We start from the raw sequence: 564,378 nt of genomic DNA, 5'->3' as shown, positions 1-564,378 counted from the left end.
AATTCATTGATTCAGTGCACAGGGTGTGCAGAGCCCTGATAGCCACCTTGCCACACCTATAGCTATGGGACAGACTTGAGTTTCATACTGGGAACTTACTCTGACAGCTCCTGCCACTGCAAGAAGTTGTCCTTGTTGTGGGATTTGGAAATCTCTGTTCTTGAATTACTAATCTAAGAAATTAATTCAAATTGAACACACTTCCAATTCATTCTGGATCATACAACTTCCCCTGAAAAATTGTAATATTTTCCCAAGTAATAAATCAGTGTTTGCTCTTAAGCTTTTATTTACCCAAACCTATGAAACAGTTATGCTGTTTTAAGGGAATCACTGGCCTCTGTCACATTTGTCGCAAGACAGCCTTGATGAGTTGTAATTAGGTGTGCATTATTATGGCAATCGTTACATTAACTTTAGGCTTTTCTTCATCTAAGAATTAGTAGATTTCACTGTTTGAATGTTTTTATGCACTGGAGCAAAATCAGCCAAAGCTGAAAGGGAAAACAAAGTGGCCTTACAAAGCCTCTGGGTATCACAGTCTGTTAAATTCTTTTGCAGAGGTAAATGGGTATTGCCTCATGGCTCTGTTTGTTCTGCTCTCCATGTTCCTAGAGACACTTATCTTTCCAAAGTGCTGTTTTGCCCCAATCCCAAGAATTGAGCAGGCCTGCCCCAGACCTGCCACATGGGACACTGAGCTGCTGAGGTCCTCCAAGCTCTGCTAGACCATGGTGTCCAGAATCAGTAGTTTTAATACAGGCTTGGAGAAAGACAATGGATTTGTCAATAGTTGCTTCAGGGAAACATTTCTGTTATCACAGTACCTTGTGCAATCTCCCTTTCCCATGATAAGGAGGAAAAGACTGCCCAAGGGAGGCATCTCTGTGGTGGTGTCCACAGCAGGTTTAGCCTATGTTTTACCAAATAAACAGCTCTCAAATAGATGCAGGAGTGCTGAATTGGAGGATAATGTGACAGGGCATGTTTCAATACAGAAAAGAGAAGCACAGCCACTCCCAGCAACCCCAACATTAGAGCTGCAGCAGCTCAGAGGTGCCTTGAAGGGGTGTCCTGCTAGCCAGCGGGTCAGCAGCTGCTGCGACACCGCATCTGGTCTCCTCAAGCTAGGGAGGGAGAAAGAGGAAACAATATTACTGAGAAAAGAGGTTTGAAACAGTAAGAGAAGTGTTTGGTAATAGCCTGAGGTCAGGGCATCTGGGGTTTTCACTTCTGGTTTGGGTTTTTAGGAATGAAGAACCGTAATGCCCTCTGTGTGTGAGTGAATAGTGCCCAGCTGAGTGTGGCTTCACTCCCAGCTGAACTCCTGTGAAATTCTGATGGATGAATGATATACAATTTAATAGCTCATTGGGAGAATGGAGTGCTGCACTGTTTAGTTTAGACCAGCAATAACCCTGAGCAAATCAGTACCATCTGCTCTCAACTTGGAGATCTCCTGATAAGCATAAAATAAAATAAATGCTAAAGTTTTCAGAAAATAACAGCTACCCCCAGAGTTGTCAGGCTAGCACCATATGTCAGTCTTCCCTTCTAGCAATGGCCCCAGAGCTGTGCCCATCATTACTCAGAAGTGACAAGGTCTGGATCTCAGGCCTGAAATGTTCTCACCCACAGCTTTGGTGTTCCAGCAAAAACAGAACAAGAATTTTGCCATGCTATTAAATTATGTTCAGCCTTGCTAACCTCTGGTGACAAATGGCTCCATCTGAATATAATGCTGCCAGCCTCTTTGCATCTATTTGAAAAATAGTTATAACATGTCTTAAGGACCTGTCAGGAAAAGAGCTACAGCGTTTTTTATGCAGGATAACTCCCTGAGGAAGCAGGGTGAAATGGAACCACCTCAAAGCTTACAGCAGGAAAAAGCATTAGAGACAGTCCAGTGGGAGATGGGCCCCAGAAGGGCTCAGGGACCCACAGCAAGCAAAGAGACTTTGTTTCTGTCACACAGCCATGCCTGCTGAGGGGTGACAAGCCTGTGGAACTGAATCAGGAGCAGGAACAATGAAATGGCTTGGAAGAAACTAATTACTTATTTTTCAAATGTAGTTACACCCTCTCCCTTACAAGTAAACAGGAGCTGGAGCCAGCCCATGCTGCAGGACACAGAAACTGTGGTGGCAGTGCTGTGTTGAGACGTGGGCTGGTGGTCAGTGGGAATGGGAGCTCAGTATGGGCTGACCTGCCCTGACAGGAGGCAGGATCACGGAAGCAGCTGGGCACCACAGGAACTGAGAGGTATTTTTGTGAACTCAGTGGTATTTTGTGTCTGCAGGTTACACTGACCATGAGCTGTGTCCTCTCCTGGAGCCCTGGGAAATCACAGTCAGGGTTAGGAGTCCTTAAGGGTTACACGCAAGTTTTTGGGCCTTTGGACCCAAAGATAGAAATAAATTTAATATTGTTTTAATTCATCAAGCTAGAGACACTTCATACTTTTCCTTTACAGCAACTCATGGTTTCTCAACACCCTGTTGAGGTTCATGCTCCACCTGCTCACTTAGGTAGTTTGAACATAAAATGTGGTGTCTCTTCTAAATACACGTCCTTGCACAAAAGCAAGCTCAAGGCTTGTTCCCTGACTCTCCCAGAATCTATCTGCAGGCTGACACTGCTCCTGGCAGCAGCTGGGAAACAGAGGGATGTGAGCTGCCATCTCCAGATGTGCTTCTGGCTGGCTAGAGCCTGCCCTGGCTGCGTGGACCACGTGCCCACAGATCTCCCAGCCAGCACAGCCTTTCCCACATTGTCATTCCTGGTATCCTTCACCAAGCCAAGATGAATGGTGAGGATGATGCATGTTCCAACTGGGAAGGGAGGAGGAATCTGGGAATAAAAGGGTGTTTTTTAATGTGCAACCCTGCTCAGACACAGCAAGCTGTGCTCAAAGAGGGTATGACATGCTTGTTATTGCAGAATAAATATAATGCAAAGAGGGATTTTCCCACCAGTAGTCCAATTTTAGATTTTTTTCCTGCACTGTAGGCAGACAGATTTTATGTGAGAATGAATATTTGTCTCCATGTGATATGGGAAAAAAAGTTGATTTAATCTTAATATAATCCCAGTTCCTTGTCAGGGATCAGTTTCAAGCACAGGCACTGGGTTTAGCTGCATGGAGTTCCTGAGTGCCTCCTGATATTCAATAAATCCCTCCATACTGGGCTCAGCACATCAGCAGGGATCCAGTTGGGTTTTACTTCACGCCCCAAGAGATGCCCTTTCAAAGCACACCTTCCTAAAGATGAACTTCTCATTCAGCATTCTACTATTTCAGTGATCAGAACCCTAAAGTTACATACAACCTTGACATATCTGACACTCAGAATCTATCACAATCTACCAGAGTCTGCCAGTCAGATCTGGGGTTGTGTGATGGATGGGAAAGGTGCAGAGGCAGAGATGGCAGAGGGAGGAGCAGCAGCAGTGGTTTGACAGATGATGTGAGGAAAATCACTGCCCTGCAGCTATGCAGGATTCTCTTCCATGGGAATGAAGGTGTTTATCCCAAAGCAATCCTGAATGTAAAACCTGGGTATGGAACATTACTCATTGAGTTTTTGGGAGAGCATTCAGACTACCTTGACTCAATCCCACAATTAAGTTAAAAAGAATAAAGTCATACAATATCCACTGGACTTTACTGAAGATACTCTTGTTTCTTTTTTCTGAGAGTTTGTAGACAACACTTAACACTTTCCTGAAGCTGAGGCTACATTTCTGCAAGTAGAAAACCCCCTGTTCTCTGGCCTGGATCACTCCTGGCATGATTCAGCCTGCCCATACAGCCAAACTCTCCTCTTGCCAAATCACATCCAAACAGCCTGCAAGGACCCAGGCTCCTGCCAGCCCATGCTTTACAGCCTGCCCAGACCTCACCCATGCTCACCCTCAGGGATCTTCCTGATGATTTAGTTGCTGATCATGAGCTGGAGCTCAGGTCTCTGTTCTGGCTCCATTTTGCTCTGGGCTTTAGACTAAAGCCCCAGGTGTTGCATGGAGAAGGCTGCTCTGGTTTGAAAGAAGGTGGTGTGAGTGTTGGGGTGCCATGGGGTGGGCTGCCCCCTCTGTGCTCCAGCTGGAATAACAGGCAGGGAAAGCTGCCTTTGGAGCACCATCACTGCCCCTAGAGTACAGTAGGATGGCAGAGGTTTCCTGGCATAAATGTGTGCACTGGGAAAATGATTTATGTCAGGAAGGGTTTTCCAGGGAGGAAGAGGAAGGATGTGCTGGAGCTGAGAGCTTTCTCAATAAAGGCAGAATTGCCCTGAGCTGGACTTCTGGATTTTTACAGGAATTTAGGGAATCATAAGAGAAGATGTGTGCATGATGGTGGCAGTACCCCAGCTCAAGTGACTGCACAGACATGCTCCTTCAGCTGGGCAGAGCAGGGACGAGGGAGCAGCCAGTGGTAGGGAGAGAGGAAGGAGAAAGTGAAGGCACTAGATTGTGCAAGGTGCTGAAGGTATCTGTAAAGGAGTCTGGAGCAGGACAGGATGGTAAGAGGCAGTGTCAGGTTTCAGGAAAGGCAAAAGAAAAGGGTAGCCCAAAGGTAATTACTATTTCATCCCCCAACAAAACTTCCGCTCCTTATCTCTGAGTCAAGACGTACTTCTCCCCTCCCTGTCCTGCCCCACTGCTGTCTGCCATTTTTGACTCTTCCTCATCTTCCTCCGCCCCTCACCCAGGCCCTGTGCACTGCCTCTGTATGTGTTGAGCATTTACTGATTGTGTGAGGGCACATTGCCAAGAGTGGGGTCTGTAGCCTCCACTAGAACCCAACCAAGCCTTATTTCACTGTTGGTCAGTGTGTGTGCCATGGATGACAGCAGTGCCCTGCAAGAGGATACACAAAGCTGGAAGGTCACTGTGCCTGAGCAATGGCCCCAGCTGGGACTCCCCAAAGTGCCTTCACGTTTGCAGAGACAAGAGTTTGGCAACTTGTGCTGAGTGTGAAAAGGAGCAGGCAGGGGTCAGTTGCAAGGTCTTGACACTTTGGACATCCTGTGGTGTCATTTGTGAGAGAAGTAGTGGGAATCCCTTGTACAACCATGTGCTTCAGACCTCCACTGGGTTTGAGCAAAGCAGATTTTTTGAAATGACATAAGATAAAGAGCAATGTCAAAACAAATGGGAAGTGTTGAGCATTTTGCGAAGCACTCCCACCAGTGTCATCACCCTTGCTGAGTTCCTTTAGCAGCTGCATGCACCCAGTCCCTGCTCTCCCAGCTTCTCAGAAAGACCTTACTGATTATAGAGGTACAAGGACAGAAGCCTGCCAAGAGGGTCTTTTTGCCTCATTTTGCAAACCCAGCTTTCAAAATTATTTGTAACCACCTTTTAGAGTGTGCAGGAGCTGTGATTAGCACTCCAGCCAGGCAGGCTCAGATGAGGGAAGGAAAGCCTTGGGGCCAAGGGCAGCCTATGAATGAACATATTTCCCAAACACCAAGATTTGTTTTATCACAGCAAGGTTGTGAATTGACATAATTCCCCTTCCAGCACAGAGATGTCTCAAAGGCACACAATGGGTTTGTGGCAGAAAGTGTTTCTGCTTGCCCATCTGGGCTCCAGTGCCTGAGAGGGGATTTGGCTAACCCTGAGCATGATGCCATCTGCCAGAGCCATCCATTTCTCCTTTGCTATCTGTGTAATACTCCTTTTATGGACCCACAGCAAATGGCAGACCGCCTGCATGTTTTATCTTTTAAAAAGCACCCCCAACTTGTCTGGCTCTGAAATGCAGGATTAGTTGAGAAAAGTTTTCTTCTGGGCACAGTGTTATTTTTTTTAATGACTGAAGCTGAAGTCATACACAGACCCACACCTGTATTTAAATTATATTGAGGGCATGAATAGCTTATGCAAGAGCACATGTGACTGATTGTGTATCTTTTTATAAGCTCAAAGTTTGTTTTATTTCAGTGCCAGAAACTCACAGTGGAGTTTAGGATGCCATTGTGCTAGATGCTGTATGGATATGATGAGGGAAAGCCATTTTACATTGAAATACAGCTTGAAATCCAAGGACTGCCTGTAGCTAGGAGTGCCAGTGATTATTTCCACTTGGTTAAAATGATTTTGCCTCTCTTTTGAGAGTATCTCTCTTCATATTGCAGTGCCAGTCTCATCTCAGATTTTCCAGTCTCCAGAGGGAGATGAAGTGTGTTATTTGTCATGCTGAAGGGAACATGAACTGCATTTCAGCCAAAAGGGCTATTTGAGGGAAATGACACCACCAATACACTCTTTGCTGCAGAACAGGCAAACTCACATTGCTGCTTGAAATTAAGAGTGAAGCATCTCAAATCACCCACATTCCTAAGATGGGAGAAACAGCCAAGTCCTGGTTTCTTGCACATGTTTTGCTTGGATCTGTGAGTGAGGACTGTTTTTTAGAGTGTTTCCTCTAGAGCTAGACAGAGTTTTGTTTGAAATATCAGTGCTTTCAGATATAAATCTTACATTCATCACAGCTGATGAATGTAACTGATTCACTTGCTGTGACCGATGGGATAGCAAATGATGAATGTTTAATGGAGAGCACTCCACAATTGGTCAAGGTGACTGCAAAATATTTAATGTTCTATTGCAATCAAAGTGTTTGGGAACATTGTATTTGTTTTTTCTCCCATTCCTTGTGGTGCACGTCATGGGAGTCTCTGTCTGGGCCTTGACCATGGCTTTGGCAGCTCTGATTGTGGTACAGCTTCTCCAGTTATGGCCTTGAATGCCAGCAGAATATATATAAATTTGGGATTTCTTTGAAGGGAAGGAGGGGAACTAATGATAGCTGCAAAACCATTTTATTTTATGTCTTTTTAAATGGTGGTAATTGTACCTGTACACATGAACTATTTATGTTTATTAAAATGACTTTATCAGAACAGCAGCTTAAGCAAACTTCAGCCATGTGAGCAGAACGATCAGGGTCCTGATGAGGCTGTATTTGGGGAATACTTCAACCATTCAGAGAGGCCTGCCAAAGAAATTTCACAGCTCTGGAATTGTTTGCCAGCAGCTCATCTGCCTACTCACGTTATTTTGCTCTCCACAGTCCATTCCTCTGTACTTCCACTTTGTGTCCCTGCCTGCCCAGTGCTTTCCAGAAGTCAGACAACTTCATGGTGAGGGAGAAAGACTCTGTGCTTGCAAGGGAATGGCTCCACTGAGCAAGCCCCAGTGAGTAGTGAGGATATTGTGCAGCCAAGGAGCTGAGCTGCCTCTGCCTGCTGAGCAGATGTTATGATATGATATAACTCCCCCTGCCTTGCTACTTACTTATTAAGCTGTGTTTTGAATCCTGTGGCTTAGACCAGAGACAATATTTTCTGGAGTCTGTTGACTTAGCAAGTAACAAGAAGGTTGGCAAGCTACCAGGACAAGTTGAACAAAAAGGTGATTTTCATTCTCCAAAGGCTGCTGAGCTCCCTGCTGATAAGGTGCCAAGTGCTTCCTAGCTCATAGATCTGAACTCCAAATTCACAGGCCTCCTGAGGAATTTAGGAGACACTGTTAAGCCTCTTAAATCCCCCCGATGTTTCTAACAACAGCTTAGATTTTATCACTAATAAAAGAAAACTCACAGTTTCTCTGGATTTAGTCCATCTTATCTCAATAGCTGAAAGAGAGCTTGGCTAAAAGGATAAAGTGTTTTTTTTTTTAATCTATCAATGTATTCTCCTTGCTTCAGTCCAAAATCAGAGAGTGCTCTGAGGCACTCCTGACTGCCTGTTCTGGAGTGATTCAGAGCCACTGCTCTGGCACTGTGCAGCTCCTGTCCCAGAGCAGGGCAGCAGTGTGTGTGTTAGAAACTCATCTCCACCAGCTGGCTTAACCTGCATCAGGAAAGTGCCCTGCTCATGGGGCAAAGAGAAAGTTATGGGGAAGATTGTCTCAGGCAAACTTTCCCCAAACCTACTGTAAAATTAACTTGAAAGGGGTTTGTACATGGCATTCTGAGCAGGATTTGACCAATATAAAAAGCAGCCATAACTGATAATGAGGAATCTCAAGAATGGTTTTTCAAACAACACACTGTGATCAGATCAATTCATACAAATGGAAGCAGAATCTTGTGGGCCACAGGAGAGTTTTAATTTGTGGATTTACAGATATTTTCTAGTATTTCTTCCCTAGTTAGAAAGGGGAAAAAACACAGTCATAAAGGACAACAGAAAACCACACTTCCATTTGGGATTTTGTTTTGCTTTTATTTTTAGAAGTCTGACCGACCTCAAATGTTTTAAGCAAAATGTTTCCATGAATATTTTAGGAGCACTGCTTTTTGCTACTGTCAAATCCAGCTGTGCTTCAGGAACTGCAGAGTCATAGGCACCTCTTGCTCTAAAGGAATAGAGCAGGATTTCATTCCTAGTCTGAGGAACTGAGCAAACAGGCTGGATAACTTATTCTAGCAGCAGTTGGGTAGACAATTTAGGTGATACATAAAGATTACCACATGCAGGAATGGCACGAGGTAAGGCTCTACTAGAGTGCTTGCTGGATTCCAGTGTTTCCAACTCTGGTACATTTATATATGGATTATACACTTTTGTGTCCTTGGCATGTATTCACATGCACACATGTGAGTTTAGAGACACACACACTGCTGCCTGCTGTATTTCTTCTATGTAATAAGGATATTTACTTTCTTTGTCTTTGTGCTGGTGTTGTTACAGGTTGAATACATGAATTTTTTGTTGATGTCAAGGCAGCAGGGAACTTTTTCCAAATTTCCTTTCTTCTGCTGACCTGTCAGCTGGATACCTATTGCAACCACAATACCTTCCTCAGATACCATCCTTGAAAGCTGTGCTGTAGCAATTTTACCATCAAGTTATTTACACACAATTGCTAGTATTGAACAGATGAGCTTTAAAGGATTATCAGAATGCCTATAAAAGCATATGCGCTGAAATTCAGTTGATTTTGTAAGCTCTCTTGGGAAATCTTTTGCAATTAGAGTAAACCCAACTGACTCCTGATAAAGCCTTTCCAGCCTTTTGGTCCTAAGGAGATCACCCAGACCTTCAATGCTGCAGAAAGGGTACAGTCAGTGCTACTTGCAGTTTGAGCTGGATGTAGCTGTTTAAACCTGCAAAATCTAATTGTGAGACCAAAAGAGTAGGGTGGCAATTATACAGTTCATGGCAGTCTGGGTTGACCACTGGATGCTGTAGTTGTACAAAATACAGTTTTGCACAGTTTTCAACAGCAAGCCCATTCAGAAAATGCTTCATTTTCAACTGATGTTACTTTGAAGATGGTTATGAACACTTTCTTCAATCCCTGCTACTGCTCCAGGTGGAATCTGTTCCCCAGCATGAACAGAGCTTTTACCTACAGCAGTAGCAAAAGTTGTATGAAGGTGTGTACATGCAGAAGCAGTTCCAGATCCAATTTCCATTAGGGCTCAAGGACTCACTTGCACTAAGCCAGTTTTGGAACAAAGGCCCTGCCAAACTCCCACGAAGACTACAAACACAGGATTGTTTTACTTCATGCACCTAAGTAGCCTCTACAAGCCAAAAGAATTAATTGCACAGGCTTAAGATCGCCATATACACACATAGTCTGCTGGTCTAGGGCCATACAGGGGCTGGTAACTTGATTATGTATTCATACTTGATATAAACATTCAGGAAATCAGACACCTTCTGATCAAGGTCATTTTTCCTGGTGTAGAAGTGTGCCATACAATCTCTTTCCTGACCTTACAAAGCTCAGTATAGCTCAGTACCAAAAGGAGTCTGGCTTCTCACCCTGGTCTTGAGGGCTTCTTGAAGCAGGGGCCTGAGTGTGGCCCCTGATTTCTAATTCTCAGAAGAGAAGTGTTTCAGAGTGCTTTTAAGTCAAATTTTACTATTTTTCTGTTCATGCACTGAAATGGCTGAGTCCAAAGCCATATAATACAGGCATGCACATATCCCTCATTATATTTTCAAATAAATGTCATTCAAAAGTATGCATATGGCAAAACTGGAGAATAATGCATAAGTAACAATCATTACATAATGATTTAATCCAGTGATCCATCATCGATTGTAGCACATGTAGCAAAGTGCTTGGGTTTTCAATTAATATAACTGAGATAAAACACCTCAGAGCAGTGCTCTTGACATTTGATCAGTGCCATGTTTTGAGTTTCTGGAGAAGCCTTAAAGGTTAGTGCTATATTTCATCCTTCCAAGCTCTGCATTTGAAAGCTGAGTCCCACGAAACATCACCTGGTGCCAAGGAAAGGCTGTAGTTTTAAAAATCATATTCTGGTATAAACTGTGCAGAAGTTTCAGTCAGAATCTCCTTTGCAGAAAAAAATCATTGTCTTGTTCAAGAATGGCTTAAATCAAATGAAGTATTTTTGAAGATGAGGAGAGGAGAGGAGAGGAGAGGAGAGGAGAGGAGAGGAGAGGAGAGGAGAGGAGAGGAGAGGAGAGGAGAGGAGAGGAGAGGAGAGGAGAGGAGAGGAGAGGAGAGGAGAGGAGAGGAGAGGAGAGGAGAGGAGAGGAGAGGAGAGGAGAGGAGAGGAGAGGAGAGGAGAGGAGAGGAGAGGAGAGGAGAGGAGAGGAGAGGAGAGGAGAGGAGAGGAGAGGAGAGGAGAGGAGAGGAGAGGAGAGGAGAGGAGAGGAGAGGGGGAATGTATAAGCCCCAGATTAGAATCTGGCCTCCAAAAGCACAAATGAAGAGAAATCCAACCAGGCAGGACAGAAGGTGAGGTAAAAGATCATAAAGAAAATTTTCAACCCACAATAACATAGGCTGAGAAGTAGAGAAGCAAAACCAAAACAAAACCAAGACAAAACAAACAAAACACACACAAAACCCCCCAACAAACAAAACCCCAAAACAACAAAGAAAAACAAACCCAAAAACCCCAAGGAGATTTAGCATCCCCTGGAGGGATCTCACGGGCTGAGTCAAAATATCTGGAGGAGACAGAGACTGGAGGGATAGTAGCTGGAGGGATGTAGGAGACATGTGGATGAAGGGATAGCTGGTTTAAGGCAGTTCCTGGGCACTGGGCCAGAGAGGAACCCTCCTGTGGACCTTGTGTGCACTGTCAGCCCAGCACCAACCTGGCTGCAGAGGGCAGGATGATGGCATGGCTGTGAGGGATGTGCCCTTCTCCACAGCCTGAGCTGGCCTGGGAACAGAGCCTTGAGAACAGCACCAAAGTGCAAACAAGCAAACCTGGTCTGCATCCTGGGAAGGGCTAAAAAAGGGGATTGTGGTGAACACCTGCTGCAGCTGTGGGGTGACTCCTGCCCCAAGCTGGAAGAAACATAGGAGAAGCAGAACAGAAATATCACTTTGGTGATACCTTTAACAGGAAGGCTGAGTCCCTGGCACTAGAACTGAGTCTTGTGAAATGACAGTGGGAGGATGTGTGTGCAAGCATCATTTCTGGTGAAATACTGGGGCAAAGGGCTCAGTAAGAGCTGAAGTCTAAGCTGCTGACAACTGATGGCAAGCCATGTGCTGGCTGGAAACAACAAACTCTCCTACAGGCAACTGTGGTGACTCCTTAGATGAAGCAGTCCTTGTCCTAAAATGCTGTCCTTCATGGATTAGAAGAGCAAAATACATATGTAGAAATACTAAAAATACCTGTGCCTCCCTCATGCCTGCCTGACAAAAGGACATCTCCAGCAGGTGCACCTACGCAGCAGGCACAGGTCTAGCAGAGAAGACTCTGTGCTTGCAGTGTTCATCCTCACACAGCAAGAGACAGTTAAAAATAGCTTGTACTACACAAACCTCTTAAAACAAGTCAAGGAGGACTTACAAAACCATCTCAGGTGCCTTTTTAAAACATGCAGCTGTGTATGCCTTGTTTTCCTGTCTTTAAACAAGTCAAGAAGGGATTGGAGGACATAATTTGTAGTGTGGCTATAAGATAGAAAACAAAGCATCAGAATGGCCCCCAAACCCATGATTTTTAACTCTGCTTCTAGGGTGGGTTCTGATGAAACAGTAGAGATTATTTATTTTGTGAGATAAAACTTTACCAATTTGATTGCCATCATGTAGTCAATAAATCAAGACACGGTTCTCATGAAGTTTACATGTAATGGATGTTGGGATTTTTTCAAACACAGTATAAAAGCCTTTGAAGAATAACTCCTGGATTTCATAGAATTGCATTGCAGAAGTGACTCTTGCACCCTGCTAAAGAAATTCAAAACAAGAAATGGGAGTAACATATATATTTATGAAGATTTAATAGTCTGAGCTGGGAAAGGAAATACTGCTGTATTTGAACACAGAGCCATAATGAAATAATAAAGAAGCAAGAAGCCTGTAGAAGCAGCTTGCATTTCTCAGTGAACCAGACTCTTAATGTCCATGCCCTTTGAAAGAAGAGTTTCAAGCAATACTGATGACATCTGGTTTGTTCTCATTCCTGAACCTTCTTGCCTGTAACAGCACAGAATAATCAGAAATTCCTTGTGCTCTTGGCTGCTTGCTTTTAAATTAGCATTCCAAGTCAAAATAGAGTTAAACACAGTCACACAGACTGGCAGATTTTTAGTTTTTTGCTCTTCAGTCTAAAATTCTTCAAAGCCTTGGTCTTCTCAAAGGAATAAATAAAAACAAAAAGTGAGCTTGAAGTGCTAGCAGAGATAGTCCTTGCAGAGGAGAAAGGTCCTGTGTCTGGACTGCTTGTGCAAATCTAGTCCCAAGGTTAGTTTTCAGTCCCAGGAAACCTTGAGATCTCATCACACCAGAAATGAGTGTGATGAGATCCCACAGCACCAGGTTAAGGTGCTGTGCATAGAAAGGACAGGATCGAGCAGCTCACAGGACTGCTGACAGCTTTGCACTGGGCAGAATGAGAAGCTTTCATGCCTGAGCTATCAGCTGGGTGTCCTTTAGCAGCTCTGGATTCACACCAGGCTGAAGGTGAAATGTGATGGCCATGTGCACAGAGGCTGTACCCTCATTCTTGTAGACTCTCTCCTCATACTCACACATACATATATGTGAGTATGCATACATATATTTGTATAAATACACTGCATTTCTTCATAATTACATTGTTTTCATTCAATATATAGTATATGCAGTCTACAGTCTATATGCCTTTTATCTACAGCTCCCCCTGTGAGCATGAGTGTCTGTACACACACACACACACACACACACACAGCATTATTTCATTTTCCAGTCATACTGGAGTTTCCATGGTCTCACAGGAAGGACACAGTAATGCAGCCAGATCTTGTTTGTGCTGTGCAGAACTGCACACAATCTTCTCAAGAAATGCTTGTTTACAATTTGTCAAGTAAATTGTTATGTACAAGGCTGCAAGTAGCAGCAGACAGTGATTTGGCAACCTTGGGTTGGAGCAGGTGATAATGACACAGCTTTGACTTAAAGCAGTTCCTGACGTGTGAGATGCTCCAAAGATTAGAGCATCACGTTGTTTCCAGCGAAATGAGATGGGAGCATGATGCAACCCACTCTGCCAGGGGATGAAGCAAAGGAGTGGGTGTTCCTTGGCTACTGGCAGTGGGGGCTGCGCTGATGGCTGCTGCTGTGTGCTGGAGCAGGAGTTCAGCACATACAGAGCCACATTTGCCAGCCAGCCCTGGGTGCTGTCACTGCCTGCTGCATCTGGTCTCTGGTGAGATTCCCATCAAAAAATCACAGTTGGCAGAGTTCCTCACGCTGAGTGGAGATGACCCTATGCCAGTTTATGGCCCTCAGCAGTGAGGTTCCAAGCAACCCTTCGTCCCAGCTCCACAGCACAGGTGGTTTCCTGCATATTTACCAGTCACTATTCCCTCTGCAATTCCACGACACAGGCTTGGAGGTTGCAATAGTGTTCACAAAGACAAATAAAGAATAGGATTCCATAGTTTATAGATGATATGTTTTAAATACACCATAAAAGTCTGTTCTGTTGCTCAGGTACACACTGAGAGGCACAGAGCCAGCAGCTGTGACACAGCAGCACCACAAGCACTGGATCTCCTCCTCAATGAGGAGTTCATTGGCTGCCCTACAGTCACTGGCACAAACTGAGCTCCTGCATAACATGCACCAACATTGAACACTGTACAGCATGAAAACATACAGAATTAAAACTTGGAGTTTCAGATTTGCATAGGTCTGAGCTGTATGATTGCCTCTAACCATCAGGCCAGGAAGAACAATGAAGGTAATTGGCTTGAGTTTTTACCCAATTCCCTCAAATTAGTCCTTGATTCAGTTCCAGTATCTATAGTTGAATTTGAGGATATCCTTCAGAGAACATTGACTGGAAACTTCTCCAGGGATGGCAAATGCATGACAAACATCAGCTTCATTGGTGAAAATATTATTTCTTTCTTAAACCTATCTATCAACTCGAAATGCAGAAAGTTGTTGTATCTTTACCTGTAACATCAAAACCCTTATAAAGGGTTTTGTAGACCATTTAGAGAAGAAGATATCCTGTAAGAGGTTGTTCAGGCCTTCAGACAGTATTGGTCTATGCAGAAATTTCTCTGATTTTTTTTAATGTCTCTCTTGGAATGTGAAGTTCAGGACTGGAGAGCACATTCCAGCTGCACCCACGCCAAATGCAGAGGCAGGAAACCTCACAGAGGTCCTGCTCAGTGACAAGCAGGGGACTGCATTCAAGAACAGCATTGACCTCAACATCATATTACAATGATGAGGTCATTGGGTACTGATTATCTATCAGTAAATCCTAATCTCTTCCAGAATTACAGCTCTTTTTAGGCAAACATGATTTGTGGTTTTTCATTCCTAGATATGTTGTATTATATTTTACCAAACTGGAATACCTATTATTTGCTTGTGCCAGTATTTTTAACCAATGCCCTCAACATTGTCAAGAACAACTGTTTTCTTCTTGATTTCTCCTGAAAAGACAAAGATCAAGTGTTAATTTTGTCTTATCTTTTATCTCAGTCTGAATACAAGTTAAGATTAAGCAAGCTTCCTTACACAAATCTAAGTGTATTTCTCTAACATCATGTTTATCAACAAAACTTCTCAAACTAATCCAAAGTTACTTGTAAAATTCAAATGTAATCTATTTAATAAACCTAGGTTGCACAACACTAATTCTATTATCTTAGGACTGGGTGTCCTTGGGTCTTCTCTGACTCTGCAACTCCACCAGGCCTGAAATAGAAATATAGTCAAGTCCAGAGCAAAAGCAGTCAAATTCTGTATAAGCTGCCAGAAAATCATCAGCTTGGGCTGTTCTAATAAGCAGGGTGTGGGAGCCCAAGCAGGCAGTGGTGCTGCAAAAGTCTCAGGAAAAGTAATTCGCTTGTGATTTTTCTGGGGTAATGTCTCTTTGAAACAGAGCTAATTTCCTGAAGAAACTGCCTTCGCTGGGGCCTGGCAAGGAGGATGAGGTGACCAGCTAAACCCTTCACCTGCACAGCACAGCACAGATGATCATGGAATTGCTGGGACAGGGTGCCATGGTCCTTGCCCAAAAGCTCTAATCAGGCCACTGGTGATGACAGACCAGAGCCCCAGCAGGCTCATGCCTTCAGTCAAGCTAAGGGATGTCATGTAGAGGCTGTCCACAGTGCCAGGCATGGTCTTGGCATGGGCATCCCTGGAGCAGAGAAGCTCTGTGAAAGGTTGTGATGTTGGAGGTGAGCTACAGGGTCATTCCTAATGAAGGCCACTCCTTGGCCTATGGTGAGAACAGTGAGGGTTGCATGTGCATCCAAAATGGGCTTTATGTTCACTTTACATAATGAAATGTTATGATCTTTTTGGTGTCCAGTTTGTGGATACTTGCCTTGTCCATGCCTTTCTCTAATACTGTAGGCGCCTTTCTCCAGATAAGCTCTGATGTTGCCTGGGCATTTGCTGGGGCTGTGCAGCCCCAGGAAAGGCCCTGCTGGCCAATTTTTCCAACAGGTTGCAGTGGATGAGACAAGGCTGTCAGCCCACCAGGGACCCTTCCACCACTGCCTGCTCAGTGCCACACAGATCAACCCAAGCTCCTACACATTGCAGCCAGGCTGGGAAAGCTTGTCCTTTACTCTGCTGCCCCAGGAAAATGTGATGGAGGGCATTTGGCCAACACCTCTTCCCCCCAATAACCCTTCTGCTGTTTTGTCTGTACCAACAGGTGGCTTTGCTGGATAAAATGCTCAGGGTAAAACACAATTCCATCAACCCTGCCGTGCACGGGAGTGACCTGGGCCACAAGCAGAAGCAGCCCCTTGTGCTCTCCCCTCTTCCCATGGGAGAGCTCAGCTGCCTCCCCCCTGTGCTCCTCCCCTGCCATAACCCAGCCCAACTCCTGCATCCAGAGTTTTGTGGAAGACACTACCTCCTTTGATCTGCTGATCTTTGATCATCTAATATAACTAAAGATCCTGAATTAATGCTGCTGTTCTCTCACAGGGAGCCCAAGTTCCAGATATTCTGTTTGGTGTGCTGTTGAGATCTCTGATAGCAGCATTTTTGTGACTAGTTAAACAGCAACTGTATGTGGAGAGCAGGGTTGAGGGGAAGGTGACTGTAGTCCCTGTTGCAAGGATTTGGCTAATTATAGAGGAGCACCTCCTCTGCTGATGTGAATTGTCACAGCTCTGCTGGAAAGCACAAGCCATGAAAATTCACATCAGCTGAAGACACTTCCCATCAGCTGAGAATTTGCTGCACCTTTGTCTCTCTAATATAAATATTTATGTGGATGGATTTTGCTCCACTTTGCAATTTGACAGTCTATGAAATTCCTACAGCTTCAGGCCCCCTCCTCACCCCTCGATAGCTCTTATAGGTAGTATTATAAACAGAGCTATTGCCTGACACTAGGATTTTTATTTGAATCTTGATTCCACCACAGGCAGATCATATTACTATTGGCAATAGTTAAAATGCTTCTGAATTGCCTTTGTTATCCTTGTGGATGCAAGATGCACAGATTCATTGTGAAGCTTTAAGAGATCCACAAAAGAACATACATTGCAAGTAGAAATCTTTCCTATGTCTTGCTTACTGTCTTTAATGGAGCACACAAATGAACCTGTTATGTTTTTAGGGCACTGGCTGCTTAAGGCTGAGAGATCATGGTGGATATTTAAAGAGAGAACAGAAAGAAATGGATCACTATTTTTCCAGACATTTTCTGAGGAAGTGCTTGTAAGCATGGATGGAGGAGTAGAGACATGGCATCACAGACCAAGTCAGCTGGAGGAGTACCTCTGCTCAATACCAGGCACACAAATATTGGAGTTTAAATTTTTTGAGGCCTCCAGCTGCACCCCCAGGCAAGGCTGGGGCTGGCCCAGGCTGTCAGAAGGAGCTTCTCAGTGCCCATGTCACAGAAAAGATGCAGACGTGGCTCCAGCCCACACTGGCTGTATCCAGTATTCACACAACACATCTAGAATGTACCAAAGGCATCGTGTCTCATTAAATGCAGAAATGCTGAACACCAACCTCTTTTACCTAAGGCAAACAGGGTAAATTGAATTCCCTCATGTCCCAAAAGAGGATTTGAAAGCATGTCTTTCAGGAGCCATGTGCTGGCAGCTTATGGTTGTACCCTTGTGCTGAAGCTGTCTGCTAGCATAAAAATGGGTATCAGACATCCCAGGTATGTCAGAGAAACAAGGACACAAGTAGCAGGCACTGGTCTGGTAGTCATTGAGCTCCTCCAGGCAGAAGAGTCCCATTTTCTTTTCTATATTGCCCAGGCTGTCCCTCCATGGTAGCCTACCAAGCCTTGGGATAAAGGAGTAAGAATGGGGAGAAAGTCTCAACCCTCTTCTCCCCCTGGGCAGGCATTTGGACTGGGTCTGGCCAGGATAGAGTCAGCTTTCCCCAGAGCAGCCTGTATGGTGCTGTGTTTTGATCTGCAGCTAAGCCAGTGTTTCAGCTATTGCTGAAAATTCTTGCACAGCATCAAGGCTTTCTCATTTCTGCACTCTGCTTTCCCCCAGTGAGTAGGACGGCAGTGGGCATGGAGCTGGGAGGGCACACTGCTGGGACAGCTGGTCTGAACTGGTCAAAAGGATATTCCAGGCTGTGTAACATCATGCCAACAACAAAACTGGGGGAGGAAGAAGGGGATATTTCAGGTTTCTAAAGGTGCTGTTGCTCAGTGAGTGGCTTGACATTGGCCTGTTTGTGGGAGAGGGTGAGTGATTTGCTTTGCATTACCTGTGGGGGTTTTTATCTTGTTCCTTCACTTATTAAATTGCCTTGATTTCAGTCCACAAGTTTTCTTACTTTTGTTTTCCATATTGGAAAGGAACACATTTTTATGCTGGGGTCTGTGGAGTAATGAGAAATATTTTCAAGCACAGGAAAGGACACTTCCAAAGAACAGAAGAACTAAGAGATAGCAAGGCAAGGTCTATGGAAATATGATACATTCAAAGCACCATCTAAATTTCCTAAAAAGAAATGACAATGGTATGCATTAAATATAAGCCAGCACAATGTAGGAGAGAAAAACAGTGTACAATAGTTCAATTTACTGAAAAAAAGCATGAAGGCTCAATTTTTATTCTCTATTTCAATGTAATTGTAGAAAGAGAAAATTTATTTTCCTGTGAGAAAAAAACCCCAAACACATTAATGATTCCTTCTTTTCAAAAGGGAGCAGGAGAATGCAGTGTGACAGGCATAAATGTGTGTAATGTCTAAGAATTCTAACTTGAAAGATTTCAAAGCAGTGACAACTCAAAACTCACACTAGTAGTAAAATCACATTTCTAAGATGCTGAGTATAATTGGATTCATATTTAGATTTCAATTAAATTATGACACCAGAGAAACCATTCAGTCAAGAATATCAGTACTTGCCAAGGACAACAACTTGTTTGTCTCATGTAAACATTATCATTCTTCCTTAATGGGGGCAGGGAGGCAGGGGTGGTCTGATGCAAAAGGTGCTAGTGTGAAATCTAGGTTCAATTCTTCATAGCTGTCCTCTGTGCAGAGTCCTCCTTTGTCCAGACAAGCCCCTAAGCTGCAGGACACAAAAAGCCTTTTCTGACCTAACTCCCACCAGAATTGCAGTGAGGCACAGGCAGAGTCGGGTGCTCCTCACCTGGGCACTGAGGAGCTGCCTATCCTCACTCCTCGGTGTTTCCACCTTGGCTAAGCTGCTGGGAAGGCCAGTGCCATGAAAACCAAGAGTACTTTGGACAGCTGTGAGTTAATCTGAGAGGCTCCTGCTGCTGACATGCCCGGCAGCTACAAGAGCCAAACCGTCAGCCCTTGGTTAGACAGCAACCCTGGTATCCCAAGTCACTGGTTACCTCCAGGGGGTTCCAGCAGTGATGGCTCTGGAAGAGAAGGACTGGAGCCACTAAAGCTCACGAGATGACAGGTGACAAACAGCTGAGGCTCCTCAGCACAATCACAGCCAGAAAATAGGGTGTCAGCATTTTCTTATTCATTCAGATAAAATCAGGTTGGACTGGAGCAGATGCCAGGAAATCAGCTGATCCAACCTCCTGCCCAGTTGCCCTTATAGCACTTCTGAAGAAAAGCTACAGAACATTTTCTTAAATAACTTCCAGGGATGAACATGCTTTTGTAGGAAGCTCAGTGTGGGCAAGGTGTTTAAAGTGTTGCAGGGAACAAGGGATCAGGAGTGTGGTTAACTCATGCCCAAGGTGAAGGGGAGATCAACCATTTCAGCTCCCAGGGATGCCCCAGTCGCTGACCCACAGCAACACGTGACACGTCAGAAGTTCAGCAGTGCAGAGGCAAGCTATGGAGGCATAATACAAAGTCAGGCAACATGTCACACAAGGGCATTCTTGAAAATAAAAAAAAAAAAAAAAAGCGGGACTGGGTTGTAGTTGCAGTCCTGCAATCTTGAGCAGCTCACCCCTGTGCTTCAGTTTCCACATCTCCAAACCAAGGCAAGTAGCATCTGCCTACTTCAACATGGACATCTGCCATCATCATTGCAAAGAGCTAAGAGTAATTTCATGTCATTAATGTTGTCTGATTCTGTGTTATCCTCAATATCTACGGATGTGGAAAGATAAGCTCACAGCCAAAAAAACTTTTTTTAATATGCTGAATGGCCCTATGTAATGGGTGAAACAGCAGCATCTGCTTAACTCACCCTCAACCTTCAGAGAGTGTAAGCTGAGCTTTCCTTGTGCAGCATGAAATTGTGGTTCAGTATCGACCAACAATCCCTCAGGGAGCCAATACAGTCCCTGCCTCAGCTTGTTAATGAAAGTTGGAACATAGAAACAGCTTCACATGGCTTCACCTCCTGCTCTTCCTCAGTGACCAAGAAAAATACCTGCCTGACTTTACTGGTAAAACATTTTCTACCACTGCTGACAGCCACAAAAGGCTTTTCTCCTTGAATTATAATTGTAATGTATTATTCAAGCAGTTAAGCAATGGAGAAAGAGCTAGAAACCTGCAAGAAACCAAAGAGAGCCCCACACAGAATCCACATAACTTTGCATTTTTTTTTTCTTCAAAATTATAAAAGAAGTGGCCTAGCCAGTAGGGTTGGCCAAATTTAAAATATGATATTAAATGACACAGCCATGAAATAACTGGGTTTGCATAATGGTTTTTTATAAATTTTCAAAACATGGATGATTTTTCCAAATGTTAGCCACGGCTTATTTTTTCTCATGGCTAAACTCTAACTCCTTAGGAAGGCTGTTCCACCAAAATATTGGATGTTTCACAGGCAAACACACATCTGGGAGGCTGTGGACTATTTTATATTTATGGGCTCAGACAGATGTGGGATCCCTGTGTGACAAATTTAAGCCAACAGATGTGGGATCCTCGTGTGACAAATTTAAGCCTTCTGATAATAGGCTTCACATTTTTTGGCTACTTACCTTGTACCAGTGGGATTTAACAGGCTGCAGGTTGAAAGCTGCTGATTTAAATATCAATCAAATTAATTCTGCAGAAGGATTTGTCATATTGTGAGAGAAAGAGCTCAGCCCCTGCAGATGCAGGGAGGAGGGGAGTGAAGGATTAACTTGTGTAGTTATGGGGTGGTTATGGGAGGCTTGTTAGCAGGATTTCTTGTTTCACAGACCTTCTGGGATGCAAGGCTGAGGAATCGCAAGACCCCAAGAATGAGGACTGGACCAGGTAGCCCCAGCCACACAACAACCACCCTGCATTGAGCCTTCCTCTGTCCAGGGATTACACCTGAGCTCAGTGGCCACAGGTAGAATTCCCATGTCCCCTGTAGACCAGCGTCATTCTGGCCATGACTGCACACCTCTGCACCTCTCCTCTGGTGTGTCCTCCTCAGTTGCCCTCTCCCTGCCTCTTGTTCTGGGCACTTTTCCCCTGTCAGAGTGTGAGGAGACGCAGCCTAATCTGCATCCAGTCCCAGCTTAACTCTGGCTCCACAAACAAGCCTGCAGTTAGAACGTCATCTGGGATGACAAATGTGATGTACTGAACATCATTCCCCCATACCACCCCTCTGATTTTGTAGACTCTTGGTCTGGGCTGTAACTTTGGGGCAAGTACCAGGTTAGACGCCTGTCCAGGGGCATGCTCTGTATGTGAGGATGGTTTCCAGAAATGAGCTAAAGCAAGTGGCATCCTTGTCCCAAAAAGTGGGACCAGCTGGATTTACGCTGGGGCTGCCAAGCAGGAGGTGCAGCATGAATGTCCAGTGGTATATCTTGTGGGCTTTGACACCAGGGTGCAGCATGTGAGCAACTTCAGGAGAGACCTTCCCTGGACTGCAGGTCAAAAACACATATTACAGGTTAAGGGCAGGCCATAGGGTTTGTCTGTTCTTCTCTCTGTGTTCCTGTTCCTGCAACTTTTTCTTACATGGTATATTTCTCAGAGTCCTACATTGCATGCCACAAAAATTTGGGACTGCACAAAGTTATCAGTCTGCAAGTGGGAATTGTATCTGAAAGAAAAATTGCCCATAGACCCACGTTCTACAGACCATAAGGCAGCTTAGGAAGCACCAGGCTGCAATATTTGGTTGTTGCACAAATTCCAGGAAAGCGTTCCATGAACTAGATACCTTTGGGATTAGCCTATTACAAGTCCTTTCATTGAGGCATGTGATATAAAGCCTGATTTTAGGGTCAGAAGCTTTCAATGTAAGCTGAACATGCAACATTGTGCAAGAGGATGTACAAGGGAAAGTAGCAAACTTCATTGTCAGATACTGAGAAGTCTTTTGCTGTCCCTTTAACCTGGAAAGTTTTACTTCTGGTTTTGGAATTGTTGCTCAGATCATCTCAAAGACTTCACTAATTTTCTGTGAGCTTTGGTCCTGTAAATATTAACTGCTGTCAATTTGTTTGATGTGCCTGTTGCTGCTTAAGGGTCTGAGTATTTCCAATCTTTACCTAAATAATGCAGTGTGACTTTTGTTTGGGAGGAGCCACTGAGAACATTTCAGTTCCTGCATGATATGAATCACAAGTGAAACCAGAATATGTGTGGCTGGAGTTAGTTGTATAACAACAGAGGTGCATTACACAAGTGCCCAATCCTCTGCTGAAGTCAAGCTGGGGACTTGTAAATCAGGAGACAATACTAGCAATGATGGGATGGTCAACAGGTTGTTGTCAGACCTTGCTTACTCATTGACTAAAAAGAGTTGCCAAACTGGTGCTGTGTTCTTCCCTTCATCTCAGGCCCTGATTCAGCTGTGGTACAAAGACAAGAACAGGGCTCCAGGTTGTTTTGTTTCACTGTTTGCTGAGGGTAGTGGCTGGCTGTGGGACAGGGCAGCATGCAGCCATGGCTCCTCAGGGAAGTGCCATTGAATCACATCCAACACAATCCTTCACCACGGCCACAAACCCTTCCTGGAGGCACTGTCAGGTCAGGCTTGCCTAACTCCAGGAGAGGCTGCTCCTCCTCAGACCCCCAAGGCAGTGCTCCCTGCTGTTGGCTGTGTCAGGCTCTGGGATCCCATCTGGGGGACAGCCTGCCCACCAGTGCACCCTCACCACCTCCCTGCACACCAGGGCTGTGGCACTGAGCCCTGCTGCAGGGCACAGGGACAGCTCAGCCCATGCCAGATGTGCTCTGGGCAAATGTCAGGGCTGGAGGCAGAAGCTCTGGGCACAGCAGTGGGAGCCATTGAGAAGCTCCCTGCTCCCACATTAGAGCCCCACTCAGGCTGCAAGCACCACAGCCAAAGCTTTCATCTGGCGGCTCTGAGGGACAGTTCAAAACACTGTTTTCTTTTAGGTCATGTCAGCACAGGTTTCTGTGACTCATGAGCACTTCCTCCCTGAGTCTGAGGTAAGAAATTATTATTGGCAATTTATAGAAGGGAGCTGCAGTTTTGGGGTGGCAGCACTTTGCTGCATGCCTAGGGCAGGAGCCCACCCAGCTGCACCTGCAAGATACATGGATACAGCTCCTTGCTGCTGGGGCTGGGCACATCCTCTGCTGTGTTTCCTTTGGGATGAAGTACTTGGAGGCTTTCATTCGTCCCTTGTCACCTCCTGCTGCTGTATGATGCTCAGAGTTTCTATTTTAAGCAGAAGCAGTCCAAATGAATATGTCACAGTTAAGGTGACTCACGCCTCAAGAACACATTCCTCCAGATTTATAATCTGATTTTTGAAGCCTGAGCAGCCCCACTGCACACTCCAGGCATGCCTGAGTAACTTGTAATAACCCTCTGTAGAGGTTAAGACAACTTTGTTCAAAGGTATTTCTTTCAGAACAAGAAAAGTAAAATTGCCCTGGTAAGAGACATGAGAGCATTGATCAAGGAGGGGCAATGCTGCTTTCTGCAAGTGGAGACATTGCAGAGCACTGAACTGAGGCATTTGTGTTTTGCAAGTGCCAGCCCATCAAACACAGTGCCCCAAGACAAACACCACCTTCTACCCCCACTACGGGTTTGGGTCCCCATGAACTTCTCAGTCTCCTTCCACATTGCCATCTTCTACCCAGCTTGCACTGAAAGGACAGGAAAAACTCTGCAGGTGCATCCATCAGGTGCTCTGGGAGGTCACTGCTTTAGCCCTGCCATGTGTACCACGGTCTGTTGTCAGTGCTGAAATATTTGTCATCAGCAGGAGGGCTCAGCCTGTGCACACCCTGTGCCTGATTGCACCAGTGCATCCCAAGTGCTGAGGAGCAGGGGGGCTGCTCTTCTGGTTTGGTAGCCTCTTCCACTTCCTTGGCAGAGGGCTGAGCAATGACAGAGCTGGGTGGTGTGACAGGGGATCTGGATCCTATTTTCCTACAATAGCTGCAGAATAATAAAAATGCCAGCATGAATCAGCTGGTGCACAAAGACACTCAGGTCATTCGTGTCAATGAAGTGTAACTCTACATTGCTTAAAGAACATTTGCCAAGTGACAACATGCAGGAGTTTGACAACACTGAATTGAGGTTCAGTTTTTGCCTGCTAAAGGGCTTTTACAGGCATCTCAAACCTCTCCAGCAATGTTTGCTGAAAGATGTGCTGAGAAGACAGTGATCTCACAACAAGGGGCAGTGGATTAGCGCATATGCCTGAGCCATAATTCCCACCACTGGCAGCCTGGTGTGTGCCTGCAGGATAACTGGCACATAACATCAGGGCATGGAGCAGGATTGCAGCCCACAGAGCTGCTGCAGGTGCCCCTAGGAGCCCCCCATGTGCAGCACTGCCATCCAGGACAGCTTCTGTAAGAGATCAGGGTGCAGGGAAGCATCCTTGCAGAGACCCTGACTGGGGAAGCACTGAACTCAAAAGATCTTGTGACCCATGGAGCACTTAGCCTGTGTGTGCACTGGGGTAGCCTGCAGCCTCAGGGCAAATTTCACCATCAGGTGTAATGCAGGAGTCTGAGGACATCTCCCATTTGGCATCAGCAATTACATCACCAGCATGGCCTTGCTTTGTTGTGATGTGAACATCCCCATTGTTTGACACAGTAGAAATGAGGAGCAGAGTTGCTATATTGTAAGAAAATCCTGTTCAAAAACAGTTCAAGTCACCCAACTGGTGCAATCCTCTGTGTGGAGGGTCTGCACGATGTGCTGCATGTGGATGCACAGCTCAGGGCTCCTGCTGTCTAAGGGATGTAAGATTTTTATAGTGTTTTCTCCATGTTGGGATTTAACCCCAGATGGCAACCAAGGTACTACACAGCTGCTTGTTCCATTTCCCCCTTCATCCCCCCTTCACTCTGGTGGAATGGCAGGAGAATCAGAAAAAGGTAAAACTAGTGAGATAAGAACAGTTTAGTAATTAAAATAAACATAATGATAATAATAATAGTAATAAAAAGAGAGAGAACAAATAGAAAAAAAGAGAGGAATAAAACCCCAGAAAAAGAAGTGATGTCCAGTATAATTGTTCACCACCCCAAGAAGCCATCAGTAGCTCCTGACCAACCCCCACCGGTTTATTAACTTGACATGATGTCCTATGGTATGGGATATCCCTTTGGCCAGTTCAGGCCCTGTCCTGGCCACACTCCCTCCCAGCCTCTTGTGCACCTGCTCATAGGCAGACCATGAGATGCTGAAAAGTCCATGCCTTAGGGTTGACACTACCGAGCAACAAAAAACATCAGTGTTATCAACATCATTCTCATACTAAATCTGAAACACAACACTTTACTATATACCAAGAGGAAAACTCTATTGCAGTTGAAACCAAGGCACTCCAATAAACAGGATTTTAAATGATACTTTACAGAGTCTGAGTGCCCTTCTTATGGGGTCTGCCATGGAGCAGCCCCTCCTGGAGCAGGACAGGACATCAGGCACTGGGTGTCAGGTTGGTAGGAGGCATCTGCTTCCACAAATGGGGTGTCCTGGAATGGCAGGGGAGCAGACAGGCTTTTCCATGGAAATTTAACCTAACATCAGTCATTTTTCTGAGCTGGTGTAGCACTTCTGTTAATACCAGTAGTGTCTGGCATATGCTTGAGCACCATGCTCTGCAGAAATGGGCAATGAAAGTGCCTTTTCTGATTTTCAACATGGATGACTGTTCCAGGTTTTTAAAAAGGGAAAGATGTTATGAGAGGTGATCAATAAAGAAACTCCATCATTTGGCAAACCACCTCTTCCATAAAGCTTCCAGTATCCATGTTCTCTACCTAAATGCTAGCCAGGTTATTGCTGGATCAATCCCTGTGATGTTGAATCATTTCCATGCAGAGGTGTTTTATTACTCCACTGCCTACAAAACTCAAAATATGATAAAGCTGATAAATAATAGATGAGATCTTTAGCTGTCACTGGTGATCACTCTCTGGAAGCCAGGAAAGCTCTCAGCAGAGTGCCCTTGATTTTCAGCATATAAAAGCTTTGGCTTCAAGGATCTTAAACCAAAATCAGAGCAGCAATTGTAATAAATATGCTCTATGGTTGCTACCTTTGCTATCATCTTCATCTGCTAAAGAAATAAGAAAATAGTAATAATAATGCTAAAATAAAAAACCAAAATGGCCCTTGAGAATTGTCATTGCACTGAGATGGTGTAAGTGAATTCAAAAAGACACTTCTCTCTGTGAGTTAAGGAGCTTTGTTCCTGACCCTCTAACTAGGACATACTACTCATTCTGCTGTTCATGTTTATAACAGGTTGTCACCATATCATGGCAGGAGGGAAACAAGGCTTTCGAAAAGAATAACATTCCCAAGTGGAAAAAATGTTTTTATTTCTGTCACTTCTTGCATGTGCAGTTACAGAACAATTACTCAGAAGACTTTTTCCCTCATTCACCTTGTGAATTGATACAGTGTCAGGACTTAAAGACTATTTCCATTTTCTGTCCCTCTGTGCAGTCAGGGAGTATACAAGTTTTTCTGGTATCCGTCCAGTTCTTCCATCTCATGATAAAGGAAACTGTAAATACAGGGCAGTGTGCACACCACATTTTGGCAGAGGAACTCAGGACCAGTCAGAGGATCTGGAACTGACTTTCCTCCTTTTCCTTCTTACTGCTGCCCTTTCTGGCACATTGCAACCTGAATCTCCTAAATTTTACAGTAAAATTTTGCATCATACATACTAATAAATGTGTGGGAACTGAAAAAGGACAAAACCTCTTAAGGCTGTCCACAGTCTTCATTCCAGAAGAGATGTGTAAGATGTTTCCATCCAGGTTTTGAACATATATGCATTGGTGCAGCTTTTATTACAATAATGCTGTTAAATAGTTTCTTAGAGCAAATTTATACAACAGGTAAGTTAACTGATTCTATATTAGCCAATAGTCATAGCTAAAAAGAGCTGAGAATTTTCTAACAGAATGGTGTGCACGGGTAAACACAGTTGTGTTGAAATCCAAATACCCCAGCAAACAGGATGATTTCAGTGACATTTAATAGGAAAAGAATGTAAACACCCATTTAGATAAGGCTAAAAGTTTTGTTTGGGCACTGCCAGAACAAAATATTTTTTATGTCATAGTCTAATTAAGATATTTCAATATTAAAAGTGTTCGCATGCTAAACATTTTAGCATTCAACATGCAAGATTTTAACACATCAAAGTATTTTTCATTGTGATCTCATTTTACTTCCTTTAATTCAATTTACTTCCTTTAATTTAATTCATAAGACCTGAAGATTCTTGCTCTGTGTGCTGTGAGTGAGCTGCTTCTGGTTTGTACCACATAGCCCAACACAGTGCCTGGAAAACTAAGCTGACCCTTTAGTGAGGAACATGCACTAAAAGCCTTGAGCTGGAAACTAAACACATGATCATGAGCTGCTTTTTAAAAACCTAGCACTGCCTGAGGACCTTCATTCTTTTCCCACAATCCCAGGCAACATTTCTACTTAAATATCAAATTGCAAACCCTGGGTCAGCCTCTGCTTTGAAAAGTTTTACCAGGTAGCTGTTTTGGCTGAGTGTAGGAGTGTAGTTATCTCAGTCAACATTTTATAAAATTTTTAGGCAAAAAAAAATTGTTGTTTTAGCTGTAGAAAAAATAAAATCCCGGCTGACAGAGTGCTGCAGGTGTGTCCTTATTGCTGACTTGGCCTGAGGCCAAACATGAGGGCCCCACCCTATCTGTGCCTTACATCACTGAGGTTGGATCAGGACACCAGTTTCTGATGAGGAAATAAGCACTTTCCCAAAGTGGGGCCAGAATGACCTTTTTCCAAGGAGCCTGAGTGGAGCAGTGGTGAGCTCAGCTAAAATTCTTGGAAAAACTGGTGTTGCAATAGCAGCATAAAAACCCTCTGCTCATATCTGCTGTGGTCTTGGAAACCCAGTTCATGCAGCTAAGACCCTGCAGAGCAGGTCAGATGGGATACAGCCACAGCCCAGATGGGAGGTTCTGGGCAATCCTTTGTAGTATCCTTCCTTATGAGACCTTCTCTGTCCTTATCTGTCCTTATGAGACTCCTTCTCCAGCCCACTTTGTGTTCCCCCAACTGCACCTGATAGCAACCACACAGTGCCCTCTCTTGCTGTCCAAACTCAGCTGAAATGTGACGCTACTGAGAACTGATTAAGCTCACCATTAGATGAAAAATGTCAAAAATTTTAAGGCACCAGTCCAGGCAACCAGCCTAAGGCCACAGTGCTACAGAGCTGTGGACACATATCCTCTTCTCCAAGGAAGAGAGACTGTCCCCGGCTCTGGGAGAGCAGCCAGGCTGCTGGAAAACGAGGGTTGAGCTTCTGGCAAGTAAACTAAGCCCAGGTGGAACTGTTTTCCACAGGGAGCCCCCTTAGCATGCCTTCTCCATCCTGTTGTGTATGGGCAAGAGGGTCCAGAGCTCCTAGCTGAAACCAGGCATGAGCAGGGACTGACTCTTAGTCTGTCACTGCCCAGTGAATGCCTCTCCGGTTACTTCTAGCTGTTACAGAGAGGCAAATGATCTCCATGACCTTTCTGCTGAACAGCCAAGGCCCCAGGAATCTGGGTTCATTCTAGAGTAAATAGTGAGCATTTCTGATTTCTCAGATGTCTGTGAAAGTGAAACTATCTCCTTTTAGGTGCTCCTCCTGGGGATTTCTTCTCCAAGATCTGTTCCTGCTACAAGAGGATCTCTGTGTCTGTGTGCCTACAGCATGCAGCATCAGCATGTCAAAATCAAAAGCAGTTGAGACCAAATCCTTCCTTGTGCTTTAATTCACATGAACTTAAATGCTAATGCAATGTTCACTATCTGACAGGGTCAGAGCAGTAACAGGGTCCTGGGCAAGCACTTGTTGCCAGGGCAAAAATAGCAAAAAAAAAACCAAAAAGCCAGAGTGCCAAAGTGCTCTGCAGAAGGGAGGGAGAAGGGAGAAAGGCAACATGCCTGAACTAAGCAGAGGGCAGGAGACAACAAGTATTGGAAACAGGCAGTTTGGGCTCCTTTAGCACCATCTCTCTTCACAGTAAACCAAATGCTACCTCAGCCTTTTAATGCAACTTATTGCTAATCAAATAACACAGTATAGGTTCCACAAAACAGAGCTATTGACTTTGAACCAGCAGAAATATACAGAGCCCTGATGCCCAATTGTTACAGCCTGAATCCCTATACAAAAGAAAAAATCAGTCAGAAATTACTAAACAACTCGTTTCTTTAGGGTTTGGTTTTCTTTTTTAAAGTGGCTGGATTCCCATCCTTTCACTCACTTCTACAGATTCTTCTGAACTGCAGAGCCAAAAGCCAGCCACCCAGGCCCACATACCACAGGAACAAGAGAGCCACCAAGAGGGTTGTTTTGACAGCAAATGCTGCAATTGCAAAAGCAAACACATCAGTTTGCTTTGAAAAGCCCTTAGTGGTGTTTATGTTGAAAAATCAAATGTAGTCAAAACAGCAAATCTTCCTTAAAACTTCTGAATTGTTCCTTCAGTTATAAATCCACTCAAGACTTGAAGCAGCAGAAGCATGGATGTCTTGACAGTCCTTGGTAGTAGTCTAGGCCACAGCTGGAGATCATCCAGCCAATACTATACAAATATTGGATGGGGTAGAAAAACGAAGGCAGGAGACCATTTCCAGAGCTAATGGTGAGTCCCTGTAATGCATAATCAAAGTAAGGACTAGATTGTCTTCTCAAGTGATGGAGTGGGAACATGTCCCTGCCCTTATGTTTCACAGGTCCAGCCTACAGCTTCCAAAAGCGATTGGTGGTGGTTGTACAAAGGATGCCCAGTGCAGAACTAAGGGGCCTCTTCACCTTTCAAAACATTTCTCTACCTTTCTCTACCTAGGGACAAGGACTCATTACTAGGTAGAACCTGTATCTTCCCAAGTATAGCCAGGGCTATTTATGCTTCCACATTTTTTGTAGAAGTACCCTTTATTTTTCATATATTTTAGCATACCATTAATTGGTTCATTCACTAAATTTTCTGTTCCAGATTGAAATATTCCTGCAAGCTGGATAGCTGGTAGATATCATTCTGTGCCATGATCAAGCAATCCAGAGGACCAGGATTCAGAGGGTTATTTCCAAACTGGTGTATGCCAACAATACACTGGGAGAATTTAAGAGACCTCTTAAAAATCACTGCAGGAACATATCAAAAGCATGTTGTAGATCCTTTTACCTATAGAAACAAAGATGTGTTTGCAACCCATCACTACAAATAAGTAGCTTTGATTAGTCATCTGGGTTTGCATGGCATCTTTGTTGGAGTTTGTTTCACTTGAACATTAAAAACAAACACCCACCACAAGAAAATTACCAAATGGTTCACAACAAGGCAGAGACGACAGAGCTGGATAACAGCTCTAACATTGCAATAGTATAGAGTGATGGTGGCTCTGCAGTGACCTTTAAAAAAATATATCTGGCCACAGTTAAAGGTCTGGATGGTAAACATCTGTGTAAAATAACATTTTGTTCAAAGCTGAAAAGACAGGAGGAGGTAACTGGTAACTGTTATGAAGGCTCAAACACAGCCTGCCAGGGGGTGGGTGCCCACATCCCTCCTGGTTCGTACCCCAGGAGGGACCTGTGGAGAACCGTGAGCTGGTCCTGCCTGCCAAAATACTGTGTCCCACAATTCCCTTTTTTTTCTTCTTTTTAAAGAAAAAAAAAGCCAAAACAAAAAACAAACAAACAAACAAAGCCACCACCACCAACAAAGCAAAAAAAAAAAAAAAAAACCACAAAAAAAAGCCAACGAAAACGTTAAAAAATCCCCCCAACAAACAAATAAAATGAAAAGAACCACAATTAAACAAAATCCAGACGAAATAATCAGAACAAAACCCCTCAAGACAACAGCCCCACAGCTGCGATACGTTAGAATGCAGCCACCAGGACAAGCCGGCTCTTGCGCCCGGTGCCTGAGGCGGCCATGGCCCCTCCGGCCGCCCCTGACCGGCGGAGCCCGTTCTGCCTCCTGCCCTGCGCTTCGCTTCTGCTGCGCCTCACATGCCACCTAGCGGCTTCCCAAGCGGAAAATTCCTTCCTGAACGGGATTTACGGACACGCCGCCTCCTCCGGCTGTTCCCTAGGCCTCAGGCTCGCTGCTGAGGAGCACGGCCCCGAACAGCCGCGGCCGAGAGCCGCCTGTCACAGCCCCTCAGTGCACCCTCGGGCTCCCCCGGGAAATTTCCACCTCCTTGGCCTGTGTTTACAGCTCTCTCCTGTTTTCCCTCATGTTCAAAGCCTTCACATAACCTTCACCCACTTGGCTGCTCACCTTATCCCATCTGGCCCATGGCCTTCACTAAATATCTGGCGGAGAGGAGGTTGTACATTTTACTTTGAAGCTATCAGTGATGGTGGACACCCACCACAAAGTTCATGTTAGTTAAAATCCTAATTTTCCAAGGAAGAAAAAAAATCAGAAATGTTTAAAGAGGTCTTCCTCTTTCCCTCTTTCTAACTTCTTACAAGGGTCAGGGAGGATTTTATTGTTCAGCTCAACAGCTGCTCTTTGAGTGCCCTACAGCCATTTTCCTTCAGACAGGGTGTTATACCATAGCCTTTCAGTGAGGCTATTTCTCCAAGAAACAGGAATTTTTTTGGTTAAGAGCAAAGTTTTGCCTCCATAAGTGGTAATTTGATTTGTCTTGCTCCCTTTTCAACAAGGTGGCCTAACCCCTGTGTTACTTAAATGCCTGTGTGCCCCAGTCAGCTCCAGTGTGCTGCCGGCAGAGTGAGATGGTATCTGCAGAGCAGGTCATGGACAGAGCAGACACTGTCCCTCAGTGACACTGTCCCTCAGTGACACTGTCCCTCAGTGACACTGCCCATCAGGGACACTGTCTATCAGTGGCACTGTCCATCAGTGGACACTGTCCATCACTGAACTTGTCCATCAGTGAACACTGTCCACCAGTGGACACTGTCCATCAGTGAACACTGTCCACCAGTGGACACTGTCCATCAGTGGACACTGTCCTTCAGTGGACACTGTCCTTCAGTGGACAGTGTCCATCAGTGACACTGTCCTTCAGTGGACAGCCCTCAAGGACCAGCACCATGGTCCCTCAGGACAAGCCAGCTCCAGCCAGGATGCCTGTCAGAAGACACAGAGCGTGCATTTGCTCTGTTAAAGGAAGAACTTTATGATCACAAAATCAGAGCAATGGCTGTCCAAGCCCCTCTGGGCAAAGAAAGGAAGTGGACCTGGCCCATGTTATCTCCAGCAGTTTCATTAGGCAGAGGCAGCATTAAAAAAGAAGCCACTTTCCCTAAATATTCATTTCTCGGTTTCCATTTCAAATGCTTTAAAACAGAATAGTTCCTCTTGAAAGTACTTGAAAGCTTCCTCTGCAAGAAATTATTTGACTTTTCTAGGTAAAAAACCCAAACTATAACACTTAAAGCAACTCTTTCAACATTTCTGAAAAGATGTGCCATTTTTTTCCTTCATACCACTGGAGAAATCACTTTCTTTTGTGAAAGGCCATTGCTAGGCTTTACCACAGCCGAAAATCATTGAGCTATGCTGACACCACAACAATAATTTCTCCGCTCATCAGTGTGGTGGTTTAAACCCAGGTGGCTGACTTTGGGTGCTACACATCACCAGAGCCTGAGGGCAACGAGACATTGTCCTACCCTTCAAGCATGGGTTCCTCACCATGGCAAAGGCAATGCAGGTGAAATTATGGCACAGACTGCTGCCCTGTGGCTTGGAGAGCCAGCTTTGCTGTGTTTTGCAATTAAACTTTTCAGTTAATTACCATCCAGGTGATGGTGTCCATGCAGAGAAGCTGTGTGGCAAACACAGCTGGAGCCCCTGGGCAGGACAAGAACCATGAGAGCTCCGAAGGAAGCATGAGGGGAGGGAGCAAAACTGACTTTCTGTCCTAGTGCTCTAGGAAATTCAAGGAAATGGGTGCACTCAGCAGCTAGAGGGCAGGCTCATTTTTCCTTTAAAACTTGGGAATCACTTCCTTGCAGCTGCAGTGATTGCCAGAATACCCAACAGAAGTGGCTAAGAGGTAAGTCAGGCAAATTGTAGAAGTCTTCTGTGTATTAACTGGGGGGAGGGGAGACCCAAACGAAAAAAACCCCAAAAGCACAGATGTACAAACTTGATGGTTGTTTCAAAATGCTTAGCTTCAGCCCAGCAGGCTGAGTTCTGACACAGCAGGGGGAGAGAAATCACCTACAAGACAGGAATATTCCACAGGTGTGGCCATGTCTGATTGCAAACACCCCACAAAAAGGACACGCTGGCCTTCTAGGCTTCCATAATAGGAAAAAATAATTGAAAGGATTTACAAATGGCATTCATCACAGCATTCCAGAGAAATAACTTCCTTTTTCTTTTTCCTATTCAGAAAATGAATGTGAAGGAAGCTAAGAAGTCTCTGCAGAGTATGGTCTCAGGTAAGTTATGTACTCCCTAACACAGAATTTTCCATGACTTTCTGTGGACATGAGATTTGGGAGCTCAGCCCTTTGCAGGGAATGCAGCTGGAACAGCTGTCCAGGCACACACCCAGTGCTGCTGGTGTGATGCTGTGCACCCACTTAGACAGGCAATTTCTATCTTCATAGGCAAATTCTCCTTCTCTTTGTTGCTTTGTGAAAGAGCCATTGAAAAATTATCTGTCACGGTATTACTGTTTCCATTGGAAACCTCCTTCCTGAAGCACAGGGGGAGACTCTTGCACTCCCCGATGTCACTGATGTCTCCCTGTTCATACAGTTAAGGACCAGCCCAAGTAATACTCTGTGCCATTTCTGAATATTAACATAGTTCTGGGGGTTCTGCCAATGCATTTCACACTGGTGAAATGCCAGGCAGTGCAGCCTGGTGTGGATGGGGGAGGTAATGCTGTGTTGGACAGGAGGAGCATTTGAAAGCTCCAGATGTCCATGTTAGGGATGCACACCAGCTACCTGCCAGTTTAGCAGGCAGAAGCTGAAAAAGCAAATATATCTGGAAGCATTGCAGTTTTCCCCCCATCTTGCAGCAGTGGTTGCACATCCCAGTCAAAACCTCATGGGCAACCTTGATGGGCAGCAACATGGGAGAAGCCTACCTGAGAAACAAGGCTTGGCCTCAGCACTTCTGTCAGCTGAGCAGCAGCCAGAAATCAGGAAAGTCCACAGAGGTGGAATTGACTGAAAAATACACCACCCTGTGTGTTTTGGTGCCCTGGATGGCACACTGCGCTGGTCTAAGTGTGAGAGCCTGGCTTGACATAAACACAGCCCTCAGCAGAGTCTGTAACTGAGAAAAATGGTTCCTTTCATTGCACTTCCTCCTGCCTATCTGCAAATGCCAAATCCTTATGGCCCTAATGTGGACATCTGGTGCATCATTTCAATAGAGAAAAGCTAGAAAGATATTTGGATTTGGACAATGAAGGTCCCATTAAAGGTCTGAAGAGCCTACATCCTTGGGATCAGAAAAAGCCATGAGAATTGCTTTGGCTGTTCACCAGCCAAAGGCAGAGGTTTCTCTGAAAAAGCTCTATTGGAACACAGGAGGAGAGAGAGATGTTTACACACAGCTGTGTCAATGCAGCAGGGATTGGGCAGGCAGAGGTGGAGCTGTCAGGAGACAGCCTGGTGGGAGGGCTGCCCACTGCCCTCCTCTGCCTGCTCTTCTCTTCAGGTTATTCTGATGGCCACGTTTCAAGTGACACTATTAAAAAACCCAACCCCAATGGCAGCAGCCACAGCAGCAAGTTGTGATTCCTTTGCAGGGCTGCACTGCTGGTAATCTGATTCTGGAGTTGTCCTGTGGCTCAGTCCTGCTGTGTTAGGATGACATTTTGTCTTCCTGGTAGATTTTACCTACCAGGTAAGGTAGGTTGGTATGGTTCCTTGGTTCCTAGTTGCTTTTCCCTTTTTCTTTTTCTTTTTTTTTTTTTTTTTTTTGGAGAGTAGAAAACACTTTCTACATGTGTAAGGGCACATCTGCTGAGGAACAAGCAAGCACTATTACGTAGCACGTGTATTTTTCTTCATTTACCAGGGTGTAAAACCAAGCCATGAAAAGAATGTGAACATTTCATCCTGAACTGAGTGTGAGAAAGAGGTGCAAAAGCAGAAGTAGGATTAGAGAGCGGACTTTCTGCGAGCCATGATAGCCAGCACAATGCCAGACCTCAGATTTAATACTGTCACTATAAATAGCCCTGGTGCAAGACAGCCATGCAGAAACACAGGAAAATGGAGCTAAACCAGTGCTTGGTAAAAAAATTCTCCCTGCTTCCAAAATTGTGAACCAAATTACAAACAGTATTTTTTCTTAAAGTGAAAAAAATAGTGGGTGCAGAGAAGGAAAACCAGACAAAGATGTATGAGGGGGTACATTGGTGGGAGAACCTGCCTCTGATTTCATCTGGACTATCCCAGTGCCAGCACCTCTGCTCATATTGGCTCTGGGACCTACACAGAGTTAAGCTGCCTTGAGAGCTGAGCTGCCCCTTGCACAAGAGAGGAAATGTTGCATCAACTGTTTCCTTTTCATACATTTACCAAAATTTCTCTTGCCTTGAGTATCCTGCTCCTTCATTTGCAGCCTCTCTGATACAAAGAAGCCCTTGCACAGCTTTTCACATCAGGGACACCTAAGGTTCATGGCTGAAATTTCTGCTGTACATTCTCCATTTAATGACATAACTCCATGCTACCAGAAATACCTCTAACATAGCAGAACACCAGTGACCCTTCCTGTTGGTTCCTCTCTTCTGCCTTACCAGATCTCCATGAAATGCCCTCCTTGGTGTGGAGGGCACACCAGGACTGTTCCTCCCTGTGCAGTTGGTCATGGGGAACAAGGGCTGCTGCCCCTTGGGCACAGCAGGGAGGGTGGGGAGCAACAATGGCAGAAGCAATTATCAACCCAGAGCAACTGCAAAACTACAGCAGAAAATTCACTTGCTCTAAATGCATGAGTCCAGGAGCAGAAGCTGTGTGTGCTGAAATCTGCTATTTAAAGGCTGGAGAGGTACAAGGGAGAAAGGAATGTGTGCTGTCAAAATGCTTTAAAGCAGCTCCCAAAAGGTCAGCTCCTACATGCAAGTTTATTCCTGCTCCTACAACCCAATGTGTCCTTCACCTCTGCCAGAAGCAGCACCAGAAGTACCCAGCTCTTGGACCCTAGAAATTGCTGCCTGGGATCTGCTCTTTAAAATGGTCTTCTTTTCTCAACAAAGAGCAAATATGAAATAGCTATTTGCAGTATAAAATCCCATGCAAAGACAAAGTCCTGGTTGCAACCTACTGTAGGGCACATCAGCAAGATGAGCACCACCACCTCTCACTATTCCTCCTCACTTTCCTCAGCCCAAGCTGAAGAAAATACCCTTCCTGTACCCTTCACAACATCAGAAGGCCTGCATATAAAATAGCTTCTCTTGACACCAAAGCCATGCTTGGGACTGATCCTCACAGTTCCCTCCTACAAGCCAAGCTGGTGACAAATATTTATTAGGATTAACCAATTAACCAGGGCAGATTCAGACCACTACTAAAGGAGACATGAGCCCTCCTTGTGCCTCCCACTGCATGGCCTCCACAACCTCTCAGCATCCCTCAGAAATACATAACAAATTACAACAAGACACTAATTTTTAGCAAACTTATTGATTATAACAAAACAATTTTCTAGTCCAAAGCCCTTGGTGGGATTGTACATGCAGATCCACAGAAGAGGCACAAAAAAAGTGACAGAGAAATTGCCTTTATAATTGTCTCCCAGAAGGCTTAGATGCTGGATGGTTTATCAATTCACTGTACAGAATTGCTTATAATAAAGAAGAGGAACTGGTGTCTCCCACAGAGAGGCAGAGGAGGGCCCGGTGGCAGACACTGGAGCAGTCCCGTGCTCTCAGTAGCACACTTGTGACCCAGCCTGACAGGACACCACATGAAAGGAGCCACGTCTTTGTAGTCGGGCTCCTGGTAACAAGAAGCTTCAGAGGCAAAGCACAAGCTGAGTCCAGCTGAACCACAGAGCACCGAGGCTGTTTATGGTTTGTTTAAACCACAGTTCCTTTCAATAAATCTCAGCTATGTCCTTGCTGGTGACAGATTGCCTGTGGTGGCAGCACACACAGAGGTGCAGCACCCTTCCAACCCAGGGCTGCGGGGACCGCTGGGGACGTGGCCCATCTTTGGCTGAGACAGCTGCTCCCACTGCACATTTCCAGCCATCCTTCACAGTGTACACACATTTCCTCTGTGGGGGGGAGCACTGCTGGGAAGACAGATCAATCACACCCCTGTCTGGCAGGTTGTTAAGGCAGGAAGGTTTTCATTAAGTCAACAAGGGTGTTAATTTATAGCATGTTTGCAACTTCTCTCCAAATACTCGTCCAGATGAGAGCTCGCTCCCTCGCGCTTGCTGCATGCCGAGGGCAAAGATTAACAAGCATTTTGTTTACCTGAGTGCTTGATGCAGTCCTTCACCCCTCTCACCCTCCACTGTGGGCTCCTGGCCTCTGCTTTGCATTGAGTTGCTGCTCAAACTACAGCAGAAGATTTGTCTGGTTGAAATTAAACATATACATGTGGGGGTTTCACCTAAGAGTTGCTATTTATAGATGTAATATTGCAAGTGACTTGAAGCATTACAAATGAAAAACCAAATTTTACAAAAACCCCTGTTTGGACAAGGTGTAAATTATTGCATACCAAGAGCTAATCATTAGTGGAGTCTGAATCTATCAAAGCAGAAATACTTTTTCACTCACAAGTACTGAATTTTGTCAGCTTTTTGATACAAAAAAATATTTCTCAGAGTTGAACAACTATAGGTTTATTATTGGATTAAGGACAAACTAGCCAATGCAATGAAAAATATATACATAAAGTGTTAAGATTTGGGTTTTTTTGGAAACTGCAACTATTTATATCACATATTCCATTGGAAATTTCAATTTCTGATAGGCAAGGTCATTAGTTTCTAACAAAGTACACTGTAGTACAAAATTAACACATTACAAGCCATGCTACATTTTCATATTTGTGCAAGGACCATGAAAATTATCCAACAAAAGGAGTAGTTTCATCGTAACTCCTTGGCCTGTACTAATTCAAGTTTGTGGGGTTTTTTGGAGTGTGGTGTCTCTTCATTGTTACAAAACCTTAAATAAAAGATGATACCACTCAGGTCTGAGATGTCTCTGGAGGCTCTTGGGCCACAAGAATTAAAGAGCTGTAAGACAATGGGGATGGCAGGCATAAACAGCTTCTGCAGAAAGTGCATTTCTATGGGCAACATCTCCCACTCCCTCCTGTTCCCATCAGCCTGGGCCCAGCAACAGGGGATGTACTGAAGAACCATTGGGAGAAGCTCATGAGCCTTTGGGGACTTAGCAAGGCTGTGTGCGCTCACCTCCAGGTGCACAGAAGGTCCTGTCTGACACAGGGAACGCGGTCTCAGCCCGGAGCTTACACATCTGACATATGCAGAAAGCTGCCCAGGTCTCAATGTTGTCTCCTTACATGGAAAAGGGTCTCATGCACCACACTTTCAGAGCATCTCTGTGTTAGGGAGCCTGGGACACTCTCTCCCTGGGCAGACAATTGCTCTTTGAGATGCTGAAGGTGAAGAGAAACTTAAGAAGGAGTAATAACCAAAGTTACAGTCAAGGGAAAGCTCTCCAATGCCTGTAACAGCGCACCAAGATGCCCAAGGTGTTTTACCCTTGTAAACTGGTAAATTTGTAATCCAAATGCTGACATACACCAGAGCAAGGAAGCTGCTGTGCTGCCATGGAAGGTAGCATGCTGTAACAACACTCACACAACTGGAGGGCTTCTTTGGTTCTGCTCTTTATTCACACCTTAAACTGAAAATATGTCTCCTCTCATGAAGTGGAGTGTGAGAAGCAGCATCTGTAACAAGAAAAGCAGCACTGTCTCCTGGGGAAAAGCATTTACGTCCTCTGCAGTGAGAATATGCAGCAGAAGGCTGCTGTGAGAAAGCCCTCTGCTCTTTCCTCTGAAGCAGAGCAGAGAGCATGTTGTCCTAGCAGACAGCTCAGAAAAAGCCTGGGCACTGAACAAAAAATGCCTGGATTATGGAGGAGATGCTGGCCCTCCTGCTGGGCCGTGGCTTTGGGAATCTACACCATGCAGAGATTGGGAATTGCAGTGGCAGCGCCTGGCTGCTCTGTAAGGCTGTGTTTGAGTGTGGCAACAAGAAGTTGGGCAATATACTCAAAATGTGAACAGGCTACAGGAGTTTTGCTCACACCTACATCACCTCAGGTGTTCAGACATGTGTTCCAAACTGTAGTGTGGACCAGTCTGAATGGAGGGAGGAAAATCAGACCATCCCCATGAGAAAAATCACTGGAAAAGACCAAGAGATGTTCCTACATGGAGAAGAAGCAAAGGTTTGGAGCCAGGAGCCAAAGTCAGTTGTTGCCACATGCATTTTTTAGAATTTCACAGACCTATTGAAAGTTCTTTTATGCAGTGCAGAAATCATGTAGCTAATTCTGAATGTCAAGAAAACGAGCTCAGATTTCCAAATTAACTCTTTGTCTCCCTAACCTTTTCATTAGAGACCATCCACTTTCAAACCCTTGAAAACAAGAAAGATGCAATGTACTACTTCCAACTTTTCAACAGGGAAGCTTGGCCAGGAGGTTAATCTCTGAAAGTCTTGAGCCTGGCTAACATGGTATCTAGTGGGGGAATTCCATGCTATTATTACAGCAAGGCTTGACTTTGCTAGGACTTCCAGAGAGCTGTCTATGGTATGAAGAATGCATGCTGAACTGAACTTTTCTGTAGTGAAAAGAATGAGAGTTTGGAGACAGATTATTTCTTCTTGAAAAATCAACACAACTGGAAGACCACTGGCTCCTTATGAAGTTCCTTCCATCATAAATCATGCTGAAGTTTGTTGGAAACAGAAGATATTGCAGCCCTGTTCATTCTCATTAGGCAACAGGGAACCACTATCTTCCTTTATGGATTAAACTATCTGGAACAATAGGATCCACCATCCAAAAGGAAGGCACATGACACAGTGTTCTGAGGGAGCCGAGCTGCGCTGACAAAGCCGGGCGCTGCCGGGTAGCACAGACTGCAGGCAGCCCTCGCTGGAAAAGAGCTCAGAGCTGCAAGCAAAGTGTTTCCTCATGTCAAGCAAAGAAACCAGTGCCTGTTCTTTGTAAATAAACAGCTAGGTTTTGAAACAATCCAAACTTTGACTAACCACTAGGGTCAAAAAAGGCTAATAAATCCTCTTTTTCCTGTTAACAAAACCCACAACTTTATTTTCTATAGCTTTCAAAAAATAAAAATGACATCATGAATATTTCTGGAAATTCCTAAATATTACTTCATTTGCCTGGCAGGAGCATCCTGTCGTCTCTCTCTCTCCTCCTTTCAGCAGAGACAATCTCCCTTCAGACACTGGAGGTTTGGTACAGCTCTGTTTGACATGATTTCAACCACATGGCAAAGTAGAAAGTACAAAAAAAAGGAGTATGACTTTTCTGGATTGTAGGCTGCAGACAATGAATGTGAAGGACAATGGGTCCAAGTGAAGAAATCTGAAGGGTATTGTGAGTCTTTGGAGGAAAGCAAGGAAAAGGCAGAGATGTGAGCCGGAGAGGGAAGCCAGAGACAGAAAAATGCAAAGTGTGGTGAGCAGGGAGGTCAAAAACTTACAAAGTCCAAATACAAAGTTATTTGTAGGGAATACAAAGACAGATGGTGAAGTCCTCAGGAAGATCTCGAGAGAGAATGACAAGTCCAAAAATGGCAAATAAAATTTGGTCTAGGCAGGTGTAAAGCCATGAATGCATTTAAGGAGAAGCACCTTCATCTTCACATATAAATAATGTTTTCCATGCTTACTGCTGCTGCTCAGGAAGGAAGCCTTGGTTGAATTACTGTAGATACTTTCTTGAAAATATAAAATCATGGCTCTGCAACAGTCAAAGAACAAATAAATATTTGGAATTACTACAAAAGGAAAAGCCAATAAAGTAGAAAGATCACTGTGCTGCTGTATAAATCCATCTTGTATCTGCATCTTGAATGGTCAGTGCAGTTCTGGGCCTTTGAAAAGGACAGAGAAGAGATGGAAAAGATTCAGGGAGAGTAACAGGGTGAGCAAAGGTGTGACACAACTTCTGTACAAGGAACAGTGCAGGAGAATAGGACTTCTAAAGCTGGAAAAGATATGAGATGTGAGACACAGCACAGGGAAAGCTATGATACCATCAGTGACACAGAGAGAGTGGGTAGGGATGGAGTGTTGGTTGTGTCTCCAGAACAATGAGGGACCAGCTCACGAAGCTGGTAGGAGCCGAGTTCCAAGCAAACAGAAGGAAGGAGTTTGTCATGCAGCAGTCCGTGGACCTGCTGAGGAGGTCCTTTCCAAAGCACCCTGAGGATGCAAGGAACTTACATGCTCTCTCAAGTGTTTGGAGGGGTGCCTGCCACAGGCAAGCCACAGCAGGTTCAGGAAGTCCTCTGAGCTGAAAATTATTGGAAATAGCGATAACTGATTGATACAAATCTACTTACAGCCCCTGATGCAGGCAGAGTAGATGAGTGGGTTAGATGATCCAAACCAGCACAGCTGTTCTTACCTGGAATGAAAATAGATAAGACAGACTCAAGTAAATACAGGGGTCCCAAAGGGAGCTAAGGTGGCAGCATGCAGCACAGCAAGAGGTAAAGTCAGGGGTTTGGGTGAAACTAGCACAGTTAAAGTAAAGGCCAATGGTGTAGATGAGGAGGCAGAAGAAAAGCTGCAGTTTCACTTCATCCATGCTTTGGCTGAGCTTAGACATGCCCCATATAATCAGGAGCAAAGCTTCCACTGATCAAGCCCTCGGGACATAAAGACAAGCAGTTAAGGGAGGAGTTTCAGGGTCAAAGAGTATCTCCAAGATAACAGGAGACATGGCACAGGTGAGTCTGTACAGGCAGAATTTGTAATTTATCTGTGTTACTTATCTATCAGCCAGATCCAAATTATTTCAGTCCTGATTGGATCCAAGAAAATGTTGCATTCAGAGATATTCCTTTGCAGAGTCTCCATATCCTAAATTATAACTACTCTGTAGGTATTGCCCACAGCAGTTATTTTTTTCAATCTTTTTAATAAGCAGTTTGAAATAAGCAGAGTTGCCTCCATTTCAAGTGTGATATAATCTGATAGTGAGATGTTACAGAGTCATGGCCCCAAGGCAATGTGCAAAGCCCCGCAAAAGGCCAAGAGTTACAATTTTCCTTAAGGGTACGTGAGTTTAAGAAATATCCAAGTGGAAGGAAGCACTATTCATTAGTTACTCAAAGCACTATTCCATCAGCAATAATCAGCAAAATAAATATGTTTCTTCACAGAAATGAAGAATGCTTCACATTCTAGGGCAAATTCCTAAATACCACAATTTTTTCTCATACAGACAACACTTATTGGGGTAATGATTTTGAAATAAGCCTTTCCTGTTCTGAGGTTGTGTTTTCCTGAAGGGCTGACCTTGATTTGTTTGGTTTACAACTCCTCCAAGAAGTTTCTCAATAAGAGCACACATTATGGTCAGTATTTTGAGAGAAGAGTCTTTTATTCTTTCAGCTGAAGTAGACTGCTTTTCCTGGAGTGCTGAAAAAAAAAATAATTTCAAGAAGCTGATCTGATTAACTGGGTTAAACTAGAAATGTGCCAAGTTGCTCTGCAGACATGGCAGAGCTGCTGACCTGCACTGAGACTGGAAATCGTTCCAGGCTGTGACGTGCCACGTCTGCTCATGTCAGCTGTGCACTGGGAAATGAACAAGCAAGCAGCTTGCTGAAAACGTCCTTCAGCTTAGGGCTCAGAAAAGATTCCTGTAAAACATATTCCTTATGAGGAAACCAGCCTCTCAGACCCAAGGAATGTCACTTCTCACACAATTTATTAGTGTTTCTCAGTTTTTTTCCAGTGTATCCTGGACAGGATGCACAGATGGACTCACAGCCCTTCACAAAGAACTTTACAAATATCTCACCCCACCTGGATCTGTTCTTCAGCCTGATGACACTAGCCCTTAGCAACTCAAGCTGTTTCTTCTTTACGCTATTGAGATTTAAAAAAAAGAAAGAAAACTTGCAGCACTTTGGTTCTGACACTGCAGTTTGACATCTCTGTGTGAACCTTTATATTATGTTTGTTCCCCTGCATGCTGCTCAGACACACAGTTTGCAAAGCTGTGCCTCTCCACATGGACCAGTCCTTGATCCCCACTATTGAAGGATGCATTTTGGCAGCAGAATATTACATCTGTGGATCTCCACCACCTTTTCAGAATCCATCCTCCTGTTTGTCTTCCTTAGCACATCTGCTCCTCTTGCTCATATTCAATGGGGAGGGGAAGCTGGCACGTGAACAGATGTTGGAAGAAGATCATTTCTTCCCCAGTGCAGAGCCTCAGGATTGCTGAAGACATTGCCTAACAGAGCTTTTGTTAACTTTTGGGGAGGAGGAGCCTCAGAGGTCATTCAGGCTGCAGCTGGTGAGCATTGTTGTAGAGTCTCTCCCGTCTGTGCCTTCAGTCTATTTTTGTGCTGTCTTCATATCATGCCCTCACAACTCAACATGCAGCTGCACCATGGACTGGCCCAGGGAACTGATCTGACTGAAAACTCACCCAGCTGAAAGGAGGAAAAAAAGGAGGGGAATAAAAATCTTTTCTAGCCAGCTCAGATCTCTGATCTCATTTACCACACAGCAGCACTAGCAGTTGTACCGCCACCAGGAAGGTAACCTCTTCCCACAGCTCTGGGGGCTGCTGCCAACTCTTCCTCAGGCAGCAACCCAAGTCTTTGCCCTATGGATCTGCTCCTTAGGAATTGATTTTTCCCATTTCATTCCCACTACTAAGGCAATTCTAGCTTGTGTAGACAGGCAGTAACACATGGATGCCCAACATGGGATTTGAAGAGGTCTGGTTAGAAGGCTTACATGGGAAAAGATCTACAAGAGCTCTCTCCTTGTAAATACAATGGCAGTAAAAGAAAAGTTTCTCTGAGTGCTTCTTGCTTCACTTTGTGCTCTCCTATCCCCTTGGGGAATTTAGGTAAATAGTTTAGGCAAATAGTAGTAAATAGTATAGGCAAAATCTTTTGGTAGCTTCCCCCCTCTCCTTCCTGTTCCTGCTAACCAGTGGATGGGAGCAGCATTCCCTGCCTTGAGACTCCTGGTCCCAGAGGAAGTGTTTGACACTATGGTACTTCCCTTCTAGCATGAATTAGAGTGGAAACAAGAAGCTGGTAATATGTGACCCATTTGCCACACATTTCAGCTTTGTCTGTTAGTAGATGTGACCTTTGTGACTAATACAATGCTGGGAGGTACTGGGAGGGTGCATTAAATCCCCTCCTCCAGCACAGTTGTCATCCTCATCATCTCATCACCCATCCAAGTGAGCAAGCTGCAGTTTCAAAGCCTGCCAATTCCTGCAAGACACACAAAATGCTGGACTGGGTCCAGAAATCAGCCACAGGGTGGGGGATTAATGTCAGGGGGTGAGAGCAGAAGTCAGACCAGTGCTGTGCTGTTCACTTGCCTGGAACTACGTCCCCACAGGGGTGACAGCCCCCCCCCCCCCCACAGCCCTTAGTGTGCATTCAGCCTCCTCCTGTGCCAGGCATGCCACAGCTGCGGGCACAGGGCTGGCAGCTGCACTTGCACCATCCCAACGCTCTGCAGAGCCTCTTTCTGCCCCCTGCCCTCCACCTGCACATAACAGGCCCCGGGCTCCAGCACGGGCAGGATGGCTTCCTATTTGCAGTGTGTGGGTGGGTGCCAAGGGCCTTGCAACATCTGAAGTGGCAACTCCCAGTGAAGAAAGCTTGTTACAATCCATTGAAACCACTCTGTTGCTGGACCAGAGGCCGGGAATTTTTTTCCCTCAGGTCTTTGGCCTGAGTGATTCTGTTACAGACCCTCCTGCCACAGCCCCCTTACCCTTCTTGCCTCCCTCAAACCACCATCAAACCACCAAATATTCTCACCCATAACGTCCCACACCAACACTCCACCCTCCAGTCTCCCTCCCTGGGCCTCTTGTCCCTTCCCCAAAGCCTGTTCTACCCCTGTCATGCCTCAAATCACACCCTTCCCTTGTGACCCTTGCCCCAGCCCCTGTCCTTGCCCCATGCGCTTCCTCCCCTCATTCCCAGAGCTCCTCCCTGTCCCTCCTCCCCATTCTCTGTGGAGCCACATCCTGCATCCTTGGGGCAGTGCATACTTTGCCATGGGAAGGTAGGGGATATCTCCCCAAACTCAGCCCCATGTCCAGCTCTGGAGACCCTCATGATGATGTGCTGAGCTCATCTGTCTGGTTGTGGCCACCCTTTAGAGAATTTCTGTCTGCTGTGGCTGAGGGTGCACCACAGACCTCACTTAAAGCAATGGCCCAGTGATGCCTAAAGGCAGAAGAAACTTTTGCAATCATACAGGTCTGGAAAAATCAGTAGACAAGGGAAACTTTTATCTTGGGTATCAAAGTACACGGTCAATTAATGTTTGCATCTCCTTCAGGGAAACTTGCAGGGAATTACCAAGCTGTAAATACTGAATTTGGAGTATGGGAACTGTGTGTCCAACTAGCAGAGGATACAGAAGCCTGCAGAAGGAAATAGGGAGACAGGGCTGTACCCTTAGCCCTGAACTTCCAGCTAATGCTAACAAGACAAACTTGGAGACAGAAGGAAAAACCCCAACAGGAGCAGTGTGCAGGTGACTGCTTCCTGCTGCAGCTCCTGGGCCTCTGGCCACACCCAGCACAGGGGCAACTCAGGGCCATTTCCAGCTAGTTCCAATTAGAACTATGGCCAACTGCAATAAAGTTGTGGTGGGGATGGAATCCTACCATCCTTGCAGTAAAATCTGCCAGTCATCCTGTTGGCTTACCTGTCCCTCCTGCATTTCACTCAGAGTGAATTCACTGCCCCTCACTGACTTGTGGCTGTTTTACCGTCAACTTCCTCATTCCTTAGTCATCATTGCAGACATTGTCCTCTTGTGACAACTCTCATGTAATTAGAATGAAAAAATCTATGGAAAACTGTAGGTAGAAGGTACACAAACCGTTTAGCTGCCAGACTCAAAAGTTTAAAAATATTTATAAAAATTTGAGAAATAAAGATTTTGTCTGAGGATCAGCTTTGTGCTTCTTTCCCATGTGCATGAGTGGGGCATTAGTTTTCCAGAGTTACTGGCTTTTGCTCTTCAAATGTAGCATCCCAGAGTTACCTCTGTGTATGCTGTGGGCTCAGCTGGGCTCTCTCCACACGCAACCTGTGCCAGTGCTTCTGCTCTGCTAGCACAGCCTTAGAGCAAACCTGTTCAGATGGTTGATCTGGTGGAAAAATACCTACTGGGTTAAAAAACCCCAAAAAAACCCAAAATAAAAACAAACAAAAAAAACCCCATGAAAACCCAGCCTTTTACTGAGTTTGATCCTCTCATCTGATTCAGCACATAGAGAGTAGCTGCTTTAGCAGAAGGAGAAAATGCAGGAGCAGCAAAGAGTGTTGTAGAGGTGGTGGCAGTGACCACACCACTGCCTTTTTCATTGTTGCTGGTGAAGTTGAAGCCACAGGATGACTCTGGCCCTTGTTAATAGCCTGAGAATGCAATCCAGCCCCTCTTCAAAGCATTGCTACTTCATCCTTCTCCTCCCATGCACACTCTCTTGCCCTCCAACAAGTAATTATGAACCAACATGACCTACATAAATGTTCCTCCCTCATGTGCCTCCCAGCACTGCATGGGATCCTGCTCCCTCTCCTGCCCCCTGACACTCTGAGACAGAGGGGCTGCCCCACTGTGCCAGCCTGACCTGGACTGATGGCTGAGATTCCCCTCTGCTCCCACACATGGGCTGAAGGCAGTGGTGAAGAGAGCTGACTACCCCAGCTCTGCAGGTGGGAAGGCCGAGGTGCTGTGAGTTGCTCTCTGCCCATGTCCCTCTGCATCTGCCTCTGGGGTCCCCCTTTGGGCAGCACCCCTGAACTTATCCCCAAGGGATGGGAAACAGAGATGACAGGCATGGTAGGAGTTTTCTCTCAGGCAGGGCTGCCTTTGCAAGAGGTGTGGTGCTGCCTTGGGGATTAGCCAGAGGAACTGCTTCACTAGAGACATGACTAAGAACTTCAGTCATCTCTGAACTTTGTTCACCTCTGAACTTCATCCACCTCCTTTCCTAAGAAAATCTCAGGTCCTTGAGTATCACAGGAATTGTGCTGCTGCCTTCAGTGAGGTCTCATTTCAGCCTTGATTTGGTCTCATGCAAAACAAGCTTTTGCCACCGCTTTGGTTGTGTTAATACACACCACAGCTTTAGGTCACAAATCTGCAAACTCCAGCTGGAAATGCAATTTTTAGTCTAAAATTAAGACTTCAGCTCCTTTTCTCCAAACAATTCTGTGTACAGCTTTTTGGTTTGCAATTAAAAACTTCAGAGGATAGAAAGCTAGATCCAAAAAGTTTTCCTGAACCACAAACCCACATTTGCCTCATGGAATAAATGTCTTATGGTCTGGCACTGCAAAGACCTCAGTTTCCTCCTCTGCCATTGTGCTCTGTTTGAGCTGGGCAGTGCTGGGTGTGCCACAGTGCCCCTCTTGCAGCAGGAGCTGGGGCAGGCTGGGGGCTCAGTCTGACAAATCAGAGGCTCCATGGAAGCCTGGAAGGCTTAAGGGAAAGATTATTCTGCTCAGCCTAGCACAGGAGTTGAACCAAAGGATGAGCAAAGAGTGGCACTACTGTTAATGTTAGTGTTTCATTCACTGCATTGGACTGTAGTCCCCAGAAATGGAGAAGAAGTATCATGCAGTTCTCCTTATACCAAAGTAAATACAGCCATGGTTCCAAATAAACTTAAAGGGGAAAAAAAGTATATATTGACTGCCACGATAAACTTGATAAATGAACTATTAAAATATTTATTTTATGTAGACGTCTTTGCCATCCTTGAGCCTTCAGGATAATTTTTGAGATTATTATTTTAAATGCTAGAGACGGACAAAAATTTCTGGTTGGAGTAGTCTATTTTTATTATCTTCAGCAGGCTGCGTGGGAGCATGATAAAACTGGATGTTGTTCTTGATGCTGAGCTCCTCCTTTTAGTGCCATCAGTAGTTCTCATTATTTGAACACACTGGAATGTTTTTTGTGGCATACTCAAGGCCAAGGATTAGCTGGGGGAAATTATCTTAAAATGTTGAATTATTTTACTATCTAAAATCTTAAGAGTGGGGTCGTGAAAGAGATACCGCTGGCATTTTCACTTTTTACTGCAAGTCCAAATAGCATTAATTGAGGAATTTATCTGTCAGAAATATCATTGTTATGAGATGCAATTTGCTTCTGTAACTCCATTTTTAAATACACACTAATATATTTCAGAGTCTATTTTTTGACAGTCTTCAAACAGATACATTGGAGGGTCTCATATTGCACATGTGACTAGCTTGAGCTACTTAAAAGCTCCTGAAACAACATTTCTACATGATGGACGCTCAGATCCCAGATCTGACCAGGGCCATTCCAGGTCAATGTCAGGATCAAACCATGCTGCATCACTTCTCCATATTTCCCACTGCTGCTGCTGGACCAGCAGCCATATTTTCACCAGCTTCTGATCCAGGGTATAAGGGAGCTCTGGTGTGACAGAGTGGCACACTTAGCTAGACAAGTGTCTGGCCAACAGCTCAGAGTATCTGGGGGTGGCTGTGGTGTCAGAGGTGTGACATTATGCAGATTGGATGAAATTAAGAGATAGGTGTCTTCCAAACACCCATCCTGAAAGACACAAACAGGCTCTGCTGAGGAGCACTGGGGCAGGACACCAGGAACTGCTTCATCCTCCCGTCTCACAGTCTCAACGTCAGTCAAAACTCCAAGAGCTGGGACAGCATTTTTGCTCTTGGTACTTTTAGCAGTTAAAAAATGTAAGGAAATTATGTTAAAACTCTGATGACTGTGTAACTGGTCCTTCTGGATGTGGGTGGCTGGGACTGCTCTGGGCTTGCACAGGGCTGCCTCAGCTATAATCCACATATGAAGGAGCTGGCATGAAGCAGACTCCTTCCCACCTCCCATCTTCTCTGCCAGAACTAGAAAGGGTGATGCCCACAGCTTATTCAGCATGTTTTGGAGTTCTCAGAGGTTGGAAGTGCTGAGAGATGAGCCTGTGGGCACAGCTGGCATTTGAGGCAGACAACCATCGCTTTCAGCTTGCCATTCATGTTAAGGAACATCCCACAGGAGTGTACAGGTTGTCTCACACTTGGATCTATGCTGTCTGTGCAAGTGTGCTTTCACTAGCTCTCCAGACTTCATCACAGTTTCACAGTGTTTGCTCTTTCCTTTAAATCTGGTTCACAGAACCACCTGGTGAATATAAACTTCATATAAACATTTCCTGTTTGAAGTAACAAAGGTATAACAACTCACAGCTCCAACAGCTCTAAAAGGTTAACAATATCTTGGAAGATATTTTCAGTGCTCACCAGTTGTGACAGATAATTATGGATTTGAAGAGATTTGCTATCTGTTTATAAATACAATTTCAAAAACTTTCTACTGAGACGTCTTCAGCAAACTGCTCAGCTTCATTGTTGATTAAGAAATCACTCTTACACATGCATTTAAAAGTGTCAAGAAATTACAGGAGCACTGCCACTTCCACTTTAAGTGTTAAATTTGATAATCTGGCTGGGGAGAAGAGAGAAACCTTGAGGGCTCAGCAAACAGAAAGAGCATAAATACTGTCACACTGGCTGTGTTTTATCTCATTCCTTTGAAATTCCTGCCACGAATTTGTTGTTATATATTTCTGACTGAGCAGGTTCAAGGACTGGTTTGCCAATCCTGACTGTATGTCAGCTTTTTACCTTAAAATATATAGCCCAATAGTAGCTGATTTCAGTTTGGGATATTGTAGTCTGTTTCTGACCAATACATTACCTGATTAGAGAACCAAATAGAGGAGGACATCCAGCCTACACCTTCTCTTTCTTCTTAGGTACAACAGGCTTTTCAAGATGTACATGTGGTGTTTCAGCATACACGTGGTGAGAAACAGCTCCAAACCCAGTCTGCCAGCTGCACATCCCTCTGTCAGCGCTAACTCCCTCCCTGTGTGTTCAGGGCAGATATTTTATTTTGAGGGACCCCTTTCCCAGGCAGGGAGCTGCTCAAGTGGGTCAGCATCCTGAGAGCGGCAGCCTAAGTCCTTTCAGGTGTTTCCTATAAAGGGTGCCATTGCTCTCTCATTGTTATACCAGAGAGTCTGCTACATACACTGTGTCAGGAATATGTTTCATGCTCACTAGGCAATGACTGATGGTGCTTCCCTTATCAAAATCCGCATTTTTTGCACGGCAGGGCGAATTCCTTCCCACATTCCTTCCTTCCAGCTCTGATTTTCAAGGTTAGCCTTGTGCAGAAATGTGAGCTCCACCTTTCCATACGTGCAAAAATGCAGATCCCACAATCACTCCTGTAACAGCTCCACTACAAATCTGTGCAGATGAGACTGCACCCAGCAACCTCACAGTAAACATGGCTTATTACAGACCCCCCAGGACAGCCAGTCCCCTTGTGTCAACTCTGCAAAAGGAGTCTAACTTTAAGGATGTTCAGCTGGAGTACTCTGCACAGAGAAACTATTCAAATCCATAAACACACTGTGCCTGCCTCTTCTGGAAAGCTGGGAATTCTGTGTATGTTGGAGCTGGAAACAGGGATGAGCCCAGAGCTGCACAACACATTTTCTAACTCCATCAATTATTTTTTCTCTCTTGCATATACATGTTTTTATCCAAGCCCATCTTTCTTCTTCCTTCATTCAAAGAACTCGTATATTCAGCCTTGTCCATGACCATGACTGAATATTCAGTCCTTGACCATGCAGCCTGGTTTGGGTTACTTTTAAGCTCAAGTATGCATGAGCTTGGAAATCTAGCCCAGATCCATATCTGGTTAGAAACACTCCTGAAATAAACACATAATAAAAAAATATCTCAGTATATAATAATTATTCTGTGGGCAGATGGATTTTTACAGCTGTTATGCCCCAATCACATTGAAGAGTCCTCCAGAGACCACCTCAAATAACACACTATTCCCAAGAAAAACCAACAACTAACAGGAAAAAGCTTCAGAAAATGAGGTACAGTAAGCAATCAAAATTTCCACCTGGACCCCACCAACCTGCAGCACCCTTAGGGCAGTGCAGGACCCTGAGAGAAGCATGCACAGCTTTAGCTGTAACTACTCCTTAGCACAGTTCACATCCCACAGACAAAGAACAAAGTTACATCCAGCTCACACCAATGCAAGGGAGAAATCTGCATGTTGTTGTGTAAGGGCAAATTTATGGCTTAACATATAGAGCAGGGGACTAAAGAGGGCAGCTCAGGGACTGCTGGGTGCTGGCCTTCTCCTTTGCTTCATGGTGTTGCTCCACCTGGTTGATAAAAATCACATTACTCTCAATTAAGTAATTTTTTTTTTCTCAGTTCTAGGGCCAAAGTCCTGGACACCAAGAAAAGAAACTACTCGAGGTTTTAGGAAAAATTTATGTCTGTATCTAACAGAACAATTTAGCACTCAGTGGCTATGAGCCATCCAGCCCTGAAAGCTCCGTAAATTCAGCAGGTTCTTCCCAGACAGTTTTCTTACCTGCCCTCCCTGCTAAACTCAGCAGAGTGCCACAGCCCATAATTACAGGTCTGGAGGTCAAACAGTGGAGAAAGCCCAGCATAGCAGAGCCTGGGCTGTTGGCATGTGTGTGGTTAAAGGCCATTCAACAGAGGACACGCACACACAAAGCACAGATGTGCTTCTTTCTAGCACTTCCAGACTCTGAAGAAAACAGCATAACTTTAATCATGTGCTGGGGCCGCAGTTTTTAACCTGTAGGTTTGTTCCTAAGTTTTAAAAGAAAAAAACTCATGCTGAAGTCCCATAAATATCATCACACGTTGGTATCAGGGTGTCAGGAGCAGCATCCATAGGCAGTGCTTGCTGTCCACATGAGCCATATGAACCCTTTAAAGCTTACATGGCTCTGTTGGGATTTTTTTTCTCATTCAGTATTTCAGGGGTGCAAATATTTTCACTTATTTTCACCAAACTTTCACTTCAGACTTGGCTCCTTCCAGCTCTTTCCTCTCTTCTGTCCCTTCCACACCACCTGTTTCTTTTCATAGTTTGCTCCTCATCTAGGCAATTCTGTGTGCTTAAAATAAATCTCCAGGACAAACCTAGAGTTTTACCTGGACCAAATGTTTTAAAATAGACATTTGTCTGTCTGTTTAGACTAAGTCCTGTATATTGGCATGTGGTAAACAGAATGATACTTACCCAACTGTAGGGGAGTTATACTGGATTTTCTCCAGTTAAATCCATATTATCATTTGCTCCTTTACCCTTAGTTTTGCAATGTAGTGCTATCTCAGGGAACAACTGAAAGCAGCTGTGGCATTGGAAAGCTGTTATCTCCCAGCCTTGAACTTGGACACTTTGGCATCTATCCACACTCACAAGCTACATCCTAGTGCAATTTTCTCACTCTCCACACTAGTTCAGCTTCTAAAATGATTTAGTAACACCCCAGTGTGAACAGTTATAAACCAAGTTCAAAGTGGCTGGTATTGAGTCTGCTTTATGTGAGAAGGTATGAACGAAAGTCAATGTGCTTCCTTAAGAGAAAATTTTGTTGATTTATGCAATCAGTTTATAAAATCAGCTTGTGTAATGGTTGCGTTTCTGTATAGCTGTCCCCACACTGGAGAGGAAGAAATGTCAGGTTTCAGGAAAGGATCAGCTGCAGGTCAGACCCATCCTTGCAAATGCAAGCAATCCCCATCTGTGTCTCCATGCTCCAGCCTGGCTGGCAGCTGCTGAGGGGCTTCACCCTCCAAATTCTTCATTGCAAGGTCACACGTGTCTGTCGAGCCTTAACTCAGATGAAGCTGCCTAAAATCCACATCAGGGAAGCAACACATCCCTAGGTAAATTGGGCAGGCTCTTCTGGTGTCTGCTGCAGTGGCTGCCAGACCCTTCCACTGGGCTTACACCTCTAACCACTGGGTTGTTGTGGCCCTAAAGGACACAGCAGAGTAAACCTCTGTGCTTGGAGAAGCCTGGTCCTCCATGGCAGGAAGGGACCCTTTCAGAGCCCTGACTGCACTGCCCTACACCCAGGCTTGTGTCTGGCTCCTGTTAGTCCTGATGCTCCTCAGAGCTTAAAAGCAGGGTGCCATGTGCTTGAAGAAAATCCATGGGCAGCCTGTAGAAGCGCATTCCTGCTTCCCATCAGAGCTGCCTCATATTTTCACCACCCCATCTCCAAGTTAACGTTTTGGCTAGTTTTGCTTGTTCCCCCCTGTGAAATGTCATCACTTTGTTTAATTGCACAAGTCAACCACTATATTCAAGAGATGAATTATCCTACTGCTGCAAGAAAGTTTGACATTTAGTAGCTTGGAAGATATTTATGAGCAAAATAGTTGTTATTCTGAAATATAACATTAGTTGTAGAAATTCCCTGTTGGGGAAAGAATAATCAATGACACATAAAACGTGCTAAAGCCCCACCAAAATAGCATCTTAACTGTTCCTTAAAATGATGACTTGTACACAAATTATGAAAAACAACTCAGAAACTTAACCACTTTAGTCCTGGAGCAATGTAAGCCTTTAAAGATGGATTTACAGTGCACTGAAAATCTGATTATGTAAACTATCATAAATGGATTCAGTGTATTAGAGGCCAACACTAAATCTTCATCTGTTTACTGGCAAAAAAGGCAGTAGGGAGCTATACATTAAAATGAAGATTGATTTCAGAAAGCATAGCAGAAATGAAATATGCTGACATAATGAGTAAGCAGAAAGAAAGAAAAAGAAAGAAAGAAAGAAAGAAAGAAAGAAAGAAAGAAAGAAAGAAAGAAAGAAAGAAAGAAAGAAAGAAAGAAAGAAAGAAAGAAAGAAAGAAAGAAAGAAAGAAAGAAAGAAAGAAAGAAAGAAAGAAAGAAAGAAAGAAAGAAAGAAAGAAAGAAAGAAAGAAAGAAAGAAAGAAAGAAAGAAAGAAAGAAAGAAAGAAAGAAAGAAAGAGAAATTAACAATCGTCAGCTCTTGCTCCAGGATTGGAACTATAAACTAGAGAATGACATTTATTGTAATGCTAGTCCTTGAGATGAACTACAAAAGTTTTGATAGAGCTTCTCGAAACTTTCCAGGTACCTGGTTCAAAATCTGTGCTGCAATTATGCCTGGTCATTAAAACTAAAGGAGACATTCCTGAAAAATTCTATGCACAAACTCCTGCCCTTCCTGTCAGGATGCAGCCCTGGAGGGTATAATTTCAGATGTCAGAAATAAAGATCTGAGGGCCTTGGCACCCCTCTGCTCTTACCTGACACCTGGGGGTGTTTCTCACCCACAGCCTCAGCCAGCCAAAGTACTTGGTCAGTCTCATCACAGTGTAAAACATTTTGATGCTATTGAACAGTGCATCATTAGCAGGCAGGGCTGCAGCTCTTCCAAGGTGCAGTGGAGTCAGGAGCAGGGAGGAAAGCCCTGTCCTTGGGCAGCAGCTGGAGCTGGAAACTTCCACTATCATTGGGAGGCAAACTGCAGTCCATGGATATCCTACTGTCTGAGACTGTATCAAAGAGTGAGGGACACGAGAAGAAAGGGTTTTTCCCAGAGTATGAAGGTGAATAACAATGTCAAGAGGGTTGGATTAAGGAACACCTTGTTCTTGAAGGCCTAGAAGGAATAAAGCCTAAATAAATATGCTTATGAAATGGCACTCAAAAAAATTCATCACAAGTATCTATGATGTAAAAGCAGGCTTTCACGCCCTCTTGCTCAAGGCCAGCATGGCCATGGGTTGGTGGTGTGGCATGGTTCAGAAGTGGAGGCTACTGAGTGTGTGTCTGGCTGTTCTCAGCACAGCAGCATCCATTGGGGTTCACCACACTCAGGGTACTTTGAGAAAAATCACATCACATGAGGGTTTTTTGGGTGTTCTTCAATAAACATACCTACGGCTTGGTTTGGTCCAAGGTTTCACAACAAAGTTACTGTGAATGCTGTGGAGCTTTTAATCTCTCTTTTTTACCTACCTATCTAGATTGCACTTTTATAACAGTACTTAAATTGCCATAACCCTTCACCAAAGACAGAATTCGGTAAAATTTATTTTCACCCAAATTGATTATAATCCTGAAAGGGCTCATATATGATTTGATAAATGTTTTTTGTTAAAATGTTATGGCTTTTTATTTGTTGCTAGGCTCTTCTTTTTCTCTCTCTTCCTCCCAAAAGGATTGTTCAGCAAAAACACTTAATGATACAGTTATATTTAAAAAGTAGCCAGTAGCATTAGAGTTGGGATTAGATACTATCTTTTTACTGGATGTATACATAAAAATAAATAATGAAAAAGAAAACCAGGGAAACCATCCAACGGAGCATTTCAGATCCTGAAAAGAACATACTATGCTGCCTCTTTTCAAACTAGGTCTCTAAAGTTTGGCAAATTAGCAATTATTTTTTGAAAGACCAAATCAGTGCTGATGGGCACCCAGGTGCACTGCCTGCAGTGCTGGGCTGCTGCACCAAAGTGGAAATCACAGCAAATCAAAAGGTCAAATTAGTCTCCAGTGAGTTTACAGGACAGTTTCTGAAGGTTTTCTGACACCTGCTTGTGCTGCCTCCTGCCACCCCAGGGCACAGCAGACCCTGCCACCTGCAGAGTGGGTGTTCCATACCTGGGGACTGCCAGGCTCTTCTGTCCTTGGCTCTGCCAGGATTTTCCCATTGCACACAGTAATGGGAACACCCTTGGCACTGGAGGAGCTGCACAGCTCTGTCCGCCCAGAGAACCTTTCCAAAGGGACTGGAGGCTGAAGAGTTTCCAGCTTATTCTCATACAAGTACAAATTTTTGATTGTGTATTACTTTAGACTAGAAGCCTGTTGATTTGAGGGTGGGGCAGAGGGAAAGGCTGCCTAGGGAATTGTATCTCAACAAATGAGGTGTTCTTTTAAGTGGGCGTAAAATAACTTTATTTTGTCCTGTATTTGTCATACCAATTAATCCAGTGATCTGCCCAAATATTATCTATGCAACAAAAATACAATAAAAGAAAGAGCAATAAGTCATGTAGAGAGGGGTGGGAGACTATGTCTGGATAAGAGAGCAGGTTATTTTATCAGATCTCAAAGTGCATATTTCTGACTCACCCGGAGCAGGATGCATCACCCATCACTGCAGGTTTTCTGCAGTCTAGCCATCAGTGCTAGAGCATGCCTTGCAGGCTATCTCAGGAGCCACACTTTTACAAAAGGAGTCACCTCATGCTAATGCTGATATTTAATCAAGTGAAGGTGAATCAGGCCTGATTTCCCTCCAGTGACCAAAGGGGAGCCCAGAGCAGCCAGCTCTGACACAGATGGGTGCACACTGGCATCTATGGTGAGGTGAGATCCTCAGACTGAGCCACTTAATCTGCCTTAAAATGTATTCATGGGATTGATTTTCCCAGATTTCCCTGGACACACAGAGCAAAATTCAAAGAGGAAGGAAAAAGGAGGAACTAGTTTGAAGAATGTGATGTGACCTGGTACCCCAGAGATGAGTCACTCCCATCTCCCTCCCACAGCCAGGAGACAGGCAGATGGATCACAGCACTGTCAGCACACAGACACATCCATTACCTGCAGTGACAAAGTCATGGAACCTCCATTTCTGCTGTAGGTGTATAATTATAGTATGGAAGAAATCTGAGTCATGGGTGTAATTCAGCCTCCCTTCAGGTATGTGATGAATAAGGTGTTAATCAGTGGAAGGACTGGAAAATACTGATCACTGTTCAGTACTGGTGAATCAGAAAAGGAAGTTTCTTGGATGTGGCATATAGAAAACATGTGGTTTGAAATTTGTGAGGGGCAGAATATCTGTGCTGGGTATTTCAGTGTTTTTTGCTGGAAAACAAGTGTGTCTCTTATTACATTCCTGCACTTCTAACTGGATTCTTCCAGACATTGTCTGGAGTTGTAGGTTTTCTTCTTTTAAATGTATATTGAAATATCTCAGGGTATGGAAGAACCTGAACCACCTTTCCCAGTCATATAATTGCATAGTGTAAAATTAGAGAGCAGCTATAACAGAGCAATTCTAACATCTACATAAATCCAGTTTAGAATTAAACTGATACTTAGTGATACTTTAAGGAGGGTATTTAATTTTCTTTCTCTCTCCATTGTAATTAGTGGAAAGGCACAGGGTTGTTAATAGAAGGAAGCAGGGTTATTTAGATACTTTATTTAAATATTTCTGTCTCCTCATACTGTGTTGTGATTTTGCTAAAACCATTTTGGTGTTTGTTGAGGTTGTGCAGCAACTGATACTCTGCCAGTCAAGAACCAGGAGCAGTAAAATGACCCTTTCTTTGGGAAAGCTGATCAGAAAATGTCACTGCTGAGCACAGATCAGCCAGTGCAGGGTAGAATTTGCACCATTCAGCCCCCTCATTTCCTGGGAAGACAGCTGCCATGAGGACCACCCAAGCACTGGAGCTGGTGACATCATCTCTCCATCTTCAGCAAATGCTGGAAAACACACATAGCTGGGGGCAAGAAAAGCCACAGCCACAGGCAGGGCTGGATAAAAACGTAGAAAGAAATTAAATTGTTTCACTGTGCCTTACTCTTGGCCAACCCCTGTGAGCTGCTACTTTGTATCTGAGTTTCTTCTCCCCATCACAGTCCAAAAGGCAATTTTTTTATTCGGCCTTTCAATGACTTTGATCTGATCTATACCAGGTCTTTAAATGTTTACCTCTTTTCCAATCTTCTGCAGCTTCACAAACCCTCCAAGACTTCATCAGCTCCCCACTGGAGCCTCAGGATGCTGAGACAGTCTGGGTGATGGGTACAAGGAACCATGCAGGTCTGTGTGCACACAGAACAGAGATGGTCCAAGGCTTTTTTCCAACTTAGCCGGGATCTAGTCAGACTTGGTAGGAAGTCATGTTAAGTGTGGCTTGTTGGATGGACCTAAACAACTTTGAAATTACCCAAACCACCTCCTTCAGGGCGTACCTAAGCCTGTGATGAACTGTGATGATTCTCCAGGAGCTCAGCAGGGAATATAGGTACAGATGTACAATCAGCTCACATCCAGATGGGTTTTCAGAGAGAAAACTTTAGCTTTGCCCTGAATGGAAGTAGTTGGACTGTTTCCAGACCCAGCCTGGCTCTGGAATATGCCATGCTTTATACATGTGGTGCTGGTGCCAATGAGCCATGTCAGACACTGGCTGGCTCTTTATCTGTGGCACAGATCATCTACAAACTGGGTAATTCAACCACAGATGCCTGAGAGCTGGTTTTTAGCATAACCTAAATGCTGTAGAGTGATTTTCATTAAACCAAATCATGTTGAAAAAAACTAATTGAAGGAGCATTCCCTAATCTCTTCCTTATCCTCTAGTTTCAGTTCTTCCCCTTTCAACAGTGCTGTTAATTGCATTAAACATCTGATAGCTGATAGCATCTTTTTAGTGAAGGGGAATGCAGAAAAAAAGTCTATCAAGTAACCTGAGTGATCATGAAGTCCTGTTAGAATAGGGACTTGCTTTCAAAGGGGTGTTTGCATTGACCAGATCTACCAGTCTTATACAGGCAAAAGGAACTCATGTTTGCCCTGAAAACCCCCTGCCTTCTGAATGATTCCTTCTTGGAAAGATGAAGCCTAAACACTGCTTTGCCAAAGCAGTTCAGGAGCATGGGACTATCTGCACAAACCACCACTGAAGTCTGAGAAGGAAGGAGGGTGCAAAGAAAACAAGAAATGGAACAGCTGTGAAAGCCTCAGCTCACTATCTCCTCAGATTATGCTTTCACCCACAGGTGGAGCAGAAAGCAAAAGCAGCAGACATGAGAAAGAGCAACTAAAAGCTCAATGCAAGCTCAACATTTGGTCCTTCCCTGTCTCCCATTCTCTGTCTCTTGTGTCCTGTCTGCTGCTCTTCCACCCACTCAGCTGTGACAGCACAACAGTTTACAGCACTCCATTTTGAAATGGATTAGGGACCTGATAGAATTTTAAAAAATCCTGCCAAGAAATGCCAGTTGTGTGATGGAAATGAGCGATTGTGAGAAAAAAGGGAAATGAGCATTGCCCCTGAACGTGAGATGTTAAGAAACCACAGCCCAGCTCCATGGCCAGCCTGCTTCACATTGTTTCAATTTACAAAAGGAGCTGCCATTAGCAGCAGAGAATCATCTTTCCTGGGATTCATAATTTATTTTTAATTTGTGTTGTTTTAAATAACTAAGCACTGATGTCTTCCATAACAACAAATATTGCGGCTATCTTATTCAGTGCTTATGTTTGCCATTTATTGTCATGAAAATGAAATTTAGAGATGAAAAAGGGCTAAGAGGTGAAAGTACATACACATCAGCAGTAACAGAGTGCAGAACAATAAGAAAGCAAATTACAGCAAAACAAAGCTTTTAAACCAAACAAAGTCATAGGAAAAGCTATACTTAAAAAAATATATTTAAAAGCTGTTTTTTGGCAAAATGCAAAGGTGTCCTCCAGAGGAGGTGAGTGCCCACCCGTGCACACGGGCTGTGACTGCTGCCTGCAAGTCTTTTGGGGCAAAGTACACATCTTATGTGTCCTCATGCTCCCAGCCAGGAACCTAAAAGGGTGGTGTTGCTCCTATTCTTTCTGAGATTTTTCTATTTGTCCATAGCAGTTGAAATTCTCAGGCTACCTCAATATCACCACCTTTAACAGCACCAGGAGCATCCTTCAGCACTCCCTATCCTCCACACCACACATTTTTAGCACAGACCTTGGTGCATTTTGACCAATGCCAGGTAGCTCTCTCACAACCACCCTGGGTAGGGTTCAGTACCACCATGGGCCAGGGACTGCTCCCAGAACCAGTTTCCATGTGGCCACCCCATTTTGGAGGGTAAGACAGTTTAATGTTATGGATGCAGGCAGCTCCTTGCCAACTGGCCTCAGCATCAGTCAATGGCCACAGGCACATTTAATTTCCTAGTATAGACACAGCTTCAGTTTCATTGTGCTGTGGTTCCTCTCTCACTCACTGGTGTTTTAAAACCTTTTTGGTAACATTTTGCTTGTCAGGTGATAGGTATTTTGGACAGCAATTTCAGGACTTAGCAGAATTCATTGCTTTATTTTCCTAGAATGAGTTCATGGTAAATCTTCAGGTATCCTGAGGCTTTACAGCCACCTCCTGCAGAGCTGGAATAGCTGCTAGCAATGGACACTCATGCTGAATATTTTGGTGATGGAAGAGAAAAATCCTCTTTATTTCTTCGGCTTGAAAATGCTTGCCAATACTCTTTCTTTTCTTGTGTACCACAAGTCCAGAGGTTTACCTGAGCTGGCACTTTGAGGAAGAAACAAAGCACTTCTTGGCAGCTCAAGAAGCAAGCAAACCATAATCTTAATTTGCTAATACTGTGCTGTTTTAGGGAGTTGCCCTTATGAAGCTGTCATCTGGAGAGGAGAAGCAGGAGCCAGCCCCTAGTGTCCTGCAATTCCTGTGCCTGTGGGCTCTGCCTGCATTTTGTCCTTAATGTGTGTGTAGCAGTCAGACCCTCTGTGTGTTGGAGAGCCAGGCAAATCCTAGTGCCCATTTTAACATGCAGCTCATGTGCCTTTAAATAGCAGCGAGAGCCGAGCCAAGCCATCCACTGCAGCAATTCCTGGACATATGTGCAGAGCCCCCCTCCTCCCCTGAGCCCTCCCAGCCCGGAGCTGTGAGCACACACGAGCAGCACAGAGGGGCTGGGATTGGTGCTGCTGCCTGTCACTTCACAGTCACCCCACTGACGTCTCCTCCACGCTGTTGGCTTGATCCCGTTTCCAGCCAATGTAATTATAACATGGAGAAGCAACAACAGTTAACAATTTAGGTTAAATGTAATTTAATGCCCCGAGATTGCTGCACTTAGATGAGATTTTGCTTCACTCAAACCATGCAGAGAATGTGAAGTGCCTGCATGCTTCTGCTAAAGTAATTCTGGACAAAGGAAAGATTGACACTGCCTTCTTCAGACTCTATTAAATGCTTGAGCGACTTTGGCATGAGTTTCTAATCTGTCGTTGCTCTTGGAATTCCACATGCGAGAATGGGACCTGTCTGAGAGCAGAGGTTCCAAATCCATCCTTCTTTGGGGGAGGGTGTCCATATATGTGGATAAATTCTCCTTAAAGAAGTAGAGCTCAAAATCCCTGATCATCTCTAAGGGTTTGCTTAGTCCCTTGAAGCATGTATGCCAATATTTCACCTGCAGCACCATTGTACCCATAAACCCTGGAAGACAGCATGAAATGTTGCTGTTACAAGGTCTGAAAAATAAGCGCACAAGCCTAGAAACTCAAAAAGCCCATCACAGAGTGCTCTTGTGCTACTGGGAGGGCTGCCAAGCAAGGCATGCAGATTGCTGTCGCTGAGCTTTTGAATGATGAGAAAATGACTGGGACTGCTCAGCAGAGCAGACGCTCCCCGGAGCACCCAGAGGGGTCAGTCAGCAGGGCTGCTGCCTTTGGGAGCCAGTTTCTAGGTGGGTTGTGCTAGATCCTGGTCCCAGAAGTCAGATCCTGAACACACATTTTAATAGGGGTTTCCAGCTCTGTATATCAATCCAAGAGAGGGCTTCCTGACCACAGATTATAGCTTTAGAGCTCTTTTCCTTCTCTGCAAATGCACAACAGCCATCATTCTTCCAGCCTTCCAAGATTTCTCTGCCTGACTAGGAAGGCAAATACTTGTAAGTGAAGTTGCCACCTATCCTCTAATTCCTAAGAAACTCAGCAAAAAATAGCCTCAGCAACCTTTTGTGATTTGGTGACAGTGAAGCTTTTGTTAATCTTAAGTACTGAAAGAAAATGGTTATCATCTGTATCATGTATTTTGATTAAGTTATTTATGAGCTTGACTCTGTCAGGATCTATTAACTCATACCTCTGTACTCCTGAGCAGCTGCTTTGATGGCAGCATTTGGATTTACTGGCAGAAGTTTGTTGGCCTGTTCATTCACAGCACATAACAAATGGAGGAGCTTCCATATTCTGTGTCTTAATGTCAAAAAGTCACTGCTTGCCATGGTCTCAGTGACTTCTGTGGCTGTCCAAGGGCTCAGGAGTAGGTGCATACTGCTTATAAAGCACTTGGCTCTTGATCAAGGAGATCTCCATTTCCAGGAGCCTGTTACAAGGGTAGCAGCTCTCCACCATGCTCTCCGAGAGGCTTCAAGGCCCATCTTCATTTGCACCAGCTGGGATCATTGCAGTAATTTTCTTGATGATGTCCTAACAGGAATCTCAGTCTTTGCATGGGGGTTTTTAGCAAAGGGCAGATGTCAACCTAAGAAACAGCAACTGCAGCTGACAATCACTAAAAAAAAAGGGTTCTGGCTATAACTAATAAGTTATGAACTAATCTCACAATGAAAGGCATCATTATCCTGTGACTTAATGTACAGATCAGTTTACATGGAGTGCTTTCTAGCCTACCCAAGCTTTTTTAATTGTTTAGTTTAGCATATATAGTCTTCCAAAAGCGTCCACAGAAACTTCTCCAACACTGTCAATAGTTTTCATAGCTCATATGGTTTGATACCTATTAACACTAATCAGTTGGGTAGTAGTGTTGTAGTATTACTAAAACCAAAACTGAACATTCAACTCTTGGTGGTTTACCAATGTCCATCACATTAATACCACTTGTTTTATTCACAAGTGTATAAAATTGCATAAACTATATTGCTTGAATGGAGTTCCTGAGTCCATATTTTACATATAAAGCAGACAGGTAGTTCTGATGGTAGTTCACAAGAAAGAAAAAAATGACCTTTGAGCAAGAGCCTTCTATGTGGCTCTCTGGAAGAATGAGAGTAGAAGCATTTTATACAATTGGAGCATTTCATATTTAGATCCATCTCTTTACCCTTAACTGCAGGATTTGTAGGGTAGTGACTGATTTAGTAATATGGTTGCATAGGCTGTGGAAATGGGAGCTTTTCTGGTTAGAAGTGATCACCCAGAGTCCATGGCTCAGTCATGCAACAGGAAGGAAGTGTCACAGCACTGTTCCCAGCTTCTTCTCTTCAGATGAGTTTTCTGTCTAGAAGGACTTGGAATCCCTTTTCAATCACACAGGCTAGACCTAGAGACCCATGAGAGACACATTCATGGATGTAGCTGAGGATGTGATGGGACTTTCCAAAGAAAGGAAACAGTAGTGAATCACTGCAGGCACACATAGGGCATAAGGGTCATTCCAACATGGACCATGGACTACTTCTGTTGTACACTAAATGGACCCCTGGCCAACAAAGGACTGAACCTGGCAATGTAAGGAAGAGAAAAGATCTGGATAATCACATGGATTACACAGGGTGAACTGGAAGCTTCCAGCAGCCTGCTACAATTATAAGGACTCTCAGCAAGGATAGGAAGTGTACATCCACTCAAAGTGAGATAAAGAATGAAGCTACAGCAGGGAACAGGGTCTAAAATTCATCTCAAAGGAAGGAGGAAATCCACCATGCATAAGAAAATACCTGGACATTAATAATGCTCCTGCCCATTATGGAGCTTTGTACAATTATTCTGAACACAAGCCACTAAGTGGAACTGGCTGGTTTCCTTCCCAGTACTTGTTCACTGAGCATATCTTTACACTACATAATACTAATGAACAAAAATTTAGTAGCAAGTAGTACTCTCACACTTCAGTGATTGCAAGAAAGCATTTGACACCAATGCTGTTGTAGCAAGACACCAAAAATTTATGTATTTCTTTGCAAAATTGTTCACATTTTCAAAAACCTTTCTCAGTACACAGGTAATCAAATCATTGCTTTGATGTCACTGCCAGCATAGGCTAAGGGACATCATCTCCCTGCAGTGTCTCCCTGTAGTGCTGTGTAACAAATATCTGCACAGAAACCGGAGTCCCAGGGGTGTTTGGCAGTCTTGGTTTGCTGAGGGTATCTATTCATCACCAGATGAGATACAACAAAGGACAAACAGCTTAGTCAGAACAGCAAAACAAAAAAGTCTTATAATCAACAGGTCAGAAAACAAAGGCTATGAAAATAAATACGACCTTACGTGGTAGTGTTGTTGCAGAAGGAGTAACTGCAAGCATTGTTGTCACATTTATTTACCCAGGCAGTGTATCTCACAGCCCCTGTGGTGCAGGGCTTGGATGAGCAAGGGAAAGAGTCCTGGTGACAATTCAGTCTCACATAAATAATGTTTTCACTAAACTGTAGATGAGGGAGAGGCAAAAGGTTCTTCAAGCACTGTTTGAAAAACTTCCAGTCGGAGATGTGTATCAGATGTTCATAATAAAAACATGGGATAAAGAACAATGGAAATTTGAGGTGTTTACAATCACCAGTAGATGACCAAAAGTAGAGAGAAAGATGGTAGAATCTGTTGGCTGTACCGTGACCATATTGAACAACACACTTACTGATCTGAGGGTCAGGGGAGACGATGCTGACTTGAGGACAGCCTGCAGGGTGAGAAAGATTAGCAGATGGACAAAATAAAAAGTATTGGTCTAAAATAGGATTCCTTTGGAGTAACTGACCTCTGTGAGGTTTGGATGCTTTGGAGCATCCTTCAGTATGCTGAAGATTTCTTCATATAGAGACCAAGCATATAGTCTTCCCCCATTGCCAAAACAATGGATATATTCAAAATGACTGCTGTAGGCAGCCTGGAGTTTGCTGTCATGACCATTTTTTTCCTACTTTACACGCTACAAGCCTGTAAACCTGCCAATGATTGCTTTGAATATCTCATTTCCAACACAACCATGTGTGGTGGTGGGCTGACCTGGCTGGATGTCAGGTACCCAGCAAGCCAATCAATTACTCTCCACTCACTTGAGCAGGGGAGAAAAAATATAATAAAGGCTTGGGAGTCAAGATAAGGACAGGGAGAAATCAGTCACTAGTTACTGTCACAGTCAAAAGACACTCAATTTGGGAAATTATTACCAATCAAATCAGAGTAGCATGATGAGAAATAAAACCAGATCTTAAAATACCTTTTCCCTCCATCCCTTCCTTCTTCCTGGGCCTGACTTCTTTCTCAATTTCTCTACCTCCTCCCCCCAGCAGTGCAGGGGCAGGGGATATAGGGGTTGTAGTCAATACATAACATGTTCTCTGTTTTACTCCTTGTGCTCTTCCCCAGCTCCAGTGTGGGCTTTGTAACATGAGACAATGAGACACAGTCCTGGTCTTTCCCATCAGCCGCAGCTCCTCACGTTGTGCTCCAGCCCCGTGTCCCATATGGGCTCCTTGTATGGGATGCAGTCCTTCAGGGACAGGCTGCTCCAGCAGTTTATGTTTCAGCAATATAAAAAAATTATTCCTCAAAACTTTCAAGGAACTCAGGTCTCTTAGTACTATAACCCAATGGAACCCAACAAACAAGAAAGCTTTTTTTTAAACTAATCAAATGTTTACATTGAACGATGTTAAAAGGAGTGTTCATCATACTGGGATACAGTCATAGGACAGTAATAGGGATACAGTCATAGGACAGTAATAATTATACCAAGAAGTTTTGCAAGTTCCAACATGGCTGTTTACATATCTATTTTTAAAAACAAATACCTACTGAAGGTGTGTGCATGCTGAGGTGTTTATTCATTCATCTCCTAAGGAATATTAATGTTGGCTTTTCTATAGGTACATTGAAGACCATAGGCAATTTTTAGGGAACACATTACTCAAATTTCATCCACAACTCAAAAGATACATCTATAAAGATTAGTCAAAAGGAAGGAAGAAGGATTAGATGGATTCAGGGAGATAGAGGAAAGAAATATTCTCTTGTTCTATCTTGAATCTAAAAGGGCATCCTTCACTGAAATTTTTTAACAACAGTGGAGAAAAAGTGTATCTCAGGCAAATAACAAAGACAAATTAATTGCCTTAGTATCCAAGTTTGGGCTGGCCAATTTTTAATCCCTCACATAAAATTTAGAATGATTTGGGATTTTTTTCTCTTTCTGACCACTTTTGATTCTGAGAACTTAATGTCCCCAACAGGAGATAGAGCGAGAGCAGGCTGCCTGCTCTCACCCAGGGTTTTGTTGTCAGTAGCTCACCCCAAGGGCAGTGCTGAGGGGGCTTGGAGGCAATTCTTTTTAGAGGAAAGCCAGCTTGTTTTAAGCCAGATGAGCCCGCTGAGCCAATTTATTTCCTGGCCACGTAAAGTGTGTGTGTTGGCAAAAGGGAGGACAGGTGGCATGTGTGCAGGAGCTGGGGGCAGCAGGACTTATCTCCACCAGGATGTGAACCTTCTCATGGATGTGACCATGAAACAAGAGTCCAAGCTGTTGTTAAGGCAATGGAGTCATTGTAATTAAAGGTTTGTGTTTTCATTGCAGATCTGGTTTGTCACTCGACTTCAGCACACAGATACAATTATTCAGATATCCAACTGTTCAACTCAGTTTCAGAGGTGAATCATGGGTGTGGGCCAAAGGGCAATGTACCAAATTTTGTCAGCCTGAGTTCACTGTGTGTTTGCACTTCACCTTTCAGATGTCTATTTCTTGCACTTCCCCAAGAGGAAACATTGTTATTTATGTCCCCTCCTACAGTATTTTGGGTCTCTTCTGTTCACTTTGACTTGTTAAAGCAGCCAAATTTTATGATAGCAGAACTTGCCCAGGAGGGATACTCTGGTCATGAGGCCCTGATGGATGTGGCCCCTTAGGTTAATACCTTCCTTTTCCCTTCACCATGTGTCTGGAAACCTACTGGCATGGGCTGGCCTACAAGACAGTAGCTATTCTGTTTCTTCAACTGGTGTCCTTATTGCAATCACACAGGAATTCAGCAACAGCTTTGTGCACTTCCTTTTGGACTACAGCCCCATCCTCATTTACTTTTAGAGACTTCTGCATTGCAATTTGCATATATAATGCACAGTTAATTACTGTTTAAATTAGGCACACAAAAATCAAGATGCGATGATCTGTATTATCAAATCAGGTGTAAGATTGACAGCTATTATAAAATAAATAGAATATATAGATAACTCTTACAATTTCAGTGGCTCATTTATAGAGCCATTAATTCTCTGGGATGCAGAGAACATACAAATGGAGAACTTTTCCATCAGGCTGCTGCCTAAGCACACCAGAAATTTCCCATGCTTTATGACAATCTGGTATTTTACACCTTAAATTTTGTCATTTCTTTTGCTACCTAAATACAATTTTTAGTAACAATCTTTGCTAGGAAAAAAAAGGACAGATCAATCAAAAATTTTAGTTTTATTAACAATTTATATATTGATATAGTGTCTGTCTGTCTTTTCTATCCCTGAAGCAAAATAACAGCAAAATTAGTAAGGTTGTTGTCATATCCCACCCCCAGCAGGACTGCAGAATTCTGTGGTCAGTCCTTTTACATAAATACTTCTCAAGCTGCTGCTCAGACCACTCTCTGGGGAAGAAGGGTTTAGGCCCACATGAAGAAATGGGAATTACATGTAAGACTTCTGCTGCCTAGATAATACTGATCATAGAGTGTTGCATAAATTGTGGCTATCTTCTCTTCAATAAAGAGCCAAAACTACTTGGTATACTTTTCCCATATATACAAATAGTTTGTGAATAACTAAAACAAGATTTAGGGGCAAATTTGCTATCTGCAGTAAAAAAAGAAAAATTGCAATTTACAAGCTGCAGCTGTGTCTTGTGTTTTGTATGCCATGCTTAGTGATGCATCTGAGAGGAAGTGAAGATGTTTTCTAAGAACAAAGTTAATTATTCAGTAGCAGTTCTTAAAGTGATCAAAAAGAAAGGTGTAAGAGACTTTGGGGTTTTTTAATACAAAAGAGCTGTTCTTTGAGGTACTGATCAAAGTAAAAAGAAAAACAAATTAATTAGGGATTGGTTTCAATACTATGCATAGGCTTTTGCTGAAACAGAATGGAATATTTTCCCAAGCAACAGCAGTGCCCACCAAGACAAATTATTTTATTAAAAACAATCTCCATGTTGCTTGTTTTAGTATTCAGGATTTTTACCTTTGGGAAAATCACTAAGTGAATTACCAACTTTTTATCTTTGGGAAGATAAAAACCAAGCAATATCTGAGTGGTTCTTTTATTTAAATGAAATAAATATAGCTGTAAGAGTGAAGAAAAAAAGAAACAAAGAAATAAAAAACAGAAAGACAAAAACAAAAGCAGGAAGTAAGGAAAGGCTTTTAGTAGTATTAATATTATATGTTGGTTTTGTGTCCATGCTGAGGAGCACAAGCCATGAAGAAATATCCCATTTTATGAGGCACAGTGCAATCACAAAAGAAAAGGACAGGGTGTGCTCCAAGTAGTTTACTGTTTAAATATAGCACTGCAGACAGCAGGCAAGTATTGAGTCATGGAGGAGGACAAGGACAAGCAGCCCTGCACACCTAATGCCTGATGTGCCTGTACCAAAGCAAACTCCAGAGAGACCCGTGCAAGGGTATTGGGGAGCTCCCCTTGGCAGTGCTGGCCATGAGCTCACACTCAGAAGTTTTTGCTGGAAGATGTGACAAAAGGATGGTGAGTGGTGAACATCTTTCACCAGAAGAGAGATAATAAGAAGAGCTGGTTTTGAGGAAGGGCTTGTGAGTGAAGATAAGGTTTATGAAACAGGAAAGAAGGGGCCAATGGAGAGGTCCTAGAAACACTGTTGTGAGAGCTGGAAACTATTTCTTTGCTCCTGAGTGATGAATGGAGGGCTCTCCCAGGTCAGATATAACTTCCTTAGGTGAATGAATATCCATTTTCTTGAAGGGATCAAACAACAAGCTTAACACGAAGTTGAAAGCTTATTGAAAGAAAGCAAATGGCACAAGAACAGCTGTGGATTTTGCTTTCTTGCCAACATATTTGGTGTCCTTCATTCAGGGTAAAACCTGACATTTCCAATTACCATCCTGTCTATGAACCCATTACACACACAAAGATAAAAATAAAACCAAAATACGGGGCTAACACTGTGCAGCTCCATTTTCCATCCAAACAGAAAGTGTTTCCAGGATGAGCTGGCCTCTGGAGCAGTGTGGGGTGGCTCCCATTTGGGATCTCCCTCATACCCCACACTGCTCACAGGTCCAGGTACCAGCTCACATGCAAGGGCAGTAGGTTTTCCTTAGGGACTGCTAAAATGAGCACCTTGAAGCTGAAGGCAGGATCTGGCCTGCAGGCTACCTGTTGGGGCTGATTCAGAAGTTCTATGTGTGGTGTCTTTCCTCATTAGATCCAAATGGTATTTAGCAAAATTTTCTTTACTCTTCTTACATTTATGGAATTGCAGAGGACGAAAATTTAGGTAATGTGTCCATGTCCACATGGGAATTGCTGGAAAAGCTGATAAACAGCTCAGTGTTCCCTTGCACCCTGTCCCACCTCTAGAAAATGTCCAGAGCTGGTGACCACTTCCAAGAGCTGGAACTGGCTGCCCTGTCTTGCCTTCAAGTTAGATTTGGATCAACACGCTTATGCCAAAAGAAATTGGTGTCTTTGAAGGCATTCTTTGAAAGGAACATGAAGCAGATGCCTTGTACATAAAAAAGGTCTAATTAATAAAACCATTCATCTGTTTCTATCTGCTTATCTCCCTTCAGCTGTGATGGAAAAAAGACCTCAGCTGGTAACTGTTAAGAGTCCAAGAGAAGATCAAAGGAGTAGAGGAAAGGTACAACCCCAGGATGGGTCTTCCTACTGCCTGTGCTGACACTACTCGCGGTTATGTTTGGCTTTGGCTGGTGCAGTACTGTCTCCTCTCCCTGTGAGATCTGAGGTGATCTGCTCCTTTGCAGTTCAGCTGGGACAGCCATCCCATGTCCCACCTTGTCAGCTCCCTCTGCATCTGCTGAGGTCTGGGAAAGAAGCATCTGCAGGGCATTGGCATCTCCCTGCCCCAGCTCACAAGTAAGTCAATGCAAGTGATCAATCCTCCGCTGCTTTAACAGAAAAGGGGTTGCTGCAACTTTCCAGTGCTGGTGTGCAGGAAGACACCAGTTCTCTGGTTAAATTGAGCCCAGGGAAGCAGGCAGGCAGGAAGGAAGGCAGGAAGGAAGAAAGGAAAGAACAGGATACAAGTGTGTTTACAGCTGCCAGGTGGGCTGACTTTAGCTTACATCCATTTTGAGTTATTTTTAGTTGCAGATGCATTCCTGGGACAGGGGTGTTCCTAAAACAACTTCACTACATATAAGAAGAAGCCCAAAAGGTGGGACGCATCAGAACCCAGCATCTTCTGCTATGTGAATTCCCTCTCAGCCTCTCCCTCTGTCCCCAACCCTCAAAACCCACAACAAAAGCCATTTCTGAGGCTCCTCTGCAGTACTGCAATTTTTCTGTGGACAGGGTGGCCCTGGTTTATGGCTCTGTGTTCATGTTTCTTTACACACTGTTCACATGGCATTAAAAACCTGGATTTATCATGCACTGATAAGCAAAACTTGAGCCAAGATCTTCCCTTGCCTCTAGTACCCCTCTGGGTTTGATGCCTGCAGTGAGGCTACAATCTGCATTGCTTTTAAGGTTATCAGAAAATCTTAGGGCTTTCTTCTGCTGTGATTCTTTTAAGGGTGGACTACATTTCCAAGTTTCAGTTGTACAAAAGCCAACCCCCAAGCCAAGGCTGTTTTGAGGAGGTAATATAGCCTATAGAGCACGTTAAAGAAAGTCTAAAGCAATATATCCAAGAGCTAATTTAAGGGGACATTGGCCATTAATGAGATTGTTGTCAAAAGAGCAGTACATTTATTTGTACTTTTATGAAGAATCACCTGTTTAAATTGTCTCATTTTAAATTATTATGTACCCATTTACATAGGAATTATTTTTTTCTTAAGAAGACAATCTGCCTTTGAGCAAACAGATAAAACTGTTTTCTTTGAGTAATCATAAATCACCCTTCCACCATCCTCCTTTCTCCTATTACAGAGATCCTAACTCTGTCCTCTTTATTATTAATAGATTTTTGCTGCCTACTCCCAGTGCCACAGAAATCACAGAGATATAAAATCAACTGTAAATTACAAAGTCTCTCCGTCAGCCATAAATGGACAATAATCTATTCATGGTAACATCTGTGTAAAGTGGCTTTCAGGAGATTTTGTTTTCAGATTCCTCATAATATTTACACATTGAGTGCAGACAAGTATTAAACAGACCTCACTTCAGCAGCAAGAGCACACCCTGCTCTAAGCCAGTGCCAGCTGAGTCCCACTGCGGGCAGGCTCGGCATCAGCCAGGGCAGCTGGAGAGGTGACCCTGAGCTCCACTGATCTGAGATGGTGCTGGGAGCTCAAACCTTCATGCTAACAAATGGAATCACTGGCCAAGAGCTTCTCCCTCTCCAGCCTCTCTGAGTGTGGAGTTTGCAGCTGGGATAAGGGGAGCCTGCAGTAGACTCAGCAAATGGTGGGGAAACTTTGGCACTGGGCACATGCACTTTACCCAGGCCAGAGAGGAACAGCAAAAACCAAGGCTTCACACATGCTGAGGTGCTTGGCAGGTCTACAGACTCCTGCCCAAAGCAACCCATGGAATGCACCATGCTTGAAGAGCAATAGCTGTGTTGGAGAACATAGCTGGGTTTTGGAAGGATGGTGCAAGATCCCTGGTGCTGACCAGAGGGACTCCTCAGCAAGCAGGGCTGCTGGTGTGCTCCATGGGGATTGGAGCCCAGCACCTCTGTGCTGCTGGGAGCCAACAGCCATGGAGAGGAATGAATCCTGTTTCCCTGCTGAGCAGACTGCCTGTGCAAGGGCTTTCACAGTCTCAGTGCAGAGAGGAAGGCATGGCACAGAGCACGATCGAGGACCTCCCTTAATTTCTTCTTTTCTGAGGACCACATTTATACTCAAGCATGTGTGTTTGCTGCCCCAAAAGCACCATGAGCTCAGCAAATCATAGACTAATAGAAGTGTTTAGGCTGGAAAACATCTGTCAGATCATTGAGTCCAACCGCTAAGTCCATGACTAACCCATGTCTGTAAGTGCCATATCTACACGTCTTTAAATAGCTCCAGCAATGGTGAATCAACCACTTTTCTGGGCAGCCAGAGCTTGACAGCCCTTTTGGTGAAGAAACATTTCCTAATATCCAATCTAAACGTCTCAGCACAACTTGAGGCAATATGCTCACTTGTTACTTGGGAGAAGAGACCAACACCTACCTTGCTACCACTTCCTTTCTGGTAGTTGTAGAGAGTGATAATGTCTGCCCTGAGCCTCCTCTTCTCCAGGCTGAACACCCCCAGCTCCCTGAGCCGCTTCTCATCCAACTTGTGCTTTAGAACAAATGAACCAGTCCTTGCTGGTAAGAGTTTCTCAGAGGGAGACACCAATCCCCACCAACCAAGTGCTCCCTTAGGCAGTTCCATCTCCTCCAAACATTGCCAACTGCACACTCCAGTCACCTTCCAGCATCCACTGGACTCAGTGTGAAAGCTGTGTCTCTCCTGTGCCTCTCTCATAGTGGCTATCTCTTATGTTTGACCATCCCAAATAATTACATTTCCTTAAAAAAGATCAACTCATCTAAAACAAATATCACATGTTGTACTAGTCTTCAAACTTTACTCCAGTCTCAGGCCACAAAGCCATTCACCTTCTCTCTTTATGCCCCAGCAACTCGTCTGTGACCACCTTTGGCCACCAGCAGGGAGGGCAGATGACCCCACAACAGCACCCTGCAGTGTCTGCCTGTGAAAGATGGAGGAATTTAATTAACAGCCACAACCTGCCCTGGGCAGCCAGTGGGTGTGGACCTGCCATGTCCCTCCAGAGAGGAGAACAGCCCAGGGAGGTGACCCACACCAGTCCCAGCTGGTGACACTTTGTGCCTTGTACAAAGAGGGACGGGCAGAGGAGTCATCAGCCCAGCCCTTAGGGAGTCACCAGAGAGAGGTGGAGCCAAATTTCTGTTGGCAGGAGTGAAATACAGCTCCTTGGAATGTGGTCTGTGCTCTCCCATGGGGACAGTGAGGCTGCAGCTTCTGCAGTAGCAGCAGCAGAAAAAATTTGCCACTTTGTTCCTTGGGCATTTCTCATGAAGACCTGAAATTAGTTATTTTTCTTCACATCAGATGCAGAGGATTTTGTTTCTGCTCTTATTCATTCACCACCAAAAGGGAAAAAAATAAAATTAAAAAAAAAGGTAATGGGAAAAGATAAGCTTTGTTTGGGACCACATTGCATAGGTTTTTTAGGGATTTTTTTAAATTTTGGCCAGTGACCCATAAATCCATTTTTCCTATAGGCTGTATATGTTCCTGAGGGCTATGCATCAGCACCCACCCACCACCTGGATAATGAGATCAACTGCTTAATTTAATCAAATTGACAGAAACATGTTCAGACATAATGGGAAGAGGCTTTGTGTGAGGATGCATTCCCAAACCTCTTTCCTGCTTTGTTCCCACTGCAATCCACTGCTCCAGTTGTAATTCTGTAGCTCATGTCCCCACACCCACCTTGTGCTTCCTCTCAGCTTCTCACTAACCATTTTTCCTGGGTTTCTTTCCTTCTCCCTGCAAGCCCAGGAGGCTTTAGCAGCCTGCCCAGCTCCACCTCCTTTTCTGCGTGCTGCCTGCTCTCCCTCCTCCCCCTCGTCTCCAGGCTTCTCAAAACTCAAGGCTTCTGCTTCCAGTATTTTGATTTCCTTTTCTTCCTCTTACCAGCTTCTCTCTCCATTGGGCATTAAAGGCTCCACCTCTTTCTTAACAGCAAGGGTTGCTTTTTTATTTTCTCTACTTTTCCCTCACCTTCAACAGCCAAGTGTATCCTTTGCTCAGTGAGATTTTCTTCCTGTTTTTTCCTTTGTCTTCTTCTTATCTTTGGTGGAGGTGCTACCCTGCTTCCCTTTTATATCTGCTTATTTACATTCTTTTCTCCAATTAAAATGATTACATTTGCACCAACAACTGTGAGTGACCAGTCAGATCCACATATTTTCCTTGCTCTCTTCTCCTGCAAGGGCCATTGATATCTCAAAAATTAATTAATGCTTTTCTCCTTTCATTTTCCTTCATGTCTATTAAAATTTCTCTAAAATATTTGTCAATGCCACTTTCAACCAGGATTTTATTTCTGGCTCCTCCACTGCCTTCTCTGTGCTCAGACAAAGGCCATTCCATGATTGCAGTAATACTTCTGTAAATTCCTGGTAATTATCCTGTTTTCTCATCCTTGCTGCTCAGGCAGTGCTTCCTTCTCGTTCAGAATAATTGTACATTTTCCTCCCCAACTGCCCATCTCCCATCTTTGACCACAGCTCTCCCCAGTCAAAATCCTGCCCTGGATTTGCCTTTAATGTTATGATTTTAGCTGCTGTCCTCGTGTGCAGAGCAGCTCCCATTGCTCTGAGTGCTGCAGCCGCCTGCCAACGCGCTCAGCCCTGGCGCAGAGCTGTGCTCAGGGCTCCAAGGATCCCTTTTTGGTACTACAATGCATTTGTAGACAGTCTAGAATAAACACAGGGAAAACTGTGTTTATATTTTCAGAGAGGGATGTATAGTTAAATCTCTCTTTTATCATACCACCTTCTCTTCCATATGTAAATTCAGATAAATGCAGTTTATGGGTTCTTAATTTACACTGAGGTTGATTTTTTTGAGTTTTCTCTTCAGGAATTCAGCTGGAAGATAAATGTTCAGATATCAGAGAGGGAGTGTTAGTTTATGTCTCACATCCTTTATAAACATGGGTTTCACACTGCTTCCTGCAGCTCTCCCAAAGAAGGATACAATACACAGGCTCTGTAACACCAGCAGCCTTAAAGGAGAGTGTGGTTGTTTTTCGCCTGGGATAGCAGAGTCAGCCACGCTGCACAGGAGGCAGGGCATGGGCAGCAGGACCTCCTCTGCTTCAGGGAGAGCTCCTTCCCAATCTGTGGAGGGGCTCTGGCCTTGTCCTGCATCCTTGGGGACCATGGGATGAGGTGCAAAGGAAGAGCTGGTCTTGTGCAGCCACAGAACCCAGACCCTTTGTGGAGAGTGAGTTGGCACAATCCACAGCCCAGGCTCCCCAAGGGCTCTGGGGAAAGCTGGGGACAAAACCTCCTTAGCCATTCATCTTGTGAAGAGAACACAGGAGAAACTGGGAATTATATATAGAAATTAATTTCTAACCTGAAAATACCAAAGCAGAGAGAATTTTTTTTTAATCTTCTATAAGTAGCAGATACACCCAGATACAACAATGTTTCAAGAAGCTAGCTGCCATCTCCAAGAGCCTTGGAAATACAGTAGTAATTAAAAATGTATTTTAACTATGTCTGAAATTTATAGCTGAATAGTTTCTGAAATGTGGAATGAACAATAAATGCAGGTTTCCCTGCAGGGAAAAGGTCTCTTCATCAAGGGATGATGGGCACATTTGATGTTTCAGCTTCCTTCTTTTAAAATGCCCAGTTGGGAAATTTGCTCAGATTGCTTTGTAAAACCAAAATAGTTCATCCACTTCAGGTACAATTAATCTAAACACTTACTTGAGTATGAGAATAAAATCTAATTTGGAACAAATATATCCCTCTAACCTTTACAGTAATTATAAAGAATGAAAATAGATGGTAATTAATCTTAATAGTTTAGCGTGCAAAAACAGAATCATTAGGTATCAGAATTTTAAAATATGCATTTTGAAAGCTTATGCATGGGCTTACAGAAGTACCCACTATCCTTGAGACACTGATTATTCCCTCCTCCCTCTCTGAGAGCTGCCTGAATACTCTGTGTGCCCCACACCCGCTTAACCAGGGTGCCAGTGCCTTTATCTCAACTGGAGCCGTGTATCAGAACCTCTAGAGACCTCTTACAAGGGTCCCTGGAGGAGCACTGAGGTCTTGATAACTCCCATAATTCTCAATTTCCTAGCCTCTCTTTATGCTATTTTTCTACTACTTCAGCATAGAAAATGAAGCCTGCTGACATCCTGTGTGAAGGAAACACACTGCTGAGCAACACACCAAGACAGGAGCTACACAGGTGCTTAAGGCAGCCTCTTGGGGTCTAAGTTATGCTGTATTGCTGGGGGGAAAAAAAAGCTAAAATAATCAAAAAATCATGCAAATCTAATCTCATGTGAAATGCAAACCAGTCTTAGATTCCGTGCATTTAAATTAGGAGGAGACATCCCACTCCCCTACAATGGATCTTGCATTTGAAAGTACTGATGGAACACCTGCCTTGTGGCACAGTGAGCACCAGAGCCCACAAGACATTGCTGACACCCAACAGCAAAACCAGCAAACATACACACGGGAGCTGTAAAACCAAAAGCCACAGCCCTAATGAGCCAGAGGAAGTGAGCACAAAGAAAAAGACATCACCAGCATCCCAGACCCCTGCAATGCTGAACAATGCTGTCTTTGTTATCACTCGCTGTTTCATCCCTCCTTCCACTGAATTCAGAGGGATTTTCAGTAGGAGAAGAACAGAGTTCTGTGCAGAGCAGAACCAAAATCATCCTCCTTCTTGCCCAGAGACCACTGCTGTGCTGTGGTTAACATAACAATCAGAACTTGAAGACAATGAAATACTTGCAAGACATGTTTAAATCTAGCTCTCTAGAAGCAGAATTTGCTTAGAATCTTTTCTCTAGAATCTAGATTTTGCTTATGCAGGATAAGCACAATACAGGTGGAGAAAAAAAACAACAACAACAAAAAACCCCTCAAAAAACAGATCCTGAAAATCTTGTGCTTGATTTAAAACATATAAAAACTAGAATAGTCTTTTAAGAGGTTGGAATTTACATGCACCATGGTTCTAAGGGTTAGGCACGCACTTTCCCCCCTCCCTCTTTTAATGAAAATTGAGTCTCATATAATGATAGAGCTCTTGGTGCTACAATGTGAAAAAAATATTTTGAGGTGCAAGGTGGTATTATTGGAAGTAGCAACATGACAATCATCCACACAGACCTGCTCACTGAAGTTGCTATGTGATTCTCTGAAAATGCTCAACACCATGATTTCCTTGGATAACCAGAGCTCTCCTTGTGAGACTTTAAGGAAAGTCTTCCCTCTCTCACCAGTCCCTTGCCACAATTTGGAGTTTGTCAGTATATCACAATTTGAGTTTTGAGTTTCTGTGCTGAGCTGATAATAAAAATAACCCTCTATTTTTACTAAAATGAGTAAGAATTTCTCCCGGAATTAAATACAGGCCCTATTTCCAAGAAATGCACTCTTCTCCGGTTAGAGGAAACGACTGATAGGGACTTGCTCCAAGAAGTCTTATCCTTTGCACATCCAATGAAAGGATAAAATACTGAAAATGCTTCATTTTAGAGCCAAATTTGTTTGAAGTATTTGTTGCCAAGAATACTCAGACTGAGTGCATCCCTTTTATTGTTCTTGGCACAAAGGATACTTCCATTCTATTGCTATTGTTATTTGAGCAGTCTGAAACAAGACATAAAGTAATACCAAGTCCATCTCTATGTTAATTCTCCTCAGCAAGGCTGTTGCCATAGCAAGGTTTACTTGGATTTCAATGGGCACACAAATTGAAACCTATTGGCTTTTGAAGTCAGCTCAGCATATTTACAAGTCCTGTGTCTGCCTTCTGGATTCCTTGCAAACTTCAGGAATTTCACAATCTCATTTTTCTGTATAATCAGTGTTTTTCTGATTGTATAAGAAAATACAATATAAATTCACTATTTACTTCCTAATAGAGAAAAAAAAGGGAAGATTACAATGTCTAACATCTTGTCAAATGTGTAAAAAAATCCAAAACTTGATTTATTTTTTTTACCCATTTGTAGCATTAATTTCTTAAAACGGTATGTTATTTTCAGAGACTAGATACACCATGACTTGTAATTAAGATATTTGATTAAAGAGGTGTTACAGTCACCACAAATCAAATCTGTCTTTATACACACACACATATATCTCTACAGCTATTCATTACCAAGTATTTGAGTCAAAATATTTCACACATTACAAGGATTCTATAATGCATTTTGTTTGTGTGCTGGTATGTGAAATATATACTTATGTTTTTTAGGCTTTCATTATGTGAAAAATTGCTACTTTTTCAACTTAAAAAAATTTCAGAGAGGGCTTTTATCCAAATTGTACTATTTTATAATTAAAAGCTGAAAATATCAAAATAGCATATGGAAGAATATACATGGTTAGATTTTAGATGATTGTATACTTGAAAAATAAAATCTTGACAAGCTTCTGAAGTACTTTTAGGCAATGTGGACTATTAGTGCTTCAACTATAGCAGACTGAAAATCTTAATGAAAAAAATTTACCAAAAGGTGTTGGGGTTTGTACGGTCTAGTTTATAAATCAAGAAATTCATTCTTGTTCAACTTTGTGTCCAAGCCTCCCACTTCACAATGATTCGTTTTCTCTGAAGTTAAGAAAACAGAAGAATTCTCTCACAAACAAAACTAAACATAAATTCTGAAGATAAATCCTATTTCTTTGGAACTTAAGTCTGCAGAGAAAGAACACTATCAATTAGAGGTGAGTGGGAGAGCAATGGCTAGTCCCTTCCTCTCCAAGATTTATGGAGGATATAAACATGTACATGCCATCAATTAAACAAGGTGAGTTTTCACTCCCAGTTTCTGTAATTTTTTTCTTTTAGATTGGAAACCCTTTTCTCATCTTGCTAAGGGATTCCTGAAATGCAGATCACACCACTGTCTGAGTGCCAAATACAATACTGTCTCACAGGATTATCATCACTGGAGCCTGCCTTTCACCACCCTGAGCACTGACACATACTGTACTCTTGTGGTTGTTTTCCCAGGGATTTATTTTCCCTTGTTCCAAGTTATTGCATCTAAAACCTTACTCTTGAAAGGCGCATTTGGCTTTGTCATATGTAGTAATGACTTCCCAGTAAGGCATTGCACAGGCAAGGGCCAGTGACCAAGGACACCTTATCTCGGGTGCTGAGGAATTTGGCCTTGAACAGAGGGAGATGATGTGCAGCAGTGGGGATCAGACTGCAGAGATGGACAAGGACTGGGAATCAAAACAGAAAAGAATTGTGTTCTTTGATACCACCATCGCATAAATCCATTGTGTCTCTCTTTTGTTTCAGCTGTCTGAGAAGTGTAGTCAAGTGTTGGGGTGACAAATTATGGGGAAGTTCTGCTGTAGCCATGAACCCTTCCTCACCCCCTCCCTGCCGCACCCTCAAACCTCAGAGTTTGTACAGTGACCACAGTGGCTTCCCCATGTTTGGCTCAGAGATACAATGAGCACTCAATCAGGTGAACATCTCAAGCCTCCTTCCTGAGCCACTGCCACCCCTGGGTGTCACACTGTCATTTATGTGCACACAGAAGGCAAAGCCTCTCACTGAGAGCCCCTAAATTCATTGCAAGTGTGGAAAAGGAAAAGGCACATACAGCACAACATAAGCATGCAGGAAACCGGGCAACTGCAGCCTGACAACCAAGGAGGAAGCAAGGGCAATGAATCATTCAGTGATACATCTTCTGAAGAACACCCTTTGGGAGTGTGGCAACACCCAGGAAACCTCCTGAACAAATACCAGTGCCACCTCAGCTGAAAGGAGTCTGGCAACTGAAAGACTCAAGAGACATAGGGACACAAGTGTCAAATCTTGTGGAAATAGACCCACAGGCTACATTTGATTTTCTCTTTCAGAATCTTTGGAAAGACAGCTCACCAAAACTGCAGTTGCACAGAATGAAATTGAAAACACCAAGATTTGTGTATGGTACTGGACAAGATTTTAGGAAAAAAGGAATAGGATGTGGGGTGTACTGTCTGTATTGCATTATGCATCCTACCTCCATTGTCCAGATGCAGAGCAGATTAGAGGAAAATATATATCCCAACATCTGTTACTAAAATCCCAGACAATGTAACAGCCTGGAAAAAAGTCTGGGATAGGAGGAAAACTGTTTTTCTGGGAGTGCTTTGTCACCACAGTATAAACATGCTGGTTTTGGGTAATATGCAAGGGAATAGATTTAAGGTGAACCCAAAGGGGAATGGAATTGGCAGTTTAAACCAGGAGGGGCTTTGGAGTGGCCACCATCTGTGGAGCAGACAAGGGTGCTGAGTGACAACCCAATAGGTCCAACCTTAATGCAGATTCTGAGGGCTTGCTCTGTACAAGGACAGCAGAGCAATGACTGAACTGGAGCCTCCAGCTAAGAAAGGATTCCAAGTGAGAGATACTAAGTCACTAAAAATGTCCCCTGTTGTTAAGGGTTTGGGATTTAAAGCCACATCTACTGAATAATTTTGCTTCCAGTCTTGAAGCTTGATGCCATGACTTCAGCTGTGAGGTCAGCAAAGATTCAAAACATTTAAGCCTGCTCTGTTAAGACGCAATTTATCCTCTAAAGCTGTGCATCCATGCCATGAGGTGCATCATGTTTGCTTGTCAAGACTAGGGTGGGTGGGAGCACATTTGGTCAAGTTCACAGGGGAAAACCCTTCAAGCATTCTGCACCCAGCACACTTCTGGATATGGGCAGACAGCAGAGGCACATGGCAATGGAAAAAGAGCTGGGCAAACCTCTGAGTACCTCACCAGGCTGCCTCCGAGTCCTCACAGGATTTTTGTAGCAATGTTTTGCACCTTCTACACCAGACTGAGATGAGCAGAAGTTCATATCCAGTGATCAAAGCTTTTATGTATAACTGCAAAATTTTGACAACTAAACTGCATCTATCCTCGACTCCCACTAGCTAACTTTGTAGGTTGAAGTGGGAATTATGTCACTGCTATGTTTTTAAGTCCTGCTTTAGTTAAGGTTCTCCAGCAGTGCTCAGAAATTCAGTGTATTCCAACAGCTATCTTTAAAACTTTGGGTTATTAGAAACTATACCTAAGCAACTGGGCTTCAGTTTTCTTGTAGGAGGTATTATGGGAGGCACGAACTAAAAAGTCTGTGGGAAGCCACACGTGAGCATATAATCTCCTCATAATACAGCCTTCCAGCTGTTCTCACATCACATTAGATGGTGGGTTTTGGTCTTCCTGGTCTGTGAACTGTAAATGAGTCAACACTCTATCACAAGATGCCCTATACCCAGTGCTTTATGGATGCAAGCCCAAGGGGTGTGCATGCTGAGGAAGTACTTGCCTATTCTGACAGAGGCAGAAAAACAACAACAACAAAAAAAGATGGACTGGAAAAGCAAAAATTGTTGCTCTTTGTCACTGATAGTTGTATCCACAGACCACCTAGGTATATTCAAAGGTATTTGGTTTATCATGGAATTGTACTTCTTTGGTTATTTGTTCTGCTGCTCAGTGCTTTTCTCTTGAGAACATCTCTCTAGGATCTGTCCCTAGAAAACAGCAAGCTATTTTTATCTCTGAGCTAGACAAAATAATTCTGCTGGGGGAAAATGAGGATGGCTGAGAGGCCACTTAACAGAAGGCAGGAGAGATGGGGCTCACATTGCACATTTGGACAGGCTGTGAGCTCTGCTGTGCTTACAGGTACCAGCATGGGGAAATCTGAATTATGGAGATGTCTTGAAAAGCCTCTGCACCAGCGGCTGCTGAGGGGATAATTCACTGGCTGTGCTGTGTCTGTAAAACCAGCAAAGGGGAGACTGACCTGTGCAGGAATGTAAAGGTCATTGGGCAAGCAAGCAAACAAGAAATGCTATTTTATCCCTTCCCGTTCTTTGAAAGCAAAAGGAAAAAAAATAGACTAGCAGAAAATGGTTGCCACTAGTAACAAGGTGTTTTAACATGCTGGTGGTTTCAATAGTAGTGAGAGCTGTTGAGCACAGTTTTATGGGGATATGTATTCTGTCTGGAATACAGCCACAGCCCTAGCATCAGCTCTGTGGGATTTGTAAAGACAAAAGGAAAGCCCATGCCTTTAGTCACTGTGTGAGACAATTTGCATTTACCACCTTCTCCCCCATTGTGAGAGGAAAAGGAAGGAAGGAAGGAAGTGTCGGAAGGAAGTGTCGGAAGGAAGTGTCGGAAGGAAGGAAGGAAGTGTCGGAAGGAAGGAAGTGTCGGAAGGAAGTGTCGGAAGGAAGTGTCGGAAGGAAGTGTCGGAAGGAAGGAAGTGTCGGAAGGAAGGAAGGAAGGAAGGAAGGAAGGAAGGAAGGAAGGAAGGAAGGAAGGAAGGAAGGAAGGAAGGAAGGAAGGAAGGAAGGAAGTGTCGGAAGGAAGGAAGGAAGTGTCGGAAGGAAGTGTCGGAAGGAAGTGTCGGAAGGAAGGAAGGAAGTGTCGGAAGGAAGTGTCGGAAGGAAGTGTCGGAAGGAAGGAAGGAAGGAAGTGTCGGAAGGAAGTGTCGGAAGGAAGTGTCGGAAGGAAGTGTCGGAAGGAAGTGTCGGAAGGAAGGAAGGAAGGAAGGAAGGAAGGAAGGAAGGAAGGAAGGAAGGAAGGAAGGAAGGAAGGAAGGAAGGAAGGAAGGAAGGAAGGAAGGAAGGAAGGAAGGAAGGAAGTGTCGGAAGGAAGGAAGGAAGAAGGAAGGAAGGAAGGAAGGAAGGAAGGAAGGAAGGAAGGAAGGAAGGAAGGAAGGAAGGAAGGAAGGAAGGAAGGAAGGAAGGAAGGAAGGAAGGAAGGAAGGAAGGAAGGAAGGAAGGAAGGAAGGAAGGAAGGAAGGAAGGAAGGAAGGAAGGAAGGAAGGAAGGAAGGAAGGAAGGAAGGAAGGAAGGAAGGAAGGAAGGAAGGAAGGAAGGAAGGAAGGAAGGAAGGAAGGAAGGAAGGAAGGAAGGAAGGAAGGAAGGAGAAAAAAATAGAGAAGAACAGCAAAGGCTGGGGAAAGCAAGAGAAGTCAGGGTTTCCAAGAAAGATGATGACCTAGGTGACTGAGAAGGAACAAAATAGTCACAAAGAACTGAGATCTGGCTGTTGCAAGGAAATCTGAAAATGCAGCAGGTCCCTTGTACAGCAGGAGACACATTTGGGGTGTTGCAGTATTAGTAACCACATGCTGAAGTAGGTCACTACACAAACTGCAGTCATTGCCTTTGGGCCCAGCTCTGCTATTTGCACTGGCACAAGGAGCAGGCACCAGTGAGTAAGGGGGTGCAATACACTGTCAAAACTATCCCACCCTCAGATGCTGTCCTCATCTCCAGGATCAGCCAGCCCTTTCTCTGCTTATGCCTGCACTGTTCATCAGTTTTGGGTCTGAGTTTGTTCCCAAGCCCAGCACCCTCTACCACCCGTGCTTGTTTGTGAACACTGAACTCCAGACCTGCCTGGAGTGCTGAAACCTTAAGTACTTGCATTATGCTATCACATGCATCCAAATTTTCCTTTACATAGTCTGGACAGGCTGACATCAGCTGGATTGAATTAAAGTGGTCCACCATGAGAGGTCCTGAAACTTGGGTCTTTGTAAGCACAGCCCAGATGATTTATTTCTAAACTGCAGCTATCAAGATGAAAAGAAAATGGATGGCAAATATGGCTGAAACTCTGTAACATGTCCTCAAATTCATGTTCCAACTAGCCCAAAAATAATCATTTGTGTGTGAGATGGAATTTCTGTGCACAAGAAGCCTAGAGTCAGAAACAGGATGTGCTTGGGCTTTGCAAACCCATACAATTTAAAATGAATTTTCATAAGCATTCCCAACTTTCATGGGAGTAGTAGAAGACTGCTTTGTTACCAAAGGCCATCTGCACTTCCCCACAGGTTCTAACATCTGGAGAATCCTGATCTGACCTGATTTCAATTGCTCAAAACTGTGCATAGAGAAAGGCAAATTGTCTCCCTACATTGTTCCTGAGCCTTCTCCCTTTACTATAGCCTTACTCCTCATCAAAAAAAAAAAAACAAAAAAACCACAACCAAACCACACACCCATTCTCAAACCCTATAACCATGTCAATGAATCCTCTAATATAGATGTTTTTATACATGCAGCAACTCCCTTCTCCTCATGTAATTCTGTTCTGGGGAGCTGCCTAGCTTTCATCTTCATGGGCAGGGTTTGCTGGTTGCAGTTCTAACAGGAACCCCCTTTAAGTAGAAACAAGCTCCAATGTTCAGCTCCATACCAGCAAAAAGCTGCTTCTCTGCATGACTCTCTCATCTCCTGGGGTGCCTGCTGCCCAGACAGATTCCAGACAACTGTCTCCAGCCTGCTGCTCCTGTTCACAGGCAGGGTCTGGCTCCCTCCCAAGCCTTGTCTTGTCTGACCCACGACTGCCAACTCTGAGATTTTATTGCCAGGATCATGGTATTTGTTGTTTTTCTTACTGTCCATGTTCCTAGACTGAGAAAACTTATTTGTCATTCAAAATAAAAATGAGATTCTGTTCTTCCTGAAGGCAAAGAAAATCTTGAAAAGCATGATATTTTGTGTCTTGTGTAACTTGTAGGTACATATATATAATTTTAAAATATTTGGGTTTTTTTAAGCTTGTCTTGTGATGGTGAAAAGTGAGCAAAGTTATCTACACATTAATTAGCAACACTGCTGACATGAAATATTATTTCCTTGTCTGGCACTCCAGATATTCTGTAGCATTTTGGCAAGGTGGGAGGTGCAACTCTGAGGTGGTGGTTTTTACATTCCATGCCCATGAAAAAGCCCTACACCATGTAGGAGGGCAACAGCCTTGCAGAGCCACGTTTCAGGGCACCTTCTCTCAGGGAAGGAGTGCCATGGGAGAGGGACAAGGCTAAGCATCAGCAGGGAGGACACAGCAATCCTAAAATCCTACCCTGTGTGCCAGAGTTGTGCCCAACACAAGGACCCTCCTGCCCAGCTGACCTGTTCACTTTTCATGATCCCTTTAGGGAGGTACTTACACAGCCCTGCACTAGACACTACTAGCAAGAAAACCATGGAGATAATAATTAAAAATAAATTATTTCCAGTGCTCCGTTGATATATTGTTCTGCATTTTAAAAAAAACAAGTTACTCAAATAATGAACAAAAAAGTCTAAGTGGCATTCACCTCCATTTTCTTTTCTGGAATGGAAGCTTTTAGCTTTTAAACATTTTGTTTAATGAAAGACTGTTTGCAAAAATAAAAGATGGTTTTATAAAAATGTCAACAAAATAAGTCATGCAAAACCAACAGGCTGCTTTGTGCTTTTCTTTTAATGGGACATTTTTCATTAAGACAAACTTATTTTTCAAGATCATTTCAGGCAGCTCTCCAAATTCCAGGAGGTTTTGTTTTATTCAAATTGTTTCAAGCAGTCAATGATCCTGGAAATTATGATTTTTTTTTTCTTAATAGGAAAAGGATTTTTACATACAGTGAAAATATGGAAGAGGAAGCTGGACATTAGTTAACAGACAATGATATCAGTGTCAAGCCAAATCAGAAGGGTACAAAACCACCAGGAAATTATTAAGACACCTGGTGTGATAGAAAGGTTTCCATTAGATACTGGACAATGAGGTGAAATTTATGTGCAGATGGAAGTAATTTATGCACATTTGTTGCACAGAAGATCATTATTTATCGCTAATAAATGAGCATATTTGATGTATCTAGTCAGTATTCAAATACTTAATATGTTTTAAGAGCACCTAGGGTATATTCTCTGTGGCACAACTCATTGCACTCAGGAATTCTGTCAAATTACATGGAGCTGCAGTGAAAGGCTGGATCATAAAACAAAGGTAGTAGTAAAGCAGATGGAACAATTAAAAAAAAAAATGACAAAAATGTTCTCCACTTTCTCCTCTACCTCTTTCCACTTGTCCAGAAATAAGTATTGGGATGTTTCTGTTCAGCATCATTAATTTTATCATACAAGATGAGAGGATAAAAAGCTCCAAATGACATTATGGTCACAATGTACAGATTTTACAATATCAAAGATTAGCACCATCTTTTTTTTCATTGTGGATTTCATAGAGTTATAGAATTGCTTGGGTTGGAATGGACCTTAAAGGTCATCTAGTTCCAATCCCCCTGCCATGGACAGGGATAGCCTTCACTAGACCAGGCTGCTCAAAGCCCCTTCCAACCTGTCATTGACCACAGCTCTCTGGCTGCATCTGTCTGGCCAATTCCTTATTCACCAATCAGTCCACCCCTTCAAAATCATCTCTCCAATTAAGAGATAAGGATGTTGTGTGGGACTGTGTTGGAAGCATTACAGAATTCCAGGTAGATGGCATTGGTTGGTCTTCCCTTGACCATTGCAGTCACCAGACTGGTCAGGCATGACCTGCCCTTGGTGATGCCTCAGATCCCCCCTCCGTCACACGTGCACATCAACATTGCTTCCATGAGGACCTGCTCCAGGCTCTTCCCAGGCACAGAGAAAAGACTCACCAGTCTGCACTTCCCTGGCTCTTCCTTTCTCCCTTTTTTAAAAATAGGAGTGATGTTTCCTTTTTTCCAATCTCCAAGACTGGCCTGATTGCCATGACTTTTCAAATATGACAGAGTGGCTTGGCAATGCCATCAGCCAGTTCCCTCAGGACCCTGGGATACATTTCAATACAGGAAAATTTGTCCCTGTATTGTTTCTAATTAATTCTCTCCCTATTCCTTCTCTTTTATGAGTAGTTAGGATGCCTTTAAAGGACTGCTTTTCAAAACATCTTTTATCTGTTCTTGCTTGTAGAGGACGTTGTTTGACAAGGTTAACCTCTGTAAATCCCTTCCAACCTGAGTTATTTTGTGTTCCACAGGCACAACTTCCTGAGCAACTGATATATCTTGGGGGAAAAAAATAGGCTGGGCAGCTCTTAAAAGATTTAAACCTTGAATTTCTTGAAAGATCTAGGAATGAAAAGAAAATCTGACTACTCCTTTAGTATAGCATAAGCTACAAAGTACTGAGAATTTCTATGAAAAACCACACCTGACATTTACAACCACATTAAAGCCCACTCAGAATCAGCACTGCACTGTTTCTGTCTGTTCACAGGATAAGGTGCTCTGGGTTTTTTCCTGGGAAAAGTACTTAACTGGAAAGCATTTTGTGACTGCACTGTGTGACCCTTCCTGCTGAAGGCCACTCAACAGCAGCAGGAACTGCACTTCAGTATTTCTCCTAAGAAAAAAGATTGGGTTTAAGATTTTCTGCCTCTGGTTGCTTCCTCCCTCAAACTGTCACCATGAAAAGTAAAAGAAAAATCGGATACCCATTCCTCTGGAAGAGTTGAATTCCCCTCACAACCTCCCAAGATCACAAGTGCTAAGTGGAGATTATACCACAACTTTTCAGTATTAGTGCACTTACCATGAGGCAGAAGTCTATAGAAACCTTGTTGGAAATGCATTTCTGGATGGGTTAGTCATTAGGAAGCACAAAATGTAAATTCCAGGAGGGATTTCTATGGCCTTGGGACAGTTTTCTTGACCCATGAAAATATGGGGCATTTTTAGAACATATATGGGGCATTTTTAGAATATATGTTCCAATGGCATTGGACAGATAAAACCTACAACAGAAGCCTCTTTAGGAGAACTGCTTTGGGGGCTGAGTGCATGTATGCATGTATACATACATACACTATTATTAATTACAAGCTTCCATAATTCTATATACTATCTGTAAAATTTAGCCTTTGCTATTCATAATTATATAGTTATACTTAGGAAATCATTGCTATTTGGAACCTTAAACCAGAGCTTGGGAAGAACAAAGGGTAAGGACAGGACAGGATAGGGGACCATGCCCTAACCCACACTTTCTGCCCTATTTCAAGAAAACTTGCATTGCTGGTCCCAAACTGTGCACAAATTCCCTTCAGCTGAGTAGACACTTACCCTTAGAGGGGGAAATTTTATGGAGCCAGCTTCCTACATAATTGGACATGCATAGTCAATTCAGAAAGATATGTTCTTTTTTCACCATTTACCTTACAGAGACATGGGATAAGTTCAGCTATAAACTACTTTAACAGTTCTGGGATGTATAAAGTGGATGGTTGTTATTTCAACCACTCAACTGGAAAAGAAAAAAATAATAATAACATAGTATCTTCATTTTAGAATTTTTAGGAATTCATGGGGAGATGGAAAGAGACTTCTTTCTCAAAAATATTTTGAAAAGGCATCTTGGATCACACAGACTCAAACACAAGAAACCCAGAACAATGAGAGCAGTTCAAGAGACTGGGCTCTCCTTTGACACTATCAATGCTAATCTTCTATAGTCTCAAATAAGGAGGCTGAAAGAAAACCAAAGTGGAAGCTTTCTCAAAGCCCAGCAGAAAGTGCAGGGAACCACAGACTTTTCTGTTTGGCTGCACACATGTTTGAGTAAAAATGAATGAATGAAGGCCCACTTCTTCCATCTCCTATAATGTTGAGTACTATTACTAGGCAGTTTCGTGAGGAGTTTTACAGTAAATAAATGGATAAATAAGACTCTATTCTTGGAATCAACTCTGGAAAACATTTTTTTAAATACTGGCAAGAAATTTTTTGTAAGTTTATGAAGTTATTTACGTATTAACACTGATTAGATATCTATATATGTGCTTTATTTTTACAGTATGAAAAAATAGCTTTGCCTTGATTAGGGATGTGTTCCAAAATGCTCCTACATAGTCCTACCACCACATATACTGGATGCCTCATTATAGTTTAGGAATAAACCTTCAGGAGCACTCCCACATTTGCAATCACCACCTGAGCAGACTCCCTACCACAGAATACTCTGGGATGGGTTTGCCTCAGTCTTTTTGGTTAAGGCAGTTATGCTCAACTAAAATAAATAGTGAATAAAGCAGCAAGGTGTTCCCTAAAACTATCATATTCAGTAATCTTTTCTCACTTAGGGAGTATTTATTGTACAGAGTTAAGTGGTTCAAACTGTTATAGCATGGTTCTCCACAACACAGAACTTCAAAGTTCACCCTTAAAAGTGTAACAAAGGGGGCACTGAAATTTGTGTCTTTGAAGTCCAGGATTTCTAGGATCTATCTTCTTTCTCTATATGAATTGCCTCATTTCCATGAGGCATTTCCATTCACTCTTGTCAATCTAGTCCTTTGCTTCCAGATTTCCTGTGTTTATAGACATAAGCAAAACCTGAGCATGTCAAATCAAACAAAAGCTTCTGTTCAACCCCAAATCACTGGTTTCACTCATACATACAAATCAAAATTTGGGTGTTGGTCCATTGGGCCAAAAGGAAATAGAGACATTTTTTGTATTACTGGCTTCATAGGCATGCAAATTTTGGACTTGAAGTACAGCATTGAGCCAACATATATTACCACAAGTCAACTATTTTAAACAGTATAAAGAGCCCAGGACTCCACCTTGCTGAAGAAGCAGTAAGTGAACAATTATTTGGGATCAATGCTGAAATCTTTAAACCAGATTCACTCTGCCTTTTGCTTCTGATAGGCAAGGAAATACAGGTACACACAATATTCCCTACCCTTCCAAGGCAAAATCCAAGTACTAGAACTGCCTTCTACAATTGCAATGATGCTCTGCACAGGGTTTGGGCATATTAAGACTTTTTGTTGTTTAAAGACCAGTAACAGAGGGTTTCAGGGACCAGTTGTACACTTTGATCCTTTGATGCAAAAACTTTTATGTAACAATAGAGTCTTGCACTGCATTCTCCTTTTATTAGCTTAGTCCTGAACAATGTATTTGTGCAATGACTCAGAGGAAAGGACTGCCTCTTGAATGTAAAGACTACACCAGGCAACATGCTGGACCAATGGTCGCCTCAAATGACATCCAGAGCCATCGTCCAACTCTTTTTGGCTCTGTGACATTTTGAAGTTCAGTAACCTTTGAGTGACTGGTTGAAAATTCAGATCTAGTAAAAAAAAATAGCTCATATTCTATAAAGGGAGCTCATAAGAGAGGGAACCAGCAACAGAGGCCACCACAAAATTCCTGTTTAATATGAGACTATCCATGCTGACTAAAGTAGAATGAGCATTGTACACTGGATTTATTCTGGGCAAGAATTTTGTCAGTCTCAGAACTAGGTCCATGTGACAGGATGTTGAAACCACTGAGTTAAATCAAGCATCTCACACTGCTCAGAGTGGGTGCAGGAACAGCCACATGGAGTCAGACCAGAGGTTTGTCGAATCCATTACACTGACTCCAACATCACACATATATGTAGAGTACAAAAATAGTATCATCCCTTTTCATAAAAAACTCTACTGCCACCATGTTATAATTATCTAACTCAATATTGTGGCAAAAGCACACACCCCTTCCCAACCTCCCCCAGATCTGGTCTACGGCAAGAAGGCTGAACAGAAGCCAAAGCTAAAACCAAAGCTTTCTGTTTGCTTAGTTTCCTCAGATGAACACAGAGAGGTAGGTGGGAATAGCACCTTTGAGAGGAAAAAAGATGGGGGAAACTGGACCACAGACAATTCTGTCCTGGATTGCCACAAACTGCCATGAATACGATCATGAAATAAGCTGGTCTGGTTTCCCTGTGACCTGCTGGCTTTCACACCCCATCCTGTAGTCAGAACCTTTGCTGAGCTATTTCAGCTCATTGCATCGCCACAAAACCCAGCTAAAGATGTCCCATTCTTAACTGACTTCACAGACTGAAATAGCTCAGATAATAATCTGTAAATGCAGCTGTCAGAGGAGTTCAGACATAAATGAGACTTCAACCCAACATGTTAACTGGGTATCAGCAAAACACACTATACCCCCAATAAAGCTTCCACTTCTAAACCAAGAAGTCCAAGCACAACCCAGAGAAAAATCAGCAAATCTTACTCATAGAGCCCTCAGAGCAAGAGTCACTCAACAGAGTTGTAAGCTACTTCACTATATTTTGTTCTTACATAGAACATTTCAGGATATGCCTCCAAACAATGCAGCACAAATTCAATACAGTATCTCCCACATCATACCTCTGGCAGCCTTAACTCTCACCCTTGAAATCTGACCTAGCCTGTCCTGCATCTGATTAGGAGTTAAGAATCTGCACAAGCCAGATACTTAATTTTATCATCTTTCTACAGAGTTGAAAATAATACTAAAGAAACCTCAACCTGACAGGAGCACTGAAATCACCTAGACACTTTAAGAACCAGTAATGATACTCTTGTGTATCTGCAGTAGAATTTCAAAATTGAAATACCTGGAGCCTCAGCACCTGGTAACTGCAGCCTGCCTTACTGGGTTTTAAATCAACCCAATTTTGCTTTTACAGTTAGGCAGGTATTATACCCAGAGGAACAGCACAACAACATGCACCCTTGAACTTTCATTCACTTCTGAAATGCAACGTGGCACTACTGCAGCCATCGGCAGACAGTCTAACGTTATGTAAACAATTTCAAAAGCCAAATGGATGTAGAATAGATTAAGCATTAGTTTGGAAGAATAAGGAGCTTGCAGTTTCACTACGTAAGAAAAAACCAACAAAATATACAGGTTTTCAGAAGAAGCTGTCTGCTTTACGTTAACACTGGCAAGTTTTTACAAGCAGCCCCTACATCATCAAGATGTCTTAGTGCCTTTGTTGAAGGCAGGCAACGAGGAGTCAAGAGACATCAGAAATTTTAAATCACCAATTGTTCAATAAGCAAGTTGTGAGGTTGTTCATTCCACCATGAAAACTGGTTAGTCCCATCTGCCAGGATAGTTGGAACATAAGCTGTGCATTATCCAGCATTTCTTAACCCTCTTGCAAGTATAAAAAAATTAATGTAAAAAGAGAATAATCAACCACTTTCTCCCTCACACACACACCTTTGCTTCTCACACACCAACTGCAAAGCCTAAGAGCTAAAAAAACCTTTAATAAATTGGCTTAAAGAGAGACTGCCTATCATATAAATGACTACATGTTATTTTTCAGTCAAAATAACCAAGCTACATAATGAATTTTTCATCAGTCTACTGTGGAACCCAAGAAAGGTTTATAAAAATAATTATGTGCAAGTAATTACATTAAACACCATTACCCATCATTAACCATCTCACAACCACAGGACGAGTGTTAGTTTGTTATCGAGCAACCAGGTATTGAGTTTTACTCTTTCTGCAGAGAGAGGCACTTCAGTGACACATTTGTGTCATGCAAGCTTCTCACTTATGGCTGTCAGTACCAATGCTGGATCATAGCTCACCTCCAGACACCAAGATATTGCTTTGATAAGCAGTTACATTCCTCTCAAAGCCAGAGCTCACTGACACAGAGTGCCTCAGCAGTGCTGTACTTCACCAGGAACCCATCCCTGCGCAGTTTCATTGAACTGAAACACCATTTGTTCTTTGACTTTTATTAAGTTCACTTAGGTTGACCAAATGAGCTTCCCTAAAGCAAACAGGGTTATAAAATATCAGGATGATTCTATCTTTAGGTGCTCCATAGAAACAAATACTTAGTTCAACTAGAAAACTTTAAAAATGATTTTAGATACAAAAGTGTAACAATTATACTGCGCGATACATCTTTATATATCACTAAACTCATGAAATTAAAATTTAAAAAGTTTTTGCACCATCAGGAACAGCCACAAGTCCTGAACCTCCATTCTTTACGCATCCTTTATCAGAGTAAACTGAAACTTGGGAATGCTTGGGATTCAAAATACCCTGAGCACATAATAGTGCAACACCACAAAGCATACATAATCCATCGGAAAAGGGGAAGGGGGAAAAGGAAAAAAAAAATAGCAAGAATTAGATGGTGCTTTATTATACAAGCATGAAAGTAAGTTCCTTTGGAAAATAACTTCTTGGGTGGACTTCTGGACCAGTGAGGTAGCCCAATGGGAGAGAAAAAAAAGTGGAAGTGGAACTTGGTCCCCACGCGTGATACCTGTCAGGCGGCCCCAGCCCGGGGCGAGGCCGGGGCCCGGCAGGCCGCCCCCCGTGCGGCGGGGGGCCCGGCGCCGCCCGAGCGGCCCATAAAGTGCAGCAGCAGAACACGATCCAGACAAAAGCAATGTAAACAGGTGACTGATACCGGTCTCTTTGTCCGCACCGCGGCCAAGGTGAGGCGCGGGGAGCGGAGCCCCCGCGGGCTCAGGACGGTGCCACGGGGAAGCGGCGCACCCGCACCACGGGGGACAGGTCCACGCCGAGGATCCGCTGCGCCCGCCGCCGCGCCGCCGCCAGGCTCCGCCGGCTCCACATGCTGCCCCGCACACGGATGGTGGGGAACGTGGTGAGGCGAGGGGTGGCCGCCTTCCAGATCTCCTCCAGCGACTTGCCGTCGAACGGCTCCCAGGCGGCCGCCGCCGGGCTGCCCTGCTCGCTGTCCGCCTGCTGGCCCGGCGGCTCAGGCGCCTCCGCCGCCGCCTCCTCCTGGCCGCGGGGGCCACCGGCCGCGGGCCGCTGCCTACCCCGCTCCCTCCTGCGGCGCCGCCGCCGCCGCCGCCGCTTGGCGCTGCCGCCCGCCGCCCCGGCCCGGCGCTTGGCGTCGGCGGCCGGGAGGCGCCGCTTGCCGGCGCGGCGGCGGGGCCGCTCCGAGGGCGGCGGCGGGTCAGGGACGACGGCGCGGCAGGAGGAGTATCCGTAGACGTCCTTGCTGCGGAGGATGACCGGGGAGAACTCGTGCTTGAGGCTGCAGAGGAAGTTCCACAGCTCCGAGTCGGAGCTCATGAACTCCGTGGACTTGGGCATGAAGAGCCTGAGGGCGTCGCCCAGCGCCTTGGTGCCGGCGAAGGAGACCTGCGAGCGCGAGTACACAACTTTCTCCGCCTCCCCCTCCAGCCCCCAGGCGGCGGCCGCCGGTTCGCCGCCGGCTGCCCTTGCCGGCGTCGCCGCCCGGGCTCCCGCGGCCGCCGCCGCGGCGCTCCCCGCCTCTGTGTTCATCTTCCCGGCTCCTCTCTCCAGCGCCGCCTGCTTCCTACTGCGGGTCATGGAGGCAGCGGGACGGGGTGGCGGACAGACGCCGAGAAGGCAGAGCGAAGGCAGAGCGGAGGCAGCACCGAAGGCAGGCTCCGGCCGCCGCCGGGGCGCCCGCCGGGTGTGAGCAGCGATCGATGTCCTGCGCCCAGAACAAAATGGCGCTTTAAAGTCCCGGGCGGGGCCTGCGCGCTCCCGCCCCCCCCGCGCCGCCCGTTGGTCCGTTCGAAACGCGTCGGGCGAGCCCGGCCCCGCCCCGCCGGGGGCGGTGGCCGTGAGGGCCGGGACCGGAGCCCCCTGTCCCCGGTGCCCCTTCTCCACAGAGCCCCCCTGCCCCCGGTGCCCCCTCTCCACAGAGCCCCCCTGTCCCCGGAGCCCCCCTGCCCCCGGAGCGGGGTCCGGTGGGGTCCGGCAGCCCGGCCCCCGGCGCGGCACCGAGCCGCGATCCCCGCGCTTGCAGAGGGGGCCCCTTCCCTCAGGCCCCGCATGGCGGGGTGGGAGCGTGTCCGCGTCGCGCCTCGCTGAGAGGTGAGGATCATCACAGGGCGGTGGACAAACGGGCTTGTGGTGTGAAATGTCTTGGAGTAAGGGTTTGGTTGGACACTTCGATGGGCAAACTCCCCAAAGGAGTAGCCATGAGAGAACTGAGTCAAATAACAAAAATGGGCCAGCAAACATGATACAGTGAAGTGCTTTACATTAAATACATCCGTCCTGTTGCAGAGGAGTTTTTTAGCGTGAACCTGTAGGTTGATCAGCCAAGAACATCATAAGTCACGGAATTGCAGAACAGTTGGAGTTAGAAGGAGCCTCTGGAGGTATCTGGTCCAACCTCTGTGCTCATAGCCACCTAAATCAGGTTACCCAGTGGATGGATTTTGAATATCTCCAAGGATGGAGGCTCCTCTCTCAGCTGATCACTGATAGGACGTGACAAATCAGAATGAAGCTGTGTAAGGGGAAGCTCAGATTTGATACCAGGAAAAAGTTCTCTGAGAGGGTGGTCAGTCACTGAACAGGCTCCCCACTGCAGTGGTCACAGCACAAACCCTGCCAGAGTTCAATGAGCATCTCAATGACACTATTATATGGTTTAGTTCTAGTTATTCCTGTGAGGAGCAAGCTGGACTCGATGATCTTTATGGATGCTTCCAACATCTCTGGGCAGCCTGTGCCAGTGCTCAGTTACCTTCAGAGTGAAAAAGTGTTTCCTGGTATTTGGAGGGAGCCTCCTGTGTTTCAGTTTGTGCCCATTGCCTCTGACTCTGTCACTGACACTGCTGAGAAGAGCCCAGCTCCATCCTCTCTGCATCCTCCCTTCAGGTATCTGTATAATCTGATGAGATCCCCCTGATCCTTCTCTTCTCCAGGTGAACAGTCCCAGCTCACTCAGCCTTTCCTTACAGCAGAGGTGCTCCAGCCTCTGAATCCTTACAGCCCTTTGTTGGACTCTCTCCAGTGTATCCATGTCTCTCTTGTACTGAGGAACCCAGAACTGGAAAGTGCTCCAGGTGTGGCCTCACCAACACTGAATAAAGTGGGAGGATCTCTCTCTCAAGCTGCAGGCAACACTTTGCCTAGTGCAGCCCAGGGTAATATTCACCTTCCTTGTGGCAAGGGCATGTTGCTGGCTCTTGTTTAGCCTTGTATCCACCAAGACCCCAGATCCTTTCTCCCAAGCTGCTTTCTGTCAACACTGAGACACTTACTGCATCATTGGGATTGGCTTCATATCCCAACAAAGCATATCCCAAATGAACCAGGTAAAACTTGGGTTGGTTGAGCCTGTTGTGAGAGTCACCACCCTGCTGAGTCCACAGCAAGGCATGACCTGCATGGCACTGCCACACTTGCAGCTTTTGCAGCACAATTTTGTCAGCTGTTGTGAAGTTCCATGTCCCTCTGGGTCATGCTTTCCAATACTTCAGATTGCTGTCACAGGTAGAGTGTCTTGTTATGTTCCTGGACTGCTGCAATTATACCAGAGCTCTTTCCAGCACCCAGAACAGCAAGGTGCCAGCAAGGGCAGAGGTGGTTTAACTTACTGTACAAATCCTATTTGGAGTTTGATTAGACCCCTAACTAATTACTTTCTCTCAGCATGGGTAAAGGAAGAGGAATAACATTTTTCTTCATAGACAGTCTTTGTTCTGTAATTAATCTTTCCGATTAGAATAGGGAAATCTTTTATTCTCAACTCATCAAGAACCTAAATTGCAATGTCTAGAAATCCAGTCAAGTAGGAGGCAGAAATTCTGCATAAGAAATTATTCCTTACTGCCAGTGGAAATGAATTAATTTTCTTCACAGGATAATTCATCTTGTGTTCGTGGGAAACTCAAGAATATTAATCCAAATAGCCATTTATAGTGGATATTAACAAAGCTATTTTAAATCTTCATGGGGGGAGTCTCGAGGTACAGCCATATTCTAAACCAGCTTTCTAAATGACCCACTTTTAAAAAGAAACCTTTCCCAAAGTGATGGCGTTAGAGCTGTTTTTAATGGGGTCCATTTCACTGTGTACTTTAGCATGCAGTCCTGTAGCCAGACTGATTTAACTGAAGGAGGTGTCCTATAAAGCAGAGGACAGGAGCCTGGAGCTGGCAGCACCAGGGGCAGGTATCTCCTGACCCAGCTGTGCTGCTGTTGGTGGCACTCTGGCTGTCGGGTCACCATGGCTTAGGGGAGGCTCATCACCTGCTGGACCACAGAAGCTGCCCTGGGCTCACATTCCTGGTGGAGACAGCTATAATTCAGCAGCTCAGCTGACAAATGGGCCCTCGTTAATCTGCAGAAACCCAGTTGCCCGCTGACCATAACATTTTCCCAAAATTACAAACATTTCTGGCATGTGACTCAAAAATCATTGAGGTGGGGGGGGGGAGCTTCTCAAGCAAGCAGTAAATTAGTCACTACAACTGCAAGTGAGAAGAAAGATCAGCACATTTTATCATGTTGTATTTCTTCATTATTTTTACTTTGTAGCCTAATGGGTGGACAATACCCTTTTAAGGCACGGGATGTAATCTCACTTTTACAACTTCATTATGAGTTTTCTGCAGTGTAACACTCTTCTTTTAATACCCTACAAAGTAATCTCAAGAAAATCCATGGTAATTGCCTATCTTTTAGCTATCTTTATCAATAGCTCAGTACAGTAATAACAATAATAATAAAATTAATAATCCTTTGGAAGTGCATAGCTCTTCAATTGTACTACTTCTTGTAAGCATTAATTATCACTCACGGTACTCTTGAGTTATGTGAGTAAATATTGCCTTTCCTTAATAGATGAATAAAATGAAGAAGCAAATCAAAATGGCTTGACGAAGATGTATAGACTCAATTTTCTGCACATCTTCTAACAATCATCATTCTAAAAATAGAGGAAATGTCCACATTGGAACAGAGTAGAGTAAAAAAACCCTGTATTCTTTGTTTCCAATTATTAGTTAGAATTTCTTTTCTGTATTGGATTCTCAAGAAGGAAGAACAGAGTACCAGTTGAGAAAGTGGTACACTAATTGCTGCACAATAGAGACACTTTATTTTGTTTAACGTTGCTTGCCTGGTACCAAAAAACCCCACTGGTGACTGCTAATTATTTTAAACGCTAACAATCTTATCTGTACAAATGATCACACAGTTTCGAGTCTTGCTGGTGAGCCCTTAAATCCTGGATATTAAGTCACATCACTTCTGCTGACAGGACTTTTCCTTCAACATACTAAAGCTCGTCTACCCAGGTTAGCAAGAGCAGTCTTAGTGTCCAATGTCTTCAAAGAGAAATACTCTTTCCTAGCATCTTTACTTTAGCTCTTGAGAGGTTGCATTAACTGGCATCCTGCTTCAGTTAATTTGGTTCCCAAATGCCTTTAGCATATTTTCAGGAAAGTTTGCGTGGCGATGCAAGAATGACTCCACATTCCATTCACAACTAAACTTCACATGCTACCCAATAGTCATCAAGTTCCTAGGTCTGAGAAATGCCCAGAAAAGTATTGGTAAAATTTCTGAAAATACTTTCAAAGAGAGACAAAAGCAAAAAATTTACAATAATTATTTCTCAATCAGTGGTAGGGGAGAAAAAAGAATGGTGAAATCACTGTCTGTAGAAATCACAGCTGCAGAAACAAAAAGGGAAAGGGTGTTAGGAATCACTATGAAAGGGATAGAAAAAAAACCCAGAAGACAGTATTCTGCCGAATGCAAGTCCATTGTGCCTCCACAAATCTTGAATACTCTGCATTTCTAGTCTTACCATCTCTAAAAGGAAATAGCAATGATACAAAGAAGGGCAACCAGCATGAGCAGAAATATGGAACTGCTTCTCTATGAAAAGAGATTAAATAGGCTAAGACTCTTCAGCTTGAAAAAACAGATGGCTGAAGAAGAATATAATAAAGGTTTATAAAATTGTGATAGGACAAAGAAAGCAGATAAGAAATGATGATGTCTTAGTTTTCATAATCCAAGAATGACAGGGAAGCACATGAAGCTATAAAGCAGAAAACTTTAAATGACCAAAAAGTCATGAGTTGGTTTTGTTTTTTGGTTCTTTTGTTTGTTTGTTTGGGTTTTTTTTTTGGGGGGGGGGGGTGGTGGTTCATAATTAGTTTGCAGAGCTCATTTTTCAGCAAAGTTGTGGATCCCAAAATGGAAAAATATACCCCAGTACCTTTGCAGTCGTTAAAGAGCACACTATTCAAAAGTATTAGACATGATTGTAAGAAAATATCCCTCAATAGCTCTTGTACATGAAAACCGTGGGCTCAGAAAGGCTCTAAGCCAAAGGCTAGGAAAGGAAGGAAGGAACAATGTAACTGTGGAAGCAACTATCAGTGTTTGCATCATTCTCACATTCTTTCCCTAACCTTCCTCAGTCTTGAATTCCAGCATAAGAAATATGTTGCTCAAGAACATGATTCTCACACATCACAGATCATGTCATTTTGTAGTATTGATGACATTGTTTCCCGAGGCACTCTATTTAAAGTATCATCACCGTTAAAACAATTGTGAATTTCATTCACTTGTCTCAAACCAGACAATTTTTAAAGTCCACTTCCAATTATTTTATAGCCTTATTAATTAAATCTTATTTCTTGATACCATGTGTCTGAGCATGTCAATTAATGAATTCTTTTTGTGATACACTTCAGCCTGTGCTGCCATTTTCCTTCCTACCAAATTTGTGCATTACCAGATGAGCTGACAGGACAAATTCACTCCCGAACAGAAAGAGTCACAATTGATTTTTTTTGTGTTGAACTTGCCACAGGATACAATGTAATGTTTATATTGGATTCATGCATTATGCTGGCCTAAGGAGGACACAATACGTGATCCAGCATAAAGTCCATGGAGAAGAGTTACCCTTCCAAATGCTTTGAGTGAGTTGGAGTGAGGGAGTTGGTATGTATGCTTGCTTGTCATATGGATGTGGCTTTATTAAATAGTTACTGTGTCATTGGACTACATCTTAGTCAGGCTCGTTCTTATTTGTTCTCTTTGTCCAAATGAATCTTGCAAAACCTACTGCCCGCTGTGTTTGTTTTAATGGAAAGAGACAGAACCCGTTTTCTTTATTTTTTCATGTCGTCTTCGGCACTTTCACAGGGCAGAGAAGAGAGAGCTTTAGACACTTTAGGTGGAAAAGGTCTTGATCCCTCTGTTTCAGTGAAAGTTGCAAGCAGCCAATTATTATGTAGATTTAGCTGCTAGCATTAACACCTCCTTTTGAATCTCTCTTTTGTTCTCTGAGTTAGGCATGGGCTTCAGAAGCCTGCAAGGCTTATCTCCGCCCAGCTCCCTCACTCCGGGCCAGGGCCCTCGGCCCCGCCGCAGGGGAGTCTGGCGGCCCCTGCCCTGAGGATGCTGCGCTGGGAGCGGGCACTGACCCGGCGGAGGGAGCGAGGAGTTTGCCGCCTTACCTCACACCACAGGAGCTGGGTATCTCTCCTACACTGAGATCCTGCCCCGACTTACACCTGCTAGAAGCCTGCCATATTCGTTTTGGCGGTATCGTTTTCTTTTCCTTGAAAGTATTTTTTATGTTATTCAACGTAGATTGAATTCAAAATACTTCAAGCATGATTTATATAAATTCCTCCAAATATTCTAATTATTTATAGTTCCATAGCACTTGGTTCACAGTATTTCTTATAATCATTTTAAAATTCTTGTGAATTCATGTCAGCATACAATAAATATCAAAACTGGATCATTTGAAGATATTAATTATTTTGATCATTTTCGGTAACATTGCTACAAAGAGAGAATAAAAATAGATTGATAATATCTTGAAAACCGGGCTTTTAGATTGCATGTTTTAAAATCAAAGATTCTCTGTGGCTATAGATACCCTTCATTTTAATACAGGCACAACGACAGATACTAGCTGAGGTTCTGACCCTGCACATGATCTGCATTATTATAAAGGCTCTCCACAAAAGAGGTGAGTTCATTCATCCTCGGTGAACCTGCAATGGCTCCAGGTGGATGAGTAGCTTATTTAGCAGAATTTTAAGATTATCTTTCAGAAATGCTGTGATGTTTTAATGTGCTTGTTGTCACAGAGACGTATACAAGCATTATCAACCAGCAATTGAATTAAATATTTTCCAAAATATACAAGTGACCCAAATTTTCATTATAAAGTCAAAAAGTAGTTGAAGTTAACAAATCTGTATTTGATCCCTGTTCCCCTCAGCTATCTTTGGAAGGCTTCTCCAAATAAGAAATGCTAATGGTTCAATCTTTTACTGACTTAATTAAACACATGGTGAGCCCTAACGTGGTCACTTAGTCCAGTTTGTTTGGTTTAGTTTATGCAGGTTATTATTCAGTTTAAGCTCAGTGAGCCATTGTTGCTCCCATTTAAGAGAATCCACATACGGGTTACTATTGGTTTAATTAAAGCCGTATAATTAAGCCAGAATTTTCACTGTCTATTAGCATTCTCTTACATCTGCATTTCGAGTCGTAAGCTTTCAACACTGGGAACTCAAAGTTAAAGTCCCACTGCATTGTCTGGAGGGAGCTGCTTAGCGCTCGGCATTTGCAATTCATGGCCAGAGCCATTCATTTTTCCCTTGCAGGCAGTGAGAACTGCAAATGGCCCACCACTTTGGAAAAAGTGATCATTATTTAGAAGTGTAAATGAAGATGCCAGAGGCTAACCTCAGGTTTTGTCCGAAACAAAGACTGGTGTCTCTGGTCTGTAGCAATTGATTGGACATGTCATAACAGAGAAACACCACATTTATCCTCAACATTACATGCATCGGAATCATCTTCCTTTTCATATTCTTTATATTCTCCATTCCTTTTCTAGCTGCTTCTTAATCCAGATTCTTCCTGGTCGTGCCTTCCTGTCTGAAAGCTGAATCACTGAAATTCCTGCCCATTTGCTTCCTGCCAGTATGAGATGGAATTTCCAAAAGCACCGCTTCCTCCCACTGACTAATACAGTACAATATCCTACAATGCAGGTTTGCTTTGCTTGCTGTGTGTTCTGTTTTATCCCACAATGTTTGTAGAATTAAACAATTTAGTTACATTGTGGATAAGATGTAGATCTTGTTATGTACAGGCCACATACAATAGCAAATGAAAACTAATTTAGAAAACAATAGAGAAAACAGAAAGACTGAGACTCCAGTACTGATGTAAGAATTATTGATAATAAAACATTGCTGGAAATGGTTGCCAGGCATAATCTCTATTTGCATATAATTTGAACCAACACCAAAACAAAAATAACAACAAAAATGTCCAGCTGACCAAGGCAGAGATTGTAGAAATGACTTTCCCTGCTGGCAGGCATTTCCTAGCAGACTGCTCTTGTGTCAGGAGAGATTTAATCACATGTAGATGAAGAGTTTTCCACTTTTCCATACAGAAGTGGAAAGATTAGATAGGGATTAAAATATTAACAGAGGAAGACAAGTGGATTGCAAGAAAATGCTTCACCTGATGGCAAACTGAATCACACATATTTTAAATCACTGAAATCTGATGTAAGCTAGCTGTCAGCATGGATATGGGCATTTCACTCATTTATCTCCACTGATTTCAGAAAAATGTTATGCTTAGTTTCAATAGGAATCCTCTTGGAATCCTGATTACATTGAAATTAAATCTATCACAGTTGTAGATATATCTTCAGTCAAAATTATAATTCCCTTACACCAATCTCTTTTCAAAATTAACCTACAGTTATGTCACATCCAGAGCAGAAGTGGGGAGATGTGACAAAAACAAATTGATCATTGTTAAGTCGGTTCCACTCCTGTGCAGCCTCCTCTTCCTCCTTATGGGCTATCTTCCAGTACATTAGCTTTCCTGTAAGTTACTCACCACTTCATATTTGGAATAAAATCCCTAGTTCCTTCCACTTCAAACAGCATCTCCAGGTTCTGATCCAAAGATACACCATTTAGTTACTGCTGGTAAAAAGGTATTCTTTTCAGCAGTACTTCATGTGCTGATATTAAAGATGAACAAAGCTAGTGAAACTAGGTTAAAGAGTTTTCACTGGGAAACCATTTGGATATAGAGCTACTGGTTATCTGGCACATCCATGCTTGACTTCAACTCTCTCACTATCACTCAACCCAGTTGTCTCAAACTATGGCAAATACAGTGTAGGATTTCTTTAGTATAATTCATTAGCACTACTGCCTTCTGTAGAGCTGACTAATCAAGCACTGGTAGAAAAACATGAGCCATAATCTCCCAAAAGTGATGTAAGCCCTGAGCTGTTGTTTGCTTTAAATTTATCACCAAAACAACTATTCTGAATATTCTGACATCTATGGCAGGAAAAAAGTGTTTTGGAATTTTGGAATTTTAAAAATATCTTCAGGACAAAACCCCTCTTTCCTGTCCAGGCTTAGCTGACATGGAGATACACTTCACTAAGCCCAACAGTTTCTGCATTTGAAATGCAGAGCTCAGTAAGGTGACAGGAACAATACTGGGAGCAGAACAGGCAGGCTGCTCCACCAGGGAAGGCACAGACCACAGGAGCTGAGGATGACAACACAGGCAGGAGTACTGCCTCACCCACGCGTGTCAGGAAGGTGTGTTGGTGAGTCCAGGTCAGGAGCAGGTCTGGAGGCAGAGATCAGGGCCAGCCTCAGGCCACTGATCAGCCAGGAGGTCTGTCATGATGAATCAGCTCTGAGGCCAAGCCAGGAAGTCAAGTAAAACCAGGGTGTCACAGTCCAGGTCAGAAGAAGAAGGTTTGAGAGGAAGTGCAGGCTCAGCTGCAGGCAGAAGAGCTTTAACTTAAAAGCAGCTCCCAAGGGAAGGAGAGGCAGGGCCACTCACTTCCTTTCCTTTGCAACAGCTCTTACCAGCAAAGAAGCTGAGCTGGATTCAAACAGCCAAAATTTTTTGAGCTGGGAGAAGCACTGAATAAATATTCTGAATAGACTGAAGGTCCATCTGTGATAGTGGCCAGCTGTAGAATTGGCTTCACCCTCTTGGTTTTGCCCTGTAGGCCAGGTACTCTGAATGAACAAGAAGTTGTGCTCCTAGTGGCCTTCTCCTCTAACACCCAGGTAAAGAGAGGCAGAAAGAAGAACCAGCACCACTATGGCTGCAGCACTCAGATTCCATCCCACTCCCCATCAACAGTGTGAGAATTGACATCACCAACTTCTAAAGTTTCACCTCATTATTTTTGGGAAGAGACACAGACTGTAACTACTGCTGCACCCAACACCTTAGTACAGCCTCCCCCATAAATCATCACCTGAAGAAATTTCTCCCACTATTCCCAAGGGTTGTTGAGGTCATCCTTATTTCATTATGTGCATCACTACCCTTTTCAGCTACTACTTCTCTCTGTCAAGCTAATGCCTCATTTTTTAACCCAAACAGCCCCCATTCATCTTTCATTTCCTCTCTCTATAATGTTCCTCTTGGACGCAGTTCCTTCTGCTTTCAATCCATTTTCATTTTCTTCTTTGTCCCCTTTTTATTTTTCTTTCATCTGCCACCAAACCACGCCACTTCTTTTCACCTAGACCTAGAAAAGTTGTGAGTATAAAATTTAACAGAGTAAGGAAACAATTTAGCATGGTAAAGAAACAATTTAGCATGGTAAAGAAACAATTCTGTACAAGGATTGAGAGCTTAGACTTCTGGCCTGTGAAAAACATGTTCATGGGAAGAAAAATGAGGAATGGTTGTCTGCTGTTTCTTGTAATACAAGATCTAGAAGGTGGAAAATCAAATTCTCAGGTGGCAAACAAGAGACACTCTTCTATGCAGTGCATAATTGAGCTATGGAAGTAATTACAAGATGCCAAGGGTTTCAAAAGCTTACATGATCCAAAGAATAATTAGACAAATTCATGGTTAAAAATAATCTAACAAGTACTATTAAAAGAAATCCTACCACAGGATCAGGCCTTGGCCTGGATGTGCTGGTGAGAATCTTGGTTGTCTCCCCAGTATTAAACCTGGAGGATAGCCTGGAGATGCTAATCCTCCTCAGATACATAAGTGGCAGTTGCTGTTTTGGGGATGATGAAAATTATAATTAACATTACAAGGCTAGATAAAATTATAGTTCTGATGGATACTGCAACAAGGTGGCCTGGTTTGAGGGTGGGAAGCATGGTGGGGACAGAGGCCCAGAGCTCCCCTCTGGCATGTGAAAACTAAATCCTATAAAGGAACTTGTGATTTTTGTTTACAAACTTTGCACTTATTAATTTTAAAAGGAATAAATACTGGAGAAAGACACCTGTCATCACTTATGTAACCCATAAGCAGGCCTCAAAGACTGTAATTAGAAAGGGGGGAAAAGAAGAAAATTAGAATCTTACCATAACCAGTTTCAACTGGGAATATGTTAATATAAGGTGGTTCCTGCTGAATAAAGTAGCTTACCATGAGAAAACAGAAATCTATAAAGCTGAGAAAAATATCCAACTTGTCTTGTCCTATTGCAGCAAGTGAAGGATGTAATCACATACTATCTAAGTGTAATCTGAAATGCCTATAGAAAATTAATGAATTTTCACTTAAAGAGAAAAAGGCCATTCTGGTTTCAGATGCTCTGAATTTGTGTTTAAAATACACTAAAGCTGATAGTGTGCATGCTCTGGGATTGCATTCTTGGATTTCTACAGGCACTGATGTACATGTGCTCCTCCTCCATTTTCTAAGCATTAGGTGTACTGAGGTGACACAAAGGAATTCTTCTGTATCCACTACAAGCAGAAAAAACATTAAGTGCCAGTAATGAGAGATTCATCACATTTCACCCAAGGCAAATGGAGATCACTATCAACATAAAGTAAAGGGAGAACAAGAGACCTACCATTCTGAAGAGAGAGATGTCTGTCGCTTCCCTAAAGATTTTTTGGCAGAATGTGGGCCAACCATGGGCTGTACAGATGTTCACTCTGGTTACCTGTGGGAAGCACAAGATAATCCTGGAATCAGGCATCCTGTGTGTCAGGACAGGCAGATGTGTTCCAGACCATTCATCTGTGCACAGCAAACCTCCCTACACTGAGTGTTGCTCTGAAAATAAGGCCACCCTTAGGGAACCCATGCTTCAATTAATGCCAAACAGCTGCAGTGTACATATTTGTAGATAGCTGTTAGCAGCTGGCCAGCTGTCTGCCTGCAAAGACTCCAGTACTGTCTAGGTTATTGTATTAACACTGAATAACTTAATAAAAGGATTTGGTTATATGACACGTGGCTGTAAGAGCACATGCAAGAAAGCCAACCCATTGAACACAAACCATAAACAAGCTACCTGTCATAAAACAAACATCAGACAAACAGTAATAACACAACTGACTGAAAAGGAATGGGAATATACCCCCTTCATTACACAGTGCTATATTCCTTCACCACAGTCTAAAAGGTTCTCATCTGAATTCTTATCATTTGTCACCCCAAGGCTGTGAGCACAAGATATTCCCTGTCTGTTACATCCCTGCCTAGTTCCTATGAGTAATTTACTTCCTAGATGCCTGTTCTACATCACTGATGCCTTAATCCCAGCTCTGTGCATAGATTTCCTCCTTCTCCTGATAGATGCTTTGGAGGTCACTGCAAGCAGCAGCAACAGAGAAGTCATTGGCTTCAGTAGTGTAGCAGGCAGAACTCTCCTGCCCTTGGCCCAGCTCTGTGGTCTCCATCATCACTGCAGAGTGGCTGAACACAGTAAGACCTGTTCCTCCACATGGGACAGCTCACGTGCCCATGCTGTCCTCGTGTCTAGCAGGAACAGACTGAAGGCAGGAGAATGCCCTGGTGGAAAGTCTTTGGGTGAACATGTCAGCAAGTTACACCCACTCCAACCAAATGGCAGATGTTTTCTCTTTCTAAAGAGAAACAACCAGCTTCCCTATTTTCCTCTCTCTTTCTTTTCTCTAGGAGAAAACAAACTTTACAGCAAGCTTTTCTTCATCATTACTCCACCAAGTGAGTGCCAAAGAAACATATTTCCCAGCAGCTCCTTGTGCTTGAGGTTCCCAGTGAGTTCCAGCTCTCCCTGATAGAAATAAGTTATTGTGCCCTCAGTGGTATTTGGGGTATTTGGGGTATTTGGGGTTTCTTCCTAACCAGTGAAGGGCCAAGAGCATCTGCAACTCAGCAAATAAAGTCCATCTCCCATGGCCAATGACTGAGGATGGGAGGCAGGGAGAGCTGTGCCACCACCAGCTTCAAAAGTGAACAGCTCATCCTTCCACCTATCCACACAGAATTTCTGAAAGTCTTTTAATCCAAGGAGGCTTTTTGGGGAGTTGTTATTATTCTAGATTCTAAAATATCTAGTGTAGATATTTTACACTTATTAATAGAGGTCAAACATTTTTAAGTTTTATCTTTCAACTTAGAGATAGATGTTTCTTTAAAAACTCAATTTGCTCCAGAAAAGCCTACTATTGAAAGTAACTAGTATTGGGGTGACTTCAGACAATTTAACTTCATACTGTTCATCAGAAACTGTGGCTTCTCCTTTTTAAAATATCATTTCCCGTAAGTCAGCATGCAGTTCTACTGGGATGCTTTTCATTCTTTTCTTTGAATACACTATAATTTGATCATCTTCTTATGTTACTGGAAAAGTATTTATAATGGTTTTATAACCATTTGACTTCTTTTACTGAGCTTGATAATATTTGCTGTATTCCTTTTGCTAATATCTTGACTAAGATCTTTACATCTGAATTTAATAAATTGTCCTGGACTGTGCTTGCCTGTGACAATAAATCCAAAGATAATTATTATCTTATGAGCTTGAATAGAAGCCATCCCACCAGCAATCTGCTGGTGCTCTGAGGGCGCTGAGTCTTACCATGCTACATGGTGATATTCGGGCAGATAATATTCTGTCATAGATATCCCATTGTGTCTAATAACTGAAGTGACAGTAGATTTCATTTAAGAGTTTTTAAAGACTTTTACCTGAGAAGCTGTGAAGCAAAGGTGGCTGCACAAAAGCAGATGGTTTGAAGAAAAAGGCTAGGCTTCCATCTGATCCCCAGCAACACACATGGCTGGTTCAGTATTCCTGGTATCACTAACGCAGAACTTTGTGCCTGTGGTAGTTATCTTCTTTACACAGCAGGAGAAATAAAGTTGTTAGGTTCCTCAAATGTAGCCATTTGAGCTGAGAGAAGGGATATTGCAGGGCTTGCCAAAAGGTTTGACAAAAGCATGGGCAGTGCTAGGTACAAGGAAGGGAAACATTTTGCAGAAAATGAAGTCAGGAAGATGAAAAAAATTGAAATGACAAGGGAGTCGTCAAGATTCACATTGCTGGAAGATAACAGAAGTCAGGACATGTGAACCATCCCCAGCATCAGCAGCCACCCTCTCAAGCAATGCACATTCCTCAGGGACAATTTCAGGCCACCCTTGTGTGTAGGTGTTAGTGTCCTGAAGATGGCAGAAGCTTCACTGGTCCATGTTGCACCCCTGGATAGGTGAGTTTTTCTGGGCAAAATCCCCTAGCTGTAATCCCCAACAAGGGCAAGTTTGAAAAGTGTTTGGAGACCCCAGCTCCCATGTGAGCTCCTTAATCCAAGCTGTCTGCTCATCTCTGGCAAAGCTTCAGCTCAAAGCCTGGTAGGGAGCTGAGATGCAGCTGTGGCACAGCACCTTGAACTCTCCCATGGAGCCTGTCCTCCCTTCCCTGTCTTACTCCTCTCTGCCAAGATTTGGATGTCCAGAAGTGGATTTAGATGCTTACATGACATAATTTACATGGTGAGTTGCTGGGATGTGAAAGCTCTTGTTTTGGATGAAACGCACGTAGTTGAAGCACAGGTAAGTCAAAATCATTGTCACCAACTCTTCCAGAAACAAATACTTTGTATTTCCATACCCTAAGGATCTTTAATTACTTAGATATTGATGACTGAAACCAGAACTAACTATGGGCAGGTTAACTAACGTGGGTAGCCCTGCTGGCTGCCATTTGGGTGACTCTGGTGAGTAACATCACTCTCCACAGCCCATGGGTGAGGCAGGGACAGGAGAGGCAGGAGTCCAGAGCCCTTCTTTCCCCGCTGTCTCACGGCCGGGACACAGCCCCGGTGATGTTCCTGCCGGCCCAGCAGGTGTCACCACAGCACCAGGGTCCCTCTGTCCCTGCGCATGACGCAATGCCGGCGCTGGCCGGGCGGCCGGTGACGTCACACCCGCGCCCGGTGACGCAGCCATGGCGAGCGGGAAATGCCACGCGTGGCTCCGGAGAGCGAGACTTTGTCGGAGCCACTTGGCTTTGTGCCTGTCATAGATGGATAATGAGATGATTGGCTCTCGCAATTAAAAGATAACTATTGTGTGAATATTAAGAATAGCTTTAGTGATGTATAGTTATGTTATTATAGTTTAAATGTCCTCTCTTCTCCCCATAGTTCCCTTTCCCCCCTGTATTGTTGCCATCAGACAGCCAGGGTTTTCTAGGACAGGTACAAAGAAGGCTGCACATGTGTCCCTTGCATGGGACAGCTGGGAATGGAAAAGCTTGGTGCTAATCCAGTTACAAGAAAGCAGTTTCCACCAATAAATGGCAAAAAAACTGACTGACAGACTTTGGGAGGGGCCAGGGCTGGCTGATGCAACCCCCAGGGGTATAAAAGACTGAGCATCCATCTTGAAGACAAACTAGCCACGTGCTATGTACAAGGGGCAGTTCCCCATGCTGCAGCTTTTTCCTTATGTAGTCCTGTGTTGTATTTTTGTTAAGGTTTAATAAATCTTTTTAAATTTTCAAAGTGAGCAGTTGTTTCTCACAGTGCCCTTCGGCCTGGCCACTGCTGCCATCATCTATGGCACTGCAGCAGGAAGGGATGGCCAGGGAGGGTGGGGCACAAGGCACATGCCCAGGGAAGGTCACCTGTTTATTGCCCTGACACAAAACTCGGGACAAGGAGCGTGTCTGTGGGTGGGATGGCAGGTCAGAGAGGTTCAGTAAAAAAGCTCAGCTTCAGTGATGCCACAGAGGGTTTGTGGTCAGCCGAAAGTTCTGGGTTCATGCCAGCCAGTGTACTCCTCACAGATATACCTCCAAAGGCTGGTCTAAATCCTCCTCCATGGGCTGAATTGGGACTTGTGCTCAATTTCCTAACAAGTTTCACTGTCAAAAAGTGCACATATACTTCTCCAAGCACATCAAGTGCAAGACCTTCCCTTCTCCCTGGCTGCAGGACCTGTGATGGATTTGCTTATCTCAAACTCCACAGTGTTTCAACGCACATAATTTGGTTAAATGAGATTATCAGACAAACTCAAACTGAAACAGCTGGTTTCTTCCCTAATCACTAGTGAAAAGAGTCCTTGCCTTTTGTACTCCTCCTTTCATGGAATTAAGGATGGAAAACAGGGTAATGCCAAGTTCCTTTGAAATGACAGCCAACACAAACACTGCTACCATTGCACGTGTACCCTCTGTGCAAAAAATCAGATCCTTTCTGGACCTTCAGTGTTCTTGGCTCCACACTTTTCAACCTTAACTACATGGAACCCTAAAATATATTTATTCTTGTGGCACCCCTCAATGGACCATGCAGCACCTAAATAGTTCTTTTGTTAAGAATGCATTTTATTGCCATGAGCCTCCATACATTTTATCTACCATGAGTTTCAGTGAGGTTAGCTCATGGTACTCACCTCACAGATACCAGAGCATCACAGGCTAAATCTGGGATTTCACATCAATCAGCTTTTGATGTGCCTTCACTCTTAGCAGAGGGACACTGCTCTGAATGTCTTGCTGTTTATCTAGGTGAAACGGACTTAACTTAGCCAACACTGTTCCTTTCTGAGCTTTTAACATGCCCAGTAAATTCATGTACTGAACAATCAAGCCATGGTCTTCTGGGTTGCTCCCCCTCATTGGCAACCTCTTGAGTGCAAGAACTGAACTCCTAAACTCCCAGCAACACCTTTTCAAATGTCCCTCTCATCTACAATAATTGTGATGCCAATTACTTGAAACAGAAGCAAAACCAATGAAAAATAAGAATCCAAGTGTGGTTGCCCCCTCCAGTGCTCAGCTCGTCAAGATGACAGAATCACTAAACTCTTCTGGGCTTCACTTTTTCATAGAAGTCTAAGAAGCCCCATTCACAGGTGTTGGAGCCCAAGGGACCACGTAGTCCTGTGCCAGCAGGTCACCCTTCCCCAGGGAAGCTTTGTAGCATTGATCTTCATTCATAAGGACCAGCTTCCCACCACACCTGCAGCCACTCCTCAGGGGTAGGTCCTACAGTGCCTGTTATCCCAATACCTCTGTGCCTAAAACAAGCTCTGCTGTGTAGCATTTTGTAGTAACTGCTTTGCAGGGATTTTCAAAATGCAGTCTTCAAAGTCACTTATTCATCTGGGTTTGTTACACATTCACAATATCAATAATTCCTCTATGGTGTGGTCTTGTCTTCTTTCTCTGGATATAGCAGGACCTTCTACACATTTATTTTATTTTCTTTTCTTGAATGGAATCCAGGAAGAGTCTAAAGCCAATCTGGAGTATTTTAAATCATCTGAGATCAGAAAGGAAATACCATCCTAGGATCCTCCCATGTGTTCCTCATCTCTATACACTTATTCATGACAACCTACCACACCCTTTTAGGGTACTGTTGTACTTTGGAAAGACTGCAGCATCTGTTCTATCCAGAACTAGGTTACTCTCTCCAAGAAGGAAAATCTCAGCTAAATCATTTTGTTGTTGGAGACACAAGGGGAAAATACTGGGAAAGAACATCAGCTTCCCAGAGAAGAACAATTGCTCCCTGCTGGGATGAAACGCAAGGCTTCTGCATGTCTGCCTCATTATGTGAATTTAGGAAGACTTCCAGTAGCTTCTGAAATGCATCAAAGAAATTCTGAATGTTGTTCATGAAATTATTATTGTGGGCTATAGTTCAGTCACTGACAGCCAGATGAACAACTATAAAGAGATCCAGCTCAACACCCTCCCCGTTTTCAGCCACACAGGTGCTGCAGGCAAGCTGGCCTAACTTCACCAACATACTTGAGGTCAGTGTTCTACATGCCCTGGAAAACATGATCTGGCCAACTGACTTATTTTAACTTTAGAAACAGGAGATATTAAAGGTTTCTATCACACCTAAGTAGTGTAGCAGGTATTCAGCTGATATGTGAGGTGACTCTGAGTCATGGTGCAGACACTGATATTGCTACATTCCCTTTGAGCTTTGGGGTGAAGAACTGCAACCCAAAGTGTGGATCAAAGGAGAATAAAGCACACCTTACTTTGTGGAGAGTGTGAAGAGCAGGCTCTGACTGGCACTTTGCAGCAGTTACTGCCTTCCACAAATGACTGGCATACATCCCTTCCAAACCAGCCTTAGTTACCATGTCCTCCCCTGCTGAATGGCTCAGGCTTCAAGATATGAAATACTGAAGAGGCTTTGCAAAACTTCGCTGGAGATGTCTGGCTTTCCACTGCTATCAGGAAAATTTGCATTTTATAGATAATGCAATATTTATGATGGTAACTCAGGGAATACTAAAATACATGGGATGTCTGGCAATACCAGCTGTTTTATCTGGGCTATATTTCCATGTTTGTCTTTAACCACCTCTGGCTGACATAGAAAATGGACAGCTATCTATACAGACCAGACTGACACATGAGGAAGCATTAATATCCATAACATAATGCTGTCCTCATTTTTTGTGTAAGGGTTGACACTTCCTATGTGGAAAGTTTGGTTCACAGCTTTTCTCAGCTTTCTTTCTAGGAAGCAAATACACAAAGTTCCAGGACTGAAAATGGCTTTTACTCTTCATGGCTGTGCTGGCTGGCAAGGCTTTGATTTGTCTGTAAAACCAGAAGCTCTGTATTCCAATCTGAGGACCGGTGTTTATCTAGCAAAGCTGCCACTATGGTGAGGCACCAGCTCCAGTGGATGGAGTGTTGTCACAGATGTGAACCCAGCATCCCAACAGGATTCCCAGCTCCCAGACAGGGTCCCCAGCCTCCTCCTGAAACAGACCTGCCACAGGTTTCCTGTACAAGGGATTCAGCAGTGTGGAATGAAAATGAAATTAATGGAATGAATTGGAATGAAATCCTGTGTCAGTCCCCAAAATCCCCTCAGATGTGGGTGATCTGGACACTCTGCTAAGGCCACCTGTTAAAGTTTACAGCTGTTGGAGAAGATTAAGGGTATGTTTCCAGAAAAGACCACGCTGGGAAGGAGCTTTCTTTGTAGCCAATTTTGTATTCAACTAAACTCTGTGGAACAAATAGATCTCTTTAAATATCTTTTTAGTATTCCTGAGTATTATGACAGCTGATCAAGTAGCCTGTGGGGTGCCTGAAACTCTGGTAAGGAACACATTTCTGTCCAAAGGATATGTTGCTTTAATATACAGAGAGAGGCAATGAGGTAATTCAAGGAGAAATAATTTTACATTACTCATTTACAAGAACAAAAATACAGAAATCCTCTGATAAAACTCTAGCCTTACATAACTCCTTTGTAGTGCAAACATATTTACCACCTCACAGACTGAAGATTGCACCAACAAACAAGCAAATTTTTAAAATTTAGGAGCAATAAATATCAGGACAGGAGGGTAGCACAGCAACACAGTTCAGAGAGCTTGTCTAAAGAAACCTCATAATGTATCAGCAAATTAGACTCATTATTTTTTGTGTCAGAAACTTTCAGAGACTGAAGAATTCTTGTCCGTACCTTATGCTAAAGAGCACTAAATAGAATGCTATCAGACTAGAGGCCTTGTTGGTATTGGGAACTCCTTTATTTTTCTATTTCTGACCTCTTTCATTTCCTCTGTCATGTCCCAACACCACAAGATGATGCAATATTGCATCACCACCTAATCCTGAGACCTCCCTCTATTAGCAGCCATAAATACTTGTGGGCTTCTCCACGCCTTAAGAATAACCAGTGATCCTAAAGATCTGTTTACACACACTCTGCTACCACAAGTGCATCTCTCTCTGACAAACTCATGCATGTGTGAACAGACAGAAAAAGACATTCAAGCCAGTAAGAGGTATTATGAGAGTTTTACATCTCAGCTGAAGTGTGTATGCATGTGGTACAGAGGAAACAGCTTGCACTCCCACCCCTGTGCTTTAAATACCTATTCTGAAGTATAACAGCCTAAATCAGTAAAATGGGAAACAAAGTCTTCAGCAGACCTATCTCAGAAAGCTCTGAACACCTGCTGTTTCCTGTTTGCAAGCTTAAGGAGTTTGAAGTGAGGGATTTTGTGCAAAATCTCAATCACCAGGAGCACCAATCTGTTAGGAGGAACGGAAAGAGTGGGTATTTCTTGAAGGAGATGGGAAAGAGATAGGAAAGACTCTTTGTCTTTTCCTTGTTAGAGACTTTCTGGCTCTGCTCTGCCTACAGAGCTTCACAACAAACATTTCTGTATCAGGCCACAAGGCTTCCTCCATGGCCAGCAGATCTTAAAAGATTCCCCTGGACCAAGCTCATGTAGGAGACATCTCAGAGAGGACTTCACTGCCTACAGAGGGATGCAGACAGAGCTCAGCCTTAATGTGCTCTTCTGCATCCCCCTATTTCCCCAAAGGATTCTCCTGCTTCCCCAAGCAATCACCCAGAGCCAGCATCAGTAGAGCTGCCTTTCCCATGACTTAAAGCTGTGAATGAAGGACAGATCTGCAGGCAACACTTATCTGTCAGTGACATCCCTTTCACAAGCAGCTACCATACCTAGAACATGATGCAAAAGCCAAACTAAAATTCAGCTCACTCCTCCTCTGCTTGTTGGCAAGTTATAGCAAGAAGAAAAGCTTATTTTTGATACCAAAGTTACCATGTGATCTTGCATATGGACAAATCAATGACAATGGTGTTAATACAACTGATCACATATTTACATGATCAGTTTTCACAGCAGAGCTCTAAAAGAAATGGATTCTGTCAATTTATTTCAAATCCTCCCCTGAATGCATCACAAAGAGTTTACAACACAATTAGAAAATCCCAGCTTATAAATTCCCCAAGAAAGGAGAAGGCTACCTATCATTCCATCAGGATGGACAATGTATCATACAATGGGGTTTTTTCCATTTTCTTTACATAGAGAAGCAATTACAAAACTGAACATAGCTATTGCTGTATTTAGGCAAGTGGGCTTTGACTTTGTTGTACAAGACCTACAAAGCTTCCACATTTATTTTATTTCTCTGCTGACAATATTGAAAATAAAACCAACTCAAAGTATTAGATACTATTTCCTAAATTGCAATGAACCCAGTTTGTCAATGATAACAGAACATTTACATCCAACATATGTCAGTATATAAAGTTGTTGCTGAGCATTTAATGTGGTTGTGATTCTTTATCGCTCTTTCTCCACTAAATGACATAAAAACTGATGTTTGACTATGCAGAGTATGCAAAAGATACCATCTTACATTTTTTCAACCTCCAAAACTCCCATTTAAAATCATGACACAATTTCTTGTCATATTTTTATTACAGCTGGTAGATAAAGGAAATAATTGCATTTTGACTGCACCCACAAGATTATATTAGCAAAATGATGGCGTCTTTGCATGACTAATTTTGATTAAATCAGCTTCATTTAAATATCAAATTGCATTCTTCACCTTTCTTCATTAAGCTATGGTATTCCTGACTGTTTTAAAGTTCTGGTTTTGATATGGTAAAATATGCCTTTCAATTTATTGTGCAGGCTGTTCTTAACTAAAAAAAAACAACCAACAAACCAAATGATAATTTATGGGAAAGGTTTTAAGTCACATTTAGAAATGAACAGGAATAAAATAATGTTAAAATGTGTATTTCTAAAGAATATATAACGTATGAGGAGAACATCCTCACCTACAGGAAAGTTTGTATTACTTGATTTGCCAGAAAAAGCAATAAAGAAAATAAGCTGTATATAGATGAGCTGAAGCTTAATTGCAAAAATGTAATATTTTATTAACATACTAAATCCTGAAGAGAGCAAGATTTTGAGTTTACCAACCTTTCTCAAACATAATAAGTACAATAATTTATTATTTCATTGCAAATAACACTACATTGACTTATAGCTATTTTAAAAATGTTATACAATTCTGGCTGAAATCAACACCAAACGTGTCATTTGCTCTGGCTGTAAATTATCCCCTCTATAATTGTCTTTTGACAAATGACAGTTTTTTATTCAGCTGCTCAAATCTCCATATGTTTGTGCATCCCCAAATAAAGTCCACGGATTTTAACGGGATTAGTCGCCAAACTGGCTACACTTGTGTTCCTGGAGTGATCCATCTGGGGATCCAGCCAAAAACAGCAAAAAAAGACTTCCTATTTTGATAAGGGTTTTAAATGTCTTTTAAAGCATTCAGTAATGCTGTGCAAAGCTGAACTGCTTCGACAGATATTACCCATTGTACCAGGCAAAAGCAAGCATGAAGTGGGTCTGCACTGTGTTTCCCCTATGCTGCACACACATCACATGGAAGTTGTTGGAGGTTTTTACTTTGCTTTCACGTAAAAGGGAACTTGAGGCCAGTACAGTTATTATGATTCCTTACAGACACAGCTCATTGTAATGTATATTCATTTTGAAACAGAGGTTTCTCTTTTCTGCTTCAGGCTGGTACAATTCTTACCACCACGCAAATGATTTTTTCAGTCAAAAGAATCCATCCATGCTATAACAACAATTATCCAACTTTTTATAATAGCATCTGTACATGTAACATAGTCATTATTTCCTTCTGGTATTGTCTTTCTATGGAAGTTAAGAATATGTATCTAGAAAAATCACAATAATTTTTAAAGTCTTTGTGGCAACTTATGGTCTTGTAGAGTGTTCTCTGAAGATGTAACCTTATGCCAGCATAGCTTTCAGAGCAAGTGTGTGTGCTCTGTGCCATACAGAGCTCACCTGTGAATCTCATTGAAAGAGCTGGGTCAAAAAAATGTCTCAACATAATCATGGAAAGAGTTTTACTGTTCACTCTGAAGAAGAGCTGTGGAGACAGAAACACTCAGCTCCATTCAGAGCCAAACAGACAGCAGCCTGAATGGGGAAAGAGTGGTGAGGGGGAGTTGTTTGTTTGTTTGAATTCAATGTGAATAGTTATGCCTGAGCTGCAGTTGGAGTCTGGCACCGTAAGGCTGATGAATTAATCCTCCTGCTGTAGGCAGCCTTAGCAAAGCCTTGCTGCTGTGGGCAGCCTTGGCAAAGCCTTGGCTGGAATACTGCTATGTCCAGTTTTGAGTGGTGCTTTCCAAAAAAATAAAAGTGGCCCAATTGGCAAGAACCCGGAGGCAAGCTACAGGAATCACAGGAGGTCTAAGGAACATGACCTAAAAAGAGAGATCCAGGACTGCCCGTCTGGAGATGGAAAAATAGTAGAAAAACAGTTAATACTGCAGCTGGAGGGAAGGGAGGAAGAAAACGCCCCAACTGAATAAGAGAAATAAGACAAGCAAGATGCTCAGTCTGTAGGACGAGAATTTTAATCATACAGCATGAAAATCTTTGCTAAGCAGAAGACCACCACGCTGGAGTAGGTTGCCATCTCCAGGGGTTTTCAAGGGCACTTCAGACAAACTAACTTGTCCCTGCCCTGAGGTGGGGGCTGAAGGAGCTGTCAGGGCTAGCCGGGCAGCCGGGGGTCGCTGCAGGAGTGCCATGGGCAAGCCGGCCGTGGGGCCCTAGGCAAGGAGCACCTCAGGAGGCTGCGCCCAGGGAGGTTTCGCTGCCGGAGCTGACACCGGGACACGTCCTGCGTGCCTTGTGCTGACCGAGCCTCACCGCGGCCGCAGCGCTTGCACCCCAGCTGAGGGTCCGTCCGTGCGCGCTCCGGCCGATGTGGCCGGGCCGGGGCCGGGCTCGGGTGCCCGAGGCGGCGGCGGGGCCGGGCGGGGCGGGGAGGCCCCGCTGCCGGTTCCCTTTTTGCCCGGCGTGTGATTGGCGGCGGCTGCAGGGCTGCCTCTGCCGCCGGCTATGGAGCCTCCCTGCCGGCCCCCGGCCCGCGCCGCTTCCTGCTGAGGGAAACACCTGTCCGGAGCCGGGGCCGGAGCCGGGGCCGCCGCTGCGGTGAGTAGCTCCGCACCGGGGGCAGCGGGGGTCGCGGCGGATCCCGCCCCGGGCCGGCGCTGCCCGAGGCCCGGGCTCGCGGGTGGTGCCGCCGCTCCGCTCCCCGCTCCGGCCGCGGGCGGACCCTTCCTTCCCTCCCGCCCCCGCCACAGGGCGCCCCCGGCCCCAGCAGCCCCGGCGGGGCGGGCGCGGTGAGGCGCGGTTCGCCCTCCCGCGGGCGGCGCCGGCCGCCATCTCTGGGCAGGGGCGGTGGGCCGGGGGCGGGAGGGAAGGAGGCAGGGAGGGAGGCGGCCCCGGCCCCGGCCCGCCGCCCCCGCCGCCTCCGCCGCCTCCGCCGCCTCCCGTGTCCCGTGCGCGGAGCCCCTTGGGCAGGGTGTGCTGCTGGCCGGGGCGCCCCGCGGTCCCCGCCGCAGCCGGCACTGCCGAGCCCCCCGCGCTGCCCGGTCCCTCGCGGCCTTGGTCCCGCCTCACGTCATGGCCCGAACAGGAGTTAACGAGTTTGGTGCCAAACCCGCTGAGGAAGCTGTTGGAACGGTGAATGGAACATACGAAGTGGAGGATTTCAGTAGACAGTTCTCTCGAGTTTTGAGATCAGTGAGTCAGCTACGCTACAACACGGCTTTTAAACAATAAGTAACTGTTTCCTCATCCAACAAATTTCTTGTGTCTATCTGATGCATGTAGACCATGAAACCTGTCCACACCACAAGCCCTTGAAATAATAGCTGAGGGCATTCAGGAGTTGCTGGTGTAGATTAGATCACAGAGTTAACAAGCGGTGTTGGAAAACCGAGAACGAGTTGACAGGCACTGTCTAAATAGTGTGTCCTGGCAGGAAAAATAGCAGCGATCTCTGGGTTTTAAAACTCTGCGAAGTGTTCTTCCAAGGTGGATTACTTTGAGATTACTAATACATCTCTTGTGTAACCCCAGTTAACCAGAACTTTGCCGAAATTCTTACCTAAATTTACAGAACTAGCTAGGAGTTATTATTGTAGGAGCCCCAAATGTCTAACTCGTATAGAAACTAAAGGTGGTGAAGGCAGGGCATCCTGAAAATGCTATAATTGCTGTCTGTAATTGCAGTCTGATTGACTCCCCAGCCTCCAAACCAAGCTGTGTCTGCTGGCTCATATACTTTTGTTGAGGAATGTGGCTGCATTACCTGTGAGGTTTACTTGCTAATGGGAACCTGCACTGATTTATTTCCCAATTAGAGCTTGTAGTTGTTAGAGGATCTGACAAAGAAACTGACTCAAGTGGTATTTTATTGTTGTGTTCACACTTGAAATGTTGGCGCTGTATCTTACCTGTGAAGTTCAGCACTGGATCACTGCAGGTGTAGGGAAGATGTACTCCTGTCCAGCAAGTGGAAAATCATCTCCTGCTACACAACAGTGTGGGCAAGCAGATGTTCCAAGCAAAGCTGCTTGGAAAACGTTGAATCTTTTAATAGTAATTTTGGTTTTTAATATTTATCTTTCAAGTGAACTTTGTCTAAAACTGTGAATGTAAGCTTTAGTGTTGTATTTACATAAGCATGCACAAGGTAATTCTAACTCTGGTAGAGAGTGCTTATTTTCTTGAAAGTTAAGTTGTCTGGGAAGGAGTTCACACTAAAGTGAAAAGAATAATTTTGAAATAAGGTTTTTGCATGATGGATTAAAACAGAAGCGGGAGCTAATACAGAATAAGCATGATAGTAACTGGTAGAATTCTAACATAGTCTTAACAGAGCAGTCAAGATTGACAGCTATCCTAATCTTTTTGTAGCCAAATAAGTACTACATCATAATACTACATTGTCTTTTTAAAGTACCTTTCAGCCAGTTTTTTCAAATAATTTAATGACTTTACTCATTAGAGTATCTCCTAATCCTGCTGTGAATCATGTTTCAGTCTCAGTTATGCTTAACTGTACTGGCTCTGTTCCCCTTCTCTTCCATCACTGCCCAACCACTCCTGCAAGTGTTGAGTCAGCTAAAGGAACTAATTCAGCTGAAAATTAACAAATTTTTTGCTGGTTTTGTTATGATCAGGTTGCTGACCTGAGTGATGAGATAGCAACACAATGGAGACAAAGGCAAAACTGGTTGCTTGTCTTAGTTACCCTTTACAGGCCCATCTTTTCCTTCTCCATTGGACCCCATCAGGATTTTTAGACTAGTGTAGGACAGTTCTTGTAATACAGGAATATTCAGGGTTAATGAGGCTCATTAGAATTAGAAATAAAACAGAGTGATTTTTTCCCTTTTTTTGGGGTGTTGTTGGCAGTAGAATTCTTGAAGTATCAATACTGTAGGTAAAGCTTAGGCATGACTAAGGTTTTAGGAACTTGATGTGAAATGCTTTTTCATTATAAATATCAAAGTTTTATTGTTCATGTACATGAGGAAATGTGGTTTTGCCAATGGATTAGCAGGAAATGGATACAATTTGGTGTCACCATAAGAATGGGTCATTGCAGAGACAGCTGAGAGACAGCTGTCGCTCCAAGAACTGCCTTCTGAAGCTGAGGAAAAGGGATCACAGCAGAACTGGAGATAGATATTGGGTTGGAATGGACTAGACACAACAGCTACAGCCAAATGAATGCAGGAGAAAAGACAGCTTTGTATGGGCAAGGCAGCTACAGAAGTGCCACACATTTTTGTGCTGTGTCTGATGCAATTTGTGGGGGGATATCTGAACCCACAGAAGTGTTGCTCTACCTGCCTTTATAAGTGGATGAGAGTGTGAAACAATTGCATTCACTGAGAAATGTACAGGTCTGCTGCATGAGGGAGAGATGCTGCCTTTGCTTGTCTTGAGGGCCTTGATCTATGGAGTAGTGGTAGAAAAGCTGTTTGTATGTATGTTTGAAGAATTAATCCTTAAGTGCATAACTCAAGGAGCAGGCTGGGGACATTTTAAACCACAAGGTTTTCCTAGATCTGCAGAACCCAATGAAGCTGAAATGACTCCATGTTTAGTTAATGGGGCAACACAATGTCTTTTAGAGGTAGGACTCTGCAAAAAATCTGTATAGCCTGTTGGTGTGAAAAAAAACCTTAATGCTAATTTCTTATGTCTAAATGAAGAGAAAAATATGACTACATTGTATTTTAGAATTGAGATGAGAGAGGAGCTCAGTGTGTAGTGCTGAGATGCCACAAAGGCTGTGACTGATGAATGCTGACAGGCTGAATGTGGGTGGAGCATGAGTTTTGGAGGTGTCTTGGCCAAGATGGGTAGATTTCATGTCAGCAACAAAATGTTCAGGGTAACTTCACCACTACCTTAAGAAAATTCAAATACTGGCTTTAAAAGATAGAGGGATCTGGGACAGAGTGTGTTTTCCCCAAACCAACTTTCTGAGAAAAATAACCTCTAAAAAGAGAAGATCTTAGCTGACAAGCAGAGTGATGTTCAGAGAGAGAAGAGCTGTGTCAGTGGTGGAGGGTATTTTCTGCTTTTTAATCTTGGCAGAGTGTTAATCAAGCTTGGCATGTTGGAGGCAGGTAAGATACTGTCAGGATTTTTTGCCAATACAGAAGGAGGGGTTATTTTTCACATTTTTATAAAAATGTGTCTTATAAATAGGAAACATGCATATGTTTAAAAAAAGGCACTTCACTGTTGGTAGACAACCTTCCAGTTGTTTCATTTTTTCCCCCTCCTTTTCAAGACTCCTCATTTTGCATAATATCTACTACTGTAGGATTTGTACTCCTGGTTGCTCTTCAAACGATCAGTATTTCACTGGAAAAGTCAAAAGCAAAAAGGATGAAATTAGAGTTTTCTGTATTTTCTTTCTGTTTTGTACATGTTTTCCATAGTAGTTTTTTTTCTGTGGGGATTATTTTTTTACTAAAAGAACAGCACCTCAGGTTGCAATTAACCACAAGAATTAGGGTTGAAAGTCTTACATTCAGTTCTTCTGAATGTAAATTCACCATTTCTAGTAGATTTCACTGTGTGTTTGTAATCATAAATGAATGAGTTAAAGATATTTGGGGTAAGGCTGCCCAGTAGTTCTGCTACTGAGGTTACCATGCAAGATCCTTGGCATATGCAATCTCTGGGAGATGCTTGTATGGAGACTGGGTTAAAAAGCTCTAGTGAATTTAAGTTGGGAGTACTTAAATGGCTATCACCATGCAAATAAAAATAATGCAACACTGCATATTTAGTTGTCTTTTATCTACAATTTGTATTTAATTCTTTTGGGAGTTAATCTCTTAAAAATATATTTGGTTTAAATATCTTATTTGAATTAATTCAATTTATTGCCCAGATTATTCTTGATTGTCTTTAAAAGGTTCTAAATATATCTTCTATACGTGTGTGTTAAATTTATGTACTGTTGGTGTGTTTTTACTGTTGTAACAGGAAAAGCATTCTGACTTCTTTTAAAATGAGCAATCATATGTATAATCAACTTGGTTAAAACTTCCTTCCTGGTAAGTGCAGCACTTCCTTTGCATCTGGGTATGAGACCGAGCAAGAAAAGCAGAACAGCTTAAACAAAGAAATCTTTTGTGTGAATGATCTTCCTTTAAAAAATAGGAACTACAAAAATTAAACAAATGAATAATCTTCAGCAATTCAGCCTTGGTTTTATAAGCAGGTAATATTTCCTTGTACTTTGTCAATTATAGAGGTGGTGTGTCCGCAGTCGCTGCTTTCTGGAACTCAGAAGAATTTTAGTTAGCATGCTATGTTTGAATTTAATCTTTTCTAATTTTATCTGCTTCTTTTAGTATCTGCTAGGGCATCATTACACTGGCTTTACTTTTCTCCAGCAGTTAAGGATTTTATGTGTAGAAAGTGTTGCTTGGTAAAGAAGTTCAGTATGTTGCTGTAACTTGGCTTGTGCGAGTGCACTCAGTCAGCACTGAACAATTTTCACTTCAATATTAATTCAAACTTCAATAGAGATTAACTGAGAAACAATACTTTTTGTTTACTGGATGCTGATAATGTAGGCTACTCATGTTTAATATTGTTTTACTGGTGTTTTAGGTGTGATTTGATGTATAGGGTAATAAATCAGCATCAGCTTGGGAGATTTTTCTTCTGTAACAAACTAATAGTTCATATTGGCAGTGTGTACTTTGAAAATGGATGGATATTATCAGTCTGGGGAATTGATTTATTTAAAAGAAGCACATCTAAGGACACTCACCTTGAATTTAGATGCACTTTAAATATATCTTCAGAAATAGTCCCTGACTTTTGCATCCTAAGGGCTGTTTTTAAGGTTGAAATCCTGATTCCTCCCCACTAAAAAGAGAGGCAGAGAAAACTGGGAATAAGCTTATGTCTGTCCAGACTGCAAATAAATTGCTTGTTTTGTTACTTTCTGCCATTCCTGGAGCTCAGTGGGACTGCATTCTATTCATATACAGGAGTGTGCCTTTAGATTTCTGTGAAAAGCTACATATGTTCACATCAGCAGCAACAAAACAGATGAGGCAGCAGAAGAATCAGTGCTTGATCAAATAGAAGCAAGAACTAATCAATATGGAGATTGCACATTCGAACTGCTTATCGTCAGTAAAATCTGGGCAGGATGTTTAAAACTTCTTTTTTAATTACTTAATCACTGGAGAGTTGGTTTGGGGTTTTTATTTCTATTTGGTATTGACTTGAATAGGTTACATCTGAAGTGGTTCATGTAAATCAAGTATTTGTGACCAGAAATTAAGGGGAAGTGGAAATATAAAAAATGTATATGAAAAGTTAAAAAGTAAGAGAAAAGATAAATGTAAATGAGAAAGTAATGAAGTAATTGTATGTTTTGCTAGATTTCTTCTGGCATGGAGTTGGGGGATCATGAACAGCCCGTTGTTATGAGAGACGAAAACAAACGAAGGAGAAGAAGAATGAAACCTCATTGTACATCGAGTAGTTTTTCATCCATGGAACTGATACCCATTGAGTTCATTTTACCTACAAGCAATAAACATACAAAAGCACCAGAAATGATGTTACTTGAAATAGCTGGCAACTGTACGGTGGAGCAAATGAAGGCACAGGTTTGGATGCGTGCAATAGAGACGAGTCAAACCACAGACTTCTACCATGCATTCACCCCAGATCAGTTTATTCTGCAGTATCAGAAGAAAGGGCAATGGTATGAAATTTATGATAAACATCAAGTGCTACAGACATTGGACTGCATACTATACTGGAAGGTGTTACAGAAGAAGGTAGGCAAGATCTATGTTGTCCAGAAACAAAAACCATCAGAAGAAGTTCAGGAATTTCAGCGGCAACTCAATGATTTGATTGGTTATGATGTCACTGATGTAAGCAATGTACATGATGATGAACTAGAATTTACCCGGCGCAGATTAGTCACTCCACGAATGATAGAGGTGGCCTGCAGAGATCCTAAATTATATGCAATGCACCCATGGACTACATCTAAGCCACTCCCAGAATATTTATTTAAAAAGATCACTAATAATAATATTTTCATAGTCATACACAGAGGAACGACTAGTCAGAAAATTAAAGTGTCAATAGATGACACTCCAGATATGATTCTCCAGAGCTTTTTCACAAAAATGGCAAAGAAAAAGTCTCTGATGGACATTCCTGAAGATCACAGTGAACTGGATTTTGTTCTCAGGATTTGTGGCAGAGATGAGTATATTACTGGAGAGACACCAATCAAAGATTTTCACTGGATAAGACAGTGCCTTAAAAATGGGGAAGAAATCCACCTTGTCCTCGACAATCCCCCAGACCCAAATGAAGATGAGGTTCAGAAGGAAGAGTGGCCCTTGGTGGATGACTGTACAGGAGTTACAGGATATCATGAACAATTGACAATAGATGGAAAAGATCATGAAAGAGTCTTCACTATCTCCTTGTGGGATTGTAATAGGAAATTTAGAGTGAAAATAATTGGCATTGATATCCCAGTTTTGCCAAGAAATACTGATCTTACTGTGTTTGTAGAGGCTAACATTCAACATGGGCAGCAGCTCCTTTCACAGAGAAGAACTTCGTCAAAGCCCTTTACTGAGGAGGTTCTGTGGAATATTTGGTTGGAGTTTGATATCAAAATCAAGGATTTGCCTAAAGGAGCACTCCTGAATCTTCAGATATACTGTGGCAAAGCACAGGGACCATCTGCAAAGACAAACCTTCAGTCACATGAATCCTCCAACTCTGATGCAAAATACAAAACCCAGCTTCTCTATTATGTAAATCTTTTGTTGATAGATCACCGTTTCTTGCTACGATGTGGGGAGTATGTGCTCCACATGTGGAAAATTCCAGGTAAGGGGGAAGAACAAGGAAGTATAAATGCAGACAAACTCACATCAGCAACTAACCCAGATAAAGAAAACTCAATGGCTATCTCTATTGTGCTGGACAAATACTGTCACCCGATTGCCTTGCCCAAGCACAGGATATCATCAGACCCCCAGGGGGACAGGACCCGAGCTGAAATGCCCAACCAGCTCCGCAAGCAACTTGAAGAGATCATAGCAACTGACCCACTTAATCCACTTTCTCCGGAGGACAAAGAACTGTTGTGGCACTTTAGATATGAGAGCATAAAGCACCCCAAGGCATATCCTAAGCTGCTTAGCTCTGTGAAATGGGGACAACAAGAAATAGTGGCCAAAACATACCAGTTGCTAGCTAAAAAAGAGGCTTGGGATCAGAGCACTTTAGATGTTGGACTCACAATGCAACTTCTAGACTGTAACTTTTCAGATGAAAATGTCCGAGCAATGGCAGTTCAAAAACTGGAAAGTTTAGAAGATGATGATGTTCTTCATTATCTTTTACAGCTTGTGCAGGTAAGGTGTATTTGCATTCCTGAACTCTGCCTTCCAGGAATATATTTGCATTACCCAATAATTTGCATTTCCCATTTTAGTAGGTGTCTTAGTTTTGAAGTCGTTGGTGTTTTGTCAAAGCAATGGTAGTAACCAGATTAATGTAAAATACACTTTCCTACTTTTGCCTTTGTTGATGTTTTTGTGGAACCATTGCCTTGTGTCTTAAAATTTTTATCTTGTGTTTACAGCAGTAAGATTTTCTGGAAATTGTTAATGCCAGCACAGCTATGATGGGAGTAAATCCTAACTGTGCTGTCTGTAATCCTGTTCATATTGGGTTTGAATCACACAGCTCTCAAGAGTTGTTGACTGTTAGTTTATAAAGATAGTTTATAAAGAGTGTAGATAGAAAGAAAGTAAATGTAGATGTTGACATGGGCAAGGCCTGAAGCAAAATCTGGGGTTGGGTTTTAGGTCAAGAACGTCAGTGTAATTACTCACTATGTTGCAGCGACTTCAGTCTTGTGCTGTTAAGGGGAGCAAATTCATCTAGAAACTCCCCCCTCCAAAATTTTGAAAGTAGCTCAGGAGTTGATAGGACTACATAATAAAATTAAGTCCTTCTGGGAACTTGGGTACAAAATTGTGGTTCTAATGGCAAGGGATCGCTGCTGTACAGATTTAAAGCACTTTTTGTGTGCGTCTGCCAGATCAAACATTGGGAAGGCTTGTATCCGTTACATAAAAAGCTTGGTTTGGTTGCTTTTCTCCCAACACGATGCCATCAGTTGGCAGTGTCAAAGTCTCCTCTGGTGTCTGATGGAAGGTGTAACCTTGTGTTCTTCCGGGTAAGCACAGCCTCTGGAGCCAGGTGGGGCTCTGTTTTGCATCGAAAGGCTGGTATCCCTCAGAGCAGGAAATACTTTTTTCAGAGAATCAGAGGACAACATTCAAAATTAAAAAAAAAAAAAAGGAACTACTGCAGCTGGGGAAGCAGCTTTTTATTTCTGCATCTTCAGAGAGAGCTCAGAATCCCAGGAAAATGAAGTTAGTATTTCAGATTTTGCTGCACATTGGTAGTGCTTTAAACAAAGCCTTTCTAGCCTTGTCTTTGCTTGTCTGAAGCTGAGGCAGAATTTATGCACTTCTGCATTAACCGAAGGAGTCGCTGTGGTTACCTCATTGGGCCTCCCACGTCGCTGCTGCTATATATATGCTTGGCTTGTGAGCTTTTGCTGTCTACATGTGGCTCAGCAATTTTATTCACTTTTTTTTGTATCTAAATTAAGAGTTTGGGGTGACGATTGGTTGCTGTCAGAATGCCTGAGAAGATAGGGGAAATATTGGGGTTGTTTCCATTTTTTTTTAATTGTTTGTTTTCAGGAAGTACAAATCTGGTGAGTTTTAAAAAAACTAAACCTTTCTAACAGTTAAAAAAAATATTGTAGCATAAAATCACAGTGCCTTAACTTCAATGTGTCATTTTTAGTAAGAGGTGTTGTAAGAAATAATGAGCTTACCATCCTTAAAAATGAAAAACACGCTACATTCCAACTTTTACCTCTCTGCTGCTTTCCCTGTCTTTATTTCTTTGCTAACTATGGAACATGAGCTGTCAGCATTCTGCAGCTAGGTTTTGGTATGACAGTGTATTTAAAATCTACATTTTTCAGAGAATGGATGTTGGCCATTCCTCAACTCCAGTGGATGCATATCTTCTGCAATTGGTTGTCACCTTTCAAATGCACACCTTTATGAAAGCTCTATGGCTTATTTCACTCTCACATAGGATATTCCCATTCTCTGTAGAGTTAGAAATCAAACATTTTATTTCCCCACATGTTATTTCTAATAGAAGCAGCCACACCATAAATCAACCTATTGAGCTTCTTATAATGTCTGTTCTTCTGTGTACCGTTGATAAACCATGGATAGCATAGTTAAAATGCAACAAAATTCTTTGTAAGATAAACACTGATGCTGTACTGCATGTGTATGGCAGTGAGTACACACAGGTCAGTGCCAGCAGACATTTTTTAATGGCCAGCTTTTATTGTTGCTGTGCAAAAGCTGATATTTGACTTTGTGAAGAAAAAAGGGCTGGACTGTTAAAAATAATTATCTAAAACATCAGCTCAATAAGGATTGTTGTGATGCATTTTTAAATATTGTTTTATGTTGAAATATATTTGCAAGTTCAATAAGGAGGTTTTGTTTTGAAGTAATGGTTGGTTGTTTGGCTGTATTTCAGTCTTAACTTGTTTTTCAAGGTTATGTGAACATTAGGCATAGTATATACCAGAGTGAGGTTTATAATAGGCTTTCTTGGAACTGTAAGAAAATCCCTTTGAATTTGTGTGATAATTATTGCTTTTGGGCACCTTACTGCAGTGAAAATTAATTTTTGTTAAAAACCTTTCATACCTCATAATCTCATACACAAAGTAAAAGGATCTATATATTGTTATATTTGTAAATTCTCCTTGCCTTTCCTAAATAAGATGATGTTGTTTGGGGATATAAAACAGTACTGCAGACAGTCAGAACAGTTCTTGCAGAATTATGATACAGGAGAAGGGCAAGTCTGGTGCTTGCCTTTTTTGTCTGTCTGGTGCTTAGCTTTCTTGCCTGTCTCTTAGCTAGCAGCTAGAAAGAACGTGTCTTTGTGACATTTTCATAAGTTGTTTCATTGGAAATTTGACTTAATTTTTTTTCTTTTGATTAAACCCACAGAATTATTTACATTTCAGAAATCATGTTGATATTTTAAAAATAAAAATGCAACTATGTGCCACAGTATTTGTAAGAGTTTATAAAACTATGATTTGTTTGATGAATTTAGCAGACCTTTGCTGATGGCTTGGTTGCTTCTTTGCAAGCTGCAGACCACAGTGATCTTCTTGAAAGAGCCATTATATTCTGTTGAATAACTGTTGCTGGAGGTTTGCATACTTTGTTGCTTCTGAAAGCTGAGCATGCTACACGCACCCAGCTCTCTGCGCATCCCTTTGTTTTCCCCTAATCTCCCTACAGGCTGCTTCCTGGCACTCTATTTCCAGAACCTGAAGCCATTCACCAACCCCCTCAGTCCATGACAGGGATTTTGTGACTCTGATTCATAGATTGTATGCTTCTTATTTCTCCTTTGTTGCAGTGGGATATAAGTGCATACTTTTTTCCTCCATTAATCTGAATACAAACCTTCTGTAAGCTTGAATTCCGCAAGCAGCATGAACGAAGCAGCTGGAAAAATAAGTTGAAGTGGAGAAGTTCCCTGGTACTACCCAGAATCTGGAAGTGTGATGGTTTTCTGGTAGACCAATTCACTTGGTTATTGGGATAGAGAATAACAAAAAAAAAATTCCAATACTGGCACTTGAAAACAGTTGTTGACTTTCTCCTCCCACCCTCTTTTTTGGCAGTAGCTTGGAAATGTCTGTGGGCTTGGGTGGAGGGGAGCAGCTTTTGAAGGAAAAAAAATACATCTGTTTTCACAGTCAGTCAAAAAAAGTTCTGATGAAGTCTTCCTCTTAATTTACTTCATTATTGTAGGATGTGTATCAGAGCCTTTATTCTGTCATTCATTTATGGAATAAAGGCCAGGTAAGTGCTCTGAAAAGCTGCTCCTGTATCCTGTTTTTTCTGGGGAACCCACCAGTGAATCCTGATGCCCTAGTCTTGAAGTAGTGGATGTTGACCAAAACCAGTATTTTATTATTGAAACATTTTATTTAAGAGCTATTACAAGCACATTATTCCATCTGTCAGTAATCATTTCAAGCATTCTCAGTATCAGTCATACTGCAAGCTGGTTTCTGATCTTGCTGGTTTTTGCCAAGAATGACATTGCTTTGTGCATATGTTCAGGTTGGACTCTCTGGTTAAGGAGTTGTCACATTAATAATAAACCTGAAAAGAGCCTGTTGCAAACAAAATGTGCTTCTTGAATCAGACAGGCAAGCCTCAAAAAGACCTGCTTTGTTACACATTTTCTACTCCTGTAGCAGTTTAGATGTCATTGGTTAAGTGTAAGCAGTGGGATCTTAAGTGTGTTAACAACATTTCTTTTATGTTTGTATCACTCAGGCTGTGAAATTTGAGCCATATCATGACAGCGCACTAGCCAGATTTTTGCTGAAACGTGGTTTGAGAGTAAGTACCAAAAAATATAGCCAACTTATGCTAAAGTTGCTGGCATTATTAAAACCATTTGTCAAGAAATGAATGCTAATGTGTAGTGTTTTTCTTTACCTGTAGAACAAAAGAATTGGTCACTTCTTGTTTTGGTTCTTAAGAAGCGAAATTGCCCAGTCCATGCACTACCAACAGAGGTTTGCAGTCATCCTTGAAGCCTACCTTAGGGGCTGTGGAAAAGCCATGCTGCACGATTTCATGAAGCAGGTTCAAGTAATTGAATTGCTGCATAAAGTCACAATGGAGATTAAATCAGTTTCTGCAGAAAAGTATGATGTTACTTCTCAAGGTATTTGCCAACAGGCGTTTCTTTGTTGTTAATGTTTTTTTCTCTTTGGATGTGAAAAAATAGGCAGCAAATTGTATTGTTCATTTAGAAAATTGGGGATAAGTTGCTGTCAAAGGGCATCATTTTTACTTCCTTTAAAATGTGAGTGTAAGTTAATAATGATTGAACCAGTAATAGATTTGTTTGCTCATTTCACCCCAAAAGGGGAAGAATATCAATGTTTTAGTCACTTGGTATTTTCCCAAGCTTTGGCTTATCTTCTTGAACCTCAAGCCATGCCAACTGGGAAACAGATAAGTTCTTGTACTTTAGCTGAATGCCAGTGCTGAAAAAAGACACAAATATTAACTGGAAATTAAAAGTGACACTTGCCAAGAAATACAGCCTTCCTCTAAACTCTCACTAGAAGATTTCTGGCAGGAAGGTCGGGGAGGAGTCCAGTGCAGCCGCTGCTATGCCATGGAAGTATCTGGTGGATCAGATGTGAATATACAGGGCGTGGCTTTGAGGAGTCCTGTCAGACAGATGTTGTATTGTTATTTCCAGTTCTTGCAAGCACTGCTTTGGAAGCCACAGTAGGGTTATGCAATGCCTCTTTACCTCTGGATTTTGCCTGCCTATCCCCACCACCCCCAGCTTTCTTAAAAGCTTGTTTATCCTCATTGCTGTTACTTGCTTGGTTTTGGGAGTAAGTGCGAGAGGATGCATGACAGTATAACAATTCTAAAAGCTATAGAGAGACCACCTTTTCCTGCATGTTCAGCCTGGTATGCTCCAGGCCAGGAAGTCCTTGGATGGGAAAGCTTTCCCACTGTGGTTATGCAGAAGTGAGTGTGGTGGTGTTTCAAAAGAGATTTTAAGAAAATATGCATTTATTCTTAAATATATAGTGTAAAATCTGTTGTGTTACCACATAGTGTGAGTTAAGATACTTACTGGAGCCCCATGTAAAACACTTTTTCTAAATAACTTCCTAATTTTTGCTTAAAATATTCTATAACCAAAATGTATTTAGTCAGAATTGCATATTTTAGAAAGAAACTATACAACCTTGCAGATGTACATGTCTATAAGAGCAGTGGATTCTATAATACATTAGCTTTGAAGGATATGTGGGCAAAGAAGAAAAGCTTCAAGAGAAAGCAATCATATTAACACCCACCAGGTTCTGAAGTTAAAGAATCCTTGGATGTAATGTACAGCAGAACACTGAAAGATGACTTATATAATTGACATTTTCACTGAATAAGGCTTCCTGAAACTGTGGAGTGTCCTAATAATTCTATATCTAATGTAATTTATTCTCTGAGTATTGAGGACATAATTTTTTCTACAGGCACCCTCTACTTCTATATTTTTAAAAATGTATATCCTAAAATTTATCCTGTAGGTTATTGCTTCTTTTTTGTCCCAACATTTTTAAGCTCATCGTTGTTCATATTTTCAGTCTGAATGTTTTATCCTGTTTCATTTCATTCTGTCATGCAGTCTGATATTATTCTTGTATATATATTTCTCCAATGTTTGTAGATTTTCTGAAAAGAACAAATTCCTTCCTGCTAGGTCCATACTATTCCAGTAGCAAACATGTTGTCAAACTGTTTCTTTCAGTTTTCACTGTAATCTCTTTGCTTATATTTGAAGATAGCAAGTAATAATAAATAAATAAATTCATAAGATGATAGTATTACATCTTGCATGGGATTATCTGATTTCATCACCCTCTGAGCTAGATGATTTGTTTCCCAAGAATGTGTCTATGCAGCTGTTTCATTGCTTAAAATGCACAGCACCTTGTTCTTAAGCCAGATCAACTTGAAAGTGGTTTTAGCAAAGTGCCTTTACTGCGTCTTAAAATCAGCTATTCCTAAACTTTTGTAGCTTCAGTTGGTTTGCTTACAGTTTTTACATTACATTACATTACATTACAATGAGGAGACATACTGAGCTAACAGTAAACTCTAACAGTAAACTGTGAACAATAACTTTCAAAGATAGCTGTCTAGGAAATCTATAGTTACATTATAGAAAGCTGTTTCATTATCCAAGTTACTACAACTTAGGTGCTTTTGAGGAGGCAGGGTGGAGTTGTTAGGGGGTTTTTTTGTATGTTTGTTTGATTGGTTTGTTTTTGTGTTATTGTTTGTTTTGGTTTGGGATTCTTGAGGTATTTTTTTGAAAAGTGTCTAATTTTAAAGTCCACTTGTTAGCTCCTGTATATCACTGCCAGATTTACTTTTTACCAGAAGAGATACTGTGTTAGTAACCAGGCTCTGCTAGTAGTTCTTTTCTTAAACCCCCTAGGACAGGTGTAACATTTGTGTTCTGTGAGTTGTCAGCCAATTCTTTTGGCTTGACTTTCTTAATTTGATAGCAATGTTTGAACTGTTCTGATTTTTGTCTAATGTACACTAAGAGCCCAAGATATCTGTGTCTTTGAGCTGCAAAAATAGCAGAGGTAGCAGGTCAAGGGAGGTGATTCTGCCCCTGTGACACTCCATGTGGAATGCTGCATCCAGCTCTGGGTCACTCAGGACAGGAAAGACATGGATCTGCTGGAGTGAGCCCAGAGGAGAGTCACAAAAACAATGGCAGGGCTGGAGCACCTCTCCTGTGAGGATTGTTCAGCCTGGAGAAGGCTCAGGAGACCTAACATCAGCCTGTCTGAGCTTACAGGGAGCTAGTAAAAAGGGGGGGAGACAAATTTTTAGTGGGGCCTGTAGTGATAGGACGAGGGTTAATGATTTTAAACTAAGGAGGACAGATTCTGACTATGCACAAAAGGAAGGTGTTTTATTGTTTTGGTTTTGTTTTTCTTGGTTTTTTTGTTTTGTTTTGTTTGTTTGTTTGTTTGTTTTTTATGATGAGGGTGTTAGCACACTGGAACAGGTTGCCTAGGGTGGTAGAAATGCCCCATGCCTGGAAATATTCAAGGTCAAGTTGGATGGGGCTCTGAGCAAGTTGAGTTGAAGATGTCCCTGCTCGTTGCAGGGGGATTGGACTAGATAGCCTTTAAAGGTCCTGTCCAACCCAAACTAATCCATGATTCTATGATTCTATTTTATGTATCCAGGTCCATGTTTAGCTTTATCAGTATGGGGGTTTTTTGTCTTTAATTTTTATCTCCAAAATTACTTTACATGCATATACATCCTCTGCTGTGTAGCTACAGTTTCTTTAGGACAGTGTTCAGGTCTTTGCCTTAATGTAGGGTAATCACCAGTGTATTGCTTATGGTGCTGACACTCACTGGCTGAGGTGAAAAAAATACATCATGCATTGTATAATCTGTACTATTCTGAGTTGAAGATTTAGGAGCTTGAGGTTTTATTAATGAAGAGATTGCATTTAAGTATGACTATTAAAATTCTTGTTCATATAAATATACACCAAATTTTTTGCTTAGAGGAATGTGAGATTAAGAAGGCTGCACTGTGAAACCAGTTTTAGGAGGATAGGACATTCAGTGTCTCTGTAGTTTATCTCCTTATGGTTACAGAGCAATTGATTCCAGGAATTCAAAAGCCATCAAGCATTTCTTGTCCGTTATGAGGGAAAATACTTTTTGGTGTGTTCTTCTGTGTTTTGTTTTTAAACAAAAGCTGACATTTAAATGACATTTTAAACTCTTACTGTTCAATGTTTCTAATACTGCAGAGAAGGCACAAGACTTCTGAGGTGTTTGGAGACTTTACGTTTAGGTATCTGAAACAACCCTGGCCACTGATAGTGCAAGTTAAAAAGTTTTCCTCCATTCCTGGAATCAGGAGATCCAGGAGGAAAGCAATTTAAAATGGCAGCTAAACAGAGGTTTTTAGCTAAAGTATAATGCTCAACAAATTTGATTACCTATAACCTTTTTGCCTTCCAGTATTTGATTTCATTGTGTTTTCTTTCTTGTAATTGCAGTTATTGCACAGCTGAGACAAAAACTTGAAAAATTACAGGGCAGCAAACTTCCAGAAAGTTTTAGAGTTCCATATGATCCTGGGCTAAGAGCAGGAGCACTAGTGGTAAGTATATTCTGACTTCGTACAAATAATTAAAAAAAAAAATTTGCAAGTATGTGTCACTTGGTAAAAAGTTTACTAATAAAAGGTCTTATTTCTGTGTGGACACAGTGACATTGCATGGACTCAGTAGATTTTTGTTCCCAGAGGTATTATTATTTTTCTAAATGTAAAAACATGCCACCATGGGCTAAAAATTTTGCAATAACCCATGAAATCCTAATCATTAAATGGCAATTATACTTTTTCTTTTTCCATTAAACCAGGTAGCTGACTTTTTTTTAAATTAAATAACTGTATAAGACTCTTATCTGATTCAGGGGCTTTGGGATATTCAGTTTCCATTCTTTCAGTTACTTTCTCTGTCTTATCCTGATTCATATCTGTCACTAAGGTTTGGGTCCAGACCTTCATCATGCTTACAAAAATGCCTGCCTCTGCTATCTCTGATTTTTCAGTATCTCTGTGTTAGTTTTGTTAGAAAGTACATTATGATTTTGTTAGAAATACATTAAGAAACACTTGGGTTTTTCTATATTGCTGCCTTCAGTTTTGTGGTGAGATTGCAATTGAGTATGTTGACTCAGAGTTAAAAAAAGATTCATAGATCAGCAGATGTGAAGTGAGAGGAAATTGGATCATGCATCTAAAATGCAATGCGAGGTCTGGGTAAGGAAGCACAGTCAAGATCCTTGGACTCACTTCATGTGCAGCAAGAACCCTACAAGAAAAGAACCCCTTTATTTTCTCCTGGCTGAGGACAGAAAAACCCTACTATTTAAGGAATTTCCAAATGCTCAGGTATTGTCTAGATATGGCCATGTTTCTGTTAAATAAACCTGTGCCTTGGAAGACAGGCTATAAACTGGTCTGTCTTCAATCTGAGATAATGAAACACCTTTCAGGTGAGCAAGGCTGAAGCCCTGTCAGCACAGAAGCCAATTCAGACATTTCTTACTCTGAAGTAATTTGTGATTTCTTAAATACTATTTTCTTGTTAGCGTTTTGTATATTCTCTTTAGTCTTCTTTTATATATATTTTTTGGTGCAGAAATCATCAACTTTGACAGAAAGTAGGTTTTAAAATAAAAAAGATTTCTCTGGATTTTCTAGTTTTTCTTCACTTAGGAAATACTCAGTCCTATCAGGACCTTCCTAGATGAACTAAACAATAGATTTACAAAGGATGTCCAAGAATCAATGTGTTAGCTTTTCTTTTTCCAAACTATATGAATAAAAATGTTTGGTAAAACCAACTAAGCTTTCATTTAATGTCTATTCTAACACGTACTGTTTGTCCATAATCTTTAAAACCTAAAATTTTTTAAGTCTAAACCAAATATTTGAAACAAAATCAGAGTTTCAAATAAGTTTGAAGATTTTAAAAGTTCTTTCCTTTTTGAAAATGAGGATGGTAAAAACTATTTTGTTTAAAACTACAGGCTCAGAATGTAGATGAAATATGAATATACTAAAATACTCCTATATAATGAATTCTATCTGCTCTCAAACACTGATGTGCAGTTGCTTGTTTTTTTTTTTTTTTAATTTTAGATGGCTTTGTTGTACATAGTAATGTTCAACAATGAATCAGGAATTCCAGAATAGAAAGTCAGACATACTACAGTTGTCTTAGCCATAATAAATGAAAAAAAAAAACATTTAAAATACTGCAGTTTCACATCTGAATTTATCAGTATTGAAAATGTAATTAAATAGGGAATCTATTATCTTATGAATGATTACCTTAAATTAGTTTCAAAAATGCCATTTCCCCCATGAATTTTAAGACATTACTAAGGGAATTGAATTAAGCAATCTGGAATGTAGCTGCTAGAAGTCAGAAGGGTGGATGATGTGGTAAATTGCATTGGACAATGATAATTTTCTGGTTTTGCAAAGCACCTGTCAGAGTGCCCTTGTGAAGGGCCATATTTTCCAGGTTTGTCAGAATCTCTATTCCTGTTTTAAATTTGTCTGAAGCAAGCTAAATCCACTTTTGGTGAGTTAAAATACACTTTTTCCTTTATCATGGTTAAAAGTTGTGTAGGTTCAAGGAGGCTTTTTGTGGCAACTGAACTCCTTCCTTTACATCTGCTTTCAGTGTGTTGCTTGTGGTATAGCTGAGTGGAAGCTGGTAAACTATTCTCTTAAAAAGGTTTCTTGGGTTGATGTTGGCATCAGGAAACAGTAAGCATGTCTTTCACAGATAGAAAAATGTAAAGTAATGGCGTCCAAGAAGAAACCCCTCTGGCTTGAATTTAAATGTGCAGATCCAACAGCTCTGTCAAATGAAACCATAGGCATCATCTTCAAACATGGAGATGACCTCCGTCAGGACATGCTAATTTTACAGGTATGAGAGCTAAACCTTATAAAAGATAACATGAATATTTTAAAATATTTTAAAATAATTTTGCTTTTCCAAAGTGTCTATACCTCGTCTTCACTGTCCATATGAAATGAGAGGTTGTCTTTTGTATTTAAAACTCTGTATGGCAAGGCTGACATCAGCACTGGCTCATCTTTGTTGTACTGTGTTATGGATTAACCCTGGTGGCATGGAAAAAGAGGAAGAGCAAGAAAACTTGTGAGTTGAGCTAAAGGTGGTTTAATACACAAAGGAGATGTGGAAGAACGAAGGAAGAAAACAAAACAAGTGGTGCTAAGGCAGTCACTCCACATCCCATGGGTGGACCAGTTCCCAGCCAGTCCCTGCACATAGGATAGTTAACCTACATAAGCCCTTGCTCCCTGTTTTATTGCTGAGCATGGCATTGTTCAGCATGGATATTTCTTTGGTTGGTTCAGGTTGTGTCCCTGGTTGTGTCCCTTCCCAATCTCTTGTGCACCCCAATCTAGTCACAGTGAGTTGGGTGAGGAACTGGCAGCCTTGGCACCCAGCAGGCACTGTTCAGCTGGGACATGGGCACATCAGTGTGTTCCCAGCTCTGCTTTGGCCACCCCCTACACAGCACCCTACAAACTGCTCTGAAGAAAAGGCACTTCATCCCAACCAGACACAGTGCATACAGCTACCCTGGCTTTTCCTGCCATATGCCAGACATATTTCACATTTTAGTGTTCTAGAGTGTGGTGGTGTTCACAGGGGTCCCAGGATGAGGGAAGAGAGGAGAATCTTGACTCCATTTTTCAGAAGGCTGATTTATTATTTTATGATGTATATTATATTAAAGAAAATTATATACTAAAAGTACACTAAAGAAAGAGAAAGGATTTCATCAGAAGGCTAGAAAAGAAAAGAATGGAATGATAATAAAATCTTGTGACTGACCAGAGTCTGAGACAGCTGGACTGTGATTGGTCATCAAGTAGAAACAATCCACATCAGACCAATCAAAGATGCACCTGCTGCATTCCACAGCAACAGATAATTATTGTTTACATTTCATTTCTGAGGCCTCTCAGCTTCTCAGGAGAAAAATCCTAGCAAAAGTATTTTTCAGAAAATATGTCCATGACACTAGAGACAGAATCTTACTTAGTGCAAGATGCCCTGTTTCTCTGATGAAGTGTTTTTATCTTTTATTTATGCAGTGGGTGAAGTTAGCAAATGAAAAATCAGTAGCTAGTGTCACTCTAGGTTCAGACAACTGGTTTGTTAGGGCTTTGGAGGTATTAATGGGGAAAAGTGTGCATGCTTGCTAACACATTCAATCTTACCTTATGTAGAAATCATACTGTATATTTATTAATACGTTATAGAAGAGTAAAGATCTACTGGTTGCAGAACAGAAGAAGAAATATAAACCCTGGTTCTATAACTGATTATCTTGAATGGCTGCAGACTTTCTGTATGCATCTCTTAATTAAATAGCAAAGTAAGTTTAGCCCCATCTTAGAAGTCTTAGAAGTGTTATTTGTATGAGTAATCTGTAATGTTGAAATAATTTGAAATAACTTAGCATATCCATTTGTTTTTACTAGATTCTTCGAATTATGGAATCCATTTGGGAAGCAGAATCCTTGGATCTCTGTTTGTTGCCATATGGTTGCATTTCTACCGGGAACAAAATAGGTATGTGATCACACTTACTGTGATTTGAAATTCAAAATACCATATTTACAGAAGATCTGGGAGAACTATTCTAATACATGCTGTAGTCCTGAGGTAAGCAGCTCTTTATTACACTTGCTGTGAGCAGCCTTCAGGTGCAGCTTGGCAGTGGTTTCTGCCCCTCCCTGAGCTGTAGCACAGCTGTTTACTGGCTGTGATTCCTGTGCAATGGCTTGGCCTGTGCTGCAAGCTCCTCTTTAAAAACAATATCTAGTATGAAACATAAGTGAAAGTGAGTGACTTATTCAAGATGTATTTTAATGTGTTGACAGGAATAAAATAAAGAGCAAAGCATTTACATTTTTTCCTCACCTAAAGCTTCATACCTTATACCACATAGAAGCAGCAACATTACTTAACAGGATACTCAGGTAATATTTCTCTCTGGGCATTAGTTCCTGCAGCAGAGATGATCAATTTTTCAGAACGTGTGGTGAAAGAAATCAAGTAAGAATTCCCAATAAAATTAAGACTCTTTATAACTCTTTAATATACTTATGTAATGTACTTCTTCTCTAAAATCCATTGCCACATAAAATTTTTTAACATCCTTTGGATTTCAGGATATCTCAGAAAACCCAAACTCACTGACAAAATACCTGATAGTGTGACATAAGAGAGTTTCTTTTCTCCTAATAGAAATGTTTTAAAATTGAATGATATTTATTGATAGAATTTTAATAATAAAGAAAATGGAAAATTGTACATCAAAATGCTAACTAACTATAAATATAAGGAAAGTCAGGGGGTTTCTCTTCTTTAGAAGCTTTAAATCTAATTTTTAAAGAGCTTTTTAGGATCAGATTTAATTTTGTTTAAAATTATCTCAAGAAAATGTAATGTATTGAAAAAATGAAGGAATAAGGAGGAATTCTGCCAGTAATTCTAGCATTTTCATACTTGAGTTACAGATTTCTGTTATTCTTTCCTGAATTCTTAATTGATTCCCCATTCTTCTGTCTCAAGGAAATAATATTTGATTTTCCTATAGGTATGGGAGAGCTGTAAGAATTTAGTACTTTTTTAGCACCACAGCAGGGGCATGGTTAATCATATTAACACTTCTGCTTGGTTTACTGAGAATACCTGCAGCCTAAATTAGTAATGCCCAATGTGGCACACTTTGATGTAGAGCTTATGCTTGTTTGGAGCAGAACCAAAGAGTAGTGGCATGCAAATGTTCTTTCACAGTATTCACATGTGGTCTTCTTCCAGGCTGCTTCTTCCCTCTCTATTAATACTCCCATGGAACTTGGGCAGTTTCTGTGCATTGACACAAGGCCAGTACCCCACTCTACACTGAGCATAGGGAAATGAGTGTCTTATATGTGAGGCTGGCACCCCCTCCTGCATAGAGCATTCTCATTCTGTTAAAGACATCGCATCCAGTGCAGTTTGTAGTTTTGGAAGCATCTGTCCTTTCCACTGCTGTGCCAAGCAGGCCTGTGTAGGATGGACTTTCTCTTCTCTGTATCACTGGTACAAGGTCACACCCTGCTCTTTCTCCCTTTGACATGTCCATATGTTCCTGGCTCTGGGAGGCAATTACCACTACTTACTGTGCAGCATCACTGCAGAAAACAAGAAGTTCAAGCTGGCTTTTAGAAGAGTCACCACAGAGCTCCAGACACACATTGCATGGTGCATTTCCTGCTGCACTCCCTCCCAGCTGGATGCAGCCCAGCTGAGACCTGCTGTCCTTGGCACCTCCTGAGCCAGCCGGCTCTGCTCCCCCGCCGCCAAGGAGCTCTTGGCCGGCAGAGGGAGATTGGTGAGCACAGCCAGGGAAAGCTTTTCCAACAGCTGGAATGGGAGCTGCAGCTCACACCCGGGAGAAAAACAACAGCTTGAAGCTTGACAAGCTGAGATCAAAATGCAAAGCTTGCAAATTTGGTGGTCTTGGTGGTGGGTTTTGGAGGTCATAGTTCCACCATAGTTTTATGGCAAACATATCCAGGCCACTGTAACGACAGAAGAAAATACCTCCAGGGGTATTCAGCCATGAATTCAGCCATGCAGAGAGGGCAGGAAGAGATTGCTGTGTTGTTACTCTGTTACAGGAAAATTTGCACATCATTCAGTAATTGCAGAAGGGTGGGATTATGATTAGAAAGAAATTTATCTGCTTCAGACAGTTAAGTTGAAATCAACTCAGAAGCTGCTTTGAATTGCTTTGGAGAGAAATGGATATTTTTGTTTGCTTGCTTATCTCTGAACTGGAGCTGAAGCTAGAAGACACTGTTGAACTTGAACCAGAGGGAAAAAAAAATTTCCAATTACCAAATAAATTCAATTAAAATCTGACTTTCCCCCATATAGGCATGCCCAGTCTGGACTGCATTTGCTAGTCTTGGCTACAGTGCAGGGTTGTGTTGCAGCGTGTGTTTCTGCATTTCCCTTTAGCTTCCTCTCTGTCACATGCCATGCTGGCAGGAGCAGGACAAGGCCCTGTTTCTGCATGGTATTGCTGTGATGTGCCAGTGTGCCTTGGCAAGGGTCTGTTCAATCTAGGGACAGACCCCATGGCCCTGACAACCAGAGCTTTCCACCAGCAATCCCAGTGCTGTACCTTGCCGTGCACTGGGATTTCTGAGTTTTCTGTGTAAATGCACACTTAAGCTAAATTGGATTTACTGCAGGAGGGCCAGCTCTATTCCTCTGTCACAGCCCTGGCAAGACTTGCATTCCTAGACTGCAGCAAAATGAAAGCTTTTCTTCAGCTCCTTGTATTTGTTAGGTTGGAGAGAAGCTGGGGAAAATGTGAATTGGGATCAAGACAGGAATATTCCCTCTCGTTGGGAAAAGCTTTATGCAGTGAGTCCCCACTCATCATGTGATACATCCATTTTAAAAGAGGAGGAATTTTGATGCCAGGCTCTTTATGAACTCTGTCTGGTTTCAGCTGGGAATGAACAGGAACCATTGCTTCTTGTCAAATAAATTTCTGCTCACAACCTATGAAGACCTGCAGTTGGTTTTTAAACACATTTTAAAATTTAATTGTGAATATTTTTAGTATGCTTTGATAAAAATGTAATACCTTCTTCTAACCTTTTCCTTATTTTCTTAAGGAATGATTGAAATTGTGAAAGATGCTACAACAATTGCCAAAATTCAACAGAGTACAGTTGGGAACACTGGTGCATTTAAGGATGAAATATTAAACCAGTGGCTCAAGGAAAGATGCATGATTGAAGAGAAGGTGAGTTCTTTGAATTTTTAGGAAGGATTTTAAATTGCACCCTACTAATTTAGGAGCATTGAGCCCATATATTTGTGTTTGTTACTTGTGGGGTTTTGAAAAATCCATTCATTTTCCCTGCACTCAGCTGTGGGTGTCTATGAATGAGCCTTTAGCATCCAGCTGGCAGCCAAGCTCCTGAGAGACAGGATGCTTCTGAAATCACTCCTTTATCAATGGAAGTTAAAAGTGATACATGAGGAGCAGGTTGAGAGGACATCTAAGAGTACTGAAAGGCAATGTGGTTTTAGAGGATTCAGGCGCAGGTTTTGTACTCACAACTCCTTTGCTTGTGTACATCCACTGACCCACTGCAGCTTTCTGCCACATTTTTTCCCTCAGAATGTGTGATCTGCTCTGTGCTGCTTTTCTGTGCTGAGGGACAGAGCCAGCACAGGGGGTGCAGTGCAGGGCTGTGAGCTTGGTCTCTGTTGTGCAGTGCTGTATTTTATAGAACAGTTTGCCTAAGTGTTGGTAGATACATTTCAACAGAAAGGTACATAACTTTGAGAATGGTTGCATTTAGTACCTAGCATTGAAGCATGTAACATCTCTAAGCTTTATTTTTAGTTTCAGGCAGCTGTGGAAAGATTTGTTTATTCTTGTGCTGGATACTGTGTGGCAACCTTTGTACTTGGAATAGGAGACAGGCACAACGACAACATCATGATTACAGAAACAGGTGGGTTGTTTTTTTTGAGAATTTCATAGATGTGCAGACTGTCTATACTTCACTAGATTTATGTTTCATTTTAATAAATAGTGCATTTAACAATGAATGAAGAGACACAAACCAGTTCTGTCAGTGGTGCTTACAAGGTCAAGTAACACTGAAATGTATTTTCACCCCTGTTGGCCTTCATACAGGCTGGAGATATCTATCTAATAATGCCATTATTTTCCAGGGAGCAGTTTCATACAAACTAAGTCATTAGAAATGTCAACCAAATTTTTTTTACTGTCTACATCTAAGGTCTGAACACCAAAAAACTTTATAAAGCAGGCAGCTGTTCATCTATCTGATGTGTGGTTGTGATTCTCACAGTGTTCAGTGGAACTGAATTCTGTCAGAATTCAGATGTTGCTGGACTGTTTTCATCTCTGAGGAATGTAGTTGCTTTGTGTACTGTTGTAAAAACTTTTAGGAAATAGGTGTACATGGAGTATATTTGTTTACCTACTAAAATTTGTGGGATGGTTATATACTCCTGAAGAAATTCAGTTTTATTGTACTCCAAACTTTGGGAGTTACTTCCATAGCTGCACATTGTTTCATCCTTAATTTTACTTACCTATGGAAAGAACCCCTGAACAATCTACATATGGAGGAGTTTTATTTAGTCTAAGGAATTCACTTTTAGTTTCATGATCCTCTCACTTCATAATTAGTCTCTGGTAAGCGATGGAAAATAGTTAGAAAGCTGAATATTTATTATTGATTATATTAAAGTTTTATCAGTTGAAAGCTGGAGAGAAGAAGTACCCTGAAGGCAGAAATTATCTAATTGAAGACTACAGTAAAAAAGTTCAGTAGAAGCCCTTGGGGAAGAAGTGACTAAGAAATGCTTTAATTTCAACATTATATATAATATAATGTGATGTATATATAATATAATGTGATGGCAGAACATGAGGCATGGGTCAATAGACAGAAACTGAAAAAGAGGTGTTGTTCTGTTGTGGTCATGAGCAGGTTTGCCTCAGAGTCTTTAACAGGATCTCTCTTGAGCCTCAGGGGCCAGGAGGATCTCGGTCTGAGAGGTCTGCAGAGAGTCAGATTTGGTAGGCTGGGGGAACTTGAAAGCTGGCTTAAAATCTGGAACGTTTAAGGATATTCCACCTACAGATCACTGTTAAGTATCATCTTATATAATTAGATATTTTATCTTTTTTAATAAATATGCCACTACTACAAATCTGTGTTTTTAAGTAACCATACTCTTGTATCCATTTCCTGAGTGCCAGTGAAAGTAATAAAGTAATGTGGAGAGGAGCAGCACACTCCAGTCCTGTAGGTGTAGTGACCCTTAAAAGGAGAGGTTTTCATTGCTTTTGTGGGAACTGGTGCCTTGCTACTCTCTCAAAGCTATCCAAAGGGTGACAATGCAGACTTGGAACACACAGAGTGGTTTAGAAATCACTAATGAAGGTCTGTGAGGAGAAAGCATGTTCTAGTCAATGACATTTGCCAAGGAGATGGGTAGTGCCAGAATCCCATGGGTGTTTGAGACATAACCCCCAAGCCTTTTCCGTGTAGTGATGCTCTGATTGTTACGGGGATGAGGCACAAGCTTTCCTTGGTTATTTTTGAAAAGCTGTGAGTGTATGTTTAGATAGTACAGTAGCTTCTGCCAGACTTTTAACAACTGCCAAAGATAAACAAAAAGTAATTTTGCTAAGAGGACAGAATTATTTATTTCCCAGAAAAAGAAAGAAAATAGTCTTTTCTGCTGAACTTAAGAGTGATCATATGTACTGAAAAAAAGGGGTTGGAACTCCTGTGAATACACCTAAGTGTTCTTTGCAGTTTATTTTATTTGTGTGAATGTGACTTCTTCTTCTCTTTATGAAGGTAACCTTTTCCATATTGATTTTGGCCATATTCTTGGGAATTATAAAAGCTTCCTTGGAATTAATAAGGAGAGAGTTCCTTTTGTGCTGACTCCAGATTTTCTGTATGTCATGGGAACTTCCGGAAAGAAGACAAGTCTCCATTTCCACAAATTTCAGGTAAAAGAATGGGAATTTAGCTGCAAATCAATTAAGCAATTTTTTTACCCTCTAAAATGAGCATTAGTGCTTTGATTTTCAAAGATCTAGGCTCCTGGGTATTATGTTAATAAAATGTACCGAATCATAATATGATTCCGGGATATTTTAGGCCCAACTAAGAGAAAAAATGATCTGTACAATTATGGGAACTAGAATTCAAACATTCACAAAGGCAAACTGAAAAGCTCATTAGCAGCAGACCAGATAAGCAGTTCTTTCTTTGTTTCTTGTCTTGATTGAAAACACTTTGCAGAGGGCTTCAGTGTTGGTGCAATTAGAAGAAGCTCATGGCTCTAGGCAGAGCCTCTGTGGAGTATGAGCAGGATTGAGGCATTCTTTAGCTGTCTTGGCCAGTGTTATTCCCTCCTGAGTCTGGCCCCGAGTTCTGGGACTTGGACTGCTGCATCTGAGTAAAAATCTGTAGTGACCCTAAGCTATTTCAGATGGTGGTTTGTGAAGTGGATGGATAGATTTAACTGTGAAAGAAGGGGCATTAAAAATCTGTTCTATTGCTTCTATTTGAAATTTAGTGCTTTCAAACCTGTTGGGATTATTTGAGCTAGTGTAGAACCTGGTCAAAGAGGGAGTTTAGTATGCAGTTCCTATGTTTAATGAAATTAATGGGAGCATGGTTCGTCAAAAGTACATGTATGTCTGAAGTCTTTGGAGACTTTGAGTAAAGTGTCTGATTTAGAAAGCAAGTTCCTTATAATATTAAAAGAAAAATTCTTCTGTGGAGTGAGTCAAAGCCAAAGACTGAATTTCATGTTCTGGATTCCTTGTGGATGAATTAGTCCCAGTATGGAGTCTGGTTTCCCAGTACCTTAATTAAGGTCCTTCCTGTTGGATGGTGACTATGTCCCTTTGAACACATATGCAGTTACTTCAGCATTTTGTCTCCATGTGTGGATGCATCTCAATGCTTTTACTCACTCATCCAAAAATGAGTGTTACCCATCTTTGGGCTGGACACATCCTGCAGGCTTCCCTGCCATGGATGGGGATCCATTTGGATCCTCTTGCAATTCCCACCTTATGGTATCCTTATGTTAGGACAAATCACATTGTCCACCAGAGACAATCAAAAGGGAGAGGCCATGTGTGGAGAGGACTCATGCAAAGAAGAACCAATGATCTTTGAAACTTCTGAAAATAATTAAAGAACCAGCTGCAATCCTTGAATTTTCTTTTTTGCCAGGTCTGCCTTTATCACAGTGGAAGTGTTTTGAAGGAAACTTGTAGATCAAAAGATGTTAGGGTGGGGTTTGCCATGGGTTGGAACTACTGTGGGAAGGGAACTATATTGGAAGGGAATGCTGAGCCCATGCTCTCAGGGAAGCCTGTGAGCTGTGCTGTGTACAACAATGATACTGTTGCCACAGCTATTAAGTCATGTACAGGTGTGGGACTGAAGCACCATTCTGGGGTATGTAATTTCAAAGACCTCTGTTCTTGAAGCAGAAAATAGAAGTGTGAAAGTGTGCTAATGGAGAATTGAAAGGTGTCTGCAGTGAGGTAAAGATGTTTTCATATACATGGATCGTCCAGCTCTTTAGAGAGAATCTGACCTTTGCTTCAGTAGCCCAGACACCAAAATCAATTGGAAATAAGTTTGGTCATAGCCTCTCTTCAATACATTATGCCTCCATCATAGAGTCCTGGGTTTGACTAAATAAACTTTTTGTTACTCTGGTACTAATTTCTAAGTTACTAAGTACTGCTACCATCCCAGTAATGCACAGTTTAGGAATGCTGTGATAGCACCAATGTCATTTCCACTTGTGTCCTTGGCCAGATAAAAGGTGATTAATTGCTTTTACTGTTGTGAGTTTTGATGGTGATGGGAGACCTGGGCATTTTAAGTGACATGGTTTAGGCACAGACAACAATAAACTGACCAAAAAAATGTAAGTTCATGTATAGTTCTGCTGCAATAGCTACTGTTTATATACCACTATTGCAGTAGTACTTTAAAAGTCTTTTCTGTCTCAAAGACCAGTAAAAAATAAAATACTTCTATACAAGTAAAAGAGTAACACAGAGCAAGATTTGCATCACATATTTGGCTATAAAAAAAGTATGGGTTTTAATTACATGGACAGAGTTTAAAAAAACTGAAAATTGTAGTTTCATTTTCCAGTTGACTTGTTTCATCATATTTCCTAATATTGAGGGATTCATTCAGTCTGCCTGCTGACTCATTCAAGTATTAATGGAAAAGTCTCAGCATTTATCCTTCATTAATTTTTAAGAACATCTCTCATTATTTTGTACTTTACTACATTTAAACAGTTTGTACTTCAGAAGACTCCTTTGTTTTGTACAGTCTTGGGTGTTTTTATTAACTTAATAATCTACTTTTATAAAATTTTATTTCTTTTTTATTCCCTGGACATAGTCCATACAGATGTGTTAGCCAGATCTCGTATTGCAGATGATGGAGAAGGTTAAAAGGACAAATAACTTTGACCAAAGTTCACTGCAGAAGAGTGAATTTATTTAATTACAAAATCTCATGTATTTGATTGTCAAACAAAGGTCACAGAAAGTAAAAGGGTACTCAATTCATCACTGAGAAATACTTATTTGGAGTATACTGTACAGGGAAGGGATGGCCTATGTAATAGAACTTGGGCACTTTATATTATAAAAATGCCTGGATTTTAGGATAATAATAATTAGGTCAGTTTCAGGCTTTCAGAATGATTGTTCTTTTCTTTCCTGTTGGGCAATTTGCTTTCTCCTCAGCTCCTCTCATTTTGCCTCTGGCTTTAGATGAGTTATCAGCTTTCTTCTCAATCCCACAGTAAACATGTGCCTGCCCTTGACACACACCTATCATCTGGGCTATTTTTGGTTCTCACCGCCTCTCTCAGAAGTGTAAAAATTCCTTTTCTTGGAAAATACTAATGCAAAACCACATCCAGATCCTGTCTGAATGAATAACTTTAACAGGCAGATGCAGATTTTTAAAATCTTTTGAATTCCTGGAAGGATTGCCTTTGAGATGCAGTGATACCAGGTTTTTCTTGACTGCATAATTGTTTTTCTGTCTCAGACACCCAGAGCAGTGAGATACATCATCCATACAGAAATGTAAAACCTTCTTTGATATAACTATAAAGACCTTTCATCTCTTTCAAGGGTAACAAAACACAGACTAACTCTTGTGACAAGATTTCTCTGTTTGAAGTTAAGAATTACAAAAAATAAATTTTTCTCCTGCTATAATGGAAAGAAGCTATTCCCTGTGATAAGGTGATTGTGCTTTCTATTGTAAGCTGTGCTTTGACCATTGCATTTAATCTTTTGCTGTGCTAGAACTAAACTGACACTGGTGTTCATAAGTATAATCTTATTTCAGAACAGAATTTATTTGGGAATAGAGTAAAAGATTTAAGTTCCCAGGCAATACTAAAAAAAGAAATTGTACAGACAGATCTTCAATGTATCATCTTCCTTCCTTTGTATTTGCCTAACCTGTCTAGTTGGGGGTCCTGGTGCTGCTGATGTAAACAGTGATAGATGTTAAGATTATTTGTGCACTTCTTCCTATTTCAGAGAAGAAAAAAACCATATATCTTGTAAAAAATTCCCTGTGTTCTGGAGGGCTGTTGGGATTTGTTGGACGTTTACATTAAAATACTTGGATTTCCCAAGCATTATTCAAAAGCTTAATATACAGCTGTTGAAAGGTTAAATTGAATATTTAATTGGGTAAAAATTAGCATTGCTTCAGCTGTGGTTTAAATAATAACAACCTTCTTGGAAATTTTTTTCATATTTTTACATTACTGCATTGCAGACCCAATTTCTAGTTGATTGATGATTGATGTCTTCATTGCATTGTTCTTATTTCTGCTAGTAAATTAGTTATAAATTTAATATAAGAAGTAATAATTTCAATTTATGTATTAGTCTCTTAGCAGGAAATAATTGTTTTTAAAGCATTGCATGTTTTTCCAAGCTGCAGAAATGTCATTCTTCTAAAAGTTCTGTTGTTAAGCACAGATTATTTATACATGAAAATGAAAAGGCTCTAAAAAACGCCTATGGAATCCAGAATGACAGTGCATAGTGATAGAAATCCTGCAGCAAGGCAGAATGCCTGAAGACTAGAGCTGTCAGCTAGAAAAATTCCTTAAACACCAAGGCTGAAAATCTTCCCTGTTAAATAATCCGTCACCACTGCACAGTTAATAGACATCTAGAGAAAATGAAGAGCAATCCCCTGGAGGTGCTGCTTTGTTCAGTCTCGCTTGCCAGCCACAGTCTTTAAATGGAAACATCCCAACAGGAAAGGAAGACAGGGAATTATTGCTGTCTCTTTTAACAGCCACAGAAAGAGGTTATATGGTAGAGAAATTCTTGTGAAATTCTGGTGTGGCTAAGGTTTTATGCTTTAGTAATTAATGTAGTATTAAGAGCTGTTTGTTGTACACCCAAACAGTTCTTGCTGCCCCAAGCTGTGGTGAATGAAGTTACACTGAGCAGCAGGTGCAGAAGTTTGTGTCACATTTCAACTCAGTTGAATGGCTCTGTTGGGTCTCCTGTCACTGACACTTGAGTGATTGAATGGCATTGGTTAATGAGAGTCCTGTGAAATCCCTACACCATCCCTCTCAATCCATCTCCTCAATTAACAAAAATCTCTTCTCTCTCACAGGACGTATGTGTGAAGGCTTATTTAGCTCTCCGACACCACACCAACCTGCTGATCATCCTGTTCTCCATGATGCTGATGACTGGAATGCCCCAATTAACCAGCAAAGAGGATATTGAATATATCAGGGAAGCACTGACAGTAGGGAAAAGTGAAGAAGATGCCAAAAAGCATTTTCTTGATCAGATAGAGGTTTGCAGAGATAAGGGCTGGACAGTGCAATTTAACTGGTTTTTGCATCTTGTGCTTGGAATCAAACAAGGAGTAGAAAAGCATTCTGCTTAATATTTTATGTAAATTAACTGTGGGTGTGAATAGGAGGTTAGTGAACCTACATGTTATTTCTGAATTATGAATAAATGAGCAATCAAAATTGCCTTTTCTCTTTTGGCAGCTTAAATGGATCTTGTAAAAAGGCAAGGACTTTACTCTGCCCCTCCAGAAGATCTTCCTGCAGATAATATTTTTTTTCCATTTCTAATGACACTTCAAGTTGCTGGATTCTTTTAGTTCCTTTGCTGTTTTGGCTTGGATTTTTTTTCCTTCTTTAGCAATAATTTCAGATAAATATAAGGAGGAGGTTGAGTAAGATGATAACCTACCCCTATGACCTTAATTATCCATGAGGGTCAAGTCCTTCAAAACCAGAATTTATATAAAATCTATGGTTTTAGTGAAATCTCTGTAGACAATCCATATGTGTCTCAGGATGGTTTAGACACAAATGTTCTTCATCTACATCCTTCTCTTTTGTCCCTTCCTCGGCATTTTGTCCTTTCTGGATTTTTAATATGTTGTCAGTAGAAAAGAGCTTTGGCTCTGCCATTGGGGGAAATTGCCTTACTGTGACCTCCTCACACAGACAACCAATCTTGACTGCCAGGAGAACTTCATAGTTACTGGGAAGTTCCTCAGATTTGAACATGAAGTTCTGAAGGTTTAATTTTGCAAGGTTTTTTTTACTGTACTTTTTAGTGGGTAACATCCATATTATATTACAGATTATATTCTTAGTGCAAAGTTATTAAAATTCCACCTGTATAGGAAAAGCTTTGTAGAAAAAGCAATGGTACTTCCTTATCACTCAGAGAAAACTCCTTATCTAAGAGTAATTGACACGTTACCAAATATCTGAAAAACCCAAAGTTATTTATTCCTTGGTGATATATTTTCAGGATATACCTAGAAGGAATTAAATGTAATCTTTGAAGTTGTGTATATTTTGCTATTTATTTTCAAATTCCTGAAGAAACAATACTACTGAAAAGCTATTTATGAAAGAAAAACCCCCCTTGTCTTTAATTTCAATATTTAAACTTGAAAGAGGAAAAACTGGGCAGTGTAAGTAGAATTTTAACTCTCTACTTTAGATTGCATGCAAATCAAGTCTGCTTATGGTAGGAAAGGAAAAAGACATATAGCTTGAATTAGTCTTTGACTTGAATTATTATGGTATACTTCTTGCTAATTGATTGTTACCAAAGAGAGAAGATGGCTTATAATATTGCTTTTTTGCACTTGTGCCCATGTAATTTCTTCCTTCATTGTAGTGTTACATGGGCTTTACATTACATATAAATGATTAACTGAATTTTAAAATTCTGTTATCATTTGCTTTGATCATTTCACAGAACTGTTATGATTTTAACTACTGCTACAACTGAGTGCATTCTTGAAGGATTTTTAATAAATGTACTGTAATCGGTGTCTCAGTTATGAGATGTAGCCAATCTATTCTTGAAATGGTGATGTTTAATTGTTTACTGTGCACAAGTATTTTTGATGTAAATGGTAGACCCCAGTTAAGGAAATCTCTAAGATTAAAATGTAGACTATTTTGTTATTCTGTTACATTATTATTCTGTGCAAGATAGGCTTTAGATCATACTAAAATACAAACTAAATGGTGAATATTGTCTGTAAAATGATATTTTAGATATGTATTTTATAGATCTGAAATAAATTGATATGTTTATTTATTTGATTATTATTCATGAATAAGCAGCTTAGTGCAAAATACATGTAAATAATTTTAATCCAGTTTCTTAAAGAATACGTAATCTCAGTAAGAAATAATATTCAAAGTCCCACTCAGAGGAATTGTTTTAGTTCCGTATTAATAACTCTGTATGATGTCAGATGTAATGAAATTTAATAGTCTGTTGCAATTATTGTAATTGAAAAATGTGTATAGAATATTGCCACTTTCAAAGAGCACTTTATTCATTCCTGGTTCGTTCTATGAAGAAAAATCTGAAGATTTTAGTAAGTTCCTAGTTTTAAAAAATAAGTAGATCTAGTGCTAAATTTAACTGTAGCATGGGGAAATAAATGCTAATCACAGCTTCAAGGGAAATGGCACTCTTAAAGCAGCCTCTACTTGCAGGAAAAGATCTACAAGAGATCTGCACCCAGAAGAAAGTTATTTAGTCCTGCCCTAAACTTACACTGATGATTTTTATCAGCAGTTTACAATGTGCTGTATTGAATTGTGTTTATTGCAGACACCTGAAACACCTCTGTGCTGAGCAAATTGCCAGACTGTTCACTGCTTTCCTTGCCCATGAAGCCTATGGCTGGGCTGCCTGGGCTCTGCTGGGCTGCCTTGTGTCCTCTGGGCCAGCCTGACTCCTGGGAGATCAAGAGTGGCTGCCAGATCTCCTCTTTACCTGCAGAGCAAGCTGTGGGCACCAGCATCTCCTTACAAAGGGCTGCACGATCATGTGGCTGATTATCAGCTGCATTCTGTGTCCCTCTGGAGCCTCCACCCACCACTGACCTGGTTCTGTGGCGAGCCCTGACAAGGAGAAACACCACAGAGATGTGGCTTGAGGCAGGGCAGGCTCAGCAGGGCGAGGAGCTGCTTTCCAGGAGGAGGTGGCGCAAGGACACATCTGCATGTCCCAGACAGAGCACCCTGTCCCGTTCTGCAGTGGCATCCCAGGCCTGGAGAGCTGGAGCTTTAGCACACGAGCCACTGCTGGAGCAGGAGGCTGAACCACAATATCCCAAGTCTCCCAAACTCACTGACCCTACAAAATAACTGGTTTTAAGGGTTGTAAACCAGGAAATGTGAATTAGTCATTAACCACTGACCACTTTTTTCAGAAGCTCTAACACAGCATGCAGAAAATTACTAAATTTTCTGAGTAGGTCTCAATTATCATCACTGTCTCCTGTTAGCCTTAAGATTATTTTTTGAAAATTATTTTAAGGACTACTTTGTCTTTGAGATCTGTAGTATTTTCTTGGTAGTTTCATTCACATCATGACTGCACCTAGCAGTGGAAATTTGAATCTATTCTTAGAGTCAGTGCCTCATACTCAGTTGTGACTGGACATCTGCTTTGACCCCAGCAAGGTCATTGAGATTTTGGTTAGCAGTGAGTGTGTCCCCAAGGCTCCATCCTAATTATATTCCAGGACAGGAAGAGAAATTGAAATGGAGCTCAGGTGTACAGTGTAATTATATTTAGATCTTCACTGAATACACTGGCTGCACTTGTTAGAAGTGCTTAATCTATCATTAGCAGAGTATTGAGACTTAACAAGTTTAGCAGATTTTTTTCTAAAATGTGATCAATGATACAGAAATACAGATATGAACAAATTACTTTAGAAAAATATCAATGGAAATTATGATTCTTGTATTTTAATTATAAACCTTTCTCCTGACTACCAGCACCATTCTGCAAATCCACGAGTCCCAAGGATTATACAGATTTCAGACTCTGTGCTAATGACTTTATAATGTAGTTTGTGTCAAGTAGCCTTGAAAAGAAAAAATTATTAAAATTGAAATTTGAGATGCCATCTGCAGGGTCTGGTGGGCTCTTTGAGCATCCCAGCAACATTGAATTTTCTGCAAAACTGCAAAAAAGCACTCATGTGCTTTCATTAATCTTCTCATTTCAACTTACATAATATATATTAAAAAAAATATTCCAGAAACAAGGAACTCTCCTAGAGAGAGGACAACAGGGAGAGAGATTCCTGCTGTGCTCACCCCAGTCTGCATTTGGAAGCCAGAATTGGCCTAAAAACGTACTAATATATTTGAAATCTTGACAGACAGTGAGATTCTGGAGAAGAGAAAACAGAAAGACAAACTGTGTGTCTGCAGTTACAGTTAATAACAAGGACTGACCAAAGATAGAAATGCCATGGTTATATCCACATGAGGGGTGCACATCTTCATCTCTTTAGAGAGAAGGGGCACTGGTGACCTGTTCTAGTCTGCTGACACAAGGAGACAGGCACAAGGCCATGGCTTCTCCTGGCTTTCTGTGCATCACTGGGTCCCATACCCAGCAGGAGAGGTGCTGATGTCCTGCCTGTTGGTAATAAACAAGGGGACACAGGACAGGATCCGTTCCTTCCCACCCCTGGAATGGGGTTTGTTGTTTCAGAGGGTGCCTGGCAGCCCCTGACATGGCAAGGCTGGGGAAGGCAGCGTGTGCCATTGCTCAGGTATTCTCCTGGGGATGCAGAAGAAGAGGCTGTCACTTTGGAAACAGCAGCAGCACTGCCAGGAATACGTGCCAGTTAATTTTAGCTAACAAAAGATTCCTGTGCATGGCAGAAGTGCTGGATGTTTTAATTGCAAGCACATCCCACACCTGGGTGCAGCCACTCGGTGTTCAGCATTAGGAGTCACCCTGTGCCAGTGCTGGTCATGCTCTCAAAGCTGCCTTTGGTCTAGTGCCTGTGGTCAGAGTTAGCCACTCATCCACTCACTAAGTGCATGAAGAAAAAAAGGAAAATAATACACTGTAGATAGCAGCATTTCTTTGTAAGATTAACAACGAGTAGATATAGAAGAAAAGTCAAGTCTAATGTAATGAAGAATACCCAGAAAAGATCCTTGAAAGGGAACTTGAAAGAAAATAAAAATGTTAATGACCCATGGTAGAAAACAGTTTTAAGACTACAGCTCAGAGTTTGTACCAGATGTTCCTTTGCCATTGAATGTATCTTTCTTTATAAAAACTAATTATCCTGCAAAAGGCTAAGAGGGTTATGACTGTTTAATAACCTAAGAAATATGCTGCCACAATGCTGTTCATGATAAAGAGTTCAATAGCAATTCAAGATTTAGCCAGAACTGAATTTTGCTCGATGCATTTACTATTAAACAACCTGAGATTAACAAAGAAAAAAAAAAATTAGCCTACTGCTTCTTCTCCAAATCAACCAGCAAGTGTCTGGGACTGGCAGTAAACTCATCACATGAGGAAGTTCTCTCCTATCATGATGGAAATGCATTTTTCTCTGAAGTATTTGGAGCTGGTCCATGTCAGGGACAGGATACTGGCCTGGACAGACTCTGTCCCTGATGCAGGATGGCAGATCCTCTGCTCAGCTGTCAAATGTCTGCATGAAAATATCTTGGTGAAATAAACAGGTCTCCTCAGGAAATGCTTCCCCTCCAGCCAAAGATATTCTTCATTTTGATGACATTCATGACAGCATCTCTGTTTTACAAACCTGTTTCCTTCCCACAGAATATGATGTATTTTCCAAATCCCGTAAAACAGTAATTCTGCCTACTTGGAGAGAAAAAATACCCAGAGATCTCAGTACCTTTGAAGTAGTCTGAAACCATAACTGTCCAGGCAGGGAGAGTTCAAGGTGATGGGTCATGCAAAGACAGGCAATTATAGGGACGTGCTAATTAGCTACACATTAATACTTCAAAGGACAGTCTTTGGGATTCTGTCATTGCAACACCAACCAAAGTGTGGGTGAAGAGTGGCCTCTAACAAGACCAGAGACTTGAAGGTCCTGTGGAGATTGAAAACAACTTTCAGTGGGAAGAGGTGGCCACTGGGTGCAGCTCAGCCCTCCCAGGGGAATGGGGGCTCAGTTGCAGCAGCTCAGGCAAAAATGGGGGTGTAGGGGCAGGGTTTAAGTGCCAGGATGAACTGTGTGCTCTGCAGGGTTTAGACCTCAGCAGATAGAGTATGTTACTGAAAGGCCCTTTCATGGGATTCATGCCACACAAGTAGTGATGTTATCAGGACTATTCTGTGAGAATAGTTTATAAAACATTATGTTTTCTCTTTTTTTTTTTTTAATTGGTAGATAAAACTTTAATATGAATGACTATTTTTCTGCTGCTGCTCAGGAACTTTACCCTAATTCCTCGTTTCTCTTCTCTTGTTGCTGTTCTTTGGACCTCAGAATCTGAAACTAGAATAAACTGTCTGTGTCTTACAGCCAGGAAATGCACAGCTGAATGTCAGCAAAAGAACCATATGCCAAAAGTACTGGTAGCTGGGCATGCTGTCAACACCTGCACTGGAGAAACTTGCTAAAAAATCTCCTGACTCTGACAAGGAAACAAACAGCAAAATAAATGTGGAAAAGCTGTGTGTGTATGCTTCAAGGTGCAAAGCACTGGAAGACTAAGCTTTAATGGCCCAGGTTTAATGCTCTATGTTCATCCTCCTGAGTACTATTATCAATGGGCTCAAGGTAGAAAAGGACTTTACAGTGAATACACATTTGACTGGAAAGTTAAGTGCAATAATAAGCAAAATACAGCCCTTTGTCAGAACATTCAAGACTCAAAAAAAGCAATAATGTGGGGCCACCATCTAGCTGTCCCCCCAGTGTCATGTATGCATGCTGTCCAACCCTGGGATCAGTTTAGCTAGTGGCATCAGCAGCTGCACTTTCTGAGAAGCAAGTTGTTACTCATTTTCAGTACTCCCTGTAAAGCAGTGCTGCAGAGAGCACCCTTTGGAATACCATCTTCACAAGGGATAGGCCAATGAAAAAGATATTTGGGAAAGTCTTTATCATAATTGCAATATCTTAATTTAAAACTGCATCAATTATGAACTACAAGAAATATTTCTTAGTGTTATTTATAAGATCAAGAGATTATAACCTGGGGATGCAAAAGAAGAGGCTGTCACTTGCTGAAACTGAATCATAGAAAAATTATTAAATGCACCATTTTGTCAAAAAGGCTTAGAAACCAAAGTATAGCTCATAACAGCTTGCCAGGGTTTGTTGTAATACAGCAGACTTCACATAGCTTTGAGAAAGACCTCAAAAAAAGGACACCACAACCCTTGAAACACAATTTAAACACCATTGGAAGTGGACAACTTGCTGGGACTCCTACAGGGAGAAGCTCCATGAGTGTAGATGAGGGAACAAACACTCATGTAGCAACATTTCCATTAAAAAAGGGAAGAGAAATATTTTTAGATGTTCAGAAATGTCACAAATCCATGAAGAGAATTATTTAAAAGACATAAAATAAGGCACAAAACCACATAAGCCCATAGGGGAAAATTATAAACAAGAACTGAAAAACCCACAACATTTGGAGAAACTGTTAACCCCTCCAAACTGTTCAGTGCCTACTAAAAAATAAAATGAGATCAAGGAGACATTGAATATTTTAGGACAATCCATCCTTGATGAGGATTTAGTAATTCTGGTTAATTTGTGGAACAGCAAAGTATTCTTGGCTACTAAGGAACTGTGGAAGGCAGGAACAGAGTCAGCTCTGGAGTGTGGCCAGCAGAGACAGTGGCTGTCATTACAACCAGCACACCCTGCAGTGTGGCCAGCAGAGACAGTGGCTGTCATTACAACCAGCACACCCTGCAGTGTGGCCTGCAGAGACAGTGGCTGGTCCTTACAGCCAGCACGCCCTGGAGTGTGGCCTGCAGAGACAGTGGCTGGTCATTACAGCCAGCACGCCCTGCAGTGTGGCCTGCAGAGACAGTGGCTGTCATTACAACCAGCACACCCTGCAGTGTGGCCTGCAGAGACAGTGGCTGTCATTACAACCAGCACACCCTGCAGTGTGGCCTGCAGAGACAGTGGCTGTCATTACAACCAGCACACCCTGCAGTGTGGCCTGCAGAGACAGTGGCTGGTCCTTACAGCCAGCACACCTCAGTGGCACAGAGAAGGACACTCAGGAGCCCTCTCAGAAGGTGCACACAGGGAGAGAGCGCTGTGCACTTCCTAAACAAGAAAGGTCAGAAATAGCCAGAGACTGCTTCCTTTGTTCAAAACCACAGAACTGGAACCCAAGGAGCTTGGCAGCAATGCCCAGCACACAGAGCACAGCAGGGACTGGCAGCTGCTCTTTCTAAACTCAGAGAAACCATCGCTTGTGACAGCTGATTACTATGGTAATTCTTCAAACTCAGTCAAACCTGGGAGCTGACAATGCAGCAAATCAGGCTGTGACAGAGCCCCACAAAGCTTGCAGGCTGTGAGGGGAGTGGTTTACAGTCAAGAAACTTCAATCTCCAGTGCATTTTCACATCTTTGCATGCCATTTAGACTCTACAAATTGCCAGGAGTTATATGCTTCCTGTTAATTTACCATGTCATTTTCCCTAAAATCTATGGTTTACAAAGCCACATACCAAGCTAAAAGGAGGAGTGTGAATTGCCCTCCAACAACTAGTTTGTGTCTTGCACTTGTCTTAATGCTACTTTATTCATGGAAAAAGGGCTCTATTGGAAGATGCAAACAAATACCTCCCTGGCAGAGAAATAGACTAGAGGGACTTTATGACCTGAGGAATGTTCACAGCTGTGAGTTACCACATGGCAGTGCTTGCTTCCTAAGGGACCTGCAGTGAATTTATTAGTTATAGTCAACAACCAACATCTGAGGGATTTAACAGGTCTGTACAGGGTGGATGTCCCAGACAACCTGCTCTCCAGATTTTGCTTGGCCCAATGGATGGAAAGCTGAGAAATGTACAAAAATAGTCAATCATCTACCAAGCACAGCAAATTAGGGTTGTCAAGACATTCCCCTAGTTTACTTAACTACTGAAAATAAGCAAAAGAGCTGTGATTTGTTTGTAATGCCGAGAAATATTAATCAACACTCATTCACTGGAAGATAAGCTAGAAATTGTATTATAATAAGAAGTGTCAAATCACTTAAAACTTCCACAAGAAATGTCAGTATTGTGACAAGATTCCTAAGGACATGTGCTGTCCTCACAGTAATTAAATCAGCAGAACAACCTAATTTTTATTAGGGACGCACAGGAAAAGAGGATAACACTGTGCTCTTCACTGTGCAATATCCTGCCAGCAATACCAAAACTGCAAATGAAAAGAGGATATGTACAGTATTAACCAGCCCTGAGAATTTCCTGCTTACCACATAGAAGAGAAAATCCCAACACAGCCAACCCAAGCCCAGACGATTTTTCATATTTTGGCTATAGCTACAACAGCCAAAAGCAACGCTTGCTTCAGATGGAAAAGAAGATTTAAATGGCCAAGCAAAGGATTAAGGTACATTTTGTGAATATTTTTAAGAATCACTCCAAAATTCCTTTGCTTATGAGAACATGTGTCAAGACATAATTAAACAGTCATATGGATTTTTTAAGGGAGAGCTATGAAGTTAGAGAATTAGAGTCCTTGCTAATCTTTTTTTCATGTGTCTTGAGCTGAGTTGTGAGCAAAGCACGAAATATTTTGTTAATAAAAAGCCTATTTAGTTTAGCTTATCCCCTATGAATTTCCATTCCTTCACAGAGTCTAAATAAAAGCAATAAAATTATATTTACATTTGGATATTTTCCTATTTTTTCCATAAGAGGTAATTTCTTTTGCCCTCCTACAACACTGCTATGTATGCAAAGCCTAAGTATAAAGTAAATTACCAGTGGAAAATGTAACTTCAACTTAGTACAGACACTGGATAACTGAGACCTTCTCATAGTCATGGCCTTCCAGGAGAATGATCTTCAGATGCTCTTGTTGAACACTCAATGTTCCAGTGGCCAATTTGGGATGGAAAAAAGATAAATAAAATGAATAAGAAATAAGATAACCCCATGGTGTTGCTCCATTTCTTTGGGAGGTTCCTGGTGTTGCTGTTTCAAGGGAAAGGAACAGAGGAGGTGAAATTCTTGCAGTGTCAGGACTCATAATGCCTTTGGTCCCATGTGGTTTTCTATAAATTGTGGGTAAGGCACGTGCCCAGTGCAGATGAGAGGCAAAGAGGGAACAGCTGCCACTGCTCTCTGGATCTCTGCTCTCAGCACATCTGGACCATTTAGGCAGCCAGGACAGCACGTGTCACCAGGGGAGCAGGAGCAGCCAGGATTCTACAGAACAAGGAGAGCAGAATTTTGGGTACCAAGCTGTATATCTGAATAGCATTGGTAGGAATTCCACCAATGCCAAGTCAGAGTGAATGAGCTCAGTTCAAGCTGCACACCATGGGCCTGGGTTTGGGAGCAGGGTGTACTGTACCCAGAGAAAATAGAAGCGGCAAGATTCAAAGCTGGAAATTCAAAACTCACTTCAACCAAGTCTTCTTCAGCTCTTGGAAAACAGCCTTGGTAAATCTCTCATCATATCATCATGACAATTTTCCCAGCTTGTTGGCTAAACAGTACCAGTACTAAATATAGCCCTCTTTGGCATGCCAGCAGGAGCTTGCCAAACATGAAGAAGAGTAATTTGTCCTTCCTGAGAAGACACATGCCACCCTCAGGCATATGGTACCGAGCCAGAAACAATTCACCCCAGAATGGCAACCAGCCCACTGCCAGCCTTGGCCTGGTGTGTTCCCACACTGCCATGGAATCATGCTGGATCCTGCAGCATGGAGCAGAGCTGGGACATTCCAGGGCAGGATTTTTCCCAGGTAAGAGTCACTGTTGTAAGACAACTCACTGAAGTGCAAAGTTAAAAAGTAATACCATCATTAAAACACCCCACAAAAGCAAAGAGTAATGTGATGAATCTTCACGCAACATTTTAAGGTTCTAAACTACCTGTGAGACTGCTCCACCTTTGGCTCCTCTTAACAAATAAATTGGTATGTACCAATAGCTCTGTGTCACAGCCATTTTTTCACAGAAATCCTTTCTTTCAGATTTCTGCATTTTCTGGGAAGCTGAGGGCCCCCAGAAAGAGAATGTAAACAATTGTTATCAGCTGCTGTGGAATGCAATAGGATGCACCTATTTTGACCTGTGATTGGTTCATGTTCCCATGTTTATAATGAAGGGCCAATCACAGGAACAAGCTGGGGACAGAGTCCCTGGACACAACTTTGTTATAGATTCTTTCTTTTTATTCTTAGCTTAGCAAGCATCTGCAACTTCTCTCTTTATTCTATTTAGTATAGTTACAATGTATTATATATCATATATCAATAAATCCAGCCTTCTCATCAAAAAACAAGATTCTCATCTCTCTCTCACATCCAGCGACCCACTCAGGACGCTGTAATAGCTCTGTGACAAACAGATTGTCACAGCTGTCAGAGTGAGTCACAAGAAATCACCTGCATTTGAGAGGAAATTGGCTTATCCTTTAAAGAACAGGTCTGCAAATAAACAATGGTGGGAGACATATTTAATGCAATATAGTACTTTGTTCAGAAAATGAGCTAAGCCGGAGGAAAAAGAAAAAACCCAACTTATTTGTGGATCTCTTCTGATGGATTACATTCTTGTAAAGTCAGACAGACCAGTTCAGTTTTTAGTAGCTTAGACACCAACAAGGTCCAAGAACAGCCTTTAAACTGACATAGAAACATGACATTTCCATTTCTTTAGGACCTTTCTGATCTTTCCCTCCAGAAAGAAACTAATCAGTTGCAGTCCTACACTGGATTATTTATGAAAATGTTTCTGAGCAATAAAATGTAAGACTTTCATCCAACTGTGAAAGCTAGCCAAGCACGAAGGTCCATAGGCACACAACTGCTTACAAGATAACAACCAAGAACAACAGAGGAAACACTGAGAAGGTAATTGCTCTACTCTTCCAAATTCAACAATTATGCTCAGACGCAACCAAAAGTAAGAAGAAAAATCAGCATTAATTAAAAGAGGACCTGTCCATACACAGAATGGAGCACTCTCTCCAGAGCTTCCCATGTAAGAAGCTATACTAGATCTGTTCAAAGAATCTTTTTTTTTTAATTGAAAAGGTGGATAAGAAGGACAATTAAGTGCACTGAAACAGCAGAAAGGCAAATGTATTGCCCATTACCTTTTCCTTGGGAGAACCACCAAGATGTGCCAAGGGCTTTGCACTGGGTAAGTTTTTCATTTCCAACCTACAGCTGGGGAGTGTCTGCCACAAACAGCAGAGAAGAAGCAAGTTAGGAAGTTTTTAATTATTCATGGGATCAACATCTCTCAGAGGGAAAATCAGAATTGTCTTTAAAGAAGCAAAGGGCAATGGGACCAGCAATTGAAAAGTTTAGGTGCCTGTTTGCAGGCCGAGAACTACTAGCTTAAATTACATTAGTTGAGATGCTTTGAAGGATCAAGAAATATGAACCTTCCACTGTGTCTTTTGCTGCAAATTATTTTGAAACTTCAGGTGTGGCAGAGACCTCATGTAGGGACTGGTCACACCAAGTAGAGTGTCCCTGAATCCTGGAAGTGGGCTGCTGCCATTTCTGTCAAATTTCAATTGAGGATCAGCACAGATGTCCTCAGAATCAGAGAAGGTGGTGGTCCAGGTAGAAAAGGTTAGAGAACAGAAGATTTATAGATATGGAGATTTTTTTTCCCCTGTACTTGTTGTAGTGAAAGAAGAAATAGAGTTCTGTGGTCTATTTAATATTCTTTAACTACTCTTGAAGTGTGAGTAATGTTCCCCTTTAAAACCTTTTTGACATGTACCCTGGTTCTTAACTGAGTGCTCTTTGTTTGGAAAATAGCCATTAGGCACTCACCCTTATCTCAAGAGTCAGACAATCAGTATTGTGGTGTCATGATGTGTTCATTCTGTTTAGGTCTCATATGAACAATCTGGATTCCTTGGAATAAAAGTGGCTTTTCTGTCCTGCTGTGTCAGGAAATAAAGACATTTCTGACATACAATACTATTTTTTCTAAGGATAAGGTCATCTTACTGTGCTGAGGACAGTCTTTTTAAGGCCATAGAATGAACTCCAAAAATGTACTGCAAAACTATTTATGCAAACAAATAGTTTTCAAGCTTTCTGTCTAGCCCAAAGCATTATTAATATTGACATGAATACAGAGTTGGCTTCCAAATAGGCCTGAAATCCTTGTAGCTCATCTGCGTTCAATACAAAACCCTAAAAAATCCCAGTTGTTGAAACAGCACTGCAGTCTAACAGCTCAGCATGAGGTTCTCATCTGTTTTCAAAACTGATTTCCAGTGAGTTTCAGCCTTGGTTGGTTCTTTAAAACTCAGATTTGTACAGTCAGGCTCTTCTGTTTCATCGGAGACTGAATAATCTTTTCCTTGTTTGAGTTATTACCATTTTAGTAGCAAAGCTCAGCCTCATTTTGTAATTTCTGCCGGGTGAGTAATTTCTCCTCACCCAAGTAGTACCATTGAGTTTCCATGTGAGCAAGAACTTGCAAGATCAGGACCTTTCACCCTCAACACTGCCCCTTTTTTAGAGCATAACTATTTTTATTCTCCAGCTTCCAGGCATAGAAATGTTGACATCTAAACTGAGGAATGCCAATGGTTGAGACACAGAAAGAAAATAAAACCCATCAATTAAATTATTTAGAATGTTTACAAGACATTGCACTATTGAGCAAGGATCTGTTTACACAATGGAGTTATTTTAAAACATCTACATGTTTTAAAAGTCCAAGTCTTAAAATGCTGCACATATTTAAAATGAAAAAATGTTTCATGCTTTACTAAGTAGTAGATATTTCAAAATAATGGACATTTCAAAATAAACTCTAACACTTATTAGTCTGTCTCCTATAAAGTAAATTCTTCCATAAACCTTTAGAAGAACTCTTCTTACATCTCTGTGTACTGATCAGCAGAAATGGAACCTTCCAGGCACAAAATCCTTACCTGTTCCCTTAACCTGGCTATTGTCACCAGTGACACACCCCAGGGTCACCCTGTGTTAATGGCCTGGGTGGTGGGACAGAGGGAAGCCTCGGCAGGTTTGCAGAAGATACAAAACAGGGAGAAGTGGCTGACACAGAGATGCCACTGAGAGCATCTCCATGGCAGAAAGTTCACTGCTCTTTGGCTATGAAACATGAAAATTCTCAGTTACTAAGAGCCCCAAATTTCCTTTACATCTGGGCACATTAGAGCCCAGGACAGGATTCACTGCAATTCTCCAGGATGGCCCCTGCTGGGATATGATGCATTTTTGTCTCAGGAGAGCCAGTATGCTGCTGTCTGCTTGCCCTCTGCCCTCCCTCCCTGTTCCTACCCTGCAGACCTGCCATCCAGCTTGGCCAAGCAGGGAACGCTGCTGCTGACACCAGATATGTGGCACACAGAGGTGCAGGCACAGAAAAGGTCTGCAAGGAGCCAGCCCTTCCTCCTGGTGTGCTATGGTGCTCCCTTCTCTCTGCATCTGTGTTGAAAGAGCAAGAAATGGTGGACATTCACAAAGACCTGTCTCATCTCTGTAAGCACGGAGCAGAGTTGCAGATGTGCTTGATCTGGGCATTCCCAGGACAGTCAAGGAGACCAGTGCAACCCCAGCTTGTGTTCCTCCCCTGCCACCGCAGCTGCAGTGAGGACTGGGCTTCTTCATGTATCTCAATCCATGTGAAATTGATTCCATGGAGAGGACCATAAAACTGGCTAGCACTTTATGGATTAAGTAAAAGATCTCAGCCCGGTGAGTATCACACTGGAAACTGGCCAGGGAGGTGGTGTGGCGCTGATCACACACTGAGAGTCTCTCTGTGTTCTCCATAATCATTATCCTATTTTGAAATAATGATAAGATCAGCTGGACCTTGCTGCCAGCTCCCACAGGACAATCTGGCTCTGTAATGTAAGTAAAAGAGTCTATCTGTTGTCTGCATCTTCCTCTTCTATTTCTGTTCAGGGTCAAGTATCCATATTACAGTCTTTCCAGGGAAGGAAAGGATAAAAAGCTGAGGACTTACACTGAAAGAATGTAAAAATGATTGGTCAAGGGGAATTTTCTTACCCAAAGATCCCCACACTTCTGTGTCTGCACTCCTGTTACATTATTTCATCATCACCTTCAGAAAAATAATATCAAAATAAAGACTTGGTTATTACAGATAGACAAAGGAATGCTTCATGGGTGACTCTTACCTTTCACAGTGACAGTTCTGGGGCAATTACAGTTCCCTTTCTTTCTTATGGAAAGGGCAGATCTGCTGTTTGGAAGTTCTGCTGGTGTTTCTGCCCTAATGGCCTGGTTTAGGAATAGTTAGAATGTTTACAGTGGGGCTACCAGAGAAATGTGGATTTTAAACCCACATGCTCATGAGAAGGGAGCTCAGGAAAATGGGAAGACCTGGTTTTGAGAAGCATGCAGATCCATACTGACTTTGTAAGCTGTCCTGTCTGCACAGACCCATATGAGCCATGGGGTCTTAGGATGCCTTATCCAATTGCTCATGACAGTCAATACAAATTGTGAGAAAAAAAAAGACTTGTCTTATTCTGAGAATCCAAAACTCAGACATATCTGACAGCGCAGACATGCTTCCAGGGACAAGCCTACAGGCCTTGCATTATTGATTACACTGACTTCTTTTTCCTTTTGTTTTTGCTTTGGGAGGAAGGATGCATTCTGCAGTTTATGCATAATGTAGATATTTTGTTATCAATTGACTTGGTAGATGATCTTTGTAAACAATTAATTTGAAGGCTGACTGGAAGGGCAGCAGTGTCCCTGTCCTTGGTGGGAGCCCTTGGCCTTTCAGGGAAAGATGCTTTTGTCACAATGAAGTCTGTGGAAGCATCTGACTGGGAGCTTCTTTTGACACTGACACTTTGAGAGGCTCCTCTTCCATGCCACTTCATGGAAATTTGGCTCCCCACAAGTGCCCAATTTCAAAACATTTGTTTCTCCCTCATGAGTTACAGGGCTCTGGAAGGCTGTGAGGTTGTCAGACCTCGAGAAGGGTAATTTTTGCCTGTTGCCATTGCCAATTAAAAAGCCTAGGCAATGGAAACATAGGAGGAGACTTGCTGAGGAAAACATGTAACATTTGTAACCTTGCAGCCTTTCTCCCTGACTCATGGCCGCAGCAACGGACCACGGTTTCAAGATTTAGCCATGAACTCAGACCTGTGGAAAACCTTCTCACCTTCCTGCATCTCAGCAGTCCATGTGCCTTACCAGCTGCTACCAAACCCATCTGCTTCTTGTCCAAGTTCCAGTAGGACAAAACTGTGCCACCATCCAGATGGCAGGAGGATGATGGAGAAATCCAGAGAGCAAGGAAAGCACCCTGACTCTGGATCCTTACTATGTGTCACAAGGGGTTAACAGCCCTCTCTACAAGCAGTCAGGCCAAACCTCCAGGAACAAACTCACATTTGAGCTACCAGGTATAAACTGAGGCAGATACAGTGGAAGCAGGAAGGACTACTGCCCACAATGTCTGGCCTCAAGACCACACTTCTTCCTTTCCCTGTTTGTTTGAAGTCTATAATGGAGAACACTGTGAGATAAGAGCAGGGCATTTATGCAGGTGTTGTGGTGCAAGGTCTGTGCTGCTGTACTGAAGATGAGTCAGGGTTGGGGCACTTATTAAAATTTCCTTTAAACAGCACTGCAAGGAAGGTTTGGAGAGGTTTTCTTCAGTGGTGCCCTATTTATATGCAGAAGTGTCTGTGGCACTTTATAAAGGACTGTTCTAGGGCTGCACCTGTGATTGAACATGAGAGTCCTTGACCAGGTCTTACGGGAATGATCCAATGGGGTGGTTTGTAGGGATGTAAGGACATTGTCAAGCTGATTTTAACACAAAAATGAATACATGAGAGAAAAAACCCTATCAAGTGAAAGTGACCTTAGGACAGAAAATTATGACCTGGAAAGCACCATGCAAATTTTAGTGGATACATTGACCAAGGACATGTCCTGATGGAGGTAAGTTGTCCTTTTGGGGCAGGTTCCAGAGCCAAATCTGTTCTCTGGTACAGCATCAGCTTGAACCTCTGTGTTGCTCCTTAGGCAATGGTTGTGCTGTAAATCAGAATCCAGGAGCTGGATGCATTCTGGCTGGCCCCAGCTCCTAGATGGTCCCTGAGGACTGACCTACTGTGGGTTGGGCAGCCTCCAAATTGTCCTGACAGGTAGGCCCAAAGAGGGGAATTTCAGCAGGGGTTTCCTCATCTCCCCAATAACTGCTGGGCTCTGAGATGTGCAGCAGAATCTGAACAAAGCAAGAATTCTGCCCCCAGCTGCCTGCATGCAGCCTCAGATGGTGGGAACATGAATAGTGGAAGGCCCTGAAATAGGAAGGAGAACCAACTGTGGGAGGCTTCTGCCAGTTTATGTGGCTGCCCTTCCAGCTCCACATATGAAACCACTGCCCTCACCAAATGGGTTCAGTAAGAGCAGGGAGTACTTACATGACAAAACATGAAAAAGGGCTGTTGCAAAAGCACTTGAATCCAAAAAAAGCATACTTTGAAATAAATAAGGGGCATTGGGAAATTACATTCTGGCAACTGCACAAAGTGTGTGCATTTCCCATAGAACAGAATAAAAATAGATTGTGTCGAAAACAACGATAAAAAGCTCATGGGAATGCATGTCTGGCACAGTTTATATTCCACTCCTGGGGCTAAAGTTGGAATATTGAAAATGTGGTGCAATTATGAATTTTACTTTAAAAATGTAAATATTTCTGTTTCTTATAAAAGTATAAAAAATAATCACATACTTTCTTTGATGATCCATAAGTCTACACTAAATAGCCAATCTCAATTCACTGCAAGTCAAATGAGTTAAGATACTTACACTGGACAAATTAATATGATGGGATCTTTAGCTTCTGCCAGAATAAAAACAGTAATGTCATGTAGAGACAAATGCATGTGTGTTTATTTATACAAGCACACACATACACTTATAGAGAGATACAAACAGTCTTTCTCTTCCAGAATCTTCCAGAATCCAGAATGTCCTGTAAAGGTCATTACATTTTGATTATTTTTTAATCAAATGCACATTCACAACTTTGTATAACCAAACTATTCTGAGACAAACTGAAGGCTTGAGACTCCAGTGCACAGCTCTGACACATTGACATTTGTCCTTTAAGATCTGCTAGTTTGAATTAAGGTTTTTCTCTCAAATGTAGCTGTTCCAACCACAGGCACATGTCTTTCCTTACAGATTAGGCTGCAAGGCACCTGAACCCATCTTGGCTGATGCCTTTGGGACATTAAAGTGCCTGTCATACAGGCCAGCAGCACCTACCAAGCCCAGCTGTGTGCAGGTGTGCAGAGACACCCAAACTGAGAAGCATGTCAGGGTCAGAGTGTGGTTTTACTCACTAATGCTATTTTCAGTTTTCAGCAGGACAAAAGTCTGCAGGAACATTACCACTACATTAGGGCTCAAACCAAAGAAAATATTTCAGATGGTGCCCTCTTTAACCAATACTTCTACAGAAACTTTATTCTTCTTGCCAAGAATAACTAATAATTTCCTCAAGAATATAATGAGTAACAATCAAATCTATCAGAGAAAACAAAACAAAACAAAACAAAACAAAACAACAAAATAGAAAAACCAGAACAACCCCACACATTAAAATCCAAAACCACAAAACAAAAAAATAACCCAAACCAAAAGCCCAATAGTTCATGTTCACTGAAAAATGGCCTCTTCCCTAGAAGATATCACTTTCAGACGCCAGAGCTCTGACTCCCTCCTTCTTGAAATTAGCTCCCAAGAAACTGAAGTTAGTTCTCTTAATGACTATTTTTAGGAACAGTTAATGAGAAACTCAAGGCATGGAATTGTAGTGTTATTCTCCATCCAACAGCTATTTCTACTCATTTTCTCCCAGTTTTTGCCACAAAGTAGATGATCTGAAAACTTCAGATCTAAGCTCAGAACTAATAGAAGATTTGCAGGGAGAAAGTTCATTTTTCAAAAATTATCAGATTCCCCATCTCCCTCAAGGAAAATGAAGCAAAACTATCCATTCACTATCAGTCTTTTTCATTTCAATACAACCCAAGCACCCATGGCAGTGACTGTAGGTTTTCAAAAGCACATCTGTATTATGATTTTTTCTCTGGTGCTTCATATTTCAGAAAATCTAAGAATTACTTCATCTTTGGGTATTTGTGTGTTCCTCTAGTGACATGAAAGAGTTTGATTTTCCAAGAGAAGATGTTGAGCCATCTCTGATAAGCAAGACTGATGCTATTCTTTTCCATAAAGGTGCTACTAGACTATACAGAGTGATATCCTTCATCCCTTAGATCATATAAGCGTCTTCTACTGAGCATGGTAACAAGTGCTTAGATGAACATTGAGAATTCTCCCAGTCTTTTCACCTCAAGACATTTCCTTCAGCTTATGAATAATTCCTAGGTCTCTTTTCTGCACGTCTCCAAGTCTCCATATTCTTTTGAACACATGAACACTATATCTGTACCTTTTTACTGGTCTCAGGAGTGCATTATAGAGGAAAGATCTCTCACTCCTATTTTTGTTCTCCCTCTCAAAACAAGCAAAAATCTCAATAGCCCCTTTGTCTGTAGAATTACACAAGAAATTGAGTAAAGTTGTTTTTCCATTCTGATCACTAAGCTCTTCTAGAAACACTGCCTTCCAAGATAAAATTCTTCCATTCTGTAGAAACCTCTTTCTTCTGAAGTCAACGACTTAATAAGGAGCTTGTAGAGTATGATTTTCTTTAAATGAACGAGTTATCCAGATCATTCCATGCTTTTCTGAGCTCAGGAACATCACTGTACAACTGAGTTTTGTGTCATCTGCAAGTTATATCAGCAACATTTATATTTGATCCCATGTGACTGCAGGAGGTGTTGAACAGAAGCAGCCTCCTGCCAATTCCTGGGGAACTTCTCCATCTGATGATGATTTTCTGTTGTTAGCTATTTGGAGAGATGTCTCTGTTAGCCATTTAACATGTTGTCTTGACAGTGTATAGTGCCATTTTTATAAAATTTGTAAGGGCATCAAACGAAATAAGATCCTCAAAATAGATGAAGTTTACTGCATCTACACTGTCATTTTATTTCATTGCTTTTAAAATGAGAAGGTTTACTTTTAATGACAAATTCAGAACTCACTATATTGACTTTAGAAACTCTAGTCGCATTTTTCTGAAATTACAGGTGATTATGAGAGCCCAAATTGAGGCACATAAAAAGGAGCACTTTTCTAAGAGACAGTATCCTGTAGTTTCTGAATATCAAGGACAACAAACAACAGATTTCAAAGGAAATCAACAGCTGTTCATTTACTGAATAGTAACACTTGTAAACATAACTTGTAATAAGTCACAAAGCTCATACTCCCTGGAAAATACAGTTTGGGGTTAAAAAGGACTAGGATGAGTGAAAAAGCAAGGGACTTGAGGTTAGAATATGTGATACTCTGCATTTCTTTTGAACATAATATCTCAGTAGATGAGGTGGATGGAACACTTGAATTCAGGACCAACATAAGCCAACTAGAATTTGAATTGCTGGTAATCTGATACTCCTCCTCCTGAGCCATGACTTCTGCTCTCTTCTCCCTGACAGCATGATTCATCATCTCAGCTCTAATCAGGCATTTAATTCCACTGACTACATAGCACTATAAGTACCTAAAAGGTGATAGAAAGGAGAGGAAATGAACACTTGTTCCTGGGTTAGCAGGTGCCATTTTGTGTCAGGAAACTCCCCAAACTGTATATCTGGTTAAACTGATTGTGAATTGGTACTGAAAGTGGCAGGGGATGTTTCATTTACACTGCTTTGCTGCTATTCTGCTTCTTCAGATGGATTATTCTTCCATCCAAGTTTTGAACTTGGCCTTTCTGTTTGCTCAGGGAAAACCCTCACTGGCATAAATAACAATTTTTCTTGAGTATGTAAATGGCTACTTGGTTCTTGCCATTCTAGATTTACAGTAGGCAGTTGGGGAGTTTAGGGGTTTGAATCCACAGAACAATAAGTACAGGCAGAATAAAGGGTGTGAGATGGAGAAGAGTCAATTGAGGAAGAATCACAGGGAATATGTTAGAATTTCATTCATGCATTACAGGCACTAGTTTCTTATATTGTTTATAGAACTGGACATTTTTTTGATAAAAAAGATTTGGGTTTGGTAATGGATTTTGTAATACAATAATGGTGACATTATTGTATTACAAATGGTGACATCATTCCAATGAGAAAAGTGTGAAACTATGGATCTACACAACTACAAGTTTTGTTATCAGTGGAAAAATTATTGCTGCGTGATTGCCATTAAAAACAGTCAGTTAAAAAATCCTGTAAGCAAGATTTGCCTACTAAGCCAGAAGGACCTGAGAAGGAAAGAAAGAAAGTCAATAAAAAGTCAATTTTAAAGGTATTTTGGAAGATCAGTACATGATCGGTACATGATTATTCGTATGAGCTGTGGTTGTTCTAAATGTACATACCAACTATCGCTCAGTCAAGAATAGAGAGATAAAAAGAAGGAAGAAAAAATATTACCTTATAGCTGACAAGATTTTGAAGTAAATATAGGACATGTTTGGATTTGAAGATGCTTTCTGGGCAGCAGCTTTTTTGGCATGCAGTATGCAAAGTTCATCTTTATCTGAAATTTCAAAAGCCTGGACAAAATATTTGAGATAACACAAATCAAACTGGAAATTTAGGGAGTAACACCTTCCAAACACAAATGTGAGTATTTTCCTACTATCCTGCATTAGGCAGAGGGCCATGTGTTTCTCCAGTACAATATGAACACTTTCCATGGAGAACTACTGTGGAAATTACTAGGTTGCCAAATTGAGAGAGACTGTTACAGATGACGAGATCAGGATCTCTTCTTTCTGGGCTAGCTGGGCAACTGGTGGTGCAAGGACACAGTAGTAACAGCCCCTCTTGCCTGACACGAGGCAACAAAGGGCAGGATTTAAAAGCTGGTACTCCACTGGTGTGCTTGCTAAGTCACTTTGCTCAGGGGAGAGAGGGCTTTACCCTGGTGCACACCCCAGATGTTCAGCGCACACCTCTGCCCCCCTGTACAGCCTCTGCAGGCTCAGCGGGGCTGCTCAGCAGCAGCTCTTGGGAAGGACTGGAGAAAAATATTCTTATCAGGCAAAACACTGAGAGCTGGCAGAAAAAAACAGGCTTGTAGTTGGATGTTGGATGGACTTTGTTGGATCAAGTTTACTAAATTTACTAAATTTGCATGGCCCCTGCTAAAGACAAAGCTTGGAAGTCTGACACTCATCTGTTCTGCACTCTGCTCATTGTCCTCCATGTGATCAGCTCTGACAAAGTATTCCCAACCTGCTGTCTGGAATTATCCTGTGGGAGAGAATTGCTATTTCTCACCTGTTAGCTCTTTTTCACTGCTCAAACCAGGTGAAGGGACAAGAATGACATACAAAGCAGGTAAGCAGTGTATTATGAAAACTGCATCTGTTGGCTAGGAGGAAAGGAGATAAAGTCTTTGGGTTATTTCCTTGGGAATTGTGAGGCGAATATTCTGCCTAATGCCTTTTCAGTACAGAAGGATTTCTGTAGGTTGTATATTCTCTTTCTTTTAAAGAATATATTTACAGCTGAACTAGAATGGCACACAAAAATTAGTAGTAACTAATGAAACTCATTGGAGAGGTGTGAAGCAATACTCTATCTAACTGTTCATTCTGCTAGACATAACACATATTTTCGACAGCTGTCCTCCTTATGAGGATTTAAAAGCAATTTAAATATCAATACAAAGTCTTTGGAACAGAAAGCTTCTAAGGAAACTAGATGACACCAACTTGAACTACAAAGTTTGCTGCCATCCTTTGAGGTACACAAACCTCAAGGTTAAGTTTCTCTAGACACAAATGTTTTGGGCTGTTTTGAAACATTTTTGGAAAGAAGCATTTTTTAGAGTTCTGCCACTTAGGAATCTCTTATTCAAATTATCTGAGTTTTGCATAAAAACATCAAAGGCTGGCTCTTGAGGATGTCTTCAGAGAAGTGATCTCATTTTAAGTCTGGGAGGATGAGAGTCTCTGACAAAGTAGGGGAGTCCTTGATTAGATGGCAAAAGACACTATGCTGCTGGTAAATTCCTAGAAAAAAAGGACTGCCTTTTCTGGGTACGAGGAAACCTCAGGGATGACAACTCTTCTAATCCTGGAAGACTCCATTAAATGGAATATTATATGCTCACAGGACACCTAGTGCCTGGAAGGCACTAATTACTAACACTTCTCTTCCTGGGAGCTTCCTCAAAGCTTAGGTATGCCTCAGCCTGGTCACAAACAGATCAATCCTATCAGTGGTGTGACAAGGTTTTTAAGCTCCCAAACTTGTGAATGAGCCCATCTGGCATTTCTAGCTGAGCCCCCCCTTCAGGGTGGCCAAGCTCTGCACGTGTCCATGGTGTTCAGGTGTCAGCTCTCCTGCTGCGCTTGGTGCTCAGCCATTTTAATGAAGTGGCTGTGCTGCACCAGCAGTGCTTCCACAGCAGCTGTGGTCAGGGCATGCCAGCACTGCAGCCTGGCATCCAGGGGGGTGTGCTGGCAGCCCCCCGGATACTGCAGCAGTTCTCAGAGCCTGACAACACAGCAGCCTGCTGAAGTCCAGAGAGAACTCCTGGTCTGCCCCCAGATGACTTAGCTTGAGTTTGAAGAGGTTCCTCAAGCAGGACAGTACTAAACAACAGCGAATTTAACTTCAAAAATGTACTTTATAATGGCCTGCAGTGTAAAATGAAGCTACAAGATGTTGCATGAAGGTATTCCACAGCTCAACCTGCAGAGGTGCCTCCTGTCTGTTACAGGGCAGCAATATCACCCATGCAAGCATGGTTTGCTCACTTCACTAATTTACCTGGTCTGTAACACTTTGAAGATCCAACTTGTGAACCAAGCTGCATTTGAAAACACATACACAACCAGAACTGGGTTCCATTTGGAAATTAATTCAATTTAAAGCTTTAGATATCCCTATCTGTGTGAAAAGTGTCAGAGAGATTGCTGTATTTTGCTGTCACCTTATTTTTTTGAGGTCAGGTTTTTCAGTATCTTGCTACTACAAACTCACATTTGACTGCTCATGTCACCCTAAGCCCTTACGAAGCTCATTGCAAGGCCATTTGAGCAATGCTGAATGTTTAATGAAATCAATTATCAAACAGCCATGTTGTCGCAGCCTTAGACATTTTAGCAGTTAATTTGCTTGATGCATAAAAATAAGACTCCAACTGGAGTCTCTCTGGAACCCCAATACATTGGTCAATGTTCAGAGGTGATAGCAAACCACGGGGGGATGCAGTTTTCATGCATTCCACGGACCTCATTTTCAAGAAGCGTTTAGTGAGGCATTGAAAAACATGGCACCCGTAATTGCTGCTTACTCCACTTAAAACATTTAAGCTTCCTGGTGATGACAAGCAGCACCCACTTACCACTGCGCTAAGTAGTCCCTGCAGCATGGCTTGGAAGAGCGTCTATGATGAGCGTTGGCACTCAGCAGTGTTTAAATTGGACTTCTTCCCCCATTTTTAAACTATTGTTTCTTTCTCCAGCTAAACCTTAAACAATCAGCTGACAAACAGGATGCTCTTGCTAGCACCACATCACCCCTTCCCATCCTAAATAATATAGATTAATATAAATTGACAGCACTTCTATGCGTATGAATGATGCGCAGAAGAGCTTTAAGGTGGTGCATGGCCGTGAAAAAGCACAGCAGTAACCAGCTATGAGATGCTACATGCACTGCGGTCCTTCCCTGAGCGGGGCCGTGTCCGCTCACCGGGAATCCCCGCCGCTCGCCAGGGCGGATGCTCGGACACCCCGCAGGGAGAAGGCGCTCAATGCTTGGGTCCCCGGCAGCCCGGGGGTGGCGGGGCCGTGTCCCGGCAGGGCAGCCCGTGCGGGGGCAGAGATGCGCTGCCCTGTGCCGCGCCCTGTGCCGTGCCGTGCCCTGTGCCGTGCCCTCGGCGCGGCCCCGCGGCTCCCGGCGGCGCGGGCGGGGCGCGGCGGCCGCAGTCCCCGGCGGGAGGTTGTCATGGTTTCCCGGGTCACATGTGCGCGAGGTTCCCCCGGCGCGGGGGGAGGAGGCGCCGCCGCCGCCGAGGCTGCCGGAGCCGCTGCCCCCCGCGGGCCCGCCCCCCGCCCGCTCCCACCTGCGCCGCGCCCGCCCCTTCCCGCTGCCCACGGGCGATCCGCCGGGCGCGCCTCGTCCCCCGGGCCGCCGACCCCCGGCCCCGGGCTCTCCCCCCCTTCTCCTCCTCCTCCTTCTCCTCCTTCTCCTCTCCCCTTCCCCTCACCCTCCCCCTTCCTGGCCGGGCTGCGCCCCCCCGGCCGGCCCCGGCATGAGCATCTCCATCCCGGCGGGGCTGACGGAGCTGCTGCAGGGCTTCACGGTAGAGGTGCTGCGGAGCCAGCCCGGGGACCTGCTGGAGTTTGCCCTCCAGTACTTCGGGCGCCTCAAGGAGGAGGCGGCGACGGCCAAGGATGCGGCGGAGAAGGAGCCGAGCGGCCGCAGAGCGGGCACCGGCCATGACAGGGGCGCTCAGCCGCCGCGCCGGGGCCCCCCCGACGCCCGCGGGGTCAACTTCGCCGAGGAGCCCATGCAGACCGACTCCGAGAGCGGCGAGGACGAGCAGCCGCCGCCGCCGCCGCCGCCGCAGCAGTTCCCGGGTAAGGCTCCCCCGCCTCGCCGGGCCCGGGGCTGGGGGCGCGGGGCCGCTCCCGCGGCCGCCCGGGCTCAAGTGCGCGGCCGGCGGCGATGGGGGTCCCGGCAGGGTGGGGGTCCCAGGAGGATGGGAGTCCCGGCGGTGTGGGGGTCCCAGGAGGATGGGGGTCCCGGCTGGATGGGGGTCCCGGCTGGATGGGGGTCCCGGCGGTGTGGGGGTCCCGGCCCGGGGTGCCGGGGGCGGCGGAGCGCGGGCTCGGGCACGGACCGCCCGCGCTGATACCAGAGAGCGGAGCCCGCGGGAGCGTTCCCGTATCCCGCGGCAAACTTTAACCTCCCGGGCTTCCCCCGGTGCTCCCGGTGCTGGTGTTTGGCATACAGCTATCACCGGCTGCATCGCTTGGAGCGTGTGAGCCCGTAATAGACTAGCAAAGAGCTGTCTGTATATTTCCTTTTTATAGGAGCAAATCTGCATTCCGTAATTAGTGCAAGGGTATGTCTGCCTCAGAAAACACCTCTCATGGACATGTTACTGTATTCATGCACTTGATTAGGCATTTGCGTAGATGCACTTATATGTGTTTTAGAAAGTAGAGCACAATTTAAAACATAATTTCTTCCTGAAAACCAGAGTGAAATTTTTTGCATTTAGAAGGGCCTGTGGAACAAGTGTTGCTGTGACAGCAAAGAATATTTGCAGTATCTTTGTGTTTGAAGGTAACACCGATCTACACGCAGCTAATGACACCTTATCTTTGTGTGGCTGACAGGTTTTATTTCGAGACTGTGTCAATCCATCTGCTGGTGTGGGTTATGGGATGGGTAGGAGCTGCCTCTGAAGTGCTTTGTCTTTGTGTCATGAGCAGGCTGACTGAAGGGTCAGTCAATAAAGGTTAGATGGAGAAGAGGAAAGCATCCAAGCATCTTTATCTTTTTTTTTTTGAGGATAGCTTGAAGTGCACCTCATCAGATCATCAAAGCAGTCATCCCCCCGAGTCGTGCTGGAGGTAGATTTACTTAGCAGAGTACAGAAGGCAGTTGTTTGCTAGTTGAATTTCAGGGCGGGTTTTTAAATGATGTGTTGTGTGAGTTTCATCAGGAAATGTAGATAAACAAGTGGGCGTTTAAGAAGTGGGTAAGTTTTCAAAATGCTTCATGTTACCCCATAAGACAGTCGCCATTCTTTTCATCTGTTCTTTGCTGCTATACCCACGTGTATTTAATGAGAAATTGAATCTGTCAATCAGATTCTGCAGATTTATGAGGCAATTTTAAACTCTAATGCTGATTTATGAGATTAGTAGAAATTTGAAAATTTGCTGTCTTTGAAAACTGAAATGGTCATAATGTGGAAGAAATAAATTACTACCTTAATTCACTAACACTAGATGTGGTTTTTCAAACATTAATTATTCTAACACCAAACAATCCCATTGGTAAATGGAAAACTGGAATGTTGTATGGAGGGAAGTGCAGAAAAGTAGTTTATTTATTAATGTATATGTTTTACACACCTGTAACTTTACAGGGTGCTCTAAGAAGCTTTCTAAGATTTTTGAATGAATACCAGTAATCAAGATTCTTTTGACAGTCTTTTTGTTGTGATTGTGAAGACAGAAAACCATTATTGTCAATATTCTCATTAAGAGACCTGTTAGAATCTCTTAGTTTGATGAATTGATTTTCTTGTTTGACAAAACCCCTTTAAAATACCACATTTTTAAGCCTAATATATTTTGAACGTTTAATTGTATTATGGTTTGTAAATTCTGTCAGTTCAAATAATTATTAATTAAAGAAAACAAAAAATGAAAATATTTATGAAGCCACGTGAAGGTTAATAAGAAGTAACTCATGGTAAATGATTACTAATAATGTGCTTATGTATGGTGTGCATTGTGGAGGAGTGTGTATTTTAAATTCAAATTTTATGTCTGCCCTGAATATATTCTTCTAAGGTAACATAACAATGCATCCACTCAGCCTTTTCTTAATAACTGGAGGCATAGAGGCTTGTACTCAATTATTTGTCTAATGGCTTTACATACCAATTTAAAAGCATGTTTCTTCTATGATTTTGTGCTCTCTTTCTAGAAGTAGTAATTCTTAAGAACTGAAGTTTGGGGGAAGTTTAAATTTTTTTTTCACCTTTATCAATATTAAACAACTTCTGTGTAGCAAATTTGTCCTGTTTGCATCCTTAGGAGAGGGCAATAAATTTGAAAAGTTGATAAGCAAATGTAAAATGAAAACCTCTGTGAGGGAGACCAGACCTGTGGTGGTATCTTTCCTTTGCTAAAGCTGTACATTTGAAATATCAAACTGACAGTATTCCGTAATTAATTCAACCAGAACATTGTTGAGTTCTCACTGTAAATGCTCCAAACCTATTTTTTTCCCTACCACATGTTTCTAAATACCTACAAGCACTGCAGTTGAACTCTTTGTCAGTATTAGTTTTGTCCTTGAAATGTATTTTGGAAGGTACATGAGCATTATCCTGTTTCAGAAATGATGAGCTGAGGCATAAGATGTGTTAAAAAGAAAAAAACCCTGTACCCAGGATTAAGAGTTATATGTGAACCTTGAATTAAACTCTGTTTGGGTCTCTGCTGTGTCCATTACCTCACTGCAGAAATCACATAAAGGTAAAAGCAGTTACCTTGTCTGGAGGGAGAACTTTGTTGTATTGGTGTCGTAGCTTTGAATTGGCACCTGGAGTTAGGTGACCTCAGAAATGACATTCTTTGTGTTCAGAGCATTTAGATTATCCCCTTTGGAACACACAGTTTAATTTGGGAAAGTTTTTCAGGTTTTCTAGTTGATTCATTTGTTCGATTTTCCTAAAAAGAAAAATATTTAATTGTCCTACATGGGTGTATTGGCATTAATCAGTTACAACAACTAATTCCTACTAAAAAAATAGCAGACACTAAATTGAATAGGAAATCTGCATAAAAATGAGCCCTATTTTAGAAAATTTGTCTAACTTTTAGCAGGTCTGAAGTACGTATTAAGATTTATTATACTGTGTCTGCAAAATTTGAAAATGCTCATTGGATTATTTGTTCTTTCTACAGTGACTATACTTTTCTTTTGACATTACTACTTAATGTTGATTTGCAACTTTTTTTGATGGCCAATAACCTATGTAATCTGTAACAGTTGTTTTAAAATATTTGCCATAGATGAAAATTTGCATTTCATCTAGCCTTAATATGAATTAGGAGAGGAGTTTTTTGCAGTAGCATTGCTGTTCTTTAAACTCAAAAGTTATAGTGCTGTATGTATCATTTGGCAAGACATAGCTTCTGTTTATTTTTCTTTTGTTTTGTTTTACTTCAGTTGGTTTTGGTGTCTTTCTCAGATAGTGGTGTATTTTAACAGGAAAATACTACAGCTGTCCCTCTCCTCCCCCGTGTGCTTCTGTTGGTGTGTTGGTTGCTTTGAGTTCCTTCTTTGAAAACTTGAGCTAGAAAATGCAAGTCTGTATCTCAGCTTAACTACTGATTGTGCCTGAATAATATGAGATCACTGTTTAGGTAAAACATACATCTTCTACCTTACAATGCCATTTTAAAGCCATGTCTTTATTTTAGTTCCTTTATTCAGTCTGATGTGCTTTACAGATGTACTGTTCATAGAAATTTTGAAATAATAGGTAAATTGTAGAAACCAGAAAAAACTTTGCACACAACTACAATTGTGTCTTGTAGGTAATGGGTAGATTAGAGCAGTGGAAGAGGTCTGTAAGGACAAAGGAGCAATATAAAAATACATACAAGTTGTAGTAGGATACCCTTAAATCAAGGGCTGTATAGAAAAGCATGGAAATTTCTTATAAATGTGTATATTCCAACTAAAATCTGCAGTGTGATGGGTAATGGCTGAAATCACTGCCATCTGATATGTACTTAGCCAGCCTTGGAAATGAAGTTTTAATAATTTCTGCCGTCACTCTTTTGAAATACACAAAGAAGTAAATCACTATTTGTGTGGTTACAAGGACAAACCCAATTGGAGCCTTCCAGCCACAGACCAGTCCCTTGGGAGCGTGGCATTGTTGGAGCACTCCTTGGCAAGGCTGTGGGACAGATCTCCTTGCAATTTCCTGGGCTATGCCTGCTGTCTAACAGGGAAAAACGTGTAAATTAAGTGTTCAGGGTGGGTGTTTGGAAAGAAGATGGATTCTGTGAGGGAAAAGAATTCCAGCTGCAAGTATTCGGTGTCTTGCTGGTCCAGTGGGTCTTGGTCAGGGGCTGACCTCTGGCTGCTCTTCTCTAGTCACAAAACCACAAAGCTTTCTATCCTGGCTGTAAATCTTTTAAAAAATGCAGATTTTTGAAATAATGGTTTGCAGTATTTTTGACTGGAGCAAACAAAAATATTTTTTCTTTCTGCTAACGGTTATTTTTGAGAGTAAACCCAAACAAGTTGGCAGTTGTTTGTGATTTGTTTGTTTGTTTTCTCTTATTCCTTAATCTCACACAGATGTTTTATTCAAGTTGGGAAGTTTGTCATCAAAAAACTTAGTTTGACAAAATTATAAGCAACTAGAAATGTGAAGTTGTAATATGTACCATTTAGTTGTAGGACTATGACTCCCTTTCAGACATGTATCTAGTTGTGATTGTAGATGAAAGGAATACTTTTGACACAACCATTTTTAAAAAAGTAAGTATGTTTATATTCATAATTTAGTTGAAATGATAGCAGCCTCCACTCAAAAAGTATTTATGCATCCCTGCTCAAAATTAAGCATGAATGAGTGGAAGTGTCTGCTGGCTAATATTTTGTTGAATAATGTATTTATTATTCAACAATAAATAAATAAAGTGTATTAAAGAGAAGCAGGAGGAAGTTCCAAAGACCTATGGACAGAAAGATAGTAGAACTATACTAAAAATATTTCAATTTGTCTTCAGCTTCTTTTTCGCTAAAGAAACAATGTGGAGATAATTTTGGCTGACTGTTCAGCTTGGAAAAAGAGAACAGCATTAATTCAGGATGTATAGGAAGACATAAAATTTTGCTGGCATGGGTTTGTAGTGATTGCATTATGAATTATAAACTATAAGCAATGTCAGTACTAACATTTGCACAGCAATGCTCAGTTTGTTGCTTGTGTCATGTCTGTTTCAAAGGAAAACCTGCTTCCTCAGGACCTCTCTAGGAATATTGTTTCACTCGCTGGCTTCATTTCAGTTGCCCAAAGAAACCTTATAGTTTTTGTTCCCTGTGTTTACTCCTGTTTATGCATTTAAGTGAATGTAAAAAACCAATTTATTTCTCTGCTTGATGAAGAGAATAAAGATTAATCTCTGGACATTAAGAGTGTGTGTTTGTAGAATGCACTCCCACAGCACAATGACCTAATGCTTGCAACCTGCACTGAGGTGCTTCATGCATCTGTCAGGAAGTTAAGCTTGATTTAATATCTGTGTATGTCATGGTTTATCCCAAGTCTGTTATGCAGAAGTATTGCATTGTGTTCTCTGGTTCTGTCCAGTTCCCTCAGTCTCTGTGAAATGTCCCTAAACAGTCAAATCTCTGCAGACTTATTGGCCTTAGCTGCTCCTGTAAATCTGGAACATATGGTTTGGAAATCTCACATTTAGGTCACAAGGTACAGATTAGTCAAGGTACAGGCTGCTGCTGCACTTCTGGTTTTCAGATATCAAAGATGACCTCTAGATTGGGAAATTTCATTTGTTGGGACAGTGATGAAAGGAGCAAGAAGGCAAGGTGGAAGGCAGGGCATGGAGGATGAAAAGGAGTCAGTGTGTGGTAAGGAAAATACAAAGGTAAAAACAAGAGGTGGGAGGAGATACAGAGCTGAGGTAAGGGGAGAAAGATAAAAGAATAGACAGCACATGTGAGAAAACACCTTAAATTCTCCACCCTTGTTTTTCTACCCAGCTATAGCCCTGCTGTCCCAAATTTATATCCTGAATTTTCTACTGAGATTCTTTTTGGCTTATAAATACATTTCAGAAGAGCATAAATGTGAGCTTAACTAAAATCAGTGGTCAATGCATTGTATGGATGTGAATTTGGTCATCTGACGCTGAGAGGTCTATTAAATGTTTTGACATGGTCATCTCCCTTGTTACCATGTCTGGAGCGTCATAACACCTGCATTTTAATGAAAGTTTCAACTCAGGTTTTTTATGGAGGTTCCAGATTGGTTTAAACCATTTTCTGATTTAAAAAATAATAGTAGTGATCATTATGAAGAAAGTCAACAGGCACATGAGTACAGCTGCCACCTTCATGGCTAGGAGAGCCAAGATGGTGCTGATGAAGAAATGAAATGTTGAACAGTGCATAACAGACAGGGTGAAATGTCCCTACTTCTAATGCTTGTTACAAGTCACAGTAGTTATTTCGTCAACTGTTATTTTAATGGAAATGCCTTAAAGTCACGCTGTAGTGTAACTGTTACCAACCCAGGTTTGAACTCCTATTATGAGCTTCAAGTGAATGTAATTATACAGAAGTTCTGTGCTTTAAAAAGGTTAGCAATTTTTTAAAAGCGAATGAAGGAGGGAGAGGAGTTTGAGAAAAAGAGCCATTAAAAATGGCTCAGTGTTCTCTGCTTCTGGAATAGGTCTTGACATACATAAATTGAAAGAAGAGGAGGTGATTTTACCAGGGATGATACATTTATCACACAATTTGTTTGATATTGTTGCTTGTTTTATGGATGTGGGTGCATAAAAGATGAACTCTGTGTATGCATGAATTACTACATGCTAGATAAACCTGTCAAAAGAAATAAGCTTGTCTATAAGTAGATATCACCATAAACATCCATCAATTAGGGTGTTGTTTGAAAGTATTCTTATGAGACTTCTAAAGGAAATATACACTTTTCCCCCGCTTTTCTTTGGGACATTGGATGAGGATACTGGTGAGTCTAGATAGCTTTATATAGGGGTTTTATACTGAAACCCCTTATCCTTCCAGGGAACCCTTTTAGGCTAACCCTTCCACATGCTGGGTAGGAATGATGACCCATTTACTGCATGAACAGGATGTTTTGATCATGGCAATTAATTACAAACTTGGGGTTTATTTAATCTTTTTCTTTATTGAATACATTTTTTGGTCTGTCGATCAGTTTTCACTCATAGTACTCATAGTACAGGACTTTGTTGAAGAGGGTGAAATTTGCCTTTGAGTGTGCTTTGTTTTCTCTTCGTTTTTTACATTTCTAATTGACTGGCATTATTACACTTTTCCTTGTAGAAAAGCATCGTGTTTGTCAGTTTGGTTTTTCATTAAAAAATATGAGGAGCTCTGTTTCAGTTTTTTGTGAGCTTAGTGATAAAAATAGCAGAAGTACTCGCAGAGAATTTCCATTTGCAGTTTCTAGGCAGTGTAATACGAATCCAGATTTATATCAATGCAGCAAGTAACCCAGAAGACACACAGTTTTGGGGTTACATCAAAAAGATGATGGTAACCAACTGTCCAGTGCCTCATTCAGCATTTCCTCCACATTACAAAAATGTGGGAGGTCTGAAATGAAGGGGAATGGAAGCAGGCAAGGGTGCCTGAAGTGCATAGGAGTAAAATGCAGATTATAGGTACAAGGTATCCTCAAAATGAGCTGTACAACAGCCATATGGCAGTCTGCCATCCTTTCCATAAACTGCATCCTTTTAGCATTGCTGCTCAGAAAAGTAATTTGTGGACCACAGATAAATAGGGAAATTATAAAGAATAGAACAATTTAAAAAAAAATCCAAATTTTAATTTAATCAGCCTTGCCTTATTGTGCTGTAACACTCTGGATAATGGAAGGTAGAGTTGTAAAAAGCATGCTGTAACAACAGAAAGTGTTTTTCACTTATGTAATTGACTCTTACATTGCTTAATGAGATTTAGAAAAAAATCATCAGGGCAAGAACTTGAAGCTGAGAGCTCGAGCAGGTAAAGGCTGATAATGAGAATAGCTGTCTTACACATACAGTTTCAGTTATGTGACTGAAGTGGTTTCTGTAAAGCTGGGCTAAAAGGGACAATTAGTAATTATTATGAAGACTTCCTGAATGGAAGGTCTAGAAAATTGCTGTATAAAATAGATTTTGAAAGGAGAAGTAACATGATCCTTCCTGCTCAGTCATTCCAGATACCATCCTACTTGTATAAAGATTTTTATAACGGTGTCAATCCCTTCTGAATCCCTGTGATGCAGATGTCAAACATGTTTTTATAAATAGTGGTAATGTTTTCATGTTGTACCTTTTTAGCAGAGATGTCCATGTAAAGCATGCCAGATAGGAAGAAAATAAATCCTTTCCCAGCCCTGGAAAGAAAAGATTCTTTGCAAAGCCTCAGTGTAGGCTATAAATAAAAGATGTACTGAATTCTTGGTGTTGGGATGAATACAAGCTGGAACCAAGCATAAGCATTCAGACTGCCTGCCCAAGCACACAGGCCGAAATTCTTGGTGTGTTTTCTCATTCTGATTTTAATGATAGCTTGTAATGCTAGTGTGAAAACCAGAATTCGATGCCATGGGTTGTAAGTGTTGCAGGATCTGGGTTAATTTGAACTTGAAAGTGACAGCTTTGCTGTGGCCTTTTTTGGGTGACCTCACATATGAGTATATATTGTCCCTGCACTGATCTGGTCCTTCCAATTTATTTCCCATTATTTTTACTACTGAAATTGTTCCCTTTTAGATCCTCTCTGAAGCTGTCACACTTTTCATTGATGCTGAAGAACTCCATCTTTGGGCCAGTAATTGCCTTTGCTAAAAAATGCAGACTAATACCACAAGTCCTTGAAATCAAGTCCTTGATCAAGAGTTTTTGTTATTTAATATCTTGGAAATGAATGTCTAAAATCTAGTAAATATGTCTAAGTATTCCTCCTGTTTTAACAATGGTTAATATGACAAAAAGTCTGTCTAATAGAGGGCTGGAATTGTCCTGAGATTTCTTGTTCTCTTCCAAAACAATGTTTGTGATACCACCCTTGCAGTCATAAACAATTACAACATGTGCTATAGACATCTATCAAAATTTTATTAAGAATTCAAACAAAATGTTTTCTACCGTTGTAACCATTTTTTCATAATGAATGAGTTTTGAAAGTTGCATATTCTTAATAATTGATGATATGAAGCATGGAGGGAGAGGTTTATTTTTTGTCCCCAGTTATACCTAATTTCTGCTGAAATTGAGAAGTTAGGATCTGGTAGCTTTATCGATCTGCTTCTTCAGGCGTCTTTTAAGTACTGGGCCCAGTCATCATTTTATTTTTAGTTCTATTTTTGGGGTTTTTATTTTTCAGTCCTGAACTCATAGTGCTTTTTCTTTCCAGCCATTTTGTTCAATAACTTTGAGTAATATTCAGGCATCTTTCTCTAAAACCCATCTTTTAGCTGATAATTTATCTCTCTCTACTGGTTTTTAATAGGTAGTCTAAACATGAGAAACTTTGATCTAGCCTTCACCAGTAAAATATTTAAGCATCTGTGAGGTAATTTAAATACAAAGTTAACAACCTATCTTCCTTCCTGTTGCTTCAGCCTACAGGAAATATTGTTTAATGTCTAATGCACATATAAAAATTGGTTTGAAAGCAGATAGATGGTTATTTATTCTTAGATACTACTAACTTCAATTTGTGTTAAAAAATTTATCTGCAGTATTTTTCTGCATGTCTCCCTTGCTAATCTGTCAGTTTTCCCCTTCTATTGAAATGTAGCTGCTGGTGGCAGTTGAGGTGGGAGTAGATGTAGATTAATTTCCATTATCCACCTTGCAAGAAGAAGTAATTTGTTCTTCTGGTTTTGCCTTCTTAGTATCAGGAATAAAATGGAGTCACTGATTTAAGTGCACCGTAATTTGCTGTCTATCTGGAATATATTGTCATATGAACATGGCTCATCTGTAATTACTGCAGTTTATGGCCTCAAAAAATGCAAAAAAGAAGAGGAAGAATGTCATGCTTTCTTGAAGTCCATCCTTCAGATTATTTCATTAAGCACAGATGCAGGGTTTGGGAGGTATAGGGAGGCTGGGAAGTCTTGGGGAATCTAATCAAAAAACATTTTGAGCTTGTAAGAGAAAGCTATGCTTTCCATGCAAATGTGTAGGTGTTTATCCTCTTCTCTGACTTTGTTTTTGGGAATTCGAGGCGTTTCTCAACAAGAACTTCTGTAAATACTGCTAGAAAGGCCTGAGTTTCTTGCTACTGCCAAAATTGGATGTCACAGATCCATTTCCACCAAAGAGAGTTTTTCTGGGAAGGTTATATGGAGCACAAAAATACAGCAATATGTTGCAACCTACTTCTTCCATCTCAATCTTTTTTTTTTTTTGGCTGAAGGACTTTTCTCATACACTGGACTAAAAAAACAAAAACCAAAAAACCAACAAGCAGTGAAAAGACACAAATGGTAGTACGAGGTAGCAAAAGACAGTAAGAAAAATTTCATCTTTTGCTGCTGTTAAGAGGATATCAAGTGTTTTGTTTTCCTTTGCCTTTTAAGTAAAGTGTTTTCTTAAGTGTTTTGTTTATTTTGCCTTTTTTTTTTTTCCAGTATGTGAAATTAAGAAGGTTCCTTGGTCTACTCTTTATCAGTCAGGGGCTAAGATCCATTTCCCTTGCAGTTCTGTTTGGGAGTGATGGGGGATAAATCACAGAAGTGTGTGTGATCACCCTTCTCAGTGGAAAGGAGGCAGGTTAATATTTACAATTGCAGCATGACGCTCACTGTCTTCATAGCTGGAACACCAGATAATATAAAACCATCTGGGATTGAGCTGATGTCAGGTGCATGTACAGGCCTTTCAGAAGAGGAGACAAGTACTCCTGGATCCAGATCATTGTAGTCATCTTGGTGTCAGCTTGTACCTCATATTACTGAAATAGGCTTTTTCATATTAGAAAAATGTTTTTATGTCTAACTCTGGAAGAATTCTGCCACTATAGCATGTAGATCCTTGACAGAATCAAAACTAAACATGCAAATGAGCTTCAGAAAGACATCCTTAAATCCTACAGGTTAAGGGGAGTAGTAGTGCTTCTCCCTAATAAAGCAGGCCATTTATTGCCTCTTCTAGCTTGGAGGAGACAGACCCAAGGTCCTTTTACGGGAGCTGGCCTGTGGTCCCAGCCCCCAGGAGGAGTCTGTACCAGCAGGCACTGCTAGAGTCCCATTGGCATGGCACAAGCAGGGCATCCTTCCCCTGCCATGGGGTAATTTCACCATTAAGCAAAATTATTTTTGTTCTTATTATGAGCACAGAGTTTTCTGTGCTTGCTAAGATGTGTTTAGCTTCTGAGAAAGCTGTTAGAATTTGTGGCTGTGGTCAGTATGTTGCCATCTGATGTCTCACCTTTGACGTCTATTGCAATGTCCTTTTCAGTGAGTTTCCTTCTTTTATTTTTTTTTAAAGTTTTCATGTTTAATTTGCTAAAGTTATTGTACAGTTGCTTGTGGAGAACTAATAAAACTGACCACACAGCTCTACTGGCATGAGCCTTCTTTGTTTCTGTAAATCATAGTGTGAATTTATCCCAGCACTGGTTGGTTGGCCTGGTGTCCTGGTGATGTTTGTATCCCCAGTTGTCTCTGTTTATGCTGGATGTTAAGTTCTGCACCTTTCAGGCTGGTTCTGAGGCTGAGATGGGGCGAACAGAAGCAGCAGTTTGTGCTCAGGAGCTGCACTCACTGCTCCACATTCCTGCTCCTGGACTGTCTGCAGCACGGACAGACAGACAGCAGGACAGAGCACTCCTTTGCTTCCAGTTAGTTTTTAGCTGGCTGGGGCAGAGCAGTTCCCTGACAGTGATTTTCCTTTTCCCTGGGGCTGCCCAGCCCAGCTCTGGAGTGAGCGCCCAGCAGAGCCCCTGGAGCTCCCACCTGGGGCTCAGCAGGGCCGGGGCTGGGAGAGGCTGAGCCAGCTGGGCTGCAGCCACAACAGGGCCCTCCTGAGTCTGACATCTCTTCAGAACAGAGAGAGGTTTTATTGTTTAATATAATTTCATTTTTTATGCCTATGAATGCTTTGCTTGTTAAATAAACAGGGCTTTTTCCACTTTTCTCCAAGGAAATATTTTCCTGAACCAGTAGGGGGAAGGGGTTGAATCTGCGTTCTAGAGGAACTCCTTTTGGAATTTCCTCCCAAATTTGCCCTAAACCAGGTTCAGTTCAGCTGGGGTGAAAACAATCCAGCTTGATGGCCTGAAGGAGGCAGTGAGTACATGGCATGGAGTTGTATTGTACCTTTGCAATGCTGAGTCTGATTCAGTGGATTCCTAAAGGTGCACTGCAGTGTGCAGGAAGCACCTGAGTGTCTGGTTCATAGACATCTAATACTGATATTGAGAATGTCTAGTACTGGTCAGCTGGCAGCCAAGACTGAATTTATGTGACCTGTCCTTCATGGTAGGTGCTAGTTTGGTATCAGCTTCTGTTTTTCACATATTATTAGCAAGTTCTTTCTTTTGAGACTTTTTTCATTGTTAAATTCATTGGAAAATGGTACAGCAAGTTCAGTGTTTTCTTTTGTTAAGGAATTTGTGTATCACTTGAACCCATGAACTTGTCCTTGCTTGTTTCCAGTGTTTGAATGACTTCTGCTGAAACCAATTTAAAATTGACAGGTGAGGTTCTGTGGAACAACACTCGTTCTTTCTAAATATCAAGAATAGAAATGTAATTGCTGTGATACTTGCAGAGAGCAGTTACCTGTGACTTATGCTTGGAAAATAACAGGAGTGTTGTTATTGCTGGAAATACTTAGATGTATTGCTTAGAATTTTTTGTTTTGTTTTCATTTGGAAAATATACAAAGGTCAGAGTATAAACACATGTGCTGCTTTGAAAACCTAAAGACTGAGCCAATAAGATGTACACATTTATTCTGGAAACCCTTTAGATTTATTCTGGAAACTTTAGATTTACTTCTGGCTAGGAACTGACATTGTTTAACTTGTGCTCTACATTCCAGGACAAAACAGTTTATAGAGCTGTAGAACTACTTTTTTTTCCCAGATGAAGGGATGAATTTAGCTTTCCTTTTAGCAAGAGTCTTTAATGCAGTACGTTTTAGGTATAATTTTTTCCCCTCTAAAACTAGCCTCATGCCTTTCTTGCACAAATTGTGTTTTAGAGATTAAACAGTTGCAAGGTTTTCTAAGGAAAACCTTTCTCCCTGTGTTATTGTTTGATATGGGGTTCTGTGTTCCTAGAGTGAGGATCAGATGCATATAACTGATTGACTTTAAGGGAGTGGAAAGGAGATTGAAGTTTTTTAGTCTGTTGTTGGAAAGTTACACAAATTCCAGTGAGAATGTGAGGTGAAACTTGGCACTGGATACAAAACTGTCACTCCTTTCCTGTTTGTATCAAAAGCAGTTTTAATCATACTTCTCAGTTTTAAAAAAGTGCTTTTGGTGATCACAGTTTTGATATCTAAGGTAATACATATTGTTTTTATTTGACTGCATTTTCTGTTGTCATATCCCACGTATTTTATGGAAGTAATTTGATTTCTAAGTAACTTCTTATTTTAAAAGCAAAAAGGAGAGCTTTGAACTGGAGGTGTGAAACAAATGAAAGAGGCATGTTTATCAGAATTACTGGCATGTCTGTAAAACTGGATAGTGATAATCTAGAATACTTACAGAAATTTTAAGGTCATGATACAGGAACACCTGCCTATAAAACTATATGCTACAGGAAATACATACTTGTCTGTTTTTAGTAGACTGGCCTGATGAAGCTCTTGTAGTCCATCAAATTAGTGATGAAAACATTTTAAAAATTATTATATAGGCTCTAGTATAGTAACTGAGGATAACTTCCCATATCATACCTGTCATAAGACGTACTTAAAAATTGTGGGAAAAAATTTATTTTAATACTCTGTGGGTCTGGATGAAATCCACAAGACAAAGGAATTTGGACTGAAGGCTGAGTTTTTGTCTATTCTAATCTCATCCCTTGATAACTATCCTTTAAGGAAAAAGAATGGTCCACAAATTTAAAATAGACCTCTGAGAGTTAAGACAGATTAGGTTAAATGTTCATTTGTGTCACAGTCTTGCTGTGTGCCTTTGAGTGGTTTGCACTAGTGGCTGTAAATTGGCAAAATGGAATATTTGCCATTCCCATCCTGCTGGGATCTTATAGCAGTATGTGTGTGAAGGATTGTGAAGGGCTCTTGTGTCATTGTTTGCCTACAATATTTTAAAAAAATTCTTAAAATATCTTAGAGTCCAAGGCCCAATTGATGCCAGAATTTAAGAAATTTTTATCTGATACATCATTTTTTCTGGCCAAATATAGAAAACGATGGGTTTACCATTCAATGAAAGATGCAGGAATACTGAGCAGTCAGCAAAGCCCTTGTAAACAGAGGACACCTCTATGGTTTGTTTAGGCTACAAATATTGCCCTTAAAAGTGTAATAATCCTGAGATTGCATTACTTGATATTCCTAGCTCATTTTGTCATTTACCAAGTTGTTTTTACAAAAGGTGCTTGTGGCTGTTAGCATGGGCTCCTGCCTGGTGACTATTACAGAATCCTGCCTTCAGCCATGTGCTCTTCAGGTCACACTTAACATAAAGGTCATGCATTGACTCTGCCTGTAAAAGGTGAATAAATTTTTGTCTTAAGTCGCCATCTTTTCTTAAAAAAAAGTTGTCTGTTTTTGTAACTTCATGGGTTTTTAAAAAATTTATTATTAGGACAAAAAGTGTTCATCTGTTTTTTTCTTGCCCAAAATAATCTCCTCATCTTCTCTTGTAGTAACCTAATGTGAATGCTGGGAATGTAACTGAAAAGCAGTATTTATCCTGATTTATGAATTGAGTGTCCTTTAATTTCACAAACTTCCTAAAGCAGTCTGTGTGGGTTTTGTTTTGTTTTTTGTTTTTTTTTCTTTTTTTGAGAAAGCAAGACAGAAATGTTATAAAATTCCAATTTAATTTACAAAAATTGATTGAGTTTTTTTTCTGCTGAGGATTTAAAGTAAAGCATGCATCTTCAAGTAAGTTGAAGAAGAAATTCCGGTGTATCTTTGTGGATACTTGAATATCCAGATCACTAGGCCAGTCTGCTTTTCAGCATGCTTGTTTGCACATTGTCTTGGCTTCAAGAGAAGAATTTTTAGTGTGTGTCCTTGGAATATGGCATAGCCTGGAAAGTAGGGCTTTTTTTTTTCCAGAGGTGTGGGTTGCTAGTCTGCCATGTACCCAGTCAGGCAGTGTTTTGTTTTCCTTTTTTAATGCACTCTGGACATTTTCTGTTTACCTGATCTAAAAGAATTTCTTGTAAAGTAGTGTGGGTTGGGAAGACTATCAGGACAAGTAGCACTTTGTCATACACAGATTAAAGTATTTCTGCCAATTCCCAAAGCAGAGAGTCTGAGCAATATTCCAGATTATCTGCATCTGCTAGTCTGCCTTTATTCTGGCTCTGTATATTCCTGTTCAGTACCCAAATCTTGGATCATAATCCCAGGTAGGTAAGTGTAAATAGACAGTGTGAAAGTGTGTGTTGGACTTCTTGGATGGGTCTACAGGAAAGGAGTCTTTGGGTCATAACCCATGACATTTGCTGTGGTTGGTTGTAGCTGTATTTCAGGTAATGGTGTCATGATCACATGTAATTTTGCTATGGAATCTGAAGCAAAAGCATAGTAGGGTTTTTTTGTTGTTTTGTTTTTGGGATTTTTTTTTGTTTTTTCTTTTTTTTTTTTTTTTAACCTTCTGTTGGAAGACCATTATTTTATGCCAAGAATTATTTCGTTGCCTGATGACTAATCAGCCTGTTGGAGAGTTTTGCTATCAAGAGTCATGGAAAGTTGGCCCCTGCTAGGAATCTCACAGATAGTTACTGAAGGAAGTCAGGACAATGTTCTCAAGTATCCCTAGCCAGGGAAAGAGCAAAATGGGTGTGAAAGTGACTGTGATGCTGAAGTTTACTTACAAGAGATGCAACCTTTCAAGTGCTGCCCAAACTGTTGAGCAAAATGGAGAAGTGCTGAAAAATCCTCTACTTGCCATTACTAGACATTCCTGAATGTGATCCACAAGTGATGGAGCTGAAAGACAAAATGGGATTTAGTTTACATTGTGGGGTGCTTTTAACATTATTGCAGTATCAAGAAAAGAAATTATAGAAGGTACATCTTTGTATCTGTGCTTTTACTACCCCTGTTTCCAGGGAATGTTGCTCAGGTGCTGCCAGTAATCTCTGTTTCACATTAACACAACAGAAGGTACTGAGATAAATGGGTGTCTGCAGTTTCCTTTGCCACTCCTCAGCTCACTTGCATGAGTCAGTTTATTCAGGACAGAAAAGGCATGTCCTGTTAATCCATAAAGTCTGTTCAGCTGTGGGATCTCTTTGACCTCTCAATTCTCTTGAAAAAATGAGTTATTTCCCCTAAAGATTCCATAATTGAGGCACGGGTAGGAGGCAAAGACTAGATACATAAAGGGGCTCAAGTGGCAATATTTGGCATCATTATGCACAAATTACACCTTTGGGGCACAAAAATCTCCTCACCAAGTCACAGTGTAGTCCTGGAATGTTCTGGGGATGTTCTGTATTGTTACTGTATGAGAGAGCAAAAGTCTGATATGAGTGTAGGCCTGGAAAAAATATGCTAAATTAAGGCATTACACCATAAATGTACTATGGTAGGTGCTGTTTGCCTCTTGGCACTGGGACAGTCACATGCAGCAGCTTGGGTCTGTGTTTGATCATGGTCATATAAATGTATGTATCATGATACAACAAAAGTATCATGGTTGAGTAGGAGACAGAAACTGGGCTGTGCAACATTTTGTGCTGTGAATTGAAACATGTTCTCCATGCCTGCCTTTGCTAGAAGAGAGGGAGTGACAACAGGGTAAGATGTTTGAAAACTGAGGGCTAAACGTTTGAGGGGGAATTTCAGGATCAGGATGGTGTGGCCATGGAGATGAGTGAGGCCCATGCTCTGTTTGCTCTTTGGTCAGTTGCCAGCCATCACAATGGGTCCTCACAAGGAAATGGGTCTGAGTCCTGCCTGGTCACTTGGAATAGCTATCCCTGATTGTCACCATTCTTTACCTGCCCAGTTCAGGGGAGAACAACTCCCAGCTGTTTAGTTTTGAAGGTGCCATTTGTAAGATCCTCAGTTCATTGCTGACAGCATGATATGTCAATGTGGTGCTCCTTTGTGTCATTCTTTATCAATAGAGAGAACAAGAATTTGCTTTATTTTAAGTCACAGCTCACTGTTGATGGATTTTTCTTGTTATTTACAGTCCTTCAGTTGCTCTGGGAGATCTCACAAGTCTTCAGCAGCAGCTGATTGCATTGCTGCTGGAGCAATGTCAACAGGCCAGAATGCAGCTAATTCAAAAATTAAGCCTGTGGAGTCACTTAGGTGTCACTGTCACCAGGGATTTTTGGTGAATTTCTTTAAGCCCTTCCATGGCTCATACAGACATTGATTAAAGCCAACTTGAACCACACCTGGGGTCTCTATAATTAGAGATCATCAGTGGTCTTGTGGATGGTGGTTCTGACTGTTGGAAAGGGAGGTAGATGCTTGTGTTACTCAAGCTGAATCTGTATCTGACCTTCTCCTTGGACTCCTGTTGTCCCACACGTGTGCAGGGGTAGATGAGAGCAGATACTGCCATGGTATCCAAGGCCTGTGTTGAAGTGAGTGCAGCTGCCAGCACCAGCTGTGCTTCATTCACTTGCCCTGAGAGCTCTAAAGGCCAGATCACAGAGGGTGCTTTGACCAGCAGCTTCACTGCAGTAATTCTTGCAGTAATACTGCATGTATATGGGAAGGGAACAGTGAAATATTTTGGATTTTGTCCTTTCTCTTCCGTCCTTTCTCTTCTACCTTTGACTCAAACTCTCAGATCTCTACATTAGTTTTTGTAGCCCAGGCTTTTGTTGCTGGTGTTACCCAGGTCCATAGCCTTAGAGTACAGGTATTAGCTAGAAACAGAAAATATCCCTAAACCTGTTCTCAGAAGCCACACTCAGACCTGTGGGATCTGAGCTTGGGGAAGGTGTCAGCCACCAAGTTAGGTGACTTCAGTAGGAGTGTTCCTAGCTGGTGTGAGGATACTGGCACTTGCTTGTTTTGGTGTTTCACTAACTGCTTTGGTTGGCTGCCAGACATGGACAGTTTGTCTAACGTGGGAATTTTGTCATTTGTAGTCTAACCAGTGGAACATCTGACTAGGAAATGGGTGGTAGGCTCTGCCTGTGCACTGTTAGGTGTTTTGTTAGTCAGCATGCTGGATTCAAGGTAGCACTATCCTGCCATCAGTATCACCCACAAGCTTCTTCTGTGTGGTAGGAGTTAGGACAAGATATTTCTTAAGAGCTTCTCTTTTTGGCCGTGGCTTTTCTACCTGATGCTTATATTTATTTTGTTTGGTTAGGGGTTTTTTTTCAATTTTTTTTTTCTGAAACAGCCATTCTTCTCATCATATTAAAGCAATAATACTTGGGGTTTGGCTTTAAAAATTTTTTTTCTTTACAGTCACTGTGCTTTCTGATGAGGTACATCTCTCAGCCTGTCTCTAAAACCAAATGTGGAAAATGTGCTTTGCCTCATTATCTGAAAGCTATCAAAATGGTCTATTTTAGAATTGAATAGCTGAGAATTCGTTATCATGAATGCAAGAGAAACTCCCTTTAAGTATGTAATGTTCTTAAAATATGCAAACTTTAAAATATGCATCAAATCCAAAATCTTACATTTCACCAGGAAGTGAATAAGCAGGCAATGCAGATTGCAGATTATACATATTCATATACTTCTTCATCAAGGTATTTTGTACCACACATTTCTGCAAGGCAGTCCTAGGAACCAAGCAGAGTCTTTGTATAAAATCTTTGCTTTGGAAAGTTGTAGTGGTGTTTGCCCATGTAGGATTTGTTGTAATAACCTGATAGCAAAGTGATGAAAACATGAAAAATAGTAGGAAAAACTGAGTCTCAAAAGCTCTGAGGCTTTAGATTAAACATGGGTAGTATGAATGTGTATGGGAGAAAGCAGTTATGTTCACCATTGTCAAATGATATAAAATAGATGAGATAATTATAAACTCTACACAAAACTGCACTCCTTCAGAGAAGAATACTGACATCTTCTCCAGCCCACTTCCACCAGTGAGATTGCAATGTTATTCCTTTGTAATAAATATATCTTGTCAAGAGACAAAGACAGGCCAAAATTTTGTAAAAAATAAATCAATCACACAAAGGAACCCTCCCCCCAAGAAGGGACCTAAAGCACTGTTATGCAATGGCTAAGAGAAGGAAATCAGGAGAACAAGTCATTCATGTAAAATCTTCGGTGCTCTAGTTTTCAGTTTGACAGAAATATTGTTTCAAGGACAGGGACAGATGTTTTTATTTCATGAGATGGTGACCCTGAAGCAATTATGCCAATTTGATCCTTTACAGGATCCCAGCTGATCTGGGCATTGCTGGTAGAGCTTTGGCAGAATTTCCAGCTTTTCTTGTGTTCTGATAGGGAGCATGCATACATTAGTATATATGCTCCAGGCATCAAAATTAGAAAGCAGAAAATAACATGAAATGGATCTAAATGCCTGTGCAGCAGTGTTAGAAAGCAAATAACCACAATATTCTTAAAATAGCTTGTGAAATTTCAAGTGAGAAGAAGCCATTTAGAGATGGTAAGAAGGTAAGCATTACTGACATTTTGTGTCAGATTGCTTGGTAGCAATTGTAAGCTGTGCTCTGCCTGTAGCAGATATCCCTTGGAGATGGTTATACACTAGCAAAGCAGGATGTTACTGCTAGTGATGCTGGGTGTAGTGATCATGTTAAAAAAGCCCAACCCACTCTGCTTGGGCAGAAATAAAAACAGAATCTCTAGGAGGTGACCCCTGATGAAGCAGGGCTGCAGGTCTCGGGTCTTATCCCTACGGGAAGGACTGGGGCTTTGTACCCAGGGCATGGCCCAGGAAGGCTGACCTCCCCCATGCATTTATTCCATTGGTACTTTTAGGCTCAGTTTTCCTTTCAAAGGGTGTGAAAAACACCAATCACTTGTTCTTAAAATTTTTAAAATTTAATAGTAATAAAATGGTTATAAAAATAGTTTTACAGTTAGAGTAATAATAATTTGGACAATTTGAATTAGGACAATATGAGACAATGAAGACAAAGAGTTATGGATGTCCTATGGATGTCCGGTACCTTTTTCTTGGCAGCATAAACCCAAAAAAGGACCCACGTTAACAGAGGATTAACCCTTAAAAACAACAGCCTGTTGCATATTCATATGCTTCATACATGATGCATAAATTCCATTCAAACACAGGATTCTGTCTGGTCAGTGTCAACTTCTTCCTCTTAATCCTGATGGTGTCTTCATGGCTGAGCAAGGCGGGAAGAAGTTCATTTCTCCTGATAATGGGGCAATAAATTCTCTTTCTCTGAAAGATTCAGGTGTCCTGTGGCTGCTATCTCACTGTGAGTCCTTTAGGAAAAAAAGTATCTTACATAGCATGGTTTCTATTTTAACATTTTTATAACCTAAAACTATATTTAACACACTACTTAAGAGAATTAATGCAGCATAACTTTCTAATGCAACACGTATAATATTCATTTCAATATTTGTGAAAAGCCAATAATAAAATATGCATTTTTCACAAAAGGTGTTGTCTCTGACACTACTGCTTTTCATCATACATCCTGAGTAATCCAGGGCTGAGATTCAAATCCAAACCAAGATTTCCACACATGTACACATCTTCTGCTTCTGTGTAGACAAATTCTTACACAAATTAACTTTTTTACCCTGTAGTATTACAGAAGATTAGAAATATTTCTGTAAATTTTATATATTTGTTTCCTCTTATCTAGATCACTGTTTACTTTTAATCAGATAATGACCGAGTGTACTGGTCACAAGCAATAAGGAGGATGAATTTCTAAGGGCAAACATGCTAAGTACAGGATACATATTTAAAATGGAAAAACTCATCAACATCTTCACTTTGTTTCTTGAACATGGGACATTAATCTGAAAGAATAGATGTAAAAATTAAGAAGAAAAAAAAGCCTAAAATCTTGATCAAGCTGTTTGGGTGGGAAAAGATCAGCATTTGATTCCCAATAATGAGCTGTGACAGCCCATTTCACTGCCTTGGGTCATTGGTCTAGCATATCAGGCAGTCATTTAATTTTTTTATTTTCAGTGTTTGTAATTACATTCAGCATCAATTATTCATAAGAGATGAAATCTCTTTTACTGATGTAAGTAGCAGAGACTTATTTACATCACTTTCAAGGTTCTGTGTTCTGACAGGTTAAATAAACGATTTGTAGAGTGACTCCAGCCAGAGTTGGTTTCACTGGGCCCAGCTTCACTGCCCTGTGCAGGCACACACAGCACAGGGGATCAGCAGGAGGAGGCAGAGACCTGCAGACCCCTGCAGGGCTGTGATCCTGTGTCCTGGGATGGCTGCTGTGCCTGGGGTGCTGCAGTGGAGGGACAGGGCTCCTTGGGAAGCACAGGCAGGAGAGATGAGGGGAGGGGGCTGCCCTCATGGCAGTGACCAGCTGGAGAGCATGGAGCAAAGTCTGGGGAAAGAGAGAGAGCCTGTGGGTCAGGATTAAAGGGAGGGCAGGGACAGGGGACATTGCAGTGGGGTCTGCCACAGCTGCCAGGCCAGGAAGCACAGGAGGTCCTCTGTGGGTGTTCTCACATTCAGAACTCCTGGTGTGTGGGATTCATGTTCTCTGAACCTGAGAGAAGCAGAGAAAAGAATGATCAAAACAATGCTTATCTCAATTTCTGCTCCTCTTGTTCACAAGTGGAATGCATTGTGGAAGATTGTTTACCTGAAGGGGATTGGTAATTGGATTCTGGTGTGAGTGTTTTGATTCATTGACCAATTGAATCCATGTGTGTGTGTTGGGACTGTTGGCTGACCGTCATGAGATTTTGTGCAGTTGCGTGCAGTTGGGTACTTGTGCAGATTCAGTTTAAAGTAATATAATATAGAATAACACAGTATAATAAAGTAATTAATTAGCCTTCTGATATCCATGGAGTCCTCCTAGTCTTTCTCCCTGCCACGGGGGTCACTTTATTTCTGATACTGGTGTCCATGGGGAATTTCATCCACCCCAACATCTGCTGGAAGGACAGCACAACAGAGCATAAGCAATCCAGGAGATGCCTGGAATGCCTTGGTGGTAACTCCTCCAAGGGACAGGGGAGCCCACAAGGAGAGGTTCTGTGTTGGACTTTGTTCTCACCAACAGCAGGATCTGGTGGGGAATGTGGATCTCCAGGGCAGCCTGGGCTGCAGTGACCATGAAGTGGTGGAGTTTGAGGTCCTCAGGGTGGTGATTAGGGTGCACAGCAAGCTCAATACCCTGGACTTTAGCAGAGCAGATTTTGGCCTTTTTGGGGATTTGCTTGATAGAGTGCCATGGGAGAAAGTCCTGGAGGGAAGAGAAGCCTGAGAAAGGTGGTTAATATTCAAGAGTTACCTCCTCCAAGCTGAGGAGTGATGCATCCTAATAAAGACGAAATCAGGTAAAAACACTAGGAGGCCTCTATAGATGAACAAAGAGCTCCTGGACAAACTCAAACACAAAAAAGAAGTCTACAGCAGGTGGAAGCAAGGACAGGTAGCCTGAGGAGAAAACAGAGAGATTGTCTGAGCAGCCAGGAATCAGGTTAGGAAAGCTAAAACCCTGAAAGAAGTAAGTCTGATCAGGGGTATCAAGGGCAGCAAGGAAAGCTTCAATAGATATGTTTGTGATAAAAGTAAGACCAGGGAAAATGTGGCCCTTCTCCACAAGGAAATGGAAAACCTGATTATCTGCATATGGAGAAGGACAAGGTACATAACAATTTCTTTGCTGGCAAATGCTCCAGCCACAGCACCCAAGTTGCAGAAGACTTCAAGTCCCAGAAGGGACTGGGAGAATGAAGAACCACCCAGTGGAGGAGGTCAGGCTCAATATATTCTGAGGAACCTGAATATGCACAGGTTAATGGGACCTGATGAGATGCATCCATGGACTCCAAGGGAACTGTCCAAGGAATTGGCTAGGCCACTATCCATCAAATTTGAGAAGTCATGGCAGTCAGTGAAGTTTCACTGACTGGAAAAAGGAAAACATAAGCTCTAAAAATGGAAAAAAAAAGGAAGACCTGGGGAACTACAGGCTAGTCAGTTGTATCTCAGTAGATACATACAGTGAGATACTCTGGTTTCTGTGTATTTTAATCCTTTTATAGATGTACTGATGTCTGCAAAGACAGCAATAATTATGTATGTATTTGTTTTGGTACAGATGGTTTTAAAATCTCTAAATGTCATTTTTAATTAAAAAATAAATAAATTTTAAGGCATCCCATGAGATGAAGCCATTTTTTCTTGCCAACATCTACTTTTCTTGCAACAGCCAAATTATCCACTCTCTCTTTTTCTCCCAGTAGCACATAAGTGCTACCACTATAGTATTGTTTCTCCCTCATCTCTGGCTTCTCAGTCAGTCTGCAGGATTCACTGAGAGCCTGTGATACCTTCACGCCTCACTGCCTGCATTCTGCTCTGTATGCACCTGTCTGTGTGCACTCAGTCTCCCTGGCTACAGAGCAGACTCAACTCCTTGGGGAGCCCTTTCTTCCTAAAGTGTGTGCTTGCAATGCCTTCCAGCAGCACACCTCTCTTTGCATGGAGCCAGGTCCCTCTGTGTGCAGATCCTGCCCTTTTAGGAACTGTGGGAATTCTTCACCGAGGTTAGTCAGAGTTTTGGAGTGGGCTTCAGATATTTTTGAGATGTTAAGATTTGTTTATTGGGAAATTTGGTGTCAGTGTTGCTGTCTAACCTGTCAGGTTCTTTGGCTGACTGGTACGTACAGGAAGCACCTGTGGCTGTGATTTACCTTTTCTCTATGTGTCAAGGTCAAACCTATGTGCTGCTGTTCTTCCATTTTGCTTTTAATAATTTAAAAAATCCTCTTCTGAGACTGACTTATTTGGTGAGGGAAATAATAAAACATAACTTATGTATTTCATCGTTGAACAATTACCATTGCTGTTAAATTTCCAGAAATTGAAATACAAATATTTTGAAAGCTGTGCTCTAACTCCTGTACTGCCAGGACTGTTTGTCTTCCAGATAATAGCTGTGTGTTTTCTGTGCTCATCCCTTCTTCTCATGCCTCACAGCTGTCATAGCCTTTCACAGAGAAAAGACAAGAACCATTCTCCATAGACCTGGCAACCCTTTGTCAGAGTCATTTCTTCAAACTGTCAGTGAGTTTGTCATGCTTTCCTTGAGATTTTGTGAGGTCTTACAGTGTGAAGGTGCATTAACATAACTGTATTGTCTTATGTTGGTTTTAGCCTTTGAAACAACCATTCTACCTGGATTAATCCTGAACTAAAATGAAAGTTTCCTGTGATGGAGGGAAATTAGAAGGGCTCCAAATGACTGTTATTATCCATGGTGTCCCAGCCTATCACTGGGTAATGGGGAGTTAACTCTATTTCCTCCATTTGGGACATAAAAACATGAATCTAACTAAAGCATGTATTTTAGAGAGGCATTCATTTAGATTTGATTTGCCTTTGTTCAGATTAGGTCATTCTAATTAATCATCTGTTTGTGAAAGAAGACAAGTGAATATAAGTTAGTGTAATATTGCAATAAGGATAATTCAAAATTTCCTGAAAGTTGAGACCTTTGAGAAATGGGTAAGCTTGGAACTGAAAAGGTGGAACATACATTGCCTATGATCCTCATCAGTGAAAAATTAGCCTGGGGTTTTGATGTATATGATGAAAAGACCATAGGTAAATCAAGAATAACTCTACTGAAAACAGTAGAGTTAAATGGAATAAAATCAGAGAGTGTGTTGAGAGCAGGTTCTCAGCCTATTGTTCAAATTTGGGCTAGGTTTGACCCACTCACCTCAGTGGTGTCCTTGAGAGCTTTAACAAAGTTTTGCCCCAAATGGAATAGAAAAAAAGGAATGATTTGGATATGACATTTGTTTCCTAAGCTCACCTGGAGCACTTGCACTTTCCACACAAGGAAGACACGTTATGGTGTGAATGTTTGTCTATCCATTAAGCTACATTGGCAGTATTCCTGCTTTATAAGTAAGGATGGGGTCTGGGAGGCTATGAGGTGCTAAATTGAAGATTTTAAACATGTGATAGCTTAGTTTAATTTTTGAGGTTTTTTTAGTTTATTAGTTTTGGTTTTTTTTAAGGGGGTTGCGTCCTTTGCCATATGAAGAAATTGCAGTGTCTAATTCAAAGTGAGGCTTATGGAAAGTGTTCTAATTTTTGCTGACACTGAAGATTAATCACTAATCCCCTGCCAGCCTTTGTCACTGTGAGCAGGTATTTTGGCTTTGTGTGTTTTTCTCCAAAAGAGCATCACCTTGAGTTGCTCTAAGTGTGGCAGGGGAGTGAGCAGTGTCCTGTTGTCCCCCAGGGCAGCTGCAGGGAGCGGGGTGTGCTCACCCTGGTTTGGGGTTCCCTGCTCTCTGCAGCACACCTGGGGATGTGTCTTTGCTGTGGTTTGCAGATCTGCAGGAAGTACCAGGTTACAGCTCTGGCTGTCAGAGAGTGCTCAGGCGTGTCCTTACCAGCCCCTGATAGGCACAGCCTCTTCTTGAATCCCAGGCTTACAGTCCCTGACTTCTTAGGAAAGCTGCACATCTAATGTCTGTGATGCCTTTAGCTTCTTATTTCAGGTGACATTAATGGCGCAAGAATCTCTGGCAGTTTCTGAAGCAAAACCATTTAAATAGTGAGTTTGCAAAAAGAGACAGCTCAGGCTATCAGAACAGGTTAGCCATCTAGAGGATGCCCAGTTAGGATCCTTTTACAGCATTATCTTAGTCTTGACTCTCTACAAACCACCCTACAGACTCCCATTTCCTCCTCTGCTTACAAAGTTATGCTGCTCTTGATCATTTATCAATTATTTATATTTACTTGCTTGATCTGTATTGCCAAAATATTTCGGAAGCTGTACTTCCATACAGTTCTCTGAGCAAGGATTTTCAAACATGAATTTCAGTTGCTAACAAGTGACAGATTGTGGAATTCTCTCTCGTGTAGTGCTAAGAATGAAACTACTGGAATATGTCACATAGGTTTGTGCACTTTCAAATGGTAATTTAATCAAAACTTCATCAGGATACAGATCTCTGTCATTTCTCTCTCATACAGACCTACCCAACCCCCTGATAATTTTCTCAAACTGTGAAGTTTGTAATAGATTTTGGTTGAAACAAAGTAGAACATGAAGAAGAACATTCAATATTGGAGTGACATCATGCTTGTAAACAAGATTCTCTGTGCATAGCTACACATTATTTGTTGTGATGCAGCACTCTTTCTGATACTGTAAAAAATATTAAGTGTCACTGGGCATGTTCTGAATTTATCTGTGTGTCTGTTTATGCCTTTTATTGGGAAAAATCCTGCCTTTTGCAAGGGTGAGGTTTTGCAATCCATGAGTTTTGTTCCTTCTGTATTTGCACAGGTTAGTGAGGATATGTGTGGCACTCGAGTTACTGAGTTGTTTTTCTAGCAAGTAGTTTGTTAGAATTGAATCATTTTGAATAATCAGCCCTCAGCATGATGTGACTATAACCTTTAGGATGAAGTGTATTTTTGCTGTGGAGTTACCTTCAGTAGCCTCATTCCCTTCCCACGTTTGCTCCTGCAGGAATGCCAGAGCTGTGAGCTGCCTGTGTCAGCACTGCTGCATCTGGCCTGGTGTCTGGGATGGGGCAAGCCTCCCACGAGGCTGCCTGGGCTTCCCATTGTGGGGAGCAGCCTTGGGCAGCCTGCAGAGCACACAGCCAGCTGCTCTCTGCTGTGCCTGCTCTGAGAGTCCTGAGAGCCTGTGTGTGCCCATGGCTGAGAGGAGAGAGGAGAGCAGAGTGTTGGGAAGAAGCTGGAGCAGCAGCAGGGTGGAAATCACAATCCTAAGCACCACTCCTATGTGTGTGTGTAGGGTTTGAACCTGTGGATTTGAGTACAGTGTTCCTGTGTCCTGTGTGTGGGATTTCAAAACTGCCCTCATAATTCAGCCTGGATGCCAAGGCTGTCTCCTGGCATCCCTGTCTCTCTGGGTACCACTTCACTTGAGCTGTGTGAATCAGGACAGTCATCTCAGTCCAAACCTGAGAGTCAGCCTAGCTCAGGTCTCAGTGAGGATAGTGGCTAAAACAGATATCCAGGGAAGGTGGTAATCACAGGCAGAATTAGTGTTTCTTCCCTGGGAATCTCTCTGCTGTTCCTGATGCTGTGTGGCTCCAGGAGGAGCATTTAATATCCCTCATTGAATATTTCTGCCATTGATTCATCCATTTGTTTCTGAGACAAGACTTTCCACTTCTGACATGTTTGAAAGATAATTTAGTATTTGTTTTATGCCTCGAGAAAAATACATCTTAGACTTTCTTTTGCCCACCTTACTATGCTTACCCTGCCAGACATGACCTGGTTGACCACTCATCTACTTTGTACTGAAAACACCTAAATTCCTGTAGGGCTGATTGTTATCTGAGACTTTCTTGTATGCTAATTCTTCCCCCTTTCTGGACAACAGAAGTATATTGTGATTTGCTACCAGAAAAATAGAGAGTAGTTCAACTTGCTCCATAACAAGGAACTATGGGCCCTGTTTTTAAATCTCCCAGTAACACATTTGGATGAGCTCCATGAAATCCCAGTCTGGGCAGGAAGGCTTTGTCTGGTTGCTGCTGAAACACTGATTATTCACATAAGCTCAAAAATAATTGCTGATCAAGGTTCTGACATTCTTGCTATTTTTTTTTCTAACAGTAAATAATTTGTAAAATCTGTTGCACAATAAACTAAGCTTCTTGTAGCCAAATAAAAGAGTGAATTTAGAATTATGTAGCTGAAAAAGAACCTTTTTCTTTGATAATCCCAGTAACTTGTTTAAAAATATCTTAGTTTTGTGCTATATGTTCCTTTTTTTTTTTTTTGATGTACTGAGGTAGCTGTCTAGAGGAGTTAAATCTTCATATCTACAGATTATATACAGAGCTGACAGCCAAAGCCCTCCCTGAGTTTGGGGAAAGCTTCTGAATGGGAGCAAAACATTATTTTATGCTTTCTTGTTAGAAATATGTCAGATTCCAATTTTTTTTTAATATGAACACATCTGCTGAGACCTGCTGCAAATTTACTTGCCTGAGGAAACAACTCAGCCATCTGATGGTGACAGTCATGACTGATGTCCTGAAATGAATTTGGCCCAGAACAGTAGTGACAAAATAAACAGTTCTGAGGAATCAAACAGCTCCCATATTACAAAACAGCAGTTGCATAAAATATGCTGTCTGTTTTGATAAAAATGTGTCTACATTTTTTGTCTTTTTATTTAAAGAAAAATTGTTCAGGGGCATTAGAATTCATGTTTCAGAATAACTTTGCTGGTTATGTTACTCTTGTGCTCACATATATATGTGTTTGGGGGTTGTAACAGCTTATTAACCAAATAATAACCTTATTATTTCTTCCTTGTGGCTAGCACTCCAAACCTCTGTAGGTGGGTTTCCCAGTGTATTTTTTTTGCCACTTGGACCTGTCACTCCTGTGTGTGCTGGTACAAACCATCTGTGGCTGTGGTTCAGAAATTGTAGCTTTGCTCTGGTTTTTTGTACCCAAAGGAATAACAAGTCAGTTTGCATCTCAGGCTGTTGTTACTGTCTCTTCTCTTTTCTCAGCAATTTTTATCTCTTGGCTTGGGTGTTCAAGACATGATGCATAACTCCCATGTAAAATTCTTGGGTTACAATAAAAAGGTTAATATTTTTCATTTTTCAGTTCTGTGTAAACATGAAGGGCAGTTTTTAAGGTTGAATATTAATAAGCACTGTAAGGGCATACATTTTTAATGTGGCTGCTGCCCACATTTGAAATTAGGTCATTCAGATTTTCTTCTTGCTCTTTATTCCGGCAGTTAATATATCACATGAAAGTAGAGTTCAAGACCAGTGGTTTTTACTAATTAGAAGTCTGAAGGTTGTATTTGGAAGGCAAAACATAAAACTATTTATCTATTTTATCTCTAGTAACTCTTGAAGGAGCTGGTAAACCTAGAAATGAAATGGAGGCAAAGCCATGTGTTTTAAGTCGTGTTTTGCAGTCTCTCCCAGTTGGAAACAAGACAGGAGCCTGATTGCAATTGTTTGCAGCATGCAGTTGGAGATGTGCCAGGATGGCACTATGAAACATTTGCACTGGGGTTCTGGTGGGGGTTGGCATTGTTATTGACTTGCCTAAGGAGTTTGAAAGGTTAGTCAAAGCAAAAGTTGATCTTTTAATGGGATTACAAATTGATCTTTTTCTCTATAGGAGTATCTTTAGTGCCTGATTTCCAATAGGTATATTTTGTAAAAATTAAGTAAATTTTTTCCCATACCCTGCTTGCATTATTGTTTGCAAGATGCCGATTTCTGTGCACTCCATAAATAATGGAGATGCAGATCTAAATGTTTCAGATCCACTCATGATCAGCAGTAAGTAACTCCTAGAAAGCTGAAAACGGTCTCGAAAGCTTTTTAGTTACTATGTACCATCTCCTGCAAAGCTACTTAAAAGTTAAAGGGAATACCAATGGGTTCCTGTAAAGATACAAAAATAATGCTTATCTGGTGTTTGTAGTTGTCACACTTGGAATGAAGTATAACATTGTTATGTTTAAAGCCAGTTAGAGTACTACAAAAATAATCAAAATGTTTTTTTCTTTCAGCTCCAGCGGTAAACCGATTCACCAGACGTGCGTCAGGTAGGCTCAATGAAATTCCATTTGTCTACATAATAGCTGAAACACTATGCTGACACTGATTGTCCTGTAAAATGTAATATGACATTTGTCAAAGTTCTTTAAAGATGTCAGACTTGGGCTGACCTCTAAATTGTTACCTGCTTCACTGAAAAATGTAGCCAAGGTTTCAGGTCACGGAACTTGCACAAGCCCTTCTTGTTGCTGTGGAATTTATTAAAAACCTACGCTTTATTTTTTAACCCCCCTCCCTCCTTAAAGAAAATAATTTCAGTTCTAGCAGATCTGAAGGCTGAAAGCAAGAACTGAATGTAATCTGGACGTCAGCAGGGTTACCTTGCTTACCCTACAGACAGCCTGAAACTGCAATTTTGTGATCAGTTATGCATGAAGAAATGTTCAGCTGTGTTGGAAACCTCAGTGTTTCCAAACCCAGTCTGGTCTGTGTGCATGCTGTGTTGCTGTGCTGTGCAGAGCTGGCACATTGGGTCTGGAAGCACCGTTCCCTTGGTGGTGCTGTGTGGTTGTGTTGGGTGTGCACCTGCCTTGCCTGGTGCTGGTTTGTGCATTCTTCAAGATAACTTGGTCCTGCTGGCTCAGAGGACTCTTTACCTTATTTCCATTACATGTCCTCCACGTTATGTATCATTATAAGTTAATATTCTTGCCCTTTCTTTATTGTTCTGCTATGTTATGTCCTTTAGGCTTAGTTTTTGAGGGCTTTTTTTTTTCTGAATTGTGAGCCCCAGAATCTGGATCTTACTTGTTTGAAGTACTATGAATCTGAAAATGTGGCATAAAAGTCACCATGAAATGTAATGAGACTCGTGGCTGACTCATAGGAGTCAGGAGAGCAGAAGATTTGAGCTATTCCTAGTCATTTCAGTATGCCATATCCAGTATAAAATGCTCTTTGTTTTGAACTTTAGGTCATTTTTAATAAATGTATTTTATAATGCAGTAATTCTATCTAGACTTCTAGTTTTGGTTGTTACAACATCAGTCAAGAAGTCCCTTGTCAATGTAAAAATAGTTGTGAAGATACTCAGGATTACTGAGGAACTGCAGGGGAAAAAGGAGGTTTGTAGGATTGGTGCGTAGCAAAGGAGGTTTGCATTATATTGGTGCAATATAATACAGTAACACAATGGTTTGGGTTGGAAAGAACCTCAAAGATCACCCAGTTCCAACCCCCTGCCATGGGCAGGGACACCTTCCACTGTCCCAGGTTCCTCAGAGCCTGTCCATCCTGGCCTTGGACATTTCCATGGATGAGACATCCACATCCACAGCCAACCTGTGCCAGTGCCTGACCACCTTCACATAGGTGGCACAAAGCAAGAAAATGTAATTAATTCCAAATATTCTGATGCTTTAAGTTATGATAATGCTTCATGAGGTACTGTAGCTTGAAATGAAAGGGATGATTTGTTAACTGGTGCTCAGCAACAGTGAGCAGGGCTCCATGCAAATCACATTTCATGTTTTAAGGAGAGTTCTACTGTGACTGATTGATAGCTGACAGTAATGAATGCAGTCCTTCTAACAGATGTGTGATAAGCTTTTGCATTCAGAGAGTTTGACTGTTTGAAAAGCTAATACTTGCACACAAAAAGCCCCCAATCAGTTATTCTTAATGTTTATTTAATATTAAATTAACATTTATTTTTAAAAGGAAACTAAAAGCATGCTATAAGTCTGAAATTTTTGTGCATTTATTGGGGAGATAATTTCTGTGGGGAACTAATATTTCATGTATTTTGGTCTTGTTGTGAGCGATAGAACAGTTATCTTATTCAGAGTAATGAGTCAGGTGGTGTAGTAAATCAGATGTAAATCATGTGAATACATTTCAAACTAGAACAAGGAAATGCTGCAGTCCACCATGTGTACTATTTTATTAAGTTAGTGGTAGCTTTAATAGTTAAAATTTCTATTTTTTCAAACAAGAAAGCCTGTGAAAGGTGATGGTTCTTACTTCTTAAATGATAAATGACTGTCAGAGAAGTACAGTACATTTTAGAAAATTGGTTAAAATTAGAATTTAGAAAATGGTTAAAATATAAAATTAAATACATAAATCAGACTATGCTGATAATATAAACATTTCACAGGAATGTTTGCAGTCCTAACCATGTTTTTAAATCCTTTGTTTTTAATTGAACAGTCGTCTGTGGATTAAGGCAATCAAGACACCTTGCAAGGGGAAAAGCTAGATAGTAGCTGTTTGGTTTGGGGTTTTTTTCTGCTTGGTAGCTTAACAGTCTTCTGTAGTCAAAGCTGGTTCTCATGTTTAGGAAATGCCATATGTATTATGTAGGCAGACCAAATGAAATGTAGGGTTTTTTTCCTCAAATATGAACTTCTCCTAATTTTAGGCTGTTTGGCTAAGAGCTATTTTAAAATTTGAAATGTGCAATATTGTAGATTCTTTACTACTTTTGAAGATTTTCTTCTGGTGAATATTTCTCCAAGCTAGTGGTGAATATTAGGAGGGTTAGCTCTAGAATGTGGTTTCATGTTGCATGTGATTAATGATATTGCAGGCTGATTTGGGGAGTGTGTGACTTCAGGGTGCCTTTTTGTCATGCCTAGAGGTTCTCTCTACTTCTCTTGCACAGACCTAGGAGTTGTGCTGCCTGAGGGTGGATTGGTTTAAATAAAGCAGAAATACAGGAGGTTCTGGTGTGTTGATTTGCTTTGGGTTTCCAACTTTTCCTCACAGAGAACAGTAATTCTCTGCAATGGGTATTTTGATGTTGCTGTTACTCTTTGGGTAATGCCTAGTATTTTGCTTGGTTGCATAAGATATAGTTATTTTTCCTAACTGAGCTAGAAATTAGGCACCCAGAGCTTAATTGCTGAAGCACCTACTGAAAATAATACAGCCCAGCATTTATTATTTAACAGCTGTTCCTGTTAACATGCTGAGAATGTATTAATGAACTGTCATTGGTATGTAGAGGAAAAAAAGCAGAAATAAGCTAGGATAAATTAGCTGTTCTGGAATTCCACTTCTTAAAATTTATTGAGCTCCCTAATTAGATATCTCTGATGTGTGTTTATTCATATGTATGTGTATATATGCAGTGTGGGCTCTGTACATAAAATACACTTATAGTGCTGGTGACAGCTACTCATGGGCTGGTTAATAATGCACTCCATTGTTCTAGGCTGTGCACAAAGAATAATAGATATCACACTCTTAACAAGAGGAGTTTAGTGAGAAGAGGAGATTAAAATTACTTTATAGAGCTAGAATGAACAATGAGACAGCTGCAAGTAGTTAATCCTTATTTTTATTTTCAAATCTGGTGGCACTAAGATGAAGAGAAAGGAAAACAACTGTTGAGGCAATCAAGAGACTTGGGTGTGGGAAAAAAGGGGAGCATGAAGGGCACCCCTTTGTCCTTCAGAACGGATGTGGGAGGTTCTGTGCAGCATCATACAGGGGGAAACCTGGGAGCAAGTTTGCCAGAACAATTTATTCTTCTTTGTGTGAGTTGCCATTAGGAAGAAAGTGACAAAATGAGAGTTTTAGTCTGCAACATCCTGAACCATTTTGTGGACTGGATTAGTCATGGCCAGAGTAGCATTTATATATATATATATATATATATATATATATATATATATATATATATATCACTGCTACTTTTCAATTTAATAATTCCTACAGGAAGCATGGCAATGTACTTAAGTAACATGGTGAATTTTACGGCATTTAGACTACAGGAGTCCTTTTAGTGAAAGAATGGCTAATTGCTTCCTGAAATTATGGAAGAGCATAGGTGATATCAAAAATTAAATGGTTAAATATATAAACTAGTATTTAGGAAGAGCAAATCGACATTGCTAGCCAAGAATAGAAAATGTTCCTAGGAACAATATTTCACTTGTGATTTTCAATCAACTCAACTATATTGAGGTTTTCTTAAAAAGATTGGCACTCACTTTCCTGTGGCATATTAAAGATTGTCAGAGAAAGGCAGCACACTGAAATGAAGTGCTATGCCCTTTTATAGAGTAAGGCAGAAGCTGGGATTGTACCAAAAATAATGGTGTGGAATTAAATAACTGTAAAGTCCCCTTTGAAATGTTCAGGTAGGGTGCAGTGTTGTGGAAGCATATCAAGTGACAGAAGAAGAATGAAGACCTTTATTGATGAACCAATAATTCCAGTTCTTCAAGAAGAATCACTGGTTCTCCTTCTTCTGAGTGATGAATATTCCCCAAACTGAATTCAAGTGATGTTGGATTCACCTTTGTTCATTACCCACGTGTGGTTAATCCCAAATTTGAAATGTCCAATATGTCACATTCCTGAGAGAAGCAAGGAACAGCTGACATACAGTGATATCTGACACTAAAAACTCAGTTAAGCACTAAGGCTGCCATTGTCATGGTGAGGAAAACCAGAAGAAAAGGTGCTGTCACTATTTGAGACTGTATCTCCATTGCATGAACAGAGTACAGTAAAGAAAGCATATTGTGCCTTGTCAGGGTCCTTCTTACAATTACCATCACTGTAACACTCAAGTCCTTTGCTGAATAACAAGGGTGTGGTGCCCTGAGCTGTAGGCACCCTAGAGCCACTGGATCAGGGAGAATGCTGTGCTTCAGTCTGCTCCTGGTCCTGCTTAAAGCACATATATCATAGAATATCCTAAGTTGGCAGGAAAGCACAACTCCTGTCCCAGCACAGAAGACCCCAGGAGTCACACCATGTGCCCAAGAGCATTGTCCAAATGCTTTTTGAACTCCATCACATCTGGTGCTGTGGTCATTTCCCTGGGGCACCTGTTCCAGTGCCCAACCACCCTGTGGGTGCAGAAAGTTTTCCTAATGTCCAACCTAAACCTCCCTGGCACAGGTTCATGCTGATCCTTTGGATCCTGTTAGTGGTCACCAGAATGAAGAGATCAGGGGCTGCCCCTCCCCTTCCCCTTGTTAGGAAGCTGGAGAGAGCTGTGAAGTCTCCCCTCAGTCTCCTCCAGGCTGAATAAGTCAAGTGACCTCATCCACTCCTTGGCTTTCTCCTTCAGACCCTTCATCATCTTCATAGACCCCCTTTAGAATAATGTAGATCTTTAGATCTTTGTGTTGAGCACCCAAATCTGCCCCCAGCACTGGAGTAAGGCTGCCCCAGTGCAGAGCAGAGCAGGACAAGCCCTTCCCTTGCCCAGCTGGTGCTGCTGTGCCTGATGCCCCTGGACATGCTTGGCCCTCCTGGCTGCCAGGGCACTGCTGGCTCTTGGGAATGAAGAACTGATCTCAGTGATCTGCCCCACGACACTTCTGGGTCTGTGCAAAGTTAGTGATAGAGGCTGTTTGCCATGCAATCCATAATTAATTGATCCAGCTTCCTTTCTTTAGTTCTTCTTGCATAGACTATTTACTGTGCACTTCCTCTGCAAATGAGACAGTCACAGAAACAGGAGTTTAATTTGCTCGTTTCCTCTTATGCTTTCTGGAAATTTGAGAAAAGTTCCTGTAGAAAAATGAAGTGTTAACATAGGCCTAGAGATGCCTAAAGAACGTGAACATTTGCCTCCACTCCTAACCACTGTTTACATTCAGAACATTTGATAAATAACATCACGATGTTAAACTGGGGAGTGTTTGTTCCTGTCTTCTTGTTACCTTGAGATTTGTTGCTTTTGATGCAGATTTGAAGAAGAGCCTGTGTGCTTAGAAGCTCTTCTGCCTCCTTCCAGGTTCAGTTTTTTTGGCTGTTCTAGTGACAGATTCTGCCCTTGAAACTTTTTCTTCTCTCAATTGCATTTGATGTACACAAAAACTCTTCCATACTACAGTGTAGAGTTGGACAGTAGTATTCTTGTTCAAAAGAAAACAAAATTTAGGCTATCTGCATTAATTCAGGGAATTTTAAAGTGGTTCATATTCAACTTTCATTTGCTCTTCTTTTAAAACTACAAAACTTGAAGCATAGATTCTAGTAGGTTGTATCAAAGTGTTTTCTTGTATATATGATGAGCAGAGGTTGAAAATGAATTTTTCAGAGCCCATTGATGGAGCTGAGTTACAGAAATAGGCAAACTGTTGCAAATCAATGTGATGCCAGGTTTTAGATACAGCTGTGTTTAAGCTGTTTTTGCCATTAAGGCTTAATAAAAGAAGAAGAGATTTCGTAGATGCATACTACAGGGCAAAGTTTGAGGTGGTGGAGGAAGGGAGGAAAAAAGGCAAGGAAAGGGGAAGAGTGAGATGTGGGAATAAGTACGTAAGCCTTGTGCTCTGTGGTAGGTTGCTATAGAGAGGGCTTTCAATATTTGTCCCAAAGAGGTGGCAGGGAATGAAGGAAGTAAACAAGTAGTGATTGGCCTAGTTTTTACACACACAAATATTTACGCTATGTTTTGAGGAAAACTCTTGGACTAAATACTTAGTAAAGCAATGGACTAAACTGCACAGGAATGTTGTGTTATTTCAGAAGTTTTAAAGAACGGTAACACCTTTTCTTGAAGGAATAGAGATGCAATTCATACTGCAGCACTGCATAGATGATTTAGATAGATGGTTTAGATGATTTATTGAAGTTTCAACTGTATTTCTGTGTTTGTTTAGATGTCTTTGCAACCACATATTTCTTGACTGCCTTTATAAACTGATAAAATGTGCAGAGTAATCATTTTTAAATTGCACAAGTTGGTAAAGCTAGATAGCAACTGTTTCTTTAGAAAATAGGGGAGTTGTGTTTTGAGTTCACAAATTACTGTGTATCCCTCTTTATGGGAAATTGCAGTTTTTCCTGCTGTCTTAGTATAACCTTTGAAAAGCATTATGAGCATGGTTTTGTATCAATAAAATTAATCATTGCAGGTTTTTTTCAGCTATTTGGGCTGGTCTTGTTTCAGACATATGAAACATAAACCAGAGATTGATGTTGAAATACAAATCAAGTTTGTCTTTAGGCACTGTTGCCCAACCTGTTTGAGGAAGAGCTCAGACAACCTAGCAAGGTATCAAGTTGTCAGACTGATTGACCAATACCTTTAGACTCATTTTTATATCAAACTTGTACCTAAGATGGGTATGGGAAGGTGTGTTTGTACCCCAGCCCTACCTGCAGCCAGCAGTGTGGCCTCATCCATAGCACTGTTTGGGAATGGTCCTGCTTGGGACTGTGCCAAGGACTGGGCTGGAGCCTGGTCTGGGTGAGTGAGTGTGGGGGAGGCAGCGGTGTGGTGGTTCTGTTCTGAGATGGAGGGAGCGCTTGGATAGTGCCGGCTCTGAGCCGGAGGGAGCGCTTGAATAATGCTGGTTCTGAGCCAGAGAGAGTGCTTGGATAACGCTGGTTCCAAGCCAGAGAGAGCACTTGGATAATGCCGGTTCTGAGCTTAAAGGAGTGGTTGATAATGCTGGTTCTGAGCTGGAGGGAGCGCTTGGATAGTGCTGGTTCTGAGCTGGAGGCAATGGTTGGATAAGGCCAGTTCTGAGCCAGAGAGAGTGGTCGTATAATGCCGGTTCTGAGCTGGAGGGAGCGCTTGGATTTGGAGCCGAAGGCAATGGTCAGGGCAACTGTGGTCAAGTTGAGCTCCATGCTGAGCACTTTTGGCATATGATTCACTCCCTCTTTTTTACACATTTTTTATTAATATTGTTCCTGTTACTGTTCTTTCCTTATCTTTTTTCTCTTTCCAGTAAATTGTTCTAATCTCAACCCATGATCTTTACCTTTTTTGCCTCCAGTTCTCCTCTCTGGCCTGCTGCAGGGGGAAGAGAAATGAGTGACTGGCACATTGGTTTGGGGAGTCTCAGTGAGAGCACTAAATTCTTAAACCTCAACAGTCATACTGTGTGTTCTGTTTTAACCTGCTTCTAAGTTTGCTTTCATTATTGATAATCTCAGAGATCCCAATAACACATGATCAGAGAAGTTAATAATCTTCCAATGCTTTTATCAGGATGCTCATAACTCATGATTTTGAAACAAATAAAGTAATGGGGGTTTTTTTTGAATGAGAATGTATCCATGTTGTTGAAGGAAAGAGGAAGGATTTAAAAATAAATTTAGAGCAGGTGTGTATTGATAGTCATTATTAATTAGTTCTGATCTTTTTTCTCTAAAATATTTCAGTATCTGTGTCTGTGATGATCTCCTCTTTGGCTGCTGTGCTACATTGTCCTTCCACACTTGTGTTAGGTTAGGGAAGTATGCTCCCTCCACCGTAACTGATAGAGCATGAATCTGTAGGCTGTTGTATCTGCTTACCAGTTTTCCAAAACAATTCCATTCCATCTGTGACTTCATGTGGTTTGACCTTCATGCTACAGAAGATTTATTCTGAAGGATAAAAGATGAGTAAGACAACGCATGTTTTACATAGCAAGTTGTTCAAAATGAAATTACAGTATTTGTTGTATTAATGTGAATGCATCCTTAAGGGGCTAAGGTGAATAATTCCTTTTCTTGTCCTAATAACAGTTTTGTGTGAAAGTGAAAAAGATTGATTTGTGGTGTCTTCACAATTATTGTGAAGAATTATAATGAGCATGCCAGAATGAAAAATTGCTACAATTTTTCTTTGCTACAATGCCACAATCCATTAATGAGGAAAATTGTATATATTTATTACATAGAATAGGAAAGAGAACTCATTGAGAAAATAAAGAAAAATGAACTTGTCAGAGGAAATATTAAATGGAAATGTTAAAGCCTTGTTTAGTTTTCTTGTTAAACCTGAGATTGCATGGAAACACTAACTCTTTCCCCTCTAGATACACAAGAAAATAATGAAAATGTGGAGATTCACTTTCAAATAACCAGTCACAGAGGAGGAACCCCCATCAGCCTAAACTCAAAGCTTCAGTCAGTCTTTGAAACCATCTTTCACTCTGAACATCATCTACACACTGCAACAAAATTGGGAGCTTCTATCCTTTACATTGTTTTGCATGCAGTCTAGTAAGTGATGAGTGCATCTTTTAAGGCACAAATTCAACGCCCACTTGTCAGCCTTTTCTCTCCTGCTATCACAGTCTGAGCTTTGGAAATACAGCTTCTGATTGGAGCAGTACTGTAGCAAAACTGTGCTGTCTGAGCTGGGGACTTGGAACACTGAAAGGGAGAAGTCCTAAATAATAATTACTTTCAAGTCTCTTATATCCTTGCCAGTGAATAACAGGAAGAGACTTTTTTTTTTTTTGGTAGTGTTGATTTGGGGACTACTTCCACCCCTATTCTCCGTGGTCCAGAGCTGAGTACACTTACTCTTTTGTTCATATTTTTTGTCTATCCCATCATAGTAATGTATTATGTATTGCAATATATCATCATAGTAATATACTAATATCAAGGATAGTTTTGTAGGACACAATTTAATTTTTTCAGGCATTTTCCTTACTGAGAAAATAAGCACTAATCTTATTCTTTGTTTGAAAAAAATGCCCCATTTATGCTGTCCATTTGGGAATAAGTTCCTGGGGAATGCCAGCCATCACGACTTTGAGATTTAGGCTCAAATAGATGAAGTCAAAAAAGCAGCCAACAGCAGACAAAAATGTGTGTGTATGTATTTATAAAGAACATAGCAAAATGTCTCCCTATATAATGCTTACCTACTGTTCTGTAGGATTTTTAGGCATATCACAGAATTAATCATATTTTCTCATGGTTAGTGAAGGAATGTGTCAAATGCGAAATAGCAAAGAAGGAAAAAGAGAAATACTTACGCCTACTATGTGGCATAATTACACTGGAAAAGATGAGATCCTAATCTAAAAGATCTTCTTGAGGTGTGCTCCTGGGATCAGTTTGTTCGTGAGTAATTACAGCAGAGAATCTAAATTGTCATTGTGGTTCAGTAGTGCCCAATGACATGAATATGTTATTGCATGTTGGTGAAGACTGTACAATTTGTTAATTGAATTTCTTGGCTGTGCAAGTCAAACCGTGTAGGAAGAACAAGTATGGAGTGCCCCATTGCTCATCCCAATATGTGTGGGGCTTGTTAGACCTGCACTGTTGGCTTCTTTAATATGCCATCCAGGAAACTGGTCTGTTGCAAGGATGAGGAAGGGAAAGTGGAACAGTTCTTATGGGTCAGTCCAAGAAACACAGTCCACCTGCAAAAAATACTAAAGTACTGTTGGAGAGCTGCGGTCACGCAGCTGTCACAGTAGCAAAGCAGAGGCAGGAGCAGCACAGTGTGACAATAGCTGATACACTGGCTTAGCAAGGCCTGGGAGAGAGGAGTAGGAAGCCTGTGCTTGATGCAGTCAAAAAGAATAATTTAGTGGGATTCAGATCCTTTGTGGTACGCCTACCACCAAGTGTCCAGCAGCAGAGCTGGTTGGGTGAGACACCCTCACTGCCTGCACTGTGCACATTCCCATCCCTGCAGAAAACCCACCCTGAAAGGGAGGGAAGATTGAGACACGTGATGATACAGAAGCTGTGCTGCATGAAGGAGACAAAGACTGCCTGCCATGAGAGGCTGCTTTGCTGCAGTCTGACACAGATGTTAGCTATGTGTATCTCCATGCTAACACCCTGTACCTGCTGATGTGATCTGCAGCTCATGGTATCCTCTCACCTGACTCTGAGCCAGTTCCTTAAAACCTTCTGCACAGAACTTGACTGGGGAATGCTCAAGAAAATGTAGATGTAAAGTTAAAAGCAACAGGAATAATTTAATTCCTGTAGATGCTCTGGCCCCCACGACAATGGAATACTACTGTCACCTAATGTAGAACAAAAAGCTGTCCTGAGAAATTTACATATAAAGCAATTAATTGAATGACACACAACCTTATGGTTTATGTTTTCCAGCTTTTTAAACCAGGTAAAAATATAGTGTGTAACTGTTGGTGTAGAGAGATGCTTTAAGTGGAACATGATGTTCATGATTTTGTTTAAAACAGTATTAATTTGGAAAAAATGCATGACAGTAGATACAACCCACTAAGTAATGGTATTTGCTATACTTGTCTAAAAGCCATAAGCCATTTTGTCACATACTATGATTCATTTATGTATTCTGACTTTCTAAGTAGAATTTCTTACATGTTTTCTTTCTGAGTAGACCTTGTGCAAAGTCTCAGGGGTGCCAACTGGCTTTCTTTGTCAGTTGTTGTGATGATGATTTTCCAAATAATTTTTTAATTTTTATTTTTTATTTTGATGATCAAGCTGGTGGGGAAACAAAATTGTGATATAGTGCACTGGCACTTGTTTGAAATGCTTGGTTTGAATTGCAAATTTTTCAAGAGTGTGCTGACTTTTCACCAAAAAAAGGTAACATTTATCAAGGTACAGAATGTTTTTATTCCATTAAAAAACTCTTTTCTCCTGTACTTGGCACTGGCAAGGACACACACTAGTGTTCAGTTTGGGAACCCTCACTACAAGAAAAACGTGGAGGTGCTGGAGGGAGTCCAGGGAAGGGCAGCCCAGCTGGGGAAGGGTCTGGAGCAGAAGCCCTGCAAGGAGCAGCTGAGGGAGCTGGGGATGTTCAGCCTGGAGAAAAGTGAGCTTAGGGGAGACCTTGTTGGTTCTACAACTGCCTGAAAGGAGGCTGTGGCCAGGTGGGGGTCAATGTCTTCTTCCAGGTGACAAATGATGAGGAGAAATTACTTTCAGTTGCACCAGGGGAGTTATACATTGGATATTGGGGAAAATGGATTCACCTAAAGAATGGTGAAGCCTTGGAAGAGGCTGCCCAGGGAAGTGATGGAGTCCCTGTAAGTGCTCAAAGAATGAATTGATATGGGACACTGATATGTTTAGTGGGTATGGTGGTTTTAGGTCAAAGGTTTGACTTGGTGATCTTGGAGGCCTTTTCCAACCTTAATGATTCTATGATTATTTAGGTAACTGGACTTATATAATTTTGATTACTTAAAAATGCCAATAATACCCAAAATTCTGGCATATCCATAAATTTCTGGCAAATAATTCTTAGGATGTACTACTTTGTGGTTCACCTCTGACCATAATGTCATTCTTATTTTGAGTTGGAGGAAGTTTTTTTTTTCAGTATCTGTGACATTTTCAAAGCTGAAGCAAAATCAGTTTCAGTGCTGGGTGACTTTTAGTTTAAGAACTGTATATGTGACAAAATAGCCCTAAAATTTATCATTAAAAGCTTTGCATTAAGGTTGAATTATCAAGCAGAAAAAAAACCTTCTACACCAAAGTTATAATTGACTGCTTATGAGTTGCCCTTTCTATAATGAATTTTTAGACCTTTGTATTCCAGACTAGGCCTTATTTTTTACAAGCACTAAATATGTCCCATCAATTTGAATGAGAAAGGAGGTGCTCAGTTGGGTGGAGGCTGAGGTGGCAAGTGGTTGTATTGTGCAAGAGAGGAAGCAAATTTCAGGGGCATTTCTATTCATTTCACACTTCTCATGCAGGGCCTTTAATCAAAACACACGACAGAGGGATCATTTGCAAAGGCATTATTTATATGAGCAATTGGAATTGTCTCTATTTATAGACTGGTTGCAATCACACCCAACCACTGGGTTTCTTAGTGCATTTATCATACAAGTGCTGCCAGCAGGAACTCTGTGTTTACTTCCCAACCTGCCATTTTAAACAAATACTTCTTTTTGTGAAACTTCTCTGTTTTTCTTCCTGGTGTTGGTTTCGTGACTGCAAAGTTAAAACTACCACTGTCCTTCCTTCCTGAGGGTAAAACCAGCACACTTTAATGACTGGGCTGTGAAACTGCACAGTGGTGCAGGTGAGCACAGTGTACGTAAGTGGCTTAATGGAAAGTAATAATGTAACCCTGGGCTGGCTGCATTAATGGGAGCAATTTGTTACCAGCCATCAGGGAAGTGCATGTGCACCTTCTCTAGCACCAAATGTTTAGCATCATAACATTTGGAGGGTTTTAGTCTGCGTTTTTTTTTTGTGTCCTGCACAAAATGAACTGGGAGTGGCATGGCTTCATGTTGTCCTCTTATTTTTGGGGAGGATTGTGTCCAATGAAGAGCTACTATTCTGTTTTCCAGTTGAATCATTGATCCTGTGGTTGGCAGACACAGACATGTATTGGGAACTGTCTGTTGTGTCTCTTTACCTTCTAACAGAGATACTAGAGGGGACAGATGCACCAGCACAAGGGAGAAAAGTCTTATCTCTGGTATATCTGCCCTTCTCTGTGTCTCACAGGTTGCCATGCTCTCTGTACAGTGCTTTTATCTGGTGTCTCTAATTCTTTAAGAGTCACAGAATCATTACCAGGCTTCACCCTTATGGGTATATTATGTTAAAAACACTTAACTTCATGCGGGCTTAAAAATATGCTGGGGCCCTTCTGCTGTACCCACTGAAACCTGTTGCAATATTTATATATTTTAATAACTGATTAAAAAAAATTTTAGTTTTCAAAGGTAAGTATATTTTGCTGAGAAGTTATGAATGGGTTTATATGATGAGGAAGATCTTAAAATTTTATCCACAGTTCACTGATTTTTTTTTATCTTCCCTCTTACACTGAACCTTTTCTTAGGTTTTCAGTGGTGACAGCATAATAAGAAACACTTTATTTCTAACTGTTCTTGAGAAAGAATAAAAGAAAATATGAAAAGCCTGTTTCTTACTAGGTGTGTTGCAGTAGGAATTCATGCCTATTTTAGATAGTTTTGTTATCATCAATAAATTATTGTGTTTTTCTCTGGGCAATACTCTGTGTGACTATTGACAGTGTCTCCATACATCCTCCTCCTTACTGCAGATCTCACATTATTTTCCCTAGGCAGGACCTGCAGGGACTCCATACCTGACCCTCCCTCATCCTTGAGGGAGGAGTGGGTTACAGCACAAGCTGTAGCAAGTTCAGAGAGGTGTCAGATCCTGCAGCCACTCTGCAGAGTGAACCACTTTCTGCTTAGGCAGATTTTCTTCTGCATGATGGGTCCTGTTCTTTTTGTTCAAAGCAGAAATGTCTTTATAATTTATGTCCATTGCTTTGAGACTTGAAAAGTTTAAATTCCATCTTTGATCCGTATGAGAACTATTTTCATTGCTTAGATAGTGATGCATTCCTGATGAATGCTCTATTCCCTGTTCTTAATTCAGCAAGGGGAGGCCTCAAGTGCCTGTGTGTCACGGGAGTGGAGCAGAGAAAGCCACCAAGACTCACCTGGTTCAAGTGCCTGAGGTTTCAGTGACCCTCTTGGTCACTGCCAGGGGCAAGCACCATCTGTGCATCTCTGGGACAAAACTGCTTGGGATGGGGTTCCTAAGATGACTTCTCAAGACTCTTTTTCCACACTTGTCATGATTAAGATGAGACCAGTGGAGCCCATGGAGCTCCAAGTCTTTTGATATGGATGAAGCTTCTGTGCTGACACTTTGTACCACTGGCTTACCTGTCTACACCAAGATATGAAGCATGAAGATATTAAGCAGCTTTCAATGTTGGGCCCCTCTCTACTCCAGGTGCTGGAGTGAGTCCAGAGGAGGGCAAAGGAGCTGGGGAAGGGTCTGGAGCACAGGTCCTGGGAGGGAGGAGTTGAGGGGGCTGGGGGTGCCCAGCCTGGAGAAAAGGGGGCTCAGGAGAGACCTTATCACTCTCACAACTGCCTGAAAGGAGTTGCCTGTAGCCAGGAAGGGATCAGCTTCTTCTCCCAGGCAGCTAGCAACAAGAAAAGAGGACATAGCCTCAGGCTGTGCTAGGGGACACAGTTTTGTTTGGACATCAAGAGGGATTTCTTACAGAATGGCTTATTAAACACTGGAATGGGCTGCTCAGGGAGGTGGTGGAGTCACCATCCCTGGAGGTGTTCAAGAAAAGAGGGAACATGGAACTTGGTGCTATGGTGTAGTTGACAAGGTGGTGACCAGTCAGAGGCTGGACTTGATGATGTCAGAGGTCTTTTCCAACCTAACTGTTTCTGTGAAAATAGTTTCAAATGACCTACATAGAAGAAGTAGTTTTTTTTACCATAAAGCAGTAATGAACTCTGGTGCCTCTAATATTGGGGGCATTAGGAGGCAAACACCAATAGCATGCTCAGAGCTACAATCAATAGCATTTCTGTCTTTTATGCATGTGGCTCTTTGCAGTTCCTGAAGCTTTACCATATTGTGATGATCATTCTGTATATTCCATTATTATCCAGACTTTTCAGTTTCTTCATATTATTGATTTCTCTGTGTGCATGTATAAGATGGAAAATATTCACCAGACTTGAATCATCTATACACTGGCCTGTTTGTCCTATGCAACTTTGAGAGCTTCAGCTAGCTGTAAATAACTTTGCCTTTGCTTTACAGGTTGGCCCACTGAAAGGCCCTTGAGAGTATAAAAAATCCCACGCTGATTTATAAGTGTTTACACCAAGTGTAGTGCCTTCAAATTCATTTGTCACAGTATTCTAAGTGTGGCACTGCTTATTTTCAACACTTGTAGCTTTCAATTTTTATTGCTTTTTATTGTTCTCTATTTCTTTATAATTAGGATAGCTTTATTTAGCATGCCAGCAGTGGGTACCTCAACAGCCTGATTCATTCAACTCAGTGTGGTTCATTCAGACAGAATATTTTTGCTATCTCCTAGTTGTGCTTTTATCTTGGTAAATTTTACACTGAATGATTATTTAATCATTAAACCTGAAATTTCTAGAAGTCTAGAGGGAACAAATTAAATCAAGAAGTTCTTTAGCAGTGCTGCTTACAGATGGGACATTTATTAAAGAATACAATTTCCTTGGGGTTCTTTTATCTTTCTCTATGACCTTCATTATTCCCTCTAAGTTTGATCTCTAAAAGAACATTGTGTTACAAATAATTGTTTTGGCCAAAGAAGCTAGATACCACTCTGTCTTACAATAAGCGTTAATTTATTCTTTGGTAATTAACGGAGTTTTTGCTGAAAAGCAGCTGTAGGTACTTCATTTCCTGGGAGAAAAGAGCTATAAGCCTGAATTCTAGCACCTGGTAAAATGAGATGTTAACTCTTTAATTTGTGCTGTAATTCTAGGAGCTTTTGTGAAAAGTGGTTACCTGGGATACAGGATTTCTTAGGATATTGGTTTCGGTAAATGTGAAGTGTTTGGCTCGGGATCTTCAGTATTTTGCCCTTTCAATTTTAAAGGAATTGTAGCTCACATCTCTTCTCTCATGAAGTAAAAATAGAAATAAAAATATTTCCTCCCTTCCATTCAGTAAAAAGAATCTTATATGTTGTTTTCCTGAAAGTATGGATCTCTTTTGCATGCACAGCAGTTTCAAGAGGAAACCAAGTTAGAAGCACATATTTTATATTTAGTTTTCAAAATGGCAAATGCACTTTTTTCAGAGGTTTTCTGATATGGATTCAGTTGCTGAGAAGTTTGCTGTATTTGCACTGATGTGCTTTTTCCTGTTGCCTTACAGTTTAATTTTCTGCTGAAATGATGTGAGGTCGTGGTTGTGTAGGGGAATGCAAGAGCTGGTTCCAGTGGAGATCCTGTCTATTAAGGCAAGAGACTAGCAGTTGAGGTTTGTGTAAGAACAAGAAAATCTGCAGAAAATGGAGAATACTGGAATATAGCAGGAAAGTATTTGTGGAGATGTGCTCAGCTTTTTCCAAATAACGTCACGTAATTATTTAAAAATTGCTGGAGAAATCAGGAGGCCATTCATGCAATTCAGTAATTTCTTGTTTAGGGGACGAAGCTCGATCTTTCTTGATCAGCTGAAGGTGGAGAAGGATGCTTTTGTCATCACAGTCATTTATGTATGGAATAGACTGGGAAAGCCTATTGGAATGTTTGGAATGGGAAGTCCAACTGTCTTGTCAGTCTGATGCTGTCTGAGGTCATATTGTCAAGTATTCATCAGTGAACTCCTCCTGCACACATCTGTTATTTTCCTGGGGTTCATCTTTTCCTCAAGTGCAGAGTGGTTTTAAGTAAATACTGAGAAAATGGAGTTAAGGGATAGTGAACATCATAAAAGAGTAAAACACCTTGGAGCATCCTATGTGTACTGCTGACACCTCACTCAGCCATTCTGCATCCTCTTGGAATAGTATAAAACAAGATGGAGTGAAGTGGCACTGTGGAATTCTGCAAGATCCATAGATAGAAGAAGAAATTAAACTGAATTCACAATATGCAGGAAAAAGATAGATATGTTTGTGTGTTCACCCATTTAGTCTTTTGAATACAGCAGTATTTCGTTCATAATGGTGCCAAATGTGTATGTGTGGGAGGGGTGGAGGGTGTTTATAAACCTGAAAATAAAAAAATTCTCCTTTTTTAAAGTCCTCAGAGTGCACTGTCAGCATTTACCTTTGACTAAGGACTTTCTGAGAAACACTAGTTTCAAGTAGTGACAGGTCATTAGCTGAATGAGTGGAGGCTTTGGGGTTTTTTTCCTCTTAGAAAAAGATTAGTTCTGTGAGACCTCAATGTCTTTTTTCTTGTTCTGAGTGTCAAGTAGTCATGCAGTTACAGACAACTTCTATTATTAAAATATAATTGTAGGAATCTGTGTTTTCAGGGTGATTATTGTCCCTGTTCTTGGAGTGATAATATTTGTAGCCCATTTTTTGGCTTATTACAGTTGTCTGTGTGGTGTTGCAGATGCAGGTGAGCATGTACTGATGGCTATGTGGGACTTGCTTTTTTACCTTGGTGTGTAGCTACCAGTATTATTTAATCACAGCACTTTATATTTTGACTACGAAAAAGTAAAACAGCACATATATTATTTCATAGTTTTGATTTGTCTTCTGAACTTCCTTTGGCTATTTGAAAAGAATCCTGTCAGCAGAAAGTCTTGACTTTATTTTTTGGAATTGTTGAGAAAACAGATGTTCAAAATCAACCATTTCAAAACTTGGCAGAAACATTTTCCCTAATGTTTTTTGTCTACCTTGTCTTCCTGTTATATCTGGAACCTGTTTAGTAAGTTTGGTTTATCATATTTCTTATAGAGGATTATGTGAGCATGACGTACCCATTCAACCAAAGCCAACATACCTAAAATCAGCATGCTAAAATTCCAGAAGACAAGCTCTGTTAGCTCGTTTCATTTTGCCTAGCAGCCTGGGCCCAGGAGGAATGGGGAGCATCTCATTACAGAGTACTTGGGAATGTAGAATGTAGGGCACTTCTGGAGAATGGGAAGGGTGGGTTTAAGCTTCCTTCCCTTGGTCCCATAGGGTGAAAACCAAAGGTAACTTTGCTATAGCAACCATTCTTTCAAAGGGATGATTCCACCTCTTTTTTAGGTGCCTATTCGCAGCTTGCTGTTTGAATCCCATATGGCTGCAGGATTTTCTGTGAAGCCTGTTTGAGATTGACTTTTGCACTCCCTTATCTGCCCAGACCAAATCTTCACTCTATGTGGGATCACAGGCTTTGACATGTGCTGCTGAAGAACTCTTGAATTTATGAATTAGACATCATTCCAAAGGGTCATAGGTGTGTTCTAGTTTTGGAATTACGTGTATCTCCTTTATTTTGCACTGTGTACCATACTATCATACTGTAATACCTGCTATTGGCAGGTTTTCCACCTTATCTGTTTAAATAAGTTTTAAACTGGTCAAATCCCCTGGCAGGACACTGAGGCAAGCTTGTCAGAGTCAATAGTTTTGGATTTGTCTCTACTCTCCCTACAGCCACTCTTTACACGAATCTTGAAGGTCACCTTCTGTTGTCTCCTCTCAATGAAATATTTGTCTGCTTTCTTGAATATTTTAATATCTTTATGTTTCTGGTTTTCAGTGATTATTTTCTTTGTCACTCCTAACCATTTTCTTCCCCTCACTACTTTCTTTTTATAGATATCTTGTTTTTGTCTTTAAACACTAGCACATAAAATAGCCATAAATATGTGCTTTCACAGAACAGCCACCACCTTTTTGTGTCACTAGTCTTTATAACTCTTTGCAGATCCTTGACACAGATTTCTCATGTATTTTCACTCCTATTTTCCAGCTGTTGTCTACATAGCAGGCTCTTTTGCCTTAAATACATTTTCTGAGAGGTGCTACCACTTTCCCAGACAGTTTTTATTTTTAACCCTCTTTAAATGGACTAACAAAATGGGCAAATATTAGGTTGCATTGCTCAGAATGTGGTTTTTTAACAGATGCAATTTATATTTGCTTACATTGTATGTAAGAGATGACTTTTGTAGTGGGAAAATAATTGTCTTTCTGATACCATCCTAATGCTGACTTGTCAATTAAAAAAAAAATATCTGTAATGGAGGTACTATGTAATCACGTCACTGTATGGTTTGATATGAAATATAAATATGGCAGGAAGAGCAGGATGCAGTTCTGGGTTCTGTTTCTAATCTGTAGTATTAGCAAATATAAAGTTGAAATATATGCAGAGAACTCTGTGTCTGCTCAGACCTTGTCAAATATTTATGCATATTTTATATATATCCAAATAACACATTGTAGTGCTGTGAACTGCTGGGTTTGTATGAGAATGGGAACAGAAGGTTACACAAGTCAACATCAGAGTACAGTGTGTTGCTATAGATTGTGCTACTCCTTATGCTGTAGTGGGAAAGCTTGTGGAGGAAGTACTACAGTGCATGGTATATATTGGCAAACTCTTCTGGTGGAAGTACATCTACTTTTGCGATGATTTTATTGTTTAATAACTACCTGCAGTGTTCTGGACACTGTAATGCATGTTTGTGGTGGTTTTCACTAGCCAGATAGATGAAACCAAGCATTTCCTCAGACACCACACAAAACTGTCTCCTGCCACGAGCCAGAAGCCTGGCTGGGGTTGTTTTTTTCAGCTCCATCATGATAAATTGCACAAATATTGAAAGAACTGAAATAGGACTAGGAAGAGGACTACGTACTGTGGAAGTCCTTAGGGAAATTCAGTTAAAGCTCCTTTCTGGTGCCCTATTTAAAAATAGGGAATTCTTTCAGCTCCTTGTGCTGAAGTTTGAATAGATAGTTTCTGTGAAGGAGCCTGCTTAGTGATTCTAACCCCTATGACTTCAGGGAGTAGTGTGCATCTTTGACCCAGCAATGAGTGTGCTAGCTGTGATCCAGAGTGCTTTGAAGCAGAGGAAGGTACTAACTAATTGTGGTCTAACACATCACAATTATCACTTTTAAGTACTAGATAATATTAAGACACTTGTGCAAAGGTGTCCACTCAACTGAGATAAAGTTATCCAAAAATGTCTTTTGGGGGGGTTCTCATGTTTCTTCAAATGGGCTTTCATAGTGGTCAGTAGAATCTTGATGAAACTTCTGCTTCATTGCGAGAAATTTTAAAATATGAATAAACCCCATGTGGACTTCTAAAGAGAATCCTTGTGAGGTTTTATGACTCACTATTGGCATGGACCTCATTCAAGATGCTACATGTTATGTTAGATACTTTTTCAGAGATGATTGAGGAAATAGCTTGTCGTTCAACACATTAGAAATAGCACTGGTAGCAGATGGCCAAGAGAAAATGCTGTAGGAAAGTCGATTGTGTGACTCTGATTTCTTGCAAGTGTGTGGTGCAGGCTGGGCAAGGTCTTCCAGCTCTGGCAAAAGGAGGGTTTTGTTACTGAGCTGTGTAGCTGAGCACAGCCCTGGTGTTTGGTGGGTGATGGTGACCATGAAGCAGCGTTTGGGGAATTGCAGCCTGAGCACTGACAGCAAGAGTAGGTGACTGTCCTTCACGAGCAGCTGATCCTGAGACAGACTGTCTTGGCAGGGCTCCCAAGACTCTGATTCAGTCAGTTCCTGCCTAATGAACTGAAGACCACTTTCCTGATAATTTAGAAGAAACAAGCTGCCTGGATTTCATCCAGCTTCAGATTTTTACACTGACATTCTGAGCACATAGTTATTTGTGCTAGGTAGTTGACTGCTCAAAAGTCATTATCCCCCAAGTCATGTGGATTGGAGGGGAAGTTTATTTTTGGTTTGTTATGTATGAGGAAATCTCTACAATATGCATGTCTCTCTGATTGCCAGACCGCTTTTTCTGAGTGTACATACTTTTATTCCAGCTTGGATGGCACCTCTAATGTAAACATTCTATGTCTGAAAGGGTAATAACACAGAATTGCAAGGTATCAGGCATTCTGTGTATTCACCTATTATGCCTAGATAAAAGTTTCAGTTTAGTGACCCCCTCAGGAGTAGGCACTTCACAGACTTTTTTAGAGTATCATGGACGTGATAGCCCCAGCAAGCATACTTTGTTCCAAATTAGTTTATACTCAAAGTAATCTAAAATTCTTGAAATATCAGGGTTTGGCCCAATGGGTCTCAGCAACAGAGCCATTTGGTATTGCCTTATATCATACATGGAAATCAGATAAATTTTATCTGTCTTATTTCATTGTACACTCAGATAGATGAGAGGGTTGAGCAACCTTTCTCTGGGCTGTTCTTCAGTCCTTATGTTTGCTCACAGCTCTTCAATGGCATCTTCCATGTGGAAGATCTTTCCAGTCAAAACCAGGAAGACAGAAATAATAATGGTACTTGATAGCTGTAAGCCTTGAAGTTGAGACCATGACTGGGTATTTCTCACTGCTACCACCCCCAAAGGGTTGCTTTTGTTTGAAAAAAACTACTTATGGAATTGGAGTTCTGGGGCGCAGGGCTGTCTTTGTAATTCTTCTAGTGCTAGAAACTGGTGAGATGTCAGAAAATAGACTTCCATGTCAGAAAATTTGGAGGTCCAGTAGTGTTTGTCTAGTTTGGAACTGCCACCTGCTCTGCAAGGAGTGTCTGTGTACCGTATTTCTCATGCAAGAGAAGTAAATCCTGACAAAACAGGAAAAATCTCACACTGTCAGTAAGTCACCCTAGAAATTTCCATACAGTTAAACAGGGGAAGTGATGTTTTTACTGTATGAGGGAGTGGGCATAGCTGCCATAGACAGGAATGTTTATAGGGATGTATGACATGCTGTAGCCACAGCAGCTGGAGATGATCTGCTTCCATGCTCCAGCCTGATAGTCGTGCTGGCAAAACTGAAGTCTTGATTTGAATGTGATGAAAAAATATTTTCACAGCTCTTCTTCTCTCCAAAAATTCTTTCTAATACAATTTCTGGCTTGGGAGTTCTATAGTTAGGAAAAAATACACATATAATGATTGGTTTCCCTGCCATGTTTTGAGTAAAATACATTATTCAGTGATTATATATTAATTTTCACTGATTTCTTTATTGATAGCTTCATTTCCTGTTGCATCAAGGGAGCAAGAGAGCATGACTAACATGTTTTCTGATCTTAAAATTGCCAACTGTATGTTAATTTTCATTTTAAAATTCATTTATGGCTGGAGTGACTGTACTGCTGATTTTGAATGTAGAGCATATTTACCAGGTGAAAACTAGAACATAGACTTTACTTGGAGTGATGAGTTAGAAATTATCAAAGTTTACCTCTGTCTTGCTGACAAAGCAATCCATCTAGAGTAGTGCACATATTTCAGTGCATGTGTATTCTCATAATACACTGACTTCTGACAGTTCATTTTTCTTACAAATACTTTGTCTTGATGTATTTGAATTTGTTGGTTTTGTGTCCATCTTGGGGAACTATATGTGAAACATAACCATTTGCTGGAAAAGCTGAAACAAAAAATTAATTTCACTTAGCTGAGCTTGGCAACCAGTGGAGAAGTATGTACAGTGTTTGTACCACTATTTTTTAATGCCACAATTATGTGTGGGTTGAAATCTGTCCCTAAGAATAGCAGTAGGATTGCTTTTTGAGCAATGATGTGAATATTGCATTCAGCAGTGGCACATAGCAAAACATGGCAGGGCATCTGAGCATGGTAAAGGATCATGGACTGAGTACTGCTGGGATGTGGAATGAGCTAGAGAGGTAAAAAAATAAAATATTGAACACTATGAGTATTTCAGCCACCAGGAGTGTGCAGTCATTCAGAATAATTAATGTCTGTGGTGCCAGTCATTAGTCATGGCCATGGTGCCTCAGGCAAAAGAGATGGGGGCCACAGACTGTCTCCTTGGAATACATGAAATAATGCAGAAGGCATCATGCTATTACTGCATGAGCAGCCTGTCATCATCATCAGAGGAGGAATTCCTTTGATTTCCAGGAAACACATACTAAATGGAGAAGTGGGGGAAACCAGTCTTGCAGCTTGTTGTGACTACTAGGACTCATCTCAAAAGGGATAGGAATTGCCTCAACCAATAAACCATCTTTTTAATTAATCCCATTTTAGTCTGGGCAGGTAATGCAGGTCAGAATAATCACTTTGTAGAAGTGCCTGTTTCTCTCCATTGGCTGTGACTGGAATCCAGATGATTTGTGCAGGTGGTGCATGGCTGTGTAAAAAGCATCTCAGTTCTGGATGATTCTCGTGTGCCAAACCCCAGTGTTCATGTAATAAAATTCAGTGAACCATAGTAATGTCAGAAATGGTATTTTAAGAAGCAAAATAAAATGTATCAAGTTTTTCCATGAGACATCTAGTGGTATGCAGTTAGAAATAAATGTGCAACTGAAATAAGAAATAAAGGAAAGGAAATTTTATATTTAAAACAGCAGATTCACAGCATTGGTATTTTCTTTGTGACCCAAATGAAGACAAAATAAGTACAGATTTGTAACCAGAAAAAGTAAGTTTCTTATCATAGATGATAAGAATAAATTCGTTTAGAATTTGGGCCTATGGGCACTAGTCAAGAGAAACTGCAGTTCTTAAACATTGTACCCATGACCACTGATAAACAAGAAATATTTAATGAAGGAACCTGCTGATGGTAGCTACTGGGACTGACTGAAATGCATTTCTAGCAGAGAAGAGTTGTGCAGAGACACAGGCTGACCCAGAATAAATACCTCAGGAACATACTCTCTTTCTGGACTGATCCTGCTACATGAAAGGGACATAAGGTGATTCAGGATGGGCATGGATGAGAAAAAAATCAATTTCTTTTGTGTGTTTTGGAAGACTTAAATGTTCAGCTGGGCCCTCTGAGACCTGTCAGTTCTGGCATAACAGTATCAAAGCTATTAAATGAAATTCCTGACTTGATTTAACTCTTTTCACATAGAGGTAAGGACAGGAGGTGCCTGTAGCTCAGGCTGAAGCTCACTCCATGCTCCCAGCAGCACACTGCACTGTAACACAGATTGTGGGCTCCCATGTACACATGCGTGCACTAGGGCACAACTGAAACAAAATAGTCATTTACATTGTGATGGGTTATATGGTGCTTGCTTGGCATGTTATTATTGTTGCTCTTTAATGAAATCCCCTGAAGTTTATTTCTGACAAGATTGTAGTAACTGTAGTACCATTAAGCAGTCTTTAGGAACATTTTGTTTATGTAGAAATAAATTATTATAGTTGTTCAAGAGATTGCAGACTTCCTTTTGTGGGCATTTGTAATTATTTGGGACCAAATCCAGTTTCCAGTAAGCTGGACAGGAATCTCACTCAGTTCCAGAGGAACTTGTGTCAAATTTCTTTTGGCTTTTGAAGATGCCGAGCTTTATAAAATTGAGATTTTAGTTGAGTGCCTCATACAGGGGGGACCAAGACTTTCCTTAATATATGCAATGATGTACTTTACCATGAAATCTTTGAAACTGGATGTGGTAATGAGGAGGTTGATGGGTCTACCTGGTTACTGGTTCATGAGTTGTTTGTATAATAACATAGGGAGTATGGGGAATAAACAAGAGGATACCAATGTTAATCCATGAGCAGTACTGTGACTGAACTGGCCTAGCAAAGACAGGGTGGGAGGACAGGGAGGAGGAAGAGGCTGTTGTATATTTGGTTCAGATATTTGTGCTGTGACCCAGCTGTAGAGGGAGTTGGACATACAGATGCTCTATGAGTAATAATAATAATAATAAGAATAAGAATAAGAATAAGAATAAGAATAAGAATAATAATAGTAGGAAAAAGCTCATGGGCTCCACTGTTATGCAGGCATTGCACAGACCACCAAACAGCTCAGGTAGGTGGGGATTTTTATTGTCAGGGTACAGGTGATGGTGAAAATGAGTGATTTTAATAAACAGTCACCTGCTGGAAGCCAATGAAGGAGAACACCAATGTGCTTTGCCATGCACTTATGACGAAATTTTGAGTCAGTGGGAAAAGTAATCTAAAGGGGAGCTATTATATTTCATACCAGCTCTAAGGGAGGAACTGTTGAAGAATTGGGAGAGAAAAGGCAGGCTGAGTGAGAATTACCCTGCAATTGACTCTCACATTTCAGGAAGGGAAAGAGGTAAAAGAATTAGAACAACAGGTTTTGAGGGACTATGAGAGGAGAGTGGGCAAAACCTCTTTGTAAGGAGTCTCAAGAAAAAAAGTTAAAGAATTGTTTGTTCCCCAAAGAAAAATTATAGAGAGAAAAAAATGAAAATTGAGACAGCACAGGAAAAGGACAAAAAGCATAGTAAAATAAATCTGTCTGAGATATTAGAAGCTCATTTATGTCAAACACAAGAAGGAACAATGTACAAAATTAAAACTAGTTTGGATTATTTAGAACAAATACAAAAGAATAACAAATACAAAAGATGCAGAGAAAAAAACCAAACTAAAACACATAAAAGAAGCTAAGACCAAAAAAATGTGTACAAGGAAAGATTGTGTACAATAAGTACATGAGGAGTAACAGAAATAGTTCTGAAATTATATTTTTAGTAGGAGCATGTTCGAGGAAAGTGTTGCTCTACTGATTAACAGAAGCACATTGGTCTTCACCAGTGTTATTTTGAGTATATGGAAAAGAGCCTAGAACAGAGAAATGACAAATCAGAGAGTACTTAATGTGTTAGGTGTTCCCAGGTTAGCTGTGCCTCAGATTTGCTATACTTGGAAACTGGAAGAATTTTCTAAATTAGTCTCAGCCCTGTTAGCAGTTACCATTGAGAATCTGAAGAGGAAAAATGAGTGTGAAAAATAGAAAAACACATCCTTAAAAGGAGGCAGGAGCTGTGGATGGAAGAGTCCTGTCACAGATTTGCAGATCATTTTTGTTCCTAGAAAAATTACAGACAAGTATTCATTTTGTAAATACCTGGAGGGAAGTAACAAACAGCAATCAGCATGGATTTGTTGGAACTGTCTAGTACCCTGTAACAAGAGATTAAAATCTGTGGATAAAAGAAAAGGAGCAGATGCCCTACATTTTCATTTTAAGAAATGAAATTCTGAATACTGTCTTACAAGAGTCCCCTATAAACAAGCCAGGGAACATCAAGCAGTATTTATATGTAAGTTACATGAGATAGAGTTGCACAGCTGTGTGGATAAGGTAAACCCCAAGCAGCTACTTCTGTTTCACTCATGTATTCCACAAGAGTTTATTTTAGATACTAATATGTTTTTTCAGCAGTAATCTGGATTATGTTTTAGACAATATGCTTATTAAATTTGCAGTTGTCACAAAGCTGAGAATGAGTTGGAAGGATGCCAGAGAACAGGATTAGAATTGAAAATGATCTTGAAATGGCTTTGAAAATAAAGGAGTATTTAGCAGGTCTAAGGGTATGGTGTTATACTTGGGCAGAATAGCCATAGACAGGCATAGGACAGATGGTTAAGCAGTAGGTTTTGAAAATTATACATGTCATAAATATTACACACATAGAAATAGCCAAGGTATTGAAGAAGGCATGGATGGATGAGAAAGACGTAGCCTGTAAAATTTAAGGAGTAATTCATCTGATGTACTCAGTGCTCTGCTTGGTTCAAATACTGGGACCAGTTTGAGCAGCACATTTCAATAAGGATATAGCTAATTAGAGGGATTTCAGGGATTGGCAATAAAGATGGTTAGAGAGCTAAAAAACAGGACTTGTAAGGAAAAAAAAAAATCAAGAAACATCTTAGAAAGTAAAGGGTAGGTAGGAACAAAAAGTTTTCAAATATGTGAAAAACCCCAGCAAAGCACCTTGAGCAAACCAACCAACCATCCAAAGAAACACACCCTAAACCACCTCAAACCTACACAGATGAAGGGAAAGATCTAATCTCTACATCCTTTATAGATAGTTTAAATTATAAGAGAAAGAATTAATTTAGGCATTGAAAAAACATTCCTGACCATTAGGTGAGATACTTAGAACAAGTTAGGTGAGAAATTGGTGAGTATATTAGCAGTCTTTCAAAACAGGGCAAGCATATCCAAAAATGATACAAAAGTGTATCAGCTTTGTTTCATCTGCAGTTTGGAGTTGAGTTGCTCTGGACCCTCTCAGCAGTTTTACATTACTGTGTATTATTGCTGTGCCACACAATGCATTCTCTGTTCTGTAAATCTTGTGAAACACTGCTGTAATTGGAATTAAGATTATGCTTTTTCTTTTATTTCAGTGTGTGCAGAAGCTTACAATCCTGATGAGGAAGAGGACGACGCAGAATCTAGGGTACTTCGTGCTTAGAGTCAAATACTTTTTCAATTCTCAGGCATTAAATTTAGGAGGAAAAATGTAACAGCTTTACAATTTCTTTCCAAAAACTTTGTTATTATAATATACTTTAGTAACCTTTTGGGAGTTTGTGTTAAAGGAACATTTAAAAATTCTCTGTAATAGTCACCCATGTAGGACTTGATGTATTATTCTTAATTACCAAACCTGTGGTACATGGTTAAGGAAACATTTTTGTGCAATTATATTTACCCAGTGAGCACCTGCTTCTAAAAACTCTTATTTGGTGTCCTCATAATCTTGCAGTAGTTTCCTTTTTCAAAAGGCACTGTAAAATTGCCAAGATTTTTCAAGGTACAATGTGACAAATAATGAACTGTATTTATTTCTTTTATTTGTGTCACTACTTAGCTTTTAAGATGAAATAGCATGAGTTTCAAGAGAATTTTAATTGTTTATATTCTGCCTAATTTTCAGGCTTGTAACACTGTCCAAAAGGTTACGCTATGGTATTACAGCTATACATAGCATATCTTGGGAAGATTATGAGTTCAACAACTTGATTGACACTCAGATAACCCAGACACTGGTAATTTATAAATTTCTGGCTCACTCAGATAGTGTCAAATCTGTTGTTTACTCTGTGAAACTTGTGATATAAATTTAACACAGATACTATTTCACACAGTATTCTTTGGGAAGTAGTCGTGGCAAATGGCTGAATGTAACAGTGGTGTTTTTTATAAAACATGCATGCCCCAAATATGATTGGAGATTGGTAGCAATAGTGTAGATAAAGGTGTCCAGAATGGCTTGCAGAAATGAACTGGATTCCACAGGTGTAAAGATCTTGTGAGCTTAAATATAGCAGTGTTTCATTTGCTGATTCTAGGGTGATACCATTTTATCATTGAGTGTTTATTCAAATCCTGAAGGTTTTGAAACTAGAGAGTCATGAATCATGGCCAAAATATTGTGTAAAATGCTTAGTTGAATTAGCTCAGTCCTTCAGCTAGTGCTACTGTATGATAATCACTCTAAGAGCTTTTGTGTTCTACCGCTCAGATTATTCACCCCAAAACAGATGATCAGAGGAACAGGCTGCAGGAGGCGTGCAAGGACATCCTTCTTTTTAAGAACCTAGACCCGGTAAGAAATTCTTGGTAATGAACATCATTTAGCAGTGCTGCTAAGAATTGTTTCTTTTGAGCTTTGGAACAGAAATGTACAGATTTGACTTCTGTAACCTCTTCAGTATACTTTCTTAACCATTTAATAAATTCCAGAAATTTTTTAGAACTGATACATCACATATAGAGACTTTTGTTTACTTCCACAAGTGATAATATTGAAATATGAATAAGTTCATTCATTAAAATGGATACATTAATCATGTTAATTATTGTATTCTCTTATTTTAAATCTTCCTGTACACTGATGTCTGTAAACATATCAGTTAACTGGAATGTGTAAGTTTTTTTCTGTTAGTTACTTTTTAGCATCAAAAGGTGCTGAGTGCTCCATCAAAACAGAAAATTACCCCCAAAGCCTTCAGTTTAGCTATGGATGTAATTGAACAAGTGAATTATGAAATAGAGGGAAAGAGAAAGGTAGCAGTGATGTGTTTACATTATTATTTTGCATAATATAGATACCATAAAAAAGCTTCAGGTAATTTTCTTCCACGCAAATAATTTCTTTCTGTTTTGTGTAAAAACAACCATGAGCTTTTAAGAAAGCCTAAATGTACTGAATGAATGATCTGGATCAGACAAAGGTGATAATGCTACCAAAGAAGCACACAGGATTGTTTTAGGGAAAAGGTGAGTATATCAATCAGAACTTGCATACTGAGGTTAGGATGACTCACAGCATCCCAAATGCTTTCTCAAGAGATTTGTTTCAGTGCTGTCAAGGGAGGGAGCATGGGGGAAAGAGAAACAATTATGTAGATTTTTAAATATGAGAAGAGAAAGTTTAAAATTTGATTCAAGAGGGAGCTAATGGAAGGACCAGCCTGCAGCTCTGTTTGGAAGTCAGGTGCTGTTACAGAAAATGCACATTAATTTGTGCTGCAGGCTTCCAGCTCCTGCTTCTGTCTGCACAAAGGCTGAACCCTGACCTGAGTTCTGTTCCCCTAGAGGCCCTGAGGAGCAGTGACCACAAAGCCCCAGCTCAGCAGAAGCCTGGAGTTATTGTTATGGAAAGGCATCAGGTCTCCACATGGGTGCTCATACATGTGCATTTTTGGGACAGTGGGATCCTGACACAGAAGGTTTCCTCACTCCCTCTTGCTGTCTGGTTAACAGGGAGTTAATCAGCTGTTCCACTGTACTTGTTCAAGCTAAAGCCATGTACTCATCTTCCCTTCTGCTCCTCAGTTATTCTTAATAGCTTCAGGGAATCAAAGTCATTTGTGGGCATCTGGACATGAAACTGCTTTATTATATATTTTCCTTATTGTTGGTGTGTCCTGGCTTCCATTTGGCTGGGCCATCATTACATTAGCCTGCCAGTGGCATTTTGGCAGACCCCTCTTGGTTAAGCTCTGAGCATTTCTCTCTCTTATGAGCCCTGCAACACGATGGATTATTGTGTGCTCCTAGAACCTGCTGTGGTGTTAACAGTGCTTACAGCATCAACCCTCTGGATGGGATCTGCTTTGCATTACAGGCAAGAGCTAGAGCTTCTGTCTCAATGGTCATCAGCCACCTGCTCTGTGGGCTGCATTGTAATGTTGTGTAGGCATAGAGCACTAAACTGCTCCAGTGTGGGCACCTCATGGACTTTTTCCAAGGATTAATTCTTCCAAGGAATACTGAGGGATTATTTCCTCTGTTTATGAAGCTCTTCTCAGGACTGTGCTTGCTGTCTTGATACTGATGTTTTGAACTATTTTTTAAAATTCTTCTTTTGAATCAGTTCCTTGTATTAGCTAATAGTTCCCACAATCTGTTCCAGGTGTTTAGCAGAAGGCTTCTCATCTGAGTTCTCCCTTTGAGGTGTGCAATCCAAAGCCTTGATATGTGCTCTAGGGATCTCCCAAGTCTTGTTCACCTCCGTTTGCTCAGATTGTCCTGTGGATTAAGAACACTTCCTCCTGCTTGAAATCCTTTAAGGCAGCATTCTGGAAAGCTGAATAAGATAATTTCTGTAAAAGAGTTTTCCATTACAATAATTTTACTCATAAAAACGCTGGAAAACTACTGAGCTCTGAAGGGAGCAAAGATATTAAAATGAAGCCTTCTTAAGTCTGGCTTGTTCCTTTTTGGAGCCAGGATCTGTAGTCCCTGGGGAACTTCTCCCACTCCTCCTTCTTGTTCTGCTTCTGAGCAGCAACTCAAGGGCTCTGCCACTGTAGCTGCAGTAATTAAATATTCCTGTGCCAGCTCTCTTCCTCACCTCTGCATCTCCATGAGAGATGCTGCAGTTTACAGAGTGGTGTATTAGCAAAAACCTCATTCATCTTGAAGAGAGATAATATCTTCTGCTGCTAAAGCTCAAGTCTCTGGAACAAAAGTTAAGCTTTGTATTGATAGCATCTCCTGCTACCACTGTTGTGGGTTTTGGTTGTTTTTTCCTTTGTATTGAACTTCAGCTTCTTTCTGCTGTGGTTCATGTACGAAAGTCACTATTTCAGAGGTCACTTAGAGGGGAACAGATGTAAAAGGCTTAATGGCTTTTCCCTGATGGCCTTTTAGAGGGTGTCAAATACCATTTTCAAATACAGAACAACATGTCTTGTCACACAGTAACATGTCACACAATCTCTTACAATGTGATCAGAATTGCATTCAGTACATGATGCTCAGTGAAGTCCCCTTTTCTTAACACTTTACCCACCTTCACACACTGTATTTTAATTGGAATGGAAGGATAAGATAAGGCTATCACTAAAGCCAAAGGAGAAGTTGCAGTAGTTGGGAGTGATTTAAAGTTCTCTGCTCAGCGTGTTAATTATAGAGGCCATTTGAAATTACAAAAGCCATCACATAAAATAAAAACCCAGCAGAACCAATTTAATGTAGGGCTAAATGAGAGAGGAGAACCTTCAGCCTTTGAGACAACTTTAGGACTTGCTATACATACACAACACTGTCTTGAGCCCTCGTTTAACTATAGTAGTTTTTGAATAACAGGTAAATTTGCACATATATATATATATATATAAATATCAATATTTCACATATTGTCTGTGATTAAAAATATAATAATGTAAAGAAACACCAGTTCTCATACATTTCCCTGAGCAACATTCCTATGTTTTAAAGGCCAACTCTTAGAGTCTAAAGTCTGTGAAGTTACTCGAATTTTATGGAAACTTTCTTTAATTTTGTACATGGATGAGGATGTGAATGGCCAATGAATGTGAGTTCAGTAATGTGTTCCTTAGTCAACTCCCTTAAATAAAAAGTACTTTTAAAGAATTGATCTTGTAGCAATTTTTTGCCTTTCTGAGGGCTTAATCATTTGCCATCAGTTGCTGTCACTCAGTATCAGTTTTTCATAGTGTGTTACAGTTTTGGAAAAATCACTTCAAGAGAAGAATATGAATTGAAACATGCTTTTGCAACAAGATCAGGGAAGGAGGTTTTGCAGAGGTACTTGGTTACTTTTTAGAGGACCAGATCAGGAAAGAATCAGGAGACAAGTCTATTCAGATGCTTGTTTTCTTTTTCCTTTGCTATATTAGATTTTCTCATTCCTCTTCTAAAGTATCTCTTCCTGTTCATCTTCCCAGGAAAACCTCTTCCTCTTAGAGTGTTGTTTATTGTCCTTCTCAGTTGCCTGCCTCCCCGTTGCCAGACACTATGATAATCCTGTTTGCTCCCAGGATTGCCATGATGTGCCAGGCTGGTTACTCTGCCTGCTCCCTCCGTGGTGCTCCAGGTGCTGGAGGTTGCCACAGTGGCTCTGAAGCTGCTCTTGGCCTTCCACTTTCACTTTGTGTAACCCAGCAAGGAGAAAACAAGATGATGACCAAATGTCTTCAGCCCTTACAGAGAACAAGCCGGGAGCTGCTCTCACTGAAATTTCTCTCTGTTCACCCTAACAACTGTTTTATCACCAGGAAGAATAGCAGCAGCTCATCTACTGGCCAAGGAAGCCTACATTTTTCACAATACAATTCAGAGTTGTTCTTTTGGTTTTGTCTTTTACAAGGAAAATGTGCTGGGCTGATTAACAACAGGCTATTTGGTTTGGAAATTACAGCCTATAGGGCAGCAGTTAAAAACCTGATGAACCTTTTATCAGAGCAAGAGGCTGGCTCAAGGGGCTGATACCATCAAAGCTGAGCTGTGTCCTTGCACTTACAGTCTGAATCCTTTCTTTGGCAAAAATTCACAAGCAGTGCAAGCAGTGTTAGAGCATCTATTCTCTTTCAGAGAAGTTTCATATTGGAGAGCTTTGCCCTGCTAATGCTTGTACAGAATATATAAAATAGGTCTTGACCCTTTTCTAAAAAGTAATAAATTATACATACTGTTCACAAATATGCAAAAGCAATTTCTGGGCATATTGCCACTTATGTACCTGGAGAATTAGTGTAAGACAGCACAAATATTGATTAATCACTTAGAATTTATTAACTTGAAGGAAGATGAAAGAGAAGATAATGTAACTGTTTTATGAATAGTGGAACCTTATACTTAAGGTCAAATCATTCCTTGAAACCACTAACAGAAGATTCTCATGCTGCTGTCAGGTTCTTAAGAATTTTTGGGAAGAATTGAAACTACAGATTTTGGAGCAATTAATGGAAATATACATTTCCCCCTCCCCCATTCATACATACATACATACATGTATGTGTGTGTGTGTGTGTGTATACACACACATACACACATATACACATTTATAGGTATATCAACTGTGTGTATAATATATGTAACTGAGCCCAGAATGCTTGAACATATTAATACTCATAGAAGACACAAAGGTGGTGACACTGAGGTGCCCTTCCAGAGAAGGGCAGTGGAGCTGGGGCAGGGTGTGGAGCACAATTCCTGTGAGGAGCAGCTGAGGGAGCTGGGGGTGTTCAGACTGGAGAAAAGGGGGCTCAGGGGGGACCTTGTTGTCACTCTTGCACTGCCTGATGGGGCTTTGAGCAGGTGGGTGTTGGTCTCTTCCCCCAGGTAGAAGGACCAGAGGAAATGGCCTCAAATTGACCTAAGGCAAATTGACCTAAGGGAGGTTCAGATTGGATATTAGGAAAAATTTCTTCACTGAAAGTGCTGTCAAGCATTGGAAGAGACTGCTCAGGAAAATGTTTGGGTCACCATCCCTGGAGGTATTGAAAAGATGTGCAGATGTGGCACTTGGTGTAGTTACAAAGGATGAAATGTTTTACTGAGCCTGACTGGTGGGCACGTGCATGATATTTGAGAGGCAGAGTACTAATTTAGCATGTAACTGTGTGGATGAAGGTTAAGGTGTATTCTCAAGGAAAAACTATTGCTTAAAAATATTGATTGTACATTGAAATACAGATTAGAGTCTTTGATGGTGAAGAAATGAATATCTTTTCATTAGTTTACAAGTGGATATAACACAAGGGAATTAAATATTTTGAACTGGATCAATATTGCTGCTAACATTATTGTCAGAGTTCCCCTGGAGTATATGGGCATGGTTTTGTTTTGAAAAACAAATGTGGAGAGGTGTAGACATGTATTCTGTAATTTATCTTCCTCTACAAGGTTCAGAGTTGTTGATTTAAGAAGTACTTTTCTTCCCATGGTTTCCTTGCCTGTGTTTTGCTGACATTTTCTACCTCTCTCCCCCTCCCCACACCCAGCCCCCTTCCTTTTCTGGGTTTGTCATTGATGAGTTAATATCATATTGAATATTAATTTGTTGATATTTCAAATTGCACAAAGTGAGGACAAGGTGGGCAGCAGGATGCCATTTCAGCTGGGGCTCATTTTATGAACTCAGGGACCACAGAAAAACTGTGAATTTGCTTTGTTCACATTATAATATTCTAATGTTTTTAGAAGTCATATGAGCCAGGGAACTACAGGCCAGTCACAAAAACCCCCTTCATCCTGATTCCATTTTACATGTATTTTTGAAGGCAGAACTGCTTTAAGGAAGAAGAACATTTAGACTGCACCACTTTACAAAATACTAGAATTAATTCTGTTTATGAAACAGATCTGCTTTTTAATTCTAAAATTACTTATCTTTATTTTTTCAAAATAACAACAGAGGATGCCAGTAAATTGAGCCTCAGTCTGGCAGAGATTTCAGAGGATTCACACAGAGCAAACTGGTCAAGCAAGTTATGTAATTCTAATGGTAAAAGCAAAAACCATGTTCCTGGTTTGGTTATTGCAATCCACTTTGTCTTAATTTAAAGTGGAAAATTTTTGAAAAAGGACCACTTGTCTTTAAGTTAGTTGCAGTTTATTTAGGAAATTAAAATAAATGTGCAATGCTTCAGCAATTAATAGACTGCTCTCAGATGTATTAAATATCTTAAAGTATTTTAAACAAAGGGAATTGGATTTGTGAATTCTACTCTCTTGCATTAAAAAACTAGATTTGCATACTGGAAAAGTTGTGGTTTGGTGAGCTTCATTCATGGTTATAATCTGAAAATTTTCTAACCAGAAATCCAAGATGAAACTCACTGAATAAAGATTTTAATGATATGTATGACTCCTCCATTACAGAAGATATATCTTTTTGGTTTAATCTTTTTTCCCAACAAATCTTGAAAGTACTTTAAGTTCTGGGGTTTGATGCACACATAATACATTTTTCTTGCATGCACCTGGATGATGACATGGCCTCCAGCTCCCATGCAGTGGGGAGCATTCTGTGTGTTCTCACTTGTTCTCAAAAGGCAGACCAGGACTGTTGGCTGGGGAGCCACTTTGCCAATTCAGATGCAAAGCCAGAGGAAGGGAAGGTGCTGCTTGTTAGGTCAGTTTTAGCTGATGTTAGGTCAGTTTTGCAGATTCTGTAGGAATTTGTTTTTGTTTACATAGAGAGGACTGAAAAGAATGAAGTAATATTACCTATTCATTCAAGCATGGAAGTTTTTAAAAGGCAACTCCTGTACATAATTTTCAGTCTCTTCCAATGGCACCCACTCACACTTTTCTTTCTCTGAAATGAGCTATAACACATTCACCGATACCTGAAATGATCCATCTGTTTTCAAACACATACCTGTCTGTACTAACAAAGGTTCTAAGCAGAGGCACAATTAAATGATTCTTTGCTGGCCTAGGAGGGCTGCAGGATCTCTCCCTGTGCTTTACCATGATCTAAGGATGGATACTGCCATTCTGTTGTTCTTCGTGCCCACACACAGCCAACTCTGTGAAGGAAAATTTGTATTTAGCTTCTATTTTTCAAAAAGGCTTGGATAACATGGTACTGCTGGTATTTTTAAAAGCTTTCAGTAAGTAAAAAATTCAGCAGCATAAGGATGGAATTCATTGCAACTAATTTATCTGTCTAAAAACAGCGTGTAACTGGGAGTTACAGCGGATCTCTCCGTCGTCAGAGCAAAGAAAGGGAAATCTCTAGAGAATGATTCTGAGCTATCTTGAATGGTTATCTCTGTCCATGGGCTGCAGGAGGACTCTGAAGGACTGACTTTGGTGTTCTTTGGAAAGGCAAATGCCATCCATCTTTCAGTGGCTGGAAATGCTGTGAATGGAACCATTGCAAAATGCAAAATCTAGAGGCTTTTTTTAGCACGATTTTCACTAGATCTGCTTGTTCCAGTATGATACATGCTTAATAAGTTTCAAGAAGTAGAGTATAGAGTTTTAGGCATATTGCAGGATAAACCAAAAATAAAATTTAAAATTTTAAGTTAACTTCTTAAGATTCTTAATCCACAATGAGCTGTGTTTGGGTTTTTTAGATGTGAATAGTCAAATTTACATCAAATAAGACAAATTAAGTAATTAGTGGGTGGGGTATTTTTGTTATTATACCGTCGTAATTAAAATGATCACATTTTGTTAGTCTGTTAGCATTTCTCTGTCAACAAAGTGGTTTTGTAGTGTAAATTCCTGCTTTCCAAAGAATCCAGCATTTACTTACTCAGCCAAAGCACTAAAAACCTTTATGGCTACATCTGGCCCAACATTTTGCAGGCATTGTATAACATAGACATTCAAAATACTTCACAATCATTTTGAAACTAAATTCTGTAAGGAAGTTCTAAGGACAAAATCAGGTAAAGGCATGATTTAGAATAATGAATACAGGGGTTTTTTTGCAAGGCTATAACATTGCTCAGTTGGGAAGGGTGAAATTCTGGTTTTGGATGGTCATGAGCAATTTATATTGCAAAGGAGATCTCTTTTATCACTTGCAGTGACAAGTGGGAGGCTGTGCTCTGAACACTGGAAAAGCTAACACTGAATACTAAATAGAACTGTCTTTCTCTTATTGATCCACCCATTTCTGTAGCACGAATATTTTCCACCATTAACATCTTTTATCTGCATATTGGGAAGCTGGCCAGTTAGTTAATTCAAAGAGTAAAATTGTAGGAGCAGATGATAATTTCTTGTCTTTGTGTTATTTTAAACAGGAACAGATGTCTCAGGTGTTAGATGCAATGTTTGAAAAGATGGTTGAAGGAGGGGAACACGTAATTGATCAAGGGGATGATGGTGACAACTTCTACGTCATTGACAGGTGAATTGCTGTGTCTTATTATAGCACAAAGTACTTTGCAAAAGTCCATTGAGAACAGTCTGTATTCTGTGAACTTGTATTTAACACTGACATTCCAGCTTTTCTCTCGGTGTTCAGTGACAGGACTCATGGGAATGGTTCAAAGCTGTGCCAGGAGAGGCTCAGATTTGACATTAGGAACCTTTTCTTTACCTGAGTGGTCAAGCACTGGAAGAGGCTTCCTGGAGGTTGATGTCCCAAGCCTGTCAGTGCTTAAGGGGAAGTGAGACAATTCTATTAATAAAATTCTTTCACTTTTGAGCAGCCGTGAAGTGGTCAGGTTGGTGAACAAAACAATTGTTTTAGGTCCCTTCTAACTGAAATATTAAATTAGACTACAATAAAAGTGTGCCCAGATTCTGTGCTGGAAAGACAATATTTTTCAGCCTTGTGAGGTTACAGTTTGTCATCTCTTGTCCAAAAGGCTGCAGGGATTTACAATATTCTGTCAGCCTTGTGGTTTTTAGGTGTAGATATTACCTCTGTGTCCCTTATCAATGAAATAACTGCACAAATTTTTGCTTTACATTCACATGATTTATCAATGCACACCATAAAAATATTCAGCACAGAGGAAAACGATGGCTCAGCATCAATGGGCTTGGCAAATTCGTGTTTTACAAGATATCAGATTTTACTGCATTTCCAAAGCAAAAAATAAAAAAAAAGTTATTAAATTAATGATGGAGAGAAGAAATGCACAATATATTAGAAAAATGCATATATTTATTTCATTATTTTACATTGCTTTTCAGATATGTTCCTTCTGTTTCCTGCACCTCAGTTGTTTCATTAGAAATTACTACTTTTAAATATTTAAAATATTAAATAACTTGTATCATTATTTCAGTGCTCCTATCATAGCAATTTTTGCAAAGACTTGACATTTGTATCTAGTGTGGTTAAAATGAAATTAAGAAACAGATTCTAAGTAAGATTTTAATTTTTAATAAGTTCTGGTAATACATAGATCACTGTACATCCATTCTATTTTTAAGCTGAGTTAATGTAAAAACTAATAACCCTATGCTTCCCTTTAAAACTTTTGTTATTTATAGAAGCCATTGAGATGTCTTTACAAGGTGATTAACACCATTTAAGCAAGCAAATACGTATTTCAAATGCTTTATCTTTGGAATTCATGGTATAAAAAATATAGTGAGAGGCTGCTTAGCAAAGGCCAGGGTTGGTTTCTACTCACTGTGCTTTTATATTTTATTAACAGAGGTACATATGATATTTATGTAAAATGTGATGGTGTTGGGAGGTGTGTTGGCACCTATGATAACCGAGGATGTTTTGGTGAGTTGGCCTTAATGTACAATACACCCAGAGCAGCTACAATTATAGCTACCTCTCCTGGTTCCATCTGGGGTTTGGTAAGTAGAGTACTTCTTTTAAGCTATTTTTAAAAAATATGTATTTTGTATAGATTTTACTGGCATGCTGTATCAGCATTAAAAAAAAAAACACCTTATAATTTCAGAAAGTTAAATTCTAGAAATCCCAACATGATGCTATCTTTTTCCAGAATCCACAGATGAAAATCTGAGGTTTAATAAAACATTGCTTTTTTTAAAAAATGGTTTTCTTTTATTTTAATTGCAATTTCCCAAATTGAAAACCATTGATGATTACATATTAATTTTTCCCCCGTGCCTTGATTGGTATGCCTTTGTTCCCAGAGTAAAATTCCAATATGAGGTTATTTACTAGTCTTATACTACCTGGATTTTTGACAAGAGTAATTGAGTTTACCCTAAAAGTAAGCTGAGATGGCCATCATCTTCAAGATGTACATATTGATCTAATGACTGATCCCAGGACTGAAATGAAATGTGGTTATTCACCAGCTCCATCCATGTGACTTCTGGTGTTGTTTAGGACACTGTAAGAATGGCTTTAAATGAAATTGGGTTGTGTTGGCCATAAGTGCCCCTGTGGCAGTGAAGGCTTGCAGTGCATTTTCCCTCTGCTGGTCACCAGGGCAGAGCCACACAAAGTCTAGAGAAGAAAACACCTTAAGTGTAGTTTTTCCATCTGTCTGGTTCACTTTCATGGCCAAATCTTAAGGAATGTCCAGTTGGCTGTTCAGGGCAGCAGCGAGCCTGGTCTGCTGAAACAGCAAAAGTGGACTGTGACCTAAGACCCAGACTCATGTATTTTGGTTTTTACAAAACCCTAAAAGCCTCTTTGAGTACATATCAATTTGTATGGGATCTCAGGGTAATGAATAAACTTTGTAAATTAAACATTTCAATACTGAGGATTTCTTAAATGTCCTGAATTAGCCACTCAGTGTTCACTGCTGCAGACTCTGCCCTCTGTATGTGAGCTGAGTATGTACCGTGCAGGGATTTTCATAGCCATCCTCAGGTGAATTTAGGAGCTCCTGATTGACCTCTGGAGGAATCTTTCCCAACTGACAGTAGGGAGAGAGCAGCCAGCTCGGCTGACAGCTACACTGAGTGACTAAAACTGGGTCATTTGGTCATATACAGCCAGATCGAAAGTATTTTCTAGCACGTATTTTCAGTTAATTAACTCTCTTTTTCTCTTTGTGTTTACAGGATAGGGTAACATTCCGGAGAATCATTGTAAAAAATAATGCCAAAAAGAGAAGAATGTATGAAAGTTTTATTGAGTCATTGCCATTCCTTAAATCTTTAGAAGTAAGATTTCTATTGCATTATTTTAATAGCTGTATCAGATGTACCTGATAAGATTCTGCTCTTGAAGACTTTAAATTTGGCAAAGTGTCTCCACAATAGAAGTTTGTATACTTTTGTTTCAGAGAAAGACTACATTTTAAATTTATTTCAATTTAGAATTAATTATTATTGTTCATATTGTGTTTTAAAATACAACTTATCTTTCAGTTTCCCAAAGCTTAGTTTTACTAGATATTAGCCAACAAAATTAAACAATGACTTGGGGAATTTAAAAGTATTTTTATTTATCAGCTATATTTTTACATATATTTTTACATGCATGCTTTTCTGAACATAATTTTTGAAGGCTTCTAACAAAAATGGAAGTTTATCATAATGTAATATACCCTCTGGAACACTATTCAGCAGGGTTTTTTTTAATGGCAATCAAAACAGGAAAATAAAGATACACTATTCTGTGCAAAGATTCACAGAAATATGAAAGGGTTTTCTAAATATATGCTATCATAATGTTAACCAAATATTTCTTACATTTTCTTTTTTTTTAAATGAAGGTATCTGAGCGTTTAAAAGTGGTTGATGTGATTGGTACCAAAGTGTACAAAGATGGAGAACAAATCATTGCTCAGGTACAGTTTCTTCCTAGTTTTAGTTTTTCTTTCATAATAGATAACAGTAATCATGTTATTTATAGACAATGCATACTTTTAAACCCTATTTTTCTTTTTCACATAAACAAAACAAATTGATCTTAAATGTAAGAGGTGGTTATTTGGTTTCAAAAGCTCACTTTTCACTTATGATATTTTCAAGAACAACCCTCTTTGTTGGTATAAATAAAAGAGTCAACATTTTTTGTACAGTTAGAAATTCAAACTTGACAAGTGTGCCTCCAAGGAGGAGCACTAAAGACTCACTTTGGTCTTGTTAAAATATGGTCAACTTTTCAAGAAGACAAAAGTTAAACTCTTCAGGATAGGCAACTGTGATTGTCTTGCCCCAGGATAATTAGTGAATATCACATAGCCCCTGGAGGCTTTTTATTCTGCACCTTGCTAAGAGAAATAATTTGCGAGGAACACAGAAGTGGATAAATGGTAGTAAGGATCCTAAAAGTCTTCCACAACATTGGTTTTCTCTGCATTTTGTGTGAGGCACAGTCAGCTATGTCTTTTCATGAAAAGGCCTTGCTGTTGCTTCTGTATAGATGTTTTGATTGTTATGTGTCCAGAGTATGGTTTTCAAATTAAAAGTGGTTTCTTTTGCCACAGGTATCAAAAAGAGGAGCTTCAAGGCCCTGGTTGCAAATATTTTAATCTTACCATGAAACTAAAAGGGAAATTTTACACTTTTTTTACTCACTTTCTTTTTATCTTGTGCAGGGTGACTTGGCTGATTCTTTCTTTATTGTGGAATCTGGAGAAGTAAGGATTATAATGGCAAGGAAGGTAAACATCCCTAAAACAAGAACCTTTTTTTTTACCATTATCACTAACTTTGCTTATGTAATCCTGAGTTTGGCAAATCTCTTCTCTAATACTCTTTCTTTCTCTCTCTTTCTTTCCATGATATTTCAGGGTAAACAAGATCTAGAAGAGAATGGAGCAGTAGAAATAGCTCGATGCTCAAGAGGACAGTATTTTGGAGAACTTGCTCTTGTAACTAACAAACCCCGAGCTGCTTCTGCATTTGCTCTTGGCACTGTCAAATGTTTAGGTATTAGTCAATACTATTTTATATCTAATATAAAATGATATTTAATCTATTTGGTTGTTTCTATTGTCACTCTGTCTTTCCCCAGAATATAAGATTTAAGGCTGTTTCAGTAATCACCTATTATTGTCCATTACTATTTGCATTATTTATCTGCAAAAATCACTTACAATTGATAAATACTATTACCACAATTTATCCAATATTTCTCTAACTGTATGGAAGTAAAAATTCTTTTAGTACAGTACAAAATATTGCTGCAAACTACTTATAGACATCAGATAAATGTCTAATACTCTGCAGAAAGGTGAGGCGTTTCTTTTCTCAGTAGACTGACTCATCTAAGAAATAATTCCGTTAAAAATCATGGGCCTTTTTATCCCCATGACTTAAGCTCTTAAAAAATTCTTTTGTCTTCACTAGCTGTTAATGTAGTCATCCCATCACACTGTAGTCTCAGGCAGAGGAAGAGTGAAGACTGTAGGAGTTGTGCTCATAGACAACCCTTCATATCCATTGCTTTTCATGGTCTGATGTTAAGCTCCTAACTATCAGAAAACTGCAAATATCTAATATAAAATGATATTTAATCTATTTGGTTGTTTCTATTGTGACTCTGATGTTAAGCTCCTAACTATAGGAAAACTGCAATTGCAAAGATAGATTTGGCATTCCTGCATAATGATTTGATAACCGAGCCAATAACCAAAAAAGTTTCTCTAATTTTTAAAATTCCTAACTCGAAACACACAGAGATCATCAGGCAATAGAGATCAAAAATATGACATATGGGAAAGAATAACAGGCAGTGGTCAGGAAGAGTGTTATTATCCATTATGGCTGAATAACAAAGCACTGGCACTTCCCAAACAGCAGAGATCTTGAACATTTCTCAGGAGACAAGAGATTACTGGCCAGCAGGTTGAAAGTATATGAAGTTTCCTCCCTGGCCTTTTGGCTGGAACTGTAGAGGATCATGTTATGTGATCAGATAAAGAAAATATTCTGGTTGGCTGTGCACTGACGTTGTGTGTGAATTACAGTCTTCAACTTTTTGCACATTTGCAGGAAAGTGAAAATAAGTATTCATTACCATTTCCACTTTGGGTGGAAGCAAGTAAAAAGAGCAAGGAAATAGACTGTTAGAGCCCATATACCGCCAACAACAACACTTAATGTTGTGGCTTTTTGAAATATTATGGGTCTTAAAACTTTATTTTGTGGAGGAATCCAGGCCCCTTCAGACAAGCTCTCAGGTAATATATATCTTAATATGAAAATATTTTCAAAATAAGGAACAGAACAAGTTTATTTTTGAAGTTTCAAGACAGCAGTGTGTTGGCTGATCTTGGTTTTGCTAAGGTAAGCAGTTCCCTCCTGTGTGAACAATGTATATGCCTCAGTATTATCTGTTGTGATTTTAAATGTTATACTGGAATATTATATATTACCATGAGTGTCTGTTGCTGATGAGCACATAATATTCTTTCTCTTTCTCTCCCTTTTTATCTTAGTTATGGATGTGCAGGCATTCGAAAGGCTTTTGGGACCTTGTATGGAAATTCTGAAAAGAAACATTGCAAACTATGAAGAGCAGCTAGTTGCTCTGTTTGGAACAAATATGGACATTGCTGACACCAGTGCATGAACTAAACATTGGAGCAACAAGATCTGTTATGAGAATATAGCACAGTAGTGGTTAGTCCACTGAAAAATTGTCTCTCTTCCTATAGATGCCAAGCATTTTCTGTGATTTTAAGAATGGGATTGGGGTTTTTTGGTTTGGTTTGCTTTTGGTTGGGTGGTTCTTTTGTTTTTGTTTGTTTTGTTGTTTTTTTATTAATTATGACAGTGGAAATACTAGTAAAGAAAATAGCAATTCAATAAATTGAGGTCTTGATTTTTAAAAGTGCTCAGTACTTATGGTTCCATCTGATATAAGGACAGCCTGTGGTAGCACAGCACCTTTGAAAATCAAGTCCTTTAACACAGCATTTCCTTAAAGAATAGATTTTTTTAAAAACCCCACATGTGATGAACTTGTTAAACCAACTTCTGTTCTTCTAAAAGGTTACATCTTTTCTGGAAAGACTGTTAGTTTGAATGTGATATGTTGAAAGTATTAGTGCACACAAAGTGTTTATATGTATTACTACAGAAGATATACAGTAGATATTACTTTTTGACTATTACAGTTGTCATGATTTTATGTTGCATTTATCACAGATGTAGTGAATCACAAGGTTAATCATAAGATAAAGCATGACAATGCGTTTTGTGTAACGCTCATGACCCAAATCTGGTTTTTTAACATTTTGTAATTGTTTTAAAGTCCTCTTTGTTTAATATGTCATGTTTCAGCACGACATTGTAATATCTTATGCAATTTAGAGGACTTGCATATTTTTGCAATAAACTGCATTTTTTATTAGTTATATGAATTCTGTACATGAGTGAGGACAGCTGACAACCTAAATGCTTTTAAAGCAAAGGCATGGGTCATTGTCATGTTCTACCTAATCATACATAACCTATATTGTTTTCCTTCTCCCTTGTTTTATATTTATGCATTTTGTCTTCTCTATTTATGCTTGTTCTCTAGTTAATTTTTTTTTTGTTTATATCTCACCTTTTTATTGTTAAATCTGTTTCAAGTGAAATGATCTCTGTATATCTCTCTTCCTGCAGTCTAATCTTAGCTATCAAAGGTCAGAGTCAATTACTGAAGTGATTGATATCAAAAGCCATGCTAAACTAAGCTTGTCCTTGAAAATCCTTAACAGGAAGTGCAAAAGTATTTTGAATTTGAAAGATCAGTACTTCCAAAGCTTTGCACACATGTGTCATTATTAAAGCTAACATGTCTTGCTTTCAAAAACCTGTAGGTCATCATGAAATAATGTGTTCAGCCATATTAGCATGGGATCCTTCTGAGACTGAGGAGAGAGAATATCTTAATCATGAGCACAGGGCTCATTGCCTACGAGGGTCTGTGACTGGAAATTTCAGGCACAGCCCAATTTCAGTCCTGCTTACTGACCTGTCTGCTGGTGTTCATGGACAGCCAGTGTGTGTACTGGTGATGGGCAGCTCTGCCAAAATGACACTGCAAGAGTAGTAGGAAGGCTGCTTCTGCCCTGATTCAAACACCTGAATTATACCATCTTTCCTTCTTAGATAATGACTTTTCTAATGCCACATATTTGTGTATGTTGATGTAATCATTATGCTACAGTTAGTGATATGTTCTGACAATTAATATAATCATACATGTATATGAAATTATGATTATATAATATGATAACAATATATAATTTATATCATATAGTATGGTATAAATTATAAATCAGATTTCTAAAAAAAATACAATCTGAACAAAATTTACAAATGTAATTTTTTTTTTTACTTAGAAACCTGGTATGAATAATTGCACATATGATAACTTGCCTTTGTACTTTTGATTTATGGGAAAAAGAGAAGCCTGTTATACTAGAAGGAAATATCAGGTAACCAAGATCTACACTCTTGTCATTCTGTATGCTTAATCCCAAAAGCTACCTATATTTTGCACTGGCTTGATGTGATTAAGAAAAATGCTAAAAATTACTTGTATGGCAGTAAACTACAATCAAGGCCATAAATGCCAGTCATGATATTTTCAATATTGTTGGTTATATTTAAAGTTTCCTTACAATAAACAACACTTTTATATATAAAAATCTATGTTTGTTGATATTCTTGTTGTCTTTTAATTCTATTACCATAAAGTTACAAGTGACCTATTTATGCTCATTTATTAAAAAAAAATCATAATTCTTTACACTTTCATGCTGATTTTCATAAATGACATTATGTGTATGCCCTGTCTACTTAGACAACATGTTGATGCAGTAATTGTCATAATTATTTTATTTGATGATTTGCTTGCAGTTTATAGCTGGGAAAAAGCTATGGAGTAACAAATTTAGGATAATCAGAGACTCTGGGTTTTCTGATTCCCAAAATACAGCTTCATGTTGCAGCAGTTTTATTGTGTTGCTCTTGGGCACTGGATGATTTCTGGAATTTTCTTTGTTGGTAAATTCAGGGGGGCTTAACCAACAGTAATGTTACCACTTTTTAAGTTTTATCCAAATCATTATATCCTTCATCTGTCAGCACTTGGGATTTCTCCTGGATTTCTTCATGTGTACACTTCAAATGTGCCAGGCTTCATGTCAGAAATGTGGTGAGTGTTAATCCTAAGAATGAAATCATATCAAGTTACTGATTTTTTTACAGACCTTTCAATAAAAAGTAGACAATTCTAATAATTTTAAACAACGCTGTGTTAGGTTTACCTTATTAGACTGTATCCATGCTTAAGCTACTCGATGCTTCTGTTATTTAAGATTTTTATTGAGTTTGGTGGAAATATTCCTCACTTAGTGAAGAGAGAAAATCCTGTGAGATATCCTGTATAAGAGGCATTCATGGGTTCATATGTTTCACTAACCAGAAGAGAATCCACATGACAGCAAATGTTTTTTTATAAATGCCTTAACCATGGGGAAAACAATCTGATTGCAGCCCTGAAGTTGATCACAAGACACAAACCCAGAGGTGAGCAAGATTTCCTTGATCCTACTGCTGATGCCATCACTTTCTAAATGTCAAATTACATTGTGCTCCATGAGATTTAATTCAAATTCATCTGAAATAAACATTTCTGAAATAATTCCCTTCTGGATTTCCTGTTTAAGGTCCAGAAGTGACCAACTGTGGAAGTCTTGAGGGAAATCTCTGAAGAGTGCTGTGAAACCATTTACAGCCTAAACCACTGTCACTCCGTTTTCTTCCCTCATGTTGCCTTTTCTATTCAGTAAAGACTATTCTGCTCCTTGCTGAAATGGTGGGTTTAGGGGTTTTTTTTGTTTTGGTGGTTTGGTTTTGTGTTGCTTGAAATGTTTGGTGCTTTAAGCTTTCTGTAAGGTGACCCTGTGACAGTTATGTCATGATTGTACCATTTTGTAGTCCATGGCACACTTGCCCTGACAAACATTATTGTTTATTCTGTATCAAGAGTTACCAGATGTGCAAAATCAGTATCTTCTGGTCATCCTCCACAGACCTGACAATTCTTAGTCTTCTATCAGATGTTTGCTGCATCTGATAACATTTGCTTGCTGGAAGTCAATTTGCCACAGCATAGACATTTTTACAGGTTCTTGCTAAAGTTTTTATGTTGGCTCAAAGCTCTTTTTGTCCAATCATACATGTGATGATTATAGGGTCTGTATTTTTTTGTTTGTTTCTTTGTTTTGTTTTTGGGGGTTTTTTTGTTTTTGTTTCTAAGATGCTTTCCTGAGTCAACTACGACTCCAGGGAGGAATTGCCTGTTTGTATGCTGAGTCTGTACAGATCTGTGCTGTTGACTGTCTTACAAAATTTAGGATTATTTTCAAATTGTTCTGAGAGTTGTATTTCCTTCAGAAATATACCAAGGCTGTTTCCAAGTTCTTAATCTACTTTTTGGCACAGAAAGATCTTAGCAGGCTGAACACTCTCACTTCATGGACTGAAAGGAAGCTGAATAATCTTGGTAGGGTATGAAAAGTCCATGGAAAATAAGATTTTACCATTGTCTCTTCCTTCACACCATTTCTTTCCCTGGAAATGGTCTTTCTCCTGGCAGCCAGGTGAAGAGCCAGTGGCAGTGGGGGGATATAAGGTGAGGAGTGACTGGTTAGGTCTGTGCTGGGACACAGTGGCCTGGTTGGCTGAGCAGCCACTCTCCCTTCCTCATCCTCTTTGTCCCACCCCTGCCCCTTCTCTGATGGCAAATCAGAACGAGTTGGAGTGCCGTTCTGGCACTGCCATGGCTGAGTGAATACCATGGGTAGGGTTGTGTTCCTCCAGAGAACTGGTAGAGGCCTGTGTATGTATGGCAGAACAAGGAAAAGATGAAAACCAAACTATTACATAATGAAGCTGCCCAATCAAGACCATATAAAAACTCTGCCCTTAGGTTCTACTAGGTCATTGTGATGCTATCTGCTGACTCAACCTTTTCTTACTGAGGTAAATTAAATTAAGACAATCTAAAAATAGCATAATTCAGGATATGAATACTTCTGTGAAGGTATTGAGTTATTTCAGCTGAGCAGCTGTGAAGTTTTGGGAGAGGATAATGCTCTGGGCAGGTCTCTGTGGATGACTTATTTCCTGGCAGCTGAGTGAGCCTTTGGGACCTGCTCTCTCACATCTCTGAAGGTGCTGGAAACTCAGTTCTGATAAATGTCTTATCTAGAAAAATCCATCCAACATACCAAGAAGCTCTGTATTCTTTTTCTCTTTGTTGCGTTGTCCTTGTGGGGTCAGGTGGTGTGCCTCCTTGAGCACCCTTAGCTAGACTGTACCATTGGTTTTTGGCTGCATGTGTATGGCTGTATCTATCACAGCAAATTTTATGTGCCTGAGACTGTTTGCTAGTACTGAATTGCCAACACTCATACTATTTTCCAGTATTTCTCTGGGCTCATTTATAAGCTGACTAGGAAGCTTTTTTTCAGCTTTCCATATGGGGTGACCATATACAGATGGCCAGCTGAGAATAGTTCTTGGCCTGTGGTGGTGCTCAAATAATATCTGAAAATTATTAGCTATTGGCCTGTGCAAAACCTGCACAAGGGCTATTCTAAAATGAATCATGTACAGTACAGATGATTGTATTCCAGTGCCCAGAAACACTCACTGGCATTTTAATTTATCAACCAGTATAGAGGAAACCTACAGTTTTTCTGTAATCTCTTCTTGATTTGTTTTTCTGCAAGCTTTGAGCTGTGATGGAGGAGTTTTTTATTTATCACTCTTCTGGTTTGTTTTGTGATATGAGAAGCCTTTATTTTTTCCTAATACTATTGTCAGTTTTAGTGTTGCTCTATTTTTATAGGTAAAAATTTTAACTGAAACTGGAATCCGTGCCATAATGACAGGAAATAAATTTCTCATTGATTCCTGACCTGTCTTGGAAGGGGGGAAAAACAATCCCTGCTCTGTTATTTATTCTATTTCTCCTCAATTTGAGTCACTGCAGGAGGCAAGTGAAATTTCTCTTCTAGCACTCAGGAGATAACTTCTTTCCTGGGAACAACAAGTTTTCTTTTCCTTTGCTCTTCATTCCCAAGAGCATCTTCTGTGAGGAGATTGAGGTGAAGCATGGGATGTCTGTAGGAAGGAGGACAGAGCAAGCCACAAATGGAATTGGAAGAAGGAATGAGTACAAATGGCTTTAGGAGATACACAAGTCATTGTGTGAGGAGAAAACTTGACTGAGAGGCAGAATGGCTGCAGAAGAGAGGCTGCCATGGTGAATAGGAGTAGAAGCTCTGGTGAGTGGAGTTCTCATGCCTGGGGGACTGTTTAGATAATTACTGAGGGTGAATGCCTACATGCTGATGTGAAAGCTCCTGTAGCAGGATTAAAATAATGATATGTTGTATTTCAGAGAGTCAGCAGTAACAGCCATGTTATAAGGGCAGGATTGACTTGGGACAGGAGGGATTAAAAGTGGAGATAGGCACAAACCCAATATATAACATATATTTTACTAATACAACTTTGACCGAAATATTACTAATTTAAAAAATATGCTTTGTGGCTTCTTAACTTTGTGCCTGGCAATTTTAAGAGGCAAATAGCTAAGATGCAAATTAATCAGTATTTTCTAATTGTAGTCTCCTGTTTGTTTATTGCTTCTTGGTAGCCACATGTAATGTGACAATAACTCAAGATGACACTTCCCAGTCCCCCACCTTATTTTCTACTTTTTACACAACAGCAGAAGCAACTGAATCAGCAAAGCTTCCAAGAGTGCCTGTGTTACAAGTATTGATTCATTCTCTGAGCACCCATTCATTTGGGCATGGAGTAAGGTGAGGTAGGGTGTGTGGAGGGGGAGTAATGGTTTAATTAGAGACCAGGCATTCAGAGCAAAGGAGTATAGCATTGACATAATCTTAATTCTGAAATTTATATGATACATACTTGCCTTGAGCCAATGGGTAGTGAGTAAGCTTTGTTAGTTTTGTGTGTCTTGCTGTCATCTACTGCATGGATTACTTGTCCTTTACTTATTTTCCCTTATATCATCACTGAGTAAATGTTAACTTACTCAATGCAAAGGAGAGATGAATTTGAAAACAAGAAAGCTGTTACATGTCTCTTTTAAGAATTTCAAAACAGTTCAGACATTCATCTTTACAAGATTTTAATCTCAGTCTTAGGTAGGATTCATATTTTGGTGCTTTCTGGGTATGTCATAGATTGCAGTGTGATATTGAGGCTCTAATTCAGCAATGGTATTTACTTGTCTAGACCTGTGTCTGGAATCTGGGCCAGTGGATCTCAGAGGACTGGGCTTCACAGCTAACACTCATGCATGAAGCTTTTGTAGAGAGCTGTGAATCTTCACAGTAAACTGTGCAGCTATTTTGCTTTGGGTCCAGAAAGTATGTAGCAGGGTAGAAATGTGCTCCATAAGAATATTCATATCCTTGAGGCCAACAGACTTCTTCTGAAGAAAGATGGGACTTGAGAGAGGATTTTGTATCTTTTGTACTGCTGGATCAGGCCTCTGCCATTTCCATGTCCCACACTGTGGCAGGGGGAGCTTTCAGAAGAGCACACTGTGAGTTTTGTGTGTACCACAGGCACAGAAGGCAGTTTGCAGAGGAGAGACATCTGCATGCCCAGGTCTCCTGCCCCTCCTCAATCTGGCTGAAATGCATTAAAATGCCCAAGAAGCTTGGATGTCTCTCCAAAGAGCCTGAAGGCTGTTTAGATGTGTAAAGGAGATCAAAAGAGAAGGAGAAGAAACACAGCCTTAAAACTAATTTTATTGTGGAGCGGTGTAAAAAAGATGGTTCCTGGTTTAGCAGCTTTCTACTTATTAAAAGAATGTATTTTAGAGATGGGATGTCATGAAAGCTTTCTTATATAAAGATGTATCAGTTATTTAGAAAAAGCCTGAACTGTAAATATAGGGAAAATGTGAGCCTGTGGGATGTGGGGTAGACAGCTGATATTACAATAAGCTGTCTAGTCACTTAATATTTGAATCTCAGTATTACTTTTAAGATTATTTTCCTCAAGGTACTTATTTAAATGATATTTTCAAATTGGAAATACTTAAAGGTCATTAAGCACATGTTAGTTTGGTCATTAAGCACAGAAGATTTTGAGTTAAATTCCATGGGATTTACTTTTCTACTTCCTTTTAAAGCTAAGCTTGCTTACAGAGAGTAATAGTTTCCAGTTCACACTGCAGAAGATACTGTGTGTTTTTCAGGGTAATATCTGTCTTCAAACAGTGCCTACAGCTGGCAATGACTTTACTGACAGGCAAACTATTACTTCGTGGAAAAGGCAAATCTCAACCTGATGTGCCAATGACATCTGCAGACTAAGTGTGTCATGATGCCAAATACAAATATGGTATAATTTCCTTTTAAATTGTGTTGCCTTTGTAGGCCTTGTAGGCCTGTGGGAACAACAATCCAGCATTCCCTCTAGTGGTCACTAACCAAACAGGGAATAATTTCTGTTTAACTTTTTTTTTTTCCTTATTTTCATGCAGTGCTATGTTAGCATCCCTGAAAGGCAGAGCTGTCACAGATACCGAATTACAGCAAATGTTTCTGAGATGGGATTTAAGACACATTCTCATATCTGGAATGATATCGTGACATTATTCCATCAGGCTAAGAAAGAAGTGCATTTGTTGGAAAAATCCCAACAGTTGCAAAATATTGTAACTATCCTCAGTTTCTAAAATATTGTCTATTTCTGAATTGTGCATGTACTTGTTTTGTATCACATCATTCAGAGTAATTAATCTATTTTGTGACGAAGATGTGGTCTCTGGAAGAGTTGTGTCTCTCTGATCTCCTGGAGTTAATGGGTAAAAGTGGGAAACTGTTTTATTAGTAATGTTTAACCAAACCACACTGTTATTTTGGCAATAAATGTATGGGACTGTCTGGGACACACTACTGGATCGATAAACCTGCATGGATTCAATTTATTTTCTCCTCCCAAGCCCAACTTGTATTTTGGGCCTAAGCTCCCACCGGTGCCTTTTCAATGAAAGAGCGGCGAGGGCCGAGGCCGAGCGGAGCTGCTGACTCACTCCTTGACCTTTGGCAACCTCCTGTGCCCTGGGCGCCGCCGCCGTGCCTGGGACGCAGCGCGGGCCGGTTCCGCACAGCGCGGCTGGGCCGGGCCGGGCCGGCGGGGCCGTGAGGGCCGAGCGGGGCCGTGCGGGGCGGGGGGCGCGGGCGGGCGGGCAGCGGCCGGGCCGGTACACGTGTCCCGTGCCGCTTGTTTACTATCGCCGCCGCCGCGCGGGGCATCCTGGGGGCTGTCGTCTTATCGCCGACCCGTGGGCAAGCGTGGGCGGCCGTGGTGACTACAGCTCCCAGAGTGCTTCTGCGGGCGCTGGCCGAGGCATCGACCAATCGGCGCGCCGCATGGGGGTGATTGACGTGCAACACGGTGCAATCCGCTGTGCAGGAGAGTCAAAACATGCCCGCCCTCCGGGAGGAGTCCTGACAGGCAGGCCAGCTAGCCAATAGAAAGTGGCTGCGAATTGAGCAACGTCGCTTCTGGCCACCCAGCGCCCGAGTTGCTCCTGTAGAGGGCGGGACCCACTGAGAGAACGGGGCGGGGGGGCAGCCGAGGGGAGCTCGGTAATGGCGACGGGTTCGGTAAGTGCTACAAAGTTTCAAGCTGCCGCTTTTGGGGGCTGCGAGGCTCTGGCGGGGGACGGGAGGGGTTCGGTAGCTCAGACAGCCGTGCTAGCAGCTGCATGTCGAGCCGAGGAGGTCGCGGGGTTCAGTCTTTTGACGGCGACGGGAAGCTCGGACATTGTTTACTGTGCGCCTTCCCTGACCGGCCCCGCGGAGCCGCCACCCTGCCGCACCGCTGGGTTGAAACTCACGGGGTGTGCCGGCGCTCTTTGTGCCCTCTCAAACCATGAAAACAAGCGGAATAGGGGGGGTGTCCCCCCCTTGTTTTCCCCGGGGAGCGGCTGCCCGCCCCGGTCTGTCAGAGCGAGGGCGCCGTGCCCGGTGCGGGAGCAGCGGCTTTGCGGCACGGGGAGCGTTTGGGGTGCCCGTGGGTGCGGGTGAGCCCCGCGGGGGGAGCCGGGCCGGGGCGCGGGGGGGCCCCCCCGGGCCGGTGTTACGCAGTTCGAATGAATGGGGCCGAGCGCGCGTGCGCCGTGCGGCCGCGGGTGTAAACAAGGTCACGTGATGGGCGGGGGGAGCCCCTGAGGGGCTGCGGGTGAGGGGAGCTCGGGGGGCTCCTCCCGGGGGTCCCGGGGGCTCCTCCCGGGGCTCCGCCGCCCCCGAACCGCCCGGGGAACGCCGTCCTCAGGCGGGGCGGCGGGGGCAGCGCGGCCCGCCCTGCGTCAGCGAACAGGCCGCCCGGGCTTGGAAAACATGGTGAATCACGCTGTGCCTCGGCTGCGCGCTCTGGCACGGCCGGGGACGTGCAGCGAGGATTCCTGATCAAAGCGGCTGCGCCAGGAAAAGTCCCTGGTGTAGATCCAGTCTTGCCAGTATGTTGTGTTTTGCTTGGAGGAGCTGTTCTCCAAATTAAACTGCGTCCAGCTTATTGCTCAGGCGTAGAGCTGGCCTGAAACTTGGTCAGTAGGTTGGGGGAAGAAAGGCGAATAGCAGAAGGAAAAAAGCCACGGGAAGCACTTCCACCCAGGCATTCCTGCGCACTGCGGTTTGGGTGGATGCTGCCCAGTTCCTGCTGAACCCTTTCGCAGCCACAGTCTTTATTTACTTTTCTCCCAAGTTTATTTGTGTCTCTCAGAAATAGACATGATTCAATTAATAAAGTCTTTGTTAGCGTTGCCATTTGTTTTAGCGTGACAAATTCACTTACTTTAAAGCACAAAGTAATAATTTCATTTAGCCTCCAAAGACAGCTACAGTAATTACAGTCCTGTGAAGCATGGTTCTTGACAACATCTGACACAACAAATTTTCAACATAAAGTTGAATTTTAAAAAATTTTTACAAGCTGGTTAATGACAAATCCCCTTCATGTTCAAACCATTAAAAGGCTGAGGAGAAGAGAAGGACATGATGTCTAAAGTAGGCTTTAATGAAGTAGAATAAAAAAATGGAAAAGTAAAGTTGGGCACTTTGTTTGTTTTTCTTTGTAATTCTCTTTCAATTTCATTGTCATTCATTTGTTAGAGGATTCTTTGGCTTTTGTACACAGATGGCTTTGGTTTGGAGAAATTCTTGTGACTTGGAGGAATAATTCATTTCTCAAACAAGTATCTCTCTTGTCAGAGTAGCATTTTGTATCTGTACCTTATCTCTGACCTTCAGAGTGCTGGGATACCAGGACATGGACTTTCAAGTCCTAGCACCTGGCTAGAAAGGAAGGAGAAGGTAACATTCTAGAAATAAGTTTGAGTCTTCATTTTGGAAGGAAAATGGGAAAGGAAGAGAGGAAAAAATAGAGGGAAAAATAAACCAAACAACAAGGCAGGAGGGAAAGATGTAGATAAGCCAGAAAAACAAGGAGTGGCTTTTCAGAGTTGATTAGTTGGAGATAATCTTCAAGGTCCTGACCTGTACTACTGAGGTCTGGTTTTTCTGTTCAGAAAACTGAGCTATCTGCTCTTGTGGTGTTCTGTCATTTTACTGTCCCTCATGGGTGACAGGGGTACAAATTTGGTTAAAGATGTTTTCTGGAGGTGAAAATAATGTCACTGATAGTTTGAGTTGTGTATTCTCATTTCTGTCACCTTTCTTCTCCACTTTAAAGTCAGAATAAGCCAATGTAGCTTTGTAGTACTGCCATTTGAGTAGAATCAAACATCTTTTTATGTTTAGCATGCAAGTTTATATAAGTTTTGCATATATTTGAAAGATTAGGAGATCAGAAGTGTAGAAATTTTCCAGTCAAAACTCTCCTGGATGTGATCCTGTGCAACCTGCTGTAGGTGAACCTGCTTTAGAGTAGAGGGGGCTGGACTAGGTGACTTCCAGAGGTCCCTTCCAACCCTGTCATTCTGTGATATGAAAATATTGTACTTTTCTAAGCTATTGTTGATATTTTTCTAATGTAGCTTACTTAATGGACATACATATGGTAGACTTCTCAGGTTTTCTTTCTTATGAACTGTATTCTGCTCTTTTGTGAGAGACTTATGATTATTTTTTCAAGGACACTTCATTAAAGTACAGGCTAATCATGTTATGGTGGCTTTAGTTCATCCTCATCTTAAAAAAAAACAAAGTAGATAACCAAATGACGAAAGACTGGAATAACATTGTTTACCAGGTTTTAGAGACAGTGGTTGTGTAGAATAAGCACACAGTTCTCTTTTGAAGATGATCTAACATAGTGGATCTGGTATAAACATTACTAGGATTTGGGAAAATGAAACTGAAGTGAAGTTTTCCAGCAGAGGTAACTTTATCTGTCCATTTTCAGTGAAGGATGTTAGGAGTCCAGTGTGTTTGAGACTCTTCCTGGAGGCCAGAGATGGGAAGGGTGGTGGAAAAGGCTTCTGCAGACACCAGTGCTGAAAGGGCAACTGGGAAAATGTGGGCCTGATCTCACAAGGTTGGAGACAGCATTTTTGCTTTGATCTTAATTTTCCAGGCCTGTTTCATGGTTCCTCAAGTCCCTGGGTGTAGCAGCTTGCCTCTGAGAGAGCAAGACACTTCTTTGTGTGTGGTAGACATGGAGCAAGTGAGGGGCTGGCTGGTTCTGTGAGGCATCTGTGCATGAGGCAGTGGGAGCAGATGGGGTCCCTCCAGGCCAGGGTCAGTCGTGGCTCACAGAATGTTTTGGGTTTGAAGGGACCTTAAAAGTCATCTAGTTCCAGGCCCCCTGCCGTGGGCAGGGATGTATTGTGAGGATGGTCTTGTAAAAGCAGTGGATTTGGTGGCAGGATGGCTCCCAATAACTAGAAGAAAGAAAATGTCACACCAGGCTTCAAGGAGGAGGATGTGGGGAAATTACAGACTGGTCAGCGTTAGCCTTCAGGTATTTTATTAGGCAAATTCTCCTGACAGCCATGTCCACCCTCTTTGTAAGGCAAGGAGTTGTCTGGAATAGCCAGGACAGATCAGCCAAAATCAAATCTGGTCTGACCCATCTGATTGCCTTTTGTGATGGGCTGAGTGCTATGGGTACCAAGTGAATGTTGTTCATCTTGGCTTGAGGTGGGTGAGGTAACTCCAGGCTCTTGGAGGAGTGGGCACAGGCTGTGGAAGTTCAAACCTGCCTGAGGAGCAGCTTCTTTACAGCAAGAGTGGTTACTGGAACAGGGAAGTGCCAGGCAGTCTCCATTCTTCAAGACACAAGAAACTCAAGTGGCCAGGGCCCCAGGTGGCCTCTTGACTTCAGAGTTAGCTCTGTTTTCTGTGAGGATTGTACAAGATTGTGTCTAGACACCCCTAAAATATGCTGTGATATTCAACAGACTGATGAGGATTTAGGGCCTGGTAATGAAGTAGTATATCGGATGCAACTTAAAACAGTTCACATGTATACAGATTTCTAACCTCTGTCTTTCTAAAGTCAGATACTTTGGACCATCCTAACATGGTGTGGGAAGTGAAGACAAATCAAATGCCTAATGCAGTTCAGAAACTCCTTCTGGTAGTGGACAAGAGATCTTCAGGGATGAACGAGTCACTGGAGTTGCTGAAGTGTAATGAAAACCTGCCCTCTTCTCCTGGATATGCATCCTGTGATGAGCACATGGAACTTGGTAAATAACAAGATTTTTTCAGAGGAAACTGAATTCTGAAGTTTGTTTTAGATATCCTATACTGAAATTATTGGAAGGTGGTTGAATGAAATTGCTGATTTTTAGCTTGGGTAGGGCAGGGAATTGTGACATCTGAAGGTATTTGCAGTCATTTTTCCCTTTAACCCATTTCCAGTTCTGACACACTGGCCTGTTGACTCAAATATGTTCTTGAACTGTGAGCCACAAATTTCTGCTTCTAGTCCCCAGAGGAGCAGGGTTTTTTGGCACAAGAAAAACAAACAGAAAGCTCAAGGGCTCCTCCTAAAGGAATCATGTTGCTTTAGATCTGCAAATTAAGATTCTGGGATAGGGGAAGATTACTTCAGTTCTTACAGATTGGAGAAAAACAGCATATACCATAGAATGTATCAATATAAGCTGTGAAATATTAACAAATTTAATTTAAATTATGAAGTGATTAAGAATAATGATACTTATATGACAGCACATAGCACAGACTTCTGTTAACAGGCTGGGGTCTTTTCTGTTACTCTGTTTGGGATAGGGAAGGTGTATATTGTTGGTGGGAATTCACCCTACCAGGCTCTATACCCAGCTTTCATGATTTATTTAATCTGAGTTATTTAACTTTGGTTCCCTGGTGGAAACCTTTTATCTTGAACATGGTCTGATGTTGAATTTTTTAGTGTCACACCTTCAAGGACAGATTAATGTAATTGTCTTTTGTGAAATGTTTTAGTATTTTAGTGAAGCATGCTGTTTTTGAATAATACTGCAGTATAGTTCTGTGTAAACTGGTCAATCTAGTAAAAACTTTAAAATCAGAAGTACATTTTTATTTAGTTACCTAATTTTTTCTTAAATTTATTGTGTGAATATATAATTGACTAGAGATGTTACTATTTCTGTGTCCATTTTTATGAACAGGGTTTGTGAAATGTTGGTAGTTGTCATATGAGAAAATAAAATTACTTTATTGTGATTCCTTTTTTTTTCATCAAATTTGCAATATTTGGTATCAAATTGAGTAGACAGCAAAGAATTGAGTATAATTATGGTAATTTGTGCATTTGTTTGTAGATGATCTTCCTGAATTACAGGCTGTGCAGACAGATTCTACCCCACCTGCACTTTTTCAGCTTGGTGCTGATGTTTCACATCAGGAATGTTCAAGGCCTTCATGGAGCCAACATACCTCAAACAGCAATCCAGAAAATGCTTATTCTTGTGAGAATGGGGTGAACTGGTTGACAGAATTAGCAAACATAGCCACAAGTCCTCAGAGTCCTTTGATGCAGTGTGCTTTTTATAACAGGTACTGACACTCATTTCACTTTTGAACTATAGGGATTTATTTATAATCCTGTCTCCAAAATATTTCCTTCACTCTTTTCACCCTCTGACTTTGAACTGGAGCCCTATTGTTTGGTCTTTTTATTTGTTCTGTGAAGGTGTGCACAGAACTCATCTCAGAGCCTGGTGCAAAAGCTGCTTAGTTTCCAGCTGTGAATGACATAGGATGATGTAAAGACTTTGCCTACCCACAGCAGGCTCACAAATTATGGACATTTACCTCATGTGAAGCAGCAGATAAAATCTAAGAGGAATTTCTTACACTAAATTCTTCAAGCTTTCTAGTGCACAGACTTCACATTTGTTTTTATTTTTAAACAGCTAATTGGAAATCTAATGCAATGTGTATTTTAGTAGTGATCTTTTTGATCTTTACGTTCTGTAAGGCTGTGAGCAGCAAGTGTTGGATCTTGGAAATCACTGGGCTTCACTTCTTATTGTACAGCTTTTCTTAGGTTTTTAATCAGAAAATTTGTAAAAACTTCAGCATTGTGCTAAGGAGATGCCACTGTGGAAGTAATACTGTCATTTGGGTGCTACATAGAACCTATGCAGGAGTTATGCTACGTATTCCCTTTGCCTGAGCTTGTGCCCTTTCATCATCCCCTTGGAATACTGGGGAGGTTTGTGTGGGAGGTTTGTTTGGTGTTCAGCTCATGCAAACAGAAATATTTGCAATAAAAGCATTTTAGAGTAATGGCAGCAAAGTCTCATGTTATCTTAATCTGAGATATGTTAAAATACATGTTTCTGTTGTAGATCATCTCCTGTTCGCATAATAGCAACAAGCAAAAGTTTACATTCCTATGCACGTCCTCCACCAGGATCTTCAAACAGTGATCCTAACTTCTCCAAGAATGATGTGGATGAAACACCACTCAGACATGAAAGGGTGAGTTGTTCTGAAACATTTTAAAATAAACACGTATGAGCAATGGGTTAAGTTTTTTTACAAGGGAAACTAGCTTTAAAAAAATCTGTTTAGTGTTAATACTGTTGCTGTTTAAGCTAGATTTTCTGTTACTTTTCTTTTACCACACAGGTTAGGCTTGTAGTGCTACTTTGTATTTTTTGTGACGAAAACACTTTCTAAGAAAGCTCTGCTTCTATTGTGATTCCTTCTACAGCAAGCTTTAAAAAATTGTTATCTGATTTGATGCCTCAAAAGGAAATATGGATCCCTTTCCTTTGAGATGCACAAAGCCTGTCAGTCCTGTGTCTCCTTTTCCCATGTATTACTTGGTATCTGAAATTTGTTTGTTAACAACAGTGAATTTTCTCCAGGGATTTATCTACAACTGCCTTGAGCCTACAACTTTCCAGCACTGGACCATAGAGTAATCTGCTTTAAATGATTCTGTAGATGACTAAGGAATGATGAGGTGTAAAATGCTTACAAATGAGCATAAGATAATCCATTGAGATGAAATGAATCTCAGAGAATGAAACCCAAAAATGTCAGGATGCATCTCAGAAAAGGAGATGAAAACAATCCATTCACATTTTTTGCATTCCTTTAATCTTTGTCTTCATGTTACATTCCTATTAGTATTTAAGGCAAAATGATGCCACAAGTGAAAATAGAGACTGTCTTAAGACATATAAGACCAGCCCTAAAATGCTCTGCAGTAAAATACCAACACCATTTTGCTTTTTTTTCTTTTTAATAGGCAAATAGTGAATCAGAATCTGGCATTTTCTGCATGTCATCACTTTCAGATGATGATGATTTAGGATGGTGCCATTCCTGGCCCTCAACTGTGTGGCATTGTTTTCTGAAAGGTAAAATAGCATGTTGCATGAAATATGTATTTGTTTTATGTTATAGGTTTTCTTTTTAACCTAGCACTAATGTTCTTTTTTTCCTTGAAAAAATCCGTTAGGCTCTCGCCTGTGCTTTCATAAAGGACGCAATAAAGAATGGCAGGATGTTGAAGAATTTGCAAGATCTGAAAGCTGTGGAAAAGAGGAAAATCTCCCAGCCAGTCCTTACAAGGTAATTGTTAGTTCTAACAAACTCACTGCAATACCTGTAGCAAATACTTTGTTTCTTACATTACCCCTCTGCCTTTAATTACTGTCTCAGGAAAATAGGTTGACATTAATGTTGTTTAGAGCTGATCACTGTGCTGTTTGTGGATCTCACAGAAAGGCACTTGAATTAAATTCATTTATGTATGTTTTGAATGTATGTCATCTTTATTAATTTCTAGCTAGATAGAAACACAAATTAGAATATTGTTATTTTATAATACAATGTATGATGATGAGTATACACCTAGAGTATGCACAGGTATATGCTTTTCTTGGGGGAAATTTTTTGAACTGTATGTGTGTTAACAGGACTATGGTTCCAATGGTTTGAAGTTGATTTCTCATGAAGAAAGCATTTCCTGTGGTGAGTCAGTGCTGAAGCTGACTTTTGATCCTGGCACAGTGGAGGATGGCTTGCTTACTGTAGAATGCAGACTCGATCATCCATTTTATGTTAAAAATAAAGGTATGAAATACCTCAAGTACACATGGTTGCATATTAAAATATTCTCAGAAAGTGACTGCAGTTTTTGTTGATACCTCATATTGTTCATGAAAGTGATAAAAGTTGTGGTGTAGAAACAGTTTACTATCTTTGTAAAGTAATCCAGAATATGAACAAACAAAAAAAACTGTGAAGTCATAAAGCTCCTGGAATACTGCCTATCTCATAAGGAAAGAGTTCATTGAGTATATCAATGGAGCTCAGGAAAGCAGAAAGACTGGGGTGGGGGGAGACAGGAAAACTGCAACTAAGGGAAGCTTTTCTCACTTGCTAAAAATGGAACTTCTGATGGTAAAAGTCTCCAGGATTTGATTCCTTTTTTCCTAGAATGAGATTTTATTTGAAATAAAAATAAACTGTTTGCAATAAGAATTCCCTAAGTAAGAGTTTCTGATTTTTCTTTTGTATGAAAGAAACTACATCAGAACACTTTTATAAAATTATGTAATTTCAAGATGTAGGATTGCTCCAATAAAGAACTGGAGAGATTGTCTGGCCGTTTGTCTAATTTAACTCTTTACCACTTCAGGTTGGTCATCTTTTTATCCAAGCTTGACTGTGGTACAGCATGGCATTCCATGCTGTGAAATGCATCTTGGAGATCTGTGTCTACCTCCTGGACACCCTGATGCCATTAACTTTGATGATTCAGGTGTTTTTGATACATTTAAAAGGTAATTTTTGGATAAAGTGGCCTCAGTGGTTCTTGTATTTAATGAGTAGGCACCTTAAGTCTGGAAGAATTTGAAGCATTATATAGAGGAAAGGGAGAATAGTTTTGGCAATACAAGATAAATGTTAGGAAAAAATTAATACTCAGTACTAGGAAAGCTGTGTAATTATGTGCTCTGCTAAACTGCATAGTAATGCCTTGGAGTGAAGTAACTTTTAGCTTTTTATTATGATAGTTTAAGGCAGATTAGATAAAGCAGTAAAAAAAATATATATTGTCTTTATAAATTTTCCAGGTAAAGTGGATTATGTTTGAAAAACCTAGTACAATTTTCTGACAATAGTATGTCTGCCAGCTGTTATCTCATGCTTCATATGCAACAATACATCTGAATTATCTGAGTAGTTTCGTAGTGGTAAATGCATGTGCAGTGGCTCTAGAATACAGTATGTTCATAATCTTATTATTTTTGTGTATTCTGGTTTTTGGCATTCTTTTTATTATATCAAACCTACTAACTTCAGAGTTTGATTCACTTTGGGGTTTACCTGAGCTAGAACTTCAACCAGATAACCTTCAGAGGTCCTGTTCAACATAAATTACTCTAAGAGTCTAAGGAAATAATAAAGATTTTTCCATATTATTTTGAGATTTTAAGATTTAGTAAAATCCATCTTTTCCTATGATGTTAGTGTCTTTTTAGCATCTGTTTTTAATCTAGTTGCACTTTGGTTTTTTACAACAGAAAAAAAGGAATTTAAGATGCTCTTTGCAGTTCAAGCCCTGAGAGCTCTTTGATGATTTCAGTCAGGCATAGAACAAGTTCAGATTGCTTGGCTTCACTCATTTGCTGTCTGGGTGTTTTTCTTAACCCCTGGTTACTCCAAGTTAGCTGTTAGAATCATGGTAGCTACATCTCACTGAAAAATCTGCATTTCTGGCTCCTTACTAATTTGCAGCCTAGCTGAATACTGCCTTGTACTTCAAGTTCCTTGTCTTTCTGGGCAGAAGGGAGTGACTGAGTAAGGAGCATGCAGCAGCTGCAGCTGTGATAACAGGACAGAACTAAAAACAGAATTCTGTTTCTGTGTCATGAGAAGGAGATTAGGAATAGGAAGGGTGCTGGCCTGTTGTAGAACAGAGGTCCTTTCTCCTTATCTTGTGATACCTGCAAGATGGTCAGCATTATCCCTCCCTCCTGCTTTGTACTCTCCTGATGAGGGATGGTGGAGGCCACTCGTAGGGCTCCACTCTGCTGTGTGGTTCTGTCCCACAGAGGAGCTGCCTTTGCAGAGAAGGGCTGGACTGCCACATGCAGCATCTCCTTGCTTGTAGTTCTACTTGGTATTCGCAAAAAAGCCCTTCGAAACCCTTATTTTGGCCATAAATCATGCAACTATAGCCACACTGAGCAATAGGTAAGAGGAGCATTAGCATATATATCTTTATCTTGTGATGGTAAATTAGTGGTTTAGATTTATGATTGAGTAGCCCCTTTCCAAGAGTGTTTTTCCATCTGGAGATGGTAACAGTCTGTGGAATAAAACTACTTCTTTAGTGATTAGAAGTTAATTGTAGTCATTGGTTAGCTAAAAATTGCAAGAGTTTGTCATATTTGGAGATCTGAATTTTACGGAAACAAGTCACCTAAACTGTTCAAATACCTCGAGAAGGAATGTGGTGGTTTTGTCACTAGAGGGCAGGCGTTTGTCAGCACAGCATCAAATAGTGCCAAGTCACGGGGCCCTGCGCAGGGCTTCAACCTCCCCGGAAGGTTTGTGTGTAAAATAGTCTGTACTCAACTGCCCAGAGAAGTTATTTGTACTGAAGTGAATATAATATAATTTATTTTAATACAGCGGTTTCATATTTGGGTTAGTATATATTTGCAAGTGAACTCTGCATTTCTTTCCTTTCTGTACCTGTCATTGACTGATCAGGTTTGATTTATGGTAAGGACAGAAGCAGAAAGAAAAAAATGTGTTTAAAAAGAGAACAAAGTTTTAAGATATAGTATAGGTAACAGATACATAGCTGAGGAAAGTACATAGCAGAACATGGAAAGTTGCAGTCTTCATCACATTGAAGAAAATACTAACTTACAAAGCCTTGTAGTTTTTTGTTTTTCACACTGACATCCACATCGAGCACAAATCATTATGTCACACAAAAAAGGACAAAATACTAGAATTGTAGTAAAACTGAAGAGTGAATAGATAGGGGTTTTACAGGAACATTTCTGGATGCTTTATGATGTGTGTCCTCCCTGCAGTTACGATTTCACCCCGATGGACTCCTCTGCAGTGTATGTGCTCAGCAGCATGGCTCGCCAGCGCCGCGCTTCGCTCTCCTCTGCGGGAGCAAACAATCAAGATGCTGAGAGATCAGAATGCAGTAGTAAAAACTGTGCCTCTGCTGCATCGTCACATCTTCCCTCCAATCCTTTGTACAGCAAAGCTGGCAAAAGCCACACCTCAGGGACTGCAAGTACTGTGAGTGCCACTTCTCCAAACAAGTGCAAAAGACCAATGAATGCCTTCATGCTTTTTGCCAAAAAATACAGAGTTGAATACACTCAGATGTATCCAGGGAAAGACAACAGGTAATGATACAAACTGCAGTTTTGCTATTACTGGTGAGTTAGAAGAGTATCTGTGTCCCACTTTAATATTTAAATAGGCTAAATGTTGCATTTGAAATAAAATGTGTGTATTGTTTTAAGAAAAAGTTTTGCAAGATGTTAACGTAAAGGGTGGTTTATGGGTGGACTGTGAATATTTTCAGTACTCGGTGAACTTGATACAAACCATTTTTGGCAAACTTGCCTTCTGATAAAACATTGGGGTAAAGCAACTGATAAATGTGTGTGTGCACTGGCAGAGGCACAGATACAGAGCCGTTGTTGTTTACAGTGATGAGGTGCTCTGCTCGTGTGCTGTAATGGAAAAAAGGGAGTTTCTGGTTCTTCTAATTAAGTCTTGACGTATTATTGCAAATTGGTCCTGAAGTTGCAAGCATTTATTTCCAGTCTGTATATCCTGTTGAAGAGTGGAGTACTGATAAGTTAGGATATCTCAAAGATCATCATCCAGACAGCACATTGCCAAATTTTTCTTGCCCTAAAGGCATTTAATGATCTGTTGAAATTTGCAGGAAGAATTGTATGACTGTGTTTGGGGGGATAAGTCTTTGTTAGTTTGTTCTTTTGTTCTTAATCCCTAGCCTGTTTGCTTTTAAACATTTTTTAGTTAAGATTTCCATTACATATTTTTTAAGTAGTATTTGGTACTAATTGGGTATATGTAAATAGAAACCAAAACACATGAACATGGCCTGATCTTACAATCAGATTTTTTACTGTATGTAATTTTATAAAAACTGTTACTGTAAAAATTGCATTGTGACATAAACATTCTTGAACTAAATCTGGTAAAAATTAAAGTTGGCAGGGCATTGAAAGGGGTTTTACTGTTTTATAATGTTCTAATAAGGAGGCTGTAACTGTTGCTGAAATAGAGAATCGTGCCAAACAATCCCAGCCAGTCTTGTGTGTCCTGACAATGATCTTGTGTAATGTTTATAGTAAGTTCAGTGAAGCAGATCTGCTGCCTTCACACTGATTGCAGCTATCAACGAGAAATGGAAGAGAATGTCAGCCAGGAAAGTTTATGATAGTTATAAATTTAGTTGAAAATGCTGATTTCAAATGGATGCAGTGAACTGGAGCTGTGGCTGCATGGACGTGAAATATTTCAGTGAGCAAGCAGGACACTGAGCACGTTTACCTTGAAGAGATGACAGAGTTACCAGTACAGTTCAGAATGCACTGCTCACTGCCCTGCTTGGGGGACAGTGCAGTTTTTGGCTGCAGTTCCATGGCATCCATAAAACACAGGGTGGCAGAAATAGCATTAGTGATAATTGATACAGGCATTCAGCTACTGTCACTCAAGTGTTGCTGAGGCATTCATTAATTTAGCTGCAGGGAGGCAACTCTCATGTTTTTCAAATGTAAGTTTGTGTCTTTTTCAGATGTATAGAGCTGTACTGTATAGAGCTTATAACATAGTAGCCACTTCTGTACAGTGTAGTTCTTATGTTTACTGCTGTTATTTCCTTATGGGAGTAAGAGAGTACAGAACTTGAGGTGTTCTGAGTTAAATGGGCTATTCTGAGACAAAACAGCTCAAGGCACGTCAGCAAGACAGCGAGCTTGTAAACATTCAAAGCACAAGTCAAGAGTCACACGATACTGAAATGGACTGCAAGACCTGTTTGAAAAACTGCTGTTAGGGCTGCACTTGTTCATTTTCTAGATACTCTTCACTGTAACACTGTAACCATAGTTGAACTTGGTTGTGTGTTCAGAAATTCTTTGAGTAGTGGACCTTCTAGAGATGAGGGAAATTATATTTTTGTATAAAAGATTTCATGGTGTATTTTTATTTGGGAAGGCAGTGGCTTTTACAGCAGACCTGCTCTCTCTGGGTCACCGTGTTCTGTCCTGAGGGTGTGAGTGATCCAGTACAAGCTGGTGACCTAGAGCAGACAGGTTTCTGGTGATATGCCTCTGGATACTGTCAGAAGATGAAAAAGCTGCTAATTAAACTGGGTATGTTTGCTTCTGATGACAGACCAAAGATACTGGTTCTCAGTTTGGATAGAAAAACAGAAATTGCACTGCCAAAGAGACAGGCTCTCTTTGGCAGTGCAAATGGGTTTGATGGCAATGGGATGTGGTGTCCCCTGGAGGAGTTTGCTCTGAGGAGTCATTGGAGCACAGGGCAGTGCAGGCTCAAGGGCTGTCTGGGCACTCTGGGATGTGGTCCCTGAGTGCTCTGCAGCTCACAGAAACCTGAATGGCACCACTCAGCCTTGCAGGAGTCAAATCCATTTTTTTCAGTGGTGCAGAACAGCACTCAGGATTGCTGTGTGTGCCATGTTATGGAAACAGTTGATGACACTCTAATTGTCTTGATTCTTTTTGAATTATCTTCACTGCCAGCAAGGAACTTTATTAATAGGAGAAAGAAAAGGACTTAGTTGTGTCCACCTTTTTCTTAGAGCCAGTCACAGAACTCTCATTGCTGTAATCCCAAGCCAAAGTACAAACCACTTCATAGCTTTAATAGTCACTGATAAAAGAGCTGTTGTTTAGAGATTTTCATTCAGCTAAAAGACTGAGTTAAAGCTTTAATGGGATATTGATCCAACATTTGGGAGTGAAGTTAAGCAATATGGCAGGCTAGTACAGGGAAGTGTTGTCAAAAGACCTAGAGTTTGCAAGGAAAGGAATTAATTCAGTATCTGGAAAAGGCTATAAATGTACGAGAACAAATGGTTCCATTTGCACAGGAATGGGAACATACCAGTGTGTTCCACCCAGGATGGATTAAAGGTGGAAGAAGCTACAGATATTGATTAAATAGACATGGGGACTTGCAGTTAATCAAATATTTGGCTGAGGTCATATTCAGTTCATTGCTCTAATTATTAGAGAACATATTTTCAGCAAATCTGGTATATGATCTTCTAGTATGAAAGTAGAGCAAAACAAATGTGAGTTACCATTTGGTGGTGGTTTTTGTAACATCTCTATTTTGCTGGTTTATGCCAGTTGCTGTATGTACACCCTTTGAAATGTTAAAATGTGCACTGACCCATGCTTAGCTAACACAGAAGTCTCAGCTGTTTAACTACTAAAAGAACTATGAGAAGATAATCACAAATAGGATCATTTCAATTTTTAACATATACCTGATTTCTTCCTTGTGTGTTAATTCCACATTTAACTCACATCTTTTTTAAAGCGCTCAGATAAAAACAAAAAAAATATCCTGGTATTTCTTAGCACTGTCCTGACTGTACTGTAAACATTTATCTTGCAGAGCCATAAGTGTGATACTTGGAGACAGGTGGAAGAAAATGAAAAATGAGGAAAGAAGGATGTACACACTAGAAGCCAAGGCCTTGGCAGAGGAGCAGAAGCGTTTAAATCCTGACTGTTGGAAAAGAAAACGAACGAATTCTGTATGTTTGTGAAGCTTTTTCATCATGCTGTTACATATGTTCAGATGGGTGGCTGCAGTGTGTTTTGTTCAGAATAAGCTGCTTTCTTAGTAGCTGAAACCTTCATTTACTCCCCTGTGTTGTGTAACCTGCTTTTGGCAGTTTGGCAGGAGACAGATCAGGAGAGGGTCTGTCTGAATATTTTATGAGAGTTTTGAGGATTCTGGTTTGTACTCAAAGTTAGCTTGCTTGTGAAATGCAAAGGAAGGGCACGTGGTCTTTTGCTTTGAAGTGAGTTCATAAGGTTGTACCTGAACTTCTTTATCTTCTGTAAAAGCTTTTTCTTTACCTTTTCCTAGTTTTCTTATTGGTAATTTATATCAGCATATATGAAGATACTGAAGGAGCAAAATAATTTATCCCCGTGAATGCCTTTCATTTATTAGTCTGTTCAATTGTAAAATAAATACAGTAGATAACACAACTGTAGGAAAAGAAATTGTTTTCCACTTTGTAGAAAGCCATCAATATAAGAGTCTGCAGCAATGTATTAGTAGGTGGGGGATGTATTAAGAAAGAGAAGGGCTTTAAAGCTGAAACATCAAAAAAAGGAGATTCTGCTTGTTCAACTAGAAAAGTAGATTGGAAGGAAAGATCCACTGAGGTGCACTGAGTGCTTGCCAAGTTCTTCCATTTAATGGCTGGGTAGGAGCTTGAAGGGTGGTGTGGACTTCATCTACATGGTTGTGAAACCATCCATGTGGTGTAATGTTTCATCCTCAAGTTACCCCTGTCCTTTGATGTGTAAATATGCTTTTTTCTCAAGAGCATATGCAAGTGTTGCCTTAAGACTGAATAAGAAATGCTCCAACACTGAGTTGCTTCTTTCTGCTGCACATACTTTGTGCAGTTTCCAGTCCCTTGTTGCAGAAGGTTCCACCAAATCCCAGCTGCTAGGAACAAGCTGTTTTTCTGTTCACTGCATTCTATTTTAATCAACAGTGACAGCTTCTGTTACATTTCCTTGTGGGTTTAGTTAAAATAATATGATTTATTTATTCTGCTTTTACACTACAGCAGTTTTGAGCTTTGGGTGGTGAGATCACAGGCTCACCTGTGAGCCTCAAGCAGCTCAGAGGGTGTGTTTGTGTGTAGCTGAGTAGTGATGGGTTTGCCTCAGCAAGGCTTTCCTGCCCTGCCTTGTAGTAGAATTTTCCTTGTCCGTACAGTCTTCAGGCCAAGAGAACAGGATCTGTAGAACCCATTTCCTCGGTGTTACAGCAGGAAATACCCTCTGTAATCGTTCCAGTTCAGTGAACTGAGCTGTATGCAGGCTGGGAACCTTACCCTGTAATGACAGTGGGCTCCAGGCTGTGACACCAAAGTCAGGATGGTCTTTTGATGATCAGGGAGTAAAACGGTCTGCTTTGGCCTTTTTGTTTTCTTCTGAATAACTGACCAATGATTAGAAATACTTGTGGCTTTGAAAACAAGTGTTGGGCCCTTTGCTTGGTAATTACTAACCCGGTTTTCTCTTCTCTTTTCTCAGGGCTCACAACAGCATTAAGCCAGAATTTTCCTGTTAACTCTGTATTTACAAAATGGCTGTTGCTTGATGGCGAGAAGATGCAAGATCAAGGTCTTACTCTTTGTTGTGACTATGTGTGACCATAAAATACTGGCACCATCGTGGAAATTATCTGAGTGCAGATTTGCTTTTTACAATAGAACATTAAGTAAGCTAAAAACTATCAGCATTTTAAACCAAATTGCCTTATTTTTCTTCCAAACTTCATTATGTATCAGGTAATATAGGCTTGAAAATGGATATCCTGTGGTGCTAAAGTACTTTAGAAAGAGGCGAAGGAGATATGTATAAATGTTTATTTTTAAAAGAAAATGTACAAAAAGGGGAATTTTAAAATATGTAACAGCTGTTTATATACATTGATTCTTATTGCTGATTAATATGTATTGCACAACTGTATTATTAATTGCGATTCTGGGGCCTGGGATTTTCTGAAATGGCAAAGTGTATTATCAGCTTGCAGCTTCCCAGCCTGCCCTGCTGCCAGCAAGTTACCAGAATGTGGGAATGGAGGTTGTGGTGTGATGTAGCAAGGGAGCTGCTGCTTGGGATGCCACTTAGAAAACTTGTAGCCACAAGGGAGATATTTTTGCGTCAGCTGGCACTAGTTAGAGCTGTCATTTTGTGGTGGAAACAATGGCCTGGACAGGATGAAACAAATAAATAGCGTTATCTCAAGAAAAGTGGTGCTGTTGTTATCACCATCATAGTTATAACTCTGTGTTTTGTCTTTGCCACATATTCTACAATATTTTATTTTGCCATAAGACATCTTTATGGTGGGGGCAAACTTTGCACTTAACTATATGTGCAACACTTGCACTTTACTTTTTTTTTCTCCTCCAACTGTCTAAAATTAGAGCAGCTGCGTTAAGACTACAATTGCTTCTGCTGTGAACATTTACAATCATGGCTTTTCCTGTACTAAACAGCTGTGCGTTGGTTTTTTTTTAAGAATCACAACTGTAAATTTCAGTTTATGACACGTCTACATGATGTTGCCCCTAAGATTTTTGCACACTATATTCTTGTATATTATTTCAAATAAATTCATTAAAATTTGGTGTTGTGTATTTTATAAAATGAAGAAGACTAATCGTGAAGTCAGCCCTGCAGCAATGAGCACATTCTGCATGGAAGTCTTTACATGAACCCATCCAAAGTATATTTTAATGCTTTGCCATTAGGAAGCTAGTGAAGAAATTCAAATACTATTTTCAGGATTGGATAGTTAATGTTCTTTATTACAGTTTAAGCAAGAAGAGTTGAAATCAATATAAATTATTTCTAAGCAAATAGCAGTGCAATAGAGAAGCATTTAGGTTAGTTATAAATATTTTTCCTTGCGTTAAAATTAGTGATTTTTAGATGGAAACTGATGATTCAAACGTTTCAAAAGTACAATTTTCTGAATACGGCTAAAATGTATTCAACTGTTTAAAACTCTACTTGTAGGAAAAGAGCTGCTTCCTTATTTGAGATATTCAGCAAGTACACTGTAATATTTGAGTTCTAATTTTATACTGTTCTAAATTCAAAAGGAATGCTTAAGAATGTTTCAATTAGATTAGACTTACAGCGCATAAAAGTTGTACAATTTCCTTATAATATTTCTCTAGAAGTAAGTTCCTGTAATGTGAACACAAAGCAAGAAGACAGAAGTTTCAAACATGAAGTAGGTAAACGTGTCAGTGTAAAGCTGATGTACTTGGGGATAATTTACATGAAGAGTGAGTACCCATTGTGCACCAAAGCCCCCAGCTGTGTTACCATCCATCCCCTGGTGTGAGAGCCTTGTCCAGGTGTGCTCACTGAAGGGTTGACATGGCTTTCTGCAGCAGCTGAACCATTATGGGATAGACTGGTGCAAACTCCTTTCCCTCTCTTGTTCTCACTGATTGAACATAAGCTTCCAGTGCACCACTAAAAAAAAAAAAAAAAAAAAAAAGAAGTAGCTAAAGCAATTAAGTACTGTAAATTCAGGATCTGCAACAGAAATTATTTGCCTTCTTCCCTCCTGCAAAATTTTCCTCAGATGGTCCTACTTGTCTGAGGAAGGAAGTGAACACGGAAGGCATTGCAAAGCTGTATATAATTGTTCCATGATCTTCAAGTCCTTTCTTGCATGTTTGAGGAGCAAACAAGTTAACATTTAAATAAGCAGCAGCATGTTGCAGATGGCTTGAAATGACAGCTCTGACGCACAGACTCAGTGCTGCACTGGTAACCTTCAGAGAGGGAGAGAATAATCTCCAGCTGCTGCAGACGCTAAGAGTGCAACTTCCAGCAGGAAAGGTGGGGTGAACACTGGTGAACCCCCACCAGGCCCTGAGGAGATTCCTGGCACAGCCTTTGGAACTCCCATCTTGGTCCTCAGGAAACGCTGCACTAACCCCAGAGAGGGCATGGGCAAGGCACGGCCTGGCTCTCTTACACATTGTCACACGATGTCACATATGGAGTCACCATGTGGGAACTGCACAAATAAACACTGCACAGCTAAAAGGGGTGACTGTGGTGATGCTTCACAACACAGGGTCACCTTTCAGCCAACATTCTAGTACACAGTATTGTTGAGTGACAGCATATTTGTAAAACAAACACTGTAAGTGCTCATCTGTTGAGGTTCCAACTTACTAATTCATTAAGTAGGCCAAGCTATCGTTGCCACCCTTAAATATAGCTTTGAATATAATTTTCTTCTCCCTTTCTGCTTCTATTTCTTCATTGAACTGATATGATCATCTTGGATTTTCCTTCTAAAATTCGCTTATTTTTTGCTATTTGCAGCAAAACTGTGACATTAAGAAAATGCACAAACAACAGACCCCATTTCACATGGAGACTAATAGAGCTCCTGGTATGTGGCTCTTCCTTTTCTAATACAGATTGTCACCACAGTGCTTCCAGCCCCCAGGGTCACTGAGCAGGGAGTGGGTCTGGGTTTTGTCTCCTGCCTTCCTTTCTGGGAGTGCAGGATGCACCAGCACAGCTGCTCTGCCAGCCAGGGAGCCCAATGGCTTTTAGCTACATGGCAGGAACATTCCCAGTCCCACTGGGAGAAGGCAGATGGTTCTTGTGCACATCTGGTGAAGGGGTGGGGGGGCACAGGGGTCAAGGGAGACGGTAACACAGAGCAACCACAAATCTGTGCCTGTAAATACACACCCACTGCTGTAGGATGGTGGGCTGTGCAGGCAGAGCTGTATTTATGTTTGCTGCTCCTTCCAACAAACAAGCCTTTGGTGGAACCCTGCGTTCCTGCACGAAGAGTTCATGGATTGGAAGGCAGCACTGCTCCCTGGTACGTGCCTGCTGGCAGCAGTAGGCAGTGAATCAGGCAAGGCTTAAGGAAAGGAAAACAAAGGACTGAAGAGTGATATTCAGCCCATGTTTCACACACAGGGGCTTCTCCTGCCGTAAGATGGTAAGAGAGGAGCAGCCAAGATCCCTGTGTGATGCTGCAGCCCTGGGAAGCCTCAGATGAGCCCACCAAACCTGACAAAGCAGAGGAGATGGTAGGAAGATGCAGGGTCACAGTACACTTGGGTGCCTGTGAGTAAAGATGCTGCTACCTCAGCAAGGGCTTGGCCCTTCCTCAATAACTTGTGCCAGAGCGTGGCTGGGAATTTCCAGCAGAGTTCATTTATCAGCAAGTGGAAGATGCTCCTGAGGCCAAGGCCTGTGCTCAGGTCTCTGGAGAGAGGAGTCTGAGCTTTGGGTTCCTGTAAGCCAATGACAGCCATGGCAGCCCTGCCCCACGAGCTGGTCCTGGGGCTGCTGCCACTCCTGCCAGCACTGATCCGTCAGCCTCGCCGGCAGGGAGCACCAGGAGGAGCTGCCTGTCCCCAACTGGAGCCCCTGCCATGGAGTTTGACAGGAAGAGAGTGAAGTGTGCAACTGTGCAACCAAAGAACCCAAGGCAGCTTCACCTCTGAGCATAGGGTGGGACTGGAACAGCACAGCACCAGGGAATTCCCACCACAGCTCCCCATGTCCCATGCAGCATCCAGACTCACAGCCCCTCTTTGCTGAAGCCCAGGACATGCTGTCTGGGAGGAGACCAAAGAAGGATGGACTGGATGATTGGAGAGTTGAGATCCTTCAGAAAAATAAAGTTACTGAGCACAGAAACAGTTCCTTATGCTGGCCTTGGTGCACTTGAGAGCTCTTAAATTTTGATAACTTCCTTGTGAGCTACTGCTGAGGGGTCCACAGCAGGTACAAATACACTGTAAGGAATCACTTTGAATTTTTTGCACAGCAACAAACCACAACAGACAAGGAATCTGTTACAGGCAGAAAGACAGGGAAAGAATATTTATTTTATCTAGCTAAAGTAAACCTGACATTTTGCACATGGTGAGCTCTCTGAGAAGCTTCAGCCTGCTCCTTCCCAATGGTCCCTGGGGAGCAGCACAGGGTCTACAGTGAAAAAGGCAACTAAAACACTGCTTGCTGCAGCCACAAAGTGCTTTGGGTGCAGCTCACTTCATTCCCAGTAAAGGCCATCATCATCATGAACTGCAGAGAGATTAGGCACATCCACAGGTTTATTTTAAATCCCAAGATTTAGAGAGAAAAACTGGGGGAATGGGACAGCAGGAAATTGTGCTTTTTAGAGAAACTGGCCTCTTGTAGCAAAGAGGGGCAACATGTGATGAGCAGACTGAGCAGCAGGTGGGAGATGCAGGCAGGAAGGGGTCAAGGATGACATCAAGGATGCCACCCTGATGAGTGGAGATGCTTCAGAAGAGTCTGAAATGTCTCACATTTCCACTCAGGTCAGCACTCAAGCGCTCTGGTCAGCAGTAATTGTTAGACATGTTAGATGTTTATTAGCTGCTACAAAGAATTGTCCCTTGTTTTAAAAGGACAGTTGAGGAACTCCTGTGAGTTTTCTTACTGTAACTGTCATTTATCTTGATAAATCTCTCCCCTTCCACTCGGCAGTATCCCTGTCTTTTCTATCCTATACACTCCTCAAATGCTTGGTGAAGTTGTGGGTTGGCATCATTACCCAGATGGTAACACTGCTATCCCTTAACTGATTTATCTCCTTGCTTTGAAAAAGCCCTTGAAAAAGATTACAGAGATAACCAGATAGATGAAAGGGAGAAGCTTTACCCTAAAAGCAGCACCCAAAACCACTCAATGTGAGCCCTTGATAATCCTTTGCCAGACTGTTATTCCCATCAGATCAAACAAGATGGAATGAGATTTAGGCTATGCTAAGTGCCATACTGCAGTATTACAGTCCCACTGTCACACCTCTAGTAGCTTTTATCTTTTTTCCTTCTCTCCTGCCCCAAAAGAATCTGATTTAACTCGCAAAACCAACTCCAGAGGTAGCTAAAAGGAGTTTTGCAGGTCCCTTCTGCTGCACTTGCTCTTTTACTGTGGCCTTCCTTGCATTGTTTCAAAGAGATGGAGTCAAACCTCACAAACATAAGCAACCTGAGAGCATCACAACTCTTACCCACTCCAATCAGTAATGTCAACACTCTAAGGTGAATTCTCAGGCATTTTTCTAGAAGAGACCTTTTACAGCTTTACACTAAACAATGAAAACAAAATCTTTCTGAATACTCCAACTGCATTCACTATTTTCCTGTGTCCCACACCTGCATCTCCAATGGAAGTATTTAAACACTCTGAAGCTGAATGTTTTTTTTTTTAAAGCCATTCATAATTCATAATCATTATTTCACCTGAAACAGTGAAAGAGCAGTGTCTGTGATAAAGCTGAGTGGCCTGGAGAACTCCCTGTGCCCACCAGGGCAGCCTGGGAGCCTGCTCCACACAGGCAGGGGCAGGAAAGCAGCCAAGGGGAGGACGAGAAGCTGCTGAAGGCTGCTAGCAAAGAGGCAGCCTGGGGCTCCACACCTACCAGGGGGCAAGGGAATCATGGCCAAGCTCAGAAAACTCCTTTGCATTGCTGCCTGTGTAATGACACCACAGAGGGAGGCCAGGAACTCTGTCCATTCCTGGTAGGAAAGGCCCAGGTAGCAAAACGGCACAAATCCAGGGAGGAAAGTTGTTTGGAGTCCAGAGAGCAATGGTGAGGTTGCTCCAGAGTGAGAGGGAGGAATGGGCTGGAAGAGGTGACTAAAGGCACCAATGGTCATAGAGTAGACATGGTTTCAGAAGCTCATTTGGGATGGGAATTTTGTTTTGCTGAAGGCAGTCAACAAGGCTTCAGGGACTGCAGCATACAGAACATGGACAGTGCAGGAAGTTGCTTGTGGCAAAGCAAGATGATTGCTGCTGCATGCAGCCAGACTTCAGTGCAGGCTGCCTGAGCTGGGCAACTTGGAACACCACAGGAGCTGCTGGGAAGCCTACCTGACTCTAATCTGGGGAGATAAATGAATTCAGGGGCTTTGTTAACACTTGAAATGCAGAATTTTCCATGACATTTTGGTAAACTTTAGCAGTTCTAGCTCAAATGAGCTTTTGTTAACTATGCTGGCAGTGCAGGACTCAATTCAGATGCACTAGTTTAGCATTAAAATCTTAGAAAGGCAGGCTCACTCCTGTTGAGGACACTGCAAAAACACCAGTGCCAAAGTAGTTGTGGAAAAATAAACAGCCCTATGGGTGAAAGCAGTATCATGAAGTCTCCAGCACAGAGATGATCACAGCTGTTGTCATATGGAAAGATGTAACATATATCTGTATTATTGTTTTTAAGATGGAAGAAACCCTGTTTATGTAATATACAAAACATACTCTTGAAGGGATTAGACTCAATAATGCCCTAAATACAGCATCTTCTAGTCTAATAAAGGACATAAAACCTGTTCAGCAATCTGTTTCTATTTCAAAAGACAAGCTATGGTATACATTACAAATATTGTTTGTAAAAGAGAGCTATGGAAGGAGGGTTGGTGGGATGTTCTGCATATATTAATGCTTCATTAAAAATGCCATAAGAAGTAAGGAAAAAAAAAGCCCTAAGTTTAAGATGCCCTCCCACATAAGGAAAAGGATTTTAAAGCACTTATTAAATTACTTCACTTGCATGAGCAAAACCATGAGCTTTCTTGGAAATCAGGACAAGCTGATTATATAAGACCCTGATAGTTCTTTAAAATGTTATTTGAACCCATGAAGATTTATATCTAGAGTTAAAAGGAAAAAAAAATATTATTTGGGTTGTGGCTCTTAAGGGATCTTAATGTGGATCCCTTACAATGACTATAATTAATTAATCTTATATGGAATTGTGAATCCTAGTGCTACCCTCCTGGGCTCTGCCTTTGGTCAAATGGAGTCAGATTTCCATGGTGAGCTTCAGAAGAGGCAGGGATCCTCTTTCTGCTCAGCACTGGGACTGCACCCCTGTCCTGATCCATCAGCAGGGCAGCTGCACGACACTGGGCCAGACTTTTCTTTAGTGTTTTGGTAAAAGTCTCTTTGCTCTGCAAACTTTGGGGCAAAGCACAAAACGGAAAATCTGCTGTGTACGAGCACATCTGTGTGACACCAGGTCTATTTAACCCAGTGCTATAAAAATTACTGTAAAAACAAACAGCAGAACCTCCAGCAGCATCACCTGTAGGACAAGAGAGGAGCTGGAGACATCTCTGGTTGTGGCTGCCTGCCTGAGTGCCCTGGGGTTTGTGCCTGGCTGGCAGCGCCGCAGCCCCGCCGGGTGTGCTCCTGCCCCTCCTGTGCTCCTGCAGATCTGAGCCCAGGGCACAGCTCTGCCCTCCAGGCTGAGCCCAGGGCACAGCTCTGCCCACCAGGCTGAGCCCAGGGCACAGATCTCCAGCACACAGCTCTGCCCACCAGGCTGAGCCCAGCACAGATGGGGCTCTCACAGTGCTCCCCAAGCTGCCATTTGTCCCTGCCCCAGGCAGATGAGTGGGCAGAGCAACTCCCCAGCTCAGGACAGCTGCTCCTTATGGAAATGAACCCTTCACTGGGTCTGGCTTTCAACTCTGCTTCAGCAAGGGTGAGCTTGAGTAACGGGAGTTAACACACTCTAATGGTAAAGGTGAGAATTTGGCCCTTGAATGGATGAACTATCCTTCAGGCTAGCTCAAATTCTGTCAAGTCTAATAGGGCTTCTTTTATGGAAGAAAAATTGAGTTTTCAAGCTTAATTTAAAAAGAAAAAGAAAAAAATTGCCCTGACCAGGCAATTGCTCCTTTCAACACAATCCCTGCTCAGGAAGGACACCTGCAGCAGGGTCATCTCACCTAACTTTAAATGTCTCCAGGGCAGCTGGCTGCCTGGGAGAGCTCCTGTGTCCCAGCCCACACTCCATTCACTGAACAGAGAAAATGGGAGGTTTCAGGACACAATGCAACTGACCTATTTTAGGTACCTGCTTCAGGATGAGATGAATCAGCCCCAGCAGCGCCTGTTTCTCTCTGTTGTCTATAAAGGGAGTCTGGCAAATATACCTCTGGCCAGGTAAATACCACCCCCATGCTGAACTCAAGCAGAAGGAAATGCACAAAAATGCTCAGAATGGGACTAATTCATACCATTCACACCACGTTGCAAGCAAAGCATTTAAGACCTACAGAGCGGAAGCAGCACTCCAATTAGCTTTAATATGAGCCTAGAAGGATCCTGGTAACACAAGGAAATTAATATCTAGGCAGCAGGTCCCTAGAGTAATTGCACACTTGTTACAAAAGGAAGTTGCACAAAATTACCATTTGCAAGGCTGCAGCAAACAAAAAGAGAATATTTTGATGTAGGGCAGTGCAGGGATCTGAGGCCTCCAAACATCCAAAGTTCAACTCACACAGCTGAGCAACTACAGGTGGAAAAAGCCTGAGGAGGGTGACTGATAGAAGAGCAAGAGGCCTGCAGCTCAACTTGGGTTCCTATGAAACACACAAAGAGCTGGCTCAAAAATCTTCCAATAGAGTATTAAAGAAAATATGAGTGATTCATGGTCACACTAGTGACTGATGTCTGCTTGCCCGCCTTACATATGGATAACCAGCCATGAAAAATGAATAAAGGATTCAGTGAAAGGATTGAAGGGAAAACTTAAGTATTCCAGCTTGGCTACTTGGTCTAATGGATGACACTGTGTCAGCCTAAAAGCCTCATCCCAAGGTTTGCTCCTTAATACCTCCATGGTTAGAACAATTTATCAGTGTCTGAACATGACCACCAGCACGCCCATTACCTGAATCAGTCTGGATGAAATTTAATTGCAGACAAAGACAAAAATGTGTTGTAGTTTAAGGATGGCATTTTCAAACTTGGGAAAACAAACTGAAGAGAAAAAATCCCACTAGTTTCAAATGACTTGCATTCCCTGCTTTCCCTACTATATCTAATCAAAATATTCATAGCTGATTACATATACACCTATCACCTATGTCTCTGTAATTCAGTGTCATGGCTTGAGATTCAAGAAAAGCTGGTTTTGTAGACAAACTAGACCAATCACAAGTATGATTTTCCAAAAATACACATATGAAGAGACACAGTTTGTATTTTAATATTTCAAAAACAAATCCTAGAAATATCTACTGGTGATCAACTAGTATCTTCTTAACTGGCCTGATTACTACATAGGACTGTGTGGTGCTATCAGCTTCAGGAAATGTAAATATTTATAGCAGACTCCTCTTGGCTGCTTTAGAAGTGTGGACAGAAAACAGTTGAATTTCTGAGGCACAACCACTGTTGGCTGGAGTGGAAAAGTCAGCTTTTACCACTCCAGCAAAAGCTGGCAACATCCATGCATGGTAGTTCAAGGACAGAGCTGGCTCCCAGGCCAGGTGGAGCCCAGTGCAGCCACGTGAGTCCCAGGTCACTGCTGTGGGGGACACCAAGGTCACTGAGAAGATGGCTGGAAAGTTTAGGGCTTTAGGAGCCAAATGATCATCTGAGTCTTGAATCCTGAGGATCCCCAGGTTGGTTTTGTCATGTTCATACAAATCTGCTGTCTGTACCATACTTCAAAACTTTGCTTGGTTTGAAAAACAAGACTCTTCATAACTTTTCCTAACACCTTAAGATGCAAAATAATATTTAGCTATGAAGTCATCTACCCTAGCAACCTGATGTTATTATTATTTTCTAAAGATCACGGGCTGATTTCCTGAAGAGTAACATTCCAGGTGTGTAACAAGAGTCTTCCAGTTTTAGATTTCTAGCTACATTTATATTGGTTAAGCTTTCAGAGCTTCTATTTCCTGATACAGATGACAGGACAGCTGCAGTCTTGACTTTCCAGCAGTTAGGAGAGGGGAGCAGTTTTGCAAAAACTCAGTATTAATTTAAGCCATCATTGTGCACAGTTTACTTCCTGTACAAGAGGATTATGTGCTCCTTCCAAAGGCACTGGAGAGTTTGAGCACAGGGCAGTGGACAGGAGAGCTCAGTTTGTATTTCTGCCACTTTGCAACTCATCCCATGAGTGGAGAGAGGTAATGGTACTTGTGATACATCCCCTGAGGCACATGATTTTTACTTTTCAAGAATCCTAGTGTGCAGATAAGTTCCTGCTCCATTATCATAAATGCAGAGGAGAAAGAAGCCGGATTTTTACCGTATGAGAGCAAGCCTGTCTTTCTCAGCTGGATGATCATCGAGCCACTGGGAGTAGCGGGCAATGGACCACTCAGCCCTCTGGAACAGAGAAACACAAACACCAGTTACACAAAATGCAAAAAAGGAAACAGACACACCAATTTCAGAATCACAGATGACATAAATGAAAGCCACATGAGGCTGTCAATACTGCAGTGATGCAGAATGAATTAAGAAATCAAAGACAATTAACAGGAATAGCCCAGTATTTTATTTGGGAGCTCAGAGGTCATCTCCTACATCAGCTCTTGCCCCATTTCTGGCAGGGTTTTTATCTAGATTTCCTGCATCTTACAAGAGAAGGATCCAGGCAATTTGCAGTCTGGGGAAAGGTCTGCAACTTCTACTACGAGCTGACAGAATAATAAAGAATTGGGAGTCTATTTAATATCAGGTTATTGTATCCCTACTATTAATCCATCAATTTAGTAAACCAATTATTATAATGCATTTGCCACAATAAAAACAAAGCCAAAAATTATATAAAATATGCATTTTAATATTTTTTAACTAAAACAGCTAGGGCAAACTACAATGCTTGTTGCACCTTAGGACATCTGAAAATAAAAGACAGGTTGATCTTATTACCTGGAAGGGTGATTTTAGCTCTGGTGGTGCTCTTGTAAATAAGAACTGAAGAATAATGCTGAATGGAATAACCTCTCCCAGAGCTGGGCTACTGGCAATATGCTCACTGGTCTGGAATAGCAGTGGTCTGGAAAAATGTAACAATACACTCATTAAATGAAGAAAACGCTTATCTTATGCAGTAGAAAAGTGCCTCTGTGTGGTGGCAATATTGCGTTAGGATAGAACCATCGAGTTTTTTGCCCCTACTCTGCATCTGGGGTTTCCAACACAGGTCCAGTTTGCAAAAATTTAGGGCAGTTGCCTAATGTAATTAAACAACAAAGGATGCCTATTGTAATTAAACAACAAAGGACCGTAAATTTTGTATTTCAGTGAAAACATTTAAGGTAACTATAGAATTCGCTGTCATACAGAAGATGTACTGAAAGCAATACAAAAAAGTACAATTCGGCCAACATTTGCATGACAAAGATTGTTAAATCATAGTTATACTCTGCATAAAATTTAAAAGAACTTTAATCTATTTCTAATTTGCAGGTGGGTGTTGCCAAAAAAGCTCTCAGTTCAATCAGAACTAACAGGAGGTAATAAATCAGTTTGAAATACAGTTTAGTCATCCTGTGACTGCTCCTCACCTGAATGACCTCAGCTGTCTGTAGGACTTGCCCAGGTCAGAGACTCGCCGACACAGCGGGGCTACTGCTAACTCCATCTACAAAAGCAAACAGTTCCATCTGAATTACATCCTCCCAAAACATAGCACCTGGCATTGAAGTAGCCTGTCTTTAAGCAATAATCCAAACTTACAGACTAAGTCAGTGACTTCTACCTGGAATTAAGACAAGAAAGTCTTTTACTTTCATACTATGTTGCCCAAGCCAAGACTTCTGCCTTGTTCTTGGCAGCACAGGAAGCATTTCGTGACAAATGTCTCTACAGTCTGTGCATAACAACAGAAGGGGCCTCTGAGCTTTCTGAGACTAAAGCTTTGTTTCTTGCAGCAGGTTTATTTTGTTGGTGATGAGTTGTATAATGAAGCACTTGTGTCAAGCCCCCAAAATCTGACTGCAGTCTGGAAAGAAAGCAAATCCAGGCAGGTCTCCACAAACCACTGGTAAAGCAGTAAAACTGCAGGCATGTTTCAGCTGGGCACCCTTTCCTTTGGTGAAGGACAGGGTTAAAATGATTCTTTCTTGAACAGTGGGTCCCAAATTTTGGGGCACAAAACCCATACAGATTAGATAGAAGGCAGCTGAGATCTATTGCCAAAGGGTCATATGGAATCATGGTTAAAGAGTAAGACCAATATTTTCATACTGTTGGGTTTCTGAGTTAGAGCAGCAATCTTTAAAACAAGTTTAAAACACTTTCTGTTGTTGAAGCATGGGAGTTCAGCTTTTTTGAAGAGGAGCCAGGTTTTACTTCGGTTTTTACATCTGAATACCATCACAGGCTCTTCATTAACAGTGAGGACACAGAAGTGAGAAAGAACTGTTTCCCTTCTGGATCCCAGACTGAATGAACATTACACAGCATAATTTCAGTTAATGTGCACACCGATACAAACACCATCACTTGCAAAACTCTGCAGGTAATTTTACTCAGACATGGCTTAAGTCTTTATTTTTTGCATTCCTGAAGTGTCAGCCAAATAAGGGATCAAGCTTTCCTTTGTTTTTTTAAAATCCCCAACTTGAAAGACTATTCAGACTTTGATTTACATATAATGCACAATTAAACTAAGTTTCAAAGGATGACAGCTAAAATAAGTAACAGGATCAAAACCACCTTACAATGAGTTTCTCTTGTAAGTAATATTGCTGAATGAGTTTCAAAGTGTTTGTGATATGACACTACTTACAGTAAAGTCTTTAATATTATTTTATTGTTCTTTCCAGCTGCAGCATTTCCTCAGACAGAGATGGCTGCTGGGCCACCAGCTTCACCAAGAGCAGATAATATGCTGGGATTCCAGCATAAACAAGGAACAGGGTGCAGTGAACTATGATGCCAAAGTTCATCTAAACCCAGAAGAACTTAAATTAGTGAATAATGCAAATCAAGGCTATATACTTCAGGCATCCCACTTTAAAAGCAGGTGGCAGGATAGGAGTCATCTCACCTGCTTCTCAACATCTACAGGTTCTCTTCAAAGGCAGTGGCAAGAAACAGCCACTCTTGTGGGGGTGATGCACCTTTCCCCAAGGTGGACACCTAAAGTAGTTCAGGTGGATCATGTTTGCAGGAGTAACCCCATACATGACACTCAGGCAAAGCTGGGAAAGCCACAGGGTCCAAACCAAGCATCTTGGCTTCCCCTGCAGACCAGGAGAGGTGGGTAGCTCTGGAAAGCAATGGGGAGCTGTCCCATGGGCAGTGCACAGCTACTGCCTGAGCCCAGGGACCTCTGCGTACCTGCCCACATCTGGCACTTCCAGGCCACTTGAAATCTGCATTTTATGGAGCTGGAAAGGAGAATAAAGTGAATAAAATTCCAGGATGTAAGGAAATAAGGCTCCAGACCCTGAGTAACAGCCTGGCTTCCTCTTGCCTGCTGCCCTTTTTGGTCCCCAAACTTTTAGGCCATGAAATGGTCCCTCTCTACCCCTTGAGGATGAGGTCACCTCTCCTGCAAGCAGGTGGGAGGTCAGTGTCCCTGTGGCTCAGGAGCCAGCAGCAGCTGTGCTGAGTCTGCTGGCACAAGGGAGTGAGGGCAGGCTCCCAGGGCAGGCAGGCTCTGCAGGAACTGCTGCAGGGAGGGGCTCCAACTGCAATGAAGTTACAGCAAGTTCAGCACGTTGCTCCCCAGGTGCCCCAGGAGCACAGGTGGGAGCCAAGAGGCTGCTGTGCCACACAGGCTCAGGAACAAGCAGCCAAAACAAGGAGCTAACCAAGTATGCCTTGCTGCATCATGATACAAGAACCCTACAGATCCTGAAAAACAAACAGGAGCAAGAGTCTGATTTCTCCAGAGCTTTGTTTCAGGCATCAGTACTGGCTGGGGGCAGCTGGAAGGAACTGATATCCTGCAGGAGCTGGTGTCCCAGCTCTGGTGGGAGCTGTGGGCTTGTAGCTGGGAGGGATCAGGGAGAAGATAATTCCTTTAGGTTCTTTAGAGACTTTGATAACAGACACCAAACTGCCAGTCTGACTTGTGGAAACAGAGATGTGTAGATGAAACGGTACTCAAGGGAGGGAGGAAATAACAGCACAGCAAAATATAATTTTGCTTAATAAGTTTTAAAGGATTGTTTTGCTCCTGGAACATAATATGAAGAATGCGACGTTAAGTGAAACTTTCCACAGCTTAACCAATTCCTTATTAAAACAAATTTAAATGAATTCTCTTGAATATACTTTGTAGTTTCCGTAAATTAAAATTTTTAGTCTTAAGTACTAAAGAAGAAAAATTACTTTGGAAAATTCTATTACTTCATCTTCAACCTTTATTCGCTGTAGGAAATTATTAGTATTGCTAGAACTAGATAGATTTAATGGCAGCAGATGGTGGATTCGTGAAGTAATAGCTGCCAAAGAAAAATATTGTTTTTAAGCTTTGCAGCATACTATACTATCTCACATTGACTCATGAAGAGTGGGAATGAGCGATAACTAATGTGGTAAAAATGTACATAAACCACAGAAACTCTTTTTTCTTAAACTTTACAATACTAGTCCTTGTGTTATAACCCAATCTCTCTCCAATAAACAATATAATTCACATAACAACTAAGATTGTTTTCTTTCCTTGAATTTTAGGTGTTTATCTGAGCCCAGTGACACGGTGGGATGCTATGGCATCTTTCTGCTGTCACAATCACTTCTGAGGCCACTGAGAGGGGTTTAGTGTCTGTGCTGAGCATTGTGCCAGCCCAGGAGCAAGTGCTGTGGAGGAAGCACTCTGCTGGAACAGCTGCTGTTTTCAAGGTGCTGGAATTGGGCAGAGAACTGAGCGTGCATCACTTCTGCTTGTGTTACCTGTCATCACCTGAAACGGCATCAACTGTTGATTCACACAGTGAGCTCTGCTGTAGCAGCCTCTGCTGTGATACACAGCCATCATTTCAAAGCCTGCCAGTGAGCTCTGACATCAGGGATGCTTTTGGCTGCTGGCAGCCAGTGTTTGTATCATCTGTGCAAGGCCTTTCACTCAGCCACGTCCTGCGGACTTTACATGTAAAAGGGTAAGCGGCGTTTTCTGTTTCTTTTCCAAATTTCCCTTCCAAACTGCAGATTTGAAAATTCAAACATCCAGGTTAAATTCAGTGATAAGTCAGGTGTTCAAGCAGTAATTTGCAATCACAGAGGCTTGATGTGATATTATCATTAGCACAGAATCCAAGGGGAGCATTAGGAGATGAATGTGCTTGCCAAAAAGCAAGCAGCAGATAGAACAGAAGAAGGCCAATGACTTGTTTCTTTTAGCTTTGTTCAAAACTCATTGCTTTGCCATGATTTATTCATGCTGGTTTGCTATGCCTTGCAGGACACAGTGGCAGACGCCTGCCCAACATATGCTTCTTTTCAATGGTTAATGCTATCTAAGCCCAAAAATGCAATATTATCTTTTCTTCTCATATGACTCTGCCATAGCCCATGGCTAGGTGGTCAATTATCTGTTGAACTATTCACTGGCTGGCCATATTGAAAAAAATACATCACATGCCTGGCTTCTCTAATTGGATTATGTTCAGCAACCCAAGGGTGAAGTTAATACGTAGTCTAGGTACAGATAATGCATATATATTGAAGGGTGCTTTAAAAAGCCCATAGTGAAGTTATTTTTTAGTGCCTATTGTTGTATTTTCCAGATCTCTCATTACTTAAACAGCTGTTTTTTCAGCTGGAAAATCTTAACATTAAATTTTTAGCAATTATATTTCCTCCTGGCCAAGATGAATTCCAAGTTTTTAAATGTTACCTCAAAATGCTTTTTTCTAGCCATTCACCAGGGACAGGATGCTTTAACAAGCAAGGGAGCAGAAGAGCTGAACTATTAACTGAAAGAAGCTGGCCTTGAAGGGATGTGCAATTTGATTTCTCCCCAGTGCAGCAATTCCAAAACGGTTGCTGTTTAAGTAAATCCTTCAGCTGGAACACCTCTAAAATAACACACATCAGCAAATAATTCCCTCTTTCCAGGAAGATAATTAGCACTAAACATTAAATGTATTTTAGCTTTAGTAGTTTCTATCTTTATGACTACAACTGTGATTACAGCATCCTGCTGCTTTCATTTCTCTGTAAGAAACTAGAAAGCAAATTTTTTAGGAAAAATTAGAAAAAGTGCTTTTACACTTGTATCATCATTGATACGCTTGTGTGATCAAATGAGCAAATCTGTCTACATTTTAAAAAAATCCAAATGCCTAATAATCCTGCCTTTTTTTAATGCCACATATTGAATCAGGAAACCAGATTCTGACCATAGTCTGGCCAGCAGGTAGGAACAATTCTTCTACACTAGAATTTAGCATTGTAAACTTCTACCATAAAAACACTTTTCTAGGAAAATTCAATAAAACCCAAATATTTTGCAGTAATTTTCTGAGAAAGACTTGAAGAATTAGTGGCAGCATTAACTGTACCCTATCAAAACACTCTGACCACAGTACTGAACAAGGCCAAAAATCCCAAACATAAATCACACCTAGATAAGAAATACAGAAAAGCATATAGAGAAGAGTATCAACTCTAACAGGACCAATAAAAATAGTTCATTCTTTTCTGCATTTTCCAGCACTTCCATTGAGTTTTAGGAAGGCCTGAACTACAAGCCAGAATCCCAAATTGTGCCTAAGTGCTGTAACAACTCTGAACACCAAGCAAGTAAAAAGGTCCTCTGGAGAAGAACTTGCACTCCCCAGAAACAGAAGTGTTGAAAACCATCAGGGATTGCTGGCTTGCTTGCCTCCAGGAGAACATTTTTTTCAGTCTGACAAGTACTGAATTAAAAAGTGAAATTTGATATTAAATATGTGAATATTGAATTATGGGCACCTTGAAAATACAAAACCAAACAAAACAAGCTGATTTGGGTGTATACAGGAGTGAGCTGAAGAGTAATCTTGTGCAATTGCTTGCATAAAAACTGAAACTGAGAGCATGAGAAGAGCTGAACTCAGCCTGGAAATGTTTCTAATGAGACTCCCAAGGAACTGTGGCACTGATAACAACCTTGCAGTGTTGTGCACATTTCCTAGGGCTGGCAATGTTCCTGTAAGCACTGATTTACATGCAATCACATTAATGATATTCAGGCATATTTCAAGCCTATCATAGCTCTCTTTACAGCTGCCACAGCAGCACACACCTAGTCTCACTGCTGAGAAATCTGTAATGCACAGGGCAGCCAAATGCCATACTGACACTGCAAACAGGGCAAGACAGATAATTCAACAGAGCCACAGCAGTAATACCTAAGGTATGAGTAGCTGAGGCTCACTCCAGAAAATTGGCTGTTATGCACCTCAACAAACCCAGTTCTGAATGAAGAGAACTTGAAATTCATTTTCTCCCTTCTGTGTGGACACCTGTTGTTTTGAGGCAACTTATCAGTAAAACATGTTTTCAGTGCAAAAATTTTCAAATCAGACTCTCAGCCAAAGCTATTCTTGCTGAATATAAAGCAGCTGTAACTCTGTGAGTGCCCTGAAAGAATGTGAAGAAGCATGAGATACCCAAAATATGACGCAATCAAAGGTTACTGGATTCACTGCACGTGTGCTTATAATAACAACTCAAATTAATCAAAGTTTCTGGACAGATTTCTGCCCAGGTCTTTTGCTTGCAAGCAACCCCAAAATACCAGAAGGGGTCCTTGATCTCAAAACTAATTTCTGAACAGGAACATGTAACCCTTTTTTGCATAGAGAAAATTCAAAATTACTTTACAAGACAGAAGACAAGTAAAAACAGTTTATAAACAAACCTCCTCCTACACACAGTATCTTTCCAGGCAGGTTGTTTCCTTTGGGTTTGGCTTTAGTCCAACAATGCAGTGCCTTTCTGGGACTGAAAAAAACCCTGCACACGGCACTTATGGCCATTTGGAAAAAATTTATCCTTCTCAGCAAGCCAGCAGCCCAGCTAAATACCTGCTCCCTGCCCTCCTCAGCCAAAAGCAGCAGCAAGCTCTCCTAGTGCCCACTAAAGCTGCCCTTACACCAGGACTGCTGGCTGGGTCAGAGCAACAACCACCTTCATGCCAGGCTCCCAGGAGCACATGCACAAAATCCACCAGGTTTTTGGGAGGAGCTCACACATCCCAGAAAACATGGATATAAGGCAATGTCCACTTACAAAATGTTTCAGTCCTTTTCCTTCCATCCTGAGCAAGAGGACAGAGTGTCCAGGCCCTTCTGGACACTCCAGCCCCTGTGCAGCCTGGGACACCCAGAGGAGCTCTGAGCAGAGATGCTCAAAGGCATAGAGGGAGCGCTGAGCTGGCTCCTGCAGCTGCTTGGACATGGATTTCTTGTCTTAAGCCCATTTTTCAACAAGCCAAGAATCCGGTGCAATGTGAAGAAAAGAAAAACACAAGCCCCCAGATGCAGCAACAGTTGAAGGAGACAGGCAGGAGACAGGAATGAATGCAAACCCCTTTTTTTTTGTTTTATACTGTGGCACAAAAGAAATCAGAATATTTATGTCTATACAGTTGTCCATTGAGAAGTTATACTCAGCACAATGGGGAAGACCATGCAAATTCCTCCACACTGTACAAAAACATGTTCTCATTTTTCATTTAAAAGGTAGTCCATGTCAGAGTGAGAAAAATCAGTGTTTAAAAACTTTTAACAAGTTATATTTTTAGATTATAACAGGTGCTTAGATCAGATGCTTTTACTGTACAACCAGGTGAAAATATTTTCCAAATTTATATGACTTACTTTAGCTAAAATTAGTATAAATTACAAAAATTATCTCTATTCCTTCCACAGGAAGAGTCAAGTGTCCTTTTTTTGCTTCCAATTTTATGCCATTGTCTTCAAAACAGAGAAGGGAATGGAACCTTCTCGCTGAAAGCAATTGAAAACTTCCCCTTCATTTCTGTGGTTAAGGGCTGATTTGCTATTTTTGAGTAATGAATAAAAAAATTTTATTCAGGAGTATGTAACTCACAGGCAAATGATACAAAGCAGCCAGAAGAAGGAGTGGAGGTGGCAGCAATTCCTCCCTCCCTGCCTTCCTCTCCTACCTCAGTTACCTACCAGCCAAAATCAGCACTCAGCATGCAGACAGCCAGTGCTAATTCCCTTTTCCACTTGGATAATAATAAATGGCAGCCTCAGATTGATCCGTGGATGCCTGATTCTTTGGCACATTAGCCATACAGTGGTACTGCAGACAAATTAAATTTTGATATAGAAGATAACACAGACAGGTAATGGATATGAATCTAGCAATTTCTTTTGTGGTTTAGTTCTGCACAGCAGTTAAGCAAAGCTGAGATGCAGGTCAGTCAATCAGGTCACAAAGACAATCTCACAAGACAATTGCCCTTCTGTTTTTCATAGGGCAGCTCTTGCCCAGGATATTGATGTTTCTTTAGCTTTTCTCCTTCACTGCAAAGCAGCTGAGTTAGCCATTAACCACTGTGGGCATTGTGATATATAGAGTGATTAAGGAAGTGACACACCATATTCCATTAGAAGAGAGAGAAAGAATGAAGTGAATGAATGGTGGCAAATGATGGACATGCCACAGAGGTTGGCCCAGGGGACAACATGCCAAGATGCAGCAGAATTTAAATGCAACAGTCCCCCGGACAGGAAGCTGTCAGACCTCCCTGAATGTGCCTTACAGCAATGAGGGATCTTCAATGACTTAGTGGATGCACTTCTCAGTATCCAGTATCTTATCAGAGAGGATGTTAGACTTGGAATGCACCAATCTCTACAACTGCCTGTTTACACCTCAATGGGGACAAAAGCATTGATACTTTCCAGTGAAATGACACCAAAAAGCAGAAACCAGCACTGAGGGTACCTGTGCAAAATCCGCTGCCAGGCGCATCTTCCCCCCTTCTCCGAGGGGCCTGATCAGACTGGCATGGCGAATGAAAAGCTCAATTGCTCTTTGAGCCATGGCTTCAGTGTTATCAAAGACAAAGTCAAAACACTCAAAATGCCTGAAGTAGTCACTCATGACTCTTGCTATGAAACCCTGAAGCTCTTTCATGTAGAGAGAACAAGGGACATCTGGTTTTCCTGAGCTGGATAATGATCTGAAAAAAAACAAGAGAAGAAAAAGAAATAGGGGCAGCTAAATTCATCTTTAAAACAAGACCAAAACCTACTGGATCCTTTAAAACTTTTTTCCTACCCCATCAAGTCATGGCATGAATTGTAGAGCCTCATTTCTACTCAGAATACAGAGCATGTAACTCTCTCTGAAACTATAGTCAGAAAATATGTCTTTATCAGCCATGCCCACGAAGAATTAAAAGACAAAACAAGAAATAAAAAGATAAAGGGCAACACCCCACTCCCTACCCAACCTGCAGAGCCTCCTTCAATTTGGAGCCTAAATTTGTATGTCCCAGTTGTTGATTCAAAACTCTAAAGGGGATCATAAAATATAAACATATGTCACAGGGTTACTAATTTAACCTGTCAATCCCAAACCTGTTCTCTGTATAGAATAAGTGTCTGAGATTCCTCCAAACCCAGGATTACAACGTCAGTATTACAGAAGCAGTACAGAACCCCTAGATACAAACCAATCCTCTTTCTCTTTCTTTGACTGACAGTCAGGTCAAAGAGCTCTTCCAAACTTAGAAGAACACACAGGCTATCTAACAAAACTTAGCCTTTGGCTGGAAACTGTCCACCTGGAGAGGTATTGTGCTACTGGTGCCAAAAGAAGGAAAGGGTAAAATGTTGTTTAAAAAAAATCAAAAGGAAAATTCAAAACGTCTCTGAAAATATAGTATTTTCAGTTAATTTTCAAGACAGAAAACAGGACAACTGATGATGGTGCAAGCAATGTCAGAACAGACATGACAACCAAAATAAAATTTAGGAAGGAAGTCTCAATTATACATCAGGCCCAAGATCTTGGCATGTAAAGAATCCTGGAAATTTTCATGAAAATGCACTGGGAAAATAGCATAACATACTGAACCTGAGATTTAAATTTTTTAAAAAGTCAATTTTAACTATTACATCACAGGCTTTAGAGAAACAGGAATACTGACAGTTCTGAAGACTGTCCAAAAAAACCATTTTGAAAGCAAAAAGGCTTTTTTAAGCACAAAAATGGCCTCTTGTCAGCTTTCTTTTTTATTTGAAATGAATTTTACTCAACAGATATGAATAAAAATACGGGAAGGGAGAGAAGACAGATGCTACCTGATTAATTTGTTTCAACAGATAGGTGTAATTCTGCTTCCTGTGTTCATTAACCATAAAGCATCACCTTCCCCTCAACAAACAAGCACTCTTGCTTCAAGGGCATTGTGGCAATAACGATCTATTACACACATGCAAGACATCTTACTCGAGCAATGGTAAATGTAAAAGACATTTCTATTTACCCAGAAAAATCTTCCTGGTGCATAGTGATGATAATAGCTTCCACTGAATCTCCTACAGAGTTCAGCAGCGGCTGAACAGCACTTCCCATTAGATCATGGACTGCCTAAAATAGAACAAGAAAAAGGCAGAAGTAAGGAAACAAAAACTAGAAGCATTTTCATTTTGACACCTCAAAAATACCTTAGGAAACAGTTCATTTTATCAGTGCTTTTTATTATTTTGCATTTGAAAATGCAAAATAGGAGAACCGAACCTAAAGATAACATTTTTCTTTAACTGATTTTACCAGTAAAGGCTGCTTGCTGCTTCCTTTAAAAGCATTCCTTTTTGAAGGAAGGCTTTACAAAGTGCTTTGCCCAGAAATTTGGCATTCCTGGTTTGTATATGTACATGTTTTGGGGCACATTTGGCTCAGCTGTTCATTGCCCAGACACAAGCTGCCCTTCATTCCCCTGCACACAACCCCTCCCTGCCCAGCAGGACAGACTTGGAGAGCTGTCAGCCACAGAGGCTGCACCACCATCCACATCCCCCTCCAGGAAAGTACCAGGTCACATAAAAATTATAATTTGATGTCTGTCGGGGGAGGAAGGGGGTGATGAAGGATCCAGCTATTGCTGTGTGAATGCTGCAGAGACATTTATTTTCACAGTCAGAGGACATCTATGTCCTGACCGTTATGAGAATATTCTGAATACAAGCATGACTCAAGCAGTGATTGGCACAGGTAACACACATGTAGCTGCAGACACAATAAATTAGAAATGTCAGAATATTTGTATACCTGTTACTGAATATGCTGATGTAAAATAATAGGTGGGAAACAAGTGCCCATTTTAAGTGTAACAAACAAAGCCAAGCTCAGCCCTGTCCCTGAAGCATATGGACACTCAATTACCTTTAAGGCAGTTGTGACAGTTTGCTCAGCAGCTGCTGGAAATGAGCTCTGACTGGTAATAACCTAAAAATTGTAAAGTAATTGTTAATAGTCAGCATTCAACAAATTATTAGAATTCATAATATTCACCATCATTAAAAAACATATTGAGCTATCCTTAGTAATGAGTGTTTACAGATAACTATCAAGTGTGCTCTATACAGACAGAATTTTCAGTGCATCATCAATCCATTGCTCTCAGATTTCCTATGGACTCTGCTTCTGCCTTGGCAAAGAAATGACTCAATGGAGTGAAGCTGAAATTTAGCTGAAGGGCTAACAGAATCAGAATAAAAATAACTGGTGTATTCTCCCACTGCTAAGTATAGAATTCATGGAGAACTATACAAGCAGCTCTGTGGCAAATGTTTGAAGGAATGGCTGTTCTTTCTCAGTATTATGACTATTACAGCACAACATGTTAAATAGTTGTTTATGTACAGCTAAAACAATATTAAAATTGAGAGTCAAGGAATGGTCTGAAGGACTATTCTACCAATTTCCTTATAGTCTTGAACATGCTCCACAATAGTATTTTTAAGCCAGATAAGTACTGAACTCAAAGACTGAATCATATCAGATCTCCCTCCAACACTAAGACACATGAGGTTCATTACTAAGTACAACAGAAAAAGCAGACTTAAAAGTTGATCTACCATCTGTTTGCAAAATCCAAGGAAATTTTACAGGCTTTTTAGCATTTTTTAAAATTCTTTGAACATATCCAGAGTCAGGAGTACTCATGATCTTTTTTCTAATCAGGCTAGGATTTAAATACGATTAACTGCAAGTACCAATATATCTGTTTGGTTTAGTTTACAAAGACTGTGTAACAACTGGCATCATTAAATCATTAAATTGGAATTATTCATAACTGTGCTTAGTCCTGAAAAATTTCCAGGCCAGACTTTAGTCACAGTAATAATGTATGGAGATTTTTATGAGCTATTGCTTTTCTTGATTTCACCCTTTCCTTCTTCTTTTCAGTTTGGTCACAATTGTGGGAAAGGATTGAAGGTCTCCTGAAAAACATAAGCTTGGGCTGAAGCAGATGCAGCAAGGGTGCTATCAGACTGATTAGAACAAAGACAGATAAGAAAAAACAAACAGTTCAATTGTTTATGCTCACAAAGTAATGCCTGTCAGATGTGATTATTCTCCAGAAAGATATTTTCATTCTTCTAATATTGACAGTTTGTCATATAGTGGTGCTTACAAGGGCCAGCCCAGTCTCAAAGAGCTGTACAAATGCACAGTAAAGTGCAACTCTTAACACAAAATTGGGCTCTATTTGTCAAGAGTTCTCATCCACTGAATGGAGCATAAGAACAGGACAGAGCAAGCAGGTAACACTATGGCAAGAAGAGGAATGCCAGAAGAAGCCTACCTTCAGAACAGCCTGGTGCAGTTTGTACAGAGAATTGACCACAGCCACGTTCCTCCTCTGGCCCTCTGTCAGTGGCCCAATCACCTGGCTGGCATCTCCTTGAGTGGACAGCTGCAGGGATCACAGAAATTGTTGGTACCAACTCTTTAAACAGTGTATCTCCACTAAGTTAACCACGACAGAGCAAAAACCAACAGGCCCTCACTACCCAATGTTCTTCCATTTAACTCTTGTCTTGATTCATAGAATTTCCATCTTCAGATGAAACAGCCTGAACAACAGCAACAGGAACCTTGGGAGACTGTCTCAGCTCCCAAACCAGCACTGAGACCCACAGTGATCCTGGAGACACCTAGTCCCAGCAAAACTTCAACTTTGTAATCTCAGTCAGGTGAAATCACCTACCTGACAAAGCCCAATAAGCTCCCAGCAGCTTTTCTCTATGAGCAGCATACATTTTTCTGTATGCCCTCAGTCTGTCCTTCTGGCAACTATTCCAGCCTCTCCTTAAAAGCTCTGCTTTTTCAAATAGATGGCTTAGAGCTTTGTATATATTGCAGGCTTAGAAATCAACAGAAAAATAGAACTACAAGGACCAAAACTGCTAGACCTGTCATTAAGGAGTTTTAATATATTAATCTTTCAGCGAAAATCAAAGAAATATTTCTTCATATTAAACTGCACAAAGCATGCATTTTTTATTACTATGACAGAAATGGAAGTTCCAGGATGATATACGTAAATAGCCATTAACTATGGAACAGTCTTGTAAGGACACCATAGCATATATTTATAATTTAAAATATAATAAACTGCAATTGGTAAACAAACAAAATTTTTCTTGTGCACTAAAAGCTGCAGAAATACAAAGAACTGACAAATGGGGATGTGAATTCTCGAAGTACATCTAAACAATAAAGCAAGAATACCTATTAATAGAAGGCTTTACTGAGATATAATTACCCAACTAGTTATCTAGGTTTCAGGATACAGAATTAACTTCCAGGAAATCCCTGAAGATATTGAGCTCCAAAAGTCTCTCAGTAAAAATATATTCAACTCACTGAGCAAATGGTAAAGAGGCTTTCGTGGAAGGTGTCTAGACACAGTTGTAGGTCCTACAGAAAGCTCCTAAACTAAAACTGAATTTTATACAATAATAATTGTTTAAGAACAAAAGAAACAAACATAATATGAAAATATTTAACTTATGAGAAACAGTGAATCTTTACTAGTGAAAGACTATTTCCATACTTCCCATAGCTCCCACACAGCATAAACACAGTCAGCATACAAGCAGTTATCTAGTATTTTCCAGCACTGCTAATGATGAAGTATTGGACAGGCTTTTGCAAGCACCCAGGACCTCTGATTTATTCACAGCACTATGGTGACAATATCTGTTCATTGCTCTTTCTTCAAATTAAGGGGTTATTTCAGGATAAATAGGTTTTGTAGAAGGAAAGAGCTTTTCCAATGTACCTTCAATTATTTGATATCAAAATGCATCCTTAAACTGGCTGACAGCTATATTGTTGTGTCAGTATTTTCCTGCCTCCCTGATGAGAACAGCCATGTGAGCAACAACATCCCTGTTTCCTTCTAGATACTTCTTTCTGACAGACCTGACTGGTTTTTAGAATTCTGCTTCTCACATTTACAGCTTCACAGATTAATAACAAAACAGCTGTGCAAAGAAAGACCCTGTCCACCCTGCTGACCACCCTCCCAGACACAAACAACCTTCTTCTCCACACTTTTTAAAGTACTGAACAGACCAATTTATATTTTTGCACATTTACAACTATTACATAAAATATATTATTAAACCAGTAAAATTTTGCATCCCAGTCACTGAAATTTCAGTTCCTCAGAGTTGTAAAGGGGTCACAATTTCTTAGACATTGGACTCTGTCTCTCCTGCTGGTGAAAAAGCTTAACTGGTAAGTAAAACCATTAATGAGTACAAACATAACCCTTCTGCAATAACAAGAAATTCTTACAGTCAGCAGCAGTGCACAACAGCTTCACAGGCAAAATCTGAAAATACCTTAAAAACAACTAATCCTTGGAAAACTGTTTACCAGATTATATTTCCTTTAACTAATCCACTTGAACTTTGACAGTTACATGTGCTGATCCCTTGTACATCCTAAAACCCCTGGTCTAAAGCAAAGAGGCCTGAAAAACTTGACTCTTATAACTAGCAATTGGAACTGGTCAGCCCAGGGCTCTCTAGGACCATTTCTCCTGAAGGTGTGCCATGAGAACACCTGGAATCTACATGGGCAGGTGTGTCCTACCATTTACAGAAGTCTCTCTTGCTGCCATCACAATGGTTTCTCTGACTTTACTTCAAGGCAAGAAAGTTCTGCACTCTGTCCAGTTTGGTTCTTGTACCAACACCGTGCCACTGGCATGAGTCTGGATTTCAGACAGTTTATCATTACTCCAGATTCTAATTCCTCAGACTGAATTCTTGACACTCTTTATATCCATTATACAATCATGCATCCAGTTTGGAAAAATGTCATTATTGTGTCTCCCTGGTTTCCAGAAGCCAGGCTTATGGCCCTTTCACTACAGACATAAACCATCCGTCAGTTTCTTTTCCAGCATAGAGGGTTTTATCAATGATTCACATTTATCACTCTTTTTTATACAGAAAGTACTTTGAAAGTTCTGTGCTAGACACAGCTCATGCATTTAAACCCAGTGGTAGTGCAACTTTTCCTCTCTTATGTGGCCACTGGGGATTGCACTGTGTAAATATGTTAAGTCAAGTAAGTGTGAAGCCTGTGCATGTCTGCTCAGACTGCCTGAAAGACACAGTCCACAGACCCTCTTTTTGATGAGGGCACTGGAGAAAAAATCAGATGCTTTTTTAATCAGTCAGATATATCCTGAAATGCAGAAGGCCAGGAAGGGTGAATTATGTTGAGCAGAAACAGGGGGGACAGAAGGGGTGACTTCATCCCAAATCAGAATCTATTTCGGGAAACAAGTGAAAGACCAAGTGCAGCTGAAGGCCAGATCCCATCTCCAGGGAGCTGTCAGTCACCCTGGGAGTTAGTCTGGTTTAAGTCTGCTAGCTGAAAATAAAGGAAAAGAAATGATGTTGAAGCCAGACCTGAATGAGCAGCAGCAACAAGGACTGTAATTGTCCCACATTTCTGTATCTGCCTTAAGTGTAGCAATCGATTTCTTACACTCTTCAGTTGGTTAAATTGTTTCTGCTTTTACCTCAAGCCTGCCTACTATTTACAGTAATTTCATGGGCAGTAGCACAGGCACCCATTCCCCAGCAAGCATCAATTCTACAAGGGGTGACACGTCAGTGTGAGCTCCCTTTGCCAACAGGAGCTAGGAGCACACTGCCAGCATGGGATGCTCGTGAGGAAGAGTGAGGCAGAGAGGTGTCCTAGCAGGAAATATAGCCAGGACTGTTGTACCATGCATCCAGGCACTGGGACAAAGGCTGTGTCTCATGGTGCTCTAAAAAATGTGAATGTGAGCTTCTGTTCCATGCAGCATTTAAAAACAACAAGGGCAGCTGTTAAACTGAAATGAGAAAGAAACACTGGGAGGCTGTGCCTTTCTGACATATATGAGTGTTTTCTCTAAAGTAGGAGGTTGAAATGTGCAGGTTCAATCCAGCAGCTGACTAGCTGGAAGAAGCTGCATAGAAGAATTTTGGGGGTTTTAAAATCTAATTCAACTAAATCTGAGACCTAAGCAGTACATTGATATCAGGTAGCCTACTGAACCAAAAAAAACCACTTGTAGAAGCCAATACACAAAAAATGTGTCACAAAGAAGAACAAGCTGACTTCAGGTCCTCTGACTTACTTCAGTCTGACATGGTAAGAAGCTGTAAGCAATGACCTGCAGTGTGCTCTCACTGAACTCAGAAGTTCTTCCAAAAAATAGCTTCTTTTAGTTAGTATCCCTCAGTGCACCTACATGGTCACACTGCTTCATCTCCAGAGAGAGCAGGTGCCTCATCTTGGGTGAGTCTGCCCAGTACAGAAAGTTTCAGGAATGATTCACATGACCACATGCAGGAAACCATGAAGCAGAAAAGTAAGAACTTTCTTGAATAATTCACCTAGGTTATTTTAAAACCCCTGCTTTGGGAAGATGGTACATGCACCCTGTAGCACCTGTTTCTCTTCACTAGCTATAAAGGGAATTTAAAGCAGTAGAACAGATCCCTAGTAGTCTTGTCAGATACATTCTCACCCTATAAATGTATTTGCACCCCTTTGCATAGACCTACTTTGGAAATATGTCTTGGAAATAACCAGATGAATTGCTCTAGATTTGACACTTTTCTGTGTTTGATGCCTTAGAACAGACATGAAATTTGACAGCATGGATTTGATCTCACATGTTGAGACATGTGCAATGATAAGATTGCTCTGGGATTCAATGCTTGTTTTCACCATGAAGCAATGAATGTAGAATTTAGATTAGGCCATGAATCAAATCATCAGTTCTCCCTTGGGTTATAAATGAAATGCTAACTGAGTTTGTCTTTTCTTGTAGGAAAGCTCAGACTATTGATACATCTTTTCCTGTAAGTTTTTTTAGTGCTTCAAAGTGACTAACACTCCCCTCTTTCAACAGGTGGCAGCTAAGAAGATACACTGATTTGTGAGCTGGTTTGCTACTATTCTCTTCAGAGACTACATATCTTATGAAAAACTTCAGTTTCACACTTAGCAACTAAGATCTCCTGTGCATCCTTATTGGCAGTTTTGGAAAGCTCCATTTATTTGATTTTTCTGAAACAGCCTCAGCAAACCCATTTTCTTTAGAGCAGGAAACATCATCATAATTTAGGAGTATGGAGAAGATCCTAAAATAAGACTGAAGTAGGGCTTCTCAACAAATCATTCAACCAACTCCAGGATCACGAGACTAAAGAGTGTTTTGATAGCACAAACTGAACTGCAGTTGTCAGGCTGACATTTTCAACAATAAATGCATTCCTAATAGATGCAGTTGACGTTGCCATACCTCTGGCAGAAGGCAATCAATCCATCTGCTACTTGGCCTCCTGCCTGATCACAACAACTTATTATAAAGCACAGAATCCATTTAGAGAGTTTCTGAGTCAACAGGGCTTGGCCCTGGGATTTCTCCCATAAACTACAAATAATTGGGATGATTTAGGTGTAATGTTTCCCATATCGCAGAAGGAACCTTTTACAATCTTTTTCCACACCTAAAAACCACAAAGGTTTAGTAGAATCAGTTTTCTACTTATTGTAAAAAAAAGCACCACTTAGAGAAAAATACAGAAGAATCTGAACTCCATTAGCTATTCCACTTAAATATTAGTTACTTAGAGGATAATTTGTAAAAAGAAGAGACATAATTTAGAAGGTTGAAGTGTAGGATTTGAATGAATGTGTCAGTGGAAGTAAGATCCTTGACTGATAAGGATAAATGAATATGAGTGCTTCGCTTAAAAAAAAAAACAACTAGAATTTAAGAATAAATAATAAGTAAGAATTTATGTTCTTGGAGTAGCTTCTAATTTTGAAAAGAAGAAATATTTTAAGACATGAGGAAAGGAATAAGCTGTGAGTTCAGGCAATAATTTAAAATGTACATAATAACATGCATATTGCACCTTCAGGACATTCTTGTAGCTTACAGATTTTTTTTTTTCACCTTGCTCAGAAAAATGAAAATTTAATATTCTAGAAATATAGAGAAGGAGGCCTATGGTGAAGAAATTAAATATCTTATAGACAATATAATCATTACTTTGGAAAGAAAGATTTGAAGGGACTGTCACATCCTTGACCAGGAAAAAGACCAAACATCATGCTCACACTATTCATGTTAAAAGAAGCAGCAATCATTGAACCATTTCCTCAGGCATATTTCTGCTTTGTTTTGGTTTTTCTTCCTTAATATTTTCAAAAGCCAAAGAAATGGAAGAAAAACAGCAAATGGTCTTTCTGTCACAGAAAAGATAGGATTTATCTCCAAATCTTTGAATCATCTGAGAAGAAAAGCACTGTACAAGTAACCAAAAGTGACTAATGGTTCATGGTTCTTAAACAATGAGCTGCTTTAAAACAACTGTGATATCAGAAAGCACTTATAAAACCAGTTCCTTTAAGGAATCTCAGAGAATACTAAACCTGAAACACTTGGAATAATTTCTCAACTACAGAAAATTATGTCCCTTCCATTATCCAGCTAGACCAAGTCTGAGGAGGATTTCAAGGACAATGTGTGTTGATCCTCATACCTCTGACAGGAACGGTTTATTGCACTTCTCATGCTTGCCAAATTAATGACTGAATGATTAATCATATCTTTTATGTAATCCCATTAGCTCCTGGTTTCAACCAGCTACTGAGAATGCCCCTCCAGAGGTGGAGAGCAGACACATCCATCCCCAAGACACATGAGAGGTTCAACATGATTGGGTGATATTCACCTACAGATAAAAAATACAATCAGCTCATTTAATTGCCATCTGCCTTTTGTAGTATTGAGTCCAGCACTAACCAAGATCAGAATATTACTATCCCACACAAGTTTATAATTGAACTTTACACGGTCCAACTCTCATTACAGCTGTTCCAAAATTTAAGACTTCCAAATCCTTTGCCATATATATATATATATATATATCAACATTTAACCAAGCCCTTTTCTGAATCACAGAATCACAGAATTTAATTTGCTAAGAAATAACTTACAGTTTACTATAACAAAATATTGCAAGGATTGTGCAATCACTTTCTTTTACTACATGTTAGGAAAACAACATACTGGACTTAAAGAAGTCTTTTAACCAATTTCCTCACAAGATAAAGTGAACCCCCAAAATCAGACTTTTATGTTTGGATGATTTTTTTCTGGAGTTTAGCCAGTATATTTTAAAAAAAGTTTAAAAAATCACACATTTGTTATGTGAGTCACGATCTAACCAGCAAAAGACAACATGAGAAAATAGAAAATTCTACATGAAGTTTTTTAATGTAACTCTCTTCTCCAGATTTTTAATTAGTTTTAAAAGTTTAAATGCTTTTTAAAGTGATTTATCAGATAGATATTTCCAAGTATTCTCTGACCAATATAAGTACTTTCTAATGACTGTTTCTACAAAGCTCTTCTCATCTTTCCATCAAAAAAATAAATTACAAAACCTTACCTGACTTTTGATTATTTTTAAATTAGTCCTACTGCCATCTTTAGCTTTTATTACTGTACAGTGAAATAGCAATTATTCTGAAATTATTTTATTATATAATAGCCTCCCACATATTCTATTTAAATACCTATTAATGAATTCTTTTAATGTGCCAAACATTGAATCCATATTTTTGGGTTCTCTCATTTAAATAGCATGGATACAAGTCTTTCATTGACAGTAATACCATATCTTCAAGGTACTGGCATAGTACAATTAATTCATGCATCTCAAAAGAGAAGTGGGGAAAATATAATCTTTCACATTACTTACACCATTGTTACTGACCCGTTATTTACATAAACCCTTCCTAAGGTGTCATTTCACTCCTGTTCCTGAAGATTTGTGAGCTTATTAGATTTCATACTTCCCTCCGAAGTTCGCAATATTCGACATTTAGACAGGAGGACGAGATACATTTCCCTGGAACTGTCAGACAAATCTCACTGTTGGAATATGCCCTGACTAGTGATTCACCCGCAAATGAAAGCTTACAATTCAATATAGCACCATCTAATAGGAGACATCGATTAATTCTTATAAGATCACATAATAAAAAAGGCAATCAGAAATTCACTTTGTGTCATTACAATAAGGATTCATCATGCTTTTCAATTCAAAACCATCACAGGCCTCATAAATTTGCTGGGGTTTAAATCTGATGCCAGAATTCCAGTGCATTTTTATCCCTTTGCTGGAAGAATTTGGTTCCAGGAAATCTTTTCTCTCCCTCTTCACCCTGCTCTCCCCTACTTGATAGAACTATTCAGCTAGATGAATTTAACTATGTCACATAAGAGGATGGGTGGGCAAAAACCCAACACAGCTACCACAAGCCACACAGTTATGTCTATAAACATCAGTAAACATCCTAAGAAGAGATGCAGCTCACATCCACGTTCTTGCTACTCCAGCATATTTCATTTGAGCAATTTGCATAAATTAACTGGACCAAAAAATGTTTTTGGGCAGTGTAAGGTACATTTCTCCTTGAAATATATATGACTAATGCTAACTCAATGAATGCTTTCCTCCATAAATGAGGTCTTTATTATTTTCATTTCCTTAAAAGAAACCAGAATTACAGCCATCGTGTATCAACATTTTTCTTTCTTGCAACATGTTATGGATATTTGCCTCACCAGACTAGACAGACTGGGGCAAAATCAATGGAGAACTTTAGTCCAGCTAAATGGCTAACTTTAGTCCAGTTTAGTCCAGCTGCTCTCTGCCTTTTCCTAGTCAACCACTAGGGACAGACTGAGAGGTTGAGGAAAAAAAATCCTATCTCCATGAATACTCGGAGAAAACTAAGAATCAATCCTTCTCATCCAAGTGTTTTCTCATTGCAATATTTTAACTTTTAAATCCCATCCTCCTTTGTGCTTCTGCTTTTCACAATTTCACAGATTAAGCCAAGATGTTCCAATATAGTCCCTGGATCAGTTATAATACACTTAGCCTTTTAGATTCTGGACAAAAATATGCCATTCATACTGCTTCTCATCTAAATAACCCCCTGAAAACAGCTTATTTAAATCTTCATTGCTGTGATCAAGCATGACAGACGCTTTCTCTTCTACACATGACATTACAAAAATTCCTTGTAAAGACTGTCTCTTTCTCAGCTCGCTGTTTTAAGCTGAATTAATTGTTGGGGTTTTATTCCACCTGGCATTGCAGCCTTTTCTTTCCTCATTCTCTTTATTGCAACAATGTTTACAAGCCACTAAGGACAAGCATTAATAAAGTAGAGATTGTTTTTAACAGTAGTAATATAAACCAAGATCAGAGCACATTTAATTGCATTCTCAGGAAGAGAGATCATGGAAGATCTGTAAAGCCATAGCACGACAGCATTACACCTTCAAAACTACATCACCAAAAACAAACAGCAAACTTCCTTCTACTGACTATAATATATCAGATGCACCATAAATCCACTAAGAAAGAAATTAGGAAAAAAATCAAGATCCATCTGCTACAAATAGTTATGATGATGGGACTGATATGCAGAAAGTTGAGATCTATTTTAAACCTCAGTAATTACAAAGTAGTTTTTAAAAACACTCAAAGGAAAGGATCAGCTTTTCTCAGAAAATATGAAACACAAAAGCACTTCTTCTAGAGCGGTGTGAGATGAATACAGCCTGTTTTCTTGTCTAGTCTGCCTCTAAACTCAAAAACTCTCCCAGGTAACCTACTCCAATCCATTCTAAATGGTTAGCTAGTGAACCAGATATATTTAATGAGAAGATATTAGTTCTGAGTATTCACTAAAATTTGAAAATTGAAAATATCATTATGGGTAACTGCAAAAGACTAAATGAGCACCAATAATGAACACAACAGTGGCTAGGAATGCAAGTAAAAGAGAATTTGGAATTTTGGCATCTACAAATCACAAGTTCAAATATAAACTGGATTGAAGGACAACAAGAGACAATTTGTCTCAGTTTCAGTCCTGGTGGAAAGTGGACATTTATTAAAATCTTCATAATGTACATCACTGACTGTCTTACCTGAAGCCTCAGGAAGGAGAACTGTGACTGAAAAGGTCTGAGAAAAGATAAAATGAATCTTTTAAAATGTTTCCTACAGAGACTGAGCACAATGGCAGGGCAATGCACTGAGCTATACAAGTTTTGTGGGCAATACTAAAAATAATTTAAGAACAACTGCAGCAGAGCTGACTTTCCATTGTATATATTTTGATGCTAATCTTATGTAATACATTTGGTGCTGATCAGCATTACAAAGATCAGTGCTCTAAAAATATCTGAACATGACAGATAGATAGATAGTCTTCAGCCTGTATCTCCATCCATTACATTCACTAAAAATAGAATATTAAATTACAGAAGGGCTTGGTTGCACTAGCATGCAAAAAGGTGCCATCTGAATTGGCTCAAAGAAATACTTGGCTATTCGAAGAAAGGGCTGAATACTGAAGAGTTAATATCCAAGAGTTTTCTTGCACCCATCCAGCAGTATTTTAAGTTGCCAATTAGCCACAATGCCATGGACAACTGTACTTTTTTCAAGGTCTAAAACTCTGGTAGAAACACCAAATGCTATATGAAAATAAGTCAAGTACAGCTGACAAGCACTGCAGATAGAAAAACATGTTGTGGAAAGCATATATTTTGAAGTTCTGGCAATCTAAGAAAATCTTAAGACCAAATGCAATAAGAAGAAAATCACATCTCCTAACTTTTGCCTTAAGAGATTTATTTACAGCAGGAGGAAGTATGAATTCCAGATGCAAGAAAAAAATTACTCCAATCTGTCAGCATTTTAAGCTTCCTCTTGAACAGATTTTGCATCCCGCTTTTGTTCAGTCTCAGTCACATATTGGCTACACCCAGAGCTGTAAATTAAAGGGTGCCAGGAAAGGTTCCTGTGTCTGGCACATGATTGTGGGCACCACCACTCTGGTAGGACACTCATGGCCCACCCACTGGCCTGGGCCAACAGCTCCCTTGCCCAGCCTCCCGCTGCAGCTGAGGAGAGGCAGCCCTGCAGCCACCGTGGCCAGGAGGGCTCTGGCAGGCAGGCCCTGCTCTGGGGAAGGGGAGCCCTCCCAGCTGGGCACTGCCTGGCCCCACTGCCCTCGGTGCCCAGGGACCTTCCACTCCTGGGTACAGACATCGCTGTTACCCTCCAGCTCAGAGAGATGTTCACAGCTGGGATGGCAGCTTAATCCTGAGTGTCTGTCACAAACCCTTACTGACCTTGTGCTCCCAAGTGACAGTGGCGGACACTGACACAAGCAGCAGGGTGACAGCGTGGAGCCATTCAACAGACAGCCCTTCTGCAGCAAAAACAAACACTTCTTGCTGATCCTTGAAATGAGGCCAACACTAATCGGAACAAACCTTGATAATACAAATTTGCCTTCACACAGATGAGACCAAGCTCATCTACTTACTTACATTTACTGTTCTAAGCATAGTTACGTGTTTTCAACACCCTTACTCTCTTTGAAAAACAAACCCAGACCATCTGGGGACAAGCAGTCAGTGATTGGGATATGCATGTATATAGTGCTTGCCTCTGAAGAAGGGGTTGACACGACAATGAATTGGTACATTTTCTACTTCTGCTTTTTTTTTTGTATTTACTTTCTTAAATTATAATGCACTAAAAAAAAATCTGTCATCAAGCACATGCTTCTAATCATTATGACAGATAATAGTACTTTACAATAACACTGTCCTACTTACACAATCTAGTACCAGTTAATTGAAAAGTAGATCTCAGTAGACCCTCAGAAGTTTAGAACTAATGTATATTAATTTTAATCACAGAATTTTTATGTTAGAGTCACTTTACATTGAAACATTAAGCCAGTTAAATATTCAGAATTGTTTCACAACATCTGAAATTCAGTTTCACCATTGTATTCAAAACCAAGATCAGGCTAAATCAAAGCTTCCCACTTACTTCCCAAGAAATCTTTTATGCCAACATATTACTGATCATATTACTGCTCCAGTGCTCTGCAACTGATGCACATTCTAGAACCATGCATAACATTATATAACTCAAATATTTACTTAAGTAAATATAAATAAATCTCGATATACTACTGAGATCCAGGACAGTGAGAAAGAGGCTGCCTACTCTATATCACAGATATCATCAGCTGATGCTGACTTTTCCCTCAAAACAATCCAGAATCTTAAGACGTCATTCACCCAAATGTTCCACACAAATATTCTTATGTCTGAAGTGCACAGTCATCTATCACTTTTGGGATCAGAATGACAAATTTTCTCTCATTTTGTTTCCTGGCATGTCCAGTAGTAGAGGTCAAGAATAAGTGATTCAATGTCCTGTACTTTGAGGATATGTGACAGCTATTTGAACCTTGGTGCAGTGACTGATTTTTGAGATGCTTACATATTCTCTTTAATCTCAAAATTTGCTTCTCTTCCTGGGTTTTTAGCATTTTAACTTTGAAATACATAAGATACACCACGCTTATGTTTTCTTAAGAAGACCAGGGCAGCATTCTTCAGAATGCCAGGAAGGACTGTGCTCTCTGCACAGGGCATAAAAACTTCCACGTGGCAAACGTGATAATCACAAACACCACAACCACTGCCCAGGCTAAAATCCTGATGAGAAGCCAAGCCTCTACCATGAGCTATAAAGGACAGTTTAGTAGCTGAGGGGAAAGGTTAGTAGCTCTCCCAGAGCACTGTCCTCAGCCTGTATTTCAAACCTCTGCCTCATTCATTTGCTTTTGTGATATATGTGACATCAGTTCAACCACACTGAGTTAAGAGAATTTTAAAAATTATTCAAATTCTCTACTTCCTTCCTCCTTCATTACACCCACTCTCCATCTCCACATTTTGAGGGCTTCCTCTCCATGATTGCTTACAAGTCTGACAGCGGGAAAGATCTCCATTATATCATCTGCCTGCAGCCTCTTGTCTGCTGGAAAGATCCCTTTTTTTAGATAAACTTATTACTCCATAAAATACAATATTCCATATTTAGGAAACACTCCAATTATAGGCGATCACAGCTCCCACCAATTTCAGCCTTTTCTACCCCAACCATAGAAAAAATCTGCCTAATTTAGTTTGGCCATGCAGGTTCTTGCTTTGTCTGTACTTCAAGCAGACATGAACTTTGTTTGTGCTCCAGGCTGAGGGAGTGTTGTATTCAGCAAGGTGCCACAGCTGAACTGGTCAGCATGGACTGGAGTGGAGCTAAAATGTGCTCTGCCATCTGGCAACACAGTAGAGTGAGTTTGTGTCTGCCTCAATCATGTAAGCACACAATATCCTTATATAGAAATGTTTTTAAGACAGCTTAATCCACCAGAATTTGCCAGTAATCGCCCCCACCTGCTCTGAAAAGTAAGTGGGCAATCTCATTTTTACAATGCTGCCTCTGCAAATGACTCTTTGCTTGTTTTATTGGCCAAAGGAAAACGTTGTCTCTGATGATGCCTTTAGTGATGCCCTGTGGTGGGAGGAGTCAGAAGACAGCCTCCATCAGACAAGGCAGGAAGGATTGCTCTGGGACTCTGATCAAAATTCATAAAGATAGTCTGACAGGATGACTGTAACTCTAGGGAGGAAACTGGTAGAGGTCTCCAGGTTCACAAAGTAGGAGAATCACACCTTCTCTAAACAACTGCATTTTCATGTTCACAGCACAACACATTTCATCTATGTGCACTTGGTGGGTGTGTTAGTGTATTTCAATCCACCCACATGACAAGCTGAATAGAAACAGCACAGAAGTAAGAGAACATGCAGTACTCACATTCAGGTAACTGAAATCATCACTCTAAAACCGGAAAGAATGCATCAAAAAGACCCAACAACAAATACTGTTTCCACCAGTCCTGTGCTGGGAAGGGAATAGACTAGAGGACCAAAGAGTGCTCTTCCATCTTCAGTCTATATGGACAATGGATCTTACAATTTATTTTACTGCTTGTTGTCAAAATTACATATCTTGTAAACTTCCAGAGCTATTAACCCTCAATGTTTCATGACTTCTCTATCAACAGCAAACAAAAATATAGTGATTGCAAAGTTGCAATGAAGAGATTTTTATATATAAGAGAACACACAACATTTCAAGTACATTCAAAATTCAGCTCAGTAAATTACAAAATTACAGGTAATCAACTGCGGAAACACAGTTTTGTTTCACTTTCAATCACTAGACTACCATTTTTAAATTTTTCTATAAATAAATGAAAAATCTGATATAAACTAGCATATTAACAAAACCAAACATGAGTTCTAAAGACTGCAATCAAGGAGGCATCTTTTCCAAAAAAATAACAGACCAAGTCTGTTCCCTTATTATGGAAGATTACTGCAGAGTATTACTCTAGAGCAGTGGTCTTTGAAATGGGGCACATGCACCACAAGGATCAGGCAAAAGAAAATGGGGTGCATGACAAGAATACCAACAGTATATTATCAACTTCAACAGTATTATCAATTTATTATCAACTTCTTATCAACTTCAACAGTAGACGTATAGAAGTTATAAATAAACAAGTATACATACAATGAGGGTGTACGCTCCAAAAGTTTATACTGATAGGAACGATAACCCTAAATGTGAAGATCACTGCACTAGAGGATCCTGTCACAATTACTACTGCCATGTCAAAGGCATGTAACAAAGATGCTGGTGAGTTTTAAGTTCTCTTTTAAACTTCTCAACTATCAGTTAAACAAAAATATCTCTAGGAAGCAGATTTATGAGCTCCTATCTTTTGTTAAGGAACATGAATAAACATCCCAAATGACTCAACTTTTTTGTTTTCAGGAAATGCAACTTACTGCCTTCTCACAAATCTCTTCCCTTCACTATACTTATTGTAAGTATTTGATGAAAGAGCTAATTTTCCTGATGTGGCCAATAAACAAGAGCACAACATGTTGAATGTATCAATCAAGACAGATGATTAAAGGTATTTGCAAATGGGAATGGATGACTCCTCTGGAACTGAATAGAGAAAAGTTAGGGTGCTTTCTCATCTAGGCTACCTCAATTGCAAGAAAAAGTGGCCAGTGAAGAAAACGTGGCTCAGTAAACAGACCTTTTGTTAAAATCTATGCACTGGATTACAAGGTGCAAATGTAGAAGAGGAAAATTTTGCTCAGATGTTCAGATTTGTTAACAACTTTTCCAATCTGGAATGAGAAGGATGTGGAAATGGTGACTAAACAGAAATCTGGTGGTGTTCTGTAATCATTATGAAGATGTCTCTGTTTTAAGGAAAACATGAATAAGAAGAAACAAAATTTAACGGCACAGAGAAAATATACCAAGCACACTTTCTCAGCACCACAAAACACAGGATGGGTGGTGAAGATGAAAGCTAATACTCTTAAATTAACAGAAATATGTTTTAAATCCAGTGCAATGTCTAATTAGCCCTTCAAACTCAGTATAGTAAGAACATCTGCAATTATACTGAGTGAAATTAGGACAATAATTCTGAATGCTGCATGGCATACCCCAACCACACCAAGCATCAGCAAGGGATTGACTAAAGATTCACCCAACATCAGAATGTGTCTACATACTGCTGCCTCCAGACATTATTATCTTCTCTGAACTGGTTAATAGAAGAACAGGTCTCAGGTGCAGGAAGTTCTTGATGTGGGGAAAGTTGAAAAGGGTACAAAGGCACAAGTAACATTAACAAATGTTTAGGATTTAGAGGAAGAGGCCATTTTTTCTTCGTCATTTTTGCTTTAGGACTGCATGTACAAACTGACAGATGCTGCTTTTGCTCAAAGGTAAAACCTTTGAATCTTGACTAACAAATTTCTTGTTATTTGTCTGTTTAAGGATACTTGGAGAAACAGACACGAAATCTCAGTGATTTCCTTGTTATGTGAAACTGAGTAAATAAAAACCCTGACATCAACATCAGAATGTCTCAACCTTTTTAGAACTGCACATTTCACTTCTTCACCTTTCAAATCTACCTACAATATTTCAACATTAAAAAAAATTAATTACTTTTTAAACTCTCCTGCCCCCATCTTCCTTCATTGAGTATTCTGAGATGGTTTTGTTTACTTTTAATTTGGAAGAGAACTCAATTTCAAGTTCCTCCAGGAAATTAAATATCCATCTCTAGCACTGCTCTGCTCTAGCTATCAGACATGCAGCATCTGAGCGGATATGTTCCATGACTCCTTCTCAGCTTTGGAGAGCAGGATTATTGTTGACTCCAAGCTATTGTTGGAGGCTGGATAGCAAGATTGAATTAAGATTGCATTCTTGGCTAAACCACTAAAACATAATGAAACAGTGCTGTCTAACATAGCTCCTATTCTACATGTGGTGCACATTCCAGGCTCAATCTGTCTGCCCAAAAATAGGCACCAAAAAAAGGCTAAGCTGTTCCAGATTATATCCAGAGGGCTGGCAAGCATGGCACAGGACAAGTGGGAGAGCCATGCCCTGCTGGAGAGGCAGCTGGAGGCTAGGAATGATATTTCAGCACTTCAAAGATGACTCTGACACTTATATCTTGGCAACTGTGTTGAGCACTTCTGGCTTTTAAATTTGTAACATATATCAGCAAGGAAAGAAAGAAGTTTTTAAAAAAGGGTAGCTGTGCAATATTATTTTACAATTTGTAGGTCTGTGCTTCGAGGACACTGATGTTCATCCTGCCAGGCTGGCTAATCCCTTCACTTAGCTTTTTAGTGATTCAAGTTCGCATTTTAAGTTGTCAAAATCAAGAAGTTTAAGGGCTCACACTCCCTCTTTCCTCCTACATTCTTTTACTTTAAGGTTAGGTAACACAAAGCCACAAATCATATACTTATCAGCTTATTTCTAAGTATCTTGGTTTTTTCAGGGTTTCTTATGAATTTTCCAGCTGTCTGATCACAAAAAGATGTTCACTTCCAAAGAATCCACTGGCCAGACTCTAACAAATACAATGAGCACAACCCTGATACTTTCACAGTTACAGCCTGAAAGGTCTTTTTTTTTTTCCAGTTGAATGCCACTATTTGACACTACACTCCATGACACAATGTAATTTTTTTTACCTATGATGACTCTCACAACCTACTAAAAATCCTCCTTTCTGTCATGAGCAAATTTCCTTCTGAAAATATGAAACCATGATTTGGTATCTTTAAAAGCAGACTCAACTTAAGCACCATGCTTTAAATAGCTAAGAAAATAATGCTAACATTTGTTTTTATTTTAAAGTTTAAATTAGTCTTTATGGCCTTCATGACTGCTTCACCTGCGTTCCTTTTCCATACACCAAGTCAGCAAACTTCCAAGACAATTCATCCAATAGACAAGGTAAACAAAGTATGTGTTACTGAATTCCAATTTTTTCAAAGCTATTCTGAGATGGAAGAAATGTAAAAGTAAACAGAAACCAAACTAACTAAATTACTGCAATGTTTTGTAGCCAATTGGTACAAAAAAAATATTAGCAGGGATCTTTCTTTAAATAAAACATATAGTAAATGAATGTTACTGGAATCTGAGTCTGCTGTCAGAATTAATGTTGCTTATTAAGTGAACATCTTGTTTACAAATACAAGTAGTTAGTCATTTCTGGTGGGTCTGCATATTGCAAAATTTTTTTTCATCTCTTCATAAAAAAACCATTACAATTTCAGCAACAGCCATTAGGAGAAAATTGTTCATTTATATTTTTTTTTGTATGATGACAACATTGACTGTACTATCCATAGGCTTTTTGGAGGCTCTTACCAAAAGGATAAGCCTTTAGAGATCCTTCTTCTATTCTGGTTAACACTAAATACCACTGCATGGTAAATGATTGGAAATGTATTACAAATACAAATAAATAAAGGTCAGTTAAACATATGTCAAATAATACATATATGGAAAAAATACCCAAAATTTCTTGCAAGTAGTGAAAAACTGTATTTGAACAGTCTAAATTTTAATACCATAAAGACGCTGTATCATGTAACTGATGTAGTATCAAATGTTGGTTAATAAAGAACTGAATTTAACAGTCTTGATTTTGTTTAATGACAGCTACAATTTTGAGATTTTAAAAATTAATATGGTAAATTCAATTTGGAGTTATACAGATAAATTTTACTGCTATCAATAGGCTGACTTTGTCTGAAGGCAGAATTTAATTGATCATGTTCATAAATACAACGGAGAGTTAATTGGAAGGTTTTGTCTATCTAGATTGCTTAACTCTTATGTTCTAAATCTACAAAACACTGCACATGAAAAACCATTGCTATGTAGAAATTTAAAGTTACTTACAAGTTGTTCTGATTTTACACCGAAAAGCTGAATGGTCTTCGCCACATTTTTGGCCACGGCTAAACTCAGGTCTGGATCAACAGCAGCCACATTTAGCTCACTGGAAGCAAAGATCACAAATCTTAATTAACAACTGAACAGTGCTGTATTGAATGCTGTATTGGATCGATAAAGAATTAACTATGAATCCAGAGTTACGTGGCACATCAATTTAGAGAGAGTAACACATACAACCAAGTCTTTCCACGCACCGTAATTCAGTTTACAATTTAACAAGTCATTTGGGAATTTTATGTGCAGCGCTCCTATTCTAGTAGGAATGAGCAAAGTTTAGGAATGACACTTCAGTATGAAATCACTATTAGTAAGCCATTCAAAAATATTGACAGCAATTAACTACATTCAAGCTTTGGCAGCAGCCTTCAAACATTACAGGTGAATACACAGTCATTCAACTCTGGAATTACATGAGCTGTGCAGAAATACCCAGGGGATGCCTTAGCTTGACACAACTAATAAGCTGTGTTTTAGGCAATCCTTCATAGTAAAAGAGGCCCCCAAGGAATGACAGGGAACAAACGAAGAAGGAAAAGATTTCTAAATCACTTCCAGTATTTTTTGTTCATTAACGTGCCCAGATCTCCATCGGCTGGGGCTGCATTCAAAACTGCTCTGCTGAACACAGGCAAGCACAAGAACCGTCATGTTGCTCATGGTGAGTTTAACCTCTCTCAAGAGCTGGAGAATCACTAGGCACCCCAGCTTGGAAAAATCTTCTCTGAGAACTCTCTAGGGCTCCAAACCTCACAAGCTGAAGGTCAGTCTAGAAGATTCAGTTGAAATTTCACAATTTTCATGTTGTTTTCCTTTCTCTTTTGCAAGAAGCAAAACAGTATCAGTCACCACACCAACAGACATGTTCTGAGCATCTGTAACTCCCAGTCACAAGTACTGTGTCAATATTTAATATTTTATACACACACATACTGTGAATACTGCCCATGTTTTTTCAGACTTTGTTAAACAGAGTAGTTGTTACCAAAACCTTATGAGGGAAAATGCACCATTGGTAATTTAGGTATCTCATTCTACAAATTCTACCTGGAATAGTCATATTTACTTATCATCTTGCTGTTTTACTCTAATAAAGTATTTACATCAGGTATTATCACTTCCAGCCAAGCAACTACCACTCTCCTTTGATACAGTCAGGATAATTAAGATACCAGACACTGACAGTATGGGTAAAATTTCTCTTCCTGATCTTTTATAAGCTTAAACATTAAAATTTATGTTTTATTTATTCCAGAAAAACAAAATACAGAAAATAAATAATAAACTATATTTATTATAAATAATAATAAAGAGGTGCCTATCTTGCTGCATTCAGCATTGGTGCAGCCTCACCTTGAACACCATGTCTAGTTCAGGGTCCCACAATGTAGGAAGAATGTGGTGTTATCTGAATGTGTCCAGAGGAGGGCAACAGATCAGATGAAAGGACTGGAAGGAATGTCCTGTGAGGGACAGTGAAGGGTGTGGGTTTGCCAAGTTTGGAGAAAAGGAGGGGCAGCCTCCTTGCCCTCTACAGCTTCCTATGCAGGGAAGTAGAGAAGGAGTTGCTGAGCATCCTCCCCAGGATGAGTCAGAGGAGGTGTGGGAATGGTTCAAAGCTGCATGAGGTGAGGTTCCAACTCAGCATTAAGGAATCGCCTAATTAACAAGAGGGTGGTCAAACCCTGGAACAGGCTTCTTGGAGAGGGGGCCGATGCCCCAAGCTTGTCAGTATTTAAGAGGCATTTGGACAATGCCCTTAACATGTTTTAGCTTTTTGGCCAGCTCTGAAGTATTCATGCAGTTGGACTGGATTTACCACTGTAGGTCCTGTCCAACTGAAATACTCTGTTCTGTTGTGTGTTACTCTATTTTATGCCATCCTATCCTATCCTGTCCTACTGTTGTGTGTTACTCTATTTTATGCCATCCTATCCTATCCTGTCCTAAACTCTGACTTGATTTTTGCACTCATCTACTTTACAATTAAAGAGTAATCAACCTTTTACAGCTAAGGAAGTCTCCTTTCTAAAACTGTAAGTTATGAAAAAATACATGTTGAGTATTTCCAATATACATTTCCAATGCCTCACGTGTGCATACCTGGCTATAGTTTTAATGATGCTGTCAAGCTCGTCAGAAGAGGGAGGATTACGACCTCCAGGAGGAAAGACAAGATTGATGGGGTCAAACAGTCGAGACAAGGATTTTGACAAATAGGCAGCTTCATATTGTTGCAGTGAATCCTTCAAGGCCTTTTCTGGACTTTGCACATAAGAAAAAGTTATTACATTTCAAATTAAAATACACAATAGCATTAAATCTTTCCAGACATACGAACTTTGCAATACTGAACCTGTTTTTCCTTTCTGCTTTTTAAACATATGCATATAAAAAACATTCTTCTGATAAGTCTCCCACTGACTGCTCAAGAACATATTTAAGTCAATACAATTCTCATATAAAATATTCATTTTATCTTACATAAGTCTGTAAGTCATAATAGGCTTGATAAGCCTGTTTCAGTTTGATCTTTCTGATATCACTTAGATGATGTTTATTCTATGATGTATAAACTAAAAACTGTGAATCATAACAACTGAGCATTTGTCATACTCAAATGATTGCAGTGTCAACTGAAGAAAGCTAGTGCTGTAATCACAATACATACAAAACTGAATTTTCACCATTTTCCTATTTTTTTCACCCAAAGAGACAAAAAGATAGAACTTGATAGAACTCAGAGACTTTGTGAAAGACAAGACAACCCAACACTGTTAGATAGATAGCTTAATGAAAAGCCTAGAGCTCTAAAATAGCATTAGAGCATTAACTGCAAGAGGGGGGAAAAGCCTTTCAAATTCTCCTGCAGTGACAATTTGAATAACAGTGAGTTTAAAAAAAACATTCTGCTTTCTTACAGGGTGCAAATATTTATATTTTATAGTCATACAGTTCATAATACATACTCATAATCTTCATTTTTTTGCATGAATATGTCCTGTGCATCTTCTTCCATTTGTTGTAGTTCAGCAAAAAGATCAGTAGTTCCACTTGTGTTAAAATTCCTCTGAATATTTTGACTATATTGTTGGAGGCGCTTCCACAAGTCATTATAAAGCCTCAGTAATTTAGGGTATTCTCCTTCAAATGCTTGCTTCAAAAACATAGAGGCTGTAAAATAAAGCAGTAAGCAACACACAATGCTAAGCTCAGACTAATTTTTTTATTCCTACAAACAACTTCTATCCTTGCATTTATATCAATATTACACAATGCTATCCTAAGTTTAATATTAATAATGTAATATTTCTAATTCATTTCAAAGTGAAATAACTATAACATTAAAAGCACTTGACAAAGGATGTAAAGCACCAATATAAAACCGAAAACTGGAAGACTAGATATGAAAAAATTATTTTGTAAAATAGAAGTTTGGTGTCAAACTTAATAATTATTATCATTCATTTAAGGCCAAAGGGTAATTGGAACTCTCTAAATCTAGAGATTTGCTAACAATATCTTGATGGAGGATAAGTGTGGGGCTGTGCAACTTTGAAGATAACAATTTAAAACAGACAAAGATAACTCCTATGAACCAAAGCGTTCAGAAATGTGATGAGGGAAGCATATGCTTTTATGCTCAATTCTTAAAACAAGGTACTTAATATGCAATTCCTAAACTTCTCAAAGAAAGACAAAGCCAGCAGAAAAAGCAGCATTAGTTTCAGCCTTGAAAGGCTTGCCACAAGTAACAGGAAATGAAACAAATGTACAACTGCTTTAGCAACTGTTAATCTTGATCTAACATCACTCATACTCTAGAGATTTCCCATTACATTATGAGATAAACACTGTTCCATTCATTCATAGGCTTTTCAGGTTCCAGACATCTGCCCCATTTCACCCAGGCTGTGCTTTCAACTCCAATATATAATTTTGAATACAGGAGGATTCACATTTATTATCAAACACAGAGTTATTTTAGGTCATGAAGCTATGTTTGCAAACACTGTCCCAACCTCACACAAGCTGATCATTACCGAATATCAAACCTTTTAAACTGCTATAAATTTCTATTTTACACTATTTTTCTGATATCTTGTCTTCCTCTGATCTATATGATCCAGAACGTGACTGATGTCAGTGCATTCAGTCACCAGAAATTTATATTAAAAATGAATGTTTTCATTTAGATGCCTCGCTGAAATGAAAAAATCTGTCTCCCCAAAACTCAGCTGTAGCAAGATAAAAACATTCACATCGAACCTCCCCTATAAATGTTTATATGAAATACATTATTAAAAGCTGTAAGCAATAAATAGTTTTGAATAGCTGTTAGAGAAAGTACAGCTGCCAAAATGTAAGAATTCCCTCAGTTGTGTAGTGTTGGTTGGTCCTGTTAACTGATGTCAAATATTTACAATCTTCAATGAGAACACTGAGAACAGGTAGCACGAGTGCAGTGTGAGCACAGGAGGCTCAGAGTATGTACATGCTGCCCTTAAAGCAATGCATAAGGCAAACAGTAAAATTAATATGTTTTAACACAAGATGCATACATTTTCTTTTGGGATCATCCAGTTACTTAGCAACCACTGAGTATGAATCCACCAGCTCGTTCCTCAAAATTATATTGCTGCTAAAAAGCCTGGAAGGACCAAATTTTGAAGAGCCAGTGCAATAGCTGAGATCACAAAGATAAATGTACAACTTATGCCCTTCACCTCTGTGTGCAAAAGATTAAATTTAAATACTCAATGCAAATGTGAAAAATATTTATGAAAGTACCAAACTCACCTATGATCCAACTGCATGCTGCATTAGCATGTTCTGGTAATAGAACTGTCTTATGTTAACACATAATTTATAAAATTATATATATATATGATTTATATTTAATATTCCTTGATTGTATCAGCTATTTATATATTACACATGTAGAGAAAATTGTGTTAAGTCAGAACACCAGCTGTTCATCCGTATTTATACAGAACAATTCTGAAGTAACTAAAATCCTGTTTATAATGGAATCAAAAAAAACCCCTGAAATCTGATTTTTACAACCAATCAGTGTTTAACAAGAAAAGACTAAGAATTTCTCTTTAAAATCAAATTACTAATTTTGAATTTGGCAAACTCACTTGCTTCAGGGAGGATAATGTACCATTCCAAACATTTTTACCTCCACTCACAGTTAGAAAAATATTTTTTGTTATTAGATAACAACTACTTAACGAAACAGAAAATATTTCTTTCTGAAAATTCAACCATAGTTTAAGAGGATCCTGTCTGGTTACAAACCAAGAAGTTATAAACACACAGACTTTGTGCTGAGTGAACCACTGCTATAGTTCTGGTAGAGGAGATATCGAGCAAAGGACTTACTGGAAAGTGAGATTCAAAATAATTACAAACACATTACAAATCATTTATACTGAATACTTACAGTCTGTTGCTGACTGAAACTGAGAGGAAAGTGTCTGGGTAACTGCAGTCCAAAATTTGTACAAAATATCAGACTGGCCATCCTAAGAGCAAGGGACAAAAGGAATACAAGTTTCAAAACATGCTCTTTCCAAAGAATATCAAGCAACGCAAATGCTTCCAGTCAAAGCTGCTCCTCATCACTGAGAATAAAAACAAAGTCAGTGAAATCTGAGAAGTTTTCCTCAGGTTTAGAGCTAGAAAAACTATCTGAGAAAACAAAAGAAAAGCTGCGGTCTTGTCTCAAATTAAATATTTGAGCATAAATCTTCCAGCTCCCTAGGGGTGTGAGTGCAGCCTGAAGCAGCACACCTCAGGAGATGTGTTAGAAAATCTCCCTGCACTGCAGTGACCTTCCCATTCCGTGGGAGTTCTCGTGCTGGCTACACCACAGCAATTATTCACTGCCATTACCATGCGCTGGCAAACTCCAACCAGCTCCAAACCACTGCACACTGAGCAGCTCTGCGTCCCAAAAACACAAACCACACAAAAATACAGTGAACCTCGCAGATGACTCTTCCCTGCCTGGTGCCAACAGGATTGCAGTCAGAAGTGGAAACAAGGGAACACACCAAAGGGAATGTGCAGGGGCAGGCTGCTTCCCCACTGCCCCCAACATCTGGCACTTAGGGTCAAGCATTAAAGGCTGATTTTTGATCCCTGTCTGTTTGAGGGAGAAAAAAAATTCCAGGAGATGAGGATGGGTATCCTGTCCTGCTTACTTGGAAGACTGCTCAGTGTTGTCATGGGAAGAGAAAACCCAGAACAGAAGGGCTTTCTTCCTTGCGTGGTGTACATGTCATCCCTTGACCCTATGGCTGCATTAATCAGTTTGACCAGACCACTACAGGAATGATAATCAGAAAAGAAAAAACATGTCCATTTCATTTCTGCACTGCCCAGCAGTACCACAAAAAGGTGGAGATAATCTATTATATTTCAATGTCTTGCTACTCCAAAATGAATTACTACTACTTAAAATGATAAAGGAAAAAAAATTATCTCTTTTCACTAGCAGTGGCAATACTGGCCAAACCAACTAGTGTCTTTACAATGTCATTCATTAACAAGTACCACTGAATCCCTCTTGAAGAACTGTTCATTGAAAAACTGCAAGTTCAAGCACAAGTGTCAGTTTAAAAAAAATAATCTTAAAGAATGAATATAAATTCTGAAAATCAGTCAAAGGTATAGCGATACATCTAAAAGTAATGATAAAAAATAGGATTATCGTCACAAACTGCAATTAGATGAGGAATTAATCCAACTCTACTCCTTATCTCTAAAGATAAAGAAAGGTAAAGTTTATGGGTCATATATTAAGAACTGAGAAAGAACATCTTTTACACTCTTGGACTCATAAAACGTATGATAATTAACACTGAATGCTAAAATAAACTGAGATTATGGAATCTCATTTTTGACTGCTTGAGGACAATGACAGATTTAGAAACTGAAGTAATTTATTTTATAGTTATGTTTGTATTTTCTGTAAAATTGTACTTGACTTTCATAAATGGGCAAAGTAAAATTAGAGTATCAGAAAATTATTCAGAAGGTTCACTGCATAAAATCTCTTTTCTTTGATAAATTTATTGTGATAGCATAAACGTGAATTCTTAATTCTTTATTTCAGTTTCAAATTTAGAACATGAAGACTACTACGAAACAAATGGCCTTTCACATAAAATATAAATTAATTGGCTTTCATATTCTCTATCCCAACCTTGAACAATGGTTGCCAACTGAGCATTACAACTCATTCAAATTCTAAATCATCTAATGGAGGTGGAAAAATAGTTAGGAGAGCACTTTTCAAACTCTTTTTTTCATTCCTGTAATTACCATCTACATCTCTACCACTGTCTCAGCAGAAAACACAGTGATTAAGGGTCCAGAAAACAAATATGCATGTGCTCCTCCCCATCAACATTCCTATCTTAAATGTCAGATTCAGCATGGTGACAGGTAACAGTAACATGGGAAGATGCTTTATGTTGCTGTGGAAATATGCCACTTTTCCATGTATCTCTATAGACATATATAATATAAGGTCAGACACGCATACACAGGTTCTCATGCACACATTTGCATAGGTAGCCACAGCCATACAAATTAGCCTCTGCTCATTAGTTTGTGTCTTGTGACCTGGGTGAACGGTGTACATTAACTGTATCAGAATTTTGTAGGGAAGAAAGCCCTCATGGCTCAGCTAGACAGCTGTATTATGTATGAGGAGAGACAGAAGGGAAGAGCTTCACAAAGAAGTCAGATAACATTTCCTACTGACTGACTACTGAGTCAAAAACGTTCAGGGGAAAAAACAAATGCCCAGTTTTCTAACTAACTAAAATCACTATCTACAGAGTGCTGGCTGCTTGTGTAACAATGACATGAGATTTCACTTTGTCCAGTGCTGAGATGCAGTCTCTCTGGAGGTGAAATATAGCTGCTGATTAATAGCACAGAGAAGACCATGTTAGAGTTTGTGGCAGGAACTAGAGAATACTGTTGCCTACGCATACACCAGGGGGTATTTAGTGGGTGGACTGTAGCTACCAAAACTGGAATACAGCAAGGCATTAGCATTAGATACTCCAGAGGGAGTAAAAAAGTGCCATATGCAACCATGAGCATACAGAAACAATTTAATTTGTTTAAACCCGTCATTTCTTTTGCTTACACATTATTTGATATATTACTTTTGAAGGTACATTTGAGTTTCTCACTGCTTGTTTTTTAAATTATGTATTCTAATAAGGATTAGCTTTAACTGCTTATAATGTAGCATGCAATTCCATCTGACAATAATCAATACTAGAAAATTACAAGGAAAGGGCAGCTAAAGGCATGCTTCTCTCCAAGAGGAAATCAAAGGAATATGCCTTCAACTGGACAACTTCTTCAAGGACTTAAAAAGATAGGCAGAATGAAGCTGGAAAAGGCAGTTCTGCTTGCTTGAAATGTACACAGCAAATCTACTGGCTCATCTTAATGTAATGGAAAGTTTATAAGCCTTCCCTATGCTTCACATACAGCATTGTAAGCAGCAAACCACAGTATCAGAAAGTAACTGCTCTTTTGGGCCTTTCGCTTTCAGAAAACTGAAGTCAGCTAGCTAAAACTACCTTCTCATCTTCCCATCTGCAAATAATGAATATAATCCTCCTCCACACTTACACCAAATATCCTCAGTGGTAGACAATGTATGGAAGCATTGGGTACATCCACATTAGTGATTCAATGTGGAGATAGGGCTCTCTTTGGTCCAAATCTATCTTGTGTCTAATACTTGTCTTGCAGAACACACTGAAATGTGCTAGCAGACAAACATTCACTATTCAAGGAATACATTACCTCATAATTAGTCTAAAAAAACCCACTTCTGCAATTAAATAGCTTTTTGTAGCATATCATCATATAGTTGTAAAATAATCCACAAGGATGTACTAATATTTCTATCAATTAATATTCTGAGACTTTAAATGAGGAATTTTCCATTTCTCTTGCTTCTGAAAATGAAATAGAATTGGAAGATGTTAAATTATTTACACCCCCTCCAAAATAAAAATGCTTGCTTTGAAATCTAGTCACAAGCAGATTAACATCTTGTGATACAATCCCTTGTAGCAGGAGCAGCTGACAAGATGAGTAATGAACTGCATCCGATTATCTTTTCAGCTCTGTAGCAATCATTTTCCAACAGCTTCCTATGCCATAACCAACAGCACTGGAAAAAGGTCACTGTTCTGTCACACTGTCCCCCCTCCCAGTGTACGTGTTTAGCAACACAGAGAACACACAAACATTTGGAAGGTAAGGGGTGTTATTATCTGGCACAAAACTATTTCAGGTGCATATTGTACACACAGAAAGCCTACATAAAACATCCATACATAATTGAAAGTCTCCAGAAGTAAATGATTGCACTTTAGCATAAAATAAGATGTTATTTCCTCTTGTCATGCGATATGTTTTTCCTTCAACAAAAGAACCTTAACTGTAATTGATGGTATCTGTAACTCATGATAAGAAAGATTCAGATTGACATATATATATATCTTCCCCATCATTAAATAGTCCAAATTAAAACTATGAACATTAATTGCAAGCAATTTTAAGACTATAATGGCAAAACAAAACTTTCCTCCCAAACCAGACCCTTTAATACAGCATTATAGAATGAATGGTACTGTCTGCTCACAGCTTTATTTTGATCTCACAGCATAGAAAATCTGCACATAAATCATACTTTGTATCACTACAAAATGGAAGATCAGCCACAGAACTAGCCATTTTCTAATAAAAACCTGTTGTAAAAATGTTCCAATGCCTAAAGCACACTTATATAAACTAATATCTACCAACCCAAACTGTAAATTAAAAATACTGTCACTGTTGTTCCTGTGACCAGTGACCACTTTTTCTCCAAAACTGAATAGCTAGGCAGTCACTGACATGATTTAGTAGCCCCTATGTAATTCCTTATGCAGTGCAAGACAGTTTAGATCTGTCCTCCTCTTGTTAATTCTTTATTTTCAGAAATTAATCTAACAACTGCCCAGTAACACACACTAGGGCAACCCTCTGTCATTCTGACCTACTGGACAGCTGGCCACAATGAAGGAATGAAAAAAAAGATACTTTTGAAAGATGTATGGACTATTAGCACTTAGCTACTTTAAAATATGTTATTTCTAGGTAACCCATTTGCATCTGTGTAGAGTAAAATAGAAAACCACAACAACCAGACTGTACTCTAGCCCAGCCACTGTAGTCTTCCTCCTTTTTCACACTATTTAAGAATTTGGTACACAGTCACACATACTATTCACAGAGGAATTAATTGCTCATGAAAATTATACCCATAAATCAGACAAAATTTGTCCAGCAGGCCAGACCCCAAATGGTGATATATTTTCTCAACAGTGAGGCTCACTATATTGTCTATGTGAATGGGACAAAGTTTATCCTTATTAAAACCATAGACAGCGGTAGTTTGACTTCCATGGGATATATTATTTATGTGAAATTAAAAATGTGCTTAACTGCTTTGCTGAATCAGGGCCAGAACCAGCAACCTGTTAGAAATATTTTCACTTTGTGTAACTATTTCTTTTCAACTATTACTAAAAAGTCACTATTGTCAATACTCGGCACAAAGAGTAACACTGTGCAACTTTCCCCTAATACAGCAGGTTTTAGATAAAACATCTAAGGTTGTGCAATAGAACCACAGAGTCACAGAACTAACTAGGTTGGAAAAGACCTTTGATATCATCAAGTCCAACCTACAACCTCACACCACCTTGTCAACTAAACCATGGCACCAAGTGCCACATCCAGTCTTTTTTTTAAACACCTCCAGGGACTCCATCATCTCCCAGGGCAGCCCATTTCAATGGCCAATCACTCTTCCTGTGAAGAACTTTTTCCCTATGTACAACCTAAATTTCCCCTGATGCAGCTTAGTAACACTGCATAAGGCCAGTGCCAAGAGACATTTGGACAGCGTTAGTTCTTCCCGCTCTCTGTCCCAGGAACTCCTTAAGTTTCCTGTCAGACCATTCCTCCACTCTCTTGAGGTCACTCTTGACAGCAGCATGACTCTCTGGAGCATCAGCCACTACTCCCAGTTTTTTGTCATCAGCAAACCTGCTGAGGGTTCATTCTGGCCCATCATCCAGGTCACTAATAAAATCTTAAAACAGAACTGGACCTTGTACTGACCATTGTGGAGGTACACTACTGACCAGCTGCTAGACTTTGCACCACCAATCACCACTTGCTGGGCCTGGCCATTCAGCTGGGCTATTCATGATTAATCCCACATTGACAAAAAGCTCTCAAAGTGGAACTGGGAGAGCCTGCAAACTCAATCACCTTCTATGCAATGACTGGTGGTAGGGAAAGGATTTAGATCAGTACTCTTTTACTGGTATGTGGGAGGAGGGATTTATACTTGTCTATTAATTTTTTTTTCAGTAGTCCTTTCATTTTTAGTGCATGGTATTACAGCACCTAAGCAGACTTGTTAATATTGTGAAGCACCACTATTACTCAGATTGATGCATTGACTGCATAGATTTGAAATTTAGATTGGATGTTGCCTGCTCACAAGATTACAGAAGAAACTACAGACTGACACAATTCATGTGCTAAACCCCTTCTCACTCACATGAAAATGACTCGTTTTCCCAGTTCAAAAAATATAACCCATTTCCACTAACAGCTCCTAGTAAGTTAATAACCACTGAACAACAGTGGGCTGAGTACCAGTGTCATCAAAGGATAGAAATTAGAAGAACTGTAGTCACTGCTACTATACAATAATACTCATGCTAAAGCCTGGAAAACTGATTTCAAGTCTCCTCAAACATAAAAACAGCTTACCTCATTTTTAAAAACCCGTATCAAACTACTAATTAACTTTGCTATTAGTGAAATAAAATCAAATCTCTTTAGCCCTGTTCTTATTAGAACTATTTAGTATCTGACATTAAATCTAAATACAAGGAATGAGAATGGAAGTACCTCCCTTCTTCAGTATTAGACAAGAAAGTAAGAAGATGCTGAAAGGACAGATATTTATTTTTACAAATGGCTCTATTTCTTCCACACTGTAAATTTAGAACTTAATGAGTATAATTTTCCATCTGTGAATTAACATATTTGTGTCTGTCTAAAATAGCTATTTTAACATTCAAATAATAAATCTGACCCACTGATTCTAAACTGGTTCCCCCTTCATGACAACCACTTCCAACTTCCCTGTAAAAATTTTGATACTTTGAGTAGAATGTGAAAAACATCTTCATTGTGAAGCCTCTTTGAAATGTAAAACAATATGGTGAATATTAGCATGCAGCTAGTTGCTGCAGGCTCCTGAAATCAGGCTTTGCATACTAACATATACAGTGTTTTCTATCTGTAATCAAACGCTCCGCCATGGAGAAATACAGGACTTGTGAATGTTGCTCCAAAAACAGAAGACGTTTAAAGGACAGTCTAAATATTTTTTCCACCAATAAAGCAACAATGCAAATGATTTAACAATTTCATATGACAAGATCTTGTGGGACAGAAATAAGGAAATCTATTTGCACTATTTCTATAGTAGCATAATTGCCAAATGTTAGACTGTGAACAAAAAGCCATCATCCTCAGTAGTGAAATTAATCAGTAAAGAAAAGACAAATTCGGAGTGTGTTCTCAATAACCCTTTTCTATATACTTAAAGAAGTCAGGATTAAATCTCTTCAAATAAGAGTGAATTTAAATTTCTAATGTTGTTTGGATTATACATTACAGGTGCAGAGATGTCAATAAATGACACTGTGATTTTAAAAATGACCTTGACTTTTTTTTCTTTTACTGCAGGGCACAGAATTTCATTACACTGGGTTGATCAGTTTATATCCAAAGTGTAATAGTTTCTAGACTTCCAGCAGTAGTGCAACATTTGAAAAAGGTCTCTTTATGCAGGTGATAAAGGAAACAAAAGCTGGTTTGCTTTATTTCTCAAAAACCTCCTTGACTAGAAAGTAAAGTTAAAACTGTGCATTTCATAGAATATTGGAATTCTTAAGTGATTCCTCAGAAAAACTATTTTGTAAGGAACAAAAATACCTAGATATTAAACAGTGTCCTATATCTTCAAAACTACTTAAAACATTAATTAATCCTTCCATATTCATGCAAGATATGCATCAATTGGAAATAAATGAACTTAGTATTCAAGAGCCAGTAACTACCCCAGGGATTTGACAGCTTTCTTCTACCCAGAGATGTGATTTAGTATGTACAGCTTCAATTCCAACCATGCTTTCACCTTGACTACTTCATATCCCCTCCAAGGATGAAAGGATGGTTCGTTACCATGTCCACTCAGCCCGGAGCTGTTCAGGAAAGATTGACAAGAATGATGATAAAAGGCAGCACTTCTGGTAAATGTATTTCTTTTCCAATGGCAAGCTGAGTGAAAACCAACTGACTTAGTAATTTGCAGTCATCACTGATCTGCAATTTGCACAAACACCACCAAACCAGAAGCGAGAAAGAACAAAAATCATTATTACCTACTAACCCACACAACCTCCACACCATCCCTTTTCTTCATAGCTGCATATTTCTGTCAGAGAAACAGAATTAAAGCTGTACATAAGCTGTAGTGTCATTAGAAAACCACTGCACAGGCTCTGACCCTCCCATGTGAATTAGGATCAAATTATTTTTAGTATGGCTGCCTGGGCACACAGATCCATTCAAAATGAGAGTTGGGACTTTTAACAGGTATGATTTTCTTGGCTCTTTAAGAGTCCTCAAAACTCCTGCAAGTGAATTCAGCAGGGCAATTTGTAGATCTGAAACAAAAATTGTCTTAGATATTTTGGGAACCAAAAACCTGCTCATCCACCTGGGTACATCTTCACAAAGTACCTCATTATGGCTTAAATAACAAATAGAAATCACCATAGAAATGATGTGCAAGTAATCCAATTCTGCATTTACAAAAAAACCTGAAAAATAAATCATATAATAATTGGTGAAAACCATACTATTTCTGAATTCACATAAGACAATAATTAGATTATTTTTCAATATTTTCCACTTGGGATTATTTATTAATTGGGTCAACTGAATGTGAATATGTGATGGTAGATGTGAATAATTTCAAAGCAGCAACATTTTTAACAAGTTTGGACGGGGAGCAGAAATTAGAAGGTGAAATATAAGTACATTCTGTCAATAAATATCTATATTTTCCATTTATTTTCTTTCTCTTATGTAATGCTGAGGACATTTCTTTCTGTGTCTTTAACACCTCATATTGCCAGTGTTGACAACTCAGGAAAAAAGCCTGCTTACTCACCAAACATTCATCAGCAGAAGCAATGATAAGAGCCCTCCAGTAAGTGCATAATAACACTCCCTAGAACTCTCGGCTCACTTTTTTACCCCGAGGCTTACGTAACCGACAGGGTTTGTGATGTGCCCTGGTTGCAAACAGGACACCCAAAGGCGAGCAAGGGCAGCTCTGCCTGCACCTTTCTGCCCAGCAGAGAGACCCAGCTCATCCTTTCTACTGACCACCCCAACCCCCCTTAAAAATGATTTGCTGCTTTTCAGGCTGCTTCTCTCTTGGCAGAGCCGTTCCCTGATGCCTGTGTGGGAGTGAAGGACCCAAAATAGACCAGGATCAAAGATCATTTTCAACTCTTTTACAAGGGGCTAAGAGGGACTCCAATTAGGAAGGTGGCTGTCACAGAAAGATGTGTTTGGCTGCGATTTACACTGGAGTCAATTGTAGTTTAGGCATTACAACAGCCGAGGAAGGATTAGTCACTACACATTGAAAGAGAGAAGCAATAAAGCAAAATAAATTGAAGTAACCTATTAGCTCTCTGAAGGTGAATTAGGTAATTGAAAGAACTGATATAAATAACCAGTCATTAGGTGAACAAAAATATCAAATTTCCATTATTTAAATCTTATTTGTAATTTTAATTTTTGCCCTTAAAATTATGACAGCATTAACCCTATCTTTTAAAAAAGGTATACAGTGAAAGCTGTATTTATTTTCCCCAAAACTAGAAATCAGAACTGCATGAGTTCTGAATTCTTTTGGCCCTCTCCAACTAAAATCTAGCCATTAAAGGTCTTTTTTTCTTACATAAAACCCACAAATTGTACGTCGAATTGTATTTATCCTTTAAATAGCTAACAGATTTGTTAAAAAATTAAATCTGTAATTTAAATATGTAAACATTAATAATAAATCTATAGTTCATGACAAGCATAAAATGAATAAGTTTTTAGAAGGTACTATGAGTACATGATTGCTTTTCAGAATTGCATTAATTTCATATTGTGTCAAAGGAAAAACACCAAAATCTAGATCTGCAAAGGGAAGGAGTGAAAAAATGTGCAGTATAAATTTAATGTCCAGATTCTTCCATGATCCTCATGTAAGCCTGATACTGTTACTTAACTCTTGGCCACATCTAAAGCTGGTAAAAATTGGAAGGGAATTCTGCAGGAGAAAGAATAGGGTAAAGATGCAGGTGTGGTCATTGCTGTCATGCTGAACTGCAGAATTTAACATTTTCCAAGTTCTGTACCTCAGCTTCTTCATCTGTCAGGTTTTGTTTCCTTTTTTTTTTTGAAAAAAAAGAGTTTTTGTGAATCCTTTAATTAATTAGCTAGCACTTTTAAAACCACCTTTTTGGATACAACATGATACAACACTACTAAATATTATTATGGTAACAGGTAATTAGAAAGCCGGAAGGCACATGTTTGAGATCATAATACAAAATTAGAAAAACTGCAGGCTGTGCTATCTCTAAAGAGAAAGACACAAAAAATCCCCAATGGAAATAGAGAATGATGACTTAAAAAAAAGGCAAGTAGCTTCCTTGCTATTAAAGGACTTGTGCTTTAAAAAGGCTGGATCTCCTCCTCTCTTATGCTTCCTAGGATGATACTTGCACTGCAGTAATCAAAACAAGGAAGCAGATGGACAGGCAAAGTGGTACTGCAGCTGCTGCAGAAGATGACTATAATAATAATGTTGACATCAGTAACAGTAATTAGTGCACAGACTGTAGAGTGGATGATTCGTTTTCCTATCTTCTGGAGTGGGCATGCTGCTCTAGCAAACAGGTACAATGTTAGTACCTTTGACTTGTTTTGTTCATTTGCTCAGTTTATTAATGAAATTGAATACAATACAGAAAATCCAACTTCTTTTTCTCTCCAGAACACTTGCTGAGGAAAGCACATTTCAGTTTGGTTTAACATGAGATGGAATCTTCATTAGTAAATGGCAAAATACCAATTTCTTATTTATATCTAAACCAATTCATACTCTCCCATACAGCCATCTGTACTTACACTCCTGAATTTCAGCAGCATGCAGTACATGTCTGGTGTCTGAACAACAGCTCTACTCTTTGGTGTGACCTCACTCATTAGCAGCCTGATGCCACTCCTTTTTCAAGGGACACCAGAAGAAATGGTCTAACTGTGAGAATGTCCAAGAAAAGCACAATGCTGTGCTGAACCCTTTCAGGCAAGGAGTGAGTGAAGCGTGGGTGCCATCAGCAGTACTGTGCCATGCTGAGAGAATTCTGCTAGCAGAACATCAGATAAGGATGTACCACTCCTCCTCAGTTGCCCCACTGAGAATGACAGCGTCCAGCCTGGCACTTTACTACACCAAAACACCCACCAAAGAGCAAAGTAATTGGAAGAGTGAAAACTGTGGAAAAATGCATACATGGATTTTATTTGGGAAATAAAACTTTTCACTTAGATGCAATCTTACACCATGAATGTTAAGGGAAGGAAGAGTAATCAGAGAAATGATGGAACATGCTTAGCATAAGACAACCCAGTAAGCTTTTTATTTTCTAATGTGTTTTTCCTTACCCTGCTTTCACTGAAATTCATTTTCCCTGTTTGTTTAGTCTCCATGAGGATAAAATATTTCCTTTGGCTTCCCTCTATTATCAGCCTCAAAAACTGGAAAAACTCTCTTTTCAGTTGTTGAAAAACTCCTTTTCAACTGATGTTTTACAAGAGGGAAGAGTGAAAGTCAGAAGCATGGGCAGAGGGTGGGAGCCACTCATGAACACCAACAGATCATTTACCTAAACTCCCTTTCCATCCAAACTCTTCCTTTCAGCATTTCTGGTCTGTCTCCAGGTTTCTATGTTTCTCCCTAAACATGCTGATCCACTGAAGGGCTGATCCATCCAGGCAGCAACAGATTTTTTTTTCCAGATTAAGCACTTCTTAATTAAGAAAATACACTAAAAGCTTATAAACTTTTTGAGGGGGGTTGTGGATTTTTTAATTTTGGTTGAGTTGTTTTGTTGTTGTTGTGGTTTGCTTGTTTGTTTGAACACAGAAAGAGAAGCTTGAAGTGCCTCATAGAAAAGTGATGCTCTGTGCAACACCTTCTGGAGACAGGGTTAAGAGACAGATAAAGGCTGTATTTAACCTTCATTATCTGCTTTCACTTTTGAGAAGACCACGTTTGCATATGAAGAGCTTCCCCACGCTATTTCAAATACTAAGTCCATGTAAATTAAAAATCCAGTTACACACTTGGAAGGAGATGTCAGCAGGAACATGTCTTTTGTTTTCACTCTCTTCTTCTAACATAGATGAGACAGTTTCAGTAATCCTGTTCCTACCACTGAAGGAGACCATTAATCAAATTATTCCAAATATGAATACAAAAACAATGCAAATGAATGGAAAATAATAGGTATTCAAAAGAACAGCCATGATTATTTTTCAAGGGAGAAATTGTCAAGAAGTGAGAAACAGATGGCTGAAAATGATAGATGAAGACACATTCTCCTATGCAAACCAACAGATTTAATTAATTACTCAAATCACATGGTATTACGGAATGACATTAATGATCCATACAGTGGTACCTTACCAGCTCCCTTTTAAAGAAAACAAAAGAAATTACAACAAAATGAACATGTTTACATCCTATAGATATAACCCACAGACCACAAATATATCCTTCAATGTTAGAGTTTCAACACTTTCCCATCAATTTAAGTTAAAAAAAATTATGGAACTGTAAAACTGTAAATAAACTCATTCTCTCATCACATTTTTCTCAGGAGATCTACTAAAGCATATTCAGCTACGTTAAAACTTTACCTTAACTATCTCCTCTATGAAGCAGACATGTGACACAGGATCTCTTTTCTTTGCCAGCACTTTCTGCAAATGCTGCACCTGTAAGAGAGAATTTATTGAGAGGGAAAGTGATATCTAAATTCTTACATCCAAAATTGCATGATGAGACAAACAGGAACTAGCTGCAGAGTACCTGTCCACAAGCAGCACAGATCTGATCCATGAGTTTCTCCATGTTTGTCCAGAGGGCTGCTCGAAAAGCTGCTGTGTTCCCAGGTGTTGGCATAGCAGCTCGACCAGGGCCACCTAAATGGTTTTTAAACATACACAGCAGCACATTTCAGCTTCCACAAATGAAAATTAAAATATTGGAAATATTGATCTCTATGCACTTTGAGAGATACTTTTTTTTAAAGCCAAAGCAGCCTAAAATACATTCAGAACAGAGCTTTGTGAACGGCCTCAGTTGTCTCAACTGAGAAGCTAAGCTCTGAAGTTCTTCGGGATACTTCATGCTCATGACTGTTACAAGCTCTACCAATTCAGACTTCCACAGAAACACCACAGTAATGCAAATTTTCCAGGATTTAAGAACAGAGGGAAATGGGGGAGAGAGAGTAACTGTGAAAAATACAGCTATTACCAGCTCAGGACTTAAATGCATTGACAAACTGCAAAAAAAATTTATATTCCAGCTGAAGGGCATGCAGCTTCTCAACAATCACTTCACTTCACAGAGAATGCATTTCTGTATTATTCCACTGATTAAGGCTCTTGATCCCTACCTTGTTGCAAAACTTCTGAAAAAAAATTGAATGTTTCCAACACCAAAGTTCAAATTTTCCTGCCCACTCAATTCCTCTGTATTTTTTGGTATCTGAGCTAACTGGGAACTAAATGTTTAATAGTGCAACATTTCTTCATATTGAATAGTCTGCTTTGAAAGAGTTTTCACCTGACAAAAGCATAACAATGTAGTTGCACACTTCTTCCAACGATTGCAAATAATTCTCCCACCAATAAAAAGAAAGAAGAATTTGGAGTCATCATTCCATGAGAAACAACTAAGAAAATGCTACAGATTGTAACCTAATGAGGACAATTTTCTGGGCAACTTAGGAAGGAGTGGAAGGGAGGAATAAAGGAAAACCTCCGAGCCAAATATCAGACAGACCTGATTTTGTCAAATTAAATGTTTTGAAATTAATTGTTTTCTGAGATATGCCTAATCCAACCCTCTAGTGGTTAAAACAAGCAGGGAAACATTTCTAGAACAGGCTTGGATGTGAGAGTTTCTTCCATTTTATACCATACTCCTATGAAAAATAATCAGTTATCATTCTCTGTAAAACAAGTACCATACCTCTTGCGACTGTTTGAGATGGTTGAGTCAACACTTTGATATCCAAAGCATTTTTTATGTTCTCTTCCAGCACTGTGCAGTATCCATCCACCACATTAGCAATGGTATCCTTCAAAGTCCCAAGATTATAGAAAACCTGAAGAGCAGTTCCCACTTGAGTAGGATTCTGAAGAAGGAAGATATTAAAAAATAACAATTATCTTTAACTGCACTATTGAGGTGTTTTATCCCTGATGAGACATCATTTTAGTGGGCAAATTAATCTTTTAAGCTCAGTTTGCTAATTCTTTTTGTTTAAATTACTGGCATCCTTACTGCAAAACAGAGAATGGAGGGTAAAGGAGAGGACTGATTTCCTCTGCTCTCTGAGCAATGCTTTGCTTAGATCCTTTTGGTGCTATCCTCTGAATATGAATGGAAAGAAAGGACCTGGAAGCACTGCTGGCAATAGCTAACCTGGGGTAGGTTATCAGTGACTGATGCAGTAACTCTGGGGTTAGTTACAGCACAGCTGTATTCAGCTATGGTGTAGCTGGTAATATTACTTTAACATGCAGTGCTTGTTACACTACTGTCAGGTAAGTCCCAAATAGTTAATTAAAAGTGATACAGGCTAAAAAAATACTAATGAAGGATAAGAAGAAGCAAGCAGGTCGAACCTCTACTACTGACTACTGCAAAGTTTAAGCTTGTATTTCTACATTTCTATTTCTAATGCTGACAATAACTTCATTTTTCCTCACAGCAGAAATAAGAAATAAACCAATGCAGTGATCATTTCCTGGTTATTTGCAAAAAAAAAAAAAAAAAACCACAAAAAACAACTGTTCAACACAGGGAAGTGAAAACTGTCCAAAAAGTGTCCAGGTCCACTGTTTAAGAGACAGAGACCCCTGATAAAGATTAAATCTAATGATAATTCCACTTAGCAACACTAAACACTGGCATGGGTGCTATTTAGCAAGAGAAAAGCCTCAAATTATTGCCTTTAGAAACTAAACACTGTCATCCATACACTGAATGCTGCTTTTTAAATTAGCATTTACAGGCAATTAGTGGAGGGGGCAATCAGTTGATCATATACACATTAGAGATGCAGTCCTTTGCCAGCAGTAAAGAACATGGTCTGACAGAAATGCTGGCAGTCAGGCTGGACAGAAACATCTGAGAATTCTGTGAGATCACTGGCACTCCCCACTGCAAAGCCCACTTTGGATTTGGCCATGGTGCAGCTGCTGTGCTGAGGATGCACTTCAGGTATATCCACCTAAGGCACCAGGTTTTCTGATCTGTTGTGTTCCCCTAAACCAAATGTTTCAGAGGTCACACAACTGTAGCTGCACATTTGTGCCATTTTTTTCTACGGTTCCTACAAGATCAAAACCAAGTTAAAGCAAAAAAAGCCAAATCTCATCTTCATTCCTATGAGGAGTTCCCAGGTTTAGTGGAAAGCAAAGGAGTGTTAGGCATGTATTATGGTTTGCAGACCTTATACTAACTATACCAGTTTCTTTTTCCAAACAGTGTGGGAGTTAATGAGCATTCCCAGCATAGTATTACGGGCCTGGGACTTGTAGGTTTAGTTTTTTGACAACTGGGTATGCTGTAAAATTTCTAAGCATCCTGTGGGTGTGCTTGTGGAGGTGGGAAAGTAAGCCATAAAGACTGGAAGATTAATGGGATGTCAGAAAATGAAGAGTACTATAATGCAAGGAGGGAATTTGGGGACAGAATGAACAAGAGAAAGAAAATATAAATGGGAAGAGGATGGGGAATAGAATGAACAGACTCTGCAGAAAGAAAGAGAATAAAACTGAAAGGAAGAAAAGATAGAAAAGACACACCTCATTTACCAGCCTTTTCTAAATTGTTGTAATTTTTACAGAATACTTACACAATTATGAAACCAGGTAGAGAGTCAGTAATACAAAATCAATACCTTACTGCTACTATAGGAGTGCTCAACTAGATTTCAGTCAGGCTCTAATGTTTATATATTAAATAGCAAAAATAGAGAACAGCATCGAAAGGTGAGCTGGGCACTTTCCACCCTTAAATAATCAATGGCCAGATACTTATTTTCCTGACAAAAAGGCAATACAGGCACAAATAACTGCAGGCAAAAAATCAATCTTAGAGCTACCACATCACAGTTTAGCAAACTAACTCTGTAGCTACTGGGCAAGAAAGACACTAAAACATACTCCAAGAAGGGCTGAGCTATATTTCAAAAGAAATGGTTTTAGCCAGAAGTTTCAAAACAAAATATAAAATCATGGAAACATTCTATTCACTCAAAGTATCTTCCAAATCTAGCACCAAAATTAAAATCAGAATGGAACAAAGATTATGCAGGTGGCCTAGTTCCTATTTGCTTTAAATTGCGGACATGGCCACAGACAGAGGGCTCCTAGCTCATGTATTCATTCATCTTGTGTGGAATTAGAGACATATCAAATCCCTGACGAGGTAGAACAAAGTGTATTATTTTATTTGATTCATTTACAGTAATTTTCTCACCTCAGGAAGCAGTTATTGTTTCATATGCCCCAGACAGGCTATGTAACAGTCCATTGTTGGTTTAAGACTAATCCTAAGAGAATGGAAATTTTTATGCACAGCTAGTTTCAAGGTTTAGAGAATATGAAAAAAAGAATGAAGTCCCCCCTTTAGGACAAAATTATGTGACAAAAATGTTGAAAGCAGGATGGAAATGAATTATTATACTTTAAGGCTTGCATATACATCTCAAAATTAAACTGTTTATCATTATACATACTGGACAAGAAGTTGAGAGCCAGTATTTCAGAATTTGCTACTACTAATAGATGCTATTGATAAGAATTTTTCCTTAATATTTTTCTTCTACCTGAGAAAGCTTAAAACTAAACAGGTCTGAGATTTGAAAAGCTGCCATAATTTTTATCAAGAGGAAAGCATGCATTTGAAAAAGAACTGACTTTAAAAAGAACTGACTACAACAGTGATCTACACAGGAAAAGGGAATCACGTCAGAGAATAATATTCAGCATAGCTATCCAAGAGGAACAATATGGAAAATAATGTAACTACTTTTGAGATGGAATTTAATCAGTTAATCAGCAGTACTTTATAACCAATTTGTCTGCCACTGCAGGCAACTACACTTAGCAATTTTAAAGTGTTCCCCTTAGAATCTCTGTCCCTAAAAAATTTGTACATTTGCCATAATGTACATTGCTTGAAGCTATGGCAATCAAAAGAGTAGAGGGCAAAGAAAAACAGAAGCTCATTTAGGAGTATGTTAGCAATACAGTATAATCTAAGTGCATAAACACAAGCATACACAAGTGAAGTAAAAACATGACCCCACAAAGTGTAGGGCAACAACACTACCTACTCAAAAATTAACTGCAGTGATCTTCAGATTGCAAAAATTATTATGCATCTGGGAGTTAAGGAGAGATGGCATTAAGTCCACCAATAATACCCTTCTCTGCAGCGACATGTATCTAGCCTTCTAGAGCAGAGAAGGTCAGAGTCCGGCTAGCTGAGGTTAAGGCTGACACCTCGCTGCATAACCTGCCAGCGCCCCTCGGCGTCGTAAGGCCTCGGGCTGTGCTGGCTGCGGACTGGATCGCTGCTAAACGACGAGAAGGAAGGAGCTGGACACTCACTGGGGGCTAAACTGGCTTATTGGAAAGCCCACGATGTCCCAGCGAATGACCAAGAACAAAGCGTGCTTAAGGGTTTTAAAAGGAAGGAGTGGACCCGGGAGGGGTTTACAGCAGACCAATGGGGGGAGAAGAGGGGATGAGCTTAACACAAATGACACAGTGGAGAGCCCAATAGGTACCAGGTATGGGAGGGGCCCCGGGACCACAGCCAACCACAACCCCCAAAGAGGAGAAGCTTCTGGAATACTAGGTGGAGTGGGGGGGGTGATTGACTTGGCCCAGGGAGGAGAAAAAGCATACATATAAGGGAAAATGGGGAGGAGGAATTATATAACCTAACAGATTGACAATAGAACTGGCAGGGCTGTGGCGGGAAAACTGAGCAGGGCAGAACCATTTTACACAAAATGGGGGGGAGCAGATGCATAAAATGGGGGAAGAATTAAATGAACTTAATGAACACACTACAACACTTCTCCATTCAAAGCACTTCTCCATCTGCCAAGTCACAACATGGTATGTTACAGATACATGGAAACTAAATTCCACAAATGTAAGAGCTTAAGAAGACTCAGTGAGTCATCAGTTCAACATATGAAGAAAATAAAAAAATGAGCATGCTCAAAAGCTAGTTCTACCACGAAACAAGTCTCACAAATATTTTAAAACACCAAAGTTTGTGAGTATCCATCAGACAATAGTTTTAACAGCTTGGTCAGAAGGTTGATACCAGTCACCACTTGAAAAAAAGGTATGGGTATTTCAATTAATGTGTTCACAAAACAGATACTCATTCAGCAGAAACTATGAAGAGATGTTCACACCAGATGTATTTGCTAATTTTCTCTATGAATGAGAACCATTCATTTTATTGACATAATTTCTGATTAGTTTTATCCCATCCCATTCCATTTGGTTCTGTAGACAATCACAGACAATAGAAAAATAAGTGTCATGCAGTCATTAGTACGAATGTGGGTTTTTTCCCAATTACATCATGTGGTTGTTTCAAAGAGCAGGTGAGTGGATTTAATAACCCAGCAGATGCTGTCCAGGCCAGCATGGCAGCTACAGTCATTCTCAGAGCACAACCCCATTTGGTCACTTCCTTTCCCACAAAGATAATAACCCTGAGAAGACTAAACAGAGATGTCATTAAAGACTTAATTAACTATATCCTACATTTCTAATTTGAAAGTATCTCCTAGGATGGAACAAAACAATTTTGTTTTGTAAACTGCCTATATTTTATAGGGCAACTATTTTATAAGGGCCAAGATTGTAGTCTTTTATTTTATGACTGCCACTAGTATTATCAGAATAATCTTCTGAAAGTATGGCTTTCAGAAGGAGAGAGCAATAATCTTCTTCATCATTAGAAATGCAGCTTGGACAAGCAAACCTGCTCCTTACAAGTGAGAGTGGTGATGACATTGAGCAATTTGGGGACAGAAGATTCCTAGCATAAGGTTGAACCATAAACAAGAAATTTGCATAACAGGCAAAACTAATGGCTCAAGTGCTACAAACACAGCTTCCAAACTCACACTCCACCTTCTCAGGGTACAGGATTCACTATGTGGATATTATTATCTACCCAGTTCAGTCTTGGGGAACTTCACATCATTATTTCTTTATCCAGTACAAATCTGTCCCAAAGATCCCATGCCACAGGATTTGCATCTGTGTGGACTATCAACTTCCTTCTCAAATGAAAATGTGTTAATTTGCAACAATATTTATGGTCAATCTGAGACAATTTATGGTTTATCTGAGACAATTGCTACTGCTTACACAAAGAAGCAGTGTTACAAATATAATTAATTGTTAACTTTCATGCAGTTACATTTCACAAGTACTTGCATCACCAATAATCAGAACAGCTCTCCAAGGAAATGCTCTTTTACAGTATAGTTTAGAAGGACCACATACAGAGAAGTCAAACTTGGACTAGTTCCTCACTTAGAAATTATGTTCCATAGCTACTAATGCAGGACATTCCTAATTCACTTATTAGAATCAGAACAGTGGCTCTGACTGAAAATCTTTATCATTCTGCAGAGAACAGATACCCCTGTTCAGGAGAAGCTGTGGCAAGCTGATAGACAGACAGACAGACAGACAGATAGATAGATAAATAACTCAAGAGCTGTGATTTCAGTGTGCTGTCACATCGTTCCCTCGTTATGCAAAACATACACCATGTCCCATAAAGAAGCAGTAAAAATGTAACACAGCTCAAAAATAATTACATACATTGCTTAGTTGAAGGAAGATTCATAATTACTAATTAGTCCAGGAATCATTTAAACAGAGTGGTCTGACAATGTGGTGAGCAAGGAATACCACAACATTCCCTAACCATCAAGAAATAATCAACACTAAAACACAGCAATCCCAGACCAGGATGCACATTGAAATAACGAAACTTGCAAACTAATGTATATTTTCTGACAATGAATACAAAAGACTGTTGCAGTCCTTACAGTTTCTAGATTATACTTCTGAGTATCTTTGACTGATATTTAGTATTAACTAATTTCATTTGACAGAAAATTTGCTACATTGGGAGCTATTTCACTTAATTTTTTAAGTTTACTGCTCCTTTTGTTTGTAGGAGATAGCAGTTGCAATTTCCAACACAGCACAACTTTACAAAGTCCAAAAAAGACCCCTTGGAGTGGCTAAAAACCCCCAGTCAGATGTTCCTTTGCAGTGTTTGCCCCTTCTCCCCTCTCACTACTATTACAACATGCTGCCTGCCTCCTTCCAATAATTTCCCCATAAATAACATTACTATCCCTAATGACAAGTACTACTCAAAGACCAAGTGATTGCAAGTTTTGCAAGCACTTGCAGCTACCCAGTTCTTAGTCAACTCTTAGAGATACCAGAAAGGAAAAAATGAAAAGTTACTCCAGGAGAAGCTGCAATTCAACTTACAGCTCAAGAAGGTAAGCAGTGAAGAAAACTTGGCCACCTAAGTCACAGCCAAGGCAAAATGACCTATTGAGCAGAATTAACTTAGAAGGGTTGCAATTCTTGCTTTGAGGTGTAACTCAGCTATTTTAATTGCAGAAAAAGTAACAAAAAACGAAAAGTATAAATTAAATGCCAATCAAATTCAGTTTCAGTCTAAAACAGTATTTTATTCCATTTCCAAATATCCATGCCTAAAAAAAATTAATTGATATATCACTGCTCCTAAAAATGAACCTACTTAGGGAAGCTCATCTCTGTGTTCATTATCACCCCATCTGTCTTTTACTCTGTTCATCTCTAAAACCTGAGCAATAAATGAAAAGGTCAAATTGACATTGTAAAGCCAAAGAATACAGTAATGGCAACCCAGATCTTCCTGGTTTGGTCTTTGCAATGTTGGGAGGAAAGAGAGGTTAAAATATTATTATTTGCTATAGAAATATCACAGGTAACAGTGATGTAAACACACTAAAAGAATATTTTAAGCCTTAAGAGGCAAGAGTCCCAAAGCCAAACATTTAAATATGGTTAGGTTATAACATCTCCCTTCTGTGAGCCCATGTTTGAAATACACAACCTCTCATGGTAGAAGGGCTTTCACATGAAAGGAGAATAGCCACAAAGCACAGTTACAAACCTCATCATGCCCTCAAACAAGGTCAGCCTTTTGTTTCTTAGAACAACAAGAAGGAAATAGCAAGAAGCATTGCACTACAAAGGTTGAGGAGGGAAAAAAAAAAGATACAGTAGCAATAAAATACTAGAAAGCAAAGAAACAAGATTTTTCAACACAGCTAAATAGCTTGCCAAAACACTTATTCACCATAATAGTGTAATCAAAGCAACAGATGGCTAAGAGCTAATGGGACAGAAAGGCATCAGGAACTGTTGTAAAGAATTATCTCATGAAACATCAAGCAATGTTCCAAAGTTTACCAAGCCTCAGGCTATCAACGTGACAGCAATTTCAAAGAAAGGATCTGGCACCTCTTAGGACAGATCAGCTACACTGACTAGCCCGTAACAATTACAAATTTTATCCTACAATGCCCTATTTGAGTGTAGGAAGAGTAATAAGTCTTTAAAGAGTAGAAATGATACAAAATTTTACATGGAAATGGGGGCTTCTGAGCCAAATCAAGCCTCTTAAAATGCTTCTCTCACCTCTTACACAATTTGATCAATCTCTAAATCCCTTACTGATAACAAACCAGTTCACCTCTGAAGATGTGGCTTCCCTATTAAAAACACAACTGATGAAGTTCAGGGAGCAGAAGGTGAGATTGCAGCACCTCTCCTGTCCTTGTGGAACCCTGACTTGCACCTGCTGATTCAAGTCCCATTACTGAAGAACAGAAGTGTAAGGACACAAAATCTCATAACTAATTTTAATATTTGGACAAAACCTTGTGACCAGATGTTTTCTTCCACTTCACAATATCATTATGTACGTGCTCACTCTATTAGATGGTTCAACAAAGCCATTAAAAAACCAAAATGTCAAGTTTCACTTTTAACTCAGTCTTAACAATCATCATTAGGAATTAGCTGCTGAAGGGTTTTAACATGTTTTTCTCTCTTACAAAAAAAAAAAAAAAAAAAAGTTTAAATTCTATCTCAGAAAAAATATCCTTTAAATGATATGTTCTGAATTATTTAAATATCTACCAAAAGCCATCTGGGTTTTCTTGTTCTCTTGCTAGTCTTTGCAACAAGATAATAATTACCTATGCAAGTGACAACATCTCATTTCTGGAATCTGTGCGTATATTGTCAACAGCCCTGAAGTGCCCTCATGTATTTAAAAGGAATGAACTTTAAAAAGCTATTTTATATTAAATTCTTTTTAGCTAATATTTTCATATTCAACTACAGACAGACCTCCATCATGGTCAGATTTGTTGCTGCATAGAATTTTAAAACTTTATTTTTCTTAATACAAAGTTCAAGTTCATTGTATCGCATATCTACAGGAAATGTAGATAATTTGGTGAAGATAATTTGGTGAAGAACTGTAGGTTGCCAGGACTGCTGGAGATGCCCTAATCCACCTGCTTGCTCAAAGGAGGGTTTACCACACCAGGCTGCTCAGGAATGAGCCAGAAGACACTTTCTGCTCCGTTTTCTCTTCCTAGTTCTTCTTACAGCTCCCAGAGAATGCAACAATGGATTTGTGCAGTCATTTTCATCAAGTTTTGCTGAGGCCAGCTTGAAAGAGAGCAAGCCCATGTATCCAGCCAAACATGTCTTCAGTGCTGGCAGTGTTACCCACACCCAGACAGCAGTCTAAGTCTTCCAGGTTCTCTTGTAAATTTGACCCCTGGCATGACAAAACTCACTCTTTTTGCTACAGATTCAACATTTATAGAAATAGATTTTATATTTCTAGTTGGTTGTGGTTTCTTTTTTTATAAGGCCAGTCTCTTTAAAATCAAATGGGCAAAGCTGTATCACACAAAAACTTTACTGTGAAGGAAAAAAAACTGAAGTTCTCTGCAGAAAAAGAAATACTGCGCCTAGCTTTGCCTGCAGCTAACACAGACACTGGGATCCAGTTTGGCCACTGAAAAAAGGCTGTCCCCACTCCTCACTTCAGCTGTCAGCCAGCAATGCATTCTGAAACCTTCACACAAATGGGAACCTGCTGGGGTGCTGCCTGCAGAAGGACAGAAGGGAGGTGAAAGAGAAGAATAAGCAGCTGAATGCCCCTCTTCTTCCACACAGATGACATTATTCATCACCCAAGAACTGCAGTATTTGATCCAAGATTTTTCCTCTCTAATGCCACATACTGTTCAGTTCCCTGTGTCATTTCAAGCTCAACCAAAGCTTTAAATCTTTTTGTTACCATAAATGTAACAATGTACGATAACGCAGAATTTCACGTGCCACTGAGTAGCAGATCAAGAACAAGATGAAGCATTGATTTTTTCTGAGAGTATTAAGACAGAGCAGATTTTTAACCTGAGAAAGAGGCAAAATGAATTATATTATCTTATTTAGATGAGTATCATGGCTAGTCGATCATATTTTTCACTCTGCTCTATGCAGATGTGGCTTATTAATGCTTTGTATGTTCTCCTTGGATCCCCTAATTGCATTACTGCAGAACCTGTTAACAATCAACAGTCAACAGTACAAACCACAAATAGAATTACAGTCTGGGAGAGGCGTTTAACAATAACATACTATCTTATCTGGAGAGAAAGAACCTCAGTGTAGCTTTAGTTTTGAAGAGACACAGATACACAAAGTAAAAATTTAAAAGGCTGGGATGTATTATACAGAGATCCAGCCAAAGTCCACGTCAGTCTCTGCTCAGCCGCATCCCTGGAATTTACCAGAATTTCATATATGCTGTTCACCTTTCAGTATCTAAAGCAAATGAGAAATATTTTAATCAATTAATTAATGGTAATAAAATACTTACATGGACTAGGACATTGGAAGACAACTTTATTTAACCTCATTCTATAAAGATTAGACCCATGTGATTAAAACACTGCAATGTCTGATAAAGAAAAAACTTCATGGTTCCTGTTCCAGTCTTACCTCAACTGTTTTCAACAAGACCTAAACTTAGCCTACCTTTCTGCATCTGCACCACTTCCTTATTTCACTGCTCTGCCGTATCCATGTCCCACTCCATCCTCTAGCCCTTCTGCAGTCTCGTTCTCAGAACAGCTATTTCCATTCATATCTTTCTCTCTGGAGTTACCCTCAAGACCTAATCTTAGTTTCCAGTTTCCGTACTGACACGTGGTGTTCCCAGTCTCCTTCATTCCACCCCTACAGTACAGTTTATTCACAAAGCTTTTCACAGCTGAGCAGTTCATAGCAGTGACCCAGGCCTCTGTGCATATAAATAGATGAATCAATCATCATATTTGCATTAATTACCTTAAAAGTACCAGAATCAGATACATTCTTGCCCTTGTAAGTACTATCTATCCTTAGTGCAGTTGCAGTTTCTCATTGTGGACAGCTGTCCAACACATAATGGTTGACAGTTTTCCAGTCCAGGGAAAACACCTAAAGAGATGAACAACCAGAACACAGAAACAGACTATGCAACAGCCTCTAATTTAAAATAATTTCTGTCTGCAAAGAAAGCTGAATTCAATATTATTAAACATTCCTGTATTTTCATGACGGATATTCTATGAGGAGTAATTTTTTAGTGATCACAAATGACATTCACTAATTGGTATGAAACCAACCTAAGTGTTTCATATATCAAAATAACTAGTCTCAATGGGGAGATCAAAAACATTTTTAATAGCTTTCTAAGGTATTCTGACTTTTTTTTTTCCCCACTCACACACACACTGCATAGCTCGTAATTCCTTAGAATTTATTAAGATGTAAAATATTTGGAACAGTAATGCCATATGAATTCTTCAAAAAGCATCATCTAAGTCCAAGTTAATATGTATTTAAAACATCATCTACAACAGAAGAATAAGTTTTCATGTTTAGTTGGTAACAGGTCAAATTATTGATATGAATTTCCAAAGAAAAGGACCAGAAGTGATTTTAAAAATTATCCAGCTGATCCTCACTTAAAATTGTTGCTAAACAGAATGCAAAGTTTTTGGCAAACAGCTAAGTGGTGATTCATAGCAGAGTGAAGGGATATAAAACATTAATGACTTCTCAATTTTCACCTATTACTTTACCATAAAAGACAGTTATATAAAAATATTGTTCAGATCAGATGCACTTTCAGGAATACCCATTTATAGAAACTATTTATAAACCACCTTCTTGCACTATCAGAAAAACAGAAGCAGAAATTATGAGATTAGTAGGGCCACACAATAATAAATCCTTACAAATAAACACTGGAAAGTGAAGGCTATTTGTTGTGCTGCACTGAAACATGCAATAAAGTACTTGCAAATACTCCATTATCCAGTCACAGATTTTTGGTCTAATTCTGCATTTATGAGTCACAAACACCTACACAGAAAAAAAAAGACAGACAAAAAACCCCAGACACATAATCTGTCAATCCACTTTGATTAACCATTTAGAAAGGCTAGGAGCAGTGAAGAGTTTTACTTTTATAAAAATACCGTGTCACAGTTGGACATCAATTGCATTAGGCTTCCTAAATTACCTCTATACAGGGCAAGTGCACAATGGCAAAGTGATATAAAGCTCTCTACATCACAGAGCAGACAAAGTCTGCACAATCCCATAATCTGTTTCTAATTCAGTATATATCTTTTAATAAATGTGCACAGGCTCATCAAAATCTGAAAGATCAGGATCTCACAGGACAAAAGAGACTACCACCATGTCTATTATTGTCAAGGCTTCATAACTCTGCAGAAAAAAGTTTAAGACAAAATGTGAAAATAAAACCTTTGTCAATTTAAAAAAATCCAGTTTTTCTAAATTTACACACAATGAAATATTAATTTACTAGTTCAGAGTGTCTTCTCCACCAAAAAGTCTTTTCCTCCTTTTATAATCCTTTTAGAACAGCAGTATTTTTAAATTTAAAAAAAAAAAAAGAGAGGTCTTCCTTATGTATTCTCTGTTTGTTAGATATTGCTTTCCAATACTTCTAGCAGCAACAAACATGACCACCAAACATTATAAAATGTGTCCAGGAACTTCAGTGACCACAGAAAGACTAAATACTTCAGCATTTCAACTCACATTTTTGGAATATCCCCAGGAAGTGCCATATTTAAATGACTAATCACAGGCATTCCAAATATTTATTTTAACCCAGAAACAATAATCTTCACACAGGTATATAGATGTATGTACACTATTATGCATCAGTATCGTGCTGAAACAGACCAAAATGAATCTATCAGTTGTAATATTACTAGCGGTACCAGATTTGTGTAATTTTTTATCTTCTGCATTCTATGCTAATAACAGCAAAACTTATTTGATGGTGTGTTCTTTTGCAAGGGCAGAGAGAACAAATATCAAGTGACTTGGGATCTAATACATTCACATCATGCTTTGATTTGCCATCTGAAAAATATGCACCAACATCCACAACTGAAATGTATGCTAAAGATGTATTTATTTAGCTATTGCTCTCTGCAACACCTTCTTTTGAGCTTTGTGAATAATTCATCTGCCGATGTCTTCTTAAAAAAACCCACAAAAACAAACAGGAACATCTGGAAACACTTACAAGCTAGATTTTATAGCAAACATATCTCACCAAACATAAAGGACAATATTGCTACCACAGCATTATAATACATTATATAACTGAGAAATTTTAGGATCCAGATTAGAAGTTCATTGCAGGATATCTAATTGCATGGCTGAGCCCAGAAATGCATTTTCCCCAAGTGAAAAGCAAGAATATCTATTTTCCCCTCAACACTGCTCTATTCACTTCCTTCCTCTTCAACTCTGACTGCAGAGGAGACACTGGAGTCTGACAAATACATGGACTTCTTCAGCAGCTAAAGATTCACTTTCATTTGAAACTGTTGTCGTGACAGGTTTCCATAGTACCTTCTTGCAGCAATCACTGCATCTGCCCCCTATATTTCTATTTTTAAAAATAACTTCAAGTAGCAAAAGAAGGGGAGATTAAAAAAAAAGAAGAAAAAAAAAGGCATGGACGGGGGGAATGCCTAACTAAACTGCCTCTGCATCACAGCCAGAGCAGCAGCAGAAAGGAAATGATACACTAAAAGATGCTGTTTGCTGTTTTCTCCCTTTGCAGGTTTAAATCACCAGAGAATGGGAAAGCTTATTTTTAACATCAGTTTCAACCATGTGAATTTCTGGGTAAGAAGTAATAGCAGCACAGTTAAGGAACAGTCTGTGAAATAGTTCTTGCAATGACTTGAGCCTGGTTTTAAGTTATAGAGAGACAAAAAAATCTATTTACTAGAGTTCAAACTCAGCCATGTAAGACACTATTTTCAGCAAATCACTGAGGCCTAAATTCACAAAATGAGCCAAGAGCAGAACTTCCCAAATAAACCATCCGCTCTGGACTACAATTATTCCTCCCTTTGCCCCACGAGTATCACATTCCCTGGGTCTACACCTTCTTTATTATGTAGATCCAACCCCTAAGCACAAATGAATTTCTTGTCTGCAGCAGTAAATGATAAATATGTAAAAGAGCACCCAGTGCCATCCCTTAGTCCTAAGCCACAGCAGTGTGTGACCACCCCAGCCCTGCCTGGTGCTCAAGGACGGGTCACTGTCTCCCAGATGAGAACAAGGCAAAGCCCTGCAGGCTAAGGATGACCCTGGCCTTCCTTCCAACTTCCTGCAGTGTTTTAACACTTCTTCTCCAGCACTTTCATTGTTTCCATCACTTGTGCAGTTAAAGAAACAAGTAATCCATGCCTACAAGGAAGCCCCAAGTACTTATGCTCAGGAAAGGTAGTGGCAAGTGAATTGCAGCAAAACCAGCCCTAGAAGAGCTGTAAATGTGCGCTGAGGTTCAGTTTTGATGCACTGACTGCATATCAGTGTATCAAATCTCTGCTGCAAATCTCAAAATTTCAGTGCTTAATTCACCAAGTGCTTAATTCAGCTCACTTAGCTCACCCAGGAGACTGAAGAGGTTTTGTGAACCTCACTCCTGTAGCTATCACCACACTCCCCACCACCACAGCAAGACCTTGGAGTCTGCCACATCTGCCACATCACCAATCTGTGCACGACCTCTCACTCTCTTGGCTTCTGTTCTTCACCTGCAGAATACTGATGCTGGCACTTCACCTCTGTCACAAAGCTGCTGGAGGGGTAACAGTAACATTAAGGAATTCTGGTAACACAGATTACGGAATCATCTAAAGTAGAGAGACAGACCAAATTCAGGTAAACTTTTACTGAATACACTAGTCCCTCTACTCAAAACATAAAATACAGAATACAAGAGAACAGCAGCTCCAATTTTTCTATGCACACCTGGAAACAATGTGCAGTAAATCTGAAACTTGCCACAGGGAATGTCTGGAAGATGCCAAAAACTTTCTAAACCTTGGAAGCTGGTTCCGTTCTACAGGAAACGTGAGCAACATACATTATCAGAAGAGATGCTTATTGATTTAACATTAATACCAAGAATTAATCTGATTAAATGTTACAATTTAGTACTTTCTCTGAATTAACTGGCCCATTAAAAAACATGCAGATATTTGTAACAGCTTGCAACAGACTTAAACAAAAGATGATAGCTGAGCATGTCAGCTAAAAATTGTATTTTCTTAGCTATGTACCAATAAATTAAGCCTCATGGACTGACAAAAAGTAAACACATTAAATCTTACAGAGAACTATGCACAAGGTCTCTGTAGACATTGGGTAAGTTTCACGTAATGTTAGATACACCCTTTTGAGAAAATTAAATTATTATTTTAGCTTTTACGTTATACATACATAATTTAGTACCTCCAGTTATCAAGCTAAATATAAAAATGTTGTCTTCATTCTCTGGTCAAACAGACATCCTAAATAAAGAAATGCCATTTAAATAATGGACTGTTGCCAAAATGTCTAATGACTGAAATTCACTAATTTTTTTTTTTCATTGACATTCTCAGAAATTCCCAGAAACAGATCCTCAGTATCTGTACTGTACTTTATCTGTATTCAGACAGGTTTATACTAGGATCACTAGTATGTTGTATAACATTTTTAATAATGCTGCCACATGCTAAACAAGTTAAGATGAAAACCACACAATTCCAGTTTGAATATAATGACACTATCTCCAGTGGAGAAAAGGTACACCTGATAGAAGGCAGAGATGTGGGGGACAGACAACTGAAGGAAATTGTTTACTGTCCCTTTCAGTTTATTAATATAGTATGATGCAGTGTTATGGAAATTGCTAAGTTCTGCAGTGCACTGGGTTTTTATATATAAATTTAAATTCTGCCTTACTGCTTAAGTTCTGCAGCTCCACTTAACCTACACAAGTCCTCTGTCCATCTCCACTTATCTCCAGTATAACTCATTTTCAAGAAAAAAATATAGAAAGAAACTCAAAACCTATTAGGATACATGTGCTAACTACTGTACACAAATACTATCTATCCATACTGTGCATTTAAATTCCTAAGATGTGAGCCATACTCCACCATTTCTTTACATGACTATTATCTCTACATCTGCACACAAACTTTTCAATGCAATCTTATATTAAGCAATTGAGTGGGTGCAGTGAGCGCGGCACAAATATTTTCAGAGAAATTCCTGACTGGATCCTTTCAAATTATTTGCAGTATCTTAGAAGAACATTACCCCTCAAAAGGCCAACAGAATTCCTGTGATTATTTCTGACGTTGTGTGTAGAGCATTTCTGAGACATAGAGAGTCCCAGCAGACCACAAACATGTGCACTCCGTTTCAACCTCATGCTCTAATGTTAAAGTTTTAGTAAATACCAACAAATAGTTTAAGCACATTTATATGTATTTCTGAAGATCTAGTATTATTAAAGCATACACTTTTACTTGGGACAAAATACTATTCAAACTTGGATCTTGACAGCACTCATCATTGGAGCATCCTTTTCTCAGACACCATTCCTTGTTTCCAAGAGCATAAATTCCCCCCTGTTCTATTTAACAAACATAATACCCATTTCACCTGTCCAACAAGCAGCTATTTCACTATTTGTGCTTTCCTAATTTGAAAGCTGATACTTTTTTTCTTCAGCAATTTTTATTATTTTATTATTTGTTAGTTATGTTTTAAAGTTTATTTATCTTCTCTTTAACAATAACAAATGTTATTCATCTTTCTTGGGGTTTGCTTATTAAAACCAGCCACTGATATCCTTGCAGGTAAAAGGACTCCAGGTAGGAGTTACCTAAAACTGTCATCATTCAGATTTTAGGAATTCTGATGAACCACAAAGATTCCTCCTTCTTATTTTTTGTCACTTGCAAAGCATGCTACTGGTCTATATACTTGAGAGAGCAAACTGCTGGTATTGAATGCCCTTCAACCTATCAAGTAGTGTGCCAATAGATTTACAAACTTATCAGTGTGTGAAATACAGGATTGAATTATCAACAAGGTGATTTACTTTGTTTACAGCAGCAAATATTTTCCATTAGTGAAATCTGAAATCCATTAAAAATGTGTCTTTTCAACTGTAAATCACAAAGCAAAGGCAGGGATGCCCAACTCCTCTGGCTGGGGAGGTCACTTGCATTTGTGCAGGTGCAAAGAAGGGCCACAGGCCACATTCCCTACCCTGTAAAAACTACAGTAAACACTCACAAGTGGTGCTGTGTGTGTCAGAGATGTGACACTTGCTGGGGAGCTGGCTCTCAGCTGAGCTCTTATGTGAGCATCCACTGCAGTCAGGGTGCTGGATGGTCGGTTCTGGTGTCAGCTCCAGGACACCATGTCGAAATTTACCACACAGATTGAAAAGATCATTAGGAGTTCAAGTTTACTTTCCTTCTATACAACAACAGTTATCAACAAATGAAAATACAAACCACGTAGCAGAAATTTATCCAAACTCTTATTCATAGGTCCAGCTTTCATTGCTCCTCACTTGACCACCTCTCAGGTTAGTCTACATCCTTCTTAGCATGTTGAATTCACTGCTAGAACCCCCAGGGCTGAGTAGAGTATAAAGGTCACTCTACTGAGTAGAGCTAAGAAATTACTCCAGGTACACTTTTGCTTACACCTCCCAGTACAATATTTTTCTCCTTTGTATCTACTTGACATGGATGACATTCAGCTTGTAATTCACTATAACATCAAAATGTCCTTTGGCAGGTCTCCTATCCACACAGCTGTTTCTGCTATAGAGCCATGCTTTTCTTCCCTTGTTCCTTCTCTTCATGCAGTACCTTATACTTTTCCTTTTTAATAGCATCCTATTTTTTCAAATCAATTTCACAAGATCATTCTAATTCTGTCCTTACAAGACCTCTTAATCCTTCTTAGACAAGTGTAGCCTGCAAATTTAATAAGTATATTCTGTATTCCATCATCCAGAGCATTAATGCAAGCACTGAGTAGTGCTAGCCCTGGGGCAAATCCCTGCAGAACTTCACTGGATACAATTCTTCCATATTGCGTGGCAGCAGCTCCCTGGCCACAGAGAGCAACACATAACTTTACCAGGCCTTTCTAGGAAAGGCTGTGAGAAGATCGGAGAAGAGAATGATAAACAGTTCTTATCTTCACTTGCTGCACCTGTGGTTGTGAACATGTGGAATGTGTTATGGAGATTTGTTTGCCAAAGAGTGGTTTCTTAATTGGCCAATGGGGATGGTGTTTGGACTGGAGGACCAATTAGGTCCACCAGTATCAAAACCATCTATAAAAGCAGTGGGTTTCTTGATAAGTATAGGATAATAAAGTATTGATCAGCCTTCTGTGAATCATGGAGTCAATGCTAATTATTACCCAGCTGGGAGCCTGTGACAACAATATTGGAAGAGAAGCAACACCGTGTACAGTTTTCCAAACTCTTCTGCATTGATCTTGCAACAGTTTAAGATTATCTGTTGTCATCTTATTGCAAAAGTTCCATACCTTCTCAGTGATTTCTCATGGAAAACTCCTCACAGCACTGACTACTTCACAGCACAACCACAGGCTCCAATTCTCTCCTCACCCAGCTAACCCACTCTTTTGTAGCACTCATCTTCTTATTGGGCACAGCTGTGGCCTATTAAGGGCAGCCAGTTCCTAATCTTTGGTGATCAGTACAGCTGCAACTCCTCAGGTGTGAGACTGCCTTCTGCACTATTTTCTTACATTCTATCCCTCCACAATTATCCTTACTATTATTAAGTCTAGATTATCCCTCTTCAGTTTGAATTTGAAAATGCCTCAGGTGAAGAACTCTTGCAGATAAAATATCAGACCCCACCTTTCACAGTTCCCTCCTCTAAACCAAAGAGCCTTTAACAGAAGGAAGCTAAGCTGGTCTGACAGAACTCACTCTTGAGAAGCCTGTGCTGGTCAGGAGGCTGACTCAGCACATGTGTGGTTATCAGAAGTGCTGGGACACCAAGAAAGTGGGTGAATATGGGCTGTGTTCATACATGCAACAATTTTAAGCCTGTGCACAGGAATGTATTGGGGGAACATCATGGAAGGCACCTGCCACACAGCCTGGCACACAGGGAGCTCTCAGAGGCCCGCACCAGTCTGGGCCACTGTCCCACATGTGGCTCACAGATAAAGGTTGATTGCCACTACAGCACATCATCCTAAGCACAGATAGCAGCTGCTTAAAATGTAACCTGAAGAACTATGTTGAGACAAAATATTCTGTAGAAGGAGAACGTTCTCTTTTGAACACGGCATGAAATTACCAGAAAAGTACTTCCCTTTCCAGGAGAGAGTAAGCTACAGACATTCCTTCAGCATCCAATTCCTTTTTTTGAAATCCAAACTAGACAGCCTCTAAAATTTGCCTTTTAAGGACTAAAGGTGGTAGCTGAGAAGTTCTAGGAACAATGGTTAAATCTTTAACTGCCAGTTGGTACAAGTCTTCTTCTAGTATTACATATTGCTGTGACACATTACCATTTTTAAATAGTATCTAATGTATTTTAACAGTGATGTTAAAAGGAAAACTTAAATTCAATCAATACATTTGGAAGCCAAAAGATTTGTTACCTCAGAAAGACATTTGCTTTCAGAACTATAAAATATTAATACAGCAACATGACTGGGAATGCCAAGAGAAGTATTTGAAAGATTATTTTACCCTTCAAGATGTGTTCCAAAATTACAGGTGCTGTACGTACTCCCTATTAGCCTAACTTGTAATTGCTGACACTGCCCAGTAACATGACTGCTTAGTGATAAAGGAACACTTCAATAGTTGTTTCATTAATATTTTTAGTTTTGGACTTCTGTCACCCATCATCTAATATCATATATTGCTGTTAATCATTGTAATAACCCCAGTTTTCAGTTTTTCATCACTGACTTCCTTAATTAATCTTGATCATTCTAAGGAAGATGATTTGCACAAAGAAGATGTAAAAGAATTCAATAATGCCCACAGTAATAAATTAAAATTGGGCAAATAATCTCATGCAGAAAGCATGAGCTCTTTTTTTTCAGAGTGATAGCTTGGTCAGAAAATCAGCAGCTGCTGCTGGGAAACCAGCACCTCCTCCAGCTGGTAATCCTGAAAATCCTGCCATGGCATGTCTGTACCTTACCTGCACACAGGTATTGTCCCACATGCATCTACACTTTGTAACATTGACTATAATAGGGAAAAATTGCTTTGTTATCTGTTGAAACATAAAAATTGCATTTTTCAGGAGTACATTTTCTCCCTTAAAAAAACAATCACCTAACAGATACATTCATGGATAAGTCAGCTAATCTTTTTGGGTGCTCTTAGTTCTTTCAATCAAATTGCATCTCCTCTATCAAAATGTTCATCAGCTCTTAAAGATTATACAACCTTACTTACATAAGAGTTTATCTGTATGTACTCATACTGATTCTTGAGTCATGCATACCATACTCCCCTTTCACCTTAACATCTATAGTAACTCACAATTCAGAGTCTTTCTTAAGCAAAACTGTTTGATGGCCACCTATGTTTTCACTAATAAGAATAGAGACAACCTTAAACTAATGGAGGAATGGTGTGAGTTATATGATTTCATTGCAGAGTTGGAGCAGACTACAGATCCCTAAACATCAGCAATAAGGTGTGCCAGAATTTACTACTTCCAGTTAAGTAATGTTAGTAATTCCTCACAATGTCTGTGTCTGGCCCTGGATATTATAAAAGGTTTTGAAGAGGTTTTTGCTCTTCACTAGTCTTTTAAAAAAGTTTTGTCCAAGCATTTTTTAATAAAGCTATACAGCATTTAAAAATGCAACGAAACCAAAACATCCTGTCCAACGAGGCATTTAAATTCAACAGATTTTGTCTTCCACAGTAGTTCCTATCAAACTCAATTACAGCTGATGTCAAGAGACTTTGTCCTCTGGTAAAATGCAAAATAAAATCCACACATTTCCAAAAGTTTAGGGAAGGTTGTCCCCTCTTCTTTAAGAAGCAAGTGGCTGAAACACTTTGTCTTCCCAAGGTTTTTAAAGCATTGTATCTGTGCCTTTGATATCTCGGATTCAGATGAATCAGAAATAAGCTAAAAATATTGGTTATCGTGGAAAAAAAACCATAATACAGTCTTTCATGTTTTAGCATTTCAGAGTAAGAGCCTGAAATAGTATTCCACCCACACTCAAAAAAATTAAAGATATGCAAAAACTCCCATGTGCAACTTTATTATCTATTACTGAGATGGGAAAATGACAACATTGGCAAAATTTTGCCATTTTTGGTAATAAAGTAAGAAAGCAAATGAATTGGCTTCAGTCCTGAATCTTCTAGTGAACTGCTGGGAAGGAGGAAGCAAACAACAGCATCCTAAAAGCCAAACTGAAAGAGATGAGCCACAGATAGGTAAAAAGAATGCCTTACTCTCTCTCTGGCTTGATAGAAAAAGGGCAAAACAAAACAAAAAGAATTGAAATAATTCTAATTTATGTAGTAATTCTGATGACACATTGATGCTTGTTACAGGGCTGGATTAACACAAATAACAAATACTCACCACAAAATTAAATACTAAATTAAATACTAAATTAAAGCTATGTGCTTTATTCCTTGGAAATAAAAATTCACCTTTTTTTCCATTGAAAAGCTTTCTAGAGCTATTCACTATAACCATAGAATATATTCAACTCTATCTTTAGTTATTTTTACCTTCTTGGCCATCTCTCTCCTCTAGTTTATTTTTACTAATACTCAACTAACACATACAAAACAACTCCTAATTATTCCAGTGAAAATTAAAGATAAGTGAAAATTCAAGGTAACTTTTATTTCTACAGTCTTCATTACTTACCAACATTTCTTCAACAGGGACTGAATTCCAAAGAGATTATACTATGAAATGCTTCTGAAGGCCATGTAAAAAACATTCTTCCTGAGAAAGTCTACAGCAGTAGTGAGTAACAGGTGGGAAGGTCCAAAATGTGAGAAAGAGCACTATGGTTTTAGTGGATCTTTTTAGCCTTCATGTATGCATCCATCTGAAACTATGTATTTCACAAATCTTCTCTTGCAGATTTTGAGAAAACAGGCATCTTTGCTTTCCACATCCTCATACCACATGCAGGTATGTGGTCGACCAATAATTAAATCAGTTCTCAAACTCAGGATACCTTTCCTACAGCAGATCATAAGTAATATTCTTCTCCAATGCACAACTGGGGTTTTCTCTTGGCCAGGAAGAAACAATCTCAAAGGTGGCCTAAAAGTGTATTTCTCTGAAGTTAGATCTAGCCAAATATTAAGCAAACAGCAGCCAGAGTATTTTCAATTTGTGTCAAAGTATTATGTTTTGGCAGAATTCTGGAGGGAAAGGTTTACACAGAAATCATCAGTAGCTGAATCAACTTAAAACAGCATGGTTAAGCACAGCCCAGTAAATGCTTTGCTACTGAGTACTGCTTTTGCACAGTTAGTTCTTTGGGGGTGGGAATATGTGGGATATTCATAAACTTCAAACAATTACAAGAAACAATAAAGCACCAGTTGGTCTACTATCAGACCAACTGAGGCAAATTCTGAATATTTAGAACACAAGAGGTTTACTGAAAAGCAACTACCAACAACTATTTAACACCAAAACACAGTCAAAACATTCACACAAGCTGTGAAAGGGTCAAGATAGGGAAGAGCACTCTAGGAGCCATACAGAACATGGAGAATAAACGAAGTGCAGAAATGTGTCAGCCTTTTGCCACTCCTCAGCAAGCTGTCTTGTAACATCTCATTTTATGCAGAAACACAGAGGTAGCTTTAGCCAAATACACAACTGCATACAGTTTAGCTTTTCAAGTTGTAAGATTATTGAGCAGATAAAGGTCTCTGTTACACAAACAGTACACCCCTCTAACCTCTGCCTCACAGAGGGCAGTAACACACTGTAACCATGCCGTCATCTGCAGTCTCCCCCAGCTTCCCCACCACCCCAGGTACACCTTCTGATCCTTTTGATAGATTCTAGATCAAGATTTTGATTTAAAAATGGGTATCTCTCCTATGGGTTTTCTATTGACTGACTAAGCCTTGAGAAAAGTATCCCGCATCATTCACCTGCTCAGGACAGGCTCAGAAGCAGTGGTTCACTGGTGGGAATAAAATTATGTATATTGGTTCCTAATGGGCAGTTATCAAAAAGGCTTTATTTATTTTTCTTAGTCTTTACCCATCAGACCCTTAATATATCCTTACTGACACTGATACAAAAATTAAAGCTCTAGAGGATCAACTCTTTATCATCGATTTAAACAAAAATTCACTGATTATAGTAATTTAGACTTGTTTTCTGAATTAGATCCTGGTTCATGAGCCTCTTCCCTGAAGAGGGTTCTTTTAGCAAAATATACTAAATTGCTGGCATTTCTGTTCACCCCTATGATTTAAAATGGAGTGTCAGAAAAACAGAAATTTTTTTAAAAGTGTTTATTTTGAAGAGACAACGTACACAATCTGCAAAGCATCCAAATATATACCATTCTAGAATGATAGACTTCAATCTTTTTTTTTTTCAAACTTAAGCTATTGCAAGGGTTCTTGCGATCTGAATCTTCCACTTGCCTTATTGACTTGTGCTGTTTCTCTAGAGAGATGATGAATCCTTGTTCACCCTCCTTGTTTGCTGACAAAGAACATAGCAGCATTGCAGAAATTATGGTTTCTTATTGATCATTTGAACTTTGCTTGTTGAATCATTACATCAGTGAAAATGCTTGTGTCTGTCTGCATACAAAATCTCAAGGGCAATAAAATATTCTTTAACCTTCTAAGGGATCAAAGGATGATTTTATAATATAAGAATAAATCCTAAAATGCATCAGTTTCTTCCCCAGGCCTAAGTGCTACACAGTCCTATGCATTCACTCCAAACTGGCAGTGAGAACTGAAAGCCTAACTCTAATCCTGATCTAGGTATGGTAAACTGTACTATGGAGGGTATCATCTGTCACCCAGCAGGGATGATAGTAAGTGAACAAATCTTGTCATAAAGGATCTTGGTTGGCTCCAGCATCACTAAAGTACTGAATTTCATGAGTAGGCATTAAGATGACTCTCCAAGGAGATGTAATTTAAACACGGATTTACACCCTAAAACACAGGATGCTTTTCATTAAAGAAATCTAAACCCAGCATTTTCAATGCTAAGCCTTGTTTCTAATATATGTGTTAAGTCTTAACATTGCATTTCAAAGGGCTCAAGAAGGTAAAAAAAAATCTATACCTAATGTAAAAAAAAATTGCATTGTTCAGAGTCAGATTCATTCTATTATATAGCTACAGACAAAAGAATACCTATTTGCCCACACTTCATTCTGTCAGATAACCTATCCCAACAAAAACAATCATCACACTGTATGTTTACCACACAGATTTTTGACTCTTGCAGAAATTTCTGACTTCAGAGCTCCAAATGGCTCAGGACAAGCTAAATGAACCCTAACTTAACCCTACACAAATTTCTTTATAATTCCTCAGAACACCTCTGAACTTTGTGGAATCGTTCTGACATCTAATATGATATCACTTTTACAAAAACTCTAGATCAAGAACTTTCTTGGGTGATAAATACTTCTGTGGGTCATTTGCAAGACAGAGCATCTAATTATGGTTGTGTTAGCTTGGCTTTTCAAGCAAATAAAAAAAAAGAGAGGCAAAAGATTTTGTAATAAAAGGGCATGACCTTTTCAGGAACTTGTATCAAAATAAACTCAAAGAGGCAGATCAAGTTTGAAAGGATTCCTAAAAGGGAAACATTTGGGCTAATAATAGCTATTTCCTGTGACAATGTCATTTGGATAAACATTGCAACATCACTTCTGTCATATCAAAGCACACTGCTGAGGTTAACTTGCAGCAGTCAGCAACCAAGGATGAATTTTACAAATATGCACATATTTAAGTGTCTTTTAATGCTTATTTTTCATGTGAAAAAATTTGCCAAGAAGATAATGAATTTCAGAACACAAATTTGAAAACTAAAGGGCCTCTCTATTTATCTGAGTCCACAAGGAGAGCTAAGGAGGAGAGCCTACTTGCAGAATATCACAGAATTACGACATTACTTAGTTAAACTGTAACCTCTGCACACTTAAGCTATACCCAAAAGTCATTTTTAGTGACCTCTTGACAACATATATGCCAGCCAAGTCTTGACATTATGGATATGCTAAAGCATAACAAAGAGTTTCAATTTTAACATAATGCCATTGTTAAAATATTGTTATCTTACATAATAAATTGTGTCAGAAGTTAGCAAAGCAGACCTCCTGATAAATCCCAGATAAAAATCTAATATTTTGCTCCAGCCTAACCAGCTGTCATATACAAATATGCCTTCACACTGTTGAAAAGGTCATCAATGCCTATGAAACAGGTAATAAGCACTGAAATGTTGTTGAAGATCTCTTTGAAAAAAAAAAAAAAAGTTATTTGCAGAATATGCAAAAATACTTCCATGCAAATAGTACCATCTATACCACAATAACAGCACTTGGACTTTCTAGACTTCACTATTTTCAAGAGACTAAACACGTCCTAGCACATCCTCTCTCCTAAATTCAGGCACATGCAGTCTAATATTCTCACAAGCAAAGAAATTGCTAGTGGTTAACAATTTTTCCTCTAACATTTATTACAAATATAATGGTAATGCAATTTTTGTTACTCTCTTTTTTGCATTCTCTGGCATTACTGCGAAAGCAAAGCACATAAGTATCATGACTGAGTGTACTTTATTTTTAAAGCTAACTGTAAAATGATTAACCAAAGCTCCCCACGAGAAGAAGTCTTGACTGTGTTGTCAAGACTGTACAACACACCATTGATTTTATGTTAACTTGTGTGTGAATTAATGCTGAAAATTAAAAGGAACGAAGTTCCACCTTTCTTTGGAGAGACAGATGCCTGCACCTTTTCTGAGACAGAGACATCTTCAGAGATTTCTAAGATTTTAAATGGAAATACTGTCCACAAATGACACACATTAAATTCTTAAAATTTACATTTCAAATGTGACTGTTTCAGAGATATTAGCACCTTCATTGGTCTAAAATTAATACTTAACAAATAATTTTTCTTACTGTTGTGACCTTTATAAGAAACATGTTGTAGAAATTGTATACTACCCTGAAACTTCTTTGTTGGACAACAAGTGTGTGACCTGGTTAGAAAACTGCAAAGTCTAAAAGGACTCCATTTTGTCTTCTCTGTATCACTCACTGTCTTATATGCTTACATGTATATTATTTGCACAACTTGTTTACCTTATATACTAAATAACCCCAGTATTTAAATATTTATTCTTGTGACAGTGGGTTTATATTGCTAAAATTTCTTGTGCTCTTTTCTTAAATTCTTCCAAATCCTATTACTGAGACAGAATGAGCACAGTTTAGAGTATTGTGAATTTGGCCATGTTCCAAATTTACATTTTATATTTTCTACATCCTTTTATTTTGTTATTTTGATAAGCAGACTTATTTTCTCCAACATCTTGGGAGGAGAACAGAGGGGATGAGAGGTAACATGAAACTTTTAGATGCACACACTTTGACATCTCATTTAACAGCTGGTCAGAAACTGTCTCCAACTATGTGACTTTTTTTAAAAGGTTTTGGAGTAGATGATGTTAGTCCCATTTAATCATCTCATTTGGCTGTCAAGAGATTCAACTATAGTAGCCCACAAAAATGTCTCTTCCTACCTCTTAAATGGATGTACAGCTATGTACAGAAGTAAAAATCTGGAATGATTAGAATAATAGGCTTTCATAAACATAAGGTTTTCCATAAATGCTTTTTTACAGAAGAATTCTGCCACATATTTACAGATGATGTGTGACCCACACTAGAAAAGGTACTTTAGCTTCAGCATTGTCAAAAATGTACTTTTTAAAATCTGATTTACAGGAGCTGTATATATGTAAGTGTTAATTCTGATCTTAAAATAACTATTAGCGGCGGGGGCTGAAGAAGGAGAAAAGGAGATCACTGATTCAGTGCAAATTATATTAAGGAGTACTATTGTTTTCCATGAATGATACAGGTTGTAAATGTTTTCATTATCCAAGTTGTAGTACTTTAAGAATACATCTACATTTTGTGATTGTAAGTTCATTAATTACAGTATGCTGCACTAATTACGTCCAGAAAGCACCTCAATTACCAATCTACGTGAGAAAATTCCCAGAAATTTGAGTTGAAATGCAAACAATACATGAAGTTTAAAGCTTTCCTATAAAAAAGTCATTAACGCTGGAGGTATGTTTCACAGTCTGAAATTCTGAAATTAGCATCTCATACATTTCTTTCTTCAAAACTGGACCATCAAACAGCACAGTAATATTTTAAGTCTTACTGCCAAAACGTAATAACTTGTTTACATTTGACTGCACAGCTAAATTACCTTTTGATATGCACAAGAAAATTTTAATATGGTGCTAAATAATAGCCAAGATGGCTTTGTCAGAAACAACTCATGCCAAACCAAAGTAATTTATTTCCGTGACAGAGAAAACGTACCTTTGAATAGGAGATGTAACATGTTTTGATTTGAAGCAAGGCTGACACTATTTTAAGTGACTTTCCTAAGTAAGCCAAGCCAACGTGGTCTAACGAAGAACATAAAGAACAGGGTGGGATAACCCAAGTGTGTGACACTCTAACACTTGCGTCTTTCTTTGACTGTCCTAATTCTGGTTCTACTCAACATTCTCATGGACCTAAAAAAGGCAGAAAAGAGGATAGCAAACCATCATGGTACACAATTTATACAGGTGGACAGGTTTAGAATTCACAACGCAAAGACAGTCTAGTCTGGACAAACAGAAATCTCATATTAAGGCATATGGAATTTGAATTCCACTCACAATAACCATGAGGTGTCTCTGGCTCCTACATATTTAAAAAAACCAAAACTCCGTCTTTAATTGAGTTAACTTCATTAATGAAGTTCCTGTATCACAGATGTGTAATTTTATAATTCCCAGCTCAGGGGAATACAAAAAGGCTCCCTCTCAGCAGTACTGGCTGACTGTGACAATGTGCCTCGTGCCCCAGTCCAAACTCTACATCTGATGCTGCCGCATAATTAGATGTTCTGTAAAGTGTAGCACAGAACAGCTTGGGTTGGAAAGGTTCTTCAATGATACCAGTTAGTGTGAAAACTCCCTGTGACTTCAAATCAATAATAATGATGATCCTCAGAAACAAAATTTAATAATATGAAGTTGAAATAATATTCCCAGCACATATGTACAATCACACAGCATGACATCTTTTCAGAAATTCTATGTCAAAGTCTCTACTTGTATGAACAGCAGTTTTTGTCTACAGAAGAAATGAGCTACTTGACATCAAAGAACAATTTTGGTCTAATGCACAAGATAAAGACAATAATTAGAATCTTTAATTTAGCCGAGCTTCTCCCCCATCCCAAGAAAGTCACAAACACAGAAGCAGAAACGAACACTTAAATTATGAGCAGTATTATTAGCTTTGCCAGACCGCCACTCACAGCCAAGGTAAAAACCTTGAGTATATATAAAAGATTCAAAGGGATTGTTGACAGAGATCCTTAACTTAAAGAGCCTTAGGAAAACTACTGCATCGAAGTAATTCCCCATCCATTATTAAAATTCAGCTGTTATACCCCTAGTATTTTCTCTTGTATGAATGACACATAAATTGTGAACTTAACTACCATGAAATATAAATAAGCGTGGTACGGAAAATAAATTTTTCAGCATGCAAAAATCCCTTATGGAAACTGGAATACATAATAGTATGCTGTGTAAAAAACAAAAGTGTTTCAGAACATTTACCACTTTCACCTGAGGCACACTTTATTTACTAGTATAGGTTTCAAGGAAAAAAAAGGAGTGAATCACTTGTTCATAAAAATTGTATACAGATGCAATGGAAAAAGTCTTTACAGGAGAAGCTTAATGTGCAAGAGAAATGACATGTAGGTGCAGTTACTCATCAAGATGTAGGATTAAGTTCACTCTTCCACATACCACTATCAAGGCACAAAGTATAAGGTACTCTCAGTATAAGGAAAAAATATTTCAGTTGTGGATTAAAAAACTAATCTGAGATCTAGTTAAAGGCAACTGCCTAACATCTTTTTAAAATTCTTATCATTTGACCTAGAATTAAGACTGAAAGCCTCTGAACAGAACTAAAAACTATGCTAAAGTTTATCTTTTCTGAAAAGAAAATCCCAAAGATATGCTCTAACATTGTAAGATTTCTAAACTGAATAGTGAATGTAAAGTATAAATGTAGACCTCATTTCCATTTTAAAAAAATATGCATGACATAGATTTTCAGATTTTCACAGGCCAGGCCATTACTTCAATGACTGCCTTTATTTTTGTCAGCAGTTTTGCCATGTTAAATCTCAGAGCAAACACTATTTTATTTACACAGCTATACAATTTAAGATTCAGTACTGTTCAGTCCAATGAAAGTTAACTAATTATCAAATTCCTTGCTTTAGAATATAATTTCCAGCTCATAACACTTGTTATTCTTTACACCTTACAGCTCACCATCTGATGAATATAAGTCTGTGTCCAGCATTGTACAGGCAAACTACACCAGCACAAGGTTTCTTAGCTCACTGCAGAACTCTGTGAACTTATCAATTTCACTATTTTATTTTTACAACCTGCACTGAAGCAACAATACTTGACACAGTGATGCTTTCCCACTGTGTCATATGAGGAAAGACTGTCAGAGGGTCTCTATGAAGAATAGTATCTTCTATTAAGGAGAAAAATATCCTTGATCATGAAGTATATTAAATTTAATTCTAAGGTGTGGCAGAATGCTGAATCAAGGGGAGTGAATTCCCCAAAAGGATAGAAGAATAGGCTGTAGCTGCACAGCAAATGAAAAAGTCTTAAGTCTGTGGAAAGGTTGCTTGTATTTATTTGCAGACAACTTTGAAATTCAGATTCCTAGTGAGCATTTTAAAGGGGGATAAAACAAGAGTCAAGTAGAAAGACAATGAAAAGGCTTCATGCATTAACATCCCCTTAGGCAGAAAAAACCACAAACCTGCAGCAAAATGCAACCAGCACTGTCACACCACAAGTTTCTACGGGGTGAAACATATGTGCTTGAGGAATGTGGTTTTCAATATGCAGTACACAAAAACCACAACAGTAATCATAAATACTGACCTAGATCTGAATTTAGGAAAATCCTTCATCTAACATTAATAAGAAAGAACAAAGTGTCTCAGGCTTTTCTCAAATAAGTCAATACTTACATCCCAATAAACACAAGAATAGCAACACTAAGCAGGAATAGCCAGATCTTCTACAATACTGATCAAGTACAAAAGACAACTACATTTTTTGACAAGAAATCAATAGGATTTTAGAACAAATCTGCAAGAAAGAGTAAAACCTGCAGTGCAGGAGAACATATGGCACTCTCCCATCCTCCTTACTGGTAACTCCTACTACAGCACACATTCCTTCCCAAATGCATATGGATTTTAGCTTTGCTCATATACAGTGCTAGAGGAGGGAGGGGAGAAGACGGAAAGGAGTTCATCTTCCCTTCCTCCCTGCTCCTGGAGGGGAAAAGTTGCAAAGCTCCATCTGAGCTCTGGAGAGGGACTGTGAGTCAGCACCCTGTTGCAGGTGTGCTGTGTGCCCAAGAGGAGCAGGATGAAACACGGACACGCTGCCCCCACTGCCCCTGGCAAGGGCACTCACTGCACTCATGTTCTGTCAGAGCGACAGAGGCAGAGCAGCAGTGCAGCCTCAGCATGGCTCAGCAAACAGTACCAGGGACAGATTTTGGTATCAACTAATTCTGCCTAAGGAGATGTTAATGCATGAAGCCTTTTCACTGTCTTTCTACTTGACTCTTGTTTTATCCCCCTTTAAAATGCTCACTAGGAATTCCTGTTACTATGTTATCTCTATTACCTTAAAATATGGGTATCTGAACATATATGCCCAGGTGCTTCCTGAGTAGTCCCATTTTCCCAACAGTGTTCACTGAGGAGTTCATCATCCCCTCCTCTTTTACAAGACTTTCATTCTGGAATGCCCATTGTGTATGGGGAAAAGCTACAGCTCTGAAAAATGAATGAGTTGGACCTGCACATCTGGATTTTTGGCATGAGATGACTGTGTTTTCCATTCTTCTGCGGTTCCAACGTGTTTACCCAGCAGAAATGTTGGGCATGCTTCAAGATGTAAATTACTGATTATTCAAGTAATTGCTCAATCTTTATTGTACTCAAAGAAATACCACGCTTGGTTAAAGAGCTTTATAAAAGAGTTGCTACCATAATTTTTTTGTCTGTTAAAGGAAAACTTGATTAATTTTACAGCATTACAAAACAAGGTCAAGTTAAAAAGATACAGACTTAACTTCATAATTTTAATAAAGTATCACTATTGTATAAACTGTTAAGAAACCTAGAAAACTGAGCAGCAATATCAATGTCTCCCATTTTTTGCTGTTTTTGTAACATAATCTGTATTTTATACTATTTGTTGCAGCTGTCTTTTTTTAAAAAAAAAATCAGACTAGCAAACATAAAGCAGTACCGTGTCAGAAGAAAAACAGTAAAGGAAAAAATGACAGTTTAGATAGCAATGGATTCTCTGGGAAAGGCACTGAAAGAGGTCAAGGCACAAAATTATTGTGCAAAATTAGACACAGTTTTAGTTAAAGAAGCTTAGTCACTTTAAGGACCAAACTATTTTCAGTTAAATATGTATAACACACATAGTTGCAGTAATATTAAATAATTTACTTAAGCTAATTCTACCTTTTCCCAAAGAATTTTAAGATATAAAAGGCAACAACTCCCAATTCAGTATTAAAATTTCAGCCAAAACCATTTTAACTAAACACTTGTATTACCATATGCTTCACATTAATATTACATGAATTATTGAAGACTGATTAAATATACATGTGTCTGTCCAAGCAGGTTTCTCCTCAAAATGCAGTCTCTTGCTTTCTTCTGTTTTCAATATTTGCTTAAAGGCAGTGCATTTGAGTCTGTGCCTCATGTCAACTAATTATGAATTCCTTACACCACGGCGTACTACCTGCCACTGAGGGAAGGAAAAGCAAGTGTTTCATGCTCCATTTGCTGTTGACAACATCTCACTGGGGCTGTCTGCTTTGCAGACTACTCTGGAACACGTGTCCAGCAGAGGTACAATTAATAGTCAGGAGTGCTAACAGATGATCAACAAGAAATATCACGCCCTTGGCTGAGCCACCCAAAGCCCCGAGCCAACACATCCTCCAGCACTGCAGGGGACACGGACAGCAAAGGAGGTGGCAGTTCCCAGGTCTGCTGGGCTCGCCTGGGCCATGGGCTGATCTGCAGCAGCATTTCAGATACAAATACAGGGCTCTCAGAAGCTGGTGGGCTCAGCTGGGGTCACAAACAGAGGTAATAGAGCAGGATATCCAGTATGAGAGGACTTCTTAATTTGGATGCTTTTGAAGGCATTTTGAAGCCTAGGGAAGTGGCAGTGTAATGGCATCCAGCTGAAGGATGGAGGAAGGCAGGACAGCTGCATGCCCTAACCATGGGTACTGCAGAGGAAGCTGCTGCCATTGCCACCACCCCAGTGGAGACAGGAAATCCAAATCTGGGAAACAACGAGCACTTCATATCTCAGTTCTCTGCTTTATTACGATTTGAAAAAAAAATCCAAAGGACAGAAAGAAAATGTTCTCTAACCTCAAACTAATTGAATTTGAAGGTTTTACAAAACAATAGCTGCTAATATATTGTAACACAGTACCTCCCCATACTGCCACGTCACAAAAAGGAAAACCTGTGCATTTTGTTTGTTCTGCTAATAGACACTTCAAAACTTCAATATCCAGTGCATAAAAATCTTAACATTTTTAAGGCCTGAACCTGATCCTGAGTATTGCAGGAGTTCATCAGAACTGGCTGGAGTGAAATGCAGGTGAGAATGCTGCACAGCTGTATGGCCATGGGACAGCCCAGAGCTGGGGAGGCAGGCTCCCAGAGCTGCTGACTGGGAAAGGGGGATGGATGGAAGGCAAGGGGCCCTTCCCTGCCCAATTAATGAGTCCCCTGTGCTTAACCCCATACCTGAAAGCTTTCTGCTGAACATAAATTAAAGAACTAAAACTTACATTTATTTTAAAGTGTTTTTTCTACTTGACCTGAAAATATTTCAGTTGAAGGTATTAGTGGGTGAGAAAATAGAAGTTTCCGGGGTTTAAGAAAAAATGTTATTTTCATACAGGAAAAAAAAGCATTTTCATTAAACAAGGCCAGTGTTGTTTAAAAGGGCCAGTGTTGCCTAATCATTAAAGCATAGAAACTTACAAACTCCGATACTTGTTAAGAACCTACCTGTTTATTTCTTGTCATTCAGAACTTCTCTGTATTTGCCCAGTTATGGAATGAGGTTTGCTAATACTTGCCTAGAACACCTACTACACACACTGAGGAATTTTCTAAAGGATGTTGCAAAATTAAAAACTGAATCATTAATGAAAAAGGATCAATATTCAAAAAGTAACCTGTGAAGAGGGTCTTCCACACATTTACAACAGCAAACAATATTCTAATACAGAACAGGAAAGCCCTAAATCTCACTTTTATTTTAAAATCCTCCTGTTTTCAAAATGTCGCTATTGGACTTGCCCATATGTTCCAATAACTACAGCTCTCAGGAATCTTTTATATTAATGGTAGTTAAAATAGTCTTGGAATACAGACACTGGAAACAAGTTACTATTTGAACTATATTAGCACAGTGCAGCTCCATTCTCTCAAAACCCTGTTTCACTGAAAAAAGAAACTATCACAACTCATTACCTCTTTGCTATTTTATTTCTTTTTTTTTTTTTACTTTCAGTACCATCCTAATTTCCCCATACAAAATGTTTAAGCACCAAGTATCTTAAATGGAGAACATGTTGTACCTTAAATGAGGTACAGAAAAGAGCCCAAGTACTGAACAATCAGTCACACACTATCATTTTTACCTGCATGCACAATGCTTCAGGTTGTGGGCACTCAGATTCCTAATGGTTTGTTAACAAGATCTCCATACTTTCCCTCTACATCAATACTGGAGTTACCTACCCATTTATCTATCTCAAAGAGATAAATAAATATTGCTAATGTTTTTACACTCAAAGCATATCTCCTCTGATTTAGCATGACCTGTTAAATTGAGGTCAAACATCTAATAAAACAGGTACTACTCCAGCTGGCATGTTTCCTTGCCTGTTCTTCAATAATCATTTTTTGCTGTAGTCACCTAAATAACACTCTACATATGCCGTTTGATTTTGCTGACCTTCTCTTTCTGGCTACATGAAGTTTTCTTGTGTTCTACAAATTATTTCAATCAGAAAATACACCTAATACAATGTAACACAGTGAGATTAAACAATGGCTGGACATGAAGTTTAGAGATGACCAACAAGACACAGATGATTTTTTGTAAAACATTTAATAAATGAGCCATTAACAGAAAGGCATAATTAATGGTTTTCTTTTCCTATGGAATTGAGAACACCTTTTGCACCTGTAAAATAAAATACAGAGCTAACACCTAAAGAATTATGCATAGAAACATTTTTACTTCCAATACTATTTTTTTATTGTTACTACTGCTCCTAAAACCACTTTAATTTGTATTATGCCAATATTCCACCATCCTTTTTAATGCACATTTTTAGCCCTTTCATGCAGAGGTTGCAAGCTGCAAAGTAAAAGTGAACTATATTGAAGTCAGACATTCATTTTAGCTATTCCAAGATTCAAAACATTCTATCATCTGTTCCTATGGAAACTGAAAGGATATTCTAGGTTATATCAGTACCAGCCGATTATGTTGCCGAGAAATCTGTGGTTTATTTTAATCCATAGTTCAGAGGTATAAAATCATGCTTAGTGTTTAGCTTGGTGATTTTGAATTACTGAGGCGTGGTTAACACTTCAGTTCCATTAGATCATACTTTAAGATAAAACAAACTCCTTTTAGACCAGAATAGTAAAGGGAAAATGTTATAAGGTTCCATTAATCCCTGTGGAGTTTGCTGTTCAGATGTAGGATATAACTAATATATACTTGGAAGATATTTTTTCGTTGTTAGATGAGCCATACGTTGCTGCATCACATCGTAATAGAATAGTTCAAGGAAAAAATAATTTAGATTTATAGAAAACTCCCTCAGTAGTGCCATGCACCAGATGGCCAGATGAAGGAATCTGATTTAGCAAGTTAACAAGATCATGAAAACCATAACCATAAGACTAAAGATGAAAAATAAAATTGAATAATGCAACATGAGTATATTTCTACGACAAAGAAACTTAAAGTTAGGATAAAGTAAAACATGTGAAGACATTTAAACACATTAAGTGAAAATGCTCCATATGTATACAGAGCTACTCTAAAAGAAAGGATAGAAACTGTGTAAGTTAGTAGGATTTTAATTAAACAGACCAAAATGCCATTGTGATCGTTCACAACAAAAGCCAATATGACAGCTAAACATGCTGGAATAAGTCTTCTCTGTCTACATTAGAAATAAGCAGAAAAATGGGTAGTTAACATGAATTTAAATAAAAAACTTTGGATTTCATACTCCATTTTCACTAAACAAAACTAGATGATTTAAAGTCAACTATAGCTACCACCCTCATCTTATGCCAAAAGTAGCAAGTAGGTTCAAGTTTTCCTCTTTACAGATACGACTTCAGCCTTCTTACTCTAGATTCAAATAACTGACTTCTGAATAATCAGAAATGCCTTCTATTTCTATATCATACTGTAGTCAATCACTCCATTACGAAGTAACTGTCTCAGTCTAGTTTCCATCAGGATCTCCGGCAGGGAATTAAGATTGTAGCATAATAGGGAAATGTAACAACTACTGCCTAAAGTGTACTATATTGGTTAAACTTTTGACAGTAATGAGGTTAAATTCCAACTACTAGCTTTCAAGATAGAAATAAATGTCAGAATAAAAAGAAAAGAAAAAAAAAGAAAGAAGCAATGATTACTTTTTTACTTTAAAAAGCATACTCTTAGTAGCATTTTAAATCTAGTTATTCCAGGCTTTTTATGAGGGCAACCAACAGTATGTGGATAAAAAGATTAATGGCTATGAGCAGACTGGAGGGGTTCTTCTCTCTTTCTTTTTGTACGTTATTTGCTATTCTAATGATCATTTTGTAATTATGCACACCTATGCAGTTATGTACATCTACATAACAGCAATCAATCCCACTGACATGCTGAAGTGCATAAGGGCTTGGATTATTTAAAAGCCATGACAAAATATGATAGCTAATACGTAAAAGCAGCAAAGTGTAGGCAAAAACATCTGGAAACTAAAAATTGTGCTTTTGAGTAGCACAGTACATCAGTGTGGGTAATGTAACACATTCTAAGCTAAATGAACTAAAGCTGAACATTGAAGAGGCCCCTACACAACCACAGGGCACACGAAATGACATCCTGCTACAACACCGGACTTTGCTCTACAGTCAAGCACATCTTCAGAGCTGACAACTTTAGAAAAGCATATTCATGCACTTACACAGTCCATTTCACAATGAAGCATTCATCTGAAGATGACACTAAACCAGCAAAAAACAGAAGGCAGATGTTGATTTAAATGAAAGTGTTTAAATATCATGAACTAATCTAGAAATAGGGATGTTTCAGTGGAACACATACTCTTGCTAAAGTAGGCAAGATTGAAAGAAACTGAAAAACGCAAAATCACAGGACCCTGCCCAGACAGTCATGCCCCAAGAGCCATGCACACTTTTGGTAGCAATAATTAGAAGCAATTAGAAAACACAACACTATTCTATTTTTCCATGTTTCATCAAAAAAGTGAGAAATGGAGCCCAACACCAACCCTTCTTAATATCTGAATATCTCAAACATTTTGAAGTGCATTTGCACAACTGGAAAATGCTGCCACAGGATAGTAAGTGTATGTATTGCTTAAGATCCTTGATATTAGATTGAACACTAACCTATAACCAATTTAAGAACAATTTCACCAATCCTGCCATAACCCTGTAAGCTGTAGTAGACAAACACTCAGCTCAGAGGGCCCTGAAATGAAATAAATTATGCAATTTCTTGATGATTGTGTCTAAGTGATGATAACTGGTCAATTATGTACATACTTTCCCCTCCAACCCCTTGGGGAATAAGAAACAAGACCTATTAGAGATCCTTGACAAGAGATTAAATGCTGGTCTATGAGAGATCTCAGATTAATTTCACCGATTTTGCTATAACACTGCAAGATATACTACAAAGCACCTAGCTTAGGGACTGAACTGAGATAAATTGAGCAAGTCCTGGATCATCACCTCCAGACAACTGGTTAATTATGCAGACACTTCATCCTCCCATCATTTTTTCTCAGGCACTAAACAGCATTAGTCAAGAACACTTATGCATATACTTCTAGTTAATAATTTTTTAATGTAAAAAAAACTGCACTTGTTCCAGAGACAACAACTGAGAGGAAAGGCTCAGCATGAAAAAGAATGCAAAACAGAATAATTCACAAAACAAATTCTTCTCAATGAATTATGAAAACTCAAAATGTCCCCAAATATGCCCAAAATAATAACAGTACAAAGATGCTACAATGTGAATAACTAAGAAATTTTTGTTCAGATCATACTGTTTACCTACTTATCCTGTTAATAAAAATCCAGCATTTGAACAAGTGTCAGAAGTAGAGTTTAGGATTTATTTCTCTACATTATTTTCCCCTCTTCTTCATTCTGCAAGGCTGTAATTAGCAAAGCTCTTCATTCTGGAGAAAAAATAAATCTGGGTATTTTTTAAAAAACAGCACACCCAGTTCAACAAAGGATACTTATTAGGCTTACACTTACATCTTATATACAGGAAACTGGACAATAAAACACAGCATAATTTCTCTAAAATGTAAAAAAAAAAATTTTAAACCCCACCAACCAAACAAAAAAACCCAGCAAAACCAAACTGGTCAGACATCTACAGATTCCTCCAGGAGACAAGGAGGGAAAATTTTTATTTTGTGGTCAAATATACAGAATGTTTCTGTAACACACAGAAGGACAAACTGTTTAAAGTGCAAACCCAGGGAAATCTGAATTCCGCTCTCATTTCTACACCACATCCTGCTATATTTTAATCTATCTTTAATGATACCATTGATACCTCACAGCCTATGCCCTAATTATTACAATTGGTATCAGTAAAGTCACAAACAAGAACATAGGTCCCTAATGTATTTCACACATGCAAAAATCCATCCTTCTTACAACCACAGCTGCTGCTTAAAGCACTGAACCTAGCTCAGAACTAAGGCTACCTTTTAAGAGGATGGAGGAGATGGAAATGCAGCTCCTTTCTGCACACACATGGCCTGGCTCCTAAAGCTACCAATATTGTCATTACCAGGTGGAGCTAAGTTTGCTTATCCCTCTAAGTCCCACACCTAGCATGGCAATATAGCAGGAAGGGTTTGAGGCATGAGCTTCTCATTTTTACATGTAGCAGACAAAACCGTGTCTGGAAAAACTGTTCTACCTGGAATTGAGCTTTGATAAGCTCAACAAATTTCTCTTTTCCCCGGTAATTTCTTATTATTCATATCTACTTTACACAATATTGCTGTTGAAAACAGGGGTGAAGTGGGGCCAAGAGCAAGTCTAGATTCTTCAGTCCAGGGTTCAATGGGAGCAAAAGAAATAATGGGGATGTTTCAGGTGGTTGCAAGATGCAGATATATCTCTTTTTAAAAATTTTAAAGCAGAAAACATTGCTAGCTTCTGTTAGAAGGGTGGCTTTTAATCATGTTCTTGATGCATCTCTGCTAAAGCTGTCTTTCCTGCTTCCTATGCTATCTGCCATTAGCCTGCTTACAGTATGAAGGAAAGCCAGCAAGGAGTTCAGGACTAGAAATAAAGATGGGGTTAGAATGCATTTTCTTTGAATCGTTCTATGGGTCACGAAAGACTGTCTATCTGTGCTATGTACACTAGGAGTGCCTAACAAAGCACACAGAACAATAAAAACCTGCCTGTAGCCACTGGTACCTGTGTGTTCACAATAGCAAAGAGAACTTGTCAATAATAGCAAAGAGAACTTTCTAAAAGGATTAGGAAGGCAAGTGTGGTTTGCAGCTCTATGAGAGCCTGTTTAGACACACTGACAGAAACTTCTAGTCTATACCCAGACAGCAGCTTTAAGATTCCACCAGGAAGAGGAGTGGAAGGCCTCACTTCTAAAGCAGCCAACGGCTAATGCCACATTTCCAAAGGGGGAAGAGGTTTCATTTTTTCTGAGAAATACACAAACACCATGGTGGTGGACATTCCATAAAAACATGAATTAAAATGAACAGAAAGAGACAATGTATTACTTAGGTATAAGTATCTGCTTTCATGTGCTACTGCTGGACATTATTTGGGGGAATCTGTGCACAGCTCACTAGCATGTGACTTATACATCATTAAATAAACAATAAAAAGAACAAAAAAGTCTCTATCCCAATCAAAGGGGATATATAAAAATGTTAAATGTAGCAGCTTAGACTTTTTAGCTCTGTTCTTTTTGTCAGAGTAACTTCGAGCAGTATCTCTGGAAAAAAAGCTGAATTCTAGAGAGTACATTCACCAAATTCTAATGGCTTTTGTTTAAAAACAAATACTTCCAGTCTTACTTTTTAAAATTTATTTCCACTGCCTGCTTCTCTTTTAGGTGGACACTGAAATACTCTAAAATGGAGACATAAGGATCATTTTTCTCTTAAGAGCTACATGAAATGTAGAAGTACAGCTCACTCTTATGTAGGCAATTGATCTCGTATTATTTACACAGCAGATGAAAATAAGGGTGGAAACTAAAACTGCATTTGCAAATATGAATATCAAATAACTGCAGAAACACCTGAATAAATACAGATGCACTATTCTCAAAGGTAGAGAGAGCCACCAGAATACATACTGGCAGGAAGACAGTTCATCTGAGGAACTCTTTAGTACTTAATACAGGAGAAAAGATGAAGGTCCCAAGTGCTCTTTAAGGAAGTTTCAGGGGTTGGAAGGTATAGATGTAAATCAGCTTGTCAGTAAAACACAATAACAGGAATCAAGGACATGCTATTCACTAGTCACATTTCAAATTCTAGATTTCTTGGGCAATGCCTGCATATGTATTTTCTAAAGCAAACTATTGTTCTCAACATTAAATTCACAAATCATATCCAGCAACAAACCTGTGATGCGTAACCCAACACCTCCTCATGAAAACATCCCCATTTCTGATATGACTAAGCACTAATAATTTTCTTCCAAACACTCCTCCATTTGTTGGAAAGAGGCCCCTGGCTAAAGCACAACAGGCATATACTTTAATAATCTCTTGATTACCTGGAGACAGCCTGGAACACCTAATAAATCTGTCTATTTTTCAGGTGGAGTGGGATTGATTTCCCCAGGGTTTCTTTGTCAGTTCCATTTTAGTACTTAATATGAAGAGAAAATTATCAGAGAAGGTCAAATCTGACATGAAAAACTAGAACAAGTTCACACTGATGAAGACTTTTGCTACATTTAAAATAAATGTCCACTTGCTTTTTCTTAGGCCGTCTTCCGTCAATCTTTATTTAATAACCTATATGCTTCATAGCTTGCAAAAAGTGCAATCACAGCTTGGCAACATGCTCAAATAGCCAGAAGTTTCAACACTGGAATAGTAATCAAGTGAAAAATGGGGTGGTTTTTTTCTACCACTTTGTTATCAGCAAAAAGTCAAAGATATTTACCACAAACATGACTTCCTACTGCAGAAAATTAGTTGAAATGACAGATCTAAGTAAAAGTTAGAGACATACCAAAAATTTTAATCCTCAATTGTTTAATCAAGCCAATTTATTCAGTAGGTTTTCTATTATGTATACATTCTATTTTCATGTCAATCTTCAACAGTATAAACACATGCTATCTTGACTTAGAGAGAAGTTTAACACTTGGTAAGAAACAGGATAAAATGCCTTATTCTAAGCCTCTTTGTTGTCTAATTTAAGATCCAAATTTGATAGAAATTTGTACCAGATTTCTTCTCTCACTCTGGCAATGAGAATTTAAAATATTTTTGTTTTTGAAGAATATTAAAAAGTATAGACAAAGGAAGATGAAAGTTTACAAAGGCAAGAAAATAGCACTAAAGATACTGCAAATAGTTAATAGATGGAGCCAGGTTATTAAGATGTCAATAATTACATTTAATATGAATGAATGCAATTACACATATTAATTTTTATTTCCCTACAGTGACTATTTACCTCAAAGCTTAAATTGCTCTTTGACGTTTTAATGCAAATCTTTCAAATCTTTTCAATATATTTCAGGACAGCTAAAATGCAGAAATCTTCTTACAGTTTTAAGAAACTGTATTTTTCATACTTCACTATAAAGCTTGGCAACATTGGGAGTGCTGTATATGGTGTTGAATGCATCAAGCTTTTATGAGTGTTTACAGTTTACCTACTTTCTTCCAGTCAGATCATGCAAAATTTTATTCTTTCAAATACTGCACAAGACCAGTTTTGCCCATTTATTTGAATATAGTCATGTGTGAGAATTTATCACATAGGATTTTTTTTTTGTTTGTTTAATTTACACTGGGCAGTGCTACATAAAGCAAAAGAAATCAAGCTCAACCGTTTTACCCTTTACTTTTGAAAGGAAGTAAAGAACAAAGTGTATTTTACCTGAGTCTCCACACCTTGCTCAAGCAGCCTTTTAGCCTGGTTTTCCACCTCAAGACGAGCTCTTGCAATAAAAAGGAGGTCATTTTCAATCACTTCTATTCCAGACAGATCTATCCCTTGAGAAAGATAATCTATAAAAGCAACAAAACATTGATAAGCATGACACAGGATAATGGAACATTTTAAGCATGTTAAAACATTTCAAAGTTACAGTCAGTTCCAAGGGACGTTTTTGTATACAACGCTTGACCATACAGTACATCAAAGTTATGTCTTACACCACTGAAAATCAGAGGACTATTACTTAAGAAAACCTGCATACTGAATAACTTTAATTTACTTCAACACACTTGTCTAGATCTAGAGACCACCAAAGAGGTGCAACACATGAGTTCTAGGAACTACAGAATCAAAATCACAGGCCAAAAAAGGGCAAGAAGTCGTATGCTTGTCCCAAAGAATTAACTAGATCATTGAACTTGTCTAACCAGATGTTCGAATAAATGTAATTTGCTCTAAGATCTGAAATTAAAGATGCATCAAAAGGCTCAAATTATACTTGATATATTTAAATTGCACTACTAAACATTTATGATCAAAGACAAAAGAATGGTACAAAAACTAAAAAAAAAAAAAAAAAAAAAAAAAGAATTTTTTTTTTTCCTTTTTAATTACAGATTTATCACAAAAATCATTACCATTGTGGAAATCACCATCAGCTGGGTAGCTAGAGATTATTGGACTGGATGGGCAACTGCACCAATAAAATCTATTCAAATTCAACTTTTCTCAATTATTTTTTTTCCTCCTTTTTTATCTTTCTGGATTTAAATTAATCCAATTCACCACATCTAGGTAGCCTAGATGTTTACACTACTGCTTATCACCCAAATAATGCAGGACTACTCTCATTTACAGTTTCCAACATTTAGCTTAATGAAACAGTCTTTCCACTGCTTTTTTTGGAAAGATCAAATGAAACTAACAAAATGATGGCTGAGGCATTTCATGCACAGTATCATATTCTTCCTTCATAAGATGATGTTTCACTCTTTCCATTTATAACCAGTCCTCTATGAATTCCTAATAAAGTTATCTTCCTTTTAGTCCTCACAGTAAGTTTATTAAGGCAAAGACTTAAGCATTTTAACTAAGCTAACTGAACTTTTATATCTTTGCCAAATAACCTTTCACTTTAGTAGCCATTTATTTTTGTTTATTCCCAATAAACTAATCTAATTCTCAGATGAATTTCAGCAATGACCTATTCACAACTGAACACAAAATTCCAAGTGAATCATTTCACAGCTATGTGGAGAACACCCCTGTACCTGCACATGAAAAATACCATATAAGAAATCAAAACAAAAAGCTTATTGAAATACTGCATAAAGCTTAGTAAAGGCATAAAGGAAATCATCTCTCTTAACACTACAGTATATCAAACAGGTTTTAGTCTACTAAGAATAGGCCTGCAAATGCTTTTCCCTGCATGCATTTGTTTAGAAATGGATCAGAGGGGTCAAAGTTCATCTGAGCAGCAGGACAGCACAGGGAATTCATGAAGCCCTGTGTGCTGGTGTGTTTACAGAGCTGCTTTTGCCACAGGTCAGAGCAGCCACGCTTACCCCTTATCTCCATGCAACTTTTTGCTGTGACTAAGCTGCATCTCTACAGGTGGTCTGGCATATGAACCCATTAAAACTAATACTGAACTCCCAACAACTTGCAGTGATCAAGTGTCTTGAATGTGAAGGCTAATTTTCTGATACCTTTCTTTTAGCTGCACAGAAAAAAGAAAAGGAGGAAAACACCATCACAGATTCACTCCACTGCCATAGGAAACTCTGAAGAAGTTTCTTGGAAACATGAGATTTTAAAAGGTGCAAATATTACCAAATATTTAAATATTCCACAAACACAAGAACTGCTGTGTAGTTCACTTATGGTATAAAGTCATATACTGGAAGCCCAGACTGCCTAAACAAAACAAAATTAAAATATGGTCATGATCTCCTAAATCCACAGAAAATCTGAGGAAGATTATTTAAAAAGATACCATTTCTTCCTGTTGTGTTTCATCTCAAAATCTAAATAAAGCCACTTCACGTGCTAAAAATTTAATCCTTCTGATGGTTTTAAGAAAAGAACAGAAAGACCTTGCTGCTCTGGCTTCTCCAAAAACCTCCATCTGTGTCTCCGACTGGCAGCCACCTCCTGCCAATCTGTTAAAATCTGCAACTTTGATCCAAATTTTCTGCAGTCCTAACAAAATATTTTGGGACAGTGCATTTCAGCAGGACTTCAAAACAGTGGGCCCTCCTGTAGGTTCAGTGGTTACTACTGTAGATGCTCCTAGCTGCTATTCTAACAGTAAGGAAGCTCTAGCAATTACACAGTTTGCAAAAGAAAGGCAGTTTTTGTGAGTACAACAGGTCTATGTCAGAAACACCTGCAAGTGCTTTCCTGCCATTCTTATGTGACAGCAGAAGCTGTACCACAGCTGGGGTATGTGCTTTTGGATAGTTTTTGTCATCTATGCAGACAACATAACATTGGAAATTTCTACAGTTGTGTACTCTCAAGAGTGATGTTGCTCCCCTGGACAGCACAATGAAACCAAGAAGAAGGACAGTTGATGTAAGAGCAGCCAGACCATACCCAAAATACCTGTGCATTTAAGATCTGATTTATTTAAAATATTGCAGAGGACTCACACATTTCAGTCAGTTTTAGTTAGTATAGAAACCCTGTCAAGTGAGCACAACAAAAATGCTATGGGTTATTAACTCAGGGAGTAGCAAAAGTAGAATTTTGTTTCAGGAACTTACTCATGTGATCGTTTTTCTATTTCTTGCCATGCACTGTGGTCATGATCAGAGGTGAGTGGGACATGGGCTGTAAGGAACTTGTGTCTACTCGTCAGGAATTAACCAAAAGCAATGGCTCACCCCTCAGCTAGCACAGACTCTGGGGACTGGTGTCCAATTTAAAGCATGTCAGCTTTCCATGGCTTTAACCTTATAGCTCTGCAGTAAAACTATTACTGTATTAACTCTAAAAGATTTAGTGAGTATGTATTTATACCTGACATCTCTCCCTTAAGAGATTTTAAAAGCCTATGCATAACATTTTGTTATCTTTGGGAAGATTTGTGTTTTTAACAAATTAGAATCTAAGTATCCTGTACCACCATGTGCCAGGGCTGGAGCAGCCACCACGGCACTGCCCCCTCAGCAGCACCTCAGGCTGCTCCAGCCATTCTCAGCACAGCCAGGGAGCAAATTAGAGGAGGGAGCTACAGTCCTATAAACATTCCTTTACCTCTCATCCCTCTGATAATTCTACCTCTTTATATAGGTTCGAGAACATAAAGGCAAATCCTTAACTCTCATTGGGTGTTGGTATTGCTTTCCTCCTATCACACTGGAATAAACTTGGAAAGCACAGCTGGAACTTACTTTCTAAAAACTTTAAATACAGACTGCCTGGTGAATCATTTTCTTGAACAAAAATACTGTATGTCAAGGCAAAATGCACTAAGACTGAGCAAGAAGTGACATATATAATCTACTTCAGCCTACCAAGGCTGTACTTTTTAATAAAAGTAAATTTTTTGTCACTAAAATACTGAATTTTCTTGATTTACTAAACTTGAACAACTTTTCTAATCTATTGGTTAAGATACTGCTTGAAAATGCATTTTTTTAAAGCAGTATTTCCCAGATAGTTATGTAAGAAGAGATTCATAGACAGACAAATCCAATATGCAGATAGAACATTAGGCAGAAAAACAGTACTTAGATGCAACACGGTTAGCTATCCTTAATCTAAATGACTCACCAACACAGATTCTTTCTAATATGTGATCTCATTTTTTAACCTCCAATATTCTTTGTGATAATACAGAATCAAGATTAGAAATTGCAACTTTCTAGAAGGATTGAAATACATTTTGGAACAGCGATAACTACGATGCTAGCACCCTTATGGGCTCCCCAAAAACTGTATTACACTCTTTTTACAGACTGAATTGATTCTAAGCTTTTGCTAGAAATTAGAGAATCAACAGAAGACTACTGAGAACAACTAGGTGCACTAACAAAGAGGAAAACAAAAGATAGCAATAAACCAATGTGATTAAGCTGTATGACTCAAGAGGCTACTTGAGTCAAAAGAGAAACCCTTCTGTGCTCTGAGAGCCAACCTCAGTGACACTTTATTAAGAGGAGGAAAAGAGGAAATTAGAACATACAAAGTGGATTCCCCAGGAGCAAACACCTAAGGTCTGCAGACACAAAACTCCCCTCAAATGCAAGAATCCAATGACAAATTAAGAGGTGTTCCATGGAAGACTGGGAATGGGGAGAGGGCTATTAATGGAAAATAACCCATTCCTGAAATTTTAAATAAAATCATAGAATAATAAAATCACAGATCTTTGTTTCCCTGTTTGAGGGAGGTTTGAGGTGTATTTCTCTTGCATTGGTCATTTGTTTTACTTGTTTCTGCAGTCTTAGTTGCAGATAATGTTGGTGATATCTCTAACCTAAGAATACACTGCTATTTTTCCATAGTGCAGAAAAATTACAATTTTTGAAGAAATTACTAATTTAAATTCCAAAAAGTCAACAGGTCTAAATGATACCCAAGAGTTCTGCTGGAATGTAAATATGCAGAAGATGAGAGGCTACATGATTTATCAAGAACTATTACAGAAGACTCATGGGTGCATTGGTAGAAGTAGTTCATGAAACTGAACCTAAACTGCTGTTGGGAATATTTGTTTCTGTTACCTTCCATGGTCTTAAGGTAGTCACAGCAGTAGCTACTGGACAGGAAGGACATCTTGTTTGCCTCACTGTGTCTGAACCAACAACCCAGGATGCTGCTGGGCCTGAATATGTCAACTGTTGGGGTTTTTTTGGCAATGCAGCTAATTTAAAATCAAAGCCCTGAGAAGAGAGGGCCCTTTGGTGAAAGCAACCTGGGGTTTTACATTATATCTCTAATCTCTAGGTGGAATAAGCAAACGCCCTACCTTAAAGAGCAGTGATCTGCTGCTTGGAGACAAATTTGCCACATAATAGATGCATAGAGAGCAGGTGGGGAAGAGCAAGAGCAGGCAAATTTCTAAGTGCTCAAACTGGAAGCTGACGCCTCCAAAAAGTACCTCTGGCTTATGTTCTGCTTTAACCAGACTAATTCTCCACTTAAGCAGAAATGACTGCCCCACACTCTGCACCAGGCACCAAAGTACTCGCTGAAGCAAGCCTCATATTAAGCCTTTAAATCAAGTGAAAGTGATTCCACTACTGGTACTATTAAACAATATCTTACAGCTATCTTATGTAACTTGAGCTCTTCAGAAAAATATGTTAATTCCTATCAAAACTGCATAGATTACAATGCCTTGTGAAGTGTCCAAAATAAGAATGTAATTGCTCTGTACTAGGTGCCATACACAACCTCATATATTTTGAATATACTTTAAAAATTATTAATTTGGAATATTAAATTATTAATTTCGAGGGGTTTTCTGAAGATATTTTTAATTCATTATTAAAGAGGAAGAAAAAATATTTTACTAAAATGCCAGTTATGTACAAAACTCTTTGTATCCTTCTTTCCTTTTCCTATATGGCAAAATTCCTGCAAACGTTTCATCAGTGAAACAACAGAGAATAAAATCTTGCTGTGTCACTGAAGTGCCGTTAAGTTCCTATGAAATCTGGTCCTTATTTAAGCAATTTCTACCATCTTAAAAATTCACTACTTGCATGCATAATACATAAGATTTCAGTTTTTAGCTGTTTGAGCAACATTAAGTGTGTGAAAACTGTCCTGCTCGAGACAGAAACCCTCAGCTCTGCATTTGTTTGTTTTCTCAGACAGAACATTAACACACTCGTTCTGTTTCAGTCCAGAAAAGGAAATATTAGACAATCAGGTATAGTCTGATAGATGTCCCTAGTGAAGGGGAACATGAAAAATAAACACAGAGCAAAGCACTTCTCTGCTCTTCATTTCAATCCAAAACTGGTATCATTTTAAAGAAATCAGGTCAACAGTACCAAAACCAAACTGGTGGAAAGCATACAAGTCAAAGAAAGCAAAACTTTAACTGCTCATTTAAACACAGACAATTAAATAAAACAGACCTGTCATGTACATTATATCATTCTGTAATAGTTTGGTCAGAAGGAGACTTTAAAAAAACGTAGTCCAACCCCCCTGCATGGGCAGGGACACCTTCCATGATATCCTGTTGCTCAAAGTCCTGTAAAGCTCAAACACCTCCAATGATGGAGCATCATCTTACCAGATCAAAGCTTTATTTCAGAAGGAAACTGAGAATCCAACACTCTAATTCAGAGACCATGTAGATATGAAAAAAATTGAACATCTTCTAGCATGTTAAAAAAAAAGCAGGAAGTTTTAAGTGTAAAGGCAGGCTGGAATAAGAAAGAATGGGTGTCATCCTGCACTTGGCATCAGATTTGTTTCCTCCAAAAGATTGTTCCTGTTTTTTTTAATAGAATATGGTTTATGTTAAAATATTTAGCAGTGCTGTAATAATCATCTATGTCCAATCCGATCTACAGAGGAAGCCTGCTGCTTTTCTCCAGACTACATGCAAAAATATAAAAAAACACACCCTGAATTGAGAACATTATGGGGGAGCAGTGAGGAAGACTGACTAGCTATTTTTAAATTAAATTAAAGCTGCATTTAAGTTGTCTTGATGGAAGAGTTAATTCCTACTGCTCTCTGGGCTGGAAATCAGATGCCACGCAGGATCTGGAACTGATGGAAATGAGTTTGATATCTATTTTTATCATCATCACTGACTTAACAATGAGCACCAAATTTTGGAGACATTCCTGTGAAAATGCCATGATTCAGAAAATAGCTTAACACACCAAGACAAACACTACTTAGGTCTAATCACAAGTTATACCACACGACTCCCACGCTCACTTAAGCCTAAAGCAAGAGTTGTTGAACTCCTTTAAGGTTCCCCCTCCCACACACCATTAGATCTCCCCCATCCCTCCCCCTCACCCTTGAATACAGACTCACAACCTTACTTCACCACGACCTACTAAACCTGCTGCTTTCTATTGTGCCCTCCAAGGGGAGCAGGCAGCAGCCCCACATCCAGCTGCTGGCTGCTCAACGCCATTGTAGGAACCTGGGTGACAGGACAGAATTAACCCTCTGTGAGCTTATGGATGACAGCAATTTGAGGAAGTGCTCAGCACCCTGGAGAGCAGGGCTGCCATCCTGAAAAACTATAGCAACCTTGAGGTAAGGACAGAAAAAAAACATCATGAAGGTCAACAGAAGAGAGTTAAGCCCCGTTCACCTGGGATGGCACAGCCCTGTCCACACAAGCAGGTTGGGTGCTCACTGGCTGGAAAGAAGCTTTCAGAAACAGACCCAGAGAACAGAAAGTTTAACTTAAACCAGCAGTACATCCTTGTGGCAGAGGCTGCCAGCTGGGTACCAGACTGAGTGTACCCAGCAGGTTGAGGGAAGTCATTATGCTTATTATCTGGCACTTGTAAGGCCACTGTACTCCATGCCTCCCAAGAAAACAGAGACATTGACAAATGAGTCCAACAGGGAACCACCACAACAGGGGACTGAAGCATGTGAGTGTGAGGAGAGGCTGAGACAACCGAGTCTTTTAACCTTGAGCAGAAATGGTTAAGAAGAGATCTAACTGCATCTTCTGCTGCCTGACAGACAGACCTTTCTCAGAGGTGCACAAGAGGCAGGAGATACAGGCTACAGCATGAGAAATTCTAGTTAGTCATGGGGGCAGAACACTGTACTTTTGGTTCCAAACACCTTACCCATGGAGAATATTAACCTGCAGGAATGCACAGATTGTATTTTAAAATAATTAAAATTGATAAACTGGGAAACATTAGGATCTAGAACTCTAAAAATCACCGTAAGCTTCTTAAAACAGGCTGGTTTGAGAAAACATCCTCAAGAGCTCCCAAAACATTTTCAGTATCTAAAACTGCATTTTTTACTAAATTCGCTGTGATAAAATACTTACAAAGAACTGTAACATTCATGCTATTCATCAATAGTACTTGGATGGAACTGAAATTAATTTCATCCTAAGTATTCTATCAGAGCTATGGCCTAGAAATCAGAAAATATTCAAAAGAAAATTCCAAAACAGACTTTCAAAATTAAATTTATTCTGGCAACAATGTAATAATACCTCTACATGTCAATACTCCTCTTGGGCTTTTTTTGGAGCAAAGTAAAAATAAAATATGTTGCCAGTAAAAATCTAGTTGCCCTATTTTGGTTTTGAACAGACTTCATAGCATCACAGATGCAAAGCAAATGTACAGCATGTGTGAAAGAGACAAAAACAGAAAGGGGGACAGAAAGGTAGAATATGGAACAGGAGAGAGATGTTGCCCAAGTGGGGCATTACAGAACAAATGAACTTCAGCTTTGAAAGAGCTGAGAATAACAGAATGATGAAAAATAACAGACAGAAAATTATGAAGGAATGTAGTGAAAGGATACAAATAAAGAGTCGTTCATACATTTTGGTTTTATTAATGTGTACGAGTAATTTAGTGCCGTCATATGCTTTCCACTTTGACAACTTCCTCCCCATCTAAGCCCACAGCTTGCACTGTTTGTTCATTAACAAGGTCAATGGTAATGCTCATTTCTGCTCATATTTCAGGAGAGCATCCAAAACTGGAAAACAAAAAGGTGAATAAAGCTTGTTTTTAATAAATTTCATGGAGACAAAATCAGGATTTTTACTGTCCCGAAAATATTTCTTGAAATCTCAACACATGAACAATAAGCAGTCATTGAAATGCAATCAGTATATAAAATGAAGCAGGATGAAAAGAACGTACTTTCATATTTATCAGAGATAACTACATTGAAAATATATTGCAACTGCATCATAAACCCATGTAAAAGAATTATGCCCTTCCAAATGGAGTGGATGAAGTAAACCATCTCTTTTCTGATCTAGGAAATTGAGAGAAGGACTCACCTAAATGAAGGTGTGTGACTTTGGCTGTCTCTTGTTTGCCTAAGTTAGCATTGCAACTAAAGCCATGAAAGCCAGCAAAATAGTTATGAGCAGAGAGATGCAAAATATAACCTAAATTTACGTGTTGGCCTGAAAACACCAGGCAGCTTTTACATCTGATTAATACATTATCGTTCAACAGCTAAGTAGAATCCCTCAATATAGAGCATTATGTAAACGTGTGATGATTCAGTTTCCATCAGTACTATCCCATGTTGCAATAGAACATGCAATGATAAAAGAAAATGAAGGAAAATGATGATGTGTCTCAAGAACCTTAGTCAGAAATAACTTCTTTCAAACATCCCACCAGTTGCGGAGAAGGCAAAGATGGCTGACTCTTCGCTGAATCACTGCCTTCAAAGGAGGGCAGGGGAGATTTTGATTCATTTGTGAATTTTAATTAATTATGTAAATGGCTATAGACCTAATTTTTGAATACGTTACACCTGGATAAAGGTATACATCAACAGCTACAGACTTACAGGTCTACAAGTCTACAATTACCATCCTGAGCTAGCTAGTTTGCATTATTTTTTTTTCTTTTTGGTGAGATATATTGTACATTTTTTGAGTTTATATAATTATTTTTGCACTAATATGTGCATCCAAAAATGTAGATTGCCCATGAGAGAATACAGGTAATTTCTAACATACATTTGTAAATGCCAGGAGACACTTTAGAATCAGTAGTGCTACAGTGCTATATAATCAAAGGAATAAAAAAAATCATGCTATCTTGGCCCCTGCATAAGGGGGAATAGTACTTTTTTTCTTTACTACATATATATATATATATATATATATATATATATAAGCTGCAATATTTCTTTGTAATTTCTCTCTTCTTATGGGTCTCTCCTGCCTCTTTTCAACACCCACTATTCACCCTTTCATACTTTCACCTTCAGGAAAACACTTCTGCAAAAGCAGAACTGCTTTTTCTTTAGTAACAGCTATGTTAACTCCCTCAGTACTCCAGAATATATGTAATTTTTGTCTTCAATAAATGCATATTTAATTCCTCCCACCCCTCACTTGTTGTATCATCAATAACTTCATGCAACTGGTTGCAGATTTACCTGTTTTTATCATCTTTAGATTCAACGGATGCTGCATAGGTTATAAATCACACAGGTTTTATGTACCTCAGATACTTTGTAGGAGAACAAAGTGAACCTTGTGCTATACGGAGTGTTTCTGCAGACAATTTGAACGTAACAGCAAAATTTTAAAACCTCTTCAAATATATCTTATCTCCTACAGCAAAATCTTTTTTGAAATTTAGAGATCAGCCTATGGCAGAAATCTGCCCAGTCTGCCAGAATTCTTGCCAATTCTTCTGGCAATAATAAAAATTATCCACGGTACTAAAAAAAATAGGCAAGAAAATAAGGTTGTTTGAAAGCCAAACTGAACCTAACAGTGTTCATATTCCAACATTGCATTTGAAGTTAGCCTGCACAGACGCCTGCCTTTTGACCTTTCAACAGGAGTGACAGACTGACAGCAGTTGCCTATGATGATTCTTTACTACCTTCTATTTTGTACAATTAGTAGAGTGAAATTAAAAAAAAGTTTTGAAACCTTTCTTGTCCCCCCTACAACATTCATTGCAATTTGATAAAAAAGTTATCTAGACAGAAATTGATAAACTCTTACTCTCACGCTTAGCACTTAGTGTAATGCTCAGCTGTACCTGCTCTGAGAAGAACACCAGGAATCTGAAGGAAATGTCCCATCCCTCCCACAGCAGCTGCTCCACAGTGTTCCCCACAGCCTCCAGCCCACAGCAGCTCCAATCATCGCCCAGCTGCCAACACCAGGGGAAGGAACTGGAGCAGCCCACCCGCTGCTCCTCAAACACGGAACAAAAGGGAACAATCACCTACAGCACTGCCAGGACTGCCGCTACACAGCTGTGGCACAAACCTCTGCTACCGGTCAAAGTTCTTTGGCAGCCTAGAAGAATAGTTTGATCCATCACTATTAGTCTTTCATGTGCACTGACCATGATTTTCTACAAAAAACACATAGTGTTAAAATTAGGGAGCACATGCATGTATGAAGGTTTAAAATTACCACAGATTAAGATTTCACAAAAATGTACTTGTCTTCTCAAAATGATTAAATATCAATGAAAACAGAGAGAGAAGCCATTGTTTTTATTCTATTATTTCGAAATGGGTAAAAACGAAAAGCTAAGTCTTCTCTAATACAGTACTGATGACACATTTGAGTTCCACTATCATTAATGTCACAGAGACATAAAATTAAAAATCAGTATCTATTGTAGCCAAGTTCAAAGTAATGAGCTAAATGCTAAAAATATAAATCTTTTTTTTTTAAAGTTTGCATATCCAAGGAAGCAAACAATAAGTTCAGGCAGGTCTTTCAGTCATTAAAGGCACCAATTGTTAACAGATGGGGGAAAACATTTAATTTAGCAAGTAACTGTTATTAAATAAATAATGCGGATATTTTCTTTGTAGAATTTCATAATATTCTATGAGCCAATTCTTATTACCTGCATCTGTCAGCCAACTGTATCTAATAATTAATACAAAAGAGTTGAATGGACGAAAAAATGTGCTGCTTGAAGAATAAAATATGTTTAGCAATTTAATACTTAAAAATAAAATTGAGAAAACAGAGATGCATTGTGTACTCTTATGATTCTATCATAATTTTTACTATAGTTCTAATTTTAAGTAATATTTAGTCTGATAACAAATTCTTCTTAGGCCTTACAAAGCATATTTTGTGACATTTACTGCTGTTAGTTATGAATAATTTCAAGATCAGGAAAGAAACAGAATCTTCTCTAAAGCATTAATACTGTTTAAATTAAACACCTTTTCTTTCAGGAGAAATAAAAACCACAGGAAAAAAACAGTTTTTCAATAGCATATACTGAACATTCTAATAGGAACCCAGTCCTGAAGATATTATTACACTGTATCACAATTAAGATTCACATTTTTCCAACATCCAGAAAGTGTGCTTTGCCAAGCAAAAAAAAAAAAAGCAAAAAAAACTCAAAACCAGAAAATAACTCCAGAAGAAAATTAAATGAAGATTATCAAGGGTCTTCAAAATTAATGATATTGATATACTCAAAACTATTCATTATTGAAACTCTGAAAATCAAGAGGCAGCAGCAGTGAAGAGTCTTGACTGGAAACATGACAACACATGCAATTCTAATATGTAAAACTTATTACTGTCAAATACGTATCTCTGTGCTATCTCAGCCAGCAGTATATAATCTCTACTGACAGATCCTCAGAGAGAAGCTGCTAGATGAGCTGTGCTCGTGGCTCTCAGCTTCCATGACTTATCTCACCCTCAGCTCCTCAGCCAATCTCCAACCTCCTTCCAGCACGGGGGGCAGAGCACAAAGCATGGACAACTTGGAAAGCAGACGCTCCACAGAGCAACAGCTCAGGTTCAGCACTATTATGAGCAACAAGTATTGCAAGTACTGTCATGTTCAATAATCCTCACTTTCTGTTTCTTTTCCATTAATTATAAAATACTCCTGGAACTCATGGAAACATTTCACAATGACTGCTCCCCATGGCAACTGAAACTTGCACTGCATGGGGCAGCAACTTTGGGCTGTGAACCTGCCACCTGACAGTTTCATTCAGCGCTTTTTTGGGCTTGTAATGGAAGAGGGTAACTGTTCATTGCGTTCCTTGCTCCTCCTGCAGCATTCATGATTCCATGTACCTCCATCATAATTGCCCCTCAGCCATTAAAAGCTCAATTATAGGGGGTGGCCACTGACAGCTGACTGACATCTCCACCCTCACAGTATCACAGGAGCATTTGCCATGTATTCCTTCACTGGATAATCTTGGGGTTAGCAAGAAATGGATTTACCTAACACTATACAATTATGTCTCTGGCACAAGAATCCCAACAGAGAGTTACTGACAAACAGCAGGCACCCTCCCTAACCACAGCAGAGCCAGTGCTGAGCCTAAGCCTGACCCCTCTGGGTACTTAATGACCCCAAATACCATGCAACAAAAAGTCTTAAGTTCTACCAACTGAGAAAAAGAAGTCCATGACCACTCTATCAAGCAAAACTTTTGATTTACTTAATTGATTTTATGACCTTCTTTGCCATTTTATTTGCAAATTAAGTATATGAAAAAAGACTTTTTGTTAGAAAAAAATACACAGGGAAAGTATTGCAAGATGAACATCTGTATAAAATTATGAAGTCTTGGGTACTTAGGTACAGCTGCAACTTACTTTCTGTGTGTTGGACCCTCTAAAAAAAAGAAAAAATAGTTAAAATTAAAAAAAAAAATCAGAAACAGCCAGTCAGGGAAAAGTTAGAGGTCCTAAATTCATAAGTACATCACACAGAGACACATGTAAGCTGCCTTGTTTTTGTGGCTGGAAGTGGCGAGAAAGTACAGAGCAGTAAGAGCTGCTCCAAGATAGTGGCTCCGCAAAACCAACTTTCACTAAAGCAGCCAGAGGCACCAATAAACAGGCAGTCTCAGTATGAAAGTCAGCTTGACTGCAGTGCCCTTTAGAAGGGGAGGCAGTTTGGTTTTGGATACTCGTATAATTATTGGATTGCTGAAATGGTGAGAAGGTGGCAAAAAGGAAGTATCAGAAGGGCTGTAAGGTGTAACTACTCCAAAAGAATCAGCAAGACACGACAGCACACTAGAGTCAACAATACTCAATCATTCTCAGTACAAAAAGCTTTTTTCAAGATTTGAGAGCCTGAAATACTGAAAAATTCCAGGTACTGAGCATCTTAAATGAACATGGCTGTCTTGGTACTTGTGTCACACAAGACCTGCAGCATGGCAGAATGGACAGAGTTTGGTGACAGCCACTGCAAATTGCTGCTTGCAGCAGGACTCCTCCCACCATATGAACCCTATGACATCACTACTTTTTAGTTCTATCTGTTTTCTGATTCAGTTAAAGTCATTGCAAGTAACTAAAAAGGCAGGATTAGCTGACTGCATTTCAGGAGACACTACACAGATCATATTTGTAAATAAAATGTCTTTTAGGACTGGTTGAAGTAGAGGATCCTGGCAGAGGCTCACGTTGGCAGTGACCTTTGAGAGGCAGTCACCATCAGATCAGCAGCCCTGGGTCCTCCTGAGATGGCCAGCACAGCCACCAGCAGGCTGCTGGGACAACTCCCATGGATCTCAGCTCCTTCACTCTCCAAAAGCAAGTACTGAAAAGAGAATAAAGCTTTGGGACTACAAGAGTACAAGCACTCCAGATTTAACAGAATTGCCATCTGATTTACACAAACGATCTAACAATGAAAAGTGCAGTCTCCGCAAGGCACTGACTTCAAAAATCCACATATTTATGCTATCATAAATGAGAATTCAAAATTAAATGCATTTTATAAGACATTTAAGTAACTGCTTGGAAGCAGCTATTGCTTCCTCTTTAAAGAAAAAATATATTTTGATTATGTCATATTATATTATGAAATAATTTCAGAGGGAAAAACAAGCAAGGCCTATTTGTCACAACTTGGATGAAAACTGGACTACAAAATGTAAAACCTTCCCAGAAAGCAGCAATTCCAAGTTTCATCTTCTAACTCTCCTGAAGACTCATTTCCAACCACAAAGTTAATTATGTTTGATCTGAATTCAGTGAGCAGTGTTAGGGATCAAGGCAAATTGCTAGAGTAAGGGGAAATCAGACAGGTCTTCAAAGTCATTCTAGGTAAGACAGAGCACTCCTTAGGAGCATAAGGCTTCAATAATAAAATTTCGTATTTGATAACAGGAAATAGGAAAATAATTTCATTGGCTCATTTAGAGAATACCAGTTTTCCATCATGTCATATACAAGTAGTGGCTTGTAAGAAGAAAGGAAAATAGAAGAGGGGTTGACAGGTGAGTATTTAAAAAGAATCGTTTAAAGTTCATACACCACAAGAAATGACGGCAAAATTCTGCGTTAAGTCTGTTGCAAGGGTAAAAATAAGTAGAACACAATCCTCATTTTAGAAATGGAATGAGGCAAAAAAAAAGAAATTGAGTATCAAAGGCCCTGCAGCAACTAAGAGGAGGGATGTCTGTGTGGGCTGACAGAGGGAATCATTTAAAGTTAATAAAATACACAAGCCACCAAAAGTACATTTCTGAGAAAAGAAAAAACAGGAAAAGAAAGCATCTCCTTGGTTCTTGATAAAGCAGAACATTTCAGAATATTTCTACATGCTTCATGTCTTTGAGGAGTCAAAGTATTGTTTGCACATATGCTCTTCATTCTACCTTCATTCTCCAAGTAACCACGCATGCTGCTGTGAGTCTCAGTCTCCCTCACCCTTTGCCCCAGGTAAAACTGGAAAATATGATGCACAGCCAAGAAAAAAGAAGAACATGGAGAGGGGGAGAGAGGGATCTAACCCCTCTTTCCTTCCCTGGAAAACAACAAAGGGAAGTATCATCAACAATAGAGTTAAGATCTAAAATCTGAGTCAGTCCTCAAGAAACCAAGGCACAATTCTGTTTCCAAGTAACACTGGCATTCATGTTTTACTGTGTTTCTCTGAACTTATTCATGAACTTCTACAGAACTCTTGCTCTGCACTTCCCAGGTTTTTAGGGCCCTGAAAACTAAACAGGATCTAAAGTTAGGTTCTCAAACTTTATCTTGATAATAACATCTAAAAATGGATATACATAAAAGTAGGAAGAGATTTTTCAATCCTACATTGCACAAGCCAGCAATACAGTCATGGAGGCACGGTACTGACTTTCCCTTTCCAGAGAACATGCAGCAGCTGAGACAGATCTTCAAAGGTATTTTTTGAAATAACAGGGGCATGGTGTGAAGAGTCTGGGTCTGGTAACAAAGGATGCTATAGTATCCCCCTTTCAAGTGACATGCTTTACGGAGAAAGGTTAAGGAGCTGTTTTTCAGCTACACTTCTCTCACTGCCTCTTCCTGAAAGTGATTGCTGCTGGCTCCCCTCCAGCGAGGGCTTGAGAGGAATCAAACGTTTCAGTGGTGAGAACTGCACAGAGAGCCTGCAGGCAGAGGTAAGACAGAGAGCATCTTAATGAGGAAAAAACTGCAGATCAGAGATTTCTCTCACATAAGGTAAAACATACTGGAGACACTGAAGGGACTTGAGAATTACTGGACACTGGATGATTAAATTACAGGATTCTCCTTTCCCCTTTCACACAATGAGGACAGGGAAAAAAAGAACCCCAAATCTGCATACACCTTTCACCAGCATTCCACCAAATAGCAGATCCAAAAACCGTGGAAACGTTTTTTGTTAGAAGGATTCTGCTTTGCAAATGTGTTTAGAAATTTATAACTACCTGACTCATCTCCACCACAGAAGAGCTATTTAATGGTGTATTGCTTGTCACCTGTTATCAACAGTGTCCTTTGAACCCAGTTTGAGACTACAGAGCACAACATAAATCTGCCACAGCTTTTTGGCACTTCCTGCCAAGTACTTGCTCATACTCTGCAATATTATGCAGACTATTAACCTTACATAAATTTTAAAAGTCTGGGTCTTCCCAAAGAATATGTAGAGGGCAGACTCATAAAAGTTCATCAGAGCAGTGACCAGGACCAAAACAGACAAAGAAGAACCATTAAACCTCTGCCTGAATTCAGGTACTACAATGCTGTGCATTTCCTGTGCAAGAAAATGTACTGGAAAAAAATCCATAAAAAACAAAGGGTGCTGCAACACCTTAATAACTCTACACAAACTCTTCTGGCAGGAGAGACATAAACCTTAAGTCTCTGTGCTTCATCATTATAGCTGAGCATTTACAACAAAGGGAAAGCACAGCTCTTTGTCAATTCAGAAATAAATTTACCAGATAATCCTAAATATTTCAGTATGAAACAGTACATCGACCTTAACAAACATTTTTTTTATCTACAGCACAACGTTCCTAGAAGATACAAACGTAGTTATTCTAAGATCTATACTAAGTCAAATATTAATGTAAATATTTCTAAGAACTCTTAGTTTCTAGTTCAAATTTAATTATTTTATAGACTTACTTAATATGTTATTGCTTAATGTGCTTAAAATGTTTTGACTAGTTCAGTCAATGTTGAACAAAGAAAAGAGAGTACAAATGACTTAAGAAAACTGTTCTTCATCTGGAAACGGTTTTCCAACACACAGTGATAGGTTTTCTGCCCATCTGTTAAACCAGCCCCATCAAAATGTTTTGAGGACAAAAAAGGGGGATAGAAAAAAAATACTCACAGCATTCATCATGACTCACCTAGTATTTTTCACTAGCTCTACTTACTAAAGTGTAACAACGTTGATTCTGTATTCTATTCTTAATACATATTAAGTCCAGCTCTAAATAAAGAACTTTTCTTAGTGCACCATCCTGGGATGAAGTGAAAGGTCTACTGCATTTTTATGCCAAAAAAAGCCCAAGTGTAGAAAAGGGCTTCTGCTGGTGCAATTCACTCCAGAGCTAACTTAGCCTGACTTGGCAAAAATGCATTTACAGCATTCCGTGTATGCTGAAAGGAGTATCTGGAAGAGCCATGACAGCAAAACTTGCGTAGGGCAGCCCAGGCTGAAGCCCCCCAGGCACCTGAGCACTGCAAGGACACAAGGCCAGGGCACTGCAGTGTGGGGCTCTGCAGGAGGCACTCACTCGGGTTTGCAGCCCCGAGCACAAGCGGCAGGCACAGAGCGAGCTGAGAATTCAGGATGATGCTGTCACACAGCTCAGCACGGGCTGCTGTCAGCAAAGGCTACGATAAGCAAGCTGATCTGCAGCACTGCTCACACTGCGATCAAGCTGCTCTGCTGTGAATTAGTACTTCCCCAGTTCTCAGAGTAAACAAGCAAACAAACAGAAGAAAATCAGCAAAACAGCCAAATAAACTACTGAACAATACCTGTACACTCAGAGATACTGAGTGCATGCAACTTTCTCAGGAAGGTCAAATCATTTAACATGGGACACTTGGCTATAGACAGTTGCCTGGTTCTGTAGATGAGCTGTTCTTCTCTTAATGGCAGTAACAGTACAGATATCCAGTAAATGAACTCAGTATGTTAATGTCACAGTAAGTGAAAATAATTCATAGCCAATTCAAATTACTCCATTAAATGATTACAGAGGTCTCATAAAATGAAAGCACATTAAATAAGCAGAAAAGATCAATATGACCAAGAAACAACTGCATATTGATCGAGGAACAAAACTGCAGATAATTGTCTGATGCTTCACCCCAATTCACTGCTTCTGCTCACACAGGAGGGCTCTTCTCTAAGAATCCCTTACATCCTGTCCCAGCAACTATACCAACTGCCACTCACTTGTGTTCTTCTCCCATCCTGTAAGTTTTAAAAATAGAATTAATACTTATATTAGATGTACTGTATTTCTACTGGTTTATGACATTAAGCCCTAATTTTAAATTCAAAAGGTAACAATAGGTGCTTGGTGGATGGATGAAGGATGGAATTTTAAGTCAGCTTCTGACAGAAAGGGGGTATTTTGTGCTCCTAAAACAGCTCATGAAGTATAAAAGAGTTTTAAAAATACAGAATAAGGAAATCACAATAAAAATTAGAGGTGTTCGGGGAAAAAATGTTATCAAAATTTCTTCAAGATATTATTTTCACAGAAGAGTTCCAGCTCAAATATGAAAATGGTTTGAAGTCTTAAGGACTCTGCACAGATGTGTATAAAATCTACAAAGAAAGAAAACAAGGATGAAACCATTCTTTTACATGGGAAAGCTGCTCTGCCATTGACTCATATCATTCCAGTTGCTGAGGGTTTGTCTTTTGCATTTTACCTCTTACTTGGTTTTTTTAATTAAAATGTACTAAAAGGTCTACAGAATGCAATAGTGTTAACACATTTATACTTTATCAGACTTGTAACCTTATTTAAAAAATCATCTGAGTTTATCACCTTTTATTAAATTCTTTCCATTAGTAGTTACAGATAATCGGTTATAAAGGATGATAAAAAGAATGTGCAAACCTTGCTAGCAAAATGGCTGTGGTCAATTCTTGTCTCAGTCCATGCAAAATTAATTACTTTAATTTTCTCATCCACATTTAGAAAAATGTATATAAAACCATAACAGATATCATGGTACTCTCAACCCACAGCATGCAGATCACACCAATAGCTATGTGCAATATCAAAGGAATGCTATTACAATAGAGATAAAAGTAAAAATTAATTGGCAAAACTTGTTTCCAGACGTACTGCTTAGACTTCTGATTGTCCCTCTTACTTGTTATGTGCCATATTCAAAATTATTCTGCCATAAGCAAATGTTCAACTGGTCCAGACTATGAGTCATTTCATTTACTCATTCTGAGCTCTTCTAGAATGTCCCTTTCTCCTACACCTCTTTTGCTGAGTCTTCAGGGATCTCCATGGAAAGATAATAATTGAGACACTTACTTGTATATAATATGACCATCCTACAGATTTTAAGAAAGGGAAGATACTGATCTGGTACCAGACCCCAAGTCTCTTGAGCTTCAGCTCCACATCAGTTTATGCTATCAGTTTTTATTCCAGCTGCCATTGCTCCCTCCCTTCCACATCTCCCAGCCATGTCATCTCCTCTCCTCTCATGTGCACCCACATAGGCATTCTGCTGAAAATGACCCCAGTAGCTTTCAGCCACTGCTCAGCATCAGCTCCTCACTCCTCTGCAAACACCTATGCAAGGAACAAGCACCTGTGCTTGGCAGACATGCAAGGAGAAAAGGATCACAGGAGAACAATTTGTATCAGTTAACCAGAGATGGAAGTTAGCCCTTAATCCACTCTGTGTAGGAAGCTTCACATTAAAGCAATAAAAAACCAGAACTGTGTAAATTCTGTATCTGAATCTGTAAAGTTTTGGTTTGTACAGACGTCAAGTTTTCACTGTCTTATTCAGCAACTAGTATCTATTCTGATTTCCATTTACTCAGTAACTCATTAGCACTAATTAGCACATGCCTTCAACATATAAATTAGTTAATGCACAAATTAGTTGTGGCAAAAGCACTCAAAAATTTCAAAGCAGAAATAGAAATTCTTTAGAGAACAGAGTTGAGCAGAGCAACAAACTTGGGGAAAAAAGTGTCAGATTATCTAGTATTGAAACAAGTGCCTTCAATAAGTACAAACGGTGGGAAAAGTTTCCAAATGGCAATTAGACAAGTTCAGATTATTCAGATAATAACTGGTGTCAGCTTTTTTCAAATGTTCAATCACTGCCCTTCCAGAAAGAATTTAGGTGGATCCTATGTATATTCATAGTAATTCACTTACTTCATTCAGCTATTTGCTCATGTTTTAGAGGAAGAGGGATTGATTACTTGGCAAAGGAGGGGGACAACAACAGTGTCTTACAAGCCATTGAAGAGCAGTGGTCAGTAACCCCGGGAGCACTCCCAGTCTTGGAGCAGTGAGAGGCAAGCTCTCAGCAGCCTGTGCCCAGTTCTACACTCACTCAGCACTGAGGATTCACTGCCCCTGTAGCTGTGCAAGTTATTAAATGATCCAAGTGCACAGATCTCATCAGGATTAGGCCTTCTGTGATCCTAACTGCTCCTGAGAAACTATCCAGTATTGATTCCAAGTATTGATTCAGTACATTTTAGCATGCTGGCTGCAGAATAGAAACAAAACCCAGCACTATCCCCCTCCCTGGGAAGCTTTTTTTGGTACATGTATAGCTTTAGGTTCTTCAAGCAGATAAAAGCTCTTACTAATCAGTAAGGGCTACATTGGGTAAATGTAAACATTACAGATAAGTATTCAGGTGAAATACTCTTCTTAAATTCTATAAAAATATATTATTCAACTAAAGAGGATTCCCTTCTCCACTCCAATTACACATAACTAACACAGGTGACTTTTTTTTTTAACTATAAGGGTGGAAGAGGACAGGTCAAAAGACTTCTATGGAGAACAGGTCAGGAACAACACCACTGACCATGAAGGTGAGTGCAAAGGCAAGAGAGCACGACGAACATCACAACATGGCAGAAAGGATGACAAGAACATCAGGTAAATAGCAAGCACCACCACCAAGAAACTGAACATACAACTTCAAAAATTACGGTAGACGCCCATTATAGAATAATTTTAATGAACTTGCAAAGACAGTATTTCAGACTAATTTAACCAAGGAAAACTAAATGAAATCTCCCTGAAATAAAATAGGCTATACAGATGGAAGTCTAGTACTGTGGGTTTTACCTTTGGGAGTTGCAGCCTGCACAAGATTCTATTCTTTCATTACAAATCTGTTGTGTGGGGGGCGGAGGAGGAGTAACTGTGTTACAGGGATAAAAAGAATAGCACAATTGTTGTAAGAACATCTAGTTTTCTCTATGTATTTCTATCCATCACAATCCATCCTGAACTTCACATCTATTTTTTCTCATTACCTTACCCTATACTATGTCAGTAAAGGATATTTTAATGCTGGGGGGAAGCACTCCATAGATAAAAGTCCCTGAACAGGACATCACAAATTCATTAGTGAAGATCATTAAATGGCGTTCATTTTAAGCGAGCAGAGAAAACAAAGAGAGCTGATCAAGCTCCATCAGGAGAGTGAGGAGGACTGGCAGGAATAGCAGCTGTGCTCGAGCTCAGATTGGATTCGTGTTGGCAGAACTGTGAAATAAAGCCTGCAACATACTGTGCTTTTATGAATCCTGCTTTCCCAATAAAAGGCATCCAAGGAATTTAATGCTTATGTTTTGCCTTTCATAGGCTGTTTTACTTAGGATGGTTTCTATACAACTAAATTTATAAAAGTCCAAGATGCAATTATTTAGACATGCTGCTCCTACTAACGGTGCCCTCTAACACATACACTAACAGAGCCTCATTCATCTGAGTATCTCCAAGTGCTTCATAAATGCCAATTGAACAGATGCCATGAATCTGAAAAACATTACTGCTGGAAAATTTTCTGCTATCTGACTTGGTTAGAATAGTATGTTTTATTATACAGTAGAAAAGGTCAGTGCAAGGAGAAGAGTCTAGTTTAAGCTATACATCTAACAGCATTTTCCCTGTATCCGTTTTAATAATACATTTTTCACAGTCAATTATGCAACAGTTGAGTTCCTCCCTTACCAAGAAAAAAAAACACTAAAAACTAAATAAAAGACTAAAGAGTTCCTTAAAACAAAAAAATCATGTGGCACATATACAAAAACCTAAATTTCAGACAAATACAGAGGTATATGAAAGACACATGAGTAAAAAAAAAAATCCTTATTTTCAAAGAAATGTGAAAATATACATTTAGGATTACATTTAATGGAAACTTATGCATATTTTATACCCTGGTCAAATGAAAAAACCTCAGTCATTTTATTTCATTGAATCTCTAATTTCTGGGCATAGAACAGGAAAGAGGAGGAAAAACCTAAAGAAAGAAAGGATGGAGAAATGTGTAGGAAGATCTCAAAGTACATAAATATAGTGTTGTTCTTTGTGTTCCCATGCAGAAAGTATGAAAGTAGGTCACCAATTATACATTACAACAGAGTGATATAAACCATCTTCTTCTGACTACCTTGGTAGGGGGAATGTTTTTGAGTATAACATTACATAATACACTGGTGCAACTACCTCAACTTGCTTTAAGTAACATTTCAGAATTTGTCAAACTGATGAACCAAAACTTTCACAGCTCAGACTTTCAAACCTGAAACTGGGGCTAGGAACAGAAGCACAAGTCCATAAACTTCAAGATTTCAATGACTTCCTATTCTCTGAGCAGGAATTCAGAGAACTTCTCTAAGAATGGGATCACTGCACTCGTGTCTTCTCAAGTGGGATCACTTATGCAGGGAAACCAAGGAGCATAACCATTTTCCTTCTACAGGTATGTATACCAGTCCTTCTTTTCATTTACCCTCTTTCTGAACCAACCTCATAACCCTGATTTCTGTGCTACTATAGAACAGTAAACTATTATTTTATAAATCAATCTTCAGATCAGAAGGAAGAAGGAAGTGTCATTCACCGCAATTCAGAGGCAGGTGAAAGGGCTGCAGCGTAATGTTCCAAGACAGAATTGCCTTTTCTTTGTGCTTTTCTTAGGTTCTGTCTAAGCAAGCTGCCAATTTATTTAATCCATCAACGAATGAAGGTAAAAAGGATTTGTCCAAGATGACACATAGTTATAAAGTAGAAACTGTAAAACATCTTTGCCTGTTGAACTCCCTTCAAGGCTAAAAATAAACTCCAGACTTAAAAATGCTCTAATTGATTCAAAACTCAGCCTGGTTTGTTCAGTCTGAGATCCAGATCACTCCACTAAGAACTCAAGGCATAGATATTCAAGTGTGGCATAACAGTATGATAGAAACTTCACATAAACATACAAAAAACCCTACCATCCATAAATCTCTTTTATTCACATGTTCAGCAATCACCAGTAAGAAAATACTTCTAATATTTAGTATTTTACTAGAAAGCCAGCATGGTGCTTTACATTCCACCAAAGATAGATGTGTGTGCCTTGGTAATACAGATAAGAGCAGTATTTATTATATTCACAACAGCAGAATTATAATTTTGTCTCTTCTATTACCACGATCAACGACAAAAACAGGTTTTTTATAATAAGCACCAGCTTAATGCAGATATCAGTGAAGTCATTCTAGTAGTTATGGGAACTAGTGCATTAATTAATATTTCCTAATGTATCAAAGATCATATCTAGATTACTAACAGAAGGGAGAGCGTAACTCCACCACCATTTCTTCAATTGTGCTTACTTTAATGTAAGTTCAAGCGAGGAAATCCTAAAAAGAGCCTGAGAAGATACAATTTTTCAGATAATTTTAAAACATGTACAGCTGCAATGGTTGTGCAACCAACACAAAATGGTTTGCACTAAGAGGTTTCCTTCTTCAAGTATGAGTAAAGTATCACTCTGTACGCACTGCTGAAGGACTGTAGTCTATGTTTCAAACAAGTTAATTTTTAATGAAATAAATTTTATGTGTTACATGCACTGTTAATTTTTTCAATCAATTGTAATTTTTAAAGATCCTTTGAGCAGTGGCAGTTTTTTTCTTGCTGCCATTTTCTGCACAAAGGTGATGGGGCACCATGGGGACTTGTATATTTTATTATTATTAAGGGAGAATTACTTCAAATTAGCTTTAGCAGATTCTGTTAAAAATCTTATCTTGAAATTGCAGTATTTTGAGTCTATCCAGACTATGTTTTTCACAGTAATTTTTCCTATGGTCTTTAAAGCTATCAATATTTACACAGCCAATGATTCTCAGCTTTAAACAGATAAGGAAAGGAAAATACTATATTCAGATGCAATTGCTACAGCCCTTTCTCATATTTAAAAACGCATTTGATGCATGAAGCTTGGAAGCAAAATCAGTTTCCCTACTGCTTTTCAATCATGATGTAAGGTTGTGGTTTGTAAAATTGCTTATAAATTACAAAGACTGTATTTTTAAATAACTCGTAGAAGGTAGAAATTGTTCCCATCTTAAGATCTCACAGCATTTCTGGCTACCATTTTAAGCATTTTTATAAAGGGAAGAAGTTGAATACAAAGTAACTTGTCCGAGAAAAAAATTTCCACTTAAACCCAGCAACCAGAGAAGTCCTGCAAACAGTGTTATAACAGAAATATCATTCTTTGTCTCCTACCTAATACCACCTCAGGATTTTGTCCAATGTTGCATCCATTCCCAGCTGATTAATTATTTTTGCCCCAGTTTGGTTTTCCCTTTGACTTATTTCTACCCATGACTAGAAATGGAGAGTTAGGCAATCTACCAACGTGGGAGAAGTGAAGAAAAGAGCTTTCTTATACCTTCAACTCTAAATCCATAATTTCTTTAAACTTTAGGAACTGGTTTGGTTACACAAAAGAAAATCGCAAATCATGAAGAATTTATTCAATGAAAAGGTGATCAGGCATTGCAATAGGCTGCCCAAGGAGGTGGTAAAATCACAAACCCTGGAAGTGCCCTAGAAACAACTGGAAATGGCACTTAGTGCTATGGTTTAGTTGACATGGTGGTGTTTGGTCAAAGATTGAACTCGATGATCCTGGAGGTGTTTCCCAACTTTAATGATTCTATGATTCTATTAAAAATATAAAAAGACAGGAATGCTATTACTTCATTTGTACAAAAATCTAAATTTTATCAGAGATTGAGATTTTAAGTAGATCTGTGTCCATCTTTTCTCCTTTCCAATGCCCTCAAAGATAATAATACTACTTCTGATAATTCTAAGCAGAAAAAACGTTGAAAGAAAAACTTTTGTTAAATGGGAAGGAGGGCGAAAATTATCTCCACTGTCAAAATTAATAAAACAAGGGTCAAAATGTCCATTCAAATTAAAATTGTCCATTCAAACTACAGCTTGAACTGATTTTTCCATTGCCATTGCAGCATGCCCATCCATGGTAAAAAGGTTATTTTAAAAAGCCTCTGGGCTAAGGAGATTAAATTTAAATTCACCATTCTTTCTTGGTACCTTTTCAAGAATCCTTGGTACAGGATTCCGCTTTGAAGAATGCATCATGCATTGGAGAATCTCCATTTGAAGAATTCAAAAATGACATTGTTTCTGTTGCCAGAAAGAGTGTAATTCATAGCACTTGGGTGAATCAAGTCATTTTTATAACCATTTTATAATTTTTATACATGCACACACATCCATACAAAATATAACTATGGTACATCTATCACAGGAGCTACAGAATACTCTGCACACAGTGTTCAGCTGCACATGTGAGGCTCACATGGAGCACTGCTTGTCATGGCAGTGGTGACAGTGGTTTTAATCACGTCGAGCAATCACAGATTTCCTCAAGAGCACCAAGAGCTGTCTTGTGCCAGCTAAGTCAGCACCCCAAAATCCCAGGTTTGGTAGAGGAGCTGGAACAGTGCTGAGAATGCCTTGGGTGGTGGACACAGCAGGAATTTTGAGTAGCCCTGTATGTATCAGCTAAACAAAACAGCAAAGAGCTGGGTTTTAATAGTAATTAAAACTATTTGGATATTATTTCCTTCTCCCAGAGGTAGCGTAACAGAATTTTCTCATTTGACGTTCAAATATAATTCAAATATCAAAACAAATAAATATATTACTAACTCAGTGGCAATTCAAAAGCCAAAACACAGCCAAAGGAATAAATTTTTCTGTTCAGAGGGTAAAACAATAGCTGCCTGGCTGCCTTCTTGAGCCTGTCAAAGAAGAGGCTGACCTAATCTGTGACCTGCTCACACTGTTCACTGCTTTGATATCTAACAAGCACTTACTAGACAATAGTATCAATGGAAACTGGAAGCTATACATTAACCTGTGAATGTGTAATATTTGTCAAAAGAGAATCCAGCTTCTTGCATTATTTTGCAGGTACTAAAATTACTTAAAAATAATAAAAGCTCAAGCTATAAAACTCAGCAACATTCACATGTATTTCTAACTGCTACTATTATTCCACTGTGTCAGTAACCAATAATGCTATCCTAGAGTAGAATATTGCTGCCAATTTTCCAAGCAAAAAAATAAAAATAGGTTTTCCCAGAATTAAAACTGCATTTCTTTCCATTTATTTATTCATTCATTCAACAGATGCATTAGCCAAGACTCCGCACAAAACCAGAATATTAAATTGTATCAGCTGGATGTATTTCTAAAAAGAATCTAAAAAATTAAAAAGATTAGTGATTTGGTGAATTCATTTCTTCAGTGTCTACATCTAGCAACTCTCAGCAATCTTCAAACATACTTTGAAAATATAGATGCTTCCAGGCTAGCACAGAAAGAAAAACTTTGCATCGTAATCACAGATTTAAACAAAGATTTAAAATTACAGATTAGCAATTTTATGTGGACTCTCTACAATCCACAGTTCCCTCTGCAGCTGCTGGTTCATGGAATTTTTGGGATCAATCCCATTTCCATTCTCATTTCCTTGTGTTGTGGATCAAATCTACTCAAGGCAATTTTGTGCCCAGCTGATCACAGGGTGCCATTCAGCCAACTGCCATACATGGCAATCGTACCCAACAGAATTATACTGTGGTACCAAAGTGAAGAAATACTGATATTGCTGAAGAATTTTTTTCAAAACATCCAAAACTTAAAGCAGAGTTACAAGTCAAGCTCTTAGCAGCTTCATACAAAAGCGACCATGAAATTCAACACTCAACATCCTCTGTCTATTTATAGCAAAAGATCATTAAGAAAATGAAGAAAGCTGATATAAATAAATCTGAAGAGCAGCTCAGTCACCCTTGCAGCAATTCTCACCATTTCCCTGTCCTTGTGTGTGACTCCTTTAGTTCTCATCAAATATTCATGCAACTAACTCCATGCCTGGCTCATCCTCAACAGGCGTCTTTTCATCTTCCTCCTGCCACATCACGCACACCTAAGGTGGCACTGGCAAGAATGACAAAAGGGGAAATGCACCAACACAAGGCACCTAATATATTAGTAACAGTTTCTTGTCAGTATGGCAGAACCCAAAGTACCACACAAAAAAGCATAATGTCCAGTTTGTTCTACTCCTAATATTGATTTGGTTAACTGTTGTTAAACTGCATGGTACTGCTTGTTACAGGTTTTATTTATGAAGCATCTTTACACTTAATTTAACCTGCTAGTTGATGTCGGAAGCAACAACTTCTCAATGTCAAATTACAGGTGAAACGCAATTTTGCATTTTTGCCCTGTGTTTAATAATCTATGCATACTGCAAGGCCTGTTTCTTCAGAGGTGGGGGGGTGTTTAATTTTGAAAAGATTGATGATGAAGTAGAGTTCTATACTGTTTCATCAATACATTTTTTTAAATCTCATTAATTATTTGCATCTTCTGAAGGTTTGTTTTGCTCCCCCCATCCCTCTTCCAATGCAGTTGAGGGCTTAAAGCAATTTAGATAAAAGTAAAGTTAGCACAAGAAATAATTTATATTCTGACTTTGCCAACACATTACTTTATTTTAGAAAAAAAAAATTCACATCTTGAGAGACAGATACATGAACTATTTTTTCCACTCAAACCCCAATTCTCTCCCTATTACTCCAAAGCATTTCCTTGGTTTAACTTTGTCAAGTCTAGTTAGTCATTAAAAATCTGTGCTTAAAGATCTGCAAAGAGAATAAATGTGGAAAATTTCTACAGTCCATGCATTCTTCAAAAAGAAATTGATTTTGTATTACAGAGACTGGACAGATAAATGAAATACAGACAGCCTTTCTAGATCTGTGCTAGGGATCTAGGACATAACCAAATTGTTGTTCTACAAAATACAATAATGTGAACAGAAACTATGAAGCAGACACACAACGCTCGGGCATTGTGGTCATGGACATTGCAAAGAAGCTAAAATCCTTAGTTTAAATGTTAATCCATACTATCTCTAACTGTCCATATAAATTCGCTCTAGATTAAGGGTACTGAATACAAACTAAAACTCTGTCTACTATCAATCTTTATTGCCCCAAAGTATACTGTAATAACTGCTTTGCCTACAGGCTTCGAAATTACTGAGAGTGGCTTTTATACTCTCACAAATGCTATCAACACAGCCTGCAACATTTATCAAGGTTTGCACTCAACCAACAGTCCAACAGCCACTGAGTTCTTACATACAGATACACACAAACAACATAGGAAAATCCCTGTTGAAGTATTCTAGCCTAGACCTGTATTGCTTATTGAGATAATCCCAGCTTCAAGATTTCAGAGTGGGAGTATTAAACAGGGTAACAGCAAGAGTCCAATAAACAGGTAAATGCCTAGAATTTTTTGATGGTGGCAAACAAAATAGGTTTCTGAAGAATATATATAAAATTTGCAGGGTAAAAACCCAACTGCCATGGGGGGAACAGAGCAGGCTGAGTTTTCCTTTTACTTCAGCAGCAAGGCCACAGAAAAGGCATTACAACATAAAGCAACTTCAAAGAAAAACATTTCAAGCCTAACAACCAGCAAGTTTAAAGTAGTAAGCACTTTCAAAGGGCAGGCTCTCCTCTCCTTTCATTCTTTCCTCGCATTAAAACCAATTTGCTTGATTAATAATGTTCTCCATATCCAGCTGTCTCTCAGAGGGAATAAATTCTCACTGGGCACCAGATCTACTGTGGAAAGAATGAGAACTAGGAAAGACCTCTACCTGTGTCAGAATGGCAATTTCTCTTTTAGAAAGACAGCACAGTAACAGGCAGGCAGTAGGTAATAACTCACAAGGTTTTCCTGTTGATGGGTTGTTGCTATTGCTACTCCTCGCCTTCCACATTTCCTCCACGAGCTCCTAACCCAAGGTATTATTTTGCAGAGCTGCTAGCCTACCTAGAAATAGTGAAGCTTCTCACTTTGAAAAGTACCAGAAATAATGCACATAACATTTCTCCTTTTTCCTATTCAGACTACACTTCATAGCCCCTACCACTACAACTCATGCTACCTATGTTTTAATTGATTACCTAGATCATAAGTGAAGGCTGCTGAAGAATTTGACAAGCTTTTTCTCCACAAACCTGTATTTGCTCATCATCCATCGGCGCAATAAAAACGTCTTGAACAGCCATTTTAAATTTCACACAATTTTATTAGTAAAATAAAACATTACGCTTCAAGCCTAATGACTGCAAAGCCAGCTCCAGACATCAACCATATACAGTGCAAAACAGCATTCCCTTCCTCAGACATACCACTGACACTACTGCTCTCAGCCTTCTCCCAAAAAACAGCAAATGAAAGCATTTTTCATAAAGGCTGTGGTTTGCTTCAGTATTACAGCAAGTGATTTCAAAGACAACAATTATGCAGTGAGGTTAAAAATACTTTAGAAGATGGAAAAAAACTGAAACTATGATTTAGGCACAAAAATCCTTGATATTTGAGAGCTTCACAGACAAAATTAGTTCTTCATATGCATGCGTATGCATGCATTTTTACTCAGTTTAGGTATTTATTTTAGATTCTACAGCTACAATAGATACATTTTTTTTAAAAACCCAGAAAATATGAAGGGGTTTATATTTTTCTTTCATTTCTCCCCTTAAGAAAGTAAGAGATGTTTTTTAATAATCAATAAAAAAATTAAACTATATTACGGATACAAATTATGAAAATGAATGAACCCAAACAACAGAGGAAGAACGAAAATAAACTGAATATGATACCAACACAAATCTAAATTTAGATCAACATGCACATCAATCAAATGAATATTTTTTTTAGTAGAGGAAATGTGAAGCCAACACACTGTACTAAATTAGTTCAATTTCCATGTTATTATGCATTTATCATTATAGCTTATTAAACTATTTAAACTTCTCTCACATGTCTTTTTATGGCACTACATAAACAGATTTTCTATCAGTTTCCCTGAACAACCTCATAAAAACAATTGAAGAACCAAGGTGGCAAAGAGGGAACAACCAAGTCATTTATCATTTAAAAAAATCAGACAAGAAAACGTAGGGTATATAATTTTTCAGATTTTGAGAATTTAATTTGTGGAATATCACCACTGTCAGACTGATGAGGACTTCCGACATTTGAACCAAACACAGAGGCTGACAATATTTTAAACTGCTTATATCAGACATTCACAACAAGGGGGGGAATCTAACTACCGTCTTTATGTTTTATTTTGTTGTCTGAAGAAGGCAAAGTATTTTCCTGTCACATGCAGAGTTACTGAACTTTGATTTTAAGGGTAGTAAGCGTACTAGTTCCTTTTCACACACTCTGTAGTCTTTCCAAACTGAATCAGCCAAGCCCAAGCAGCTACCTGATCGAGACTGACACATATGAAGTCACCCTTGTGGTAACCCTTACACTGCTGTGTTAGCCTTAAAAGAATTGAAGGACATGACAGCTGATACCTATTCATGTTGTGTTCACTCTTTACTTACAGGGCAATTAAGATCCTAAGGTTTGTCTCTTAATTTCAGCTAGAACAATGCTCACCACTAGGCACACCAGGTGAACACTTTCTCTTAATTAAGAGACAATGGTACCGCCTTTCTAGTTTACAAAATTACTAGAAACAAAGTCTATCCATGATCTCTGCTGAATAAACAACTCTAGAGAAAATCTTCCTGTTTTCTCATTTTGTTTTAAATTAGCAATTCCACTTAAAGGATATTGCAGCAGGAAGGTCTGTAACCAAACCCCTGCATGAGGGGATTGTAACAGGGCAGCTAGTGCTGCTCCTGCTGCTGCCCATCCTGCACACCTGGCTACTCATGACTTTCACAACAAGAATATCTGACAGAGAATCCTGAACCCAATCCTGAAGTTTCAACCCTGCATGTTAACTTCAGCTGCCTCCCAATCCAAAGCAACATAATCAGCCAGGCAGAACACTCCCTGACAGGTCTACACGGAGGCTGCTGTGCAATGCACAAACACAGAGCTGCCAGGAGCTGGGACTTGGAGGTGCTGGGCACCAACCAACAGCAGGCAACAGCACTGAAAACTTTCTCCAACATGCAAAATACCTGCATGAAAGAAAGGTAAGCAATCCAGGGGACTTCAAACCACAAGGCAGTATTTCCTCATTCTACAGCTACACAGCATCAGGACTCGGGCTCCAGAACATTTCAGCTACTATGCTAAACCACTTTGCAACTTTGGGAATGAATGTTCTTTCAGGCAAGCTTTCACAAAGCTCACACAATGCGAGCATGTGCCTTTTTTATTTGTATGTTCAAAGCAATACAAAATATAGAATGTCAGAATTCCAAAAGCCTTTCCATAATAATGAAAATCCTCACTAAAATTCAGTAACAATTACCAACTTAGAACTAAGAATATTTTACAAAAGCAGAAATGTCTAAAGTTCTCAGAATAGTCAAAGCATAACTGTAATGAAGGAGAAACCAAATTCATAGCAGCATTACAATTTTGAAGAAAAATGAAAAAATATAATTAAATTTATAGTCACTAATTAAACTTTTGCCAAAAACTACTACAACATACAGTACCACTCATTATGAATGTTTATATTAGAGGAAAAAAACACCTCCATGGAGAAAAGTCGGAGTGAGACGGATGTTATTTAAATTACTGTTAAATTTACCAGCCATACTTCCCTGCTGAGCGTAACTGACGCTGCATTTTTTTAATTTCTACTAAAATGTTTAAATAATTGTGCAATAATGCACTAGGACCATGATTTACCTGTACTACTTCACCAAATTTATTGCTATGAAACAAAAAGGATGCCTTCCCTACATATGAGTGACAGCCAGCAACGGTTTTGCAATTCTTCTTTGGTATCACCTCATTGTGCAAAACTAAAACAAGATACATGTTCGGTATTAATAGCTAAAGGGCATTCTCTAACTTACATGTTTTCTCATGAGTACAGAACCTTCTAGTGCTGAAAAGGTCAATAATTGTTTTAACATAGAATACTACAGAACAAATAACCTATGCCTAACAGTTATACAGACCCAAAGGAATCTTAGAATACATTCTTATTCCATGACAAAAGTAGTTAATTTTTCCATACTTAAGCTGCTACGCTATCATTAACTCTGCATCTTGAAAATTAATATGTACACATTATATATAAAAATACATAAAATATTTATTTCATGCAAAATATATATACTATTATATTTTTAATATTTAATTTATATATTATCTATTCTATGCCTATTTTAAAATACTTTTCTTTGTGCTGCTTCCAAAGGTATTCATCTTTGTAAATACAAGAGGAAGTACAGTGAAACAACATACAATTAATCTGGAAAATCCAGATTTTTCCAGGGATGTAATTCTACAGCGGCAGAACCGAGATCAACAATGTCCCATGTGCAGGACTGTTTTCTGTCAAGGGAAACATGAATATCAGAAAAGTGGAAAAAAAAACACCTCACAAAACCCAACCTAAATAAGTCATTATAAGAATGACCAAACAAAGCAAGATGGCAATCAATAGTAAGGGAGAAAAAGAAATAAACTTTAGGGTAAGACACCGAACAGAAAATGAATTTTTTGTATTTTTCTGCAGCCAGTCCTCGCTGCAGAAAAGGAAACAGCCTTAGATCAGTTCTCTAGAGATTAAAGAAATGAGAATAAAGTACTTGAACCAAAAGAAAGAAAAGACCATGTTACCATCCGAGTCAGAATAGTACTATTTACAAATTCTAACAGAATTTTTGTCATCTATTCACTATATCACTCCTAAATAATAATAAAAACCTTTATGACTAAAAACCTTTATGTCTAGATCTTGTGTACGGGTCAAGAGTCACCATTTCCCTAAAAGCATGCTCCAGCATGATCCAGACCAGCAAGCTGTAATTTCAGTATCAGGTAGAAAGCAGAACACATTTACGAATTCAGCATAACAAGGGCACATGAGTACAACTCCCAGACTCAAACAGCTATTATCCATTGCTTCTTTTCCCTTGGTACTATAGAAATTACTGGATTTTCATCAATATTCTAAGAAAACTCTTTGCAACTGACTATTGAGGAAACTGAGATACAACAAGGTAAGAAACTATTTTAGATATATTTCACAAACTGCTAGAATAAATACAAATCACAAAATATTCAGAAGAGCTAGGTTAGAATTGGGCATGGCACTCCTCAGAGTAGGTAAATGAAAGGTACAGAGGAGGTATCTAGCTGGAATTGTGCAGATGCACCATGTAAATAATGCTGAACAACAATCCCAGGGCAGGATATCCAAAACCACACAATATTCATTTTCTAAAACAATTTGAGCTCTAAAGACACTATGTGGCACTAAAAAAATTGTATGAGTTAGGATCTCAAGTCTCTTGCTAATATGAAAACAGATGACATTTTTAGACCCAGACGCAGTAAAATTCTAAAGAGTCACTAAATGAGCAGCAATATTCAGAGTAGGAAACAAGATGTGCAGTACAAGGAAAGAAAGTGTTGCTGAAACAGTCAGGAAGAAAAAAAGAATAATGTAGAGAACAAGGGAAGTGAGCAGACACAGTCTCACAACTGTGCCAATAAAGATCTTCATGAAGAAGGTCCATGACATCTGGATGTTAAAGTAGCCTGCAGTAGGTTTATGTAAAGTTAAGCTATAAAACACATTAAAAGAATTCTAAAGCTCCAAAACCAAGGACTCTGATAGAAAAACATTAGAACTGGGTACTTCATTTGGTCCTGCTTGACCTTTTGAACCTAATGAGTCTTTTTTAACAAAATAAGCTTATTTAAAGCACTGCAGTTCAAGAAACTGATTCAAGGTGATCTTATAAACTAAACAGCAGAGCTTTGACCTTCAGATCTAGAGATGACCTACCATGGTTAGGGAATGCACTAGCAGCCAATGTTGGGACATTACTTCTCTGTGTAGAAAGTAAGACAGTAGATAAAAGGACCAAAAATACACTACAACTTGCAAATTTCTGGATTTCCTCCCCTCAGCAAACCAGAAAAATATACTCTCACATACAACTATGACTCCTGAATTGAACTGAGAAGTGCTACAGGGGTGTGTGTTATGGCAATTGCCATTATCTCTACCCCTGTGCACCCAGTGTCCCTTTACATGCACATGCCAAATTACCCTTGTGCTCCACTCTGATTCAAGCTCCTGCCTCTCTGCATTTCTTTTCCCCCCACATCAGACCCAGCAGCCTCAACCCTTCATAGTCTATTCTCTGTTACCATCTGGATCTTCCTTTCCCCTTGTGCTGCCATTCTCAAACCTGAAACTCTTCATCACCAGTCTCCTGGTTTAGGACTCCTGCTGTTCTCTGATACTTCTACCTTCTTATTACCTTTTCACCCCACTTTTCACTACCCTAAAAGCCAAAATACCAGTCAAATTCTTTCTCCCATCTGTACTGATATAGAAACAGGTATAAGAACAGCACATTTTCTGTTTATGCTGGGTGCCTGCACATGGCTCCTTTTGCCCACTCTTCCCTATCTACCCTTTGAGGATGAAGTCATCTGTTCACACCATCTTAACTAGCATCTGCACAGCAATGGCTTATAAGCATGTCTATCCATCCACCTACTCCTGATTGCCTCCATATGGTACTGCTTCTTTTCTTGATTTTCTCTCCAGAAAACTTAAGCTTAATATATGTTCACAACTCAGCTCCTTATCACTCCTCTCAAACACTTTGCAGATAAAACTTCTGCCAATATCACCTCCTGTCATATAGGTAGTCTTTTGTGACCCTTTTGCCTGCCTTTGAACTATATATTCATGATATACCCAAAATCCTGTTACAATCTTCCTCCGTGTGTACATCTTTTTCTAACAGAACAGCTCATCCAATACCTCCATCTTTGTTCAGGCACACAAGGCACACATTGAAGAATTAGAAAGGGAGATGGAGATTCATCTGTTTAAATTTAGACAGGCTTCCTTACTTATCCTTAGTCACACTGAAAGTGAAGCAAGTAAATCTCTTTAATATATTGGTATTTATGCTTTCATTTCGGGAATCCTCTTTATCACATCACCTTTAAGAGCTATGCTGGTATCATTGGTTTCAAGCTCTTGAGAGGCAGATGATACAGAGACAGCTCAAAGGGCTCAATCAGCTGCTACTGAGCATAGCCAGCTGGTACCCAGTGATCTCTCTTCAAAGTTTCTGCAACCTTTATTTACATGGTTTCTGAATGCAAAAGAGTATGGAACAGGAAGCATGCTGGATGGATACGAAGCCGTTTTAAAAAATAAATAAAGCATGCTGTTACCTAAAGATAAATAATATACTGGATGTCTGACTGAAAGAAAAAGTAAAGAAAAGAAATAAAGACATCTGAGTTACACAACTGCATTATGTATTTGCATTAACAGTCTAAAACCAGAGGACTGCATCAAAATTTGACCCAAACTACCATCTTAACACAGTTACTTATGTATGAAGTTACTTACGTATTTAACATTTAGTACTTTATCACACCTTACAAAAAACCTTTAAAATCTTTTAAATCATGGTGAAAAAAAGTCCCACACTCATCTGAGATTATAAACTACCTATAGGACATTTTATACTCAGATATTCTTAAACTAATTGTATCAGCAAACCAATTTTGAAAAATATGGTTTTCGGGTTTATGCTGAAATGATTTCCAAGATTTATTTAGCACCACTACTAATTAAAACAGGTATTGTGCTACACTTCTCATTACGCGGTTGTGAGCATTGCTTATACTGATAGAGCAGATTCAGAAATATGTGACAAAACAAAAAGTGAAAACAAAGACATCCCTTGCAAAGTGAAGGTCAAGAACATCATGCAAGAAAGACATCCTTACAAAAACCTGTCAAGTCTCTAACAAAATTCATGTGGAACATGCAAGTTTTTTTTAGAAGTTTACATTTCACCAAAATTAATAACCTCCACAACTATACATACATTGTACATAGTGATGGATCCTAAAAATAATTTTTTTCTGATCATGAATCAACCAAATTATCACGTCTGAATAATTACCAGGGTCTGAATAATCTTGGTGCATCCTAGCATAAATTTTCCTAATATACATGTAGGTATCAAGTTATCCTGAATATAAATTATTGCTACAAAACCTAGATGACCACTTGCATGTAAACATGTATGGTGAAATTCAGCATGGCTTAAAGAGGCAGTATTATTTCAGAATGTTCTTAAGACAAGAAAAATCAACCAACCAAAACAAATAAACAAAAAAATCAAACAAAAAACTCAAACACCTAAAAAGCTCAGAAATGGAAAGTAGGCAAATATAGACTGTAGTAAGCTTTTAAAGTAATAACCATTTAATCCCTTTTTTTTTCCTCACTGCCATGTGGTTTCCAGTGTACACAAAGTAAAAAGTGAAAAGGTAAAAATAAAACAGGCATACCCTTAATATATTCCAGAATTCATAAATCATTTGTAAATTTAGTCCTTTTATAAAAGAATCCTTATATAAATTGGGGGGAGGGAGGGCATCAATCCCATATATGAAGCACAATTAAAGCCCAACATCACTGACCAATCAAAATTAGTGAATGCACTGCATCTCTCTGCAGTGAGGAGAAGCGACAAGGTAGGCTGTCATTCTGCAAAAGCTGCCCATCGCAAGCTTTCCTCTCAGAAGCACTGCTCTTCTTTTTTAGAAAGCCTGAATCTCCGTGGTGTCTCTGGAGACAAGAAGCCTTCAGTATGTTAAATTACTTTCATTATGTATTTTCAGATGCTTATTGATTCTACCGTAGGAAGAGTGGGAGACTGCAGCAGCCTGTAAACCAGAACTAAAGCAATTGTATACATGAGCAGTATGCTGAAACAATGGCACAGTACAGGCACAAATTTTCATTAAGGTCATTTTTTGAAGATATGCTTATTACCCTGTTTCCCTTCTACTCTGCTAACAAGTGAACAAAATGAATCCCTCCAACCTGGAACTGCTTCACCTGCATCGAGAATTTACCAAATCTTTAGTGGAGGTAAGACCTGTTCCTTATTATGATATGCAGAATAAGCAACATTAAATCAAATTAAAAAATTGGAGAATAAAAAGGCAAGAGATCAGCTTTAACTTATATTAAGCAGTAATATATTGTTATATTTGAGACCAGGAAATATTTAAATGCTATTTCCCCTTCCTCATTAAAAACATAATGATAGAAAAATGTTATTCTGTATGAAAGTCTTCTAGAATATTAAAAAACTGTTTTGTTTGTACAACATGAAGACAGTACAGTTTAAGCTCATACAGTATTGGGAAAACAACCACATAAAGCAACCGGGAATATGCTTTTCCTCCCTCAGCAGTATTTCCAAATATTGGCAGTTAAATACGCTTCAGATTTATTCAGTTACTCTTCGAAGGATCAGACAGTCTGTAATTAGTGCATACTTATTGCTTTATGAAGGTTGGCTAATATGACTAATCTCTGATTGCTCAAGAAATCCCCCTTTTTTGTTGTTTTTTTTTTTAAACTTATTTCTTTCATTATCGTATACATACAAGCCATTTATTAAAAGCATGGATTTGCTAAACATCTATTTCAAGAAACAAAAGTGTAACAGTGTGCAAATTAAACAAAAGTGTATTTTTTAAAAGGCTCATTAACACTGTTCAATTTCTCATTAAAAAACAAGAGAGTTGTATGTATAAACTACCTGCTCACCAGAGCTACAAAACTACATTTTCTAGCTTTAGTCACAGACACTGCATCCAACAGTTATTGCTTCTAGCCAGGATTTTTTTGTAACCTGTACTATCTGGATAACAGGAAACTTGTCCAAAAAACCTGAATTCATGTAAGCTGGCAGAAGAATATGATGTTACTAGCAAATAGAGAGCAGGCAAACTGATTTTCTATGTAATCTATAAAGTCCATTTTTAGAGATCCTTTATTCATTAAATAACTGATATTAGAAAATACATTCTTGCATTACTGATTTTTTTTTTAATTATAGCCCTACTTTTAACCTTTTTTTTCCTCCCCTTCACAAGGGCATGCAGCAACTAATTCAGTTTTACTACTGACAATATGAAGAATGCAGTTGACCGGGTATCTTTGTAGCTGTATGACCTACGAGCAGCAGGATGCATCCCTAAAATGTATTCTTAAGACATAAAGGAATTAAAAACAAAACATGGAACACACTTGCATTACCATTTCCGTGCATGACACTTCAACAATATACATGGAAGACTAACACATCTGCTCAGATTTTCATTAAAAGAAGAGTGCAATGATTGATTCTTAAAATGGTGAGCATTTCTTAAAGAGGGATTTATAATTTAAAACCAGAATTGTGGAAACTACTGATGCATGAAGAGACAATGAAACATGAAATCCCAAAAGGAGAATATGCATACTTCATCAGCAAGCTGAATAAAGGTTTAACCAAGCTTTTTCTATACTACTCATTAAATAACTTACTTGTCATAATGACTAATGGATATTTTTCTCTCAATTTTATGATGTTATGTATTCTCCTTAAATCAAAATAAACTAAATTAGGTAACCCATGGTTACTCTCAAAGCACATGAACTGGATTTTATGATGTATAGCAACTTCTTTCACTAAGCCATCACTCAAAAGTAATGAGCAGGAATATCACAGAAAGAAATACGCAACCATAAACTCAGGATGTCTACACACACTCTGAAAACTGAAATCAGAAAATACTATTCTCTAAACCTGGAAAATAAAAACAGGCTTCTACAAAATGCATCAGGGGAAGGAAATTAACATCACTTAAAAGAAGGTTTATTTGTTATTGCCGGCTTGAAACTCAGAACAGACACAGAATATGCCCTGGTCTGTAGAAGTATCTGAGGCAATTAAGCAGTCCCCATGTTTAATCAGAACTTTTTACTGCTGAACTGCAGGAACAAAAAAAAGGAAAACAAAAAAACCTGCAAGAAATGAAATAAGAGCTCAGCTACCACTTGATTTCCAGGGCACAGTGCGTGTCAGAAATCTCTCAGTGACAGCATGTGTTGGTTTCTGCCCAGCTGCTGCCACGCTGTGCCAGGCCCCTGAGGCACAGGAACAGGTAGGTGCCCCCACGGCGCTGGGGGAACGAGCTCCTGGCCACACAGCTCTGCTCCCAAACCCAGGCAATGCACCCAAGAGGTGATGCTTAATCTATTCATGGCGACCTAACACAGCTGAGCTTGTCTGCTTTCACAAAAACTCGGTCGCTGTAATGTGAGGGTGAGACTGTAATTTGTTTTAGCAGATCTGCTTTTGATTTCTTCCTGGCTTTTGCTAACACAAAAGAACTTCATTTGTTCAACAATGCATTTGGAATGGTTTCTTGAAACCAATTCACAGCCAGGACAGCACGCAAGAGGAGATCATATCCCTGAGGGTTAATGTAAGACAGATAGAGGTTGCCTAAATTAGAAATGAAACAGAGCTTTTGAAATATTTCTTGTTTCATTTCACACCTGAGAGTAATACATTCTAATTTACATCTTTTTTTATTTAAGAGGTACATGTGAAATAGCTGTTGAAGAATACCGAGAATTTTCATCATACAATTTGCAATTAATAGTATTGTTCAACTGAAGCTTTTCAGAACTGCAGATGAAATCCATTTGCATACTGTATCCCAAGTGTGCTTAATTCATACTTTCATTTTAAAAGAGCTCAGTTTTGTTCACCTTAGTGCTATCCATTTTAATGTATTCAGAATAGAACAAAGGTCGACATCCAAATTTATTTTCATGCCAAATATGTCCCCTCTTAAATTTAAAGCTACCTAGGAAAAAGCCCTCCAGTACCATAACAAGAAATTGAATAAACTCTCTTTTATTTATCCAATCAATTACAAACTCAAGAGCTGGCTGACGATATAAATCATACAAACATCAGGTATTACATGCAGATGCTATATTTAGAACTTAGTCGCATGTGTAAAACTAAGCAGATGAAACACAAAAAATCTGCTAGATAAAATAAATACCTTTCTGATCCTTACTTATTTCTAAGGGAAACATGCTATGTATGTAAATCTGCTTGGTTTAATTGCAGTTTGTATTAAATTTTAAAAAAAACAAACCAAAATCAAAACCTGAAAAAGACAATTTTCTTTTTAAATATTATTTGCTGAAATTATTCCCTTAAATATATTTTGGATTAAAATCAAATACTCTTCCATTCCATGTAGGCATAGATTTCTTGAAGCAATTGAAAATTCAAATCAGAAAAAGGAAATGTAGTATATTGTAATAAACTCAACTTCCCAAACCCATATAAGTTCTGCATTTGAAATTATATATACTTTATATAAAGCTGTTGTAGTGGCAAGCATCATACACATAGATGCTCAGAAGATTAAAATGAACAGAAGGTTTAAACTCTCTAAAAAACTGGTGAATTACAGAACATCACATTTCAGTCCACAGCACTACCGTAAACCTTGCAAGAAAGAGGTGGATAAATTGGCATAAATAATTTAAACATCCCTTTTATGATACATAAGCAACAGTGCTCCATGCTCCTATCACTTTTTTTTTCCACAAGAGCTTTTTAAAATCATCTTGATCACTGATTTGTTAATACTTAACAACATTCTTCTAAAATGACCCTCAAAGCAATACAAAGGCTATGCACAAAGTATGGTTTATTCAACAAATGAGCCCTTTGTGAAAAACCACATCACTATAAACAAAGGCTTGCCTCCCTAAGTGGAAACTTGTCACTATTTTTTCTTTTTTCAAACAAATCCTGCTTTCTTTAAAAAGCAAAGACCTTATTCTAGATCTTCAGGCTTTTGAGTCCATGCCAATTAAAGCTCTAAATATACTGTAAATGAAGAGTTTGGTAAGAATATTGTTTTTTTTCCCCCTCCTCCTTCCCCAGCATTTATCTCCAATAAATGTTAAAAAAAGAAATCAAATAGTTCTATATTTTATTTCACCTTTCAGGAGAAAAACCAGCTGCAACAAAAGAATGTGTTTGTCCCCCATTCTGGAAGTCAACATGCAGTCCGAATCTAACATTACAGTTCGAGATGCCATTGATGACATCGATACCAACATGTACCAACCACTGTCATATCCATTAAGCTTTCAAGTTTCTCTCACTGGATTTTTGATGTTAGAAATTGTTTTGGGACTTGGCAGCAACCTCACCGTTCTGGTACTTTACTGTATGAAATCCAACTTAATCAATTCTGTCAGTAACATAATTACAATGAACCTTCATGTACTTGATGTAATAATTTGTGTGGGATGTATTCCTCTAACTATAGTTATCCTTCTGCTTTCACTGGAGAGTAACACTGCTCTCATCTGCTGCTTCCATGAGGCTTGTGTCTCTTTTGCAAGTGTTTCAACTGCAATCAACGTCTTCGCTATCACGCTGGACCGATACGACATCTCTGTAAAACCTGCTAATCGAATCCTGACCATGGGAAGGGCTGTGATATTAATGACATCAATATGGATCATTTCACTGTTTTCCTTCCTGATTCCTTTCATTGAAGTCAACTTCTTCAGTCTCCAAAGTGCAAGCACTTGGGAAAATAAGACACTTCTGTGCGTGAGTACAAACGAGTACCACACTGAGCTAGGAATGTACTACCACATTCTCGTTCAGATCCCAATATTTTTCTTCACTGTTGTAGTAATGCTAATTACATACACCAAAATACTCCAGGCCCTAAATATTCGGATTGGTACAAGATTTACAACAGGACAAAAGAAGAAAAACAGAAAGAAAAAAACTATTTCTTTGACCACGCAGCATGAGACTACGGATATGTCCCACAGCAGCGCAGGAAAAAACGTCGTCTTTGGTGTAAGGACTTCCGTGTCCGTCATAATTGCTCTGCGCCGAGCTGTGAAACGGCACCGGGAGCGGCGAGAACGGCAAAAGAGAGTCTTCAGAATGTCCCTTCTGATCATCTCCACCTTCCTCCTCTGCTGGACACCCATCTCTGTTTTAAACACCACTATCTTATGTTTGGGCCCAAGTGACCTTTTGGTAAAGTTGAGATTATGTTTTCTAGTAATGGCATATGGAACAACAATATTTCACCCTCTACTTTACGCATTCACGAGGCAAAAGTTTCAGAAAGTTCTGAAAAGTAAGATGAAAAAGCGAGTTGTTTCAATAGTGGAAGCAGATCCCATGCCAAATAACGCTGTAATACACAACTCATGGATAGAGCCTAAAAGGAGCAAAAAGATTACCTTTGAAGACAGCGAAGTAAGACAGAAATGTTTAGTACCTCAGGTTGTCACTGACTAGATTTCAGTATTCACCAAAACACATCAAACGGAATATTTGAACAAATTGTAAAAAAAAATACTGCCAAATAAGAAAAACTTTTTTAACTATTGGCAAGACTGTATATTTTCAATATATATGTTAAATAGAGTAGGTCTTGTATATTCAATTTCTTCATTATGTAAGATATATGTTGCATGGCTGTTTGTTAGCGTAACACCATGTGTATATTTGTCAAAAATATTCAAGTCCTCTTTTTTTAGAAAATAAATAGCCTTAAAGAAGTGCAAACTTTTAAAAATATTTGTATGGCTCAGTTTCTCTGTAAATATAAAATAATTTTTAAGTAAAAATTGCACTTGGGAATAATTTTCTATAGCACAAATTCACCATTTTGTATGATATGGTGTTTTTAAATTTAATTCATAAACAATATTGATCAGAGTATTCTGAATATTATGCAACTACAACCTGGATGCATTTTGACCTCATATTTAGATATTCCACTTATTTCAATCTTCTCCAGCATGTGACTACCTTCAATTACTGGTTCAGAAACTTTTGATATAGGGAAAAAAATTCATACCAGTCCAGAAATTGACAGTACTCTTAAGAAAAGTAAAAAGTTTTGCATATGCAATCTCAGATCTACAATTTCTACATGGAAAATACACAACTTTGAATAATTACAAAGGACAGGGCAGGAGTAAAAGGCTAAATTAAGGAAAAAAGCATGGATGAGAAAATTATTTGGCTGATGCTAAAGGTCAGCCAACTGAGTCAATCCTGTGCAAAGGTTTAGATTTTTCACACTGACCTCTAGTGTGACACAAGGACCTTTCACACGGGAATTTTTCATTCCTACCATCCATCTACATAGATATGATTGTCAAATGCCACAGCTAAAGTAAAAGATAATTTTCCTGCCCTTGATAACTTTATTATTCTCCACTGTGTTCAGCTCTAGCCATGCAATTGCCTTGTCACAAACCAATCACCAATACTGCCAGCTACTGTATTCCTGCATTTCTGGGCAGCCATGGCATACCTTTGTTCTACATTGTCTTCTTCAATTTCATTCCAAACCTGCATTGAAGTATCAAGAAGCCTTATGAATTTATCATCATCCATAGCACTGTAAACAAGAATTAAGATCTTTATCCAAACATAAGTTTGTCAAGTTGTTTGCACCATGCCACACTTAATTTCTTCATTTCAATGAAACCCTGGTGGGGAGGGGGAAACAAAACAAAAACCTGCAAAATCAATTAGCATGATTTCATTCCTCTTGTTACATAAACTGATCAATGTGTCACCAGCTACCAGTATATTTAAAATGCTAATTCTCAATAACTATTATCTTATATAAAAAAGTAGATCATACCCTTGAATACGAGAGCTAGTTTGACTAAAACATTACATAAAAAACTAGAAAATTTCTAAAGCACTTTTCTGAAGTTGTGCATAAAAAAGGCACAGTTTTAAGGGAACAAAAAGCTCTTCTCCACCACATAGCTGAATTATTAATCATATGTGTATTGCCAAAACTGGTTTTGTGCTTAAAAAAAAATACCTGCAATGTACTTAGTTTACTTGAGCTCATGCCTTAGCTTACCAGAACTGAAGACCCAAAATATAATACTGCAGCTCCATATTCTACAAACAATAGCCACTTATAATCATGTAAATTCTATCTAGAAATGTTATTATCTGATTGATGTGAAATGATATGAAATTACTGTGTAATATATTCAAACATACTTTCATATTTTCACTGAGGTTTTTTTGTGGAAACTGGCCCAAAAATACCTGCATTCAACTGCATTTAAAGCACTTTTTTATCCAAGTTATCTCTGATTTTCTAAAAAAATTTAAATCCTACATCTTATTTGAGAAGCTGCAGAGAGGAAGTAAATGCAATAATCTCTCTTTTTTTTTTAATCCCATATCCTCCAAATTTACCAGTTTAAAAATTCTTTTGAGAATAATTTGAAAAGAAATGCATGCAAAATATTTAAGCAGAAACTAGTTTTTTTTCCTTTTTTGTACCCCTTCTTCATTTCCCTTTCCAGCTACCCTCTGTATTTTGAACACTAGAAGCAGGAGAAGCTGGGATGTGTAGGGTTAATATCATAACATGATTTCAGTGATTACTAATCTTCCAATAAAGCATTCTTAAATGAAAGATACTACTCATTCATTTAAATAGAAGAGAAATGATAATGAACAGATTAATAAGTCTACATCATGTCCTTATCTGAAAAAAGCATTTAGAAAAGCTTTCAGACTTGAAAGGTTTCTTGACAACATAACCTTACTTCTTAAAATTAAATAAAACCTCAAGAATTACACATTTAGTGTTAAAAGCTCATTCATTAGAAAATCAGATGCAATGAAGCAGCACTTCATAGCAGAGAAAGAGCAGCCTAGGAATTGCCCAAAGAGATTGAGCCTGGTTTTAAAGGCTGTGTTGATCACACTCATTGATTGCCTTTACAAACTCATTTTTACTATTTTTACTTCATTTTTACTATTCTTCGTCTTCAATAAATTTTTAAAAAGAGGACTTATACTACATAGGAGTACACTTTGAGGGCTGCAGAAAAAAATTCTACATACAGAAGGAAGGAACACAAGTAAGAATATGTGCCATCCTACATAGACCCAGAAGCCATCATAAAACAGAACCATAAATTATCTGTGCCACATGACAAATTTAACACAAGACAAAATAAAAAGTAAATTGTGAAGACACACTACATATCCTACAGACACAAGAGGATTTCAGGAGTGATATGACGGTGTAGGTGCTTGACAGATAGACTAAAACAGAATGCAAAGAGGCAGCATCGCTGAAGAAAAAAGGGCAAATTTATGCCATAGTATTGTACAATAAGAAGCCCACTACATTCTTTAAAATGATCTCACCACAGTGAATCATTAGTTCAATTACATTTCACACCACTCAGCCTAAGGCAAGCAGAATTGTACAGGATTCCAAAAATATTAATTCCAGCAAACACATCTCAGAAACACAAGCAAGCACTGCCAGTTTCCACACGTTCTCTGTCTCTAAAGTATTAGCTGGTATCTGACTATGTTGTTTTTTAACTGCAAATGCGTTTCCATTCAATTTTATATTGTAAAATGAGGTTATCCCACACTAAAAATACCAAAACAAGCAGAGTGCAGTGCCAGTATCTATTAGAATATTCAAGAAGCTTACCTTCACACACTAGTACATCACAAACCTGTGAAACTGAAATGTAAATACATCACAAACATCTAGTTTCTAGTACACAACAATTTTTATGGATTACAAGGCATGTAATCCACACATGGTTGGAAGTTCTGTTTACTTTATTAGTGCCAAGGGAATAGCAGTCACTTCTGTACTTTCTAAATATATTAAATTAAAAATGTATGCAGTTGGACACAGATCAATTCACCTCCCTTCATTGTTACATAAATACACACATGTATGTCCATACATAATTATTATTTATTTGTACACACCAAAAGGTGGGTTTAACATCAGGATCTACTTTTTATTTATATGAAGGAGGTTTGTTAAGAGTATCACTGAACTAGCCTGACAGGCACTATGTCCCACCACAAATAAACTTAAACATCCTATCTTCCCCACCCATGTTGGATTTTTTTCATTTTAAGTTAAATAATTCTTTGAAAGGCTACAGAATTTACCCAGACAGAAGAACAAAATTTCTGTTGTGTTAACCATTAAATATACTATACTGCAGTACTTCTTTTTAAAGTGATGTATGTGCCAATTATCAAATTTCTTTGACAGTTGAATATTCTAGACTTATGTTTGTTTCCTACGAAAAAAGTTTTAGTTGCCAATTGCTATCAGACTCTTTTGAAAGGAGAGAATACAGCATTCTTTAGCAAAGTTTCAATGAAGTATTAAAAAATCTAGATTATGCTAAATTACTCTTCTGTTACCCATTATTCAGACAAAATACCTCCAACATACAGCTAAGAACAATCACCTTCTGTCTTAAAATTTTCCAGCCTTATAAGAGCTGAATTCCTCTCCTACTTCACACATTCTGCCATTATATCACTGCAAGTATTTGTCTTACACCAAGAGGAAAAAAGAATCTGACTCTATAATTACCATCTCCTTTTTCTACTTCATAGAGCACTTGTGTAATTCAAGAAGCAAAATGAAATCGAGGGTTTGGGTTTTGTTTTGGTGGGGGAAGGTAAAAAAAAAAAAAGGAAAAAAACACATACTAACAGGAAATCAGAATCACTCAGAGACAGTGTTAAAGAAGTGTTAAAGAAGAAGGATGTGAGGAAGAAGAGGAGTACAGGTCCAGCAGTAAAGGGCAGAAGGAAGCACTCAAAGGCAGCTAGGGCCATCGGGACCACAGAAAGGCAGAGGGCAACACACACTTGCTGTGAGAAAAATGCTAACCTTAATTTTTAGGTTGTAGCAGCCAAAAAAATAAGAGCTTGTCTTTGAATCACTAAGTGTGATATGTGGTTGTGCCAAAATTTCTGGGAGGAGAAGGGGGAGCAAGATGAATAGCAACTCCAGAAAAGGCTTTTGATTTAACAAAATATACACAGAATAACTGACAAACCAAAAGGATGCACAATTCTATTACGCCTTTTCCTACAGATAAAATACAAAGTACATACAGAGTACAAGCATTACAAGAAAAGACCTGAAAGGTTAAGCATGTGCTCCCAGTGATAAATTTTAAAATATGCTATTGAATTTTCCTTTAGTCAGTCAGATAACTTCAGTTCATCTGGATGCTTAGAGTGTGTTTCACTACCACAATATGTTTTTAACTACTGTTTTAGCTTTAGATTAGCTAAGCTACAAGCTTAGTTTTAGCTTCTTTATCACAGTTTAATTATTTTTGTAGAGTAATAAAGTGAAGGAGATATATCATTAAGCATCTTTAAATTCTTTGCTAAAATTATACTTCACTGATTATTATAAATTGAAACAATGGGAGAAATATCATCTTGTGTATTTACTTTATAGATTTGTCTATCACCTTCTTTTCCTATTTTACAAAGAAATTCTCACACAATGAAAAGAAATCTACTTGAAATGAAAAACCAGGAGATTTACAGTGAAAGCTGTGTGATAGGTACAGAACCTGAAATTATTAAACCAATTCTTTTTATAGTTTGAATGAATTGTATCCTTAGCATATAAGCATTTCTATATCCACATTCTGATTCCTGACACTGCAGCCAGGCAGGCTGAGAGCACAAAGCTGTTGGCACACAGCACACTCGTGTTTCCTTTCCAAGATGGGTTTTTGGAAATATACTTTTGGTTTCTGTTACCCTGACACGATCTCTAACTTCCTACCATTTATTGTAACAGTTTAACCTGATACCATGGCTAATAAACAAATCAATGTCACTGCTGAAACAACAATGCTGTAAAATCTGTCACTCTGGCTATGTCAGACTGCTATTAACATAGCTGTATTAGCACAGTTTTACTTTTAACTGTACCAGGAACTCTCACAATCTGTTGTGAGATTTTACTTCAAATTAAATTCAATTTCAACTCAATTAGTAGGGGGGGAAAAAGCACAGTAATTTATTACTACTCTGCACCACAGTTTTCTTTCAAATATTATTTCAAGATATTTTTCATAGATTCCTGTCAGAAATAGAGATAAAAAAGGGATAAGGAGGAGAAAAGGACATCTTCCCACATTAGGAAGTCATTACAAATATAAATTATCAATAAATTATTACAAATCAGTGATAATTTGTGTACTAGGCTACATTTACAACAGGCTGAAAACACACTTAAGGCAAAAAAGAAAAAAAAGATAAAGGAACACTATTTGCCATGTATGCATCATCACAAAACAAAAGGTGAGTGCGAGCACTGCAGTTGTAAAACACCTTAATAAAATTGCGGATTATTACTCCTGCTAAGAGCTCTAACAGCTAGTAAATGAGACCTATCAGTGAACAAGAACAAACAAAACAAAAGACCTCAAAATCGGTTGAGGAAAGCTCGATATGACCCAGATACGATCCAGAAATGTGCACTTGAAGCCCAGAAAGTCCAAGGTGCCCATCAGCATCAATGGAATCCGGCCAGCAGGAAGAGGCAGGCGATGTTCCCTCTACTCTTCTCTCATGAGACCCCACCTGGACTGCTGTGTCCAGCTCCGGGGCCACAACCCATCAAACATGTTAACTGAGAAAGTTCAGAATGGCCATGGAGACACCAGAGGGGTAGAGCAACTCTCCAGTGAAGACAGCTGAGAGCTGGGGCTGCTCAGCCTGGACAAGAGAAGGCTCTGAGACCTCAGAGCACCTTCCAGTATCAGTGGGACCTACAAGAAGCTTTTTTACAAGAGCACGTCATAAAAGGACTAAGGGGAAAGGCTTCAAACTGAAGCAGGACAAGTGTAGGTTAGATATTGGGAATTAATTCTTTAATTCTAGAGAAGCTCTGGAACCTCCATCCCTGGAAGTATTCAAGGCCAGGTTGGATGGGACTTTGAGCACCCTGGTCTAGTGGAAGGTGTCTCAGCTCACAGCAGGGGCGTGGAAGCAGATGGTCTTTAAGATCCCTTCCAAACTAAACCCTTCTGTGATTCTATGAAGAGCATCTGTGGGTAAAGACTACATTATGGACATCTAACCTTTACGGTCAAAATTATTAAAATGGAAATATACAGCTCATCTGCACTTGCATCAAACAGCAATGAAGTACAGAAAAGTGCACATGAAGACAAGTTAAAGAGATCTTAAAAAATATTAATATATTCAGAAGCTTCTAATAAATCTTGCCTCAGTTTTACAGCATGCAGTGAAGATTCCAGAGCAGTTCAAATAAACTAGAATAAAAGTGAGAAACTTTTGATACAGTCACTGATTTTTTTCTTGTGTCCTGAATTTTTTTCCAGTCAAAAGTTTCTGCAACTCTAGTTTGCTAATCAGGTCTGCTAAAACTGGGCAAGGGGAGAATCTTTGAAGTTGTAGACAACCTGGCAGAGAAACAGTATGTTCTCAAAATAATAGGAAGTTCTTTCTTTTAATGAGGTTAGGTTTCCACATTGTTCCCTGTGATTACATGAAAAAAGGTATGAGACCCTGCTGGTTTTCAGCTGAAGAAGGTCTAACTTCAAGACAACTAAGTCAGTAATTAGACTTAATGCCTGTGAGTAACTGAAGGTTGGGCCTGTAAGGTAAACACATAAGACAACTGGACTATTTTATGTTTCGAACAATAACTGAACAGAGATGATAAAATGCTTAAACAATATTTGAATATTATGTGTATGAGTTGGGTGACAAAGAGAAAAAACTACTCCTGTGAAAACAGAATTTTTAAAGCTGTTTCCTATGAAGAATGAAATCTTACTCTACACTTCTCAATACTTTGTGTTACACACAGTAACACCTTCACTGATCCTTTAGGCAAGACAACAGTAACAATAGTTACAGGGATAACTAGTACCAATAGGGATACTGGCTCCCATCCAGGGCCTGAACAAAGATTAGTCTTCAGTCTACTTTTCACAGCTATTTGGTTAGACTTTTTAACCAGAACTGGCTATACTTTAATGAGAAATGAGCAGGATAAAATTAGGTATTATGTTTAAGATTTGAACAACCAGTATTTACTTGAAGAATTACAACAAAATTGTGTATATAATCCAATTTTTAAATTATTTTATACTTCTGAATTTGCCAGGCCTCATTTTCCAGTCCTTAGCTCTTGCCATTTCCTTTCCTGCAAATCCAAGAGCCCTTCTGCGGGTCCTTTATTTTCTCCCCATGAATGCACCTCTACAGTCTTAATCTTCATGAAAAAGGGCCCACTTAATCACCCACTGTGACATGTATAATTGCATTTATTCACAGGTAACCACAAAACTGTTTTTATCTGTAGAGCACAATTCCCTGCACCATTTGCACAAGTACAGATTTGTTTGACACAGCTGCATGAATGCAAGAACAGAAACAACATTGGTAAAGCAATCCCAGCAAGGACACGGTCCAATTCCAAAGCTTTACAGTTTAGTTACCCTATTTCTCTGTTCCAGCTCCCCTAGTAACAAAATCATCTACTAAGAATGTAGAGCAACTGTGAGGTGAGGAGAATATGGCTTATTTAAATACCTGCTTTGGGGAAAAATAACTTAAAGGGAGGTTTAAGTCATCTAAATTTATGCACATAAATCTATAACGCATCTACACAATTTCTTTAATCAATTCAGTAAGCAAAACACACAAATTTGTTTGACAACACATATTTGCCATAAAAAGGTAATTGACTATCATTAATTCAGCTTTACAGCCCTGAATTCTTCTTTCAAATTAATTCAACTTGCCTACTATTTTTTTAGAGTAGCTTTGTATCTACTTGACATTGATATCAACAGAAATACCATCTCCTTTTGAATGCTGGAACAACCCAAGTTGGAGTTTCTCCTACCCTATTCAGTAAAGACCTACAAACTAATGTCTCTGGGAACTTAGCACTTTTGTGTAACATCCTTGTTAGTTGTTGGTATCCTTACTCTATGGAAGAACAAATTATCCTGTCTTCAAACAGAGAACAAGAGCACTTACTGAAAAGTCCTCGTATTCTCCATCTTTATGAACAATCTGAAACTAGTATCTTAATAAGTTTATTCCATGATAGGTGTCTTTCTGGTTCCAGTGAGTCATGGACATTTTTTTTTTGCAATATTTTAGATTTTTTTTCATACCTATAATCTATATTTGCAATGCATTCAGTGGTATTTATACATTGTTTTCGCTTTGTCACTACATTAGAACAGGCCTTCAGCCAGGAGTACCCTCTCTATTGATTCCCAAAAAGTCAGTATTTCACAACCTAATATTGTCTTCTCAGCAAGGTTTCAGCTTTCAAGTTTGGCTAAATACATGTGCCCCACCTACTGAACAGAAGATCCTCTGCAATGGAAAATCAACTCTTTCCAAAATGAAACACTGAACACTGGGTCTATTCTCAGTTTGCCCTATGCATCACAACTTGCCACTCTGGCAACAAATGTCTTCCAAATCCATTAAGTTTGTTTATTATAAGAGAACACAAAATAACATTTCCTGTGTTAGAAATGGGTGACTGTAAAGCACTGGCTGCAGAGGACAAGTAGTCTAGGCTCCCAACACTGTCCTTCCACACATTTTGGAAACATGCAATGATTCAGTTTTTCTGGTTCAATTCAGTGGGCTGTGAAAGTAACATCTTTTGGGTTTTTTAGTTGACTTTTTTTGGGAGCCTAGATCTATATGCATTTACAGTTACTTCTACTGAAACTTCTCTTTCTATGATCCTCAATGGAATTTTCTGGAAATTATTTTTTACCACCATTATTTGATCTTCCGGTAATCATTCTAATCCAATGCTCACTTCTTTCCTTGGTCACCACAAGTCACCTGTCCATTTTAACCATTTCTATTCTCTCTCACTCTGCTGCTGAATCTGTTTGTTTAAAAAGAAATAAAAACCACTGTTTTGTCGGGCATACAATACTGAAGTGTTATTTCTGAATGAACCACGCTCTTCTTCTGTTCAACCACTGGGTTACACACTAATAAATGCTTCAGACCCAGCAGAAAAAAAAAAGATCAATATTAGAAACTGCTTTTCAGTGTTATTTCCCTGACCACTAAACAACTGATTTCACCATCAGCCACAGAAAAACAAAACTCAGCTACCCTCAGCCAGCATCACTAGAAAAAATATATGTGACATTTCTCTACACCTTTCCATGGACAAATGATCATCTATTGAACTCAAACCAACAATGTGATCATCTTAGAGACCACTACTCTAGTTCTGGGAGAACTATCCTGCAGTTTATTGAATGTCCAAGTATATAAATGCTCAGAGAGAGGGAACTTTTATAACAGAGAAAGTTATAAATGCCAATTCCTACCAGAGCTTCAGACAGTGCCAATGCACACTTAGCCAGAAATATAAAACTGAAATTTCCTTGCAGAACTTCCACCCAGAGCAGAACAGACAACTGGATCCATACTGTTTCAGATGTATCATTCCAGCTGTAAAAGGAACTAGAGAAGTAAATTTTTCCACTCTAGTCATTTGTGTCACCAATTTAAGAGCCCTAGCTCTTTGTTGTTTACTTGAACTTTAATGCCTGTTGAAACAGAGGAAGAATATACCACAAATTTAAAGATGACATCACTCTGTGTTGTTGATATCCCTGCATTCATTTACTGTTTGGAATTATGTCATTCAACTTGCCTTTCTCTTCATGACCATATACACACAGCTTTTGCTTTGTTTATGTAATATGTAAGTGATAATGCAAATTGTTTTCAAAGTCTTGCCATCTAACTCATACTCTCTACAATATACTTATAATTTACAAGTTGCAAAAGGATAATCTCTCAGAGATTCACCACTAACCTGTGTGTCCCTTCCATTCTCACAGTCAAAAGTATTTCTTTTAATCTTTTTTTTCCATCTTTGATCTAGTCTTTTTATTTTTTTAATTAATATGGAATTTTTAAGTTCAGTGCACAAAAATTATTAGATTCAAAGGCAGACACAGCTTGCAGACATCTTTTGGTCTTGCTAGTTTTTGTATGTCACCTGGAAACAGAAACCCAAGGTTTTCCTTTCTACTTTTAATTATGCAGTTCTATTGAATAAGTATGACTACTCAGTAACAATATTTTGTCTTAAAACTCCAAGATGTCATAGGATCTGTACTAATTACACAATCATAACTGCTTCACACCAATTAAAAATAAAAATAATCCTCTGAATTAGTATTTACCCTGTATTTGGCTGAACACAAGTATTCATAAACACAAGCTTATTTGTGTTGCTGGTTCTTTCATATCCTATCACATATATGTGATATGTGATATGTCTTATGACATACCTTAGCCAACAAATACAAAAATACTTACTAATGAAACACTTGAAAAGATCAGTGGGTAAAGCAAAAACAAGGTCCAAACCTTGTTGCAATGTCATCCTTCTGGTGGGGAACAAATATGCCTTAACAGCAAAATAGAAACAGGTTTGGTATCACTCCTTACTGCTCTATAAGGATACTTTTAGAGGAGAGGGAGAATTTCATAATTAGAGAAACAGAACACAAGTACAGTTTTCAGATTTTAGAGTTACAAATTTGAATTCACTAATTTCAAAATAAAGAAACAAAAATTGGAAAAAAAAAAAAAACTGAGATCTGACCCTTACATTTAAACCTATTAATGAAAAAAGATAGGATGGAGTAATTGCCAAGATCACCTTCTACAATTTCCCTTTTCATCACTCCTTCTATTCTTCCTTCCAATCAGTTCTTCTTTCAAAATTCCCAAGTCCCTTTATTTCAGCATTAGGCAACACTACAAACCCTAGATACAGCCTCTAGATCACAAAACCCCAGACCATCTGATGTATTACCACAGCAAATGGAAAACATTGCAGTTACAGTAATTTTAAGAAAAAAGAAGTACTGGCTTAATCTCAAACACTGAACTGAATGTGCTACCAATGCAAGCACCATTTGTGCCTCATGTGCCTGTCCATAGATAGACAGTTTAAATGCATAATAATTTATCAACTGCATGATGGGTGCAGTTATTCTGCTGTCCTGACAATAATTCATCTCCAAGCAGAAAACACTTTGTGGCAGTCCATCACATTTCCCCCCTCTCATTCCTTACTTATTGTCCACTATCATTTCTTTCCCACTGGAGCTCTCTGACCTGTTAGAAGTGAATAAACCAAGAGCTGTCAGGCCCAGATTTTACTTTGTACCTGCTGAAGCCTAGCTTAATGTAATACAGGCTACAACCAAAACTTCTTTACATTAGATCATACAATAAAAGTCATAACTGATCTTAATAATGAAATAGCAGAAATCAGATTTAGGGAACAGATGACAGGGAGCTGGAAAGAGTAAAGCTATTTAGAAATCTAAGGAACAAAAGGTGTAGACATCTGTAACTGAAAAAGAAAAAAGCAAAAGACGGAAATAGTCTTTGATAGACCTGGAATACGGATAAAAACTTTTAGAAATACTCCCCATGCTACAGTGAAAGCAACTTGAACACACCATAATTAACTTTTGACACCAACTTCCTACTGGGCTGTCAGTAACATATCACTTAGGAAGAGGTTAACACCACGATAGAAAGTGGAATACAAAACTCGTTTTAAAACATCTGACACACAACCCTCCAACAAGGCCTATGTGCTTGAGACTAAACTTACCAAACACTTAATAGTATGGCAAAATCAAATTTTTTGAGTAGTTACAGCTAAAAGATTCATCTCATCAATACCAGAAATCAACTTGATGCTTACATGAAAAAATAGCTCCACTTAATACAGCAAACTTAAAACTTGCTTATGGTTGTTTAATGGAAACTAGGCATGAAGAAATCCCAGAATTACAAACATACTTTGATTCTTTTTCTTGAACTGTATGTATAAAGAAAATGAAATTCAAAACCCTGGTAATTTAAAGGACATGTTGAAAAACAAAACTGCAACAGAAGTTTTTTCTTGCATCAATTCCAACTTCAGTTTTTTCTGTCATGTGCCTGTAATTGTTTAGTGAGCTCTACTGAAATGCATGCCAGAGATTAGGTAAAACACGTGAAATATTTATGTAAAATGCTTTGTCTAACATCAGGTTTTCAAGCTAGTAATCCTAGTTGCAGCAAAACAAATTTGATGTTAAAATCTGTATGCTCTGTCTGCCTTGCTCAAAGAAGATAAAGAGCTCTTACACTACTGGCCTCTTAATAATGAGAAATTGTATTAAGTTTTGAAAATCATTCTATTACATGCACATTAATTTGGTATCTTACAGTCAATGTTTCAAATTAATGAACTTGTTACATACAACCAAGAACGTACTTTATTTCAAAAGCCAACAAGAAAAAAATAACTTTCCCACCAGAAAGGGGTTTTTTTGGCCTGGAATACTAGAAATAAAAATTTGCACATCAAATTTTTGCATTATCTTCCATCTTATGGTAACAGAATATCACAAAAAACATAAAGCAAAATAAAAACCAACTCAACTGAAAGGAACATGAAATTGAAGAACATGAAGGTTACATTCAGCTACAGAAAAGCCCAGTATTTTTCAGTCCAGACCACTTCAGTCAAGGTCTGGCAGTATTATTGTTAACACCACTGGGGACAGAAGAAAAATGTTTTAGCAGGATATTTGCACTTCCTATGGATGCAGATGCACCACCTGAAGCAGTGGCACTAATGCAGATGGCTCTGAGCCAGTAATACAATTCAGTCATTCTCAGCAAGACTAATTACACCCCAGGCAAAGAGTCATGCAATCCAAGCCATGTAATTTCTATTAATCAAATCACTTCACTTACCCCTACAGAGCAATGCAGTGTGCTACTGACATGCTGTATTATTTTGGGGAACACTAGATATTGCACAAGGCAGCAAACTGTAAGGCATCTAAGTCTCTAAGCAAAAGTACCATGAAAGCAACACTTCCCTCAAGTTTGATGAGTGTTGATTCTTATGAGAGACTATGTACAGCAGTATTAGTACCACCAAATCCATCTGCTCTGTGTACCAGCAGAGAAAGACTTCACTGACATGACAGTAGCCAAGTCCATCCTCACTTTAACAGCAGTCAACACAAGATCTGGCATGGCAATCATACACTGTAAATTACTGCTGGGAACAGAAGCAAAAAAAAAAAAAAGTTCATGACTGAACAGGATACAGGAAGAAGGAGGCAGCGAAAGAGAGCTGCCACAGTATCCATGGCAGCTGTTCAGACAGTTTACCATGGCAAGTTTAGTAATACTTGTGTACAGACACATAACACATATTGAAAGTTACTGCAAAAACTGCAGCAGCTAAAATGAAACAGCTTTTAGACAACAATATTTAACCTGAGGAACAAATATTGCAGTCAGCCAATCTACAATCACTTCAGAATAAGTCACTGTGTATTAGCTAGACTACTTATGCTATTAAACACTCAATTAATAAGGTACACCATGGAAACCACAGGTAAAGGTATTTCCACCTTGCAATAAATAGGGCTAACCAGTATAAAATAAACTAGCTTAATACTTACCACTAAAACAACAAATTAAAACTGTTGTTTCCTGAATCCTAATTAGTAGTGCTTAGTATTTTGATAAACACATAACAATATTCATCACTCATTCTAAATACTAAAAAAATAAAAGAAAAATAAAGTAATATCTTTCTTAAAAAGTCAGACAGCTTGCCTTCTTTCCCAGAAAAGGGGAAAAAAAATAGATACAGGACACTTACATTCACACAGTCAGTATCACCTTCCTTTTCCTGCTCACTGCATTCTCCTAGACCAGACTGACATAATAGTTTTTGAGGGTCAGTTTTTGCAGCACTCAAGTAACACAATGAACTATGTGAGGTTTATGTGAATGTCAGTCAAAACCAGAAGAGAAGTAATTGTGTCAGAGGGCTGAGATGAAGGTCTTTGAGGAAATTTTTCTATCTCATCTAAAGGAATGATAAGAAGAGGCTGAAGTGATGGCATGAAATTTCCTGTCACACTGTTCTAATAATATTCCAGGTGGTATCTGGGAACAATGCCCAACAAACCAACTTATGAAGAACATTTTATATGAAGCATGCCAATTTAAAATAAAAAATAAAAAAAAAGCAAAACCAACCAAACAAAAAAATGGGGAAGGAGGGGAATATCTCCAAGAGACACAAAGGACTGGGAGCAGATCACCTCACTGAGTCCTCCCACTTCAAGGCAAAATCATCTCTATCTAATTATCCCTGCTTATTGCAGAGGAGTTGAACTAGATCAGCTTTAAAGATTCCTTCCAACCCAAGCTATTCCATGACTATATGATTTCATTCCCAGTACATTTTGTCTAAAACACTTTTAAAAAGGCTTCAAATACTGCTTCACAGCTCCCCTGAAATTATAATTTCTGGCACAACTCTTTCCTAATATTTCAGGAAAAAAATTCCTTTGCTTCATTTCAGGCCCATTACTTACTGCTTAAGTCACAGTGCATATGGAGAGCCATTTAATCCCGTCCCATCTGAAAAACCTTTGTTTATCTGAAGAACATTACTCTCCCTCTCACTCCCCTCTTCTCCAAAACACAGCCACATGCTTCCAGCTCCTTCACTCACTGACTATCCTCAAGACCTGCAGCCACCACTGCTGCTGCGCTTAGGAGCTTCTCTATTTAACATACATCTTCCTTCAATGAGGTGCTTCAAAAGGGACTTGATACTCTGTTTGAAGCAAGAACAAAAGATTATTTTCAAGTGTCTTGCACACAATACCCTTCCTTAGAAATATCAGCACAAACTTTATTGCCAACAATGTCACACTGCTACAAAATAAATGAACAAGTGGCTTGCACTCAATTTGTGAGGAACTATCAACCCTCTCAGCAGAACTGTAATGCATTCAGTCATTTCTCCTGTTCCCCTTCTTAAGTAGAACTATTTATTGTGAGGACTTGCATCTTACCTGATTTTATTTCTCTTTCAGACAAGTGCTATCTCCAATTCGCTAAAAATATTTTTCTTTCTAATCCTGTTTCCCAACATACCTCCCATTCTTCTCTGCTTGATTATTGCTAGCAAATTTAATAAGGATATATGCCATGTTACATCACTCAAATCATTAATGAAAATACAAGCCAGCTGCAGAACACGTTTTAACAACACCCTGCTTGATATATTGCTGGGTAAGTGAACAACAGATGAAGGCTTTTGGGGTACAGCTTTATCTGAACTTCTGCATTCACTGCATGACATTTTCATCTGGATTCTATTGCCAGTCCTGTAGTGTGACACGGTGTCAAGAGCCCTATTTAAATCAATGGTGTCAAGAGCCCTATTTAAATCAAACTACAAGACAGTCATTGATCTCTCCAGTCCCAAGGCCTGTTATGCTGCCAACAAAGAAAATACGGTTGGTTAAACAGGATTCATTCTTGATAAATCTGTGTGCCCTGCTATTTAACAGCACTCTTATACAGACTCGAACAAATAGTTTATTTGTTCTAGGGTTCCTTTGCTTAAGGAAGTCAGGTCAGAAAAAACCTGCTTCTCAGTAGAAGCTATTGTTTCTTGTCATTTCTCTAATTAACACATATTTCTACCTAATTCAAATATTTTATATATTTACCATAGCCTTTCTCATAACTGCAAAATAAACTTCAATACACAACTAAGTAAAAGTTGTGATGGAACTAACATAGATTAGCTACAGGAATATATGTTAAATACATGCCTAAACATGCACATTTGTGTTCCCCAAACATATACACATAATGTAGCACTACATTAAAAAAAAAAAAACTTGACAGTTATCTCAAGATTCTGCACAGAATACCTTAGAAGCAATGGAAGGGATCTTTTACCACAGCAAGTGCAAACTTTCACAGTAATATCACAGGGCTGAGTTTGACAAAGCACAAATTACTCTGCACTACATGTACAACAGAAAGGCAATAAACAATGGAATTATTTTTTCCTTGAACAAGAGATGAAAGGGATATTCAGGAATATATGGCTAAAACCACAGATCAGTGTTCATCTTGGACATGAAAGCAAGTCTCTGTGACTCAGAGGTCCCTATCCAATACCAGGCTTTCACACCACTCATGTCTACCACCTATTTACTACCATCAGATGTTGCAGCATTTCCCCAAAGCTTCCATATCTCACCAACTGAACTGCCAGCTCTCAGTGCTGTTCCATGCTTCCCACCCTCAGAGCACCACAGCCCATTTCCCATCTTCCTGAAGCACGGCACTTGCACAGCCTCACCCCAAGCCACCACATCCCCAGTGCTCTCCTGCCACACACCAACACACCACCACCACCCCCTCTCTGCTAGGGATCTCCCACCCCTCCCAATGCTTCCCAAGTCCAGAAGCACAGCACAGCACTTCCCCAGCCATACCCCACACCCCACATTCCCTGCAGACATTGCCTTCCACAGCAGAACCCTGACCCATGCTGAGTGCAGCCCCCTGAGCTCTCCTCTCCTTGGAACAGAGCTACCCCACAGCCAGCAGTCACTGCCTCTCCACACAGGACAGACTCCTCCAGTTCCCTGCACCAGGGGGGTGCTCCCATCCATGCCATGCTGGGAGGCATGGACAGCTGGGAAGCAGGAAGAATGCAAACCAGCCAAGGGTGACAAAGATGGAGTGGTAAGAGAGAGAAAAGGAAGAAATACCAGGAAAGAAGATGTAGAGAAAAATGACAATAGGTAAGGTATTATACCTGGCCTTAAACCATCCAGAACTAAGGATGAAGGATTAAATTAAGGACCACAAGCCTTGGCTACCCCCATAGACTGTAGGATCCAATTCAAAAGGGTCGCCTAAGGGGACACATTTCCCTTCATGTTCAACAATAATTACTCAGACTTTGCTAAGCTTCAGGAAAACACCAATTATTTGAAAACAAGAAACTCAAAAGACTGCAGCACTTCAAGAAAAGAAAGTGCAAGGCCCTTTTCTTTTTATTTAAATGGTTGTTGTCATCTCATTGCATAGCTCCCATACCTTCTCGGTGATTTCTCATGGACAGCTCCTCACAGCACTGACTCTTTCTTCTTCAAAGCACAACCAACAAACTCCAACTCTCTCCTCACCCAGCTAACCCACTCTTTCGTAGCACTCTTCTTCTTATTGGACACAGCTGTGGCCTATTAAGGGGAGGCCTGTTCCTAATCTTTGGTGATCAGTACAGCTGCAACTCCTCAGGTGTGAGATTACCTTCTGCACACTCTTTATTTTCTTACATTCTATCCCTCCACAAATGGTGAAACAAAAAAAAAAAGAGGAAGATGAGTAGTAAAAAGTATTTTCTATCGAAGAAAGAAACCTTAAAAACTACACTAAACATCTCAGATTTTACCACTAAATTGTACTAATTTGTTTAATAGGACCAAGGTAATCCAGGTAGTTAACAGATAGTATTATTTTATATATTCTGAAGATGTAAAAGTAGAGCAAAATGGAAAGAAAAGTAAAAATAATCAGATAAAATACTCAAACTTACGATGATACAATTGGCACTTAATTGCTCCAATCAGACTGATATACTAAATAAACACATAAATTTTCTGCTTGCAACACAGCATCTGCCAGTTATAGGACTAAGTCATTGTCTAATAATTTTTTGATCACACAGTATAAAAAGAGCAGTAGTGACAACTATGCAAAATAAACTTCAGGATGATTCTGAATGTTTGATAGTTTAGCCCTCCCACAACCTATTTTTGGAAGTTGGAATTTGAATACCATTAAATCAGAGAAGAACAGCTGGCAAGATACCATATACAACACCACTAACTGATCTCCAAGACTAATGGGATGCTCCTCACTGCATCCTGCAGCACAGTGTGGAATTTCCCAAGCTAGCTCAAGTATAGAAAACATTCTAGCAATGTAACATGAACCTTCATGAGAACTACCTCATTATTCTTCACACAAGGCAATAAAATAAACGGTAAATTAGTCACTACTGCACCAGAACACTTTCAGTATCTGAACTGGGTTAAGTACCTGTATACCATATCACCTATGGCTTTCATAAAAGTCACATGGCCAATATCTTTCTTTAAGGACATAAACTGCAATTTAAACTATGCTTTATTATAGTGTAATGTCTCCCAAAAACTAAATATATATTTGCTGCCTCTGAGTGTGTTTTATAGAAACGTAAACCAGTATGAAATTGCTTCACAAAGAAATTGTTGCCTAAAAGAACATAGGTTATTATCACAGAATTTTCACGTTATTAAATACCAGTATCTAGAGAAGTCATACAAAAATACGTAAAGGACTAATAAGTTCTGTCCATCCCATTTCTCAATTTAAATCGGGAAGTAGAAAGCAAGAACCACAGCAAAAAGTTTTGGGTGTTTCTTTACCTCAAACACTAGTGTGAGTCATGTGAGCACAAGCTAAAAATGTATCTAAAAGTAATTAAGAAGGACTCACCAAGTTCATTGAGACTCTGGGCAGCTTTTGTTATCTCTCTGCTTCCTCCTTGCAGCTGTCCTTGAAGTCTCTTACTGAGATACAAGATGCGTATTATCCTCCGCAGCAAGTCACAGGCAGCCTGCAGGGAAATTGTGGCATTAGGGGATATTATCAGTACATTACCATCACATAATACCACTGCTCAAATGTGGAAACATCTTAACCAAAAAAGGAAATGTGAATGGGAATAAAAACAAGGAACTTCAGAACACTGAAATCCCTTTCTTCCAAAATTTTTTAATATGATTCTGTGTTATATAGACAAAGACTTCCAGAAGCTGGTAATTATATTCATGGGGCTACTGAGATTATTCTGTCACTACCCACACAGAAAACAAAGGAAACTCAGAATCCCATGACAGAGGCATGTTCTATTCCTAATTAAAAGTGAGTTTTATTTTACCTTGTACATCTCTCCTCAATACTCCTCCCCTCTTAAAGCTTTAGCCAAGTTAAGAAGTTGGCTTTGCCAATCAAATACTCATCCAAAAGAAGCAAAATGGCAGCACTTAATTCAGAAGACAATAAAACTTAAAGAGTAAATTGTAATTACAGATATTGACTCTTATGGTAGGCATATAAGTAAAAACTAATTCTCAGCAAAACTTTTAGAAGGCCAGTCACCTTCACTCACCCAACTGTTAGTTCACATTCTTTCATATGCTTATTAAAATACACGGCATTCTTGGTAAAAAATTAGGAATACGGACATTTACATAAATTTTTAGGAACCATATTCATGTGTGCTTTTATTAGCACCAAATTAGAATAACAGGCATTGCTGACACCTGAATCAAATATAATAGTTTCATAACTTTTCACTCAAGTAATACCTTGAAATACATGATAGAGGAACAGCAACATTCTGGAGTGGGTAACAACTAAAACAGAATTCAGAAATGCAACTCAGATTTCAGTACAGTCACAGATACAGTCCAAAATCTGCAATCAGATTAACAAGGGTGGCAAGTGAGAAATTTGGAACAAGTATGACATAGTTGTTTGGAGCTATTTTCCCTGGTACTGAAGGCAAAGTCTTCTGAAGTATTAACCTTATGGATATCCAAATTAATTTTAAATTACTTTAAAAAATATTTAGTATCCAACAAGATGTAGAATATCTTTTTCAGACTCAAGTTCATTTATTGAAAAGTGAAGTTGAAGTGCACATATAAAAAATTACACCAGTCAATAATTTCAACCAATATCCACAGCAGACTTGTACAACCTGGCAGTCTCTTCCCAGTGCCAGCACAAACTAACAAATCCACAAATATTTACAGTTTAATTTTATTAAACATCTAGACAAAACAAAAAGGAAAAATTAGGAAAAAACCCACTGAGGCACATCAGGGAAAGCCCAGTTACTCTTGCTGCTTTGGGCTCTCTATCACAGTCTGAAGTGCAAGTTTTCTATGCCTTCTGTGATAACTTAATCATGTGATTTCTATTATACTTTGTGAGAGCTAAGTGGGGCTTATCCTGCTTTGAGAGATTAATGTATTAATTTTTATTAATTCATTTCTTTAATTAGAAAAATCTTGATCCCCATATCACTTTCATATCTGTGAACTAAATTTCTGCAAGACTAATCAAAAATAGCTTCTAGTACAGTGCACTATGCTTCACCAAAAGAGAGGGTTTAGTATTACTATCTTGCTTTCAAAATTAATTACTCTCTAAGCCAGTTGTATACCTCTGGCTAATATTTTTCCCTGAGAATTCACCTTCTGTTATTTTCAAACCTTTTACTTTACACACCAAAAGAGTATTTCTTTTTTTTTTAATTGTTGCTTATTTATTGTCCCAAGAAACAATCTTTTAAATAGAATAAGAGATGGGAGAAGTTACATTTAGATACAAGAGCAAAAAAATGTTTTAATTTTTAGCCCTGGGAAGTAGTAGGAGAAAAAAATCCAAAGACACTGAAGATGCACTCTAAATTTTGTAGTGATTTCTACTGCATTCTACCCTTGACAAAGATTCTTTTTCACTCAAGTATTTTCATTTATGTGAGCTGTCCAACTTGATAAAACTTCCCATCACAGCAAAGAATGCTATACGTAAGGACATGTAACAGAAATAAAGAACTGTATCTAATGGTGAGCTGTTCACAGATGCCAGATCCTCTAACCTGGCTACCCACATAACAGAAGTCTGAATTAATTCAGGAAACATTCCCTCCCTCAGCTGATCAAGTATGCTTTTCTAAAGGGGATGCTTTCATCCAAGAAGAAACAAATTCTACTGATCAAGCAAGAATTGGTTTGGAAAAGGCCAGTGGCCTCAGTCAGTCCAAGTCATTTTAAGTAAAATTAAAAATAAACCCTGATTTTTTTTTGAGATTACATATTAGTTATCTCCTGAATTTTAAACAACATGCCAACAATAACAGAAACTATTACTATAATTTGAGTCATTGAAAAGCTTCTAATCTCAAGTAATTTTAAGACATTAGTGAAAGAAGACCTAATTATAAAGAGTCAGTTGAAAATGTGCCAGTGTGTAGCTCATATATGCAGGTAACTGAATGGATATATTTTGTTGTTTATAAAGCCTGAAAAAAGTGGAGACAGCCCACTATCTTCAGACTATATTTACTATTTATTTACAGTAGCATCACAAAGACATCTGCTACTGGTAAATATTTAAAAGTAAGAATAACTTTAAAATATAGAATTATTGGCGTTTTTTAAAATGTTTTGTAATTATAAAGTTTTTCATACAGCAAGACACTGAAACAAGAGACCATGCAAAAACACTCAGTTAAACAGAGCTTCCCAGAAAAGAATCCTCTGAAGAACAAACTCCCTGTTGACCCATATCAGCTACTAACCACTCCCACTTAGCTTGTGATCAACTATGGAAAGAGTCAGAAGAGGACAATATCATTTAGAGCAGGAAGTGAGCTTTCAGTGTCTGCTGCTGCCTTGGGATGCCATGAGGCTCTAAGAGCACAGAAAGACAAAATATGTACAAGAACATAGCAGAGATTTAGAATTCAGGACTAGATTTGAAGTTTAACAACAAACTTGCAGTGAGAATGTTTATGAAAAAGCCAGACTATATTAAAAACAATTAAGGATGGCAAAATCTAGTTTTATGCAAGTCAAATATTCCTTCAGTTAGTGAGCAGTCCCACAGCAATCAATGCAGAGGTATTAAAAGAACACCACCACAACTCCAAGAGGCACTGAAACATCACACATTCCAGCAAAACATACCTGCCAACCCTACAGATCTTGACAGAAGGCAACCTCTTTTACTGGCTATCTACATCTACCAATTGTACATCAGCTGATAAAATTAGTAAGTTTGACAATGTCCCAAACCACAAGTCTTGCATTTGGGAGCAATTTTAGGTCATAAGCCCTGCCATCACCAGGAATTCAATTGTTTGCTGTGCTGTGCCCTTCCTTCCTCAACAAATGAGTCCCTCGGGTAAAGGATACTCCAGCAGTGCATTTTTAGGAGGCTGGAGAGTTGAGATTTGACTCAACTCTCCATAAATTCAGCTTCATTAATGAATTCAGGTGTCCTGACCCTCAACTCCTCCCAGCAGTGCAGTGTAACATAAAGCACTCACAAAGTATCTGCCAACACAGAAGGGACAGCAGCTCTTGTGATGAAACTTTGACTCTCACTGGCAGAGAACCTGGAATCATCATTCCTCTTTCTACACTGATGCTAAAAGAGCAGCCTATCAGACTCCCACTCTCCACCTCTTTTTCCTGACTTACAGCAAAAAAAGTCAGATCTTACAAATCCCCTGGCACAGCCTGAATAATGCTGACTCTGGATGGATGCTGCTTTTACACCACAGGAAAACCCATGTAACAGCCAAGAGGAAGCATCCAAGAAACATCTCCTAAGTTCAGGGACTCCTTCTCCTCAGACATCCTTCTGCAGTCTGACTTTGTGTAAGGGCAGGCTACAAAACATCTTCATCTTTATTCCCACATTCCCACAACTTTTTCTACATGCACAACACACATCAGAAAACAACAAAAAAATCTGCACCTAACCTGCCACATGGAAGTCATGGGACTTTTGGCCAGTGGCAAAAAGAGTAACAGCTGGAGCTGAAAACAACAGTAGCATCTGGCCAAACTGGCTGCACAGAGTGTTAAGAGCTCCCTGCTGAACTTCACTGCTACTGAAAGTAACATAGAAAATAGAAGTTCAGCCAAGAGAGTGCAGCTGCTCCACTAGTCCCCAGACTAGAATCTGCAGCTTCACCTACTCTACAACAGCAGTCACTTGCAGATGGCAATCTCCTAGAGTGTACATCCACAGCTCAAAATTCAGGTAAACATGCAAAGAAAAACAGTTCCAACAATAACTCATTAAACAATTGTGGGGCCAGAGCTGTATTGCATTTCAAACCATACACTTAATAGAATGCAGATACATGACTCCTGAAGATCTATGGAAAAGTTTTCAACTACTATAAAATCATCAGTTAAGTGTTTGACACTTATCTCACCATCACTGTGATAAGCTCTCTCCCACTGCTATCCTCTAACAGACATTACATCCTTCTGTAGACTCCACTTATATTTAAAAGGCAGGCACAGCTATGCACCTGGGCTTACAAAACTCCACAACCACAAATAGCTCCTTAAGTTGCATCTTGGCTGTTGAAGAAATCTGAAAGAATTTTGAAAGAATTAATTCTCAAACTCTTTACTAAACTGCAGCAAAGCCTGCACTAACTTAGGGGTGAAAAGCATCTTCTACACAACAGTACCATAACATTAAATACCAAATTAACACAAACAGTTACGGGAATTTAATTAATCTATACAATTTATTTAATCTATACTCAGATAACCGTTCTCTCTTCCCTCCATCTCTAAAAAAACTCACTAAGCCAGTGCAAAGATCAATTTCCTACTTTCCTACTAAACACTTCTCAGTAGCTCTTGAAGAGAAACAAATACTGATTTTCAGAAAAATACTGAAAATGAACTAGAGGCTACTGGAGTAGAAAAACTCTACTCATGCCTGACAATTGTGAAGTAACACACATTCAAAGAGAATTTTTTAAAGTATATTTTTAATGCAACTTACTTGAAGTTTTGCTAGCTGAGCTGTGCGAGACACTATTTTGTTGTAGGGGTCAACAATTTTGACTTTAATTCTAGAAACAAGAAGAGAAAATTATTTATAGCAGTGTTAATAAATAGCATTATAGAACATAAGGATTTATACTTTCTAATTGCATAATGAATGTCATACCTATCAACAGTGCTTTGTAGAGCACCAATTCTAGTTTGCATCATTTGGAGGACACCTACAAAATAAAGCAGATTTTTTACATCATTCATCAATTACAGAGACATAAGAAAATTATAGAAAGAGTTTTTCTTCAAATCATAGTAACTACTTTAGCATAAACTAAAAACAGTTTCCCCCTTTATAAAAGAGCATCACAGAAACCAAAATTAGTAGGCATATTGGGAAATAAAATGAGCAGGTCACTTACTGAATGTTATGGAAAATGTATTGGTAGAGAACATAAATCTGCAGAATAAATATCACTCCAAAATCCATCATTTGTGAAATTTCAAACACTATTTGGAGGATGCTACTTTCTAAGAGAATGTTGATCAGGACTGCAGTTCAAACTATACAACCTGGTATAAACATCTGACCATGATATATAAAAATGGCATAACATATTTAACACTATTTATTTAACATAGTGACTAGGACAAAGAGAACTGAGATGATAAATTATTCTATTTCAAGGTTTTCATCCTGTGCAGAAGGATCTTTAGCAAAAATTAAGGTATCAGTGTCATTGTAAGGTCATCTAATTTAGACTACAAGCAGAGCAAACTACCCTAATCATGTTTGTTCCGCATTAGTTTGGCAAAGCAGCACAAGGAAAGCCAACAAGCGTGCCTGTTCTTTTCTTGGTAAATTACAAACTAAGTAGTAGGGGACAGGAGTCATTTTTGCAATACAGAATCAGCCTGCTGAGAATTAATTAAGTTAGACAAACCCAGGCCTATGAAATTATTTTTGTTTCAGTTACTGTTAGCGTTCTAAAACATACAACATTTTTGTAAAGCCCTGTCTACAAGCATGCCATCATTAAATCAGATAAAACTGCAGCATGATACAGTGAGATGGAAGACAAACAAAACTACTACAAATAGTTGCATTCACGTTGTCCTGTACTGTGACTGTATCTCACTCATTTTATATAGATAGATAAATTCTCATCTTCTCCATATTTCAGAACTCGTGTGTTCACTGTTATTTATACATGTATGGCATGCAACAGATCATGAGGATGAAGATATGAGATACAGTGAAAAGCTGGCAAAATAGACTGCATTGCCCACCTTACACTGCAATAATGGGGCACAACATTGCTGCATCTATGGCTGTAACAGTGCTATTAAGCATCCAACAGCCCTCTTCCCAGAGGACAGAATAAGGATGGGAGAAAAGGCACTCTCCCTTCTCCATCTGCTGTCAAGATACCTGATGATACAATTCAGCCTAATCCTAAAGTAAGGTGTAGCTCAAAATACCTACTGAACTACCTATAGACAGAAAAGAATACGTAAAACAGAGCAGGCCTAAAAAAGAAAAGACTCTACAAGCTGGATGTACCAATTTGAAATGTTTAATGAGATTCACTTTCACACATCCAAATGACTGTGCATGCTGTGAATTAGCTCCATAATCTTCACTTGCTAACATACTTGATAAATATACCAAGAGCTATGCATTTTTAACTTCACAATTAAAAAATCTGTTGGCATTTATCTTTTCTTTTTCTTATAAATCTTGACTCAGTGTTTCTTTTAAGAGCATAACACTAAGCAAATGGAAAAATTTCAACAAATTTGAGGTGAATTGAATTTTATTTTTACTTTGCCAAATTAGTTGTAAAACATGCATTATTTACCACACCTGCCTGACAGAAATGTTTCCTAACTGATAGTTGTTTTGAAGTACATCATTCTTTCCTCAGAGCAATTTTAGGAAGAAATGCCTTCAGAAACAACCATCATTTCAGAAAACAGAATTCCACTGAGCACAAATTGCTGAAGATTGTTACAGGGAGGTATTTATCAGTCACAAGATTCACCACACATTCCTGTCTACTTCTTATTTGGAGAATGACACATATTTCAGTTTTTTATACTTGATTCTCCAACTGTTTAAAAAGTTATTCAGGAGCTACTGTTACTAGATTAAACAGCCATTTCTTTAATTTTACAACTATATGCAATTACTGACACAAAACAGTGAACCCAAGCAACTCCAAACACTAAGGATACTGTCTGCACCAAAACCCACACTATAATACCAAACGATATGACACTCTCAGCAAAGTGACAAAGAGCACAATGGCAGGTTTAATGAGCTCCTGGCATGAGAACAGTACACTGCAACCATCTTCTATACAGTCAATAGTTCCTAAGCAAGCCTTTGAAAATCAGCAGTTTATGTTAAAATCCACATCTCAAAGAGTAGAATAAAACAAAGGTATGTATTTAACTTAGGAGCCCTTCCCTAGTAAAAAGTATCTCAATATGGTTTAGATGATGTGTTATAGCCTGTTTGGTTAAGATGTGCAAACTATGCAATACATGCACGTGCAACAGAAAATTGGTGCTTATGGCAACAGACACCTATCAATGTTGCAACAAAACTAGGCTTATTTAGAAAAATATATTAAAAGGTAAAAGAAGGCTTTATTGTTAAAGTTGCTCAGAACATTATCAAAATACATTTTCCCATTAAGATGCTGCCCCAGAGAAGTATCAGCCAAATCTTCTCCTTGGAGCTCCATCTACTGACGTAAGGAAAAAAAACTAAAATAAAAAAGCTGCCACATGTTAGTCCTCAGAAATCAGAGCTGGAGCTTTAACATTAGGGACCAAAGTTGGCAGTGAATGAGTTCCCTGCACAGATCCTAAAAGTGCTTCCTCCACTGTAAGGATAGCCAGCATAATACAACAATATTTACCTTCCAGGGATTCAATTCCAGTTGCTTGGGCCAACAGATCTTCATGTCTTGCAACAACCTTAAAAAAAAAAAAAAAAACAAAATAGAAATCAATAGAGAAAAATGGGGTCATGAGCCTAAAAGAAAAAAGTATTAAATATATCACAATCATTCCTACATTAGGCATTTAAGTATCAGCACCCCTATATCAGTCAGATATAGGAAAAAGCAGGTACCTCTCACAGGAGAAAGGATTGTAACAACACAAGGTGTTTTAACTCACAAAAGCAGCAAGCTCAGAATGAGAAGAGGGTCAGAAATTAATTAAGATGTGCAGCAGAGCTGACATCTTAATTAGAGACAGCAGAGCACATTTCAACACATCTTGATACTTAATAATTGTAAATGTGAACTTACTAATCACACCATAATAATGTATATTCTTTTTTTTTTTTCTATTTATGACATATATAAACTAGTTCCCAAAGAATTTACTAACTGGGGCAGGAGGAGGGAAGAAGCAAGTGCTGAAACTACAGACAAACTTAGCAAGTGTTCTCATTACAATGTCTACTGTGGATTTATGATTTCTGCATAGAAGAAGTCTTCTATCTTAACTCAAAAGCCTTTCTGAAGGTGTAGAGGTATGTTAACATAGGTTATATCTGCCTAGCTAAAGGTAAGTCCCAGGGCTTATGCTGCTCTTCAGCACGTGATGTAAAGGTGCAAGCTCTCCCTATCTTCTCACAATGCCATGCTGAACATGGCCTAAAGTGTTTATGAGAGTTGACACAATCATTTGGAAAGAGTTTTCCTTCTTACCAGGAAGAGTAAAACAGAATACAGTGATAAGACTACAAAACCTGAAACAATACATGGCTACCTGCTAGGAGTACTGACTGTAGGCTTAACTGAGTTGTCCAACTCACTCCTAGTTTAGCTGCAAGCTGTACCTTTAGTAACTGCTTGCAGAGGAACTGGGCAATATCACAAATTACAAGCTTATAAGAACACTAAGTTTTTGACTAGTTTATATCAATCACCCCAGAATAACAGGTACATTTTAAACTTACTTGTAAATGCAGCTCTTTATCCAACTGACTAATACCTTGAGCAAGTTTAGCCAACTGCTCAGCTATCACAGCCTGATGGATGGACTGGGAAGTGTAAGCTTTCACATCAAAGTCTTCTCTGAAGAAGTCAGCATAGCATTCTGTAAAAGGATTTAGGATTTTAGGGATTTATTTTCATGGTTTGGAAGAATGAAATAATACTTATAGCCCTGCAGTGTACAGATCTCTGTCAATTTCTTCAACATAATAGTAAATGTTCTCTACATCACACAGTACAAACGTCGGAAGAGGGCACAATCATAAGAAACAAGTCTGGAACCGGTAACTGAGGTTCGTGTTTGTTTTGGGGATTTTTTTTTTTTTTTTTTGCAAATGGTGATAAAGTCACATGTTTCTTTATTTCCCACACCCTTCTCTTGAGCAGAATACACTAATAAGTATCAATATCTTATTTTCTCAAACTTTGCAGTGTAACCAGAGTGAAGCTGTTGAGCCTGTACCCATAGCCAAACACACGAGTCAGCTGCAAATCATTGACAAGTAGCATGAGACAAAACTTCATGAAATCAGCGGATTTCGACAACAGTTTATAAGTTTATAAAACAATTATGAAATAACACTGCAATTATAACTCTGGATCAACCAAGACCAGAGTTCCCAGACAGCTACTCTCAACTCAACCGAGCACCTTCGCCTCATGTTCCAACGCAATTTCTTTCTCTTTGGGAGCAAGCGAGCTCCAGCGCACACTCCGCGCACCCATCGCGGTCCCTCCCCGCACCGGGGCATTCGCTCCCCCGCCCGAACTCCCGGGGCTCCCCCGCCCGCCCGGCCCACCGCCGCCCTCACAGGGGACTCTCTGGCCCGCCGCGGAGGGCCCCCGGGACGGTCGTGCCGGCGGGGCTGTGCCCGGCGCTGCCCCCCGAGCCCGCGGCCGCGCCTCACCGTCCGCCCGCAGCTCGGCGAGCGCCGGGGCGGGGGCGGCCCCCGCCTCCTCCATGCTGGCGGTGCCGGAGCCCGCGCGTCACTCCCGGACGCGGCGCACGGCGATGATGGCGAAGGAGCGCGACGGAGCGGGCGGCGGCGGCACCGGCACGTGGTGAGCGGAGCCGGCGGGAGCGAGCGCGGCCCGGACCGGGCCGGGGGGAGCCGTGCCGTGCTGGGGGGAGCCGTGCCCGAATGGGCTGTGCTGGGGGGAGCTGTGTCGTGAGAGGCCGTGGTGCAGGGGGAGGCTGTGCCTGGGGGAGCCGTGCCCGAATGGGCCATACTGGGATGGGCCATGCCATGAGGGGCCGTGCCGGGTGAGGCTGTGCTGGGGGGAGCCGTGCCGGGAGGGGCCGTGCAGGGTGAGGCTGTGACGGGGGAAGCCGTGCCATGAGGGGCCGTGGTGCAGGGGGGAGCCGTGCCGGGATGGGCCATGCCGGGATGGGCCGTGCAGGGTGAGGCTGTGCCGCGGGGAGCCGGGCCGTGAGGGGCCGTGCAGGGTGAGGCTGTGCCGGGAGGGACCGTTCCGTGAGGGCTGTCCCCGGCACCCTGCGGGGAGCAGCCTCTGGCCGGTCGCTTCACCAGAACGGCAGTGCTGTGTAAACTGTGCTGCTCTGCAGCACCGCCCGTGAGAAGTAGCTGAATGACGAATGTTTCAAACGCTGTTTGTTTTTTCCAGATGCTGCAAGGACTGTTAGTTATACATGATTGGTGACATCAGAGAAACTAAAGAATGCCAACTAAAAGATCCCATGGATTTGTTTCATTCTGGGCAAGTTGTAAAAATATGTGCTCCTATGGTCCGCTATTCAAAGTAAGTAATTGTCATGTCAGCTCTGTCATTTTCACTGCTTAGAAACTTGTTTCTCAAATTTATAATGACTAAAAATGGGTGATTACCTTCTTCTCCTTTATTTAAGACAGAGGTAGATGTGGGACGTGAACATCTTGAACATCCCCACAATACTGCATGTTAGAACAGCATTTTAGGGTAGCTAATCAGAAAAATGCCTTAACTATTTACCTCTTAATCTTCATGTGTCTGCAGGTTGGCTTTCAGAACCTTGGTTAGGAAGTACAGTTGTGATTTGTGTTATACACCAATGATAGTAGCAGCTGATTTTGTGAGATCTGCAAAAGCCAGAGACAGCGAATTCACAACAAACAAAGGTATTGTTTTTAATAAACCATTGTCTTGTCAGAATGTTTTATGTGATCATAAGTGAAATTGACCAGGTGAATGAAGTGAGTTACAAAACTTGACATCAGTTAACAATTTTGGTATACTGTCTGATTATAAAAACACAGAAATAATCTAGTGAGAGTAAGCACAGTCCAGTGATAGTGGGTGAAATTAAATAGTGGAAAACCTTGTCTTCACCTGAAATCAAGGGCTCCAAAGTGATTTATATCTGTGGGGGTTGACCACACATAGCTACTCACTCATTCTTCCTTCATTCTCCCAGCGCACGGGGGAGAATAGGAAAAGCAAATGAAAGAAAAATTCATTTGTTAAAATAAAGGCAGCTTAATATGTAAAGGGAAGAAAAAGGGAAAGAAACAAGTTATGCAAAGGCAATCACTTCCTACTAGCAGACCAATGCCTGGTCTGGACCACTGGAACAAAAATTCCTTGTCCCAACCCACTTTTTTTGTTTCCCTATCATCCAATTTCCTTGCTGAGCTTGGTGTTATACAGTATGGACTACTCCTTGTTTCTGTTCGAGTCAGCTGTCATAGCTTTGCTGCAAACTTCTTGCCCACCCCAGTCTGTTTGTTGGGGGTAGGGGAAAGCAAAGTGAGAAAACCAGGAAGTTTTGACACTGTGCATGTACTTTGCAACAACAGCCAAAACAGCTGTGAATTATCAACATTGGTTTTATCACAAAATCCAAAATGCAGCACCACACAGGCTACTGTAAATGAACTTGAAATAAATTTGACAAGTAACTCCATCACATCTAGACCACGTACCAAGATGACAGTAAGATTCTTTTTCTAGCAATTGTTTCATGTGTGTTTTAGAGACAAACACTCAGCTCATCCAGGAAAATTTTCTAGTCTCTAGCAAAAATAAGAGTGTTACTAAAGGTGAAAAAAGCAATAGACCAGGCATTGATACAGTGGAGTCAAGGACTGACAAAAGAAGAAGGGTTTCATATTAGCCAGACTGGAGGGTGGAAGGGGCTGTTCGTGGATGACTGAGGAAACGAGCATAAGAAAGCACAAAAGAGACCAGAGGTTTAAGCATGCCTGGGGTTGAGGGGGAGAAGCAAGGCTTCAGGCATGGTACAGAAACATAACCAGACCCTATAATAAGAAGTATGAGACCTATACAGTGTCATGGCTATAAAGAGATCTGAAGTATGTGGGAAGAGGTGACGAGAACGACAGAGATCTGTTGGCGTGAAGTGGCTGCAGCAGAACAGTGTGACAAGGAATGCATGAGCATAGGCTGCAGCTGGAGGAATGAAAAGCACCACTAACATGCAAGTAAGATCAGTGTAGGGTCTATAAATTGGGATGATTTAGTCTATTCAGGCCACAGAATTTGTGTTTTTGTAAGTGTATGTGTAATAGGGAAGTGTATTTCACTGTTTTAGCATTGGCTATGTGTTATGGTAATAAATCACCCACTATTATGGTGCATTATTCAAATAGAACAGAGCAATTACAGAGAAAATTCACATTGGAAAGCACAGGTAGACTCTCTTATGAGTGGAATGCAACTACAAAAAATCCATTAATAACTCATTGAATGTAAAAATAAATGAGTAAGAACATAACTGACTCAAAAATGTATGGGTCAAAGCACCACAGTTACTAGTTTGCCCCCCTTGTATTTGCTTACACTTCTGATCTACACTAAGTATGGTGGCATTGAAGTTCTACAGCTCAGATATGGAGTGTATTCTGGGGAGTGCTGGGATAGGGAAAGAGGAGATGAAATGTCTTAGTGTTGTAAACAACATCCTTTTCCTACTCAGTTGCTTTGTGCTGTCCTTAATTTTACAGGCCTATGAAACACTCTGCTTCATGCTTTGACCAGATTATAGTATTTACATTATTGGCATTTATATTTTGTGTGGTTTTATGTTTAACTTGCTGGCTGTTTGGGGATTTTGTCTTCTAATTAGTAGGGTAGGTTTGCAATTTATGTTTTGCATTTTCTTCTGCATTCCTGTTTCTTTGTTTTGTATTTCTCAGAGGTAGGTGTTCTTTGTGGCTGCTGCTAAAAAAAATTTATGTGGCTAGACTTAGTATTTATATTACTTAATGCTCAACAAAGAGAAACTAGGCATGTGGGCTTATTCTGAAATATTAGGTATAACAATGTAAATCTCTTCAGCTAGAGCACTATTAAAAGGACACTTTTAAAAATATACGTGCAGGTTTTTTTTTTGCTTGCTGGATTTTTAGGTAACTTTTAGAAGTGCCTCAGCTTGATTGAGAGGGTAGTGGTGGCCTTTCTTACTTAATCTCCACCATTTCAATAACTACTTACTTTCCTCTAAAACAGAAAAATGTTTAGAAAGCACTTGTGGTCTCTTCAGTACAAGAAGTGCACTTGTTTTGTGCATTTGTTGGATCATCTCTTTCCATCAGTGCTCTGATACCACGCTGCTGCTTCTTAACTACAGCAATTGTTTACATGGAAAGTGAGTGCTGAGACTGCTTGAGATATTTGAGATGCCTTTAATGTAATGCAGTAGCTGTAAAAGAGGAACTCATGTTCCAAATGACCATCTGGCTCTCTGCAGGGGCTTAGTAAATCACAAGTAGTTCAGCAAACCCAAGCTGAGGGGCACTGGCACTTTGGTTTCTCACTAGAGACAAAGCTGCTAGAGATGCTCCTGCACACGTGTGCTCATTCCAATTCTGCGTGTCACGTTGTGGACAGAAAACAGCCATGTTGACACAGAAAAGGAAAATGATGGGCGGGGATGAGGAAGGGCAAAGCTTGTGGGTGTTTTAGTTCTTTCCTGAAGGATTGGTTCTGTAAGCAAGTTTCAGACCTGGCAAGACAGACAGCACAGCAAAGGGGCAGCATGCAACAAGAAGGGGCAGGCTAAGAGGGGAAGTGTGAAGGCTGCTGAAAATTAGAGAATGCCTAGTTTCATAGATGGTCTTTGTGAAAGGTCAGCAACTCACCAGTCAATCAGAAGGTGTATGTACAGTATGTACAACTGTGTAGTACACCTATATTTGTCTGAATTTCCACCTCTGTTAATAGACATACTCACTTAATAAGTAGCCCCTGGCCAGCTGCCTTTGTTTATTTGTGACTGAGGGCTTCCAGAATCACAGAATATATGAGCTTGGAAGGACCTCTGTAGGTCATGTTATCCAGCCACCCTGCTCATGCAGGGTCACCTATACTTGGTTGCCAGGACCATGGTCAGACAGCTGTACAATATACAAAAATAGCATTCAAAATTTAGAACCTGTTATTTTTATTTTCTGGGGATTTTTTAATCTCTAAATATCTTTTCATTGGCATAGGTGATCACCCACTGATTGTTCAGTTTGCTGCTAAAGAAGCACAGGTTTTGTGTGATGCTGCCCGTATCATCTGTCCTTTTGCAGATGGAATAGACCTAAACTGTGGCTGTCCTCAGAGGTAAAGGTTTGAACAAGCTGGGTAAATATGGGGAAATAATTAAGAGACTAAAGAATGCTGGTCTTCCTTTTCATCATAATTTCTATCTTAACCTAAAAATAGATTTCAGGAGAGTAAGAGCTTTTTAACCTGTCAGAAATGTCTGTGTGGTAAGGCACTGTTCTGAATGCTCCCAGCTGCCTGTCACCATGGTGAGACTACTGGGAAAACTGTATGTATTTGCCAACTTGCCTTTTTTCATTTCTGAGATACTGAGTGTTGGCTCTGAAGTGTCCATCCCTTCTCAGCAACTGTTAAATGTGCACTACCAAAAAGAGCTTGCTACTAATAATTTGCAGAGTGGTTTGAATCATGATGAAGCAATTTCCAGAATAATGAGGCAAGTCCATGATGTCTCAAACTTGCTGCAAGTGAAGGATAGTCTTTAAAATAAAATTATACAGATAAAGTAGTGAAAATAATTTTTTCCATCTTTTATTAAATTTATAAGTATAGTGAATTAGTGATGTACTTCTCACCTAAATTGATAAAGATTTTGTCTTGGCAGTGAAATAGAGTAGTAGTTCCTAACTGGTTCCATTGAGAACCATCTATTACATGAGTGTCAGGCAATCTTTTTTTAAATAAAGACCTGAAAAATGTAGGAAAGTAAAAGATAATATTACAGTGCAAATAAATTTAATTTCTCTATTCTAATTAGGTTTTCTTGACCTAAAATTATAGTATTTGAGAAAGCCCTTCTGGAGAGATCTGAGGCTTGTGCATGGAAGTATTGGGGTTTTTTTAAGCTAACTACTGTTAAGTATGTAGAACTGTCTGTTCCTTTTAGGCCAAAAATGCATGCTTACATTTGAATCATTTGTTTCTTGTGCAAATTAGTTTCAAAATAACAAAAGTTGGTGTACTTTATGTGCCTCTATAAGAAAAAATATTTTAAAAATAGCTGCTGTTATGTGTAAGCAAAGGTTATTCTTGCCAGTCAAAATAGTGAGACCAGAATATCACTAAAATAATGTCCTCACTTGCACTTCAAAAAATCCTCCTTTTCAATATGAAGTTGTCATCTGTTTAAAAGAAATCTGTGACAGAGGGAAGGGGAAACATCAAATTATTTCTTTTATGCATGCACTGTAGATTAAATTTTAATTTATTTTCCTTATGAGTCTGTTTTGAACCTAAAGAAGTTGGTAGCTTGTCCAAAGTTCTGGTAGCACAATGGAGACTGAACCAGTATCTAAAAGCTATACCAAACTGCAAACAAATAATTGATCTGCAGCCAGTACTATCTCTGTTCACTTAACCTCACATTCTGAAGGTCATAAGGAAAGAAACTGATGTATGTAACTGATATTGATCTGCATTTCTTCAGATGTAGAATATGAGTGTTCTTTTTCTTTTAAAGATGGGCAATGTCAGAAGGTTATGGTGCTTGCTTAATAAATAAACCTGAGCTTGTTAAAGATATGGTGAAACACGTACGGAGGCAGATCGACAACCCTAAATTTTCAGTGTCTATTAAAATAAGGTAGGTCTAACTTAACTGCTGTTTGTGGTACATGGAAGAATCTCTTTTTTTCTTAAGGAATTTAGTGTAATAGTAATAATATTTATAATTCTGTTAATGCAATACTACACATTATAGTAACTTCCTAATATTTGAAGACTGCTGAGATTTTTTGACTCAAATGGCTAGGGCAAGTATTAGAAAATTTAGAACCAGCACAGCCTTTGACCACTTACCCAGATAACATACCGTGAGCTAGAGTTCTCTTGCAATCCAAACTACATGAAAGTACAAATTAAAAGATGAGGGCTTCTATAAAAGAAAAGCAGTACACAGTCTGTATCACCACAAGGATTTGCTTTGTGAGCTATTAGAGAGCAGAGCCACAGTTGCAATTGAGTATAAAGGGATGGGTAACAAAACTGAGAACTGGTCCCACAGCTACTGTAAGGAATACATTCTGCTTCCCTACATCAGCATCTAAACTTCTGTAGACTTGTTTTTCATTGCTTTGTGTGCAGCCCAGAGAATAGAAGGCTCCAGGGGGACTTCACAGCAGCCTTCCAGTACCTAAAGGGAGTGAACAAGAAAGATGGAGACAGACTTTGTACAAAGGCATGATGTGACAGGACAAAAGGGAATGGCTTCAGGCTAAAAGAGGGCATGATTAGATTAAAAGAAATTAGGAAGAAATTCTTTACTGTGGAGGTGCTAAAGCACTGGAGCAGGTTGTGCAGAGAAATTGTGGATGCCCATCCCTGGAAGTTTGGAAGGCCAGGTTGGATGAGCTCTGAGCAACCTGGTCTAGTGGAAGATCCAGGACCTCCCCATAGCAGGGGAATTGGAACTGAATGATGGTTGAGGTTGCTTCCACAGTGAGCCATTCTATGATTCTATGACCATTCTCGATGCATTATTTAGCCATATATCCTACGTGCCTTTTGTTATTTGTCTTTTAAGTTGCAACTCAGTTTCCAGTCCTTCTGGAAAGGGGGACTGTTATAACTTAGATTTTTTTCCCCAAATTTTTTCCCCCACAAAATATGCAAAATAATGGCCTTGATTTTAGATTTTTTGGGTACCCTTGCTCAATCTTTATAAAATTTGCCATGTATATTACAGAGATGTGATATAAGTGGAAAATGTTAAATTAAATACCAGTTTCCATACACTAAAGTCATATATCTTAAAAACAGCTCAAAAATCAGACACTGTTTTTCAACTGTAATATTGGCTTTATACTGTTATTTATGGAAATCTGTGGTAATTCCTCCTTATGGAGGAGTGCTTTTTATATAGGCCAGGAAATTTACTACCTACTGCTTTCATTCCTTGCAATTTTAGGATCCATGAGGACTTAAAAAGAACAGTTGACCTGTGTCAGAAAGCTGAAGCAGCTGGAGTTTCATGGATTACAGTACATGGGAGAAGTATAGAAGAAAGGCATCAACCTGTACATTATGATGCAATTAAAATAATTAAACAAAGCATGTCTATACCTATTGTGGCTAATGGAGACATTAAATCTTTAAAAGATGCTGAAAATGTTCATCACTTGACAGAAGCAGATGGTAAGATTAAACATACTCTGTTTTCTAAGTACATTTACCAGGTTTCAAGGTATTTGCTTTGAATGTAAGTAGGACATGATTTGAGTGCTTTCTCTCCTTGAGGAGACAAATGAAAGAGGGTATTTTAGATGCCTTAAAAAACTCATAAGCAGAATCACTGGTGATCATCAGAACACTAGAGCACTGCTATTCAAAGCCACAAATAATTATTTCTGAGGCAAATTACAAAAGCTCTGTAATTAATTATGCTATCTCATTACTCAAGTAGTGGAGTTCAGGGGGACCTTCAGACATTCTGTCTCTTTATGGAGCTGATAATTCTAAAGAACTGTAAACTTCCACTTGGAAATCTTTACTTCCTGCACATGGGAGCAGATTTCCTACAGTAAGTACACAGTGGAAAAGGAATATATTGTTAAGCAGATGGTTAACTTCAAGGACACAGTGAGGCATTGCACTTTCATTTCAGTCATAGAATTCACAATAGATTCCTGCAACTGTCTGTCATTTCAAGACAGTATGGAAATTTGGTATATGTTCTGAAAAGGTAATCTGTATCTACAGACTTTGTGTCTTCCAGCTAGAGAAAAACAGGAAAGAGAGCAGTACCTGTGGCAGGTTTCTGCTGACACTGTTGTTGTTTAATAGCTACAACAGAAATTGAACTGAGCTGCCATGCTGCTTACAGTGACTTTCCCCCCAAATACAGAGCAGAAAGGAAATGCATAATACAAAAAAAAATGTTCTCATAGTCCAGCTGACCTTGTTCCATAGCAAAAATATTAAGCATTCAGTTTTTTCTGTCATGGACAATAACAAAATAAATGTTTCAGTTTTGATCATCCTCATCCTATTTTTTAAGAAAAGACCGAGTGTGATAGATTATATCTTGATAGTGCAGAAAACTAGAAACCCTTAATCACAGAAAAATTACAATAGAACTTGTATGGGTTTGTCTGACAGTATTGGAGTAGAGTTGCAAATACACTACATGCTTGTTCAGAAAGATTTACTGCAGACCAAGAGTCCTAAAATGTACTTAATTGAGCCATTGAGCTCTTAGTGGAAGAAGAACAGTGAATAGACTGAGTTGCACAGAAAATTATTGGTTCTCTTTTGTCTTCCCATCATAATTTTATGTTACAAATCAATAAATGTGTGTAACGAATAAGAACAAAGTACTAATTAGTTGCAGTTTCAAAAGAAGGGAAGAAATGCTTCTGTGACCTGTGTTTTGTTTCAGAATTTCTGGAATGTGTGGGTAGGTGTTGTAGATGCTCTGAGGTTTGCCTTGTTCAATGGATTTCTCTGATACAGCTGTAATACTCATCCCTGTTGTTCTCTCATTACTATCTGTAAGCTTTGGGTGGGTGTCCTAAGGGGTGCTGTACAAACTCCACAGGAAGATTTAGCATAAAATTGAAACTAGAATGTAACTTACTGCTTTCATTTCCAATTTGAAGGTATCATGGTGGCTAGAGGACTCTTGGCAAATCCAGCCATGTTTGCAGGATATGAAGAGACACCTTTTCAGTGCATCCAGGACTGGGTTGACATCGCCCTTGAGCACGGAACTCCTTTTACGTGTTTTCACCACCACTTAATGTACATGATGGAGCGCATCACTTCAAAACAAGAAAAAAAAGTTTTCAATGTTTTATCAAGTACCTCAGCAGTACTAGATTATCTGAATGACCATTATGGTTTGGGGCAAATGAAAGTATGTTAGTCCTATGAAAACTTCTATTTTGCAATTGTCGATAAACTGTAAAAGTTTTCATTGGGTTTTTACTTTTTAGTCATATTTGTATATTGTGTAAGTATTTTCAACACAGCAAAACATTATTATTTGGATGATACTTTATATTTTTATGTCTCTTTTTTTCGCTCTAAAGAATATTCAGGATTCTACAAATGTGGAATTCTATTACAATGCATTACTACAGAGAGGATTGATTATTGTAAGGTCCCAGTAATTTAATTTTTCACCAGATAATTGCTCACAGCAATATGATTACAAAACTAGGGCCTTTCTTACATTAAACCTCCTAAAATCAGGACTATTTATAGATAATGACAGTAATTTCAGACCAAAAGAATACAAAGGGAGCCACTGTAGAAGTTTTTGCTTTAGATAACAAAAGCTTAAAGCCCATCATACTATCCTTTTTTAAATTTGATGTTTCTTTTGCAGCCTAAAACTCTGTTATTTATAACTTAGAAACATTCCATACTTCTTAGAGCAAAAGAAGCACAGAATAGATAAACAATTATGGAAAGAAGGAAGAAGGAAAATGAAGAGGGAAAGAAAAAAGAGATAGTTTATGTACAAACTTAGCTGAATCTAATTACAAGACTTCAAGTTTAATCTAACTAAATTCAGGGGTTTTTATCTACCACAGAATAATTGTATACAAGATTAAATCCCCATCATCTACCAAACCAGAACTTTTTAGGTCAAAGAAAAGCTGACAGATTCTCTCAGTGGGGCTCCTGCAGTCCTTTCTGCCTGCTGGCATGTTGCTTATCAAAGCATGACAGCCACTTGGCTTTTAATCATTACATCGAGGTGAAATAGTGAAAATTAGAACAAGATAATAACATTACACACCAGCTGCATGTGTTCTGCAAGGGAAATTTCACAAAACTATACAGTACAATTATTTGTAATCAAATAATTTTTTTCTTTATACATTTACACAGAAATTCATACCAAAAATTGCCGAGTTTTCTGACTGTGATTGTTCTATGAATATACATGTGAATATTTCCAGATTTTATAAATAAATGACTTGGTTTTGTATGCAGTTGTAATTTTTTTTATTGGACAGCGATCTGGAGGAGGGAAGCTTGCTTTTGATGCTACTCCTCAAATCTTTCCATAGTTCAGGTATCTTAAATTATCACTGTTTTTTTAATGCAATAGCATAAAATACTTGATTCTTTTTCATAATTAATATGTCTGATTTAGGCATATAAACAAAAGTTTGAAAGGCATGACCCAAGGCATCAGGTCCAGTTCACTATTTAAGGCAGCAAAGTTACGTAACTCTTCTGATATGATCATCTTCCCAATGTGCTAACAAATGGAAAACTACAGACATGCTTTGCTCTCCTAGGCCAATTGAGACAACCTCTGCAACCATTTTTGGTGTGTCCATTCCTTCACACAACTATTTTTTCACTCTTCTGGATTGTAATATTTTCTTCATGTTAGTTGGGCACAGTTCTGTTTAGCATTCCAGGTAAATTCCCAGCAGTGTCCTCTACAATTAATACTACTTCTAATACTTCACTTTTCCCCCACTAATATTTATCATGTAAATTATGAGCTCCCAGTTTTAGAGCAAAAGTTCTTACTTCCCAACTGCATGACTAGGGAATTTGTACTACCAAAAATTCCAGTATCAAGTTCATCCAGTTATGTTGCAATACTGTTCTCAGTTCTGAAATGCCCCCAGCCTCCTCTGAAGTAAAACTATGCAACTGAATTGTAGAAGAAAAGGATTTGTGAAAGTATTAACTAAGCCCTTTTTTGCCATCTTCTTAAGAGTTTTATGATTTGGCTAGCAACTACTATATGTAGCAAACTCCCATTAGCCTCAAGGAGCAGAGAAGATTTACTATATATAATCAACACAAAGGCTTTATTTTTTTTCTGTAGTATTGGGAAAATTGAATTTTAGAGGACTGTAAATACCTTGACCTATTTAGGAACTGAGTACTTGATGATTTTGAAGGCAGCAGTTGTTGTGCCTGTGTGAGATTAATCACAGAGATTTCTGCCTGAAGTACAAGACCTAGGTTGCTGTTAATATTGGTAGTAATTATGGAGTGCTTGATCTGGCCTTTTATGTATCATAAAAGTCAATGGAAGTTCATCATCCCTTTTCAAGGGTGAAATGAATTGTTCACCTTCCATTCTGAATTTTGTATGCATCTGAACATACTTCACTGTGTTTCTATAGAATGAACTGCAAAGTTGGAGTCTTTAAGCCATACTTTGAACACCACGCAGTTCCAATATACATAAATTGCTAAGGATGAGAGTTACTCAGCTACCAGGGTTGTTTTTATAATGTGTTCATATTTCTCATTATAAGATATTTGAATGTGGAAAAATACTAATTTCCAGGTTAAAATCACTGGATGTAGTCCTTCTGCTGTATATGTTACTTTTAATGTCACCAGGTGGTCAGTCTTTCTGTTTCCTAGTTTTTAAATGTTGTAGCATAAGTACAAAGCAAGTAATATAATATCCAAAGCCTTGTTTCCTATTTTAGGTTCTTTGCTCCTTTAACTGATCCTGTTCTTTATGTTAAACGCCCCTGCCATACAATACCATATTCTCATAATACCTCTATGCTTTTGCAACTTTTATCTTGCTACGGTAACCCCAGCACTTGCACACAGCCTGTACAATTCCATTTTCTCTATTGCCTATTGTTAGGCTTTTTAGATCTCTTGGGTTGATGGTTGGGCAAAAGCAGTGTGTGATGATAAGGCTGTCACAGAAGCCAAAACAGAACAAGTTTAAACTTTCCTTTTGTTTCAAAAGAGAATGAGTTGATTTCACTCCTCTAACCAGCCGTTAGTATACAGGCATTTCCTATTTCTGCTTCTGAATACTTTTCACTTCCCTAATGGCAGAGGGAGGTATTCCTTTTAACTGTGATTCTTGAAGGTTTGTGAATTTTTTTCACTAAAGCAGACAGCCATTATATAAATATATATATATATATATAATATGGCATCATATTCATCATATGGTGGTTCAGTATATGAGAGACAGCCTTAGATGAACAACCCTTCTACAGCTTCAGTTAGAATTCCTTCCAGGAGCAGCAGAGTGCACTCAACAGGAAAAGAGAGGTCTCACAGAGGTTTGCAGGAGACCTCTCTTTTCTTCCTATCTCATTTTGGGTTGGTGGGGAACATGCATCAGCTGCAGGGAAGTGCACAGCAATCATACTCATAGTGAGCCTTTCTGAGATATTATGGAGCCCCTAAAGTGAAAAAGTGGCTCCAAGTCTCTGGCATCAGGGACAAGTGAATACAGTCCTACCATTATGAGGCTGTGCTACTGGGAGAGCAGCTTACAGTGCTGGAAAGGTGAGTAAGCAGCTCAGAAATGGAAACTGCTCTGTAATTAAAGGAAAGTATTTATTCACATTTTAACAGCTTCAGTGAAGTATACTGGCTGTAGGCCAATAACTAAAATGTAATAACCAGAACATTCTAAGAGGTTGTGTTTTGTCTATAGTGCTGATAATGTATGTTTATGAAAATGTGTTAGAAATACTACTTAAAACTGGGGCTATTCCTACTGTGTAGATTGGATTGAAATGACTCCTTATATCTCTCTCCAGTATTTGTTGTGCATAAACAATTATTTGGAATGTAACCTTTCATCCAGACATTGCTTGGCAGCAACTAGAAAAATGTTGACACACTGGCTCCATCCCCAGGCTGCAGACCTGGGAAAATAAGTAAACAATTTCAGATTGTGAGCAGCTGCAAACAGCTCTGCTCAAAACTGCTTATGCAAGAACTTCCCACCCCATGTCAGTTCCAGTGGATTAGAGTAACAAAGAACTACTATTCACAGCATTTTATGTCTCATGTTGATGGAACTTAATTGGGAATGAATTCCCCAAAGCAAGTAATTGTGTCAAAGAGTGCTGGTGATGCCCAGGTAGACAAGGTAACCTCTTGCACTGACAGCACCTCAGCATCTGTTAGGACCAAAAGGAAAAAGTGATCAGAGCATGGCCTTCTTATATAGGAGCAAAGAAGGAGAATTAAATGGAAATAATGTGCTTGGAGCCTTGGTATGCAGATAAAAAACATTGAGCAGGACCGTAGGATGGAACAGGGTTTTCTGAAGGAATTCTGTTTTATTCATGAGGCCCAAACACAGGCCTGTTTGAGACTGTTGTTGGATTGTTATTTGTGCTGTCTTTATGAATGCTGGACCTGTACTCCTTGAGAAAACTACTTACTGGGTCTTAATACATTTATGTCGTGTAACACTTGAAGGAGGGGATGGATGGACACACGTAGTATTTTAATTGAACTTTAGAAACTCATGATAATGTTGGAGAGCAGAGCTGAACTCCCAATTAAGCTCGAGTCATGGAGCGGTGGGATGATCACAGCAGCATTCCGCAGCAAAATGCTTACAGCCAATTCCCTACACAGGAAAAAGATAATACTCAGTTGAACCCTTCTCAGCGCGTAGATCCACGCGTTTCCCAACAGAGGTGCGGCACCGACGAGTGCCCGGGCAGCCGGGCCGGACCGGGCCGAACGCGGCCTGTGCGCTGGGGGTGACCGGGCCGGACTCGGACTCTGCATCCCTCCCCCGCCCGCACCTTTCCCCGGCCCGGCCGGCGGCAGCTCCGCGCCGCCCCCGCCGTGTCACTCAGCCCCGTCCCGGCCCACATCCCCCGGGCAGGGCGGAGGCGGCACCGTGCGCGCACCGACACCCCGGTTCCCCGGCCGCCCCGCCCTGTGCCGGCAGAGAGACCGGTCCGCGCTTCCGTAGCCCCGGACGGTGAGGCCCCGCTCCCGCCCTCTGGCCGCCATCAGCTCCGCCGGGTGCCGGCGCTGACGAGGTTCGGAGGCAGGCCGGGCGGGAGGCAGCGGGAATGAGGCGGCCCCGGGGCTCCGCGGCCGCACGGGTGGCGCCGGCAGCACTGGGGGGCGGGAGGCGGCGGGAGGAACCCGCGGGGCTCTGCCCGCCAGGCCGGCGCGGCCCCGGGCTGTCCCGGTGCCCATCTCCCTGTCCCCGGGGTCGTTCGGGAGGGGAAGTCAGAGCCGCCCGTTCCTCCGCAGGCCGCCGGGACGATGACTTTCCAGTGGACGGCAGTGGCTGCCTTCCTGTATGGCGAAATCGGAGTAATTCTCGTGCTCTGCCTGCCGTTCATTTCTCCGCTGAGGTAGGAGGACTTGGGTGTGCTGAGCAACACAGCTTGCGCTTCTCACCAGTTTGGGTTTATTTTCATAACCACGGAGCTTTGCTGCATCCTGAACTAGTTGTAAACAAAGCCGAAGGAATGCTGTCAGGGACTCGAGTGTCCGGAGCTGCAGGAATCGCAAGGCTGCTTAAGGAGCTTTACGGTTTCTACGCAGCGCTGATTCATCCGGGGGCAGCGGTCGGGGTGCCCAGAGGAGCCCCCGGCTTTGCTCAGCAGGTGAGACGGCTTCTCCCAGAGCTGGGGAGCAGGCAGCGTAGAGAAAGGCAGTAATTAATGAGAGGACAGTGCGGTTTTCTCAGCAGTTTGTCAGATTTGTGAGGTGCAGTTTTATGTTTTGGTGTACGCTAGGCGTTGTGGGTGTTGAAGAGATAAGACGTCAGATACTCAAAGCAAGCAGCAAACTGTAACGGCTGCAAGAAGTTTGTGATCACTTGTTTAAAAAAACTGGTGTTGAGTTTGAAGCAGAAGGTTCAGGACTACTGGAATAAAGACCTCTGTAAAACTCTATAAAAACTCATACATAGATTAAGAAAATAGTACTACTTCTGGAACACAACACAAATATTAAGAAAATAATAAATTCTTGTAAAATAAATGCACACAGTAAGGGAAAGAAACAAAATTAGTTTATTACCTTTAGTGTTTGCAGAGGCCTGACTTACAGCATTATCTTGTTTCCTGTAAGTTGCTCTTCAAATTTGGTAATATTATTTCCCTACAGGAAATAAAGCTAGATTCTCTGCAGGAGGCAGAGAAGCAGACTTCTGCTTTCTTTTTAGGATATCAGTAAGTCTTCCAAGAGGAACCAAACCCACAAAAGAAGGAGTCTTAAAGTGAGAAACCACAACGCCCCAAAACAAAAAGCAGAACAAAACTTTAAAGCTGTCTCACCAATGCTCTGTAAAACTGTTGCATGTTTGTTTCCTGCATCTTTAGATGTATTTAGAATGATGTAGCATTTACCATCCTGTTAAGGAGCAAGAGTTGTTGTGGAAAGTCTGGGTTTAGCTACTTAAACCTGTGGAGGAGTCTTGAAAATGACTGGCTCCTCCACAGCTAATACCAATGATTAGGCATGTGTCCTCAGCTTGAGAAATGGAAACTGTTCTGAAATCTAATTCAGCCTCTGGTTTTTTACAAGTTGACTTGCAAGGAGTTCAGCATTTCAACATAGACTACTGAGTTGTTGTATTTCTTACTGTTCTCTAAGCAAAAGTGCAACTATGTAAGAGGAGAGGAGTATTACGGGAGTCATAATCATCAGATTATTAATGGCTTATGTGAGGAAACTAGCTGCAAGAATTTCTGCAGGCTGATGTCACAAGCAGAATACTTTGGGAGTACTGAAATATGTTTTCACTTATGGTGCAAACAGAGTTCAGTGTTTGTGGCTGAAAAGCAAATTCCTAATGTGCAGCTTTACCAAAATTTATTCAAATATTAAACACAGTGCTTTTAATTCTATGGAAAGGATAGATTTGTATGCTTTGTTTGGAGCATATTCAGCTATTCCTCTGAACAGTGGTTTCTGAAAGAGTGAAATCACGTTATCCTTTATGGGGTATATGCAATTAACTTCTTAACAAAACTTGCAGGAATTTTGTGGGGTTAAAAATCAGATTTAGCTGCTGTGACAGTACCAGGGGGCAGCAGCTCTGCCTGACACATCTCAGTGGCCTGGGAGCTGGTTCTGTCAGCAGTAAGGCATGCATGGTTACTGACAGGTGGGAAACTGCTGTTCTTGGAAGTTTTGATTTACTTGGTTGTCAGTTTTCAAATGGATTGCTTCTCTCTCTTGTGTGTGCACATTTTTTAAATTTTTTTTTTCAAATTTGCTAACAAGTTTATAAGTTCCTGGGGAACAAGTAAATTGACAGTATAAAAATGCCAATATACAGAGACAGATCAGATTTGTTCTACAAGGTGTAGTACACTAAGCTGGTGGCTAGTATTATAGTACAGAAGTTTTATATTTATATGACTTTTGTCACCAAAACCAAGTGTTAGTAAATGTGAATGTTAATTCTTGTTGAGGGAAAATAAATGTGAAAATACAGGAAGATTTTCCAGTAAAGAGATCCATATTTTTAGCCTGATTATAACTTGGCAGTGTAGTTTATCTAAGATCATACCTCAAAGAATCACTTCTGAACTGAAGGTCAGGATGGAGCTTGGAAAATTGCATGTTTAAAGAGTTAGTGAATTGGTTTTGTTTGAGCTCAAAGTAAGTTTTTTGTTTGATACAGACTGTGGCTGTCTGCTATAAAGAATTCAGATTATGCTGGAAGACTTCAATGAGATTTTTGCATGCACAATGCAAAAACATTTTAATTCTTTCTGATGGAGAGCTGGAAAGAGCTATAGGAGATGATGCTACAGTTTCATTTAAATTAATAGTAGGTTGACAACCACTGTTAGAGGGCGAACGGTCTCTGGTAAGCATAAATAGTCTTAACAAAAGTAGGAAATTTTACCTCCTATAATCAGATGGTGAGTGGTATGTCTGTGTTACATCCCTATGGCATGACCAGGTATTATTTCATTTGTGCAGTAGCACTGATTCTAACCTGCAGCAAAGGACAAGTAGGTGCTCTGTTATCACTTGTTTCAGTTCATTTGAGCACATCAGATGCTCTTTGTTTGTGCTGCAAGTGTGACTTCTGCTACAGCCCTTCATGCAGCAATATCAAATAGACAACTAATTGTTCAAAAAAAGGAAGTAGTCTACACCACCGTTGGCCTCACCAGAAGTCACTTCTGTAGCCAGCAAATTTATGCCTGGGAAAGAGATTTTAAGCCTTAACAAAATATGAACACAAGACTTGCATTTTTTGTTGTCATTACGAGTAAGAATGTAATAACAGTCCTTGTACTTCAGAGTTAATAGAGGTACTAGTGGTTAAAAAATAAAAATAATGGAAGTGGTTTTACAGTCTTTACCCTATCCCTTGTTATATTCAGGACTGAATACAATATATGAAAGCCAAAGTATAAGCTAAAATAAAACACATCTGCAGAGTATCTGCTATCATGCAAAAAATTTGCAAGTATTAACAACAAAAAAAGAGAAGTTAGATTACTGGATAAGTTAACATATACCCAAATTATATAGCAGTTAAAGCAGCTGTTCAGAGACGTTATACAAGTCCCTTATCAATAACAAGGCTCTCTTCTGTGGGGTTATAATGCTCTTCTTTTAGTGCTTAATTATTTTTGAATAACACAATTCTATTTTACAGATGGCAGAAGATTTTTATGTTTCCTCTATGGAGCAAAATGGCAGTATTTTGGAACAAGATGTTCCTTACAATAATAGTTTTGTTGATCATCTTGTTTCTTGGTAAGTGTTAGATAATTTCTTAACAAATGGGTAAAAGAAACCTGGTACACTGAGTTTATATGAATAAACTAATGGAAAGGATTCAAGCCTAGTGTAAGTCAGCTAATTTATTGAAAAATTATACAATGAAACGAAAGAGGAGAGGGCTAATGCTGCATCCACATTGGGAATCCAAATGCAATTGTATTATACTGAGTGAATGAGAAGGAAAAATGGAGCTTAGGGAAACCAAGCAGCAGCCTAGACTTTGTCACACAGGTAAATGAACTTGTTTGACACCAGAATTTGGCTGAGCTGTACCTCATGCAGCAGATGGCACTCTTTCTTTTGGTTGCTGTTGAAGTAGAAGACCAGAATATATCAAAGCACTGGGCTGTTTGAAAACTTTTGCTCAGCACAGATACAAAACAGCTGCTGGCTCCATTTGTTATGGGTGGATCCTAAGGTCTGTGAAGTAAAAGTAAAGCTTTAGTGGTTACCATATGCCTGACTGATTTAATTTGATGTCTGTCCTGACTGTTGTGAGGTAGGCATCTTCTGTATTTCAGTGATGAAAGCAGTTCTCCTGGGTTTTGGGGATATTAAGTAGTTCTCCATGGATAAGTGTTTCCAGTGCCTTAGAATATACATGCTACTTAATTCCAGGCTACTTGGAATTGAAAGAAAAAATGCATGGTTTTATTTTCTGCTGAGGGAAACATATATAACTATGTCAGACTAGGCTATAGGACTATATTCTTAATATTTAAAGTACTAGAAATTCAAATAGACTGTTTTATTAATTTTTAAAGATTATGTTTAGTATTATTCTTAAAAGTAGGTCTTCAGTGAATGGCTTAAGATTGAGAACTAATGTATTTGATTTACTCTGTTGAACTGCTGTTGAAAACTTGGGCCAAATTTGCTTTTGACTTGGTGATGCTCATTGGTTTTGTGGAAAGAGAGAACAGGGCTAAAGGGAAGCAGTGATGAGATACCTGCCCCATAGCAAGAAGTGACAGGTTACTGCAGGCCTAGACTCTTCCTATAGCACAGGGACATGCATTTGTTTGCTCCTAGTCTTTGAGGCATTGTTTGAAGCTTCATTTCAGGGTTTTTTTAATGTCCAAATTACTCAGACATATGAGAGAGACAGTAATGAGTGATGATAGTCACTCATGGTTTTCATTGGAGTTGATTTTGCCTGCTTAGACAAATTCAGCAAAAATTTAATAACATCTGGCCAAAGTATTCTGCAAGAACATGTCATGAAATGACGATTTATTGATGTGCAGGAGGAGATTTAAGGTGCTGTATTGGTTGTAGGAATGTCTGATGAACTTATGTTTAAAGATAGTAATATGAACTCTTAACTGGGTTAGGTTTGGGGTTTATGTGGACGTAAGTCCTAATTAATTATTTTGTCCTTTGAAAGGTGTTTGCAGTGCACTGGCCCTTTTGCAGTGCTATCAGAAGTATGTGATGGATGAAAGGAAGCTGAAAGATGTATGAAAGGCAGATGAAAGCGGAGTTGTAGCTTTCCTTCTCTGATCTTTTTACAGTTAGTAGTTGCTACTGTTACTACTGCTGTGTTGCTATAGTCTTCCTGTTTTAATGGATATTAAAGAAATAATTTTTTCCCTCTATGATTGAAGTATAAAGTAGACCCTTCTGTCATTACTAAAACACTTGCATATCTTTAAAAAAACTCTGTGTAAAGCAAGTACTTGAGAAAATACTGCTTCATTTTGCTTTTCTTTCTCTTTTCTCACTGTTTGTCCACTGGGGAATTTTAGCTCAGTTGTCAGCAGTGACATTTTGACACCATAGGGTCTTTGGTAACATCTGTAGAGTGAGTTGCTTTGACCTGATCCACTGGGTACAAGTGTTTGAAATACCTGTTCAGGCATATTTTGGGCAATGGTTTGTTGTATTTCTGGGTATGTGCTAGAGCAGTTCATGATTTATCAAGACCAATCTTTGAAATGTATGGATAACATAATTGCTGTCACTATTTGTCCTATTACTTTTTGTTGAGCAGAAAATCAAAGTACATATTTCTAGTACTAAAGTCTGGTTTAGCATGCATGCACACCCACAGATGTGAATAAGAACAGACTGTTTTTGTTTGCAGATGCTGTTAGAGAAGTCAGGAAATACTCATCTGTTCATGTGAATGAAAAGGCTGCAAATGTCAACAGCAGTGCCTTTGATCATATTCAGATGAAACTCTTTCGGTCTCAAAGAAACCTGTATCTCTCAGGTTTTTCCTTATTTCTTTGGCTGTAAGTATAACATTTTTGAATGTTTACATAGTATATTTATTACAGGAACTATTGCACAAAGTAATTGTAAAGTAAAGGTCAGAAACACAATTTCAGGAGATTAAAGAATTAATTGTTACCAGATTGGCTGCAAGGCAGGTAAGATCAGAGAAAATGATACCTTACAACTGTTTGAAGATTGGAAGGATATGTGAGCAACACATGGAAAGAAACGTTTTGAGTGCTGGAGAAAACATGTATTTTGCAGAAGTTTCTTTGGGGATTACTCACTCATTTCCTTCCTTAAACTTACACCCTTTGTTTTGCACATGGAAAACTGGAATAAAAAACTGCTCAAAAACTAAAGTACTGTTAAATATTGTTATTATCTGGCAAGCTGGTGTCATTGCACTCTGCTGTGTTAAGAATCAAAGCGTGAGCCTGACCTGACCCACTTCAGCTCAAGCTTGAAGTTAAGAACTGTAGGATAATATTCCAGCTTTCAAGGAAAGTTACAGTTGTATTTCAGATCAAACACTTTGTGGCAACTTGCCTATTATGATATGTTCTTAAGTCTGGTATCTCTTTCGGGATGTCTAAGTTCAGCTACTAAAACAGGGTAAGGGAAAGGGCAGTTCTGTACTGCCCTCCTGTAGCAACCAAGACTACCTGTGAATCAGTAGGCACAACAACCTGCAGATCTTATCAGTTGGGCTGGGAGCACATGAAATCACTGGACACAGATAATGTGAACAAACAGAAACAGACATATTGGTCTGATGATTTCCATTTGTACATTTTTCTGGTGGCTGGACAACAAGTGTTGGTCCTCATAGGAGTTCCTTCAGTGAGCTGCTTGACATTGCCTCAATACTCAAGAGGAGCACAGGACGAGAGAATCAGACTTACAACAAACTTCTTCCCCTTTGAGTGATGTGTGGCTGTTTTAGCAGACCATCCAGCATAAAAAGTGTTAAGGAAAAATGAATAGAAAGCCTGAGCAGAAAAGCTTTGGAAAAAACAATGTGGCTGTAGCCTTGCTCAATAGTGGCAGGAATACATCAAGTTCTTTGTCTTCCTAGAGAGAGGTTAAGTAAATATGCACAAATATGTTTTTAATCTCTGCTCCAGGAGGAATAGCTAGATTGTGTCCTACAAAAGAATTGGAAGCTGATCTCTCAGGATCCTATTTATATTCAGCTTCCAAAGAGGAAAACTTGTCAAGTGACCCCAGTAGATTATTTTGTATAAAAACTCTGCTCTTGAAGACGTTTGCTTGAGGTTTTTTTGAGCTGCTGGCCTTCCCCCAGATTTAAGAGAAGTAAGCACTCCTCCAGTAGTCACTACATCAGAGGACTTTTCTTAGTAGAGCTGGTTTGCTAATCCATGAAACAGATAAAATGTCTGTCAGAGAAGTGAGGAGAAAGTGTTCCTTGGCTTGCCTTACCCTGTACTGCTATACCATCACCCAAACAATTTGAGACCCCATCTAGTGTGAATGGGTAATTGGATGCCTCTAGTTCATTCTTTGGGTCAGTTTTGGTTCATTTTAGCACATCAGCCAATAGGAGAACTCCACAAGAATGGTATATGGAGATTCAGAAAATGGAGGAGGCTGGGAGCTTGTCACTTCTGGCAAGACAACAGCATTGTGGGGTTCAGGGATTGCAGAGCATTGGGTACAGGTGAGGAAAATTACCTGTCAGAGGGGGCACTGGGGCCAGCTGAGCCTCTCATCTGCAAACTGTGCAGAGAAGAGGAGGGTCACAGCCCCTGGAGACTGTCCCCTGGGTGGGACAAAGGCACCCATCTCTAGTCTGACCTGGTCCTCTCTTAGCCCGTGCTGAACCAGAGAGGGATAAAAAGGGCTGAAAACTAAAGAAAATCTCAAGAAGCCCACTGCTCACTGGTGCCTTCTGGGAGAGTCAGCAGGGTATGCCACATCATCCCAGCAGTGGAAGATGCAGCTAGGGAGTGCATAGGCCAGTTGGGCATATAAAAGTCTGTGACATCCTAGGATGGCAGAGGGAGTTGGCCAATGTCATTGTAAGGCTTAGTTTGAAAGTTCACAATTCTGGGGAGAATCCTGGTGACTGCAGAAAGGCAAACATTGCACCTGTCTTCGAGGGCAGAAAACAGGATGTAAGAAACTAGAGACTGGCCTCCCTGGAAAGGCTTTGAAGGAAATTTTACTCAAAGACATCTTCAGGGACATGAAGGACACAATGACTTGGAATACCCATCACAGATTTACTTAGGAAAGATGATACCTGAACATCCTTGTTGCCTTCTGCAGTGAGGTGAATGGCTGTGTGGATAAAGAGCAGAATATCCTTTTTGCAAGGCCTTTGACATAGTGTCTTTTAGTATCCTGATAGCCCAACTGTGGAGGGATACAGGCTAAAGAAAAAAGCGGGTGGGAAATTCCCTGGACCTTTGGGCTCAAAGGATAATAACAATGTGAATTTCAGCTGGTGTTTCTCAGGGGTCCGTCCTGGGCTCAGTATTGCTTAATGCCTTTATTAACGGCATGGATGATAGGATTGAGTGTGCTCTCAGCAAACTGGTCACATTTCCAATTCAGAGTGGTTGACACCTTGGAGAGCAGTGCTGCTTTTCAGAGGGAGCCAGAAAGGTTGAAGAAATGTGCTGACAGAAATCTCATGAAGCTCAGCAAAGACAAATGCAAAGCCTGACATTTTATTGGATAATCATATACGGCATCCAGGCTGGAGACTGGCTGCATGGGTGGGTAGGAAGCAGTTTTACAGGAAAAAACCTGGGGATCCTGGTAGAAAGCCAGTTGTGTATTGAGCTGTGATAGCAAGGATGCAGTTAGCAGGTCAAGGAAAATGGTTATTCTGCTCTGGAATAACACATTGAATGCTGCAGCTGCAGGACTGTGTCCAGTTTTAATTCCCCAAAATACTGGAGTACTGCAGTTGAGTACAGAGAAAGTTGGAGGCTGAAATACATGACCAATGAGGAGATGATGAAGGAGCTTTGCTTTCAGCCAAAAGAGGCTTTGAAGGGAAAATCCTATTGGTTTCTGTCTGTCTAGTAGTAAAAAAGATGGATGCAGTTCATCTCAGTGGATGCAAAAAGGAATGACAAGAGGTAACAGGAACCTGAGATGTTCTGACCTGTGGTAGAAAAGTGCTGCTGCTGTCAAGAGCAGTTAAGCACTGGAACAAGGACCCTGAAGGATGGTGGAATCTCCCATCACTGAAGATGGTAGGAACTCAACTGGATAAACCTCTGAGCAATCTGCTTAACCTGTCCTGCTTATCGTGAGATGGAAGCCTCTTTTGACTTGATTCTGTGATTCTCTTTTAGTTTTGATGTTTTAATGACTCCTGCATTTGTAAGTTAATAAGCAATAGTAAATTTGCTAACCTGTGGAAAAGTAGTGACATAGGGGCCTTAGCTTTTATATTAGCCCCCTAAAAAAGTAAGGAAATGAAATTTCAATGAAAAAGCAAGGGGTGGAAGGAAGCTTAACTTGAAAAGATCTGTTAATACTCTTTCAGTTATGAAAAAGTCAACTACTTAGATTTTCAGATTTTTTTGAAGAGCAGCTGCATAGTTAGATTATAGGCATTAATTTAATTCAGTGTTATGTTGCTTTGATTCAGCAACATTTGAAAGACTTCATGATGAATAATGAAAATAGTGATGCAAAGAATCAAGCAAAGTATTTGCAAAGCTTAGAATTGAGGTGCCATATCAATGCTGACATCCAGACATGTTCTATTTAACTGTATTGACAGTACTTGAAAGATTATTATGCTCATACTGTTAATTTTATTCTTGCAAGGCTGTTTATGAAGTTGTGTTATTTTTTTTTTTTCTTTCTTCCCTATACTCATTACCATAACTTGTTTGGTTCTTGAGTTTGGAGATCAATCCTGTTAAAAATACTGGGTCATAACAGTATTTAAACAGCCTTTAAGCAACCAGGTCTCTGACCCCTTAATGGCTGTGGGTATTTAGGATGAGGGAGGTTCTGTATCAAGTAAAAATCAGAATGTCAGTGGATGAAAATATTTTCTGTCTCTCTTGTTGTTATTATTTGTCATGTATGAGCCTGGATGTTTCCCTCTTCTGGTTTTGTTTTTACATCTGGTACTGAGAGAGAAAAGGGCTTGTTTTGGTTTGTTGGATTTTTTGTTTGGTTTGATTTTTGTGGTTTTGGTTTTTGCTTGTGATTTGGGCTTTTTTATTTATGCTGTAAATTACAGTTCTGTTCACTTTTTTTTTCACCAGTGTATTGAGACGTACTGTTACCCTTCTCACTCAGTTGGCAAAAGAGATGGCATCTCATGCAGCCCTGGAAACACAAGTAAATGATGCTACTGAAGCAGCCAAAAAATACATGGCCGAGAACGAAAGGCTGCAGGAGGTATCTTTGAGCTTCTTCAGTAACTTTCTTACACAGCAAGTAGTTAGTGCATTGTACTCTGAGGATGGTTTGCTACACAATGCTTGTTCATTTTATTCATTTTATTCCTTCTGGTTGAAAAAAAAATATTTCTATAATATGTAATTCAGAATACTGAAAACAAATTATATTAGCACCTTATTAACAAAGGAAACTGAAGTAAAACAAATAAATTCTCTTTCCAGTACAAATTTCATCAAAGTAGTAATAGATTATAGTAATACCTCTCTGAATTTAGTCATAACAAAGTAGAGGAAGACACTAATTTTATTCCTTTTATCACAAACAGTTGCCTGTTTAGGTTAAGGCTGTAGCAGTCCAGGATGACAAAACCTACTATATAACTGTTTTCATGCTGACTGTTTCTTCTTAATAGGATTTTTTCCAGTTCTGAATGTATTTTTTCAAGTTGTAAATTAATCTTTTGTATTTGATGAATTTTGTACTCTTCTTTTTATGGGAGGTCAGCCAATTTCAGAATACTTCCCTTTCTTAATAGACACTACTGTAGTATTAATGAGAATACTACCAAATATTTCTTACTTAAAAAAACCACCAACAGATTGGAGAGATGTTATTTTTATGTGAAGAATGATTAGGCTGTGTTTCACTATGTAACTATTCAGGAAGGAAAGGCATCAAAGATATAATTAAGATAAATGTATAAAATCTTTTCTTGTAACAGTTTGACTTCTGTTTGAAGAGACTGAACCCTAAGCTGAGTTCAGATATCTAGACATAGGAAGGCTTTTAGAGTACAGCACATAGTTAAAACTAAATTTCCTGTGGGTGTGTGCAGGTTTCCTTCCAGTTTGTCTAAAGCAGTGTCTATGGTTACTGGCACTGTCAATTTTGTAATGAATCTTCCTATGAAGACTCTGGACAGAAAGTACTAGAAGGGATAAAAAAATCCAGTTGGGAGGTATTGTAAAACAAGGATCACTAGTCTGTGCTAGGTGTTTCCCAAGTATAAAATGATCCAAATTCTTCCCTCAGCCATGGAATTTGTCTTTTTGCTGGTTTTTTTTCTTCTCTGTCCTGTTGAGATTTTGCCAAAAGTCCTCTTTTTAGTTCTGCTTTCACATTCTCTTAGCAACACATTCTCTTAGCCACTTGTAAATGATAGCCAGAAATTGGAAACTGTAGCCCTATCTGTTTTTATTTGTGTGCATGATTGCATGGTTTTCAAAAACACAGGTAGGCACAGGTACAGGCAGCATGCTGTAGCTGGATCTCCATTGTAATGGACACAGGAAATGCTCAGGGTTGGAATATTTTAACTTTATAGACATCCCGTGGTTTAGGCTTTTTTGTGGCTTGGCCCCTGCATTTGTGTTTATTTACAAGTGTGCTTCGTTCCACCATTGGAGAGAAGTGAGAGCAATTGTGCATAAGGCACTGGCTGCAAGTATAAATTCTGTGAGTTTACTCTGGTGTGCAAGGTCTGCACTGTCACCTGTTCAGAGGTTTCATGGAGCACAGGACTTCATATAAAAGTCTACAGAAATAGCTATTTGCATGCTAATAGAAAGAGGTGAGCACAAAGCAAAGAAGACAGTTAGCTATGGTTTTGTTACCAGCAGTTAAATGTCATCTCAGCTCTTTGACTAAATAGCTTCTGGAATTTTTTTTTTTTATCTCTTTTCCTTGGATTGTTTACCAATCTTTATAAACAGTTCTTTTTCTTTTTCCTGAAATAATCTTTCCCCTTTGCTCCTGCCTGTGCCTAGTAAGCTCTGATATTTCTAGTTCACCTAACAGCTGTTTGTCTCAGTTGTTTTTCTTTTCTTTTTCCCATTAAGCATTTACCTCTTGTTTTGCTTTTGCAGAGATGATGTGTGGTTACATAGTAGAAGCTTTATGAGAAAAGGATCTTGTTATGGGATTTAATCTTGCACCTTAACAGGGTGCATAAGTATAGTAGTGCCAACATTTTTGGCATGCAAGGAATATATTGCTCTTCTGTCAGCTGTTTACAGGGCTCTTCCTGGATCCTTTCCTAGTTTTTGTCCTGGATTTCACTGGAAATCAAATCTGGATATTGGAACTGTTCTGAAGATTGAAGTAGCTGCAAACCTACAAGGAGAGAATTAGAACCACTTGCTCATAAACATGGCAGCATTTTGTCACTGACAGTCCTAGTGTGTATAAAATCCATTTTATAATCTAAATGAAAGTTGTGCACTTGATGCAGACATGAAACATGAAAAGTACTTTTACGTAGGAGATAACACTGTTCTATTACAAGTATGCCATTACCTAAAACACTGAGCTTGTTAATTTCCTTTTTTTTTGGGGGGGGGGGGGGGTTGTTTGTGGGTTTTTTGGTTTTGTTTTGGTGTTTTGTTTTTTTTTTGTTAGAGAAGATTTTTGTCTAGAATTACTTTCTGCCTGTGTCAGGTTGACATTTCATAAAACCTGATGCTTTGCAAAATCAGGGCTGACATTCCCTGGCTATTTTGCATTAATATCAGACTAATGAAAATAAAGCTAATTGTAGCAACTGTGTTTTTTAATAGGCCTTGAGTGGAAAAGGAGATAGTAAAAAGAAAGTGTCAACAGATGCAACTGAGGAGAAATTGAAGGAGGAAATTGAACGTTTGAAAGCAGAGCTACAGAAGACATCAAATGGTGAGTATTAGTTAGGACTTCTTTGCAAAGAAGAAAAAGATTGTTTAACGCTGAATGTCAAAAAAATATTCTAGGTGTAGCATGAATTAACTTCATCTGTTTCCAGAACACTTGGCATAGGGTTTCTTTACATTTGACTAGGAACTGATAAAACATGCCATTGCCATCCCAGTATTTTAGTAAATGTGTTCATTATGAAAATATGTAAGGTGTAATTGGAACACCTTAGGTTGTAATTATTAACAAGTTGGACTGATATATTTGAGTGGTGTTGACTTGTCTTCATCAATGAAATGACCAGGATATGGAATCATTTGCAGGTTGCTTTTAGGTATCATTTTGATCTTTTATGTCATACATAGCAGCCACTCTCCCTGCATAAAATGGAGAATGTATTATGGTTGAGGTTTTTTACTACCATAGGGTTTCTGTCAGACAGCAGAAAAGTCCTTGACTACTATTTTAAATTTATATATGTTCTGCAGCTGAGGTGTTAAGATGTTAGCTGTTTAATATTTTTTTTGCTTACAAGGAAACATAACTTACAATTTGTAACATACTACTTTTGTTAGCAGCTTCCGTGTTTAAGGTTTAGGTTGTCAAAACTGCTTTATAGGCAGCCCAAATTGAGATAGAAGCAGATTTGACCTGTTTGGTTCTGTCTTACTGGGATCTCTCAAGGTGTGTGATGCCTGTGAGCACCTGCTGATCTGAAATCAGTGTTTTTAAGATAACACAGCCTGCGATCTTGTAAACATTAATCAGATGTTCAGACTGTAACAAAAATACAAATTTTCTTGGTACGAGACAGTATGTTATCATCAAAACATAGCCCCACTTTCATACTGCCTGAGACTGCTACAGTGCTGCAAGAATAAATTTTTCAGAAGTGTTTCATGAATCCTTTTTTCCTGTCCACTGGGAATTCAAATAAAAAATGTAAACCAGCCGTTTTCAACTGGACTTGAAGCAACAAGAATCTTTAAATAGAGAGTCTCATTAGTTCACATTCTCAGGCATGTTTGATGGTGGGTTTTCCCTCTCCTGCTGTTTTCTTGAAGAAACCTGGTGGGGAGTGCCTTTGAAGTGACAGGATCAATGGAAAATTTAAATACTTATGTCTTATTTAAACTAACTGGTGGTATGTAACACTAATATAATGTAAGCTTTTCAGTCAGGAATGCTAGAGAAAGCTAAGGAATAAATAGATTTACCTCATGCTGCTTCAGTTTCATTCTCCCCATGATATGTTGTCCATCCAAGAGATGTATAAATTAAGGCATGCTTGAATCTTTTGTTAGGGCACAAGTGGGAGAGAGGGTCTTTCTAAGGAGTGAATAGGAAAATATTTACAGCCCTTCTCCTAATGCCACCCCCCTCATTGCCAATAGCCCCATGGGTGGTATGGGAATTACCATGAGCAGCTAGGTGGTGTTGAGGTATGTCTGTCTTACCTTCTTGTAAGTTTTCTTGTATGTTATTCTGAGCAAATTGATAGCCAGAAAGCTTGAAGTACTTGATAAGAACAACCACATCCTTAGACACAGCTCTCTATAGAGTGTTAGAGGATGTGAAGTTACTGTGTTCTTTTGAAATTCCTGCAGCTGGTCAGGTCAATGTTGACTGTCATGTTCACTAAGTGTGAGCAATGCATTACACAAAATGCAAGCTGACATTGGAAAGTTTTTTTTACCTCTTCTAAGCAATTTGTTTCATGCTACTGAGCTCACATGACCAAAGTAACTTTTTCTTTGTGTCTGTAAAGTCCAATCCATGAAACTGTGGGGGAAGAGTGAAGAGCTTAAAGGGTGTCACCTAATCATGAAACAAGACAAAACTCATAAAAAAATTAAAACTTTACTGGTTTTGATTTTTGAGGTTTTCTTACTGTTTGGTTTTCAACTATGGTATTAGTAAGAGTCATAAATTTGGATATTGTTCATGGTTGGTTGGGGGTTTGTGTTTGGGTGATTTTTTTGCTGCTTGAAAGGAAAAACTTTTTTTGTTTCAAATGCAGTTTCAAATATCCATTGCTCTGGTCTGGGTCACTTATTAAGCTGCCGATGCATGGTAATATATTATTTTAGAGTAGGCTATGAGTTGAAAGGTGGGTTAAGTCAGTATAGTGGCAGCCAGGAGGAGTCCTAAATGTACACCTGCTTCACATTTAAGAAAACAGTTTAGTTTCAGATTGGTGCTGTGACATCAAAGGCTATGCAAATTTCCTGTAAAGTTTTGAATCAGTATTTACAGCTGGAAGAGGAAGCACTGTATGTCTCCTCTTCCTGAAATTCTGACTAAAATCATAGTGTAGACAGATGATTGTAGACTTTCAGGAGACTTATCTCTAGTTCTTCAGCTTTCTTTTACAGAAAACACAGACTACTTTTTTTTCCTCACTTAACAGTGAAATCCTAAGTTTTCCTGTGCTCTGAATAGGTGGGGAGGAAGAATCAAAATAAAAGACTGAGCACAAAAATTAGTAACATCTGAGGAAGGGTTGGAAATTAATTTTAAGGGTTTTTTACCAAATTTGCTTTTTTTCCAAGCTTGACTTTTCTATTACACTTGATGCTTTTTTTTTGCTTTATTTTGGAAATGAAGCAAAGAAGGCTAGTTCCTCACAGCTCTATTGCAGACCCACATATTGTTGTCAGGGCTTTATAAGCACCCAGCAGTGGGGCAAGCACTTTGAGAGCCTAATCCATTTTTAGCATACCTAGACATGTAATAACATGACTGGTTAGAAACCTTCTGAGATGGTATTTTATTGATACACTTATATATTATGAAAATGTCTCATTGATACCTAAAAATAAATATACATATTTCTAGCAATACCCAGAACAGATGTGAGAATGTTTCTCCTGCTACACATTAGACATATTTCTAACAAAATATTCTGATAATTAAAGGTTCTCAGTATGGCTACTGGCCTAGGACCAGTAGGAATTTTCTGGGGAAAGAAGACATGCCCATGATATTGTTTCATTTTGATGGTTTGGAAGACTATTCAAAAAACCACAATAAAACAATTACCTGCAACTGGGCATGAGATTAGACCTAAGAGAAGTTTCATAACTTTCCATTTGTCCTTACAATGGTCCTTGTGCTGGGGCAGGAACAGGGCTTCATTAAATATGTACTGGCTCATCAAAGTCATTTAGGTGCTTTTGAACTTCAGTTCAACTTTTTCTGAAAATACTCTCTTTATATATGGATGGGGCAGGAGGAAATTCTAATGGAACCTGGATGCATCATTTAAAGAGGTTTGTTTTGTGTACAGACTGACACAAGTGTTATTTCATGGTTCCATAGTGTTGTAGGAGACAGGAGGAGAGCAGCAATTCATTTGGAGGGCTGGTTTTGGAATAACTTCTAACTGTTGGCTGTTCTAGAAAGTATGCATGTACAGATGTACAGCTCTCACTTAAACCTGTTAAAAATAGAGACTTTGGGAATACATTTCATAAAACTGCTGCTAGGGAGAGTTCAGTTTGGCCTTGGTGTTGCTGGGTAGGCTAGTGCCATGTATGAAAACTACACTGAGCTTCTCTGATGCGCTCAAGTTTTTAAAAACAAACAAGTTTAAAGAATTGGTCACAGTCTTGTTATTTGGCAAATGGCAGAGGGAAGTTGAGGAACAAGGTCTGTCTTACTTAACCTTACTTTTTACAAAACTGAGATGATAACCAAGGGTGGGAGCCATTGAAGTGCCACATGCAGCAAGAGCTGATACTCACATTTGTTGATTAGAAGAGATGGCTGCATACAGCAAGCATGGGTTTATTATACAAGGCTTTTTATGCCATCCAATGATGCTGTAACATCCCTTCTGTAACAAAATTTTATTTGAGGTTGCAAAAGGTACTTGAAGAAAATTTGTAAATTTTTTTGGCCCTGCCTTCTCATTTTAAATTCTGACCATTGTATCTTAAGAAGAGAATTCAGAATTAGCATGGAGGTACTTGACTGGAGTTGAGTTCCCAGCCTTACAGCGTATTTGTTGGCAAATCTCTTGTGCCGTCAGTGCCTAAATTCTTAAACGTGAATAGCTCTTTTTTCACTTGAAAACTCTTTTAAGAGAGGGCTCTTTTTTACTCTTCAACTAGTCCAAATCATTTGGGTTGTAGGCTTGTATTGTGAGCAATGCTAATGTAAGTTCCAGATGGTTTCCTTAGTAGCAAGCACTGTAAGTCAAGTGATGTAGTCAAACCAGGACTAGTAGTTGTGCAAGGAAATGCTCACAGAATTATTAATTGTTTTTGTTGGTGTTTGGTTTTGGTGTTAGGTTCTCCATGGTTGTTGAAATGAGAAGATCATAGAAATGCTACAGCTACCGGGCTGTGGTAATGTAGCTCCTGAGAGCAGTTTTATTCCTCACCCTTAGAATTCAGAGCAGTCTGAAGTAAACTGTCTCTCCTGGAATAGGACTCAGAGAATGTTTTGAAAGGACATGTTCTTTACTTTTCCTAGATTATACATGTTACATTAGTTTATGGACCTTCAGTCACACATAAGTGCAAAGTTTTCCACAAATGTCTTCCATTGAAACACTGCCCTAGGAATAGTTTGTTGATTTTTCTTGGTAAGGGACAGAGTGGAAAAGGATTGCCTACCTCTTACAGTACTGAGGCTGGATTCTGTGTTTGGAACTTCCTGATTGTTCCTCTCAATGGGTGCATGAATGTAGCAGCAGCATCCTCATCTGCCTGCTCCTGCATTGACTTGGTGGGAGGTGTCAGCTGTGGGAGCTCGCTGCTGCCAGTCCAGCTGTTGTGCTCCTGGGAGGCAAAGTAACAGGCCAGATGGAAGTCAGAAATAATAACTGAGTGTGCTGTGCACACAAAGGATCTCCTGTTTCCTGCTGGATCTGTGTTCATATGATAGGATCCATATGGCAGGCAGTGTACCTGATGAACTGCACTGCAGTGCAGTGCTCCCAGCAGAGGAGCTGGGCACTGGTGTGGGGACACTCTGGTGCTTCACAAGGCATCAGGGAAATGGGTGCACTGAGGAATTCACCTTGTCAAAGACGTGGTGCTCCTTTTAATTGTGTGGCCCCAACAGGAATGAGTCTGGATTTGGTGGTTTATTGATGTTTTGGGGTTTTTGTCCATAGCCAACACAGGTGGAAAGGACAATCTGTTCTTTGCTTTTTCTTCTTCTAGGGTTAGGCAAGATATTTCTGTCATACATCTGTTTTGGTCAAAACACTAAAACAATGCACTAGCTTGTTTGCTTTCCTGACTTGTAGATACTTCTAGATATTTTGTTCATGTGTTAAAGTAGTTTTTAGTTGCAACTAAAGTACTGTGCTATAAATAACTAAATAGTGTTAGATCAATAACATTGAGTTACAACTTCTTCAGAAGTGAGATCTTATTACTTTTTACTACAGCATGTACAAGAATGTTCAAACAAAAACAAGCTTTATCTTTCTAATTAGCAGATTCTTGGAGAAGTGAAATAGCATATGTATTTTTTTTTGTCTACAACCTAAAATTCTATCCAATTGTCACAAATTTATTAATATCAAAATTTTACTATTGAAAATGTTAAACAGTGTGGAGATCAGAGAGAGAGTAAATGCAGTGGGGTTGGACTTGTCACATGTGTGGAAATCAAAGTTATTCCAAATACCAAAACCTTCAGAAAATCTGTATTGATGCTATCAAAAATGACTTAAAGGATGAAGAAAAACTGTGTAAGAGTATGGAAATGAAAGAATGGAGAAAATAAAGAGAAGTTACGATGTTTTAATCATGTTAGAATCAATAGACCAAAGTGTTATTGACTCTAGTGAACCAGAATTTCAAGGTAGGTGCAAGTCCTGTTACAGGAAAACCACTTGCAGAGTTCTGAAATGAGAATTATTTTCATCTGTACATTCAAATTAATTATTTAAAAATAACTGAAATTCTGGGTGAAGGAGTTCTCCTTCTTGCATGTAGGAGAGTGTTCAAATCTCATTTCCTGATTTGAACAAATCACCCAAAGCACCCAAAGAGAAATCTGCTTCCTACCAGAGTGCTTGTAAGTCAGTGCTTAACAAAAACCACATCTAGCTCCTCATCATTTCAAAACAGGCTTTTAGAGGTGCTGCAGTTCTTGAGTGCAGTGGAGGTCTCTGGGAAAGAAATCTCTCTCAGGGAGTTCACAGTCAAAGGATAGATTCACACTTTGGGAACAAGGAAATTTGCTAATGTTCTTTTTTTAGTTTTAATAAAATTTTTATTTGGTTGTTTGGGGTTTCTAAGTGGCCATGTGAGGTGGCCCTACTAGGTCATTAACAATTAACATTTCTTTGTTTTCACATGAGTAGATCAAGATTTAGACTATGCCTGTGCTGCTGAATCAGAGAAATACAGCAATCCCTGAGACACCTGTAGCAGAGGAATATGAAAATATCTAAATCACCTTACATAGTAGCTTAGGACTAATGGCTTTATGGCACTTTGTGCTGTTTTATCCTGCATTGTAAAATAGCCCCAGTGGAGTCCTAGGCTGTTTGGTACTGCAGCGTAGAGGTGCTCTCAGTTTGTGTTGAGATGGAGTGGAGTAATAATTACTTTCTTCTCATGTTAAAAACCTGTTCAGAGTTGTTTATCCACCCACCACCATTTCTGCCTTTTCATCTGTAAACTGATGCTGCTAATCAATTAATTCATGCATGGTAAAATTCAGAACAGGGTGGAAAGGTGAGGTCTATGCTCCTATAATCATGTATCATCTTCCTCCTTACTGTGTTTTGTCGATGGTCTCAGGTGCTGTGTGAAAATCTTGCCCAGTGTTTGAGTTCCCTCCTCTTCTTAAGAGGTCTGACAGTTTTGATTTTGGAGTTGCTGAGTTTTGTTTTTCTAGAACTGTCTCCTGCAATGTGACAGAACACTGCAGTCATCACTAACCTAGTCCCTGTTTCAGGAGTTTATTGGTCTCACCCCTACCTTTCTTAGAGGCCCTTCCTGTTCCTCGTGCTGATCTCTCTGAACATTGGCCATTGTCTTTCTGCTCCCTGTCCTCAACTTCTCAGTTTCCTGTGTCCATCTGGGATGCTGTGTTTTAAATGCTAAGATATTTTAGAGGAAGGACTGTTTACTGCAGTGAGCCCTGATTCACATCTAGGGCTCTGAGGAACTGCAGGGATACAAGTAATAATTAAAACACCAATTCTGGTATTTTACAGCTTTCCATAAGGCAAAAACTGAAGGGGCTGCAGTTAAAAAGCAGTCTGAAAGCCTTAGAAGAGAATATGACCATCTGATGAAGGAATTTGAACAGCTTCAGGTAGGTGGCTCTGGATTGCCATACAAGGACTGTGTTTTGAAATTGTATCAGCAAAATTCTGTTTGTTTTGAGAGAATTTACCAAAATCTTTAGGATAGCATAAAGTTACAACAGGCAGCATTCCTTAAACTACTTCAAAATAGTAGAATTTTGTTTTGCAGAGTTAGTAGCATTTTATTTTTTGCACTTCGGTTGACAAAGCTCAGGTTATCATTAGCTTCCATTTTACTGTTGCTTGGAAAATAAGATTCAGGTGGTTTTGCACGTGATGATCACTGAAATACTGTAAGAAAATTATAGGAGGGGTGTGGGTGGCGGGGGGAGTATATACATGATTTATAAAAGTAATTTTATTTTGTTTGCTCTTAAAACATGGTTTTGCAATCCTAGATTATAAATGTTGCAATACTGTTGATACACAAGGATAAAAAAACCCAACAAACAGCCTAGGTTAAAAACAGGCTGCTATAAAATTCAAACTGAAGTACAAAATAATTTTTAAAAACTAAACCATATTAAGCAAAAGTTCAATTAGCTGTTTGAGTTTCTTATGTACATGGCTGTAATACCCATAAGATACACAGTAAGTATCAGTAAATAGAACTGGGAGTTTGTATTTTTAAGTTGTCTGACAGATGTTCATATGCTCCATACCCCACATCTGTCTTGAGCAAAATTCAGTAAAAATTAAAGTTAACCTATTTACAAGTAGTGGTCTTGGGAGAAAATAAATTATTATTTAAATTACGGTGACCTGCTTTTCACGAAGAGTTGTTCAGCCCTGTATTGATTTTTAAAAAAGGCAGTTTTGACCTGGTTATAATATTTTTTCCTGTATTCTGTGAAACCACTAACTCATTCCCAGCCTCACCCTGTACTTCGACAGATTGCTCAACTGATCTCTGTGTTCAATTCAAGACCACCATGCATGTCCTGTCCTTGTTGTGCTTCCCTGTGTAATGAGCCATAGTAGTCCTGCTGCATTTCTAGCAGACTTGTGGTCTAAAACACACATCCTTACCATCTCTGTTTACCTCTGAGTAGAAGGAACAGAAGGTACTGAGCACACAGTAGATTCAGCTCCCAGGGATAAATGAGTTGATAGCAGAAAATGTTTTATGCTGAGTTTGTTGCACAGCTCAGCTGTAAAACCAAAGGGAGCAGAACTAGGTTGCACAGCCCTGACTGCTGGCAGCAGAAGCTCAGGGGTTCTGCAGGGTAGTGTTGGTGGGAACAGCTTAGAAAGGTATGTGATGAACAAATCAGGTGTGACTGCAAAGGGGCAAAATTTGGCATCTGGGCTCAGTGGTTTCTGATCTTGCCAAACTGAAATTATTTTTCATCTGTCTCTTTTCAGCAACGTTTAAATAAAGCAGAAGATAAGAAAGACCTGTAAGCACATCTGGGATGGATGGCATCGCTACAGTTGCTTGAATGAGAAAAGGCTTGTGCTGTTGATGTTCCTGATGCATACCTGAAACAAAACTTGATTTTTCTGAAAAGCACATGCATTGCAGGTCACTATTCAGATTCCTCTAATATATCGGTTGCTAAAATGTTCTGTGTTGCAAATAAAATGTTAAGTGGCTTACCGGATTTACCATGGAGTTTGTCACTGCTCTCGTGAGGAGAAACTCAAAAATCTTTCAACTCCACCTGGAGCAACTTGTGTACCAAGCTTTTTCCTCCATAATGGTAACAGATCACCATTGCTTGTAGCATTTGAGTGGGGTTGTATATCACACTAGACCATAAAGACAATTACTTAAACCTCCTTGCAGCACCTGCTTGGAATCTTAGAAATTCAGTTCCCAGTGGGTTGAAGAAGGCTGAAAACTTATTTATCAGGGGAAAACTGAATGACAATCAGTCTAAGGAAAATAAAGAAAGAAACATTGCCTTTGCAAATCCACCTCACTAGCTTGTGATTTTCACTTTAGCCACATGGATTTGACTGTATTTTAACAAACAATATTTAGCATGCCTCTGGTTTATTTTTCTTTAATATATTGGAATATTTCATTTTTGGGTTGGCTGGTATTAGAAGTCTTTATTTTTACACTGTTTACATTGGTTTACTCCTTATGTACCACCTAACTTCTTTAGCTCGCTAAGTAAAAATCTTTTTAAATGTAGATAGTTTGGTTTGTTTTGTTTTGTTTTCATGGATACGATACCTCAAATAAATGTGCACTGTTTTGCATAAGACCTTTTTGGTATTCAGAAAGTTGTTTTGAGCTTATTTGTTAGTTGGTTCCAGTTTATATTTGAAAGTTTGATATGTTTGTTATATTAAAGGGATTGTTTAAGTTCATGGTTTCTGGATTTTTTTCTTGTAAATCTCTCCCAGTGTGCTGTCTCATCATAGTTAATAGTTATATACACCAGGAACAAAATATACTTCTAACTTGGTGATGTTTAACTCTTCTTGAAAATACAATATTCATAGTGGTGGTTTTGCTTACTCTGGAAATCAAATTTGTTTAGCTCAGAATTTCAACACAGCTTATCAAGTATAATAACATATAACATAATAACATACCTTCCTATTTAATATGCCTCATATTAAATAAGAAGGCATCTGTTTTTAAATAATACTTTATCCTTGCTGAAGTAGTACAGAATGTGTTTTCAGAGATTCTGTGACACTCAAAAATTTTTTTTTATTCATATAAAAACTTCCAGGAAAAGTTACAGACTTTTCATACCTGCATACACGTGTTTTGAAGATGTAGGTGAATGCATCTTTGTTTCTTTTTTTCTCCACCCCTTTCTGAAATATTTAAAATTGTGCTGGAATGTTATCTCTGGTCAGATCCAAAGGCTGTGGTTGGAAACTTTGGAGGTATAACAAGAAGTGCTGGTTTTAATAAGAGAACAAAAAAAACCTCACCTATGTTTCTTCAAGACACTGAACAAAAGCAAATAATTCTTGCTTTTTATTTACTGTTATCTACTCAAACTTCAAACTCTTCTTCTGCTAGTATAAGTAGATAATGGGGTAGAAAATTAGAAGCTTATTACGAATTATGTTGTGCACTGTCCTTTTCATCCTTAAAATATTATCTTAAATAATATGGAATAAAAAACAGATGGCCGTGAATGCAGTGATAAAGATATTTCTCCTTGAGAAGGAACTCTGAATGGTTTACACAGTTTCTTGGTGTAGAGCATGACTGAAGTGTGAAGGAATACAGGTGGTATGCACTGTTTCCTTGGAGCTGGAATGAGGCTGGGTATTTTCAGACATGCAATGTACATTCAACACACAATAGATCCATGCTGTAATAGATTACACAGAAAACCTTGATATGGGGCCACAGGGAAATGTTCCCTGCCTTGGAGACTGCTTAAACACACAGGCTGTATTTTGTCTCCATTCACTTCTTCTGTCATGTCCATTTCTTGGATCCTTTGTCAGGTTTCCCTGTCACAGAGCATGACCATCATCATTTTTGTACTTGGCTGTTGTGGACGGTCACGCATTGGACTGAGTTGCATTATCACAATTCCAGCTCTTGGGAGTCCCACACTTGTTCACAGAAAAATAATCTGTTATTCAGATTAAAATTTTGTAGATTCTGTGAACTCTATTATGTAGAACTCTATTCTTGGAAAGAACATGGGTTTTGTAAAATCGTAAGTCTAAATAGCGTATATGGAAATTCTAGTAGATGGCAGATCCTTGTGAATACTTTGCATTTGCAGTGTTTCACATGATATGCTTTCAGGGCTTGTGAGAGTCTGGGTTGATCAACTTTAGGTTCACTCCCTGTTTTTGTTTTAAGTTATGGTTGATATACAGGGAAAGAATGAATCAAAATTTCTTGCTTTTATCTCCTGATCTTTCAGGCTGTTGGGTCACATTTTGGTCACATGTGCCTGTGTTGTGGGAAAGAAGTGGAAAAAAGTTAAATCTCTGCTAATACTGTTGGAATCAAAATAACTTTTGTACTGATGTTGGACAGTTAATTTATTCTGAGTATGTCTCCAAAAGTAAGAATTTGGAGCTCTTTATACTCTAAATAATGTCAAAGTAATTGCCTGGTTGTTTCACTGCCTTTTTTCCCTCTTTACAAAAGTACAAATGTGCATTTTCCGTACTTCAGTGAGGAAGCATGGGAGAGATTGTTCTAAAAATATTTGCACAGGTTTAACTGACAGTAGTTTTCAAAAAAAACTTGAGGGGTGTTTCCATATTTTTTTCATAAACCCCTTTTTCTGCTGAGTCAAGAAAGCAGTGAGGTCATGGTGGGTGCATGAGAGCTGACCTGAATATTAATAGACCTGGCTGCATGCTTTGGTGTTACCTTAAATGAAAGCACCTGTAGCTAGGCAGGATGTTTTTCCCTGTTTTTATTTTTGCAACAAACATGCAACAACACATCTTCCTTGATAACATAAATTGTGCAGAGTCTTTTCTGAAAATGTAGCCTTGCATTAGCACTCCCTGTGTTTGCTGCTACAATAGTCCCTGGCTACATAGCCTCATTGAAAAGACGCTGTGCTTTCCTAGCTTCTTGTAAAGGGTGAAAGCTCAGCTTTTCTCTCAGCATTGAAATAACATGTTTTTCCAAATGTGAAGTTACTGTAAAAGTACTACATGGCTGCCTCAGTTCTCAAGTGTCCCTTGAAATTCTGAATTTACTCTTTGGGACAGAAGCCCTCATTTTGCCATGTCTTTGGACAGTGCTTATCCCCCTGTCAGCTATAATCTGGCTCCTACTACAACCTGATACAAGTCATTTTACAGATAAGTTGGAAAATCAGCTCTCAGTTATGTCATTCCTGTCCTTCAGTACTCTGTGCTGTGTATTGCTGTGTGCATTAATTGTGGAGTGTCTGAAAATCTAGTTCTAGAACTGAGCATCCTCAGTTCAGGAATAATATGGAATGTTTTATTTTCCATTATAAAATGTAACATTTGTGTTTTGTTTATAAGGTAATGTACAAATAGGGACAAACATTGCAAGGTGTGTTTGTGAGGAAAACAAGAGTCCCTCTAGTTTTGTGTCCACTCTGAAATGCAGCTGTGGTCCAAAGGAAGTTTTTGTACCTCCTGCAAGGGCAAGTGCCCTGAAAAGGTTTTGCTCTTCTGTCTCTAGCTTTGGGAGAGCTGAGCAGAGAGGGAAGCAGGCTATACAGCCCAGGACTATACATGCTAAAAGATTCCCTGGAGGTGGTCTTGGTCTGCATGAAGCACATCTGGGATATTTGAGTTCTCAAACATACTTGCGTGCACCAGGGTTTAGCGAGTGGGAACCTCCCCACTATGTTTAGTGACTAGCAGGAGTTAGATATTAGTTTTAGTGTGTCTGTTGGAAGGGAGGAGATGCCCAAACCAACTACCAGGGAATGTGAATATGGGAAGGATCCTTCAAATGAAATTTGAAAAATTTCAAATTTGAAATTTCATCTGGAAATTGGACACCAATTACTGCTGTCATAAAAGCACATCTGCAAGACCCTTGACATAAAAAGCTGTTGCTTTAACCCTTTATCCTGCTGCTTGAGGTCAGACTGTCTGTTTAGCCCGATTTGATTTGTTCTTGTTTTTGAAAACACAGCCAGAAGAGGCAATAGCTTTGGTGATAATTGTGTTTTGCGGATTGTGTAATAACTTCTTACCTCAGTGGTGAGACCATATGCTACATCTTACTAAGCATGAGGTTTAAATCCCTGTTCCTATGACTATGGAAGAAGAAGGTGCTAAACTACTCCTTTCTTTGTGAGTTTAACAGGGTATGGAATGGACAATGTGAGAGGAATGAAGAGAGGAACTGTTATTCTTGGCCAGTAAGGACAAAATCTTAGGCTTTGATTCTTCTCCAGACATGACTTGGGCATTAGAGGTCTAAGGAAACAGAGCATACAGTGAAGTAGAGGTCTTGGAAACAGGCTGTGTGTCTGTCCTAGGTTGTTTGTTTCATACCAAGTACAAAGTGAACATGAACTAATTAGAAAATCATAACAAATAATAAGGTAAACAAAAGTATACAGAAGACTGATGCAGATTTTAAGCTAAAAAATACCTGAACACCTTCCCTCCAAAAAATAACAGAAGACCCTCCACCAAAAAAAAAAAAAAAAAACCTACAAAAAACCACAACCCAACCAAAACAAACAAACAGAACAACCAACCAAATAAAAAAGCTGAAGTTGAAAAATGAAAAACTAAGAGCCTGCCTTCTGGCTTGAAAGGTAAAAGGAAAGGAGGTGCATCCTGACTGGGGTCAGCAACATCACAGGTCAGAAACACTTTGCAGCTGATTTGACACAGATGTGTCTCTGTGTATGGGATCCATTCTGAGCTAGGGTTTACAGTCTTTAGCTTCTTCCTCAAATAATTATCTTTTCAAATGCATTGTGTTATACAGATAGAGATTTTTTTTTTCTTGAAACCTCTTGTCCTTGAACTTGCATACTTCTGGCCTGCAAAGATTCATGGTCCTACAGAGTTCTCATCTATACAACACCTGCAGGTGCTCCTACCATATATCATCACCTGAGGTGCTGAAGCTTGGAGTACTGTTCAGACAGATGTGCTGCAGGAAAGAAATTTGCAAGGAGTGTGAGTTACAGTCAATTCAGATTCTTCTGACTGTACCCTTCCTGTGTTAATTACTTGTTCCATAGTATGTCTTTTCCTCTTGGTATCAAGCACTTCTCTAAAATCCTAGTTACATAAGTAATAACATAAATGTAGTTTTGTGGATGTTCTAGGAGAAAATAATATGTAATACACAGCCAGTCCTGAAAACTTGAGTTTATGTGGTAAGTGTAGGGCATCTACATTGGTTTCCTGCAAATGATTTTGCTGTTGCTCTTTGCTTCTATGATTAGCCTAGAAGCCATTATACCTGCTGGAGTGATTTCATTGTCTTTGTATTGTATTAATTTTGTATTAATTGTATTGATTTTAGAGCTAAGTGTTTACTAACTAATTTAGAACTAAGTATTTGTTAACTAGTTCATACTAACTTGTATTCATTTCAGAACTAAGATAATGTTACTACAACAGCTTTTTTAAGTTAATTTTCAAAATTGCTTTTCATGGTGCTCCATTTTTATCTGGAGTGGATTCTAACCTAATTATCAAACCACATTACTCAGGTTTGATGCTAGCTCAGTTTTCAGTATGTGCTTTAGAAATATGTCTAATATGTCTTTTCCAATATGACATTTATTTCCCCATAATGTTATCTGCTAATGAGAAAATCTGAAAGTTTCCAGCCCTGGATTAAGTAACATTTACATCAGACCACTTTCCTTGCTCCTCTGAAGCAAGACAGCTTTTACTGACTTGAGTGCCATGCCTACAGGTTTCTGCAAAACGCTGGGACTTGTTTTGGGAGGCTGGCTGCTTCAGTGCTGGATACAACATTGCTCAGATCAAAGCAGTTCAGCAGTTTACCCAGATTTCCTTACACTGCAGCAGAGGGGAAGCCAGTTGCAGAACTAGGAAACCTGAATTGTGTTAACCCTACAAAAATACTTCAGCAAATAGCTTCTTTCCATTTTAGTAATGGAACACTTACTAAATGGAACACTTACTAAAATGAAGTTAGGACTTAATTGCTTTGAAACCAACTCCATGCCTGAGTAGGTCATTGAGGAAATACTTTGCTTGATGCTGTACCCTCAGTGTGTGCCCTGAACACCTCTTTGGTGTTGGCTGAAACACTGGTACTGATTCTTACTTCAGGGAATCTCCTAGGTGAGAAGGACATGCTTTGCTTCACTCCTGCAAGATCTGTGCTAGGGTGTCTTCTGTAGGTAAGGTAGAAGAGCTGAAATGTAGCCAGCAGTATTCAGCATGCAGGACTGACTTTTTCAGCCCCAGTCCTATCTGTTATACTAAATTACAGCAGGACTGCCAAGAAACTCATTCCCTATGAGCCTCCTCCAGCAAACCAGAAGCTGCAGCCCTGGGCCACCTTCTCTCCTTTCAGGTGTGACACAAAGAGCCTGTGGGGCCCGAGCCACTTCTTCCCACCGAGGCTGCTGCATGAGCTCGGGGTGGTTTGGAGAGCAGGTGCTGTTTATTTAGGCATTTATATCTATGCATGGAGACGACTCCCAGAACTTGGGTCATGGGACGCAGCAAGGCTTTGGGAACTCCAAGGAGGCTTCCGTGCGGGCCAAGCAGTGTGCGAGAGTGGCCGGTCCTATCTCACTCCCTCAGGCTCGCCTTAACAGCGAGCACTTCGGCGGCCGCCGGCGGGCAGGTGGCTCTGGGGGTCAGATGCTGAGGGGCAGAGGCCACCATCACCTGCCGGCGGGTTCGTGTGCGTGCGGCCAGCCCCGCTCCGCGCCCCCGGAGCCCTTCCCGCGGGCCGCCGCCTTTGAAGTGCAGCCCCCGCCTGAGGGCACGGGCGCTGTCGGGGCGGTCGCTCGGGAGCGCCGGCCGGAGCGGGGCTGACCAGGGGGCACCGGGGGGAGGGCGCACGGAGGCGTCGCCCGGGCCGGCCCGGAGCCGGGTCTCTCTGTTTCCCCGTAAATAAAGCGTCGGGCCGTGGGCGGCCGTATAAATGCGGCTGCGGCGGGGCCGGCTCGCCCTGCCCCAGGCCGGGGAGCGGGCGCAGGCAGAGCCGCGGTTCAGGACGCGGACAGCGCTGCGGGGCCGCGGGCGCGGCGGGGCCGGCAGGGGGGGCCGCGCTTGCCGGCTCAGGCGGGGCCATGGCCGCGGGCGGGCGGGCGAGCGAGCTGCTGGCCGAGCTCAGCCACTACGTGGTGGCGCGGCCCATCTACAGCGAGCCCGGCTTCCAGGAGGAGAACGAGCGGCGGCCGGCGCTGCCGCCCACGCTCCGCGAGCGGGCGCAGGCGACCTGCAGGTGGGTCCGGGCGGCGGGAGGGAGCCGGGGGCGCGCTGTCCCGGCGCCCGCAAACTCCTGCCGCTGAGGGATGGAGAGTCCCACACGCCGGGCGCATCCCGGCTCCCCTGCCCCACACGCCGGGCGCATCCCGGCTCCCCTGCCCCACACGCCGGGCGCATCCCTGCTCCCCTGCCCCACACGCCGGGCGCATCCTTGCTCCCCTGCGTATCGCACTGCCCAGGGCGGGCTTCCTCAGGGAGCGCGCTTTTGACACCACTACGTGTCCCGTCCCTTCTGGCAGACAGGGCTGTGACAGCCACTGCCCCTCAAATTTAAATGTTCATCAGCTCAGCTCTCCGCCACTTTGGGGTTCTTGGGGCGCTCCAATCGTAGCTCCGTGGGGTGTGTTGATCACTTGTTTTCTCGCAGATGTTCAAGGAAAAGGGCCTTTCAGATTGCCAAGTCCTTTCTGCCCATCCTGGAGTGGCTGCCCAACTACCGGGTGAAAGAGTGGCTGATCAGCGACATCATCTCGGGGCTCAGCACCGGCCTCGTCGCCACCCTGCAAGGTAAAGTCAGGCGAGCCCGGGGCGTCCCCATAAGGGAGCCGGCTGAACACCGGGACGTTTTGCAGATGGAATTACAAATCTGAGGCTTGTTATTTAATACTAGATATTAGGTATTATTTTGCAATAAATAATTTATGGTTTTAATTTATTCCTTTTTCTTTCCTTGGCTAGAAGATTTAAATTTCCTGTGATGTGCTACAAGGATGTATTTAACTTTTCTGCCAGGCGTTTTACTCAAAGAGCATTTATTTTGATATTTAAAATTTTAATTACATTGTGATAAATCAGATAGGTTGTGTGGTCTTATTTCTCTTTCTTGGTTGTCTAAGCCTATAGTTCTTCTGCAACTGCCTGCAAAAATCTAGTTATTCCCCTAAAATAATGCAACCTTGATATCTAATCCTCTTTAAAATTCATCTATCTCATAAGGTTGTTCAGGTCTCTGCAGAAGACAACCCTCAAGGAGGTCGTGATGTATTCAGATTTTTAAAAAATTAAACTTGATGGATATTTTGAGTACATGGCTTGCGATGTTAACTTTTCCTTCCTTCCTTCTTCCACTTGTTAGTAAAGCTTTTGGTAGATGAACAAATAGGAAAGTGTCAGAAATAAGTAGAAATTTGTTCAAATAAGCTACTTAAGGAAGACTCAGAGACAGAACCAACCTGCCTGAGGCAGCATCCATCTAAGACAGGACTGACTATAACCCTGATACATCCAGTAATTTAATCTCAGTAAAGTTCTTACACTATTTTCACACTTTTTTTCATGACTTCAGCAGGCAAAACTAGCTGTGTGAACCCCACACTTTCCCTCAATGGAAATTCAGTGTTTGTGGAAGAGGACAAAGATTTACATGGGAACAAAGAAAGCAGTTTACGCATTCCCGATTAGACACAAGTATTCTCTCCTGTCTGTTCCCTTGGAGCATGCCAGGAAGGCAGAGACTGGCAGGAAAAAAGCATTACAAACTTCTGCCCCAGGCAGGGGGTGACCTGAGAAATAAAGAAAGTGATTCTTTCCCAAAGAAGAGTGTCAGAGCTGGAAGATCTTTGCTGAAGGTAATGGCACAGTTACAGAATCCCTGTGCCTTTTTAAAATGAAAGGCTAGATAGAACTTTCATATTACTTATAACACAGCTATTGTGCTCATACTATAACCTCCTTTTTTTTTTTCCAGTGGTCTTTTTTTATCCTAAATATAATCTATTTGTAAAACCAATTTTAAAATATACTGTCTGGTCTCCCACCTGTGCATTAAAAAAAAAAAAAAAAAAAAAAAAAGCAGAAAAAAAGGAAAAAACCCAAATTAATGCAAATCTACACCTAGATATAATTAAAAAAAAACCACCTCGAAATTTTAGAACATGAATTGCAGGAAAAATTGGCCAAAATATTTGCAAAAAATGTTGGGGTCTTGAGGTCCCTGAAGTCCCTAATTCCCAGCAACTAAGTGTGTTGCTTGCAGTCCTTCAGTCAGTCACAGCAGAATGACCAGCACTTCAGGACTTGTCATACTCTGACAGGTTTTGGAGAATCTTTGAAGGAGAACTCTGGCTAACTGGGATATGATTTTGAAAGCAATTTTTTTTTATTGCTTGCTGGATTTGACAGTTTGCACAGGTATGCAAAGGAAGAAGAACCAAGGCTCTCAAATTTATGTGACTTACTATTGGTAGATTAGTTTTTACTGGGAAAAGAAGTGGTCCTGTTTTCACAAGAGCTGAAGATACCGAAGTGTATTTGTTGTGCAATAACTCAGACTTATGCTTGACATTTCTGTCTGAAACTAGAACCTTCACACATCCTCCTTTTCTCTCAAGGACACTCTTGCAGCAATGTTCCCCACTTAGGTTTCTGTCTCAGCCTGTGTATTGGGCTACCTATGCAAAGATTGGAACATCTTTCAGTACTCACTCAGCTACCAGCATGGGATGTACAGTCAATTACAGGCCCTGATACTCACTCACATGTGTGCCTGTGACTGACTTACAAAACAAAGCATATTCTCAATTGCATCTGGACCACAGCAGTAAATCTTTCTGAAAGTCTAATCTAGACAAGGTAGTAGATTGCTGAGAGATTTTAAATATGATATTTTGATGATCTATCATTTCAGGTTTGGCATATGCTTTGCTGGTTGCAGTCCCTGTTGGATTTGGTCTCTATTCTGCTTTTTTCCCCATCCTGACATACTTTTTCCTGGGAACATCAAGGCACATCTCAGTTGGTAACTGCATGTGTTCAAATAACAGTGATTTATCTATTTCAGTGTTAATCCTTACAGCAGATGTTCATATTTCATACAATATAACTACTTTCTGAAACAAATTGGCTATGGTGAATATTAACATTGGTAGATCTCGGGAAATTAAGGCTTATTTCTTCTTTATACAGGCAATTGTTAACAGCTAAGTTTAGGTATGCCACTGCTTTTTGCTTGAATTTGTGCTGAAGTTTAAATCTTGTCTTTGGCTACACTCTATGCAAGAAATCACAAGATCAAGGCCTCAGCAGGCATGACAAACATTTTGTCTACCAGCTAAAGCTCAAGATGGCTAAAACAGAGCTCTTTCAGTCTTCTCTACAAGCCTTATTTGTTGCATCCTTTTTTCATTACTGTGAACAGTATCTTCTTGCCTGTTGTGGAGACCCAGAACTTGTGTGTCCACTCCAGCCTCACTGTAGGGCCTCACATCAAGGCCATGGGTAAACCTGTTGATTCTTTCTGAATACTTTCTTTAGAATATGAGGTTTGTTTGCTGTCAGTTCTCACACTTAAAATTCTTCTTACAGCTCGATCACTGAAGTGCCTTTTTCTTCATTCTAGCAAAATCTAGTCTTTTCTTCTTCCTATCTACCAAGAACACATTGTTTTCCCCTCCCGGAGCTTCGGCATGATACTACACTTTTTCATCAGCTTTCTTCTCTGCTGCATCAAAACATTTGCATCAATGTTTTCTCAACTTTGTTAGCCTATTCCTACCCTACCAAGCAGCTCACATTTGCTATCCAGATCTGACTTGTTATGTCAATTTATGATGGCATTCCTACTTTCTAGATTATCAAACACTCCTTTTTTATGCTTTTCCCAATGCTCTTATTCATGAAGTGTCCTTTAAGGTATCTATGAAATTAACTTAACCTTCTTTAAGACATTTTGTGACATTTTCCTTTCCTGCATAATTTTAGTAAATAACTGCAACAAATATGATTACTTTTAGATTGTGTCTTGCTGGCACAATGATCACTTTCTCTGTATCTTGCCCAAAGTACAGTTTCAGTCATCTTTAGCCAATGTAATAGCACAATACTGCCAAAAGATGTGGTTCTACCCATTGGATCATGTTCCTGCCACATGTGTGTTGTTGGGAACCCTGCTCATGTGGCATGCTGGATCAGCTGAAAACTAACCATGACAAAAAAATAAAAAAAACAACCAACAAAAAACCAACCAACCAAACAAACAAACCCTAAAATTCAAAGAAATAAATGTTGCTTTCACCTGGGTCGGTGATCTGTATTGTCTGGTTGTGATGCTGATAGAAGGGAGATGGTTGGAGTGTGTTGAACATGTTGCCACTTTTGGCCTCGCTGCAGCCCTAAATTGGCTCAAGCAAAGCATGAAACTGCTTATCTGTATGTACAACACAAGTTATTTAAAGAAGGTGCAGTATTTTTGTCTCATGTATGCAGTGCCTGTGGCTCTTGGCCCCCTAATACTACCAATGTACCCCAATTACAATATTGCATGATTTTTTTGAAGTAGAGTTCCTTGTCTAGTCTGATAAATGTTGTTTTTTTTTCACTGTGTGTTAAAGTTCAGTGTGTTCTGTTTGTCATTACAGGTCCATTCCCAGTGGTCAGTTTGATGGTGGGATCTGTTGTACTGAGCATGGCCCCAGATGAGAATTTTCTCATAGAAGGCAGTAATGCTACAGGGACTAATGTCACAGGGGCACTGATAGACACTGAGTCCAGAGATGCACAGAGAGTGCTGATTGCAAGTACTCTCACATTCCTGGTTGGAATTTTACAGGTAAAATAGTTGACTTGAATACACAAGGTTGACACTGCTTTAATGTTAATGGCAGAAAAATGCCTACTACAGTAGTCAGATATTTTCCTGTAGTAAAACACAAAAATGAAGGAAAGTTATCACAAACTTTAAAGAGCTTCATATCCTGTATGGAGTCTCTGACAGCATGACTGGGAGCACAGAGAGCAGAACAGCTCTGCCATTGCAGACCAGAAGATCTGCATGAAACTGGGTACTAATGGTGCATATCCTGGGGCTTCCTTTCACACGTTGCTTCAGGTCTCCTTTATTTCCTTGGATGGACAATACTAAGCTACACTAAGCTGAAATGGGGCAAATATTGTCCTAAGACTCTGCATCAACAAAGAGAGAAAACAAAGCATAAGAAATTTCCAAATAAAAGTGTACCTTTTTGTTATTTAACAAGCTGATATTCTTCATGATTTTTCTAGGTTATATTTGGAGTTCTCCAGATTGGTTTCATTGTGAGGTACCTTGCAGATCCATTAGTTGGGGGATTCACAACTGCAGCTGCTTTTCAAGTGCTTGTGTCACAACTGAAAATAGTTCTGAATGTTTCAACTAAAAATTATAATGGTGTCCTTTCCATAATATATGTAAGTATGCCCTTCTAATCGGCTTTGGTTTTATGACAGATATTTTTATATAATTGTTTATCTTCTGCTTCCATTTCACACAGGGATAGTTCATATATATGATAGTAAATATAGGGCATTCCTTTAGTTCTCCCTTTCACGAAGATCTGCAGCTGTTTATTTTTAGCGTGGTGTTCTAAATAGCTGCCTTTGGGGTTCCTCAGACAGAAATTGCCATCTTGAAGTCTTTTTCAGACAGAGCACTTTTTCACATGAGGTTTAAATGCCAAGCAAAACAGTTTTTCACTTCTGGAGACTACAGTTTGTCCCATCCCTTGCTTTTTCACTTATTGTGAAGGACATTTGATCATTTATTAACCCTGTCAGGTCATCTCCCAAAGCTCTTTACACTTAAACCAGCAGATCATTGTGGTAAAGGGCATTGTTCTCCATTTCCCACTGTAGCCATGTATGTGAATTCCTAAAGGATACAGATTCCCACCCTTTGGCCAGGTACCTATTGGTTAGCAAATGTGAGGCTGATTGTTGCTGTTACAACTCCATTTGTTGATTTTTTTTAGAAAACACTCAAATGGAGAAATGTTTTGGCTGCATTACAGAAATACTGAATTCCTAGAGGTCTTGTACTACAGAATAGTATCCTTTCCCAGGAAAATTATTCAGAGTATTGTCACTGACTTCAGCATGAAACTATCTAGGTTCACAGTATTTTAGATGTTCCATAGCACTTCATATTTCTAAAAGAGGCTGTTTTAGGGGAAAAAATGTATTTGGAGATTTTACATGCCAGTTCTGGCAACCAGATTAGGAAAAATACAGCAGGCATCTAGATTAACAATAATAGGATGAATAGAACTATAAACAGCAAGGTAAAAATTTAAAAAGAGATCTGGAGGATTATTTGTGGGGGTAAGAAATTATTTTCTTAACGGGCCTTTTCAGAACAAATGAAAACTCTTCCCCTCAGAACAAGGAAAGTTAGATGAGACAAAGTACTTACTGTATAATATACCTTACAGCAAACCTGGCAGAATGATGGACTTGTTAATCAGCATTTTTTTCCATCTGTTTGTTTATTGAATGAATGGTATAATTTAGTATAATACATTTTTTGAAAGGACTGCATGGTTCTTCCAGCTCCAGCAAGGCTGAGTGGGATGCTGACTTTCTAGGTTAAAGTTCAAAGCTTCTGTGTTCTTGCAGGTGAGCCAGGTGAATGTGTTTGCAGGTGCATGTAGAGCAAAGAAATTGTTATTTCTTGTTATCTGCTCAACCAGTGATTTGCTGTGTCTGCTTCAGCAAGTTTTGGACTTGCTTCAGTAGTGTTTAACAAACTGCAACACCAAGCATCCAACATTAGCAGAATCTGCAGCCAAAGTTAGGAATTTACTGTTTCCCTGTGGAGTGAAGCAGTGCAAGAGGTGCTCAGCCATTCTCATGGGATCTGTGGTAAACAGAAGAATGGGCAAGAAATGGCTTGTCAGCCAAGGGAGGGCGTCTGATTCAGTGTTTCAGGAAGGCTTCTTAACTTAGAAAACATAGCCAATTCAGCACTTAGATGTTGTATTTCCAAACCAAAGTCTGTTCAGAAGGGTGGGAGTGCTGCTGCTGCAAGCCTCCTCTTATGTTTAAACCAAAAGCTCATTACTGGGGGAGCTAACCAGGATGCAAGAAGTCTGTTTCCAGCCCCTTTTCTACCAGATGGTTCTGCTACAGCTACTTCACTATGCATGGGATAATTACATTTTCTTGGAGACAGGAGGCAAGTGAGAACTACCCTGATGGTTAGGAGTGGGACAGAGTAGTATTTGCGACTTTCTGTAATCATCCCTTCATGTTTTCTCTGTTCAATAACTTGTAATAAACAATAGGATCAAGCAAGGGCACAGGAAGGGTAGAGAAGGGAGCAGCCTATTGCAGCCCAGTTTGAGTGCTCCAGTCTGGGCTAAACTCTGCTGGGAGGCTTAATTTACTGTAGAGTGAGGTGTAGTGGCTGCTTTTCTGAAGTGCAGGATTCTCCACAGCCTGGTATGACCTGTGTGTTCACACTCATCCTCTGTTTGTCAGCAGTGGAAATAGGAAACAACTAAGGCACAGACCACATGAACTGGGCATGAAGTGAACCAGAGCTTTGCCCATGGGTCTGCTAGCTCTCTTTAGAGAAATGAGGATCTCCCTTGCTATTTGTCAAAGTGAAGAAGCTCCAGATCTTCCCTTCCTTTCTCTGATACAGGTAGAGGTAAAACACAGAGAATTAGCCCTTTTTACTTAGTATTAATTGACTAAAATTGGGAAGCAGAAGCCCCCTATGTGGACAATTCTTGCAGTTATGCTTTTTCCATTAAATTCACTATTAAATCCATTTACTGATAGCACCTTGACAATACATTTTCCTCAGGCTTCTCTAGGATTGAATGAAGTTACTTGGCCTTCTCCAAAACCCTATGCATCTGGATCATCTCATGAGTATTTGCACATCCTTCAAATGGACATGGGCATGTTTTATGCTGTTATTTTTGTTTTTCAGACTCTTCTTGAAACATTTGAAAAAATTGGGACCACCAACATTGCAGATCTCATTGCTGGACTCCTCACTATTTTTGTCTGCATGGTAGTTAAAGAAATAAACGATCGCTTCAAACACAAGATACCTATACCTATACCAATAGAAGTGATTGTGGTAAGCAAGGGGGCATAACAAAAGCTGAAAACAGATAAAATTGATGGGTCTAGCTACAGGAAGACAGGAATCTTTTTAAGTCTTAGAACTCTTGTTTTATCTTATTACAGACAATAGTAGCCACTGGCATTTCCTATGCTGCAGACTTGGAAAAAAAATACAATGCAGGCATTGTTAAGAGCATTCCAAGAGGGTGAGTTTCTTTGTTTTGTGGGGAAAAGGTATTATTTTAATTGGCTAAAAATTACTGTAGTAAGAGAAAATGCATAAAAGAAACATTGAGAGCTGTAACCTGAGTTTAGAACTTAGATCTGGGAATTTTCTGAGTTTTACTTCTGGCTCTATCAGTTATGCCACCCAAATGTGTTGCCTAGCTTTCCTTTTGTAAAATGGGCTTAGGAATGTCTGTCTAATTCATGAAGTCCATCTGAAAATTAATTACTTCCTGTTCATGAAGTGACTATGGGACTGTGGAAAATGGTTTTAAAAAATAATAATTTTTAATAAAGAAATTCTGCATAGATTTAATTTCTGTAATCCTGAGTTATCCCACTGCAGTTCACAATCCTGCTGCTACTGTTATCCCAATCAACTCTGTCACTTCCATACTCATAGGAACAAGGATGTTGAGGATTACACTCAGAGAGACTTCCACTTGAAAGATTCAGAGCACTTCACAGTAGTAACCTTCACATTCCATTTAGTATTCAGGGCTTAATTAATTAAAATTTGTGGAAACACAGTAGGGGATAAAATGCTTCTGAGATCTTACTGAAGAAGTATGCTAACAATAGTATGAAGTGGCATTAACATATTTATATAATTCATCACACTATTCAATACATTCTTTATTCGATGCTTCAAAAAATGTAGTTTTTCACTTTGCTATCATAAGGCCAAATCTCAGTCATGCTGAGAACAATGGGAACTTTGTTGCTGACTAATACCATCAGGATTTGGGCTGGGGTGAGCTAGATAAGCGTGTTCTGTATGTCAATGGGCTGTTTCCACCTTTTTATTAACTTGAAACATTACACTTCATATTATAAGCAACCTGTATGCCTCTGCCTCAAACTCCTTGACAGTTCTGGTAAGAATGGAATTCAATCAAAGTTGGTAACACCAATATATTTTCTGAATGCTAGATTTTTGCCTCCTGAGCCTCCAAATGTCAGCCTGTTTTCCCAGATGATTGCAGCCTCCTTTTCCATTGCTATTGTTGCTTATGCTATTGCTGTGTCTGTGGGGAAGGTATATGCAACCAAGTATGACTATGCTATTGATGGAAATCAGGTATGTATAACCAAAATAGTTTATAAACATAGTGATATTTATAATGTAAAACATGCTGACTTATGTAGCCAAATGAAAGAAACACCATTCACATACATTTTTCAGACAAGCACTGAAGTCTGACAGGAGAAATCCTTTCAACTCTTGAAAAAAAATAGCTGAAATGGCCACATAGAGATGAGCCAGATCCAGCTGCAGTATGGGCTTTTCATACTATTTCATTCCTTCTTTATTGGTCTAGTGACTGCAGTAGCTCTGAAAGGGCTGAGCACTGTAAAGGGGAATTTTCTGGTGATGTCAAGTTGACATGGCCTAGCAACCTACTTTCCACTTCCACTTGTAAGGCATATTTTGAGGTGGGTTGCTTGGGCAGATGAAGGCAATGTTAAGCTAAGAAGTTGCTCTGGACAGCTTTATTTAGGCTTAGACTTCATGCAGGATTTGAATCAGCTGAACTTTACAGTTAATAAATTATTATACTTCTCAGCATGACTCCAGTAACATCAATGTAACTGCACCTGGAACCTAACAGATCAGTCCTGCAGCTTCACACAAGTTACACACAAGTGCCTACCAGCATTTGAACGTGCTGGAGTAGCTGTGTGCACTAAATGGCTGAACTGCTTTAAGCATTGGTTTCTAGGGGCACAGAGCTAGAACGTGCCATGAGCTGTGCATCACAGGCTGTACAGGATTCCTGCATTTGTTCAATGTCTTCACTGGGGGTTATGTTGCTCGCCCGTGGCGTGGAATTAAAATGTCAGAAAGCTTCCTCATCCTGCATCTATGCTAATTTTTAATTTTATCCTTTGAGCATATTAGAAAATGCCCACACTACAACCAATAGATGAGTATTTTGTTTATTGAATCCTTTATTTTAGTCCTAATGGATTACATAAAGTTTGACTTTAGAAACACTGCTTTGCTGTATATAAGAAAATTATGCTTCTGTTTGTCAGTTTACAATCCTCAAAGGTCATATCTGGTAACACTTGGTCTTAAAGGTGACAAAAATGCACCAACTTTCAGTTTAATAAATCTCAAAGAATAATACATAATCCTAGAAGTGCTGTTTATGCTGTTCTGTTTAATATGTTGTTCTGCTAGCAGTGGTGTCCTTCAAAGATACTGATTAAATATTGTAGTAGAAGAATCAGTTTATAAAAGCAGAGTGCCTTCCTTTCATTTCTATGTTATGAATTTTACATGTAGCAAAGGTTAAATGCATTTCAGGATGATGACCAAATAGTTTAGTTGATCTGGAGAAGTTAAAATAACATCATAAATGCAGGTAGTAAAATAATTTTGAAGGACAGGTTGATATTATTATCTATCAGTGTCTACATTATCTTCATAGATACAGATCATTAACACCTAAGAACACTAGGAACCATACCTCCAATATTTTCTCATCAGTCACAGTGGTTACATGGGAATAGTCATGAATCATTTAGATCTGTTACTGCTCTTGTGGTTGAAGCTAAATGAAAACTTACAGGAAATTTAATTTTGTACAAAAGAGGGGAGACAGCCAAAATCAAATATTAAATTATATTTTAAAAAGCTTGCAATGAGTGAAAAGCTCTTGTGCCTGTGTCAGCTTGGTGAAAATAAGGTTTCTGTCAATTATATGGGGTTGGTTGCAGACAGCTCCCAAATTCTTGATTTCCCAGCAGAGGAATGGCCCAGATCCCAGGACATAAAGCTCCCAGGGTCTTTGTCACTTGAGCAGAAAAACCAGCATCAGTAGGTGCTGGCTTCAGTGACCCTGGGGAAATCTATGAGAGTGCTGCCTCAGACTTAGTGTGAGTTCATTAGGATGCTTAGAGTGAAAATTTTCTGACTTAGCAAACTGGAAGTTTTCAGTGAAATTGTGCATTATTGCAAAGTTCCTTAATAGTTCTACTGATAATACAGTGCTTTGCATTAGTTAAAGTCTTGTCTAAATTCAGACTATTGTACTGAGTTTAGTACAATAAACTTGTTTAGCTTATGATACCTGGAAGTTAATTTTTTTCTACTACTCATTTCTTGATTCAATTATTCTAGTGTAATTCTTAGAAATGTTAGGTTTGATGACATTGATGGAAGTTTTAAACACCTTTTACTCAGATGAGTATGTCCACTTCAGGGGGAGTACACCAACTTCTTTGTGTTGGTTTCCAAGCAGAGGTAGCTGCACTGGCACGAGAGGCACTTGTGTAAACATTTAACAGCTATAACTAGTTCATACTTTTCGTAATATTATTGTGCTACCTACTTTATCAACTACTGCAGAAGCTGCTGCTGTCTTTCTCCATTGAAAAACTGTCTTCAGGCATCTTTATTTACAGCAGTATCCAATTATCTTTCAGGAATTTATTGCCTTTGGGTTCAGCAACATCTTTTCAGGTGCCTTTTCTTGTTTTGTTGCAACTACTGCTCTTTCACGGACTGCAGTCCAAGAAAGTACTGGTGGAAAGACTCAGGTAATGGCCTCTTCTTATTAGTACTGTGCAGAGGTAAATTTAATTTTGTGTAGTGCACAGATTTCCCTGTGAGATGAAAATTGTCCTTAAACAATTGCGTTGCTGGCGCATGGAAAGCCACGGCTCTAGTAGTGAATCATTTTTGTAGCTCTGCCAGAAGAGGGCAATCAAGTTTTACATAGCATGAGTTACCTTAGGGGTCAGAAATCTTTTAACTCTAGTGCCCCAGAATTTTATTTCCAATTAAAGGACTGAGTTTATCACAGTAGGATGTGGGAGGAAATCTCTCCCAGCTGGCTATGGTATCTTTAAACTCCCATGTGCTGGCCTGAGCAGCTCTGCCATTTGCCATCCACCATCAGCCATGGAACATCTTCATCATGATCATAAATTACTTTCTTCTACCAAACTATAGCTGTGTGGTTCTTAATAGTGAAAAACTGCAGGTTATCCAGCAGCTCCTTTTCCAGCTTACACACAGACGGCTCCATTCATCTGTCTTTGTAACATAACCCCTCAAGAGCTACTACCCTGTGTTTGTTTAGACTTCCTGCTTAATTGAATTCCCTCTGTGTTAGCTGAAGTGAATAATGGTTGCCCACATATGCCTAAACACAATGACACTTTGGCAGGTCTCCCTGTTCCTAAAGAAATGTAATGTGCAACTGTTTGTAGTTTTCTCTTTGTAATCCTAGAAACAGATGATAGAATCATAGTAAGTTCATTTCCTATAAACACTGTTCTTTGCAGGTTGCTGGTATAATCTCAGCTGGGATCGTTTTGATTTCCATTGTTGCCCTGGGGAAATTGCTAGAGCCCTTACAAAAGGTACTGTACTCTTCTGCAGCACAGCCACATCAGATCCACATGTTCAACTATGATGGGCAAGATTAATATCCCACTTTAAACTGTGGTATCTGATTCCAGACAGGGCTGTGGTTTATAGTATGTGATGCTGAGCACTATCTTAATATGTATCTTTGCTTCTGAATACCATTTTTTCATTATTTTTCTTCACAGTCTGTGTTGGCAGCTGTAGTCATAGCTAACTTGAAAGGGATGTTCATGCAAGTGTTTGATGTTCCCCGTCTATGGAGACAGAATAAAGTGGATGCTGTAAGTAACCTAATTTTTTTTCTTCCTGAATGTTTTTGTCCACTTTTGGTGGTTTTTTTTACCTTTTAATGCCATCCAAGTTTCTCTTAACTACCACATAAGCAGGATTTTGTGGGGTTAACATCAGAAAACTTCTATGTGTATCCTCAAAATGCAAATGCTATAAGGTCAGTAAAAAATTCACCATTTTTTAGGTCAGTATTCTGCTAATCTTCCTTATTTCCTAAACCCTGCTGTAAGGGTGCCAGTCAGGGTATTTGTGTGCATTGATAACTCCTTCATAGCCATTTCCATAGTATACAGCAATCTTGTGTTGATATGGCTTCAAAAGCAGATGGCCTGCTGCCTCCTTTACCATTCTGATTTTATCTTTTGCACTGTTAAATGAGTCAGAGACCTTTCCTTAATTCATGCACATACATTTCTGTTGTACCAGATGAACATCCCATTTGCCTGAATAATCTCAGATAGTCCTCAGGAAAAATGGTTTTTTGTTGTGGTAAGACTAATCCAAGCTAGGATGTGGATTCATTTGGCATGCTAAGGGCTGTATGAAGAGACTTTTCTTATGAACCACTATAACCATATCTTAGGGTACTTCTCACATCTCCCACTGTGTATTCTGTGGAGCAGACCTTCACTGTGGCTCTTAGGGCAGGAAAAGATTGCATGGAAGACATTTTTCCCATTATTTTACAGTGAGTGTCATTGGGCAGTGCCTGCCTTAGACAGAGCTCAGATATTTTAGTCAATCATTTAGTGATTTATAGACGAAAGATCCCACTGACTTCAGTGAGAAGTGCAAGCACTCAGCTTTTAAAAAAATTGAGTCTACTGCATGGGCAGTGATGTAGGAAAGAACTGAGGAGTGCACTTCAACTGTTCTGCCTGAATATTCAGTGGAGATCTTAGAGAAGTGCCATCAACCTGTTAATATGAAATACCTCTCTTTGCAACAGTTCTTTCTGATTCTTAATTGTCACTGAGAAATCCCCTTCCTTCCCTATCTGTCTGCATGGGGGGCACCTTACAGTATTTTACATCTTGGTAAAATAAAACTCTTTCCAATTTTAAGAAAGATTATCAAAGATTGCCATCATCAGAAATAAGTAAATACAGTGTTTAACTGTATCTCCTTTAATTTCATCAAAGGAATCAGATCCTTAAAAAATATTGTTATGTTGAAAACCCCTTTATTTCCTAAAAAGCTAACTATGCCTAATAATCTGATGGATGAAAGCATCTTGGAGGAAGAAGACAACTTCTGAATGGAAGTCAGCAGATTGCTCGTGTGCTACAATCAGTTCCAAAGTTAAAATATGCTTCTTGTATTACCTGCTCTAGTGTTTCTTTAGTGTGACCAGGAGTCATATGTTAAAATGAAAATATTTTATGTTTGTTATTTCTTCTCCAGATGATCTGGGTTTTTACATGTATAGCATCCATCATTCTGGGACTTGATTTGGGATTACTTGCTGGCCTTTTGTTTGGATTGCTGACAGTTGTGCTGAGAGTTCAGTTGTAAGTAATACAGAATCAGCAATAATTCTTAGTTTTATGTAATAAAAAGGAAGATAATATGCTAAAATGCAAGATGATTTGTGACAGAATATATATTTGGGTTTACAAAAATTTTGAAATGAAAAAAATCTGTTTCTTTTAGAACAAGACACTCTTTGTGAGCTATCATTTATTTACACTGGTAAAAGAGAAGCTGCATTATTTGATCAGTATTTTATATCATGTTGGCCACTCTGGTGGTACTTAGCCATATGTTTTATGTGCACCCACATAGCTGAGTTCTGAAAAGGGACAGGAACATTCTAGATCAAATATAAACAGATGTATGGCTTTTGTAGTGAATCGATCATTATGTAACTCTCAGCAGGTAATAGTACTACAGTATGTTGCACATGCCAATAACCTTTTCACTTATTGCTTATACAAGACTGATTGTATGGCTGTAAAAGAAGAGCAAGAGAAAGCATGAGAATAAGAAAAAAATTGTGCTTCTGGCTGATTTGTTGTTGCTTAAAGAATATGGGAGTGGAATGGTGAGAAAAGGTGGATTTGGAGAATATTATTCAGACATCTTTCTATTTTTCATTGACCTTTTATCTGAAAATACAACATAACTTCTGTCTTTCAGCTTGGAGTTCAGAGAGTATGGTAAATAGCATTACCAAGGTATAATTGCACTGTCAGCAAATGCAAAAAAATAAAGCCTTGTAAAAATTGTTACACAATAGTACATTATAAAAAAATGAAATTTGAAGAGCCTCAAAAAAGCATTCCCAAATTCAACTCAGATGTTACCAAAATATAAAGGGGAGATGAGGCCTTACAAACTTCAAAACAATTTGCTTCAGCTGTTAAATATATATCTGGAGACTGCAAAACATTTTGGTTTTGTTATTGACTAAAATAAAAATTTAAAAGGTTGGACAAGAATATTTACATAATCTGAAAATAATGTAAATGCATTTCAGTTGATTTAGAATGAAATTCTTTTTTCAGTGTAAAAAAATTGGTTTTTCAAACTTCAAGCAAATTTATTTACTTCTAAAATATTCTTCTGGTTTGGGAAACCAATTGAACAAGTTGTTCACTCAGCTCTTAATTAAAATGGTGCATTAAGTAGGCTGAGACCAAAGTGCCTTGTTTTTATAAAGGCTTGTTTACTATACTGATGCAAAATATCTTCAACACTTTTGCAAGTCTGTTAGTTTGGCATTGGAAAGCAAACCACAGGAGTCAAAGACACTTTGTATGCAGCAATCCCTTCAATTCTGTGAGTGCCCATGTATGACATTTACCTTCACTGTCCTTACTTCTGCTAGTCCATCATGGGGAGGCTTTGGAAACATTCCTGGCACAGACATCTACAAGAAGGTCAAGGACTACAAAAATGTAAGTCGTGGCTGGATTGTTTTCCTTCAGTCTACACATCAGTGTAAGAAAAGGTGGTGCCTTGCATACTGCACACAACTTGAATTTGGAAGGGGGGGTCTTCAAAGATATCAAATTTCAGCACCCTCTTCATCCAAATAGTTGGTCCATCTTGCATGCTGGGGTTGTAAACTTCTAAAAACAGAATCCCCTCAATCATCAACAAATCCATGCAATTTTTTAAAATTAGATATGTAACTGAAATAGTTAAACTGCTTCTTCTTGTCAAAATGTGGCTGTTGCTGTTTAACCTTATATTCTTTGGCAACAGGTTATAGAACCAGAAGGTGTGAAAATTCTCAAGTTTTCAAGTCCAATTTTTTATGCTAACATTGATGGACTGAAAAGCAGCCTCAAATCCACTGTAAGTGATAAGTTATTGGTTTGGAAGCTTCTTAACTGTCCTCGAGATTTCCTCAGAATTATACTGAGTTAAATTAAATAATTTTGGTCTGTTTTCTGTAGGTAGGATTTGATGCAGTCAAGGTATATAATAAGAGACTCAAAGCACTGAGGAAAATACAAAAGCTAATCAAGAAGGGGAAATTAAAAGCTACTAAGGTAGGTCTTTCTAAAATTATTTATGTCTATTTTTTTTCTCAAAGGGTTACTGTTGGAACTTCTTAGTTAAGGTTTAATTATGAATTATTCTGTACTCATCTTTGAAATAGAGATGAAAAGTGTGACTTACTACATGGTAGCATACAGAATTTATAATAAAACTTAAGTTAACTTACAGTTTTAATCACCCAGACCCTAACTAAAGTTAGAGTTTCTAACTACCTGGACCCCCTGCAGATCAGGTGAGATCTTAATCCATGGTTTAATGTATCAATATAGCAATCATAATCTAGACTTAAAAATGACATGAAAGAAGTTGAGTCACCAATACAGAGAAAACAAAAGACGGTGCAGGCATCCCTGGCCCCTGGGGGTGTCTCACTGTTAGCAGCAGTTTTGGTCCAAATTTCCCACACAGGACTTGCCATAGACAGGGCTCTGTTGTGGCAATTCCTGTGTTTCACTTCCCTTTTCTCTGATGGGGTCACCAGCTACACCTGGTTTGCCCACGTGCCTGGGATCTTCAAGGCCAACAAGGAAGGGAGAGATCAGCCTGGTGCCCAGGAACCTTGAGGCAAGCAGGGAGAGGAAGAAGAAATTGATTTGGTTTGTGTGATTGGTTCACAGGACCTTCAGGGCCTGAGAATGAGGGAAAAGGGAACAAATACAGGATGTGTTTAGCCATAGAGAATGGCTCCTTGCCTTATAAAATGGCATTAGTTATGCTACCCACAGTACCAGGATTGGGAGCAGGGGATACTGGTCACAAGTGTCTATGTCTTGTCAATTCCTTCAACATAAGGTACCACAGGATGGTATTTTCTGTAACTCTCAAACTTTCCCCATGATTAAATTCTATATTCCATATATTATCTGTGCATTAGAATGGCATCATCAGTGAGCCTGGTATTAATAATGAAGCTTTTGAGACTGATGAGGAACCTGAAGACAACCAGGATCCTCAAGTTCCCACCAAAGAAGTAGAGATCCAGGTGGACTGGAATTCAGAACTCCCAGTCAAAGTAAACATCCCCAAGGTGCCCATCCACAGTCTCATTCTTGATTTTGGAGCAGTAACCTTCTTGGATATTGTAGCTGTGAGATCAATAAAAACGGTAAGGGCATTTTTTTCTGATGTTCTGTGAAAATGAAACTAGTCAATAGTATGTAAATCCAGAGCTGTTAGCTGAAATTAATTTCTGAGTTTTAAAAAGAATGTTGTTGAAAAATACCATGAAAATATAAATATGAAAATATCAGCAAGAAATAGAATATTAGTGGTGTGTGTATTTAAAGTGGGAAAAATGCATTAAAAGAACAATATGAAGGGTGCATAGTCAAGTACTCAAAATAATTAACTGCAAAATGTGGTCCCATTATATGCATATATTATAAAATATTCTAGTTATATATTTTCTTTCCACATGCCTCCTGCTTTAATCTGGGCACAGGATGATGCTCACTCAAGTTTTACTACAGAGGTAGTAAAAATTTCATCTTACCATCCCAGTTCAGTTTTTAACCAAAAGATTTATTTATTCATTCCTTCATTTATTCATTCTTTTTAATTATGGAGGATGAATGATTCATTTCTTTGTAGTATTTTCTGTGGCTAGTATCAAGTGCTTCATCAATGTTCATTAATTAATCTTCAGACTCGCAGTACATAATAAGGAGATTATGTGTCTTCCTAGGAAGAAGGAAATGAGGTGTAAAGATTAAGGCCAAGTATTTCCATTATTTTTTGGTGCCCAGTTACAAGTGTGTAGGACCAGATTGTTCAGTCCTCATTTTTTTCTGATAGTTTGTATGTTCAGATTAATGCTTTCAGTAACTTAATTTTGCAGTTGGGATCACTTAGCCTATCTATAAAAGCAGATCTTTCCCGTGACTCAAGTTTATCAACTAACAGAAATAGAATTAATAATCACCTCTGAAAACACTAATCTGAGAGACTTGCCTGCCACCAGGGAGCCAGGGGTAGATTTTAGTCCCCTGCCTTTTAACAAAATGAAATACAGGAGCAGTGTGTGCCTTGCACCAGCCTCCTGCCTGGGTACATAGAATATGGGGTTTGTTGACATGACTCTCTCCATATGTAGCTTTTTCATCCAAGGACAGGTCCATCTGTGCACTGCATGAGGGAAAAATCTGTGTAAAAATTCTGCATGTGCCAGTGAATGAGTGTATCATATCACACATACATGAGGGAAACAAAGCTCACTCAGCCCCCGGTGGTCTCCCTTGGAGAGATGATTATTTGAATTTTGAGAACAGAATGACAGCCTTAATTGGCAGCAGTGCTTGTGCATGTAAAATGGGTACTTCCACTTACATAGTTGAAGAGAGGACACTTCAGCAATCAGGTACCTGACTAGTGGATTTTCAAGTATAGCAAAGTATAGCAGTACCTTAATTATGATGAATAAACAGAATGTACTATGTGGAATGAAGACAATCAGAAAAAAATGAAGTGTATGTGCCTATACATTACACAGACATACACACAGATATGTATTTTCTCCTTTCAGACTTTATTTATTGACGTCTTTGTTGCAAACTTTTTTTTTTTAGATAATTAAAGAGTTTGAGAGAATTGATGTGAGAGTATACTTTGCTTCATATCAAGGTAAATATGCAAGTATTTCTACTTTCACTCATGCAAAATATAAAATGAAGGTGAGAAGGGATCTCTAGATGTGTCTGTGTAGCATCCACACTAATAAATATGTGAACTGTAACACTGATAAGCATTGTTGGCTCTGCTGGGACACAGAAAATTGTGGGGTGCAAAGGAGATATGGAAAGTAAAAGTCAAAACTAAACTATAATTGATGGATTCATTTGGATTCCCTTGATTTCTGACAGTTGCAACCATGTATTTTAACTTTTATTTCTTAAATACTTCATATTGTATAAACAAGTTACAACTTACTTTTATTCAGACAACCTTATATCTCAGCTGGAACGGGGTGCCTTCTTTGATGACACTGTCAGGAAAGACATATTTTTCTTGACTGTCCATGATGCAGTGCTCTACATAAGGAATCAAATGACGTACAGTGACAACCAGGATCCCATATTTGAGAAGGTAAGGATATCCAGCAGTACATTCCCTTTCCTTCCATCATCTAGCACTCATTCTGGAAGTTTCTGTGGCACATTTGAAATCTAGACCTAGAACTGTAGTACCAAAAAAGTGGGAGTGTAGTAAATTAGGCAGCTTCTGTAGTACATGAGTATTTTTGTAGGTTAAAGGAAGGGTTTGTCAGCTCCAGGAGCTTGTTAGTGAAAAGAATATGAGAAACAGCACATATGGAAAACACTTCATCCTAAGACACATTTTCTGATTTCTGACTACTGGCATCTTAAGAACCTCATCAGCTGGAGACTGCATTTGGAACATTATATTTAATTGCTACAGATGGAGTTTTCTTAAATGTGTCTGTAATACTTCTTTAGGAACCTGTGACACTATACTGTGGAGATGGGTTCTCTAATTTTCAATTATATGGCAAATATTTCCTGCTTGGTTTAGACCTGCTGGACTTCTGGATTGTTAGCTGCAATGAATAATTATTCTCTGCTCCCTTTCCCAACGCTCCATAGACTTCTGATCAAAGCCATAGTCTCACTCTACTAGGCATGGATGTGTACAGAAGCTGTTCCACACTAGTGTTAATTCCTGCTGCCCTTCTCTGTGCATTTCATTATTGTATTCTGTGTTTTTTTCAGATAACCAGAACACTCTGTAGCATTTAAAGGTTTGCTGTGCTCTGTAGCATTTAAAAAGCTCTAATTAGGAAAATGGTCCTATAATGTCCTCCTTTCTTTTCACCACAATTCCTTTCCTAGCAATCACTATTACAGTATTAGGAATAAATAACAATTAAAATTAATATTACTGATAATTAACTAGGCTAGGACTCTTATTTTTATAAATTTTTCATACTAATTTTTCTGCTAGACATTAACATTTTCATAATGCTATACAGCAGTTTAAAGATAGACTTTATTATTGTTACAAAGCCATAACTAGTCATATGAGCAGAGACAGGCCCAAAGGCTCTGCAATTTTTAAGTTCCTCTCAGCTGAAGTAAATCATCATCTTTGTCAAGAAACAGTAACCAAAAGACTATTCTAAGATGTGGAAGTTATTTTAAGGTACTTTAGAGTAAAAAAATAAATTTCAATTATATGGACAACATGTAACTCATCATGTTTCTTAATTTCTTTCTACCAAGATTTCACTGATGCAGGAGTCAAAAGAACCCATAGAGTTCACAGAAGCCAGCCAGCCTGATGATGAACTTGATGTTCAGGAAGAGGTAAGAACTTCAGAACTGAAAGTGTCCATCCCTCTGCCGGTAGCCTTGAGTCATGCTGTGGGAGTATGGCCCTCAGCAGGTACCTGCTCCATAAATACTTAACCCTCTCTGGATACTGAACGTCAGTGCTACGTGGAGGAAGTCACATTTTTCTTGAGATGGTAGTAGATTATATTTGCTTGATTATCTCCTCATCTCTCTTGCTTTAGGATTACTTTTGCCTTACACAGGCTTATCAGTAGATCTAAATATAAGCTGGGCACCTGAAAGAAGACTTTGTAAGGCTTGAGGCACCAGAGCCCAAAATGATGATCAACCTTCTCCTTTCGTTCTTCTTTTAACACAGCAGCTTTTAAGACAGCTTCTTGCACAACCTGCACAGTTTACAGAAGTTACTTTCTTTGTACTTTCACTGAGTTTTTAGTTTACACAAACATGTCATTTTCCCAGATGGTGTAGGTACACTGAGAACTAACCACAGCCTGTTTCTCTGCACCTTTCCAAACCCATTTCTCTAGGCTATGCGCCGACTTGCCTCCTGAAGGACTGCTGGTACCGTCCTGCCTGTGAGAGCACAGCAATATCCACCCACCAGTACTATCCATACCAGCATTTTCTGCTATGAAAACAATCTTTGCACTTGAAGAAAACCCTGATTGTTTGTCTGAATGATACAGATCTCTATAACTCTCCAAATTTTAGCTAGCATTATCCCAGAAATATTCTGGACTTTGATTCTGCAAGCACTTTCTGCTGTGATATATATTAATAAAAAAGAAAATCAGAAGACCATTGTGAAAGATGTACTCAGTTTTGGGACTAGTCAGGCAGAAGTTGCACTACACTTTTATCAGTGTGTACAGGATGAAAAGCTGCTCTGTGGCCTGCCCAAGAGAGTGGAAGAGACCAAAATCTTTGGATGGCAAGCCTTTTGTTCAATATTTCTACAAAGCCTAGTAAAAGGGCTGGAGTTCTAGCTGGCCAAGGCTTTGAATTCAAGAACATTTGTGTGAGAATATGTGCTGACAAGCCTTGAAAAATGTACCATGATCATTTTTTTCAAGCAATTCCTTAAATTGCTGCAGGTAGTTAGATCACTGAAAGAGGTGACAGGTGAAACTGTCACATGAATAGGAAACAGCACTGAACTATAGTAACACTTCAAATAGGAAAAGTTTCTAAAGACCCTTGGGTATGGGTTCATTAGATCTGTGTTGATCCCATTGTAGCAAGTCTTGCACTCTATTAAGGATTGTCCCTTAAATAAGGGACAGAGAAGGTTATTTTGGCTAGGTTACATAATCTTCATGTAGGCAGATCATGACATAAATTAAGGAAAACCTTAGTGCCTGGGTACTTAATGAAATCTGTAAAACAGGCTGATACTGAGTGTAAGCAAGAAAGTCAGAATGTGACCTAGTATTGACATTAGGGTTTTTTAAATGGAATATAGGTGTATTTTTTGTTTAATGAATAGTTATATTTTTATAGAGATTTTTTCTTTTAATAGTCTACATCAAACTGCTGCTGTTCTTTTATATATGAAAGTTCATAATGCACAAGTGCAATAATTCACAGAAGATAAAGATTTGAGCAGCAAAATTTTAATCCTTAACTAATATTCTTAGTTTTCATGAAGAAGAAATGTATTTTGATGGAAAACTGACTGCTACCTTAATTTTTTTAGCATTACATTATTTTTTAAATGGGAAAAAAACCCTGCATTGTAAGGAAACAGATAAAAACTGAAGTGTAAGAAATGTCCAGGTACAAAATGCCTTTAAGTTCAACAATGTGGAAAATTACCTTCAGTATATTTAATTCTCCTTACTTGATTTCATCAGAGAAATTTTCTCACATTACACTGAACAGAGATTTCTGCTGCAGGTAGCAGTGAAAGAGCTAAGCACTAAATAAATTATTCTGGCTTCAGGATCCTAGGGAAAAAAATCAGGGAAAAAAAAATCCTACAAACTTTGGCCATTTGGACAGTATCTTAAATAATGGGTAACAGCACCAATCTAAAATCTGTAGTCTCTTGTTAAGGCACAGACTTCAGCCTTCACAACAGTGAAATTTCTCAGTACAGACACTTGAATTTAGGTGATGCTGGTGCTCCAGTCCAAGCCAGCAAACAGCAGGATTGTACTCACAATGTACACAGGCTGTGGGGTGGGCATCCACACCATCTGAGGATGGGGCAAGTGTTCAAGAGACAAATCAGACAACTCTGCACCTCTGCAGATGGAAACATTCATTTCTATTGGCACCAGTGCTTCAGCCCAGCCTGTAATTTGCCAATTCATGCTTTTAACTCTGCCTGTCCTCCTCCTGTCCCCTTGCCAGCCTCTCACAGGAGGCTGGCACCTCAGCCATGGCCCCAGCTCCTGTTAACGTGACTACTGCAACAGCTGCCAGTGCACAAGGCCAGTGACTTGTTTTTTAGAAGCTGTTCTGCTTTTCTGAAACAGATGTACATTTTAAGTAAAAAATAAAATAATCTACTTGGTAAGTGAGCTTTCAGCTAATTGTTATGCAGGACACAGTCTACAGAAAGATGGTAAAAAAATGGTAGTGGTGTTTTTTTTCCCTCAAGGCAACATCGGCACTGTGAAGTTTGAGTACAGATTCTTACTTGACAGACACATCATACATTCTTTTTTGAACTTTCTCTAGTTCTTGTCTGTACAGGTATTTAAAAAGCAATTAAATACTCAACAGTCTTCCAGTTCTTTTCCAAACAGGACATCTGATCTGGGATTGTGTTAAAATATGATAAAATGCACTTATTCTTGGCTCGTGTATTTCTTCCAGGCATGGTTGTTCTTAATTTAACAGGCACAAAATATTAAACATTTTCTGAAAAACAGCATTTCTCTCAAAGCCTACAGTGGCACAGAAGAGTAAGATGAAGTATGCAGAATGCATTCAAATGCCTTTCTCAGTGGTTATGTGCTTAATTTTCTATGTATCCATCAAAATTAAGGATACCAAAATAATGGATTTTGCAATGAAGCTAAAATTCTCTACAGTTTTGTACTAATTAAAATATCTTTACGTAGTGTAACTAGATGTGCTTATTTTTTTCCAGTAGGAAGAAGTGGTATTTTTGTATGCATTTTGAGTATTACTGTTCTGTCTTTGCATGTCAGATATCAAATTTGGAGATGTATTTTAAGTTTTTTTACACTTTTAAAAAGCTGCATTTGAAAAGTAATTGTACCCATTAACTAGAAAATAAAGTTGTGCATACTGAAAACGTGCTCCTTGTGTCTGTATGTTTGGGGGTTACTTCTTTAAGTTTTGGGTTTTTTAAGTCTTCTCTTTGTGAATTCCTATTATGGGGAGAGAAAGCATATTTATGAAGGGATCAGTGTCACTCTTCCCTTGGGTCTGTTCTTAGGATCAACAAAGACAAAAGGGAAAACCTGTTCCCTCTGCCTTGTGCGGGTAACACAAGAAATGCTAGACTTTAATGGCAGCCTTTAAATGTTAAGGCTATAAAGATAATGAGAGACATTGTTTGTAGGGGCAAAAGATCCCAACCCGGGAGGCTTTTAGTGAGACAATCACCCTTGTGAAGCACATGGAGTAGAGTTACCCTTACTTCAGGGTTGTGGAAGGACTGCTCGAGGCCATTTGCTACTTAAAACCTATGACTTCGTTGTACTTTTATTTCTTTCCTTTCTTCAGTGCTATTCTTCAGCATCGCACTGAATTACACGGGAATTACAAAATGCTAAATTTAACATTTAAGTCCTCTCCTGAGCTAGTGAACTCTGTAGCTGTGAAGCTTCTGGAGATTCACTGTTCCATCACTTGTACAGGGCGTCTGCAATGTGCCATTTCCATGCAATGTGCCATTTCCATGCCACAACTTGAGGCTGACCAGCAGCAGCCGAGAGCGCGATGCCGCTCGCACCTTCCCAGTGCCTGAGGCCCGCACGGCACAGGGGGCCGGCCGGGCCCTCCGCGGCTCCCGAACGAAGAGACCCGCTCATGTTGTCACTCCAGCCTTCCCCCCAAACCCAGGGGGCCGCCTCCCAGTCCCAACGAGCCGCGGCTCCGCACGCCGGGGCTGCCGCGTTCCGGCCCGGCCCGGCCCGGCCCGGCCCGGAGCGCTCTCCCTGGGCCCGGCCAGCGCGGCCCCGCCGCCCGCGCCCCGCCCGCGCCACCGCCGCTTCCGGCCGCGCCCTTCCGCTCCCACAGCGCCCCGCGCCGCATCATGGACCACAATGGTGAGCAGGGGGAGGCCGGGGGCCCGTCCGTGCCCGGCCCGCCGGGCCCGCGCCCGCCGCCGGCCGGGGAGCGGCCAAGCGGGGCCGGCGGGCGCGGGGCGGCGCAGGGGCGGCGGCGACGGGCCCGGGCCGGCCCGCGGGAGCGCCGGCGGGGCTCGGGCGCGCCGCGGGGCCTGCTCCCTGCCCGGGCAGGCGCGGCGGCCCCGGGGCCACCTTGGGCCCGGCGGCGCCCGGCGCTGCCCCCGCCCCGAGGGCGCTCGGCCGGGCTGAGGGGCCGCTGCCGGCGGCACGGCCCGGCCCGGCCCGGGCGGAGCGGCGGGCGCTGGTGGTACGGCCGGGCCGGGTGCCGGGCACGCAGCACCGGATGCGGCCGTGACGTGCCGGAGGTGGGGCAGAGACGCTCGTTTGCCCGCGGCGTTTCCCGGCATCGGTGCCCGTAGTGTGTTTCCCATGTTTGTTTGGGGCTCAGAGGAAACTTGCTCGTGTGCTTAAATTCGGTGGTTTGAGTGCCGTTTGCCGGTGAGCGCGCTGGCGTAGCTGGGGTCCTTTGCTGGTTCATGCGCTGGCGTAGTGCAGTGAATAAATGAATGGACGTGGGCTTTGTGCTACGGTGGTTTTGGAGGTTTTTTCCTTTCCCCTACAAAAGATTGTGTTATGACTCTGTCTGTATAAAGTATTTGGGCTGTATTTTTGAATTTTAATAAAGATTGAAATGCACAAATGAAACTTAAGTTGATGAAGGTGACATTTCAGTAGGTTGCATCACCTCTAATTAGAACTTCTTTAGGTAGTCTCAACAAGTTTGGTATGTTTGTCGTAGTTTTTTCTGGACATAATCCCGCATATTATGCTCCTGCACAGTGGAATTTATTATCCTTCCATGAAGCATGAGTGACTAATAAACTTCCTAGTTTGGGTTAGTTAAGCAGCTAACTTATGTAAATATTCCTGGATTGAAAGGATATAAGGAGGAAAAGTGGCAGAACCTATTTGGCAGTTCAATGGATTAACTAATAAATAGGTTTTTGATTTTTAAAATTCTTTTTAGTTATCCGTGTTTGCAGATGGACTGAGTTGCTGCAGAGACTGTTTGTGGTTTATAATGCTGTGGTTTTGTGTATTCTGGTAGAAAACAGAATTTCCCAACATGTGGAAAACAAGTGTCTTTACCTCTGATGCTTGGTCAAGCACTCCCTGGGGATGCCTGATGACATAGCTGAGTGTTTGCAGGTTCTGGACAGCTGAAAGAAATAACAAATGATCAGAAGTGACAACCAGCTTTATTGGTTTTGCCTTCTTGTATATTGCCTTTTAGAATGAAACTGTCAAGCATAGTTCTAAGAGGAGTTTGATCTATCTTAGGAAACTGAGGGCTTTTGATTTGGAGGTACAGGACTGTCAGGGCACAGTACCACTTTGAAACTGACACATTTCCTAGCTTTGCTGGTAGCTGCTGAAAAAATGAAAGCTATCCCGCTTTTTCTTGGTTTTCCTTCTACTTGTTGCATTGTGTGTGGTGGTTACAGGCTTTGAGAGGCAGCAGTTGGTGAGGCATTGTGCAGAATTACACTGATGGACCCTAATTTCAGCATCCTGCACTGCAGTCCTTTGGGGCCTCTGCAGTCATTCCAGGGCTGTGGAACTGCAGGGCTGGAGCTGCTCGGGGCTCACCCCTTCCAGACTGAGCGTGCCCTGCTTTGAAACACCTGTGGCATTTTCAGTTAAATCCCAGTGAACTGGCAAGATTTGTGAGGGATGTAACTTCATTTTTGTATTAATGAGATGGTGTGAGGTGGTTTCAGATAAACTCGCTGGAGGTTGAGGGAGTTCTGTCTCCTCATTGGTGTTGCTTGTTGCATTGCCTGGTCTGTGCTGTCTCTTGGAGCCTGTACCTGCTGATGCATGTGTCAGGATATTTCTTGCTTTGTTCATCCTGGTACTTAGATGTAAATCTGGTTAAGGAGAATTTTGTATATAGCCAGGAACAGTAATTCTCAGTTTAGGAAGGATGCAACAACATATTCCTAAGTACCAGTATTTTTGTGATACTTTATTATAAACTTCTAAGTGATATGTCAAGATGTTGAGTTAATATATGAACAGTTAATATGAATATATGAGTAGTTTCCTTCCTACTTTAATAAACAATATACATAAATTGTAAAAATTATATTTTCACATAAGAAATTCTGTGTAATCAAGGTTGTACAAAGAATTGACTCTCCAGTGCTCTTCACACTGTGAGAAGAGCTATAAGGTTAATGTTGCTGTTGTGGAGAAAAGTGTAACTAGCTAGGTTATTTTAATAGCTTTATTTTTAAACTAGATTTCCTAAATTTGTTGCTGTTCACAGTACAATTTTTTGACATGACTTCTGGAATAAATTGTAAAGATAGCTATTTGTAGTGATTAGATTTTGATATGTTGTAGGAATCTTAAGCAAGCTTTAAAAATAATTTTTCTTAAAACATTTCTATTAATATTTAGCCTCTTCAGAGACAATTAGATAACTGAAAAAATCTATACTTTTTAAAATTTTCTTTCACAGACAATGATTTGCAAGGAACAAATAGTTCAGGATCATTGGGTGGTCTTGATGTCCGTAGAAGAATCCCTATAAAGCTTATTTCAAAGCAGACCAATAAAGCCAAACCTGCGCCCCGAACTCCAAGAAATATGAACAGGATGCCTGCGAAGACACAAGCTGGTGATGAAGGTAAATTCATGTAAATTCCCTGTAGTAGGGAAGTGTATTATTCCACAGCATTGTTTAAAACTTTACTCAGAGACAAGAGTCCAGGGTGCTGTCCAAACACAAAACAAATTTCAAATCTCCAAGTACTGCTGCACTGTAGGGCTTCAGTAGTGCCCATTTCCAAAACAGGCTGTCTTACTACTTTGCCTGTACCTTTCTGTAGAATGGGCTCAGCAGATTGAAGTGCTGTGGCATTTTTGATGATTTCAGTAAAAGTGACCCATGCTCTTAACAGCAGCTGCTGTCAGTTATGAAAGTGTTGTGGTTGGCTCGTGTCTTTCTTCTCTTTCTCCTTTCCACAGAAGAATTTGATTATAACAAGGAGGAGCGATATGAATGTAAAGGAGGTGAAATGTTTGGCAACCAAAGGAGATTTCCTGGACCCATTTTTTGGGATTATAAGGTAAAGTAATGAATCTTTGCCTGTGTTTCATACCAAGTTGTAGATAGTCCTGGTAGATACTTTGTTAATTAAAAGTTTTTCAGTTATTTTTGGTCTGACTAAAATTACATCCTCTGCTTTCTCCTGTTTGTGGCGTTCTTGCTTCCTTTTCAACTAATTCAGAAATAATGGGTGTGTTGATGATAATTGAAATGAGAAGCTTTAGTGATGTTGGGGTTTTTCTCACCTCCTTCTCTGTCCTACCAGATAAACTTGCTGGGGGAGAAGGATGATACACCAGTCCATTTCTGTGATAAGTGTGGATTGCCCATCAAAATGTATGGACGCATGGTGAGTGAAATTACCAGGGGAAGATGCAGCCATGGTTTCCCTTTAGATAAAATGAGGTTTTACTTGAGGCTTCTAGAGATCACTGATTTCAACAGGCATCTGAATAAACAGCAGAATAGTACCAGGATGGAGCTGGAGGCCTTCATTGCTCAGGTGTTTTTGTTCCATCTGTCTGACTGATTTTTCTTTACCCCCAGATTCAATAAAGTAAACCTGAAAATGTTAAACAAAAAACAGAACACCATCACAAAGAAAAAACCTTCAGTTTCTGGGGTGTTGACCTTACACTACTTTGGTTTGAAAATAAGCTTTTTATCTCAGTTGAAGACTTGAAGTGAAGTTAGAAAACACTGTTCACTTTTATGTACCTTTAAAAATCCCCGAGATTAATTTAGATTTGTAAGTATGATGTAACAGGCTTCAGCATGTGACTTAATGACAGTTAATGCTTTTAAAACTTTTCTTCCTTGCCAGCAAGACAAGTGTAATCAGATTGCATGTGCAGCTTCTGGAAAGTTCAGTGTTGGTAGTAGTGCAAGACTCAAACTTCTGCCAGTGTTTCTTACCAACACTTAACTCCCAACAACACTACCCCAAAAAAACCCCAAACTCAGCATAAACTGTTCTAGAAGGTTTCTGTGCAAAGATGCTGTAAATTGTTAACCACTGCTATGCTTCTTCACCTCATAGGTAACTTAGTTACTTTATTATAAGTTGTGTACTGGAGGGAGGAACTGTATTCTGCAGAATGACATAGATATTTATACACAATGTTTTAACAGAAATGTTTTATTTTAGATACCTTGCAAGCATGTTTTCTGCTATGACTGTGCTATACTTCATGAGAAAAAGGGAGACAAGATGTGTCCAGGGTAAGTTATCTCAAGGTTTGTTATTAAAGAAAATGTAAGAAAGTAACTTAAATATCTTATTTCAGATACTCTATTAAACATGACTCTTATTTATGTACATTTAGCAGAGGCAGTAGAGTACTCTGAACTTTCTTGTTCCTATTCCATATTTTGGGATTGTAAGAGATCAGTGTTTACTTTGTTGGTTTTGGGTAGGTAACCTGTTATTGCTGTAATTTGAAAAGGAATTAATGGCAGTTTGATTTACTGTGAAAATGATCCATGTTATGTTTTAATGCACAGAAAAATTTGTTTGAGAGATGCTACTTAAAAATTTTACTTCGTAACATTTTTATGTTCTTTCAATAGTTACATTTCAATATTTATAAACTAGGTAAGCTTCAAAATCATTGAAAAGTTTCTTTCATTGCTACAGTGGGGCAAAATTGTCAGTTGTAATTTGGCTAATTACATTAGCAAGGAAGAATGCATGTTGAGCTCCCTGTGATGATAATAAATCGATATTCTCTTTTAATGTAGCTGTAACGAACCTGTGCAGCGAATCGAGCAGTGCGTCCGAGGGTCTCTCTTCATGTGCAGCATTGTTCAAGGATGCAAGAGAACTTACCTGTCACAGAGGGACTTACAAGCTCACATCAACCACCGCCACATGAGAGCTGGCAAGCCCGTTACCCGTCCTGCCATCGAGCCCGTGCACCCTCCCATCGCCCCGCCGCCGGCCGAGATTCCCGAGCGCTTCATAATGCCCCCCGAGAAGCACCACATGAGCCACATTCCGCCCAAGCAGCACATCATGATGCCGCCTCCTCCTCTGCAGCACGTGCCGCACGAGCACTACAACCAGCCCCACGAGGACATCCGTGCTCCTCCCGCAGAGATGTCCATGGCCCCGCCGCCGCCCCGCCCCGTCAGCCAGGACACCTTCCGCATCTCCACGAGGAAACACAGCAACCTCATCACTGTCCCCATCCAGGATGATTCCAACTCGGGCGCTCGAGAGCCGCCCCCGCCGGCGCCCGCGCCTGCTCACCACCACCCCGAGTACCAGGGCCAGCCGGTGGTGTCGCACCCTCATCACATCATGCCTCCCCAGCAGCACTACGCGCCGCCCCCGCCGCCGCCGCCGCCCATCAGCCACCCGCTGCAGCACCCTCCGCAGGCGGCGGGCACGCCCCACATGGTGTACAGCCAGGCCCCGCCGCCCCCCATGACCTCGGCCCCGCCGCCCATCACCCCGCCGCCCGGACACATCATTGCCCAGATGCCGCCCTACATGAACCACCCTCCCCCGGGACCTCCCCCTCCGCAGCACGGCGGCCCGCCTGTCAATGTCAGTGCTCCCCCTCCCCATCACTATAACCCCAACTCTTTGCCGCAGTTCAGCGAAGATCAAGGAACTCTTAGTCCCCCTTTCACACAGCCTGGGGGAATGAGTCCAGGGATATGGCCAGCTCCAAGGGGGCCGCCTCCACCTCCGAGGATGCAAGGGCCTCCCGCTCAGGGCCCCCTTCCTGGACCACATCACCCTGATCAAGCCAGATACAGACCCTATTACCAATGATACAAGCAACTGTATGAATAGAGAATGCCATGAAGAGGATAAAACTAAATACAGAAGCCTTTTAATTAATTGTTTTGGGGTTATTTTGTTGTGGTTTTTTTAAGAATACTGTCATTTTGACTGTAAAACATTTTGAGGTTTGAATCTTAAATGATTTTTAAGCCTTGGCCGTAGGACTCTTAACTTCAAATACTCTGTAGTGCTAAAATAAGTGGCTTAGTAGACCACAGTTGCATTTTAACAGAACTCCTGTTGCTAGTGTGGCTAAATTGTCCTAAGATGATCACTTGTAATATTATTTCCTGGAGAAGATGAACACGTGTTGTACCATTCTGAATATTGTTTTTGTTAAACCCAGTGTTTTTGTTAACCTGTGTACAATAATTAAATTGAAATATGGTTGTAAATGTGGTGAGTTTTTATATGAAGTTAACATACACATAGTTCTGGGACACCATTTCAACATGTATACCTTCCAAGCAGCAGTGTAGTGAAATATTAAAGGAACTTTAATATTTCTCCTACTGCCATTTACCTTTACTCATGAGGATTTCAGGCTGCAATGAATTCTTGGCACTAGAAATCAGGCATGCAGAATTCTGCATTTACCACATTTCAGCTTTTCCATTTTTTTCTTTATGCATCAAAATGAATCTATCAAAGATAGAGCTTTGGGCATGACATGAAACCATGTTTTGTGGGTTTTTTTGTTTGAGTTTTTGGAGTTTGTTTTAAAGCTAGTTTTGATTCAGAAGGTTCTGTTTACATGTAAGCTGCTCAGTGGAGCTGAATTCAAACTCCTGTGTTTACCTATGGCTGTGTTTGTGTGGAAGTGGCTGTGAACTGGCTTGCCATGTCCATGAAAAGCAGCTTCTTTTAGGCAGGGAAGTCACACTTGCCTCTCTCACTTTATATAATGTGTACAGTAGGAGAACTTCCTGTTTGGATAATATGAGAAAAGTGGTTTGAAATCCCATGTGTAGAAATAAAAAGGTACACATTATTTATCTGCTTTGATTTTGTGATACGGGTTTAGTTGATCAGTCAGTCATTAGGTGTTTTACTTTTCTCAAAAACTAGCAATATGAGCAGGCTTTTAGTTCTGTTTTTGTCCAAAATTTTTGTTTTATGAGAATACATTTAAAGAGAAGCATAATATAAAATGTGAAAGTTCCTTCTTAGTGCAGCTGGTAGCAGAAGCAGACACTAACAAGACAGTACTGTCTGTTGGTTGGAGTGTTTATCTTTCCATTTCTTGTAAGTATTTGCACTGAACCATTGTTTTTCCAAATGCCACATTTCTGGCAGTGGTGCTTTTAGATTAAGTCCTTTGGGATTTTTTTAAAGTTTGTAGTTTCCTACTGTTCTCAAATAATCTGAGCCATCTTAAAGCCTCAGTGTTACTTTTTATTTTGTAAAAATTATTTTCCAGAATCAAAAGTGTTAAATTTATGAAAGAGCTGTGACAGTGCAACATTCCAAATTTTGTATTTTTATGTCTAAACTTCATATTTTTAATTGATAGAGCAAGGGCTCTTTAGATTTATTCTGTTCTTGACTGCCATTGATATCCTTGTGACCACAGCCAAATCTTTTAGACTGCCTTTCAAGTAAAAACTTCTTTAGAGACAGGAACAAATAAATTCTGGGGTATGCAAATAGCCAGTAAGTGCCAACTGCTTGAAAATCTGCTTAGCTGTAACATACTTCTTTCTAAGAGAGAGTTATTTGGTTTGGTTGCTCTGAAAACAAAGTAATTTTAAATAAAATACCGTGGTGAAGCAAAAGAGGCTGATTGTGATAGTGTGCTATGAAATGGGCTGGTTGAAAATTTAATGTTCCTATGCATATGAAGGCAAAATTGACTCTGCCAGCATTCTTTTCTTTCAGTAACTAACAAACACATGAGGAATTTTGAGGACCCCTTCTGTCACTGTGAGGTTGCCTGGGAGGAAGCACTTTTGTGTTACAGCACGTGACTTCATCTGAGGAAAGCTGCATGTCTGATCCTTGTCCTTTGGCTCTGCCCAGCCGAGCTGAGGCCCAGCAGCACAGCTGTGTCACAGGGGCTCAGGGCTCCAGCTGCCTGTGCTGGGACACACAGCACAGTGAGGGCTGTGCTCCACTTCAGCCTGCGCTGGGTTTGGGAAAATCAGGCATTCTGGAATGAGCCACTGCCCACGGTCACAGGTGCTCAGGAGATGAGGCCGCTCTTTCCACCCTGCTGGGCTTTTGGAGTAAGTCAGGCTGCAAGCTTCTGTTACATGTTCACCCATCTCTTAACCCACATGAACAGTTAAAGATATTTCTGTGTCCAAAGCTATTCCTGAAGTGACTGTTAAAGTGTTTTCCTGAAAATGCTGAGGCAGATTGATTAAGGGAAAACAGCAGTTTTTGCTCTATCAAGAAGCACAGAATATGAATGTATCTCTGTCATTGTCACTGTAGACAGTGGGTGAGAATTTTTTTCCTCTGTATTTGAAACAAAGGTGACATAAGTCATAGGGACAATGATGTATTACCCAAAAAGTCAATGGGATCCCTTGAGCTGGTTAATGACCATGGACCAAAAGTCTGTGTTAGAGAACTTAGCTGAAAAGTCATCCTATGTAGGCAGGTCTTGGACTTGAGTCAAATTTCTATGTCGTCTTGTAAGAGGAAGACTTAAATATATTTTTTTAATTATTAAATCTGGATATAAATCTATTACCTAGGTAACTAAGGGCACTGTTGATGTTTCCATATTTACAAAGTTTAAAAATGCTTCCTCTGCTTGAACCCCTATGTTAACTGTCTTTTCAATTTATTTATGGGTTTTGTGTATGTATGTTTTAAGGTGTTTTTTTCCCTTGATTTGTTGGTTGGGTTGGTTATTTTATAAATACCCGGTCATTTTACTGAGAGGTTACAGAATTCATGTGTTGTATTTATTTGTGTAATTGACAGAGTTAGGAATGGTGAGATGTTCTTTCTTTGGATTCCTTCTTACTGTAAAGGCAAACATTTGAATTTAATTAATTATGTTTATTTTGAATAAATCTACTTGTCTGTGGCAGTGATCTCCTTCCCGAAGCATTGCCAAGCAGATCTCAGGTTTTAAAGAGAACTCTTGGAATTTAAGTTTGTCAGCCCTAGCAGGTTCCTCTAATAATGTAACATAAGTAATGAAAAAGAGTTTGAGGTGGTTTGTGTTCACCATGGAAAGAATGAAAGGACACCAGCAGATGGCCTGAAAACACCCGTGCTTTAGATTCTTGTCTCCTTACACTTTCTCCTTGATCCTATCTCTAACTTTGCTTCAAGGGTTGCCTGCAGCCATGCATACTTTATAACCAGAGACCATTGTGTGAACTGTACTTTCTGTTTGTGGTGGGTTTTTTTAATGCTGTTAACTTAAAGACTGGTTACCTACATGTGATAAGTCATATTTTTCTTCCAAAAAGAAGAATTAAAACTGTGAATTATTTTTTTAAATCTGATCCAAGAGAATTATGTGGATCAAGTCTCAACACACCCCTCTCTTCTTAAATTGTTTTCTGCTCCGTAAAACTTGTGTCTGAATTCGAGTTGTTTCTCTCTGTGTGCATTGCTGGGCTGCTGACAAAAGCAGGCCCAGGTTCACAGCAGGTCCTGTCAAACCTGGGGAGCTGGAGGAGCACTGTGCATTGGAGCTGCAATGGAATATTCAATGTAAAGGAAATAAGTGAACTTTTTGTGTGTATGACACAGAGTCCAGTACAGCAGAGAAATGTGCAAGGTTTGGATTAATTTTCATCCTGATTACATTTCTAAAGTAAATATCAGTATTATACAAGTTGTATTTCCCTTTGTATTTATGGTGTTAAAACAATTCTTAGCAATTCATAAATCATCTTGATACAGTAATTGTCCCTTCACAGTTTTGAGCTTTTGCTCTGTGTTCAGATGTGTTATACTCACACTAGTGATTCACACTGACCAGTTTGCAGGCTGAACTAGCTGAATTTCTTTGGGCAATGTGAATGAAAATAATTATGTTTAAATCCCCTTTTAGTCTTGACTTAGCCATGAGACAGCAACTTTAGAAACTTTCCCTACTCTAAATGGGATCTCTATTCTCTTGAGTATGAGGCATTAATTTGTTGGTGTTTTTTTCTTCTTTTTTTAAAATTTATTTTCAGTGTAGACTCAGTTCATGAGTGCAAGAGATTAAAGTATTTAAAAGTGCAGCATACATCCAGAAATGTGTGGATGGAATAGCAGCAGGAAGCTGGTAAATTAGCTCAGTCATGATGAAACTTTAGTGAGCAATTTTGATAATACAATTGAAGTGATTCCTGAGTGCCAGTAAGGCTCATTGTAACACACTTCTGGTAATGGGAAGAGTGCTAATGTCTGTGGGCAGGCAGGAATGTTTCCCTTTTTGTGCAGTAATGTTTCACAAAAGAACTTCAGCATAACTGCTTAGGGAAAAAAAACCCAAATGAGTAACTAAATAGAAGTAAGTATGTGTCAGTCATCAAGGGTTTTCTTCAGTTTTGTTTGTGAAAGTCAATGCTTGAACACCCCTCCAAGATAATTTATGGTGAATTATTTCCTCCACTAAATAAAATCACCTAAGTGCTGATGATTGTTGCTCAACTTGTCCTTTGCCATTTCTGGGCCAGGTAAACTTCCAGGCATCTTCTTAGGAAGCAGAAGGGAGCAATGCATCCAGACTGAGAAAACAAATTCTCCACGTTCAGCACGGGGATGAGGAATAGGGAACTGTAAGTAGCATTTCAGTAAGGAAGTTCCTAAGAATACTTCCTTAATAGGAACTTAGTTTGAAATTGAAAAAAATTCACATTTGTGTGTTATAATCCACTCTCCATTGGGCCTAAGACCTTGAATAAACACTTCTAATTTTTTGTTTCTGTATTTCACATTGAACCACAAAGTGATAATCAACCTTTAGAGTAGCCTTGAGCATCACTGGCTCTCTGGCTTCTCCATTTTCCATCCCTCTTGATGGCTATAAAATTGTTACTTAGTTAAAAAGTCTCTGTACTGTGCTGATGAGAGATAGGCTTAGGATATGTGATGAGAAATTATAAACCTGTCAGCTCTCCAAAAAGCAGGTATGGAATTTGCCTTTTTGCTTAATTCCTGAGTCAATTACTAAAATGCAGTATATGGTCGTATTCTAACTGAGCAGCAACAGCACCCAGTGCAGGATGTTTAGAAACCTCAGTAGTCAGGTTTCTGAAAGTCCCTGTCTCAAACATGAAGCAGTAAATCTCCATCAGCACAGTATCCCACAAGGTGTTATCATCTGCATGAGAGTGAACTGCCCAGAAAAACACTGGTATTGGAATAACAGAGAGTTACAGTACCTGGAGGGAATCTCTCATAAAGCATCAGAAGTACAATTGCTGCTGGTATCAACATTGAAAAAGAAGGAGTAGGGTGATTTAAGAACATGGCAAGTAGCTGGTAGGGATGGGTGCCATGGGAGTGCAAAGCTCTCTGGCCAAGGCTGTCTATGTACCATGTCCATTTAAGAGAAGGTGAATAGTTTTGGAAGGGGGATTTATCTTCTGTGGCACTGTGCTGTGTCAGAAAAGTCATTAGTATAGAAATTAATTGTTCTGAGATGTGCAACTTAGAAAATAATCTTTTTTATTAACTTGAAGCCTGTAAAAAAATCCCAAATGGTTTTGAAGTGCAGTATGTGGTATTCCACCAGATACTGCACTTCATATATTGCTTTTGATAGGGATGTTTGCCTGGGTCTGTGTAGGTGCATGTGGACACAGGACTGAAAAGAGCAGCTGGAGTCTGACAGTTCAGATTACACTGGTATGATGGTATCATGATTTTCATGAACATGTTTACATCTCATCCTAAAAGCAGTTTAGTTTTTTGCTCCTCTTGTTCCAGCTGGAAAGGATCTCACCATTGTAAAAATGAGGAACCATCTTCTAATATCTTGTTTAAGTTTGGCCAGTTGGTTTTTTCCCCCTTACAGGACAATATTATTTTTTTTATCTTGCATAACTTTTCTTCTGTCCTAGGTTAAATCCCTTTGCTTTTTGCCAGTCCTTAAGAGCCTTACAGGCTCTTCATTTTACAAAGATCCTCATAACAATTTTCTTCATTTACATTTGATTTCATCTTTCTTGAACTGGAGATCTCAGTCCTGAAGTTCAGACTATTTAGAGTGAAATTTGCCCTGTGCATTGCACAGATTCACAGAATCACAGAATGTCCTGGGTTGGAAGGGACTCACCAGGATCATCAAGTCCAACTCCTGGCCCTGCACCATCCCTGCATGTCACCCCATGTGCCCAAGAGCACTGTCCAAACACTTCCTGAGCTCTGTCAGGCTGGTGCTGTGACCACTGCCCTGGGAGCCTGTTCCAGTGCCCAAATAACCTCTGGGTGAAGAACCTCTTTCTAATATTCAACCCAAACCTCCCCCCAGCACAACTTCAGGCCACTCCCTCAGTGTCACTGTCACCACAGAGCAGAGATCAGGGTCTGTCCCTCCTCCTGCCCTCATGAGGGAGTTGTAACTGCAGTGAGGTCTCCCCTCAGTCTCCTCCAGGCTGGACAGACCCAATGACCTCAGCCACTCCTCATGTGGCTTCTCCTCAAGATCCATCACCATCTTCACTGCCCTCCTTTGGACACTCTCTGATAGTTTAATGTCTTTTTTATATTGTGGTGCCCAAATAACTTTCTTGTTCTGGAAAGATCTATTGTGTTTCACTCTATGTTTTTTGGAAGGCTGCATTGGAAGGGCACTTTGGCAGTGTGCTAATTGCACCTGTCCTCAAGCACTGCTGTGCTGAGTATCTGGCACAGGACACGTACCCTGTGGTGAATCTGCCGTGGCACACTCAGCAGAGCAGTGCTTGGTGTGAGCAGCTGCTCACCTCCCCATGGTGTCTGCAGGAAGCAGCATCTCTTGATGCCACCCAGGGCCACGTCTCCCACACCAGGGCAGGCACATGATCACCCGCCACAGAAGCACAGCTTGTTGTCCATCTGCAAATGCATCAGTGTTTCCTGAAAGCTGAACTTGTCCACTTCTGTCTTCAAGCTCACCTAATTCTTTCTACATTCAACATCTCTTCAATTTTAATACTGACTCCCAGCTTGGTTCTCATCAGATAACTCCAGATTAAAAAAAAAATTTAAAAAAAGATGAAAATATTTAACAGATTTTGTTTTTAACATCTGTATACTATGAAGATAAAAACTGTAGTGCAGAACACTTTCTCTTTCCCATCAGCCCTTGTTCAAGTCCAAATGCACATTTCTGGCCACCCAGCTTGACTGAAAGTCGAAACTAGGCTTTGAAAACTAAAAACTCTTGTGATTTCAGAGTGCTGTTTCTTTCAGACTCTGGGAATGGTTCCATTTTCCTCTAGGCTGAAGATTTTTCTACCTCTAGCACTTGCTATAAGAAATTAAAAGTTTTGTCACTGTGGGCATTGGGTGTTCTCCTCTGAAAGTTGTGATGTAGCTCATCTTCAATCCTTAGACTTGAAGCAGGGGTTAATTGTCAGCAGTTGTGCAGAGTATCAGAGTAGACTCTTTGAGCTGAAGCTGTTTGCCCATGTGTCCATAGATCCAGGCAGTTCAGCCTGCCCACCTGGAGCTCCACGCCCACAGCTCCCCAGCCAACTCCTGGGGCAGTGTCTGTCACAGCCTGGTCTCACTGCCTGAGCTACCCTGATGTGGCATGGACAAACGCACACACTGTCACTGAAACCATGGTGGGTCACTCTCTGTGTATGTACAATGGTTCACTACAGATGTATCCTCCCTTGTGCACTTTACACAAGCCCAATCCAAATCGATGAATCTTGTTTTGATCTGAAAATCCTGTGTCTTTCTTGAACAATCTTCGTAATTAGATACATTAGTCACTATGTACACTGTGATCATGCTTGTGGTAGTAAGCTAAGAGCAAGTTTAACTGAGTCTACTAAATATCTTACAAACCATCAAGAAAACTTTATTCAAGTTATATACATGATGAAGATAAAATATCAGTCCTAACTATTATTCTGTGGTATCCAAAACAAGATTTCAAATATTTATAGATTCTCAAGTAACTGTACAGGTTGTCTACAAACTGTGGTATGAAATAAGAAAATCTGTGTGATTTTAGCCTCTCTATATAAATATATATATATATATATATATATATGTATATATAAATACATTTATACATACAGAGACACATAAAGACTAACAAGCCCATTTCAAAGCCTGGAACATAACCATATGTAGTAAATCCTTCTTAAGGTATTTAAAAGCATCCTTCTGTCTTCATGCTCATCACACATTCATCTTCTCTGACATTGTGTTGCTGGAGGATATTATACTTAGGAAGTTACGTCTAAAATTTTGTTTCTGTTGGAATCTGTAGGGGAAAAAAAAAATTCCACATTCTGTAAAGAATAGCCATGGTAGGTGTCATCTGGTAAATGATGTGTAAGTATTTGATCCCCTAAAGCATTTGGGTGGGAAGACTGGGGTCTGACATTTCCTCCTCACAGGGTTGCCTGTGCTGGATACTGCCCTTGTCTGTGCTGAAAGGCTGCATGTGTCCCTTCCTTATCTCCGTCTCCAGACTCCCCTTCTGCCTGAGACATTTAGATAAACTGGACTAACATTGACTTCTCTGCCACAGGGCCATTCTACCAGTGACTTTATCATGGAGGAGCTGTGGTGGAAGGTGAGGATACCAGGTGAGGCAGGTGGTGAGGCAGCCTTTGCCTGCCTTCCCTCTGCCCCGTGCACACCGCAAGGCTCGAGAGCCGACCCCATCCCTCTTACCCGGTGAGGCTTTACCCTAAGCCAAATCCCATCAGTAAACTGTCTGGTGGCTTTCTGCCTGGGCTGACACAAGAGCTGAGGTATGAAGAAGCTTTTTTTATCTGACCTAGCCATTCCCATGAGCAGCTCTTTTGGGCTACACTGTCTACAGGGCCATAGCCAGAGCTTACCGTGCACTCCCGGTTGCGCAGTCCATTCCTGGGGAGGATCACATAGTCACTGCTTCTACCCTTCTCCTGCAATGAGCACCAGAAGTTGTTGGTTAGGAAATGGATTGCTTTTCTTTGTCTGATCATCATTTTTTCACGTTAAAGAAGGTCTTGATTTTTAAGTCTCTGGAACATGCCTGGGATGTTGACATGGAAGAAAGGAAGGTCTCACTTGTCAGGCTTTTATGACCTCCACCGCATCTCTGGGTCAGTGCGGAAGATCCGGACCAGCTTAGTTAAGTGGGAACTGTTTCCACATGAGCAGCAATTTGAGTCTGGTACATTTAAACACATTCATTGTATACAGGATCCTTTCTTGCTCTTGATTTAAGAACACTCCCAGAAAGGCCATTACCAAATCTGGTGGTACTAATTTGTCCACACTACTTTAGCACTCCTTTTGAAGACAGACAGGGCTGGAAAGCCTATGTGCAAGCAGCATAAAGTCTGCCTTTCAAGAGCCACTGCAGCAAATTGAGCAGTCTCTGCTGGGTGGGTGACCACAGAGGTGGATGGTGGATGGGCACTGTGCTCTTCCCAAAGAGGTGACTTGAAGTCCACAGCCAGGCCAGCCACCAGTGGGGATTATTCACTCCTTTCACAAATGGTTTTCCACACACCTGAACCAGGAGCCACTCTTGTTCTTCAGTTTGATTGGAGACCAGCTGAGATTTAGTGACTATGTTTTTGAAAATAGAGATTGGTAGCACACACTGCTATAGCTGTGCAAGGCACTGCAGGGAGCCTGGCAATACTGGAAAGGCACTAAAGTAAGGAAAGATGAAGACTGTAGTGTTACCTCAGCAAGCTTTAATTTGGGGGAGTTGGCTATGTCCTTCTTCAGCAAAATGTGTAAAACTGCATCATGAATGGTGAGGAAAAACATGGATGGTTTAATCTCTTCATCAAAAAATGCACTTCTCTCCAGTTTGTCCAGGAGGCCCTCTGTGAGTGAACAAAATCAAAGACAAGTGACCTGCAGGCCTTAAAAAGGAAGAAATTGTGTATCCTGAGCATGCCCACTGACTGAACACGGGAGCTGCTGGCATAATGCACTATTTTATTTACTAGAGCAGATGGCTTTATGGATATCAAGAGGATGGAACATAAATGCCTATCAGTAGTTCCCTGCTCTATGCCAGACAGGAAGGAATTTGAGCCCCTTTTCTTATTTAATGCCTAGCCCAGGGTGCATGATGGAGGGTCCTGCAACCCAGAGCTGTACAACACAGCAGTGGCCATAGGTAAAAGGAGCCATCACACATGGCCCCAGCCTTTTGGGGGCAGCATGGGAGGGTCAATTTCCCATTTGGTGGGACCTGTTTGCTATCTGTGATGGTGTTCACGGGGGTTTTTGGATGAGGGAAGAGATGAAGGTCTGACTCCATGTTTCAGAAGGCTTGATGTATTATTTTATGATATATATTACATTAAAACCATACTAAAAGAATAGAAGAAAAGATTTCATCAGAAGACTAGCTAAGAAAAGAATAGGCAAGAATGATCACAAAGGCTTGTGGCTCAGCTCTCTGTCAGAGCCAGTTGGGCTGTGACTGGCCATTAATTAGAAACAACCAACATTGGCCAATCACAGATGCACCTGTTGCATTCCACAGCAGCAGATGATCAATGTTTACATTTTGTTCCTGAGGCCTCTCAGCTTCTCAGGAGGAAAAATCCTAAAGACAGGATTTTTCATAAAAGATGTCTGTGACAGTTATCCAAGACTGGAAGGTAAAGCTGGGTGATCCTCCACAGCCATACTCAGAGGTCAGCAGGGGACGCAGGGGGATGAGGCATCTGTGGTGATGCCAAAGCAAAGGCCAGTACTCACCGTATGCCCCAGCAATGTAAATGTCAATGTCGAGCCGGACAAACTCTTTCAAAGTCTGTTAAACCAGAAGGAGGCACCATTTAGATTCTGCTGGGCTTGCTGATTGCCACTGTAGTGATTAGCCACAGCAAACATACCAACCACTCTATGATATTTAAGTTCTATGATGGTAAGTGGATCTAGACTCAAACTCTGTTGCACACAGAGGCAGGACAATCTCTTCACATGGCTGCAGACAGGGGTGCCCAAGCCTTTTGAAAAGAGGCAGTATTGAAAAGGTTTAGCTCACAGAGAAGCAGGTGATCTTTCATAAGTTGTATGGCTTTGTTGTATCTACATGATGCATGATGAAACTAAAAAAAAAATACTTCACAATCTTCTGGGGGAGATTTTTGTAACTGGGAACTTGAGCAGAACTAGAATTCCCACTGTCATGGTGGGTTTTAGTTCCTATGGAAATACACACCCTCTGTGTCTCCAGACTGTTAACTGCAGCTGCTGCTGTTGAAAATGTTGTGCCTTTTGCCTTGTTCAAAGTCATCTGGGCAAGCAAAAGCAGGAGTTGAAATGGGACTCCAATGTTCCAACTCCAGCTGGATGTTTAAAACTACATTTCACATCTACATTTCTGCAAAGCTTCCCAAAATCTTACCAGGTGAAGAAAGGGTACCACACCCAACAATTTAATTCCAAGACAATTTATATTGACTATTTAAACTATTTCCTAAACATTTTCTATAGAAAATGCACATTCAAATTTACACAAACTCAAGGTTTGCCACTGGCCATCCAGTCCATGTAGCAATGCCTTTAAGAAGCAGACTACAAACACAGAATAGAATCATAGAATGGTTTTGGTTGGAAGGGACTTAAAGATCACCTTTTTCCAAACCCCTGCCCTGGACAAGGACACTTTACACTGGAGCAGGTTGCTCAGAGCATCATCCAACTTGCCATTGAACAGTTTCAGGGATGGAGCATCCACAGCTTCTCTGGGCAACCTGTTCCAGTATTTCACGATCCTCACAGTAAAAGATTTCTTCTAATCTGGACCTGCCCTCTTTCATTTCAAAGCCATTGTCTCTTGTTTTATCACTATATACCCCTGTAAGAAGTCCCTCTCCATGTTTTTTCATAGGCTCCCTTTAAGTATGGAAAGGCCATACTCAATAGTACAGCCTTCATAGCCTTCTCCTCTCTAGGCTGAACAACTCCAGCTCTCTCAGCCTTTCCTCACAGGAGAGATGCTCCAGCCCTCTGGTCCTTCCCATGGCTCTCATCAGGACCTGGTCTAAGATGTCCATGTCTTTCCTGTGTTGGTGACCCCACAGTTGGTCACCTACCTCAGGTGAGGTCTCATGGGAGTGGAGTAGAATCTCTCATGAGAATGGGAAGAATCACCTGCTGGTCACACTTCTTTTTAAGCAGCCCAGGATATGATTTGCTTTCTGGCCTGTGAGCGCACATTGCTGGGTCATGTCCAACTTTTCAGCCACCAGAATCCCCATCTCCTCCTCTGAAGAACTGTTCTCAATCCATTGATTCCCCAGTCTGTGTTGATAGGGGGGATTGCCCTGATCCACCTGCAGCACCTTGCACTTTGTTGAACTTGGCCTTGTTGAACTTCATGAGGTTCAGGTGGGCCCACTCCTGTCCCTCTGGGCACCATCCTTTTGCTCATGTGTATCCCTCAAGTGTAACTGCATTTGTAAGAGTTTCTCTCATAGGATCACTGTTTGTCTCATGAATTGTGATTACCTTTCGGAGGACTGTCATGGCAGAAAAATCCAGGAAGGACACTGATGAGAAATCCAGAATGATGCTGTGGATGTTGACCTGGGGCACACTGATGCCAGGGGGGAGGTCGGTGCTCCAGTTGATCTGAATGGGCAAGTCTGTCATGGTGGTGGGCTGGTCCAGCTCCTCTATCTTGTTGTTGTCCAACTCTTCCTCTGACTCATATGTAGGGTTAGCCATGCAAACCAAGCCCTTCTGTGTTGACATAGAAAAATGTCCTAATTAGTTCTCCTCTTTAATACCCAGCCAGGGTAGTGGTACTTCTCACACAAGGGCAAGAGTGATGGCAATGCACAACTGGTCTTCCCATGAGACAGAGCAGGGACCACCTGAAAAGTTCTGTCTCTCCCTTGTCTGGAGAAACACGGAAATTATTTAATCATCATCATAATCACTTAATGATGGCTTTTTATTGTTTCCTGAAGCCAGTTGCCAGACATATTTTTAATTCAGTAATTTTTGAACAAGTCACCAAAAGGCATGCAGGATTTGAGGTGGGAGAAAACCAGCTTTATCCTACCATTAATGCAGAAAGACATTCACTTCTGTGGGATCTGATTTGTTATTTCTTGCCAAACAAAGCTCTATGGACGCACACAAGCTCTGCCCATGGTAAATCTGTAGGTCTCTAACTGTGAGAGCCATTTAAAATCTTGGTTTTTAAATGTGTTTATGTCATGAAGTGGCAGCTTGGGGAGTGGTATATATAATTAAGAAGAGAGGCTATGAGGCCCTTCTCTGCCATGTAAAACAGGGAGCTGGTTGGTTAACTCCCCCCTCACCCCAGGGGTTTGCCTGACATACCAGTGTCACTTGCAGCTCTCCCTTCTTCAGCATCTTCCTGATCTTCCTCAGAGCTTTATTGCGTTTCCTCAGGACTCTCATGGGGTTGAAGCCAACCTGCAAAAACAGCACTTTGAATAATTAAACAAAAAAATCCTCAGTGACAGCAGGGAAAGGACAAAGCATCCCACAAGGTTTTTGTTACAGTCATGATGACCATAGATTGAACTTGATGTTGTCTGCCACTTTTCACAAACTCAAGCAAAGGCTTATTCCAGTTTGGAAGGATGTCTGTGGGAATGGCTGCAAATGAGGCAGGGCTATCTGTTCTGCTTTAGGACACCAGCATGGACAGCATTACAGCAGTGACAGTGCTGTGCATCTCCAGTGACAGGTCAGCACCTCCAGCAGGCTGGCACAGTGCTGGCATCTCCTACTCATCTGCATTATGGGGTGGTCACCCAGGTGGCCAAGATCTGAGAGCTCATGGTTTGTATCTGCTTTGTGCCTCTTGACTGCAGCGTGGGTCAGTCACCCACTCTTTTTCCTGAAGAAGAAAGCCAGATTTTATCATGTTGCCTGCATATGTCTCTTGAAACTCTGAGCTGGTATTAATAAAATTAGATGGCAGGTAAATTAGGCTAATAATCAAATTTGGCTAAAATACTAAATTCCTGCAAGTCTTCTGCCTCATCCATCTAGTGTGTAGAGGAGAAAGGTGTTAGAAGTATCTGAATTTCTAGAGAAGGAGTGGTGTGAACATCTGCACTCACAGAAAAAAAGCTTCAGGCTCTTCTGAGGTGAAAGCCAAGCACATGGAGAACCAAATGTGTCAGATTCCCTCATTCCTCTGCCAGTGTCAGTTCCTCATGTGAAGAACAAACTGCTCATTACGAGTGCTCAGGGAGTCACTGCCTATCACCTCCCCACTAAGAGCAGCAGGAGGGAGAGGTTATGGTGCAAGTTGTGTTTGGGCTGGGGATGGTGAGCCTCATTCACACAGGGGGGGCTCAGGGGTCCTGGATCTCTGTGCTGGCTATGGAAACACTGGCTGCATTCAGCAGTTTGTTATGAAAGATGTTAAGACCTCTTTGAGAGGATGATTCCATTTGGCATTCTTCTGACTGTTGTGGTTATGTTCTTGGGCCAAGACAAGTAAACTAGAATTTATTGTGTGTAAATAGTACAAGAACAAATAAAATAAAATAAAATAAAATAAAATAAAATAAAATAAAATAAAATAAAATAAAATAAAATAAAATAAAATAAAATAAAATAAAATAAAATAAAATAAAATAAAATAAAATAATTTTTCCTTTTTATTATCTATGTTTACATTCCTTTGTTCTTGAAATATGTATTTTTATGGTATATGTATGGTATAGACATTGCTATGGTGTAAGTACAGCATGAGTCAGGCAGTTATGTTACATATACATGTTATATTAGAGTAGTGGGAACAGTATAAAGAAAATTCACCCTTGAACTGTGGAATGACTGCATATGTAGTAATTATTGGGAAACTCTATCCACCATAATGTGTCACACAATTCATATGTTCAGAACAGACCCAGACACTTACAGCAGTGATGAGTTTCTCTCTGAAGAATTCAATATTAGCAAAGAAAATTGGAGAGGAGCATCTGAAAATCTTCACTCCCTCTGGCTCATAGATCTGTAAAATGAAGCAAAAGTGCCAGTGGCAATGTTTGCTATAGAAGCACAAGTGCAGCAGGTGGTAAAAGAAATGAGACATTTCTTACATCAGTGTAATCCTTCCTGTTTCTGTAGATGTTGCTTCTCCCAACATTGGCCAAAACAGTGCAGCTTGGACTGTGAACAAACACACACACAGTTATTTGTGTCCCACATGGGAACAGGATCAAATGAAACCATCTCCGCTGGGGTGGCACACTGAGGCAAACCCCACATCCAAAGGTTTACACCTGTAAATTATTTTTCCATGCACAGTAGCTGGACAGACCAAGGCACAGACAGGGCTGTTGCCCTTCTCTGTACAGACGGAGGCCCTGGGATACCATTGCACTGAACAAATACTCACATCTGGGAGCGGATCACCACAGTCAGCAGCTGGAATGCCACAGCTGCTGCTAGTCCAATGTCCAGGCCAAGAAAGATGGCAGATAAGAAAGTCACCACCCATATAACCTGTAAGGACACAGTGGATGGCAACATTAAAAACATGTCAAGAACCTGATGAAAATCCAGCAGAAAGGCAAGATTAGAAGTAAATCAGAAATCTGTAAAGTTGAGAGTTTTAAGTGCGCAAATACAGGTGCTGTGAGTGTACACGACGATAAATTACTAGATAATGCTGAATAACTTTTAGCCACAGAGCTCAAAGCATTTTCATGGGGCAAATAACTATTTGATGGCTGTAAAAACTGAGGCCTGGAACTATTTGTGAGCCTTAAATTTTGTGAGAGGTAACAAGTCCTGCTCTCTAGCCACAAGCTTTACCATTTCAAGTAGACCCTTCAAGTCCCAGTTTTCATTTGTTTGTTGCTGTGATCTTCCATATGACACATTGTGTGATTGTGAGAAATGTCCCTAATGCTTAGTCAATGCAGTAGATATTTGGATATTTTCTGTCATTTAGACATTTTCTGTAAATGTCTTCTCTATTTGACTTAATAAAATGCAGTATTTTAATAGATTTTGATGAAATGGATGAAAATTAAGTTAAGAGTGAGAATTGACTCCAAATAAATGGGACAAAATGGAAAACATTAACAAGGGATATTCCAGTAAAAAAGGCATGCAAATATCATACTTACTGTTTAGTGAAGTAAAACTGGGATAAAAAAAAGAAACATTTGTATGATAGATTACTTTTTCAGAGCGTTTAACTTCTGATGCTTGAGAAACTCACACAGTCATACTTGTCCTTTCTCCAGAGGATGCCTATTTCCTTGAACTGCATGAGCATTCCTTTCAAATTGCCAAGAGCCAAAGATGCAAGGACTGACTGTTAAAAAGACCAAAAGACATGTTCCTTGTTTTAGTAAGCAAAGGAAATGTAAAACATTAGGAATTAAAAGATCATACAAATAGGGCCAAGGAACAGCTGAAAGGCCAGGGAGCTGCTCCCAGTGCACACTGCTGTTGGAACATCCAACACTGCACTATGGTGCAGTGCAGGTGTCTGACTGAGACTGTAAATCTCACTTATTTTCGGCACCTGAAAGTTGGTTTTTGGTGTTTGGGTACTTATGTCCCCTTTGAAGGACCAGATGTAGGGATTCTTTCTGGCATAACGTGGGAAGAAGAACCAAGCTATTCAAACCTTTTTGGCTCCCACTGAACACTCTCAGTGTGCTCAGAGAGCAGCCCTGTCTTTGGGAAGCAGGAGGAAGCAATAGATGAAACCAGGGAATACCTTCTGTAATGGTGCCAGGAGAAACCCAATGGCCAAGATCACAACCAAAACAATGACAGATGAGATAATGCCAGCAATCTGCATGAGAGAACAATTCCACAATGAGTAAGTGCCCACAGGCATGACGGCTAGCTAGGAAAAAAGGAGCTATCTTTCATTAAATGTCATCATGATTTCTCTTCTGTACCTGTGTTTTGCCTCCTGTGCTCTCCTGCACACCTGATCTTGACAGAGCAGTGCTGGAGGCAAATCCCTTGAATGATCCACCAACTATATTACCCAGCCCAAAAGCAATTAGCTCCTGAAATAAAAATAAAAGAGATTGTTCTTAAGAGCTGGTTTGTGACAGCTATTCACAAGGCAAAGCTTTCCTAAAATGACTTATTTCTCATTGATGAATGCAGTATATTGATCTCTGTGTTATTGCCTACCTGGTTGCCATCTATTGGGTAGTCATGCTTGATGGAATACACTTTAGCCACAGAGAAGGCTACTGCAAACCCAACGATCGCAATGGAAATGCCATCTCCAATACAGTTCTGGAGGATGCCTGCATCAGGTGCAACAGGTGCATGAAACCTGAAAAACAAAATCTCAAATCATTAAGGAGATGCCTAAGGGTCTTTTGCAGATCCTAGGGAGAATTCCCTTCTGAACTTCTTTTTCTCCCTCCTTTTTTTCCAGTGAACTGAAATCTGAAGAAAGGAGGCTCATGAGCAGAAATAGCTGTTGCTCTGCAAGCTTCACCTAGTAACACCCCTGGGGCTGCAGAGACCACCCCAGACTCACTCTGCTGTCCCAGTAAATGCTTTTCTCCCTCTTTTTAAATTGACATGTGCCACCTGATATTCTATATGTGGAGAAATAATCTTTATGTGGATATAGCTCTGGATGGGCAGATGTTGAGGCCTCTGGAGGATAATGGTGCTGAAGAGATGCTGATGGCTGGTCATGGGGCCAGGGAGGAGAATTGTGCAGTGTCCTGGCAGCTTCCCAGGGCTGGTGGTGGCTGCTGAACTGTGCATGTGCTGTGAGGGAAACGGAGGAGTTCAGGAGTGAGTAGTTCAATTAAAAGGACAAACATCAACCTCCTGCTCACCAGCTATCTCAGAAATTGAAGTACACAATTATTTCATGTCTCAGTGTTCTCCTTGATAAGTAGGAGATGTGCTCTAAGTGTAACTTTTGTGTACTGAAAGTGTATCATATCATTGAGAGAAAAATGTTTATTTACCTACAGAAGAAGATGAAGCAGATAATTTTAATCAGAGACACAGCTGAACTCGTTCGACGCTGCCGAACTAAAGAGAACGTCTTGCTCCGCTGGTGAATTGTAAGTCACTTACCCTTCCTCTAGTTTTCCAACAACAGCTACATCAAATTTTTCTTCCAAGTTGACAAAATGGGAAATCAGTGCTGCTAAGATTGTCTGAAAGATAATAAACCACATCTCCATTAGGCACATTAAAGCAAGAGTGTGAAGAATCTCTTACACACTGTCCAGCCTCATCACTAGTACCAGAATTGTGCCCCAAGTTTTCACATCCCTTTGCTGTTCAGATGTCATTCCTGAATGACCTAACAGGTATGGGTTTACATTCACAAATCACACAGATTGTAACAGAATATCTTACTAACAACAGAGATCATCCCACCCAGTAAACCAGGTATATTCTAACAAGGTGCTGTAATGACCCTGGGGGAAAACAAGTGCTGCTTGAGTCTTTACATCCTCCAGGATTTTAGGGGCTTGCTGCCCCTGTGAAGCTTCTTCCACCCTCTGCTGCTCAGAGTGGGCAAAACCTTCTGCTGCTGGAGGGCAAAATAATTTTGTGTGGGGCCACAGATATCCAGGATTTCAGTGGCTGCTTGCAGGTGTGGTGCAGAGGGGCCTCAGCTTTGAGACTGCAGCTGGCTGCTGTCAGAGCCTATATTGTCCAAGGAAAAAATTCATAGTTTATAACACCACAGATATGTCAGTTAAGAACACCTATGTGGAAGTAAAGCATCTCACAATAGCTCCTGAATGCTGTAAATTTTTCTTTATAGGTAAAATGATAATGCATAATTTAGTGGATAAAAGGAGAAGAAATAGTTAAAACTCTGCTTCCTGTGTCATAACATGGAGCAATTGCAAAATCAAAGGAAGTGACTCACCACAAGGAGTTCAATGGGGATGGGAGCCGGTAACTTTTCCTTGTATCGATCGTTCATTTCTTTCACCACAAACACGATAAGCAAGACAATCAGTGATGTGACAAGGTCAGCAACGTTTGCTTCTGTGATCTGGCTGAAAACGCTCTCCAGAGTCTGCAGAATCAGGAAGAGACACGTGGTGCTTCAGAAACAGTTGTGCCCTGGCACAATATCACTATCCCTTCCGGAATAGCCTGTATCTGAGCAGCTCTAAGGACTGTGCTGTTCGGGATTTATTCCCTGTGGGATGAGGTGGACTGCAAACCCCCTGAATGTATGTGCACCTGCCAAATGATAGAAGCATCTGCAAAAGACCTTTTCCACAAACTTGTGACCCTCTCCTCCAGATTTGACCCCGAGGGAAGGTTGGAACAACAGGCAAGTTTGTGATAGGAAATGTGAGCAATGGCATTGCTGGGCGGGTGCCTTTCTCCACTCCTTCCCTCCTGTTCTTCTTGCCCCTCCTTTCTCATCCAACAGCCCTCACAGAGTCATATGCAAATTAAATATGTATAATATCAGTCCAGTAAAAATGAATAATTAAATCCTTAAGGCAGAGTTGAATGCTTATTTGAAATATGCCAACACAATATAGTATTATTGTATTATCTAATACAATATAATTATCTAATAATTATATATTATCTAATTATCTCAATAGGGTGTAACTTGGTGGTTGGTAATAAATTTAAAGATTGGATAAATACTAATAACATTTTCTCTTTTTTTTCTTGTTTTTCCTCCTGCTTTGCATTTTTTTGCTGAGTTATTATTACTGCCTTGTGATACACAGTCAGAAATACATCCCAGGTACATCAATAGCATTAGCAAATAATGAACACCTAGCACTTACATAGATGATGCCAAATGGTACATTAAATCCAGGGACAGATAGCTGAAACATGAATTTCAGTTGAGATACCAAAACATGGATAGCTGCAGCAGTTGTGAATCCACTGATTAATGATTGTGATAGATAAATAACGATGAATCCAAACTGGAAAATTCCCAGAAGCAACTGAAATACAAAATGAGCATATGTTAGTGGGATTCATTTGTGTTTTAAAGCAATCTTTGAAAGAAAGACAACCATATTTAATGAAAGCAAAGATTTTCACCTCATCCCATCCATCCAGAGATTAAGGAATGTACCATCACCAGACTTGCTGACATATAGCAACAGAGAGCAAAATACTAGTATGAATAACTGCTGCAGCAGTTAAAACCCATTCTTTTTATTTTACAGCTAAAATATACATCCTTACTTCTAGGGTTTTCAGTTCCTATATTTTCACATGGTACAAGGGTTTCATGAAGCAGCAAATATATTAGTATGTTAGGAGGGAGGAACTGTAGGAATCCTTTATCAGGGAGTAAGGATAAGTGGGTTTTTTTAAAAAACAAATCCAAATATTTTGCTATTGCAAGGCAGAGTTTGTACTACCATTGGTGCATCTGCATCGTTCACATTACTTTCACAGCTATTTTTTTCCTATCCAGCAGATTGTTTTTTGCTGTAGGTGTAGGTTGCAGCTGTGTAGGCTGTGGGCTCAGGCCTGTGCAAAACCAAGGGTTTCACAGCACATGAGTGAGTGCCTGGTCACTGGAGGGAAGAGATGTCTCCTAATCAGTGAGCCAGGGTCACTACATGTTAAGTGGAAGAGGATTACTTTGGTGACTACAACAGTAGAAACCAGAGAGGAAGGTCAGGCCACCCTCCATCTATTCACACAGGTGTGCACACACACATGCATTTACCAACCTGAATAACCCCAGAAAGGAAGGTTACAGATGCAGCCACCATCACCCTCTCATCATTTATTGCTGAGGTATTGGTGGAATTGGCATTTCCAGTGCTGTCATCAGGGACCAGCCTGGTGACGACTCCTCCCACCATGAGGCTCAGGACAGGGAAGGGACCTGAGCAGCACAAGGCACTTGTTAAAAGATCTGAAGAGGCAGTATGTAGCTCCTCATCAGTGAGGAGGGTAGGTGGTGTGCCTGAACTTACCCACTGAGATATGTCTCGATGTGCCAAAGATAAAATAGACCAGGACAGGGAAGAATGCTGCATAGAGTCCATAACTGGGGGGGACATTCACCAGCAAAGCAAAGGCCAGACCTGCAGAGACAGAGGCCCAGGGAAGGTGATGTGTGTGCTGCAGGCTGAAGCCAGCAGTGCCTTGGCTTAGCAGGCTGTGTCAGGACACACATTTCCCCAGGGTACCTTGCAGCACAGCCACCAGCCCCGTGTTGATGCCAGAGATGATGTCATTCAGGATCCACTCTCTGAAGCGGTACGCTGGCAGCCACGAAACGACTGGAAACAAACGCAAAGCAATTTTTTTGGCCCTTTGTGTGGAGCAGCTGCAAAGGCACAAGGGAACAAAATTTTGTCAGTGAACAGCTTGGCTGAATTGCAGCCTGTTTCAGAGAGGTGAGGAAAGGGGAAGGATTCAGGTTCTGGATGCCAGAAGTCAAAATCTCACCCAGACACAGCCCTGATCAACCTACACTGCCTTCTGTGCTTCGAGGTAAATCCAGTGGCCTTCAGAGGTCCTTTCCAAACCAAATTCTCATAGAACCCTAGGTTGGAAAGGAACCTCTGTGGCCATCTAGTCCAACCCCCCACTCCAATAAGCAGGCATGCCACCCACTGGGTCAGGTTTCTCAGAGCCCTGTCCAATCTAACCTTGAACATTTCCAGGGAGAGGGGATCCACCATGTTTCTGGGCAACCTGTGCCAGTACCTCACCACCCTCATCATAAAAAAATTATTCTTGATATCCAGTCCAAATATACCTTCTTTCAGTTTAAAATCATCATCCCTTGTCCTGCTGCAACAGGCCATGGTAAAAAGCCTGAGTATGTCTTTCTTGTAGGACCTTTAAGTACTGAAAGGGTGCACTAAGGGCTTCCTAGAGTCTGTGCTGCCAAGGGCCCAGAAAAAGAGAAGCTACCTTAGATACAGGTGTAGGAAGATTTCTAAGGGTAGCAGCAGTCAAAATCCAATAGAAAAATCTAACATTGAATTTAATTAATGAATTTTCACTTGCTATGTTGGTGATGGACACTGTCAAGATGGAGTTCATGCTGTCCAAGAGCAGTCAGGACTGCTCTTAGATCTAATTTAAAAAAAAAAATCTCCTTACCTAAAATAGAGTTTCAGGTGATCCCAAAAGGTTTTATGGTATCTGTGCAATTTCTCATGCTCTTCATTGAATGCATTCTCCGAGTATACAGGTCTGGCTATAACATAATGGTTACCCACAGGTTCAACCATTTCTCCTGAAATGTCAGGATAGGATAATTACTTGTGTGTGCTCCTCTCTGCTCCAGGTGCTTAAAAACCTGAAATGAAGAACAGGCTTAGCTCCTTATGTACTGTGGGACAGGTATCCATAGCATAGCTGAGTGAGCTCCAAACTGAGCGTTACCACCTTTGAAGATCAAAAGAGGGATGGTTGAGACACCCGCTGCACTTTGCCAAGGTGATCTCCTGCCCTGCTCCTCCTCCCACTGCAGAGCAGTGTTTCACTGGAGCATGAAGTATTTCTTTCTAAAGATGCAGCCAAAAAGTGGACAAGATGGTTTCTGAGTTAATTTATCTCTCACTCAGCCGTGTACAATCAAAAACTTCCTCCCTCAAAGGAAATTAATTTCCTAAAGAACAAACAAGCAGATCCCAAGCAGTTTCTCTTTGTGGCACTGCTGGGAGGGCTGGGAGCTCACTATAACCCACACATGAGGGGAAAGGCAGAGCCCAGGCAGGGCTCAGCCTGGATTGAATTCAGAGACAAGGCTGAAGGTATTGGGCTGGATTTTTGTGACAAGGAGATCAGGCTCAGGAGTAAAAAAGCATATTGCTGCTTGTTATTTGTAAGATTTATTTCCACAAATTGTCTGGACTGCTTCTCCTCTGCTTCATGTTCACAAACAGTTGTTGCAATGTCTCACCTGTATGCTGTTTTCTGCCTTGTCCCACCCCACATTTGCATGTTTGTGCTGAAGAGAAACTGTCCTGGGTCACTCCAGAAATGACCCTTGGAGCCCACATTACACATGAGAATGAATCTGCTCATCACTCACTTCAGTCAATATCCCTGGGTATTTTGCAGCAATTACTTGATGCCATCACTGTGCTGCTCACTGTGCTGTTATGTTTCTTATTATGCCACACATTCTTCCCACATTAAATTCACCTTAAACCTGTACTGTTTAAAAATATTTCTCTCAGTTGAAGCCACCATTAAATGTTTAATATAGTACTAGTCCCAGACAGAAGTTGTGGAACTTACTCTTTGCAGCAACAGTTGGACTTGATGATCATTTTAAGATCCTTCCAACTGGAACTAATCTGTTTGATCCTGCTCTATTTTGTTTTGTGTCAGAAATTAAGATGTGCTGTAGGAAGCAGTAGTCTTTCAGGACACTGATAATAGAGGTTTTTCACTTATTTTCTCTCCCTTAATGAAAATGCTCTATCTAAGCTCATTCACAACATCAATCCAAAGCCAGTTAAAATAATACTCTGATCTATAATTTTACACTGCTGTCCCTCCCTCTGTTGGGATCAGAGCTCCAAAACTGAGGCTGATAAAATTTCAATGAAAAAATTAGTTAGTTCAATTTATTCCCTGATAAATCGTAGTTACTGAGATTTGCAAGAAGTTGTTTTATCTATTAAAGGTTTTTAAATTGATCTAGTCTGTGTGTCTGCCTTTTAGACTTCATGTCACAAAGAGGGATATTGCTGAAAGTCCTGTGGAATAGTTTTGTCCATTACATTGTAGGGTACAAGATGTACTATTTGTACCCTTTGAAAAGTTCCTAAGCCATAAAAATGAAAGAAGTGTATGGGTGACTCTTTCATTTCAGATTTTCCTCAGTGCTGCAGCTGCTGAAGCTTTTGAGAGTACTTCAGTTGTCCCTGCTGCCCCTTGCCCAGGGAGGCAAAGGGGCAAATTTCTTCAGGCCAAATTTACTGCCCCAGTCTCAGGGAGCATACAATATCTTCTGTACAACTCTCTAAACATCCTTTGGTTTATTAGTGCTGGTCTTATTGAAGGTGTAAGTGTCTTGCATGTGTTTTTTACCTCCTGAATGCCCCCAGTTTACAGACTGCCTTGGGGGCTGATGGCTTAGGGCTGCAGGGGAGGCCAGGAGCCTTGCCAGGCTGAAGTCTGCATTAAACACCACAGTGCTGTGCTTCAGTGAGGTTTAACCAAGCCAGCCCAAGCACCTGCAGGACAGTGGAAGGTGCCTTCAGCCTGCTCCCTGGCAGGTAAGCAGGACCACAGGGAGCTACCTTGCTGCAGATGGATGACCATTGCTGCTGGGCAAGCTTCTCCTGTCTCATTCCCTCTGCCAAGGCTGGCAGATACCACAAGTGCAGCCAGTATTGCCTTCCTCTTGCTCACTCTCATTTCCTTCCCATATATCTTTAAAAAGATGGGATGCCTCAGTATGGGGAGGGTTTTTATCAGTTAGACATTACTTATTTTAGCTGTTTTAAAGAAAAGGAGGATATTGTGAAAAGTACCAGCTCCTTCACAAATTCCTTAAAAGAGAAATCTGTACTCCAGTAACCCACACTGCTTTCCAGAGTGCCTTGGGCTCCTTGGGGGACAAGACCAATTTTTCTGATGACTCCTGTAATGCGTCAGCATGGACCAAGCTCACACTGCTCAGCTATTGAGTGGTTACAATTATCAGTCACTATTGACCTAGACTAGATCTGAAACAGAACTCCAGAGACAACATTCTGGTTCAGTTTTAATCCATATAGCCTCTGGTCCTGTTCTCATGGTCAGCAACTAACAACACTGGCATTTCTCACACGTAAAAATCTCCAAATCCACTGCTAATCCCTCAGCTCTGTGAAATCTTGGAAATGTATATTTTCATATGTGCCATTTTGTTGAGAGGATTAACAAAAGGATATTTTTTTCTTTACTGATTTATCCTAAATATTGACTAAGAAGAACATAAAAATATGTAATTTTAATTGAATAATTAAATATTAACATAGTCCATCTCACTTTTAAATCTATGTATATCACACACAAATTGAACTTCTCTGCAATATAAACAATTGAAAAATACAAGAAAATTCCACAAAGGAAACTTTAACATTTTACAAAAAATAAAATACATGACTAGAAGCATTTCATTTATAAGCATCACTTCACATATCCCATACCTAAAATGACAATTTTAAACTGTACCTGTTATATCTTCCAGGAAGCTCTTCAGAAGAAATGACACCAAGATTTTTTGGATTAAGATGCCCCTGAAATTTTCATAGGCAGTGCAGGTATCTTATGCTCTTCTTCACTTCAGAACCTCCCTAAATACTGCCAGCACTTTAATAACTAACTTCAGTTAACTTTTACAAGAAAGGAAGATTTAACTGTGGCCTTGACCATTGAGCCTATCTTCAGGAGGGTGATAAGGAGTAATTTCTTAAAGTTCTCTGGGATATTTCTTATCTTTGTTTAGTGAACTGTTTCTGATTGGTCTGCAGAGATCATATGGGAAAATAGGGGTGAATAAGAAGGACTGTCTGTTGCAATCCTGTGTTGTTGCTGAGCTGAAGAGGGAAGTGTGGACAGAGCTCAGTTATGGTATCCTTCATTTCTGAAGAGGCCTAAGTCATTGATGAGGGAGATGGGCAGCTGGGCATGCCAGCTCTGAGCAAAGCTTGCCTCCCCAGACATTCCTCCAAAGCATTTTTAACAGTCCCTAAATTGCCTTTCCAAAGGCAAGTTCTGGATTCTCAGATTATTGCCAAAAATAATCTTTGCAGGGATTTCCAAAGGGCAGCTGTGACCTGGTGGAGCTGAGAGCTGTGGCAGCCCATGGCAGACAGTGGAAGGCACAGACCTTGTGTCTGGCCATGAGCTGTGGCAGGGATGGGTTGGACTGAGCTGCAGGTTCCTGCTGCCCCCACTGTCCACAGAGCAACCAGGGGGATCATCCTCCCCAGGCCAAAGTGAACCTTTGTTAACATTTCCCTGAGATATCTAAAACCTCCTGTTGATTAGGTCCTGGTGACCTAATGATCTCCTAAGGAGATACAGGACGTAGCATTTTGAGGCCTCAGGTTGCAACTTCAGTTCTGGGCGCCTGCATTCATGACAGCAGTGAACCTTCAGAGCTGAGGTGCTGAGAACACTCCAGCACTGATGTGCCCTGATGAAAACCATCCTTACAAGCCTTTGCTTAAGCCACACTGACATGAACACCCAGCAATGCTTCAGCTGTTGATACCCATGTTGTGATGAAGACTGTGGTTTGCCAGGCTCCTTGGGGTACTCCTCGGCTCTGGAAGTCAGAGCTTGACTTAGCCTCTGGGGATTTGAAGTTGCAGGCTCTGCCCCTGAAGAAAGTTTACTTTATCTAGTGAAAGGTCACAACATGAGGATGGGTATACCCTTAATGCTCTGTGGGATCAGTCACACACAGGGATCTAGGAAAAGAGGCAGGAGGAGACTGGAATTCTGTCCTCAGGTGGTTTGCCCCCATTTCAGTCAATTATTACACCAAGATATGATGAAGCAGGCAGGACGCCAGTATCCAATCTCACAGGGTGTGACCTCTATTAGACCATTCAGCAGGATTTCTTTCTTGTTCTTTAGCCCCCTGGGAGTTGTTACAGACCTCAGGTTCTTTTGAAAGTTAAAGCCACATTTCTAATCAAGACCACAAGCTTGTCTAGTCAGTAGAGATCCCAGGTCACTTCCCAAACTATTGTGAGTACCTTCTCTGCATCAGCAAGACCCTGTTTTGGCACCTGCTGTTGGCTTAAGGGATTAACTGCAGTTTGTGAAACTGACACAGTTTCGTTATTAACTTATACCATTAAAATAACAAACATGTTAAAAGCGGTAGAATCATAAACTATAAAAAGCCCCATAAAAACCATAAAACAGTTTAACAGCTTTTAGCTTCCCTTCTCACATGGTGTGATTATAGAAGTACTTTAAAATTTTAAATTCTTTGTATTCAGGATCATCACAAGAATCTGCAACATAAACTAGAAAACAGCTTTTTAAATACTAGGTTTAAATGCAGGAGGGACCCTTGGCTCTAAAGAAGTCAGTAGGGTCCTGTCCTTGGCTTCATCACATTTACCTGTAAGTGCTTTACTCTTGGATTATTTCCACTAATTCACTGGAGAAACGAGGTGGAATGTGAAGTGACAAAGGGAATAAACACTTTGACTTTTCTGTTTGCAGCAGTAGTGTTAAAAACATGATTTTCCCCTGATGGTGCAGAAGAGCTTTCATGCACAAAGGCCACACAGGAAGGTGGTTTCCTGTGTCCCACACTGCAGAAGTTCAGCTGTGCAAACACTTTATTGTCCTTGTACTAGATACTCAAAAAGCAGCTAAACTAACTAGCTGGGAAAGTGTGGACTTCTCCACCTAGGCAGAGCAGAGGAGGAGGAGGAAATGAAAATTCCTGATTGTTTTGTCTCTCAGGTAGCCCCATAAACACAGAGAGTTCAGAGATGCAAATCAGTCACATCCTGATCCTTTGCCAAGCCTCAAGCCCTCTCAACTTCCCTTTGTTTTCATGGGAGCTGAAAGCCACCCACAGCTCTTGAAAGCCCCTCGGTGAGCTGAGCTCTGAGGGGCTTTAAGCGTGCTGCCTCTCACCCTGGCCAGGATGGAGAGGGAAGAAGCTATACTTCACAGAGAAAGAAGAAAACAGTTTTGCTGGAGACACAAGATTTGTCTTGTGAAGTGCTTAATATCTTTGGTCAGTGTTAAACAAACACCAGTATCAATACTGGGAGATTAGCTGGCTGAGAACATGAATAACAGCATCAGCCCATCCAGATTTCTAGAGTTTCCCAATGTTTTCCTTCACCATGTGCTGTATAAAACTGTTCTCCAGTGTAACTTTCTGGCAACATCCTGTCTTCTGGCCAGGTTCTACCCAAAGCCTTAATAAAGTTTGCTCACAATACCATCTGCTGTGGTGCTAGAGGTGCAAAACACCCCAAACTCAAGTTCTTCCAACCATTTAAAAAATGACACTGTTCTGCTTGGACAGTTTAACACGTAAATGTATTTTGCTCAGTGGTAAGTGCAGCAGGCAGCTTGGGCATGCACCTCTTGTCAGTGCCAGTTCCTCTCTCATTTTTGGAGGAAAGACAGGGACCCATCCTCTGAATGCATCCTTAGGAAGATTTGAAGCTCCCACTGAGGACATCCAAGAAAGAAATGGAAAAATGCTTGGCCCTGAGAGGCCTTCATGGAAAGCAGAGGTGTCACTTGTACTCACAGTCTCAGGACACTGATGTCAGAAGGAAGCATAATGTCATTTCACTTTCCACTTCTTATATAGTCTCTACTACTTAAGTTTTTTACAACAAATTTCTTTTACTAGCACCCTGAGCCCAACTCAAATCAGTCACGTTACTGTGTCAAATTCAGCGGTGGCACCTAAAACTAGGATGAGGATGAGTAAGTTTAGTCAAGATGCAAATATCAGGCAAATAACATAAGAAATGAAAGGGCAGTGAGGTTGGGTGGGAAGAGATGAGTTCCATTAACAATATTTCTTGATTGCTCTGGCTTATTGAGATCTGTATAGAAAGAGGGTTGGAATTTTGCTAAGTGCCTTCAGAAGAGCTGACACCCTGCTAGGATGTGAGTCACTGAAAGTTATCACTCCTTTGTACAGAGCACACTATAAGCAGGAGCACACTGTGCAGTTACTCCAGTGTATGGTGAAGTGGAACTGGAAATTTCCAATAAAAGATTGGTGCCATATTCTCATACCTCTCACTTTTTATTCACACTTCTTTTATTATACTTCTGTGATTTTATTATTCTTTTTATGGACTTCAGAGTTATTGTGTCCTGAAAGCCAGCAACCATGGCATCAGTATTGGGTGTTTATAGGATTCCATTACACCATAATGAAGAGCACAAACACAAAATCCTGCACATTGCTTTTCAGAACACGTTTTGACATCCTTCTCTTCCAACATTAAAAATAGTGCTTGATTCTTCAATACAAAAGTATCATACTTTATTCCAATGTTATTTTCCCTCTTATGAACTTTCTGTATTTTGCTTAAGATGTCAGTAATTTGTTTTCATTTAAAGTTATCTCTTTTAGCTTGATTAAGAAAATAAATTAATCATTTTCTCACATCAGAGATAACCAACCAGTTAGAGTTGTCAATTCAGCATTTGACTCTACTTTCACAGTTGCTGAATCTAGCAATCCATTGAGACTCAATCAGGCTGGGAATCACAGGGATGGGAGGGAGCACAATCACAGGGATGGGAGGGAGCACAATCACAGCGCTGGTGATGGGTGAGGCAGGGAATCTGCAGTGTCACAGCCAGACACTGCTACAGGGGGACTGCTACACGAGCCTGGAGTTGTGTTTAACACAGACTGCAGCGAGTGTTCAGATATCTGAAATAAAGCAGAGATGTGGACTGTCTCTTTTTGTGCTGTGCTGGAATGGGAGGCGCAGCCTTGCCACTCCACCCTGATGTCCTGTCTGCTGGCTACAGGAACACCTGCCCCAGAGATGCTTGTGAGACCCCCATTTGCAAGGGGTTTTCAGCCATGTGAGAATGTAAAAACATCCTATGTTCCACCAGGCCAAAGGAGACAAAGGTGTCCACCTCTGGCTTGCAATCAGTGTTCATGCATATTCCTCCCCAAGGTATATCCCATCTCTGGGAAGCCAGGGTCAAGATAATGGTTCTTGAAGACCACAACAGCAGTTACCTACATTTCAATCAACCCAAAAAATACTTATGTTACATAGGAACAAAGTCAAACTGCCATGAAAGCAAAAGCAAAACCAAAATAATTATAAATGGCCAAAATGCTGCCTGGTAGAATATGACAAGAAACTTCCATGAATGGGTGTCAGCACAGTATTTCACAGGTGAGCCCTGACCACTGTTCCCAGTTTCTTTCCTAAAGTCCAGCTGAGCACACTTTTACTTGCTCATCCATTTTGAAATAACCTTAAAATAAACTTTTAAAAATAACCTAAACAAATAATATATTTCTAAGTAGCTGGTGGAACATTAGAATATATACAAACACTGTCAGAGACATCTAGTAATCATTTATGTTTGTGCTCTAGGTTTCCCTGTGTGATGTACCTTTGCAGATACTGCTGCAATAAAATACTCCACTATCTCCAGATACTTTAGACTGTGCCATTCCTTAAACTGTGTGAATTATGCCTGGAGTTTCCCTCGGGTAACAGCGACGTAGAAAAATGTCTTTCCTAATATTTCACCAGGTCTCTTATCAGTTCCTGCGTTCCTATCAGCGTCAGCTTGTTTTGCAAGAATGTGCAAAATGAAATTGTCTGAGGTTTTGCTCATGGAGCAACATTGCTGTGTTCATCTAGCAGAGGGATTCACCCACCTGCAGGGTCCACAAATCTGGGGTCTACAATCCCCCCCCTTCACCAAGTGTTGGTTCCAGAGCTATCCAGGTGTGCATAGTGCCTTTGAAATCACATCTGGATTTGGGAATTTTAAGCTGAACTTACTTTTATCAAGAGCCTGCTCTTCCCCTGGAATTGTACACAAGTTGCCACGGGATATGGAGTATTTTGTCTTTTGATCTTACATCTGGATAGTTTCAGATTATTTAAGGAGCCTCATTTTCCTGAATAGTTTGGTAATTGTTAAGAGTTCCTACATTGCAATGATTTGCTGCTGGAATTCCTTGAAATTCTTGATATTTTTCAACACACTGTTAACATAATTAACTTCTTCCATTTGTGGGCTCATAAACATTTCCATACAGATCTTTCAAGCGTACATTGAAGTCTGTCATAGAGAAGTCTGTTTTCCTTACTCATGTCATAAAGATCCTTAGAAGTAAAACACTAGGTTCAAAGACCACATGCTGAATATCAGTGGCCTAGATTAATTTCCAGATTAGCGCTAGCAAACTTTCACTTCTTTAAAGTTTGCTTCCCCATGTCATACAGGTATACCACATTCTTTAAAACCATATGAAAATACATTAAGCAGTAAATAAAGTCTGAAATATATATGTATATTAAATGCTATTATAATAAACACAAGTAGTACAAATTAAGGGTAAAATGCAGGAGCTGAGTTCGGTTGTAAGAAGTTAAACCTATATCTGTTTGTCCCTCTTAATCTACAAATGAAGTCTCTCTCATGCTGCTGAAAAGCTCCACAGTACCCTCTGCTGCACTCACACCCCTGAATATTCCTCCTGTTTGTTTGCAGATTAACCCAGAAAGATAATGAAATCTTTATACAGATTAGCAGGTGGCTTGACGTGGCATGTTGTCTGCTCAGGAGCAGGCAGAAGTAGGAAAGTGGTTATACATCATATCATATCATAGTATACCATATGACATGATATCATATCATATCATGTAACATAGTCCCAGCTGTAGCTCTCCTTATTAACTGTGCTAATTTGAGGAGGTTTACAAGTATGACAACTGAGAGATGCAGGAGAAAAAAACATCAAAACAAAACAAACAACCACAAATGCAGCATTTGAACAAATTTTCATTTCCCACTTGTTGAAGCAATGTGAATTTCCGTGCTCATAGTCCCAAACTCACCCATTCTGGGGCTCCTATCCACAACAACATCTCTCATTTTAGCCCAGCCTTGACCCCTAGCTTTTTTCTTGCCCCATAGAATGATTGTAGCTCATACTTTGGCCTCTGCTTGTATGAGGGGAAACCTCAGTGCTCACGAGGCTTAGCTGCGACTTGCATACAGCCAGTGGTTTCAGCCTATTTCTTTTTTATTTTTAGTGCTTCTTCTTTTTTTTTTTTTAGTAAATAAAGAGGTTTATTTGCTCACTGTACCAAATCTGAAGGAAATGCGGCCACTGAGAACTGTAATCAGGCCCACAGTTTTCGGTTCCCAGAGAGGCCACAACATTATTAATAAAAAGAGCTGCACTTCCTCCAGCTGGGATAAAAATACTGCAAAACCGCAAATCCCAAAGCCAGGTGTGCAAAGTCATTTTGCAAACCGTGGGCAGTAACAGCAATGGGAAAACCCTGCAGTGCTTGGTGGTGGCACCTTCTCTTGCAGCAGCCTCTGGCTGGGGAACAGCTCCTGGCCACAGCACCTGCTGCCAGGGCTGGTGCTCCCCTTGGCTCCTCAAAAGACTGCTTCTGGCTGTAATCGTGCCCGACCAAACAAGCCAAAAATGCTGTGACTAATCAATTTAGGATAAGGCCATCTCAGAAAAAATAGCTGCTCAAGGAAATGAGCTTCTTTCTCAACAGCTGGCATAATTCCCAGCGAACCACCAACAGGGCTCTGAGCACTGGGCTACAGAAGTGAAGAAAAAAAAAAAAAAAGAAAATAATATTTTCAGATGAAAATAAGGAGGGAATCTCATCCACACTAAGCTTCATGCAAAAACAGTTAAAAATAAGGCAATAAGAAATTGGTCAGTCTGAAGGGCAGCACTGGGATTGGAGAAAACAGCCATAATCCTGGACACAAGTCCCCTGAAAACAAGCATTTGAGGGATTGGAGGAGGGCAAAGGGGAGTTGCCCATTCTCACCAGCCAGTTACCAAAGTCTCTGAGGAAGGTAATTTAGAGCAAACAAGAGGAGGATAAAATAAGAGCAGGAGGATCAGCAGGGCTCTTCCTGGAAGGGTGAGGAGGCAAAGGCTCCTTGAGATGGGAACCAGCAGCACCTGGCAGTCTCCACAAGCACAACTGTGTGGTTATCCCGGCTGGGGCAAACAGAGTCTGCTGGGTGGAAAGCTGGAGCTCTGGGGAGGAGCTTTTGCAAAGACAGGACAGACAAGTAAACAGTCCTTATCAAACTCTCCTTCACATCTTGGAAATGTCTTGCCTGTCTCACTTCCCAAGATGTTTGTATGAAAAAAAGTCAAGCAGTCTATGTTTTTGGAGTGAGTGTATTTGGATGATCCAGTCTAGTTGTTAATGGAAGTTTAATACTTGTTCATGATAATGCCATACACTTTTGTGTTTCTGGGTCTTAGAGCTCAGTCCTGAAACAATATTACAAACTACCACCAAGTCTGAAGATACCCCTGTCATATCCCTTATAAAGGTATTGTACGTTTATGATAATAATTACAACTAACTTTTAAAGATTTATCACTGTAAATACTGTAGTATGCTTTCATGAAAAATGCTTTAGAATATCCTAGTATTCTATAAAATATTATAGTACTGAAGCATTCTTTTTATTATCTGCCTTTGTGATAAAAAGTTAATTATCTTTTACATATTGGCTGCACTTGCACAATGTAATATTTTCCAAGGTCTTCTGGAAAGCTTTTTAATTTATAACTTGGGATGGGCCCAAAATAAAACCCATGTGTCTAAGTACATCTAATAAAGATGAGTTGATTGCAGTCTATGTCATAATCAGGACAACCCCAATGAAATATCCTTTCTCCTCGAAAAACAACCACGCAAATGTGTGCATTCCCTCCTTTTGTTGAATAATTTAGCCAATCCAGCCCTTTATTTACTCAGCTATCTTCTCAGAGCCTGACTGAATCAGCACTGGGGAGTCAGATTACAGCTTGTTTTGGACTGGCAGGCTTCACCATCAGGATGAGGTGGGCAGGGACTGTTGCCTGAGTTATGGATGCAAGGTATGCTGCACTGCTGTTCCCATTGGCACAAGCTTCTGATTAACAAGCACAATAAATAAAAGACACACAGGAAATTTTGCAGACACTCATGACATTCTAAAGTGCTGTGTTGTTCCAGTTTGGATTGCAAAGCTGCACCACCCAGACTACCCTGGCTCCTGATGGGCTCTGAGCAGCCCATGGTGGGAAGAGACATCCTGTTGTTAGTGCTGGCAAGCCTGAAAAGCATCCTGCCTCATCTCTTGGGTGTGAAGTGAGGCTTTGCCAAAAGGATTCCCATCTCCACAAGAACCACTCTGCCTTCCTAATGTACTTTAAGATGTTCTTTAAGTTTCTGGAACAATTTTCTTCCACCCGGAGGTAAGTATTAGTTAATTCTAAGCAAGTGGGTTTTAACTCCAACTCTCTACAGTGAGACATACCAGCAATGATGGAAATTATCAGGGTGAAGCAAAGGAGACAGGGCATATTTAGGAGGGTGCAGGTGGAAATGCCCAACTGCAGATGGGTTAAATGGCTGAAGTAAGCAGGAGAGGCAGCTTGCTGGGGACACTCTATGCCAGAAAATACAAATTAACCTATGGAGGTCTCACCCTGGTACAGAGGGCTGCCTGTGTGCCCTCATGGAAGGGTGACCATTCTGCAAGCCTCCTTTGGAGGGCTCAGCAATCAGCCTTGCTGAGGAAGAGGAGCAGGGAGATGTCCCCACCACCCTGCTCCCAGCCTTTCCCCTCCTCCTATCAGCCCACAGGAGAGCAGAAACAGCTGAGCACTTGTTCTGGGCTGTAAAGAGATTATTCTGGGCTTCATTTAGCCTTATGAGTGTAAAAAAAACCACTTCAGGACAGCAGACATCTTCTCTTGCTACCTGCTTACACATCGGAAAATGAAACTTCGTTGTGTATACACGAGGTCACTGAAAGGCAAGATTTTTCCAAACTGGTGTAACCCAATTGCAGAACATTGTGCTCAGCCTTGACTGCCTGGTGCACCACAGGGCATTTTGTTAATATTTAAACTCAGTCTTTTGAGTGTTATCCCAGAAGCCGTGGCAGGGTTTGGGGTTTAGGCAGCTTGTGTAAGCAATAGCAGGCCCTGGTGGGTGTGAGCTGCTGAACGGCAGCACTCGCTGCCAGGCAGGAGCTGCCAAGGGCCGGGGGTGAAGGAGGCGTGTCCCAGGGAGCTGCAGCCAGCACAGTAGCCTGTGGGCTGTCACATGAGAGCCGACCTTGAGAGCCTTGCCAGGAAGGAGCGCTGGGCTGCAAACAGGAGCCCTGCGCACGCTGTACCGTGGCTGCAGCTTGCTTGTCATTGTCCCCACAATGAGGGAGCAGTGGGAGAACCATGGGGAGCCAGGGGCTCAGCTGGGCGTGCAGAGGTGAACAACTAAGGGCGGAGTGCTAAGGGCGGAGTGCTAAGGTCACACGTGGTTGTGGAAGACCCTGTGTGATGTCCTGTGCCCTCATGTACCTTGTACTCAAAAAACCCAAACCCAAACAACTTGTATAGTTTTAGTACTCTGCAGGCAGTTTGGAGAGGATAAGAGCATGATGTCTGTGCCAGAGGAATAAGGTGCCAGCAAAATGTGTAGAAAGGATAAATGACATGTGCAGAGTAGGGGCTGCCTCCTCAAGTCACCAACAAATTCATGTCTAAATTGTCATCAGGAGAGATTGAGGATGACTACCCCAGGCACCCTACTCTGATTGATGCAGCTACAAAACCCTGTTTTTCTTAAGAATGGATATATAAAACTCTCCCCTCAGTTCCTCTGACATAGGACACACATGTACCTCTGACTGCCTATGACAGAGTATTTATGTATATGTGTATGCAAATGAATACCAAAAATAATTCCAAATCAGCCATTAAACAAAATTAACAACCATGCAAATACAATTATTAGACTGGCCTGGTCGTACAGGAAAATGAGTTTGGGCTCTTGTGACCATTCTTTTTAATAAAGTGACATTTTATGGTAGGGCTATAAATATATATATATATATATATATAAATAGATAGATAGCATTTTCCCCTGACAGTCTAGGAATACAGGATATGAAATGCCATTGAACTCCTTTGTTCCTGGTTTTCTGAAAACTGATCCAAGATAGATTTTTTAGTCAAACATTATTTGTTAATGCATATTTATGCTGATAACCCTTAGACTCTCTTAAGACAAAGTGTTTGTAAATATGCCCCTTATTTAATCACTCCAATTTTTGAAGATAATATTTCAATCAAAGGAGCAGTAACTTGACTAGAAGAATGTTTAATGCTTGCTTAAATGCAATTTTTAATACTAAATCCTCATTCTACAGTTAAAAATTACCTGAAGTATCTCACTCTTACTGTATTTATGATGTAAGAACACTTTTCACTTTATAGAACCTTCCACTCAAGATTCTTTAATTGCTTTATGACTGTTAGTGTGACCCTTTCCTTAGTAGACAAACATCTGATATTTGCTTTACTTAAAATAACTGACACATGTAAAATTCACTCAGTGCCATATCAAAGGATGTTGAATTGATAGATATTTTTGAAACTTCCTTTGCAAGTATATCTTGTCCTCTGACAGCCCAATGTAGCTCTTGTTAAAGGCAGATACCAGCTCATGGCAATTCTTCACTCTGCATTATTCTGGAATTAAAATGACCTGGACTGGGAGAAGCCTTCTGAAAGCCCAACCAAACTTCAAATTATTTCAAGGGGAAAAATAGTGTCCTTGTATTTTCTCTTACTCCTACTTCAAGTCTGGGGCAGATCCTTGAGACTATTCTAGGTCTTAAAGTTCGTGGGCTGAAAAGCCTTTCCCTAGAAATCTGATTCTGCCTTCAGGCAGGGAAGCAAGCTGTGAAAAGAAGAATGGGGATGTTGCTGGCTCTTGCTGGCCTAAGAGGTTTTGCTCTGTGTCACAGTCATAGTGGGGCTGGATTACTGACATGATTTTCCATCTTCCTCACCACCAACCAGCTCAAAATCACCACTGTGTCCCTCAGGAGTCCACACTGATTTGCTCCATGACCAATTAGCTGGCACAGGGCAGGCAGCCCTGTCCTTGTGTGGGTTGTGCCTCACCGGGGTGACCTGAGAGTTCAGGTCCTATTGTTTGTGTGCTGCTGTTCACAAGGATGTCTTGTCACATATTTTCCTTAATTGTTTCCCAACAATGTCTCTTTAATCCATTTTAGTTATTGACTAGGCCACCAGCAAGAATACCAGAACTTCAAGAACTGTGGTTGACATTGTTTGGGAGGCCTGTGAGGGGCATTGCAGGTATTGGTTATTAGCTTGTTAGACATTAATATGACTCTGTTCCACAAATATGTTAAGAATGAAGCCAAACAAAAGGCTCATGTATCTCTGTGCAAAGGACACTTTGAGGAGCAGTTCCCGGTCTCTCAGGCTTTCACTATTAGAAACAAAAAAATGTAAATTAAACTACTAGAGAGAACAAAATTCAAAATCAAAAAGGGAGTCCTTTTTCTCTGAGTGCCCAAAACAAGGTGATGTTCCTGCCCTACAGAGTCATCGAGGCCACTGCTCCAACAGGAATTTAGCATGCAAAAATTAACTACCACACTACTACAGCTACACTGCTCCATGCTGTGCTGCAGGTCTTTGCAATAAAATCCAACACATAAAATCTGCTTCAGGATGAACTCTGGGATGGTTTCAAACTAAATGGTTCGGGTATTTCTAAGAGTATGACAAGTTTTTTGCCAGATTTTATGTGTGAAATGTCCACAATTCAACTTTCCTCACTCGCTCCATGCTGTGAGCCTCAAGGTTGCAGACCTGCTGAGGAGAAACCAAAAATAAGTCAGGTATCTCATCTCGTGATTTCTTATCATTACTTTGTGAAAGCACCCAGAAACAAACACTAGTTAAAGCAAACTGTTAAGATTGCAAAAGCATCTCAAATTAGGACATGACAGAATTTGAATGTTTTATGTGCAAATGTATTGCACATAGGCAGTAACTGTAGGATCTCATGTCTGTGCCCCATGGGAGCCTTGGCTCTTCCAGATCAAAAGAAGAGAGATGAATTGGGTGGCTCATGGAAGAAAGCTGATGTGGATGCCCATAGCTGAACTGGTCACAGTCAGCTGTCTTTACAAAAGAGATGTCTTTATGAAAAAGTTCCAGGCTGTGAAGAGCCCATCTTCCCATGGTGCTGTCTATTGGAGGTGCCTTGTGAGTATCTGTAAGGGCATTAGAGGGAGAAAAAAAATCTTGGAAATAGATTCCTTAAGCCTGCAGAAGCAGTAGATCTCAAGCCCTCACATGGTCTTACAATGTACTTTAGGCTACTGCTTGGTGACATTGGGATATTGAAGCATCTGGTATCCCAGCAGGGCAGCGAGGACAAACCTGCCCAGCAGCTGGCACAGGAGCATTACCTTCCGGGTACTGCTTCTTGGATTCTACTTGAAATCAGCCTCAAAGATCCTCAAAGACCCTCAGACTTTCTCGTCCTAAAGAAGCTGAACCTCGCTGAGCTTATCCAGGCATTCCTATCACCCTGAAGCTATGTTTAGGAGCATGGCACCACTTCACTCTCACTCACGTAGGCATACCAGAACTGGATGAAGAAAATGTCCTTGTGTTATCAGGACAAATCCAAAACATAGCCCCATACAAGCTACTATGAAGAAACTCTTTTCACCATATCTTTATCAATTACAGTTCTTAAAGAGCAAACTGCAGATCAGCATGGGGCGTGCACCTTGGTTTTCACAGTGTCAGTTGATTTATTGTGCTAGATCAGAACATTCTCCCATCTAGGTGCTGTACAGTGCCTATAATCTCAGCACTGCAGTGAACTAGGGTGCAGAAACTACACTGTGTTTATCACCCTGTTATTGCTGAGAAACTTCCAAACTGCACAATGTCATTATGCTTCAGGGAGAACTTTGACTTTCATAAAGCCAAGGTGACATAACAATGGGAATGTATTACTTCAGAGATTCTGTGCAGGTGCAAAGAAAATGTCACTGGTTTCTAGTGCAAAATTTCCTGCTAGCCACAATTCTCCCTCAGAGGGTCTAAAGGTCAGGTTGGGAATTAGGAGAGCAGAGCATGAGGAAACCTAACCCCAGAGGAGAAATGTACCATTTCTTTGATGTAATACATATCTCTTGAGGTGTCTGTGAGTGAATTGTGTATCTGACAGAGCTTTTGGAATTGAAGAAAATTAAATTTAATTTTGAAGAAAATTAAATACTGCATAGTTGCTGCATTTTTAATGGCCTTGTTTGAAGACAAGTTGAGATTTTAGTTAACATGAAAACTTTTGTGGAAACTTTCCACATCAGTTTACATTTACATGTTTTCCAACAATGGAACAAATTGATTTTACAGCTATCTAAGAAATAGAAAATATTTGTAGTTTTTGGTTTGATTTTTATTGCAAAACGGAAAATGTAACTGGGAGCTTAAAACAAATGAAAATGGGGTGGTTTTGCTTTACATGTGAAAATTAACTGGCACTTCATGATCAGCTCTGGTATGAATGCTTATGAAGAACTTTAAATTGGCATGACATATCCAGCACAGAAAAAGGGAGCCAACAATCACATATCTTTCTAACTCTCATTGCAAAGACCTTGAATTATAAGTGTTGGGCAATTTTATCCTACGGTGAATAATTTATTGCATTGCCTTCTAGGAAGAACCCTGACTTTTTCCTGTGAACAAACCAGGCTTTCATATACTGCAATGACTTTATCCATAATCTCCTTTCTAATTAACTCACTTTTCACAAGTGTAATGTGCAGGGAACAGAATTTTACAGGGTACAACATGTTACTGATATGCAAAGCCACCCACTGCTATTGCAAAATAATTGCTACCCAGAGGAAAGTCACATGGAAGGAAATTGGAGGGAAGGACACCAGACACAGACCTCCCACTGTCTTTCTGCAATACAAACTTGATATATCAAGTTAAGCAAACTGATGACTAAAGGGAGGTTCATCTCTGCCTCCTTTGAGGGGCAGCAGCACAATTGTGTCCCAGCGATGCTGAGGGCAGGACTCAATCGAACAGGCTGAGATGCCTGAGTTCTCCAGGCCTCTGGAGACTCTCCTTCATTAATGGGGTGAGCTTTTTTCTCATCAACTTTGACTGTATCAAAATTAGATGTTTATGTAGGTCACCTGTGTTCCCTCTCTGCTCAGCATGTGGCAGCACTAGAGGTGGCCATTGGAGGACAATGCTTTACACCCACCTTGGGATAGGATGAGTAACTCTCTCAGTTTGCCAGTCTTTCTGTATGTCCCATAGGAGCCCAGAAGAAAAGTTTTCTATTAGACCTGCTAAACCAGATGTCCAACCCTGAGAACTGCAGTAAGTCCTGCAATGATTGCTCACTTTCTCTGTGTAGTAAAAGCAGAGGCAGGAATCCTTGAAGGCCCCAAGGAAGATTGCCTTGGCCTTGGTGAATGCATGTAAGACAGGCAGATAGAATCTCCTGGGTGCTTATTTTCAAAGACACCTGCTGACCACATAGGGAATTTGGATACTTGCTTTAGGGGAATGGCTTCTCTAGGTGCCTAACATTTAAATGCAAAGCAGTATCACTCCCTCAGGTGAGGCAGCTGGTTTCCACCCCACACACAAACCACTGCCAGGAGCAGGGTGCTGGGTGTTTAACCACGGTATGTGGCAAAGTCTTCAGTATATAATGGTTCAGCTTGGACCAGTGCCCTTTTCTGGGCTCACCAGGTGGTGTGAGAGAACCCAAATGTGTCATGTCACTAGCACCAGCTGTGCCTTTGTAGGGTCTGCAACTCTGATCTTCTCTTTGGCAGGAAAATGCTTCAAGCTTCCCAACCCCTTCTTGCCTACGTGTGCTCCTTTAGAACTCTAACTGACAGAGGAATGTCCTGACTGCTTAACTCTCCTGCTAGCACCTGGGAGCCACAGATCTTTGTAAAATACCTGCACAACAGAGCAAATACCAGGTCTCCTGATATGCTCTGTCCTACCTTTTCAATGAATCCGAGGTATGCTGCTATTTTGCATCTGGCCCCGTTTCACTCACCATCTTTCCTATTATCCTACATATTTATGCAGAACCTCAAGCAGAGATCAGTGACTTGCTGTAGTTTTCTCTGCACTTCTCATCTTGCTTAACTGGTTGAGTGATAGGAAGCTTTTCTATGCAGAGCAGTAAGCTGAGCAGTCTGGAAAGCAGTGCCCTGCTTTGAACAAGGATGCAAAACAAAATGCCACCCCTGTTTCTTTCTGGATACACTTTGTCCTGCCTCTCACAAAGAGAGGAGTTTACCAAAAGGATTTACAAAAGAGAGGAGGAATAATCTGAAAATGTGCTTTCCTAATAACAGCTTTGCAAGGTACAAGACACTGATGGCCACCATCCAATCCTTGAATGGAACGTGGTAGGTATTTTAGTTCTGTTTTCTCAAGTCAGATCCAGTGTTATAGTCTGTCTAGATTGATAGTCTCAATGTGTACAAATAAACATAGGTATGTATGCACACAGAATTTCAATGTTTAATGCAAGAAAATATTCAGTATTTCAAAGAAATAGAATGCTCTACTTCTCTCTAACACACCCTTGCAGCTCTGTCAGTTTATGCAGCCATATTGCCCTCTGCTGACTTCAGCCTGTCCTGGCAGCTTTCCTCTGGCTCCAAGTCAGAGGTGACTCTTACTCTCAGAGCAAATAACCATGAAGCAGGTTTTTTCCTGACACAGACTTGCAGAATGGTTGAGGTTGAAAGGGACCTCTGGATGTATCTGATCCAACCCTCTTCTCAAGCAGGGCTGTCTAGAGCTGGTGTCCTAGCATCATGTCTGGATGACTTTTGAGAAGCTGCAAGGAGAGACTCCACAACGTCTCTGGACAGCCTGTACCAGTGCTCAGTCACCCTCTCAGGAAAATAAGTGTTTGGAAGGAACTTACTGTGTTTCCCTTTGTGCTCACAATCTCTGGTTCTGTCAGTGGGCACTGCTGAGAAGAGCCCAGCTCCATCCTCTCTGCACCCTCCCTTCAGGTGTCTGTATAACCTGATGAGATCCCCCTGAGCCTTCTCTTCTCCAGGTGAACAGTCCCAGCTCACTCAGCCTTTCCTTACAGCAGAGGTGCTCCAGCCCCTCTGCCATCTCCATGGCTCTTTGCTAGACTGTCCCCAGTATGTCTGTGTTTTCCCTGTAATAGAACCCCAGCTATGTTTCCCCAGTGCTGAGCAGAAGGGAAGGATCACCTGCCCCCTCTTGCTGACAAGATTCCTCCTCATGCAGCTGGAATCCTGGGAGCCTGCTTTGCTGCAAGGAGACATTTCATGAGTATTCATAGATGCAATAAAAAGTAGAAGTGTAAACAGATACTGTAACCTCAGTGTTCATGAAAGGAGTGCCATAACCAAAGCAAGCATGAAAGGAGTGCTACAACCAAAGCAAGGTGAGGCAGAGTCATGCGAGGAGGAAGGGAACAAAAAGTACTCAGGTGTCCATGGTTTACAAGTACCACAGTTCTACAGAAAATACTCTGTCTTTATGATCTTTATTACTCAGAGTGTAAAACCTCAAAAAATAATTTTAACAATCTCCAAACTTCAGCAGAGTACCCAGGAAGGTTCAGAACATTTGTCCCAGATACTATGACCCCAAGGGACATGCAGTTAAGGGCAAGGCTGTTCAGAGGTGACTACCAGGGCTGAGGTGAATGGGATGGAGGGATGTAACCCTGCATTCCCTGTGTGGCCCCTTGCCTTCCCACTGTCCCCATCCACTAATACACACTT

The 564,378-nt window shown here is 40.0% G+C and overlaps 10 protein-coding genes across 22 annotated transcripts; 7 read left to right on the top strand and 3 right to left on the bottom strand.

Moving 5' to 3' along the window:
- Nucleotides 1–92,077: 92,077 nt before the first annotated feature.
- CCDC71L (coiled-coil domain containing 71 like) lies at nt 92,078–94,235 on the bottom strand. Of its 2 annotated transcripts, XM_058805821.1 has the most exons (3): nt 93,716–94,235; nt 93,666–93,678; nt 92,078–93,630 (listed from the first exon to the last, which is right to left on the bottom strand). In XM_058805821.1, exons 1-3 carry the CDS (start codon nt 94,204–94,206, stop codon nt 93,367–93,369), a joined length of 768 nt encoding a protein of 255 aa, XP_058661804.1. In that variant the 5' UTR covers nt 94,207–94,235; the 3' UTR covers nt 92,078–93,366. The 2 variants fall into 2 exon arrangements, with proteins under 2 accessions (XP_058661804.1, XP_058661803.1); XM_058805820.1 differs by having other exon boundaries at nt 92,078–94,235.
- A 23,413-nt stretch (nt 94,236–117,648) lies between these two features.
- On the top strand, nt 117,649–150,775 carry PIK3CG (phosphatidylinositol-4,5-bisphosphate 3-kinase catalytic subunit gamma). The gene is made up of 11 exons (XM_058805222.1): nt 117,649–117,783; nt 123,573–125,588; nt 129,657–129,722; nt 129,828–130,053; nt 133,963–134,066; nt 136,273–136,419; nt 138,012–138,102; nt 141,213–141,343; nt 141,953–142,064; nt 143,955–144,112; nt 148,821–150,775. The coding sequence occupies exons 2-11, from the start codon at nt 123,585–123,587 to the stop codon at nt 149,100–149,102; spliced, it is 3,321 nt and encodes a 1,106-aa protein (XP_058661205.1). The 5' UTR covers nt 117,649–117,783; nt 123,573–123,584; the 3' UTR covers nt 149,103–150,775.
- Nucleotides 150,776–174,108: 23,333 nt separating this feature from the next.
- On the top strand, nt 174,109–249,448 carry PRKAR2B (protein kinase cAMP-dependent type II regulatory subunit beta). Of its 2 annotated transcripts, XM_058804946.1 has the most exons (11): nt 174,109–174,436; nt 204,247–204,282; nt 231,574–231,626; nt 232,695–232,778; nt 241,195–241,301; nt 242,566–242,719; nt 243,911–244,012; nt 244,567–244,641; nt 245,395–245,460; nt 245,590–245,728; nt 247,240–249,448. In XM_058804946.1, exons 1-11 carry the CDS (start codon nt 174,109–174,111, stop codon nt 247,371–247,373), a joined length of 1,278 nt encoding a protein of 425 aa, XP_058660929.1. In that variant the 3' UTR covers nt 247,374–249,448. The 2 variants fall into 2 exon arrangements, with proteins under 2 accessions (XP_058660929.1, XP_058660930.1); XM_058804947.1 differs by lacking the exon at nt 245,590–245,728.
- A 6,986-nt stretch (nt 249,449–256,434) lies between these two features.
- On the top strand, nt 256,435–273,743 carry HBP1 (HMG-box transcription factor 1). Of its 4 annotated transcripts, none has more exons than XR_009274755.1 (11): nt 256,435–256,470; nt 260,324–260,516; nt 261,600–261,834; nt 262,632–262,764; nt 263,543–263,654; nt 263,756–263,868; nt 264,216–264,372; nt 264,941–265,085; nt 267,357–267,719; nt 270,973–271,114; nt 272,643–273,743. XR_009274755.1 is itself a non-coding variant. In XM_058805050.1 (11 exons), the coding sequence occupies exons 1-11, from the start codon at nt 256,456–256,458 to the stop codon at nt 272,658–272,660; spliced, it is 1,593 nt and encodes a 530-aa protein (XP_058661033.1). In that variant the 5' UTR covers nt 256,435–256,455; the 3' UTR covers nt 272,661–273,743. The 4 variants fall into 4 exon arrangements, 3 of the variants coding, with proteins under 3 accessions (XP_058661033.1, XP_058661034.1, XP_058661035.1); XM_058805050.1 differs by having other exon boundaries at nt 267,357–267,686; XM_058805051.1 differs by having other exon boundaries at nt 256,437–256,470; nt 260,328–260,516; nt 267,357–267,686.
- COG5 (component of oligomeric golgi complex 5) lies at nt 272,107–447,875 on the bottom strand. Of its 3 annotated transcripts, XM_058805047.1 has the most exons (23): nt 447,667–447,875; nt 446,722–446,861; nt 445,670–445,727; nt 442,915–442,969; nt 442,747–442,816; nt 437,632–437,752; nt 375,803–375,933; nt 334,296–334,461; nt 333,126–333,238; nt 332,954–333,031; nt 320,223–320,304; nt 317,743–317,947; nt 316,877–317,038; nt 314,720–314,819; nt 296,710–296,820; nt 295,284–295,346; nt 294,385–294,488; nt 292,836–293,073; nt 284,480–284,556; nt 283,842–283,968; nt 283,213–283,292; nt 274,452–274,604; nt 272,107–274,310 (listed from the first exon to the last, which is right to left on the bottom strand). In XM_058805047.1, exons 1-22 carry the CDS (start codon nt 447,719–447,721, stop codon nt 274,490–274,492), a joined length of 2,451 nt encoding a protein of 816 aa, XP_058661030.1. In that variant the 5' UTR covers nt 447,722–447,875; the 3' UTR covers nt 272,107–274,310; nt 274,452–274,489. The 3 variants fall into 3 exon arrangements, with proteins under 3 accessions (XP_058661030.1, XP_058661029.1, XP_058661032.1); XM_058805046.1 differs by having other exon boundaries at nt 272,107–274,604; XM_058805049.1 differs by lacking the exon at nt 447,667–447,875 and adding an exon at nt 447,571–447,628 and having other exon boundaries at nt 272,107–274,604.
- GPR22 (G protein-coupled receptor 22) lies at nt 412,991–418,909 on the top strand. 3 transcript variants are annotated; one of them, XM_058805054.1, is made up of 3 exons: nt 412,991–413,354; nt 414,371–414,631; nt 417,303–418,909. In XM_058805054.1, exon 3 carries the CDS (start codon nt 417,328–417,330, stop codon nt 418,627–418,629), a length of 1,302 nt encoding a protein of 433 aa, XP_058661037.1. In that variant the 5' UTR covers nt 412,991–413,354; nt 414,371–414,631; nt 417,303–417,327; the 3' UTR covers nt 418,630–418,909. The 3 variants fall into 3 exon arrangements, with proteins under 3 accessions (XP_058661037.1, XP_058661036.1, XP_058661038.1); XM_058805053.1 differs by lacking the exon at nt 414,371–414,631; XM_058805055.1 differs by lacking the exons at nt 412,991–413,354; nt 414,371–414,631 and adding an exon at nt 415,269–415,423.
- Nucleotides 447,760–484,631, top strand: DUS4L (dihydrouridine synthase 4 like). Of its 4 annotated transcripts, XM_058805059.1 has the most exons (13): nt 447,760–447,820; nt 448,385–448,519; nt 448,754–448,875; nt 452,209–452,326; nt 453,729–453,851; nt 455,175–455,414; nt 462,250–462,342; nt 465,621–465,721; nt 467,835–467,985; nt 472,231–472,366; nt 474,925–475,036; nt 482,223–482,323; nt 483,681–484,631. In XM_058805059.1, exons 2-13 carry the CDS (start codon nt 448,410–448,412, stop codon nt 483,717–483,719), a joined length of 1,446 nt encoding a protein of 481 aa, XP_058661042.1. In that variant the 5' UTR covers nt 447,760–447,820; nt 448,385–448,409; the 3' UTR covers nt 483,720–484,631. The 4 variants fall into 4 exon arrangements, with proteins under 4 accessions (XP_058661042.1, XP_058661039.1, XP_058661040.1 ...); XM_058805058.1 differs by lacking the exons at nt 447,760–447,820; nt 448,385–448,519; nt 448,754–448,875; ... (1 more) ...; nt 453,729–453,851; nt 455,175–455,414 and adding an exon at nt 461,893–462,018 and having other exon boundaries at nt 462,239–462,342; XM_058805056.1 differs by lacking the exons at nt 462,250–462,342; nt 465,621–465,721; nt 467,835–467,985; ... (2 more) ...; nt 482,223–482,323; nt 483,681–484,631 and adding an exon at nt 456,865–458,204 and having other exon boundaries at nt 455,175–455,401.
- A 6,371-nt stretch (nt 484,632–491,002) lies between these two features.
- SLC26A4 (solute carrier family 26 member 4) lies at nt 491,003–512,411 on the top strand. Its single transcript, XM_058805286.1, has 20 exons — nt 491,003–491,157; nt 491,569–491,708; nt 493,828–493,938; nt 495,557–495,747; nt 496,200–496,364; nt 498,892–499,044; nt 499,155–499,237; nt 500,190–500,337; nt 502,692–502,805; nt 503,556–503,633; nt 503,826–503,921; nt 505,336–505,442; nt 506,762–506,831; nt 507,142–507,234; nt 507,336–507,431; nt 508,316–508,546; nt 510,006–510,060; nt 510,377–510,522; nt 511,677–511,760; nt 512,279–512,411. The coding sequence occupies exons 1-20, from the start codon at nt 491,003–491,005 to the stop codon at nt 512,300–512,302; spliced, it is 2,340 nt and encodes a 779-aa protein (XP_058661269.1). The 3' UTR covers nt 512,303–512,411.
- A 4,022-nt stretch (nt 512,412–516,433) lies between these two features.
- Nucleotides 516,434–525,227, top strand: CBLL1 (Cbl proto-oncogene like 1). Its single transcript, XM_058805387.1, has 6 exons — nt 516,434–516,517; nt 518,547–518,714; nt 519,056–519,156; nt 519,403–519,486; nt 520,285–520,358; nt 520,878–525,227. The coding sequence occupies exons 2-6, from the start codon at nt 518,675–518,677 to the stop codon at nt 521,917–521,919; spliced, it is 1,341 nt and encodes a 446-aa protein (XP_058661370.1). The 5' UTR covers nt 516,434–516,517; nt 518,547–518,674; the 3' UTR covers nt 521,920–525,227.
- A 4,935-nt stretch (nt 525,228–530,162) lies between these two features.
- Nucleotides 530,163–544,235, bottom strand: SLC26A3 (solute carrier family 26 member 3). The gene is made up of 20 exons (XM_058805470.1): nt 544,105–544,235; nt 543,180–543,319; nt 542,964–543,074; nt 542,715–542,872; nt 541,806–541,970; nt 540,914–541,066; nt 540,103–540,185; nt 539,188–539,335; nt 538,944–539,057; nt 538,757–538,834; nt 538,250–538,345; nt 537,419–537,525; nt 537,120–537,189; nt 536,939–537,031; nt 535,378–535,473; nt 534,535–534,768; nt 532,777–532,831; nt 531,742–531,887; nt 530,904–530,969; nt 530,163–530,317 (listed from the first exon to the last, which is right to left on the bottom strand). The coding sequence occupies exons 1-20, from the start codon at nt 544,233–544,235 to the stop codon at nt 530,294–530,296; spliced, it is 2,268 nt and encodes a 755-aa protein (XP_058661453.1). The 3' UTR covers nt 530,163–530,293.
- Between the last annotated feature and the right edge of the window lie 20,143 nt (nt 544,236–564,378).

Source organism: Ammospiza caudacuta, chromosome 5 (genome assembly GCF_027887145.1).
Source record: "Ammospiza caudacuta isolate bAmmCau1 chromosome 5, bAmmCau1.pri, whole genome shotgun sequence".
Taxonomy (NCBI): domain Eukaryota; kingdom Metazoa; phylum Chordata; class Aves; order Passeriformes; family Passerellidae; genus Ammospiza; species Ammospiza caudacuta.
Note: the sequence above shows the minus strand (reverse complement) of the source record. Positions and strands in the feature narration are given on the sequence as shown.

Excerpts from the sequence above, each read along its gene's own strand:
- CCDC71L (XM_058805820.1), bottom strand. The coding sequence starts at position 94,206 with ATGACCCGCAGTAGGAAGCAGGCGGCGCTGGAGAGAGGAGCCGGGAAG.
- PIK3CG (XM_058805222.1), top strand. The coding sequence starts at position 123,585 with ATGGAGTTGGGGGATCATGAACAGCCCGTTGTTATGAGAGACGAAAAC. Across the intron at positions 136,420-138,011 it reads AGGACATGCTAATTTTACAG|ATTCTTCGAATTATGGAATC; the intron begins GTATGAGAGCTA and ends TGTTTTTACTAG. Across the intron at positions 144,113-148,820 it reads TCCATTTCCACAAATTTCAG|GACGTATGTGTGAAGGCTTA; the intron begins GTAAAAGAATGG and ends TCTCTCTCACAG.
- PRKAR2B (XM_058804946.1), top strand. The coding sequence starts at position 174,109 with ATGAGCATCTCCATCCCGGCGGGGCTGACGGAGCTGCTGCAGGGCTTC. Across the intron at positions 204,283-231,573 it reads ATTCACCAGACGTGCGTCAG|TGTGTGCAGAAGCTTACAAT; the intron begins GTAGGCTCAATG and ends CTTTTATTTCAG. Across the intron at positions 245,461-245,589 it reads GGATTATAATGGCAAGGAAG|GGTAAACAAGATCTAGAAGA; the intron begins GTAAACATCCCT and ends ATGATATTTCAG.
- HBP1 (XM_058805050.1), top strand. Across the intron at positions 260,517-261,599 it reads TGATGAGCACATGGAACTTG|ATGATCTTCCTGAATTACAG; the intron begins GTAAATAACAAG and ends ATTTGTTTGTAG. Across the intron at positions 261,835-262,631 it reads CAGTGTGCTTTTTATAACAG|ATCATCTCCTGTTCGCATAA; the intron begins GTACTGACACTC and ends TTTCTGTTGTAG.
- GPR22 (XM_058805053.1), top strand. The coding sequence starts at position 417,328 with ATGTGTTTGTCCCCCATTCTGGAAGTCAACATGCAGTCCGAATCTAAC.
- COG5 (XM_058805046.1), bottom strand. The coding sequence starts at position 447,721 with ATGGAGGAGGCGGGGGCCGCCCCCGCCCCGGCGCTCGCCGAGCTGCGG. Across the intron at positions 445,728-446,721 it reads ATAAAGAGCTGCATTTACAA|GTTGTTGCAAGACATGAAGA; the intron begins GTAAGTTTAAAA and ends TTTTTTTTTAAG. Across the intron at positions 375,934-437,631 it reads CCAGAGTCTCAATGAACTTG|ATTATCTTTCTCAAGGGATA; the intron begins GTGAGTCCTTCT and ends TTGCTTTTATAG.
- DUS4L (XM_058805059.1), top strand. The coding sequence starts at position 448,410 with ATGATTGGTGACATCAGAGAAACTAAAGAATGCCAACTAAAAGATCCC. Across the intron at positions 448,876-452,208 it reads CGAATTCACAACAAACAAAG|GTGATCACCCACTGATTGTT; the intron begins GTATTGTTTTTA and ends TCATTGGCATAG. Across the intron at positions 482,324-483,680 it reads AGGAATTTGAACAGCTTCAG|CAACGTTTAAATAAAGCAGA; the intron begins GTAGGTGGCTCT and ends GTCTCTTTTCAG.
- SLC26A4 (XM_058805286.1), top strand. The coding sequence starts at position 491,003 with ATGGCCGCGGGCGGGCGGGCGAGCGAGCTGCTGGCCGAGCTCAGCCAC. Across the intron at positions 499,238-500,189 it reads GTTAAGAGCATTCCAAGAGG|ATTTTTGCCTCCTGAGCCTC; the intron begins GTGAGTTTCTTT and ends TCTGAATGCTAG. Across the intron at positions 503,634-503,825 it reads TGCTAGAGCCCTTACAAAAG|TCTGTGTTGGCAGCTGTAGT; the intron begins GTACTGTACTCT and ends TTTTCTTCACAG.
- CBLL1 (XM_058805387.1), top strand. The coding sequence starts at position 518,675 with ATGAACAGGATGCCTGCGAAGACACAAGCTGGTGATGAAG. Across the intron at positions 518,715-519,055 it reads GACACAAGCTGGTGATGAAG|AAGAATTTGATTATAACAAG; the intron begins GTAAATTCATGT and ends TCCTTTCCACAG. Across the intron at positions 519,157-519,402 it reads CCATTTTTTGGGATTATAAG|ATAAACTTGCTGGGGGAGAA; the intron begins GTAAAGTAATGA and ends CTGTCCTACCAG.
- SLC26A3 (XM_058805470.1), bottom strand. The coding sequence starts at position 544,235 with ATGGTTGAACCTGTGGGTAACCATTATGTTATAGCCAGACCTGTATAC. Across the intron at positions 541,067-541,805 it reads TACCATTTGGCATCATCTAT|ACTCTGGAGAGCGTTTTCAG; the intron begins GTAAGTGCTAGG and ends CTGATTCTGCAG. Across the intron at positions 532,832-534,534 it reads CCATGACAGTCCTCCGAAAG|ACTTTGAAAGAGTTTGTCCG; the intron begins GTAATCACAATT and ends CTGGTTTAACAG.